Source organism: Plectropomus leopardus, chromosome 4 (assembly GCF_026936395.1).
Source record: "Plectropomus leopardus strain MGB_pleo_1.0 chromosome 4, ASM2693639v1, whole genome shotgun sequence".
NCBI classification, from domain to species: domain Eukaryota; kingdom Metazoa; phylum Chordata; class Actinopteri; order Perciformes; family Serranidae; genus Plectropomus; species Plectropomus leopardus.
In genome coordinates this window covers 26591981-27074505 of record NC_142179.1, presented here as the reverse complement: position 1 = coordinate 27074505, position 482525 = coordinate 26591981, and the positions used below count along the sequence as shown (strand labels likewise).

Sequence of the window (482525 nt, the reverse complement as noted above, 5' to 3'; positions counted from 1 at the left end):
TGCAACTTTGTATGCTATGGCTCAGTTTAACAGGCTATTCTAAGCTGTTTTTAGCTGTTTTGACCTGTTTTTGGAACATGTCAGATTTTGACATTTTTGCCTTACTATAGTCTTGGATTTTTGGCAAATTTTTCAACATGCCAAATTATGGTGTTTTTGGCTATTTTTGTAACTTTCTATGCTGTGACATGTCTTGGCAAGCAATAATAAGCTGTTTCCAGTGGTTTTGAGCTGTTTTTGGGACATGTCAAATTTTGACATTTTCGCCTTACTATAGTCTTGGATTTTTGGTCATTTTTTTCGACATGCCAAATTATGGTGTTTTGGGATATTTTTACAACTTTCTATGCTATGGCTCCTTTTAGCAGGCTATTCTAAGCTGTTTTTTAGCTGTTTTGAGCAGTTTTTGGGACATGTCAAATTTTGACATTTTTGCCTTACTATAGTCTTGGATTTTTGGTCATTTTTTCAACATGCCAAATTATGGTGTTTTTGGCTATTTTTGTAACTTTCTATGCAATAGCATGTCTTGGCAAGCTATAATAAGCTGTTTCCAGTGGTTTTGAGCTGTTTTTGGGACACGTCAAATTTTGACATTTTCGCCTTACTATAGTCTTGGATTTTTGGTCATTTTTTTTGACATGCCAGATTATTGTGTTTTTGGCTATTTATGCAACTTTCTTTGCGGTGGCGTGTCTTAGTAGGCTTTTCTAAGCTGTTTCCAGTGGTTTTGAGCTGTTTTTGGAACACGTCAAATTTTGACATTTTCGCCTTACTATAGTCTTGGATTTTTGGTCATTTTTTTCGACATGCCAAATTATGTTGTTTTGGGATATTTTTACAACTTTCTATGCTATGGCTCATTTTAACAGGCTATTCTAAGCTGTTTCTAGCTGTTTTGAGCAGTTTTTGGGACATGTCAAATTTTGACATTTTTGCCTTACTATAGTCTTGGATTTTTGGTCATTTTTTTTGACATGCCAGATTATTGTGGTTTTGGCTATTTATGCAACTTTCTTTGTGGTGGCGTGTCTTAGTAGGCTTTTCTAAGCTGTTTCCAGTGGTTTTGAGCTGTTTTTGGAACACGTCAAATTTTGACATTTTTCGCCTTACTATAGTCTTGGATTTTTGGTCATTGTTTCGACATGCTAAATGATGGTGTTTTTGGCTATTTTTGTAACTTTCTATGCGATAGCATGTCTTGGCAAGCTATAATAAGCTGTTTCCAGTGGTTTTGAGCTGTTTTTGGAACATGTCAAATTTTGACATTTTTGCCTTACTATAGTCTTGGATTTTTGGTCATTTTTTTGGACATGCCAGATTATTGCGTTTTTGGCTATTTATGCAACTTTCTTTGGGGTGACGTATCTTAGTAGGCTTTTCTAAGCTGTTTCCAGTGGTTTTGAGCAGTTTTTGGGACATGTCAAATTTTGACGTTGTTGCCTTAATCTTGGATTTTTGGTCATTTTTTTGACATGCCAAATTATGGTGTTTTGGGCTATTTATGCAACTTTGTATGCTATGGCTCAGTTTAACAGGCTATTCTAAGCTGTTTCTAGCTGTTTTGACCTGTTTTTGGAACATGTCAGATTTTGACATTTTTGCCTTACTATAGTCTTGGATTTTTGGCAAATTTTTCAACATGCCCAATTATGGTGTTTTGGCTATTTTGTAACTTTCTATGCTGTGACATGTCTTGGCAAGCAATAATAAGCTGTTTCCAGTGGTTTTGAGCTGTTTTTGGGACATGTCAAATTTTGACATTTTCGCCTTACTATAGTCTTGGATTTTTGGTCATTTTTTTCGACATGCCAAATTATGTTGTTTTGGGATATTTTTACAACTTTCTATGCTATGGCTCATTTTAACAGGCTATTCTAAGCTGTTTCTAGCTGTTTTGAGCAGTTTTTGGGACATGTCAAATTTTGACATTTTTGCCTTACTATAGTCTTGGATTTTTGGTCATTTTTTTGGACATGCCAGATTATTGCGTTTTTGGCTATTTATGCAACTTTCTTTGGGGTGACGTATCTTAGTAGGCTTTTCTAAGCTGTTTCCAGTGGTTTTGAGCAGTTTTTGGGACATGTCAAATTTTGACGTTGTTGCCTTAATCTTGGATTTTGGTCATTTTTTTGACATGCCAAATTATGGTGTTTTGGGCTATTTATGCAACTTTGTATGCTATGGCTCAGTTTAACAGGCTATTCTAAGCTGTTTCTAGCTGTTTTGACCTGTTTTTGGAACATGTCAGATTTTGACATTTTGCCTTACTATAGTCTTGGATTTTTGGCAAATTTTTCAACATGCCAAATTATGGTGTTTTTGGCTATTTTGTAACTTTCTATGCTGTGACATGTCTTGGCTAGCAATAATAAGCTGTTCCCAGTGGTTTTGAGCTGTTTTTGGGACATGTCAAATTTTGACATTTTCGCCTTACTATAGTCTTGGATTTTTGGTCATTTTTTTCGACATGCCAAATTATGTTGTTTTGGGATATTTTTACAACTTTCTATGCTATGGCTCATTTTAACAGGCTATTCTAAGCTGTTTCTAGCTGTTTTGAGCAGTTTTTGGGACATGTCAAATTTTGACATTTTTGCCTTACTATAGTCTTGGATTTTTGGTCATTTTTTTGGACATGCCAGATTATTGCGTTTTTGGCTGTTTATGCAACTTTCTTTGGGGTGACGTATCTTAGTAGGCTTTTCTAAGCTGTTTCCAGTGGTTTTGAGCAGTTTTTGGGACATGTCAAATTTTGACGTTGTTGCCTTAATCTTGGATTTTTGGTCATTTTTTTGACATGCCAAATTATGGTGTTTTGGGCTATTTATGCAACTTTGTATGCTATGGCTCAGTTTAACAGGCTATTCTAAGCTGTTTTAGCTGTTTTGACCTGTTTTTGGAACATGTCAGATTTTGACATTTTGCCTTACTATAGTCTTGGATTTTTGGCAAATTTTTCAACATGCCAAATTATGGTGTTTTTGGCTATTTTTGTAACTTTCTATGCTGTGACATGTCTTGGCAAGCAATAATAAGCTGTTTCCAGTGGTTTTGAGCTGTTTTTGGGACATGTCAAATTTTGACGTTGTTGCCTTAATCTTGGATTTTTGGTCATTTTTTTGACATGCCAAATTATGGTGTTTTGGGCTATTTATGCAACTTTGTATGCTATGGCTCAGTTTAACAGGCTATTCTAAGCTGTTTCTAGCTGTTTTGACCTGTTTTTGGAACATGTCAGATTTTGACATTTTTGCCTTACTATAGTCTTGGATTTTGGCAAATTTTTCAACATGCCAAATTATGGTGTTTTGGCTATTTTGTAACTTTCTATGCTGTGGCATGTCTTGGCAAGCAATAATAAGCTGTTTCCAGTGGTTTTGAGCTGTTTTTGGGACATGTCAAATTTTGACATTTTCGCCTTACTATAGTCTTGGATTTTTGGTCATTTTTTTCGACATGCCAAATTATGTTGTTTTGGGATATTTTACAACTTTCTATGCTATGGCTCATTTTAACAGGCTATTCTAAGCTGTTTCTAGCTGTTTTGAGCAGTTTTTGGGACATGTCAAATTTTGACATTTTGCCTTACTATAGTCTTGGATTTTGGTCATTTTTTGGACATGCCAGATTATTGCGTTTTGGCTATTTATGCAACTTTCTTTGGGGTGGCGTATCTTAGTAGGCTTTTCTAAGCTGTTTCCAGTGGTTTTGAGCAGTTTTTGGGACATGTCAAATTTTTTCGTTGTTGCCTTAATCTTGGATTTTTGGTCATTTTTTTGACATGCCAAATTATGGTGTTTTGGGCTATTTATGCAACTTTGTATGCTATGGCTCAGTTTAACAGGCTATTCTAAGCTGTTTTAGCTGTTTTGACCTGTTTTTGGAACATGTCAGATTTTGACATTTTGCCTTACTATAGTCTTGGATTTTTGGCAAATTTTTCAACATGCCAAATTATGGTGTTTTTGGCTATTTTGTAACTTTCTATGCTGTGACATGTCTTGGCAAGCAATAATAAGCTGTTTCCAGTGGTTTTGAGCTGTTTTTGGGACATGTCAAATTTTGACATTTTCGCCTTACTATAGTCTTGGATTTTGGTCATTTTTTCGACATGCCAAATTATGGTGTTTTGGGATATTTTACAACTTTCTATGCTATGGCTCCTTTTAGCAGGCTATTCTAAGCTGTTTTTTAGCTGTTTTGAGCAGTTTTTGGGACATGTCAAATTTTGACATTTTTGCCTTACTATAGTCTTGGATTTTTGGTCATTTTTTCAACATGCCAAATAATGGTGTTTTTGGCTATTTTTGTAACTTTCTATGCAATAGCATGTCTTGGCAAGCTATAATAAGCTGTTTCCAGTGGTTTTGAGCTGTTTTTGGGACACGTCAAATTTTGACATTTTCGCCTTACTATAGTCTTGGATTTTTGGTCATTTTTTTTGACATGCCAGATTATTGCGTTTTTGGCTATTTATGCAACTTTCTTTCTTGATTGGCGTGTCTTAGTAGGCTTTTCTAAGCTGTTTCAGTGGTTTTGAGCTGTTTTTGGAACACGTCAAATTTTGACATTTTAAGCCTTACTATAGTCTTGGATTTTTGGTCATTTTTTCGACATGCCAAATTATGTTGTTTTGGGATATTTTACAACTTTCTATGCTATGGCTCATTTTAACAGGCTATTCTAAGCTGTTTCTAGCTGTTTTGAGCAGTTTTTGGGACATGTCAAATTTTGACATTTTGCCTTACTATAGTCTTGGATTTTTGGTCATTTTTTTTGACATGCCAGATTATTGTGGTTTTGGCTATTTATGCAACTTTCTTTGTGGTGGCGTGTCTTAGTAGGCTTTTCTAAGCTGTTTCCAGTGGTTTTGAGCTGTTTTTGGAACACGTCAAATTTTGACATTTTTCGCCTTACTATAGTCTTGGATTTTTGGTCATTGTTTCGACATGCTAAATGATGGTGTTTTTGGCTATTTTTGTAACTTTCTATGCGATAGCATGTCTTGGCAAGCTATAATAAGCTGTTTCCAGTGGTTTTGAGCTGTTTTTGGAACATGTCAAATTTTGACATTTTTGCCTTACTATAGTCTTGGATTTTTGGTCATTTTTTTGGACATGCCAGATTATTGCGTTTTTGGCTATTTATGCAACTTTCTTTGGGGTGACGTATCTTAGTAGGCTTTTCTAAGCTGTTTCCAGTGGTTTTGAGCAGTTTTTGGGACATGTCAAATTTTGGCGTTGTTGCCTTAATCTTGGATTTTTGGTCATTTTTTGACATGCCAAATTATGGTGTTTTTGGGCTATTTATGCAACTTTGTATGCTATGGCTCAGTTTAACAGGCTATTCTAAGCTGTTTCTAGCTGTTTTGACCTGTTTTTGGAACATGTCAGATTTTGACATTTTGCCTTACTATAGTCTTGGATTTTTGGCAAATTTTTCAACATGCCAAATTATGGTGTTTTTGGCTATTTTTGTAACTTTCTATGCTGTGACATGTCTTGGCAAGCAATAATAAGCTGTTTCCAGTGGTTTTGAGCTGTTTTTGGGACATGTCAAATTTTGACATTTTCGCCTTACTATAGTCTTGGATTTTTGGTCATTTTTTTCGACATGCCAAATTATGTTGTTTTGGGATATTTTTACAACTTTCTATGCTATGGCTCATTTTAACAGGCTATTCTAAGCTGTTTCTAGCTGTTTTGAGCAGTTTTTGGGACATGTCAAATTTTGACATTTTTGCCTTACTATAGTCTTGGATTTTTGGTCATTTTTTTGGACATGCCAGATTATTGCGTTTTTGGCTATTTATGCAACTTTCTTTGGGGTGACGTATCTTAGTAGGCTTTTCTAAGCTGTTTCCAGTGGTTTTGAGCAGTTTTTGGGACATGTCAAATTTTGACGTTGTTGCCTTAATCTTGGATTTTTGGTCATTTTTTGACATGCCAAATTATGGTGTTTTGGGCTATTTATGCAACTTTGTATGCTATGGCTCAGTTTAACAGGCTATTCTAAGCTGTTTTAGCTGTTTTGACCTGTTTTGGAACATGTCAGATTTTGACATTTTTGCCTTACTATAGTCTTGGATTTTTGGCAAATTTTCAACATGCCAAATTATGGTGTTTTGGCTATTTTTGTAACTTTCTATGCTGTGACATGTCTTGGCAAGCAATAATAAGCTGTTTCCAGTGGTTTTGAGCTGTTTTTGGGACATGTCAAATTTTGACATTTTCGCCTTACTATAGTCTTGGATTTTTGGTCATTTTTTTCGACATGCCAAATTATGGTGTTTTGGGATATTTTTACAACTTTCTATGCTATGGCTCCTTTTAGCAGGCTATTCTAAGCTGTTTTTTAGCTGTTTTGAGCAGTTTTTGGGACATGTCAAATTTTGACATTTTTGCCTTACTATAGTCTTGGATTTTTGGTCATTTTTTCAACATGCCAAATAATGGTGTTTTTGGCTATTTTTGTAACTTTCTATGCAATAGCATGTCTTGGCAAGCTATAATAAGCTGTTTCCAGTGGTTTTGAGCTGTTTTTGGGACACGTCAAATTTTGACATTTTCGCCTTACTATAGTCTTGGATTTTTGGTCATTTTTTTTGACATGCCAGATTATTGTGTTTTTGGCTATTTATGCAACTTTCTTTGCGGTGGCGTGTCTTAGTAGGCTTTTCTAAGCTGTTTCCAGTGGTTTTGAGCTGTTTTTGGAACACGTCAAATTTTGACATTTTCGGCTTACTATAGTCTTGGATTTTGGTCATTTTTTTCGACATGCCAAATTATGTTGTTTTGGGATATTTTTACAACTTTCTATGCTATGGCTCATTTTAACAGGCTATTCTAAGCTGTTTCTAGCTGTTTTGAGCAGTTTTTGGGACATGTCAAATTTTGACATTTTTGCCTTACTATAGTCTTGGATTTTTGGTCATTTTTTTTGACATGCCAGATTATTGTGGTTTTGGCTATTTATGCAACTTTCTTTGTGGTGGCGTGTCTTAGTAGGCTTTTCTAAGCTGTTTCCAGTGGTTTTGAGCTGTTTTTGGAACACGTCAAATTTTGACATTTTTCGCCTTACTATAGTCTTGGATTTTTGGTCATTGTTTCGACATGCTAAATGATGGTGTTTTTGGCTATTTTTGTAACTTTCTATGCGATAGCATGTCTTGGCAAGCTATAATAAGCTGTTTCCAGTGGTTTTGAGCTGTTTTTGGAACATGTCAAATTTTGACATTGTCGCCTTACTATAGTCTTGGATTTTTGGTCATTTTTTTGACATGCCAGATTATTGCGTTTTTGGCTATTTATACAACTTTCTTTGGGGTGACGTATTTTAGTAGGCTTTTCTAAGCTGTTTCCAGTGGTTTTGAGCAGTTTTTGGGACATGTCAAATTTTGACGTTGTTGCCTTAATCTTGGATTTTTGGTCATTTTTTTGACATGCCAAATTATGGTGTTTTGGGCTATTTATGCAACTTTGTATGCTATGGCTCAGTTTAACAGGCTATTCTAAGCTGTTTCTAGCTGTTTTGACCTGTTTTTGGAACATGTCAGATTTTGACATTTTTGCCTTACTATAGTCTTGGATTTTTGGCAAATTTTTCAACATGCCAAATTATGGTGTTTTTGGCTATTTTTGTAACTTTCTATGCTGTGACATGTCTTGGCAAGCAATAATAAGCTGTTTCCAGTGGTTTTGAGCTGTTTTTGGGACATGTCAAATTTTGACATTTTCGCCTTACTATAGTCTTGGATTTTTGGTCATTTCTTTTCGACATGCAAAATTATGGTGTTTTGGGATATTTTTACAACTTTCTATGCTATGGCTCATTTTAACAGGCTATTCTAAGCTGTTTCTAGCTGTTTTGAGCAGTTTTTGGGACATGTCAAATTTTGACATTTTTGCCTTACTATAGTCTTGGATTTTTGGTCATTTTTTTCGACATGCCAAATTATGGTGTTTTTGGCTATTTTTGTAACTTTCTATGCTATGGCATGTCTTGGCAAACTATTCTAAGCTGTTTCTAGCTGTTTTGAGCAGTTTTTGGGACATGTCAAATTTTGACATTTTCGCTTTACTATAGTCTTGGATTTTTGGTCATTTTTTCAACATGCCAGATTATTGTGTTTTTACACATTTTTTGCAACTTTCTAAGCTATGGCTCAGTTTAACAGGCTATTCTAAGCTGTTTTTAGCTGTTTTGACCTGTTTTTGGAACATGTCAAATTTTGACATTTTTGCCTTACTATAGTCTTGGATTTTTGGTCATTTTTTTTGACATGCCAGATTATTGTGGTTTTGGCTATTTATGCAACTTTCTTTGTGGTGGCGTGTCTTAGTAGGCTTTTCTAAGCTGTTTCCAGTGGTTTTGAGCTGTTTTTGGAACACGTCAAATTTTGACATTTTTCGCCTTACTATAGTCTTGGATTTTTGGTCATTGTTTCGACATGCTAAATGATGGTGTTTTTGGCTATTTTTGTAACTTTCTATGCGATAGCATGTCTTGGCAAGCTATAATAAGCTGTTTCCAGTGGTTTTGAGCTGTTTTTGGAACATGTCAAATTTTGACATTTTTGCCTTACTATAGTCTTGGATTTTTGGTCATTTTTTTGGACATGCCAGATTATTGCGTTTTTGGCTATTTATGCAACTTTCTTTGGGGTGACGTATCTTAGTAGGCTTTTCTAAGCTGTTTCCAGTGGTTTTGAGCAGTTTTTGGGACATGTCAAATTTTGACGTTGTTGCCTTAATCTTGGATTTTTGGTCATTTTTTTGACATGCCAAATTATGGTGTTTTGGGCTATTTATGCAACTTTGTATGCTATGGCTCAGTTTAACAGGCTATTCTAAGCTGTTTCTAGCTGTTTTGACCTGTTTTTGGAACATGTCAGATTTTGACATTTTTGCCTTACTATAGTCTTGGATTTTTGGCAAATTTTTCAACATGCCAAATTATGGTGTTTTTGGCTATTTTTGTAACTTTCTATGCTGTGACATGTCTTGGCAAGCAATAATAAGCTGTTTCCAGTGGTTTTGAGCTGTTTTTGGGACATGTCAAATTTTGACATTTTCGCCTTACTATAGTCTTGGATTTTTGGTCATTTTTTCGACATGCCAAATTATGATGTTTTGGGATATTTTTACAACTTTCTATGCTATGGCTCAGTTTAACAGGCTATTCTAAGCTGTTTCTAGCTGTTTTGAGCAGTTTTGGGGACATGTCAAGTATTGACATTTTCGCCTTACTATAGTCTTGGATTTTTGGCAAATTTTTCGACATGCCAAATTTTGGTGTTTTTGGCTATTTATGCAACTTTCTTTGGGGTGACGTATCTTAGTAGGCTTTTCTAAGCTGTTTCCAGTGGTTTTGAGCAGTTTTTGGGACATGTCAAATTTTGACGTTGTTGCCTTAATCTTGGATTTTTGGTCATTTTTTTGACATGCCAAATTATGGTGTTTTGGGCTATTTATGCAACTTTGTATGCTATGGCTCAGTTTAACAGGCTATTCTAAGCTGTTTCTAGCTGTTTTGACCTGTTTTTGGAACATGTCAGATTTTGACATTTTTGCCTTACTATAGTCTTGGATTTTTGGCAAATTTTTCAACATGCCAAATTATGGTGTTTTTGGCTATTTTTGTAACTTTCTATGCTGTGACATGTCTTGGCAAGCAATAATAAGCTGTTTCTAGCTGTTTTGAGCTGTTTTTGGGAGATGTCAAATTTTGACAATTTCGCCTTACTATAGTCTTGGGTTTTTGGTCATTTTTTCGACATGCCAAATTATGGTGTTTTGGGCTATTTTTACAACTTTCTATGCTATGGCTCATTTTAACAGGCTATTCTAAGCTGTTTCTAGCTGTTTTGAGCAGTTTTTGGGACATGTCAAATTTTGACATTTTTGCCTTACTATAGTCTTGGATTTTGGTCATTTTTTGGACATGCCAGATTATTGCGTTTTGGCTATTTATGCAACTTTCTTTGCGGTGACGTATCTTAGTAGGCTTTTCTAAGCTGTTTCCAGTGGTTTTGAGCAGTTTTTGGGACATGTCAAATTTTGACGTTGTTGCCTTAATCTTGGATTTTTGGTCATTTTTTTGACATGCCAAATTATGGTGTTTTGGGCTATTTATGCAACTTTGTATGCTATGGCTCAGTTTAACAGGCTATTCTAAGCTGTTTCTAGCTGTTTTGACCTGTTTTTGGAACATGTCAGATTTTGACATTTTTGCCTTACTATAGTCTTGTATTTTGGCAAATTTTTCAACATGCCAAATTATGGTGTTTTGGCTATTTTTGTAACTTTCTATGCTGTGACATGTCTTGGCAAGCAATAATAAGCTGTTTCAGTGGTTTTGAGCTGTTTTGGGACATGTCAAATTTTGACATTTTCGCCTTACTATAGTCTTGGATTTTGGTCATTTTTTCGGCATGCCAAATTATGTTGTTTTGGGATATTTTTACAACTTTCTATGCTATGGCTCATTTTAACAGGCTATTCTAAGCTGTTTCTAGCTGTTTTGAGCAGTTTTTGGGACATGTCAAATTTTGACATTTTTGCCTTACTATAGTCTTGGATTTTGGTCATTTTTTGGACATGCCAGATTATTGCGTTTTGGCTATTTATGCAACTTTCTTTGGGGTGACGTATCTTAGTAGGCTTTTCTAAGCTGTTTCCAGTGGTTTTGAGCAGTTTTTGGGACATGTCAAATTTTGACGTTGTTGCCTTAATCTTGGATTTTTGGTCATTTTTTTGACATGCCAAATTATGGTGTTTTGGGCTATTTATGCAACTTTGTATGCTATGGCTCAGTTTAACAGGCTATTCTAAGCTGTTTTTAGCTGTTTTGACCTGTTTTTGGAACATGTCAGATTTTGACATTTTTGCCTTACTATAGTCTTGGATTTTTGGCAAATTTTTCAACATGCCATATTATGGTGTTTTGGCTATTTTGTAACTTTCTATGCTGTGACATGTCTTGGCAAGCAATAATAAGCTGTTTCCAGTGGTTTTGAGCTGTTTTTGGGACATGTCAAATTTTGACATTTTCGCCTTACTATAGTCTTGGATTTTTGGTCATTTTTTTCGACATGCCAAATTATGGTGTTTTGGGATATTTTTACAACTTTCTATGCTATGGCTCCTTTTAGCAGGCTATTCTAAGCTGTTTTTTAGCTGTTTTGAGCAGTTTTTGGGACATGTCAAATTTTGACATTTTTGCCTTACTATAGTCTTGGATTTTTGGTCATTTTTTCAACATGCCAAATAATGGTGTTTTTGGCTATTTTTGTAACTTTCTATGCAATAGCATGTCTTGGCAAGCTATAATAAGCTGTTTCCAGTGGTTTTGAGCTGTTTTTGGGACACGTCAAATTTTGACATTTTCGCCTTACTATAGTCTTGGATTTTTGGTCATTTTTTTTGACATGCCAGATTATTGTGTTTTTGGCTATTTATGCAACTTTCTTTGCGGTGGCGTGTCTTAGTAGGCTTTTCTAAGCTGTTTCCAGTGGTTTTGAGCTGTTTTGGAACACGTCAAATTTTGACATTTTCGCCTTACTATAGTCTTGGATTTTTGGTCATTTTTTTCGACATGCCAAATTATGTTGTTTTGGGATATTTTTACAACTTTCTATGCTATGGCTCATTTTAACAGGCTATTCTAAGCTGTTTCTAGCTGTTTTGAGCAGTTTTTGGGACATGTCAAATTTTGACATTTTTGCCTTACTATAGTCTTGGATTTTTGGTCATTTTTTTTGACATGCCAGATTATTGTGGTTTTGGCTATTTATGCAACTTTCTTTGTGGTGGCGTGTCTTAGTAGGCTTTTCTAAGCTGTTTCCAGTGGTTTTGAGCTGTTTTGGAACACGTCAAATTTTGACATTTTAAGCCTTACTATAGTCTTGGATTTTGGTCATTTTTTAGACATGCCAAATGATGGTGTTTTTGGCTATTTTTGTAACTTTCTATGCGAAAGCATGTCTTGGCAAGCTATAATAAGCTGTTTCCAGTGGTTTTGAGCTGTTTTTGGGACACGTCAAATTTTGACATTTTCGCCTTACTATAGTCTTGGATTTTTGGTCATTTTTTGGACATGCCAGATTATTGCGTTTTGGCTATTTATGCAACTTTCTTTGGGGTGACGTATCTTAGTAGGCTTTTCTAAGCTGTTTCCAGTGGTTTTGAGCAGTTTTTGGGACATGTCAAATTTTGACGTTGTTGCCTTAATCTTGGATTTTTGGTCATTTTTTTGACATGCCAAATTATGGTGTTTTGGGCTATTTATGCAACTTTGTATGCTATGGCTCAGTTTAACAGGCTATTCTAAGCTGTTTCTAGCTGTTTTGACCTGTTTTTGGAACATGTCAGATTTTGACATTTTGCCTTACTATAGTCTTGGATTTTTGGCAAATTTTTCAACATGCCAAATTATGGTGTTTTTGGCTATTTTTGTAACTTTCTATGCTGTGACATGTCTTGGCAAGCAATAATAAGCTGTTTCCAGTGGTTTTGAGCTGTTTTTGGGACATGTCAAATTTTGACATTTTCGCCTTACTATAGTCTTGGATTTTTGGTCATTTTTTTCGACATGCCAAATTATGGTGTTTTGGGATATTTTTACAACTTTCTATGCTATGTCTCAGTTTAACAGGCTATTCTAGACTGTTTCTAGCTGTTTTGAGCAGTTTTTGGGACATGTCAAATTTTGACATTTTTGCCTTACTATAGTCTTGGATTTTTGGTCATTTTTTTGGACATGCCAGATTATTGCGTTTTTGGCTATTTATGCAACTTTCTTTGGGGTGACGTATCTTAGTAGGCTTTTCTAAGCTGTTTCCAGTGGTTTTGAGCAGTTTTTGGGACATGTCAAATTTTGACGTTGTTGCCTTAATCTTGGATTTTGGTCATTTTTTGACATGCCAAATTATGGTGTTTTGGGCTATTTATGCAACTTTGTATGCTATGGCTCAGTTTAACAGGCTATTCTAAGCTGTTTTTAGCTGTTTTGACCTGTTTTTGGAACATGTCAGATTTTGACATTTTTGCCTTACTATAGTCTTGGATTTTTGGCAAATTTTTCAACATGCCAAATTATGGTGTTTTTGGCTATTTTTGTAACTTTCTATGCTGTGACATGTCTTGGCAAGCAATAATAAGCTGTTTCCAGTGGTTTTGAGCTGTTTTTGGGACATGTCAAATTTTGACATTTTCGCCTTACTATAGTCTTGGATTTTTGGTCATTTTTTTCGACATGCCAAATTATGGTGTTTTGGGATATTTTTACAACTTTCTATGCTATGGCTCAGTTTAACAGGCTATTCTAAGCTGTTTTTAGCTGTTTTGACCTGTTTTTGGAACATGTCAAATTTTGACATTTTTGCCTTACTATAGTCTTGGATTTTGGTCATTTTTCAACATGCCAAATAATGGTGTTTTGGCTATTTTTGTAACTTTCTATGCAATAGCATGTCTTGGCAAGCTATAATAAGCTGTTTCCAGTGGTTTTGAGCTGTTTTTGGGACACGTCAAAGTTTGACATTTTCGCCTTTACTATAGTCTTGGATTTTTGGTCATTTTTTTGACATGCCAGATTATTGTGTTTTTGGCTATTTATGCAACTTTCTTTCTTGATGGCGTGTCTTAGTAGGCTTTTCTAAGCTGTTTCCAGTGGTTTTGAGCTGTTTTTGGAACACGTCAAATTTTGACATTTTCGCCTTACTATAGTCTTGGATTTTTGGTCATTTTTTTCGACATGCCAAATTATGTTGTTTTGGGATATTTTTACAACTTTCTATGCTATGGCTCATTTTAACAGGCTATTCTAAGCTGTTTCTAGCTGTTTTGAGCAGTTTTTGGGACATGTCAAATTTTGACATTTTTGCCTTACTATAGTCTTGGATTTTTGGTCATTTTTTTTGACATGCCAGATTATTGTGGTTTTGGCTATTTATGCAACTTTCTTTGTGGTGGCGTGTCTTAGTAGGCTTTTCTAAGCTGTTTCCAGTGGTTTTGAGCTGTTTTTGGAACACGTCAAATTTTGACATTTTTCGCCTTACTATAGTCTTGGATTTTTGGTCATTGTTTCGACATGCTAAATGATGGTGTTTTTGGCTATTTTTGTAACTTTCTATGCGATAGCATGTCTTGGCAAGCTATAATAAGCTGTTTCCAGTGGTTTTGAGCTGTTTTTGGGACATGTCAAATTTTGACCTTGTCGCCTTACTATAGTCTTGGATTTTTGGTCATTTTTTTGACATGCCAGATTATTGCGTTTTTGGCTATTTATACAACTTTCTTTGGGGTGACGTATTTTAGTAGGCTTTTCTAAGCTGTTTCCAGTGGTTTTGAGCAGTTTTTGGGACATGTCAAATTTTGACGTTGTTGCCTTAATCTTGGATTTTTGGTCATTTTTTTGACATGCCAAATTATGGTGTTTTGGGCTATTTATGCAACTTTGTATGCTATGGCTCAGTTTAACAGGCTATTCTAAGCTGTTTCTAGCTGTTTTGACCTGTTTTTGGAACATGTCAGATTTTGACATTTTTGCCTTACTATAGTCTTGGATTTTTGGCAAATTTTTCAACATGCCAAATTATGGTGTTTTTGGCTATTTTTGTAACTTTCTATGCTGTGACATGTCTTGGCAAGCAATAATAAGGTGTTTCCAGTCGTTTTGAGCTGTTTTTGGGACATGTCAAATTTTGACATTTTCGCCTTACTATAGTCTTGGATTTTTGGTCATTTCTTTTCGACATGCAAAATTATGGTGTTTTGGGATATTTTTACAACTTTCTATGCTATGGCTCATTTTAACAGGCTATTCTAAGCTGTTTCTAGCTGTTTTGAGCAGTTTTTGGGACATGTCAAATTTTGACATTTTTGCCTTACTATAGTCTTGGATTTTTGGTCATTTTTTTCGACATGCCAAATTATGGTGTTTTTGGCTATTTTTGTAACTTTCTATGCTATGGCATGTCTTGGCAAACTATTCTAAGCTGTTTCTAGCTGTTTTGAGCAGTTTTTGGGACATGTCAAATTTTGACATTTTCGCTTTACTATAGTCTTGGATTTTTGGTCATTTTTTCAACATGCCAGATTATTGTGTTTTTACACATTTTTTGCAACTTTCTAAGCTATGGCTCAGTTTAACAGGCTATTCTAAGCTGTTTTTAGCTGTTTTGACCTGTTTTTGGAACATGTCAAATTTTGACATTTTTGCCTTACTATAGTCTTGGATTTTTGGCAAATTTTTCAACATGCCAAATTATGGTGTTTTTGGCTATTTTTGTAACTTTCTATGCTGTGGCATGTCTTGGCAAGCAATAATAAGCTGTTTCCAGTGGTTTTGAGCTGTTTTTGGGACACGTCAAATTTTGACATTTTCGCCTTACTATAGTCTTGGATTTTTGGTCATTTTTTTTTACATGCCAGATTATTGTGTTTTCGGCTATTTATGCAACTTTCTTTGCGGTGGCGTGTCTTAGTAGGCTTTTCTAAGCTGTTTCCAGTGGTTTTGAGCTGTTTTTGGAACACGTCAAATTTTGACATTTTCGCCTTACTATAATCTTGGATTTTTGGAAAAAATTTTCAGCATACCAAATTATGGTGTTTTTGGCTATTGTTGTAACTTTCTATGCGATAGCATGTCTTGGCAATCTATAATGAGCTGTTTCCATCTAGTTTGGCCTGTTTTTGGAACACGTCAAATTTTGACATTTTTCCCTTACTATAGTCTTGGATTTTTGGTCATTTTTTTCGACATGCCAAATGATGGTGTTTTGGGATATTTTTGTAACTTTCTATGCTATGGCATGTCTTGGCAAGCTATTCTAAGCTGTTTCTAGCTGTTTTGAGCAGTTTTTGGGACATGTCAAATTTTGACATTTTCACCTTACTATAGTCTTGGATTTTTGGTCATTTTTTCCACATGCCAGATTATTGTGTTTTTTGCTATTTTTACAACTTTCTATGCTATGGCTCATTTTAACAGGCTATTCTAAGCTGTTTCTAGCTGTTTTGAGCAATTTTTGGGACATGTCAAATTTTGACATTTTTGCCTTACTATAGTCTTGGATTTTTGGTCATTTTTTTTGACATGCCAGGTTATTGTGTTTTTGGCTATTTATGCAACTTTCTTTGTGGTGGCGTGTCTTAGTAGGCTTTTCTAAGCTGTTTCCAGTGGTTTTGAGCTGTTTTCGGAACACGTCAAATTTTGACATTTTTCGCCTTACTATAATCTTGGATTTTTGGAAAAAATTTTCAGCATACCAAATTATGGTGTTTTTGGCTATTGTTGTAACTTTCTATGCGATAGCATGTCTTGGCAAGCTATAATGAGCTGTTTCCATCTAGTTTGGCCTGTTTTTGGAACACGTCAAATTTTGACATTTTTGCCTTACTATAGTCTTGGATTTTTGGTCATTTTTTCCACATGCCAGATTATTGTGTTTTTTGCTATTTTTACAACTTTCTATGCTATGGCTCATTTTAACAGGCTATTCTAAGCTGTTTCTAGCTGTTTTGAGCAGTTTTTGGGACATGTCAAATTTTGACATTGTCGCCTTACTATAGTCTTGGATTTTTGGTCATTTTTTTGACATGCCAAATTATGGTGTTTTTGTCCATTTTTGCAACTTTCTTTGCAATGGGGTGTCTTAGCATGTCTTTTGGGACATGTCAAGTTTTGAAATTTTTGCCTTACTATGGTCTTGGATTTCTTTTTTTTGGCATGCCAAATTATGGTGTTTTTGTCGATTGTTGCAACTTTCCAACAGAGGCTTCATTTAGTGCATCTGTCATGTCCCTCCCCTGTAGGTCAAACTCGACTTTGTCGCACCAGCGATGGGCGTTCACAACTACACCCTGTACTTCATGAGTGACGCATATATGGGCTGTGATCAGGAGTACAAGTTCAGCGCTGATGTGAAGGAGGCTGACAGCGAAGGAGACAGTGATTCAGACTAATCCATGACTTCATTATTGCTTTCTGGAATTTTTCTTTTCTTTTATTGAGATGGATCAGTGAGGTTTTTTGTTTTTGGACTGTTGATATTGAGCCTGATCAATGGCCTGTTTGTAAGCATGTCATTATCATCTCTACCCTTGTGAAAATAAGTCATTTCATTCAATGCATTTGTCTTTTTTTAAAAAAAAATAACACTCTCAAGATGTTCATGAATGTCTTTAAGTCATTGTTGCTGAATTAGGTAACTGTTGATTGAGATGGTTTTGTTATGTAATCTATCTACAAGACTGGCCTAAATGTTTTTAGCTTGATGTGCTGTCTGAAATGTTTTTTCAATAAAGAGATGACACGATTGTTTTGAATATTTATTTACATAAACCACAAACTTCTTAATTAAGCCGTTAAGCAGAAATATTTAGACTCAAAGCACTAGATGCGCTGAAGCATTCTGATCAGTTTAGAAACAGACATGAAATTTGACATGTTTATGCACTGTAATATAGAGCTGAATCTGTAGAACTATCAGAAACGCTGTAAAAGACAAATCAAAAATATTATATGTGTTAAGGACCACACAGTTCCCAGTGCACAATGCAGTAACGGTTTATGTTCAGTGAGAGGTCAGTGGCGTTGATCAGCCTTCAGTCTTCCTCCTGAAACCTCCATATGGTGATCTCTCCGTCATCACTGCAGGCAGCCAACAGTCCTGCCTCCTTTGGGTTCCAGGCAACACAGTTGACATCCTGGCTATGGGCTTTGGTCGCCTGAGCAGCCAAGGAGAACAGCGGCTGGTCTGGATCGGCTGTCTCATCCTCCTTAAACACTCGCACTGCATCATCACCACAGGCAGTTGCCAATGCACCAGTCAGCCGACACCTGGAAAAGGGTAAGAATAACTGTTTTCAATTTGATTTTGCATCAAAAACTCATACAATAGCATGTTGTCCAAAATAGCTTCAAAAACTCATAACAAGGTATTTCGTCCAAAAATAATGTCAAAAAGTGATACCATAGTTCACTGTTTCTCAAACAATGGAGTCGTGGTTAAAGCATATTACCAATGCTGCTGAACACACGGAGAGACAAGTGACAATGAAGGCAAAACCATAACCGACGAAATACTGACAGTATACAGACACTTCAGAGTATACCATTTCAGAAAAAGACATATTCTAAGCTGTTTCTAGCTGTTTTGAGCAGTTTTTGGGACATGTCAAATTTTGACATTTTTGCCTTACTATTGTCTTGGATTTTTGGTCATTTTTTTTGACATGCAAAATTATGGTGTTTTTGTCCATTTTTGCAACTTTCTATTCTATGGCGTGACTTAGCAGTGTATTCTTAGCTGATTCTGGCTGTTTTGAGCAGTTTATGGGACATGTCAAATTCTGACATTTTTGCCTTACTATAGTCTTGGATTTTTGGTCATTGTTTCGACATGCTAAATTATGGTGTTTTTGCCCATTTTTGCAACTTTCTAAGCTGTGGCTCATCTTAACAGGCTATTTTAAGCTGTTTCTAGCTGTTTTGAGCACTTTTGGGACATGTCAAATTTTGACATTTTCGCCTTACTATTGTCTTGGATTTTTGGTCATTTTTTGGACATGCCAAATTATGGTGTTTTGGGCTATTTTTGTAACTTTCTATGCTGTGACATGTCTTGGCAAGCTATAATAAGCTGTTTCCAGTGGTTTTGAGCAGTTTTTGGGACATGTCAAATATTGACATTTTCGCCTTACTATAGTCTTGGATTTTTGGCCAATTTTTCCAACATGCCAAATTATGGTGTTTTTGGCTATTTATGCAACTTTCTTTGGGGTGACGTATCTTAGTAGGCTTTTCTAAGCTGTTTCCAGTGGTTTTGAGCTGTTTTTGGGACATGTCAAATTTTGACGTTGTCGCCTTAGTCTTGGATTTTTGGTCATTTTTTTCGACATGCCAAATTATGGTGTTTTGGGCTATTTTTTTACAACTTTCTATGCTATGGCTCATTTTAACAGGCTATTCTAAGCTGTTTCTAGCTGTTTTGAGCAGTTTTTGGGACATGTCAAATTTTGACATTTTCGCCTTACTATAGTCTTGGATTTTTGGAAAAAATTTTCAGCATACCAAATTATGGTGTTTTTGGCTATTGTTGTAACTTTCTATGCGATAGCATGTCTTGGCAAGCAATAATAAGCTGTTTCCAGTGGTTTTGAGCTGTTTTTGGGACACGTCAAATTTTGACATTTTCGCCTTACTATAGTCTTGGATTTTTGGAAAAAATTTTCAGCATACCAAATTATGGTGTTTTTGGCTATTGTTGTAACTTTCTATGCGATAGCATGTCTTGGCAAGCTATAATGAGCTGTTTCCAGCTAGTTTGGCCTGTTTTTGGAACACGTCAAATTTTGACATTTTTGCCTTACTATAGTCTTGGATTTTTGGTCATTTTTTTCGACATGCCAAATGATGGTGTTTTGGGATATTTTTACAACTTTCTATGCTATGGCTCAGTTTAACATGCTATTCTAAGCTGTTTCTAGCTGTTTTGAGCAGTTTTTGGGACATGTCAAATATTGACATTTTCGCCTTACTATAGTCTTGGATTTTTGGCCAATTTTTCGACATGCCAAATTTTGGTGTTTTTGGCTATTTATGCAACTTTCTTTGCGGTGGCGTATCTTAGTAGGCTATTTTAAGCTGTTTCGAGCTGTTTTGAGCAGTTTTTGGGACATGTCAAATTTTGACATTTTTGCCTTACTATAGTCTTGGATTTTTGGTCATTTTTTTTGACATGCCAGATTATTGTGTTTTTGGCTATTTATGCAACTTTCTTTGCGGTGGCGTGTCTTAGTAGGCTTTTCTAAGCTGTTTCCAGTGGTTTTGAGCTGTTTTTGGAACACGTCAAATTTTGACATTTTCGCCTTACTATAGTCTTGGATTTTTGGAAAAAATTTTCAGCATACCAAATTATGGTGTTTTTGGCTATTGTTGTAACTTTCTATGCGATAGCATGTCTTGGCAATCTATAATGAGCTGTTTCCAGCTAGTTTGGCCTGTTTTTGGAACACGTCAAATTTTGACATTTTTCCCTTACTATAGTCTTGGATTTTTGGTCATTTTTTCCGACATGCCAAATTATGATGTTTTGGAATAGTTTTACAACTTTCTATGCTATGGCTCAGTTTAACAGGCTATTCTCAGCTGTTTGTAGGTGTTGTGAGCAGTTTTTGGGACATGTCAAATTTTGACATTTTTGCCTTACTATAGTCTTGGATTTTTGGTCATTTTTTTTGACATGCCAGATTATTGTGTTTTTGGCTATTTATGCAACTTTCTTTGCGGTGGCGTGTCTTAGTAGGCTTTTCTAAGCTGTTTCCAGTGGTTTTGAGCTGTTTTTGGAACACGTCAAATTTTGACATTTTCGCCTTACTATAGTCTTGGATTTTTGGAAAAAATTTTCAGCATACCAAATTATGGTGTTTTTGGCTATTGTTGTAACTTTCTATGCGATAGCATGTCTTGGCAATCTATAATGAGCTGTTTCCAGCTAGTTTGGCCTGTTTTTGGAACACGTCAAATTTTGACATTTTTCCCTTACTATAGTCTTGGATTTTTGGTCATTTTTTCCGACATGCCAAATTATGATGTTTTGGAATAGTTTTACAACTTTCTATGCTATGGCTCAGTTTAACAGGCTATTCTCAGCTGTTTGTAGGTGTTGTGAGCAGTTTTTGGGACATGTCAAATTTTGACATTTTCGCCTTACTATAGTCTTGGATTTTTGGTCATTTTTTCGACATGCCAAATTATGATGTTTTGGAATAGTTTTACAACTTTCTATGCTATGGCTCAGTTTAACAGGCTATTCTCAGCTGTTTCTAGCTGTTTTGAGCAGTTTTTGGGACATGTCAATTTTTAGCAAATTTTTCGACATGCCAAATTTTGGTGTTTTTGGCTGTTTATGCAACTTTCTTAACGGTGGCATGTCTTAGTAGGCTATTTTAAGCTGTTTCAAGCTGTTTTGAGCAGTTTTAGGGATATGTCAAATTTTGAAATTTTTGCCTTACTATAGTCTTGGATTTTTGGTCATTTTTTGGACATGCCAAATTATGGTGTTTTTGGCTATTTTTGTAACTTTCCATGCGATACCATGTCTTGGCAAGCAATAATAAGCTGTTTCCAGTGGTTTTGAGCTGTTTTTGGGACACGTCAAATTTTGACATTTTTGCCTTACTATAGTCTTGGATTTTTGGTCATTTTTTCCGACATGCCAAATTATGATGTTTTGGAATAGTTTTACAACTTTCTATGCTATGGCTCAGTTTAACAGGCTATTCTCAGCTGTTTCTAGCTGTTTTGAGCAGTTTTTGGGACATGTCAATTTTTAGCAAATTTTTCGACATGCCAAATTTTGGTGTTTTTGGCTGTTTATGCAACTTTCTTAACGGTGGCATGTCTTAGTAGGCTGTTTTAAGCTGCTTCTAGCTGTTTTGAGCAGTTTTAGGGATATGTCAAATTTTGACATTTTCGCCTTACTATAGTCTTGGATTTTTGGTCATTTTTTTGACATGCCAAATTATGATGTTTTGGAATAGTTTTACAACTTTCTATGCTATGGCTCAGTTGAGCAGGCTATTCTAAGCTGTTTTTAGCTGTTTTGACCTGTTTTTGGAACATGTCAAATTTTGACACTTTTGCCTTACTATAGTCTTGGATTTTTGGCAAATTTTCCAACATGCCAAATTATGGTGTTTTTGGCTATTTTTGTAACTTCCTATGCTGTGGCATGTCTTGGCAAGCTATAATAAGCTGTTTCCAGTGGTTTTGAGCTGTTTTTGGGACACGTCAAATTTTGACATTTTCGCCTTACTATAGTCTTGGAGTTTTGGAAAAAATTTTCAGCATACCAAATTATGGTGTTTTTGGCTATTGTTGTAACTTTCTATGCGATAGCATGTCTTGGCAATCTATAATGAGCTGTTTCCAGCTAGTTTGGCCTGTTTTTGGAACACGTCAAATTTTGACATTTTTCCCTTACTATAGTCTTGGATTTTTGGTCATTTTTTCCGACATGCCAAATTATGATGTTTTGGAATAGTTTTACAACTTTCTATGCTATGGCTCAGTTTAACAGGCTATTCTCAGCTGTTTCTAGCTGTTTTGAGCAGTTTTTGGGACATGTCAAATATCGATATTTTCGCCTTACTATAGTCTTGGATTTTTAGCAAATTTTTCGACATGCCAAATTTTGGTGTTTTTGGCTGTTTATGCAACTTTCTTAACGGTGGCATGTCTTAGTAGGCTGTTTTAAGCTGCTTCCAGCTGTTTTGAGCAGTTTTAGGGATATGTCAAATTTTGAAATTTTTGCCTTACTATAGTCTTGGATTTTTGGTAATTTTGTTAACATGCCAAATTATGGTGTTTTGGCTATTTTTGTAACTTTCCATGCGATACCATGTCTTGACAAGCTATAATAAGCTGTTTCCAGTGGTTTTGAGCTGTTTTTGGGACATGTCAAATTTTGACATTTTCGCCTTACTATAGTCTTGAATTTTTGGTCATTTTTTTGACATGCCAAATTATGGTGTTTTGGGCAATTTTTACAGCTTTGTATGCTATGGCTCAGTTTAACAGGCTATTCTAAGCTGTTTGTAGGTGTTGTGATCAGTTTTTGGGACATGTCAAATATTGACATTTTCGCCTTACTACAGTCTTGGATTTTTGGCAAATTTTTCGACATGCCAAATTTTGGTGTTTTTGGCTATTTATGCAACTTTCTTTGCGGTGGCATATCTTAGTAGGCTATTTTAAGCTGTTTCGAGCTGTTTTGAGCAGTTTTAGGGATATGTCAAATTTTGAAATTTTTGCCTTACTATAGTCTTGGATTTTTGGTCATTTTTTCCGACATGCCAAATTATGATGTTTTGGAATAGTTTTACAACTTTCTATGCTATGGCTCAGTTTAACAGGCTATTCTCAGCTGTTTCTAGCTGTTTTGAGCAGTTTTTGGGACATGTCAAATATCGATATTTTCGCCTTACTATAGTCTTGGATTTTTAGCAAATTTTTCGACATGCCAAATTTTGGTGTTTTTGGCTATTTATGCAACTTTCTTTGCGGTGGCGTATCTTAGTAGGCTATTTTAAGCTGTTTCGAGCTGTTTTGAGCAGTTTTAGGGATATGCCAAAATTTGAAATTTTTGCCTTATTATAATCTTGGATTTTTGGTCATTTTTTGGACATGCCAAATTATGGTGTTTTTGGCTATTTTTGTAACTTTCCATGCGATACCATGTCTTGGCAAGCTATAATAAGCTGTTTCCAGTGGTTTTGAGCTGTTTTTGGGACACGTCAAATTTTTACATTTTCGCCTTACTATAGTCTTGGATTTTTGGTCATTTTTTCGACATGCCAAATTATGATGTTCTGGGATATTTTTACAACTTTCTATGCTATGGCTTGTCTTGACAGGCTATTCTAAGTTGTTTCCAGCTGTTTTGAGCAGTTTTTGGAACTTGTCAAATTTTGACATTTTTGCCTTACTATAGTCTTGGATTTTTGGCAAATCTTTCGACATGCCAATTTATGGTGTTTTTGGCTATTTTTGTAACTTTCTATGTGATAGCATGTCTTGGCAAGCTATTCTAAGTTGTTTCCAGCTGTTTTGACCTGTTTTTGGAACAAGTCAAATTCTGACATTTTCGCCTTACTATAGTCATGGATTGTTGGTCATTTTTTTGACATGCCAAATTTTGGTGCTGTTGGCTGTTTATGCAACGTTCTTAGCGGTGGCGTGTCTTAGTAGGCTATTTTAAGGTGTTTCTAGCTGTTTTGAGCAGTTTTTGGGACATGTCAAATTTTGACATTTTCGCCTTACTATAGTCATGGATTGTTGGTCATTTTTTCAACATGCCAAATTATGGTGTTTTTGTCCATTTTTGCAACTTTGCCACGGCGTGTCTTGGCAGGCTATTTTTAGCTGTTTCCAGCAGTTTTGAGGAGTTTTTGGGACACTACAGTTTTGCATTTTTGGTCATATTTTCAAGTCAAATGATTTTGTTTTTTACCCTTTTTGCAACTTTGTATGATATAACACGTTTCTACAAGCTACAATATGTCAATTTCAGCCACTTTTTTGAGATGTCAAAATGTGACATTTTTCGACATACCATACTATGGCGTTTTTGGCCATTTTTTCAACATGCTAAATGATGATGTTTTTGGCCTCTGTTGGCCTTTATTCCACTTTGTATACTTTGACATGTCGATACAAGCTATGTCGTTTTCATCCATTTTCATGACACTTTTCTACATACTATACTATGGTGCCTTTGGCCATTTTTTCAACATGCTAAATTATAATGTTTCTGGTCATTTTTGGCCATTTCTTCAACATGCTACATCATGACGTGTCTTGACATGCTATTGTATGTTGTTTTCAGCCATTTCATTGACATGTCATATTTTGACATTTTTTGACATACTATACTATGTCATTTTCGTTCTTTTTATTCACCATGCTTTAATATGATGTTTTTGAGGGTTATTGGCTTTTTTTTAACAGGCTATATGATGACGTGTTTTAACATGTTATTCCATGTTCTTTTCAGCCCTTGTTTTGAAAAATGTCCAAATATTACATTTCACAAAAAGGGCTGAAAACAACATAGAATAGCATGTAGAGACACACCATAGTATAGCATGATGAAATATTGGCCAAAAACTTCCAAAAATTACCAAATATGACATAGTATAGTGTGTCGAAAAACACAAATTTTGACACGCCAAAAAATGGCTGAAAACCACATATTATAGCTTTTAGAGACACCTCATAGTATGGCATGTTGAAAAAAAGGCCAAAAACGTCATAATGTAGCATGTTGGAAAAAATTGCTGAAAACAAGTTGATATAGTATGGCGAAAAATCTCAAATATTGACATTTCCAAAAAATGGCTGAAAAACACATTTTATAGCTTGTAGAGACATTTTATAGTATACCATCTTTAAAAAAAAAAAGGCCAACAACATCATAACATAGCATGTTGGGGAAAAAAAGGCTGAAAACCACATACTATAGTATGTTGAAAAATGTCAAATTTTGAAATCTCAAAAAAGTGGCTGAAAATGACATATTATAGCTTGTAGAGACACCTCATAGCATAGCATGTCAAAAAGAAGGCCAAAAACGTCATAATATAGCATGTTGAAAAATAGCTTAAAAGGACATAGTATAGTATGTCGAAAAACTGCATATTTTGAAATGTCGAAAAATGGCCAAAAATTAAATATTATAGCTTGTAGAGACACTTCATAGAATACCATGTTGAAAAAAATGGCCCCAAACTACAAAATACAGCATGCAGAAAAAATTGCTGAAAACAACATAGTATAGCATGTTGAAAAACAGCAAATTTTGAAATGTTGAAAAAATGGCTGAAAATCGCATATTATAGCTTGTAGAGACACGTCATAGTATAGCATATTGGAAAAAAGGCCAAAAACGTCTAAACGTAGCATGTCGAAAAAATGGCTGAAAACGACATAGATCAGTATGTCAAAAACTGCAAATTTTGACATGTCAAAAAAATGGCTGGAAATAACATTTTTTAGCTTGTAAAGACACTTAATAGTATACCATGTTGAAAAAAAAGGGAAAAAATGTCATAATATTGAATGTTGAAAAAATGGCTGTAAACGACATAGCACAGCTTGTAAAGACACCTCATAGTATAGTATAGTATGTCGAAAAAATGTCTTAAAATGACATAGTATAGTATGTCAAAAAATGTCAAATTTTGACCTGTCAGAAAATTGCTGAAAACGACATAACTTGTAGAGACACGTTATAGTATATCATGTCGAAAATGTCGTGTTTAAATGGGATTTATGTCCATGAGTTGCAACCCCCAAATTTGGGAGAGGTTTTCAGTTACAGTGTTGTATAAAATCAGACACCGCTGTGCTGTACCTCTTTTTTTTTTTTTCAACCAAAAATGTTTTGCACTGGTCAGGGGGTACTTGGCTGAAAAAAATATTTCAAAGGGGGTACATTAACAGAAAATAGTTTGAGAACCATTGCTATATTATGTCGTCCATAATAACGTGAAAAGTCATACTATAGTATGTCGATCAAAAAAAAGCCTAAAAAAGTAATTCAATTGTATGACGTACGAAATGCCATAAAATGGTCAAAGTATATGTCGATATATATATATATATATAGCTTAAAAAAGTCACAGCATCAAAAAGTCACAGCATAGTATATCATGCAAATTAGCATCAAAAAGTCATATTATACTATGTCATTAAAAATAGCATCAAAAAGTAATACTATACTACGTAGTGTGACAAAGCATTAAAAAAGTCTTAGTATAGTATGTCGTCAAAAACAGCATAAAAAGTCATACTATAGTACGTCAGCCAAAATAGCACAGAAAGTCATACTATAATATTTTGTAAAAAATTGCATAAAAAAGTCATACTATAGAATGTCATTCTAAATAGCATTAAAAAGTTATACAATGGTTTGTCATTGAAAGTAGCATAAAGAAGTCTTATGAAACTATGTCGTCCAATACAGCATGAAAAAGTCATAGTATACTTTGTCATCCAAAATAGCATAAAAAAGTCATAGTATAGTATGTCATCCAAAAAAGTATAAAAACAATATAGTACAATATGTCATCCAAAATAACATAAAAAAAGTCTAGTATTAGTAGTATAGTATTCCATGTTGTCCAAAATAGCAAAAATTGTCTTATTTTGAGTGATTAAATCAAACTGAGGCTATGAACAGGAATGAGGGTGCATTGTGCTTGTGAAATAAATGAAAATGAGATTGGTCTCACCAGGCAACATCATACACTGTTCGTCCATGGTAGCCAGACAGAGTGCAAACACACTTCCACGACAAGTCTCCTGTTTCACAAGCAGAGCGAGGGGGGTGGGGGGTAAAAATCATTCACCACCAACAGTCCAGTCAGCCACGTTGTATGTACTTTGACAAAAATATGCATTACATTTAGGTCTGTATAAACTCTGTTGATTTAATTACTAACAATCCAAACAACTTAGGATTTGTTGTCTAAAATTACCAAAGGTTGACAAAAAATGTGTACCGCTGATCAAAACATGTACTCTGTAGACATCTGTGTATGTGAAAGCTGACAACAAATGTGCATAATTTGACACCGGTGGGATATATTGAGAGAAATGTCAAAATGGACAAAAATGTGCCATGTTCATCAGTTAAAGTAAGTGAGTCTTACAGAACTATTATGGCTTTCACACGACTTTCTCTTAGCCCTGGGTTTGGGTTAACCTAAGAGCCCAGGGGGAGAACTACAAAGCGAGATTAGTGTCTAAGCGAGGTTTGTTGAGTCTAAAGTCATGGTCTAGAACCTAAACCTGTCTAGATCACCATGGTAACTTATGTCGTAAACTTAACCTGGTCGGGAGCAGGTTATGTTCTGAGTTTCAGCATGAAATCGGCTGAAAAGCATCTTTCACAGGTTATTTAAGGAGCGTCAATCTATAATCAGTGTATATGAGCCGAAAACATTAGAAATACACTTGTTAAGCTGTAATGTTACATAAATGCCTCATAATGACGCTGTGTATTTACAGTAGGCTATAGCTCTATGCATTGCAAAGCTTTTTTTTTCCCGTCAGGAGCCTTCAGTAGTGCAGAAAATCTGAGACATAATATTGTCTACCTTATTCGTCTGGTTGTTGCTCTCACTGAACTACTCAATGTGTGTGTGGTGTTTTCTGGTCAGTTTATCCACAATGGCTCTATAAGAAGCTTCTTCAAAACCACAGATCGCATTAAATAAATAGGTCACTATATATTTTTAATCACAATGATGTTAACGTTACATTAAATGTGATATGAATCCCTAAAATCATATCATAGTGTTACCACTTATGTTTACATGCTTAGTTCAGATTTGCTGAGGTCTGTTTTACACTGCTATTATATTACAGTTGATAGATTAGTGAGATTATTGGTATTTATCACAGATAATATTCAATCCAAAACATACATTGTACTTTGATTTGTCCAAAAACCAAAGTTATTTATGTGTCTTCTTCATTACGGGACAGTGTCGGACCTAAATATAGTTCTTGATTATAACATTTAAAGCTTTAATGTGACCTTTTTTCATGAATGACTTGATTAACAAGACTAATGCCGTCTACCACTAACAGCTCACCTTGTCCACCTTCATTTGGCGTCTCCTTCCAAATCTTCACAGTGCGGTCGTCACTGCAGGAGGCCAGCCTCTGTCCAGTTCCATCGAAAGACAAACTCCAGACGGTGGATGTGTGTCCTTTCAACGTGTCTCTGCACTCCCAGTCGTCATCCTCTTCCTTGTAAATACAAATGTTGTTGTCATAGCTGGCTGAGGCCAGGAGCTGTAGAACCACATGGGAAACAGACAGTAAGATAATGATCGAAAAAACATTTAGAAATCTTTCGGGTGCACGGGGCAGAGGGCAACTTACCTCCTGCGTCGGGTGCCACACAATATGCTTGACGTCTTGTGTGTGAGAGTTCACCACAGTAACACATTCATACTCATCTTCTTCATCCACTGTGTAACACAAACGGAAAGATCATCACCACAGACAGACACAGAGGCACAGATCGGCAGGTTTGCTGATTTCCTGTTATGAATTGTTTCATGCAGTGCATCTGGGGAGGCGACACAAACCTTCCCACACCCACACACTCTTGTCTCGGCTACATGTTGCCAGCAGATTCCCCGAAGGTGCCCATGCCACACATTTGACCTCATTTTCATGTCCTTCCAACACAGTTAAACTCTGGTAGAGAAATGGAAAGTCTGGGTAAAATATAGAAAAGGTTCAGCATATTAAAAGTTAGGATTAAATATGTCATCTCACTTCAAAATCATCATTCTTCTTTTTCCAGATGCATGTGGTTGCATCGAAGCTGGCAGAGGCCAGATAATTCCCACAGGGAGACCATGCCACTTTCCTCACAGTGCGCTGGTGTCCATCCTGAAGCGTACTCTTACACACCCAAGAGTCACCTGCAACAGAGAAGTCACACTGAGCCAGCCAAAAATCACTGAGCAAGACCGCCCGATGGCAGTGTGGATTTACACCATTTTTGCATTGATGTAATGAAGTGCTTTGGTGTGTCAAGTATTTAATAAAGTGGATTAGACAAAACGGAAATTTCTATCTGATTATTTTCTCTAAAAACATACATCTGTCTAATGTTCAATACATACACACTGAACAAAGATTTTAACACAGAATCTTTGCTTTTTTATCATTATTCATAGGTTTAAGTAAAAGAAAAATACTTTTTTTCATGCACTCAATTAATATATATATGTCAAATTTTGGTCACACAACTTGTGGCAAAGTGCTCACTAACATGGATTTCAAAGTGTGCCATTGGCATGCTGACTGCAGAAAAATAATTTTCTAAAATTTACTAACATCTTGCAGTTTGTGAAACACACTAAGCGGCTCGTTGCATTTTTTTTTTCTCCATCTTTTTTGAAAGAAATCAAAGCAATTTTAGATGCCATTAAAAGGCTGGTGAAAGGTGTCTGGATACAGCTGTCATTCAGCTCATGTTGGGGATAACTTGGCTCACCCTCTCGTCCCCATATCCGGATGGCCTTGTCGCCCCCGCACGAGGCCAGCAACGTCCCGGTCGGGCTCCAGCTGACGAACCAGCACCGGGAGTCCGGGTGTGCGCTCATTCTCTGGACCAGAGACAGTCCGTCCATAATGTCTGAGTTGGTCCAAATATTTGAGTTTCCGTCAGTCCTACCTCCTGTCCGTTACTGCTGACAGCTGACTGCCGCGAGACAAATGAGTTAACACCACGACACACTGTGACAGCCCGCAGAGACAACCACAGCTACTGTACCCAGCGACAGAAACTTGTTTTTTTATATATATATAAAAAAGGGAATGTTTTTGGCACTAAAGAACAAAGTACAGCAGCTCACAAACACTAACATGCCGGAAATACCGCCATCTTTGCTTATCGCTTTGCGCAATGCACTCTGGTCCTTTTCTTCTTCTTGGGAGTTGTAGTCAACTTTACTGCCTCCATCCGTTTCGAACATAGGCCGTATATAAAGTATTTATATGTATTATATTATTTGTATTTATATTTATATACAATCTATGGTGTCGAAGTGTGTTTCTCTGAGAAAAAATAAAATAATAAACTACACTGTTGCCCCCGCTTGATCGGTTCATTATTTTTTTTTTGTTTTTTGTTTTTTTTTTATGTTAAGAGCATGATTAGTATGAGAGTTAAGAGTATGAACACACATAGAGCAACGGGTGTTATCCGCCAATAAATACTAATTTTTATAAACTTAAATTCCTGTATTCTGCTGGAATGTAACCCTTCGAGACCTGAAAAAGATGCTTTAAAATATAACTATGCTGTGCTAATTAATAACTATAGCAATTATAAAAAAAAATAAATAAATAAATAAATACAATGAAGAGACCTGAGGAAACGCTTTTAAATATAATTATTCTGTAAAAAAAAAAAATAAAAAATTGACTTGGATATTAAGAAATTTCTGGAAAAAATTCCCTAGCTTCTTTAAAAATATTTTTCCAAATCTACTAATTTCTTGCTATTCTTGGAACATTTCTTACGGTTTAAGTACTTGTAAGCCCATGGGGGCTGGGGATATTTGTTTGCATGATGCAATAATGAAAAAAAAAATTCATACATTCATATAAAGTGCTTTGTAGATGTCCACATGGTGGTGCTATGCCATAAAAAATCACTTGTTCTCTCAACCTTTATCTTCCTTACAAAGCTGTATAATGCTATCACATAATGCAGCACAAATCAAGGGTTAATATTGGCAACTAGAATATTTACAGCTGTTGTTGAGCTGTGTCACCAGTATGTGGGAGCACCGATCGCCACTGGCGTTTACACTGCAGCCAATTGGACCCACGAAGAAGAATAGTGTGAACAAGGAAGTTAATATTTTACAGGAAGTCAGCGTAAGCTGCCTTTTGTTTTGTTTTGTCTTTGGTTTCTGTATCGAATTTAAGGTTATTTTTTATCAGAGTAGTTTGCTAAATCAGTTAATAGGTTATCGTTAATCTGATTTAAGTCTGTTAAGTTTATTTTTTATGACAGTTGGCGACATTTTGCGTTAGTTGTGATCGAGCTTCACAGGCTAACAACAGAGCTAACAGGCCCCAAGGCCATCTGGCTTTTGTCTGCCCGTCAGTCAAATACTCATCCTGTTTATATCTAGCAGCAAGTTTTGTGTTTAAAAGTCGTTTGGAAACATTAGACGCCACAGTGAACAACGTACCAGGACCACTGTCACCCGCTCGTCGGCCAGGTAACGTTAGCTGCGCCGGCTAACAGCAGTTTTTTGTTCCGGACAGTCAGTTGGCTGACCTTACTGACGGACCGTTTAGTCACCAATACTGACGGGAAACCAACTCGACACCAGTCCATAGGGGGTTTGGATGACCATGTATGCCCCGCCGGGTTCTACTGTCCCTGGAGGCCGGAGGAGGAGAGGAGGCACCTCCCTGCCCAAGCAGCCGGAGCGGAGCCTGGTGTCGGCTCTGCCCGGAGCTCTGTCCATCACCGCGCTGTGCACGGCTCTGGCGGAGCCGGCTTGGCTCCGGGTGCATGGAGGCACCTGTCCGAGACAGGAGCTGGGGGTGGCAGATGTCCTGGGTTACATTGACCCCAAGCTTCTGGACGGTGAGGACCAGCACTAACACATTAACACCTGCAGCAGAGATTAATCAGCTAGCTCACCTGTAATGCTTTGTGATGTCCGTGTGTCCTGCAGATTACTGCGTGAACCCGCAGACCATCCTGCTGCTGAGGGTGATCGCTGCCTTCTGTTTCCTGGGCATCCTGTGCAGTCTGACGGCTTTCCTCTTGGATGTGTTTGGACCCAAGCACCCTGCACTGAAGATCACACGCAGATATGCATTTGCACACATTCTCACAGGTATTATAAAGATGTCATATTTGAGTGCCTATCGAGTCATTTTTGGTAGGGCTGCTTGATGAAAGCAAAAATCATAATCACGGTTATGTTGGTCACTATTGTGATGAGGATTTTTTAACATGATTAGTAACTGACTTTGTAGACATATTACATTCATTGAACTTAACAGAAAAAAAACTTTTTTTTTTAACAGGGTGTCTTGAACTTTAAATGTATTTCAACTTAAAAACGTAAAATAAGTAAATGTAAAACGAGACGAATAAAATATAAATATTAAAAAGTGCACAATTTGAGAAAGAGAGTAGACAGCACTTTTTGCCGGAAATCCATGGACTCTGAAAATTATGAGCAGCATGTATGGGAATGAATTACAATAACATTTGAATATAAGTCGCAGAATTTGCCAATTGTTTTTAAGGAATAAAGTCATTAAGAGGGTCTGAAATGTTACTAAATTTAGCAAGATAGTCACCAAGTTGGCAAGAGTGTCATTGTGAAATGGAATATGGCCTGATAATAGTTTATATCTCGATCATCTTGTTTTCATAATCATTGAAAGCCGAAATCGTAATTGAAAATAACATTCTAAAATTTTGGCTAATTAACTGTTTTGTTTGTCTCTCCTCAGTACTGCAGTGTGCCACCGTCATAGGCTTCTGCTACTGGGCCTCGGAGCTCATCTTGTCCCTACAGCAGCAACACAAAAAGTACCACGGCTCCCTCATATACGTCACTTTTGCCATCAGCTTCTACCTGGTGGCAGGGGCAGGCGGCGCCTCTATCCTCGCCACAGCTGCGAACCTGCTGCGCCACTACCCCACCGAGGAGGAGGAGCAGGCTTTAGAGCTGCTCTCGGAGATGGAGGATAGCAGTGAAACTTTTCCTGCTGATTATGACATTGCCAATCAGTTTCAGCCGCCCCCTGCCTACACGCCCTAATGCCGCCAGACTGGCCTTGTTAACACTCGCTTCTCTCTCAGCACGGCTATTGGCTTGATGAGCAAAACCCCCACTCTTTATCAAATGGATATCTTCGCAAATACTCTCCGTAACGAACACAGCGTGCGCAGTTAGTGCACAAACTCCTTGACTGACAGTGCTTGGGTGCATGAAAGCTTTCTTTAGTGGTGGCAGAAATTTAGGAGATGATTCTTACTTTCACCACTGAAGTTGTTAGTGATTTGCATGTAAATGGCTTTTAGGATTTGGTTCTTACATGTAAAGAAAACTGCAAGGAGTGCTCAACGTTGCTCATCACAAGTAACATGAAACAGCCACAGCCGGATCAGTGCCAGTTGTTGAGGCTGGGCTGTCGGCAGAATGTCAGCAGTTGTATTGCTCTGGTTTGGATCGCGGATGGAGCTTTGTTAAGCGTCACTTTGATTTAATTTTTGATATGCTTGCTGTGTGTATGATTTTATTTTCCTGATACATCACAAATGCAAACACTGAGAAGATTATTTTAGACATTTCTTTCATACAAAGTATCAAACCAACCTTATTATTTATTATTTAGTTGTCTGTGCTGTTCTTATTTTCTTTCATTTGCTCTTTAAACACCAATCACTGGTTTAGTCTCATTCAATCACATTGTTACTTGAAAGAACACGAGGAAATTGTCGAAAAAATTGTTAGATCTGTCTTTGTGGTGTTTTGAAAAAGGGTGATGGCACGTGTCTTGTGTTGGGCTAGCAGCCACAGAGAAATTGAGAAACGTGTTTCACAATAAGAGACATTTAGTGACAGGAACGTCACCACAGAAGTTGGTCGCGTCATGTTTCTTGTATTTGATTTAAAAGAAAAAACAACTTATTTGTACTTTGTGATCACCGTATGTCACAGTTTCAGTATGTGTTTTTTTATGCATGAGTTCTTTCGTGTGCAAATTTTAAACCTTCAGGCATAAATCATATGACAACACGTCACATAAGGTGCCAGCTGAGGCTTAAAATTGTGATTGATGTGGTGACTCTAGTTGGTTGTATATTGTTCTGTTTTATCCCATTTCTGCATTTTGTTCTTCAGATTGTCGTCATATACTTTCATCACCAATATGTAAATATTGATTGTTTCTACATAAAAAGTGGTCATAGTAAAAATTAATGCCATATTTTCGCCTCATGCTCGTCATCTGTACACTGAATCCTGGGTTTCACGCTCATGACAACTCCACCAAGATGCAGCCTATAGGTAGGAGTTTTGATTTAACAGTATATTGACTTTGACATTTCCGTCTGACCAGGATATTTCAGGGTTTACCGTCTAGACATTGTAGACGCAACATGGCATTACAGCGAGTAAGAGCCTTATAACCTAATAGCCTTTAAAGGGCAGGCAGTATGCCTTGCACTGTATAAAGGCATAGCATCCAGTGCGACCTTAAAAAAATTACTAAGAGTTTTCACAAAAAAGCACATGGATGCAGACTTTTGTAGAAGTTCTCACTCAACTGCACTTGCACATACAATTATATTAAAACATTTTTTGAATTTTTTCTGCGGTTTTCTTCAAATAGATGCCATAATAAAAGTTACCTTGTAAATGGGTCAAGATATTTCACGGGTTAATGTACTACATGTTTAGGTTCCTCTCCAAAGCTCGAGTGTCACTCCGTAGCCAAATCACTTAAGTTAATCAGATGAATAAACAAGGTATTATTAGGGAAGGGTGTTCAGGAGGGGAATAGGCCATTCAAGGCAAAGAAGCAATGTCTCTTCTCAGAACATAGAGCTTACGTGGCCACGTCACTTGGCCACGCTCCGTTTGTATAAATACACAGACACAGCAAGATCACTATTACTACGTTTCAAAGTCTTCACAAGCTCTGAGGCAAATTGCTCGGTTACATTTATTTCCTGAAACAGTGAGATTGAAGTGAAATCATGCTGGCAACCAGGACCCTGCTGTCAAAACAAACACTGGCTGCTCTCTCTCGCCAGCCTGCCTGCTTTGTTCACCATGGTGACTACGGCAACTGGGGGAATACCAATATTGCAGTGGTAAGTGATATGGGACCAGTAGGAGAAAGCAGACAAACTATTTGTGTGAGTGTTATTGAGATTTGTGAATCATAATGTAATGCAGGTTTTCTCAGGATGTGGCTGGTGGGATGGGACTGATGTCCATGAGGGAGTCTAGTGAGTATCAGAATTTCGAATTATTGCATGAACAAACCACCAAGCAGAGATGGTAATTCACACCTCTGTCTTCAGCACCATGTACCACCTGAGCCGCAACGGTGCTCGCTTCCAGATGTTTGCTCCCAATCAGCAGCAGATGCATGTGATGGACCACATGAGGAAGCAGCCCGGCTCTGGAGAGAACCGGTACGCTTGTTAGGCAACACTGATACACTTTGACATGGATCAGGGTCATAGAGTCCAGTAGCTTACCTGTAGGTTTGTACACCTGACTTACTAATTCCATAAAGTAGTATTTATGATTATTTTTGGCCGTCACATAGGAACATGATGATGGAGGCAGCTCGCTTCAGTCATGGTCAGGGAAATATGCAAATGCAAGACCTGTCCAAGCTGGACGTCAACAGCTTTGATGGTGTCATCTTTCCTGGAGGCCACGGCATCATCAAGAATCTGTGAGGAATAATGAAATATGAAGCAATCACTGTGAGACTGTAGTGTGAAATAGAGTAAAATGCAATACACACTGGCTTGATGAAGATGGAGAACTAATATTAGCATATAAAACTTTTTAACTCTTTAGATCCTCTTTTGTGAAGGATGGCAAAGACTGCAAGCTGCACAATGATGTGGAAAGAGTGCTCAAAGACTTTCACCGCACACGCAAGCCTATTGGGTATGTATCATTTGGTCACATTCAATCTATCAGCGCTGAAGGAGCAATACAGTCAAACTCTACATTAGTCCAACATGTCCAACATTTGTGTGCTTTTTTAGACGAAATTATTTTTGTATCCAAACATGAGGCAAAATTGCAGGCTGTCACCTTTACTCTTACTGCACTTTCAATCAGATTACATTAGATTACATTAAACTAGATAAACACATGAGATTTAAACGATCCCTGTAATTGAATTGGGATATTGGATCAGCTGAAGAAATAAAGGTCGGACAATGAATGCTGAGCTGTTTAGATGTCAATAAACAAACAAAATTTTTTTTTTTCAATTGACGCATTTTGTTTGACCTGTCTGCAACCTCAATCGACATCATTTTTCTTGTGCAGCATTCAGACGCCTTTGATTTAAACCTTTAAAACCATAGCAAATTGGCTTGATTACTTTGGAAACAATGGGGAAAGGGCAATGAGCAACTTGGAAAGAAATGTTCAACAAACTGCAAGGAATTGGTAAAAGATGACAAGAAACATGACCTGAAAAAAGAGAGAAAGACAGAGACAATTAATTTCTTGCTCATTTTCGGGGGTAATTTCTTGTAAAGTTGCTCATTGCTTTTATCTTGTGTTCCTGTCAGAAGTTAGTCAGGTTCAAAGGGTAAAAATTGTTGCAATTATGAAGTGCTGAAAAAATATATTCTATTCCTGACACCACTTATTCTTATTTTGCATGACTTTACTAGACCTGCTGGTGTCATCTAAACGGCATTAACTTTCAGCATAGACCTTTTCAAACTTGAAAACATAAACACTCCAAATTGGCCCTTTTGTATTTCCTGTCTGAATGTTTGTTAAAATGCAGTGGCTGAAAGTACATAAACAGGGACCAAAGCTGTTGCCCTTCTACCCAGGCCCCCAGAATGTGCACCAGGCTTTGAGTGCGTCATGTGATGCCTAAAAAGTCTTTTTAACATGAATGCATATTGTGAAAGGGACGTCAGTAAATCAGTGGATACATTTTTTTGAGCGTCAAAACCTCCAGCAAATGATCTTTTACCTATCAGGATTTGATCCTTTCTGTTCACAATTTGGAAAGGGTAGATGACCAGGATTTTGATGGAGGGCTACACAGGCAAAAGCCGGCTCAGCAGGCGGAAGTCTCTGGTGCGCTCGCTCTGTGGGCCCAATAATGCAGAAGCAGTGCAGATTATGGGGGTAATTTGATTGGCTGCAACTGAACATTTTAGGGTTCGTGTGCCGCTGGCCAGCTTTCATCGCAATGAACGAGGTCTCAACCTCCAATGCTGTATCCAGTTCTCTTCATACATCCATATTAACACCACAAACATTACTATACCAATAGTCATGTCATATTTCTGTGTAATAAAAATCTACATCACATTAACCCTTTGAAACCTGGAGCAATGGCACTTTTCTTGTGCAAGTAAAAACATGGGGAAAAGGCAATGGGAAACAATAGATGTTGCAAGAAAAAAAAACAACAAGAAATTTGTAGTTAGAAAATTATTATTTTTAAAAGCTATGGACAAACTGTATTTATAATTCCATTTATAATTCAATAAAATTGTCATAAAATTATGATTTTTCCAAGTAATTTTCTTGTTTGTTTTTTAACTCTTTTAATTTTTTTCCCACAAATTTTCCAGGTCATTTTCTTTTACTCTTTATTAATTTCTTTATTGCATTTTTTGGGGGGTCATTTCTTCTTTTGTTGCTCATTCCCTTCTTCCCACATTTTTGAAAAACAAATCAAGTTTGCCCAGGTTTCAAAGGGTTTAACAAATGAAGTAAAGCTAGGAAAGAGATGAAGTGCAAGTTGATGCACCACTAAAGAGGCTATCTGCTGAAAGTCTCCATGTTGGTTCTCATTGATCACAGCCATAGACTGTATATGAAGATAAAAAAGATAAAGATCTATCTTATAAAGCTCTGTCTATAGAGTCTATAATCACAGCAGACACAGGAGGAAGGGCAGGTGTGGTAACGACAGTCTAACCCAAGATACAGTATGTGATCAGTTAGAGCATGGCAGATCCTTTGGTTGGCACAGGGAAAGTGATGGGAGGATGAGGGGCAGCTGTGCAGACAGGTGAAGGGGTCAGGTGAGGGGACACGTGGTGGCCATGTACAGAATGGCAGATCTGAGATGACAGGAGATGCAGGATTACAGGAATTAAAGGGTGGAGTTGGCGGCAGAGGAGGAGAAAGAAGAGGATGAAGCAGGGGTTAAAAGGTATGTTGAGTTCTGAACTTGACCCAGCCGTTAAAGGATAATGCCAGTGTAACGCTTTCCTATTGACATTAATGCCTATAAAGAATTTGAGCCATTAACCCTTTGAAACGTGGATAGACATCAGTTTTCTGTTACTGCGTTCATGCGGCTTCCACATGCTATTTAAACCTTTAAAACCTTTGCAAATTGATATGATTTCTTTGAAAAACATGGCGAAAAGGAGCAGTGAGCAACTTGGCAAGAAATGTCCCACAAATTGCAAGAAATTAGTAAAAGGTACTGGGTGGTTGAGTGGGTGGGAAAACATTGTTTTTATAGTTATCCTCATTTAAATAATGTGTGTATCCTATTTTTTACAGAAACATTGTTACTGTATACTGCATACAAACATGCTATTCTCTGAAAACTTTAATAAAAACTGTTAAACAAAAAGAAATTAGTAAAAGGTGACAAGAAAATTTCCCTAAAATTTGTTTTAAAATAGAGGGGAGAATTGCAAGAAAAAATATCAAAATAAAAGTGGGAAAAAAGTCTAAATAAATATAACTCTTGTAATAATTTTATAAAATATACTAAAATCTATTTTTAAAAAACGATTTTTAGCGCCTTTTAGGTCATTTTCTTTCTCTTTTTACTCTTTTTTCTCCTTTTAAAAAGACAAACTTTTTTACTACATTGTTGGCTAATTTTCTGGCCATGTCTTGTTAAGTTGCTTCTTGCCTTCTCCCTACATTTTTGAAAGAAATCAACTTAATTTGCACAAGTTTCAAAGGGTTAAGGATAATTTAGCCAAAAATGAAACTAGAGTGTAAAAATGCTTGAGAGCGATGACAATTATTCTTTTACCCTACAAGTGATAACAAAGGCCATTTATGACGCATTGCTGTGCAATGTAGGAATCACTTTCAGTATTACTGTGATTTGCATGTTACTCCTGAAGTCAGGAGGAGACACATAAACACACCCTCCACTGTTCTGTTTTGTCAGAGCTGTAATTGCTGTCTTGAAATTTGTTGAACTGATCTGTCGGCAAAACAAGGGGTGTATAAATTTAGAAGCAGGCTATCTTTCTGAAAGCAATAATTTAGCCCCTGGTGGCAACCCTTAACACTTCTGCTGCTCCTCCATCTGCAGCTCCTCACCGCATGTTTCCTCTGATTTCATCAGTGTTTCACTCCTCTTTGATTTGGCATAAAAAACAAAATGTGAATCTGTTGGGTGCAACCTGACCTCACCATTGGTAGCTTATAAAATCGATCTGAAAAAAGCTGTTAAGAATAAACAAGTTCATCAATTGAATCAGCTGTTTTGGAGCAAGGTGGGATCTAAAACATGCAGGACTAGTGAAAATCGAGAAGAGTTTGGGGACACGCTGGCTTAAAGGGATTGTTCACTCCAAAATCAAAAATACGTATTTTTCCTCTTACCCGCAGTGTTATCTATCAATCAGGATTGTTTTGGTGTGCGTTGTCAAGTGCTAGAGATATCAGCCATAGAGATGTCTGCCTTCTTCTGAATATAAAGAAACTAGATGGCACTCTGCTTGTTGTGCTCAGAGTGAATGAGTCAACAGCAATGCGTCTTTAAAGCAACCATGACGCAGTTACTCTCGATAACCTATGGAGCTTGTGGGCAGTTTCATGCATGAACCATTAACTTTCTACATGCATTGAAGGAAGCGTGCACTCATGGACACGGGGCTTGTGACACCCAAACATCTGTACTGACAAGTGGTAGGCCTACAACAGGTAAAAGCGAATATGTATATTTGATTTTGGGGTTAACTGTCCCTTTAAATATCCTTTAAATATATGAGTCACTGGCCTACTTTCTGCAAAATACTGAGAAGAAAGAAACCCATCATTTATGTCATCGTTTATGCAACATCCAAACTACTGCAGACTACGGGTTTTTATGACTGAAATGTACTGGTGTATGCATGATATGTTTAGTAAATACTAATATATGCATAAAACAGCACTGCTATTTCTTTAAAGGCACAGCACTCCCACACAGGTGTTTTCACTTTGACTGATTAGACCTCTGCTCAGGTTCAAGTTGGAAAGAGCCATGTGAGGTCACCAGTCTACAAAGGTCAAAGTTCTCACACACCCCCCTCTGTTGCACGGTATTCCCCTCAATTTCTCCCCGTGTTTTCCGTCTGTTTCTGACATCAGCTATCAAGTAAAAACAACAGAAGAATGAGAGCGATATCCATCATATCTGGGCTGTACAAATCTACTTCTGTTAGGTACAAAAAGTGAAATAGGTTGATGGTGTCTACCCATAAATATGGTTTAATCTGGAGGCCAATGATGAAAACAAACATCTGACGATCTGTAATCTTGCCTCATACTCATTGTTTGTACACATTGAGCCTTGCACTGCTGTCCCAGTGCTTCATGCTGGGAGCCACTTTCTTTTTCAGGCTTTGTGTCCCATCTGACGCTGGTAAGGCAATTATTCTCACACCCTGATCAGTCTTGTCTCTTAATCTTGGCTTAATAAAACCTTAAATGACTTCCTGCTCCCGTTTCAGACTGGCCAGCATGGCTCCGGTGCTGGCCTGCCGCGTGCTGCCCAGCATCGAGGTGACCATGGGCTACGAGCGGGACGAAAATACTCGCTGGGGTAACTGGCCTCACACAAGCATGGTGCAGGCTGTGAAGAGCATGGGTGCTCGCCACAATGTCCGTGAGCCATACATATCCTTTAAGAGGCCTTTTTTTGCTATCTGTGTTAGATAACTCTTTGAAACCTGAGTAATTGGCTGGATTTCTGTCAAAAACATGGGAAGAAGGCGATGAGCAACAAAAGAGGAAATGACCCAGAATTTGGAAGAAATTAGTAAAGTACAAGAAAATGACCTGGAAATTATTTTAAAATGAACACAACAGAAACAAAAACAAAAAAGAAAAGAAAACAAACAAGTAAATGACCTGGAAAGTCTTACTTAAAAAATATAATAATTCTGTAACATCATTTTAAATATGTAAGTATAATAATTATATGGTTTTCCCACAGCTTTAAAAAATAATAATTTTCTCAATCTATTAATTTCTTGTTATTGGACGGACATTTCTTACCAGATTGCTCATTTCCTTTTCCCCCCCATGTTTTTGAAAGAAAAAGTTTAACCCTTTGAAACCTGGAATGACATCAGTTTTCTTGTGCTGCATTCAGATACCTTTCATAAGCTGTTTAACCCTTTGAAACCTGAGCAAATTGGTTTGATTTCTTTAAGGTTCAGAGGCTTAAATATTTGTGAAAGGCAGTACAAGTGATGTTGCTCCAGGTTTCAAAGGTTGAACTAGATCTACACATATTCATGTTAATTTTTTGTAATTTTTTTATGTCATGCATTTATGTTTTTTTATGTTGCTTTGACCTTAACCCTTTTTCTACGAAGCCTATGTGGATGAGAAGAACAAAGTGGTCAGCACCCCGTCCTTCATGTGGGACACGGAGTATCACTATCACTACATCTTTGATGGCATTGGAAACATGGTCAAACATGTCATGCGTATGTCAACCAAGTGATGTGGCATTTTCAGCCTGGAGAAGAAATAGAGGGAGTTGGTGTTGACGTGTGATGTACACCTCTGTGTTGTGATGAATTCCTACTTGAAAACATATAAATGCTTTAGTTAAAGAGCAAATGGTTTGTCATGTGGATTTAATGGTATTGGTTAATACGGGCAAATATGTGGCATGTATAGAAGGGGAACCAGATCATCTGAGTCCAGATATTATCTGAGCAGATCTGCACGTCTGAAAGGCTTTTGAGTCAGTTCAGAAACATTAACTAACATCAAAAAAATTCACTGCACCACATAATAATCTATAAACATAGATTTTCAAAGCAATAAATGAATCTTCGGTCTCACTTAGGCTGAATTGATGAGGACCTACGCCTTGTATGTACTGTAGACATACTGTACAACCCTTTATTATTCTCTCAGTATCACTAAGGTGTTTAATATTGCCACCTGATCCTTGAAATAAACAGTAACAGTACAGACAATTATTGACAATGTTGTGAAATGTTTGTCACACCTGCTGAGGGCTTAGGTTAGACCTGGGACTTCAGAGACTCAGTAATAAAGGAGGGGATTCAAAGGTGCATTGTGTAAGATTTAGGGGATCGTTTTTGCAGCAGTGGGATATAATATTCATAAGTATGTTCTCATTAGGGTATAACCACCTGAAACTAAGAATTATCATGTTTTCATTACCTTGGAATGAGCCCCTCAAACTGCCATTGAGTGGTTTCTCTTCATGGTCGTCTCCACAAGCACAAGACTGTTATCCACGAGTAGATCACTAAATTGATAAATAGAAGGTAAGGAGGTAAATGCACAGGAAGGGGAGTGAGGCTGGGTTAAGAAAATTGAGACAAAAGGAGAGGATGGCTTACCAGATTTAAGAAGGCTTGACAAATGATTGCAGGTGTGCGGTGCTGCTGCTCAAGAAATAAGCTAACTAGCTGCGATTTCCAAACCACTTCTCAAGTACAACTTGTCCTGCATGTGAGCTCTCCCTGCTGCAACACAGCTGAATTTAACGATCAGCTCGTTATCAAGCAGCTTCAGGAGTTCACGAGTCGATCATTTGAATGAGCTGTTTTGGAGCTGGAAGACATCTAAAACAAGCAGGACTAGTGGTACTCAAGGAGAGGTTTGGAAAATACTGCCTGAAGGTAAAGACAAACTTTTCATTGTCACATTTTGCCTCAAAAAAACAAAAAAAGATCAACACATTCTCTGTGGTGCATTGAGAATAAAACAATTTATTCATTGCAAACATATAAAAATGACAAAAACAACCAGGTGGTCAGATATAAAAATTTCCAGTTTGTACAAAACTTCAAAAACCATCATCAGAAATGCATGACTCACTCCATATGAAGACTTCATCCGGGTTATTTAAGTAAATAAAGTACAAATCTTGAATCTCAGCTACAAAGTTATTCTTTAAATCTGTTGTCAGGTCACATAATAAAAACAGCCTTTGTCTTTTTTAAGTCGAAACAAAACAAAACAAAAAAAGTAGGCTAATGGGCACAAATTCATTACGGACTTCACAGCAATTCAAATACAGAATCAGAAGTCGATGGTTTATTCACAGTGTTATCTTCACATCAGTGATGTGAACTGTAAACATTGTTGCATATCGTAGCTCACCTTAATAAATATACAGAAATACTCATCATGTGAGCAAAACTTGTGTAAAAAAAGTCACAACGTCTCAATAATTTTTAAATCCTCTGATCAGTTTTGACTTTAATCAGCTCAAACCTTTTGTGGTCAATCGAGTGCGTGCTTGTGACTTTAACAAAAATAAGGCAAAAATCTTTTTCCCTGTGTTTCTTATCAAGTTTTATCTGCCATCCGCCCGTTTGACCGTTCCAGGTGGAGTAAAGTAGCATTTTCTCATCTGATGAAATGATGAAGTGGAATATAAAATACAGCAGGGTTCATTCACATTAAGGTACATATAAACATTTATACATCTTGAACAAATACTGGGAGGCTATTGGAAGTGATGTGGTTTATAAACTCTAAACGGGAGAACGTTATTGTGAAAGATAATATGCATAAAACAGAAATTGAGTTCAGGGAACCAGCAGGAAAACCAAATACCAAACAAAGTCTTCTTTTAAATACAGTAAATTATTGTTTGGAGTAACAAAGTTATACACTGTGAACTTCTCTGAGATTTTGTGCCAAAGCACAAAAATTAGAGTTGCCTAATCATGTGATCTTATAGTACTATTATTTAAGTACTTTCGTCAAATTTAAAGGGAGATAAAAATGCTTCGAGCACTGTTTGATTGGTAACACAGGCAACATTACGGAAACACACATTCCCATTTACAAATGTTATGTTGGATGCAGCCCAACATTATTGTCATTAGCATCCCTTTATTATTAAAGGGAGGTCTTTGATGCAATAGACATAACCTTGAAATACAACCTTACCAACATATACCAACATGCTGCTGCTTTTATAAAGCAGATCCTTTTCAGCTATCAACTGTAAACGTAGTCGAGGGTGAGCATTTCATTTCTCAAAGGGGCCCTGTATGCCTGATTGTCAAGGTTTTAAAAAAAATCCCAAAATACAGTTGCACGAGCTTCTTAGAAAAATAAATAATCCCTTCTCCGCTTCATTATGCAAAGCACAATGGAACAAGTACAAGGAAAAAAAATCTGTCATCTGATAACCGAGGAGTCGTAGCTTGTCACATTTGATGGCATACAGCATATGGCGCTGTCTCTTTAAATCGCACTACTTCAGTCAGCTGTAACAGAGGATGAAAACTTTAAACAATGAGTTCTTTCACATGAGAGAGCTCCAGTGAGGTGTAACAGTGTCCAGGACCACAGTGCTGTCGTCTGTTCATTAAAACTGCTTTTTGGTTTCTGTCTTGGATATACCTGGACAAAGACAGAGAGCAGCACAACATTAGAGATGAGGTCAAACGTTTTAATTATAAATTGAGCAGCGTAGGTTTGGGCATGCAAAAATTCACTGCACATGGATGATACAGTAGCAGGTGAGAAAAGGGTGCAGGCAGGCAAGCAGTGAGAGGTGGAAAAGAAGAGGGAAGAGGTGAGAGGGCAGGCAGAATCACGGACCGAGTTAAGCTGCTAGAGCAGCGCTGAGCCGGAGTCAGAGTCTGAATCATGGCCAGGGGTGAGGCAGGGCTCACGGGAACAGATGGATTCCTGAGCCTGCCTGTACTCTTGGTACTCTTGGCGGAGAGCGTTGAAACGCGCCTCGCTTAGGGAGCGGCTGTACTGGCAGCGCGGTGGGATGGAAACTGGCGGGCTGACTGGGGGAGACGGGCCTGGGGAGGGCATCAGGGACAGGAAATGCATGGATGGGCACGTCATGGGACAATAATCACAGCACGAGGGTGAACACATGCGGCACCATCACATCAAGCGTTACACTCACAATGATACATGCAACATTCAAAAACATCACACGCAAACTAAGAATGTGAAAAAATGATCACCTTTCTGTCGCTGGTCCTGGAGGCCGCTAGTTTGATCATGTCTGAGCTCCCCCCTGCCTCTCCGATAACCCTTTTGTGACTGATCGAACCTCATGGCCTCCAGGACCTCCGAGTCCACACACGCATCAGCAGAGTCCCACTCATAACTCTCATCTACGGATGTGTTCCTTCTAATGAGATACACAAAACAAACGGTCAGATAACAGTTATCACAAACAAGGAACAAAAACAAAATGAATGTTATTTTGGCAACATAAATAAATCCCTCTGCCGAGAAGACACTCCAGTGTTGTTACTGTCCGGCTGTGGGGGTGTTTCACCTTTTCGCTCTCCGCTCAGGCAGCTCCGTCTCAGCTCGGTGCCACTCGCTTTCCTCCGTGGTTTCTGGGGAGCTGAGCAGTGTGGGAGTGATGGACAGGGACTGTCGGAAGAGACCAGCGCTCCCTCGACCACTGCTTTGACTGGCATAACTGGTCCTCCCTCCCTCCCTGGCCTCTCTAGCCTCCCGAAAATCTGTCTCCGCTCCCCTCCTCATCATCCTGTCTGGCTGTCTATAACTCTCTGCCTCTCTGGGCGGGAAGGGGGCGTAGTAAGGTGAGGGCCAGCTGATGCCGCGGGGCAGGTAGGACCTCGGAGGGCCCCTGGTGGGGTCCATTGGTCTCATGTTTTCCCCTCTGGTTCCTGGCCAGTGTTGGTACTGGGGCACAGGGATAGAGGAGGGTATGGGGACATATTTATGGGGGGCAGACCTCACAGTGACTTCATAAGAAGGAGACCACCTAGAGGACTCTGGGAAAACAGTGGCTTGTCGTCGGGGATCGGAGGGTTCCAGCATCGGGGACATTGAGGTTTGTCTGGGTGGGTACATGGAGTGGGTGAGGTAGGAAGGACTAGCTAAAGATCTCTGTGCGTGGTGAGGCCTCTCTAAGCTCCCCATACTGGGGCGTCTGAACGGGGCATACTCCCTCCAGGAGGGGCCTGGCCTGGGAAGAGAAGACGGACTACGACCTAAACTGTAGGACTTCACCCTGACATCTGGGTTTGGGAACTCGTCCCAGTAACATTTCTCAGAAATATATGTCCTCGGACTCTCAAAGTGCTCCCACCTCTGCGAGCCTAAACTGATGGATTTCTTTAGGAAAGGACGAGGCTGTCCCATACCTGAAAGCGTCCTACAAGGGCCAATGCTTAAGGACTTCTTTAGAAATGGCACAGGGGCTTGACATATTCGTGATGCAATGTTATTAGTCCTGCTGCCCTGAGAAGCTTGTCTTTGGGATTGCTCTGATAAAGACTCACTACTGTCTACAGAACTCTGGGAGTGTTTTGACACGATATCTGCCATGCCTTTAGCTGCACTGAACAACATGTGAGCCGACCTGGAGCCCAGTCTGGATTCAGGTCTGTCTGTGCTTTTGTTGCCAACTCGGATTTGTGTTTTTTCATTATAGAGCTGCTTGCTAGTTTTTTCTGGCCCGGGCGATGGTGGTTTCGTCTCATCTGGAAATCTTACTCTATGAGAAGAATCTCTAGATTCCACATGGTGGGAGCGTTTATGGCCTTGTTTTTTACCAGCATAAAAGCTGGCCTCTGCAGCACCTGCAGAATGCTGGTCCGAGTGTGTTTCCTGGTTTTCCTGAACATGAACCTCCCAGTTTCGAGGAACTACATCCGGCTTAGTCCCTGGGGAATTTTCTGGCTTTAATTCTGAAGCTTGTCCAGCAGTGTCGGTGACTGCAGCGTCTTCCACAGGCTCGTCCACGCTCATTTCAATGAAACCTGGAAGACTCAGGTATTCAAGAATTGCACTTGTCTGCAGTGGGGACATTTGGGGAGCTGCAGGCTTGGCTTTGAAGGACCCCGACATACCAGGGACAGAAAATTGGGACTGGTCACTCTCAACCTCTTCTACAAGTGTCAGTGTTGAAATAGGGCTTGGACTGTCAGAGAAGAGACATTTGTCACTTCTCCTGGAGCGCGTTCGCACACCCTCTCTCTCAAACTCGGAGTAAAACCCCGAACTCCGTCGGTCATCCTGGGCCTGAGTGGCTTTTTCTTTGGCCTTTGCCCCTACGTCATGATGTTCGTAGGGCATGGTAGAATAACTAGATGGACTAGGATCCCTTGTGGCTGTGTGGAGTTTTGCAGCCTGATTATGTGGTGTAGAGGCTGAACTTTCAGGCCTCTCACTGTCACCTGAAGGACCTCTGGTAGCTGAATCCCAGTGCCGAGTGCCTGCATAAGCATATGAATGTCTGGACCTTGAAGCAACACCTCCGTCCTGTGTCTTTTCCCTTAAGCCCTGTTCAGACCTCCTGCACCTATCTGGCTCACTCTGAGGACTCAATGACCTGGCTCTGTCTGGTGTCTCCAGACGCAGCACAGGGGGGCTTTCTGAGGTGACGTCAGGGGAGAGTAAAGGGAGGGAGGTGTTCTGGGTGACCGGGGAGCGGGATGAATTAATAGCAAGAGAGTCCTCCGTGGTTTCTCTACATGTGCGCAGATGCTGTGACCTGGGCGGTGTGGTCTCCCGGCGGCTCTGTACAGGAATGAGGCTAGTGACCGATGTCACAGGGCTAATGTCCCACTGTATGCGAGTCGCAGGGAGCCGGTCCATGGGACTGCTGGTGTTCCCAAAATAGCACGCCCTCCTATAGTCAGACACCCGACTCGTCTGACCTGATGGCCCGTGTTTCTGTCTGATGGTGACATCTTGTGGCTTCCATACAGGCTCTTCCTCTGTCCTGGGTGAGTCCCTTTGAGGGCTTTTTGTCTTATCTGAATGTTGCTCGTCTCTCCCACGACCTCGACTTCTTTGATCGGCTGTGTAGCTCTCCAGCTCCCTCTCCATTTCTTCCCTCTCCTTTGCCAGCTGGACACACTTGTTAATACTATCCCTCTCCAGCTCACTGTCAAGTTGTGAGACCACGGTGCTGTTGTTAGTCAGCTGACTCTCCATAGGCTGGTAGCCAGAATTGGGTGGTCTGTCTCTGTCTCTATCCAGCAGCTTTGTTCTCCTCCCTAAACTCGGTAACAGATCTTCAGTGTGGCCCGGCATGCGGTACCTCCTTAGAGAGTCACTGGGTTTTTTCTCACTGTTGTCTGAATAGAAGCTGGCTCTTTCCAATAAAGCCTCTGAGCCTTGTTCGTCGTCAGAATAAAAGCAGCCGTGTCGGGAGAAGTTCCTGGCCATGGCTCGTACTCTTCCAGGGGAGGAGGGAGGTCTGTTCAGCTCTGGGACGTCCACAGTGAGAGGAGAATCCTTCCTCTCGTCTTTCTCTGAGCTCAAGATACTTGACTTTGGAGAGTCCCTGAATGATGTCCTGTTGCTCCCCAAGCCGCTTGCACCACCATTACTTTGCAGGACCTCTTTCCTCAAGTTTTTCTTATTGGAGGGACTGGAATTCTCCAGCAGTGGTTGGACAATGAAGCGTCCATCGGGGCCTCTTGAGATAGACTCCAGAGCAGTTGGTGAGGGAGCCTGAGAGCCCAGGTGACTCTCAAAGAGCGTGTAATGTGGTGGAGGAGACGAGTTGGACAGGAGCTGTTTCCTCTGGTCTTGGTACTCTCCACGGCTGCCTTTATCAAAGGACGAGCGATCGGACTGTGAGGAGGAGGAGTTGGGGAAGAAGGGAAGTGGGGGACACAGCTTTAGCTTTAGGACGCTGTCTGGGCTGCGAGGAGGTGAGCGAGCTCTGAGAAAGAGAAACAACAACAATAAATAAATAAATAAATAAAGGTGCAATTTGTAACTTTCTACACACACATTCTATGTCAAAGATTATATTGCAATGATGTGTTTCAGCAGTCTCATTGTTGGTTTCTAGTCAAAATGTCATCAGATAATATAAATACACCATTTGCTAAAGTTATGAGGTTCACAGACTAATGGAGTATGAAGAAATTTTGCTAAACATTCAAAGCAAACTTTCTTCAGTCTCTGCTATCAGTCTGCCACTGGCTATAATAATGATACATTCATTTAGAAAACCTTCAGGCATTACAAAAATTGAGCCAGAAATAAGTAATTCATACATAACATGGACTGTTAAAATTTATATGCAGGAACAAAAATGTTTAATGCAAATAAACAGCTGCACTGGTAAGGACACTTACTCTGGAGATGAGCTCTTGTGGAGGACAGATGGGAGATCTAAGAAAAAGTGAAGAGAGGATGAAAAGAGTCAAAAATCACCTTTGAAATTGTCTAGTGTACTTACATAAACTTCAACAATTACACTTTCTGCACACCAACAGAGTTGACAGTACTGACATTTTTGGGAGAATTGTTTTTTAAATGCAACGTTTTACCTTGTCTTCTCTTTCTGCGCCTACGCTGTCTCCTTTGACTCATGTAGCACGCCGTCACCAGCGAGAGGATGATGGCCACGAACAGAAAGCACACTCCTCCTAACACACCAGCCAGCAGGGGCTCAGGGATGAACTCCAAGAGGCTTGGGCGCAGGGGGTAAATCTCCATCCCTGTAGTCAGACCCAGAGTCAATAAAGGTGGCTCCAAATTCCATTGCTAATTTTGTAAATATCGAGTCATACACATATACCGTAACCTTGATTTAACATGAATGTAACACTAATGGTAATCAATACATAGACACTTACCTATCGTGGAAACATTGACAGACTCGCTGGGTTCACTGAGTATTTTGTTACTGCGAGACATCAGCCTCAGATCGTAACTGGAGTCCTGAAAGTAAGACGGATCAAATGTTTGATTGAATATGAGTATGCTTGTGACGAAAGTTCATTATAAATCACACCAGTTTGATGTATCATAATGTTTTAGGGATTCACTGATTTATTGTCCGGGGACAATAGAAAATGGTTTTGGAATAAACAGAGATCTTTCCCTGAATCCCTTCAGATCAAAATGACACAGAAAAGTCAGTATGAATGTCTCAGTGGTCACATCCCATTGTTTCTCTGATAATGCTCTGGTGTTAACAACAAATCTGTGTCAGAATCCACAGGAGAAGAGCTACCTGAAGTTAGATTTTAGCAGCCACTGGCTGAAACTAACAGCTAACGTAAGTTGCGCCGAGTTACATTTCGATCTGTTCAAGCAAAAATTAGTATTGGGCGGAGGTAAATTATGAAGTTATGATGTGTTCAAATGTAATCTTAAATCAATACAGATGTTTGAATGAGAAATTTGTTGATGTTTTCACTGCAATATAAAGTCGATATTAAAGAGGGAATTGCGATATAAAATAATATACAGTAAAAAGGCTTTTAAAGCTTTTAAAAAAGACAAGTTATATTCATGTTGTGTTGTTTTATATATATTTTTTATGATTGATTTGGTGGTTATTCAAAGGTGTAATGAAGGAATGACTCTAAATGACTTGTGTTACTTTCATTTTTAATGATGAAGATTTCTTTCTTTCCCTAGCACAAAAGAGGTAATAATTAACAGCAAAAGCTACATAAACAACTAGAAACCCCCCACTGGTATCGGCTATAAGCCAAATTGTTATTTGAAATATCTGTTTCGGTATCGGCCCAGAATTTTACAACTGGTACATCCCCACAATTCTCTGCACAACTGATCTACGAGCAACCAGGCTGCGAAAGCAGAAAACCCGGTGGCCATAGTGATTGGTCTTTGGAAAACACAGGTGCTAAGAAAGGAACAAAACATGATCATTACCCTTAACAGTCCTTGTACAAGAAGTTCACTCTGATTGGCACTGATGTTGCTGTCGAGGATGACCCACTGACCCTGATCCCTGCGGGCCTGCAGCACATATCCTGTCAGTGGAGAGGATGGAGCTTCAGGAGGCAACCACTGAAGGAAAACACCTTGGTCAGTCTGGTTGGCTGTCAGGAATATGGGAGGATCCAGGACTGGGAGAGTAGTGACGACTGTAGGTGCTTCTGTTGGCACAGCTGATAAAAGACCCAGAATAAACTCAAACTGATACATACTTACAGCAAAACAACATTAAAAAAAGTGAAGGAAACTCCAAACAGAACATACATTTTCTTGCACATACCTTGTGTTCGCACAGAAACAATTTCACTGAAAGGTCCAGAGCCGAGTTTATTCTGAGGTAGGACGCTGAACTGGTAGCCGGTGCCCGCAAGCAGCCCGGTCACCAGCAGGTAGGTTTTGGATGTCGGCACAGGTAAAGACGCCCATTCATGTTTCCCTCTGGATGCCTGCTTGACCCTGGAAGAAAAAAAAAATAGTCAAAATAATGACAGAGCATAACACTTGTTATGCATGCAGCACTTGCCACTTGCCAAGTGCTGCATCATGCAGTGTGACTGTATGTTACTGACCATACAGTAAACTTCTGGGTGTATCCACCATCAAAACCAGGCACCCAGGACACGTTTGCCTGGTTCATCTCTGTGATGACAGATACTGAGGACACGGCATGAGGACTGGTGCCTGAGGAACAGAGAAACACTTCTATGAGTATGAACTCTACTCTACTCTGCTCTACTCTGCTGTATGCGTGAATATATTCATGTTAGGTGTCACCTATTGATATGTTAGTTTGTAGAAATCAGGTCTTCCCACTCACCCAGCACCATGACCACAGTGCCTGCACTGACTGTGGCTACGCGATTAGTGGCCAAACACTCCCAGCCCCCCTGGTGATCTTTACTGAGCGGCTGCAGCAGCAGGGAGCCATTTGCCAACACAGTGTACTGAGAGCGAGGAGTAGGGCCAATCTGGGAGGGAGGACAACAACAGGTTACAAAATAAAGGGATTAATAGGACGTGTGTGTGCAGTGTTGCATCAATCAAAGTGGAAAATCTCCTTTACCTTGCTCCAGGTTATGTTTGGAGCGGGGTCGCCAATGGCTTCGCAGGGGATGATCAACTCCCTGCCCACCTCCTGGAGATACTCGGGCCGAGGAGGCACTCGGAATGATGGAGGGTCCTGGAGGAGGGAGAGCCTTTTAACTTTGTCCCATGTATAACTGTGTACACTCATAGGAAAGCTTTTTGTCTGTATGAGCAGCTTTACCTGCAGTATGACCTTAGTGGGTTCAGACTTTCCCATGGTGCCGTAACTGTTATAGGCCGTACACGTGTACATCCCTACAGCATTGTCATTGGCTGTTGCTATAAAAACGGAGCCCTCGGAGTTCACCATCCAACCTGGGTACTGGACAAGTCAAAGGAGGAAAAAATTATCCACATTGATTCACGAGGCATTTGTGCAATTTGTGACACTTTGTGTTTCTGTGCTGCATAGCTTACGTTGTCAAGATTCAAATCATTCCCATCTTTGGTCCAATTGACATACAGCACAGGGGGATCAGCCTGAACAGGGCAGGTAATGACCCCCTCCATGCCCGCAGGTAAGTACGTTTCCCGGGACATTCTCACCACACGTGCAGGGTCTGAGATAGAGGAAGAAGAGTTAATCACAAAAAGTAATTAGAGAGGTTCTTGCCCACAGTATTCAGAGAAAGGCTGAAGCTCCCAGCCACCCTGACCACTGTTGAGTCCAGTTCAGACCAAAGATTAGCAACAAGATGAGTTAAAACTTTCGACTACTTGCATGGTGCGAGTCTGCCGCATTCTGAAAACCTGCCAGTTTACACCAATGTGACTGGACAAGATGGTGTTGGTCTCCATGGCCATAGCTTTCTTTAAATCTTTTCTAACTTAGGTCTTTTCAGGCTTAACATGTAGCTGAATAAAATCTTTAGCTTTTTAAAATATGAATGTGGATATTGAGATTCTTGTCACAGTGTTATCTCTAGTTGTGAAGAAACGGCAAAAACACAAACATATGACCTCAATGATCCCACATTCATAATAAATATGCCACAATAATTTACATAACCACTGCAAATTATTCAGTCAATGAGCATGTGTGTCTAACGTGAGCATATACAGCGAGCAGCAGCATCAACCCAATGTTCAACACCAACAGAGCGTGAAGACGGAGGATGACATACATATCAACAGCCGCAGAGATGTAAAAGACGGGCTTGGCGGGGCCAGACAGAACACCTCGGCACGCAAACAGGCTATCTGCGGACAGTTTGCCTTTGCCAGCCGACTCCGTAACTAAGTGATTTGCTGTTGGAACAAGTGACATGCCTTGCGTTCTAAAACCAGCCGCTGGTGACTTGACAACTGAGTCACAGGTGACACTTTCAGCCAGCCAAAGTAGAGCTGGAACCAACCAGTTCGCACACTGCAACTTTTCTCTGTAACGTTCTAAAACGGGTTTGTCTCATAGCGAATCTTTGGTCTAAACTGGGCTTTAGGGTTATAAAAAATGAATGGGTGTTTGGAAGCACACAGACGCTGGCTCTCATAGCAGACTAAACTCTTACGTTTCACTTTCAGGCGTGCAGAGGCTGAGGGCGGGGTGAGTAACCCATTTGTTGGGATACAGGTGTAGTTTCCAGCATCCTCTGGGATGAGATTTGGAATAAGAAGAGTCCCATCCACCAAAACCTTTACTCTGGACTTTAGAGACCTGAAAACAAAAGAGACAAACCAAGGTGCCATTACACAAGTGATCAAATATCAGAATAATCTGAGGAGTAATCTCCTTTGCCTTTAGGTTTATAGCGTGCTCATGACCACACAATACAATAGTCTTATAAATAATCTAATTAGAGCTGATTGTATTAGCAGCAGGCATCCTTTAAATATTCTTCCTAGTACTTCTACTAAAGTCGATTAGGATAATGTAATTGATTATATCGTATTACCTACGTTTACATTCACCAGGAAAAGAGCATATTATTTATCTTGGGTTCATGAATACATGGCTCTTTTAAAACAGGTGTACTCACTCAATATGGTAAACATTCTGTCCTTGTTTCAGCCACTCGTAGGTGAGGTTAGAAGGGTAGGCGTCAGCCTGACACTGCAGAACTGCATCCTGGGACATGTTGAGAGTGGTGTCCTCTGGGGAGATGATGATGATTGGAGGTCCTTTTTTACAAGTTGGAAGAAAACACAGCAGTCTAATGTTAATAATGTGCTCATATAGTGATGCTGTCAGTCATGATCTGGATTACAGAGCTCAGTGGTGAATATTGGCCAGCCTTGAACAGGCTAGAACAGGGGATGGGCTGTAGGTGGCAGTATAGACTCTGTAGCTATGACTGTCAGCCAGTTGTGATGGTAGCACAGATAACATCACAGGGCTTTTGAGGAGAATCGAGATCAGAAGAAGATTTGTCCTATATAGACCTTTTGTCCCAGAAAAACATATGTAGTAGATGTTCTTTCAAAAACACAAATTCTGTGTCTTGTTCACCTGGACACCCCAACATATACTGAACATGAGATAAGCAGGGATTCTGTTTTTCCCTAATGATTGACAATTCAGCACTGACCTTTGACCTGCAGCTGCGTAGAGTGGGTCAGGTTCCCCTCTGAGTTGGACACGTGACATTTGTACACTCCTGAAATATTTCTTGTGACTGAGGCCAAAGACAAGGTACCATTGAGTACCTAAAAGAAGGCGAAGGTAAAGAGTGAGGGGATCAAAGAGAAGGGGAAAAGTCGGAGGAAGATCATGAGGCTGTCATTGAGAGGACAACAAAGCAGTTTTCTTCAAAGGAACATCAAAGCTACAACTCCTACAGAAAATGCTAATTATAAAGTATTTAATTAAAATACTGCAAATGCCATCTGTTAATCCACCTTACTTTTATTTTTTCATGTTTCTCAATGCGGCTCTCATCTTTATGCCAGACAACAGTTGGTCGAGGGTTGCCGTGGGCTCCACAGCTGAGAGTCAGTGAGTCTCCGAGCAGAACCTCCACGAAAGTTGGTGGTGTCTTGATAAACACAGGTGGAGCTAGAACAAAGTCAGTACAAATTAAATATTTATTCCTATTTACATATTCAAATGGGACATAAGAGACAATCAGCGCACTAAACCATGGTGTCTTCGAGGTTGACAACTTCTCAATAAATGTTTTAAAAGGAAAGCTTTAATCATTTTGGTGTGATTTGTAGTGGCTCAGAGGTGCCACCTGTAGTTCTTGGTCTGATGCTTTAGAAATCTGGTTTATCTGGAATCAAGATGATCCGCAGACATAGTACATACTTTTATGTCCTTTGTGTGGAGACGGGCAATTTGTGAGTAAACTTGGATGTAACGTGCCCATTTAAACTCTTCAAAATGAGATGTATGGGTTTTGTACTCCACTGTACTGACATATTTCCCAAAAGACCCTGTTGTGTTATAGTTTCATTGTATGAAAAGTGCTATACAAATAAAGTCTGGTCTGAGTTTTATTTTATTAAAGTTACGGAGTTTCTAAAGGCATCATTTTAGCCCTAGATACCACCAGATCTCAGCAAACCCCACAAAAACTTTTAGGACGGACAGAGTTTTATGTTTTGTTATGCATTTATATTTTGTGTTATTGAGGAAAAAATATGGTCAATGCCACAATCATGTTTTTTTTCCCCAGTGGGACCATCCATGATAAAAATACATGCACTTATTGAATTGGAAACGGATTTGGATTAAACATGCCATCAGCTCTCTCTGTGCAACGCTCTGTGTCAAGTTGGTTTTGGGATCTCCTAACATATTCTTAGGTAACGTGTTCAGATGATACTCAGTACATGCACTGATGTAATACTATTGTGTACAAAGGTGTGTAGTGTTCATCTGCAACCTGATGCAGCACATGTAGGCCCTTCATTCACTGCAGCACAATCATATCAAATCCCTACTTCACTCTCTCAATGGAATTTAAAACTCCAGTGCGGCATAACTAATGTGTGTGTGTGTGTGTGTGTGTGTGTGTGTGTGTGTGTGTAAGAGAGAGACACAGTGGGAGGTAGTCCGGTTAAAGACATTGATTTAAGCATTTAACATTAGTCTTTATCCCACACAAACCATACAAACACTGTTCTGCTCCTGATATACTTAAGACTAACTCTAACGTTGACATCAGCTCAAAGCAGACTGGACAGAGACACGATGTGATCACTACGTGCACAGAACGTCACAGAGAACGCCCTTATACGCTGCCGTAACACTTTGGCCTGCCAGGGCCTCAGAGACTCAGCCAGGCTCCACACTGTGGCTGCTCTAAACAAGGACAGTGCCAGTGATGAGCAGCGAAAGACTCTGCTCCCGAGTCCCAAAAAACCCTGCAGTGCTGCACCTGTGATGGAGAGGAAGGTCCACGTGCCGTTTCGAAAGTCATCTTTTTCCCTGTCCAGGAGCAGGATGCGGCACTCGAACCAGCCCTCATCCTCCAGGGTCAGTCGCTCGACCAGCAGAGAGGCACCACGGGTCAGAGAAACACGGCCTGTGGGAGGAGGGGTGAGGGCAAAGAGGAAGGGGTGAGAGACAGAGAGAGAGAGTGAGGGTCAGCACACACACACACACACACACACACACAGACACACACAGCCAGACAGGCAGAGTCAGCACATGCAGGAAGAGGGCTTACCATGCAGAGGACACAGGCATCCAGTGTCACAAAGGCAACAGTCAAAGTCATGCACTTTATGCTATCAGGCAAATCCACACGCAGTGTGAACATCAACACTAATGTTTGTAGCAAATAATCAATCGTATAATTAACATTTAAAAACAGCAGAAGTGGCAGACAACATATGCTGCTCAGACACTGAGAAATCAGTGGTCGTAAGTGCAAACACATGAATCATTCAAAACTGTAATGATATGCAAGATTACAGATTAAGCTCCGGTCCTGTCATTTAGGGTTTGGATGGTGGTGGAGTGGAGAGTTAGGATGCCGGGAATACTTGAAGGCGTCTTTATTACATCACTAAAATAGAAAAATCTGCTTTCTTTTCATGTTTGTAGTTTTCAGCGTTTTTGTTTATCAGTGAGAGACAGAGATAAACAACTTGGAGCACAGCAGATGCACTCTGAAATTGTGTGTGAATTTGGGCTGGGCAGTTTATCAATATTATATTTATATTTTGATATGAGACTAAATATCGTCTTAATTTTTGAATATCGTAATATTGTGTAAGTATTGTCTTTTCCTGGTTTTAAATGGCTGCGTTACAGTAAAGTGATGTAACTTTATGCACTTAGGGATTTTGATCCATTGTTTGCCTTTACTATGGTTACATCAATTAATCAATTAGTTGTCAACTATTAAATTATTATGCAACTAATCTGATGATCAATCAATCGGTTTGAGATTTTTTTGAAGCCAAAAAAAACCCAATTCAATTAAATTCTCAGCCTCTTAAATTTTCAGTTTTCTCTCCTCCCCTAAGACAGTGAAATGAATACCTTTGGGTCGTGGACAAAACAAGACATTTGAGGATGTCATCTTGAGCTTTGGACATTTTTACCAACAACTAATCAATTAATTTATTAATTGAGAGCAGATCAAGTTTCAAAGCCCCAATCAATCAGTTTGGGTATTTTTTTAAGAAAGCTTCTAAAATGTGAACATTTTCAGTTTTCTTTCCTCTTCACACAGTAAAATTAATATCTTTGGGCTGTGGACAAAACAAAACTTTTTTTTTTTTTACCAACAAGTTATCAAAAATAATCCGCAGATTAATGGACAGTGATTGTTAGTTGCAGCAATACATTTAACAAACTTAGTTATTATAACCACATTACTGATGACTATTTATAAAAAATATCATTGTGCAAATACTTTGCAAAAGTACAGCAAACCTAAAAACATTGTTGCAATATCAATACCGAGATTTTTGGCAAAAAACACCGTGATACTGATTTTCTCCTTATCGCCCAGCCCTAGTGTGAACATCCTGAAACACACAGATGGATCCATGCAATAAGCACACACACATCTCCCTATCACTCACACACCCACACCTCACTCCCTTCTCCAACTCTGTTCTTACAACTCCTTGTCAGGCTTTGAAACTTGATCTGCTGGTTGCCTGGTGACTGCAGCCTGGTTTTCAGGGTACTGAAGTTACCCTTCCCCATCTGCCCCCCTTCCTTTTATTCTGCCTCTCAATGAACTCTTTTTTCCCCCCTTCAATCTCAGGGCTTTAAACGACAGGAGGATGCGTGCAGGGGGGAAACACACACGTTGTTCATACCAGGCCCTGGCCAAAGCCATTTGAAAGTAAACAGGGGAATGCGGAGAAGTTTCCGGCATCTCTGCATGCTTTGCATGCAGGTTGCTGCGGTGATAATGGCAACGTTTGTCACATTCAATCCTCTGTGCAAAGTAATGAACTAAAAAATAGGAAAAAACTATCTTCAGATTCTCCTGAGATGGCATACTGTATATAAGAGCAGACAACCTTTTGAATGCCCTGCGACCCTGAAGCAACAATATGACAAGAAACACAATATCCTCACCATTCACACCGCTTTCCCTCCAGACAGCAGTGTCTGGAGCAGAGCCCAAAAGCTATGAAATTCATTCAGCTCTATACATGGCCTTAAGACAGGGTGAAACACATACTGAGAGTAAAGGCAGACAACAATGGCTAACAATTAACCCTGCATTCCTGACTGGGGCTGTTGCTGTGCTTAATAGTTAGGTTTAATGTTTGACTGACCTCCTAAAAGACAGACCAGCGTTTGATGGGCGGTGTTCACTTAGAGGAACCATAAAATGAATGCCTCTCATTTCAGTCAGCATCTTTCAAACAACTGGGCAGGGCAATGAGAGGAAATGTGCAGGCAGATGATAACAGGTGTGGGGATAACTTCAGGCTTTTCCTCTTATCTCTCTGTGAGGGATCCTCCCTCTGCTGCCTGTTCCCTAATATGCAACCCTTTTCAGTCGGACGTGGAATTAACTGCCACACTGCAGGCTAAGAGGAAAAACACTTTCACGTGCAAAATCACACAAACCCTCTTTAACATACACCTAATCCTCATGTGGGTGTTTATTATGGGATACTTTAAGATCACTGCGGCTAATAGCACCTCTTGTTATGTTTTGTAATATGACTCAAAAGCAGCCTATGGAAATCCCTCCGACTGACCATGTGCACTGATCTTGTGGGTTCAGAAGCACGTGGGTGGGTATACATGTTGATTTTCAAAATCTGGAGAGTGCCCTGCCCCCTGGGTCTCCACAGGAGAATTCTGGTTTCGCTGTCGAACACTTAACCCTTTCCCGTAGCCTCCCACTTGTCCATCACTACAAAGAGACGGCAGCCCCCCACTCCTCATTCTCTCGGGTTACCATAGTGATGAGACCAAGAAAAGCCCGGGCTGTAGGTTTAGATTTGAATTCAGTTGCTGTAGAAACACGGCAGGGCCATACACGGGCAAGGGAGAGCGGATCACGTGGGGTGGGGTGGGGGGGTTTCTACTGTCAGAGATTTGAAAAATTACAAGTGAGGGGAAAACATGTTTCTTTCAGCCTGTGGACGGACAAAAGGCTGACGCTGTGTGACAAATGTTGCTTTATTTAAATTTGAATGTTGCATCTTAGGAGTTGAACTGAAATCTTAAATGGCACTTGGCAGGTGCTCTGGCCTGAGGATGTTCACAAAAAGGCTGTTTTCTTCTCTCTGATGCACAGAAACAATGCAAATACGCCGCAATAACAACAACACCAGAGATGAAAAATGATCAGCCATATTAAACCCACCCTGTTTTTTAATCCAACAGGAATTGAGTGAGAGGTGACGGAGAGGTTACTCGAATTATGTCTGCATCGATAATCCACTGACAGCCTATGAGAGGTTGACCTTCCTGACCTCCGCGCTCCGTAACTCCCCAGCAGACACATTCATCACTCCCCCTGGTCCTACACCAGCACAATGTCCACGAGTCCTCCTCAAGAGACAAACATTATTAGACTCTGTGGTAGATGGGGAGAATAGCTGAAACAATAGCTGCTACTCCTTTCTTGTGTCCACCCTCCTCCTCCTCCTCCTCCTCCTCCTCCACCTCACTGTTTTTTCCTCCAGCAGCTATCACATGACAGCTCCAGTCTACCTTAAAACGGGCCCTTTTTCCAACAGGTCGAGCTGGGGTGCAGCCAAGGGTAGAAAATGGAAACACTAATCCAACAGTGCTGTGTGAACCTGTAAGACGCACCCTCTTCATATCAGCGAGAGTCAGGTTTTTGCCCAGTGGGTGGCAGGTTTGGAATAATTCAGCTTTCAGAGCCGTGCCGCTGGCCAGGAGCTGGCCTTGTCTCTCAGTTTCTGATCTCCTATCCTTTCTTCTCTTTTTTATTTTTTTTGCTGAACACATGATTGATGAGGCTTTTTCTGCTAGTGAAACCATTGCAATGCAACCAAGCTCAGGACACTTTACATCACATACATTTTACCCTCATAGTTCTAGTTACATTTAGAATTTACAAGACTTTTCTGACACATATATTATATTTTCTCAGTTTGGTGGCAACTAAAGCTTGAGGAATTTTTTTTTATTGCTCTAAAGGAATTACATCAACATGTGATTTTTGTGTTGAGGGGGTTCCCACTGACAGTAATACATGGGGTATAGTGAATTACATGCGATACGATCGTCGGGGTCACTATGGAGGAAGACAGATTATTCTGTTTGGAGAAGCATCAGCACTGCTTTTCTTTGTCCATCCGTATGTGCATAAGAGAGGCGAGCGGAGGTGCATTGTGGGATGTGTTTTGATTTGAATACAATCATAAGTCTGGGACCAGCCCCCTGCCTCTGACAGCTCACCCCTCCCGCTCCCCCAAATTTCCCTCTTCAATCCTCCTGTCTCCCTAATCAGTTTAACCCTCTTATGAATAGCTCTTTGTCGTGAGATAGATTACAGTTAACTCTGTCCCTCTCGCTCTGTCCAGCTCTTTTAACCCCTGCACCAGTTAGCACACTGCTCACGTGCCAAATTTTACTGCAGTGGCCACTCAAATAACCACGGGCCATTAGCCTCGGGCATGATCGCGGAGCAAAGCTTTTTAAAATATGGAATTCGGTTCAATGAGATTACGAGAGGTGTCTGAACTTTTCAGTTCAGATATTGAGCTTTTTTTCTGGTCAGGATGAAAAAACACTGATGTTAATTAATAGTTGTCTAAATTTTGCTTTATTTACTATTGGAGTGACCATCAGAAAAATGCTTAATCTCCATCATCAGTGAACATCCAGCTTTACGGTAATATTGTAGGCAATATTGATTAAAAAAAATGAAACCAAACTTACAGCATTAGATATATGACAGAAGAAACTTGGACAGCACTGATATGAAAGTCCAGCACTGACTCTGGTCTCATGCTCTTTAAATGAATCTGACCAGTGACACACCTAATGCATGAGTTAACAGTACGTTTGTAATGACCTGCTGCTCCAAGCCGGGGAAAATTCCTAAGTTGCAGCCATCTATTCTTCTTTTATTGTGTCATTGTTTGCCACACATTGTCCTGGTCTGGTTATAGCAGAAAAACTGGTTGGTGATGGAAAAAGGTCAGTTCCATCAATGATCAGTTTCACCTTTCAGCTGGGCTATTTTCTGCAAATAGATGTGTGTTTGCAAAAGCTTAGTTCTTCAAAGGTTATAGAGTTCAGGGATTGTGCGCGTGCATCTGTACATTTAAGTGCGTGTGTACGTGACTTGTGCTTGTGTGTGACAAATGCAGGCCTTAAGTTCTCCAGTGTTCAGAGGTCACACTGAGAGCATGGTGGAGGCCTGCTGAGAAGTGGGGGTTTGCCCATTGTCGTTCTAACCTCAGGTCGGACTCCTCTGCTCATGGTCTCTACTGATTTACTTCAGCACACAGGAGACATTTGATCTAGCCCTGTAACAGTAAACCATCCTGACACCGCAAGACTTCAACATATTGTCTCAACAAATACAGCTCAAACAGACTATAATAGAGTGTCAGTCATAGTTTGGCCGGCTGTTTCCTCTTTGTTGTGAGTTGACTAATGTTCAGCCCTGCAGGGCATGCTGGGTGTGAAACAGAGAGGAAGCGACATGAGGGTTACTACTAATACCTTCCCGGAGTCCCAGACATGAGAAGCTCTCGGAGACCTAGAGAGGGTGGTGTCTAACGGGGTCGACAAAGGAACGCCACTCAGCAGCCGTGACACTCCTCAAATACAGAGTGCAATCTCAAATACACCTGATATTGTATCAAAAAATGTTGGTTTAATGGACGACTGAAATAGTCATCCATGATATCGCTTGCTTTGATTCTTTCATCTCAGTTTCTAAAAATGGCCAATAGCATCAGTGAGCTTGAGACAAAGCAGCAGACCAAGGACAGACAGCCTTTGGGAATGCTTTTTATGTTTTAATTTAGCCCACTCAAATGTGCCGAATTTGAAATGCAATGAGTCTACCAAAGGAAGGACAGGAAAGCACTTAGATTTAGTAATACATACTGATGTCTGACACTTTACTTAGCTTTATTGGAAGCAGCCATTATGCTGTAAATCCACCCAGCTCTTAACAACAGTACAGGCCTCATCCTTCTTGTTCCTGATTCCAGACAAGCCAAGACAAAGATCAGGAAATGGTTGCCTACATGACTGTCTTGCAGTTAAATCTGAAATCCCCCAACATTTTAATTTGAGGGTAGAATACATTAGACCCACAGCGCTGACACGCTTCACATGCTGCCATCTGCCTCCAGTGGGAGGGGAGATATGAGGATCTGAGGCAGACAGGGGTAAAACCCACACCAGACAAGTGCACACAAGAACACACAAGGGATATATGTGGCAAAAAATATTAGGACATCCCACACAGTCTTCTACTCTGAGCTACATCTCTGCAATGTTGTTTACTTCATTACGGCTGCTTGCGCATCAGATGACTGCCTCGAAACAATGAAATGGTTAACGGCCTAACATGCCTAGCACATGTAGCCCAATTGCCCGGCAGAGGCAGCCTGTTTGTGGTTCAGCCCATGTAGACCTTAAATGCGGTTTCTGAGTTGTCACGATGCTGCAGACATGATTCTGATCTAAAGGCTTTCATTCTCTGTGGGAGTTCCTGTTAAAATAAGTTCTAATACGACAAATGCGGAGGGGCTTTTAAGCCATGTCCCCTGTATGTTTCAGTGACCTAGTTGGGACAGTATGGGATTTTGGGTGTCCCAGTAGTCCTGTTGGCTTTGGCAAAGCAAGGGGAGGTTGTGATACCCCTCTTTGTCTTTTGTCCTTTGGTAGACAATGACAGGATTATAGGGCTCCAGCAAGAAAACTCCCATTATTCCCAATGCTTCATCCATCCTTCTTCCAGCACAACAATCTCCCCTTACTGGGTCACCCCTCAGCATACTAATAAAACACTGTCATCAGACCACCAAGCCCCCACCTACACTCCTAATCCCCCCATGCACCGCGTTACTGGTACCCCCCTTCTTCTTGCTCAGCTACCCCACCCCCCTTTAACTGCCTCCATTAAAACACATCCATTCTTGCCCTTCCCCTTCTCCCTGCAACTGCAACTGCAGTCTAGAAACACAGACTGAACAACAGCAGTAATTACAGGGATTGTGGTTTGGATGGATTACCTATTCAGGATTTTGTTTCATCCAAACTTCCCCTCCTCTAGTCTTTCGTAAATACCAGTGTTACCAAGTTATGCCTACCTTTGCCCACACAGGACAGATGCACGCTACTCAAAGAGGTAAAAGAGAAATGTTGCCACATGTACACCTCCATTCTCCTCACTAAAATCCACTGAACCATAATTGGAGAAATCTGCCAACTGGTGGTCAGTTTAATGAACCCTTTCAGAGAGAAACTGCTATGCTCCAGAGTCACCTCTTCTTTGTCCTACTGAGAAACATTTTCTCAGCACCATCCTATGGCCCATGTGCAGTCATATTACTGGAAATGAGATTCAGTCTCTATTTCAATGGACTTCAAATCAAGTAAGACATGTTGCCACAGATACATGTGTTTCTCATGTGTGTGTTTTCTGAAAGGAGCACTCTTACCCTTATAGTTTGGATGAACACGAGGAGCATACACCCCAAATTTGATGAGGATGGGAACGTTGTAACCGAGGCGAACCCACTCCACCACATGCAGAGGAAAGAGGTTTGGGGTGGTGGCTTCTTTGGATGTAGGAGTGAGATTGCAGCTCAGCTCTGCAGAGCCACCCTCTCTTGCACGAACCAACGATGCCGCGCCTTGAGGCACACCTGTAAAAGCAACAACATATCACCGAGATAAAGCTTGAGACTCGCTGGGGACATTTGCTAATAGCACAGAGGGCAATAAACAGTAAACATGTGATTGAACACATAAATCAAGTTCGATGAGAACTTGAGAAATATGGGCCTTTTAAAGAGAGTTATGGCTGCCAGAGAGGCCGGATTAACCTCTCTGGAATTTTTTGGTCATTCATTCATGTGAAAATTATTTGCTATGCTGACAACAGTTCATAAAACATTGGCCGGAGTATCTTGGGAGACAGCAGGACAAGATAAGTCAGTGACTACGACATCCCTGGAGTGTTTCCTGATAAAACTTGGGCTTTCAGAGGACATGTAAAACAATTATGTGCCATTTGGTGACAAGATCATATAGCTGCAAAGCCTGCAAACACACAGCAATCCCATTAGTGACACCTGGAGCGGTCTCTCCTCTCCCTTGCTGCCATGTGCTCACGTGGGTGTGTGCGCAACTGGGTGCCAGTATTTGCTCTGCTACTCATCTGGCCTGGCGATTACTTTAATCTCAGAGGGGGGTATGTGTGGTGATACTCTGATGCAGGGCAGCAGGACCCTCTGTGCTCTCTCCAGCCGACCTCCCACCACCCCCTGGGGTCCACACATGGTCTGCGGACCAGCACAATCAATCCCACCACCACCCCCCCCTCACAAACACATGCACGCACTCAGAGAAGCGTGCCCAGAGATGGGGGTAGCATAAATCCCAGATTGATCTAAATCCACACCCAGAGATATTATTTAAGTTGGATTTTGGCCCCATTCCCTCTCGTCCACTCATGTCTGTGCTGTAACCCCTCCTCATTACTTTCTCCCATGTGAGGAAATGGGAGCTGTGCCAGATCCATCATGGTGTCACCGAAACTGCATGTAGGCAGCTAAACGGCAACATATGCCAACTGCTTTGCCATGCTTTATCATAACAAGGGACAGACTGTGGGGTCTTGCTGAAGTTGATAAACAACAAACTTTTGGTAAAGGGACGCAAACATATGGCAGAGACAAATGGAAGAAAACAATTAATCATCTTACTCACAAAAAAGCCAAATCAGAGAGTCTTATGGAAAAGCCCGGTTGTTTGCATATGTGACTGGGGAAAGCATGTTATATCATTTGAGAGGTTTCACTCAATATCACGTCATGCAGCTAGTGCACCATCCTGCTTTGTGGGCAAAATATGAATGGTTTTCGGTTGCTTTTAAACAAAGTTAAATATGGACAAATTCAACCAGTTATTTAACTAAATTAAATCTAGATCCACTTCTCACTCATCACCCAAAAGGAGAAGTGCAACGATGATAATCAATTAGTTTTCAACTATTAAATTAATAGATTACTAATTTGCTTATATATATATATATATATATATATATATATATATAAATATATATATATATATATATACATACAAATTTTCTGATTTCAGCTTCTTAAATTCTTAAATGTGAGATTTTTTTCTTGTTACTTATCTCCACTGAGAAAGTCATCTTGGGTTTTTGGAGACACTGATTGACGTTTTTCACCATTTTCTGTTTTTCTAGACCAAACAACTGACTGATTAATTAAGAAAATAATTGACTTAGCAATGGAAGTAACTGTTAGGTGCAGCTCAACCCACAAGTAAAGCAGTCTACAGCAAAGTATACGTTTAAGTTAAATTTGACAGTGCTGTCATAAATATTGTGATAATGATACATAAGATGATGACTCCAAATAAGCCCTCAAAGACAAACACTGACATACTGCAAAGCAGTACAACCATCATGATCATGTAAATGTCAGCCAACAAAGCAGCTCATCTGTGATGTACATGTGTAAGTCCTATTTACACAAGTTGAATGAATTTTCTATGTCAGTGTTACACAGTTATGTTTGTTTCTTTTACTGTTTAGTTGGCAGAATATGATGTATGACAATTTGTTTGTTGTCTGTGTCACACAATACTTTACGCAATGCTCAGCTCAAAGATGACAGTTACAGCCTCTTTGGATGACTTAGTCAATTTTGAGTAATTTCTTTGACTTTTAAATGCATTTTATGAGTGATCTGGTTGTTACTAGTTTGTTTTTAAAAAAGAGTAGTTTAGAGTAGTATTACACAGCCCTAATGAAGAGAACTCAGTACTAAGAAATACCTCTACACTTCTGAGAAAAACTCAACAAGGAGAAATTAATTATGGAAATGTATTGTAAGTGTATGCGATGGATCCATATTTTCATTAGCATACTTACTTAGCAGACAGATGGCTACAGCAGTGGTGACAGCCTGAAGCCACCGTCTTTCCAGTCCCATGGCCGTCCGTCACACTCCTTCACACATCTCCCGACCTGGAAGAGGAGACCACACATCCAGTTTACTCAACAGAACACTACTGTACCATTCACAGATTCACCTCGCTCAGACAAATGTAATCCCTCAAGTTAACATCAACTCATAATCCAACAACTACAACACATTCCAGATGCTTCTTGGTTAATAAATAACTGTATTCTTTGAAAACACGTAATCCTCTGGAAAATTGCATGTCTGAGCTGTGGTTGGATTAAAGCAAATAAGCTATTCCAACAAGTGCCCACTGTGTGTGTGTGTGTGTGTGTGTGTGTGTGTGTGTGTGTGTGTACATGTGTATGTGTCCATAGAGAAGACAAAGCTCTACTGTAAGTGTATGCACAGATTAACCTTATGCTTGTGACTGGTTCAGGTCAGGTCTTGTCCCGCACCTAATAAGGCCACAGCTGCTGACAGGTGACACAAGCAATACTAAAAGGTGTGTCTCCCCAACATAAGATATTACCCAATTACCACTGCTTTAAAAAGGAATTTAAGTGGCATAAATAGATTGCCACTTGACAATTCTCTTAAATTAACTTGAATTCAAGACTGAGCACATTCAGTGTCACGCAGCTGCAACAAGTGAGCCTCACCTAACTATTAAACACACAAACAGCTATTGCAAACGCACCAGCACAATGCACTTGTTTATACAGTATCTCCTCACGAGCCTCACAAACAAGAATCCACTTACACAAATTGTGGACGTAATTCAGTCTGAATGATGAGTACAGCTGCAGCAACGCGTGAGGTCCTCTTCCTTAAATTGGATTGGAGGCACAAGTTTAAGTTGCTGCCTTTCAAACATAATGGAAGACCTCATCCCCTACCCTTAAGTCACTCCATTCAGAACCCCTAATTCCAGCTTATTACTTTAGGTTGAGTAATATAAGAAGGAGGCTATTCTTAGAAAGGCAGTAGGTGTTGGATATTAGCTTCTGCTATAACCAAAGATGCCCTGTAGAAACGCAGGATTACTAAATCCCATGACAGACAAGTTTAGTCTCTTAGCAGTTGTGTTTGCCATTGAGTAAACAAACATCCCAGAATAGAGCAGCAGAAAGATGCTTTTATCTCCTTGCACTTGACCGACATAGGGGTTGAGACTGTTGCTGCTGGGGCTGTAATAACTTCTGTTTAACACCTTTCCAAAACAAGCAAAAAGTCAAAATCAATGTTACACAAGCACCGAAGATGAGTGGGACAAGAACACATCAGTGTGGGGTAAGCTTTACAGCAAAAGCTGATGAAGAGAGGCGGGGGGTAGGGCAAGAATAAAGGCTGATGTTGACAGTTTTTGCACGACAGAGTATTTGTTAATGAAGAAAGGATTACTCCTACTGAGCACACATTATTTGCTCAGTGGGGGTGTAGGAATAAACAGGACTCTTATCATGGATTCCAAAGTAAGTGACTAATAGAAAAATCTTTTCCGTCTAATCATATGTGTGTCACCTCCAGCCGTCAAAAGGATGATGGGAGTGATTGCACATCACTGCATCATGTCAGCTGTCATCTTCACAGTCATTTTAACAACATGACAGCAAAGGTAATGAGCAAATCTTATCATACATTTAAAATTCTAGCTCATATCCAGACCTCAAGTAACTTTTGACAACCTCCAGACATAACAAATCTTTGCTCCTGCCTGCTCCGCTGTGCCTCCACAGCAGAATATATGACCGGCTTGTGGCAGCCGACAGACGTGGCTGCGCCCACACTGAGCCGGCATATTACAGAGGAAGCCTGGAGGGCGGCTTTGTCTGCAGGTGCAGGAGTAGATAGAAGACAACCAGGTTATTTCCCCAGGCAGCAGAGCAGAGCCAGAGTCCACTTAATTGACATGTACACAGAGAGGGCCTCAGAAAAGAGCCCAGATGTTTACGACAGAACATGAGTACTCCTGGCATGCCAAAATCTGTCAAGCAGCATCAGTTGTTTTTTACCTGACAGAAATGTGATAACTGACACTTGCATATCCTGTAGGCAATTATGATTTTTATCTTTTAAGGAACCTACGAAGAAAGAATAACTGTGGACAACTCCTATTCAACTTGTGCATGTGAGAAGTGCGAGGGGTTTACTCAAAAGGATATCAGAGAGATAGTGGACATAATTATAATAATAATAATAATAATAATAATCAACTTTGCACATACAATCACATAGGGAGAGAATATTGAATGCATCTTAACACTTGAAATCATAACAATTTGAAATTAAGTTGTGCAAATTGGAGGGACATCAGTAGTGAAATAGATGCAATCTCAGTGTTCTTTGGCACTTTAATAATGGGATTTATTCAAGGTCCATAACTGCTTGTCCTATTCAGGGTCACCGGTGTGATGGAGCCTGGTCCTGCTGACACTGGGCGAGAGGCGGGGTACATCCAGGACAGGTCGTCACACTGTCACAGGGCTGACACATGGGGGGCAGGCAACCATTCACACTCACATTCACACCTACAGGAAAATTAGGTTCACCAATCAACCTAACCTCCAACTTATGCAGGAGAACACGGAGAAACCCACGCTGACATGGGGAGAACATGCAAACTCCTGACAGAGGGGCTCCAGTCGACCAGCAGCTTCGAACGCAATACCTTTTTGCTTGTGTGGCGACAATGCTAACCACTACACCAGCATGCCACATTTTTGCATTGTAAATGTAAAAGGTGACAACACAGACCACGAAATACCTGCAGGAAATGCTCAGAAACCCAGCATGACCCCTTCTCATAAGATCGAGAAAGCTTAATTCACCTGAGGAGCTCCTGCCACAGCGCAGGTCATTCAGCTCGGTGAATCACGTCGGCACCGTTAACTGGTCTAATGTTTCCCTGGATTTCAATGACACAAATTGCTTTAGATCTAGTCATGACTTAGCCTTCTGGTCTGGACCTTTGTAACACCCAGACTAATCCTGCCCTGCTGCTCCGAGTGTTAATAGTCTAATTGAATTAGAGATCAAATTGGTGAGACAAATCAAGGACACTTATATTCAATCTTTATTTAGTCTCGATGGATCACTGAATGCAAGCTCTCATTTATGACTGAAAAAATACATCACACAAAATAAAAAGTAAAAGTGCACAACAAGAAGAGTGATAAAATAATCTAAACAATTAAAATGAATTAAAACAACACCATGAAAATAAGTTAAACTAATCTAAATTTTAAATGAGATTTTAAAAGATTTTAAAAAGTCACTTAATGCAGTGGCAGACTGTGACAGAATTATTGGTGATCAGAGATCTGAACTGACCAATGGATACAAGTGAATAGAGTTGGGGGGGCAGAGAAGCTCAAAGTGGACTTCCCAAGAGGAGTGTTAACTGAAGTACAAACCAGTCACTGGAACGAGTACGATAAGATCCACAGGACCACTTCAACAGCGTGGAGATATACGCTGGAAAATCGCCAATAATGGCCATGTATACAAACACATGCCAGTGAAAATTATGTCTCTCCACCAGGGAGGACCATCCAACCTTGTTACAGCTGTAGCTATCCATGGTGATAAACCTGAGGGCAGAGTGGCATACAGAGCCTCATGGTTTCAGAATAGAGAGAGGACACATATCTGCAAATTACTTGTTATCTGGCTGTGCAGTGATCAATCACTGGTAAATCAAGTCACTAAACACTCCAGATTATTCCGCTTGCTGAGAGTCCATAAACGTTGTTAGAGACAACACAACCGCTTTATTTGCTCAACTTGAGTCAGAAGGTTGTGTTGACCTAGGGATGGGCAATATGGAGGAAATCAAACATATCACAATATTTTAGACCAAATACCTCCTCGTTGACATCGCAATGATATTGTAGAGTTGTCTATTGATGTGTTCACAAAATATTTACACAATGAGATTACTGATTTAAAAAAGGTGGGTAAATAGATCAGCTAGAACAATCTGGTGAGGTTTTAAAATTACATCACTTTTACTGTAATGCAGCCTTTAAAACCTGGAAAAGATAACAATAACTACGATATCGAAAATATAAAATGATATCTAGTCTTATATCACAATATAGATATGATATCAATAAATCGCTCAGTCCTTTGTTGACCACAGATGGTATAAAGCAATGTGGACCCTCACTCAATGAAATGCAACTAATGTATCTGTGATCCACTATAACAGATCACTGTTACACCTCTGCTGTAAAAGCTACTTCTCTCAAATGCAGACTTTAAGCCATAATTTGCCAATGTGGAAATCTGTAAAATTCAAATTTCTTTAAAGAAATAAAAAAGTTGTTTCCAGAATCAGCATTCAGCTGGATTGATGTGTTGTGTTGAATGCAAGGAAAAACGAAGGTGATTCTAAGTTGTCAGCTGCAACAGCTGGTGTGCCTGATCTCTCCATATGCATGTCCTCTGAATCACACAAGAATTAACTGATCAGGAGGCATAAACTAAATAATGCAAAAGTTAAGGAGCACTCTGTGATGGGTTACATTATGCAGGAGGCAGCTTAAGCAGTGCAGTAGTCTTTTTAGCTATCTTGTTCACTTGATAAGTGACAATTAAATTGTCACTTTCTCTTTTCAGTCTGACGTTTCCTTTGATGCTCACAGAAAACCAAACACAGAAGTTCAACTTTTGACCTAATTTGTGTGTGCATGAGTTAGCCCTAAGCAGCGCCATCAGTGATGCTAGCGACAGATACAGGCCTGGTAAGAAGTAGCATTACTCTCTTAGTAATCCTTGTTAATCCTGACAGAAGCCGTAGCCTCAGTGCAAACAAGCCTGTAGCAAGAACTACAAATGTTACTCGAGCTGAAACTTTCACAGGTGAACACACCAGACTCATACACAAGCAGAAATATCACGGCAAAGACCACAGCGAAGACAACAGATCTGCACAAATAGCACATGTGACAGACAGTTATGGACACAGGACTGGGTTGTAAACCATCAATCCTACGTTGACTGGTTGGACCAACCATCACCAAACAGCAATCAATTTATCGATTTTTTTTTCCCTGGCACTGCAACCCAATTTAGTATCTGTATTGACATTTATTTTTTACTAAAGGAAATGAGCTGGGCACACACTGGGCACGGGATTGTACACTGGTCCCGTGAGGGGGAAAGCCTACTGTATGGATTAACACAGTGATCACATGGTGCTACAGGGTATACTCTAACAGTATTGACTGACAAGGAATGATTGAATGTTTTTAATTTACTCACACAGTAAAACTTGAATAGCGCTGCCATTACTATGCAATGCATCTTTGAAGCAGTTGAAACAGTTGAGCAAATTACATAAATGCATATCTGCTCCACGCACGAGTGAATTGAAGTGTTTTTTTTTTCCCCCTGCGATGATTTTATATATGTCAGTGATCTCAGGGAGGTGTTGAATGACATGAGTCTCGTCAAAGTAAAGCAACTAATATTCTTCTTCTAAGTCCTGAGTCTTTGTCCTTCCCTGCCCCCAACTCTCTGGGACAGGTCAGTCCCATAAAGCTACTTTCAAGACACGATAGTGAGAGGCACTGAGGGTCAAAAGCCAAAGGTAACGAACTCAAGAGCTGAGGTTGAGTGCTGCAGCATGGCACTGGATTTTTTTTTTAAAGGTGAAGATCAATGAGATACGTTAAATCCTTAAAAAAAACACACAAAAAAACAACTTAATATTTTATCTGTAAAATTACTTTCACTTATGGACCATCTGTTACTGCCCAGATGTAAAACCAAAGTGCAAAAAGGCACTTTTTAAGACAAGTCAGCCCTAAAGAGATGTAAAACATACAATGGTGACCATTTATGGTCACTGCATGGCACTTAAACTTTATTAGGCACTTTCTCCAATCTCCTTTAGCTTTTGTTTACAACATTTTCCCCTCATACCTGCTTTTTTTTTGCATTATCTACATATTCTTCATTGTCCTATGAGCTCCAACACAGTGCCACTGCGTGCATTCGCTGTACAGGCAAACATACTCTATCTAAAGCACTAATAGCACAGCAGTTTGGAGTAACCATCTTCACCTCATGAATAATTTGTTTCTCAATACAATCAATTTCCTCCAGCATGACTATCTGCCTACAGGGAGCGCAGTTGGCCACACATTGTTCTGCATAGTGTAATACACTGATGAAACGTCAAAACGTGCTAAATGTTGAAACATGTGGGATATTGCTGTGTGAAATGACACCTGAGCTGGTATCTTACTTGCACAGACTTTGGCCTGAATGATATGCTCAGTGTTTGCTTCAAGGATGCAGGAGGAAAAATGCAAAACAGCTTCTTGAACATTTGTGTCACCCTTATGCAAAAGCAATCATAAAAACAGATTTACATTTTAGTGTTTGCAATAAGGACTAGACTGGAAGTACAGATTTTTGTCCAGTGTACTCATTGAGAAAATAACACGTTATAATTGATCTTTTTCAAGGCAACTAAAACCTCTGACAACCTACAACTTACAGAGCAAAGAGATCTTATATATCTTTAAAGTTAAGTGTCCCTTTATAGTCTTATGGCCCAACACAAGGGATTATAGACATCCAGAGTGATTTATGCCTCCTTGCACCTCATGCCTCACCAACCAGTATCAAGAAGCACAACAAAAACAAAGGATGGGAGACACTAGAGCAGGGAATATCTATTATGTAAAAAGCACAAGAGGGCTATGTACAAAACAGCTAAAATTAGGATCTGCCCAGCACATTGCACCATGTGGAGCAGCGGGAAAATAAACTGTCTGGTACATATAACAGACACCAAGCCTTACGCTCCCTCTATATATTCACCCCTACAGTGAATTGTGATGCTCAGTCCTCCATGTCACCATACAGATCTCCTGTAACACAAAACAGGTGCATCTTTTGTCTGACTCAGTGAGTCTGATACCAGATGAGAGGAGGGAGCTACGAATAAAATTAAAAAACACTATTTTGACTGACTATTGTTCTCATTATTTTAATCCTGGGAACAGAGTTCACTTTTGGGTCATTACAGCGTGTTAAACCTATTCACTATGGTATTAGAAAACACCCCCTCACTATTTCGGAGATTAAAAGTGGCGCATGTGATTCAGGAAACATAAACAAAGGCGCGACATCGCAGTGTATCTTAGTATTACTAGAGTACATTTTGCAGGGAAACTAAACTGATGTCATAGCAAAATACAGGGCCTTTAGGGGATGCTTTAGCTCTGCCTGCACAGCTGCTTACCTTGCTTGAGGCACTTTTTCACTTGAAGCTGAAAGTATAATCTTTCAATCCATTGATGCTCTTCTTCTAGCCTCGTCTCGCAGACCAAATTTAACCGATCATTCCTTTCTCTACAGGGAGAAGTCAGATTGAAAACACGAGTTTAAAAATAAAAAGAAGAAAGAGTTGGATAAAACGCAGGTGGTCACATTTTTGTTCTCAGTCCGTGCATGGGTCAAAACAAAATTAATCATCGCCATCCATGGTTATTAGACTTCCTGGAAAAAAACACTTCGCAGTTTCAATAAAATCCATAAACCGAGGCCACCTTCATGAGTCCGACATCAGCCCATTTAAAGTCCATTTAAACTTCCCACGCCTTGGTTTTTATATCCACAATCGTCTTTGTTCAAACTTGCTTGAAGTATCTTCAATCATGAGTGAGAGTTTATCATAAACATCATAAATATGTAGAAATAAATCTCGGGCGACGCAGTTCACGCTTTTCTTCAAACAAACGCAAGTTTCACCAGAAAGAGAGCACACACTACACGCTTAGTTACAGCCTTGCTGTTGATACTCTCTCCGTGTCTCCCCTCCCATTATCATCATCCCCTCCTACTACAGCCGCTGTTTGACCCACCGTCCAAGCACACGCAATACAACCAGCGCACTTCCTGTTACTTCTTTCAAAATAAAGCCCCCGGTCACAAACAAAGTAGAGAAAAATGACAGTTCAAAGTTTTAAAGTAATGCTAAAACGTGTAGTCAACTGTGTAATTACTAAAAAAAATAACATTTATTCCAATCATTTCTCAAGTATAAATGTGGTATGCAGGGTTATTTTATTTACAGACCTTTATCACAGCATTTTGACACAGATGTATTCAATAACATGAATGATAGCTGCGTTCCACTCAGCGGAGACACTGGTGTGTCCATGCTGGCTCACTGGAAGAGCTTACTTTAGGAAACTGAGCCATTGTTAATGTTATCTATTTCACCTGTGCTTTTCCTTACTGACACGTCAAAATGTCTGCTGTGAAAAAAGTTGATACACTGATTGAATGTTTTCTTTTTGACTGTTGGGTTGGACAATACAGTTAATTTTATAAGATGCCAGCTGGGGCTCTGGGAAATTGTGATTGGCATTTTCAGAGTTCTCCACAACATGTATCATTATAACTTCAAATTAAAATATAGGGGCTAGGCAATAAAGTCTATTATTTACTTAGGACATTTGCAAAAGCCAGCACTGCAAAGACTTAAACTAATTGTGTCTGAATTCAGTTTTGCTGCTTCAGTTTCAGGGTCCTGGTACTGTGCATGCTGGCTCACAGCCACACTGTCAAGGCTTACTGGGGCCCTCGAACTTAGGGGAGCCAATTTTTTGGATGTAACATGGAGTGCTGCCAAAAATATTAACTTAAGACTAAAATTTGGACCTAAAAATTGTAAAAACCAAATTACAATAGAACATTTTTTCGGTAAATTAAGTAGACTAATAAGTGAACAGATTTAAGTTGAGAGCTGAACATATAGTCTGTGGGTAGACACAAGACGCTTTTATGTTGAAGTTGAAATAATCTACTTCCGTCAGTTCCCATCTGTCTCTGTGTGACTTGACGCTGCTGGTGTTTAGCGCCTCAGACAAAAGCGCCTTTTCGTGGGAAAGACTGGCTTCCTCCAACAAAAGGCAAAACACACATGTAAAGGACACATTTCACTCAGAGCCGTCTGGTGCAGCATCCAGCACATATAACAGAAACGTACCTCCAAGCGTCTGGGGAAAACAACAAATCTCCAGTATGAGAAATGGGAAACGGGTGTGATGTATTCAAAATTTCATTTCCATGACAAGATTTATGAGATACCCTCTACCACCAAAACCAAGTCCTTACATTGTCATATAAAGACTAATGTTAGTGCGGACAGCATAACAAAGTAATTCTATCCAATCAGTTAACTATTAAAAATCTACTGGAACAACAACTTCTGAGAAACTAATATTTTTCAGCATTAAATTTGTACCACATGTAATTAACCCATCAACTCCCACCAATCTTTAAGCTACAGCTACTTAGCTTTCCATTAGCTAACGGCTCAAGCTAGCAATAACTGGGTGGCTATTATTCTCTTCATAAACCTTACTTTAGGCAGCTGTTATTAATTATACATTAATTACCAATGACACAACTTTAATATTATTGCACCCAGTTTTAAGTTTTGTCAGTGTAAACTCAAATTCTTAAGCTAAGCTACAGCTAGTTGGCTTTCCATTAGCTAACGGCTCAAGCTAGCAAGTGCTGGTGGCTATAATTCTTTTCATAAACCTTACTGTAGCAGCTGTTATTAATTATACATAAATTACCAAAATATAAACCCGCTAGCAAGTTAGCTATGTAATTTTGTTGACTGAGATATCATTGTACCCAGTGTTAAGCTTTGCTAATGTTAAGCTAAGTGAGAAGGCTAATTCGTCACTCACCCATTGTTTCCTGACTTTGGTGTTCTTCGGGGGCACATTGTCAAAACATTGTTCCTTTTTTTCCTTTAAGTTTTAGCTGTCAAAGATAACAGAAAAAAAGTCCTTTTAAAGAGAGACAGAGAGTTAGGGAGTTTTGTAATTTAACTTCACTAACATTGATTGGATTATGTTTTTTATTATTTTACCTCAAAACCAAATCTCCTTAAAAAAAAAATTTACTTAAGTACGGATGTTACTTTTGTCTGCTACCACATATGAGCTGATGGGGATGTGGTCGGTGGTGTTATTGGTAACTGTCTTGTTTACTGTACAGTTTAAAATAGCCAATCCAGTGCCTGACAGGCTGTAGCCTTTCACCACAGGGGGGAGTTACTGTCCATCAGTGAAAAGGGTTAATAGTGGCCTTTAGTATTGATGCAAAGTGACAGAAACACAGAAAATAATTTATAAATGGGTATGATTTGGCACTGGAGACTTTTACTACTAGTTTACAAAGCATTTGGCTTGTTGTGACATGACAAGATTGTGATGCCATTTCAACAGTGGACATTCACTGTCAAATTACAATAGTATCCCTACAATATAACACTAGTGCTTGTAGCATTTGTCACACTCTCTTCCGTCATTATACTGCCTTGCCTAAATATATATATATATATATATATATATATATATATATATATATATATATATATATATATATATAAAACGTTGTTTTTTATTTTTTCCTTTTTATTTGACAATGCTCTCTCTAATTTTGAGGTTGCAATTTGCAGGATGTTTCATGCCAAGTTGCTGATTGCCTTTTTCCCATGTTTTTGAAATAAATCAAACAGATTTGCTCAAGTTTCAAAGGTTTAAATACTTATGAAGGCATTTAAACACCACACTAGAAAACAAAGGGTGGAAATCAATGTTGAAATCCTTTTTTTTTGTTTTTTTACCGTAGCATATGTTATCAACATACAGAAAATATTAGCTAGGATTATTCAGTTGTAAATTTTGCCTAAATTTCAGTGACTTTTTGTGTTAAGTGGGAGTGCTTCATGTAAAGGGAGGGAGCTTAAAAAAAAAAAAAGCTCATATGTGTTTTATCTGGTCTGACTAATACCAGGCATTTTGTGGTTGGAAGCTGATTTAGGACACATTTATTAAAAACAAACAGTCCTTGAAAATATTCACTTCAACAGCTGGTTGCCAAGCATCCAAAAGGATTATACAAGTGCAACCTTTCCTGGCAATGTGCTCTACGTATGACATTATCCTGCAAAAGGAAATTGAGGTGGTAGCCTTTTCTTTCACTGGCACACTTTCCAATTATGTTAAAATTAATGAGTTGATGGGAAAGATTAAATAAAAGGTTTCAAACTCAGTTTAACAAAATGCCAGGTCTTAATAGCTTGTGTACTTCCTGTTTGACAAATGTTTACTCTCACAGGCCAGGTGCACCATATGGAGATCAAAGGATTGGCATTAATCACATGAAATCCTCCAAGAAACCGCAACTCTGTACAGTGAGGAAGAATTAACCAGAGGGTAAGACAACTGTGGTGTGCAGTATATTGATCATACTGCAGACAAAACAATACTAGCCTTCTATTAAATATCTGTTAGCTTTCTTTTGAGAAATACAATATGATGCAGGTGTATCACTCAGCCTGGTGTGTATAGCCTGAAATCTTTAAACATTTTTTATTGGAATTTCACTGTAAATGAGCTCATTATAAGCCATTCATTATGATTTTTTTTCTACCATTGAACAAAGGGGTGGACTCACCGAATAGAATTCAGGTTTGATTTGGCGTAAAAATAATTGGATTTTCAGAGTTGGCTTGTCTAAAGTTATCAGTCCTGTTTCGGTACACCAGCAGCCACATTGGTTGGATTCTTCTACATACTGTTTGTAATACAGTATGTAGAAGAATAAAATGTGATGAATGTGCTCTGTAGTAGAAAAACTCTTTATTTGTGGTTTTATTGCTTTTGTCGTTTTTGGTCTTTCATTTGTATTATTTTATAGTGACATTTTGTGTCCTGTATCTTGTTTTTATTTGTCCTCTCGTTTAAACTGTATACTCTAACCCTGCTCTAGTGTCTAGCCAAGTTCTCTTGGCTTTCTGTTGTTGTATTGCCTCTCATTTCTGATTTTGCTTTGCTTGTCGAAGCACTTTGTAAAACATGTTTTTAAAGGTGCTATAGAAATTATTAATATAACTCAGTGTGAGGTTATTGTCTCACTGTGTACAGATGATCTAAAAGATACAAATAACATTACACAAATAAAAGATACCCATCAAATTACAGTTTGATTAATTTATCAAGCTCACAAAACATATATATACAAATTTTGGTACTGATTTGGCTTCATAACAGCAGGCTGGCAACTACATAGGAATACAACCCTATGACAATAACAGCAAAATCATTCAGATTAAGGTCATTTACAGACTCCATTATCTTTTGAGATATATGTGCATTTAAAACAACACAAGCAGATTATCAGGAGTACATGTGAGTACAGGAAGACAGTGGCTGAAGCTGCGGTGTTTGTCAGTCATCAAAGTCAGGGATATCATCATAGGAGTAGCCCCGGTAGCCCTTTGATGCATAGTACGCTATCCGAAGGTGGTAGATTCCAGGCAGGAAGACAAGGATCCCAATGATAAGAACAGGAACGGTTCGGTCTGAGTGCTGAAAGAGAGAAAATACTCATTTTAATAGAGGTAAATATATTGTTCATACTGTAAAACCTTGGTGCCTACTAATACAATTACTCACAGTGACTCCAAAGTATCCAGCCAGGAGAAGGGAGCCGATGATGATTAACAGAGAGCCGATTAAGAAGAGGACTGTGGCTAGTGCGATGGCTTTGTATGGGACTTTGGGTGGGCTCTTTTTGAACTGCAGAGGAGGAGAAATAACTAATTAAAAACACTTTTCTCAGACACAGCAGGCTTTCTATGACAATGCCTGTTTTTCTCACTCATGTGCTTTACTGGACAGGCAAAATAAGTCTGACTCATAATGCACTTAAATATCTTGGAAAAGTGAAAGTCTGTGACTGGTTGACAGATACTTATATCAAAGCAAGCTGGTAATACGATCCATTAAACAGTCGTGTTACTGTCATGAATATTTAACAAACCATCATGAAAACCATCTATTTTACACACAAGGATCAAATTATAATGATGATTTAGAACATTCGTCCCTACCCCTTCAATGAAAACATTAAAGTAGGCAAGGACCTTTATTTTTACAAAATTAAAGACATTTACTCCATAAATTGATGCAGTAAATGCACAAATTGGTGCATAGAAATTCTCTAGAATGAGGGAAATCATGGGCATTAGTCATACTAGGCGTTTACAAGCAGGAAATCTCTCCCTTTGCAGCTCGGATTTTGACCATCCTATTTAAAGGAATACTTCCCCCACAGAATGAGCATTTTTTTAAATCAGATAGTCATGTTGTATTACCTTGAATTGGAGTCTAGCTTTTTAAGCTTTTTAAAAAGTTACGTTTTGATGAAAATGCATGACTTTTGATAAACAAATGCTCATTTTGTGGACAAACTATTCCTTTAAAACATGTTTTTCCATTGTTATTGACATGCAATAATAAATTACTGCAGTACCCATTCAAGTTCATTATATTGTGCTCAAATCAAGTGAAGTTGCTGTTATGCAGATAGCTTGCAGTAATGTAATAAAAAAAAACGTAATAAGACTTTATTACAGCACTTAAGTGTCATTTGGGAGTATCTGTACCTTACTTGAGTTTCTACATATTTGTCAACTTTCACTTCTTCTCCACTGTTTCCTAAACAAAATGTAGAGTTTTACTCCACTAGATTCCCCAAGAGCATTTTAGTTACTTACTACAATATAGGAAAGGAAGGGAAGAGGGGATGGGCATATGAATGAAGGAATATGAGGGATGGAAAAACTGGATTTTGTTCTTTCAATCCTTCAAGTTGTGAAAAAAAAGACCTTGTTTTGTTTTGTTGGTTTTTTTTCAAATGTAATGTATGTTAAGGTGGTGTACATGTTTAGAAGAAATAAACTTTCATTCTCAAAAGTCAGACGGCTTGCTTTTCTATTAAGAGCATTTACTTTCCTAAAGACTTTCCTGCCTGCTGCCATTAGACTTTTAATGCTCTTAAATAACCATTGTTTTTGACCACTGCACTTTTGCACAATGACATTTTATACTCTGCATAGTATTTATTATCATTATTGGGTAATTTTTTAGAAGTGAGTATTTTTTAGTATTTATTTTTTAGATGTTTGATTTTTCCTGTAGATAATTACAGATGTGCTTTTATGTTGTGTGTGGTTGAGTGTGGTTAGCTGTGAATGAACTGCCATTACAAATTTAATTTTAGTAAAATTGTAATAGGTGACTTTAACTTCTACTAACGTCATTTCCTGGTAAGAAATTAGTACTTAAGCATGGATTTCACGCGCTTCGTTTACCACTGTTAACTTATAAAGAGCGGTTGACCTATGACCTTCAGTCTATAACCATAAAGGCAACGATTATTGATTTTTAAAATAAAATATATAGAAAGTAACAATAGCAAGATATATTGTGATGTCTGAGAGGCACTGATTACCTTCGCTATAGACCCTAAAGATGAAGATCCTCTCCTCCTCTAACATGGATCATACTGAGCGACATGTATTTGTATACTTTCAGTGGATTGCCTTAACAATACACAATCTTACCTGTAAATCAATATAGCCGTCATCATCGGTGGCCAGCCTGGAGTATTTAACATTGCTGTTGGGGATCCCGTTAGACACCACGTTACGAGCAGGCATCTTCATCAGCTGCTCGTGAGCTCTGCTAAAGGTTTGTTTTCACCGTTTCAATGAGGCAGAAGCAGCTCGGCTACTGGAGCATTATCGACACATTCATAACTCATAAGCTGTCAGCGCACAAGTCAAGCAAAATACTTCACCAAATCTAAATTACGACCGTTATAATTTCCTAAAACTACTTTTGAGAAGAGATTACAGGGAGGCGTTGTCTGTTTGGTATCTTGTCTTCCGTGTTTTCACCTCGGTCTGTAATGCGCCTGCGCACACCGAAGCGTCATTATTGGACACTGTAGAGACTAAAATGACTCAAAGTAAAGCGTCATGCGCGCGACACAAGATCAATATAGTTCAAATGAATTATATAAAATCAAAGTTGTCAAAATTGCTTTATTTTGATTATTGTTTTTTTTCCCCTGATGATTGTTTGCACTGCTCCATATTTGCCACTAGATGGCGCCGTGAGTGTTATTTAAATGAGCCGGTCACAGCCAGCAGAGGGGTGACTCTCCGGTGTCAAGATTCATCTCTGTGTGGATGTTCATTTCCTGAGGTGTTCTCCCAGGCCAGCTTTATTATCACACCCAGTTCTCTGGCGATCAGCTTTCTGTTGAGCCTGCGGATTTTTGATACAGTCCTCATGTGACGGATGTTTTTTAGCCCGGGATGCAAATGTTGTTGGCCCTTTCGCAAACAGATCTATTTCACACACTTTAATAGAAAATATGACAAAATAGAAAATATGAGCACTGGCAGAGCCATCTAGATTAAAATCACACATTATTTCTAAACATCATACTAGATTAGATAACTTTCCCCAATAATGACACATTTTATTTATTTATTTATTTATTGTGATCGAATGTTTATTGAGATTTCTACAAAATGTGGAAGGGATCATTATAATAGTCAAAGTGCATGCCAAAGTGGGATGTAGTCAACAAAGCACACTGTGGTGTAAAGTTTTGCCTGTGCGTTTCTTTCCCCTCCACCTGCAATTCCCCCCATCCACCTTCAGTCCCTTACATCATGGATCTAGGTACTGTACGCACACAAACAATATACAAACAATTAAATAAGACCAAAAACACCCTACCCATCTTTCTAAATGTCCAAGGCTCAATCCCAGAAATAAAGACAGGGCAAAGCTAATATTATCCACAGAAATAGCTGAAAATACACGTGAGCTGTATGTGTAGTGACACATTTACAGGTGTCTTTTGTTTTTAATAATTTTCAAACATAAGATATTGCATGATTTAGCCCCTCATCCCTAAAACAATTTTTAAAAAATGTATTAGTTTTACTCACTGTAACACTAATGTTAAAAATGGTAAAATGACTGACAATCATTTTGTCATTAGGGTCTGATAGTGCCTATTTTAAATTTTATGCACTAGTCTGTCCTACAGGTGTATGTATTTATTAATGTTGTGTGGAATTATCATTTTTTTACCGTTATATGTGCAGTTTATATTTCATATATGAGAAATTAGCTTTATGCTACTGTATATCTGGTGCAAAATATAGCCTATGTTGTACACTTTCCCTGTTTTATATAAACCAATAAATGAAAATGAAAAGATGTCACAATTCTGTATTAGTAATTGTTAAATGTAGTTTTATATTTTGAATGGAAACATTTGAAACCTGAGATATTCAAGTTCGGAGGAGCACCTTTATCTCTTTGTGCATACCACATTATCGCTGCCAGATGTTGTCATCTCTCTAGTCATGCACAGCAATAAACTGGCCTTGTGAATGACTGACTGCGAAATGGACGAAACACACACACAAAAAAAAATAACATTTGCTAACAATTCCCCCGAAATGAATAATTAACGCTGCGGTGCTTCTGTCTTTTTCCAATTGTATTTTTCACATTCCCCTGCTGGTCTGTGGGAAAATTTGACTGTCGCATAGACAAATATAGACTCTCCTGCAGGCAGAATTCAGATAGATCCTGACCCTGAAGCTACACAGCAGTGGATCATTGTGTTTCTAGCTTTCTGGCAGAGCCATGTGCGGTACAGTCAAGGATAAATGCCCGCAGGTAGTGAATAATCCAGAAATACACAGCTATGTTGAAGAACTGTAATAATAAAGTAAATGCATATTCTTATTAGATGTGCTGGCAGCATCAATAATACACTCATGCTGCCTTTAAAGTACATGTTGGAGGAGAGCGAGTCTCAAGTGATCATCAGCACGCCTAGTGACCTTGAGTGCATGTCACATTGTTGTAGTTGAAAGCCATACTGTTGCTTTCTGGAGCCATATAAACTGTAAAATCATTGATCCGTGTTTTATAATCATATTCCTTTGTGATATGAATCATTGTACATTATGCTGTATGTTCTCTCTTCTTGTTCAATTTTCAGATGCAAATGTACAAATATATCCCAGCCTCCGCAAAACATAATCTCCATAAACCTACCCTGGATACAAGTTGGTTTCATCTTAGTTTAAAGGGGATTAAACAAATGATAACCTTTTTTTTTTACTGACCATTTTATCATGCGTCAGTATTGCAAATTGCAGTTTATACATTAAGAGTTCATTTAGCTCCCACATATGTCCTCTCCCCCTCTCGTTTACGGAAGAAAACCATCATATAAGCCGCCTATACCTCCCGAAAGATCTTCTTGTGCAAACATTTTGCATGAACATTTCCTGTTACTGACAATAACAGAGGGTAAACTTTGCCCTTTGCTTCATTAGCGATGCCAGTTTTCTTACTCATATCTCACTGTGCTGTGTGACTGCTTGTTGGCTGCACTCATTAGCAGACACCAAGTCTGACTGCGTCACCGGTGCATACTCCTTTGTACGCCAAAATACTTTGCCTCTATCTGACCCGTCTTCTCACTTGGACGTTCAATACCTACAATGAAGGTCACTGCACAAGCCGCTTACCCTTGCTCAGTCTGAATTTAGAAACATGACTTTTAATTTCTCCTCAGCCTTGAAACATTCCACAAAAGCGGATAAAACTGTAATTACTCTGCATTCATAAATTCAAAATGAATGGCTCAGGATGGAGCTGGAGTAATCTATCTGTAAGTAAACCTGCTGCCCTTTTTGTTCTTTTTCCAGACATTACCTCATGTTATTTCTACTTTGTCCTGTCTGTCTTGTTTCATTGTGCTGGCCTACATGTGGGTTTTTGGATTACCTGAAAGATATTTGTGCAAAGTACTTCCCAATACAAATTCAAATGCTGCTTAAGTGACATCTCAAGTTGTGATTTATTAATTAGATGACAGCCAAGACTGTCATCAGTCAGAGGGGGGCAGAGTGGGCTCCTGTAATAGATAATCTGCCACTAGACCATAATGCCGGCACAGTAGAGCATCAGCCGAGCCCTCAGGGTGTGTGTGTGTGTGTCCTTGTCTGCATGGTGAGAAGACAGCAGCAGTCGCCCCCTTATAACTCCAGGGTATGACACTGAACAGTAAGAGAGCAGCATTTAGGCCATAATTAGAGTCCTGTTCAGAGTGGAGTTCTGTCTGCTGTGATAATTAGGTCTTTCTTCATTACAGCAATTGTAGATAACACCATGACTGGAGCCCAATAAAAGGCCGAACCATTATACCACTTGAACATCATGCAATCTCCCTGTGGCGCAGCCTTTTTACTTTTAAACCCACCAGGTTTCAGAGATAATCAGATATGGTATGTGGGTGGTACACAGGTGCTCCTGAGCAACAAGCTTTTCAAAATTTGAAACATGCTTGCACAGACTAGTATAATTCCTTTATTTTTAGGCTCCCCATGCCACATGTGGAGGAAATAAAGCATTGAGTCAATTTGTGCTTTTCTTGTGTTTGTTCTCTTGTATTAAACATATGCTGAACAGTAATATGTGTGTAGGTGTAATGTGGATATGGATCATGGATTGGATATTAAAGGTCGCAGATTGTTAAAAAAAACATTCACAATAAGTTGACCCTGGTGAATTATTATGATAACTATTATTACGATACTCGTGAATATCGTGTCCAGGAGCACGCAATGCAACTGCTGGGCAACCTACAACAAAAAAGACAGCAAAAACCTAATAATCAACCACAAAAAAAGCACACAATCTTAATCTAGTACTGGCATGTTACATTTCAAAATGTATGATGTCACTGCAACTAGTTTAAAGCTTGGACTTTTAGGATTTTTTTTTACAATTTTAAGCATATTTTGATAAATACTGGGATAATATGGTGAAGCTCAGTTTTTTGGGCAGGATCATCATGCCCTTAAATTTTCATAGTGTCCCTTGCCTACTGTGGATAAAGTACAATGTCACTCTTTTCGTTCTTAGCTGCACAGGCAGCAAGCGTCAGTACATAGCATAGTTGGTCGCTTTGGTCCAGATTGAAATATCTCAATAACTATTGAATGGATTGCGTGAGATTTTGTATGATCATCAGAAGATGCATCCAACTGAATTTGGCAACCCCCAACTTCTCCTCTAATGCCTCCAGCAGGTCAACGTTTGTACTCATCCAGTGGAATATCTCAACATTGTTGGCCCAAAATTGGTAAAGACATTCATGGTTCCCAGGTGATGAATCCTAATGACTTTGACCATGCTTCGACATTTCCTTTTGCACAACCATGATGCTGACATTGGAGGTTTCATGGGAAAAAACACAACTGTTGGATGGACTGCTGTAAAATTCTGCATGGCCGACAGAGGATGAATCCCACTGGCTTTGGTGAATCCCCTGACTTTTCCTCTAATGTCTCCAACAGCACCAAGTTTTCATTTATCCAGTGGAATATCTCAATATGGTCGGAATGGATTGGCACAAAATTTTGGTACAGACATTCGTGGTTGCCAGATGATGAATTCTAATCACTTTGGCCGTCCTTGACTTTTCCTCTAGCACCTCCATGATTTTTGCCTTTGAGGTTTTAAGAACAGGTGTAGATTTCAGCGTGACTCGCGGGATACGTTCCCCTCAATATTTAAACATGTGCATTTGTGTCCACCATAAAAACATGAAAGCAGAAGAGGACTTTTATTTTGACAAAATCGAAGACATTTCTTTCATAAATTGATGCAGAAAAGGCATACATTTGTGCATGAAAATTCACTAGAATACAGAAAATCGAGAGTTTGATGCTCAAAATTCAATCAGTTCAAATCAGGACCCCCATACTCCCCTTTTCATATGACAAAAAAAACCTACGGCCTTAGTTTAAGTGAAATTTCTCAACAACTGCTGGATTGCCATGAAATTTGGTACATACATTAATCTCTTAACAGGTTTAAGTGTCAGTTTGTCCAGTAGCCTATGTGATAATATTATACTTATCTGTCTTGAATGAGTGGTTGCAAGTTGCAGTGATATGTTGTAACTCTGTCTTCTGATCAGTCAAATGGTCTTTTCTCTTTAATATGCATTTCAGGTTAGCTGTGTTTGTGTGTGGGTGGAGAGCTGACTGCTGTGCAGGCCGCTCTACATGAGGAGCTTCATCAGCGATGACGAAGTCTGTCACCTTTATTTCACAATGTCAACTTTTTCCCCATCAGCTAATGAAAAAAAAGGCCAATCACTGCAGCTCAGGCTTCCAGGATATGATTACAACATGACACGTGAGGTAGCTGTTTCCACTTTGAATTCGCCTTTGAAATGGAAAGCATTTTATATCATTTTGCTTCTTGAGCTATATACCATTTCACGCTTACACAAACAAATCAGTGGCCTGCAGCAGAATGTTAGCTGTTTGCATTAACCTGCTCTGGTGATCGAAATCTGTGACTCAATTTTATTTTAGGATTTTTGTGAAAGTCAGAGCCATAGCAGAGGAAATCTCTTGATATGCAATTAAGGTGAATGTCACTGTAAATGCCAACATTAGTTGTGGATGCTCAGCTCAGTTTGCTGCCTCCATGACAGGAAATGTTTCCTCCAATGCAGAGATATTGATTTCGGTATCTTTCAAACTCAGCAGCCCGCTTCACTGCATGGGCGGCTCAGACAGGTAATTGCTTTTCCAGCAGGTTAGATAGCATGATAGAGCCTAACAAGATGCAAATACACAGCAAACAATGAGCACGGATGAAACATATGAGCATCACTTCACTGCTTCATTATGTTTGTAATCTTTCATCAGCATGATTGGTTCACTGGCCTGTTTTTAATGCAAACATAATTGTGCAATAATTGATCTGTTGTTGCAGTAAATACTCAGTCTGCCTGTGTCAGTGCAAAACAGTCATGAATGTACAATAATGAGGCAAAATGTTATGATAATTGTAACCTAAATTGCACTGAAAATTGTTTTCAATTTTAACAGCAATCCTTTTGTGACATCCGCTGTTATAAAACACTCAATTTATCATGCACACAAAAACATAAATCTCTATTCATGTTACTCTGGGCCTTTTGCTGAAGTGATTGTACTTTTAGAGAGTTCAGTGGTGTTCTTGTGATTTGGCTCTTGACATGACAAAGTAGATTTGTCCCCAGGATGTAACAACAGGTATAGCAAAAAGACGCAGAGCATCGAACGATGAAAGTCCCTTCATTGATTGAGCAGAGAAGCTGAACTGTAAACGCTCAAATGTCCTCGCTGTGAGCCAGCAGCAGCTCCAGATAATGCCTTTATATCTGGACCCAACTGGAAAACAAAGTAAGCACCAACTGGCTAAACCGAGGATTTGTTCACAGTGGGAAGAAACATATCCGTCCCGAAAAAAAGAAAAAAAATCAATGTTGTGTATCTATTCATGTGTGCTGGTGGGTGTGTTAGTGCGCCTGTTTCTGCTTCGTCTCTTCATCATAGCTTAATTGAAAAAAAAAAGTGCAAGCACAGGCGTGGAATAATAATGTCCCAGGTGATATTGTAATGTCAGATAAATTGCAATTGACTGTTATGCCGCAGGCAATAATAAATGCGTATTGACTGAGTTGTGCAACAGATAGACCGGGAAATTCTACAAGCTATATATGATGTGTGTTATATGTGAGCTTTAGTTATTAATTCTGTAATAAAAACAAAGACACTTAACATAAAAAGTATATAAGAACTGTATAATACCTTATAGTACAAAGAATAATCATCTCTGGCATTAAACCATAGGTTTAAATGTGCAGTAGTTTTTGGTTCTGCTAATGAAATAATGCTTTTAATTAGAGCCAGCAAAACAGTGTGATTATTTTGTATATAGGTGGTATAGATAAAGTACTTATTAGGTACCAATACCAATACCAGGTGTACAAGTACAAGGGAAGACGAGAAAAGGGATAATGGGGGTAACTTTATCATTAACAGGGATGTAGACATAAATCACGCTGCATTCAGATGTTTAGAAATCAGTGTACTGTAACATTGTTATTGAAATGAAGGGAAAGGGGTAACACTTACCAGAAAAATCATTATTGTATATACATTATTGTTCCTGTTGGATATCAAAATGTTCGGCTAAGGCTGGCAAGAAGGATGTAGCTTGAAGAGACAGTTCACCTGAAAATGAAAGGCACTATATTTTTGTGCTGTTTATCAATCGAGATTGTTTGGGAGTGATTTGCAGAGTGTTGGAGATATTGGCCGTTGAGATGTCTGCCTTCTCTCAAATATAAATACACTAGAAAGAAAATTGTTTCTATGTGAAACTGCTCACAACAAGGTCTGTGGATTATCTTGAGTAATCAGGTCATGATTTTTGAAAAGAAACATTGCTGTTGAGTTTTTCAAATGTATTGCTTTTGGCACTCTAGTCCATTATATCAGAGAGAAGACAGACATCTCTATGGCTGATATCTCCAACACTTTGCAGCTTACACCAAAACAATCTAGATGGATGAATAGCCCTAAAGGTAAGAGGAAAAATATGCATTTTTGACTTTGAGAGTGAACTGTTGCTTTGATAACTATAAAATAGCTACCTGCATGTTTGAATTCTTATTCAAATAATGACAAAATAATGGGGAACAGTAGAGAAGAACCTTTTGTGTGCTACCACCAGCTCTTAAAGAATTAAAGGGCCAAATACATGTGCTTTACAAACTTCACTCAGCAACACTCAGTACGAAAAGGAGAAAGAAAAGTGTAGCAAAATTTATCAAATGACCAGACATTTTTTTGTCATTTAGGAGTTCTTTTAAAGCATGCAAGGGTAATTCCAGCTGAGGAAATGGCCATTTAATTTAAGTTATAGCGCAGTGTTATCAGGGCACATCCCAGAAATTAAGGGAGAAAGCTTCTTTATAGTGTCTGTGCGTAAAAAAAGCCTCGCGGATGCGGACACTGAAATGAGCAAACTTTACTTCAGTTGAGTGACAGTCGCTAATGAAGCATTTGTGAATGAAATGTCCTGCTGGGTAGACAGTGACTGGTTGCGATGACGCACAGGGAGTGATGCTGAAGAGGGGGGTGAGGTGATGTGAGGATGAGGATGGTTGGTTGGTTGGATGGTGGTGGTATGGGGGCTTACGGGGGTAGTGTGGTTCGAGGAGAAAACAGTGAGTCATTTGGTGCTCATCATTATTTGAAGAGACTTGGAGCACCTGAGGGTCGGGCGTTTGGACCGGCTGATGTGAGGGCTCTCCATGATGAGCGCACTTGGCTTCCCCGTTCACCGTCTCCGAGTGCGAGTCAGTAATCACAAGCGCGTCCAAATGTGGCTCAGGCGAGTCGCCGGGATGTGAAGATCTAACTCAAAGTTGAGGTGAGTGCCAGAAAATTTCATTTCTAACGTTTAACTAAGGCGTTTTGAGCGGATCTCCCTTGATATCAATTATTTCTCATTTAATTGACGCGCTCCCCCATTTACTGTCCGTGGTGTAATGCTGATTTTGGATAAATCTCACTGAGCGGACTTTTGATTTGGGGAAAAAGGGGGAAATATTTCTTACAATACAATGATCAAATAATAATTTTGGCAGAATTGAGTTTGATTGGATTTATATTGTAATTTGATTTTGGGCTATAATTTGGTGAGCATTTATCTCTTTATTTTGTCTCTACAGTAGGGAGTTGCCTTTCTAAAATAATGAGGCTGGGTCGCACTGATCTATAAATATATGATTTATATGATGCTTCTAATGTTTTTAAAATTTTCTCAATCAATCTTTCACTAATAGATCCTTAAGATTAAGAGATATCCTATGAATTTCTTGTAAGTGTATTTTAAGAGTGTGTATATAGAGAAGAGCACTAAGAGGTCTATAATGTCTGCTGACCACCAAAGGTGTCTACAGGTCCCTGGCTCTCTCTTTTTTATTAAGGTGGATATCACTTTCTGTCAGACAGGTATCACCTATAGTCCTGCACAGTGGTTTCATGTTATAGGGCTGGGAATTACCCTGCACACTAGCAGTGAAGAGGCTGAGATAACATCTGAGCCAGAGTGGATATTTACTCCTTGCCAATTAAAATAGCTGCAGACATGGAGAGGCTCCATGTCTCCCGCTGTCCCCAACATTATTGTGGATTCCTGTCCAACCCTCAGCAACATGCAGCTACACATGCAGTCATTTTAACACATTGTTATTTTGTGTCTGTCTGGGAAAAAAGCACAAATGAAAAACATAAGATTTTAAAAGCAAGGACAAATTACTACTACTTGCCCTGGAGCAAGGCATCTTTAGCCTCTGGCTTCTTCTTCATGAAGCTGCTTATTGGTTTAGTTGCCCTGGCCTTCCACGGGGAAACACCCACTTTAGATATTTGTTTCTCTGTGAATATTAAACAGAACAATGCTGAGAAAGATCCTAATCAATGTGCATTACTCCACTGCCCCTGACAGCCCCAGTGAAATCCTCTACACCTCAAACTGTGATCTGGTTATATCAACAAGTCTGTAATCTGGAGCCCAATGTAGACAGTAAGCTTTAATTTCAAATGGTCAACAGTTTCAATTAAGAGTGTAAGTCTTGTGATTGTGAATTATGAGCTGCAGCAATTTATCAAGTCTTTCTGTCCAGTTTAAACACATTTTCTCTGATGAAAAAGAAAAAAAAGGTTGCAATCACAATCTTTGCTCCCATATTCTTTATTTTTAATGTAATAAAATCACAGAGTAGCCAGAAATCTATCTGCATCTTATTACTAGCAATGACATAAACGTCCATCACCTGAAACTCCTTTACTGCGAGAACAAACAGAGAGCAATAAGTGGGTTCAGCCAATATGACTGAACTTGTCTTACATTAACTCCATCAAGCTCATTTTCTCCATCGCAACACAGTACATTTAATATAACAAACAATTTATATTCAGAAGGGACGTTTAATATTTTAAGCTGAGGTAACCTAATCTTTTCTCCTGTGCAAAATGAAGATGGTGTAATGAGCTCCTGCAAATAAACATGTAACTCTTACTTTCATAATTACATTAGAGGCACCAGCCGTGAGTGGGCAGGAGAAGCTCTCAGGTGCTGCGTTATGATGGCTGCTGAGAGCTGGCTTTGCCGCACCATGCTAGTGCAGGAACCAGAGACATAAATGTCCATTCAACATGTTAAACAGGTGTAGATCCTGGGAGTAGCCAAGGTTTGTGGGGCACAGAGGAAAAGGTCAGCCAGTGGTTAATAGTGTGGCGAGGAGTAATGGAGGAGGGGAGGGGGCTCAAGACTGGAGGGGACTGCGTAATGCCTTCGCCCTCACCGCGGTCTTTGACAGCCTGTCTTTGTGTGAAGCATGTTTGACTCCAGCATTGTTAAAGCTGAGGTAGATAGTCAGAGAGACAGAAAGACAGAAGGGAAACACTCTGTAGAAAAGAGGGCAACTCAGAGGAACTTTTAATTTAGGCTAGTCTCAAATAAAGCAGCTTAACGAAATCCCCAAATCGTCAACATGGCCTCACTACTTTTACTAGCCCCATCTAATCTACGTTTAGGTAAGGAACATCCACATTACAAATGTCAGTAATCTGCTCAGACAAGATTAATTTCACATCTGTCAAAGAGGAGGACTTCGCATGGAAGTAAGACATTGTTCTGAAGACAAAGGTCAGAACATTTAAAATGAAATTAATTTTGATGCATCAAAGTCAGAGGGAACGATTCGGGCCAAAATCAACACTACTGGAGGAGCAGTTCCCAATATTTTACTTCCAACTGAGTGACTGAATTTCTCATTTTATATAAATAGATACAATGGAAACGGCCCAGTATTCTGTCTTGTATAAATGTTTTTCTTTTTTACTTTACATGAAATAAAATTGTAGGTATTGTACTATAGAAAGCAAAGCTAAAAAAAACAACAACACTGAACAACCAGGAATCTTGCTGTTGCAGGGTAAACACTCAAAAATGTTGTGGAAATAGTAGGGTAAATCATTTTAGGAAACACGCTTGCTCACTTTTCCTGTGAGAATTAAATGAGAAGATCGATACCGTTCTCACATCTGTGCTGTAACCATGGAGCTAGAGCTTAATTTAGCATAAAACACAGCTAAAGTCCACTAACTAACACGTTACACCTGGTTTGTTTAATATGTGACCAAATTGTCCATTAAGCAAAGAGGCAGCAGACAATGAGCTTAGCTTAGCATAAAGATCGAAAGCAGGGGGAAACAGCTATCCAAAGGGGGAAAAACTACACACAAATTAAGTTTTAAAGCTCCCCTATTAACATATCATATGTTGTTTTGTTAATATTTACAAAAGATGAAATGTCAAAATCACAATTCAGGATTTTATGGGGATTTACCAAGAATTTATTAAGAGAATTGGATATAGTGCTGGTGGCGGAAAGAAACGAAAAAAGTAAATAAACAAACAAACAACAAACAAGAAAATTACCTGAAGTAAATGCTAAAATTACATATATATTTTCTTTTTTCTGTAACATAATTTCAAATACTTGATTATTAAAATTATAAATATAGTTTTCTGGACATTTTTCCTTTTTTAAAAAAACAAAAACATACAAAAAACATATTTAATCATCTCCCCCAGCTAATTTTCAGATGATTTCCTTGTCACAATTTACTTTTTTTTTTTTGCAGTTGCTCATGATGTTTTTTCCTGTGTTTTTGAAAGAAATTAAACCAGTTTTCTCCAGTTCCAGAGGTTTAAATGCCAGTGAAAGGCGTTTGACTGCAGCACAAGCGAACTGATGTCAATCAAGGAGTTAAAGGATTAAACCCAACCCAACCTTCATCAGCTCAGCCTCGGATTTCTTCTCATGAATGTCATAATGATTCAGCTATTAGTGAATTTTACAACTTTTCGGACATAAAGATTTAAATAAGGGCTATTCAAGTGTTTGTACTGAGAAGTTTATTTAAGTTTTAAAAGAATAATCCACAGATTAATGGTCCTTTCTTGATGTCAGTCTATGGGGAAATGTCCTTTTTGGGACCCAATAGCATCATGCGATGGACCTAAAGTTTTAATTAAAGCCCAAGTCCATTCCTGTGAGTCTTGAGGATAACATGTTGGTGCTATTTCAAGACTTCCTCAAGATGCTGGTAAACTGTTTTGTTTGGACAGAGCCAGGCTAGCTGTTTCTTACAGGTTTCAGTCCTCATGCTAAGCTAAGCTAATTAGCTACAGCTTGGTATTTAGTATCTAAACATTAGAGTGTTATCACAGCACAAATAAGAATTCATTCATTCATAATCTGTAACTGCTTACTCTGTTTAGGGTTGCCGGGGCACTGGAGCCTATCCTCGCTGACATTGAGCGAGAGGCGGGGTACACCGTCAACAGGGCTGACACATAGACAGACAATCATTCACACTCATAATCACACTGAAAGGCAATTTTAGTCGCCAGTTAATCTAACCTGCTTGTCTTTAGACTTTGTGAGGATGCTGGAGGACCTGGAGAAAATCCACACTGAGACAAAGAGAACATGTAAACTCCGTACAGAAGGGCCCCAGCCTTGTTTTGTGGCAACATTGCTGACCACATTGCCAACCACGTTATTTTGGAAAACAGCCATTTTCTATGCTTATTTTCCTGAATGTCAAACCAGGCTAAATATAACTACACCTGAAAACGCCTCTGTGAATCAATGTCAGATTGTAACGCTTTACATTGTTTTGACCTCAATCTGTATAGAGGTCACAGTGTGGTATTGATTGATTTAGAGGAGGGATTAAGAGCTATAGGTCAGGCTTAGTTTGAGGTAGGTCAATTGAAGATCATATGAGTGCCAGAAAATGGCAATAAAACACACATAAGGTTTGAGACTGTTGTGTTGTTTACTTTCCAGCTATTCTTGCTTCTGGTTCAATGCCATCTAGAGTTTTAATTGTTTGATGTTTCCCATGCGATTCAGTGTGAAAGGCAACTGATCGGTTTCTTTATTCCTCAACCTCACATTGTGTTTAGTCAATAAACGCAAGATGAGGCTATGGCCACATTGATCTCACAGCAACTGTGGTTCAGACATTGCCTTTCGCCCACAGACTTGATAGATCTGAGATGTGATAACACAGAAAAAGCTGCAAAAAAGAAACAATGGACAAAACGAGGAGGAATGCTTCAGAGTTTTACAGTATGTGGTGGATGTTTCATTTCTCTCACAGCAGATTCTTCTGTCTTTCTTTCCAGAGGTGCTGGATACTGGTGCTGTGGTCCTGTGATTGTGCTAAAGCTGAATCTGACCCTGTGTTCCTCAGGAAGAGCCTGGATGACTACTGCTCACCTACCCAGAAAAGTGGTTTCTCACAATTTTTAAGAACATGGACTTGAATTTTTGTTCCAAAACTGCGGTTTCTGGGTCACAGCACATGCAAAGATTTTTTCTAGATTTTTCTGTGTGCGCTCATTGTGTATCCTATCTGTAATGCTTCCATACAGTGTTTTTGTACCAGCTGCACCATTACAGTTAAAGCATTTTCAAGATGGATTACCTGATTTCTGCGCAGTAGGTTTTTGTCTGCATATATTATACCTCTCTCCCAGTGTTTCTGCATGCATCCTGTAGTTTTATTTTTCTTGATGCATTGCCAGCATAATGGCTCATTTGCCAGAGGCACCATCATTCAAATGATGTTGTGACAAGACGGACTTAATGTGATCATTACTCTAATGGCTTTTATGAGAATGCCCTGATGTCCCCTCTCTCCTGTAGTGATACAAAATAAAATAGGTGTGTGTTACAGTCCACCTTTGCAGCGCAGGGCAGTGTCGATTACAGCTGAGTATTGGAACAGATGGTTCCAGTGCTGGACAATATGACCCCAGCTCCTCTGACACAGAACTGCTCCAACTGCAGCCAGGTTATAGTCCCAGAGCTCAACGTGGTCAAAGCTGTGGTTTTGGGCCTGGTGCTTGGCGTCTTCATTGTGTTTGGAATTGTTGGAAACATCCTGGTCATCCTCTCGGTGGTTTGCCATCGACACCTGCGGACAGTCACACATTATTTTATAGTCAATCTGGCAGTGGCAGATCTGCTGTTGAGCTCAACTGTGCTACCCTTCTCTGCCATTTTTGAGATTGTGGATCGTTGGGTGTTTGGACGAGCCTTTTGCAATGTTTGGGCAGCTGTGGATGTGCTCTGCTGCACCGCCTCCATCATGAGCCTTTGCGTGATCTCTGTTGACCGCTACATTGGAGTCAGCTACCCTCTGCGCTATCCGACCATAGTGACTAAACGCAGGGCGCTGCTGGCAGTGATGCTGCTCTGGGTGCTGTCCATCATCATATCTATCGGACCTCTGTTTGGCTGGAAAGAGCCAGCACCTGAGGACGAGTCTATCTGCAAGATCACAGAGGAGCCAGGCTACGCTATCTTTTCTGCCGTGGGCTCTTTCTACCTCCCTCTGGCCATCATACTGGTCATGTACTGTCGCGTTTATGTGGTAGCTCACAGGGAGAGCCGGGGCCTGAGGGAGGGCCAGAAGACGGAGAAGTCAGACTCAGAGCGAGTGATACTCAGGATACACAGAGGCAACACAACTGTATCAGAGGACGAGGCCCTTCGCAACCGCACACATTTTGCCCTGCGCCTACTCAAGTTCTCACGTGAGAAGAAGGCCGCAAAGACCCTGGGCATTGTGGTTGGCTGCTTCGTGTTGTGCTGGTTGCCATTTTTCCTGGCGCTACCCATTGGTGAGTATTGTTATATGTTATTTTGTATGTGATTCTTAATAAAAGAAGATGTCTATTTTTTGGCAAAGCAGCAATTGTGAGTGAAATCAACCCCAAATGATACTTTAATCAGCTCATTAAAAAGAATAGTTCAACATTTTGGGAAATGCACTTAGAACATATTATTACTTATATAATGATATTACCTGTGAGAGTTAGATGAGAAGATTGATACCACTCATGTCTATAGGGTAAATATGAATCTACAGCCAGTAACAGGTTAGCTTAGCTTAGCATAAAGACTGGAAACAGAGGGAAGTAGGTAGCCTTGCTCTGTCCAAAGCTTAAAATATCTTCCTACAAGCACTTCTTAAGCTCACAAACCGACACATCAGTGCTGGTTTGTTTAATCTGTACTAAAGATAGAAAGAAGTTGTGGTTTCATAGGAGGTTGTGGGACAGAGGCAAATTTGCCTTTCCAAGGATAGCGAAGGCATGACCTGCCCTTCTCTGTCTTACTTTGCCTCTGGTTGGTCCCGACATTCTAAAGCTAACTCTAACTGATCCCACTCTTTTCGCCCAAACCTAACCAACCCAACCAACAAAGGAAGCCACTGTAGGCAACAGGAAATATTTTTGTATCAGAAGTGTTCTGTTTGCTGTTTGTAGTCCAAGTTGTGTTGACCAATTGAGTTTGAACCGGCGAATAGTCCATGCGGAGAAGCTCAACGTATTGACCGTGAAGCAATCTCGGGGTCCACCAGCGATAATCTGACAACACTTTATCTGATCAGCCCAAAATATTGGCCCACAGGCTTTATTGTCATCAGACAATAGCTGACGGGTTCCGAGATTATAGGATGATACTTTTTCAAAAAATCACCTCCATCAAGGTTCACGGCGAGTTGAGCTGATACTAAAAGGTGAAGTTAAAACACTGCAGACCAGTGACAAGTCAGAGAGTACTGTCCCTGGAATCGTCACTTGTTTGACACAGACATCCTGCACATGCACAAACCTGAAATTTTTAAATAATCAAGCTACCGTCAATAGCAACCGCAATTTCTTTATTCACTCCTAAAAATGGCTGCCTGCAAAACTATTTTGTCCCGAAGTGCGGACATTCTTCTGTTTGGTTGGGGAATAAATGATTCTGCAAGTACCGGATTGAAGATAATGTCACGCTGTTTCACATGGCGTCGCTATGGCAATCAGCTGAGAATCCCGCCCTACACTGAGGGGGTACTATATGCAGTGGAAAATTAAACAGAAAAATGGATCTGGAACCAAAACAGTTGAGTTCAGCTAAACCAGTGGAAATGAGGCATAAATTAAGCTGGCTAAACAGAAAGATATGAAAGTGGTGTTCTCATCCAACTCTCAGTAACAAAGAATTTTGCATGTTTCCCACAGTGTTACTGTTACTGTAAATATGCAACAGCAGGTTAAACTTCTTAATCAATAAGATCTCACAAACATTAAAAACAGGTTCATATCTTTGATCACCCACACTCACACATGAGTCAGACCACTTCCAGACTGCGATTTAATTTCTGCATTAATTTATTTAACACATCCATTCACCGGATTTTTGAAGTGCTCTTCAATTTAATAGTTTGATGATGTTAATTGAATTTCTCCTCTGTGGGCGAGCACTGAAGTCACTTTCATTGAGACGAGCCTTGTGGCCTCTTGAGTAGCATAGTAAATGCTTTGACTCGGCCAGGTAGACGCTCTATAAATAGGTGCAATAAAAATTTCAGACCTCTGACAGCCTTTAGTGCTCCCCTGTCTGCAAACAAAAGCAAAGGATTTCAGACCAACATATATTTCAAACATGGTTTTTAAATAAGTTGTCAAGCCATTCCTCTGCTTCCTTTTCTCTCCCTTGTATCTATGACTCACTTCATCACAGCGCCAGTCCAAGACCAACAGATAAAGCCATCACATCTGTGTCAGACCTTACTTAATGTTGCCTTATGAAGTGTGCTTGAGGGGAATTCACACGGCCTGAAAACCAACTCTGCATGCTCTATATGTGCTGGTGTCAATATGGAGAGAATGTGAGCTGGAAATCTGAAACAAGTACATACGTGAGATGACAAAGACCTCACAAATCCCTAAGGGTTTTTATTTATTCCATGCTCTCATGCTTGTAAATATAGCTGCCTGCTACCATTTGACGTTTGTCTTTCCTGACTGGGAAATAAGAAAAACCTCAGTTTACCAATGCCACATAACTCTGGACAATGAGAGATTTATCAGTGAATCATCAAGCAATAGTCTGGTTCTGACGTGTAGCGCTGCATAAGTAATTATTTTTTTATTTGGTTTATTGGCATAAACATTATTTTGTCATCAGAGAAAATGAATAGTGAGAATTAAATCCTGTCAGAAAGAAAAAAAAGAGTACCAGAGTCTTTGCATTTGATTGTGGATTGTCCTCTCTCCTTGACATTTCGTAAGTCCTTTTTAGGGTCTATAAGGCAGTGTAAAGCAAGCTGTTTCTAATTTACAGAGTAACTTCATGGTGTCCCTGTGGCTTTAAATGTTAAGTTAATAATCCTGGATGGCAATGTCATCATAATGTCCCAAAAATATTGTAAATTAAAAAAAAGAGGCTACACTCCTGCAGGTAAAAAAAAGGTCAAAATTTTAGTTGGTGTTAAGTGTAGGGCTTCACAATTGTCAGTTAAATCAGATTTGATAAACGTTCACGTAATATAACAGACAAGCAAAGTTCTCCCCCAAACTCATGTGTGCTTTCTACACTTATGACAAATCAGAAATGTGCAAAAAAGTTGGGTTTTTTTGCGGACACAAGATATCAAACAAAAGGCAGAGACTGTATTGTGTTACATTGTAAATTCACCACTTATAAGCAGAAGCCAGAGGATAATGTTATCTTTAAGCCTGACCAGGCAAAACCCCCCTTCCTCTGGGCAGCTGCCTCGGCCAAAGAGCAGTGTGAAAGTGAGGGGCGCTCATTCTGCAGCTAAATCTGGGGGTAGGTTACTCAATTGGACAAACCCACAGATAATCATCCAGTTTCCCTTCATCTTTGCTTTTTAGCATCCTTCAGCTCATTATCACTGTGCGCTGTGCTACGAGTTGGATGAGACCAAAAACAGAGCTATTAATACGGTGGACTGAAATACGACTCCAAATGAATGCTAATGTTGCTCTGTGTCTGAAATAGACAACTGTTAACGTACTGTTAACTGTTAACGTACAGCAGAAAGCCTACAGCTTTGTAGGGTGAAAAAATATATAGTGGTGTGCTTTTTCAGCTGCTACTACATGGCCAAAAGTAAATGATCTCTACCACACTGCCCCATTTGGCTATCGTTTGGTCAAAATCATGTGTCTCAAAATCTACAAAAAACACCTTTTGGCAGATTATCCAACAGTTTTTGAATGGTTTCATAAGCCAATACACGTCAGCTCAGAATTTAAGAAATCACAACGATAGAGTTACATATTTTTCACATGACAACACCCAGTGATGTTACATTGATTTTAGGCAACAATTATTATTGAACCATTATTGAACAGCTGTAATACCCTTATTTTTCTCTCTCAAATAATTTATCTATCAAGTGTACCAGCAATAATAGAAATGTTCTTTTTGGCACAGCGGGGAATAAAATGTATGAGCTCTACAGCCAGGCATGAAAGAATTTGCTCTCAATCTCCCTCCACATCTTCTTTCTATCCATCTCTTTACCACAACCTCATTTTTCAACAGCCCACGTTTAGCCGTCTACAACAGCCTGTCCAGTAGAGCATTTCACAAGACAGCTTCTCCAATTCTATAGATAGATAGATAGATAGATAGATAAAAGCCTCAGAAGAAGTCAGCCTTTCAATTATTGTAATGTTTCAGCGGCAGTCACTGGATACATGAAGAGTCATATTTACAGTGAGTAACAGGGCTGCATGTAATGTGCCTGTTAAGCCATTTTCTCTTCTTCTTCATTAAGGATCCCACTCACGCTTTCTGCTGTGAATGCTTCCTCTAATCACAAGCAGCTCAATTTATGAAGGCAATTTTTTATACAATCCTTCACCCTAATGGCAAGTGTGGAGCTTTTCTTTTCTTTTTTTTATAACTGAATTAAACTATAAGAAAAATGAAGTGGATGTAAATGAGGGCACTGATATATTTATCTCAGTAGCTGCAGATCATGTGATAATAGCATACAAACACAACCTTTAAAACAGATATTAGAGTAAGCAACTGGTAAATGATTGTAGTTATTCTTGCAACGTGTAGGCAGGGGTGGGAATATTCAAAACGTTCTCGCTTTATACCATAATTAAAGCTTTGAAGCTTTAAAAGAACAGTTCAACCACAAAGTGACCTTTTTTTAAAAAGCACAACAAAAAATCATTCAGTCACACGGTGTTAGGTTGAATTTGTGAGGAAAACTTTATGTTGCATTCCTCCACAGTGAACGTAGAATCGAAAAACAAGACAGCAGTCCTAATGAATTGGAATAAACCAACAGCAAAACTATATCAAAACATCAATTTGCAAACTCTCACTCAACTCTTGCAGTATAATCCAAGTCGCATTATTCACTTGTATTCTCAGTACTTCACAAACACATGCATTTTCACTTAAAACCTCATCATTTAAAATACTTCCACCTATCAGTGTGCCCAAGCAGAGTTCACACAGAGTTCAGTTATTTATACAGTCTATGATTCAAATGCACGTGCATGCCAAGGCACCTGTTTGGCCGTTCATGTGACTGTTTGTACTGACGCCTTTTAATCTTAACCTTTCAGTGACAATGCATGTTTTTTGGGAAGCACTTAGCTACTGGATAAATGATATCTGGATTATACGCCACCAGTTGTCTGAAAGATTGTAAAGTGAAGTTTTATTATACCTTTTCTGTTGTTTCCTGTTTACCTATTTTCATGATGAATGAACACCTCTTTTGGATTTTCTCTTCACTGTGGAGCAATGCATGAAAACCAAACATTTCTTCACCAATTCAACAGGCTCAAAGTAAATTACATACACAAAGTATTCCTTTAAGTTTTTTGAAGTCCAGCAGTTTACCACTTTGGTCCAGACTGAACTATCTCAATAACTGTTGAAAAGACTCTAAGATATTTTTTTACAAACATTCATGGTCCTTATGAGGTGATCTGCTGATTTTTTGTTATTAAACTGGCAGGTTTAATGAAACATATTAATAACTTTTGGATGGATGGTCATGAATTTTGGTACAGATATTCACAACTCAAGTGATCTTACTTATCCTCAAGTGCCACCAGCAGTCTGTCAAAGGTTTTACTTATTCGATAAAAAAGACTGATATCAACATGGGATTGCAAATTCTTTACAGACATCCCTACAAGATGAATCCTCATTACTTTAGTAATCCCCTGACCTTTCCCTTTGCACCACTAAGATGTTTACATTTTAGAGTGAAATATAACTATTGAATGAATTGCTGTTCATTTTGCTACAAATTAGCTATTCAAGTCTCTTGATGATACAATAACATGCAAACTACAAAATAAACAAGCAGGGTGGAGGACTTGCACATCCAAAAAAAACCTTTGTACAGGTGCTGGATCAAAAAAAAATAACTATGGCAAGAATCAGTCAGGAGATCCACACTGTATTAACAGCTCCCACTAATTTTAGATTGTGCAACGTTTCGATCTAACGGAGATCTTTATCAGGCATTTTCAAATCATCACAAAGCAAAACAAGCAATATAAAGACACAAACACATTCATCTCTCAGGGGATTTGTTGTGATCTGCCTGATTGAGAGTCAGTTCACGCTCAGGTTGAAACAATCAGATTGGGCCAATCAGAGGAGAGCTGACTGGTGCTCTCTGACACTCCCACATGGAGGACAGAACATGTCTCCATGAAAAGCAGCCAAAAACAACAAATACTGTACAAAAATAAACTGAATACAACATGTCAAAAGTTACAGATACATATATCAAAAACCAGCCTATATGCTGATATTTGTTGAATTCAGTTTATCCTTGTTCATATTTCTGTTGTTTTGGGTTTCTTTTCATGGAGACATGTCCTCCATGTGTGAGTGTCAGAAAGCACCAGTCAGCTTTGCTCTGATTGGCTCGATTTGATTTTTCAAACTGAGAGTCAGGGTGTCAGTTCGGATGAGGACCCAAATGCAGAACATAAAAAAAAACAAGTGTGCAAATGAAAAGCAAGCCTGTAATGCTGATAAACTTAAAAAAAAAAAAAATAGGAATCCAAAAACAAATGAAGTACGGCTCAAAAACTAAACTGAGACAAACAAGGATAACACTGATGAACTCAGGGAATACAGGAGCAACAACAGAAGAAACAGGGAGGACATCAGGGCAAGAGTAACAGACAAACTGACAGGGGGGAGCAAACGAGACTAAAACAGAACAGGTGTGCAGGGAAGACTAACAAGACTGATACAAGACAGGTGAAAGTAATCAGGGAAACACACAGAGACAGGAGGTGAAGCCTGACATGAGACAAGAGGAGTGAAATAACAAAATAAAACAGGAAACAGAACATGAGAAACAAGAAACAAGGAAAACACCATCAGAAAACCCCCAAACAAAGTTAGCATTATAACAGGCTAAACTAAGCTGAGTATAGATGTAGGAGCCAATTCCTCAGTTTAATTTATTCTGTGTGGTGTGCATTAATAGCTTTTGAATCTGTGCTGATCCTGCAGGAAAAAGGAGATATGTAGAAGGTGTGGCTGGCTGGTGACGTGGCTGGCTGGGAAAGCACAGTCTTTTGACCTTGTGCAGCCTGACGTCTTCTCTTCATTTGCCTATTATTTTCATGAAATTGTTTGTACCAGCCAAAATAAGCCAGTTATTTCAGTTTTATTTAGAAACCAACACAAAACAAGTGGAAAATAAGCAATTGGTTTTTTTCTTTTGAATCGTTTCTTGACATTTAATTTTTTGTCGAGTAACCACAAGCGTCTAAGAACTCTCAGTCAGCCCAAGAGTGACCGACACAGCAGGATTCAAACAAAGAGACATTGCAGTCATTACAATGGAAAAATGCTACCTTCTTAACATAAGCCTGTTAGCACTGAGAGCATGTTTGCAAGCTGATGTTAGCATTTAGCTCAAAATGCAGTCGTGCCTTCATCCTCCCAGAGCCACAAGCGTACATCCATGGAGCCTGTAGATGCTTGTTTATTAACCCTTTAGAACCTGGATCATCAGTTTGTTGTGCTGCATTCAGATGCCTTTCACAATCAGTTGAACCTCGGGGATCTGAGAATATTCTTTTGAAATCATGGGAAAAAGGCAATGAGCAACTTAGCAAGAAATGCCAGGTATATTGCAAAAAAAAAGGTTACAAGAACATTTCTTGAAAATTATGAGATTTTTTTTGTGTGTTTATTTTTTGGTTTATTTTTTACTTATAATTTTTAAACTAATTTTCTGCTAGTTTTTGGGTTGTTAAGTTCCTCATTGTCTTAGATTGATAGATAGATAGAAATACTTTATTGATCTCAAAACTGAGAAATTGGGGTCTTCTTTTCATGTTTGTTGTTTCATGTTTTTTGAAAGAAGTTAATACATCAAACTCCATGTTTCAGAATTGTCCCCCTGCAAAGTGTAATGTTAATCGTCCTTGTGTCTCTAATGTCCCTCCAGGCTCCATATTTCCTGCTTACAGACCTTCAGACACTGTCTTCAAGATCACCTTCTGGCTCGGTTACTTCAACAGCTGCATCAACCCTATAATCTACCCATGCTCCAACCAGGAGTTTAAGAAAGCTTTCCAGAGTTTACTCGGAGTTCACTGTCTGAGAATGACTCCCAGACCGCACCATCATCATCTGAGTGCAGGTCAGAGTCAAGCCCAGGGTCAAGGCCAGTCCCTCAGTCTGGGCCTGGACAGCAGGGGGGCTCCCTGTCGACTCAGCCCTTCCTCCTCCATGGCCTTGTCCAGAACCCCTTCCTCCAGAGACAGCAGGGAGTGGAAGGTCTTTCCCGCAGGCCCCACAGGCGGATCTGGACAGGCCGAGACGAGCAGGGACAAAGTGGCCAAACTCTGCAGTAAAAGCTTCCACCGGACCTGCTGCTGCATCACCAGCGGTGGGACTCCCCCGCAGGAGTCAAACTGCGCCCAGCCCCCTCCAGTAGGAAACCTTCCCACCATTAAAATCCACCAACTGTCCCTGTCGGAAAAAGGAGAGCCTGTGTAACCACTATAATCCTTCATCCATTAGTCATGACTCCCGTTTCAAGGTCACAGATGAGAATATATTTCCTTCTGCTCCGTTGGATGAGCTGTGATGGAATGGTGTCTGCTTTGAAAATTTAAAAGTCCCAGTGTTGATATCGTTCTGTGATTTTTCCTGGATGTGAGGTCGTGAAAGAAATATCTATATTTATCATTTGCTATATTTTACCCCTTTAAGAAGGCAGCTTTTTAGCTTTCTGAACACAAACTAGGCTACTGCAGAATACAGCTTGGAGGAGATAAAAGGCATATGTGTGTCAATGTTTGTAAAAGTGTACAAAGAGGCACTCTCCGAAAGTAAAAAAGACCAAAAGAATTTTATATGTTTACATATTTTATATTACAGTGAGCAGTTCAAATGTACAAAAATGTAAGTATGGAAGTTTTATATATTGCATGATTTCACCAAACGTTTCAAAAATGCTGGTCAGTGCTGGTGCTCCTGTGGTCTCCAAAGTTTGCCTAATGCTGTTCCTGTTGTCACAGTGTTGTTTGTGTACTCCTCAGTACACAGTAAAAACTGAGGGACCTTGCATACTCTCATGTCACATTACAATAAATTTTTATGGCATATTCCTACGACGGGGTTCATGAGGGCATTTTTGGACTCTTGTTTCTTTTTGGATGAGTCACTGAATACATAGCCCCTGAAAACGTCTTCCTCATCCATCCACATTTCCCACAATTTCGTGTACCTCTGAGCGGTGCCAGATGGATGTCTTAATATACTTCTGTGGAATTTTAACTGACCTTGTGGTTGCTGACCTCAATCCTGACCAGCCCACAAGCCTCTTAAAAAAATCCACCAGATTTAGAGATGTCAAGTGAAGTCATACACAGTCTCAGACATTCTTCTCTCAGGCCCTTGTTTCAGTACTTTTTTTAGTTGCCATCCGCATGCAAAGTCATTATCTCGACCTTCATGGGCTCTTTTGCGTGGGTGCTTGTGTTTTTACCAAAGGTGGAAAACTGAGTGTGTTGAGTTCAAGACTGCAGCGTGTCTCTCTGTTTACGCAGAGGCATCAAAGGGCAAGAGGACAGCCTCTGCCAACCGTATTGATTTTTCTCCTCTTTCTGTAGTACCAAGATGTACTCCCTTTGCGAGTGCGAGAGGGAAGAGATGCAGTCGCGTGTTAAGTGCAGCAGAAGTGGAGTCGACAGCTCTCCCACGGGGGAGGTACGCGGCGATGCAGTGAGAGTGCCTGTCTGTGTCCGCGTTGTCATTGACTGGCATGTCTGCCAAACCTGTAAATCACACTATCTCTGCGCAGATGCCATTAGGCGAGCAAAGCTACCAGCCGCAGCAATAAAGTACAGATGGTACAGATGACCTAATTCACCCCTCCCTCTATTGTCTCTCTCTCTATATATATAGGGAGAACAAAACCTCAGCCGACGAATACCTGTGTGCCACGCTTTATAAAGATATATCATCTTCCAAATGCAATAAGGATTATCATAATTAGATCTTCAGCCTTGCAGGAGTCAGAAATAGGAGCAGAGCAAAAACACCCCATGTGTGTTTCACCAGCACTCATGTATTCAAGGTGAAATGTCAATAAGTGTGCATTTCCTCAGTATTCTTTTAATATTCTGAAAACCATGAATCACTGAGCTCTAAACGGGAGTAAAACTAATGCAGTTCTGCATCAGTGTTCGTGAGGATACTGTAGTGATGTCAGATCAGCTGTGGACTTGTAACAGTCGTGTCTCTGTTTCAGTGGATTGAAAGAATACAGCAAGTACTGCCGGTGACTCATGTTTGCACACTTTCCCCAGGAGGGATTAGCTGTGGAAAGTCTTCCTGATGCGTTTTGGTTCTCTCTCTAAAGCTCTCATCATCAGCTGGAGTGAAGATGTTGACATTATAGGATTCCCCCTCTCCGGTTTTTAATCAGCGCACTCATCATGCTAAGTCCTAATTGGACAACTGTCAAACAGCCAGGCGTGTTCGCTATAGTCGCAGCACTGTTGCTGATGTGCGCATCCACTGTGACGTTGTCTTGCTCTGTTCATTTTTACTGGCAGCGTCCCTGTGGGTGATGTTTCTGAGGAGCTGGAACAACAAAGTGCTGCTCTGGAGCTGAGGCTGCATCTGCATCACGACTCTGTGCCTCCACCTTGTGTCTCTCTGCCTCGCTGCAGTTACTCCATCCACTGCTGCGATGTGGTGTGACTCAACAAAATTGTTTATTTCTAAATATGAAATTGGTAACATTTATTTTTATTATGTGTCAAATTGTTTTAGGATTTTGGTATGTCTACATTTTTAAGACAGTTACTGGAAAGGATTATGAGGACACTGGAGACTGTGCTCAGTTGATACACTTCTAATTAATTAATTCCAATTAATTGCTCTTGTGACCAAGAGACTTTTAATCAGGGCTGAGAGAGAGATTCAGAGCCTTCACTTAAGTGACAGCGGTCACACCATTATGTAAAAATGCTCCATCACAAGTCAATTTTTCCTGAAACATTTCAGTTATACTGTCGAGGTGCAAGAATTCATGATGCAGAAAAATGACTCCTATAAACATTATTTTATTAAACATCCCATGCAAAAATGTCTAGAGATATATCTATTTTTGTTGTGATTTGTTTTGTTTTGTTTTTCAACAAGTTAAAATTACATTGAGGCTATTCCATACTCCCTCACTGAATAAAATCTTAGATTTATAAATGTGCATCTGTATACAATTTCAAAAATTTTTTACTACTGAACACAAGCTGTATCAACTATACTGGAATCTCTGTTCTCAGTGTGTGTGCACTAAAGGTTTGATCAAATTTTCCACATCATGCTTGTGTTAGTTGCTTGTGTTACTTGACCATGACGTGCCCTCGAACTATTGTGATGTCACAAAATTTGCTTTTAGGTACCCATCCTCAACTCAGATTTTAGGTGATGTGGCATTACAAACAGTAACTCTACTTAAATGTGGGATTTCTGTGTGGCTAGCTGGTTTTGAAATTAGGTGTCAAAGATGATGCGTTGAAGAATGCACAGAATTGAAACAGAGGAGAACAAAAAAATGCACAAAAAGCAACTGAGTTAAGAAACAACTGAAAAGAAAAGTCACAGTTTCACAGCAAACTGCAACTGACAATCACACCCCCACAGTCAATGCCCAGGTGGCTTCATCTAACCCCTCCTGCCCCCACCCTAATTGGACTCCACCACTGCATCAGGATAGGGTAAGCTAAAAAGGGGGAATAAATTTTAAACCTGGTTCTAAAAGGCCAACATCAATGTCTAAATGGCAAAATATTTACAAGTGAACAGAGTCAATATCTCTAGGATTAATTATGCTCCCAAATCTTCTGTCAGTGACCACCGTCTGATCACACAGCCAGAGGAGCTCAGACGGCTGAGTCCGCCCCCTCGCTCTCCTCAGCCAGGCTGCCAGCAACCACAATGACACCGATGAACAAAATCATCCCTGCCATCGATAAACCAGGTTGTAATAAAAAAGCAAACACAAACACAGAAACCTGGTTTATGATATAACTATTGTGTAAGACATTTAATTGGTGAAAGTGGAGATCAGACACCTAATTGATGGTTTCACTCTGACTAATGAGGCACCGCTGGCCTCGTCAAACCTGCTGACAGAGATGGCTGTTGGGGATCTGGGCGTGTGAAAGGGGATTAGTAGAACTGGTGAGCACAGGCAAACTGAATTAGAAAACAGTCTTCTACTGTCAGACTCGTCACAGTGAAGCTCAAACATCCAAGTGAAATAACAATAAATAACATACATTTTTTTAAATTGTAATTATTGGAGTGGGGGGTGGGGGTATTGTATTTAAGGTTATCAAACTGCCTTCATTACTTGAGTAAATGTACTTTCTACTCCTGTTTTTAATGGTTGTGCAGTAGATCAGTTAAAGAAGCAGAATGTAAAATTTGCCTGTACAGACAAGAATACAATCAGTTTCTAGTTATTAGGAGTCAATATTCATGGAAACAATTACTCCTCATAAACTCAACCAAACTAACCAAACTTAAATGTCTATGAGGAGTGTCGTGATGTTCTGATATTGATGATATTTTAAAGTTTGAAAATTGACGTAATGTTTATAATACAAATATTATAATATTATGTTTCTCTCTCTCCCTCTCCTAACGCCATCTGGTTGCCTTTTCATTATCCAATAAGTGTAATTTCTCTCTTTTTTTTGTGATTCTGTACAGTTTTGGTTATAGACTCGCTCTCCACCTTCTGAAATGCACATTTCGAAAGTAAGACAAAAAACATAATGCATTCTTAACAATGGTAAATATAAATCTGACCCATAGTCTTATTATTATTTTCATTTTTTTTTCTATAGATATTGTGATAATATTGTCACTGTGAATTCTTTTGGCCACAATAACATGTAGTGATTTTATATTAAAAATAAACACATTAGGAAGTATTTTTCTTTCAATTTCAATTAGCTGGTAAAATAAAAAAAAATTTTGTCCTAATATTGATGCCAAAAACATTTCATTTATTTGAGTGAGCATCAATAGGAAAGTTCAAGTTTTAAGAAACATTCAAATGTAACACAGAAATTTTAAAATCCATTGTAATATCCATTTGTAGGCTACATATTTATCTGTAAAGCATAACATGAATTTGTAAAAATGTAATAAGGTTTCTTTCTGGAAAAAAAAAGAAGGTCAGATTCTACAAAGAAATATTATTTCAACATATCCTTACATAAAATTTAACAGTTTTGTTTGGTTCTGATCTTTACAAAATATTTCCTGTTTCATTGTTTTTCTATTTACACTTTTTTGATGTCATGATTTTACAGCACTTTTCTGTTACTTTTACAGACATTTTTTACAGTGTACTATGTGAGCTACTGGGCACTTCATGGTAAAATCCTGATATGGTGCCAATCGTAATGTCTATGAACATGATCACTGTGTTCCCATAATAATCACTTAATTATAGTTATATCCAGGAATACGCTCTATGAAGTTATTTGGAAATTATTGGATGAAGTGTTTTATATAAATTCTGATTAACTTTTTTATGTATATAAAAAAATAGTCAATACCATCACTTTCATTTTTATTATTTTAATCCACTGAAGTCAACACAGATAGGGTCAAATGCTGACAAGACCGATGATTTCCCCCCCAAAAACCCTGGTATCCTACAAAACATACATGACCGAGAGAGTATCACACTTGCTGGGAGAGGGGCAACAACAGTGCTCAACATCACAACTCAATAACCATTACCGAGACACTTCCCCAAATGTAAATCACTTCACATTATAGCTTGGCATACAAAACCTACACTTGACAAGGCAATGAGGAAGAAATAATCCAGTGTTTTACAGTATGGCCGCACAGTGCTGTGTGACTGACGACCCGTGGTGGTGCGGTGAGTACAGTTACCAGTGGATCTGGTGTCGACAGGGTTGTGCAGGTCGAGGAGGGGTAAGAGAGGGAAAAAAACTGGATATCTGATAATTCATTCACGACACTAACACCGAGAACAGCGGACACATCATCAGCACACTGTGAGGGGGTTTCCTATACAGACTGAAGCGTTTTTCATCAGGTCTCAAAGATCACGGTTCCACTTCTTTCAAGAGCCTTCATGGATACAGTGTGCTATCAATATCTTACAGAACAGGCAGGCAAGTAGTTGGATTCCTAAAACATACAGACATATCCAATACAAATAAAAAGTTGCAAGCTCACATACAATTTTTTTTTACCATTTGGATTGTTACAGGTGCAAAACAAATAAATGGTGACTGCTATGTGGGTGTGGACATCATCTGCACATATACAGCGATGGTCGTATAGCACCAGGTGCAGAGGGGCTGTCGGCAAACATCCCATCTAGCTTCTTCATAGTGTCTGTCTGGATCTTTTACAATGTACACTGGTCTGATTATTGGAAGCTTGTTGCCCTGACAACCTTTTAACAGACATGAGGAAAAAACAAAATGATGAAATGAGAGGAAAGGTTTATGTTTGTCAGATGAGATGCGATGTGCCAGCCAATTCTCCACTCTAATATTAAGGGCGGAGTTGAATGAGTAGTTTAACCCTAAAAAAAACCCTTCTTTTCCTTTCAGTGCAGACAGTGTATTCCAAAAATGACTTAACATCATTAAAAAAACATACAATTTTTAAAAAATAAAGAAAGTGCAACTAGGACACAAAAGAAAGACAGGGTAAATTGTTACACCGAACACAGTAAGTTTGTATCAATACTTCATTACCTTTTAGAAACCACGTGTTTGTAAGGATACGATCCCCGTTAATTATACATTCGATTGTATCGAAAGTACCGCAGCTATAAAAAAAATACAGATCTACAATCAGATTTTCAACCCAAGCTGTAATTACTATTAACAGTATTACAAATGTGTTGGTATGTGCTCAGTGACTTTTCCATAACAGCACTGTGTACAGATTAATAAAAAAAACACAAAATAAAGAAAAAAATGATCCTGTAGATCGAATCACCCTGACGTCGCCCAAACAACAGTCATTTCCGGGTAGATAACTGCCAATCGATTTCAATTCTGGAGGTACGGGAAATCCATTAACTATTTATATTGTCATTGTCAGCCATAACGGTAACGTTTAAGTGAAAATATTCTAAATATATCAAACACTTAACCTGATATTGATTTTTTAGGTGCCTAAAAACAAGTTGAGACGTGTTTGTTCAGCCCCACTTCATCTTCCTCTAACCTTAAGTAAACAAACATTGCAATTGGGTCTATATTGTTTACCTAGGGCTTATTTTCCTTCGTGCCGTGGTGTTGAAAAAGCTATCAGGCATTGTTTGTTTTACAAGATAATATTAGACGTTTATGAGATGCAGAAACCACGTTTTACAGCCTAATTTTTAATGATAAGTATTTTGAAGTTTTGTGGCAATAATTTAACATTTTGGTACCAAAACAGTGATTTTGCAGCCTAACAGTGTTACAACATGAATGTTGGAGGAGAGCTAAAGCACATTCTGACTTCTCTCTGGGAAATGCTTTAAGAAAATCTGTGAACACCCGCAGTTTCTAAAATACCCGCTTATGAAACCGTCCGTTTCTTGGGACTCGTTTTCTGTCAACTCTCTGTGCCAACAGGGACAACTAAACAACATCAACACGTACAGCATAAATGATACAAAAATGTAAACAAATTAATTTCATCAATAATCAAACTGGGCTTAATTGGGCTTCAATTCACTTGATCCTTCCTTGACGATGGATTATGGCAGGAAAGATGAAACAAAATGAGTGCTTTCTTTCTTCTTTTTTTTGCATGAGGTGACAGAGTGGTAGTGTGTGAATAAGAATGGATGGAGTGGTTGTGGGTGCAGGGGAGTCAGAGGTGACCAGATGTGATGTGACAGCGGTAAGAGTGGCCTCTGGCCCCGTGTTGCCCTGCATCCCTCGGATCAGTGAGAGAAAGAGCTTTAGCCAAGGCTGGTGATGTTGGCCTTTCCACCGGGGGGAGCTACGATGCGTTGAGTGTTGCGACGGGGAACATTGTCATCAATTTGCGCACCTAAAAAAAAAAAAAACAAGAAAAAAGTATTTCAATATTTTGTGATGTAATATCGGTTCTCAAAAACACTAGATTTTTAGTTTATAGTTTTTTTTATCTAATCTTACTTTATCTTATTATCTCGCTGACCATTTTCTAATTTCCATAAAAAACTAATGGATTCACACCGGGAGTTTTTGAATGTATACAAGGTGCCAGAGTGCATTAAAAAAGCATTTAAATTTAAAAAAAACAAAACAACAGTAAACAGTGCCAGCAGAGGATCCCCCCGGATTCTCTGACAGAGGTCTGTTGCAGCTATTAAATGCAGTAAAATATCAGATATAACTGTCATATATGTCCACTGTCAATCATTGTGCCAATTAAATTTTATTAAGTCAATAAATATGAAAATAAAGAATTAAAAAGAAAGATGAGTTATAAACCTTTTAATGGTTACTGATTTTATTTATTAAATATTATTAATGTGCGGCCCCTGGCCTGTCATTTAGCAAAAGTGGCCCCTGGACAAGCAAACTGTCTCGACTCATGCATTTCACAACAATCTAAACATTTTTTATATAATATATTTAATGAAATAGGCAAATGTTAATTTCTTTGTTCAGGCTGAACAAAAAGTATCACTATGATGCTGGATGGTATTGTGACTGTACTATATACAAATGCAGATCCTACTGTTCTGATTGCATAAAAAAGTAAAACAAAAAAAAAATAAATAATAAAATGAAATTAAAAAAAAACATTTTTAATGCATATGGCGCTGGGTTCTTTATACTATGACAGTCCTCCTAAAATTAGATCTTTGATATCCTATATGTGCAATTTTGCAAACTTGTTATTTTTACTCTTTGTTAGCATTTTTTGTTACCTTTTTGAATCAGGTGCCACGTAATTTTGTTTCACTCCACACTTCATTTGTGAATAATATGAATGAGTTCATCTTGATTTTGATTTTGCAATATATTGACTGGTAACCCGTGTATCATGACACATACTGAATCGCCCGGATTCATGCTGACACTCAGCCCTACTGTGTATTGTGTACTGCTTTCACTCACCAGACAGACTGAAGCCAGACTGGTGAAGGTTGCGCACCGGCTGGTGAGTGATCTGCTGCGGCTGCTGCTTGGCAGGAGAAGTCTTCATCGAGGAGACTGTGGAGATCACCTTTGGAGTCACAGTCACCTCACACACCGGCCCGTCATACTGGCCCCTGGGGACTCCTCGCAACTCTGTGAGCTAAACATACAGGCCATCACACCACAAGCTGTGTAGTTCACCTGCTAACCGATACTGTAGGAATTTGGCTCCTCTATAGCTACATGTGTACAATTAGAGCTCACCCTGCTGCGAGCCTTTATCCTTTTGTAAACGTGGTCAGAGAAGGGTTTGCGGCTGATGTAGCGCCCGCAGCCCTCTGTGGGGTGAAGGCTGCCATCCTCCAACACAATCTTGCCCTGGCTGATCACCACCACGGGACCTCCGCGCACCTCGGTGCCCTCAAAGATGTTATACTCCACAGACTGGGAAAAGAGGAGGCTTGATCAGGAGACAACTTAAACACTGCTCTGAGATGACGGGATGTATGTGTGAGGACAAAATGAGCATAAATCATGTGGTTTTATATCCCTAAAGACTTTGCTGATTCACCTTTTTGTAAATGACTATGATAAATTAGGAAGTAGACTGGTTTGAACTGATTTTTAGCTGTAGCAGTATATCTGAAAGCTGTTGTTTTGCCTGCTCCCACAGGATACTATTACATTACATAACGATAATAAATAAATTACACTAGCAGTCCCTGTGAGTACGTGTACTTTTCTAATGGTTAAACCTCAGTATTTGTATTGTAAACTGTTTTTTATTCTGTTATTCTGCATCACTAACTACTTACTTGTTGCTCCTGTAAACATGTGTTAACACCTTTAACAGCCACTGCACCTCAGAGATTCATGAGATATTATATTTAACTTTTCCACTTTGAATTGTCTAAAAATTACTGCAGCAATATCATATATTTTGCTACTTACAATAACCCAAATATGCAACGCTAAAGCCCAGAGAAATCTGTCATTTTAGTCAAAAACAAAGTTTGTGTTGTTTGGTTGCTGTCACTTGTTCCCCTTTGCAGTGAGGGTTGGGGTCTAGTTGTCTGCCAGAAGCTGTCATAAACTGACTTTTTATCCAGTTATAAACCACATTTTTACAATACCCTATTTAGATCTTGGTTGTTATTTTAGTCATGAGCGGAGCAAACAGTGGCAGCCTGGCTCCAGCCCCTGTTGTGCCAAACCGAATGGGACACTGATTTTTAACGTGAAACTGTTTTATTCAGTGTTTTTACCCGTTTAAATCCCTGGGTCCATTTGTTTTGAAGAAAAAAAGGTGGTCACACTGCAGCAGGAGGTGGGCTGGAAGCCCCTCAGTGATATGCTGGCTGACAGCATCAGAGAAAAACAGATTTTTTTCATTTGAAACTACTTTATTTAGCGTTTTTGTCTGTATAAATCACCTGTTCCATCTGTTATGGAGAGGAAGAAACCTCTGTGGGTAGTTCAGCTACCAGTAGAAACCTCCTGAACCATGAAGACTGGGAAAATCCTGACCAGGAGTACCTGACTGCAATGACGCCCATGCTCCTTCTTTTAATTGAGAGACCCATAGCAGCAGAAAAATTACACAGTTTAGCATGTTATGGCACACAATGTGCATTACAGCCACACAAGCTTCAGTATACAGTCTCAACATGTCAAGGACACATTAAAGACTTTAGACACTGTGGATAAAGTGGAATAAAGTAGCCATCTTACCAGGTTGTGGTTCTTAGCTGAGATGATCTTGGTGACATCCGGGTCCCACAACACGAGGTCAGCATCAGACCCCACAGCAATGCGGCCTTTGCGGGGAAACAGGTTGAAGATCTTGGCAGCGTTTGTGCTGGTCACCGCCACAAACTGGTTCTCATCCATTTTGCCAGTCACCTTTCAGGACAGAAAATCCCAGACTGAAATCTTAACATATGCAGAGGTGTACAACTTCACTTGCTCCTACTAAAACAGGAATTTTTTTGGAATGTCTAAGAAGTGGGTCGCATCAAACTCACAACGCATTTGTCCCAGATTATGGACATCCTCTCCTCAGTGCCGTTGGTGCCCTCTGGGATTAGGGTGAAGTTATCTTTGCCTATGGCGCGCTGAGAAGTCTGGAAAGTGCAGTGAGCACTACCAGTCACCTGCAAGTCCCCACTGGAAAAGAAAACGAGAAAGAAAAACTAAGAATGTGCTTCACGTTGCCAATTAACTCATGACAAAACTGTGACATTTAGCTGTTGCATTTATTATTCCACCTTTATGTTAAGAGCATGTATGTAAAGGGCATAGCTGGATAAAAATAAAACGCCGCACACAGCAGTAACACACGTCAAATTGTGTTGCAGCTATCTTTAGGTCCCGGCACAGAGCACCCACCATGACAACAGGGAGTTGAGGTAGTCGGGGGTGGTGGGATCAGGACTGAGCGGTGGGGAAGTGACATAGGCAGCTGCCTTGGCCCAGTTCTTGCTCCAGTAATGGGTACCGTCTGTGCCCAAACTGGCAGATATGGGCTCTCCGTAAACCACGGCACCTACAGGAGGAGACAGGGTGGTGTCAGCGCAAAAAAAAGTTGGAAGCCAGACAGACACAGGTAGAAGTGTATGGGAACTTTGCAAAGAAAAAGTTCAGGATTTCTCTTCTCACCCTTTTTCCTGGCGAGAGCAATGACATCAGCGGCACTCTTGCTCATCACCTTGGTGATGTAGAGGGGACAGTTGGTCTGATTGGCTATGGTGACAGAGCGGTTGACTGCCTCGGCCTCCACCTGCAGACACAGAGTCAGATTCAGCAGCAGCCTCATTTCCAAATCGGCTTTTTGACAGTATCTCTTCTCATCTATGACGTATTCTGTCTCTTCTGAGTATAGTATAGTATAGTATAGTACAGTAAAAAACGACATTATTAAAAAACCTTTTCTCTTTCTCAGTTAAGAAACCAGTCCTCCATCTTACCTCCTCTGGGCGGCTCAGCACGTGGCCTTCAGGTCCAGAGATCCCCAGCTCCAGAATACGTTTCTGCTCCTAAAAAAAACCCAAACAAGAACATTATGATCCAAAATGGCAATAACTGCTTTCAGCTGAAACTTGAGCGACTTAATCTGCGGCTCTGCTACCTCTGCAATGATGTCTCCGTTCTCAGCATGCACCTGTGCAATGGCTCCAAGGTCTCTGATGACACTGAACACCTCATAGATCTAAAAGAAAATGATACAAACAGGTCAGTTTGCCGGCAGTCATATGACCAAAAGACATCTAACAGCCTAAAAAACATATGCCGTGACAGACAGCTGTATAGCCCGCTAATATCAACCAGAAGCTGAGCGTACCTCAGAATCAGAAAGTTGGAAAACATCCTTATAAGCCAAATAGACCAGGAAAGAGTTGACACCTGAAGATAGAAAACTTATGAGAGAAAACAGCCAAAGGTGGAATAAAGAGAGCAAAAGAGGGAAAACCCAGAGCGAAGGAGAAAAGTAAAACCAAAAGGATAAAAATTACAAAGCAGAAAGATTTACGCTTTTATGCTCTGTGAAAATGGGTTCACCCCCACCCCCCACCCCAATGCAATGCCTGAAAAACACTTCTGTACCAGTTAAATTGGTGTGTGAGTCACTCATTTTCAGACTTGATGTACTCTGACTGCATACCGTGATCCTTCACTAGAGTCTCCATCTCCTCTTGGGCGCCTTTGCTCCATTCGGTGATGTCCACGTGCAGAGAGTAGTCGCAGCAGGACTTGCTATCGGCCCATTCCCTCCACTGTTTAAAAGCTGCAACCAGGCTGACGCCAGGCTCCGGCACCACGTGGTCGACTGTAAAACACAAACAAACAGGTTGGATTTAATGTGCACAAGCAAACTGCATGATTAAATCATACGCTTGGTGGAATGCACATCTGCAGTGTTTTAATTCCTGCAACAGTATGACTGTACTTTAAAGCACGCCTGATATAATACACACTGATCATAGTCGTCCCCCCAGCCAGAGCGGCCTTGGTGCCCTGGTAGAAGTCATCTGCTGCCACCATGCCTCGGTCAGGCATCTGGAATCGGGTGTGCACATCAATACCACCAGGCATCACCATCCTCCCATGAGCCTCTATGATCTTAACTCCCCCGGGAACAATGAGGTTGTCGCCGATTTGCCTGAGGGAGACAAATGAAGGGAAAAAACAGCAAAATGAATGACGAAAATGTGTTCAAACTGGGAAATCTAGACTCCAAGGATCAAGGAAATAGGTGGCCATGGCCAGATTATATAAAGTTTTTTCTGTCATTCTGCCAATGGGAATTACACAGATGCCAAAAGTCAGTGGACACCTGACCATTACACCTAGTGTTGTTGGACATCCCATTCTAAAACCATCAGTACTAATGTCAGGTTGGGCCTCCTTTGCGACTATAATAACCACTACTCTTCTGTGAAGGATTTACACAAGATTTTGTAGTGTGTCTGTGGGAATTTGTGCCCGCTTAGCCCAAAGAGCATTTGTGAGGTCCGGGACTGACGTTGGACAAGAAAGGCCTCCCAAAATTGTTCTGTGGGGCTGAGGTCAGGGCTCTGGCCAATCAAGTTCGTCCACCCCTAACTGGTCTTACGATGCCTTATGGACCTCGCTGTGCAGAGGGGTACAGTCATGCTGCTGGCTAACTTGTCTTCCTGTAGCATTCAGAAGACTTGTCAGTGGAACTACTGGGCATTGCCTAAACCCTAAAAACAGCCCCAAACAACTTCTTCACAGAAGGCACTAAACATTCGGGTAAGTAGCGTCTTGGCGTTGGTCAAACCAAGATTCCTCCACCAGACTGCAAGATAGTAAAGCATGATTCATCACTCCAAAGAGCGCATCTCTACTCCTCCAGAGTCCAGTGGCGGCATGCTTAAAACCACTGCAGCAGGCGCTTGCTCCTGTGCACACCCCACAGTGATAAGAGGCTTGCACGCAGCTGTTCAGCCATGAAAAACCCACTTCGTAAAGCTCTTCGTTCAAGTTTGTGTGCTGATGTTGTTTCCAGAGGCATTTTGGATCTCTGCAGCGAGTGATGCCCTTTACAGCACACCTTGGCCCGTCTCCATCAGCGTGCTTGGTTACCACTTTGAGGCGGAGCTGTTGTTGCTTCTAGGTGCTTCTACTCCACAATAACAACACTTACATTTGACAGTTTACAGTTGCAGAAATTTCAATGACTTTTGGCAAAGGTGGCATCCTATGACAATCCTACATGTAAAGTCAGTTTTTATGACCCATTCTAAACTGCAAATGTTTGTCTATGGATATTTCGTGGCTATGTCCTGGAAACCTGAAGTCAATGATGAGTAGTAGGGGTGTCCACTGACTTTTGGCCATGTAGTACAGGTGTAGAGCTACCTTTTTTGAATTTACAAAAAAAACTTAATCAACTCACTTGATGACTCCATCCTCCATGTAGATATCAGCCAAGAATGACTGGTCATCGTTCACTATCTTTGCTCCTTTGATGAGGAGACGGTCACTCTGAAAGCAGGAAGACAGAATTCAACATTACCCATAATGCACTAAATGATCCAGCCGCCTGCTGAGCGGAGAGCGAGAAATCATCTCTGTAATCCCTTGTAGCTAATCGTCTATTCCATGATTCAACTGTAAATTTGACTAATTTTAAAGACAAATTAATTTTGTCTTTAAAATTAGTCAAATTAGTCAATTTTTCAAAACCTCGGGCCAACTTTCACGATTCACTTAGATTAATGTGTTTCCTGGTTTTTGTAGAGACAGAGAACTCAATCCATACCAACTCTGATCCCGTGGAAACAACCGCCGAGGTCAAACTACATGATTTATTCACACATAATAACACGCCTCGTCTGAAGAGATCAAAAACCCTCGACTACGAGCTTAAACTCTTGAGTGGCACAATTTACTCAACCTGTATGAGATGAAAGGGGAGCACACTAGGCTGGCCTACTTCTCCTGCAGGCTTCCCGGGGTCTCTGAGGACAGTCAGGGGAGCTAATGAAGACAAAAGTGGTTTACTGCAGACCTCACAGCAGGAACACTCAGTTTCTAATGTCCACAGTGGGCGGACGAGGACAGCGGGAATGCATTAGGTAAAAGTCATGGCTGTATTGACATGAGGCCATTACTCTTGTGTAAGTGGGTCGTATAACCTCTGTCCCCTCTGTGCCCGAGTGGTCAGTGACAAGCGCACTGAGATTGTCATATGCCTCAAAATGGCTTTCAGCGTGCATTGCTGTCATCCTTAACTCCCTAAATGAATGTATCATTATGTAGAGATAAAATGGACTCCTGTGATTAACCCTGTGATGTACAGTCATAAAACTGAATTGATAACTGAGAAGTGAATGTATTTAGCAAAGGGCTATGTGTCAAGCAGCGTAGGCTATACTATTAATGGAAACAGGAACTGTGTCTCATATACATAGAAAGCTGTTTCTGTTGTCGAGCCAAACCTCATTTGTATAAATACATGAATATATTTATATAAAATGTGGATAACAAAGTACACTTTTAGGCATGGGACGATGTGAAAATTTGACGTCACCGTTTTTCTGGTCAAAAAAACGTGAATTACGATGCTTTATCGATAATCATCAAAATAATGCTTAAAAATATCACTAAAGCATACTGGAATCATTTTACCTTTTATTTTGTTCAGAAATGATCACAGATAGGACAGCGTTTTTTTGGGGAAAAACAAACAATCGAAAAATCTTAAAATATCCAAATATTTGAAATAGCACTATATCTTTCGATATGAAATTTGCTGATGCTTGATTTAAGATATTATGGGATTTTTGACGTGGTTGGACATACAGCTTGTTTTTGCCCCTTTATGGCAATGCTGGTTGACCAGTAGGCTCTCTGGCTGCTGCTGGACACACAATTATCCCGATAACGAAAATTTACCACAATCAAATTATTATGAGTGCTTTAATCATGATCTGTGTTAAAACTGTCTATCATCCCAACACTAAAGATCTGTCATTATGAAGAAATACAAGTCAGTAGCGCTGCAAACTACATCCTCTAAGATAAAAAAAAAACTGTTGTGTCAACATCACTTGAAAACAATTTCAACTGGAGCTGCGCAATATACAAATAATAATAATAATAATAATAATAATAATAATAATAACAATGCTTCATTTATAATGGTACGTCATGTAGGGCTGGGACGACGCAAAAAAAAAATACGTCGACGCAAAAAATACGTCGGCGCAAGAACTGCACGTCGATGCGTCGTCACTCAGAATCAAAAACTGGCGGCCGTGGCATCGAGTAGCAGCCACTTTTTGATTCTGAGTGACGTCAACGCGTCGTCCCAGCCCTAACGTCATGACACATTTGACCTTTATCCAAAATTGTAAGATTAATTTGAATATTGCACTTGGCCATATTGCAATTTCTGTGATATTTCTAATAATTGTACAGCCCCAGTTTAAAAAAAGATGAACATTAAAACCTTTATGACGGTTCAATTCATGACTTTATCAGACTGCATTCGTTTCAGCTAGGTGTATCTAAAAAACTGGCAACTGAGAGTACGTTACAGCTGAACTGGAGCAAGACAAAAATCTGCATCAATAAAACATTATTACCGAGTTGTACAAGTATTATTGTCTTTGGTTATTTTACATGATGCAAATAAGTTCTAAGAAGCAAAAAGCTAATAAACAAGTGATCATGCGTATAATCACAATTACTGTGATTATAAGCATTATCATCATTATTGCATCAATGTAGGGCCGCAAATACTGACTATGTTCACTATCAGTTAATGTAATTTTTGAAACTTTTCTAACTATTTTGTTTAAATGTTCAATAAAGCAAAAAAAGTGGAATAAATGTCTCATTAAACGAATACATTTTTCAAAAAATGCTTATTACAACTGTTGTTTCATTTGAATAAAAAAATGAACCAGAGGTCAAAACAATCGCTATGTTTCTACGTTTCTGTCATTCTGCGAACGATTAAACTGACTGTGTGGTGGTACTGCGGCAGTACGAGATCTACTGTATGTTTGAATGAATTCAGTTACTGTTAATGTGGGACAAGGCCTGATTTTGGTGTTTTGTGGAAAGCTCTGTAGAGTGAAAGCATTTGCTTGATTCCAAACTGTGGTGTCAGACTGTGTGTGTGAGGGTCGGGGGGGCACTGCTGTCTGCACGTTATGTCTTGGATGTCGGCGCTGCGTGTTTATAACCCCTGTTTGACCCGCCAGAGAGACCTGACAGCTACCTCGATAAGAGTCTGTATAGAAACAGAATCAGCTTCAATGGACAAGTAAGCGAGTACACATACATACACATGGTTTTGTTGCTGTCAATGTACATAAATAGAGACAGACAAGGACAACCAGACTAAACCCTTTGAGATCTGGATCGACATCACTTTTCCTGTGCTGCTTTGAGACGCCTTTTACAGCTGCTTAACCCTTTGAAACACGAGCAAATTGAAAGTTAGTGAGCAACCTGGCAAAAAATGTCCCACAAATTGCTAGAAATTCCTGAAAAGTTACAAGAAAATGACCTGAAAATATTTTTTTAAGGGAAAAATAGAGAAAAAGATTCTGTTTATAGTTATTAAAATTAAATATTTTAAACTGTGTTACAGAAAAAAATGTATGCATATACTTTTTTTTTCATTTTTCAGCACTTTTTTTGAATTAATTTTCTTGTTTGGGTGGTTGTTTTTTTAAACTCGTGCTTGTGCTTATTTTCAGGTAATTTTCTTGTAACTTTTCTAATTTATTGTTAATTTTTAGGTCTTGTCTTGTTGCGCATTACCTTCTCCCCCTTTTTTATTGCAAAAAGTCAACAAAATTGCTCAGGTTTCAAAGGATTAACAAATCATGAATGATTAACATCATCATTCAGAGCCTGACCTTAAGCCTGACATTTCACAGGATACTTTAATGCTATGAAATGATCAGACTTAGAGCAGTGGCAGTCTATATGCTTCAGCACTCTGGCTACAACAGCTGCATGATGGAAGCTTAGGAAAAAAGGTTTGGATGGGTGCTGTCCAATGACCTACTTTACAAAAGAGGTTTTGCTTCTTTTAACCATCACAGCATCCCTACTGTAGGCCCTTAATATCGTGCTTTCTGCTTGAAAATCTGCACCACATAGCAAAACAGACATGCATATAGTGTCAAATCCCAATTCACAACAATATAGTCAAAAGGCAATGCTTGTCCCAGCTGCAGCTGCATAGGAAGGTTTGGCAAAAATCTGCTTCTCCATAAAAATCTGAGGAGGATGGAGAATAAAAGATGAGATGATGACAGTGGAGGAAAACTGCGCCTAGACCTACTACACCCTGCATGCTGAGGATGCTGAGACTGAGGAGGAGGGCTAACAGCTACAAATGGCAGCTATAGGAGCAGTGCACATACAGCTCCACATGAAGAAGTGTCAAACTGCAAACCCTCTGGCTGGTTATCATTGTTCACCCAGGCTCTGAGGGTAAGGAGCCGAGGCAGGACTGCTGCTGGTCACAGCGTCACTGGAAATGAATGGACCCGACAGCTAAGCGTTGGCTAGCTTTTGGTTTAATCCTGAGGCTCACCGCACGTTACCAAAAAAAAAAAAAAAGACACCAAAAACCGAAGATTTAATGTGATATTTTCAAAGAAATGAACCGATACTCACTGTAATTCGTGGGATGTTCTTCTTTCCTTGGTAACCCGACATTTTAAAGATCCCTCTGTCCCCTGCCTCTTGGCTAACGCTAGCTAGCTAGTCCTCAGCACCTCAGCTGCCAATGAAAGGATGAATGGATGCTCTGCTGGTTGGCCAGTCGACGCCCTGGGCGATCTGTGCCTGTCTGACAATTTCTGTAGATAACAGGTAGGATTTGCGCAGTGCAACCTAACGAATGATCTTAAATGAGAGGTTGTGTCTTTTCCTAACAGTCCTATCCTTGGATTTACTGCTAGAAAAGGTCCCTGAAGACCGGGGCAAGCACCAAGAAGAGAAGGGCCACAAAGAAGTACCGCGCATGCGCACTGCCCCGCCCTGCTCCGCTGTAGCTCCATGTTTCTTTGATGAGTTTCATCAGTCTGAGGGATACAGGTTACACATCACTGTATAATGCCTGTCTGACTGGGGGATAAAATTATTTATATGAATAACAATCAACATTAAATTAATAAATTAATTAGATAAAATAAATCAACAACAACAACAGCATCAATAATTTCTATTAGTGGCAGAATAACTTTGCAATAAATTAACTGTCTAATCTGTGTTATATTATGCGAATCAACCTATTTGATGTCGGGTACTTGGTGTAAACTGACCTGTGCAGGGTATGTGCGCAGTGATTATGTGCAGGGCATTTGTGCAATATTCTTGTACTTTGGTGCAATAATTTACGTAGAGCATCTGTGCAACACCTGGGTTCAGGGCACTGTGCATTATGGGGAGGATGGATTGTGTGTGTTATTGCAGTTTGATTGTATATGCGTGTGACCTGCCTATGTCGCCTGTGCTCTCTTGACCTGGTGTATGGATCCAAGGAGGACACTATGTTAGTTTGTCTGTATATGTATGTAGCCATGTTGCCTATGTCCCTCAAATGCCCAAGAGAATTTTTTCTTATCTCATCTTTCCATACCTTAACATTTTACAGGAAATAGTCATGACCTGACTTTTGCCCTGGGCACACAATTTGTCTAATACATTACATTAGCAGTTGTTTCTGACATGGACTCACATGTAATTACTCATTTATAAGGGCAAAGAATTAAAATATTATATACTGGTGTGGGAAATGTTACATTTGAATATCATGTTTCAAGTACTGTAGCTGGTCCAACTCCTAGATTTTTGCTACTGAGTGCTGACGGAATATAATTTGGGATAATACTTGTACTTGACATTAACTGGGGACCTGCCCAGCCTATAAACAAGCAACATATGGTCTGTTAGGTTGAAAAATTAGTGGCAGCACTTTTTATTTTCGTGCACTCAACAGATGTGACCAAATCTGACCTTTCTGATGGAACACAATAGACTAAAATGTGCCAGACAAATGCATGCAAGTATGACAATAATTAGGATTATAAGCAACTGCGAATTGCATCACATTCTCCCATTCTTCCTCATTTCTTCTTCATTGTTTTAAATAATGCAGAAATGACTATGAACAATATCAAAGAGAAAAGATGCTTTGGGGTATTCAGGGCCTAAAAAAAGGCTACATCTACTTCTAGCTCACCTAGCAACACAGAGCTAGTTAACATCACAGCTCAGCCAAGCACGAGCATCTCATCCATGAGTGGATGCTTTCTTCAGTGCGGTGATACGTTTGGTGAATGTAGTTCTGTAGAAAGAAAATACTTCCTATATGTACCTGCTCACAATGATTTCTGCAGAGACATTGCTGATTAGTTTTTTTTAAATGTTTTTTGTTTTTGGCTCTTTGAGCTCCACAAGCTGAATACCATGTAGTTCCATCACACTGGAGAGAAGGCAGGCATCACTGCAGCCCATGTCTTCAACACTCTGCGACTCACAACTGACTCCCAAAACAATCTAAAACGATGAAACAGCACTACAGGTCCAAGAAAGAAAAATGTATTTTTGATCCAGGTGTTAACTGTGCCTTTGACCCAAAATATGGAGCTGCTCAGAGGCTCACTGTGGATGAACTGGGCTGCTTCCACATTTGTATAACTGAAAGTATGAACACAAAAAAAGCAACAACAAAAAAAAAGAGAAAATGCATGCCGATACTTAGAGGGAGATTTAGTCGCTTACACAAATATGTAAGTAATGAAGAATGTAATTTGATTTGATTGTGTGGGCAGGTTACCACAGGAGTTAAGGGACTGGAAGGGAAGGACATGAACTTAGAGGATTTAGGAGTGGTAACACCTGAACTGGTAAGAGAGAGATAGGGCCAAGGTTCTGTGTGATTTATCCTGTTTTAAAACTTACCTAGACATGCAGTAATCACACACATTCTCTCACATACATATTCTGTGCTGTTTCTTTGTGAAACAAGTTTACAAAATGTGGATTGATTCATTTCATCCTCTGTATACAAGTGCATTCACATCTTACAATGCACATTGCTGCTGACTAATCATCCGTGCAGGAGCCCACACTGATTTATGATATGCCATTTTATTCGTTATTGTGACTTAAATAATGCATTAAGGTCTATAGAGATCTATCCACTCTTTTTGTATGTATATTTCAGCCACTGTATACAGTACAAACTTTATTCAAATTCCAAAATGTTCTGTATTGCACACTGATCAACTGTACATAAGCCTGTTACGATGACTTGCACAGTTTATGAGTTAGTATGTAATGCATTAAAGCCTAAATGCATGTCGAGTGCTTTCAAACCAATACTGCCAACACTGTACATTTTTTCCATATGTTTCTATAATGTCATCCATTCACAAACAACTGACAGAAGAATCATCCAGTCATCTAATCAGCATCAATATACAGAAGTCACATGCATTTTCTTCAGAAAATGCACCTCTAGGTTGATCTGGAAGTTCTACACACACTGTACACTGTTTATTGTATTATATAATGTGAAATGATTGCACAGTGTAATCTACACAAAAGTCAGATAACACTTTTAAATGAGGCCCCTTGAGATACAACTTCCTCTATGGTGGTTTCTGCCACCGACGCTTCAGCAATTGAACAACAGCAAAAACACATTACGTACACTGCTACGACGCTATGTAACAACAATGATATAATATGCATTAATATCAATGTATAAACAAAGTATACAATGTCAAAAGGTGTCTATTACACGGGGCAGATCACAGCTTGAATTATTCTTTCACATCTACTTCTTTAAATACCTAAAAATGTCAGAAAATTAAAAAAACAAAAACAGTCTAAGATAAATCACCAATGTGCAGTGGTGAAAGATAGAAATTTGGCACTTAGCCATTGCTGCTATATTATGTTATTAAAGAAGATATGTAGGCAAAAAGAAATAAAAATAGCATATGGCCTGGTTAATTGCCATCCGCCCTAAGTTTTTCTATCATAATATATTCAAACAACCCCACTATAAAATTTTGGAGCTACATATCGATGTTTAAGCTTTCCAACCTTCAAAAAAAAACAAAAAAACAACACAAAGCTTTTAAAAGAAAGCCTCAGGAGTCAACATGATACAACGTGTCAAAAAAGTGTGGCATTTAAAAATGTATCCCACTGTGCAGCATCACTTTTACCCCCCTCAATAACTGCACCATGAATGTTTAGCTCAAAAAGTTAAGGCGATAAAAGTCCCCTCTGTTCCCAGAGCCAATTCACTTGGTTTTTTTTTATTGCAGATGTGGCGCATATTTTTGGTTCATACAATCTGCCAACTGGGACACCAGCGGGCAGATGCAGTTTGGGAGAAGGCCAGATTTGTCATGATTTAACGTCAAAACATGCAGAGAAAACATCGACCCTGGAGCCACCTGACGTCAAATCCTCGTCGCATATTTTTGGGAGTTTGAGCGGGATGACTAATATTTTGCAGCTCTAACACGGTCTGTCATCTACGGGATTCAGATCGGTGGCAGCTGCTGGGTACGACGCTGCCCTTTTGTCAAAATGTGATGGAGTGCAACCACATTACATCATGTGTATAACTATAACTACATCTACAATGTGATAGAATTTAATGCTGATTGGAAGGGAAATGTGGGCGTACGATAGATGCAGAGAGACAGCTTGACTACGGGAGGATGGTTGAGAGACTTGGAGACAGGAGAACATCCAGGCACTGCTTCATCTTCTATTCAGTAAGAGCTGGTGGAGGCTGTGGCAATTCTCTTCCCAATGTACACCCTAGAAAAAAATACAGACGATGGAATCAAAAGGTAAAAAACAAAGAAGTTAAAGTAAAAGGCCAGCTCTGTACTTTGAATCTATTACAACAAACAGTTACATCTTGCAGGTGACAGAAGCTACTCCTGCGAGACAGGGCAAGTTTATGTATAACGCACATTTCAGCAATGAGGCAATTCAAAGTGCTCTACAAATCACCAAAAACACAGAAACAAAGTGCAAAAGAAACACATTATAAAAGGGACATTTCAAAAGAACTAAAAACAGTCATTTAAGAGCAAGAAAATAAAGCTAAATACAATAAGATGATTATCAGAGCTAGAAAAAAATGACTATTTGTATAGTTTCGCTCACAGCCAATCACAACAAGCATTCTCTGATTTAACACAAAGTGTTTACAGCAGACGGAGTTGTTTGTACAGTGATTTTATAAACATTTTAATAATTTGCACACTTTATTCTGTAAGTGTGAGGGTCATTTGGATGGGTTGTGGTGGCAGCATATTACGCATCTGAATGCTTCAGACTGAAGTAGAAAAAACAGCTATCAATTAAAGAAATCTATTGGTATTGGAATCACTTCAAGGGTACTAGTATCGACATTTTCTTTAACAATACCCAAAAGACAGGTATAAAATGAATAAAAGTTACAGTGCAGTGCAAAGCATTAATGATTATTGAGTTAATAAAAGGCAGGGGCAAACGGAGGAGTCTTCAGCTTTGATTTAGAAGAAGTGAGATTTGCAGCAGACCTGCAGTTTTCTTGGACTTTGTTCCAGATATACAGTGCATAAAAAAATGAACGCTGCTTCTCCGTGTTAAGTTTTGACTCTGTGGATTTGGGATGGGAATGGAGAAAAAGTTCCAGCTGAGAACTGGATCCAAATAGTCTGAGCCATAGGAATCATATGTCTTTAAGCTTATCATTTCCTTTCATCGTTTTTCAGTTGTGCATTGCAAAACTTAACCCAAACTAACCCTTCTGTTTTCAGTCCTTTAACGGTCATTCTGACAAATAGTAATAATAATTCTGTAATACCTTTTGTGAAATCCATGGTTACCATGAAACTACGACATTTCCTGAGATAGTTATAGTACTGTGAAAATTACCATTACAACCCAAATGCTGAGTCATCTTTCTATGCACAATGGGCTTAAATTCTACACATGCAACGTATGACATTCTACTCACAAGTGCTAGTGCTTCTCGACTGATCAGCAAAAATATTTTCTCCTTGTGTTCATTCTACTTTTATGCCACACAGAAAATTGATCAGGAATTAGTAAGGGAATCGATAAAGAATCAGACCAATAAAGCATTGGTATCAAAAAAATGTCCATTCCTTCTGAGGAGACAAAGCACACCTGTCCCAGAGGACCTGAGAGGTCTGGATGGTTCATAATTTAACAGAAAATCAGAAATTTATTTTGGCTTTAACCCATTAGGTACTTAATAAACTAACAATAAGTTATTTAACAAGCTGCTGGTTCCTACTCTAAACCTAAAAAAAGGTTCACTCTTTACTTACAGCTAGATGTAAAAAGAGCCGTAGAAGCATTTTCAGCACTGTCACTGTTTTATAAACACGCTGTAGGTCTGAGGAGACAGGCATCAGATACACAAATTGCATATTGGACACTACAGCAGTGCAAGGATAAAACTGACAATGACGGCCTGTACCGACCCTTTCCTACAGCACACAGTGAGTCACTGAAGCACCAATTTGGCAAAGACAAGTGAAAACATCAGTGCAGATTGAGAAACTTTTTCAACGCCAAGCTTTGCATTACGTTACCGCATGATTTCAGACTTACCCGAGGCCAAGAGCGAGGATGTGTGAAATGAGTAAGGAAGGGATGAAGACTTTGAGGAATTCAGCAGAGAAGATGCCACCTTTCTTCATGACTCCGCTCTTTCTCATACTGAGAGATACTGAGCGCCGGGGGTGCCTGAAGTGGAACTCCCTGTGAGAAACAATCAACCAATTAATGCAAAAATAACTTCAGAAAACAATTTCCTGAACCAATATGAGTGAGTGATTGTGGATGTGAGAGTCTGTTTACTTTGGTGGGACGTTTTCCGGTCTGCTGGACCAATCAGCGACCCAATCTACTTCTTTGTTCATCAGGATGTCTTCCTCTCTGTCCTTCTCCGGACCGTCATCCTCTGACTGCAAATGTGGAGGTAAAGTAGTTGGGTTTTAGGATCAAATGACAATACTTGAAACGGTTTTGAAGTTTTCAGTTTCATATGTTTTACCTGACTGTCTCTCGGACTGGACATCTCCACATCAAAAGTTATCTGACCCTCATCCTGATCTGGACTTGGTGGCCTGTGAGGACTGAGCCAACACACTGGGATGAGCAAAAAAATGTAACGACAAACACTTTTTAACCCTATGAAACCTAGACTGACATAATTTTTCTTGTGCTGCTTTTAAACACCTTTTGAAGTATTTAAACCATAGAATCCTCAGAAAATTGGTGCTTTTTTTTTCAAAAACATGGGAAAAAATGCAATGAGCAACTTGGTAAGAAATGTTCCACAAACTGCAAGAAATTTGTAGGTTTTAGAAATTATTTTCAAAAAGCTAGAGAAATGTCAAGGGGGGGGAAATGAAAAAATGCATTTCTAATTATCATAATTACATATTTAATATTGTGTAAAAGATTGTGTTTTTTGTCAATTTTAAGCATTTTTCCAGGCCATTTCATTGTTGTTGTTTGGGTTTGTTTGTTTTTTGTTTTTTTTTTTGCTTCTTTCTTTCTTTTTCTTTTTACTGTCTTTCTTTCTTTTTCTTAAAAATAGTTTTCAAGCAATTTCCTGAACTTTTTAATATTTCCTACCAATTTCTTGAGCATTTCGTCTTTCATCGTTCATTGCCTGTGTCATTGCCCATGTCTTTGGAAGAAATCAAGACAATCTGCTCAAGTTTTAAAGGCTTATTATAATGGACTTTACTCCTACCTATCACAGGAGGAGCTGCTCTGGCTGGATTCATGCTGTGCATCCAGGAGGATCTTTTCCATGTCTCCATTGTGGATAGAGGAGGACGACGGCACATGCTCTAGTCCTCCGATCAGGGTTTCATCACTCTCAGGCACCACTTCCAGGGTCTGCAGAGTTTGACTCATGCCTGCATTTGCGTTTATTTGGTCTGCAGCGGGTGTCATTGGCTGGTTGCTTTGCACGCCCTGGGCCCCTGTGTTCCCATTCAGCTCCAGCTCTACCCAGGATCCTTGGTAACACAAAGGTCAAGAGGAGGGAAGGAAGGAAAGCTTGTTGTGTTAAAAACTCACATCAGATTGTATACAGAGACACACCCCTGCCTCCTTTCAAACTGAAACAGCTGACCTACATTTCCTGCACCACTGACACTGCTTTGCATTCAAATGAACTGGCTGCGCGCTGCATCCATGATAGCATGCATTTCTTTGTGCCACTGCCCCACAAACAGATTGCATATTTTTTTCCCAGACAGGAGGGGGTTATGTAATCTCTTATAGCCAGCGGGCTTGGGTTAGCACACAACATAAACCTTACGATAGCACGCCCTTTTCAACCTTTCAAGCTCGCTTAAAACAATATATCATTTATATATGTCGACGTCGCATGCATGCATGACCGATTTCACAATCAGAGACAAGTATGTCATCCATGCAGCTCTCATGTGCTCTCATGTGGGGTCTTGCATAACAGTGGAGTGCAGGGGAGACAGATTGCCCAAGCATGTCGCTGTTCCAGCTGTGATGTTGTCACTTCTATGAATCACACGTCCTGCTTTTTTGTCTGACCAAACCTTTTATTGTTCACATAAATTGTTTATCGATTAGGTCTGAACACCTCCTCGGCTAATTTGGTGTTTTAAATGTGTTTTCGGAGCTGATCGTCTGCAGGCACTTGAGCTAACATCCCACCATTGTCTTCCTTCAGAATATATGTTTAGTTAAAAGACCGTTTACTTTTGAATATAATGGCGAGTCCACTGCGCGAGGCGTGACAGTGACGTGATCCATTGTTACATTTTTTAAAATAGTGTCAAATGAAAGCAGCATTTATTTAGTCTTTTGTCCCAAACTTGTTTTCATTTTGGCTCAGGGCCCGCCCAGCGCCGACTTGCGTACGTGGTTGGCTGATTTCCCATCAATCACACATTTATCAAAACGCAATTGGCTACCTTGCGGTGACGTCAGTCCACATCAGCCTCCACCCCTCCCAGAAGAAGAGGAAATACCGTAGCCGATGTAACTTTTATAATAAAATCTTAATTATACGAAGGTGCTGCAAAATAAAAACACGAGTTGAAAACATGAAAAGCAGCCTCTGTAACGCGGGGCACAGAGGGACTGGCGGCGGTACGTACCGTGAAGCCCGGGCTCCTCGTTATTGTTTTGTTGAGCAGCAGCGGTGGACATGTTGACTACCCAGTTTTAGCATTCATCAACATGACACGCAGACCAACTGCCATGTGCGCATGCGCCAAATCTGTCCAGAGTCCAGGTCCAGCAGCAGATAAGAGACTACAGGGAGGCCCCAGGCAAGTCAGTGATGGGCAATTTTTGTTTTCATTTCAAAATACGTGTCAGAAAAGGACATTACTGTTGTGCTGGGGAACAACAATCTTCAAAATAATTGTATTAATCCCACAGCAGGGAAATTCACCCATTTACAGCAGCTCAAGAGTCAGAAACAGAAAAATGCAAAAAAGAGATTTGAGTGCAAAAAAGGATCAAATATTACAAAATACAAATAAGATCAAATAAAGTAATATAAAATCATATACACTTTTTACCTATACAGATACTGTGTGGTGTGTGGTATATTTACTGGTAGTATTATACTGGTAGTATTATATTTACTGGTGGTATTTTTATTTTTTTCTCTTTCAGTTGTATTTTAAAATTTGCCCCTGCTTAATTATCCTTATTACTATTTATTACAATACAACAACAGTGCTCCCTCATTCTCCCACATTCTTACCTGCATCTTGTTTAATCTGTATATCTTTGATTTTTTTTCTGGTATATCTTTGATTTTTGTATTTAAAACCTGTACATTTTTTCTTCTTCTTTGATACATGCCTATTTTTAATATATATATATATTGTATATATTGATATTCTTATATATTTTTTCTGTACACACGGCTGCTGTGACAAGTTAATTTCCCACAAGTGGGATAAATAAACGTGTCTAAGTCTAAGTCTAAGTCTACTGTAGAAATATAGAAATATAGGCTATAAAATATTATTGCACAGTAAGTAGTAAGATACCTATACATATATACATATACATATACATATATATATATATATATATATATATATATATATATATATATATATCTATAGAGAGAGAGAGAGAGAGAGAGAGAGAGAGAGTTACTGTTGTGTCATGCATGCAATTATAAAAAAAAAGTGCCAAAGTTTGATTGAATTTTTGAACCAAAAAAGTACACGTTCACTATCATCTCTAGCTGATGAGAGTGCAGGACCTGCTGGGTGGATTCTCTCTTTCTGTCCGAGACTGTGCAGGTTTGTGGACTGATGATAGTAGCAGCATGCTCCTAAAATTAGCACTGCATTGGTAAGACTTAACTATTTATGTGGGGAGGCAGGCATTGCCATAAGTAGTGTTTTCTGTACATTTGTAGAGGATCGGTTTATTGCAGAGATGAGACCAAGTCATTATTTTGCAAGCTCCAAGTCAGGTCCTAAATCAAGGCAGGCAAGTCCCAAGTCTAACACTTAAAGTTGGAAGTCCTGAACAGGTCATAATGTGCTCTTCAGCAAATTGAATGCCATTTTAACAACTGAGAAATAAGTTAAATTTACAAAATCATAAAGGCTTTTTAAAATGTGTAGTTGTTGTGTCATCATTTGTAATTTTAGACCCAACCAATTTGCATACTATAATAATTTGTTTTTGAAGACCACTGCATAGTTTTTGCATGTGAACTCAATAATCTTTATTATATATTTTTTCTAACAGGCGCTCAGTAACGTCACATTACTCATAGTTCTCTTCCTAAACTTGTAGTTGGATTGATTCAAACAAAGTGGATCGAAGTGGATCAAAGTGAAGAGCGTTCACAGTAGGTGATTCAGGAAAATTAAGTACACTTTTTGGCACACTTTTTAAATTGTGTATTTTAATCTTAGTGAAAGGTATCAAGTATTTTTAAGTCCAAGTGAAAACACAAGTCATTTGTGTTTAAAGTTGCAGTTTTTTCTTTTTTGCTTTTGTCAAGTTGAGTCTAAAGTCATCTGACTTAAGTCCAAATCATGTGACTCGAGTCCACACTTTTGGCCAATTGTTTGCATCTCTCCTCAAGATTCATAAAAGGGTCTGTGCAGTCTTTTATGAACTGGATGGATGCCATCATAGACTGGTAAGTACATTTTTTAAGACTACCATTTTGGTAAGAGCACATCACTGTCTAGCACCGCTGCAGGTATTTGAAAATATTTTATCCTTTTGAAAGCACCACAGGAACTCTGATTTGGTGATGAAATGGGCCTTAAATCAGCCTGGACATGTTTTGAAATGCTTTTCGATTTAATAACAGTACTTAGGGCTTAGTTTTAGCACTCAAAGCTCCACGGTAACAAATAATATCTTAATAAAGGCTCTATTGATGTGATCATTTCACATTTTTCAGCACATTATCCTCTATACACAAAATATAAAGCAGTTTGGTCATTTTTATTCAGAATTCAGGTTTGAAATTCTTTATTACTTTTCATCTAAATTGTACTTTATTCCATTTGACAAAGACAAAAACATCGCTGTACAATGAACCATTTGTAGCCCCCTCCCCTCCCACACAGATCACCAAAACTCTCCTACAATCTTTATTCAAGAGCCCCTTGAAAGAAATTAACGAAAACATACAAATTAATGAAATTCACAAAAATAAAAAGTGCATTTTCTTTTAACACCTGTGATACATTAGACATGTATATAATGCTGCTTCAAGTGGAAAAACCTCACAACTCCAATTTAGACCGTTTCCTTGAGATATCAAGACCCAAGGTTCAAAAAACATTATAGCAACTTGAATTTCAAAAAGTGTATGGTCTACCTGTGAATAAGGCAGTTTTTAAAAGTCCTGAAAAGCTGTTTTTTTCTCCAAAAGTAAAGGTTTTGATCACAGAGCAGCGGTAAATTCCCCTGAGCAGTCGCCTGTCTGGCATGCCAGAGTCCAAGAAACATACTTGATTATCTTTTTTTTTTTAACGCTATAAGAGAAGGCATTAGGGTTCTTTGTGGTTTACACTGTAGCCTTGAACAACAGCTATGAAGACAATGAGGGGAAAGTGACGTATATCGGTTAATTGTTCATCTTTTATGAATGCCAGTAACTGTTTTTTAAATAATGCTCCAACACTCATACAGTCTGTGATGACCGCCTCTGCTGCATCTGCAAAGACGGGATTTTTGAAAAGCCAATGTTACCTGATTTTTTTTTTTTTTTTTTTTTTTTTGAGAAATCTTGTCAATTTTGCTCCAATAGCATTTTAAAAAAACAGATTTTTTTTAAATTTTCAAGCATTTCTCACATCTTCTAACAGGTTGCTAAAGCAATAGCTATTGAAAAATAATTGAGTAAATGCTTCCTTTGGACGAATGTCGAGAAAAAGCTGATCATTGATCTCTTATTTTGAATAAAAAACTCTCCTTGTTGATTGTTGGCTAATTGATTGGATCATCCTTGATCATGGAATGGGACAAAGGTGCCACATAATACAGGTTTACACGTGTGTGGCGTAATGCAAATAATTCAAATGAACCTCGCGCAACCTTGCATCAGACAATAAAGAAAAGTTGTTTTTCAAAAATTAAAAAAGAGAGATTAGCAAAGTGTCTTATTTGTAGAGGACATTACCCACAAGCCCTGAGAGAGCGACACTCAGCAGTAGCTTCACACCATCAGTGAAGATGGGTGGTTATTTCGGTGGTATCTTGGTGATTAGAAATCAGTTCTCTTAAAAGGTGAAATTGACACATTGACTAACAAAAATATGATCCTGTGGATCAATAAACTTCATGTTCTGATTCAATGGCTTAATCTGTCCTAAAGTGTACATTTAACGAAGAGTAAAACTGTACTGTAATCGACCTGTTTGCTCCAGAAGAGAATTGGTTTGACTGAAGCATATTGTAGCAGAGAAACAGCAGACTTAAATTTATAAAGTATTTTTACATGTTCAAAGCAGTCATTTATGAACACTTCTATTCAACAGTCACCTGCAAGTGCCTTACAAATTCTCCTTTTTTAAATAAACAACTCTGTATTCTCCAGGAGAGAGAAGACATTTCATAATATCATTGAAAATAAGTAACTCTGTGTAGTCAACTGACATGACTAGCTTTAGAGAGCGTTAACAGTTTTAACATTAAATGTTGATTAAATATGTCTTTCCCATTTAGACCCACGGGGGGGCCTGTTCTTTCACAGCGAGAAAATCATCAGGAAACAAAAACCATGGCACAAAAACAGAATATCCAAATTAGCTCTGAAGCATTCAAATAAGATCTACACAAACATCAGTTACAGTCAGCCAAATTAAAAAAATAAACTGTTATAGTGCTTATGACTAAAGAGGTACTGACACCTGAAAATACTTTTCTTTGGACATCCCACGTGAGAAACATCACACTCTCTCTCGATGTCACGAAAAGTCTAGCTTTTAAAATTCCTGCCAGAATGAACAAAATGTCCCAGAGTCGTGACAAAAAGGTCACCGGATCAGGCGACATTTCCATCGACAATCAGTCCGAGATAAACAGCTAAAGAAACTACAGTGATCAGACTGTAATCCTATTGCCTTAATTTATACAAAAATAAATCAGCTATAGTGATTTTTCTTCTTTTATCATCAGGTACAGTACAAAACATCATTAAAAAAAACTCTACAAACAGAAACTAGATCCAGAGATTAAAGCGATCAATCAATTTGCAACAATACAGCAGGCTGTGTGGGGAAGCTGGCATGGGCACTCAACTTTTAGTGCCACCGACCACGAGAGAATTAGGCTACATCATGCCATCATGCCCTTACACTTATATAAGCGTTTGTCCTGAGCTTCATAACGGGGTCCACACATGAGCAGGGGCACCTGGTCTGCAAGACAGCTCTAAATGAGCATAACCTAAGGATGTGTAGGACTGGTTACTTTGGCATGATTAGCCTTCTTCCAACTCCAAAAAACCACAATACCTCACAAATGTGTGCGCACAGCATTCTTGTGACCATGTCAAAGGACTATGTTGGTGTTTCTTTTCATGTTTTTTTGCCATTATCTACACATTATATATACATTACTGCTGACCATTTTCCTAAACGTACACCTTTAAGTGCATAAAGAAAATCACCATTAAGGCTTGAAACACAGATAAAAGATCCGTGTCAGTGAACATTTAGTCAGACTCTGGTAACGTAGCGGAGACCAGGTATTGGTTTGAAATCCTGATGATAATATGCTGACGACAATCCAGCGTTCCAGTTTTGAGCATCAGCTCATCAAAAGCCAGTGTATTTACAAGCTACTGTATCAGAGCCTCGAGAAGACAAAATTAAGAAACGTGGATGTATTAATAGGGGAAAGGTTGATTTTACTGTTTTCTGCATTTGAAAGGTTGATTTTAAGTAACTTAACTTTTATGTCAGATGTTGCAGGATGCTTGAACCGAGCTCTTCTGCTTACAGCTGTTACATCACGGAACAATTAGGCCTAGTTTCCACCAAGAAGTCCTGTTCAGTTAAGTTTGTTACACATTGGACGGTTATTTTTGTGTTTCCATTGTCAAAAGTTGTGGATGGTACCGATAGAACCGTTTCCCTCCATCATGTTTTTCATCGCCCTTCTGCTGAGGTATGTAGCACACTGATCCAATCCTAACCGGTGGAGCCAGAAACACTGCATTCCACTGATTGGTCACGAGACAACGAAGGCTCTCGCTTTACAAGAACTCACTGCACAAAACTGCTATTTTCAAATATCCCATCGTTTACGACAGAGACTGTCAACACTCCAGCCTGCTCTTTTTTGTTCTGAAAATGCCAGTGCACAACTCTGTTCCACGGACGTTCCTCTGCATCGTCTGTGAAGAGGAAATATAGCGAGAGCTGGACGGAACAGTGATGAAGCTATTGTTATCCTGTAAAACACCACCTAGATTTACGAGGACTGTCTGCAGTGGAAACGCTTAGCACAAATGCAGTTACAGGTTACAGATTACGCGCTGGTTCTTAGGGTATTATACCGCAAATATTTGGTGGAAACATGGCTTTACTCTGACTTGATCAAAGATAACAAAAAGTTCACTGTGATAAAATACAAGTCAAGTCAGTTTGCTGACTTTCTTACTGTAGAGAAATGAATAAGAACCATCTAATAAACACTGGTATGCTGCGGACAAGGGTTAGCAGTAATGTAATTATACACTATTTGTAGAGATTGAGCTAGAACATGATAAATACGAGAATAGTCCTTTAACAGCCATAACCATACTGTACATAAGGAAAGAAATGATGAGTGAACTTGGCAACTTGACAAATACTAGGGGCAACTATGGAGTGTAGACAGCGTGTATTAGCACTGTGTTTCAGAGCAGCACGAGAAGGGACTTGGTGACAGAAAGACATGAATGGAAGAAATCATTTCCTATTCAAACTAGTAAAACATGGTAGCCTCAAAAACCTAACAGTTGGTAGCTATGACATAGAAATGAATCATGATGGCACAAAAGAATATTGAAACAAACTAGCCAAATATGTGTGTTAAACACATTTTCCCTTTGGTCTGGGATGTAGTGGAGTAGCAAACTTTAGCTTGGTGAGTAGAGTGCTCCTAATGGCGAAAACCATTAGATGCTAAATCCCAAATTCTCAACTCAGATCTACAAAGCCTGCATGTTTATATTTGTCATACACAAGAAAAATGTGCTTCTGACAGCGTCCTGGGATGTACTCTGTTAATGCCACTGTTTGTTGTCTTGTCACATTAAATACTAACGTCAGTGAGGGCAGATCATATCAAGACTCGGGGATTTAGCCAAAAGCAGACAGATATCGTTTGTATGAGTATATAAGAGCAGTGGGGCGTGAGCGGAAACTGGGATCTGAGCGGTTCAACAAATGCTAGTTTAGTTTTTCTTGGAATATGTACAGATTGTTAGTGGTGGCCACAGCGATGATGTTGTCCAGAGGATGCCACGCAGTGTGGAGGATCTTCTTGTTAAAGTCCAGACTGTCTACACTGATCTCATCCTTTTTGCGCTTCCCCCCTGTGCTTACTTTGCGAGGTTTCAGTATCGATCGTGGTTTGCTGTTCTCCCGCGACGCCTCTAGGGTTACGTCCTGCCGATAGCCTCGATCGAACATCCTGAAGAAGTTGTTGTATGAACCGGTCATCACAACGCTGCAGAGAGACGAGGTACGAGTGAGTGATGGGATACATTATAATAATGAAAGCAACTGCAGAACACCCCTCTGCCACCCAAACCAAATCATGAGCAGCCATATGGTCTGCACTGAGCAGATAACCGCAGTTACTGATAAGCCACCTGTGTTGTGATAAATAAGGGTCAGACCAAAACATTTGCATGCCTACTGAAAGTGTAAGGAAATACAAACGTTTATTTCTCAAATGCAAATCTGGCTTTTGCTACGGTAATATCTACCAGAGCACAAAGTTCTCCAACATGCTTCTTTTTACCTTGTAAAAAGGGTTCCTACAAATTTCCCCGTAATATTTTACCTCCTTTTTGTGACTTAATTTTTTAGAATGAGTAGGTCCATATAGCGATGCAGACATACATTATAACACAAGTTTCCAGGCTTTGTGGGCTCACTTGTTAGACTTCTCATCACTTAGCTGCATTTGCCCACCACAAATAAAGCACAGCACATACTGGCACTTTGGAAAAAAATCAAGGTTACAGCCCTTTTTGTGGGGATAGAAAGCCAAAAGTCACATAGATGATGTAATTTTAATGAGAGTTTGTACTATATTTTTGAAAGATGGTATCTATTTCTTTCAGACGTTTGCATTATGGACGTGTTTAATAATTGTTTTGTCACCTTGCTTGAACCTGAATGTTTCGGCAGTCAGGCAGTGCAGCGTTAGTTTTTAAATTACTCACACAAGGAACGTATTTCACACAACCTTAGACATGTTTCGGGATTTTTATGAACATATTTTAAACCGTAGCCAAAACAGTTCATATTCAACACTACGCATTTCCATGCCTGGAAAACAGTTTTTCTAATTTCACAACTTTTCCAGAAAATTCATGACGGCGGGAACCCTGAATTAATGTGTTTATAGTAGACAAGTTACTCACCTGTCGTTCCCATTCCAACAGCACTCAAACTTGTCGAAGATGCAGTCATTCTCATAGAGTGAACACAATTTACTTCTGAGATATTCGTGCACCTGTTCAAAGAAAGTGATGAAGAGGTGTTGTAGTTACAATCAGCTGTCCTGAGACCTGGATATTTACATGATGACTTCTGTCTTAGCATGACAACAGACCTGATATGTCTCTACTGGCCGGGACTCCATGTTGAGATCCCAGATTTTGACGGACAGATAGTCGCGGGTCATCATGTAGCGTCCACTGTGGCTGAACTTTACGTCAGAGATGGATGAGATGATTTCAGAAAAGAACGAACGATTGTTCGGATCCTCTGGCTCTTCAAACTCTTAAAAACGAAAAGGATAAATGACATTAGTATAAGCTGACTGCCATTAAATGAACCTTCAGTTTCTATGGAAGTGCATGCTAATTTGCCAGTGCCCTCCCCATTATTAAAGAGTTAAACAGCTCCAGTTCCTAAATGTCCTCTTAGCAAAGGTCCAAACCTCAAAAGGTCTGAATTGCGTCCCATAGCCTACTCCTACATCGATTAAATACAAATCAACAATGTACATTTTCATATTATTTGTGCAATATTATTTTAAACTTTCAAAAGGAGGACACTTTTAACATACACACACACTGAACTTGTTTGGCTCTTTATGAAAAAAACAGCTATCTTTAATGTGAATAAAATTAATCCTAGCTACATTTTTTTTTTTTTTTTACAAAAACAGCAAACAATAGTCTTGAAAAGCCACATTTATCTATATTATTATATTATTATTGTCATGATTAGCCCATTGTTGACCTTTTCTGTACTTACGCTCCACGTGAGAGAAATGTGCCTGTGCCCTGCCAGCAGTTTCAGTGTTGGCTTGAATGGAGTTGGTGCCATTCTCATGAACACATGTAGGAGCTCGCTGGTTTTAATGTTTATAGTGGAGAAAGCTGATTTAGGTAAGTCGATCAAGCTGTGTAGTGCTGCTTTGGGAAAAACTGTCTCATCAGACACAGCCTGTAGCAGGTTAGTTGCTTCATGCTGTCATCTTTCACACACATCTCTCTCGCTCTCTCAAGCAAACTGTCTACACAGTAAAAAAAACATTTGATTGGCTCAATTCAATGACGCTATTGCTGTATTAACTGGACTGGCTGTGCTAACGGTCTATAGCCACCTCCATCAGAAAGCAAAAACAAACAGGTCATCATTAAGATGATCATCTATTCTCATTAATTTTTCTGAAAGTCCTCTCGAGCCTGACGAGATCCACCTCTTTCTCTGAACAGCAATATGCCATTCAGTGATGCCTGAATCTTTCTTCACTTTTTTAAACTTAAGGTCCCTGCCATCATATTTAGCTACTTTTGCAGCAATGTCTCCCTCACCTTTCTGCTGTTGAGCTCACACAGGTGTACGGCGTTCAGCTCATTAAGACTTCTCCTCAGGAAGGGTCTCGGATTTGATCCTCATTACGTCTAACTTTTCTCTTGCCTCTACGAGTTCCTCCGTGCTAACCAAAGAGTGGTGCAGATAACTAGTGTCGATACTTGACACAAGTTTTCACCTTTATCAAAACTTGCCAGCTCGCACACATGTATGCTGCTTCACTAATTAAGACTTCACCTCAGGAAACTTAAAGTGTGGTTAAGGCAGAGTTGTTGGGAGATCCTGTAGCTCAGTTGTTAAAAAAAGATACCTTCCAGCCAAAATGCCCAGGACTAGAACCGCTTTCTTCTCAACATGTGTTGGCTGATAAATATTGTATTGCCACTGCCTTTTACAGAAAGGCTGGCCTCACAATTGAGACAATTCAGTCAGGGATTTTCAGTTTCTTGGTATGTTTTAGAGCACCGTCTTCCTACTGAAGAGAGCACGCAATTTTCCTCAGAAAATGTAACCTGTTTTAGTTTCATCGTCTATCCTGTTTCCCGAGGCATACCAGAGGCACAGCTCAGGATCGAACAGCTCCCCTGCAGGCACATGGCATATATGAAACTGACTCACGTTTGGCGTGCTTGTCGCAGAGTGCCGATGCCCTCATGTCACACAGGCGGATGGTGCCTTTGCTGCTGCTGTAGACAAAAGTGTTGCATTGGTTGGGGTGAAACTCTGCTGCTGTGATCACCTCTGTCAGCTCCTCCATATTGGCTGGCTTTATGTCAACAATATCTGAAAACATGAGGTTAAGGTCAAAGCTAAACAGACATCTGCCACTGCCATTTAACCCGTGGTTAACCCAAAAGCTTTTGCACAGCTGTGGGAGAGCATATGTAGATTTTTAGAGGTTGATAAGGATGCAAAAATAGTACAACTGAATGATTATTTGGTAAGAAAATGTCTACCTATGTAATCAAGCATTCACGATGTTATCTACTATGATGCTCTGAACTTGTTGCGTATCACCATTAGCACTACTTAATTTGGTGAATGCATTTACAGTGGCAAGTAGCATTTGGCTAGACTCGCTCCCTTTAGAGAGGGCAGACACTCAACAGCATATAACTCCTGTTTTTACGTCAATGCATTGGTTTCCTATCAATTTAAAAAACAAAAAAAAAAACAAGAAGATTTTAAGATTCTCTCTCTAGTTTTTAAATCAATTAGTGGCTGGCCACTGTGGAGCCAATATAATGAAAACATAAATAAATAAAAATGATTGATTGAAAAAATAAAATTTGAAACTTAGAGTGAAAAAATAAGACCTCAAATATGAAATAATACAAGTGAAAATTAAAAATAATTTATTCAAAAGAATAGCAGGATTAAATCAAAATTATATTTAACTTAAAATTAACCTTTTCCTACACTCATTTTTATTTAAAAAAAAATGAACCATGACATTTTTCATGATTCAAGATCAAAACTTAATAAAACTTCAAACCTTTAAATTTTTTTTTAAATTAACAAACTTTTTGGCCTTGATCTCTCTTCTTAGACCATCAGCCTAGTCTCCATAACAGTCTGCCTGAGGATCTGAGGGACTCATTAAAAAAAAATGCTAAGTCATATCTCTTTAACCTGGCTTTTACTTAAGGTGCCCCGTCATTTGCTGCCTTGCTTTGTAAGTCTTATTTTTGGTGTTTCTACCATTTCTTTTGTATCCCTTTAGTGATGTAATTTTTAAAACTTTTTATTGTTTGTTATTTTTTTGTTTGTTTTGTCTTGTTTTTACTTTTTTTGTCTGTTCTATTTTAATCTTGCTTTGTGAAGATTTTGAATGTTGTATGAAAAGTGCTATATAAATACAGCTGAGCAGAGCTTCAGTCATGTGGATGGCTCAGTTCAATCCTTCTTCACACTAAAATTATTTAGGCATCAAATGTACAAATTTAGCTTGAAAATATTCAGACTGTGTTAAGTTGCTCTGAGTGCAGGTTAAAAAGTTGTTACTTTGGGGACATCTGGTGGTAGAATCAGACATGACACAGTGGAAAACACCATTGCGCACCAAAATTATTATTTTCTGTAACCAATGTTTGATCTGCATTAAAACTGTCTACTTTTTTTTTTTTTTTTAAACACACCAGCCCTGAGTCACACAATCATTGCTCGTACGGTCAGCATACTGAATAGGACTGATCACTGGCTTAAAATGGAAAAATATGCAGTGGGTTTCAGTGTTGTTGCAGGGACTGAGTGATGCACAGTCTGACTGTGTCCAAGTTGACTGATGCGTGGTGGGCAGGTGAACAGGACGCATGCGGGGGATTATAATCTGACTGTGAGTCAGAGCTACCTCACAGGAAGGAGCTAAACTAACTAGGACACATTCGTTATTTCACACGCATACAAATATATACACATATACAGAAAAAAAGTAAACTCCTGCAAACTTATGTTCACTTAAAATGGATCACAAGTTTGACACCTTTTTTTTCCTCAGAACACATGGAAGATATTTGTATTGGCCTAAAATGTTGCATTTCCCAGAAAAGAGAGTAGTTTCATGACGCCTAGCCTTTCTTCCACAGAATAGAAAATTAAGAGGAATTTGTCAAGACCTACAGGAAATGACGGCTGCATTGAATTAGGAAGAAAAGGATACTAAAGCTGCGATCCGTGATCTCCAGATTCCATAGGTTAATACGCAGGTCATCTGCAGACAGGTACGTCTCACAATCACTGTTGACTGAAATGGAGTTGATATGGTAGGTGTGAGCATTCGCAAACACTCGTCTAGGGCTGGCTTCCACCATCAAGTCCATGGGCCTGAATACTGGTACCTGGGATGAGAGAGGGGTTATTATCACTTTCATTTCAGGGGAAATTGTATTCGAAGGATTTTTTCTTCCAACAGGCATAAAAAAAAATGTGCCAAACTGGTTGGCGCGTAAATACAACAATATTCCAAATGGGCCGATTTTTGAGATTTCACAAGACATCTGGGGGGTAAAAAAAAGGCTTCACTGACACTAACACTAACACTAACAGCAAGAGTTAACTATCTGTTAAACACAGCGTGTAACAGGCTGGTCTTTTAAACTGAGTCTATATTTGGAAACAATTCAATAAATATAGATCAGCGTGTCCCAAAAAGGAGGATGCACACAACCAGAGAGTAAAAACGTGGAGTAAAACTTTTTCCGAGCAGAAAGTTTGACTTGTAAGACACGAGTGTAATTAATAACATTGAATTGCAGGAATGGGTTGTTATTTCTATGAGTTGCACTTTGAGTTACTGCTTTTGCTGGTAAGACATGGCAATAATCTGCTGTGAAATGTCTCAATGAATCCAAACAACTGACAACTCAAAGACTTACTGAGTAAAGGACAATGGTTAAAAGAAATGATACCTTTGTTTCAGCTAATGCCATTTTTTAAAGATATTTTGGAGGCTTTTATTGTCTTAATTAGATAGGACAGACACAGCATGAAGGGGGAGAGAGAGAAGGGATGACATGCAGCAAAGGGCCGGGGCCGGCAGCGGCCGCGGGGTCGAATCGGACACAGCGCCTGTACATGGGGCTCTACCAACTGAGCCACCGGCACCCCCAGCTAATTAAATTTAAATTTAATGACCAGCAACGCAATTAGCGCAACAGAATTGGTCTCAAGTAAAGGTCTCGAGTAAAGTCAACTGCAGCATTTTAGCACATGGTTAATAAGAACATTAGAAATTACAGACACATCTTCAAATTTAATGGGACAGTGATGAAGAAACGTGTACGCACCCGTAGTGTTGTGACAGTATTAAAATCTCTGTAGCGCCCATCTTCTTCCTTTAAATTGTAGCCCTCTGGTCTCTTGTCGCGCTCACTAATTTTCCACAGCTTTATGGTTTTGTCTGCCAATGAGACGGAGCGGAGATGGAAAACTCATCATCAGTAACAAAAACTGTGCAAATCTAAAGTAACTGCTGTCTCCAGAGAACAGACAAATGTTTCCGGCTCAAAATCACCAACTCATGCTACTACAGTGAGTGAATGTGATAATATTACGCTGGATTACAAACCATTTGTAGACAAAAGGAACTGTGCTGCGTTCTTCTGAGGCAACCATCGAATCTTATTGATCTTCTCCTCGATCTCAAGGCTTTTCAGGTAGTCAAACTCAGGCTCGTGGCTCTGGAAGGTGCTGTAAACATTATACTCTCCTCTGCACTGCGGCTGATTCTTACTCTAAACAACGAGACCACAGATCAGAGTTAAGTTCAAGTATCACTTTGCTAGAAATAGACCTATGCTGACAGCAAGCGTCAGCGTTCCAGCTAATGCATGATTAAGCCACAGTATTTCCCTTTTTTTTTTTCTCCAAACAGTATTTTTGGCTTAAAGTCTGAATCCAGTAAAATAACCCGTTTAAGTAATCATAAATGTATTAAATAAGAAAAAAAAAGGTTGCATGATTTGTAAACATTTAATTAAATCCTACGAGTCCCCAAAACGTACCTCTGGCTCCTGCTGAAAGATGACAACACGACCTCCTTTGTCCCCAGTGGCCAGTAGCTCCCCAGAGTGGTTGAATTCAACAGTGGATATGATGTCAGCTGTCAATAAAGCAGCATAATTAGCAAATCATCACTTTTCAGACTCTTATTTGCTACTGTAATAGGGAACCTGTTGTGTACATTTGAAGTGTGTTCAATGTAGAAACATTTTTGAACTGGCATGCGAGGCTTTTCTGGTTCAATGATTCATTTCCTCCTAACGGCGCATAAAATCCTATCCTTAAAGACCAATAAAGATGTTGTGTGTTTCCTCCTGTTCTGTCCACCTGTGAGGGTAGAAGACCATGTCAGCCATGGTGAAAACACAACAGAGCAATGACGAATATATATATATATATATATATATATATATATATATATATATATATATATATATATATATATATATATATATGTACACATCACAAAGTGCAATGGAACTCAAAGTGTGCTGAACATCCTTGGAGGGTGAAAAAAAAAGTGCCATTTTGCTATTCAGCACTTTTCAAAGACAAGCATTCTCATCAAATCCTACAGTACAACAATCAATCCCTGTTTACAGGCTGGCACTATTCTGAGGGAGTGCAGGCCTTAATATAGACTATGGTGTTGTTCCTCTCTCACCACAGCACACAAAGTGCCTGATACCATCTGACTCCATACAAACTCTCACATAAAGCAGAGGAGGGCAGAGTGAAGGAGAGCATTTCTGCAACACGACTGCACTGTTGAGTTGTCAGCCAGTGTACTGCTATGTATTGACACAGGGAGAGGCTCACATTAATACTTACTCTCAGGCAAAGCTTACAGTAAACAACTGTGTCGTCTTTTACACACAAATAAATCCATCATGTACTGTAAACATAGGTGTTCAGAGTGTTTGTGAACTGCCTCGTTTGACAATGAAAAATCCACCTCTGGTTTTCTCTGTTTATGCAGAAGGTCAAACGGAAAGTATATGTACATGAAATGACCTACCCCATGGGTGCTATTTTTGTACTATATCTGCATTAACATTGTCTATGGCATTGCAATGCTCAATTTGCCTTAATCACAAATATTTCCTCAAATACCACTAAAGGGTATCCAGCCAAGCCATGCAGGCAGTTGAGAACTGCAACAGCAAAGCCTCTTTGCAGAAACAATCTTCCAGCAAGTCAGCATGATCACAGACATTTTGTCATCCTTTGTTAGTGTGAACTACTATTTTCTAGAAAATAGATGAAATCCAACCTGTACATGGATTATCCTAAATTATAAAGACAGTGTTTCTAGAAAGCCACTTTACTGTCAAAGGAGTTATTGCATGGCTGGATACCAAAAGAGCAAAGCAGGAATGTGCACTCTGTGAAACTCATTTGAAGTAAAGCAAACTGGTTGCTCAACCAAATAAACGCACTGCATCAGTAACTTCCTTCATGTTTACAAAATACCCATATCCTGCAGAGGGCAAAACTTTCCACTATTCATTCAATGGTATGCATTTCACTCAAAAGTATGCAAACATGACATTACACACACTGGCAAATACTTTACCAGGAGTTGTAAAAGTAGTGATCAATCACATTTTGCAAATATTATGCAAAACATAGATGAATGCTGATAGTTTTTAAAGAGCCTATTAGATTATAAGGAAGTATGTGCCACACCGATGACCGCTTTGCTTCATTGCAAACAGGATACTGCTTTTAAATAGCACTCACTCATAACACCTTGCATGAAACAAGTAGCATTAAAGCTAACTCCAAAACAAGCATGCACAGGATGTAGGTCAGACAGTGCATTTTAGCCACTATTAGTGACCACCACATGGACTTACCTTCAGCGACATCATCATCTATCGCTCCTTTGACTTGGGAAAAGCACCACTGCACATCACTGTTCCCACCACCGGCCCCTGCACGAAACACAAGCCCAAGTTTTACCCACCATCCGACACAACTTTACACGCGTTAGCCTGGTGCTAACTTAGCTGAAATCTGTAATATGAGAACAAGATCGCACGGTTTTTCATACATGTTGAACATTTTAAGTGGCGTGTGGTATTCCTGGGCACAGGAGATAGTTTGAGCGTGTTTGCTGTGAAAACTCTCACTTTCACGCTGTCAATGACATGCACTAGCATCCTGGAAGTATCCTAGCTAGCTAGCTAGCCTGCGCTGGTGAACCATAACAGAGACAAACTCATCATCTGTGCTGAGCAGGACATTAACAGACGAATAATAATTAAACCTCGCACACTCTGACGGTGTTTGCGGTGTAGTTTTACCTGCCATGGTGAGCGGCTCGGACAGAGGGTGTCTCTGTAGCGGGCTCGGGCCCTGGAGTGGAGCAGTGCTGACCCGGGTCGGCTGGGTGGTTCTGACCGCGGAGCAGTGGAGGAATACACCGGGGAGTGCTGCTGGAAACTCCGAAGACCTCGCAAGTCGTCGGTCCAGTTGATACAGACAGCGCGAAGCAGTTTTCAGCCAAAGAAAGTCAACTACAATCCTCAGGAGTGAATTTCAGACTTTGCACTCTACTTTGAGATTTCCCTCGCCTCTGCCTCTCCCAGCATTTCAAAATGGCGCAACGCGGGCGGCGTTCAGCCAGCAGGCATCAAACACACCGCGGTGAGGGTGCACCATGAAATTTTAATCTGGTTGACTGCTGAGCCCTCAGCCACTTGGGTCTTTTTCCTTTCCCTGGAGACAACATGGTCAATTGATTTATAACGTGTCTAATTTTCAATTAAAAGTTCTATGGACTTCTTTAGAAATCACTGTAATCCTTAAACCCCGCCCACGTGGATTGTTTCAGTGATTAAAATCGAACAAACCCGCGCACGCAGGGGTAGTTATTATATTCACAGGAACAGCAAAGCTAAAAACTGAACCAGAGTTTATATAAAGTTAAATTTAGAAAATGATTCAAAAACACCTAATGCAAATGGCAACCAAAGACGGTTTTAATATGATACTTAACATTTGTAATAATTACTGAATACATTTAAGACGCTGCTACTGACACGTGAAAACGTCAAATTTAGTGTTTGCACCTACATACAGTTTATGGTTTGCACACATGCATCAACCCCCAAATCATGAGGACTTCCTGCAGTTGCTGTCCTTAACTGCCACCGAGCTTCCACAAGATCTGCTGCAGTTTGTTGCACCTGCTGGACATCAATTTGGAGGATGCCACTTCAAAAAAGGCTGCCTCTGTGCTTAGATGTAAAAGTGAATGACAAACTAATCGACCTCATACAAGGTGAAGTTAAAGGTCCAGTGTGTAGGATTTAGTGGCATCTTGTGGTGAGTTTGCAGGACTGAAAAAAGGTGTGTAGGAGAACTACAGTGGCCAAACACAAAAGGGAACGGCCCAAGCCCCCAGGAAGTGCGCCAGCAGTGTTGCCAGATTGATAATGTTCAATTATCGTACCAGAGGCTCAAAATTCTTGTATTTGAGAAAAGTAAATGTACGCCAGTCACAATCATGAGAACGAAAAGGTTAAATTTATAACTTTAGTTAACAAGTATTTAAACAACTTTTTGACACATCTAAAAATCTACTTATACCCACTGCCTTAGCGAGAAGCTGTTTATTAGTCTACATTTCTCTGTCTTCTCAGTCAGGCGCTGGCGGGCGAGTGTTTATGAAAACAAACGACAGTGGCGCGTGCTCGACAAACAAGACCTGAATGTGGCCTACAGCAAACATGACTGGCTGTAAGGAAATCATTTGAGAAGTGATGCATAAACACAGATGTAGAAGCCGGGAAATGAGTTAAAATGAGACGTGTAAACTAAACTACGTGCTTATTGTAAGTGTCACTATGGTCAAATTATTGTACATTATGGCAATTTTGAAATTATTGACCGTACATCGTACAGAGGGCAAAATTATCATACAAATACAATTATTATCATACATCTGTCAACAATGTGCACGAGACTCTGATGCAAATTTTTCATAGTGGCCAAAATTGGAATTACACCATCCGGGTACATCACGTGATGGGCCCAGAAACACTTTTCCCCAGCTTTCTTTGAAATTAATGGGGCCCCACCTCCATGGCTGTATCCAGACTTTCTTTAACACATCCATGGTATGCCGATATAAACAGTTCATTCTAAGGTGACGAAACATCCTGATCCTGATTTTCAGGTGATAATAAATGCATGAAAACATAAGTGTGAATATTATTTACTATCTCTGCCAATAGAGGCCCCTGCATCCTACACACTGGACCTTTAAGGCACATACAGCTGTGCTATATGGGCCCCAGTGCCAAAATTTGCAGTGGATCCCACAAGGCTTTTGAAACAACAGAAATTTTGAGTTGTCATAGTAGGAAAAGCTGAGGCGTCAATAATAATAGGCTATTAATATCAACTCTATTTAAATGTCCCAGCGAGGCAGCATGCGCAATACCAGGACCCCGAAACTATAGCTGTTAAATAAAATTCAGCTCTTATTTATTTTAATGTTAATACCTATTTTCCCCACTGTGACATGTCAAAATGTTTTTGTGTCCATGAAAAAAAAAGAATAGCCTACTGACACCTTCCTCTCCCAAGCCACTCTTTTCCCATTATATGTGTATCATTACATTTTTGGTTAAGATTGTTTAATAATTATTTTGGGCATTTCATGCCTGTTAAAATTGTACTAGCGGAGAGAGAACAGGAAACAAGTGAGTTAATTAGATGCAACACATAATTTATGGGACATAAATGGTCGGCATCTTAACCCCTAAGCCAACCCAGTTTTTGGTAATTTAATCACAAACGTATTTAGGAATATAAACTAAAACTAAAACTGCTATATAAACTAATATAATAAAGGCCTTAAATGTAGATTTTAATTCTGCTAGGCAGAGCATCAAGATTAGGAAATAATACTGGTGTTTCCTTAAGGCGTAAATTGTTTGTGTTTATATTGTGCTTTGATGGTGCACACAATACTGCCAAAAATGGGATTTATTAAATGACCATAAATGAATTCCTATACACTAAACCTTCAGACTCTCTGGGGTCCTGGGGCCCCTGGTAGCCGATGTCCACTATCCCCATCTGATGATTTAGTTTACAAAGATCTCATCAGAGGAGATATCTTTGTTTTGCCAATTATTCACAGCTGACGTTGCCACGGCTTGTATACCTTATTTAGGCTACATGAACATTTTTGTCAAATTTGAGATGTCCCTGAGGAAACAAAAAACAGTTTTCAAGCTCTCACCAAATCCAGAGTACAGACATGATGCTGTTTCTGTTTGCTGCACAGCCATTCAAACATGTTTTATAAAGCCACGCTGTAATCATGTTGTAAGTCAGCAGACATCACAGATTGCACATTTAAGCAGTGTAAACAAACACATCTGATGCAAACTGACTTGAGTTTCACTGCAGAGTTGCTCTTTCTGCTTGCAAAACCCTTTTTGGAATATTTTAAAAAGACAAAACAAAAGACTGCACAAAAGCTGTGAGCGCTACTGCAGCGTGAGTCGAATAAGGAAGCGTGATCACTCCAGCTGTTATTGTTGTGTTTTTGTGAGACATTAATAATTTACAGGAACTGCATAGACCACAAATCCCAGGAAGGTCTGCCTGATCAACTTCATTAATGAGCTCTAAGTCTGAGAACAGGCTCATTCTGTGGCAGTCAGTTTCTTTTTACTTTCCCACCATAAAATAAGTGGTCCATCTGGCCAGGAGCAAAGCACCAAACAGCACCGTGTAGCTGAAGAGAACAAATTTGAGGATTTCCCTGAATGTCCGGAGGAAGCGGATAAACAATGGGTCCACATCCAAGGGCTCCTGCTGTGTCTTCTGCCTGCGCCCAGGTTCAGTCAGGTGTCCCATGTTCTCGCCTCGACCCATTCTGCACACACACACACATCTTTCACATTTCAGAGTAGAATACAAGATAATGATTTAAAAAAAAAAAAAACACTGTAAGGTTCCCATCTGGAAGTTCATTAAAACACACACTTCACACAACAGCACTGACAATATTATAATGGCTTCTAAGATACTCTAAGGAAATGGAGCAGGACAAAAAAAACATTTAAAAAAAAGACATACATGTACTTCATCCCCATGCATATTTAAATGGCAAATACTTCATTTTAGAGGTTTATGTAAATGTGCTCAAGTTCCTTTGTATCAGAGGAGCAGTTGATTTGTCCCCAGTCCTGTAGAAGCTGAGGAGGCTGCATTGTCACAAGAGCAGTATTAATAATTTATTTATAAATTGCACTAAGTGGGTTCAGTATTGATCTGTTGTGTTTGTGCATAGTGTAGCCACAAACAATACAGACTGCTGAACATCTTTAGCATTCATCTTTCATGTCTTAAACTGCCACCTGACATTTTTAGGAATATTTGCTGAAGCTGTAGGATATGCAGTTTGTTGAGTAATGAACTGTTTCTTTAAGCGGGGTGCAATTTCAGATTTATTGTTTTAAACTGTTGTGATATGAAATATTTTTAAAGGCCTCGTAGTTTAATTAACAATATTTTTTACATTTTTAATATAAAAGTTCACAATTTACATTCTAATTTAACACACAGTATATTATTCAGAATAATCAGAATCTGTGTTTTATGTAGCCAAGTTTTGTATTATGAATGTAACACTTCACACTTCTCGATATGTGCATGTGTTTACTTGCAGCTAGTTTAACTGATGTAATTTGCATCATTTCATGGTTATTCCTTGTAGACATGGTGCAAATACATTAATACATGTCCTATATCTTCTTAATGTCTACAGACTTCGTTGCACTTTTGCACATTTTCCCCCCTTGTTGTATTACTGTGCAGTGTTTGGAATTCAATTGAATTAATACATTTCTTGTGTTCTTTAGGTCTATAGAAAAAAGGCAATGTCACACTATTCCAAGGGACATACTGGAGGGCGTCCCCTGTATATTTTTAAAAGTGTCCTTAAACAATTGAGAACCTCTGTATTAATGTATGTTTTTCCCTATGGGCAACAGAAGTAACAGCCAAGCTCATATGTATACAATATTGGAGGAGTGAGTATAAATATCCTAATATCTAATAAAATCGTGCAGATATAGATATACAGTTTTGTTATGTCTTACAGAACAAGTTTGTAATGCAATTAAGTCAGTGTTATTATGAATTGTTACTATCTTGTCCTGCTCAAAATTGAACAGATTTCAGCTAAAACATAAATAAAAGAATGAATTAATCACACAGAAGATCTCAATACAAATTCTATGTAAAAAAACCCAAACAATTAATGTAATAAAATAATACCTTCATACCTTGATGTTGTTGGAGCAGGGCAGGAGCTGATCACAATGTGGGCTCCTGTGCTTCCAGCCCTGAAGTCCAAGTTGGTGTGTTCAGCCTTGAGCGTCTCAAGCCCTTGTGGCAGAGGAGGAGCCAAAAGCAATAACTGATCACGGATCTGAATCCCCTGGGATTGATCTAATGGGAGTTTAAGTCTTCAGTGCACCTGCTCCTCAAACAACAACAAATCGTACTGTAAGATTTTGGCCATCAAGCAAAACTCAAAGAATTAAGTATATTTTACTCAAAGTAGTTTCCAAGTCTGCTAGCCAATCAACATGGAGTAAATTAACATAGATTTATCCAAGAACAGTTCACCAAAAATATCTGAGTGCTGTCAGCAGCTCGGCCTGTGTTCATAGTGTAAAGCACGGAGAAGGTATTGACTGCAACAGAGATCAAACACCCTCCCGTAGCACAGTAACCCTCTACCGGAACATGGAGCAAATGGCCTCCTAATTCAATCAGTGTCCTCCGCTGTCAAATCACGGGCCGCCGTGGGCTGAGCTCTCCAGACAGCACAGGGCCATTATCGGCTGATCGGGAGGCCTGTTACTGCGCTAATTGCTCCTTCAGAGAGCTGGACCACTGCTGACGGATACACTCCTATCTCTGCCTTTCATCTGCTCTCCCTAATCACAATCAGCCTGCCTTTTCCAAAAAATATCTAGTAAACAATGAGCAAAATGGCTTCAAGAAATTCTAGACTAAGCTCAATTTGTCAAGACTTTATTTGCCATTTTTATCCCAGCAAAAGCAACAAAAAAAACTGCCTACAAAAAACCCTTCAAAAATCAAAGAAGTGCATCTTTAATCATCTTACACGTGACATCATCTCAAACATCCCGAAGATTTTAATCATAGATACATATTTACAGAAGCTCCACAGTAGAGCAATGACCTCAAGTGATGTAGCCGGAGGACAAAGAGATGTACGATAACAGTGGCATTTAAACAGATTCATATTATATTGTCTTGGTGCACATCAAGGACTGGGGAAAAAAATCAAAGGTACACTGTGGAGTTTATGTCCACTAGAAGTACCGTGGAGCAATGTTTTTACAAGTGGGTCAACATTTTCTTTGTATCATGCATGGACGTATAAACTGACAGGATACACTGTTGGAGGTGGGGCTCTGTTCATTCCCATGAAAGTTGCTCAGTGGCACATGAAGCTAAAAAAAGTGTACCTTCTGTATCATACTCTACGCCCTTTCTAAATTCTAATTTTTTTGCAGGTCTGTGATTGCAGTGCTGTTGTGGGTTGAATAAATGATTTGTCGAGTCGGTCAGAGCTGGTCAGGTCAGATCAATGGATAAGAGGAGCTGCAGAGTAGAGTGAATGCAAACTTTTAGAGCTAGCGCAATGGTTAAGTTTAATTTCACTACGCCTGCCGTTCTGCTGCTCCATCTGTGCCCATAGTACGCTCTGTGCTCCGAGAATGTAGTGAGTTGAATAACCAAACAGTATATATATAAATACCAATAGCCCTTCTAATGAAAGGTCCAGCTCCAAAAATATTAAGAAAAATACATGGCAGCAGATGTCTTCATTGTGGTTGGCCGCCACAAACAAACCCTGGAGCAGGTGTACTAGAGACTTCTGTCAGCTGAGTGGGCTATTTATGTTAACGGGCCAAATGGATCAAATTGGGTGGCTAAAAAAAAAAAAAAGATCTACTGATGTACAGACATGTCTTTTGTCATGCAAGTCTATGGGAACATTGTGTTTGGCCACAGGACATACATGAGCGATGTAATTCCACTGTTTCGCCACTACAAAAACTAGATTCAAGGCCTGACGCACTAGCAATCCTGCTGCTGGGTACACACTATTCCACTGATCTGCAGTTGATGGTGGTGCTGGACAAAGAAGTGTAGAAAGGCACCGGCAAAAACTAGCAAGTAAACACTGATACAACAATGCACAATTTAAAATATTCAGAAAACAGCTTTGCAATTGCGAAGAAGGAGATGCATTTAACATGTGTTTCAGGGCTCAAGAACACAACTCATTTTGGTCTGCAACACCAAATGAAGAGAAGAAACTCCCACGGGTCACCTTTAAAGAGCCTGTTGTTGCACAGACATCAATGAAACACCTGCAGTACACTGATATGGACATGAAAAAAACAGCAGCTGAGGTTTTCTGATGGAGCGGGTGTTTGATGTGGTCAGGTGGACGTGCAGGTGATTCAGGAGGTCTGGGATTCAGGCCGGTCCATGAGGGATTTGATCCAAGTTGTACCGTTTATGAGTTTTGTGGTGGCTATAATATACTCCATCCCGCTGTCTTCCATTTGAGAGAGGAAACGAAGCGCAGCTATTTCTGCATACGACACCCCGCCGAGGAAGAACACCAGCGTCGTCCGGTTCTCCCCCTGCTGACCTGTGCAACAGCAAAAGCAGATGCATGTCACTCAAACAAAAACGGAAAAGCTAAATTAACCAATAAAGGAATACTTCATCCCCAAAATTCCCATCTGTATATCAATTACTCACCATGTTATGCTGAATTTATAAACAAAACTTTGTTTTTCTTGCATGCTTTTACTGTGATTTAAGAATCCACAACATGACACGCGTTCTTGATGAACTGAAGTAAATGAGGGCCACATGTAACAACAGCAAAACAATGTCAAAACCTTTGTTTACTTTAACTTTAACTTTAACACAACTCACACAGTGTATATAGTTGTATGCTCAGTGCTTCCCAAACTCATGCATTTTTGCTAAAACCTTTTTGGATTCTTTGTTCACCCTGGAGGCTTGTGAGAAAAACATTTTTCTTCACAAATTCAAGTCAACAAAGGGGGAGCGATTGATATGCAAATGATCATTTTGGGGGTGATGCATTCCTTTAAATCAATTTTCTGCCATGTCTTACTTCAACAAAATACAGCTGAATGTAAAAGAGGGCCAAGTCCCTTCTGCTAAAGCACCATATTTTAAAATGTGAAAACACTAATTTAGCCGTCACCCTCCCCCTAGATTAGACTCCTCTATTATCACCTTTTCAAATCCAGTGTAAGGCAGGCATGTAGAAACAAGTCAACTGTCTAATGCCCAAACTCACCGTTCTAATTAGCACATTTCAAATTGAGTGTATAATTAAATTCATTATTCACATCACTGTAACACCTCCTACTGCCAATATGAAGAGATGGAGGAAAACTGACCGGTTGGTCACTTACAAATGAAGCACAGCATGTTTTTGTTTAGCCTTCTCTTCAGCACAAACACACAGAGCGAACACAAACACTGACAACCGCTCTGTGGTACTGACAGCTTTGTGCCATCAATCTGCTGCTGTTCAGCATTTGATTCAACAGAAACAAAGCCTGTGTCTTATCTACACGTTGCAGGCAGGCGCTTGTTTACGTTTATTCTGTTACGCGAGCAGTGGGGCAAACAGTAGACCTGGTTTGGTCCTTACGTTTCTTGTGAAGCCCGGCAGGCAGTTGCTGTCTCTCCTCAAAGTGTGGGCCTGGGAGCATCTTCAGCACCTCCTCGATGCTACGCCACCCGGGTCTGGCCAACACCTGGGTCAGGCGGATGCTTAGTGGAGCGTAGCCACTGTACACATAGGAGATGTCGTTTGGGTTCTGAGTGAATAAAGAAACATACAGTCAGAAGGTTCAAAATCATCCTCGAAAGTGCAAAAACCTTTTTCTTAATGTAATCACCTGTTCATTGGCGTCCTCCATCCACAGTTTGAGGGTTTTTCTGATGGTGGGGTAGTTATTCCTTGAGCTTGTCTGTGGCTTCAAGAGACCGGTCTTCTCTAGGTTGTTCAGTGTTAGTATGTGTTCATAACCATAGGTCTTCAGAAAAGACAAAAACAACAAAAAAATCATCATCAGCGGCCACTTTTAATTGTTCATTTAATCCTTAGAAACCTACCATACCCACCACCACATTTGCTTTTTTAAGGGGGGGGGGGGGTATCTTTAGGGGGAGATGGCAAGTCAAAATATATGCCACATGGAATTGGCACACATCATGTGAAAGCTGGGAATATGAAGATTTGAAATGCAGTTGGCAATGAGTGTCACGCCTGTTTGGAGCATCATTCAGCCCCCTTTCTGTCAAGTTAGCTAGACTGCCTTACGTTATCTACTTTCAAGATATTTAGCTGTCAAATTGAACACAAGACAGCCTCTTTGAGAATGCCTAGATCACCATCAGTCCCATGTTTTTGTTGTTGTGTTTCTAAATTTTTTTATTTTTTTTTTTAGATTTTTTTTTTTTACTTTTTGCCTTTATTCATATAGGACAGCTCAGGGCACAGCCTCCTTCACCACTATTTTTCTCTGTTGATGCTGCAGGAATGTATGTGCACAGAGGAGATACCGCCACTTGACTTTACCTGGAGAATCTCCCTCTTGTAGTAGTCGAACACCTTCTGCTTGAGGCCGTTGTTGCAGACTGACTGCATGCACACCAGACGCAGAATCTTGATCAGTGGATCTTTTTGGGCAATGCAGTCCTCTATATATGTGTTGACCTGGATAGACAAATTAAATTAATCAGTACTATAGCCATGCATCGATAATTAAAGCATATAAATCACGTTAGCAAAATAGTACATTCTCATTCAAATTAGTTAGACACAAAACTTAAATCTTAAATACAATCTGGAATTTCCTTAAATCTTGAGTATTTCAGAAACCTGTAGTTAAACTCGAGAAACCACAGTTCGTCTCTGTATGATGTGAGCTTCATTTTTTAAGACAGATTCACTTTGGAAAAACAATATGTAGACAGATGAGGAATACCTTGTCTGTGTCAACTCCAGTCATAAACTCCTGCTCCACTGTTAGATTATCAAAGAAGGCCTCAGATGCTGAAAGAAAAGACATTAGTTAGATTTTATCACATTAAAACAAACCTTGATGACACCTTAAACAAACTAGGAAGTATGAACAAAAAAAATATGAAACATTCTACTTTAACAAGGCTAAATAACACATATTAAAAAGTAGTTTTTACACTGCAATTTCAAACAACCAAAGCATCTTTAAATGTAAAGCAGTTCAGGGGTGGGGGGTGTAATCTACGCACTGGTGATGTCCTTGATCAGCTCTGCTATGGAGGTGTGGTTGGCCAGCGAGCTTCGTGCTGCCTGCATGTGAGGCAACTGAGACACAAACTGCTTTATTTCTCCCACTGTTTTAGCATTATGGCGCTCCTGAAAGACAAAAAAATCAAAATCAAAACTTTATTTGCTGAGCTGTTAATAAGTTTGATACAACAGCTCAGATAAACGGCATGTAAATGATGAAATGTAGTTTATCTACAACAAAAAGTAAATCGTACAGGACATCAGCAGATGAAGTCAGATGTAAAACAGGTTTGGACATGGACATCAAAATGGACCAAAAACAAGGTTAGGAAGCTGTTGCTCCTTTATTAAAAAATACTTTAGTTTAACCCATCGTCAGTTTGGTTCTATGAAATACAACTCAAACAACATATCGTGATCCATTTGAGTTTAAATTCTCTTAAGACTAAACACTGGCAATAACATTTCTGAGGCTGTTCTAATGGAGAGCGTCTTCCCCTAAATTAGCAAAGATCAGCCCGCCCATTTTCACTGTTATCCAGAGTTAGAACACCTCTGAATGTGCATTATTGCGTTTATCAACAATCTCTAGTAATGCAGTTTGTATGACAATCAATAAACCTGAGCTGATGAGAGAATGATAATACGTTTGGCCTTCTTCAGCATTCTGCTTGAACAATTAGTGCTTCGTCTTATCTCGAGGTGATTGTCATCACTTCCCTAACCTCATGGATTTCTGTTATGGCCTTTGTGGTAAAATGCCACAGAGATTGCAATCAGATCAGCTGGGATGTCTGGATGTCTGGAGATGATCCAATATAGCTCCCTGGAAGTAGCAGACATTGCAGCTGCACTCTTGTTACAGACATTACACTATAATAATTTTAAAGCAGGAAAATACGCCAGACCGACCTCAAAGGCTGCTGAAATTATTTTGGCTTTCTTGCTGAGCGCCGCTCCGACAGCATTGAAGTTTTTGTCCCGTATTTCTGCGTACAGCTCCTCTGCAGAGTTGAGCTGTAACTTCTTGGGCTCTGTGGGTAAATCTTTACTCGCCTCGCCTTGCTTCTTCTGCGCAAACTTTTCAGGAGGCAACTTGACATAACCTGCGAGTAAGAGGGAGTCAAAACAAAGAGTGGTGTTTTTTAAAAAAGAAGCATACAATCATGTAACGCACAAATATACAAAAAAAATTCACTTCAGACTTGCAATCACACATAATGAGAAGTTATTTTCTGACCGTTAGTGATTCCATAGATCTCGTCAATGAGACCCTCGTAGGTGAGCTGTGTGGCCAGAGGGGTGAGCAGATCGACATTACGGTCCAGGAGGAGCAGAGTATCGAATACGGGCAGGATCTGATTCTGACTGCCGGCAAACTCCCTCTTCATCCTCAGCATCATGTTAGCAACATGCTGAGAACAAACAGAGAGTTTTCTTGTCAAACAAACTCGTATCTGCTGCAGAGCCTCTGAGCAATTAGCAGTTTCAATAAAAATACTATAATAGATTATCAGTATTCAGGCAAAGTGATTCCACCTCACCCGTGCACATTCTCCTTTCCCATATATCTGTGGGATGGTGCCATACAGTGCCTGTAAGGTCATGAGGCCTTTGGCTGTATGGTAAAGGCTCGTTTGGTCATTTTCTAAGTAGCACTCCTGAGATGAGGGGGAGTAGAAACACATCATCACAGTTAGAAATAACAGCACATTAATGCAGCATATATCTGGGATGTACAAGTCAAACACACCCTGAAAGCACTTTCATACTCCATTGAGAGCAGGTCGCCATCATAGGGGATCAGATCCAGGATGTACTCGTCAATGTTGATGAAAGAGGCCAGCACACCCTGCTCCTTCAGCCGCTGCTCGCACAGCATGCTCCTCCGAGGCACAAACAAAATGTGGAAGTCTCGTGACGAATGCATCTTGTCCTCACTGAAGACACACAGTCCAGTACACACATGTGAAATACAGTGCGGACAGCTTTGCAAAGAGACAGGAAGGACTGAAAGAACAAATGTTTTGTGTAAATGTGCCTTTACAGCTGTTTAGACTGTGGAATTTACATGAGACACAGACCTGAACACATTTTCAGCAATGATGTCCATGAGCTCCAGTCTGGGACGAACAAAGAAGATGATATTTTTGACATCGGCAGAGGGGAGCCTGCCACTCTTGAGGGTGAACATCTTTTCCACTTCATGTTCCTGAAAAAGTAAAGAACATACACAACACGTGTTTAAGATCAAGAAAAACCTACGCTATGTTGAATATATGTGACATTACTGGAACATTATCTGAGTCTATTGGGTTGCAGAGCGCTTACCTTCAGTAAAGAGTACTGAGCTATCAGTCCAAAAGGTCCCGTCAGATATTCATCCCAAACTATGGCCTGAAAAGAAAGGACTCATAAGGTTATGTATGTATGTTGACTTATGTTTTTTATTTTGGCTTAGGGGAGGGACATACAATTTACAATTTGAAATCACAGTATTTTTTATTACCCTCTGTCATGTACCCATATTATTATTATAATAATTTACTATTTACTTTAATGAAAACTCTCAATGTAAATATAATATGTGTAAGTATAATAAAATATGGTTGTTTATGGTAAAGGAAGGGGTCATGCATCTTCCAGCAGGCACTTAGGGAGGCTCAATGAAACAGATTTATATATTTGAGAAGGGTTTAAAATATAAAATGAAAAAAAGAAAAAAAAAGTCACACCCCAGCTAACAAATCCTGTAATAAATGAAGACATGGGACATGTTTGCTGTCAGTGTTACTTGTGATTTAGCTTTTAGCTTCTGGTTCCAGTAACAGCTTGTTAAGCAGCCACCCTTATGGAAAAGTACAACTCGCGTGCAAACAGACCTGTAGCTACATTTGCAAATGTAGTGATTAAATTATATTCATAATCAAAACATAACTACATCTTCACATAAAGTGGGTGGATTTTTAAAGATGTGTCGACCCCTGACAGCTCCGACAGACTAGCCTAAACTGCCGGATCAATAACGACATGACTGTCGCTGTTTGGGCCATGTTTAACGTGTCTGTGTGTTCATTACCTTGCTTCCCGCACATTTGTCTAAAAACTCTCGAAGCTCTTTCCGCGCTGCTTCCCTTAAAATGTTTAAATTCACTCTGCCGTACGAGAGGTGGGCAGCCATGTTTCCTTATCAGCAACACAACAAATCAGGTGACCACAGCAGTGAAGCTCAGTCACGTGACCAAAGAAGAACCAAAACCAAGATAGTTCACCCCACAGTACAGCTTCAAAGTTAATTTCCTCCAGAATATGTAAACTTCTTGTTTGTAAATTTGCAACATTTTTCAACTGTTGAAGATGACCATAAATAACGGCAACTAGCTAAAAGGTTAGCTACTCACCTTTAGCTTTAAACAGCTAATTCGTGTTGCACATGCGCATTGTCGGGTGCTCGTTAAACAACTTAAATAGAGACGGTTTTGAGGAAAATGTGCTTCTCACACGCATATGGCTATTGGTAACGTTAGTTTGAACTAGTGCATTATATTAAGGGCTCTGGTTTGAACATACATTTCTGCGTAGAGTACATGTATTAGAAATACTTCCGCAAAGTTGAGCCTTTTTAACGTGAGACGCGAATACATAAGTAGAGAGGGATTAACCTCTTGTTTCGCTTGCAGTCTTTTCCTGTGTGTGGGTGTGGTAAGCACACTGTAACCGCTAAAAACTATACATTGGATGATGTAAATCCAAATTATTTTGACAACTATTGTGGGGTTTTTTGTGCATTTTTTAGTGCCAATTTCCGTCATGTTACATACCAATATATTTAGCAAGAAAGCAAAATGAGCGTTTTCCAGCCTTTCTTTGGTGCAATAAAGACTTCGTTCTCTAGATGGCGAAATGTCTCCACAATAAGAATCACAGTGGCGCTATGCGCTTATAATAGAGGCACTGGTGTTTGTATTTCAGTGGTTATTTTGGGGAGATTAAATAGTTGCTGGAGAACAAGATATTATCTGAAAACATGTCACTGGCAGACAATTGCCAGTAAAAAATAACCATGAAGGAAAAATAAAGGCATTCCAGTATATGTGTATTCTGCCAAATAGTAGGATATTTCTTAAGGTACAAAAATAATAATAGAAAAAAAAAAAAAGAAAATAGAATTGTATCTTAATTCTATTAAAAGTCATTGCGTTCAAATTCCAATAGAACTAAAAATAAGATAAGATAAAATAAACAACATAATATCGTGTTTTATGGTAAAATAACATTAAAAGAGTTTAAAGAAACAAAGCACAGTCAGTACATAATCATCATAACTCAACAGGGCTGCAGGGTTGGTGAGACAAATTTAGACACTGTTAAAGAGACAATTGGATCAGGTGATGACTGTCCACTTAAGCATCAGTGTTATCACTCCACATCCAGGGGTTTCCTTCCCAGGGTACCAAGGGCTTTCCATCCTCCACGCAGGGTAGAATACGAGTTCCCACGCATCGTGGAGATCCACTGTGCCTCCAGCAACAGACTGGGCTACTCCTCCAGGCACAAAAAAAAAAAAAAAAAAACACAACACAGGTTTCGGTGACAGGCACCATGCGCAATGACTGACTCTGTGGTCGTATCCAGGCGCTGCACAGAAATTTAGTCCGCATCATTCCCTGACAGCTCCCCGAGAGAGAGGAGAGCGGAGAGCAGGGCTGCATTCACAGGTAAGCTATCTGATATTCTTTCAAAGGATTTTGCAAACATTGCACCCTCGACCTGTAATCACTGTGAGGTTATTGCGTTTGGCCGGTGACTCAGTGCGTTTGAATTTCTCATTTACAAGTTGAATGAATGCAGCATTTCATTCACAAGCGAGAGATGGTGGCTGGAAATGATCTCTTATGAGGGAGCACATTTTATTGCATGTGTTTATTAATTAGATGGAACACGTTTGTCTTTATGAGCCTGTTACTTACTGAGAGATTTGAATGAAAAAAAGGAACATTTGTGTGCAGTGCAACTTAGTATGCAAAGAGTTGCTGGTCATGAACCTATGTGAGGTACAAATTATGTAAATGAACATTTGATTGATCCCTTTGTTTTAGAGGAAACATGTCTTGCTGGAAACATTGCTCTGCAGCAGAATGTATGATACATGCAGGGGTTTTGAGAGAGATGATTGTGGTCTTATTTGTTGCATTGATTTACTACAGCATGCTTTTGGTGGTGTGATTATTTACTCCTTTTTTTAATGAATGGCTGATGATTATTACTCTTGGTGTGGCTCGATAGGCTTTGCTGAATCTCCTCTTTAAGATGAATTAAAACTGTTGGCTGGCTGCACTCCTGCAACATGGCTTTCTTGTTCTAATCTGATATAAGAAAACAGACCTGGTAAGTCATGTGGGAGATTGTGTGGTTGCGGTCCCTGGGCGTTGCTGCAGGATTTTTAGGAGCGCACGCTGGGGCTAGATGTGCCTGCAGACTCGCAGGAAAACATCAGAGATGCTTACAAATGCTAATGTGGGCAGGGCAGCTCTCAACTCCAGCTGTGCCACAGGACAGGTGATTCAGTCGCCTACTTGTTGTGATGTTATCTCATCCTGCACCCAGGGGTTATTACACTCAGTGGGTCAGAGTGGAGTGTGTTGTGGAAAGACTTATTGGACCTTTGCTTCTGGTGTTAATATGGAAGGAGGACAGAGAAGAGAAGCTGGGAAACCGCCTCTCAGTTCCACCATCTCCAACTCCTCCTACAGACCTGAAGCATGGGGATTAAATGGGGGAGGGGAGAAAAGACTGAATGAACAGTCTGAGAGATATCTGCAGCTGCCTCCTCTCACATGAGCAACCACAGTAGTGATTGGAAGACACTCTTCTGCCGGTACCTCTCTCTGTGTATTATTCTGTCTCTTTGCCACTGTCTTCTGTCCAGCAGAGAAAGACTGCAATTAAAATGTTTAATCACGTGAAACAAAAGAGACATGGAAATCACGAGGAAACATGGGTGTTAGGGGAAAAGGTGAAAAAAAAGATGGAGGAATGAAGTAAGTGCTCTGCACGCTAACTGCATAATTTAAAGCTGAAGGATACAAGGGCGACTGTACCCATAATCCCTTGTCTTCAGCTTGCTGTCTTTTCAGCCACGACCGTCAAGAACCACCCCAGCAAGATGCATCATTTCTGACAAATTGCATCTACGTTTTTCCATGCAAGAGATGATCCGCTCAGACTAATATTACAAAAGTCACTGCTTCTGCAAGGGCTTTGAAATTTGGCCCAGGTACTACAAACACATAGACTGGTGGACACACACACACACACACACACACACACACACACACACACACACACACACACACACACACACACACACACACACACAGAGCTTTTAATCATCCTGATTCTCGTCTTCTGATCTTGCCGTTACCATGGCCACAGTTGGTAAAGGTGCATGACTCTATGTTCCTCTGTGCTCTTCACAATCCATACACAGACCAAATCACGTTACACACTAAATATTTGTTTCTTTGCCTCTCTTTCGAGCATATCTTTTAAATTTGTTCTGTGAGAAAGATTATTCTGTGGCCGAGCTTGAGAAGGGAGTGGCTTCATCTTCAAATTCTCATCAGAGCGGTGGATAAGAATCGATCCGCCATCCTCTCCGAAACTGGTGATTAGATCTGCCTAAACACTGTGGCATATTGGAAAAGACAGTCGTAATTAATGTGGCCTTTAAGCAAAGTTCCCCCAAGAGAGAGATGAGTGTACAAAAATCCAAAACACAGTCGAATCACCGGCCTATCTATAAGCAATGTTTGTGTCCACTCCCATTTATAATCTCCGACACATTTTGCTGATTAGAATCACCTCTGTGCATATAGCTGCAGTAATGTTCTCCTGCCCCAGAGGCTCAGTGACGTCTAAATAAATGCATTGAAAGTCACATAGCTTCCCAACAGGGTTTTTTCTTTTTTCGGTCTTAGATGTTGGGCCAAAGCCTATTGTTACTGTTGCATCGTTTCCAGACTAGAACAGCCTCTCATTTGCCAACAGAGATCTGCTACAAGCACCCAGGGGCATTGTACCTGCTAGGTTGCTGGTGGGACAAGAGGGAGGGTCAAATATCCAGCAGCTGAACTGTGCCAGATCTTTCAAAGCAGAGCTACAAAGAGACAGAATCATAGCTGCCACACTGAGGGATCGATAGGAGATTTAACTTGTTTCTCTCTATGTTAAGAACCGTATCTCAACAGACCACCAGCTGCAGGTCACTTCTGGTTAGTGGGAAATAGACGCATACTGCCTTTGCAACAGACCTTTACAGCGCTGATTTAATGGCCCTGTCTGGTGGTACTTGTTTCCCTGAGATAAGATGGGAGGAAATTGAAGGAGCATGACTGGCCAATGCATCAGCAGCCAGTTCTCAAAGTCCCACCTCTTACCTCTGGGGCATACTGGGATGAATCACCATCAGCCAAGCAAATTTGAGACTCACTGCGGGCTCTTGCAGTTAATTGAGTGCTCCATGTCCGATAGCCGCTCACTTCCGTAGTTCTAAAATAAGGCCCGGACAAAAGACGGCTCTGACATCAAAAATGTCTGAGAAAATGTGGGTCAGCAGACTTTATTTCTGCTACTTTTGAGCATGATTGCTGTAGAACGAGGCCTATAGGATAAGGGCCGCTAATTCAGTGTTGATTTAAGAATGAAAAACACAGCATCCAACCCCGTCGAGAGGTGTTGGACGGGGCCAACAGTGATAGCAGGATGACAGCACGGTAGCTTGTTGGTCACTGGATGGTCTTTCCTGTTTGTTCTCCAGCGATGCGGGACCTGGAGCCATGCCTGTTTGAAACGGTGCTCGCTCTCACATTCGAGGGGTGAAGAGCCCTCACAGGTGGTTCCACAGATGGTCCCTGTCAACGCCACTGTCTGTCTGAAAACATGGATAATTTGTCGATGCCTCAGACCTAAAAGACCAACAAACATCCTTATTGCTTCCCAAAATAGAGCTGAATAATATTCTCAGTCTGTCAGAGGCTCTGTGATGTTTTTCTCTCTGGATCCACTGTTCTGTATATGATGTCTGATATACTGTCAGAGCACATAAAGTATGCACTAATGCCTTAAAGAGGGGACTTGCATAGAGTGAAAAGCAATGGTGGGTGGGAGTTGTAAATAATTAAGAAATGCTGAGTGATGTTTTCTTCCTGCAGCGGCGAGTTTCTTGGTGCAGTGCTTTACAATCCTGCCCAGGTCCAGGCCTCAGTGTGTTGCTATGCTGGCAGCTCACAGTCCCTTTATGGGGGATGGATGGAGTTGTGCCATGCAACTGGGAGTGGGTGGCTACCTCGTGTTTATTTGGTCCTTCCTACCCTGTCTCCCCACTCGCCCTGCATGCCTGGTGTGCGAGCATTAGACATCAGCAGCTGAATACTGAGGAGTTAGTTTAAAAAACCAAATGAAAAATGTATGTGACAATCCATTTAGTGGAAAGTTGACTGTCACTCTTAACCAATCACTAGAATAAATATTGGCATTGTATGTTTCATAACTTTCAATTTTCATTGTTATGCTGTGTTACGCTGTTTTTTGTGGTTAACATTAGGCTCAGGCACTATATAATAACACAATATATCACCTGGTTAGGATTACTTGATGTTTTGGCTTAAAATGCCCAGTGTGGTTGCGACATTTATGGGCGGACATGTCCCCGACTGTTGCTAAAAATCACCCACTTTTGTCTCTACAAATGAAGCTTGACTTGTCCCGAACTGTTGTGAAAATGACCCACTTTTGTTTCTACAAACACTGCTGGACATGTCCAAACTCGTAATACGAAATACCTTCTTTTATCACCACACTAACAGCTGAACATGTCCTGAAAACATCCGTCCGAAACAATCACAAAAAATTACCCGCTTTTGTCACCACATTTTTGGCCAAACTTGTCCTGAACTGTTGTTAAAATTCACCTGCTTATGTCACTGCACTTATTGCTGAGTGTGCCCCAAACTGTCGTTAAAAACCACTCGCTTTAGTCACAACACATACATCTGAAAATGTTCCGAACTGCCCTTTAAAATCAGCGACTTTTGTTGCTACAAACTTGTTTTTCAACAGCATTTTATTGAGTGTCCATAGATGACTCACAGCTCAACATTAACATAGCAGTTCAAATTAATGAGCTTTACTTCTGCAGTCATTTTTCCATGAGTACATGATAAAGTAAGTTTTTCTTAAACTTTTGGCATTAAATTCTCGATCATACAAGTGTGTGCTTATAATCATAAATACGATGCTGCTTTCTAAGTTGAGATAGCAGCATGATTGCTTCCTGTCTTGTCTGTCCCTAAAAAAGTAAAAAAAAAAATCCTTTCAATTAAGTTTGTATTTATAGATGTGAGTCAAGAAGAGATTTTAAGTGAAAAAACAATTTTTTTTGGTGTGTTTGTCTTCCCCTCTCAGCCATGAAATCCCAGATCACCACAGGACTTGAGTCGAAACTGTAGACCGGCCAAGATTCTCCTGTCTGAGGATCTCAGGCTGTGTTCTGTTTCATAATACATAAAACTATCTGAGTTACCGCCAAGCCAGATGGTAGAGGCAGAAAAATTAGGATGCAATGAAATATGTTATTTTTCTTCTCTTCTTTAACCCATCTATTTAGATTTTTTTTCTTTTTCAGTTTTAACATTTAAGATGAAAATTTATGTACTGTATTTTGTAAATAGTTGTCAGTATAATTAGAAGACAAAAAGGCATAGTATCATGTTCATTTATACTAAACATCCATGTTTCACAATAATTAATTTTGGAAAGATTAATCCTTTTAGTATTGCTTAATGCAAACATGTTTCACAACATAATAAATAATATATTTAAAGTCACACAAGGCAGTATAAGCCTGGAAATGGCTAAGCTGGAAAAATGGTAGAGCTGAGCTACTTTCTTGTACTGTGAAAAATTGTGTATGTGTTTCAGCCGGGTTATTTGGTCTATTATAGGAAAAAGCACATCTGATGAAACATTAATGGTTACAGCAACCTGTAAAGAATGTGTTTGATGTCACCAGGATTATTAAATCACTGGAAGGGCGAATATGCTGCGCTGACCTGAATATCAACTCTGCCCTCTAGTTAGCAGCAGTGCCTAGGGAATTGTTTTGGAGAAAAGTGCTGATCTAAGCCCACAGGGACTCAACATAGGTCCAATGGTGAGGGTTGAATGATTCGGTGGTGGCCACTACAGCAGTGCTGTAAGGCGACATCTATTATACGTAAGTAAGTTTTAGCTCCAGGCATGGAAATAGGAATTGGAGGCCCTGATGAAAGATAAATTAAAGTGAAACCAATTGTGGGATGTTGCATTGATCTCCGATTCTCATTAACCCATTTTAGAAATGTCCCTGTTGGTGGATGGCGAGGGAATTGTTGCCCTGGAATTCAAGTGCAGTATCACGTCTTGTTTCAGTGTCAGGACAATCAATACATTTACAAAAAGGACTCCAAGCAGGGTGTAAATATTTCTTAAATATCTTACTAATTCAGGTGGAGCCAACAAAGCCACGCACATTTTATTTAGGAATTCTCGTCCAAGTGTTGAATACAGTCACGCTTGCTTTTAAGTCTGCATTTAACCATTAAAACCCTCCTTTTATGCATAGTTTTTTTGCTGATCTCAGTACAAAGGAGACGACTCTCTTCCCTCTACCCCCTGCCCTGAAGCTCTCAGCGCTGTATCCATTATGATCCATGTTGGATCAATCCATCAATGTCTCGCTGCCTCATTGTCACTCTCCCCCTTTCTTTAGCTCCTCTTTCCCCAAGCAAGTACCAAAATATTGAAGAAATGGTCTGTCGGCCATAAAAAGGTGCTCTTATTCCAGTCTCCTCCTTTTTCTAGCCATATGTTCTGCAGTAATGAGTCATACACCTGCTACTGAAAGACACATAACAACATTAATCTGTGCATAACACTTAAAGCTAGTTACTCATGCTGTGCATTCAAGTATCTAAGAAGAATGCATTGCTGTGCCTCTAAAAATGGATGTTAAATGTGTAGGGTGTGCTCCAGGAGTTGCGTATGCATGCATCCCCTGAAGATGTACAGATGCAGATTTGTATTGATTATCCTTTCAGGCCCCGAGGAGAAGACACAGGTTTCTATATTGGTCCTCTCCACCCCCATGTGAAACTCTACTCAGGAGAGATCCTGCTGAGTGGATGACTTATGATGATCAGGCAGATGACTAGCTTGAGTTGACGCTCTCCTTCTGGTCTTTTCCTGTAGTCAGCTCACACATGATCTGATACTATTCATGCCTGGTGTATTTGTAGACGCTGTTGTTCGGTTTCTAGCACAGTTCTTGGCACCGCTTTCCGCCATCGTCACATCATGGAGGCTTCATGACATTTCGAGTGAAAAAAAACACACAGAAAAATATCTGCTGCTCCCCAAAGAAGATCCACCACCTGACTGAGTCATCCGATATGGGAGAAAAACATGAACAAGATGACTGTTGCACCAGATGACGCAGATTAGTTGCATTTATAACCTCTAGAGCATAGAGAAAGACACTCTTGAGGGCCACAGTGACGTCATAACTGCAGAATAACAAGGCTCAGTATGACATTTTGCTTGAGACAATCTATTACAATTGGCCTCAGATGCATTTTTGAATACTTCCACCTGCAAGATGTAAACCCGCTCTGACTGCAAGGTAGGTGAAGCCCAGCTTTCTATATCTGAAGCACCAAAGCCTGTAGTGACAGCTCTTTATGAGAAAAGTGTGTTCAGACTATCTCCTGCATGCTAATTGGACTGTCACCTCGGCAAAGAGTCCACTTCTGTGATGCGGTAACATCTATCCCCAGCGCCACAGAGCTCTGACTTGTCTGAGTCAGTGATTACCCAGCCTGAGCCCCCCCACCCCCTCCCATCTGTCTTTCTCCATCCACCTCTCCAGGACAATCATGTTAGACAAAAGTGGGATAATTCATTTTGGCAAGTGAAGGAGGGCCACGCTTGAGAGCCTCCGTGTATATGATATATGCTGTACAATACAGAGTGATGTCTGAGCCGTCACACTGCTGCGGAGACGTGGAAAACGACAAATGCTCCCTGTAGACCGTGTTGCCACTGTTGGCTGGATGCAGCAGCATCAGAGGGAAAAGCCCACACCCAGAGTGTCTATTGATAGCACGGCGAAAATGTTGTTATTCTGTGAATCCCGCAGGCAGTGCAGCAACAGATTAGAGCTCAAAAGGTATGTAGCCTGACGTTACGCAGCACAATACGAGCAACTGAATGAGGGAGACAGCAGTGCACCCCTCCCTTTTGCTGCTTCTTTTACTTTCGCCAAGCTTCTATAGTGCCGGACTTTTAGCGCTGTGAAAAGCTGAGGACAAGGGAATTTTATAGATTTTCCTTTTAGCCTTATCATTATGCATTCCTGACTGTATCGCTCCCATACAGTACCTGCACTCTCCTCATCCTGCACTATCACAACTCTTGTCATTTGAGGCCCCAGAGAGCCTGTTAGATCCTCTTGTTGCTCCTTTTTGTCAGAGCCTACTGCTCGTACTTCCCCTCAGGACATACACTGCTGTGTCCTCCGGCCCGTGGCTGCTGCGGCATCACTGCTTGTATTGTCTGGCTTGAAGCAGCCCCAAGTCAATTGCAGAGAACACACACACACACACACACACACACACACACACACACACACACACACACAGACACACTGAGTAGACACATAGGCATTCGCCTCAGTGATTCCTGTTGACATCTTTGTGTCATCTTTACCACGTCACTCTGAGATTGAATTACATTGCTTGTGTTTCATAAGGATGAGGGCTTGTTGTTTCCCCTGTCATCATTAGCACATGGCTGTGTTTCCAGCCTGCATCAGGCACACAAACCACTGCAAAAGCTTATCTCCTGTCACCATGCACTTCAAATACTCAGATGACACAGCCACCCTGCAAACAATCCACTCCCGATTTCATCATACGGAGGGACGATAACTCCCCTACAGATTCTATAAACACCTGACCACACAGCCTGTCCCGCCAGCATCCCCCGAGAAACAGTCGAAGCAGTTTAGAACTGCAAATACACAGACATCTTTTTGGATAACAGCCTCAGCTTCAACCAACACATTGTGAACAATCCTGGACGCTGGAGACAAAGACTCTTAGTCATCCTCGTCAGTAAAAGCTCACCTCCTCCTCTTTCTCCTCCTCCTGTATCGTAGCATCATCGAGCCACTCCTGCTATATGGAACCATCTGTTTCTTTGATACGTGTGGAGTTGCAAACTGGAAGACATTACAACATCCACATCAGCGTCATTTTAGTCTGGGAATATACAGGAGGACTTGCTATGCTGCCTTAACAACACTCATACCCCTTGTAAGAACCAAGCATTTTATAGGCTTGTATGTAAGTGATCTTATATCATTGTGTTATGAAATGTACAGTGTTCTCCAGTGTTCATTTACTTGCTCAAATATGTCAGTTTAAAGAATTAGTTAAAATTAGCTTGGCAGGAGGAGGAGGAGGAGCTGATAAGGGTGTAAATTCGGCACCAGGTAATGTGTTTACACTACCGCTAGCAGCTGATATTTTGCTGCAATTTCAGGCTTAAAGGGAACATTTGGATTGTTTGAAGTGGATTTGTATGAGTAAGCTTATCCATAGCCAGTGTTAAAACTACAGTAGATAGTGGAGTCGGCATACCCCCAAGAATATCACCATGGAAGTCATACACACATCAAAAGTCATACAATGACGCAAACTAACTAACATGTTGAAGCAGTAGTAGAACAGCAACTCCTGTGTTCTGGGAGGTAAAATTACTGTTTTTGTCAATGGAGTCTGGTGACTTTGAAAAAAGCATAGATAACAGCTTCAGTTTACTGTCAGAATGGGCGGCCTCATGGCAAGGTAAAGCGATAAAAACCTTCTAAACCTTCCAAACATTTAAATTGATATTGATTTTTTAAATGAGGCCTTTCTAGGTGAACATACAATCTCACAAATCCAAACTAACCTTTTAATATGTAAATTCATAGGAAACGTGTAGGTGAAAGGGATAAGTGATTATTACTTTTCTGGAAACTATATGTGATTGATTCCTTGTTTGTTTGGCTTATGGTGGCCACCAACGTGAAGTGATGATTATCTACCTTTTATTTAGCCCTGCATCACTGTGTGGCAATTAAAGGAAGTGTGTCTGGTGAGTTGCCAGTTTAAGGTCAGCACTGTTGTGGCTCACAGAGCTGTACGCAGTATCCTTTTCGATGAGAGCAGCCCATGGTGGCAGTTAAGTCAGTGCTGCATAAGCATGAGATAAGAATAGAGGGTAGCTAAAAGTGTAGACTCAACACACAACTTGGACACAAATCAAACTAAAAAAACAAAACAAAAACAACAAAAACATGAATTCCCACCCAAATTAAGAGCTCAAATTACAGAGTTGGCTGATTCTCATTACTTTAAGACTGTTTGACTATTTCATGCTGAATCCATCTCTGTCTTTCTGTCTGTGCATCTGCAGATTGTGACAGTGCAGCATGACGGACACGGTGATGAGCAGCGGCTCGGATCGCTGGGGGTCCAACGACAGGCAGAGGAGCATGCACGCTAGGTAAGCATGAATGTCAGAGCATTTTCGTGTCGTTGAGCTTCTCTATTTTTCTTCCCACACTTCACTGTACTCTCCTTTGTTTCACCTGCATCCCTGTGATGTGTGATCTGTGACACAGTGATAAAGAACAGTAAGTAGACAAACTCCTACTCAGTCTCACTTATCTGCATCGTGTGAAGTGTGTATGCAAATGTGTGATACAATATCATTTAGCAGCGTAACCTCAACTGGAGAATATGTTTGGCTTGTCAGGGGCAACTGGACCATGCAGCCAGGCCCTGGTCCTGGTCCAGACCTGACAGATGAGGAGAAAGAGATAATAAACAGTGTGATTGCCCGTGCTGAGAAAATGGAGGCCATGGAGCAGGAGAGAATTGGGTGAGAGACTATAAAGCATGCAGCAGTTTCTCCAACATGTCCATGTAAAAGCAAAAATGAGACTGATGATATGCATACATTTGGACCTTTGGTGATTAATGGTGACATTTTCAGTGAGATTTCACCCTGTGCTGCTGCAGGCGCTTGATAAACCGCCTGGATGATATGAAGAAGACTGTGTGTGGGGACGGACAGTCCCGCTGTCTGCTGTGTGGAGAGCAGCTGGGGTCACCTGGGGTCAGCTCAGTGGTGTGTGAGGACTGCAAAAAGGTAGATAATGAGTCAGCCAATTATTACAGCACATATGATCTCACCCCTCCACTGCAATTTACACAAAAGTTGAAAAAACACAATAAGTCATGGTCTATAAGCTTTAACTTTGTAATAGCATCGTAAATGGTGGCAGCTGGAAATCTTTATTTTCTCCTGTCATGTAGAACATGTGTACCAAGTGTGGAACACAGTGTAGCAGTCGGCCACGTGCTGTGTGGCTATGCAAGATCTGCAGAGAACAGCGAGAGGTGAGTGCTTTTCACCAGTGAGCAGATACAATAATTCCAGTATCTATTGGAAAGCATAGAATTTTTCTGTTTTCTCAGGTGTGGAAGAGGTCTGGTGCCTGGTTCTTTAAAGGATTCCCTAAGCATTTCTTGCCATCACCCATGCCATTATCTAAACCAAAAGAGACCAGTGGCCAGGAGGCGGCAGAGCCCAAGGGGCCGCCAGCTTCCGAGCCCAGGCAGGGAGTAACCCAGCCACAACCGCCAGGTAGATTTAACTCTTCAGCTTTAGTCTGCAGTATTTTTCAGTCATTCTACATTTTTGTATCAGGCAACATGCATGTACTTATCACATTTTTGACTGACCTGTTTACCTTTACATTATGTTTCTCTTAGGTCAGGGTCAGGCTCCTGCCTCTGAACAGCCAGTTTCAGGTATTCAAATTTTCAATATCTAGACATTTTTTTTTTTTAAAAGAAATGTTCTGTCAAACTTTCCGAGCTACTTATGAGACTTCCATTTCTCAACAGTTCTGCCAAACAGTTGAGCTTAAATTTAGATTCTTGTCAATTTTTAAGTAAGAAGTAAATAAATAAACTAAATACTTAAGCTCCTGTGCATATTTTTTCAAATTAGGATATTTTCACATGGGGGTGAAACCATTTGGAAATAGATTTAAGCCATGGATGTAAAAGGAGAGATGGACACAGAATTGGAGGCCGGGCCCCCGTTCATGCCTTAGAAAGCTGCTCAGTGGCACATGAAGCCAAAAAAGCTCAGTTTCTGCTGTATTAAATTACCATGGTTGTCTACATCGTGGGGCCCATAGAACAAGCTAGGCTAACTAGCTTGCACTTTCAGAGTGCAAGCTAGTTAGCCTAGTTTGCTAATATTAGCCCTGCTTTTTGTTGTCTTTTCAACACATGCTGAGTCATTGACAGCTCCTACACCTCAGCTGTCTGCTGTCTCTACAGAAGCATTCATTATTCATTTGAATATGGTCTTGTTGGTAATTACAATTTTGATCAGATAAGTAGGCAAGTCAAAATGTACATATGTATATGCATACACAGGCTACATACACACACACACACACACACACACACATACACACACACACACACATACATATACAGTATGTATAAATTTCAGTTTCAGTGTGACTTTCAATTATTTTTCAAAGCGCCACCTCTTAAGTCTCATCAGATCAGCATCTGCACATGAGTCTTCTTGCAACCCCGCCTCTCATTGCTCTTTTCAAACCTTTTATCTGCTTCCCAAATTTGGCAGTGCCGCCCACTGTTGCTTAGGAGGGGGATGAAGAGCTCAATTAAGCCATCGGAAGGTGCATGCTGTGACATGGGATGAGCCTCCAGGTGGTGCTGGCATGATGGGTCACATTGTATCATTTCACACCTCCAGCGACATTACCTGAGCAATGTGATTCCTCCATAAAAGAGTTGGCAAGCTCGAGCAGATGGGCAGGCCATATAGCTGCAGCATGTACAATAGTCGGCTGCCACAGCTTGTTGTACTGTATGTAGGTCATTGCCTTTGCAATGAAAAAGCTGCAACATCAAAAGTATCCTGAGAGACTAGGGAGTGTTACAGATTCCACTGCAGTAGGAGCCTGAAGTGCTGTGATTATGCACGTCTCCCCTATGTATAGTGTGTCTGTGTGTTTACCGTATTATGCTATTTATGCTTATTTTCAGGACAAGAGCCACAGGGCCGTGCTGGTTACCCACCTGTGGCCCCCAAACCATCCGTTGCGCGCATGGCCACGGGCGGGGCTGGCCCTGAAGAGGCGGGGCAGGGCAGCCCAGTGGTGATGAAGAAGATGGTGCCGGTCCAGAGCTCCAGATCACAGCCTGCTGCATCAGCCACCATGCAGCAGGGTGAGAGGCATAATCATTTCCTCAGAGTTAGAGTCAGATCTTCCTATGGGTCACATAGAAGGCCACAAGAGGGGACACCCCCACCCCACTCCCAAAAGAAACTCTCATCCAAAAAACTGAACATAACAAACACGAATAAGACAAAATGACAAGGCAAAAGCTATTCGAAGCGCAGCACAAAAACAAGAATAAATTTGTAAATTTGTACAAACTGTATAATTCATTGTTAATTTGTTATTAGTGTTGTTTGTTAGCTAAGTTGTGTCTTTGTGTTCATTTCTCATCAGCTCTTGTACATCAGTATAACTAATATTAATAATAACAACAAATTTGGGGTGCCTAGGGCCTAAAATATACAAGGTCCAACAGTGTTTCCTCATGTCTCAACCAAATTCTACATTCCTAATGGTGATTTAGTGCAGTCTCAAATTTACTGTGGTTGTAGGTCCAGTTGCAGGAGATGGAGGGGCTTTCTCTTCTGGTGTAGTTCCATCAGAGCAGAGAGCGCCTCCTGCTGCAAGAGAGGACAGGAGGCAGCCTGCTGCCTACAGCGCTCCTCCCGCCCGACAGCAACCTCCCCCAGCTGAGGAGGAGGAGGAGGCCAACGACTATGACTCTGATGAAGCCAGTAAGTACACCGTCTGCTCGCTCTTCTTGTAAGGTGGCTGGTGTCTCCAGTTTAATCTACCATCATGTACAGTTTGACATGTGTAATTTCTTTTCATTCATTTAAGGTAAATTGCATCAGATGTGTTTTTTTAAATAAAGCAAAACATATAATCATTCAGCATGCAGTACTGGGCGTTGATGACAATTTGGCAGCATCTCCACTTCCCTGAGGGATCCTTAGTCACACTGTGCTGATGCTTGATTTCTGCCTTTTAGTCTGCTGGTAATAATTCATATCTATAAATTGCCCAGTAGCAAACAGGAAGTATCATTCTGGCGGCATCTATTGAGCTGGGTAGAAAATGACAAATGATAAGCACCATATGTTATAGAAGCATGATAATCAATATCCGAGGAACGAGGCAGAGGAAGATGTGAATCATGAAGTCAATAGTGATGCACAAACTATGTAATCAGGCAGTTTTTTTTTTCATATATCCCATATCCCACTTTAATGATGAGAATGGTGCCATGCCATTCATGTTCTGCGCCTGCAGCGTCAAGCGGCCTTTATTCTCTCTCTGGGGGATTGGGTGTTAATTTATTTTATTGAGGTCCGGGAATATGGAGCTGTGCAAATAATTTGAGATACAACAGGGCTAACAGGATATAGATTCCCCTTGTGTTTGATCCAATCCCCTGTGTTGGGATGGAAAATGGCAGAAATAGCAATGGTTTCATGTGCCTGTTCTCTGTAGAGATGTGGTGGTAAGAACAGTTTGGTCCTTTGGTGCTAACGGGTTTCAGTCGCTCAGCTGGTGATAACTTTGTTGTTGATCTAAGTGTCCTGGTTGTTTCATACTGTATGTTCACTGGAATTATAATTTCAGGTCTCCATAAGAGTTCTGATGTAAAACCAATCAAATCCAAAACTACATCTTATCATTTGATAGATGGATGAGCCAGTGCTGCTTATTTTTATGGCTTTAGACTCCTAGTTCTGTGCGTAGATGTCTTTGGAGCAGCAAGTTGATGATGAATCTCTGCCCAGAAAAGTTACACAGTTATATAAAAAAAAAATTAACAAATGACATTTGATCAGTTTGTCCCCCAACAGGGATGCTAGGCAATGAATCTTCTCCAAAGAAAATGTGTGTGGGCAGCTTTTCAGTCCTTTTTATCTCTAACCCAGAACCTTATTTTCTGAATTTCTTCCTTTGAGACTTGAGTGTTTATTTGATTTCTTTTATTTTATATGCTCCTGCTTTGTAATAAGATTTTTCTGCTGTTTACTTAAAAGAGACAGTTCACCCCAAATCACAAATACATATTATATATACCTGTAGTGCTGTTTATCCTTCTAGATTGTTTTGGTTTGAGGTGTTGGAGTGTTGGAGATATCGAAACTTGTCAGGCGGTTCTCACGCACTATTCGCATGTACTTTAAAGACTGTATTGACAATGGATGTAGCTACTGTGATGTCACCCACTGGGTTGTGGACTGCCAGTTTGAAGCCAGCATTTCAGCATTTTAGCCGTAGCTGTAGATGTGACCATATTTGGATGAGAGGTTGGAGGTGTGGAGGATTGAGGGCTGGATCAGACTGCAGTGACACCTCACAGACAGCCTGTCATTCAAGCAGCCCCGCACCTAAATATGTATAACTTTGGGCTTTAACAAAATGTAAAGGAGTGAGTCATAAAAAAAATCACCACCTGTACAGTTGTCATGAGTACTGAAATTGGCTACAGAGACAAAAATATTTATTTTTGTACCAAACATGTTAATTTCTTCTGTAAAGTTGAGCTTTTTAACATGGTGGTCTCTGGGGATTTAGCCAGCTTCAAGTTGCCATTAGAGGAACTGCAGTTTTTGGCACTTCTGCATTGGCTTCAGTTTTCAGTGTCAGAAACTGTTGCTTGTTGAATAACTACAAAAAGCAATGCACCACGCTTCACATATTACCAACATAATCATCTGCCATTGATTCCTGTATAACCCTCGTAATCGGGAAGGTAGCAGTCACATGACCGGTGTTTTGATGGGAGTAAGGAAAGAGGTAGTCCACATAAGGAGGCAGGTTGGGGTGGTGGATGAATCACAAAACACGGGACTTTCCTCCAGGAGACCGGTGTTTGAAACACAACTTCCAGTCATTTTAAAATAAATTGTCACCATATTTCCTTTCCTGAACTTAACCACACTAACTTCACCTTCCTAAACCTAACCTACGTAACATTACTGTAAGTATGTAACGTTATTTATGGGGCACTAATATGTTAGATATTATATGAACAGATGTATAAGGATACATTGCTCTTATATTTAATGTGTATCACTGCAAAGAAGGAAATGTGCATTTACTAATGGACTAGACACTTGTCCTCATGGCAGCATGAGGCGTAAACATTAATGGCACCCTCCTTGGCTATGCTGTGGCGTTAGCCAGCTCAGTAGTGCTAGGTGAGTCAGCAGTCGATGCACACTTCCTCCTGCGCAAAAAAATAGTTCCTACATGAAATTGCTCACAACAAGGTGTGTGGATTACCTTTAGTAACTGGGTCAGGATGTCTCTAAAGAGACATTGCTATTGAAATATGGGTTGTTTTTTGTTTTGGCTTTTTGAGCACCACAAGCCGAGTGCTAGTCATTGGTCTAGTTCAGTTATATTCATACAATATATATAGCCATGTGTGATATATCCAACAATTGGCAACTAACACTAAAACAACCTAGATTGACAAATAGCACTAAGGGTAAAAGTATATACTTTTGATTTAGGAGTGAACTGTCCCTTTAAAGTAAATAGAGGACTGTGTGTCCATCCTCACATCTATTCTGGTCTGGTTCTTGCTCACGCTTGAATTCTCAAGTTGGGTGTTGATTAATTACAGGACAATGTCCCCCTGTATTTATCTATTTTTTTCAAAAATAGCCTTGCTGTCTCTGTCCTCTAATGTGATGACTGGTTTGGGTCACTTTCAGCCACCCTGGGCTCTTTAGAGTTCAGTCTGCTCTACGAACAGGAAAGCAACAGCCTCCACTGTAGCATCCTCCGAGCAAAGGTACATTCTCCTCATTCTCACACACACAGGGACAATTACAATCAAGTGGTTTATGTTAAAAAGCTCCTGAATGGCACTTTAGCTTAATTGCTCCCTGCTCTTTATGATGATGTGATGGACGTGGCACTTTGTTTCTCCTCAGGGACTGAAGCCCATGGACTCAAATGGACTGGCAGATCCTTATGTCAAACTTCATCTGCTGCCTGGGGCTAGTAAGGTAAAAGATGCACCTTTGGTACATTAAGTTTTTATTTCCTTTAAAAGATGTAATACCTTAACATCCTGCAAAGCAAAGAGGGAAGGGTGTTGATTTTGGCCACCCGTGGTTTGATGACAGGCCTCTCTGCTAGCTCAAGCCTGACACCTTGTGGTCAGAATTGACAAAATCATAAAATCGGCATGGGGATGATACCCTATAAATAGTTATTGAGAGATTAGAAATCAAGTAAAAGTTGTTGTGACGGTAGATTGTTGGTATAGTGTAATTATACTGTGCTGTAGTGGAAAATGAGGAGGGTCTGAGCTGTCTAAATACCTTTTAGTGGGAATGTAGATGCTCCCTGTGATAAAAAACTGAACAAACATCAGGCGTCTGGGAAAAACATGCCTCAGGATATTTCCATTTCCTCTCACTGATCTACCTTGCATCTAACAGTCTAACAAGCTGCGCACAAAGACACTGAGAAACACCCGCAACCCTGCGTGGAGTGAGACACTCACCTACCATGGCCTGACAGATGAGGACATGCAGCGTAAGACCCTCAGGTGAATACTACACTTGAAAATCAAACTTGAATCACTCTGTGATTATGTTTGAAATTGAACGTGTCCTTAGTGAACCCTTTAAGAGTGCAACAGATCTATGTGATTTCTGCTCTGTTGTGATTTTCACAGGCTGTCTGTTTGTGATGAGGACAAGTTCGGGCATAATGAGTTTATTGGGGAAACCCGAGTGGCGCTAAAGAAACTGAAGATGAACCAGAAGAAAAACTTCAACGTGTGTCTTGAGAGAGTCATCCCTGTAAGTGAAATACAGCTACATTCAAATAACACCTTTGTTCTTCTCGTCTGGATCTCTTATTGACCTGATGTAATCCCCCCCCCCCCATCCTCTTCACAGACAAAGAGAACTGCAGCAGCTGGGGGAGCCAGAGGCATCTCTCTCTATGAAGATGAGGCAATGCTTTTTATTTCCAAGCATGTCTGAACGTGAAAGATTCCTCAAGAGCTTCTTGCAAATCTTAACATGGAACCTAGTGATTTTTTTTTTTCTTCCCTTGTCTCTGTTTCAGCCGGGGAAGGATGGTGGAGAGGTAGAGGAGCGTGGCCGGATTCTGATTTCACTCATGTACAGCACCCAGCAGAACCGTCTGCTCGTGGGTGTTGTGCGTTGCGTTCACCTGGCAGCCATGGACGCTAATGGCTACTCCGACCCATATGTCAAGATGTAGGTAGAGCAGGATGACACAAATATGTAGATTGAAAAGGTGTGCCTCTAGAAATGGCATTAATTAAAATTCTACTACTACTACCACTACTACTACTTATAATAATAATAAGAATAATAAACTTTATTTATATAGCACCTTTCACACAGGGCTTGTAGCTCAAATTGCTTTACCATGAGATAAAGAAAAACATAAATTACAACAAGGGCAGATACTGCTCGACAAAGTCAGTAATCACATGAACAACAAACAAAAGAAGCAGCACATAGCAACAGCGGGGTATGCTAAAAATAATAGTATATGTGAGAGATAAATTAAGGCAACTGACATTTTAAGATTCAGCGTGTGGGATTTGGGGGGAAATTTTGAGATAAATGGAATATAATGTAATAAGCACAAGTTTTCTTTAGTGTAAAATAGTATAATCACCTGAAAGAAAGAATTATCGTGTTTTTGTTACCTTAGAATGAGCCTTTTATATTTATATCGCGTGGGTGCTCATCCGCAGAGATCGCCATGTTGAACTGTCATGTTTCTACAGTAGCCAACATCAGACAAACCAAACTCTGGCTCTGGATAGGCCATTTGGCTTTTTGCGTCTACCACCGTAGTTATCGTCTTCTCCATGATGAGAGCGTCAGAAAAAAATTCTTTTTTTTCATGTGAAACCGCTGTATTCTGTGTATTTACCATCCTAAAAAAACCTGGTTCATTTATTTGGGAGACTATAATTCAGTAATACTGCTGGTAAAAACCTCCTGAATGTCTAGTTCTTAAGTCATAAGAGAAAAAATGCAAGCACAGATCAGTAAGTGCTGGGCAAGCAGGCCGCCTGCTATGACCCAAACAGTGCAGGAGAAATATTGGTTTGCTACGTGAAACTGCTGGGTCCGTTTAATTTTGAGAAGGACAAATATGTGGATAATAATTCGGCTCCCTGTAAAAACCTCCTGAACAATGAACACTGAAAGAATCCTAACTGGGAAAAGTTTCAGCTGGTTGCAGTCTGCAGTTGTCGCTACTAGGTTGCTATTTAATTGCTATATAAAAAATCGCCACAGAGCGTGCGTGTCTTTTGACTTTAAAGAGAGAATTCCATTATTTTGGTGCATGGTTAAAACAGGCTGAGCTGCTGATTTTCTTATTTGTGTGATAGTTTGTATTTAGCTTTACAGAGGATCTAAGCCTTCCATGAAGGATAATAAAATAACAGAGAGTTAGTAATGTAGGCCGGCCCAAACCATTAAGAGTCTCGTAAACAAGTAAAAGAACTTTAAGAGCAATCCTTAAAGAGACCGCACTCTGGTGAAGGTCAGCTAAAACTGGAGTGATGTGCTCCAGTTGTGATGTGCTCTCTTTAGTTAAAAGAGAGTCTGGCAGCAGAGTTCTTAATTAACTGTAGTTTATCAATAGATTGTTTTGGAAGAGTAGTGAAGAAAGGAGGTATTTTAATCTACTGGAAATAAATACATGAACAAGTTTTTGGGCATCTTATTTGTATAGAAATAGCTGTACCTTTGCAGCATTTCTTAAACAAAAGAAAGCTGTTTTTTTCACGATGTGGCATGCTAAATTTATGTCTAAGTCAAGAGTAATGCCCAGGCATGTGACTTCTGATTTAACCTTTGGGGCCAAACTGCAAAATTTGGCAAGAACTAACTCTCAAGTCTATTAAATCTTACAGATGTCTGAAACCCGACATGGGGAAGAAGGCCAAGTGCAAAACACAAATCAAGAAGAGGACTTTAAATCCAGAGTTTAATGAGGTTTGTAAGAGAATTTGAGGTTAGAGAATACAATTAATATAAACGGTGTCAATATGTTTGTATTCTGTGAAACTCAAGTATGAAAAAATGTTTGGAGGTGGCTCTGAAAATGATAAATCACTGTCTGGATTGAATTTCAGGAATTTGGCTATGAAATCAAACACAGTGAGCTGGCCAAGAAGACTTTAGATATCTCTGTGTGGGATTATGACATCGGGAAGTCCAACGACTACATTGGTAAATATCCGACAAGTATCATTGCTTCGATGAAATTTGAAGTCACCTGCTCACCACCACCTGCCTTTCACACATCACTTCCTTCCTGACAGGTGGGTGTCAGCTGGGTATCACTGCAAAAGGAGAGCGGCTGAAGCACTGGTACGAGTGTCTGAAGAACAAAGACAAGAAGATCGAGCGCTGGCACACCTTGTATAACGATAATAACGTTGCTAGTGATTAACCCACAGCATGAGCTTAAACCTCCCTGCTTGGTTTGCATTCATCTCCTTATGCACTTTTCCCCCTTCTATTTTATTGTGTTATTTATTCTCTCACTACCTGACTATCAGACAGGCTTATCACCTCACTCCCCTCTGATGTAGTACACTCTGTCCTCTTATTATTAACAATTTTTCTGCCTGTGCTGACACTTAAGCTGCCTCTGGGACAAATCATGGCATAAATGAATTACAGTTTTCACTAATGTAACCCAGACATCTGCCAGCGCACAGCTGCACAAGGACCATCATGGCTGTCAGTGATGTTATATGCTGTAGTGTGCTGAACTTGACATGTTCTCTGCTAAAGAAAATGAACTGCGCTGGCAAAGAACTAGGAAAGCAATATGTTATGGCATCCGAGGTCAAAAACCATCGTTTAAAGTCATAAAATCCTCGATCGAGCTTGTGTCTGAATTTATTAGGCTGTCAGGGTATTATTTCTTTTTTCATTTCTCGTGTGATCACATCATGCTGTAGTGCAACACCTTAAACTCTATAAGCATGCCAAGCCACAGACATAAGAAAACACACAGCTGCGCCTTCGAATATTTCAACTGTGCCCACCTGTCCTGAACATATTGTATATTTCCATGAAGAAATGTTTACATACTGATACATTGCTCAGGTTAGGATAGATATCTGATATACAGATGATTCATAAGTCAGTGGACCATGAGCTAGATGAATCTCTCATCAGTTGCTGTTAATTTGTGATTTAAACTATAGCACACCTAGTTAAATATTAGGGGTATTTATGTATAGTTATTTAAGCTGTGAATTATGATTTTTGGGATGTATTTACTGTGTGATTAGAGGAACTGAAATGTGAACAAAGTTTATAATTTCTCTGTTTATTTCTTAGTTACGGTGAGAATTGGCGGGATTTTCCTCCTGCTACCTCTCCTGTTCTGAAGCTCGTGGTTCGCTCTGACACCTCAGAGGTTTTCTACTGTAGTGTTTACACTGAATGCACATGGTCAGGTCTCTTGCAGGATTCCCCTTACAAATTTTGCTTTCCCCTTACAAATTTTGCTCTGCTTTCAAGGAGAGATGGCAGAACAGGTTATGTCAGCTTTACCTGCATGCACTAACTATGCTCGTGACTGGCGTGCCTAGGGCACCCTAATGCACCCTTTGCACAAAAAAGGGCCCTCTTCCTTCCCTTCTGTCCCGCCCCAAAATCATTCGATGCTTTGTTCACAAATCACAGCAAACCAAGGAAAGCACACCTTACAAAGGGGAATGACCTGAATTTATACAGCTGTTTGCAAGTTATTCCAATGTCAAAATAAAGACGAAAACAAAAACTCCTATGCATGAAAAGTCTTGTGGTTCAAGATATATATATAGATATATATATATGTATGTATATATATATATATATATATACACTTTGTAAGAAATTAATGCTATTGTAATTCCATTAATGTTTACACTTTCTTCCCCATAACATTCCTGTTGATACTTTACGTACAAGAGGCCATATTCTGCATGACTATGGTGACTATGGTGTAATCTGAATAAAACTGGTGTGATAGCATCTACAGGATAGGCTGATAATCAACTGAGCACATCATCAAAAGATTTTATCTGACTCTATCAGTAGCAGACTTTGAGATGAATCGCACTCTTTGAATGACACTTTCTGTACATACACATTCAAATCTCTCCAGTGTCTTGTTCTCTCTGCACAGCCCTCTCTAACCCCGTGTGGCAGTAATTCAAACACCTCCTGGAAGCATCACATGTCATATGTTATGCTTCTTCAGCTACAGCGATCTTCAAATGATGATCAACATGAAAAATAATATATTTTTTAAACACGCTTCTATCTTAGCGAAACTGTCTTCTAGGCTACTTGACTCTGCCAGTTCAGTGGAATGTTTCTCGGTTTCTCTGTATTTGTACATAGGTAGTGCATGCACTGGAAAAATATGTATGTTTGCAAAGAACTTTGCATGTAAAGATTTTGCAGAGAGTTTACACAGATCAATAAAATCTAATGAAAACTGACGAGCTCCCTGTGTGCAAGGACTGATTAGAGTCGAGATGTGACCCAAATTATCAGAGAAGAAGACCATCACTGCAGTTCAAATCAAAGGAAAAGAGAGCTACATATCTTACAATGAATGGTGGTTTAAAGTAGTTACCAACATTGGTCCTCGTGCAAGAAACAATATACAAATAAAATTTCTCTTATTTTTGTTCATAAAATTCGTAAATTTTGTAGTACCCATTGATTTTTGGGATACACCAAGGTTTTGTTTTTGTTTTTTTGTATCTTTGCTTTAACAGAAAATGTTGAGTGGCAAGGAGCACTCTTACAGAAAAAACATGAGAGAAGTTTAAGAGAATGTTGCTGCATGAGGCCTGATGTGTCTTACTGCGGTTTTTGTTTGAAGGAGATGACTGCTCGTATGGCTTGTTCAGCTTGTCAGTCTTGATAGATTTTGTGCATAAAGTAGCCACCATATTTTACCCTCACATTTTCAAATAGAGACTTGTCAGAACAACATCAAAGCACATTTTGCTTAGCAATCATCTTGCCATGTCTGTGTTTCAATCAGGAGTGATCAGATGAAAGAAATAAGGAAAAGAATCTCATCTATTCAATTTAGTGTGAACCAACAGGTTTTCAGAATATTGCAGACCAGCACATTGCAAGTAGTTCCATGTTTTGACTCATCTCATCCTGAATCTTTGATCCAAAATGGGCTGAACAGACATGGTGTGTTACTTTGCCATTGGTTAACTTTGATCAGCTGACAGAACAGCTAATGTCTCAACTGACAATGACAGTGACAATGTGTGAACATGTGTGAAAGAAGTGAATGGCAGATGGTATTTGAAATAAATGATAAACCTAAGCATGGCAAAGTCATTATGAATGAACTTTTGCTAGACCTTCATATGACGAAAATACATATATATATATATATATATATATATATATATATATATATATATATATACATATATATATATATATATATATAATTTATAAAACTGATTAGAAAAGTGTTAAAAATATTTTTTATAGTTCATGTAGAATCAGCACATAATTTTGTTCAAGATTGCTGTTTACTATTTTACAAAAAAATAAAAAGAGATGTAGATGGGATTGCCTCTTTGAGGGAAATTACAGATAATTGCACTTTTTTAATCTGATATATTTTTTTAACACAGGTGTAGGCTATTTACAAGGTGGTAGCTATCTGTGCAGGTCTCCACCACCATATGGGGGGCAACCTCACTGCCTGCACTGTTAATATTTACTTCCCTGGAAAGTTAGTAAATTGTGACTAAACGAAGACAGCCACTGAAAAAAAAGTAGGTCTGGTGTAGGTCATAGGAGGAAGGATGTGTCCTTACTGTGATGCTGATGCAACTATTGCACATAATCACGCTGCAATCAAATATCTTAAATGAGAATCTTGCCACACCTGAATGTGTGAGCCGTTTGTTGGCGGTTGGAACAGGTTAAGACAGATCCATAGCTTTGTCCTTAATCTAGGTGGAGACATGGTCTTAAAAAACGTAAGGTTTTATTAAATACACAAAATCAGATCATTCAGACAACTGTGTGCGCTGATTAATTAGTCCAAACTTGAAATCTAGCTTTCAAAATCCTCCAAAAGACCGTTTTTGCCGATATGTTCTATAGAACTGGAGAATAACCATAAGCATGAGTCAGACCACACGCGCGCAAACGAGAAGAAAGAGGTGTGTCATATTTCCGACGAGCCCCCATACAGGCACACCAATAAGAGGACATCGTACCACCAACCGTCTACGCCGGAGGCACATGTGCCCCCCTCATATTTAAAGACGCCTTTAAGCGGGCAGGTGCAGACTGACGCTGAAGTTCATGTGTGATAATTCCTCCATTCAAACATTAATTTGGCTATACACCCATTATACACTGAGATGCAAAACAGATTCCCACTACAAGTTATTTTCGCCTTATCGTCGCTCATTTTATCCAAAGCACAAGATGTGAATGGATCAGATCACTCCTGTCTCAAATCGAGTCCCGCAGATGATGGAAAGACGCGCGTCACGTTTCTGCGGGAGGATGCAGCCGGTGTGCGCTCCCTGTACCTCACCCTGTGGTCCGAGGATACGCGACCGGTAGCATGCGAGGTAAATACCGATCCTCTCGTTACGGATGGATACCGCACCTATTGCGACACAAGCGGCACCCAGGGTCAAGAAATCCCCCAGAGGTTTAATATCAGTTTACTGTTTGCTCCGGATGCTCCCTGCGCCCTCTCCTCCTCCAGTGCGCCAAAGTTTACCAGGCGCACGAGAAGTGATGGGTCAGCAGGAAAAACTCGGAAGAAACGCTCCTGGTTTTTCCCAGGGACTCTGTGGTGCGGCACTGGGAGCAAAGCAAGCAATTATGAACAGTTAGGTGAGTATGGTTGATGATTTTATTATTTTAAGCACTTTTAGCCCTTATGAGTATGGCTAAAAGCAGTGGGGGGCATTAGTGGTCAGACGAGACATAGAAAAAATGGTTTGTACAAACATCCACGTGGTACAAAGTAGACTTAACGCTCTGAAGAACAATGGTGTAACTTTTGTCTGAAGTCCCCATTAGTATATCAGACAAGTATCTCTTGGCATTAGATAAAACAACATCAGCAGCGATCCATATGTGGATAATTTGGAATGATATGATATTGTAGATATTTAAAGTTGATACTTTTTATTAAATTTTATTACATTGAACTGAACTGAATTTACATAAAATTTGTTAGTAAGTAATGCAGAAAGCATGACAACATTTTGGGGGCATTTGTAATGTAAGTGGACCTGATTTGTGACTACAGTTAGTGCAGATAAATGAAAATGAAGTAAAACTTACATCATGGGGAAATTAAATAGAAAGTCTGCTGGACATTTATATGGTAATCACATTACGAAGATGTGCCTCAGTAGGTTCGTTAAAGATCCTGGTTTTTAATTTTCAAATATCTGTCTTTGAGGCTTTTAAATGATTTTAAATGAGGCAAGAGATCTTTGCTCAAGGACTTGCTTTCATGCAAAGTGTACTCTGATATGTGATAAAATTCAAATCTTGTTCTCTGGCACAGGGATGTTTCAGACTGCAGATAAATGCTGCCGTGAGCACGACCACTGCCTGCATGTCATTTTGGGTCTCACAAAAAATTACGGACTCTTCAACCCCAACTTCTTCACTGTCTCACACTGTAATTGCGACCAAAGGTGAGCCTCAGAATGCAAAGACTGTGCATTTGAAACTGAGTCGGGATTCCAGGTGTTAACAGCTTCCAGGGAAACTTCCTTTAAGCGGTAATTCCCATCTCCCCATAACCTGTCCTCATAACGCTCTGTCGAGCATGGGTGGTCGTGTGAGGATAGAACTGCTCAAAGGTTGAATTTAAAAGTGTTGTGAAAGTTGTGTGCATCTACACATTTCTCTAATGAAAGCGTGCTCTGGAATGCCTTTATCACATCATTTTGTCCACATGCCAATAAATGTAAAATGATAGAGAAGAACTTGGAGCCATGTTATATTACTATTCATTCAGGACTGATTAATGTGGCCTATCATAGCAATCAGCCCTCTGGCTAAACTTTTGATTTCAAGCATGAACACGATGTTGCTACTTTTGTGTTTGCTGCATACCATACCTCCTACTTTTATTTAATACTGCTATCTGCAGAGATGTCATTTTTATTGTCTCTTCATATCTAGTGCTGCTGACAGGTGCATGCAATATGTTTGCCCTCGAATTCTTGGTGTTCATTCACAAATAACTTAAACTCACTCTCAGAAACGTGTTTTTGCATTATGGTGTCACAGTGAAGCTGGCCTTTGACCTTTTTGATATAAAATGTAATCACTTCATAATCCTATCTAGACTCAAGTACATCCTTGAGTCCAAATGGATGTTTGTGCCAAATTTGAAGACATCCCCTCAAGCTGTTCTTGAGATATCATGTTCATGATAATGAGACCACCAAAATCTAATCGCTTCATCTGTGAATCCAAGTAAATATTTGCACCAAATTTAGATAAATTGCCTGAAGGTGTTCTTGACATTTTCCATTCACTAGAAAAATGACCTTGACCTTTGACTTTCAACCGCCAAAATCTTATCAGTTCATCTGTGATTCCATGTGGACGTTTGTGCCAAATTTGAAGAATTTCCCTCAAGCTGTTCTTGAGATATCATGCTTATGATAATAAAACAGACCAGGTCACTATGACCTTGACCTTTGAGCATCAAAATCAAATCAGATCATTGGTGACTCTAAGTGAACGTTTGTGCCAAATTTTAGGAGATTCCCTCAAGGTATTTGTGAGTTATCATGTTCCCAAGAATTAGATCGACTTTGTGTTAGTGACTTTGCAAGTAAATGAAAGTCATTATTAGAAGTCAGTGCAGCTAAAAAGTTACACTGTTATCAAGCTGTTTGTACTAAAGGTGTTGACAAAATGAGGCATTAGTCAAAGATATTAAGCCACCATGTGTGCATTCATTTTGACTGGACTGTTGCTTGACCTTGGCCCGTTTTTTCTTTCCCCTCTCATCAGGTTTCAACAGTGCCTTCTCAGCGCGAATGATACCATTGCCAGCATGGTGGGCTACACCTTCTTTAGCGTCCTGAAGGTTCCCTGCTTTGAGCTCAAAATGCAGAAGAGATGCACTGAGATGTACTGGTGGGGAGCGTAAGTAACGCACTGAAATCTGTGCTTTTAACTTGCATATTGTGAAGCAGCTTGTAAAAACATGCCTGACATGCTGCCAAATCTCACAAAATCATGACGGGCACCGTGCCACACCTCTGCTCTGTTTCCACAACTTTTTCTGTTGGGTTACTGACAAATCGTCCTGCAAACCAAAAAATGAGAAATGTTTAACCATGCTAGCATTATTGATATTGCATTGACAAACTGTAATAGCTATAATTCAAGATTTGTGTGCGAATGACTGATTCTTGAATCTCCACTGTGTTACTGTAATTATCTTCCATAAAATTACAGGTCATTATCCAACACAAAGTGTAACTCTCCTTAATTAAAAAGCATGCAAGGAATGTGACCTACATAGAAAAAAAAAATACAGCATATGAAGTTTTCCCACGGCTTGGTTTTAACATGCATGTTTTCTCTCAATAGATGCAAAGACTCCGGAAAGGCCCCCCAGGCCGTCCTCAGAAGTCCACTCCCATTCAACACCTCTAGAAAACACAGTAATAACCCTGACAAAAGCGTGTCAACAAGTAACAAGGGGCAGAATGCCGACAAAAGCTCTGTCATCAAATCAAGCGAAACATCACCCAAAAGTGAACATAGATGCCGCTCCAACGACGTTACTAAAGAAGACACTTTCCACGTCAGACAGGAAAATGGAAAAGGATGCAAAAGACACAGAAAACTGAATACGGTAGCTCCCTCCCAAATCGCCCCAATGTCAAGGGCACACACCACTACCTCCTCAATAAAAACATTTATTTTCAATGTTTCAAAAAGTAGTGCGCCAAACAAAAAAAAAGGTGGAAAAAAGAACAGCACCAGAAAGGGCCTGTCGGCTCACACGACACAAAGAAGCAGAATATCACCACAAGTGACCACAAACTCTCATTGGCATACAACATCTACAACACAGAGCACCCCATCTTTAACAGAAGAGCCAACGCTTCAGCTGCACTCAGCGACGACAATCATCACGGCAGTCACCAAAACCACCACAAATCGCAAAAAAAATCCAAAACAAAGTCCCTGTTGTGGATTCAAGGTGCCTATGAGAGGTGATAATTTTGATCCTCATTGTAAAGGTTGCCTACGACAAAACATGACATATAACACGACAACCGCTTCACCCTCAACATATGGATTACCAACAGCTAACAAGCTCAAAAAGACAACAGAAACACCCAAAGAAGACACCTTGAGAAAACTCTGGAGTACAACTACTTCTGCAACGCTACTCACAACAAAAGTCAAGACAACAGCCTCCACACATAAGCATGGCAAGCCACAAAAGCAGATGGAGTCCCCTCTACTACAGAATAATACAAGTAAGGAGCCCCTGTGTAGTAACATAGCTCAAAGCACACATGCAGAGACAGGTCTGAAGCAAAATGCTGAATTACATAACATGACAGGTGACCTCGTGCAGTTGCTGAACTCATTACACCTGCTGGGGCCTCTGCAGTTTAAGAGGCCCCTCTTCAGTGTAACTATTACACTAAGAAAACTATGTCTTATGGTTATTGTCAGTATTTCATGGTGACAGTGAAAAGGTATGATAAGAGAGCACATCTTCTAAGAGCCCAGAAAAATGTAATTGGCATTATTGTATTTAAAGAGGGTGGCCCCAGGCATTATTCTTTCAAGGAACTCAAGCTAGTGCACCAAACATGCCCCCTAAAGGTGGGATACAGTAACGCTAACTTTCACCACTGACCACAGCTTACTAAAAGATGTAGAACATACCATCCTAAGCCGACTCAGTTGCTTAGTTATCTAAAACAATGTGGGCACACTTTCATCATTTGTGAGATAACCAGTGTTTATTTTTGACTCCCGCAGACAACCAGCGCCTGTGTGGGAGCCTCAAACATCTGGATGACTGTAAATACAAAATCCAACCTCTGGAGAAGAAGTATGGTCTGCAGAACATGGAGTCAAAGAGTGCTTACCACTGTGACTGCACCAGCCGGTAACATTAAAGGATTTTTTTTTTTTGTTTTGTTTTTTTTGCATTTCTCAGTTTTTTTCATCCCATATGTTTGCATATTTACATATGCAAATCTGACAGATGATTTTTTCCCTGTATTTACAATAATGCAGATATATGCCAGAGGCCTGCACTGAGTATTTTTTATTTCTATTTTTATTGAACCTTTATTTAATCAGAAAAGTCCTTAAGATTAAATATCTCTTTTTCAAGAATGTCTTGGCTAAGACAGGCAGCAGCATAAGTTCCAGACAACATAGAACAAATGATACAAAATGAAAAAAATATGCAACTCCTAAACAAACAATATAAAACACAAAAAGAACACAAAATGAAGTTACTACAAGGAAGGAATAGAAAGTATGTTAAAACATGTTATAAGTGAACCATAAAAACAAGAAAAATTTAAATGCCGGCGAAGACACCCCGACAGTGGCACATAGAAGATGTCACACAAAAGTCATACAACAGTGATTTGAAATGTCCTAAAGAAACCCATGAGTGCAGCTTTAAGTCCGTCTGGGTAAAGTGAATATTAAACCGTACTGACAGTTCCAACTTCACAGCTTGCGACTTGCTTTGTGCTCTAGTCACAATACCACTAATCTAGCATAACATTATTCTCACCCCTTGAAACTGCTTTACAACATAGTTCATTGAGTGCAAGTAAATACAAACCTTATGCCACATTTTAAGCAGTCCAAATGAAAAGCTATTATCCCAGTAATCCATTTTGACTGTGTTTTGCATTCCTGAGTGACTTCGAGATTCAACTTGCACATTGCAGTGAGATGAAGTAACCAGGGCAACATCATCATGTAGAAGGTCTAAATGAAGCACAGGAGTTTTTTTCTCTGTTGTTGTTAGAGCTCATAGTGCAGTGGCACTATGAGCCAGCAGTCCACAGTACACATAGAGGGGTACAGTTTAATTATTTAACAAAAATAATGTATATTTTAATATCATTAATATACTTTTAAAAAAAATATTATCTTAGATTTTGTTGTTGTGTAGTTGTAGCTACACAACAGCATCCTGAAGCTGAAGCGGCAAAAGAAAATTAATTCATCATTCACACACCATTTTATGTCATTAATCACCAGTGTTGGGAGAGTTACTTTTGAGATGTAGTAGGTTAGAGATTGCTAGTTATCTTTTTAAAAATGTAATGATTAATGTATTTTTTTTTTAAAAAAAAAATACTTAATCAAAGCAATGTAACCTCACACATTTGATTACTTTTTGATTGCTTTAAAAACTGGGCAATAAAGCTGAAAATGCCCATGCAAAGGCTATGGCTTTCCTGCATGGCGAAAAAATGCAAGTTTCCATGCAAACAGGGGTTGCTGCAGATCCTTTAAATGTCTCAAAAGGCATTGAATTCATCAATCTAAAAATATGGCCTGAAATGATTTTAAAATGTCTTAAATCAATCTTTCATAAGTCTTAAAAATGCATGGGAAGATCACGTGTTTTTCTGAGGTTGCATTGTTACGTCTCTAAATAATTGTTAACATCTTTTTTTTTAATTTGTTTAAATAATTCCTCTTAAATTTGTCATGCGAATCATGGGAATTAAAGCAGTAGAATCCCACATACACAGTAAGAAACACAAAATCTCACTGTTAATGTTAGGTATTTCCCAGATCAAACCTTTTCACAGGACTAAAAATGTAATGTTTTATGTAAACTAACATTTTTTTTTCAGTTTTGGTTATTGTAAAATTGGTCTTAAATTTCATCCTGAGTGCCATTAAAATGTCTTCAAATGTCTTATATTTAATTTGCCTAAAGCTGTAGAATGAACAACAGAATACTTTATATTCTTCATGACTTTTCAGTCTTTTACCGCTAACACTATAATCGGATGAAAGTAATCACCAACATTTTGACTAGTAACTGTAGTTTTATAACATAGGTTTTCTCAGTAATTGTAATTAATTACAATTACACTGAATTTGTAATTTAATTACATGTAACTAGTTATGTATATCCAAAAACACTGTTGTTTTCCTCTTATAATGGTTTGCTGTGAAAAGGCCTTTTGGAATGATAGCAGGTTACAATCCTATGTTTAAGTGATATTTATATATGATTACATATTGTGACATATTACCATATTACTATGGTATGTGACACTAACAGTAGGCTACAGCAGCACATGTATGGTAAGACTATTATTGCTCCTTCCTATCTACAGCATGTTATGAGGAAGGCCTGCCCCCACAGGCAGCTTTTCTTTCTTTGTCTGTCTTTTCCTCTGAGTCACTCATAAAGGCATATTGTGCACCGCACATACATCACACTCTATTGTTTCACTCCTGCCTTGTTGACTGACTTTATTTCTGTATGTGAGGTTCTTGTCGTTTTGTCAATTTTACAGCTTGGCTGTTCAGATTGAAAGCTTCAAGCAAGCCAGTATTCTCCCCACGCTACTGATGGATTTCGTCTCTCAATACTGCTTCAAACTGCCAGAGGGGAAGAAATGCCACCGCAGAAAAAGGTTTTAAGCTCTGATAAGCTTATTCATGTTAATCTGTCGACAACTTTTGGTTACAGCAGGGATAGTCTCCTGTCTAATGTGTTAACTCAGTTTTCGTGTTACACAGATTACCACGTTGGGTTCTGTTTTTGACACTTTTTTTTTTTTCCTTTTTAACATCTTTTTTCTAGCTGTTCTGGAGGCTTCACTAAAGCCTCTGACCTACTTCAAGCACTTAAGATGATAGAGGAAAAAGACACTGCTGGGGTGCGAAAATCAGGCAATTTCCGAAGAAGAGGGATTCCTGTTCGTCTTTATAAGCGATGCCTAAGGCTGGAGAGAGAAGCCACGATTATGGCACAGTTCACATGATTTTTGACTAAGCTTCTGTGTGCAGCAACAATGAATTTTATAAGCTTTATAGATCATGCAGCATTTTCTATTTCTCTCTGGTGGTGTATAATGGCATCGTGTTGGAAAACATTCAAGGGCTCGAATAATTGAGGATTGTAATATATTTGTAAGTATGCCATTGATTTAATTTAATATATTTATAAAGGACTGTCATGCAAAATCACAAGACAGCAAATTATGTATTAATAATGGAAATAAAATGATTTATCTTTTGATTCTTTTCGAGTGATTGTTAAAAAATCATGTGTCAACCTCATTTTCAAAAAATTGTATTATCTGCTGACGTGTAGATAAACTAAGGAAAAATAACTACAACTACTCACAACCCACAACTTTCTGATAATCATAATCCTACGTGAAAAAAGTCCAACATAAAATTCTTGGTTGACTTTACAGCTACAGGAATAATTATTCATCAATGGAAATACTAATACTAAACTCATACTGTTTCACTTCATTGTGGTGTGATCCATACGTACCTCTGAATTTTTAAAAAATATTTTACAGAAGTATATGTTTTCTCATCCATGATCCAAGATCACTTTATGAGGACTGACAACGTGCACCTTGTCTGTCCATTTACTTCATAAACATCAGCTCTGAATGTGTTGCATCACTGTTTTTCAGACATGACTTCTTATTTACAATAGATGAGTTATTAAGTTATAGTGTATAACTCTGAATTTTGAATCAGTGGTCGCACAGACACTTCCTGGACACATATCTCCTCAGAGGACTTTATCTTTGTTGAAGTTTGCTATAAAATTGCACAAAATAAGCTCTAAACGACACTGTAATTGTCCCTTTTGTTGTAGTGAGTGTTGGTGTCAGAGACTGAAATGAACTCATGTATTTTTGACAGCTTTTATCTTGGCCCGCGGTGCATGCTGGGAGCAGCTCGTTGGCCTTGGAAACATGGCGTCGCACTGACAGCTGGGAGACTCTTATCTTCTCCAGCAACTGACACAGCGCCCGGGCCGTTAGCGGAGCTGTCTGCGCTCAAATTTTAACCGTGAGAAGAGCTTACTACAGGGGCAGCCTTCGTCCTGAAAAGACGGTCGTTTTAACGGCGAGATAACGGATTTAGCACGGGTGTCACGCCCACTCTGCTCGGTAACGTTAAAACGATACCGTACGGTAAGTTAGCATCGCTTCCAGCTAACCAAGCCAGACAGCTAGCAGCGACCGTTAGCACGACACGACCACCCATGTTATGTGAAGAGGAGCTGCCGCTATCGCCTGTTCACTGCCCATCTGCCCTCCGTCTGCTTGCACCTTAGCACCACAGTCAAACACCATCGTCAGATAAGACGGCGAGAGCGACGGCAGTGATGTTATTGTAGCTCGCTAGCAGGCTAGCTAGGGCGTTTCTGTCATTCTGTCACTGAATTTTTAATGTGCGACCCCTTTGGCATCACTGTCGGAGGAGAGAGCGATGGGCTCCGGGGCTGTGGATTCGTCCCAGTGGCTTTCGGTGAAGGAGGAGACCATTTTCCTCCACGACGGACTCATTCGGGTCACAGATCTGGCCGAACTGCCCAGTGAAATCGGAGTGTCGGAGCAGGGGGACACCGAGCAAGAGGTGGGTGAAAGCCATCGCTCTCTCTCTCTCACACACACACACACACACACACACACACACATAAAAGTTTATATATAGAAGCACACGCTCACGGCTGTGAAAAGGGTGCTGTTTTGTTACTATCGATGTGTAAACATGTTTTTACTGTCGGCAGTAACACACCCGTAGGGACAACGGTAGAGCTAACGTTTGCAAGTTTCCTGCCTTACATGTAATGTTACTGACCAACAGCTGGAGAGACAGCCACCGTGGTCCGATCACTTCCTGCCACCTCGTCCAAAATAAAAGCCCTGCTAACCGAACAGCTGTAATAATTACAAATGCTGCCGTTTGTAATGGTTAGAAAATATACAGCACTGTGTCAAAGTTTTAGCTCACCTTAAACTTTGTTGTTTTAGCAAGGATGTGATGATCGTGAGTAACCATTTCTTAGTAGCATCTTTTATGGTGGCCCTGAGGGTCCAAGCACTGCAGCGTTTGTGTACAACATCTGCTGTTGTTTTCTCAAATTGTGTTTTATTTTGGGAAAGGTTGTATTGCTTTAACCCTCGGGATTATAGTCTTTGTTACTAAAACACATCAACATACAGAAAATATGCACACAGTATAAGAAAATATAAATCCTTCAAATGAAAACAACCTCAACAGGCTAACCCCCCTTCCCACTTAACATGTCTTGAACTCTCCTGAGCAGATTTACGGTACTAATCTTCTGGTGCATTGTTTTACCAGGTTGAATTCAAGGCATGTCCAAAGATGATTGTTTGAGCTACCTTTTTGTTATGGTTGTACGGTTCCATGTTTTACACTAAATGTTTACCAAAGAAGCCATTTTTTTCTGACTTTTATGATGTTTTAATGCATTGAATTTAATGCATTGTTTCTGCAAGTTTATATGGTCACACAGTATTTCCTTTAATAGACCGTGCATGTTTTTGATTCGTTATCTCATATTGTATTCAAATATCATGGAGGTGGCATACTCTGCATGTAATTCCTCTTCCTCAGGTGTCAAGTTGCACAGCTTCAACTTCATTAGTAGTGCCAGTGCAGCAACTTCTCAGATTGCACCACACAGTGAATATCTCTTTGGATCTACAAATGGTAGTTTGAGGATTAGTGTTTTCTGTAACAAAATGTAGGCTTATGTCACAGATAACTTATAACTGAAGATGACATAGCTCTCCTGGTATGAATAGTGGAACTGCAGCTACAGCACTTGAGCTCAAGTGTTTTATGATTATTGTTAAGTGTAGCATACTCAACAGCTATCATAAAAAATTGCCATCATGACTCATGTCTTCTATTCTTGTTCTCCAAAGAGGTGATGTTAGGTTGGATACTAGTTGTTAAACAGCATGGAACATATGGGGTTATGTATACTATGGGATCCTATTATTTTATTTTTTTTAACATTTATTCTTCTGTTCCATTTATCAAGTAGCCCCTAACTTAAAATTTTGTGATGTGGCTTTAATGGCAGTGTTCAGGTTAAATGTGGCCTTATTTTGAGTGCCTTAGCTGTTTATCTGAACTGTAGGCTTTTATTTTGAAGGCAAAATCTCGAAACCGGACGTTTCTCAGTTTTTAGATCGTGGAGACTTTACAGTGATGCCGATGGAAACTTCGAGCTAATAAATGTTAGATCCTCAATATTTCGGCACTATACCCTTTAATAAAGCTAGAACTGGTAATATATCCCAGTCTGTAGAGTAAATTTGCCGCAGAACTCATCTCACATGTGAAAGAGCTGGTGTCTAATGCCTGGTTGATGGTAAATAATGATGAATATTGAACAGTGACAGAGTGATGGTTAACCACTTAAATCAGTGATACATTATGTTAGCAGTGATATGGGTTGTATCGTTATCTATTGCTATTACTGTATGTAATGTGTCATTTAGATTAACATTAAAATGTCAATCATTAAAAAAAACCCACATGTTTAATTATATTGTTAACTTTACCCTTATAGGAATTCACACCTGCAATCAAACATTTCCAATATAGGAACTTCACTTCATGGCACTTTAGAGAGAGAGAGAGAAAATCGGTACATTTTCAAATATTTTTGAATATTTATTGAATATAAACAGAGGGGTATGCTTGCAAATCTCTGGCATGAATGCACACATTTTTTTTAACATGATTTTGAAAATATCTCTATGTTCATCAAGCTAAAAGCAAAAAACTTTCAAATGAATTAAGGTCCATCTTAAAATCCTTAAGAAATTCATTATATGCTAATATTCCAAGTCATGGGTTTGCTTTAAAATATGTTATAACAAGCTCATAGTTGTACAATTGGAAAGGTGGCCTGCTGGTATGTGAGAAATGTTTTTTAGACAGGGAATATGCTGATACTGGTGTAAGGCTTTTTGTGCTTATCAACCAACACTGCCTGTTTGACTTGATTTTTACAATGTACAGTGTGGTGCATTCAACTGTACAAATCCAGCTGGTTGTATTACTACACAATAACATGTTTTGTTCTAACCTTTTGACCAAGTTTTCAACTGGTGCTATAAATGGCCAGTTTGTTTTTTACCTCTCTCCAATTGAGCGCTACATATATCATAATCAGCGATTTACTGCATTTTTAGAACTAGCCATACTACTGTTAGAAGCATAACAGCTGCAGATAGCTAATTTACTATTCAGCCATTAGCCACATGCTGCTCTGATATAAGTACATTTGTTCAGCAAGCAGCCTTGACAGATGACAAACCACTGATTAATTAATGAATGTAAGTGGGCAAAGTTTGAACCCCTCGCCTTTTGTTTTTCTTCATTTTGTTAAGCTGAACAGCAGACATGCAGTAGCACAGCTTCTGAATTTGCACTTTTTGTTTAAGCTGATGTAGAACAGAAAAACAATGTGGTTGAGCTGGTGAAGCACGATAACAAACAGCCGGACTTTTTGGGAAAATGCACAAGATGCTGTTAAGAGCACCACTGTTTGGTTTAGCAGCATGCATCAATTCGGGTGTTTTTTTGTGTGCTTTTACATTGGTCCAATCTTTGTGGGTAATATTACCTTGTAACTATTGTAACACTGTCAGTCATAGTGATCTAGAATAAACTAAGTTGTTATTACACTGCATATGGACATTTTTTTTCAAAATTCTGGCTATACATACCATGGTTTTTGGGTCTACAGTATCAAATACACTGTATGGTTACAATATCCCCAGGATAATGTCCTCAGGATCCCTCGAACAATCCACCTGAGCAAAAATGGTAACATGTATGTGGGTGAGACTCATTAGATTGGCATGTTAATTAAAACTTTATGGAAATGGGATGGTGCACGTACAAATATAGAAAGTCAAAATGATACTGTGTTGGAAAATCAAGATTTTATTTTCACACTTACAAAGCAAATCTGAAACAGAACAGCCATGTTTGTTGTTGTCAGCCTCCTATGTACGGTAAGTAGTTGCTCATACCAAAACATAGGTCAGATTCTAGGTTATATTCAGATTCTTGATGTTTCCGGCCCTCTCTGTGTCCAGCTTTGAGACTGACTAGGTCATTCAGTGCTGTTTCCGTAGGTGTTGTGATGCTGACTATTTTTATCCACATGCAGCAGTGTTTTGCAGAGAAAGGTGGAGAAGGCCCAGCATCCAGTTAAAGAGTGTTACTGTAACATTAGTAGCATTTCTGAAATTGAATCAATACAGATTGTGCCTGCTAAATGGTGTAATGGATTTTTTTCTGGGTCCATGATTCATGGGCCACAGAGTGTAATCAATATCTGAAATGCTGCCTAAGTGCACATGAAGCACATTGTTTTACTTGTGATAGGCTATCCCAAATGTACCTTACTATCTCTGACCATTATTTCATGGACCAAGAAACTGTAGACACAAGGGTTTATTCTGTGGAAGTGATTCATAGTTTTACTGTGGAAATGCTGTTGTACCAATACATTATAGCCATGTTAGCAATAATTAGCTTAGTTTTAATCTAAATGTTTGCTGCATATTAGCCTATGCATTTTATTTAAAGATGTCATTTAGAAACAGATTTTCATCACCTCGCTTTGTAAGAAGATAGACTTTTGTTAAAGCCAAATTTTCTGTGAAATTAGGTAAATCAGGTGCAGCAGAATGTTTTTCACAACCCCAAATTCAAATCCATGTCAGTTAAATTTGAATTCTCCATGGCTGTGCTCTTCTACTATAATTTAATTCACATTTCTGAGTAATTATTTCCTCTGATGTGTAAAATAGAATTTGGATGAGAGATAAGGCCAACAAACGCATGGTGTCATCTCTGCCATCTCTAAAGTTTATTATTTTCTAGAAGACTGAGACACATTATCACAATTTTAACTTTTATAACCTTTTCTTCTTCTTTGCTGTCTTCCCCTGTCCTCCAGATTCTAACATTCGAGACAAAGAACCCGGTAGAGCTTGCTGAGCGTCTTCGTGCAGTCTGTGGGAATCAGAGCAATGCATATGCACGCCTGCTGGAGTACCGTCTCAATGCTTTGCGTGGCCTGTGGGGGGCGCAGCGGCAGCTGGCCCTGGAGGAGCAGCAGGAGCGAGAGGGGACCGGAGGGGCTGATGAGGAGACCTTGGCCTTGCTCAAAAGACAAGGTCTGCTCCAGCAACCTGAGCAGGCACCCTTCACCTCCCGTGTCGGTCTGCTGCTGGTCTTTCCCCTTTTGCAGTCCCAGACTCGCAGTGACCCAGCACTCTGTGGTGTCACAGCAGAGGTACTGCTAGCCTGCCTCCGGGACTGCCAGCCGCTCAGCCTCAGCAAAGAGCCCGCTGACTGCCTCAATGGCCTGGAGGGGCTGCTCTGCTCCTGGCTGGAAGATGGTGCCCAGGAGTCAGGCCAGCCACAGGGGCAGGCTCAGACGCAGATCCTCCACACGCACAGACAGAGGGAAAACGCTGCTGCGGCACTCGTGGCACTTGCCTGTGCCAGGTGAGGCCATACATTCTCTACTTGCTGTTCCAACCTCATAATTGTCAGGATCCCTCTGTTGGCTCACGTAGACAGTGTATTGAACCAGTAATATTCTGTGAATGGTGATCAGAATATACAAACACCTCAAGTTAAAATAACAAGATTAAGAAAGTGTCTCAGTGAAAACACCACTGAGTTACCTCATCAGTAACTCTGCTCACAAGCAATCAGTGAGTCAGTTATTCCTGGCAGCCAAAGCTAAAATAAGCACATCACTGGCCACCTGATAAGTTTCTTTCTTCTCTCTTTTCAGTGTGCATGTTACATGGATGATCATAATGCTTAAAGCCATCCAACATGCAGTAGCAGTCTCACTTCCATGTTTGCACTATTAGATAAAGGAGTAGCTGAAGACTTGGTGATTGATAATTTTATATTTCCTGAAATGAGTGGTCATAAACAGACCTCCCTGCTTTCTGTCAGCTCAGTGGCAGTGCAGCTCTCAGATGTTCTGACGTCAAACTAAGCTCGCTGTAGTCTGATCTGTGCTCTGTTTGTCTGAGTTACTGGCACTGTTTGAAAGTGATACTTGTATAGAAAAAAGTGATGGTTTTATCCCCTGCTGTAGCTTCAGCCATTATTCTGCAGTTTTTAAATTTTACAGAGCTGTAGCAGAGGGCCTTTGGAGAGACAAGGGCCTACAAACAGTGCATTATATGCTTATAGAAAGGGTTGGTGCTGATTCTTTTTATAACCAATTTTTTGCCTCATTCTTTGCTCACATACAAAAAAACTGGATCACGGATGTAATATAACTGGTTGGATTTTTTGTTTTGTTTGTTTGTTAACTGGCCCGCAGAACATGCTTGTGTTTTTTTTTTTGCATTCGTGCTTGAACTCTGGCTTCTGCTGGTGACAACAGATCTTGACTTGTCAAAACCAGAACTCTCCCCTCTTTGTTCAGCCTCTGTTGAGGCTGAGAGCTCTTTGTTGTTGGGAACCATCCAGCCATGGTGCCTTTTCACCAACAGTGGGAGCTAATTAAAGAGCTATCCATTTTACTCCCCCTCACCTCTGATGGGGCTGGTTAGTAAATTCACAATGTGTGAGGGTTAAGTAAGCAAAAAGACTGCTTAGCCATGTGCTTTGGCATCAGTTGTTGATAAGATGTTTACATAGTGAGATGGAGAGGGGGCCTCTGACGCATGACTCATCTGTGTCATCTGTGGAACATGTAAACAGACATACGGACATTCCTGTAATACAGTGCATAGCAGGATTTCCCTTGATCATATCTGCTGCTCAGTAACACTGACATGTCAGTGATACACAAGTCAAAATTCTTCCATTCTTTTTAGCTCCTTTGCTGCCAGACACATTCAGTGGCATGTGAGGTGGTTTTCCTTAAAAATGATGTCATCAATTTAGACATTTTAATCAATATTATCATGTCATTATCTATCCCTTCATTTTCTTTTTATGCCAAGTTGAAAACATTTTTCAAAGCTTCAGTTACAAACTTCACTTCTTTGACATCAGAGAATGTCAGAATAAGTAGACCTCGTGTTGCATAGATCTCCTCCCTGAATATAAAATTACTTGAACTAGTTCAGTGCCTGTTCAAACCGTCCTTGTTTGGAACAGGTCAATTGCTTGATCTCCAGTATTGCTGCTTGCAACTTTCCCAAGAACCGCACATCCAGACTGCTTCACACTTGACACTGTGCTTCCTTGGGTCCTGAATAATAATGCCCCCTACCATGATATAGTTGCGTCCCCTGACAATGTTAGAGTATGTGCATCATTTGGGTGAAAAAGCTCACACAAACATTTTATGGCCTCAGTGAAGTCAAAGCCAGTGAACAAAAGAGTTCTTTGCAAAAGTTACATCGCTGATGCTTGAAATGTTTGGTCTCTCCTTCTTAGTCTGATCTTGAATGTGCTGTAGCTGGCAACTAAGACCAAGCTGTACCCAGCACGCCATTTGGAAATGTAATCATTAATAGGGATCCCCTCTCTATACACTACACAGTGTGTACATAACGCACTACAAATACATTTGTCCCTTAGATCTCAGGAGATTGCTATTGTCATTGCACTTTCTTGGGTCCTTGGTAATAGAGCTGCCAAGTGTGAAGTTGATTGTCTGAACAAGGAATCAAGTTAACGAGGAAACTGAAAGACATACATTCATACATACAGTTCACACAGTTCAGACAGACAAACAGACTTTTTCCATTTTAGTTAGATGTGTTCAGTTATTAATCTTGGAGAAGGCGAAGCAGTAAATGAACGCTGCACAAACTTAAGTAGGTTGCTCATTACACCCTGCTGAGAGTGGCAGTGTAATATGATCTCTCTGCATTCTAACAGAAAAGATTTTTTAAATTCAGATTCAAAAAAACTTAGCATTTTAATTCCCGGCACATTACATCGGATCCCCTCTATAATTCAAGCTGAGTATTATTCCACTTACAGTTCCAAAAGGGCTTACAATGAGCTTTCACTTATGCTTCATGCTGAGGCCTCCAGACTGATCTGCTAAACTGTTCTCCAGGGGATCTCTGAAGACCTTCATCCACACAGTTCACCTGCTGCAGAAACAAACCGATCTGGGCCAGCTCCCCGTGTCAGATGTCCTGTACAGGTGAGGGCAGTTTTCTGGTGAATCTGAAAGATAAATATCAGTCACTTTCCTGACGTGTAACCACCCTGTATTTCTCCTGCTTCAGACTTTTGCTCCTGGAAGGAGGCCCAGGCTCTCCATCCTGCCTCCTGGGGGGTAAACACAGTGTGTCCTGGGGTTTTGAGGACATGCTGCCCACACCTGATAATTCTGCTGGAGGAGCAGAGAGTAAAGGTAAAATGACATTTTCAAAACTTCTGTGTGATCAGCATGTATATTTGTAAAACTACAAAATATGAATAATAGGCCACTGTAGATGCAGTTGTCACATGTGGTTGTGATGCATGATGTCTTATACAAAAGAGGACTGGGTTTTGTTATATTTCCTCTCATAATGCTGCCAAGCTTTTTGTTTTATTTACTAACATTTAGATTATTTATCATCCCTGTTGTCTGAAATTCTTGAACTGTGTGAAATCCAACAAAAATGGAGCAACGAAAGTGCATTCATTGGTACAAGGATCATTTTTGTCTCATTTTACTGTATATGTATGCAACAATACCTCATTCCTATTCATCATATTTTGATACTTGGGCAGAGGCGCTTTAGTGACCCAGGGTTCTTCTGGTCTTTTGCACGTAAGAGGTTGGTGGTCAGGTTTAGGCAACAAAACTGCACTGCTTGGCTAAGGTGAGAAAAAAATGTGGTTGACATTAGTCACATCCAACGACTCACATGACTAATGACTGATGTGACAAAATAACTTGACTTTTAGTTTCACATGAAACACAAACTTGATCTTCTGGGTCAAAGTCTGGGTCCGGTTCTTATTGGAAACCATCCATGGTTTGTTAAAAGCAAGGTGCCTCTCATACAAACACTTATGGGGGCATCGTGCATCTGTATCTGACGCTGAGGGATGCTGCCCAAGCAGAATTTTTTTGACACCAAGGGCGTGAGACCAGGCTGATGTTTGCGGAGTAAAAACATTAAAGTTGTTGAAATTAAAGAGCTGTGACTGTGATGAGGTAAAGCAGAGGAAGGGAGAGTAATGTTCACTCTCTGACCTTGTAGAGTGATGGAAGCAGATCAGGGCACATATCCACAGAGCAGGTTTGCATATATACATTTTGAGGTAATCTGACACTAGATCACTGGTCTTGGATCTCTGGAGGCATCACATTCATTACAATGAAATATGAAGCAAAGCAAACAGATGACTTGTCTTTGCTTAGCATCCTAATTCTCTGCTCCCACTCTCCGCTTCATCCACTCTCCTGTTGATACCTCCCCCTACATTTCTCTTTGATTATCTGTCATCGATCTGTCATTGCCCCTTATATTGAAATTTTTTTTTGTCCTTCTGTGTTGCAGACACTGACCTGGGGCGCTGTCTAGCCACAGACGGGCTCTATCTGTATACCACTAACTCCTCTGGGAGAGGACTCAGCAAGCTGGGCTCTGGTTTACATGGGACACTGAGGTAATGTGACTCTGCTTCTCGCCTGCCTTTTTTTATCCGCAGTATTCAGAGAATAGCAAGAGAGAATAGACAGATAGAGAGAGCAAAACACTAAAAATATCACTTACCCATCCCATGGCATTGTGTTGTTTCCTGGACATTTTTAAACCAGTATCTGCAATACACAGTCACATCCTGCCTAACTGTCTTTGATTGATACGGTTGATTTTTAAATGGCACAAAAGGTCATTGTGTGCTCTGCCTCTTAATTCCTTGCTCTGGTAGCAGAATACCCAATTTGTAAGCAGAGGGCAGCTTTCTTCCGTAGTGTGTTTTGAGAGTTCAAGGGGCCCATAGTTTGTTTGTTTTTCACTTGGAGAAAAGATGCCAGGTTTCGGAGCATGAGTTAGTTAATTTGATGCCAGAAATATTTCTGTTTTCTTGATTCCATGAGAAACAATAACTTGGAAAACAAACTTTTCTGTGAAGTAATGAGACTCACAGGGGTGCATAGTATAGCAATAACATATAGCAGTTAATACAGTTCTTAGCAATGGCATCCAAGCAGTTAAATTTGTAGAACCACCACAGCTCTAGCACGCCAATCATCATCAGCATGACCAAGGCAACCAAGATGCTTAACTCTGCTGAAAAAATGTGGATTTTAATGTCGGCAGAGAATTTCAATGCCATCAGTTTGGAGGTAATCTACACATGTGATGTGATGCTATGTTGCCTCTCAACTCATTTTACTGACTCTGCATCATAACAAGTGTCACAACTGGGTTCCAACTAAAATATCCCCCCTCAAGTAATATATTAATGCACAGTCCAGAACATGTAATTAGATGCACTGTGTTTGTGTTTGTGCAGGGGTTTTGTGTATTGTCGAAACGAAGAGTTGGAGCCTGGTTGGGTGGTGTTCAGCAATGGTCGCCTCCTCCACCGTCCCTCCTCCTTTGATGCCAAGCCTCATCAGCTGTGCCAGGTCATTGACCCCTTCACCCTCCAGGTACTGCATACTTTCACTATTTTGAATTCATGTTGCATTCATCGTTCATTAAATTTGACATTGTAAGCCTCAGTGCATTTCATTTTCAGCAGAAGTTTTACATAAAGGCTTTCACATAATGCAGTTTTATTATCCCATCATGCAACATTAAAAATTTTTGGTCACACAAACAATGCATGAAGGTTCATGATGGGGCTGCATTTTTCTCTCGTCAGGATGCTTTAAAGGCTCAGTGCAGAAGATGAAGACATACATGTATGAATTTTTGTGAAGACGGGAGCTGTATAAAAGCTATGTTCAGGCAAATTGTGGCCATTAAAACCTGCCAAAGTGGAAATGTCCTTTTTTGGAAGAATTTTGGAAATACAAAATTAAAATAACTTTTCGGAGTCTACAAAAACTAAGATCCCACCTGACCCAAGAGTATGTATTTTGGGAGATATACAAGGGCTTAATATGAGTTTCACTAAAAAATACTTCATATTACTCACGGGCACAGCTGGTAAAAAGTGTATTCTACAGAATTGGAAATCAGAGCTTCCTCCATCACAGAGACAATGGTTTAACAAATTAACATCCTATAGTACACATTACAAATTTTTATTTAGTGTGTGGAGGAGTCCAGAAAAATATGAGAAAATATGGGGTTCTTTCCTGGCTTTATTACCATCATTACATCCACTAAACTAGTGAGTCAGTACAAAACTCGCCCCCTTCCTTATCATCTGTCTACCTCATGTTTGTAATATAAATGTTATAAATGTTAACTCTTGGGTCCTCATGCCTTACTTGATTGAATTTCATTTCATTTTTTGGTTGTAATCATGGGAAAATTTAAGTAGTTATTTCTACCATGCCAGGGATGCGGGTGGGGGGTAGAAGGGTCACACTTTTTTGTGTGGTTTTTTTTTTGTTACTTGTCTGTCTTCTCTCTTTTGTATTTCTATAACAAAAATTGCCTCAATAAGAATATCTTAAAAAAAAAAAAAGAATCCGCCAATGCTCGCTGTGCCATTTTCAGGTGTGCCAGATTGTGCCCATGCCAGCCCACCACTTCCCTGTGGGCAGCAGCATGACCACGCTGCACCTCTGCTCAGACGGAACCTACCTGTACTGGGTCTGGTCCCCAGCCAGTCTCAATGAGAAGACACAGAAAGGCCACTCTGTCTTCATGGATGTCTTTCACCTGTCTGTGAGTACTATATGCCCTTCGGTATACAGTAGTCTCACTTTGTTGTCTGTGTTCCATCTCTAATGTTTTCTCTCTCCCTGTGCACGGTGCAGACACAGACAGGGTTGTGTGTTGCAGACATCTTGCAGGAGAGGGTTATTCTAACTCGCAAGGAAGGCGAGTCTTCAAAGTGCTTGAATGAGCTTCTCTTGAGTCGAATGTCACGCTTCCGGGCCTCCCATTCTGCCACATTGGCCGCTCTCACAGGCTCTGCAATCACCAACACTGTCAAAGAGGAACAGTCTGGTAATTCATCAGTACAACTTTTGATCTTTAAAAAATGACATAAGCTTCATTTTTGGTCAATCTTGTGGGTATTATAATATTTTCTGGTTTACACTTTTCTTTTTGACTTTTTTACAGCTGTCAACACTAGCTGTGGACTTCCTCTTAAGACCCTAAGAAGGACCCCTATGTATGTGTGTGGAACGTATCTAGTGATGCTAGTCTCACCTCCTGGTGTATCTGGGAGCTCTGCCACTCGCTCCCTATTTGGAGGTACCAGCAGCCTGTCCTCTCTGAAAAGTAAGTGCACACACAAACATTTTTGAATCCTCATCATGTTGAGGTTTTTTTTGACAGTTGTGACAGTTATGTTGTGATTTAGTTTTTCTCAAAAAGTTAGAGGTAATATGATTATAAAGAAAAGAGGTTTGTAAATGAGGTAAAAACAGCATTTTATATCATGTAAAGCTTCTGGTGGATAACAAATGTTCTGATTCCAGTCTGAAGCCCCGGGTAAGGATTGATGATAGGTGGTTATATTAAATTACCTTTGAACACACAGTGTTTTAATATAGACATTTACACGCTAAAAAAAACCCCAATGCATTGTACTCTACAGTATTGTCAGTAATGAATGAATTTACTAAACTAACTTTTTTTTCTTTGGTCAGTTTTAGCCTCCAGCCTGGTTTTTAACCTGGCTGACGGTCAGTTCAGCAGCCGCGCAGACCTCATCGATGCTCCTGGCAGTTCACTGGGCAGAGGCGCCCAGGTGGCGGGCCTAGGTGAGCTCAGCAATTGTCACATTCTGCTCTTATGTGTTGAACTCACAGAAGATCGTCACACAGAGCTTAGCCAATTTAAGTGACATATATTTGTATAATCTTTGGTTTCACAGGAGCATGTTATGATGCACTGAACAACTTGATCTGGACCTGCTCCAGTGATTACATAGATCAATGGTGCAATCCTGGGAACCAAGCCTTTCATCATGTGTGCCATAGGCTCGGTGTTAGCCATGTCATCAAAGAACCCAAAGGTAGAAACAAATTGCACTGACACCAACAGACGCTCTTCATATTAAAGTGAGACATTTGCATTAATGTCAAACTTGTCCTTTCACAGAGGAAACTGTGGCCACTGGTGAGGTGATCAACCAGCTACTTCATCATGTAGGTGCTATGTGTATCCATCAGCTCAACCTGCTGGCAGCCAGCAGCAACAGCCTGCCCCTGGGGGCCCTGCTGGGCAAACAGCATCCCATCGAGGCCCGTCACTTCAGCAGCATCTGTGACATAATGGAGAAGGCCATGGTCAATGGAGACACCTGCATCATCCGCTGCATCTTAGTGGTGTTCCAGGTCAGTCAGAGGTGAAGCTAGGAACAGTTTTATTGAAAATGATGCTGCCATTTTCTGTGTTTATGCGTTTTGTTTTGTTTTTATCGGTTCTGTCCAGGTGGTGTTTCGGTTTTTCAACCCTCAGTCAGAGCAGAATAGGGAGAGTGTGCGTCGTTCAGGCCTACTCCTGTGGCAGCTACTCATGGCTCCAGTGGATCAGATTGGAGCAGAGATCCAGAGAGAGGTGTGCCTGGCCATCAGGTAAATCCAGTATAGTGTCTATATGTATGTAAAACACAAGTAATAGTTAAAATTGTGTTTTGTATAATCAGTGATCATTTTGATATTTAAAGTGACCTCTGTTTATCTCCTCTGTCACTGTAGCTCAGGCCTGAATACTTTGTATCAGGGGGAGGCTGAACTCAACAAACTGCTGAAATTGGTTTTAACTGAAGGTGACTATGAGAGTAAATACAGACTTTAATATAAGAAATTGTTTAGTGGTGAATATATCTAATATTCTGTATATTTGTGTGTGTGACGATCAGGTGAAAGGAACAGTGGCCTGTCTCAACTTCGTGATGTCATTCTTACCAACTTGGCAGACCAGCTGCAGAAGAATAGATTTGGGAGTGAAGAAGATGACCACTACAGGTAAGTAGCTATCCTGAAACTACAGGGTGCAGTATCACTTCCCACAGCTTTTGATAGCAGCACAGAACAATATCATGTCTGAGCTGAAAAGTTTAAGTTGGCACACTGTAGGTATGTACTTGTTCAAAATGATGGAAATCTCGCTCTGTTACAGACTGAGTGATGAGCTGCTGCACTGTATCCTCAAGACTGTAGTCCGGGAATCCTGCCTCGTCATTACCAAATGTCAGACTGTCGCCCGAGACGACTTCCAGAAGCTGCTCTCCACTGTGCCAGTATGACTATCAATTCAGCAGAATGAAATGCCATCTGTGTCGATCAGGATCACGTGTTTTGTGAGATTGCACTCGTCTAAACTTGAAATGGTTTTCCCTCTCTGTAGGTGGTCTCACCTAGTCTGCGCTACCTCATGGCCGTTCAGAACCACCTCCTCAGTAACACCATTCTTATCCGTCCGGATGATAACGACGACAGTGACAGCTCCCTACAAGGGGAAACAATGAAGGTACAGGTAAACATCCCCTTTAAATACCCCTACCTCTGTGCATGTGGAGTCTGTTTGTGTGTCTGTCAATGAGAGAGCAACACAGCAGATGTAGTTTTTTTACAGCCTTGCATTTTGTGCTCATTGCAGTTTTAATGTTATCATTTAACAGTGCTATATCAACTGAGGATGTGTTGTTTCCAGATATCACTTATCATGCTTACTGATAAATGGATGAAGTAAAATAGTTTTATGTAAACTAACATCTCAGATTATGTTAATATGTGGAGGATTTTTTATCATTAAACATAAAAGTAACGACATTATGTTTGTATAATTTCCATATTGCATGAAAGAGATGTTCACTGACAATCTTAAAAGCAGAGTTACGTAAGTTTGGGCATATTGTGTGTGTGGTTCTTAGGAGCTACAAAGCAGCATCCTGTCCCTAGCAACCAAGATCCTGGTAGGATGTGATGAAGTGCTGGAGACCCTGCAGCAGGTTACCACAGCTCTCATAAACAGCGACATCGCTGACAGAGAAACCAGGTAAACTTTTAATAGCTTTTTTTTTTTTAAACTTCCTTTTCCGGGTTGGGGAAATCAACCTTTAGTCAGCCAGCAACAGTGGCTGCTGGATATGTTTTAAATCTGCTAGCTCCTTATTTTATTTTTTGCATGAGCAGACTTTTGAAGTTAATCTTTGGTGTCAACTGCGTATTACCATAAAACTATAATGTAACTGACAAAAATAAAACCAGACATGATGTTTTCTTAGTTGGCTCTAATGCACTATTTCACCGTGAAACATGATTTAGCTAAACCTGAGTAATGCTGCTGCTTTCTTACAAAGAATAAATGAGTGCATGAAAAATCATTTATGGATGCAGGTTTGAACAATCAATGTGGCTTTGTTCTGCCTTTCAAATTTACCCTATTTCTTGTCTTATTTTTCTGCTTAGAATCCATCACCTTCACAAATAAAAACTTGCCTTCTCTCTTCTTGTTGTTCAGGTTGAAAGGCCTGGAACAGGTAACTAAGGCCACCATGCTTGGACACCTGCTGCCAGTGTTGCTCACGTCTCTGATGCACCCCAACCTGCAGACCCTCACTCTCGCTGACGCCCTCATGCCTCAGCTGGTGCAGCTGGTCCTCTACACCAGCCAGGTTGGAGTCATGCCGGTCCAAAAGGCAGTTTCTGCGTTTTATTCCTTGAGCCGTACAAGCCATCATCATTTAATTTTATTTCCACTTTCTGTTTTCCAGACTGCCCTTCTACTAAAGACTCAGTCTCCACTTTTCACTGATGAGCCTCCACCAATGGTTGGCTCTCTGGGGCCGGGGGCGAAGGCATGTGCTGCTGATGACAAGTACGTTTTCTCAGGGTCCACAAGAAGAATATTAACAATTTGCAATGAATCAATCTAATTATATATTGAATTTGCAGCATAGTTTAGCATTTTAATGTGGAAAATCTGATTATGATTACAGAAGAGCATATGGTAACTCAAGTGCCAGCTGGTTTGTCTGTCATAAGCTCAATTCTCTAAAACCAGTAATCTGTTTTCTCCTCTAAATTAGAATTCTTGACGAGCGTGAAGAGCCTGGTTTCCTGACTGGACTGAAGATCCCTGCCCCATGGGCTGCTGGGAAGACAGTAGAGACTGTGCACCCTGTGAGGGACAATTACAAGTTCAAGGAGACAGTGCACATCCCAGGAGCCCGCTGCCTGTACCTTCGCTTTGATTCTCGCTGCTCCTCACAGTATGACTATGACAAGGTACTGACTCTTGAAATACACTAACTGTAGGTACAATGGCCTTCATCCTTCTTAGCTCTTGTTCGGTGACATTTTAAACGAAACGTATTCTCTAATATTTTAGTTGGTAATCTATGCCGGACCCAACACCAACAGTCGTAAAGTAACAGAATATGGAGGGAACACTTTGGGATATGGCAGTCGCAGTGTCTTGGGGACAGGATGGCCCAAAGACCTTGTTAAGGTAAAAGAAGCTGTTATGCACAAACATAAAAAGTGAACACATGGTGCTCATACAGTCTTGAAAAGCTGCATTTTTCTGTGCCCTGTTCTAGGTTGAAGGAGACACTGTGACCTTTTCCTTTGAGATGAGGAGTGGACGTGAACACAACACCCCTGATAAAGCCATGTGGGGGTTCTCCTGCACTGTCAGAGCTCAGGTAAAAACTTAGGAGCGCTGGCATGTTGTTTAATCACACTGACAGTGAGTGTGGAAAATAAAGAATAACAACTAATTCTGAAGATGCTATTTGTTTTTGTTTTCAGGAGTCATCTGAGGATGTCTCTGGAGGCCTTCCCTTCCTGGCAGACCTTGCCTTGGGTCTGTCAGTGCTGGCTTGCTCAATGCTTCGCATTCTTTATAATGGGCCAGAGGTGACAAGAGAGGAGGAAGCTTGCCACGATTTGCTCTGCTCAAAGCTGCTGCAAAGGTGACACAGCTATATGAAAACAACAACAAAATGTCTCACAGTGATGATGATTGCCGGTGTGATAAATATAGTACAGTGTAAGAATTAGTACACATTCTTCAGTGGTATGTAGCGAACACAGCAAAACGTCTGTCAGCCTAGATAACACACTGATGACAGGCTTTGTTTTTTTCCTAAGGTGTCAGTGGCAGGTGGAAGCAAATGGTGCAATCTCTCCTGCCCTCACGCCGAGCCCTTCACCTCTGCCACTCACTATTGAGGAGGATCGGGAGTTCACCTACCCTTCTGATGTGCTCATCCCACCCCCGGGCCTCATGCCAGGGACCTACTTTGACTTGCCTCGTATCCGCCTCCCTCCAGGCATCATGGGTAGGCTACGAGAGGTGTCTGGAAGGGCTCGACCACAATTCCGTCCGAGCATCAAGTAAGAGGGTCATACAATCCAGAGGGGGTATGCATGTGGCGTCACTGTACACAGAAATAAAACGGAGAAACAAGTCATGTTTTTCAATAAATTTAAGGAAAGGTTTCTATGACAAGTCCTTGTGATTTTTGTCACATTTTCTGCATTGAAATATAGTATTCAATATTTTGTATGCCCCGTGTTTTGGTTGATTTTGTTCATTTCTTATGGACGTTCTTTCCATTCACAGCAGCTATAGTTATTTTTTTTTGTGTTTATTGGATGAAGGAGGTGATATTGCTTTAGAAATGATATTGATAAAGTGATATCCTATAACATGAAATTGTTTTGGTTCTTTTGTCTAATGCTTAACTTTGTTTACTCAACCATTCATCTCTGTAAGGGAGGTGATCAGGCCAGATGTTATGGAGGAGGTCATAGTATCCTGTGTGATAAAACACCTAAGCCTGGTGGATGCCCTTCAGTCACTTGTCAACTACCAGTACCGCGAGGATCACGTAGAGGAGTATGACCTGGTCTGTAAGATCATGGCTGAGACCTTCAAGAAGATCAACGCTATGGAGCGTCAGCTGCAGGTGAGCTTCTGTTACACAGTAAGGTTTTTAAAAACTGAGATTCTTTGAATTGTGATTGCTTGCTACCACTGGAGGACATACTGTACACTATGCATGGATGAAATTCTGTGTTTTAATTGGGTATTCAAAACATTTAGTTAAAAAATAGTTTAATGAAGTATTTCCTGTTTGCTGCAGGGAGTTGGATCAATGGAAAGCTGCTATTTGCATGGTGCTGTTGCAAAGCTATATTTATCTGTAGACAGGAAGCTTGTACACCAGCATACTTACACCACCTTATAACATCTCTAATCACCAGGATGTTGCTGCTATGATGAGTTGCAGCAATATTTGCATCACGGGCAGTTTACTAAATCACAATCTGGAAATATGAGAGTGATAGTAAAACCAACCCAGTCAGTTATCAATGTAAAATAAGGACAAGACTGAACAGAAGACCTGAGTTCAGCTAAAAAAAGTAAATTAGGCTAGCAACCTGAACAGAAATGAAAAGTCTTACTCTGTCTCTAATTATCTTCTGTGTTGCTTTCAGAGTGTAGCAGAATTGGAACAGAAGTGGCAGAATGAGGTAGAGGAGGCCCAGCAGGGAAAGCTGGAGAACAACACTCCTTTCTTTCACGACTACCACTTCTTTGAGGTAACCTGCTCCCCACACACACAAACACACACACACACACACACACACACACACACACACACACACACACACACACACACACACACACACACACACACACACACACAATTAAATAATGTTCCTCAAGAAACTATACCATTAACACTACCATTTGCTTTGATATTCATAATCTACTGTCTTTTTTGTGCCAGAACAAAATTAAGGAGCTGGAACTACTTTGCTCCCTGAAGGAGGTCCCGCTCGATTTTAGTGATTTGGAGAATGTTGTCCTTGCATTGAGGTAAGTAATTAAAAATGATCCTTGCACTGGAAACAGATGTCATGGATCACTTCGTGTGGTAACGTTACAAATCTGCATCTACAGGGAGAAGTTCTTTCAGGAGGTCAACACCATGCACCTCAGGAGTAGCACCTCACTGGCCAAAACTAAAGCATTGGTGAAGAGTCTGATGAATCGCACTGAGCTGCTGCTCCATGTTACCATCGCTCCACATTGCAGAAGCCTAACCACCACGCCTGCAGGCACTCCTGGTCCAGGTACATAAGATCTTTTTATGTGTGCTGTTATGTTACTAATGAGCTTTTAAGTGGCAGCAGGACTGGAATTAGAGATATTTTCCTTTTAACAGATTTTCAAGCCACATGCTGTCAAACACAACGCCCATCAGCTAGTGTATCTATGGGTACAGCTACGTAACTTAAACAGTAGTCTGACTTTAATGACTTTAGACACACATTTTATCACAGCCTTATTTCTGTGAATCAATATTTTCATCTGTCTGTGTTTGTCAGTTCATTATTCCTGCATAATGGGAAGCTCGAGACATCAGTCATGGGAGACAAAACTGCAATGAGTTTGAATCTCATATAATTCTTCTGATTGTTTTTGTGCCAGCCTCTAAGTCAGTGTCAGACGCCAAGACCGTGATCCCCATGGTGAAGCAGCCAGTCTTTCTACGCAGCATGTCTGCACCCTCTGACTTGGAGATGATTGCTAACCAGGACTTAGAGTTTACACACGCGCCCCAAAGGTATTTGTCTATTTTTATTTGATAGAATTCATGTTTGAGAATCATATAACTGAACTGGAAATTCATGTCTCAATCCCTGTTATCTTTAGGAGGCGACACCACCCTACAAGTCATCGTAGCAGCTCATTTACCCTGCTGCAGTCTCTCGCCATAGAGGACAGCCGTGACAAACCAACATACAGTGTGCTGCTGGGACAGCTTTTTGCCTTTATTGGAACTACACCTGATCAGGCTGTAAATCACGCACTCATCACTCCTGTTTTGTTGTGGTAGCTGTACGAGAATCACAAGGTGAATTCTGGTCTGACATTGAAATTGTTTGTATCTGTAATTTCTGTAGGTGTCAAGCAGCAGTTTTCTATCTGCTGCACAGACTCGTTGGAGACGTGGTAGTACACGGAAGCAGGCGCTTGTACACATGAGGGAGCTGCTCACTGCTGCTGTCAGAGTTGGTGGCGTCACCCACCTGGTTGGGCCTGTCACTATGGTACTGCAAGGTGGCCCAAGGTAAGAAAGGAGGGCTTTTAACACTAGTAATAATCCCAACATCCTCTATACACATACATAGGTACATACATTAAGCTACAAAGACATTTTATTGATATATCTAATAACATGTTGCAATTTAATCATCATATTAAAATATTTCAATAATTTAATGCCACGGTAAAACAATGTTTTGAAATGCCTGGTTCCTCTACATCTGTGTTTGTGTGCCATCTGTGCAGGATTGAGGAGCTGACCTGTGGTGGAATGGTCGAGCAGGTGCAGGAGGCCTTCGGGGAGACCATGACGTCCGTAGTGTCACTATGTGCTCGCTACCCCATTGCTTGTGCCAACAGTATTGGTTTACTTTGCACAATCCCCTACACCAGGCAAGACCTTTCATCTCTCTTTTGATTTGTCTCTATATAATGAAACCCTCAGATTTCTTACACTCATTTGCTATATGTGTTTCCTTAGGAGTGAGGAGCAGTGCCTGGTTCGGAGTGGTCTGGTTCAGCTCATGGACAGCCTGTGTAGTCTAAGTGGTCAGAGGGAATGCAGCTCAAACGAGAAGCAGACCAAAAAGCAGAAAGTGGCTACCATGGCATGGGCTGCTTTCCAGGTGCTGGCCAATCGCTGCATTGAGTGGGAAAAGGTGGAAGGTAAGTTATGCCTGTAGATATTTACTCTAATTATGTGTGAACAGCAATCAAGCTCAATTTATTTGCGTTGATCCTGAAAATGCACTCATTTACTACATGAAGTGGCCTTAAAGTGCACGCTGAGAATGTCAGTGTTGCTTTCACATGGTCAGAGGAAATGGTTGTACACTACATAGTCTATAGTATGCTGTAATGACAGGTAAAGTAATCATTCTTCATTTCTCTGTGAAGGTGGGTCTACAGATGCAGTGCATTCTGGTCTGGCACGTCAGGTGTCCAGCCTGCTGACCAATCACCTGGCTAGAGCTACAGAGTGCTGTGGGAATCAGGCAGCTGGCAATGATGCCTTACAGGATGTGCTCAGTCTGCTCAATGACCTTTCCAGGTGAAATTTTACATAATGTATGAATATAATGTATTTGTTTTCACCATTGGTATATATCATCGTGTCTTAGTATGTATATCTGTGTATTTCTACAGTGTTTATATCACATTTCTCTGTTTTGTATTCCAGGAGCCACATAGGGAAAGCTATTCTGAGCCAGCCAGCTTGTGTGTCTAAGCTCTTGTCTCTGCTGCTTGACCAGAGACCTTCTCCAAAGCTGGTACTTATCATCCTGCAGCTATGCCGAGCCGCCCTGCCTCTCATGAGTGTGGAGGACTGTGGTAACGTGGCCCTGCCCTCGTGGAGCTACTCTATTAACACTCTAGATGCTGAGCAACAAGATGCAACTGACCCTGCCTCCCGTATTGCTGCCTTGCTGCTAGCAAAGCTGGCAGACTATGTCGTACCGGGTTAGTCTCTCTTACCTAGGAGATATAAATAAATGTGTGCAAGCAAATGCTCTTATACGAAGAAACAGCCAAAACAGGCTCATTCTTTCATTTTTGATATTTAATGTGTTTCTTTTTTCTTTTTACAGGCTGTCAGACCCTGCTCTCCCCCAGCTCCTCTGAGCCAGACACTAGTCTGTCCCGCGCCAGTTCCAAAGGAGCTCTGAAGTCTGAGGATGTTGGAGAGGAGGGAGAGGCAGTTGATGGCAAGCTGTCAATCTTTATCCACAAGAGAGAGGACCAGTCATCTCATGAGGTTCTACAACCACTTCTCAGGTAAGATTGTCCCTGATATCTTTGTTTTTATTCCACATTAGCAACCGTATCAATTCCTGTGACGTGGATGTTCTTCTATCCACTCCAAAATGCAGCAGCTCAGAGGGACGTCCTTTCCGACTCGGCACTGGAGCAAACATGGAAAAGGTGGTAAAGATGGACAGAGACATGACAAAAGTAAGAGTTTTACTGAAAAGAAGCACTACCCAGAATTTAAATGGATTTGCTCACAATACGAAAGCTTTATTTCAAGTGCCATACTTACCTCTGCTATCCTATTTCAGAGTGGCAGCTGTGAAGTTATCACAGAAGAGGCATCTGCTGCCCTGAGGAAGGCCAACAAGTGGGCCCAGTCTGGTCTGATAGTGAGTGTTGGTCCACCTGTGGAGACTCTAGCCCAGGAGACCGCTGGAGGCATCACCACCGGTGACAAGAAGAAAAGTGCTCAGACTGCTGTGTGTCGGGACAGGAATGCTGATCTGGCCAGGTAAGTAAATAAGAATAACTACATTAGTGCAATTACTGTGTTTATTCATTCCTATTTTCCTCTATATACGATATCTTTATCATTCAATTTGAGGCATCAATAAATGAGTAGTGGTCATAACGCATGTATATGTGTGTGTATGTTTGTCTGGTCAAACTCTATATATAAAAGACTTCTAAATTTGCCTTCCACAGGTCGGATCCTGTTAGGCCTTTTATCAGTGGCCATGTTGCCAATAGTATGGCTGCTGAGGTGATTGCTCTGCTGCATAGTCTGCTCACTGCCCCAGAGTCCAACACCGCTCAGATCTGGACAAGCACTGCTGAAAAGGTAAAGGACTGTTATGTGTGTGACTTTATCACAATGCTTATTTTAATTGATAACAGTTCTTTATGATGCTTTTTTCTGTTTAACCTAATGTTCTCTCCATTGGGGTTTGTGGTAGGTTCTCTCCCGGGCCCTGATGTTTATCCCTCAGCTGGGGAAGTATGCTGAGAGTATTCTGGAGAATGGGAGCAGCAGCGGCAGGAAACTAGCTAAGCTGCAGGCCATTGGCAGACAGGCTGTGGCTGCTCTTTGTGCCCTTGGCGGCTTTAAAGAAACCATTAAAATCGGCTCTGAGGTTCAGGTTAGTAGAGAGAACAAATGCTATGCTTTTACACAAACTTGTGCTGTTCTTTGCATCCTAGATAAAAGCATTAAAACATATTACTTTTAAAATTTTAAATGTTTATATATATTTCCTGTAATTCTTCTGCTCTTCAGGTGGTAGGTAAAGGAGTGCTGGGCAGTGTGGGTATAGTTATGTCCATCAATGAGCAGGAGGGCATTGCTACAGTCAAGTTCCCCTCTTGCGAGTACAGAAGAGCTTGCCAAGCCTCAGACGTCCTGACAGTACCCATATCACGCCTCTGCACACCCAGATCTGAGGTACAGGTCTGAGCCTCAAACGCAACAGCCATTATTTTTATGGAAAATATCAGCCAGAATCTCATTTGTGTCTCCCTTTAACTTTCTACCCATCCCCAACAGGCACTCCCCCTCTATAAGCTCTCAATCACAGAGAAGGTGGTACAAGCAGTGCAGTCCATGCTTCTGCCACAGGAGGGCAGCCTCTCCATTCACACTTCGCTACCAGCTACAGGAGATGGCTCGAGCCCGGTAATGGCTGCAGTACGCTTGCTGGCTGAAATCAGAACCAGGTAAGTAAACATTAAGTGAATTAACACTTCCACTTCAGCCTTTATTGTGTCCCCCAAATTTAAACTTGTTTTCACTGATGGTCTAAAGTTGATTAGTATGCCTTTGAAACTTATCATGTGATAATTGAAAAAAATGTAATGTCAGTTTGACTGCAAAACTATAGATTGGACAAAAATCACCAAGTCTTAATTCTTTTCAGGGCATGCCTGGTGATGGCGCAGCTCCTGGAGGATAGCTCCTTCTGTGAGGAGTTCATCCAGCAATGTCCTGCTGCTGTTGAGGTTCTCAACCTGGTTGCCCAGGAATGCAGCCCTGGTTAGTATACAGAACATACTGGCCTGTGAAATCATTTGAGCATCCCAAACCTCTCATTCACAGTATAAAGTGTTTGGTCTTGAATATGTCTTTCACTATTCTGTCATCTTGTGCAGGGGAGAGACTCGGCATGGTTGAGGCTCAATGTGAAAGAGTGAGAATGCTGTACCGAGACTGTGCTCGGCCTCCTCCTCCACCACTGCAGACAGACAGACGCCAGGTGGGTGTTATCGCATTTATAGTAGTAGTAGTAGGTTTTGTTTTTATTACTTTAATTGTTGCCGTAACAAACAACACACACAAAAGAGATCCCCTCTCACACACATGTGGACTTGATGTACTGGAAATACACATTTATCATGGAAGAAGGTGGTGAAACCATCTTTCATTTGCAGTGACAGAAAGAGATCAAAGGGAGCCTACCTTCAGTATTAAAAAAGTGTTGATGGAACACCACCAAAATCCATTCAATACATGTTTTAATTGACTGACAGCTGAAGGCAGGATAATTATTATATGAAGTTCATATATTGCTGGAGGCTTCAACTCTTTCTTGAAAGACATTTTGGTAAAGTAGATGTCAGAATTGTCAACCTCAATTATTTCCTTATCTCTTTGATGTCCCATCAGCCCAAGGAGATCACTTGGTGTCCATCCAGAGTGTTCCCTCCAGTCCGTGCCTGCATGTTCTCATCCCGCCTGACCTCTGTCACCTTCTTGGCTGATCCAAGCGCTGGAGGAGGGCTGCCCAGAGGCACCTTCATCTACGCCACATGTCCTGTACCAATTCAGGTTGGCACACACACTAATATTTGCCCTTTCAGTTTGTTAGAACATGTATAAAGGAGATGAAATCACACCTCAGTCTGCCCAAAGTCTTTCATTTAATTCTCTTTGTCCCTGCAGGCCCCATCCTTTTATTGGGAGATAGAAATTGTCTCCTATGGAGACTCTGAGGAGGACAGTGGCCCGATTGTGTCCTTTGGTTTTGCCACCGAGGCAGAGAAGAGAGACGGAGCGTGGACCAACCCTGTCGGCACATGTCTGTTTCATAAGTATGTTTGCCTGCATCGTAACTCTTGAGATCCTTTTCCGACTGCTCTTTCTCTGACTTGAGTGCTGACTGCTATTTTTCTCTTTTGTGTTGTTTCATCTCTGTGCGTCTGTCTCCTGTCTGTCTGTCTGTGTGTGTCAGTAATGGTAGAGCAGTGCATTATAATGGCTCCAGTCTGCTGCAGTGGAAGAGTGTCAGGCTGGATGTGTCTCTACTTCCTGGTGAGACTGGAGACAAAATATCTCTTTCTTCTAATACAGTCTACCTTATCTTTTGTTTGAGATAGTCAGCTGAGAAATCCATACAGGAATGTATGTTATGGATTTCAACTAAACTCCTCAATAGCATTGTATCTTATCTGGCTGCTCTTTCAAAAAAAAAACTATTTGCAAGCATATCTTGCTTCCTCAACTCAAGCTATATCCAGTTAGCATGTTTTAAATCATGTCATCATCTGAATCATTACTGAGACTGTGACCTTACATTTATAAATACAGGCGATGTGGCTGGAATTGGCTGGGAACGCTCTGAAGGCACTCCTCCTCCCCCTGGTCAGGCACCTAAAGGCAGGGTCTACTTCACCTACTGTGGCCAGCGGCTCAGTCCCATCCTTGAGGATGTAGCTGGTGGAATGTGGCCCTTGGTCCACATTCAGAAAAAGGTGGGTTTCTGTGGACTAAAACAAACTAGATGGCTGAACTGTTGTTAAGCTATAATTTGGCTCATCATTTAATATGCATAATACTGCTGCTTCAGTGACACAGTTTTTCTTCAGGATTGATCTAGTTCATCTATTTTTCTTTCCTTCATTTTGTAGAACTCAAAGATCCGTGCCAACTTTGGAAGTCGGCCATTTGCGTACGCAGAAGGCCAAGCACACAGAAATGCAGCTGACTTGTGTGTGGACCTGGCAGAGGAAATAAGTGCAAATTTTGAAGCGCTGCCCTTTGCTATGGCCTCAGACAGCGATAATGATGCAGGTGCAAGTGTTACCTCTGATTCTGGCTCCCATGGACCCCCTTGTCGGATTGCGGCCGTTGCAGTTCCCCAGCAGCGTATGTTTATCACCTTCATTTCAGCCTTATCCTCATTAAAGTGCACGCTTTTTCTTTACACTTTGAAAGACAAGTAGAGACATTTGTTTATCATCTGTCAAACCTGCATTTTTGCTTGTCCTTCTCTGTTGGTACAGAGTACAACAGCGACCTGTCGTGCCATTACAAAGTTGAGCTGAGCTATGAGAACTTGGTCACTTCTGGGCCAGACCCTCATCCTCCTCCCATCGCAGATGATGAGAGTGATGATGAGGATGATGATGATGTCCCAAGAGTGAGTTGGACCTCTTTTTCTCATTTCTCATCTTCTAATAATGACTTTGAAATTAATTTTATGTGCTCCTCATTGTTTAATTTGATTTGTGTTTGACTCTAGGAGGACCACTATGCCTTGCTGGTGAAGGCCTGGGAGACCAAAGTGTTCCCCACTATTCGTAGGCGGTTCCGAAATGAAGCTGAAAGGAAATCTGGCCTGGACCAAATCAAAGGAGCTCTGCAGCTAGGTAAGGAAAGAAAGAATATAACATTACACATAACCTAGAAGTACAGTGTAACACATAGTAAATGACCATTACATAAAACCATTTAACCTATTTGCCTACATTATTTCATAAAGACAAGTAATAACATATTAAAAGTGGTCAATAAAAGTTTCTTAGCTTAAGAGTTATGGAGGGTAACATTTTTTGACATTTTTGTCAGAGCCTATCATGTAATGTCACCATAGGTTAGAACATCGATGGATCATCAAAAATATAAAAGCCTTAATTCAAACTGTCTCCATCAACCATACTGATTTTGCACCTCCTCTGCATGTTTTATCTGCTTTTAGATTCACTCTCCTGTTGAAATGCTTTCTACTTTATTACTAATAATTCATGTGCGCTCATGCATCATACAAAGGGGGCAGTGTTATAAATATAATTTAAAATTAATCATCCTTTAGCAAATCAGTACAAGGTGAAGTAATTACACTGCAGATAAATTTGATGTGAAATTAATTGACAAAAGTTAATAATAAACTATTCAATGAGTTTAAAGCGTAAGCTTGATGTCAAAGTTTATTTAAATGAAAGACTGGCTGAACCATTTTTATTCTGAGCCTGTGCATATTTTGTGTTAATGCTAAGGTAAGCTTTTAATTTTTTGCACACATAATTCAAACAATAACAACGTTGATACATTTGCCTCTGTGCTGTGGATGGCTCAACAGGCATGGTTGACATTGCAAGACAGACAGTGGAGTTCCTGTATGAAGAGAATGGCGGCATTCCTCGTGACCTCTACCTCCCTACCATCGAGGATATCAAGGATGAAGCCAACAAGTTCACAATTGACAAAGTTCGCAAAGGTACAAATCACCTACATTACTTTACTGATGCACTTTAGGTTAACTAAAATAGCTAATTTTAGGGTACATTGTTGCACTGTATTAAGACTGTTGATTTGACATATACAACTAATTTTGACCTCCCTGATAATTTGCTCACTCAACACAGGTTTGACTGTGGTCATCCGCTCACCAGACAGCAACAACACCAATAGCACTACGGGCGGGACAGCACTGCCCAAGTTTGCTATCCGGGGCATGTTAAAGACCTTTGGTTTGCATGGTGTAGTGCTGGATGTGGACTCTGTAAGTATGATGCTTCATTGTTTTGAGCCATTTTTGGAAATGTACCTATAAACTCTGAATGAATGATTTGAATTTATTTAGATGTCATGCCATTTTGTGTCCTCTTTTGGAATAATAAGACACACAATTACATCTCACACTAACAATACGCCAGTTTCCCTTCCACAAATAAAGAACTTTCAGCAGGTAGGTAACATATGATCATACCAATAAATTAAAAGAAATCCCTGGAAAAGAGATACATGGATTTGTCATTGTCTTCATTTTTACCACCCACTCATCACTGATAAGAGATTCTCTTCCAGAGCTCCCATGCTTTCCTAATACAAGATGCCAGTTTAAATGTCTCTTTTTCAAACAACCATTTCAGTCTCCGAGAATCAGTCATATTCATCGTCTGAGTCATGTCCCTTTATGTCATTTAACAAAAGATGGTGAAATTTCCATTACAAAGCACTCCAAAAACCAAAATTATATTCATTTTCAATTTCCTCTTACTCACACACTGGGACAATTTTATTTCCTCCTTCCAATGCTGCGCACCTACTCATTTCAATATCAAGAAGCAGAGTAGCAACTCTTATTTAGGCACAATTTTTTTTCTTTGATAAATCTAAATCATAAGAATCAGATTTAATTTCACATCAACTACACAGCTTTGGTTTAAACCAAAATTTCTTTGCCCAGATGTATTGTCACTTATTGAACATCTTTTCCGTAAGGGATGCAATATCAGTTTTCTTCAGCTGGAATTCCTCTTTAAACCCATATTTACACAACGAATAATTCATGCCTGTTATCCAAGGCCGATTTTTTGTGTATTCTATGTTAATGTTTGTTAGGCTTGCCTGGTATCACCCGTATCAATTTAACTTTTTCCATAGCCTGGCAATACCAACTTCACACAATTCCTACTCCATACCTTTTGTGATAACAAGAATTGTAGTAACTCTATAAACATCCAGGAAATGCTAAATGGTGAGGTAATGAACAGCCCTGCTCCTTGGGTACCTCTGTTGGCTCCCTCGACAAATGCCACCTTGAAAGAGTTTAATATACAGAAATCAATATCCCTAAATGATTACATGAATTGAATTTTGCAAATAACTCTCTCTGGTGCCCTGCCTGCAGACTCTGAAAGTGATTATGTGCCCAACACAAAATCCATATGCTCATCAATATAAAACCCCAAATATTTGTATGCCTTTGTCTAGGTGAATGAGCTGGTCCAGGTGGAGACGTACCTGCGCAGTGAGGGGGTGCTGGTGAGGTATTGGTACCCTATTGAGATGCTGGAACGGCCACCTGCTGGATCTCGGCGGACTGCTGCTAATGGCTTAGTCTCACTAGACAGTAGCAACATTCAGATTCATAGGTAATGGGTAAACCGAATTGAGATGAGCTTCATGTACATGCCTCCTGCACTGGTGCTCATAATAATGTTTGTTTTACTGCTGCGCTGCAGGGAACTTCTCCGCTGTGAGAGTGCGCTGGCTCGTCTTTACTGTCGTATGGCCTTGCTCAACATCTTTGCCCCCAAGAATCCCCACACCTTCACTCGTCTCTTCCATATACCCGCTATCCGAGACATCACCTTAGAGCACCTGCAGCTGCTGTCCAATCAGCTCCTGGCTCCACCCCTCCCTGGTGGGTATTGATCTTCTGAATCACCGGATCTCTGAGATCTTTAGTGTTTCTGTGCTGATTGCTGTGATGTTGTTCTTGCGGCAGATGGCACTATCAGTTCTAGTTCTATCCTACTGGCCCAGTCGGTGCTTCACAACCTTCAGGGCCAAAGCTGCTCTCCCTCAGAATTATTCTACCAGGGCAATGCTCAGCCCATCCGGGAGTGGCTGACAGTGGCCATCACTCGTGCCTTGCATCAAGGAGAGGAAAGCCTGCTGGAGCTCACAAAGCAGATCTGCTGCTTCCTACAGGTCAGCTCAAGCAATCAGAACTTAATTTTATAAACGTGCCTCTGGATACCTTCCCAGTTTGTAATGTTGTTCATGTTTTCTCATAATTCTGTTTACTGTAACAGAACGCACCAGAGCAGTTTACATCTGAGGAGTTTCCTGTGACAGAGTCAAAGGTTAGCATGGATGTCAGCTTTCCAGGCGCTGCATTTGTAATCGTATCCTGCAAGGAAAGCCAGCTAGGCTGCCGCAAAGAGTGAGTTTCTCAAAAGTGTTCAACTTCAGCAGTTCCTAATGAACTCTCTTTTCTCATCATTAATTTCCTGTAAAATGTTTTAAATTGCTCCCCTGTCCTTTCCACTGTGTTAGCTCCAGCCTTTACAAGGCTCCCTGGGCTCGAGTCATGGTGTATGGCCTGGGTCACAAAGTGCGTAGAAATGGCCAGCTAAATCTGATGGAGGCGGTGTGCTATCCACTCGATGCCTCACCCACCAACACAGGCCTTACTCCCCCTCCCACCACCAACCAGTACCCCTCTGTGATCATACCCACTGATAAGGTGCACATCAAACTAGGTGAGTATCTCACTCTTAAAGGTCAATTCATAGAGATTTATTGTAAAAAAAAAACAAACAAACAATGTGTTACAGGAGAGAGTGGAATTAAATATCCTGTTGTATTCATTGCAGGGGTGTCGCCCCCTCCTGGTGCTGTAGTGGTGCTGCACTCCTTGCCACTGGAGTTTCCACTGGCCATGGCATTTGCTGAACAGCTGTTGACGTGGAAGCTGGGAGAGGGGAGTGAGCGATCAGAGGATGAGCTGGACACAGTGCCCTCATCTGTGCTGCTGCAGGTGGTAGAACTATTAGGTAGGTTTACCACCAGTTATTACAACACTTAAATGAGTCTGTAATCAAGTAATTCCTGTATTCGTTTCTTAAATGCAGCCCATCCTCTCAACAATCACAAAAGTGAATTTTATCTGTTAAACTCTAAATTATTGTCTGAAATTGTATAACTCTATTTGGAATATTGTTCCTGATTATGTTTTGTAACTAGTGGATATTATTTATGCTTAGATGGTTTATTTTCCAAGTAAAAAAAAAAACAGTTATATTTCGTTATTTGATGTGGAATTTTAAGTCTTTGCTTGTTTTTTCACTGTCCTCCACACAGAAAGAACCCCATGCTTACAAGATCATATAATGTCAATCTTATAAAATGTTCTGAGTTTGTGAGTTAGTTAAATCTGCATATTCATTCATCTTCACTGCTATCTTCAAAAATCACAAGAGAACCTTGCAAGATAAATCATATCAAACATAAAGATTTCAACAACTTTAAGAGTTTTCTTCATTGTCCATATTGTTTTAGGTGGTTTGCTTTGGACTACTGACCTGGCTCCCTCCATAAAAGAACTCATCTTCCACTTGCTGGCAGAGCTTTTGCGGAAAATCCACCAGCTGGAGCAGCGCAAGAGCCCGGCTGGTCTCTCAAGCTCCATTGCTCTGCTGCTTAACCCCTGCCTCGCAGTGCTCATGGCTCTGCAGACAGAACTCCGAAAGCTCTACGACCGGGAGACTCAGGGATGGACCACTGGAGGGGCTGGAGCGGGGGCATCATCATCTGGAGGCGTTGCGTTGGCACTGGGGGCAGAACAGAGCCGGTTCTCCACCTACTTCCACGCTCTGATGGAGGTGTGTCTGGCTGTGGCAGAGGTGACACTTCCCCTTAATGTTGGCGGCTCCTCAGTGGGAGCCCTGTCCTCCACCAGTGCCCCTAACCTTAGCGACTCCTCTTCATCTTCGTCATCGTCCCCAGGCCAGACGCCACAGAGCCCCAGTCTGTTATCTAAACGTAAGAAGGTGAAGATGAAGCGCGAAAGAGCGGCGGCTGCAGTAGCAGCAGCAGTGTCTGGTAAACGGGGAAGTGGAGGTGCACGGTTGTCAGAGAGCGACAGCGCCCTGCTGAACATGGCGGGGAGTAAACCTGAAGACATGCTGTGGTTTCACCGCTGCCTCACACTCCTGATGATACTACGACATCTTGCCAATAAGGACCCGCAGGGCTTAAGTGTGACCAGTGATGCAGTGACAGATGCCTGCCAGGCCCTGGTCGGCCCCACCGCCCACAGCCGCCTGCTGGTGCTCTCAGGTATTCCCACGCACCTGGAGGAGGCCGTGGTTCGTAATGCTATCCGCAGAGCTTGCAACGCACATGGAGGACTCTTCAAAGATGAAGTTTTCATCCCGTTGCAGGAGGAGGACCCAAAGAAGCCCAAAGTTGGAGCTGGGGTTTCTAGCCCTCAGGATGGCAAAGCAGGTCCTGAACCTGAGCGCCCTTTTCCCAACAGCGGGGGTCCCGAGAGTCCCGACAGCTCCAGCAGTGTGACTCCAGCCATGAGCGTGAGCGCTTCAGCTTCTACCAGCCAGACTTCGATCTGCAGCTCCTCTCAGGGAGTGTCCCGCACTGCCAGTGAACTTTCTGTCGATCAGGAGCTGTTAGCTGTTCAACCCCTCACCCCTGTCGCTGCCGCTTCGGCTGTTACGTACCCCCAGCAGGGCCCCCAAGACTCCCAGACTGTTTCTAGTCAGGAGAGTCTAGATACCTCCCTGTGCAGTACAGGAAGCTTGGGGAGTCTTGGCAGCTTGGGGGAGCCCCTTGACAGTGCAGAAACACCGTCAGTGTCAGACGGGGGCTCGATGCACACAGTCACCTCACTGGAGAGCAATGCAGTTATGGCCAGGCCCATCAAGGGTTATGCTGTCATTGAGGTGGGTTTATCAAGAGCACCATAATAGATCTAAGCTGTTCGTTTGTGTTGATCTGTGAAAATACACCTATCTTTCTTTGTTGATCATAGGTTCGTTCTCGGGCCAAAGTGGAAAAAATCCGTGCCAGTCTTTTCAACAGCAGTGACCTGATTGGCTTGTCCAGTCTGGAAGGTGAAGAGGAACTAATGGAGTTGACCAATGAGGAGATCCTCACAGCCTCCAGTGTAAACCAAAGCCTGTTTGACACACAGGGGAGCTCAGCACTTGAAGACTACTTCCTGGACAAGTCAGTCAGAGGTTGGTGTTTGATCAAATATTTTCTGCTTTTACACAGTGACATTAGTTCTGCCACTATATGCCAAATGGTAAATGATCTGTGTCCATATTTCAAGGTGACAAGCTTGTACCTGGAGCACGAGATGTCCTCACAGATATTTTTAAGAGCTGCGTGCACTCAGAGCAGATGCTGAGCCTCACACCGGCCAAGCCAGTTAAAGTGTCTGACATTTACCTCAGCAAGGAGCAGATTAATGCTCAGACCCCTGGAAACCTACTGCATACTTTCTTCACCAACGTTAGGCCTCCAAAGAAAGTACTTGAAGACCAGCTTACTCAGGTATGAAACACATTGGCTGCAAATGTTCAAAAATGCTGTGAGTTAACATCATTCACGGTTTTGCTGAATCGTCCAGTGATCTTTTTTTTGCAGTCAGTTTAAAAGTGCTACATGTTGAAACGTTTTATACTGTGCGTACATTCATGTATGTCAAAAATGATTCATTTGCATCAGATTCTGCGAAAGTATGGCACACCCAAGCCCAACAAGAACAAATACAGCAAAGCAGGAAAAGAGCAGCACCAGGGTAAGGTAGTTAGCACTAAGAGGCCCATCACCAAACCTCCCACTAAGGAAAAGTCTGTGCTCAACAGTGTTAGGTGAGTAATTTGATTTTAAGCACATGTTTGTTACATTTACACTTTGACATTGTAATTGAATCACATTTTTTTGGTCTTGCCTCTGCCAGGACTGCACTGAGTGAGAAGAAAACAGTTCTAAAGCCCAAATCTCCTGAGAAATCTAGACCTGATGAGAAAGATGTGGAAAAATCTCCTGCGAAAAAAGCTGAAGGTTGGCAGTAATGACACACACTTTGACTACACACTGACTACATTAGTTGATGAATGGTTATGGCCAGAGGGGTCTGCAAAATATTTCCAACAAAGGTTTAATCAGTTGTATTTTTGTTAAAGCATTATACCATCAAATGTGTGCAGAAGTGACATTATTCCCCTTCCCTCGCTTAAATTCAGGTTTCATGATAAAACAGTCTATTAATGAATCAATCAAAGACAGAGAAGATTTTATTTATTTTTCTTTGTTTTGCATAACTGGAAATTAAATGTATTTTTGTATGTTTTTACTGATAGTTAGACAAAATTAGCAGTGTGATGATACCTTTTTGCACTTTGGTTACATGCCTTGGACCCTTCTGTGATGCTCCACTACCCTACAAAAGTAATTTGAGTCCTGTTTTGAAACCAAGTTGCGTCACATACCACTTTGTCTTCTTAAGTCCCAGAAGAGAAGTACCTGACACTGGAAGGCTTCCATAAATTTGCTGTTGACCGTGCCAAGCAGGACATCCGTAGTGTCTGGAGGGCAATTTTGGCCTGTGGTTATGACCTCCACTTTGAAAGGTAAGACTCGGAAATCTGATACCCCAATAGCCAGCACTTAGACTGATGTAACTCAAATACTATCACAGCCACGAGCTGTCTGGAAAACACCCATGTTGTGTTGTGACAAAATGTCCCCTCTTCAGTAAAAAAAAAAAAAAAAGTCCTATCTGAATTATCATATTTTCCTGTTTACATTGTTTATACACAGTTTTAAACAACAAACATTATATACAGTGACAAAAAAACATATTTGAATATAATTTTACTACCACTGTAATACTACTTTAAATTGACATCCATCATTTTCATACAGGCCATGTAATTGTAATTCAGCATGCCACTGGCCTATTTTCTGTACTTGAAAACAAAGCCACCTGCCAATTTAATATTCATTTCAGGACTATTGCTTTGAGTATTGATACATCAGACCTAATGACTAAGAATGCTAATGCAGGTTGATGAGAGTTAAACTTGTTTTATTATATGATGTTATGTTGTGTTTTTCCCAGTCCAAGCCATGTGATAGTTGAAAATTGTAAAGCCAATCCAGTTAAAAAACAAATTTCATGTTGACTGTTATCTTTTTAATATAAGAAACTAAACATTGCGTAAGGTCTCTGCTTAACAGCAGCTGTCTTCTGTACCAGGTGCACCTGCATAGACACTCGTCACGCCCAGAAGGCTTGCAGGAAGTGGAGCTTGGAAATGGACGTGGCATTAGTCCAGTATATCAACAGGCTCTGCCGTCACCTGGCCATTACACCAGCCAGACTACACCCCCATGAGGCCTACCTGGACCCCGGTGATACTGCTGATCCTCGAGTGGCCTGCCTGCTCAGTAAGTAAACCACTTGTTTGTTACGGTCTCTGTAGTAAACAAGATAATATTGCTGTTCAAAAACCCATGCTTACACTGTCATCTACAGTAGTACATATGTTCTTGCTGTCGTTTCATCATCTTGTATATGTAAAAAAAAAAAAAAAAACATTTCAGATGTGCCTGTGGAGAGTCTGCGCTTGCGCTTTGCTCTGCTGCAGTCCCTCAACAACACTCTGGAGAGTTTCTTCCTGCCGCTAGTGGAGCTGAGACAGACACAGACCTATCAGAACAGCATCGCAGCGCTGTTATGTGAGGCCAAAGGTAAGCAAGATGTAGCAGGTCAAGGGAACATAATGGGCTAAGTGAATGCGACTATATCAGTGTTTTGACTTTTGTATAGGAAACCTTACTTGTTGAAATACAACTGTCTGATCAGATGTTATCATTTACACTCATTACCTGCTTCTCCACTGATTACAGGTCTAATCTTTTATGACACGAAGGTCACTGTAATGAACCGAGTGTTGAATGCCACAGTACAGCGGACAGCTGACCACGCTGCGCCAGAGATTACACTGGACCCTCTGGAGATTGTGGGAGGTATGGATGCCTTTCACTTACTCACAAGCTTATTGTTTCCCATTTCATAGCACATGCAGCAGATCTTTACACACCTTCTTCTTTCTTCTTGCAATTTTTTTTCTCCAGGTGAGATCAGATCATCAGAGAACACATATTTCTGTCAGGCAGCACGTCAGCTGTCCTGCATACCATCGTCCCAGCTTTGTGTGAAACTGGCCAGCGGAGGAGACCCGACCTATGCCTTTAACATCCGCTTCACTGGAGAAGAAGTTCACGGCACAAGTTAGAATTTCCCCTTGACATCTTTCTGTGTACAGTCCTCTAGTGTTTTACGTGTCAGGATTTTTTTTTCCAGACTTAACCGTAGCTTTGATGAATCTGTCTCTCCAGGTGGCTCCTTCAGACATTTCCTATGGCAGGTGTGTAAGGAGTTACAGAGTTCGGCTCTTTCGCTGCTGCTCCCCTGCCCCAGTGCTGCAGCCAACCGTAACAAGGTACGCTGTTTCAGGAGCTGGCATGTTGTCAGTCTCTGTCCTGTGTTTGACACCTTTGTTCTTCCCAACAAGGCATAAATGTTCTAGTCAGGATTGGCTGGTAGCTGTCTGGAATCTCAAAGTTTCCTCAAAGATTTGAAACCTAACTGAAATGTTTTTTACAGTAAGTTGTGAGGACATTTCCTCACAACTGTTCTGTTAATTACCATCCCAAGAATACAGTCGTTCTCATAATTATATGTAGTACAACAAAGTTAATCACAGATAAAATCGTAGTTGTGTATTCTTATTCCCAGGGGAAGTACATCCTGACGCCCAGCCCCATCAGCTATGCAGAGGAACAGTTGTTGCACTTCTTTGGTCAGCTTCTTGGCATAGCCATTCGCGCAGATGTGCCACTTCCTTTGGACCTGCTGGGCTCTTTTTGGAAGGGTCTGGTGGGTGAATCCCTCGACACAGAGCAGGACCTGCAGGAAGCTGATGTGCTCACCTACAACTACGTCAAGAAGTTTGAAAATGTAAGGGACCTGTGGTGTATATCTCGTCTTTTGTGCTAATGCCATGGTTCAAGTGACCTTAATGTGACGCCTGTTCTCTGATCCTGCAGGCGAATGATGAGACGGAGCTGGAGGCCCTGTGTGCTGAGATCTCCTCCCAGCACCACTCAGGAGAAAGTCCCGACTCCCCCAGCCGGCCCTGCTGCACCTTCACCTACGTCACTATGACAGGCGAGGAGGTGGAGCTTTGTCAGGGAGGTCGCAGCCTCACTGTCAGGTACAGGAAACTGTTTATACTGCTGCTTTTTTCAGAGTATTGCATACAAACATGAAATTGATTTTTTTCCTGTTGATTACAGAAAGTTATATAAGTACTCTCTTGGTGTGATTTAAACCATAACATCTATAATCCCCTTTTTGTTGTTGCTTTTTCCTTTTTAAACAATAAAATATACCTAACAATATATAATATAATGTAATTTGAAATAAAGTATATATATATATATTTATACACACATGTACATACATTAACCACAATTTCATAAATTCATACATATTCATAGTACAAGTTCATAAAAAGGAAAAAAAAACAAAGTTTAACTATATCTATATATATATATATATATATATATATATATCTATATATATATATATATATATATGTCTGTTTGTGTGTGTGTGTCTTTGTTTGTGTGTGTGTGTGTGTGTGTGTGTATGTATGTATATATGAATTTAAAAAATTAATTCAGCACCTTTGTGGGGAGATAATCTAGCATTTTTTTTTTAAATGATTGTTTATACCGCATTTTTCTAGAAGACCCAGCTCATTATGGTCTAATGCCTGATCGTTCATATATTGTGTGCTTATTTGCGTGCGTTAAGCTGGGAGAATAAGGACATGTATGCGCGGGCGGTGCGAGGCCTTCGTCTGAGGGAGCTGCAGAATGTGGAGTGTATGACGGCGGTGCGTGCAGGGCTCGGCTCAATCATTCCCCTGCAGCTGCTCACTATGCTCAGCCCCCTGGAGATGGAGCTGCGCACCTGTGGTCTGCCTTACATCAACCTGGAGTTCCTGAAGGTAATGCATATATCTGTGTAAAAATCCATTCATTTATTTATTATTTCTAACCCCCACATATTATGCAACTTTTTTTTTTGGTAGAATGGCTATAAGACTTAGCGATGACTGGGAATCTTGCCTGGTCACAGTTTGCAGGACTACAAGGAGACTCCTTTTGAGATTTTTTCCCCATTCTGCTCCAGCTGGAAAATATAACATCAAACTCCATTAAGAAATATGACATTTTAACAATTCTTTGAGTGTCCTCAAAAGTACAAAAATCTGTAAACATGAGATACAAGGTGTTATATGTTAACAGTATTCTTGTCAATTTTATGTCAATATGATCCTTAAATATAAACTATTTATACACAAATGGTAAACAGATTTTGTTACCTCATTTTGCTGCCAGCCTTCATTGGTATGCTGCACTGTTTTAGTGGGATGAGACTTCGGAAATGAGGTGAACTGTTTCAAAAGTTAAAATTTCTCCCTAAAATGTGTGCTGGTTGGTGGATCAGATAAACACCACCAACAGTTTCTCATCCTTTTCTACAGTCCAAAAGAACCAAGACTCGTTTACTTTCTTGTGCCTCTCGAGATCCATCCTTGTTTACTGTCTACCTGGTTTGCTGCTTTGTCGTTGGTGCTGGAGAGAGCGTAGCTACTGGTTTGGAGAATGTTTGTGTTATTGAATTTCACTATTTGCATGAGCCAAGACTAAAAACGTAGAAAAACATGAAACATGTTTTATTTCAAACGAAAAAAAGTCTTGACTTTAGGCAGCTCAGGCTGAGATTTACGAACACCTCACAGTATACTATACAACTCCTCCCAAAACTCCCATTATTTCATTTCAGCATTAGACATTTGTGACAGTGAAATCACTTGAAAAGTCGTTTGTTGTAAGTCAAACATTTATCAAATCCAGTCAAAGTTAATCCTGGACTCCCTCCCTCCACAGGCTCACACAATGTATCAGGTGGGTCTGATGGAGACGGACCAGCACATCGAGTTCTTCTGGACTGCCCTGGAGATGTTCACTCAAGAGGAGCTCTGCAAGTTCATTAAGTTTGCCTGCAACCAGGAGCGAATACCGTTCACCTGCCCCTGCAAGGACGGGGGACCTGACACGGCTCACGTTCCCCCGTACCCCATGAAGATCGCCCCTCCTGATGGAGCTGCAGGTAACGAGGTTTTTACAGACCATGACTGGACTCAGGGGCCGTCGACTCCATTGATGTTCTTCTTAGTGCTGTTCGTGCAGAAAAGCCAGATAGTGATTGTCTTGTCTTGAAAACTTAAACAGACTTGAGACTTGAGCTTGCTTTTGTTTGTCAGTTAGTAGGTTTGTATATATAAACAAATAAAGCCATCTATTTGTTCATCTATGACAGATAAGACCCGTCAACATTCACTTTTATCTCTTACACAAGCGTGGCATTGCTCAGACTACACAGCAGCTCTTTGGTCTCCTGCAGTTTTATGTTTACCTCCAGTGGTAAACAAACAAATGTACCAAGACTGATTATATAAGAGAAGTAGGAGGTGATTTTTTTTGTAATGCTTCCTGTTTCTCTCCTCTCCAGGTCAGCCAGACTCGCGTTACATTCGCGTGGAGACCTGCATGTTCATGGTGAAACTGCCCCAGTACACCTCTTTGGACGTGATGCTGGAGAAACTGCGATACGCCATCCACTACCGCGAGGACCCTCTCAGCGGCTAAGAAGACTTGACAACCCTACGTTCCCCAGCGTACATACCTGCTCCGCCTCACCCCTCACACTCCTCGACCTTCCTTTGAGACAGACCATTCTTCTTTATGCTCCGCTGCTCCAACAAAACCACACATGACATTTTCTTTTCTTCATGGTGGCTTTTAAAGCTTTGCATGTTTATCCCTGCTTTTTTTTTGGCACAGTTTACACAGCTACTACATTTCATGATTGTGTTGACACATATTTTTGTGAGGAATTCAGGGAAGATAATCTGACGCTGTTTACGAGTGTCTGTTCTGGTTGCACTGAGTTTAAGGATGACATTGAAGTGAAACAACTGTGACAGAGTTTTTTTTTGTTTGCCTTTTCCTTTCCTCTACCTTTAACAGAGGGTTCAACAAGCTTCAGTCAAGTTCTGTGAATTTAAAAACCTAATAGGATGACTTCAGATCAGCACTTTACAGTTGCAAGTTTAACTCATGACTGCTGAACCCTCTTTCTGCGGCAACATTTCAGTATTTGAAAGTTCTCAGCAGAACTGTGAGTTGCAGAACTTTGCATTGCTGTGAAAGCAACAAACCAACTTGTACCCCCCGCGTGCTTAACCTCGCTGCCTCCCTCTGTCTCCCCTCTGTGGGGGTGATGTTCTGAAACATGCCTTTGCTGTAGGAGCCTCTCTCCAGAGGGTGATGCTGTGTGAAGAGAAAACCCCACGATCTCCATAGAACTATCTGAGACGGAGGTACGACTACTACCACAAAATGTGTGATGCTGCCTATTTTTGACCACGTCAGCTATGAACAGGCAGAAGATGTGAACAAGTGCTGTACAGGATCTTATGTAGTTTACTGCCTGTTTTAAAAAAAACTATGAACTGCTAATGGACAAATTAACTTATGCCTATATAAACTGAATACATTTTATCCAAGTCTCTGAAGAGAGGGTATTTAAATCATGTAAAAAGTCATATTAATCTATTAGTTTATGAAATTGCTCTTTGATTTTTCGAGTAGCTTTGGCAGCATGTTAGGTCAGCTAGATTGGACGATAGGAGAGGCCTGCTGGTTCTGATATGCTTGCATTTCAGGTTTGTGAAACCTGCGTTGCTTCGTGAAAACGAAAAGGAGACAATATTCTCATGAGCTGCTCTCCTACATTGTTTGTGTGCTACTGCTACTGAATGTGCAACAACCCCCCTCCTCGCTCCCCAACATGCACAATCTATACACATACACACACATACACACACACACACTGGGGGAGGGGCGGCGGATCATCTTGAGTTCTGCCTTTTCATAGTTTTCTTTATTGAAAGAAAAACATCTGTTTTTTTTGTTTTATTTTACCCATAACCAAATGTTTAGCTGTGTAAAAATTAAATTGAGAAAAAAATGTAAATAGACTGAAGTTTTGTTTGATGGCAGTTTTTATGAATTGCTACTTCACTTCACTTTATAATTTTTGTTTTTGGTTTGCACTACTCTTCCAAGAAAAGATTCTAAAAATGAGCAAACTAGGCGATGTCTGTTGGATATCGGGTTTGTTGTGTTGTTATTTTTTATGAATTTTGGAAATACCAGTAATCTTATCACCTTTGTCTTGTACTCAGATGGATTCAATCTCTTTTACTCATGGTGAAACATGTTTTCTTGTGTGAGTAAAGTCGCCATTTTACTAAGATAGAACTGAGAAACACACAACAGGATTGACATTTGGCGCATATTGGATTGTTGAATTGCTTGCGAGTTTTTGGTTCAGTTCTCTTGAAGGGTGATACACCGCTGCTAACAGGGACGCTCTCTCCTACTACTTCCTCCTCCTCCAGAGGGGGGGTAGATAAGGTTATAAAAAGGACATATCCATACAAAGAGGTGTTGCGATAAAAATGTGTGCTGTACATTTACTTGATATTTATTACAATTATTTATGGTTGCATTAACTTAACTTTTACTGTCTTACCTCTGCACATCAGAAACTTAACATATCTAAAAATGGATTATACAGATGTAAAGAATCGGATGGCATTTGAGATTTCTGTGTCACAATAAAGAAATGTCTTCATGTACAAAATTCATTGTCCTGCTTTGTTAAAATTCACGCGTTGACCTACATTTCTGTTCATTTTAGGTATTTTTCTTTGAGGTATTGCTCAGATAAACATCCAGTGTGGTTGAGGAAAACATGTTTCATAAGTGGTTGTTTTTTAAATTCCCTTCCAAAATGAGTCATTTGCATACTTGACTGAACAGTGGCGGGCATGCCTGTGTGCAAGACAATGTGCGTTGGTCAAGATGAATGATGCCTGTGAAACATGTTTTGCCTCCTTTAAGACATGCCTTTACGTAAGGACCCTGCCACTGACTGGTTATGTCACCACTACCAGTAAACCAGACACCTTTTCAAAGCAGCAAGTGCTGGGCCAGGCCAGTTCAAGCTGGATCTCACACTGTTCCAGCGCCTCCATTATATTCTTTATTCAAAGGGAAACATCTAGAACAAAAGACCTAATGTTTCATAAGCAAAAATCTGAAGTCTGATATCCCCTTGTTACACTGTTAACTTGGTTTATAGGACATATGTATTATGCATTTAGCTCCCCCAGCTGAGCTATACTGGGAGTACCAGTGGTGTGTCACAGTGATCAGTGAGTTCTCTCAAAAAGTGATGAAACTAAAAGAAAAACTAGTCTGCATCAGTTGAGTTATCCTCGTATCTTGCAGTGAAATTTCTTCTTTTTAATACCAAGTCTGCAAGGTTACTCAGGAGGAATTCTAGGAATTTCTCCAGCATGTCGACCAGTTGGTTTTCAAAGCAACCAATCATCTCTCCCTCGCATACAGCCGTCTCCCCTCTTTTGTGACATAATGATCCTCAGACCAATGAGCAGCTGGAAAAAGTGCCACATCCCTAACAATCCAACCAATTGAACTCTGGGAAATTCAATGTATTCTAAAGGTGACAGGCGACTGACCCATTAACTACTTCTGAGGCCACTTGACCTGGCTTAAAAAACACTGTCGTAAACAAAACACTCCCCTTCAGGATATCTCTGCTGTTGCCAAATATAAACCTTTATTATTTACTCATTCATTCATAAGGGATCACAGCTGCTCAAAGATTTAATTTTGTATGCACCACGGCTGCCAAAGCTCTCACTGTGGAGAGAGGAACTTAATTAGAAAGTAAGCTGCTGAGACCAGAGCTATTAATGAGTTGTCCTACAAAGAATACTTTAACGGTATGGGAGAGATTGTAAGTAAGCTGTAGCCCAAATAACAACTTCACATTTGCATTGTGTAAACACCAATTTGAGTGGTTTGCATAGCAAATGCAATTCATATGTTAAGCTGTGCATTATGTAAACATCTTGTATACTAAATCACTTTGGCTTTCCTTTTGTAAAGTTAAATTTATGAAGATTTTCTAAATGTATATGGTAATAAATCACTTATTAAACACTATCGGTATACAGTATAAACTACACCCTGACTCATACAGAATTTTTGAGGCAAACACAGATCTTATGATGGGGTCACTCCAGTGATCCACAACATAAAATAAATGTGGGCCACAGGTGTACTGCGGAGGCCAATGGCCCCCCCCAGCTCCCTTGCTTGGATCACCCGTCTTCAGACTTGATCTTCATTTTGATCTCAACTACTCACCTGTTAAATTTTGTGACTGCATCTTGCACAGTTGCAACAATATCATTCTGACAAATCTGTCCACAAATGTAGAGTCAGACAGACAGACAGACATCGGCTAATGATTATGAATTTGTTTCCGTTGTTTAAATTGTGATCAAAATACACATGAGCAGGACTATTTAACTGTAACACTGTTTTTAAAGACCTCACACCTGGTTTAGCATTTTGGTTGGCTGCTGCATTTTCTTGCAACTTGCCAACATACACCAACACAATACATTAGCAATAAGCTGATATCAGGCTGGTCTATTTATCACTAGTTTCAGTACAAAAAAAGTACTTCTTTTCATCTAGATGTGGCAAACTTAAACCAGAACTCGATTCACATGGTGTATGATTGTTGGTTAACAGATTTAAAAGGCAAGAAAACAATTATTAAGAAATATAATTTATTGATTTTCAAATACAGTTATATGTACAAAAACAGAAGAAGATATGAGCACGCTTTAAACAAATGCAACCTAAATATGCCAGTGTACTTTTTAAACTACCTCGACCAGAGCAGCATCACAATAACAATGTTTTAGAAGATTTTTTAAAAACTCCGTCCAGCAGCTCCCTCTCACATTTGTCGGTCTCAGTGCTCAGGAGAGTCTCAGTCTGGAATGATTTGGTCTATGGAGCACATGAATGATGATGGGGTTTATGGATTGAGACCAACTGATGGAAGAACAGAGGAACGGTCAGGAAGACGTGAGGTAGTCGACCACGCTAGAAAACACCAAGCTGCTTTTTCAGCCTCCATAGCTGCTCCATACTGATGTTGTTGCCGCCGCACACCACGATGACCACCGGGCCCAGGCGCTGTGCCAGCTTGCCCTCATCCTGCAGCCTCTTGATGATGCCGCTGTACACAGCTGCCAGGGCAGCACCGCAGGCAGGCTCCACCAGGACCTTCTCATCATCTGAAGGAGGATACCAGGGGAGATCAGTGTCACTGCTGATTTTAGATCTGTTGGGCCTCTGTTCGGATGCAGGTATTAGACTACTTACCTACAAAGTGTTCAACAGCTTTTACAGCCTCCTGGTCTGTGACTACTTCTGAGAAAACTGTGTGCTCATGCACCAGTTTAAAAGTCTGTGCAGACACCCTCGTCAGGCCCAGTGTGGTAGCAACGCTAGGGAGCAAAAAAAAAGGTCAGTCTTTGACACACAAAGAGGAAGCATGTGAGAAAAATGCAGAATAATGCTTTCATTTGGGTACAATATCTATGGTCAGGTTTTTATACCTGGTAATTCCAGGTAAAGTGACCAGCTCCCCGGCCTTCATTGCTGCATTGAGGCTATGTGCTCCCATGGTTTCCATGGCTACAATGGGCACGTCAGCCCAGTCGGCTCGACGCAGTCCCTCCACCACTCCGTTCAGCAGGCCTCCGCCTCCCACCGACAACACAATGGCTCCTGGCTTCTCCTTTAGGTCTTGCTCCAGCTCCTTCACCAGAGACGTGTGACCTTCCCTGAAAACACAAACACAACATGTCAGTAATGTGAAGAAAAAAAGAAGGGGAAAAAAAAAGCCTTTTTTCTCTCCTAAATATTTCTTCCTTGAATGCAAGTGCGTTGTAAAAATGCTGGTCATATAGACTGTCATGTCATGTAATTTATGTCAGTGTGCAATGCTTCACCAGTGACGTGTGTAAATGATTTATCTGACATCCCCATCAAAGTGTGATAAGATAACGTGTATCTGACATAACGCCTCATCCAACCCCTGCAGCTGCTCTGTGCGTGAGCATGAATGACAGCACATGATAAGACAGGTGTTACTATCAGCCAGTGGCTCTATTGAAAACAATCTCATTTCCTTTGGAGTAGAGAAGAATCTCTCTTATCGTGTCTGACTCTCTTATCTCCTGACATGACAGAGAGATATGCAAGAATTTCTGCACAGTACACAGTAATGCATGTGCTGTCATAATCCCTGAAGGACAGACAGACTGAGATTGTCTCACCAGATGAGGGGATCATCAAAGGGAGAGATGAATATCCAGCTGGGGTTGTTTGCTACAAGCTGCTGTCCGTATTCAATGCTTTCATTTAGAGCCTGAAAGAGACAACTCCATTTAAGCTGATGAGCCGTTTTGCATTCTCGGTCTAAATTCAATGATTTGGTAGAGGAAAAAAAAATTAAAACATTTATTTCTATATGATTAAATTATAAAATGACTGATGTAAAGAATGGAGCAAACAACACATGAGATGAACTGACCTTGCCATGGATAACCACAGTGGCGCCCTCGTCCTTCAGCCTCTCCACTGTCGCGTTTGGTGTAACACTTGGAACAACAATGGTTGCAGGTACTCCCAGCTGACGGGCAGAATAAGCTGCTGCCATACCAGCGTTCCCTCCTGTTGGGACCAAAAGTGTCAAAGGTTACACGCTGAAACACACCAACAGAGGCAAAGACAGCTCTTTTTATTTCTTTTTTGTGCTCACCTGAGCAGCAGACAAACCGCTCACATCCTCGTTCAGCCCACTGTAAGAACAAAAACACACTACAGTCAGAAATCTTGAGGTGTAAACATGTAAGCAGATCATCCCAGTGTTCAGACTGGATGTGACACACTAACTGGTCCATACTGGTTCATTTGGATCTGAGCATCTCAGCCCAACGCTGTTGCCGTTAAGTTGACACTGGGGTCTCAGTCGAGACACACAGGAGAAGATTTCCTTGTAGGCTCTCTCCAAGAAAACAAATCTTTTTTTTGGTTTTTAAGGGTTTTTTTGTCATTTTTTTGCCCTTTGTATGACAGCGACATCGTAAAAGGGAAGAAAGAGAGAGGATGACATGAAACAAAGCCATGGGTTGGAATTGAACCTGCAGTCAGTGCAGGAAGAACAGAGCCTTTGTATATGGGGCACCCACTCCACCAGGTGAGCTGGGCACCACACAGGTATCTATTCACTTTAACCCAAACCACTTTCTTTCCCCCTAAATTTGACCTTTTATGGTAGAAAGCGCTCAAGGAAAACATCTTCAAACTGCTCAGTTGACAACTGGTAGTAATAACAATGGCAATTTGTTAAGTATATTCATGATTATGATTACATCTAAAGCGGCACTTGTTTTTTTTAAATAAAAAAAACTATATATATATATTTATCATTATTTAAGGGGGTGTGTCCAGCCACATCCAGGACAAATCACGTCACCCCAGAGCAGCAGAGAGTTACTCACAGTTTTGCATAGATGTCCGATGCCCCTGATCTTGAAGGATCCTGTGGGCTGAGAGGAATCCAGCTTGAGGTAAACAGACGTCCCAGCAACTTTAGTCAGAGCAAGGCTCTGCCTCACTGGAGTGGCCACATGCAGATGCTGCTGGGTCTTCATCTCACTGCGAGGAAGACAAACAGAGGACTATTGGTGCCAAAACATCTATTTTGTCATTTTTCAAAGATCAGTCATCCAAAAACATTAAGTAACGTTATTAAGGCATTATTCATTAAATATTTGAAGTTGTATTAACTTACCAGTCTGAGGTGAATGGTTGGATAACACGCTGTGCTGGATGTCACTGATGCCAAAATGCCTTGCTCCTTTGACGCTGGCACCTTTGGTGCATATATACTTAGCTGTGCAGTGGGCTTGGCAAAGGAGGCCCACTTACAGACCAATCATCTGTCTCCAGTCCCTCCCAGTGACCATGAGGAAGGGTGCACAGAGGATGAGGAGAATCCCTCCCCATTGAATTCACCCCATTTTCTCAGACAACAAACATTTTTCCAGGATTTATCATAGTCTGACATACTGTGGGAGGTTTAATTAGATTATGTAAAAATAATAAAATAATCAGACTATGTATCAAATGGGGAAAAACTGACTTTCCATCTTGTGATATCATAATTAAGAGGGAATAATTAAATCACTCTGTATGATAGAAAGCGTGTAATACAACTGTTTCCCCCAACAGACGGTCATTACATAATTTCAGCCTGTTCTCGCCTCCTTGTCAGACCCCCCGTGACATTTTCACTCGCTGTCCTCTGCATGTAGCTCTCCCCTCTAAAGGAGTTGCACACACCGCCGGCATTACCAAAAGAGTCGCTACTATTTTGGCCCAGATGTCCGACGACCAAAAGCGGGCTCCGGGTGGACGGCTCAAACCTGTACGATCCGGTGTTTGCCACAGTGTGAACTGCTGTCTCAGGATGACTGGAATAAAGTACTTTAAATGAGCCTGCTCAGTTATTTCACATAAATGAAAATATTTTTTTGAAATGGGCTTAAGTAAAAAGGGTAAGAGATAGAAAGTCATAACTAAGCAAAACTTCAACAGGTCACAGATTTCCAGGTACTGGTATACTTTATTTTCTGCTACTTTTTAGAATTAGCAGAACTTTGCAGATTGGGATTAACAAATTTATCCAATGGTGTAAAAAATAATTAGAAAAATCCTTACCAGCTACAAATTTAAATGCAGCTTGTGTATGCATCAGCAGCAATAATCCAGTAATGGGCTATAAAGATGCATTATATAGGTCAGCCTGTTAAATGAGGTTGCTCATTGAAAAAAAAAAAAAAACTTAAAGGTCCTGTGTTTAGGATTTAGGGGCATCTGTTGGCAGATGAGGTCATATTAATAACTTGGTTTACATTAGTTTATAATCACCTGAAAATAAGAAAGGCTGTGTTTTGTTACCTTATAATGAGCCGTTTATATCTACATACATGAGGGTCATCTCCCATGTGGTCAATAATTTTGTTTCTACAGTATCCAAGAATGGACAAACTAAACATTGCCTTTAGATAGGGCCTTTTGTGTTTTCGCGTGGGCCAGTTTCCTCCATGCTTGGCACATGGGAAAATCTGACCGCTAAATAATAAACTAATTCCCACACAGTCAACCTTTAAAAACATTATAGCTGCCTTGATTTCAAGTCCGTTGATATTACTAGTACACTATTCTGAACCCCTGTGCAACCTCTTTTGACTACAATTTTCTCATGGTTGTAGAGCAAATATGATTTTGAGAAGAAGCAAATATGTATATTTATATTGCGGAGAAAGTAAAAAATAAATAGTGGTCTATGCAACTTCATGGGGAATGTATGTGGTAAATAACCTAGTTGAGCTGTATACAATTTCAGCAGGAGCAAAAAAAGAAAAAAAAGCCCAGTTTTGAGAGTAGGTGACACAAACACTAATACTTCATTTCCATCTGCAAATCTCACTCATTTGACAATATTTGTCTGGCATGATCAAAAACTGCAGTATAAACAAAAAGTACCAACAAGAGCGCTTGTCTCAGTTTGGCATTTAAGGTATTTGCACTTATATATATATATATTTTAATCTTTGCAACCAGTATCAGGTGTTGAAAAATCAACAGGAAACACACAGAGACTGTGGTTTCATGTTATTGTTATTAGAATTCGTACAATGTCTGATTACCCTCCAAATGCTGCAACTGAATGCAGCCATCATTAATGCTGTTAATCAAACCCATGCTTTCCCTGAATGCTAAAATGTCTGCTGTGGAAAAGGCTCATTGCAGGACTACTGGTGTCAAGACTTGTGACACCATCTGCTGGTGAAGAGCTGCACCTACAAAAACCAATCCTTTATCTGACAGCATACTGACCACCTCACTTCCTGGTTTTATTTGACAGACATCTTGCTTATTTCTGCAAAATCATCCTGCAGTTTCAATCTTAATGGCAAGAGACAGTTATTTATTAATACATGCCTCAAGTTACCAATGAGGCTGCAACTGATTTTGTAACATGCCTCAGAAATACTGAGCACAAAGGACTTGAAATACATGCAGCAGTGGGCAGTATGGAGACCCCCCCCCCCCCCGATGAATCTATTCTGTTCATAGAAACAGCTATTTGTTTTGAACAGGACACAAAGGAGCAGAAAAGATTGAATTTCATAATTTCAAAAGCCACAAAGAGAACAAAAGGTTATTGATTTAAAAGAAAAAAAAGAGAAGAAAACAGCATGGAAATAACACACCATTATTTTACAACCACTGCGTTTGGAGTGATGTGATGTGTAGACCGCAGAACTGTAAACATCAGCTGTGTAAGTGCTCAAATATAGGGTTTTGAACTGTCTGACTTTGGCGTCCTCCACTGGTAGCATCAAAAAAGTTCACTGTGAAAGAAAGCATTGCATATTTCACCTCAATAAACTTCAGGAGTGTGAGTTAGGCAAGTGGGTTAGTCTTTTTTACCTTTACCACCAAAGATACCACCTTTTTAGCCTATACTTCACTATGATGTCTGCACCTTAACAAGATAATCCATACATCATTTTTGGCCCAACAGAACTTGTTTTTTGTTGCCATGGGTACATAGGCCTATATTTTGAAGCACTTTTTAATATAATAACTGATGGCTCTGTTACATTTATGTGCACCAGTAAGCCATGCTAACCAGTTGGCATACACAATACCAGGGCCTTGGAAATGGTAAACCTGGATGGGTTGCAGCCATATTCATAATAACTTTTCCTCTTATGACATGACAAATGTTAAAACAGAAAATCGACATATAATATTGTAAAGTTATAGGGGAGAATATATTCCCAACAGTTGTAGAAACATAAACAGTCACAAAGCAACATTAGCATTCATTTGTGTTTTTATTAACCTGACAAACATAAGTCTTCTTTTAGCTTCGTTTTTTACTTCGCCAAGTTTACTGGGGCAAATATTTGTCTTTTTAACTGCTGAATGTTCCACGATGTTTGCTTATACAGTCTGTGATTCACACCAGTTTGTGGCTAACTTTGCCTGTGTGCTGTTTGTAGCTGGGCAGATTGTGTAGGCTTTTTTTTCTGAAAAAGCTGCCTCAAATAAACAAAAGTGTGGCACTCCTTTTAGGTCCAGTGTGTAGGATTTAGTGGCATCTAGAAGTGAGGTTGCAGATTGCAACCAACAGAAACTCCTTCAGTGTGACAAGCATGCAATAGAACAACAGCGGCCGGCAGGAAAATGCAAACAGCTCTATCTGGAGTCAGTGTTTGATTTGTCCATTTTGGGTTACTGTTGAAAAAAAAACATGGCAGATTCCTTTGACAATGTAAACAGCTCCTTCTAGGGTAACAAAAAACAAACATATTGCCAAATCAAAAAATGTAGGTCAAAGCTACAACACAAAATAAGTGCTTTATTGTAATGACTTGTGTTTTGCCTTTCTAATTTGTACTGTGATTGTCTAAACCTGCCAATCAGTCTGATAGCTATACATATATATTACATCTATAATGTTCCATCTTTTCACATACATACATACACATACAGCTTATGTATATTGTCAGCTATTTCTGTGGGTACCATTAGGTGGAGGAGATTAGCATTATCCCTTCTTTAGCTCTGTGATTCAACTTTGGCTGTTAAAAGGATGGGTAAAATTTCTTTTTTTGTCTTATTTAATTGTTTTTCTATTGTTTATTTGTGTACAGTGCTAGATCTATGATGTAAGGGACCTGAAGGTGGGGTAGGGGTGATTGAGGGTCAATTACAGGCAAACTTTACACCACAATGTGCTTTTTTGACTATATCCCGCTTTGGCATGTACTTTGGCTATTATAATGATCCCTTCCACACACTGGACCTTTAAATTAGCCACATCTATTGCATTAACAGGTGTCAGTTCTCAATGATGTAACAGTCAGTTATGGCTTTGCAGCTGTTTCCCAAAAATGTTGATATCTCAGTGTTTTTTTCCCCCTATTGTGAGTCAATTTCAGAAATTCCTGATATCCGAGACTGCAACTCCTCAGTTGATTGAAATAAACGGCTCACTTGGATTCTCATAATTACGGTTGCGCAATATGACACCCAAACGCAGCATTAATCAGCCCAGGTGTGGCACAGATAGGCTGGTGCACGCGGGGGCGACGTGCCCATTTTTGGTCTTCACCCCTGCCCGTACAGACTCTTTAAACACCTCCGACCTGAAAGTTTGCTAATACAAGCTTTTAATTCTTCTTCACAAATAGTGTGCACCACGTCTGAAAACCAAACAAAGCATAACGGAGTGATAAATTCATTTATTGTTCTTTTGTTTTCCTGACTCAGGCTCCCACAGCCCTTCATGCCTCCCTCTGCACAGCACTCAGAGGTCCGCTATGGCAACAGGGGAAAAAAGACAAGAAAAAAAAGGAAAAGATTTGACAACATGGCGCACTTTCCTTGAGAAAAGTTTCTCCTGAACGCCACACAGCTCACTCTTTGTGGATTTTCCTCGCAGTTTGTCGTACTCTCGTGCTACAACGCGGACTTTTTGGCTAACTTTCGTCCTCCTCTCGATGCATAAACAGTCGATAAAAAGCCAAGAAGGAGTGTGATGGGATGAGAGCGATAACCCGTCGCACAAACCAAAGCAGTCAGACAGGATGGAGAAGCAAACGACTCTGAAAGAAAAGGTAAATACTTTAAAAACAACAACACTGTCATGCGAGCTGCCATTTTTGTAGCTGTTGGTATTTCGTTGCTCCCTTAATAACACTTTTTACCTCGCGTCCTGGACAGGAAATACCAAATGACCATTCCTGCGAAAGCCTCGTAAAAGACCTCTATCGATTTTCCAGCCATGCATACTGTACTGTACTGCACAATGGATGTGTGGGCTCTCCTGTGCGCAGACAATAGCTAACATTTATGTCATTTTAATATCAACAGATGATCATACAGATTACCAAAAAAAGGCTGTAAACACAAACCACACTTATTTTGTCTTTGCACGAACAGAAAAGCTTGAACTGCCAAGATCCTGCAGTTGCAGTGCGTTTGTGTGTATTGCCGTGAGCAAAACCAGACAATTCCCAAACAAAACTGTAAATATGTGCATTCCAGACTATATTTGCCTCTGGAGAGTTAAGTTAATCTCTGTCTCCTTGTGATTAAGTTGGTATGATGTCCTCTGTATTGGTGTAGGCACTCATTATCGCTCACTCTCCACCCTTCCTGCCCAGTGCTGCCCACATACAGCAGGCAGCCCCCAGTAACAGATGAGGCAGCACTCACAGTGGACCTTCCTGCAAAATCACACTGATTATACCCTCTCTCTGGTCTGAAATCAGCTGTTGGAGTGTTTGTTTGGAGGGGAAACCTGCATGCTCTCGGGCCCTGGAAGCAGGCATCTATAATAGATGCTTCTCCTGGCATTTCTCTTGGAGCAAGTCTTTGAATGTCAGCACGCCTGACAGTGCTGTCAGTTGTCCCTCAATCTGTTTGTGTGTTCCTGAGACGTGGGCTGCCTCTCCATGGGATTTACAGCAACAAACCCAGAACTAAACACTTATCTGTTGAAACACGCGATATTTAACCAATCTGCAGGTGATGGATCGGCTATTAGAGATTTGATATAAAACACTGGCAACTTTAAAGGGACAGCTCACCACAGAATCAAAAATGCATATTTTTTTCCTCTTAAGGCTGATTTATGCTGCCTTTACATACGAAAATAGATATGTCCGTTTCAAATGTTGTAAACGGCACTGCCCACATACTTCCATTCATCCTTTATGTTTGTCTAAATACAGCCAATGAATGGCACTAGAGGGTGGAGAAAAGGTTTCAGACAAACAATGTGATCGTGACCGAGGTCATGATAATGTGCCGTTTAACAGAGACAGCATGGACGGCCGTGGTCTCTGAGGTCATTAAATACACTGCAACATGCTGACGAAAAACTCTTTCACTCTATTACTGATTAGTTCGCTTCTGCTATTGTCTTCGCCGTCTATAGGTCTGCAGTCATATCTCACTTGAACAACGCCACACTGTCGCCACAATCTCTGGTTATACTTCTCCGTTACGCCCATTTCCGTAAGCTTTAAGAAAACGTGTCCCAATATGCATGAAATGCACACAGAGAACAGAAGGCACCTTTCGTCTCCGTATATGTTTCTAACGTTGAGCATAATTATCTTACCTGTCGTGCTATTAATCAATCTAGACTGTTTTGGTGTGAGTTGCAGAGTGTTGGAGATATTGGCTGTAGAGATGTCTGGCTTCTCTCCATTATAATTCATCAAAACTACACTCGGCTTGTGGTGGTCAGAGCACAAACTACACCTGCCAACCATATCACTGTGCAGAAGGAAGTGTGTTTCTATTCATGGACGAGAGACCGGTGTTCAACACAGTGCGAGATGTAAAGATTAATGACTTTAACTAACTCAGTGTTGCTACATGAGCTAGCAGTAGATGCACACTTCCCTCTGCACGGTGATGTGGTTAGAAAAAAAGGTTCCTACATCAAACTGCTCACAACAAGGTCTGTGGATTATCTTGAGTTACCGGGTCATGATTTCTGGAAAAAGACATCGCTGTTGAGTTGTTCAAATGAAATTTTTGATGGTTTGAGCATCACAAGCATCACAAGCTGAGTGCTATCCAGTTCCATTATATTTGAGAGAAGGCAGACATCTCTACAGCCGATATCTGCAACTTACACCAAAACAGTCCAGACTGATAGATAGCACCTCAGGTAAGAGAGAAAATATTTATTTTTGATTTAGCAGTCGACTGTTCCTTTAAGTGCAGCCAAGGTAAAGCAGTAAGTTAATTCTGTCCATGTTGTAATGTGATAGAAAAGATTATTTAATGGTTGTAATACAAAGAACAAGAAAAGGTGGAAAAGATGAAGGTCAAAGTATGTAAGAATGCAACTGATTGGAGCTGAACTGTAACTTGATGTTGAATCTACTTGATACCGAAGCCCTCGTGTTTGCTGCGTCTACTCCCCAGGCCTCTGGAAGTAATTACCAAGCCTGCCCTATCCCAGAATTCAGTCTGAGGAGGTGTGGTGAGAAAGAGGTATAATGGAAGCTGGCCCTAAAATCATGCAACCTGAGATGAATTTCATGATTCAGTAATACTCAGCAAACCATCCCTGTTAAATGGTTACAAAACTCATCGTAATCAATCAGACTGTATTGGTTGGATGCAGCTATAGTAGGGCTTGAGTCAATAGTTGGTCTTTCGTTTTAATGGTTTGCCTGCCAGTTAATTCAGCAGTGCAGAGGGTTGATTATAAAAGGGAACAATATTCAAACTCACATTGATCCCGATGGCCTTGCTCCAAGGCAAGTATTATCTTGTTGTGGTAAGAAATTGATCAATGCAGTGCAGATTTCTTTATTAGGTTAAATCTAAAACTGTTGTTGTGTGTCTAACCTGTAGTGTACAGGAATAACATGAAGTATGTTGTGAACATTAGAATATACAAGCTTTATATTGAACTAACAGAACATGTTGTTAATCTTGATAAAGCTGTCATTCATAGGAAAACATGAGCTTTTAGATTAATCTTGCTTTGCTTTGTGCTTTAAAAATTTGCAGGTCCCACAGTCAGCAGTCTTACTGAAGTCCTCAAAAAAATCAACATACCTTGGATTATTTTGTGCTTTTTTTGTATTTTTTTTTTAGTTTTAGGTTATGTCACAGTATACCCCAAAAGCTAAATTTTAATATTTAAGAATGTGTGCTTAGTGTGCTTATCTACCACGTAATTTTTGATTTGAGCTAAATAAAAGTTGCTGGGGACATAACCCTCACATAGTTATACAAGGCCAAAACATATGGACCATATTCTCCCTAGTGTTTTATCTTTTTTTTAACAGCAAACATGGACACAGACTTTTCATAACAGGTAGACACAGGTGGAAAAAAAAATAATACTAACAATTGCACAGTTTAGTTAGTTCAGAATCCCAGAGAGTCATAACACTGAGCCAGCATACACAATACCAACGTTCTGGAAACTGGTCAAACTAAATCAAATTAATTTATTATTAATGTTAATTAAAGTTTTTTTCTTGTTACGAAAAGGGATGTTTAGCTCAATTATCACATAGGACTACAGTAAGATGAGTCGGTTGAGTGTACAGTCTTTTGTCATACACTGTTTTTAATTGTACAGGTAGATGCAGCAATACAAGGTACAAGGTAGATTTATTAGTCATGTTGTAAATGTAGTTTAAAAAATGAAATTAAAATTTGTCTGTAAATCCTGCTACATCTTTTGGAATCGAAGTCCATAAAGAATTAGTTAGCTAGCCACCCCAAGGTGCCGGGTGCCCTCATCTCGCTCCCCACTGCTCTGTATCACAGACTGTATATAAAGATAGACGACACGCCCCCACTTACCACCGCAATGCTTAAATGAGGTTAAAATATCTGAGATACAGGAGTAGCCATCTTGCAATGGTGATGTCATTGAGAGCTGGATTCTGCACAGTAACGATATCAGCGGTGGGGGAGTTCCTGCCAAAACACCCGTCCAACCAATTGCGAACAGCCCCATTGAATGAGAGCGCACGGATTGGCACAAACAACTTTCAATCATGGCTCAAAATCTCCTTTTTTTTAGAATTGAAAGTCATTAAAGCCGAACTTATAAAAACAAACACTTGAACAAACATCAGGGTGATGAGAACTACCCTCAGTTTCAGAAACCATTTTGGGGAAAAATTTATTTGGGTGTACTTTGAGTTTTTAGTTTGGTCTGTATCTTGTTTGCTAACATGAAGGGGCGGACTTTATAACAGACATACTGCAGACAAACACAGGGGGCGGTCAAGATTGAAAAGTTACACTTTGGGGGAACTGTCATGTGGTCCATCTTTATAAACAAACGATGATCAGGCAAATCAATGTGCAGGCACATCTGCGTTTATAGAACAGCCAATAGAGAGGCCCTCTCTCTGAAATGACCCGTGATTGGCCAGAGTCTCCAGTCTTGGGCTAGATTTGCTAAAGCCTGAAAACAGATCCAAGAGGAGGTGCAGAAGTCTAGTGTTCTCTCAGACCACTTGAATTACTGTATGCTCAAAGTTTATTATGGGATGTTTGCCCAATGATGCCAGTGTTAAACTGCCTACCCCAGCTTTAAGTGTTATGAGATTTTTCAATTAGACTGATTACAGCTCTCTCTCTCCTCTCTGTTTCTCTGCCGTCTGTTTCTCCAGTTTTCCATCTTCAGTTCTCGGACTTCGGGCAGACCTATCCGGTGTGTTTCTGGTGACGAAGTGGCCAGGTATGGTCTCAGCAAAGCAGAGTTCATGGAGAAGGTGCAGCAGAGCAATGAGGCATGTCAGCGTGGTGACTTTCAGGCGGCCGTTCATCTGTACACTAACGCCTTGCAAGCTGACCCACAGAACTGCATCCTGTACAGTAACCGTTCAGCAGCGCTTCTCAAACTGGGACAACACCAGGCGGCGCTGGATGATGCTGAAAAAGCCTGTGAGCTCAATCCAAAGTGGCCCAAGGTAAGTGTGCCTCAACAGCTTAAACTATGGACACACTTCAATTTTTCGGCAGTGTAACAACATGAGGAAGATGTCCCGAGATAATAACATTTCATCTTATTAAACTGAAATTATTGATTTTTCTCAAGCCCACAAAGAGAGCATCATTGTCAGGAATTGTCCTTCCCAAACATCAGATCTAATTTCGGGGCTTTGATGTCCATATCATTGCCAATTTGAACTATAATTATCTGGACTTAGCTGCACAAATTGAAATGAGGGCATGCTGTTTTTAAAATGTCTGAAATTTTAAATATGTTTGATTAAAAAATAGATGTTTTTTGAAAAGTGACATCTTGTCAGCACAGCAGGTAACAATAGTACAGTAGGTACCACAGTTGTTGTATTATTGTTGTTTTGCCCTTTTTTTTCCTCACCAATATGAGATGATTTACCTTCAGTTTGTGTTTCAAATTCCACTCACACTTTCACTCCTCAGTTGCATTCTTGTGGCCACTGATCGATACAAAGTTTTCTGGGGTCTTGTCTTTGATCTTGTCCAGGCCATGTGGACTAACCCGCGATAGATTTCACATTACTCAGCTGCCGAGATCACTCGGCGACCAATTCCTCTCCTAAATAGAAATGCATTGATTTCATGATTTAGCATGGAGAGATACTTTTGTCTTTCGAGAGAGAGATTGATGATAATGTGGTAGAGTGGTATTGATGATAATTTGTCGCTACCAATGATGCATCAGTGGCCACCTCTTCTTTGATCTGAGGTCTTGTATCTTGGGATGCTCAGGTAGGTTTCCTCTTCTGTGAAAATGTGCCGCTGCAGTGAGAACTGAGACTGTCACTTTTTATTACATGGATGATGTGTGCTTGCTGCATTGTCCAATAGTATATGGACAAATGTAGTCCTTCTAGCACCTATTGTTTATTGTTCATATTTTTGTTCAGAAAATACAGTAGCTGTTCCTCTTTTGTTGTAGATGTCTTTCAGTACAGTGCTGTTTTTTCATTTTTTTTTTTTATTTGATTTTACCGTATCTGCAGCATTAATTTCTAATCCATGTAGTCACTTCTCCCTCTGTAGCATCTGAGCATCAGTATAGAGTACATCTATTTCATTTGGGAGAAATTTCATAACCCTCTGAAGCCAGTGAGGCCAAACTATAATTGAAAATCACTGCCAAAATTCTCCTTTTTCCTCTTTATATGCTATCCAAGTACAATGAACCTCTTTGTGGTCTGACTGGGGGATGGTTGGCTTAATCTCGGCAGTGTAGCTCTGCTTATTCTTGGATTTACTGCCTGACAGCTTTGACTCTCATGCTGAAGTTTGCGTTAGCAGACTCGGTGTCGATGTATAGCCTGACCCTTGTGTTTTACTCTGTAACGTGAGACACGGGGATTAATATGTCTGTGGTATTGACAATTATACAGAGGGTGCATGGTCATGTTTTAAATTAAGATTTTTGAATCACCACCAGGGGTCAGTCTAGTCAAAGAGGAAGGCTGTTGAAAGCCTTTAGTCTGTGCAAGACAAAAAGGTGATTTTTTTTTTATTACATCCATTGGGTTCAAGGAAATGTTCATCATGACTGGCTTTCATATATAAATATAGAAATGTGCATGTATCAGCAAACATGTATCAGCACCGCCACCATGGAGCCCAAGGTCACAAAACAATCTTTGTTTTTTTTTTTTTGGTTTGTTTTTTATCTGATGTGACAGGAAAAAAATCCCATTTAGCTCAAACCAAACCCAGATGTTCTAATAAGAATTGAATAATTTTGTACCAGTGTGCTGCAGTAGGTAAAAATGAACAATATTACAACTCCCTTATTCAGTTATTGCTGCCTTAAAGAATTGATTAGTAATGGTGGTCTTGACACTTATGGCGTTTGCCTCTGGGAAAAGAGAGCTCTGGCATTGTGCAGTCCATCTGCTACGCCTGGATGTTTGATGAAGGAACAGGGATTAAATCACAGGAGTGTGCTGGCATTCAGATCCTGTGTGAGTACATAATATCATCAATCATACCTCCCTATGACCGCACTTCTGGATTGGCCCGTCAAACGGTGACAGGCGTGGTTTTTGCCGCCCCAAGCACCAGCGAGCAGCCCACCCTCCTGAAGCCCGCAGCCAGCCTGTGAAGGAACCCCCTGTCTAATCTGTCAGCTTTGCCTGCTGTTAGTGCCAGAAAACACATTCTGAAAGAAGAAAGAAAAAGTGTGGTTTAATGACCCAAGACAGCTTTAGGCCCTTTGTACCTCACCCTCTTACTGAATATAAAAAGTTTAAATGAGAACAAAATAGGTTGTCATTTCATAGACAAGGGGCGCACACTTGTGTGTGTCTGTTCACATTTCTACTCTATGAGAAGTCTGGGAGGGACGCCGGGGGAATGTGCATGGTGTGTAATCAAGCTTCTTTTTCTGTGCATGATTAATTTTTAAGTACAAAAGGAATGATACTACAGCAAGCTCTAAAATTTCAGCTGACACTCTTTGGTAGAGATCGATTGTTACCCTCTGTGTTAGGTGCAAAATATTTTAGTTTTTCTTTACAGCAAGTATTTTGTGATTCTGTGTCACACCACAAGTGTTTTTTTAGGCGCATATACCAATTTACAGCATAAATTAATGGATGTAGCTACCATGCCATCACCTATTGGTTTGGGTAATCCATTTTGAAACCTTGAAATTGGTATGTCAACCATCACCAACTTGTTTTTTTGGATCCAAAGGTTATGAGATTGGAAAAGAGTTGGATCAGACTCGGACTGTAGCAACTATAGATGCATTAAGAAAACCTGGATACAGCCTGGAAGTGTAACCCCGTTCATTTCTATGAGAGCTGCTCAATAGCGCATCAAGCAAAAAGCGCTCTATTGCATGGTATGATAGAAGCAGCACCTTGCAAACAGCCCTGTCACTCATGTGACCCCGCCCCTAGATATTTGCAACATTAAAGGTCCAGTGTATAGGATTAAGTGGGATGACAGCAATGATGACAGCAATAATGACAGCAATTGAATATAATATTCGTCAGCAGGTTTTCATGAGTTTATATTCACTAAGAATGGTTGGGTTTCCCTTACCCTAAAATGAGCTGTTCAGTGGCCATTTGTGGTATTGCAGCAAAAAAAGTTCCCCAAGGCCCAAAAAGCATTTTCCACATAGGCCACCATTGCAAAAGAGATGTCTATAAAACTGTTGACAGGACAACCCGAACTGCAAACAAGGTCAATCATTACTATTTCTATTATGAATTTTTGAGCCATGGAGGTTTTATGCTTTTAAAAATTTCCTTGACCTGAAAAAAGCAGTTTAAAAATCTGTCACATCATCACAATGTCGAGTCTATGAGCTGAACAGGAACACTCAGGTAGGGCCAGTGGGAGAAACACTACTGCACATATTCAGTGGGCCACATACCTCGGAAATAAACTCAAAAGCTTAAAACTTTTTTGCAATATGCAGCAGGCAAGGAATTGTTATCACTTAATATGTGCCATCTTGGCATCTGGGATCTAGGTATTGCAAGGGCTTAGGTAGGTCCTAATCCCTGCAGTACACTGTTTTGTTTCAACAGCAGTCAAGAACGGATTAACCAAACACTGGCTACACTGGGCTATTTGTGTTTTCACATTGGCCAACTAGATGCAACTAAATCCTTCATATTAGACCTTTAAACCTTGATAAAATGTAAATAGGTGAATTATATAAAAATTTACCCTCCAAACAGTTGTCCCGGAGAGAGAAATTAGCTGACCTTTTTTTTTTTTTTCTGCTGTAAAGTTTGGCATTTTAACATTCAAGATGGGTTCTGTAGAGACTGACTCTCTTGGAGTTAGCCTCAAGTGGCAATTTAAGGTACTGCATGTTTTGGCACGTTGATGTCATTTGTCAGCCCCAAGAGGTTGCCGCTTGGTATATACCAGTGACTGAGAGGACAATACCCTCTCTAGATGGATTCTATGTATATGCTGCTCCTCCATCTGGTCCCTCCTACTGAACACGGCTGTTCCAATGACATGTTAAACAAACAGCCCTTTCTACTATCACTCCCACTCTTGAGTGTTGACAGGAGAGTTCCCAGGAAACCGAAAGACGACTGGCACTGCATTGTCGGGGGAAACATCTCTATCATTTGCATATCTTCTGATTATAGGTTATGATGGTGCCTATCAAGGGTATTCTGTCTCCTCAAGTGTTTATTGCCAAAGTTGGCGCGACACCCTCTCATAATGATGGTTCAAACCCATCAAGCCTCGTTTCCCAGATGAGGCTGCAACATATCTTTTTCCAGTGCATGCATACTGGCATACATTTTTCTTTTTCACCAACATAAAAATGTCCATTTACATCCCAGTGGAGTGGCCTTGGATTTAACTGAGACAATGAGTGTTTGCATTGGAAAAGGTCATGCTGTGTGGAGTGCTGAAAGGGGACTTTAATTACAGCGGCAGCATATCCAGTAATTGTGTACGGAGTGGATGCTGACACCCCAATGAGGCATACAGCTTCTTTTTCCTGCAGTGCCGGGTGATGACACCGGCTTTTGCTGTTACTGTATGTGGAAAGGGAAGAAAAAGAATTGTGTGATTTGAAGACCTCATCCGTTGCCACTCTCAGCAGCGCTTTGCTTTTCATGTGGATGAAAACCACTGGGGTGTAATGCTCCCCTGTTGGTATGACAGTCCGTTAAACCAGCTCTCATCTGATCTCGCTGTGTGTCAAGAATAAAGAACCTGGCTTTTGATCTCGTGTGGAGAGTGGTTATAGCTCTTGTGCCTTTCTTCTTGCTTTCATTCGCTCCATCTGACATATTTATTTCATAACATCTTGGTGACCTGTGCTATTATTTTGATACATGTTGAAATAATGAACTGAAAGCCTCAGTGAAGCCACAGTAAGTGGGCTAAAATATTTGTGTTTTTGTATTTGTAGAGGAAGGTGTATTAGGTGGCCTGTTTGTTTTATTTGATAGCACTAAGTTATACAATCATTTGTGTGTATTCTGTGTAGAGTTTGTATTCTTTCACATTGTCTTCTCTGAAATTGTTAAGCAAATGTAAGTACAGCCTAACTGCCTAGCATGGCTCTAGAGCCAAATGTTCAAAGTATAAAAATATCTCCCTGCTTTATTCTGTGCAGTTTTGGATTTAATCAAGTCTAGAAATGATCTGATTATATATAATTCCTCAAATACTTCAAAGTATTGAATAAAAGCTAAAATATAAATTTGACAAAATAGAAAAAAAACCTGAATATGTATATTGGGGCCACACTATGTATGAATGAATATTTATAGTAGTCTTTGTTGCATATTTATGATTAACATGATCCGGTTTGATCTGAAGGAACTGAACGCAGTTGACATCAACCTGCGTACCTGCCCGTAGTTTGGAATAAACAGTTATAAAATATGAATGACTCTAGTTAGTCATGAGACTAACGACAGCAGAGACTCATAATATTGTGCAGAGAAAGTTGCTCACCTCGTAGCATTCTCAGATCAGATGTGTATTTCCTTTTGGGTTATAGTGAAAAATGGGGCACAGGAGCTCATCTACAACTGCACATCCTTCACAAGATCCTGGGACACAGACGAGGCATATTTCGGGATTGTAATTGTCAGAAGTAATTATTGATGTCTTTCTGAAGTGTTCAGAGGAGCTCAAACTATTTAAAGTTGAGTGGTGAGGCTGCCATGGGAGGGGTTTCATGTTTAAAAAAAAACCCCCAGAAAAACCCAGGAAAAAAATATGAATTGTAAGACACAAATTTCTGTCTTAAAATGTGGAAAACGGTAAAAGAAAATTGAGCTGAATAGAAGGCACTGGATCCTGGCGAATCTAGACCTACAGACCTACTTCTAGATCCTCCCCCATAGTGAATCCACATATGGCAGTTTCCATTGTCAATACCACAGCCCATGCCTCACAATCACATCAGGAAAAAAAGAACACCGAAATCTCTTTAAGTTACAAATATAAAAAGTACAAAATAGTAAATTACAAGTACTGCTTTCAGTATGTAACAACCATAAGAAATTAAAGAAATCTTGAAAAATTAGTCACTTCATTTAAAGGTATGTACTGTACATGAACTGTGGTAAACATCCCTCCATCAAACCAGCATCCAGATCACCCTGCTCAAATCTCGATTTTCACTGGCTCTTTGGCTGTTTCTCGAACTTCAGATTGCACTTCCGCATTTGGGTATGCCCGCCGCCACGGACACAAAAGCAGAAACGGATTGAGAGAGAGACCTCTTTCTCTTTTCTTTTCAGATGCAGACCAAACTCGGATCAAACAGTAAAACTAAGCAGTGCTGATCAAATGTGAACCAATATTCTTTTACAGTGTCCTCTTGCCTAAAATGTTTACAAAAGCATATTTTAACTTACTGTTTAACCGTAATACAAGATCATTTGTAACCAGCTGGTTTCCTGTAGAAAAACTGTGAGGCTCACATTATGTCACCCTCCTTTAAGAGCATTTATTGGTCCTGCGTTATGCAGCGCAGTCTGGTAGTTTTAGGTTTTCTACCATTTTCTCTGGTTATATGGCACAAAGTATTTGTCCTTCTACTGCATAGACATCTCAATTTTATGAAAAGACCGTCTTTCCAGCAGTGAAGTACTTCTTTAAGCCAAAGGGCTCAACTGTGTTAAGAGTACAGTATGAAGTTTGCCTCTGCAGAGCAGCGAAATGACAATATCGACACTTCTAGAAAGGGTGATTTTTTTCTTTTCCTTTTCTCCAGAACTTGATGAATGATGCCGCAGATCTATAGTTAGCCTGCATTGTGCAGAGCAACAGCGTAGTCCATGTTTTGTGTGCGTTTTGCAGTTTTGTGTTGAGATAGGCGAGTCTTTGAAGCTCTTTTATTTCGTCCAGACCACAGGAACATTTCAGCGTGTAGACACTGTGTGTGCGGCTGCAGTTTATGAAGGATTTTATGGTGTACATGGATGTGTCAGGTACTTGGTGTCTGACGAGGATTTTTTGCACAGTGGTCACAGAGGGGGAAAAAAAACCTGTAGCTTGATTAGGCAGCCAAGACACATTGTTAGGTGGTTTACCAGTGCCAATGTCTCTCAGATTGCAAGAATGTTTAAATGTGATCAAGGGAGGCACTTAGCTGATACCATTTAGAGATGCATCACTTTTGAGGACATTTATTGAATCGTCTCAGTACCACAAGATTGAAGAAAATGATTTACGCAGAAAATGTGCCTCTTTGCCAAAGATTTGGTTCATGCCTTCGCTTTTTGTTATCTATAATATCAGTTTTCCTTCATCACGGGTTTGTTGACCTTCTGAACACCACAGATGTGTTTCAGTGTAAGAGGTTTTACGGCTACGCACTTATTATGACAGTGTGCGTTCCTCGCTGTCTCTCTTTATGAAGATGTGTGCTTTGGGTTAAAATAAGGTCTTCCCGCCAGTTTCCCCTCTCCCTCTGCTCCGCCGTTGTTTTCCACCGTATAGCTCCAGAGCTCACCATGGAGAGAGCCGAGTCATGAACCACTAATAAGAGGGTTCCGTTTTGCTTCTACCCAGCCGAGGCTTGAACTAATGAACAAATCAAATGAATGGCATGTAATTATAGGCCAGAAAGAGCGGGACGGACAGAGGGTTGGCGCTAGCGGGCACAAACCCGAAATTATTTGTCTGGAAAATCTGTGAAATGAGCGGGAGCAGTTCAATTCGGTCTTTTTCCCTTTAGAAGGCCATTGTGGCTAAGCGGTGCTGCACATATGCACGGGCCATGATGGGGGGAAAGTGACCACACACACACACACACACACACACACACATGCACACACGAGTCTGCTGTTTTGATTTCAACAGCACTTCCTTGGCAGCTATGTCGTCCTTTACAAAGATGAAACTGATCCTGTGCTGCAGTTGTCTGTCTCATTAGCAGCACTGCTCTCTCTCACTCCGTATCTTTGTAGAAAAGACATTCTGCTAAAAAATGCTTCTTTCATGAATTACTCTATTTGTTAAGTGTCCCATGTGATAGAATTCAGTAATATGCAAAAAATGTTATTTGAGCTACTGCATTGTTACGAGCCTGATAGATGCAAATTGCACCCAAAATCACATCCCCTTCTCTGCGTCTAATAACTCACTCAAAATTGAACGCATCAACATCCAACACATACCGTTACAATCAGCCTACATTACCGTTTTCTACAATGTGTTGCTTCTGTTGAATTGCCAGTGAGTCATACAGCTCTGGCACAACACGTAAATTATCCCAGTAATATGACTGATTGAATTTATATCCAGAATCGCGCCGCTCTTTTCAGTCTGACTTACTTGATATACTATTGATGCGTTCAGTATTTTTGCCTTTTTTTTTTTTCTCTCTTGCAATTTAGAATGACTGATTCCAAATCCTGCTTACCCGGATCGCTGTGATGGTGGCCAAGTGGTTTTCCTCTCTGCCACCCAGGCGCCCCACCAAATTGTAGTGTTTAGTAAAATTTAATCTGCTTTCAAGAAACACCAGGCACACACAGACATACAGTAAAAAAAGTGAAAAATTGGCCTCCTCTGTTCTTTTTTACACTAACCATAAGCTTTGTACAGCATATATCATCGGTGCTTTGCTGGATCCCACAAAAAATAGGTTTCCAGTGTCTGATGATGTAATGTGGTTTGATGTGTGTGTGATGACCTTCCTCTCACCCCACAGCTGTCTGTCTCTTGACCGTCCTGGGGGCACAGATGAGTCAGAGCTGGAAGCTGATGTCACCCTGCGTATAATCTGTCAGCACCCTATCAAACACCTACTGATCACCTCACACAGATACGTGATTTTAGAACATCTTCTCCCCCCAAAATATTGTGTATGTGGTTATTTTTCTCCTGGCTACTTGGGTCGGTGTTAAACTTTTTTGTGTGTTAGTTTTGCATAAATAGTTTTCTTCTTTTTTTTATTGTTTTTGTTATGTTATGCCATTCTGTAGATAATATTTCCAGAAAATTAAATACAGCGGCCTCTTTGTCCCAAAAGAAATAAAATGTGTCAAAGCCGAGGTAAGCACCTCAAACAAGAAACTTTCAATCATGTTAGAGAACGTCTGCGCACTCAGAATGCGTTTTCCCTCCGGATGCATCAATTGATTACCAGCTTAATAGCTTTTTGCTTGCTATTACATGGTAAGAAATGTCAAAAGGCCCAGAGAAAGCAAGCTCATTGCCATGCTCATGGCATAACAGCCTGCCGCTGATAGTGGATCAGCTTTACAAGCCTGAGGAAATGAGGAAAACAATTGCACCCTGCTCCTAGCACATAACCTCTTAGGTTATACAGATGCTCTTTTTTTTTTACTGCTCTTTTTTTTTTTTACTTCCAGGCGTTCATTTCGCTCTCTGCCTCATATCGTGCCGGCCTCTCCCAACTGGGAGCTTGGTGAGGCTCGGGTCCCGAGCCCTGGATGTCTCCAGAATTAGCACAGCCTGGCTCTGCTGCAGGGAGGAAGCACTCCCACTGGGGAAATAGTGTAGAGCAGAGAGCAACCTGCAAGAAGCCCATTAGTATACACTGCATAAGCATGGCAAGATGAATAGCAGAGCTGAGAGGTTTTTTCCCGTTCTGATCTACATCCTCATCCCGTTGTCTTCACCTCTGAACTTTTGGGGACTCATTTTTTTCTTGTGTCAGTGCCAGCAGCTGTGTCAGATACATACCAATGTTACAAAGCAGGTCATTCTACTGATGCATCGTATCACAGATGTATTGTTATATCTTTCACCTCTTTAAGGAGGTGCAAGGTTTGGTCTGTGCCTAGTGGAAAGTGTTTCTCTCCTAACTTGTGGTCTGTTTCATACGGCACCTATTCATGATGTAACCTCCTTCCCAGAATGAGTCATATGCCCTGCCTCCTCCCAGAGAAATAAATTGGTAGGAATAAAGGTGCCACTAATTTTATTTCCAGGTGGCTGACAAGCATTTTTTGGAAAGAGAAAGAAGCAGAAGAGAAAATCTGCATCAAATCAGTTTTTGCTTGAAAACAAAAACAGAAGAAAGGTGGTTTAGACTTAGTTTAACATAAATTTAGATTTTAGATGGGGAAGCCCCACTCAATATTTGGAGCATGTGATCATGTAATGATACACAAGATATAAAGATTCAAAAAAATGCAGGATGTCAAGTGTTTGATCCCTAAAAGATAACTGGCGGAGGACTCCTCAAACCTCCAATTTCATATGTGCCCTTCCAAATTTTGAAACAAAACATAAGAAAAACCCCTTAGAGTTTAAGTGTGTGGCAAACCATTTTCCGAGTTACTTTTCTGCTCATCTTAGTATTTAATTTAATTCTCTGTACTTCCATCCAGTTAGCTCTGCTTGTCTTATTTGATTATGGCTGAAACAAAAGAAATATCGATCTGTTCAAGCAGCCTAAAACAAGGCAATAAAAATGTTGGTGTGTCCAGGGATGTTCCACCTTAAATACATGTTTGTTGTGCTGTTTTCACACCACAAGCGACACAGCAACATGCATATTTTGAATGGAAGCCAATTACATGAAGCTAAAACGCTTGAAAAGGAAGATGAGCTGACCTCAACTTTTTCAGCGCTACAATAGCATCGTAAAGTTAGCTAATGCTATGCTAGCTTTCTCTGCATTGCGGTGTACACAGGGATACAAAGGGGGAACAAACGGTGTTGTTAAAATGGGGCTTAGACATTGATCATAAGATATATTTATGACCAAATACAACTTTACATAGCGTTAAGTTGAGGTGCTTCGTGGCAAGTAGCAGACACAAACAAGCCTGTGACGATGTAACTACATTAATGAGCGCTGAGCAACACAGCTCTGTGCTAATGTAGCTGGCTGTTGTTGTAGTGTGAACCCAGCATTAGTATTAATTGCACAACACTTAAGACTTCAAATTTGGCAGTAAAAAGTTTGTAGTTTCCCCCTTTTACTGAGCAGCAGTTGTAATTACTGTTGATGGTAAAGTGATGTTTTAACAAGAGAAAAATGTACTAAAATGTCTACACAAGCTCCTCAGATGACTTCTGCAGCATAATCTGCGGTACGGCAGATGAAATAGGCCACTTTGTGTCTGTTGTTCTATGGTTGTACCTCCTTAAAGCTTTGAACTTTACCAGATATAGCATATTTATGTCTTGTGTACATACTGGTGAAGTATGATATAAAATATGGAGAGCCACATTCCTCCTACAGCACCATTAATGGACAAAAACTCCACATGGTAAGAGAAATATCAGTGACAAGGACATCTTTCCTCATTATTGTAAATAGAAACAGGCCGCGTTATGTCGCAAATCACAGTATACACCAGTGTAAAATGTCAGTGCACATTAATAGAACACATTTGTTCAATAATATGTCACTTAAAATCTGTCACTGTTTAATTCGGAAGCAATCAATTGATGCATCAGCAAAAAGGAAAAAACACAGTCCTATTTGTCACTGCTGCTCATGTGGAACAAGTACATGAAATGTAATCAAGGTTTAGTTTAAGTATGACCTAATTTTTTCCGTTAAGTGACTGCTGCATGGTCACAGTTTTTCTGTAATTACTGACTTAACTGGCATGTCGTAAATGATTAATGATAGATGATTTCTAATAAATAATGGATGTGTGGAAAGCAGTGTGGAACAAACAATGCAATATGCACAATATTATGTTAACTTGCATCCGTGATCATCTCAGATTTTTTTTTTCTCCTAAAAACGGTAAGCAGGACCGTTTAATATTCAAATACAGCCCAGTTAAAGATGGATCTTCTTTTCTGTCTAAATGTCTTGGTGTGTAATGGCCTCCAGCCTAATTCATTCTTCTATAGTGCTCCTTCTAGATTTCAGGGCTTGTTTTTAGGCAGCTAAATTACTCACTTGTGTCAGGTTATTACAATTAGCTGTTTGAGTGCCTGCGCTGTTGTGTCTTACCTAGATACTTCCCTCTAATTCTTTCCCTCTATAATGAGTTTTACAGGGAAATGCACCAGCAGCAACAACGGCAGCAGCAAAATGGAAATGCCTGGAGAGATGTATTAGCTAAAAAATCATGGAATGCAGGTGGTGTATTTATGTGCGCGAAGCTGACAAATGACTTCCGTGGTTGCTGATACAATCTCGGTATTTGACCAGAGGCTGAACTGCTCCAGTCAGGCGTTAATAATCACACACACACACATGTTCTCAAACAGAACTCGAGTGTGTTGCTGTTTTAATGAGCTGGACAATCAAATATACACTCAGTGACTCTGCTCAGTGGCACTCTGAAGCATCTTTGGCCCTGATATTGGCTGGCAGGCTTTGTGGCAGAGAGACCTGTAGCTGCACTGAGGCAGTCAGTGTTGACTCTGACATGCTCTGCTCTCCTTTACTTCAATGTTCAATGGGTTTCTATCAGGGGTTTAGTGGTGGTCGGATGATTAACGTGTTTTCTGTATGGCTATGTATGATGAAGTAGGTAATAGAGAGTTCTTGAGTACTTGTTTGGGCACTAATATTCTTTAAATGTATACAGTACTTCTCACTGCCACCTGAACATGACTTTTATATTTTTACTATTTAACATGAGTAACATCCTCAGATTCCACCTGTACACACACAGTGGTAGGGCTAACAGTTAGCATCACACTGCTAATGTTACTGGTAGTTAACAGATTTAAGGACAGTGAGGAACAGTCGGTGTGAGTTTGTTGGGACCGTTGCCGTTGGATGTTGCCGCTGCTGTATTAGCTCGTGCTAAACAGGCAGACGCGAGAGAGTCTTCTTGTGCTCCTTCTAACTTATGTAACGTTAAAAATCTGTACCTTTCTGTTGCTGGCATTCTCATGTAAACTTTGAGTTTGTGGTCTAATTATAGGCTGAATCATTGCTGTTCAATAGATGCATTTCAAATAGCAGATGTTTTCTATTGTTTGCTAATTTACATTCCTGTTTTTTTCTGCAAGTACTCAATATTATTTTAATTTGAGCACTCGTGTATGGAACCCATCGGCTACGGTCTGATTCTGGTAGCGATGGCTAATATTTTGGGCTGATCTGGTGAAGCAAGCAAATGTCTGAACCAAGACTTTTTCCCCACATATGATTTCTGTAAATGCAGATAAAGGTTGAAAAAAGCTACTGAAAATCAAAATCATTGTGATTCAATAGCTAATGTGTTGTGATATATTTTGCCCGAAAAAACTGCAGACTACAAAAATTGAAACCAGAACATTTTCAATACCAAATTCTTGTTCTGTCGCCCATCAATTCTGCAAAATTATAGATTATATCTATATGACACCTATACCGGGCAATCTTACTGATATTTATCATCACATGTTAAATGTTTTCTGCAGTTAACCACAAACAAGAGAATATCCTGCCTGGTCATCTGCTTGGATACCAAGTACCGGAGTGAAATTTATTGTGTGTTGGCAGTAGCTTTAGCTGCTCCACCCTTTGGCTTTGATGTTGACTCTCTGTTACATGTGGCCCAAAACAACTGACGTCCCCCACATTCACCTGCCAGGACCCTCCTCCCACATAGCAAATGTTTTGAAGTGCCTTTTGTTCTGCTTCTTTCAACGTACGTCTTTAAGAGTGCTGCCTTTTAGAAGGAAGCAACTCCACGATCTTGGCAGTGCTCAAACCCGCCCCCTTGAAACCCACAATCATGCCTTTTTCAAAGCCTGTTCATGATCATGATTAAAGCCCACTTTTGTTAACCTTATTCACATGCAAAACAAGTGTGGAATTGGAGTTGGTGTTATATGCACCTGTTTATGTGGCGATGCATATGCAAATCTGTCGTAGCACTTTGACTGCAGAGGCAGGGTTTTGATTTTGTTCTCAATGCTTGATTTTAGATCTTTGCGCTTGTCTGTCTCAGTATGAAACATCAAAAAGGAGTGGATTGCATCAACCAACACTTGTTATGTAGAGCTGATTAGTTGATTTAAGATGTACTATACTATATTTTTCTAAAAAAAACAACCAACACCAATAAAACAGCATTTCCCTCATACATCATGATGCCATCATTATGGGGTTGTCTTTTGCTTTCACTTGCGAGTGTGTTTACAAACAGTAACTAGTGATTATACGTACTAGACCTTTAATTGGGCAGTTAATAGATAGAAAATTAATCTACAGATATAATGATAAACTTTTTTTCGGCCAAAAATAACTTTTAGTTTTCTGACTCCTGGTTTTCAAATTTTACATTTTTTTGTCATTTTTGTTATTTACGTTAGTTGATGAATTTCCCTGCTGGTCTGTTGGGTGCAAGTTAAACTGGTCTGCCTTAACTCCCCTTTTGGCCCCATATAATGCTCCCACAATATCTAATCCTCTCTCTGGCCAAAACACCAAGGCTGGCCTTAAAGTGTCAGGTCATTCAAACTACAATAAAACATATTTTCTCACTCAGTCTTTGTATCTAACGAAGCAAATCCAGATGCTCGGTTGGCACAAACAGTGGAAGTAAACTCACTCTTTATCGACCATTAAACCACAGATTGTTAGACTAACATCTGAGTCACGACAGCTTCTTAACTGTAATGACTCTTTCCAGTCCTTATCACTAATGAGTGTCCAGTCACCCCGGGCAACCATATTTCAGCAGCAGTCTGCCACTTCATTTAGTCCGGGTGTTCCTATTGGCAACCACTTTCTGTCTAAAAAAAACAAACAAACCAAAAACACAAGCAAAACAACAAAACAAAACAAAAAACCTCTTTCCATGTTGTTTGTGTGAAATCTTCCACTTTGGCAAATGACAGTTAGAAAAGTTAAAAAGGAAAAAAGGTAAAACAACAAAACATAACTGCATAATCCATAATCTTGTTAAACAGGAGATGGCAGCTGAAAAATATGAGGCAGACATCGCTTCAGCAGCCACACAGGTACACCATCCTTCATAAGATGAATGCAAAATGAAAAAGTTAAATAGATAAATCAGTAAATGAGGCTTAACTACAGTACATTCCTATAAAAATAACCTGTTGTCTTTCTTGTTTACTGCAAATCCAGATAAAAAAGTCTACAGGAGGTAATTATTATTAACCCTGATAATAATTAGCTTACAAATTAGTCATTTTAAATTAGTGTGTAGACGTTTGCCCATCACTTTTTATTGTGTTGCTTAATTAGACAGGCTGAATTACACTTAACCAACTTAATGATGTAGTTATTATTGATTAATTATCATCATTTTGATTGATCTCTTGTCTAAAGGGCCGTCCACACCAAGAACGATAACTATAACAATACCTGTAAATATATAATTTTACTTTTTTTTTTCTACAAATATAAAGAGGCCAGTGGTGAATGATATGGTCGGGATCACTTTCAGGGTGAAGAGAGGCTCAGTGTGGAGATTTAAAAAAATTCAGCCTGTTTGTTAAAACTTTATATAGATGCTATTAAGAAGAAGGACATCTGGGATGCACTCAAACTCACCATCTCTTGTCTTGTTTTGTTATTTTGTGAACCTATATCCTTCTGATTTTGTTTTTGCTTCTCTTCTCAGCGTACAGAATTTTCAGGTCATCAATATCCTTTTTCCTAAGCCGCCGACACAGCTTGAGTGTGCAACAGGTGCTTGGCGCCCGGTTAACAGAACATTATAGTTCATCAGTGCGGATGCTCACATTGTTATTGTTACAATTATCGTTATAATTATTGTTCTAGGTGTGAACGGCCCTTTACTTGATGCACAGATACCGTCTGTAAATAATGGCTGAAAAAAATTAAAGGTTGCGCATCACCAGCAAGGGAATCAACACTGATTTGTCTTCACATACCTAATTGCTGCAACATTTCCCCATTGGAGTAAAGGAGCAGGTGGTGAGTCAACAGTTGTCAGTGCACTGACAATCAGCAAATGCCGTCACACACTTTGCTTACAACCATGTTATGTTGTTACTACGAAAATTGAAACAATTATCCAGAGGAGGAGGATAACGATGCTGATGTGAACATCAATTATGTCCACCCACATCTAGACAGGTGGCATCCTGCAGGCGCAGCAGAGCGTCAAACTTGGCAAAATCTCCCTTTTGAGTATCAAACTCTCAAAATGTCCAGAGAAACTAACACAGTGTCCATCTGTATGCTCCGCCTGTTCCAAACAAATAAGAACTAATACCATTTTAATCCTCACGCACAAGCTTGTGAGCAGACTCGTACTCGGGTTTGTGCCCACCAAGAGTGTCCTCATCAACTTGTTATTTATTCTTACTAAAGAATTGTTAGTAAATGACATTGTTTTGTAATTTATGTAGGTTTCTATCATCCAGTTACAATTAAATTTGAAAGACTGCAGGAATAAACATGTCAGATTTAACTGGGAGGATTGTTGCATCCATAACTAGGTTTGTTTATTATTGATTAATGCTGCCTAATTAGCACTTGGCACTTAACTCAGTTGGTTAAATGATGTAAGATTGTGAAAGACAATCTGAAAGCTGTAAAAAGAATATTATTAAAGAAACATGATTTGTTTGTTCAAGGCTTTGTAGCTGCACAAAGACCTCCGTAAAGATGTAATTGGAGTAGCACTCTGGCGCCAAAGTGTGCTTGTAGTTGTATAAATGGTGCAATCAATCAGATGCTTTGACCAATTTTTGTTTTAAAGTTGTGCTCTGATAAGTGCTGCTCACAACCACAGCCACTGAAATCTTTGTCTAGCAAAACAACCCACGTATCAGCTTATTGGGAGGAAACCTGTGCAATGCAGTTATTTTTACCCTGTGAGAGCAGAGGTGAAGCGGTCTAATCAATCACTTTAATTGTGACTGTGCAGCAGCGTGGAGTTTACCCACTGCCCTTCCTATCAAATGTTTCCACAAAACATTGTTCTGCAACACTGTTCTCCATTTGTCATTTGATACAAAAACCTCAAGTGATGTGAAAACGGGAGAATTTTTCATGTTTTCATTTGTTTTTGCATTTTATGCAAACACCAGTCTTTTTGCAGTAAACTACAATCTGTTTTACTTTTGCTTTGACAAGATGCAGTGCAGTGTTTTGACGCTGAATCAGCCACATGAAAGTCTCTCCTCCGTTACGCCGAAGAACACGTGTGAAATGACCCACATGAAAATGAGGTCAGAGCCTTCGTAGCACACAGTCCTTGGGAAATTCATATCTAACAATGAGCTGAAAACAGGAACTCGTTTGGGAAGTTTGTCAACAAAGCTCGGAAGTGACCTCTTTAGTTTGTCAGGGTCACAGTTGTAGCTGTAAAATCAAAACACTTTAATTTTTACTTTTCACTTGTTAAGTCCAGATGTAAACACAGACTATAATGGTTCAAGGATCAGCATCAAATACCGCATAGGAAAATCACCACTGTATATATTATTTCAACAACACATAATACCTATCAGAAAACAACTGCTAAAAACATCTGTAGATTTAGATTCATACTTTTTGTCCTCTAAGGAGGAAATTTGTTTTCACAGTCCGTACAGATAACGCTCAGAACAATTAAACAAGTCTATAACTAAATGCCCAGGCTATTTAAAACAGTAATGGCTGTGGGCACAAAACTCCCAAAGCAGGATTTCTGTAAGTTATGAGAACTTACTTCGAATGCTGTTTAACACACATAGATGTTATATTGAATGGGGTTAGGGCTAATACTGCAATACGTCAACATTGCTGCCATATTGGTAATAAATCTACCTTGTACCTTGTGCGGGGCGAGACGGCTTTTAGCGGACATGCCTCAAGCGTTTCAGAGCAGAGGATACTGTTTATTTTTATGCTTTATTTTTTCATTTGAAACCTAATTTTATATACTTTTTCAGTCATTTAAATTTGGCTTGGTGGTTATCAACACATATTTCTGTGGTTGGCCAAACTTAAAACACACATATAATTAGTTTTGCTTTTTTGTCTTACAGTCTTACTTACAGTAGAACTCTGTTCCGGGAGATATTATGAAGTCTCATCCCGCTGTAAAGTCTTGTACAGAATCTTTTTTAAAGGCTGATATGCTCTAATTGCTTCCCGCTGATATTCAGTGAGTACACTGGAATGTAAACCTGTTTATCTGATATTATCATGGTTTATGTCCCAGCCTTTCTAAAGTTTGTTTACAGAAAGACATGCACTGAGTGTAATAATAAAATATAGATGTATCGAGGATCAGAATCTTTCTAATTACTTCCACAGTTTTCATTGACTCATAAAAAGAATAAATTACGCATTTACCCTAAGCATTGGCATGTTTATTTATGATGCAGTCTCCTTTCGATTTCATCTATGTACTTCATGTAATTGCGTATTTGCATCCGCAGAACCACCACAGCTCTCATTTCCCCGAGCAACACTTCTGGCACAACACATTCATTCATGCCACATGGGATTTTACCATTACAAAGTCCATGGTTAAACACTATTACATTAGGGGGGTCTGTTTGTGGAAATGTTCAGTTTTCGTTTCAGGAGAAATAAGGCAACAAATGTATGTGATTTGTACTATATCATGCTCTATAATTTGATATGTCATGCTGCTAATGCAGCATTTTGATTTAAACTATACATAAAAGCTAATGTGTATATGTGATAATGTACATTTTATGTCATTCTATTTTTCTGCATTTTCGTGTGTGTGTGTGTGTGTGTGTGTGTGTGTGTGTGTGTGTGTGTGTGTGTGTGTGTGTGTGTATGTGAGATTGTGCACACCTGGTTGTCAGCTGTCCGGCTGTAAGTCCTTGGCACAGTTGATATTATACTAAAGCATAACTAAACAACATGCTTATGTGGATGTGCAGAGCCCTCAGGGGAATTAAAATCTCTTTTGTCTGACACATTTGATTTATAAATTGGCATGTTTAGTGATTTGGGGTGAGAGGAGGGGAGGAAGGGCACTCTGATGGGTTTGCAGAGGTCAGCGCAACCTTCCTGCTGCTGGACAGAACAGGCGATAGAGAAATACACTGTACATCCAAATGTTGCGTTGTTTCTGGCATTTCAGTGTTTTCTTATTGCATTAATGCTGTGTTGAGTGTTACTACCATGGCTCAGATCATCTGGTGTTAGTGCAGAAGCTCTGATATGTGTCTCACAATAATGTTAGATTTATTAATGTGTAATATTTGAGTATTCTTGGTGAAGTCCTTCAGAAGGCTTTAGAGCAAAGCAAAGTCAGACTGATAATTCACTGGAGGTTATGTTCAGAGAGTCTCCCCTTTCATTTCATCCACTCCGGAGCTGGCAGAATGTGTTAATGTAGTCGGAAAAATCGCCTTAACTCCTCTCTGCTCCACTCGATAATGAAACTGTCTCCTTCACTTGTTGCAGAGACCCTGCATTACCTGACAAGTAATTACAAGTCGAAGTGTATTTTTTATTCGTTCAAAAGTTTCAGTGTCATCTGATTCACATTCCTCCAGATTCATTTAATTGAATATCTTTATCAGACCTGTTTGCCAGGCTAAAGCCTGGATCATCTCTGCAATATTCTGATAGAACACAAGTATATAATAAAATCTAACGGCTTTGCTAAAGCTAAAGATGGCTAGTTTTCTGCCAATATTGACAATAACAGGGATAAAGGCTCTGGTCTCAGTGCTTTCATTCTGATCATTGTTGATCTATTCCCTTGATGAATTGTAACGCATTGTTTGATTGCTCGGCCTGTTTCTCATCTTTATCTCTGCCGCTCTGTTATGTTCAATACCCTGGACCATTTGGTGCCATTTCACAGAGGTGGTTTCATTATGACGAGCGAAATGTGATCCATCTCTCTCTCTGTGTGTCTGTGTGTGTCTGTGTGTGTCTCTCTCTCTCTGTGTGTGTGTGTGTGTGTGTGTGTGTGTGTGTGTGTAGGAATGTAGAGCAAAGCCCATGTATGGAAGAAACAGACTGAGCTTTAAGTGGAATTGTATAAACAGTGTACTTGCAAACGGTAGTATGCCACCACATTAACCCTTTGAAACCTGTGCAAATTGACTTGACTTCTTTCAAAAACATAACAAGAGAAACTTGACAAGAAATGGCCTCAAAAAAAGCAATAATTTAGTAAATAAAAAGTTGCTAGAAAATAACCTGAAAAACTGCTAATTTAATATATAAAGATATTTCTGTAAGTTATAATAATTATAAATGTCCTTTTTTTTTTTACACTTTTCCTATTTTAAAAAAAATAAATTTCAAAAAATTCTCTCTCTTTCTCTCTCTCTGTCTCTCTTTTTTCAGGTCATTTTTCTTCTCACATTTTACTTCTTGCAATTTGCAGGACATTTCGATCAAAGTTGCTCATTAACTCTTTTCCATCTTTTCGAAACAAATCAATTTGCTCCAGTTTCAAAGGTTTAAATCCTTGTGAAGGGTTACTGAACACAGCGAAAGAAAACAAATGTCTTTCCAGGTTTCAAAGGGTTAAACTAAGATAGTGAACATAGAAATTGTACCTGCTTAACATCAGCATGTTAGCAGTGTGAATGTGAACGTTTAAATGCTAACGTTAGCATCACTGTATCTAAGCAGTTAGCCACACTTAGCTGCTAGCATGGCTGTAGTCTCTTATTCTTGTTAAAGTGTGATTAAATCTTGTATTGTATTTTATCTAATACTGATAATTTGGAGTAAAATATTTAATATTGTATCTGCCTGTAACTTAATATTTATGTTGCCATTTTAATACGTCCCTGATCAGAAAATTCCTGATCAGAATCCTAAATCTGGTGTATTTCTGGTAGTTTTGTTTACAGACCTGACCTCCAGATCTGAGTTAGCAGTGTTTCTTGTACTGGGGGAGATTCATTGTCTTTCTTACGGACACTTGAAGGGATACTTTGCTGATTTTCAACCAACTTTATATCATAACAATGTTGGTAGCTTGTGTAAATTAATTGTGGTAAACTTCCCTCCATCTTGCCAGCACCCACATCTCCCTGCTCATCTGTTTCAGAGGTTTTGCTCAAGCTATTGGACACAAAGAGTACAGAGGCAGATCAAGAGAGCGGCCCACCCCTCTCTCTGTCTCTCAAACTCAGACCAAAACAGATCAAACAGTAAAAGGCAGTGCTGGTAAAATATAAACCATGATTCTCTTACTGTAAAATGTCTCCAGAAAAATGTTTCAGTGCACTGTTTGTTAGGTGCACTGTTTTTGAATTTGTGAAGAGAAGGCAGGTGCTATACTGTTATACTGCTATACCTGTATGAAAACGGAGGCTAAAAATACTGAGATCAAACGGTAAAACTAGGCAGTGCTGATCAAACATAAACCAAGATTACATTACTGTGTTGCATATTTGTCATCTAAAGGGTATTTAGAAACACATTTTGGATGAAGGTTGAACTATACGATTTTTGTTTTTAACTTGCCGCCATATAGTTTTTGGATGGACAACTTGCATCATGTCCACCAGTGGGAGCGTTTATGTGTCTGATGCTGTGCAGTGCGTTATAGTAGTTGTAGATTTTCTACCTCTTGAGCAAAGGTGAATGCCATAGCCCTTTTTCTTTGTTTTCTCTGGTCACATAACACCAATTTCAAAAGTATTTGTGTCATTCTACTGCATAGACAGCCCAGTTTTACTTCTTCAGGCACAGCCGATACCTGTCAACACCAGTATTTTTATCACTTCCTCTGTACATGGACAGCAACACTGGTTGGGCAGAAAAAGACTGTCGCTGTATGGAAATACCGCCTGTTTTTAAGAATTTATTACACCCAGGGTAGTTAGAACATCTGTGGTAACTGGCAAGGTGATTGGCTGGTTACCTTACCCAATCAGTATGTCTTGATGGGCTATGATACGGCTGAAGAAAGCCTGATACAGCTGTCTCAACCTCTGCTCTGATCCTTCAGCAGCAGGAAGGGAGGCTGAGTTTCATTCTCTTATATAAGGACGGTTTTATTGGATGTGGCAGACTAATAAAGAGTCTCACTTTGGAGTTGAGGTGAGGGGTCAAAGCTGGTGATAAGGGTATAGATGAGGAGGGATAGGATTTTTCGTGTGTCTCTGTGTGTGTATGAGTGTGGATGGGCGTCTTTTGGACCCTGGCTCATATTCCATAAATCCTCAGGGGACAGAGGGGAGAACTGGACCGGGATTACAGCATCTCAACGCCATGTTCCTGTCACTCACAGAAAAACACTTCCTGTGCTGAAAGAGTCTGAGAGGGATGTGAGATGTACAGGAGGGCCAGGGGTGATGATGAAAGAGATACCGCACCATTATCACTGGGAAAAAAAAAAGAAAAGATTTTTCACATGACACACTATTAGAGAGATGGAGCTAACCATCAAATTATATATTGAGACATCACTCTGACACAAAACCAGTGAAATGTTAGAAAGGTCCATCATTTCCTGTTGTTTTATGCGAATAGTGTGCTCTGTTCCATTTATCAGGAAAGTTTAATTTCAGTGAAAACATGACAATATTTTAAAGAAACAATTTGCCTCCCAAATGACCATTTGTGTAGCAGTTACTCACCTATTGTGTTGAATTTATAGGGAAAACTGTTTTTCCTTCATGCCTCCATGTTGAATAGAGAATCCTTAAACAGAGATGAATTGAAGTAAATGGGGGCTGCATTTAACAACATCAAAACTATATCAAAACATCCATTTACAAACTTCCATACAACTTGTGCTGTTCGATTCAACTCTCATTTATCCAGACAAATGCTCAGTATTTGCCAGACACGTGCATGTTACTAAAACTCTACCGTTAAAAACACTTCCTAAAAGCATGCATGGGCAAGTGAGTGCATTTGAACTGTGCTTGTGTATTTGAATGTGCAGAGTTCAAATGCATGCGTGTACCCAGGGGTGCTCCTTGTCTGTGCATGAGACTGTTTATACAAGAACATTTTGTAAACTGATGTTTTGATATTGTTTCGCTTCTATTATTTTTTTGGAAAATTATTACAACAGTAAACATTGAACATTACCCTCCAAAAGACAACTATAATATCATACTAATGTATAGCCATATAAAAATACAAAGTAAAATTAAATCAAAGTAAATTAATAAAGAAAACATGTTTAGCTAAGAAACGTTTAGGTAACTAAACAGAAGAATAAAAGACAACACTTTTGGTTTTGCCTCTGTTAAATCATAGAGTTTCTTTTATGCACTTAGTAGATATATTTTTCCATAACTTTTGGCCAAAAAAAAAACTTTAACTTAAAGCCGTGAAAAAAGGGAATGATAACAGTTGTTGCATTTAATTTTTTGTTCAGTGTACATACAAAATGAAACTGAATAAGTACAAACAGATAATAGTTCATGAAACTAAATACAAACGGAAGACAATAAAATAAATTTGGTGTCCAACATGGTGTTCTAGTAGCTACTGGATACTAATAGAGTTCCCCTTACGTCCATTTTCACTCACTATTATCGCATTACCCTATTAACCATCACCCAGGCATAAACCTATTCTTCAGGCCAAGACATGGCTGAAAGCGGCACCCAGCAGCTCACCTGGTGCAGTGGGTGCCCCATGTATAGAAACTATGTCTTTGTCGCAGAGGCCGCAGGTTCAAGTCCAATCTTCCAAGTCCAACCCTTTGCTGCATATCTTCCCCCCTCTCTCTGCGTTTCACTCTAAAGTCTGTCCTATCCAACAACGCTGAACAAGCCTAAAAAAGCAATCTTAAAAAAAAAAGACAAAGGATAAAAATCTGAATCAGCCTGCAATATGGACTAACACCTCAACTAATTACACATTGCAAAAATCTCTGTTGAGTAAAATTTTTGCTGGTTTTGGTGTCTTTGTTTACAGTTGAGGCATTTGAGAAAAGCAAATATTTCTTCTCAAATTCTACGAAACATGGGGTCATAAACTGATATACAAATAATGTTTTTGGGGAGGTTATGGTTAGTATTTGTTTAATACAGACCATGTTTACCATACAGCTTGCAGGCTGACATGATATTTAGTTGTGGCACTTGCCATCTATTGCAAGAGTTTTATGTAAATGTTTACATTGTGCTCATGCCATGACGTGCACATCACATTTATCTATTATAAGATTTCGAGCTGTCATATTGCTTTCAGTAAATCCATTTAGTCTAGTGGAAATAGGAAAATTTTATTCGGGGTAAACAACTGGAGGCTCAGTGACCACTGGGGTAATTTTCCTTGTAATATAAAGGTAAATGAATCTTGGTGTAGCAGTAATGTGCAGAAAGCCTCATTTTCTTTGCTTTTATGGACCTTGTGTGCCTGTGTGCACATACTGTACATGTTTCAGTATTTGGTGGAGCACGCAGAGCTTATTAGCTCATGGCTATGTGACACACATATTTTATGCGATAGATTGTAAACCTCAGTCCTTGGTGGAGGCGGTGATACATGCTCCATATCTGTTCCCTGTGGTGTGAATACTGTTGTTATTGTGGGGGCTACAGGCATACAGGGGGTTGCACTAATTAGGACCTTACTGCAGCTTTTGTGGCATTTTCATTCTGGCAGGTCCCTTGGTGGCCTTTTTTTTTTATTAAAAAAAACCCCTTTACATGGTCATGCATTATTCACAACACAGGTGTCATTTTGACCCCTGGCGACATCAGCTCACTAGACGGTAAACTCAACCACAAAACTAGCGCCCACTCACGGCAGTGCATTGGCATGTAGTATACATGAAGGTAGCTGTGCTAACAGATGCTTGGGGATTATGAGCTTTCTCGTGTTTTCGCTGTTATTTGGACCTAATTTCTTTCCTGTCTGGATTCAATTCTTCTCTGTTTACTCAAATGAGCGTACATTCTGGTACATCATTAACCATATTTATGTGTGAAGGCACTTTAATCAGTAGATCTAGAGGTAGAAGTAGGACAGGGACCTGGCCGTATTTCACTGCTGAAGTTTCCTTTTAGAGAAATCCCACTGAGAGCTGTGGTCATCACTGCTACAGCTGGCTGCCCAGTTACCTTTCATTTTCTCTATAATTGCTTTTTCCTTTTTTGTGATGGAGTGAATAGCGGTGAATAAACGTAAAAGCGGTATAATTTTGCGTCTTTCTCTATGCCATGTCTTCTATGCCTTTCTGTCTGTCTTTCTGCCTGTCTCTCCATCTTATTATACAGACTGTCCTGGTCCCCATTATTCCACTAGTGAGGTCTCACAGGGCATGTTTTCCCTAATAAACAGCTCTCTGTGTTTGTCTAATTTCTCCTTATTAATGTGGGTGCGTCTGGCGCGGAACGGCTCTGGAGTGTTAGGAGGCCCTAATTTGCCCTGCAGAGACATTGCTGTATAAGGATAAGGGAAGAGACAAGGGCGTCATCATTAATGTTTCATGATTAAATCATGCTTCCTGCTCTAGTTTGCCTATAAGGGAATATGTGTGCGTTCTTGTTTACATGTGTGTAATTCTAGGAGAGACGCAGAGACCGGAAAAGTTAGAGATAAATTGAGGTGTTGGTGGTTGCTAAGATTTAGATTTTTTATGAAGTCACCTCCCTCTGCCCCGAGTGACACTAAATCAGTATTGGAGGACTATCCATCACTTCACTTTGGCGGCCTGGTCAATGGGGGTCACTTCTGAGCAGTTACCTGTTAACACAGCTAATGGAGGTCCATATTTGCATAAGCCTGAGTAAAGAGGGGACTGGATCTGGATAGCAGACAAGCTGGGCGGGGCCTTTCTCACTGCACAAATGAGACCATTCATCACTGCTTTGTTTGCCTGTATGCACCTTCTCATGAACAATTAATGTGCTGCAGACATTTTACTGCTTTTCTTCTCTGCCTTTATCTTACCTTCCCTCTCTTTGTCTCACTTTCGGGGACTGTCACTGCAGCACTAACCCCTCCCGCTGATTGTAACTTTAAGTCCATTTATTAATTTGCCTTTACAAGCTGCGGCTGGTTTTTGTGTTTGCTTGACAGCGACGGGGGCTTTAGCATATAAAGCCCTTTGTTTTTCCCTCTCTGCCTACCTGTTTTAACGTTAAATGGCTTCTGCATCTTGCCATTGATGCGCTCCAGGCGTTTTTGTGATACCTCAGACAACATAGCAAACTGTGTGTTATGCTGATGAGATTCAAGCGCAGGATTAAGTTCTGCAATATGCTGAACAAGGTTTATCATAAAGATAACTTACACTGCAGATATCCCCAACATTTTGAAACTCCACATGACTTTTAGGCTTTTTTCCTTAGCCACGGAACATCGTTATTGTCCTTTTTTCGGAGGAATCTTGTGTTACTTAATTGGTCCACATTTTTTATGTGTGATCGATATATATTGTTGGATATTTACCTAAGCAATTTGGTTTAAGTGCCTGGCTGCCTGAGAGGTTATAGAGACTGAGGCCCACCTGGGAATAGATGCCGATAAGCCCCGGACAAAAGTTGTCAGCATAAATCAGCTGCCACTTACCATTAACAAAACACATCCATTAGAACATTTCATTTTTTTTGTTTAAGCAGACTACTTAATGTTGTCTATTGGTCTTCACACCAGGGAACTATTTGTCTCAGCTTCTTCAAATATTAAAGCGCAGACATGAGTTATTTCTGTGCACATGCCGGCCATGTTTTGCTCACTGTGTCGGCTAACGGCATCATAAAAAGAAATGTATGAATAATAAATGATAACAGCAATAGGCAATGGTTTTGTTTTGGGCCCTTCATCTCTCACTAGTTACATTTACAGGCATGGTGTGTCTTTACTCGTGGCTGTGTTTCAATCAAAGCGGTAATCAGGTAAAGATGTTTGCACAGGCTTTTGATATTGAGCATATGCCATTTGTACTCCTCTTCGCTTACATGCAGTATTAACTACGGTCACTTCTCCATTAGTAATGCAGTTTATGCCCTAATCCCACCGTACTGATATTATATAACTTTGTAACTTTGTATCATCAGTCAATTTTTGACTCTTTTTAGGTGACAAGAGTGAAAATTAGCCCTGTTAACATTTGTTATGTTATGTTTTCAAAATGATGAAGGCAGTAGCAGAACAATCACATACAAAATAGAAGAAAGGCTCCACAGGATGATTTTTTTCCTTTGTCAACTATCATGTTTTTTTTAAAAAAAAAATGAAGTACAGAGTTTTAGGCATACTACTATTCAAAGGGCTTGACAAATAGTGTATGTAGCTGCCTAAAATGGGAAAAAAGATCTTCCCAGGGGTGCATGCCCCTGACCCCTAGATTTTTGCTGAACCTGAACGTCTCCAACCTCTGGCTCTGCCCCTGGTTATATGTCTAGATAAAAATGTTTATCTCCCTCAAAATAAGATATCCAAAAAGGTATCATTTGGGTATAATCATATTGCTAATACTGTATTGTATTGGCACCAGTATTGAACAAACGATACCCAGCTCTACTTAATGTATTCTGTGCAGGAGTTTGAGCAGTTTAGTGCTGCAGGGAAGCAAGACTACACAAAGACACTCCATACCAACTCTCAAAACTAGATGATAAACCTGCTAAACCTACTCTGACTGTATTAATATTAACAATACAGCCAATAATCCAACACTATTCTTTTTGGATGTAGTCATAGCCAGTCTGTCATGTCTCACTGCTCTGTGTGGATCTTTCTAAAGTGAAAGATCAGGCCTGTATTATGTTGTTTGATCTGGTTGGATTTGTGGATGTGTCAGTAATCCATAGTGAAACTACTGGAGTCAAAAACAGACATTTAATTCTATTTGGAAAGATTTTAAGTGAAATGGTCACCATTTCTTATTTGATTTCTCTTAACTAGTAAGAAGCAAAATGTATTTTTTGCAGTATAAATGCAATACGCTTCTAGCTGCAACACACATTAATTACAGTTGAATATATGGCATAAATCATGCAGTTGTTGTGTCTCTGTTGTAGAAATTCTCTGCACTACACGGAAAAGCAGCAGCAGCTACTGTCGTTTTCTACTCAGGGTGGCAGGACCCCCCCTCCACAACCTCTCTGAGGCAGAGTGATAAAACATGCATTCAGAGACCTTGGGAATTCACACACATCTGTGCCTTTTCTATTGCACACACTGTTAAACACACTGTTTGCAGATAGAGATCTCGGGATGAAACATTAACAAACAACTGACACCCAGAGCTAGATCTCTGCGTTTGAATTTCAACACAAGGAGCATTACGGCATTAAGCTACATTAACACTTAGACTTCATTTTTGCAATCTGTGCTGAAATACCAGAGCAGACATTGAGAGATTCGTTTTGCTGTTTCTCTCTGCTGTGATAGAAGCAGCAGCGTTGCTTTAAGCATTGCAGTGGAGATGGTAATAAAGATGGATTAAAAATCATAGAGTTGTTGTTAGAAAGCAATTGATTTAAATGTCAGGGAGCATCTCGCCCCTCCCCCTGCTCTGCTTTATTGGATATTGTCACTGGGATTGTGTGCAGTCTGTTCGTAGGAGACTCAGTGAAGCTTGGAGATCCGTGCAGAGGGGCTGGTGTGTAAGGGACTGGGGGAGGGAGGGCGGGAGGGAGGGAGACATGGTGGTAACATCAATAATTCACAACGGTATTGCTAGGGAAACAGGATGTGAAGGTATAGGGGAGTCAGACCAATACGAATAACACATCTCTCCAAGCACCGTGCAAATGAACCAGACCTGAGCTCTGCCATTTATTTTCATAGCATTTTACAGCGATATAAATGTATTGAGCCCATAAAAATCCTTAATGATTGCATTGATTTCAAAGAAGCTGTTTTTTCCCACAAGCCAAGAGTTTAATTTACAGAGGCTTCTGGTTTTATAAAGCCTGTAGTTGAGGAAGGAAGAGAAAGGTATAGGGAGCCCAAAAGAGCATGGGGCTATTCCCTGGGCCTGCTTATTAAATGTCCAATCATAGTCTACAGTGCAATGGCATTACCACTATAAAACACCTCTCCGCTATGTAGCCATCTAGACAGAAATTGCTATTGCTTGGTGGAGACTTGAGTGTTTCCTTAGCATTGATTTCTGTTGAGATGGGAGGGAGGGAAATAGAGTTTAGGCTATCATTAAAACTGAAACACGGAGGAATTCCTAAGAACTGCACACATTAGCTGCAGCTTTTGTAGCCTCTACCACAGGTGCTGAGTGGGCTTTATGAAGCACTCCCTCTTGTGTTTTTGGCTGCTCATTTTCGCTGCTCGGAGCTAGTCCCTGTTATGAATATAGGCTTAATCCATTATCGCGCTGATTGCCAGTGTGATTTCTGTCACACCCTTCCCCAGGCTTGGGTCAATTACAAAGCAGGCAGTAAAGGCATCAGTTATTCATGGGGAGATCATGATCAGATGAAGAGTAATAAGTCAAATGATTACCTTTTTGATAAGCAGTGAATCAGATTATGATTTGGATCTATGCCATGATGATGAAAGACAGATTTAGTTCTTATTTCATAGTCTCAACATTACACTACCTTTATCATACAGCGCTCTATACTGGTGTTTAGCTGGTTTTTCGTCTTATCCCCACTCCCCTGTGACTCTCGCCCTCCCTCTTGCCCCTCCACAATTTTCTCATTAGTGATTAGAGCAGAGTTTCCATTTCCAGGCTATTGACTGTGCTGTTGGAAGCTGAGAGCCCATTACATACGTTGCTCCCACTAATTGTTTCCAGTCATAATGAAGTTCCTCACAGTGGAGGAATGGTAGTTAAGGCACATTAGGTCATAGGCACGTACAATGCATTACTGTGAATACAACCTGTCCGCTGTTGCTTCACAGTCATTCACTTCATGATTGTGTATTAATTCAGTGTTGTTAAGTGATTTTGGTAGCCGTTAATGGGCATAATCATTTAGCATACCTCCTCTTAGGAAAGTCAGATCTGATTAGTTTTCTCTTTTCTTATGTATTTATTCGGAGGGCAGACAGAATTATGTCTACAGCCGACAGTGAGGGATGAAGTATCTGTGCAGGTTGATGAGCACAGTTCCATGGGCGTCGAGGATTACATTATAGTTCTGCAGTTTTAAAAAGTCCCATTTACTATCCATTCTATTAAAAGGTGTTCAAGTATTACCAGTCTTGACTTGCAAATAAAACACTATATATCTCTGTGATGGCCGTACAATCCATCAAACCATTTTCAAATCACTTCTCCTTGATATGGTCGACGTGGCAAAGGGGCAGCAATTTCCTCCAGTTCCTTTCAGGGAACACCCAAAAATCAGTGTGTCCTGGATCTACTCAGGGGTCTCCTCCTAGTTAGTCATTTTGGGAACTCCTCCAAAGGAAGGCAGCCAAAAGACATTCTCGCTCAGTGCCCACATCAACCCAACTGACTTCTCTTAATGCATATGGGAAGTGCCCTGTTATGTGTAGTTCAACAAACTCACCGCTGAAATCTAATTTTGCTTACTCTGTGATCTCATTCTTTCAGTCACCACCTAAAGATGATTACTGTAGATTAGTCAATCCATCAAACCTTTATTTAAACTTAAAAAAGTTCAGGCTGCCTTCATTTACAGTGATGTGATGGGCAAGTCAAAAGCAGGTAAACAAGAAGATAAAAGCAAAGATAAAGAAAGGTAAAATCACTGGGGTTGGGTACTGTTATCCTTTGAACCAATACAGGTACAGGTTCCCTTACCTTGACTTTGGCATTGGTACCCAACAGCACTGTTTTTTTTTTTTTTTGTACTTTATGGTAATAACAAAAATTCAATTTTTGAACCAGCTGCAGGAGTGACATAGTTGACTAAAACACAGTTCTGGTCCTCTGCTCTTTCATATCATACATAGAAAGAGGAGAGACTGTGAAAGTCTGTGGCCAGTACCCTGGCTTTGAGACTCCTCCACCTACTGATAAACTTAGCAGGTCAGCACCGTTTTTTGGCTTCGGAGCACCTTGTTTGGCTACCAGACTCAGGGATGCTTCGCAGCACTACTTACTCTTCTCTAAACATAGCATTCTCACCCAGATGGCTCTCTGGTACCAACATTTGATACAGATATATTTCACATGAATCAGTGCTCTGCAGAACAGCTGTAAATCTGTTGGTGCCCTTGTACCGAGCTCAGTACCCAAACCTATCATCAAGATATTGTACTTATAGTACTGATGATAATGATGTGTTAAGGTGACAGTAACAGTTTATATTGTCCTTGAGTACTATACTGCAGCATCAGCCTTCATGGTGCCGGTCCTGATGCTGGGTCTTTGTGACCGTCGTCATGACCTGTTGATGGTGATGTACGCTACATCGGAAATGGTTATGTTATTAGGAGACATTGTCATATTTAATGCTCACTGAATTATTGCAGGCCCTCTGGGGTTATGGTGGACATTTATTAATCTGCTTCTGTGGAACTTGAATGTGCATAAGTTATTGTATGTTTCTGTGTCATATTGTTTGTGCTGTTTTGTGTTTTTCCTGTGTTTTTACATTTGCTACACAAATGGCCATCTGGGACAAAGAATTGAATTGAATTGAATTGAATTGAATTGAATTGAATTGAATTGAATTGAAATGTTGAGTGTTCAAAGTTATTCCATTAGTAAGGAGCACTAAAGAAAAATGAGGCTAATGATCAGAACCTGCTTGGAGGGCAGTAAGAGAAAGCCTGTCATTTGAGCAAGATTTGATTGGGTCCAAAGCTCCAATCCAGCTTTCTGGTGATGTAAGTGATAAGTTTGCCAATGGGGGCTTTGTAAATAAACAAATACCAATGTTTATTATGTCTCTCTGACAGAAAAGGCCAGCCAACCTTATTATACAGGACACAGGAGTGAGTATCATGGCTACGTGATGAATCTGAGGGCAGAGTGATAGGAATTATAAGAAAGCTAGTTCTGTTTCTCTGTTAGAAGTCCATCACAGGGTTACAACAAAAACAAACTGGTAAAGTCAGAGCTGCACCACTACTGCCTGTCTTTAGAAATACCTCAAACAGAAGAGCAGACAAGGTGCACCCTTTGTTGAAGACCAATGCCCACAGTAAACATGCATGAATTGATTCTGAGGTAAACACACAGCTCTTATCAAGTGAAAGTCATCGAAGGGCCATTTTCCTCTCAATAGACATAGCATTTTTATATGTTGTCTAGACCATTGCTGTAATATAGGTTGCGGATTTTGTCTTTGATTAACAATTTAAAAAAAATAACTTAGTGATATACCAAGATGATGCTTTTATAAAACTTAAGTAGGCTGTTTGGATTGTGTCATCTTTTCAGGAATAATATCAAGTAAACAGTCCTTTATCAGTAAAAACCCATTCTAGTAGATGTTGCTTTGTGCCTTAGTATTTGATGAGATGCTATTTGTGAGTCGAAGCGTAGGTAAAATTTTATGCTAAATCATAAGCCAAAATGACACTTTTCCAAATGCACTGCATAAATACGTCCCTAGCTGTGCCACTTTACCCAGAGGTGCAGGCCATTAAAAACATGCCTTGTTCCCGACACAACTGGCGGGAATCAACCTGCCTTATGCCAGCCTGGAAATAGAGCCTGCTGACTCTATCATATAAAAATCCTGTCTTTAAACTCAGTTTTTTTTCTCAGTTCCTCTCTCGCCTGCATATAAAGTACAAATAAATGCAGGTACTTGTGCACACTACTCATACGTTTGCTCTCTGACTGTCTGTATATTTGGTCACGCACAAGAATATCATGTTCAGTCACCAGTCACATCGCGAGCCTCCATGTTGTCTAAACACAGAGTCACAGCATGCCACAGTGACAGCAGTGTGAAATGGAGAGTGATGACACCGGTACAAAAAAGGGGTCTGGTTGAGATGACCCTTAAACATGGCAAACTGCAGTCGGCTCCAGTCAAGTGTTTAAAAAACGCTCTTTCTACTCCATCTCCGCCTGCCGGGGAATGACTCGCCCCCACGCTGCTCGCTCTCTTACCTGTCTCTTCAATATACTGTCATGGCTTCCGTCCATGTCACATCTCTCTCCTGCCACTGCACTCCGCTGTGGAGCAAGACTTATAATATATCTTTGGAGCAGCAGCGTCATGCATCATATTATGACATATGGACCTCATAATTTCATACTACATATATCAGAAAATAGCATGCCATTACAAAGCACTGCTTGGCCCCAGGGTGCAGCAGGCGAGCAGCTTGAGTCTGCTTAAAAGAATCAGCGCTTCAGTGATCCTCCAGCGTGATTAAATACAGTATTTTGTCTTAGAAACGGTCACCGTCTTATTCTTATTCATCTTGCACTGCGCCTATGCTTTTCCTCCTCCTCGCTCTTTCTTTTAAATACAGCCTTAGCCATTTCTGTAGGAATGATGAACTGGTGTTAGCACCCAGCAAAAGTAAATAACCAAGCCTATGAATTATTGATGGAGTGCAAGACCTTTTTTCCATTCAAGAGACCCATCTTGATTCCCTTACTTAAAGGTCTCAGTTGCAGTGCTGCTTCCTTATCTGTGTGTATTTGTGCATGTGTATGAACTTGGAGGACTCATCTGCAGTATGCGTACCCGGAACTTGCTTTTCTGAACGACGCATATAAAGTCCCTGGAGTGGATTGCATCTTATTTCAAACTACTCTTGAGTCTAGTGGCTGTTAGGTAGTACACACAAACAAACACAATCACAGACTTTTTCCGACACCAGACTTCAACTTAAAGGCACTCTGTGGAGTTTTCGACCACTCATGGAGGAATGTTTTATATGTCGCTCCATGTTTCTTTGCTCTTGCACGTGTAAGCACATGCACGCAAGCACAAAGGTGATGTCATACACATGCCTGCCAATGGTTTTAAGTTATTCCAGTTAGAGCTGGGTATCATTTAAAAATATTTCGATATCAGAACTGTTACCAGCACCCTTAAAAGTGATACCAATACCAGTAGAGTACTTCATTTGATACCCATATTGTGAGTGTGTATTATAGTAATGCTTTTGAGCATTTAAATGGCATCTTGGAGAGTTGGTGAGTGTCTCCCTGCACACACACAGTGATAGGGCTAACTGTTGGCATCACACAGCTAACATAAGCTTATGGTTAGTAATGGGTTTACCAACAGAGTCGAGCCGTTTAGGTGTCAGTCTGACTTTGTCGGGACAGTCTAAAGGTATATAGGATTAAGTGGGGGCTGCTGTGTATCAACATGGGGGACTCCATGGGACAGGACCCCACTCCTTATGCAGATATAAACAGGTCATTATAAAGTATTGAAAACACAATGATTATTAGATCAGATGCATCTAAACTCTACGCACTGAACCTTTAAGGCCTCAGTGTTGGACGTTAGCTGCTGCTGCTGTGTTAGCTTGTGTAAATTAAACAGGCAGGCTTTGAATTGACCATTTGCCGGGATGAGGGCAGCCCCCAGCGTTTCAGATCAGACAATACTGTGCATTTCTTCATGATTTTTAGACCTTCTTTTACATACTTTGTGATTTTTTTTGGTCATTCAAATTTGGTCAAGTGGTCCATCTATCTGTGATGTCACAGACTCAGAACACATTTTAATTATCACTTTACCCGGACTTAAAATGTTTCGGGAACTCATACCCAGCCCTAATTCCAGTGGTCTGCAGGTGGTGGAAACACACCAAGAAATGTAGCAATGTGCCAAAAAAGGCGGAGAAAAAAGAGACTTCTCGCAAGTAAATGTGAAGGCTTCAAACTTAAATATCGGCTTTGGAAGTGTCTCACAGTAGGTGGAAGGAAATGCATTTGGCACTATTGTTAGACCTCAAGGTTACACACAACACATTTTGGTGAGTAACACTGAACAGATACAGAAACTTATTCACAAGGAAACTGCACTGGGTACCTTTGGACAAAAGTCAATACAAGTGAAGATTCAAGATTTCTGTTGGACCTTACTACTACAGTATGAGACTTCATCATTAAAATCCTAAAGATTTGACTTGTTTGGTATGTTTATGTGCATTTAGTCATAGAGAGCAGGGTTGCAGTGAGCAGAAGGTTCACAGAGACCGTGGCTTTGCTGGTTGTGTTTTACTGAAAACAGTTGATTACTAAGTCTAACTTCAGCTTCCTTAACATTGTCTTCAACATCGAGAACGTTTTTGTCACCATCAGAAACTTTTTTGCAGTTCCCATTTTTTCAGTCTCTTTAGCCTCCAAAGACCTGACCTTGCATTTGACTGAAGATTGTTCTGCATCTAGTTTTACAGAGAAATATACATACAAATACAAATATATACCTTGCATACTTTTCAAACTATTCGATAAACATCCCACAAACAATGTCCAAAACTGCAGGTTTAAAACTGATGAAACAAAGCTGCTTGTCTTCAGTGTGTATAACACTGTATGACTGCTAATGACTGCTTTTTGTAAGCGCTGAGGTTAAATACTTCACTGAAGAAATCCAAAAACACCGCTCACAAACACTTTGAAGATGCTTTACAATAACAAGTATTTCTGACAGGATGTTCTCTGATTTCTTTTGACAATAGCATCTTGTTATGTGTCCTAAGCTTCTGCCCTCTTATGCTAGAAGCAGATTTATGCAACGTGCTGAGAAGGATGATCAAAAAGCTGACGCAAACAGGGAGTGTAATTTAGAGTCACAAAGAACTGTACAGTAAGAGAGTAATTCTCTGCGGCTGATATCACCACGGACAATTTTGCTCACTTTATGATGCAACATAAGAATTGTTTCAGCAATAAGTTAACACTCTCCAGAATATGTGGAGAGAACATCATGTGACTCAGTGTTGGGATGAGCATGTCTGAGTCATTTGGCTTCACCTGTTTTTGTGAATTGAGGGATTCTTTCCAATGTGGTAAACAATGAGGTCATTTTATATTATTATAAAAAAAAATGAACACTGATACCACTGCTTCTATTGAATTCTGCACTGTGTAAATGCATCATTTCCACTTTTTTTTCTGTTCGCTCTGGTGACAGCTGTGGCTGCAGGCATTATGTTTTCGGGTTGTCTGTTCGTCCATTGGTAGACCTGTCTATCCCATTCTTGTCCTTCTTTATTGGAATTTGGCACAAACATCAATTTAGACTTAACGCTGACCTCAATCATTAGAATTCAGTGGTCTAGGGTCACTGTGATCTCCCAAAATATGTTTTTGGCCATAACTCAATAATTCAAACAGTAACTAAGACAGAAATTCACATAAATATTTAAGAGGATAATACACTACCGTTCAAAAGTTTGGGGTCACCCGGACAATTTTGTGTTTTCCATGAAAAGTCACTTTTATTTACCACCATGAGTTGTAAAATGAATAGAAAATATAGTCAAGACATTGACAAGGTTAGAAATAATGATTTGTATTTGAAATAATAATTTTTTCCTTTAAACTTTGCTTTCGTCAAATAATCCTCCATTTGCAGCAATTACAGCATTGCAGACCTTTGGCATTCTAGCTGTTAATTTGTTGAGGTAATCTGGAGAAATTTCACCCCACGCTTCTAGAAGCCCCTCCCACAAGTTGGATTGGCTGGATGGGCACTTCTTGCGTACCATACAGTCAAGCTGCTCCCACAACAGCTCAATGGGGTTTAGATCAGGTGACTGCGCTGGCCTCTCCATTACAGATAGAATAGCAGCTGCCTGTTTCTTCTCTAAATAGTTCTTGCACAATTTGGAGGTGTGCTTTGGGTCATTGTCCTGTTGTAAGATGAAATTGGCTCCAATCAAGCACTGTCCATAGGGTATGGCATGGCGTTGCAAAATGGAGTGATAGCCTTCCTTATTCAAAATCCCTTTTACCCTGAACAAATCTCCCACCTTACCAGCACCAAAGTAACCCCAGACCATCACGTTACCCCCACCGTGCTTGACAGATGGCGGCAGGCACTCTTACAGCATCTTTTCAGTTGTTCTGCGTCTCACAAATGTTCTTCTGTGTGATCCAAACACCTCAAACTTCGATTCGTCCGTCCATAACATTTTTTTCCAATCTTCCTTTGTCCAATGTCTGTGTTCTTTTGCCCATATTAATCTTTTTCTTTTATTGGCCAGTCTCAGATATGGCTTTTTCTTTGCCATTCTGCCCTGAAGGCCAGCATCCCGGAGTCGCCTCTTCACTGTAGATGTTGACACTGGCGTTTTGCGGGTACTATTTAATGAAGCTGCCAGTTGAGGACCTGTGAGGCGTCTATTTCTCAAACTAGAGACTCTAATGTACTTATCTTCTTGCTCAGTTGTGCAGCGGGGCCTCCCACTTCTCTTTCTACTCTGGTTAGAGCCTGTTTGTGATGTTCTCTGAAGGGAGTAGTACACACCGTTGTAGGAAATCTTCAGTTTCTTGGCAATTTCTCGCATGGAATAGCCTTCATTTCTAAGAACAAGAATAGACTGTCGAGTTTCACATGAAAGTTCTCTTTTTCTGGCCATTTTGAGCGTTTAATCGACCCCACAAATGTGATGCTCCAGATACTCAACCTCCTCAAAGGAAGGTCAGTTTTATAGCTTCTCTAACCAGCTAAACTGTTTTCAGCTGTGCTAAGATGATTGCAGAAGGGTTTTCTAATCATCCATTAGCCTTCTGACGCAATGAGCAAACACATTGTACCATTAGAACACTGGAGTGATAGTTGCTGGAAATGGGCCTCTATACACCCATGTAGATACTGCATCAAAAACCAGACATTTGCAGCTAGAATAGTCATTTACCACATTAGCAATGTATAGAGTGTATTTCTGATTAGCTTAAAGTTATCTTCATTGAAAAAAACAGTGCTTTTCTTTCAAAAATAAGGAAATTTCTAAGTGACCCCAAACTTTTGAACGGTAGTGTATGATGAAGTGATGATATTTATCTTCCAAAAAGTCAAAGGTCTGCATCACTGTGACATTATAATAATATTCTGCAAAAACACAAATGTTTTTGGGCCATGATTCGACAACACAACTCAGGAATGGAGACAGTTGCTCGGATACTGAATTTGTGACACTAATCTTGGGTGTCCACCTCAAAACTGTGGTGATTCTATGGCTCTTCTGTGCTCATGGGTTTTAGATGTGTGTAAAGCATCCACATTTTACCAAAAATACAATTAATATCTTTTATTGTATTCTTCCAAAGTCTTCACTACATATATTATTAAGTCTTGACAGACATGGATAAAAAAAACCCCAAAAACAAACAATGTATAGACTCATACATCACTTATGAACCTTTGGAAGTGTGTTGTGGTGTATTTTTCTGCAGAGACTCTGCCCTCTGCCTCTGTTTTCAGATTTTCTGTGCGAAGTTTATGGGCATGTACCTCCACAGCACTCAGATCAGGTCAGAGCTTAAGAAGGTAGCAACAAGGAGCCGGACCACAAGCAGCAGGCATCCAAAACACACAGCACCGAAAAAATGCAAATACAGCCAGGTACATAAACTGACAATTCTGCATAGTATACCTTTATTTGTATAATGTTTGTTGATGAGGCACCCATGTATTAGAGCTGAATGCAGGTAGAGTTATCCATAGAACTGGCTTAACTGATAATGGTGTTATTGGTGTACATTGAGGTCAGCCTGGTGTCGAACAATTCTTATAAAAAAAGACTGAACAGCATTTTCTCATTCTCCACATTTGTGCCATTCATATTCTTAATTGAATTTCATCACTCTGCCAATAATGCACTTCACAGTAACACATTGTGACCTCATCTGAAATTCATTATCTGCACCGTAAACATTTTTTTGCATACATATTAAAATCTTTTGCACCAAACGGCGTGCTGCCTACCTCAGGTCCTTTCAGCATCTTGCTTCATTTGCATGTGCCTCATATTTGTTTTAGCCCCAGAGACTGTTGACGTGGGGTAATGCAATGCACATGGAGACAGACACTCACACACGCCTGCCAGCCCCTTCATATCCAGCCGTCTGTCATGTTAACGGCTTTAAATGCTGCCGCTTTGCATCCCTTTCATGGAGGCTGAGGGGTCATGTGCTGCTGCCCTGAAGCGATGTAGCACCAGAAAGTCTATTTAATTATTTAAAATATCAATGAATTAAATAGTAACTGCACTTTGGATCTTTTATTATCCAACTTGTGGTTTTGATTGGTCAGTGATGTAATGTATTGGCCTCTTTGCCCCACAGGCTGTCCAGCACTACAGCGTTTTCATTAGTCACATTAGACTGTATTACCATGATAAATTATTCAAACTTCTATTTCTCTTTAAGTCTGCTCAGTGTACTGTACTCCACATATACTCTGAGCACCTCATTTTAGATTTTCTTTCATTTCCTCCTCTATAACAAACTTGCCCATTGTTTCTGGCTTCCTGTAACTGAATGGAAGGGCCTGCGTGTGTTTGCTGCCAGCTCCACACTTTTTCACCCTCTTTAACTTGCTCATTTCACACCGACTCTCGCCTTCCTCCCTCTTTTCCACTTATTGTTCAGCCTGTGAATGACCTGGCTACCTTATCCAACCTCCTGTTCCTTTACCAGCTGGTGCAGAAATAAACAGGGTAGTGGTTTCTGTGTTGGCAGTGCCACTCTGATCTGGCGGGTTGTAGGCGGCGTAGCGCTGCCTGCTGCTCCAGATGCTCAAAATCACGCCGTCCACACTGCAGCCCCCTCGCTCCCCCAGACTGCTCGCAGCTGCCACTGAAAGGCTGGGATTTCATAGACGCTCAGTCGGCGTTTCTTCACGGGCAGTGTGCACAAAATTATACTCCATTACTGCAGTTTCAGCACATCCGAATCTTGCTCAGCGCTCTCCTTTTAAAGACTATTCTTGACACATTTGAATAAGATAATGAACGGAGCAAATGTTGGAGCACAGATGGGGTTTTTAATGTTTCAGTGCCTCATGAACACAGTCCAATTACTAAAACACAGATAAAATGTAAAAGAGCCGTCACTTTTCCCTCTTAATGTGACATTTACTCACACTTAAAGTCCTGGCTTTTGGTCCAGTGGCGGGGTCATGTGAGCTTAGCGCGGCAATTAATCCTGCCACTCATCAGGAGCTTGTTTGAGAGTGGCAGTGGTTTATAGTGGAATTATGCTCTGCACTAATTAGCAGTTAGCATTGACAGTGTCAAGGAGAAATAGTGAACTGGAGTGTTATCATGTGACAGCGTGGACAGAATACACTAATGCTGCCTTTTACACACTTATCACTCACAGGGGGAGCAGACTCTGTCAATATCCTCTCCATTTATTCTATCCGTTTCTTCATTCATGCATACCTCTTTACAAACCTCCTCTTTCCTGTTCGCCTTTCTCCATCCTTTTCTCCTCCACCCTTTCTTTTCTTGTCACCCAGCCAGCCCTGTGGCTGTGCGCCTCACAGTTGCCATGGTAATGATATAGTTTCTCATCTCTGTAATGTGATGTCTTATTAGGTTTCATTGGGGCGTGTGTCACTATTTTATTTCACGCGCCATTTGGTGAGCTTCGGTCTCCTGTTGAAAAAATCTCGTGCCTGAGAGGTGAGCAGTGAGTGCGCCGACAGCGTACGTATACGTGAGGGTCCTGATGGAGAGGAGGAGGACAAGATTGAGTGAGACAGAGCGAGAGATATTTGGGGTAGTGCCTGCTGTAGCTACATTATATTTCCTTCTTGGTTCACAGTATTATCTTGCGGAATAGATATATGAACGGTAATGTGAAAGGCGTGTTTGTCCCTGGGTAGCTCTGTCTTTCTCTCTGTTCTGTGAGGCTGGCACACCAGGGAGGGGTTTCAGCTGCTACCCAGCAGGAGGCACTGTGTGTGTGTGCTTTCAAGCATCCACTGAGAAAGCACTTTATTCGCAGCACTGTGCGCCTACTGTATCTCCATCTGTCTTGAGAGGGTTTTGTAGATGGGTTAGTTGATGTGGACCATTGATGATCCAGTGGTAAGAGAGATGCTGCCGCTGTAGACACATTTCTTTCATTTTCCTCTTTGCACACTCCTGTGGATGCACAGTATTTGTGCTATAGCTTCATAATCAATGCTTGCATTTACCACGAAGGCCTGTGTGTTTGTTGAGACAACGTCCTTTCAAGATGTCAGTATGCCTTTTATTATTCTCCTCTGTATGCGTGCAATTATAACCGGCGCTTTGAATGGCTGAGAAAGAAAAAAAAAACGGTGGGAAGGAGGCTACAGTCAATAGCTGATCAATATTAGCCCAGATGCCACTGTCAAACACATCAATAGAGTTTCTCCAACGGTGGTTTTTATCCCCCCACCGTGTATTAACGGCCTTATGTCAGCCCACGGGACTTTTAAAAATGACCCTCCCTGCTTTATCTGTCCTGTTTTTGCAGATGTGGACTTCCATAGGCGGCCTCTGTTGAAAAGTGACAGCTAGGACTGTGCAATTGTGGCTATTGAACTGGCTATTGGAGTGGTAATTGCACATCACTACTTCTCTTAATTTGCACAGGATTGCGGCGGCTGAATGAAGCTGTTCTGTTTCTCACCATTTCCAATTTGAAAGTACTCCACATTTCAGTGAGGGGTGAGTGTTAAAATGATTTTCAGCAGCCAAGATGACGTTTGTGTTTTATACTTGAAAACGGTCTATTTTTCTGGTGGAGGTGCTGCCGAAGCTGGCATCCTATTATATTGTTTTTGTTCCCAGACCAGAAAAATTTTGAATGGAAAAATTAGACCACATATAAAGAGCCATTTAATTTAAGTGTGCGGAATAACAATCAGGGCAGGGTATCCAATCTCTCTCAGAGGAATCTTTTGCAATGTCATGCAGCTCTGTTTGATTGGCTTCTTCCCTGTTAGACTAAACTTGTAAATGATGCCCTGAAAAGTATAACCACGTGTATGTTTTTTACCTTTTGGACTTTGTGGAGTGGACTCATAACAACATATGGTTTAATTTACACAATCTCCACCCTCCAAACTGTGCTGAAATACAGCTTTGAAGTTCCCTTGTTGTAGTCCCTCTTAATAATGCTCTCAGAAACCTCGCTTTGGCTCGGTGGACGTGGAGACAGGTGACAGAAAATACCAAATACCATCTTCCTGTATGTGTTTGTGATGAGACTTAAGCACCAAAATGCCTTGTGTACAGTAAGCGTTTGGGCGTGTGTATGTAGAGCTTTGGTTAAACCACAGCTAACTAGGTGAAGCATAGTTTGCGTTTGTTCTCTTGGGGTGTGCTTGTTTTTTTAATGTATCCGAGCCAGGCTCATATAGGAAGGATGGTGTGCTTTGGATGGCATCTGTTGTCTTTCCTTCTCCTCTGGGCTCCGTGCCAGGCATGTGTTTGTCAGATGGCAGTGCTGGTAAGATGGAGGCTTCTAATATATCTTGACACGTTCGCTCTGCGTTCTCCTTCACTGGGTCATTTGTAGTATTTTGAGACCTTGGCACATTGTAATTTTGTACCTACATTCATCACATCTCAGATTAAAATGCTGCCCTCTGAGCACACATTTAGTAGTGTTACACATGGAGCCAGGTCTGTTCAAAGACTTTAATTAGCATTTCACCCATAATAGATCTGAACTTTATAGCTCACTAACTGATATGCTGCCCTTGACAAGATGTGTTGTGTCTTTTGTCTCTTTACAAATTCAAGCAAACAACTTCATTTACCTTTTGGAAAAATGAAAACTGTTTGTGATGATTAGACACTGAATGTGGACAAAGTGATGCACATGTCAAAAATGTAATAATTCAGGCTTTTTATTTTTTATTTATAACGAACAGCTTTTGGTGTAGTGCATTCAGTCAGCCACGCGTTCGAAGATGATGATGAAGAAGACATTTTGACATGCTTTAGAACTCTGAATATGAACTGATATCAGTGGCATCAAAGTTTTTACGGCAACAAACGTTTGAATGCTTAAAGATAACGATAGCAAAGACATACATGAAGTACTTCACGTTTTTCTGAACAGGATGATATCAGCAATATCAGCATTTTTATGTCCTCTATTGTTAAATAGGTTTAATGGATGTAAAACACAACACTGATTTGTTTGAAATGGCCCAAATTGGAAGAATATCCATATCAGCCAGTCCAAGATCAAAGTATGAAATAAAATAAAATGTATTCACACCAAATAATCCATAATGGGAAGGTGAAGTGTATACACTGATGACTGATGGCATCAGTCAGACTGATGGCAGGAAAGTGATAGGATATGCTACATAAAATTATTCATTTGAGAACACAAATTAATTTTCTTTTTTCCTTATGACACATAGCTTAATAGCATGACTAATAGCTTGTTTCCTAGACTCGGAATTAGTATGATATCTTGTCAATTAATATTAGAATATTAATGCAGGATTTTTTCTTGTTACTTTTACTTTTTTTTTATCAAGTAAATGAGTAATACTCTCCCCTCGTTTAATGGCTGCTACAGAGGTGCCCTTTAGTAAAGCACCCACCCACAAACTGCTGCAGTCGGACTGCACATTGATCAAGACTGAGAACTGTTCTCACACTGCAAGGAGGATGGTGTTGTTGGAGGTAACCTTGTGAATGTTAAGTTGATTTGGGTAAAAAATAAAAAGAACAAACAAATGCATCATTCTGTAGGATACGTGCTGTCACACCGCTGGCATGTATCTAGCAGGGGAGGCTTCACTCTTAGTAGTAATAATATTTATAGTAAATGCACTCATAATGTGCTCTGTTGTAACAAATACATCACAACATCAGGAGGAAAAATTCTGTTTTGTTTTTTTTTCAAGCCGTTTGGATTCAGCTCAGTCAGAGAGAGAATTCATTACCTTGTGTGAAATGTGAAATTTGAAGGTGTCCACTCTTCAGCTCTCTTCTCTGCTTGGGAGAAGCAGATTTAGGTCAGGGAGATTTGGGGGTGGCAGAGCAGCTGGAGAGCTTGTTCTGGACTGTCAAAGCTGCCCTGTATACCATCTGGATGGGCTGATAGTGCTGCAAAGCCAGTTATCCTCTTTGGAGAACTGTGTGGATCTGCATAGCAAGAAGCCTCAAATGCAACTCCACCTCTGGTGCATCAAAACTTCAGGTGATAACGGCACGCCTATCGCGTTACAGCTCTCCTCCTTTATACCTTGTGTTGCACATATTGTATGTGCGAATAGGCTTTCACCTGTATGCGCACCAACGCTCAGACACAAATGTAACCTGGCAGAGTATTCACCAAACAGGAATACATTAACGATCCAAATCCAGAGAGTATTTTCTCCCTTCAACAGCTAAGAGCAGTCTCACAGATTTCTTCCTCACCTTTAGTCGTCCACGTCAGTACAGTCATGCTCAGGATGTCCAGACTGTTCCTGAAGAGTCATCCAAGCAGTCACAACTTTCATGCTCAGAAGCAGCCCTTTATGCCTCAGTAATAATCGGTACAGACTTATGAAGATTGAACACTTAACACTGAAAGCTTTCACAGCCGGGATGCACTTGTCAGATTTGAGAAGTGTAACGCAAGTTTGCGTTCTCAGATATCACTGTGCAGCAGACAGTTTGAGCGCTGGTGTGAAAGCATCAGCCCCTCACCCCACCCCCCATTTCTGCCTCTATGCAACTCACATTTCTCTCCGGTTCAGAGGGTTTCTGATAAAGCCAGCTGAACAAAAAATGTCTGAATAGCGAATACAGTTGATGGGAAAATCCAGGTTTTTATCCCTAAATCCACTTCTTGTTGAGATGCCATTTACTGTAGTAATCGCACCTCAAGCACCACTTCTGTTCAGCCTTTTGTGGAGCTCTTCTCCCTAAGTGGAAGGTGAAAATGAACATCGCACCTCTCAATTGAAGCTGTGGCGCCAGTTATCGTATCTTTGGTTTCATCCCTAAGTGTTAATAAAATTTGTGTCGATGTTAATGAGCGCATAACCCACTCTTAATGCAGTCTACTGGCATGCTTTTTTTTTCTTGTCAGTGTGAGTTGTGAAGCCCAGACAGTGATTTACACACTGTTGTACAGCTGGTAGTTTTTTTTTCCAGGCAGTTAAATTGATCAAAGGTGCTCAAATCCTGATGCTAAACTGTGGTTTCCCATACAGATCAGATTTAGACTGCTACCGAGGGGTTAGATTTTCTGATCTAATTGATTTTTTTTTTTTACTGTTTTATTCATTATTAATGTTAAAGTAAAACATGTTATAAGTAAAACATACATGAAACTTTAACAAATCTTCCTTTGAGAACTTTCTTGATAATTTTGTAGGCTTTTGTGCATTCTAGCTGTACATAATTCACATGTAGTTAACAAAGTGTGAGATTATAGTTGTTTGCTGTCGTGCATTACGTCACTTTGCTTATCTCCACACGGACCACACACTGTGTGCAGTGAGTGTGATGAAAGACAATGCATGATTGATGCACACAGAGCATCTACACATCTGTTGTGCTCCTCTGGGGGCGTTTTGAGGGATGCCCAGCCCCTTTGAGAGGTGCTGGGGTGTGGGAAGCTGCAGTTGGGACGCGACGTGGAAACTCCGTAACTCTCAAACTCAGCTTTCACCAGCATTACATCATCCCTTGGCCTTTTTCTACAACCACATCAAACGGTCCTGAGGCGAGGCTTGTTTACAGGGAAGGGCAGTAGATGGGCTCCACTGGGCTTTTTGTTCTCTCAAACTGGGTCTTCAAGTATCTGGTTTTTCCTGCACCTGTGAACTGAAAACCTGACCCGCAATAGATGTGATGATTAAAGTTTAAAAGACGTTTAGCTTCGACAGCCTGTTTGCTGAGTTAGAACGTGTTTAGATTGACAATTCTGCTGTGTCAAACAACGTTGCATCTTTATTCATTTCAATAATACCACTGCGTTGGCAGAGCGTGTGGCCTGACACAGAGGGCTCTAGCAAAAAATACACAGTTGAAGCTGGCATAACTCTTGCCACAGTGCAATGCAGAGTACATTTTGCCATGCACTGAATTGTCCAATTAAATGTGTGCACATTCCACATTACTTTACAGCATGAATGGCATAATTACACATTTTACTTTTCACTCATCAAGATGGAGCATAAAATGTTTGTCGCTGAGGTAATTGTTGTACAGACCCTCCTTATTGCATTGTAAACTGGGCAGTGTTTTTGCATCTGATTAGTGCTGTAACAACCGGCCCTCGCTGAGGGCCTCACTTGGCTCTTCTAATGGGGCATTTCCACCAGCAGGTCGATTAAGTTCGGTTCGGTTCAGTTCAGTTTGATACACATTTTTTTGTGTTTCTGTTGTATAAAGCTGTGGATGGTACCTTTAGTGCCTTTGGAACCATACCCATTTTTGGTCACCCCTTCACGTTGGATACCTAGCACAGAGATCAGATGCTATAAGGTGGAGCGAAATACACTGCAGTCCTTTGGTTGGTCAGTAAGAAATCAACACTGTGCTCAGGGCTGAGCTGTAGATTGAGGAAAATAATTTCATTCACTGGGCCGACTGCAGGCAACTTTTACAGGGAAATGTTTACATGTAATGTTACGCAATGCACGAGTTGACAACGTAAATCTGCCAACACACCTTAAATTTACTATTTTGACCACTTTTTATTGTCTCTCTTGGATGACATACATTTTAAGTAAGGAATGGATCTTTAAACGTTTGAAAAATGTATATAAATTGCAACTGGATAATGTAAACAGCATGCACTCTAATCTTCACTTGAAAAAAAAGAAAAAGTGTCTGAGCTTCATTCAGTGTGCTCAGACAGCAAACGCTGCTCTTGCCTGACAAGGTGTCAATGCACAAACCTGCTCTGTATAAATATCCCATAGCGAGAGAGACTCTCACTCCAGCCTGCAGCCTCGTCCCGTGGACAATGAACAGGGTGCTGATTTCACTCTGTATCACTGATGAACAAGGAAATACAGTGAGCGACAACAACCTTGCCCATAGGTAAGAGTACAGTCTGCGGTGGAAATGCTAAACAGATCAAGGTACCTCTTCGTAGGTGTTACTTTTGGTTCCAAAGGTACAGTACTGAAAGCCTGTGATTGAAACACAGCTTAACAAGGTCTCAAACCTTCTCCTCCGCTCACCTTTCTGACATCAGCGACAGAAAGGGGTTCCTTTCTGATGTTTTTCTTGTGGGCAACCATGTGCAGCCTCATGATTGCCTTTGAGAATAGTCAGAAATTTTGAGTCATCATCCATATGTGTAGAGTTTATTGCATCGGGACCACAGAAGAAATGAGAAAGCAACAGAATTCTTTAAAAGAAATCAGGGTTGCAATGAAATGAGGGGACTTTGACAGGGGGCTTTTTTTTTTACCAGCAGATGGCGGTGGACTGCATTCATCTTTCAAGATGGGAAACTGGCAGACTGGGGACTGCTGATACACAAACCATTGCAATGGTGCAAACATCAAACAAAGCAGCATTTGCTCAACATTTTTACACCACTCTTGCTCACCATTTGTTGGTTTTGAGTTGTCTCATTCTGGAGGCCCATGTGGTTGTGAAAACATTAGTGTATTGACTTGCTAAGATAAGATGAAGATAAAAAATTAAAAGGGCCTTTTGCATGTCCCATCTTCACATAATCATTTTCACATTTCCTCATTTCTGTTTCCTTCTTCTTGCACTGATTTGCTTCAGCTCAACAGCCTATCAGATTGATTTCTCTCACTGACAGGCTCCACTGCCAAGTCAACATGCTCACTTGGCCGAAAAACCGCCAATAAAGCCAGACTAGTGCCAACTGTGTGGGACGCACCACAAAAACTAGGGCTACAGACACTTACCAACGGCTCGACATTGGCCAACAGCCGACAACCAAACCTGTTTCCACACTCATGGCTTGGCTTGGCTTGGCCTAGTTTGGTTTGGTCTGGCACATCAGCCAAGTGCGGCAGGGATTTGTGTCTCTGTTACAACAGGACTACCCAGTTAAAGGTGTGTCTTTAACTGATGACGGTTTGTCTTGAGTGATCACATCTAAAAACAGCAGGCTGATCCTTGGCTTAAGTCCCCTGTCCCCCATTTTGAACAAGCCCCAAAGCCCCCACCCTCTTAAGCAAAATTTACATAGTGGCCGAAAGTGGAACTACAGCGTCACGTGATGTAAAGCCTGTAATATGGACGTCTTACCGTGTCTGTATCAGAGACCGTTTATACAGTCTACCGTCTGTATTCAAACTACCGGTTATCAGTGAGCAGCGCAGAGCACTAGTGACAGTTACTAAAAGGTACTGACAGTAGTATTCTTTTAAAGTTGAGCTATGTAATAAACCATGGGGCAATATTACAAGGAACCTTTTATTACCTTTTTATGGGCACGACACATTCCGATTCTGTTAATTTGATTTCTCCGGTCGAGATTATAATATGATTCCCTGATAAGTTGTATGTATATGTGTGTGTGTGTGTGTGTGTGTGTGTAAAGAGAGATAGATATACTATTATCTGATAATCATGTAAATATTAAAACCGACAGCACCACTGTCATTATACCACTGATTAGCTGCTGTTGCTAATAAGCTAAGCTACTACGAGAGACATGCTCGTGCACCGGCACTGTTCGCTTCGAGGACTCGGGTCATCTGTGTGAGCAAGCCGGTGAGTCAGAGACAATGCTCGGGTACACTCTCCCGCGTTCGGCTGTTGTTAATCACTTCTACGCATGCTCTATGGGCCAGTAGATCTGGGTATTTTACACTTTTCTAAACCCGGAAAAAGAGTTTTCTCTGCTTCATGCGCCACTGAGCAGCTCTCATAGGAATGAATGAGGCCCCGCCCCCACAGCTGTATCCAGGCTTTAGTTTAAGTTTTAATTCAGACCTTATAATACCTTATAATACATCCATGGTTTTGAAGCGCAGATATAACTTGACGCGGCGAAAAGTGGCTATGGAAAAGGCCTGTTGGTGTGTCAGGGCCTTAAAGGTCTAGTTTGTAGGATTTAGTGGCTTCTAGTGGTGAGGTTGCAGAACTGAAACTTCTTCTGTGTGCCAAGCATGTAGGAGAACTATAGTGGCTGCTGCAAAAATGCAAATGGCCCTATCTAGAGCCAATATTTGATTTGTCCATTCTGGGCTCCCGTAGAAACAACATGGCGGACTCCATATATAAACAGCTCATTTCAGGGTAACAAAAACATAATGGTTCTTATTTTTGAGTGATTATAAACTAATGAGAACACAGTGATGAATATTATATTACATTTCTGCCAAAAGATGCCCCTAAACCCCACACACTGGACCTTTAATAAGTTCTCTGTTAACGTTCAACTCTGTCCTTTGTGTTTAGCACCTAACTCAACTCCATGTCCTATGAAATAATTCAATACAGCTACTAATAAATCCAGTAAATAAGCCACTGTCACATTAAGTACCACTGCATGCATCTTAATATGGTGTAGCCTTTAGTTATGAGTTGCTACAAATTTTTATTAAGTGCTCTGACAAAAGGGCACGACACAGTTATGAAATAAAATATGGTTGATTGAAGTTGCCGTTTTTCTGATGTGTTTCAGTCCGCTGGTGATAGAGATGTTGTGATGTGATGAATGCCAAATTGAGTCAGATGAAGTGATGAGTCACAGCGGAGTGTGTCAGCACTGAGGCCCAGTGAAGGCTGTATCTGTATCTGGCCAGGCTGGATACTGGAGGGAGGAGGGTGCGCGGCGTCGGGTGCGGGTGTTGATGGATGAGGACCGAGCGAGAGAAGGACGAGGCATGAAATAGAATGAGGATGAAGGACAGAGAAGTCCTGGAAGGCACTGGGGAGGGGGAAGGAGACTGTTAGACAGAGATGGAGAGACTGAGAGTGGAGAAAGGATGAGGGTCAGAGAGAGACTAACCTGCGCTCGAAATTGCTGATGTTTGCTCCTCTGAGCTGCACCGCGGCTTCACGCTTAAATTTGCATTTACTCAGACAATATCAGGCAAAGTGTATAAGGGAAGCATTCTTCCTCAGCTGTCAGACCTGTGAAGGTCAACATGATGATGAAGAAGACACTGGAAAGGCAGAAACCTCTGTGAGCGCTGTTCCCTTTTATTTGGAATATTCTGTCTCTGTGAAATTAAGTACAAGGACTAAATATCCAGTGTCTCCAACAAAATTTGAAAGTGGAGATAGCTGACAACGTGTGTGTGTGTGTGTGTGTGTGTGTGTGTGTGTGTGTGTGTGTGTGTGTGTGCGTGTGCGTGCGTGCGTGTGTGTGTGACTGTCCCTTTTTTACCATTCTGTGTCCCCTCTCTAAGTTGGGATGTTTTAGCAGCTCCATGAACGCAGGCACAGGCAGAATTCGTCAGTCATGAGTTCGTTTTTTTTTCCCTTCAGCAGCAGTTTGAGGAGTTTGAGTTGCGGGATGGATAATTGATCTGTTGATCAGATTAGAGCTGATCACATCGATGGATGAGAGGAGCAGCTGCTGCGAGTGAATGCTAACTTCTAGGCCAGTGAACTGTTACGCTTCCCTTTTAATGCGCTTGGCTCCGAGTGCTGTGCAATCAAAAACCAAATGCTATATATTCCAACAGCGCTCCTAGAAAGGTAGTGCTCCAAAAATAGAAAAACTATTTGTGGCGGCAGATGTTTTAGTCATGGCAGGCCACCCAAGTAAATGTTTGAGAGGCTGAGATTATCACCAAATGTGTATCAATGTGGCCGCAGAGTTCTGTGGAAGTTGGTGGTCTTTAGATGTCCTGTGGACCAACAGGGGCGAAAACATAGCCTCCTTGGTAAGATTATTAGCCTAAGTGTTTAGAAGTGGCTCTTAGATGTTTAAGAGCCACTTTTAAAAGTAAATGTAGATTTTTTTTTGTGTCTTAAGATACAGAATTTTTGATTAAGTTAATTCAAGCCAAATGTCTTCTTGAATCTTTTAAAAATAAATATTTAAAGCTTGCTTCAAGGCTATATTTGATTTTTCCACCTCAGAGACCTCTGTGAGCATTAAACCTTTTAGCTCTCATCAAAATGTAACAATTAAACATTTTGTGCATTCATTTGAAAGAGCGGGGCTAGAGACACTCAGTTTCAATGTTATCATCATGAGGTCTTTCATTTGTGGGGCACAGGAATGAAAGACAAAATATATTAAGATTTAAAAGCAAGAAGCACTGTTTTTTTAACCAAATTAATCTATTTCTGTGTGCTTCCTGCTCTCCAGCATGAACTGGGATTGAAGATGAAGAGAATGATATCATGCTGGGATGGAACAAACTCAGCAGGCGGCTTGATTCACATTTTTTTCACCACCTTATTTCGAGGGTGATCCAAGATTAAACACATTCATATTCTTTACAGTATCATGTCAGTGTAATTACTTTGCATTCACACTGTAGCCTGAAAAAGAAACCTCTCCTGTGGGCTTTTTTAACCCCATTTCTAATGACCTTCCAAATGGTCATCTACAATGGAAGTCCTGCTGTGGAACCGCGAATTACTGCTGAATTGTGGGTAAATGAAGCTTTCGTTCCGGCTGTGAGCTGTCATGATCTGTTTGAGGAAAGCAGGATTGTATTCATGCGTGCACACATGCTCACATACAGAGCGCACACACACGTGCACTGTGGAGGATGAAGACAGGAGGATTCATCAGTCATTGAGTCATGCTGAGGGTGGCGGCTTAAAGGAAGCAGTGTCCTTTCTGTCTCTTGCAGTCCCTCTCTTAGTTTCTCTCTCGTCCATTAGTTTATCTGTCACTCCTCTTCCCTCCTCACTAAGATATCCACTGCTCTCTATCTCCATCTTGCTCCTCCTGGCCGTCGTAGCGTGGCCTGACCTTCCTTGGGTTGTCTTCCTGTCTGCAGCCGGCCAGCAGGAGAGAGGGGCCGGCTGTTCCCAGGCCAGCCAGATGGCCGGGTCTAGCCTGGGACAGGAGGCTCGGACCGGGGCAAACCCACTGGCCAAACTGGTGACTGTGGCAGCAGACAGGAGCTCTGTGGGAAGCAGCATCACCGCCACTGTAACTCCCCCCCGCGGTCAAAAAATGCTAACTAGCTGTCTCTTAGTGCTCAGACAGAGACAGTTCTGGATTTGTGCTATAGCTTTATCATAGATTTAAAGTCGCAGGTGGAGTTTTTGTCCTGCAGCCTCATTGCGGCCGCTCAGCTGACAGGAGGCTGAGCTGGAGCGGGGTGAAGATGATTTGAGTGGAAAACCGATGACAAGGAGGTTTGACAGCAGGGGAGGAGGCTGGTGGGGGTGAGAAGCAGCATGTGTTGAGAAGTTTGATAGGAAAGGACTAGAGTATTCCTGTCCTTGGAGTGCACCCTCCCCCCCAACTTCCTTCTCCTTCTGCTGCTACATCACCTCCTGAACCTCAACATGATGCGTATCAATAACCCAGGCCTCCTTTTATTTCTGTTGAAGGGCTCGCTCCACCTTGCCCCGAGGATATCCCGTAAGCAGCTCGTTAATATCGCAAATCGTAAAGTATGCTTTACGTAACCCCTCGTTTCAAAGCAGGCAGAGAGCACAGCTGTTTGACTCAGCCACTCTCAAAAACACCGGCTGCATGCAAATGAAGTCATCTTGCTGATACATTAGAGCGGGCGCCTGTTATCAGAGCGGTCAGGGTGAGAGAGGACAACTAATTCTGGTGGGGTAACAACAGCTTCCCTGTAACTGAGCTCTCTGTATTCTAACCCACAAGTCAGGTGTTGAGATGAAAGAGAGGCCTGCCTGTGCTACATGGCTAATTTAAGGGATTAGCACCTGTTCTACCAAGGCAGATTAATCCTAATCCTGCTTTAACCCCTTTGATCTGAAGTCAGAGTGATTTAAGGAGTGGACTGGCCTAATCCCTTCACAACAGTGACCAGAAAGTGCAGGTACCCGACTGGAGCAGCTGGCTTCCTGCTACAGTATATACAACTCCACAACTGTGTTCATGTACTTTTCCTTTCCTCCCTCTGCAAAGGGATTGAGTCATTACCGAATCCTTTTGTGCATCACTCCTCTCTCCCCACTCGGGTTAATTCACATTTGATGTGCTCTCTCACAGGGTTAGATTAGTAAGGGCAGGAAGAGCTGTCATTGGCATAATAAGCCAAGAGTATTAAGGTATTATAGCCTGATCATTGGAGAGAAAAAAAATGTTTTGTTGAAGCAAAAACCACAGTATCCGGTCTGGCGTTGCTTCAGCCCTACTTAGCTTTTATAAATCTGTATTTTTACAACTGCGGTAACCAAACGAGACGCTACAGAGGAGCTCAGAAGTAGTTAAAAATTGGCGCTATTAATTGTAGCCTGTTCAAGAGATCATCAGTCATAAATTGTGGCTTTAACGCTTTTATGTGCTTATTATGATTACCAGATTGTGGTGTGCGAATGAGCGTGCGTGTGGATGTGTGTTTGTGATGGCAACATCGTGGATACATTTGATATGAGAGAGAAAGGAAAAAAAGAGTGTGGGAGAATTTAGAGAGATTTGGTGTGGTGATGATGGTGGGAAGAAAGGTAATTGAAAAAGAGAGGTATGAGTTTGGTTTTGGGGTTTTCTAAATGAGGGACTGGAGATGGGTGGGTCTGACCACAGCAGGGTTTTGTGTGTTTTTTATGTGTGCGTGCGTGTGCGTATTTGTATTCGTGGAAGCAGATAGACACAAACACATTCGGATACATTGTCCTGCTCTGTCTCTATGTTTAGTATATTGACTAAGGAGGACCACACAGGATCTCTGTGTCATGCGTCGGAGTATGTGGCAACGCTGTTATTATTGATCTCGCCACAGACGTCAAACCTCAGCGCCTATTTTACTGCCGGCCTGATTTAAACAATATGCTGCAGCCTGTTTCATCCATGTCCAAGACCGCTGAATTATTAAACACAACTCTAAAGCAAAGGTCCTTCTCTTTGCATAATGTCTTCACACAAATCTACTGTTGAGAGACTCCAGGGGATAAACAAGCCCTTCTTCATTAGTGTAATTGGGAGAAGAAAAAGAAAGAAGGGAAAATTAGGGGACGGGACTTAAAGAGAATAAAAAGATCATAATCACATGCCTTTATCACGCTGTGTAAAGAATCATTGATTAAACACTATAATGTCTCAAAAGAAAGGCCTTTCAATAGCATTTTCATTATCACACAGTTTACAGAGTACAGATAAGAGTGTTTGTTTCTCTTTTGGGTGCATCAGGAAAGACATTTACACTCCAGGGGCCTCAGTAAACATGTTATTGAACATTGGGGGGGGGGTTGCATGGATGTACTGTTAGGTTGACATAAGCAATTTTTACAATTTCAATCTACAGATGAACTGCAATTCACACGAGACCTTATAGTTTTATCTTGTGATTAGCAGTCAGCGCTGCAGGAGCAAAAATCCATAGATTTCTTTGTTTGTTTTCTTTTATGCAGTTATTATACCGTCCCTTTATTGTTAACCAATATCACTTGTTTTGCCAAGCTCAGTCAAGTTTGATATACAAGTGGGAGAAAAAAACAGACTGACATTTGTAGACATGGTGAAAAAAACGGTTTAACAAGAAGTTCTAAATGCCAGCGAGTGTGTATGGATGTGTTCAATCCAAAATATGCTTGCATCTATGCCTCACAGTTCAGGACCTGACTCACAAATAGCTAAATGGTGGGAATTCAATATTTCTTTGGCTCTTGGTCTCAATTTTCCACCAAATGTCGCTAAAACCTGTTAAAGGAACACTTCACCCAAATGACAAACTGCCCCAGGTGGACCCAGGTGACACCTCCACAATGAAGACAAAAAAGTCTTTGTCACAGCCACCTTGTTTGTCTTGGGGAGAGTGTAGACATGTATGTTGTGTTGTGTAGACACACAACAACATGCCGCCTTGAACACAAATTCAGACTAGGGCTGCAGGATATGAGAACAATATGCAATATACGATAAGGTTGTCCAGTATCATGAAAATGATATTACATGTGAAAATTAAACAGCTATTGAAGTGAGCACAGTTCTGCATTCCCGCTGCTCTAAGTATACTGCTACAACACAGCAAATTACTTTTTGAACTACAAAAAAATGAGAGTAATATATTTCCCACATTCTTTTATTGAGCAAATTGAGCATTGAACTGAGCACAAATATAATAAAAAAAGTGATACTTACATTTTAAAGTGAAGTTTTCTGCTGATATTCTCTGTCAACTAACTTAAAAAATCCCTGAGTGCAATATCACAGTCTTTTGTGAATTGTGCAAGTTAACACTGCGATGGCAGTAAAAACAAAAGAAAACAAGCAAACCCCAAAATATATATATGTTGTGCAGTCATAGTTCAGATACTTATTTTAATGGGAATCTCCTTTTTTGAACTAGCAGAAATGGCAGTTGTGTTTGCCAGCCACGTATATGATTGAACCCAAGTCTTTGTGTGAGTGAGCAAATGTTTTTCCTCTGACTTCATGTGAATTGGTGCTTAAAAAATATGTATTCTTTACACTCTATAAAATGGCTTTTGTCATTCGACACCAAATCATTCCAGTGTGAACTGTGTGCTAAACTATATAGTGAGTAGTGATACCTCCAGCTGAACACTAACACGACTCATTCATCCCTGTGTGAGTGAGTGAGTGAGTGTTTCACTCCGCTCTGCCGTGATTCTACTCTTGAGTTGAATCCCTCTGCTCCCTGTGGACAGGACCTAGCAAACAAATAAGATTTGGAATGGTTTTCAGGACCCGTAACATCAGCCTTTGCTCTGGGCACGTTGGGTGGTCAGTGCATGCGACCTTCTCATAGCGGGGCTTCCTAACCCCCATCCATCCCTATTAGAGCACACTTATCAGGGACAGCAGCCAGAGTGACACACTCCCAGCTGGGCTTCCCTGGAGAAAATGCAGTGCTGTGAAGGAAAAGATCCCCACGGGTGCATTGAGGTGTGTGTGTGTGTTGTGAGTATGGGTGTGTGTGGAGTTGTTCTCTGCAGATAGGACCCTGTGACTCTGAGATATGCACAGGCTCATTAATTAGAGGCTCTCATTATCCCCCCTCAGGCTCTAGACACTTAATCAACACCAAGCTCCAACTAAGACACACGCATACATGTACTCACACACACACACACACACACACACACACACACACACAGACACACACACACTCAGTCACACGCCCTCGTGCACAACCATCTCACATGATCCACAGCAGGCTAAATTCTGACACAACATCATCCAAGAATAGAGCACTGTAAAAGAGGTGAATGAATGAATGCTGATGAGGGTTATTTGTTTTCAGTGATGTACGGCACAACAGAGTGGGTGGGTGTCATTGCTGTTTAACACTTTTATTATTATAATGTTGTTAGGCATTTCAAAACAGATTCATCCATCTGCCATGTCTTACATTGGAAGCAATCTGTCAAACACTGTAAATTATATTCTCCTGTTATGAATTTCCATGCTGGAAATATAATAAATTAGTTTTTAACGGCCCTTGCCTCTATGAATTTTGCATTTCGATGATGGCTTTTATGATGTTTTTCTTTATTCTTTGATTAACTTTTCGTTTATTCTTTTTATGTATGCTATCATCCATACAAGCATAAAGAACTAAGAACTTAGTATCATCACAGGTGTTTGCATATTGCTATGTACATGTGCCTGTGCAAGTGACATTAGGGTACATATCTCTGTGCTCTAACTGCATAAATGTATTGCCTCGAAACTCCAGGCCTTGTAATTAAAAGGCCCCTGTTTATTCAAACGGGGGACAGATAGCACACAGCGACACTCCAGTGTCGTGACTTAAGAGCGAGCGTCTGTGTGAAAATAAATTACCCTCAGACAGTGAGGAGAGCTTCTGGAGTGTTGCTCCTCGGTGAGGTTTTTAAAGACCTCTCTTACAGTTTTCATTTTTTCCTAACACCTCTGTTACTCACTATGACCTGGTTGATGCATTGCTGCATTTTTTTTTATTTTTTTTTTACCTCGTGGGCTAATTAATAAATAGGCAAGGAGACAGACTTATGCTGGCAAATGTTCAGCTACATTCATGAAATGGTATTACCCACATAAGATGTGATGGTTGCATGAAGATAGAGTTCAGTTAAACATTAAACTTCACTGCTTTGAAGTTCTTAAAGAGGAACACCACCAAAAATTTGAATACCAACAAGCTTGATCAGTATTTGTGAATGTGAGCTACTCTCCCTCAAAGCCAGAAATTAGAGAAGTAAGTCTCAACTTGCGATGTCATCAACTATAAAATCTGGAGCTGCTCCATAGACAATGAATGAGAGCCTAAATTGTAGACGCACAGAATGTTTGTTTTCTGTTTTATACCTAAATGAGCTTTATTCTATTATAGTTGTCCTGAGTTCTGGAAAGTTCAGGAAATGTACCCATAATACATTCCCCTCGGTGCTCTCTGTGTCAAACATCTTACACCATTCGTTGTCTGTGGAGCAGCTCCCGACTTTATACTTTATGACATTCCAGATTTTAGCACACTAGTTTTTTGACTGGGCAGAGAGTCCTATTTTACTAATATTTTTAGATTGTTTTATACCGTAGGAATAACATATATTATTTTTGAAAATGTGTGTAGTTTCCCTTTAAAGGTCCAGTGTGTAGGATTTAGGGGGATATATTGGCAGTAATTGAGTAGAAGTTTTTTTTCTTAAGTGTATAATCACCTGAATGTAATAATTGTTCTGTTTTTGTTACCCTAGAATGAGTCCTTAATAATAAGGAGGGGATATGGCCATTGCTGTCGGACAAACAAGGATTTTTTTTTTCACGCTAGACTGCTTTATTCAGTGTTTTTACCAATTTAAATCACTTAGTGCATTTGTTTTTTGGGAGGAAAGATCTCTGCAGATAATTCAGCTCCCGTTAAAAAACAAACTCCTAAATCGTAAGCTATCATTGAAATATAGTGAGCACACATTAGCAGGTGCTGGGGTAATGACCTCTCTCCAACTGAACAGCATCAGAGAAACACTGATTTGTAATGTGAAACTGCTTTATTCAGTGTTTTTACTGATTTAAAACACTGGGTTTGTTTGTTTTGGAGAGGAAGAGGTCTCTGCTGATAAATCGGCTCCCTGTAAAAACCTCCACTGAAATCAGAAGGAATTCTAATTGGGATAAATTTCAGCTGGCTGCAATCTGCAATCCTTATCACTAGGTGCCACTACCCCCCACCCCAAATCTTACACACTGCTTCTTTAAGTGGAGCTGATTTTGCTATATGTTGGCAAATTAAGCCTCTTTAAAATGAAAATGTGGCTGGCTGAGCTGCCACTGAGTGTTCAGTCTAGCAGAAAATGATGTTCCTTGTGGAAAATTTAACTTACAAGGACATTTTACTAGAAACATTTCATCTTTCAATGGCAGCAGCATTCCTGAAGGGTTGCTAGTACCTCTTAAAACTACTTCCCTTCACATCGCTCAGTAAAGAGTATTGTTAGAAAACCACAAAATAAGTCACAATTTTCTTTTTCCTTTTTTGTCATTTGTAAGACAGTTGACTGTTATGTCGGAAACACAGCTCTTAGTCCTGAGATAGCCTGCGGTGAGGTGATGAGCTTTTTTACATTTAACATGAGTCAGTCTTTATTTTTGTACAGCGCTCTGTTTCAGAGCAAAACTTAACTCTTTACACTGCTCTAACCCATCTTTATGAAACCAGACCCCGATCACAAAATCACAGTGGAGACATTTTTTAAGGGCATCATTGGCAAGATCAAGAAAAGGAAGTGCAAACTTTTAAAGAGCTCCAAGTTGAGGAAAATGAAGGAGGTTTTTTTTTTTTTGTTTCCCTCTGAAGGCTGGAGTCTGATTTCCTGTGCGGCTCTGATTGGGAAAGCAGAGGCACGCACAGGGAGCCCGCTTCTGTATGGAGATGCCAGATGACAGGCTTCACGACGAACAGACTGTTGCTGAACGGCACACTGAAGTGGCCTTTGACTGATCATCAAACATGCCTTTTATGAAACAATCGCTTGTGTAAACCTGGTTTAGATGTCTGAGTGTGAGCGGGTGGTTGAAAGAGAATATAAATCTAAAAGGTATTTGAGGATGCAGGAGTCAGTCCGCCAGCTGGTCATAGAAATAAAAGTGACACAATGTAATCTGTTATCAAAAATATACTGTAACTCCTAAGCACACCAAAAATAAAAAACAGCTCCTTGACTACAAACATGTGCTTTGATCACAGTACTTGACCACAGTGTCATCTGCTTGAGTGCCAGCTGTGTCGAGCATTTTGTTCATGTTCATCCGTGTGGATATGCCGAGTGTCTCATGGACTCCGTGTGCACAGCAGGAGTTTGTCCATTAGGCCATATGCCAGCTTGTCCCCCTCCTCCTACTTGTCTTTTGTTATCTGAGTGACCCAAAGGTGCACTGCGGACCCCGCTGACCCCAAAGAGACACCAGCTTATTGACCAACTCACAGCTCCATAGACTCCATTACCTAAACCAATTCAAATCACACGCTTATTGTTAAAACTGATTACACCTCGCTTCAATATCGACCATTTCTTTGACCCGCCTTTCTTTTACGTTGAGATAATTCCTCATGAATAATGTGTATAATGATGTAGTTGCTGTATTAATGTTGTCACATACTGGTTTTGTGCTGCAGCAACTGGCGTCAGCACCACTAGATCTGTTAACTGTTGATGGCTGTTTTCGTTCTTTGACTGTGGCGGCGGTGATTGTGGTGAGAGGTTTCTTCCCAGAATAACCATGTTCCTCTGTCTTGAATTTGATTCAGCCCACTTCCACATTTAATGATAAAAAGTCAGTTTTTAAGCCTTGGAAGAGCTCCGGACAAATAATGCCAAATACAAATCTTTGGCAATGTTGTGCCTCTGATGGCTGCGTGCAGTAAAATATTGCACAGTATACGATATGTGACAGCTGCTCTCAGAAGGAGGAAACAGGGAAAGTGTACACAAACAGGGCTTTAGTTTTCTCCAGCGTCCAAGGCTTTCCGTCCTCTGTGAATTGTGTTCTTATGCAAGAATTCAGTCTACTGTTCCCACACAAAATAATCAAGGACAGTGGCCTCAGCTGATACTGTAGAGATCAAGGCGGCGAGTCAGTGGAGTGTGATGTTAGTTAAATCTCCTTAGCTCATTAACACCAGTTTAACCTGTTATGAGCTTGTGTAGACATGCTTTTACGTAGACTTGTTGAGCAGATGCACCTTGTTACCTTTCTTTAGGTGTCAGACAAGTCCGCAATGTAATGGACTGTCGTAAAACTCTTTAGTGATCCCGTGGAAACTACAATTTCTGCAAAAATGTTAAATCCTTGCAGGAAAAATGTAATGATGTGACTGATGTAACTTAAACTAAGGAAATATTGGCATTTAGTTAAGGTTTTATGATGTTTCAACACTAGGGGTCGAATGATATTGATATGATGAATGATATTGTTTGTACTTAATAAAACTGATAACCAATATTTGGAACATGAAAATATTTCTGTTGAAATTTAGAATTTGGAATATGACACACTCCAACACAAATCTTTGCTTAAATGCATTTAGCAAATATTCAATCAAAACTGAGACTTTGAACATCATATACAGCAAGTTCCTAGCAACTTATTTGACAAAGTTCAGTGAAAATTTATACTAAAAAATGAAAAAATAAAAATAGTTCACTGAGGCTCTACAAAGTAAAGGTTCCTCCCGATGTTGGCACTTTATTTTTGCACCGTTTTTGCAACGTGTGGTTGCTGGCAGTTTCACCATGTGTATTCAGTTTCAACAAGTGATAATACAGTTGGTTATAGAAGGTTTTAAAACCTGTAGGCTATCTCAACTAGTACTACATTCACTGTTTTACCAACAGGCTGCATTTATTAAATTTATTTATTTTAATGTGAAATCTAAAAACACCCAGAAGGTTGCTATGCTGCATCCCATGTCCTCTGGAACAATGAGGTATTAATTTATATATATATATATATATATATATATATATATATTCTTTACACAGTTATGTGTAGTTTTTACCTGTTGGAGGCCTGCACACAGAGGGACAAATATAGACTACACGCTCAAAAAAAAAGTTGAGCAGCACGATGCCCGCTCAGACTTTCGTGCTCAGTGTATGAGTTTTAGCTGATTGTAAAAGTCATGCTCTGCTGCGGGCATGCCATGGCCAAGGTATTGCATTGCGCCAGTGTCTCATGTACTTTGTTTGTTTGGCAAAGGTGTAGATTTTGGCAGAAGACTTATTTTGACAAAGTAATTTACACCATTTACACCATGCATGGATGCAGTACAGGCACAAATTGGTGCATACAAATTCTTTAGAATACAGAAAATCAAGTGTTTGATGCTCTAAATTTTCTGGAGGATGACCCCACAGACCCCCCCATTTTGAATAACAAAAGTACGCCCTTGGCCCTTGCTATAGCAGGTTCATTGCTGGTCTTTCAACATATTGCATTATGGTCACTACAATTCATTTGAAAATACAGCTATATGTAAAATTTTATTACAACTTTCACCGTGTAACTAAATGTAGTTTTGACTATAACACTCGAGGACCTTCCACCAATCACCAAACCGTCAGTGTCCTGTATATATCCAACATGTTGGACTGTCTCAGCGGGGTGCCACGTGACTAGAGAGATTGTTCAAAGGTTTTAGTTCCTGGAAATGTTTCCTTAAGCAACAAACCAAACCGCAGCCTGCCTCCTGTCTGGACAGCAGCGTCAGCTCAGTGCGTAAATGTAAAGCGCACTCTCTGGCAAACGTGTGTCCGGCGGCGCTATGACCATGCTGCCTCGCGCCTGCTCAGCTCCGCCACTCCAAGTCTGCTAACTGCAAAGCTGGAGGAGCGCAGGGAGAGGAAGTCATCTGAGAGCTGTAGTCCAGTTTGTTGCTGTTGCTGGAATCAGGATATCCTTCCAGCTCCTCGCAGAAATTCCAGGGATTTTTTTTTCTTTTGGTGGTTGTACCCCCTCCTCCTCCTCCTCCTCCTCCTCCTGAAAGTAATCTCCCTGCTTGTCGCGCTGTCTCCGCCGGGCTCTGTTGGACTGTATCTCCAAAAATACTTCCAAAAGTGTGTTTCGACCGCTGGAAAACGGGATTCCACCACTGTGATGAATATTTCTGCATTTCGGCACACATTCCGTCGTCCTGTCTTTTCTACTGGATCGAAGAGAGCGGATTGGACATCGCTGGACTAACGGTGTAGCCTACTTACAGGGACGACTTCGTTTTCGAGAAAGTTTAAGATTTTTTTTCCTAATAGGCTACACAGTCCGGATTGTTCCTGGAGGCGCCGATCTTGCGTGCCGACTGAGGAGGGAGTGGGTTCGTAACGGACTCATACTTTGGATTTTACGCACAGGAACCATTCCCCAAACATTGTCAGTCGACACCATGCGTCTCTGATTTATTCCCCGGACTCTACTGTGGATTTAACCGATGTATGATTTGCGTTGACTGCGCTGTCTGCCCCCCTCAAAAAAAAAAAAAAAAAAAATTGCCGCAAAGCTGAGACTCGCACATCATCATGCATTGCTTCTTGGAGAAAATCTGCTGCAAAATTGAGGGAAGTCGAGAGGCAGCATGACTTGCGCTCTGGATTTCTTTGAATCTACATTCCATTCTCATATAATATCTTAATGCTGTTCAATTTTGGTTTACAAATATGATGAAATGGCAGCCCCGGAAGAAGGTGAGTCTGGCTGATATTTTTCTTCCAATTATGGCGATAAATAACGTTTTTCTGGTGGATCACAAGTTGTAAAGAGGGGGCTTGGTCACAGACTGCTGCTCTCTCTATCCGTTTACTACAAGCGACAGCACCTATAGATGGTGATAACCAGATCAGCACTGTGTCATACTGCTTTGTAACCAAGGAATACTTTATGGTTAACAAGTTTTACTCCTCTTTCCACTTAGATCTGCTTTGCTATTTATACATTTTCTCTCTCACTCCCCTTAATGATTGGGAGACGGTATCAGCTGCTGTGTGCTATACTGTATTGAACATATGCACATATTGCATATTCCAGGGGTATGAAATGTCTTGCTGTAATGATCTTTCAAACTCTGACCTGTGTGTTGTATGTTCCACACAAATATCAGACAGGTCTACATTCTTTATCTGGACTAATGAAGACATCAGCGATTCATGCATACTTTAGTGAATATCCGGATATGTGGCTACAAACTGGCTTTTGAGAATTAAATATAGAAAGTGAAGCAGGATTTTCACCTAAAAGTTTGAATGAACTGGCACCCCTCCTTCAAAACCTACATATTTTAGAGGATTCTGTAAGAGAACTAAAACGTGTGTTTTGGTTGCTTGTTTCCACAAGTGGACACGTTTTCTTTGACAAATTTGTAGTCTGCACACATTCTCTTTTTGCCCCATTTTCGTAGCCTTGGAGTATTACAACATGGAAAATATCTGAAAATCATCTGGGGTCTATAAAAAATTGGTAGCAGTGAAATGCCTAAGCTTCGGATTTTTACCAGCAGGGGGCACTTGTCTGACAAGAAGCAGCCCTCCTTTGCAGAAGTGGGCTTTACACTGGTATTGAGTGAGAGAGAAAGAAAAGAAAAAAGAAATGATGAGCAACTACTTTCTTTCCTCTATCAACTGTTCTGAAGCATTCTCAACTTTCATTTTCCCAAAAGAGTTTGCTCAACAGCATAAACATTTTCAGGATTTTTTTCCCTCTCCTTCTGGCCCAGATATTTCTGCTTTCTCAGCTGAGACATGATGATTATGATGATGATGATGATGATGTTGTGTCTCTAACTAGAGCACGAACCAAAACCAGGAATAGAGCCCACTTTAGTGATCTAACTTGCCATCTCATTGCCTAAATTAATTTCTGTTCTTTTGTTCCTCATCAAGTGTCATTAATGCGGATAATCTCATCCTGAAAGATGAGATGAAAGCAAATAATCAAAACCAAGCTTCTTAATGTTGAAATTATCAACAGAGAAAATAAAAGCTGTGAGCGTCCCCTAATGATTTCCACAGCTGTGCAGTGTATCTGCCAGACTCATCCACGAGACCCCCTTTGAGGACTAAAAGCCTCTCCTCACTGCAGGAACTGATTTCTAGCCACACTGCAGTCGCATGTACTCAAGCTAAAAAAAAATCATAAAAGTAACACTCTCCTTCAGATGCAGATTTTCTTTTCATCCCAGATTTTGTACCAAGGTGAGCACACCAGTGTTCAACATTAATTTTAGTGACTCTTATCAACAAGGGGAACGGTTACTCTGTGAGATGTTGATTAATTAACCTGTTGGTCACATTGGATGCTAGATGCATACTTATGAACACAAGCACTCACCGTCCACATAGTGTGTGTATGTGTATGACATTGTCCCCTCACCCTGGGCTCTGGTTTATTGCCAAACGTTGTCCTCTGATTATAAGATATTGAACATAGCAGGCAAGACGCTGGAATAAAAACAGATTGCGCTCCACACTGTAAAGAAAGTGATTCCTGTTGAATGCAGTGCTCTAGTTTCAAAGTGCACACACAATGATGTCACAGAAGATCCCCCAGTTTCTCCATTCTGGCTTCTTGTTTATCTGTTTCTCAATCCGTCTCTTTACTCCACGTGTAGTTTGATGGGAATCGATAAGAAGCGTAGGAGAATCGGATTGATTCGGGCTGAGTGTCCTGTCCGCCTCTTCATAATGGATTACACTAATGAGTCAAAATTCCAAATCTGTGATGTTGAAGAGAAGAGAGAGCTAGTCCCTTAATACTGCTGGCGGATAGCTTATCTGTTCTGGAAGGAGAGTAAAATCTTTTTTCCAAGGGGATTTGTGTGATTAACTTTCTTATACTGTGATTTTCGTGGAGTTTCTCTGACCACCTGAGCTTATTCTCAGAGAATATCTGTCTCACAAATGTGGAAGGTGAGACATATGACTAAAGGCTTTCTGATAACAGTTAGATAGGACGGTCTGTCTGGCCGGTGCTAATCAATGCTTTCTGAAGAGATAGCTTTTTTTGAAAGCCAAGTGCAACAATGCGCAGGTTGCCCTTTTCCTTTTAAAGTAAAGAGACACTGATGTTTTGTGTTTGTGAGGCCCAGGAGTATAAAAGCCAGGCTGTGCCTGATAGCATAAGTGGGGTATAGGGTGGGTGCGCAGCAGCGGCCACTGCAGTCATCTGTGGTCGGGTTGTATTAGAGAAAGGTAAGCATTAAAAAATGTGGACAGCATCTGTCTTGAGGGAAAGCTAACTTATTGAGTCAGGTAAGAAATGGCAGCACGCCTAAAGTGCACTGAAAGGAATGAAAGGCACCAGGCTGCATGCAGAGGATGAGGTACCTCTGGGATTGTTGGTTTGTAAAGGATAATTTCGCCTTTTTCAACCCTGTTTTCTCAAGTGTTTGTGTTTAATTGATTGTTGTGAACAGTGGTTTTTGTAACTGGTCGAAAACTGAGCAAGAGGGCAGCAGCAGGCAGCTGCACAACAGGCCATAATGTTAATGTATGGGGCAATTGAACACTGTCACTGTTTCCTACTTTTGCCACAGACAGGCTCAGATTGTTACTGTAAGAGGCTGAAGTGTCTCTTTACTGTTCGCTTAATGAGGTCCATTTTTAATTGTATCACATGGAAGTCTTGATTTGAAATGTCAGTAGTGTGACTTTCTGCTAGACGACAAACGAGAAAATGTTAGTGAGAGCTGGAGAGAGTAGTAACGAGTGTAATCCAGATGATTTTCAATATGATGGATGATAATTTAGTTGATTTGGACAATGTGGATGAGGCCTTTGAATTTGATTTCCACCCACATTTATTTGAGCAGGAGTATTTAGATGAAGAGTGCCTACCAATTGAAGGGAGGATGAGGAAAGGGAGGAAGAGGGACAACAGGCAGCAGAGGGGTGAACAAGCTGTTGAAAGGCCATTTTCTGTAAACCAGTGGTTCACATCTGGTTGGTTGTGATCCAAAAGTGGGTCACTGGTCCAAGTGACCTGCGACCATACCAAGTTTGTAAAAAATACACTTTATTCTGAATTACAGTGGATTTCCGGCACAGGAATTTTATTTTGAAGTGCCTTGTCCTGCTCAGGAGTGAGTAAAAACAGACAGCTACTTAACAGAGACAGCAAATTAGCACACATATGATGCGGAATATATGAAACGGTGTGGACCTCAACTAATGACTCAGGATAAATCTGGACCGTCGGCCACTTAAAAAAACAATCTGAACCTGTCTGTGGAAAAAATAAACACTTCTAATGGAAAAACAGTGACGGTGTTCAATTGCCCGATACGTTTACACGACGGCCTGTTGTGCGGTTGCTGCCATCTCACTTAATACTGGACCAGTTTCAAAAATTAGACACAAGTATATGGAGAAATAATTTCCAGGTTGAAAAATGGCAAGTTATTCTTTAAGACTCTGGGCAACAGAAACAGTTTTCTTCATATGTTTGAGTTTGTGTATGGACACAGGTCTGCAGTGGTTTGGACGTGAATTATGGACTCCAGTAGCTTGGCCAGTTTCTGCGTGACTTATACCTGTCCGACTGTGGTTTCTCCTTGCCTATGAATTTCTTTTGCAACAGCTTAAAAACATTCCATGCTTCTTTTCTTTGCTGCCAGATGTGTTTTTAAGTCATCATCAGCCCGTATTTGCTTCAGCAGAAATGCTCACAACCTGTTAATATGTTGGGTGGTCTCATATTACGAACCCAGGTTCTGCATTTAGAGTTCACATTATGCCCTGTGGCCGTGTGACCAAGTCAGAAGGAAGCGACTGTTTGTTTTTGTGGTCGTGCCAGATGTTTCTGTGGGTTCCACACAGTTGACGCGAGGTCTTCTCACCTGAGAGGGACGGGATGCCCTGCTCATGTTTCTGTGGCCAGACTCACAGTGAGCTTGGACTTTTACCGTCAGCGGGCGCGCTCTTACATCTCTGACCATGTTCATTGGCTTTTCACCTCAGGGAGTTTCTCATGCTGCTTTTCCTCTTTGATTCGGTATTATTTATGAGCTCTCCGGTGGGGGGAAAGGGCTATCTCTCCCTCCAGCGCTCCATCAGTCCCTGTGACGTCTCCTGGCTGGCAGCGGCACAGCAGTTTTGGAATACATTTACAGCGGGGGAAAACCAGTCAGAATGTGAGGAGAAGTGCTAGAAGACACATCTAAGTTGAGAAGAAAGCAGACGAGGCTGTCAGCGGGGGAAGGAATCACTTGGGAGCAGCTGAGATGGTTGGACATAGATTGAGATACATCAGGGAACAAATGAATGAGGACTAGACTGTAGGATTGCAGGGAATAAGGAGATAAATGGGTGGATGCGGAGGAGATGGATCGCGGCAGAGACTGACAGAATTTGAGATGGTTGGAATTTGAGAAAGTGGGAGAAAATGGAAAAAGGGTTGGAGAATAAGAAGGTGCAGGAGTTTAGGAGTGAGAGGCCCCAGAGTGATGCAGCAGGGATAATTAATGATAGGGAGTGATAGCACCTGCTGTTCCTGATGCTGCGCTGTATTTACGGCCCAGCATGCCGAGTGGAACGGGATGCGGCTGCGTGGCCAGCCCCCTGGCCCATCCTCCTGGGGCGTGAAAAAGATAAGGGTGGGGGCGGGAGATTGCATCAGGTAAGGAGGGGGGGGAACAGCGACTCAGCAATACGGCTGAAATTTATGTGCTGTGCTCGCGTTGTTAATCCCAGTCCACTGCCTCCCATTGGGAGAGCTGGACAGAGATGGAGGATGGAAAGAAGAGCTCCCTGGAATGCAAGGCCTTCCTACGTCTTTTTGTTACGCAGTGGCCTGCAGTAGGCACAAGCTGCATGTATGGCACCCTTGGGAGTCCACTGTCAAAATACAACAGGAGAAACAATAGAGGCAATGGTGACTTGGCCATCCTGCTCTCATTAATCCTCATTCCTGGTCTTGTACATTCCTCTGTGAGTGTGGAGATAGATTTTTGGATAGCAAGTTGTAAATGCAAAGATTGATTTATGTGTAGAGCGGTCCATTTGTAATGTTTTCCTCCAAGCCTCAGAGCACTCATTTCTGATTTGCTTCAGCTTTCCTTTACCCCCCAGTGCTTCTGTTCGAGCAAATGGAGCTGTGTTTGAGTTTATTGAGGTCATTGTTCCAGGGGTGTGGTCAGCTGCTCTCAGGGCTCAGGAGGTGCCTGCCTCTGGGTGACTCCACTGGGAATAAAGCGGACCTGACTTGATGGACCACATCAATAGGAACACATTTCCTTGTTCTATGAGGTGGAACAGTCCTTCGGCAGGACTTAAGCTCTATTCTTTTCATTCTTTTCATTGGCTAAGCTTCTGTATTATGTACTCAGCCTTGCATATACTGAAGTGAGCCAGTGTTTCAGACATAAGCTGGCTAAAACATGTTTTGAATAAGGGCTGTCAGTGGCACTAGAGACACATCCCTTCAGCATATGGCTCGAAAAACATGCATACTTTTCTCTGTTTCACAACATTTATCAGAGCACAGCTGCCAAAACCGCAGTCCCTGCATTCCTTTATAACTCTGCACTGGACCGGTTCCAGTGGGCCGGGCATAGTATCAGCTCAGTCTTCAGGCCCTGCAGCTGTCTCCATCCAATGCAGTCAGCGCTGTATGTTGTGACAGACATTTTACTGCAAGTGTGTTTCTAAAGAGGGCCCGTGATCCAGCCTGGATGGAGACGTGTGAAGAGCACCACTAATACCACCCTGCCTGATGCTGACGCCCCTAAATCCCACTAATTCCATCTCTTCTTTTGTCAGAGATGGGATTCATAAGCCCTTCTTTGAAGGCTCAATTTTCCAGGAGTGTGTCCATGGCTTAGCTGAAGGCTTCATGCGGCCAGGAGTAGACATTTCATTCCTCGGATTGACGGCCTGGTCTGGCACCTGAGTGGTCAGTATCCAGTCCTCGAGTAGATTATTGATGATTATTGACCGTGAAAAACAGAGTCAATTAACCCCTGAATCTCCATGACCATTGCCCACTTGTATAAATGGCACATAGTGAAAGAGAGAAGCAAATAAGATTAGTCTGAGCCTCTTTCTCTCTTTCAGGAGGTGCTGTGCAATGTTTTTGCAGTCAAACAGTGTAGCAGACACACAAACAGCCTCAGCAGACTGCTTCTCCAGGGGTCACAGAAACAACCAAGCCCAGAGCAGATTGTTTTAGTTCCCCTCACCGTCACTCGCTGGCCTATCTGGCCCTGCCTCTCCTTACTTTTCCTGCCATGCTGAAATGTGGCGAGGGGTAGCTAAACAAGGTTTTTACTGCAGGCTGTAAAATCCTGCAGGAAGGAAGGAGAAATGGTGCCGAGCACGACACCACCGAGCCTTTTCCCTCTCCGTCTCTCAGGGCTTGCTTTAGCTGCTGTTCTCTCTCGTGAGTTTGGATTTATTTATATGAGGCTTATACTGGGATACTTATGTCAGGCATATGATTATAGTTGCTAAGATACTATATGTGGGCCAGGAGCGCTTCCATTGACTCCTTGGGCTCGTCTCCTAAGGGAGTTTCATGATTCCTGCACCCTTAACAAGGCAGACAGACAGGTGGTGACTGACAGGCACCCTGAGACAGATTCAGTAATGAGGACCACAAAGCAAACCTCCGTGGTCCACCCCCCATGCTTCCCCTTTAAAATGATCTCATGCCTCATAGATTTTATATATTTAACTAGCTGTTCTGTTGCAGTCTAATAAAGCCATGGCTACTTACAGTGTAATGCTATGTTTGCCTCCTCCCCCCTCGTTGTGGCTCCTCCTTGCCCTTTCTGTGTTCACCCTAACAGTGATATCTCCTTTTATCCGATTTCTCGTGGTTGTTTTAAAAAGTGTTTTCAGTTGTTTGTTTCTGCCACTCTCTGCAGCTTACATTTGTGGATGTGACCTGAACCTCAATGTGTTCCCCCCACCCTCCCGGCTCCAGCAAATTGCATTGCCACCTTCTTTTAAATGAGCCATGTAGAAAAAAAAAAAGTGAAAGATTTGTTTGTGTGTCCGTGAATATATGTCACCTTGTTTATCTCATGTACTGTGTGTATTTGTGCATTTTAAAATGCCCCTTTATTGTGTTTGTCCCAGAGTCTCTTGGAAAATGGTCGTCCTGACAAGTGAGCGATATCCTTGTGTTGGATAGGACATGATTTATGAAAACTGTGTAATGTTATCATTCATCAGACTGAAATACTGTACCTTCTCCTTGCGGAGTGTTACTCCCCTCCTCCTGCAGCCCTCTCTCTTGATCTATATTCCTGTGACTGGGGTCAGAGGCCACATTAGAGCTTGTATTGTTCAGCAGTCTGGAGAGTGCTCCAGTTACCACTGTGAAATCTCAAGCATCAGCGGGTTCTTAGCTGTTTAAATATACTCTACGAAGCTGAACACCGCTACAGGGGCCGGCCAGACACTACACAATTTCTACGATGTGACGTGACATTATTTTAAGTAATGCCTGCCTTTATAGCCATGTAAAATGTGTTTGCCGCCTGCGCCACCTGTCTGGGTGTTCTGCGTGATGAAATCATGCTGAACAGAACATGTTTAGTGCCATGAATGCGACTTTGTCTTCTGGTATATGCACTCGGTCCAGCTGCTTCAATGAGGGCTGTAAAAAAAAAAAAAAAAAGATACATAATCACTCATTGAAACAAAAGACCGTTAGTTGGCACACAACAGTTGGTGTAACGCTTCAGGTGTGAAATTAGCCTCCCAATTTACATTTGGGAGTATGCGTTAGCCCCCTCCTCTGCATCCTCTTTGAACAATGTTGTCTTTTTCAGTTGCACACAAGGCTGCAGTAGTGTGGCATCATGCTGCAATAGTATTTTTGATGGAATAGCATAGTTGAGCTGCCCCATTAGGTCTGTGTGAAGCTAAGGTGCAGCTCAGGTGCTGACTCAAACTGCTGAGCCTTGTGCTATAATGAATGGATATATTATACTTTACAGACACCGAATGCTTCTCGTTTGTTGCTGCTGGGCAGTGCACAGTTTTACAACAGTGCCCTGGGGACATTGCTGTAACACAGCCTTGCTGGCTGGCATTTGGACATGTGAAATTATCCATGCCTGAGTCTGTCAGTGAACACTACTGCATATGTCCATCAGCCTCTGACCAGCAGCAGAAGCCCTCAAACAGGCTAAGCTGCCTGCCTTCAGCTGGTCCCTGTGAGGTTGCACAGCTGAACTCAGACTTCTTACCTGGAAGCTTTGGGTTTTATTTTCTTCCAGACGACCGGGATGTTGTATTATTTATAGTTTGCAGTGCAAGTAACATGCTCAACAGCTATCAGCTCGAAACTCATATGAATTCATATTAGGCCCTCAAATGCGTTATAGTTGATTCGAGCTGGACTGTTGACATTTATGCCACTAGATTTATTTCCCCCAGCTTTCTATCACTCCATCCCCTCACTCCTCCATCTCTGCACTGTGCTGCTGCTCCCAGCGAACAGAGTAGAGCCTCAGGCAGAGCAGGTGCAGGCTGCTGTGACGGTGGCTCTTGTGACGCATGCACGCATGCATGGCTACGCTCAGGGGAGGCTGGGTTGGCTGTGGTTCCACTCTCAGTGAAATGGCAGACCAGGATTGTTTGTTGGAGAGGAGGGAAAAGCTGTGTGCTGTTTGTGGTCTAAGTAGAGAGTGAGCAGGTGTTTAGAAATTAAAGCAGTCCTCCATGTGCCAATGTGCTCTTGGTCCCAGAGAAACAATTTTGATCTGGTAAAATCCTGTTTGCTGCAAATCTGTTGACAATGCTGGGAATTTCTCTGCCAATTGGTGTTTTGAAGTGTGCCGCTTTGGCACTGTGATAAAAATCTAATAAGTTGGTTTGTGCCTGTTGCTGTTATTCTTCAATTGATGACATTGCATGGTTCAAGGCCTTAATCAATACAAAACTCTTAGCTTAGATGAATTGTTTACATATATAATAACGCTGATCATAGAGAAAGTATCCAGATGATGCTGTTATACATATGGATTAACAGTTGTTTCCCTGAGGAATGCACTGTGGGTATCTTCATGTCAGAGCAACAGTGTGGAGAAACAGTTTGACATGTAATCTCTTGCTCTTCTTGTTTCAACAGTGGCTGTCCTCTTTTTTTTATTCATGCTGTTCTTTGTTCTGGAAAATAAAAATTGACTTGACATTTGAAATGGATTTCTAATCAAAGTGCGAGACAATTGTAATGGCTGCGTGATTGAGCTGTCAGTCTGATGACTGTCGACGAGACAGCTTTGATAAAATACTTTGGAATTCTTTATTTCTACTACAGGAGTAATAATTAGAAACTGATGAAAAATGTTGAACAATAGCAAATTTGCCATCAGCGCGCCATATTATGGGGCCGCTTTTCCCTCAATGCACGGCACATGTGACACGTGTTTCCTTTGTAAATGGAGTTTGTCAGTCTTCTGAGTGCTGTGTGGCAACCAGACAGATGGACTGGCAGGTTGACAGATAATGAAGATGCGAATGTGGCGGGCGACACTCCTTCTGAGACACCTCTTTGACTGTTATCAGAGCCACTTGTCCCCACTCCCATAAAGGGAGACTCATTTAATTCCCTGTCCTCGTTTCCTGCGATGACGGAAACTGTCGCCCCTGCGCTGGAACTGCTCATCTCAGGAAACGTACACAAAACAACACAAGATAGAAAGATGTTTTTCAACCTTTCATCCAATGCGCTCTGTGTTACTTCCGTATTTTTTTCATCAGCTATTGATGCACGTGCTTGGTTGTCTCAATCAGAGCACGTCTATAAGTGCTTTCCTGTTTGGGAAATTAGCGTCAAATGATCTTGTTTGAGTGCCCGTCTCTTCTTGGCTTGTATGATGGTGAGTCCCCCAGGGGGATTTGTGAGAGGATTCAGATCGGAGGTTGTTAAGAGGAGGGGGAGTTATGAAACCTGATTAGAATATGGTTTGAGTTAATTACCCAAGAATTTTTTTCTCATTCCATCTATCTTTTTGTAATCTAATTACAGACGGTGGTTTTCCAGTTCCTATAAAATGAAAATATAACCGGTCCCATGAGGATGGGAGGGGGAGGTAGAGGCGAGAAGTGATACTCCTCCCATCTGCCCACCCACCTCCTCCTTCACCTCCTGGTCTCATCCCTCTCAAAGCTGTGCTGAGGAGTTAACAGATGTGATGTCAGAGCAATCAGTGAGCTTTGTCTCTGTCAGTGCGTGGTTTATTCCACAGAGCGCCGTGAAACTGACACCACGTCTGTCAGAGATCCTGTAGGTGTCTCAACATTTAATTAATATCGAGCAAAAACGCAGTTATGTGTTACAGAAAACAATGACCTGGTTCTTACACGTGTCTTCAGACAGCTAACACCTCCAGATGTGGTGTTGCTGTGCACACGTGAGTAGTTGAGCATAAATTGCATCATGCTTCTCTTATAAAGGAGCGTGATGAGAGCATTGTGATATTGCTACAGAGCTATGGCACTACCCTAGCAAATGGTGGGCTATGGAGTATTTCAGCTGCAGCGTGTGGACCCCAGACGTAATTAAGAACAGATGGCAGAGGACCTCTCAGATTCGTTTCTGTCGTCCTTCCCTCCACCGCCTTTGTTCTGCCTGCTTCTCCCAACTTCTTTATATCTTTCAAACTTCTCAGAGTGTTGGGAACTTCTTCATGCTGACATCCTCTTTTGTTTCTGCTTGTTGAATATCTGAGCAGCTCTTGTCATGGTAGCTGATTGGAAAGATCAAGAGCCGCTCCTCAACTGCAGTCTCTTTGTATAAGAGACGTTAAAGGCCAAAAATGCAATTCAAGCACTTCTGTCTACCCTCAGAGATGACACTCATATTAGTGCCAACGTCTTGCTTTCCTGTCTCACATCTTTTTCTCCCTTTTTTCTCTCTGTCTAAATTCAAACCCCTCATCTCTCCCCATCTACCTCTGCATATTCTCTGTACTCCATCTTTATGTCGGTGCCTCTTAGGAAGAAACAGCCTTTAGCTGTAAATTGGCCCATTTCTCACTTTTCATTTCCGAAAGTTGAGGCAGGTAGAGACGGGTGGGGGGGAGAACCTGCTAGCCCAGCACATTGGTAGAACCGTGAATTCATTAGGCTCCCTGGATCCTTGAAACAAGAGAGTTTTTTTTCTCAAATCAGCCAGAAATTGTTTCCTTTCGGTTGCTGCGTGAGCTCATCAGCGTGTGTACACAAGCCTCTTATATACACCGGTCATGAAATGAAACAGGAGACGGCAGTTAACGCCAAACATTTTTGCAGCACACACCAGGCTGAGTGCTTTCCTAAGTGAAGAAAAAATATCAGGACATTTCCATTATTCTGCAAATGTGTAAGTCCGTAAAAGCATAAAATTAGATATCTGTGGAGCATAAAATTAATTCTGAGACCTCTACAAAAGGTCAAAGGATATTTTCAAACTAAACCCACGATTAGCTTCTTGTTTGACATACAATGTTAATGCTCGGTAAGAAGTTACCCAGTGTGGAATTGGTATGTCCAGTCACACATTAATCCAGCTTTGAAGTCTTTTAAGTCTTTTGTGACCTACTAAGGATTAGGGATGAATTTCCCATATTGTTCTGATGCATGTACATAACATCTGAGACATTATTGAAATACTCGGTCACAGAGCATTTTTTTTTTTTGCTGCTGTGGCAATCTCTTCCTGCTTGCTGTCCCATTTTCCACCCAGTCGCCACTTTCCGTGGTTGGAGATTAGGGGAAGGAAGGAGAGTGTAGCAGCCAATTACAGTTATATCTTTGTCCTGCCGTAGACTCCCCACTGTCTGCAGCCCCTCTCCTCAGTCAAAGAGCACCCTCTCTTCTCAAGCAGCCCAATTTGTCAAGATCACTCATTCAGATTGGCGTCGTTTTGAGTGGGGGGCTGGTGTCTGCCTTCAGAGACGAATGATTATGGCGAAGGCAGATGAAAAGGCAAAATGCAGATGATCCCTAATCTCTTTTGAGGAGTCGCACCTCCTCATGCTTTTCCTCACCTCTTTATCTCATGATCCCATTTCCTTTTTCGTTCAAGGTCCTCCCGGTGTCCCGTTGACCTCTCATTTTTCTCCTTGAATTCCTTCTCTCTCTTGATCTCCTCTCTACTCTTCATTATCTCTTCTCTTTCTGATTCCATTTCCCAATGTACCACTGTCCTTTTTTGTCTCTTACTTTCTCTCCGCTTGGCAGCAGCAGACTCCTTTAATGTGTGGACGACACAGCACCGACCCCATGTAAATATGTAGGCTAATCTGGGCTTTCATTAGTTTGTGTACATGAATATTGCATGACTGGTTCTCCTGTGCAAGCCCAGATTAGTTCCTCAGTCTTTTCCCTTGGTTAATTGAAAACCATTATAACTGACTGCAGTCAGGAGTCGTGCTCGAAAAAGCTCCTTTTCTCAGGCTGTATGCCGTGCCGTCTCTGATCTCCCCGTACCCCTCCCGTCAAACCCAAAGCCCGCTTTTCAAATGGACACCAATCAAAAAGGCTCTTCTGGGAAAGGCAAAGCACAGTGTTGGGAAATGAGGTTAAATGTGAAGACTGACCGACCTTCAATATCGCAACGCGCTTCCATATCAGAATCTGACAGCCCGTGAGAGTGTGGAAAGAAAAGGCTTGGCGGGACGAGTCGTAATTGGACTGGGATACCAGAGAGTAGATGAAGCATTTAAGGCTCCGAACCGTCTACATGCAGTGAATGAAGGGGATGAGATGACAGTTTCACCCGTGATTTTTTTTTGTTTTTTCTGACAAGTTTCATTTGGACTGCAATAAACAATGAAACATCTATTCACGATACATACACTTAATGATCCCCTGTTCATTTGGGTGGTAGCAGCTGAACGTGTAGAAAATGTAAACGCTGAGTTCCTAATTTTCTGCTCCGTATTTTTGTGCTGGTAGTTCAAATCTTCAGAAGAGTGTCTGTGGGGTGCTATTTTAAACAGGCCCCTCTCTCCTCTCTATCTGATCTTGTGTTGTTACTCGGGGACATGGGGGGTTGAGCGGAGTGTGTCGAGACTCTTTGGAAACAAGGTCCTCCATGTTGCCCCTGGACACGTTCCCCTTGTCAAGCAGCTAATTTTATGCAACCCTCATCATGCCTTTGAAACAGAGAAAGACACAGAGAGAGATATTATCTTCAGGATGGTGCCGAAATAAGAGAAGGAAATTGAGTGGAAACTCTTGCTATGCATAAAAGCGAGCGGTATATCATCATGGGAGCATGTTTTCCTGCCTCCATCCTCTTTCCTCATTTATTATTTTTTCCATGAGAGACTATTCTGCTGCTTTCGGTCTCTTTTTTTACTTTTTATGTGCTGGGAGGTTGGCAGACATGTGAGATGTTCACACATCAGCTAAGACAGATATATATATATATATATATATATATATATATATATATATATATATATATATATATATAGAGAGAGAGAGAGAGAGAGAGAGAGAGATTTGTGTGTTTCACCATGAGCGTCTGAATGCCAGTACCTGTGGTGAGTGTTTACCCAAATGGCATTCTTACAATTTCACATATTTTCCACACCATTATTTCTCTGTCAAATATCTGTGTTTTTCTTCTCTGCACTTTCTTGCACCTGTGCCGGTTTGTTTAAAAAAAGCGCAACAGAATTCTATTTTCTCCCCTGACCTTGATGATGTTCTGCTGACACATTTTTGTGTGCGGGTCGCATTATTTTTCAACCTGAATCCTCTTTCTCTCACACAAATAAAAACATGTCACCTCCTTCCTCTTTCCTTTTCCTCTCCGCCCAATTTTACTCCTTTTCCCCGCTTCTGTAGTCCCACCACATGACACTGCAATGCTGGCTTCAGGAATGGAAATGAGATGCACCGTGGCACTGTGTCAAAGAGCAGCAGATTGAACATTAGCCTGAATGGTCCAGCAAATGTTTGCAGATTTTTTTAATTCAAATTAGCCCAGAATATTGGCACAGGAGCCAAGGGTGCAGAGAGAGCTCCGCAGTGGACACCTGCTCTATTAACCTCACATGATGTGTTCATGTGTTTGGGTGTGATTGCATTGAATTATTACAAGTACGAGATAGGATTCAGCGTGAGTGCTATTTGTATTTGACTGCGTCTGTGCGTGTGGCCCAGGAGAACATAAAAATAGAGAACACAAAGTTAGATTTAGCCGCCTTTAGCATCTTATTAGTTGTTATGTGGGGTATGTCAGCTTTGTGTTTGTTTTCCCGAAAGCAAAGTTTTCCACTTTTAGTCTTACATTTAGTCAAACAATGAATCTAAACCTGAGCAGAGGGAGGGCTGCTCCAGCCTGACATCAGACAGCGTTATTTATGGTGTGTGTGGCTGTCGTTGGTGGTTGACTTATTGCAGGGTCACAGGATGTGGGTGGATTTAGATGGTACTTTATCACTCTTACCTCGCCATTCTTAATCAAGTCACGTCCCACCCTGTCACTGTGCTGGGTCACCTCCAGTATCTGCATCTGTATCTGTGTGTGTGTGTGTGTCTGTATGTATAGTATATACTGTATACGTGTGTTTGCACTACACCACTTGATAGTATCGACTTAGACCACACACACACACCATCCTCCTCTAGACACTGACGACATTTGTAGAACAGCAACCAAACTCTTTGCTCTACTGACTTAGGCCCAGAATGATTTAATGACTTGATGCACTGGATATATTCAGCAAGTTCCTGACAGTCGATTCATCGTAGAACAAATTTACAGCCTCTGCCCTCCGATTCCTTTTTGGTCCAATGTACCCTCTCAACTGTCGATTAACCACCACGACTCAATTTCAAGCAAATAAACTCCAATTCTGTTGCTCTTCACTCATAAATGTATCTTTCCAAGTCTTTCATGATAACTACTTTTGGTGGACAATACAAACATATATATATATTTTACCATTTCACGCCACTGATATTATGACAGCATGATAATGCGAGTAAAGCCTTTCAAAAAACAATGAATTTTGTATTTTTGAGATTATCACATTGGAACTGGAATAAGAAATTAACAGTAAAATATTCTAAATAAATACATTTTGTGTTCATTCCACCTAGGCACCGTGAAAAAAGTCAAAGTTGAGCTGGCCTCAACTTTTTACTTCAATTACGCAATAAAGCGTCAACCAGTCCTTTGTTTTTGTGTCTAACTGTGGTACTGTGTTATTCGGCCTAGTTAGCTTTATGCTAGTTCTCTGTGCATCGTGGTGCACATAGAGGTGCAATGTGGGGATGAAATATGATGTTAATGAGGCTCAGACATTGATCAATAGCATAGATATTTGTGATCAAATGTAGACTTTAAATGACAGTCAGTCAAGGTGCTTTGTGACACACGTTCATGTGGCGATGTAAGTACATTAATGAGCGCTTGAGAAAAACCACAACTCAGTGATAATGTAGCTGGTCACATTGTTGCACTTTCGCTCGTAGTGTGAACACAATATTATAATGGTATAACAGAATGGCAATAGCATACAATATTTGGACGTGATCCCAATCAGTTTTGGTGACCTTCATAAGTTGTTACTGTAATTATCATGACCTGCTTTTTCTTACATCTAATTCTTTGCAGTCCATCATGTACGTAAAAAAAAAAAAATAGACATAGAGTTAATCATTTAGTATTCATTTAAAGAGTTCTTCACAGATTAAGAATAGCACTCTTGTAATATTGTGGGACTCATGGAGAGGTTAAAAAGTAATGCATCAGATTCTGAGATATTATTCTTCTTCCTTTTCAAAATCTGGTGCCTACATTACCCACAATTCAAATTCCACTCAACCACCAATAGCTGGATTAGAGTCTTTGATGTGTTAGTGGCTGTTGTAGTCATGAGATGCTAACCTCAGCTGGAGATGAGGAGCTACAGATGTCTAGAAAGCTCACTTCATGTTAACTCCACACAACCAGATTTTCAGTCTCAGCCAGCGCTGACTAAAGTGACATCACTTTAGGCAATATAACACTTCAGTCAGCGCCTTCTCGAGCCTCAAAATGCTTTCAACAATTTTTTTTCCCACACATGCAGTAGTACACCCCAAGCATGTAAACAGACTTTGATGAGTAAAATTGGTGGACTTACCCTTTAATCGGGCAGACTAATTCTTTGTGGTCCATTGTATCAACAACAGCAGATGACAGTGTCATAACAAGCTCTGCCCTTGTGTAGATTTGTGATGTTGTACCTGAACGGTATACAGCATGTTGCCCTCAGCCCTCCCTCTCTGTCCTTGGTTGGTTTGTGTGCGCTGACAGTGGCTGCCCTGTCCCGCTTTTAACCTGAGTCTAAAGCCATGACTGATGAGATCCAGCAGCCTCCTCCCTGCTTCACCTCTCTCAGATGATATATGTTTGGCTAGAAATTTACCTCTGCCTCTCAGTTTGTGTGTGTGTGTGTGTGTGTTTGTGTGTGTTTTTGATTGTGCCTTTGTGCGTGGGTGTGTCAGATATTTGACTTTGACCTATGCTTGTGTTTTGTTTTGTTTTTTTTCTGCAGGATTTCTCTTTGTTTGATTTAACTAGGAAGAGAACAAGTGTCTGCGGCTCTCCATCACACGTGTCTTGACTAAGTCTCGGCAGACTAGATATCATGTCAGGCGGGTATTAAATGTTTAATGCTAGTGGATGTAGAAGATTGCCTTCTACTTGTCCTGATTAAATATTTAGGGGTGTCTGAATGGTGCATTTGACATTGCTAGGTGCTGAGGGACCCTGTTCGCTGTGTGAAGTGTGGGAACATAACTGACTGCCAGCTGTCTGTTTGGTTATGACTAGGGTGCAACTGGGACTCCGGCTGAGTAAAACTGGTGGCAGACCCAGAGTGGGAGGTGAGATGGGAGGTTATATTTAGCCATGTCCTTCCAAAGACAACCCTTTCTCCTCTCTCTGCAGCTCCCTGCCTCTGTATGAAAACCTCTGCTTTGTCCTTTTGAATACAGGGAACACCAGGCGTGGATAAAACTTGGCAACTCAGGTTGGCATACAGACCTAATTTAGATGTCTGCAGACTGGGAGCCATGTATTTCTCAGTTTAACTTGATGGAGACCGAAAATGCTGCCAATTTCAGAACACTGTGAAATGGAGTATACATTAACTAAAACATAGCGTTTCCGACTACAGTAAAAGTTCTCCAAAGGAAAGAGATTGAGTTTATTTCAGTTTCCATCTGGAAAAACCAGCAAGGCGCAAGTACAAAGACAGGCTTGGATTAATATCTTAAAATCAAAGAGCCGCACGCGCACCAAATGGCATGATCCATTTACCTGACATCTTTGTGCACACTCAGAGTGGAAAAGACAGGCAAAGCAGCAGCATTATTTTTTTTTTTTGAGTCGTTGATAATTCTCTATAGTGGATACTGACAGAAACAGTTTGGTATGTAAATAAATTAATGTGGAATTTATTCAGATCCGTTTTCAGTTCTTCGGCTGCTTGCTACATCAAGTGCCTTCATTTCTTCTGTGAAGATTACAGCAATGTAGTAACATTATTTAGCTTTCTAGGATTGGCAACAAAACACAAAATGTACAATAATATATTCACTTCACTTTGATAAAAAACGGCAGAGCAATCTTGTAATCAGAAAAAGAATTTACTTTATAAGGGTGGTACTTTGCAACCATAGATCTGTTAGCAGAGCTGAAATGAGAATATATATATATATGTATGTATGTATATATGTGTGTGTATTTATCAGTCCCTTTATTATTTATTGTGATACATGGAATTATACAACTATGACAAAAAGGTAGCTCAAACAACAAACAGCAAATGTTTTATTCTGAAACATTTGTGTTTTTAATACTTAATACTTTTTTAAAGAGACCACTTAGAAATAAATATGTATGATCATTATAACCTTGCTAAAATAACAAATTTCAAGGTGGTCTAGACTTTTCCACAGTCCTGTTTATTGGTATAAGTCTATAGAATAGATCACAGGAACGAATGCAAGCAAATAACACGTGTCCAGAAAACAATGTGTTGAACTTTTCCCACTGCTGCTTAGAGTACGCGCTTATGTAGATATTGTCTGGAAAAGTTTGACAAATAACCGTCTGCGTGTTTTGTGTGCTTCTGTGGTGGGACTTAATCATACAGGGGCCTCTCAGGTCACCCACTCTGCACTCTGCTTTCCATATCCTCCTTCCCTGGAAGCAGTGAGAGGTGTTAGGATATCAGAAGCATATCTTGACACGAGACCCCTGGGATCAACTCAGGAGACACCTGGTCGCACCACAGACCACTTAACAGCGCTGGCTCACACTGGCTTCATTGTTCTGAGAAGCTCACAATGGAGACATGCACGCAGAGACGTATTCTGCAGAGAGACATGATTCATTCCTCTGAGGTTATGATGTAGTGAACATCCTGGCGCTTTCCCCCAGCGCACACATCCATATTCACGTCCACATGGCGAGGACAATCCAATAGTGTGTTGCCCAAAACAACTGCAGCCTGCAACTGCGAAGATAAAGAGAAGGGAGGCAAACTTAGTCCAGCTGGGGAGCATTCCCCCTGGTCAACAGAGGAAGACGAAAGTAAGCGAAAAGCATGTCTGACTTAGCCTGTCTGCTTGGCTAGCCTGTTGGACGACCCACAAAGGGACACGGGGGATTGATCAGAGGAGGAGGGGACCTTCACAGGAACAGCCTGGAGGCAGGAGGAACCTTCTGCTCCACAGTCAAATCTGCTTCTGAAGAGACAAATGCTCAGAGGATGAAAGCGGTCTCTGCTGATGTGATCACTGCCTGAGCTCTCAGTAATGCCACATGATGTACGTAGATGCTCGGATCACAGTTTGGCGTACAACAGCTTCTGCTTGGCTGGTGGTTGGCTGGTGCTTGAATTTTCTGGCCACGCCTTAAACGATCAACAAACTCCAGTTCATGTAGCTATTGAGACACTCTCAATACTGTGAAACAGTGAAACCAGCCAAACTCTCTGACGACCATAGAGCAGATGTTTCTTTCATGTGTCGATAAAAAAAAAGCTTTAGAACTCTGCGGGGCCTAAACTAATGATTTAAAGTGTGACTTGTTGTGGTCTCACACAAAATAAGCAAATTTCATGACTGTCTGCACACACTGTCTATTCTTTACAATATTCCAGAGGTTTGTGGTTGCACTGTAATGCTATTTTCATTGTGTGGCTCATTGTTTGCGCTGGTATCTGTTTGTTTGTTGTACCATTTTGCTGAGGAATGTCTGCTTTTCATTAGCTGGACTGCGTCAGGAGAATCTGACCCGTGATTTAAGAAAGGGTGGGAGGAGTTGAAGCATGTAGGCTATTGTAATCCTTACTTGCCTCTCTCTCGTAATATTGCTCTACACACAGTTCATTAGGGTTTCAGGATTTCAAGAACTATTCTTAGCTCCAGCTCCAGCATTTAGACTGTGGTCAGCAGCGCGGAGGACTGGATGGCAGATTCACTCAAGTGCTGCTTGTTAATATGGTAATGTGTCCACATGACTGATTGGTTTACACGTGAAGGATAATCTCATTTTTCTAATTTAATGTCTGAAGTGCCTCTAAAGCCCATTTCCAACTGGACAAAAAAACCACTAACAGTCACTAACATCTGGCTTTTTTCTTTCGAGGGTAGGGTTACAATCAGCACTCATTCCCTCTGCAGTAGTCATGGGTGTTTTTTCAGCTCCAGCTTTGATCGTCAGTGTTGGAGACATGACACCTTGGTGGATAAGCTAATCAGCTCCTTTTCCAGTGCGATGCTATGACAGGCCTCCATCGCAAAATTTTTCCATCCATCTCCTTCCAAGCAGCACTCATAAATGCTTCTAAATTAGTTGACATCGAGTTTGAATGACAGACTAAGTAACAGATTAAAGAAAGAAGTAACCACCATAGCATTTTGATTGGCCTCCATGCTACTTTCCCTGTTTTTCTTTTTTCTTTTTTTTTTTTCAAACATCAAACATGATCCCCCCCCCCCCCGCAAAAAAACAAAATGGCATACTCGTCTACTGGCAGTGAAAGAAGACTTGCCTATTTTTTGTGGGTTATCATACAATTTTTAAAAAATCTGCTTTTTGGGTCTGTCCCGGTATCTCACTGTTTAGAGCACGCACCATTAAGGCTGAGTCCATCCTGCAGTGGCCCAGGGTGCCTTGCTGCATTTGACCCTCTCCCCTTTCATATCTGTCTACTAACTATCAATAAAGCAAAGAAAAATACCCCCAAAATATATTAAAAAAATAGAAAAACCTGCATATATGTGCTTATTTGAGTGGAAAAGGGGTATAAGTTGACTTTAAGTTGTTGTCACCCTTAATTTTTTTTCTGCACACACACACTCACACTAAGGTAAAGAGGGGTGTTTTGCCCAGTGTTTAGGGAACCTTGCTGGGTGGATCAAGGCAGGATCAGTGGTTAAGGTATGAGGGAGGCCTTATAGGCCCTGTTATGGCTGGATGGTTTAGCTATAATCCGATTGAGCACGCTGGGGAGACTTGATGCGGGCGGCATCAGGTCCTCACAGCCAGACAACCAGTGTGCTCACACCTGCCACTCCATTTCATCTCAATGTTCTAGCTGATTACTGACAGTAATTAAAAATTCTAATTATATCTGATTCACTATCAAGCAGGATTTGTAGAAATACAGATTATTAGCTGGTTTTGTTTTGGCTCAATTACCCACTTAGCTCTCGTGGGAGCTGTAGCTCATAAGCTAGACACGAGCTCGATATCTCCAGCAGCTCACCATAGCTCCCACACGCGTAACACCTGCAAGCATTTACACCAGGTCCGCCTTTTGGTCAGCGGGACTGTGTAATGTAGAACAAGACGCGAATGTGTGATGAGAGGCCCACACATTGGTGGCTCTTGTTGAAGGGAGCTAATGAATATTCAGAGGCTACATGTAAGGAAACAGATGAGCAGAGTAGAGAGTATTCAGAGCCACATGTCACTGGGGTTGTTGATGTTTAACTAATCAAACCTGCAGAAAACATGAGCAGGATTCCTGAAATGGTGGAAGGAAAAGACTTCTTCAGATTAAAAGGAAGAAACTAGTGGTGGAAAACGTGAGTGGCAGAAGCAATCCTCTAAAGCAATCTATAGCAGCCCATCCAACCTTGAAGGAGCTTACAAAGGCCCGAGCCATTTCCTCAGCATTAGCAGTCTTGTGTGGGATGCTGTATAATCTACCTGCCAGATTAAGATGACATGGTCATTGTCTAGAAGAGAGAATTGAATTATGGTGTGTGAAGGGGGTTTAAATGAGATTATGGGGAAAGAACTCATCCAGCATGCGTGAGATGTGCAAAGTCAGGGGCTCGGCACACACTGGCTACACTCTGTCTACCACACTGGCACTTGTGCAGTGTGAGCTATTTTGCACGTACTTAAGCATCAACATACAATGCACACTTACACATGCAAATGCACATGTGCACACATATTCATAGGCCACATGCATTGGGGCTCATTCCCTCCCTTCTGTTTTGCTGCATCCTTATAAGCAGAGATGAGGATTTTGTTTCTTTCTTCTTTTTTGTGGTGACTGTGCATCCTCTGTTTGTGACTCTGTTTTCTCCTCACTAATGTGTTTACTGCTTTGGCTTGCTAGGGTTCCCCTAACACAAGTATATGGGCTAATCCCCGGGATGTGTGCGATTAGCCTAACAACTCTGCAGCATATTTAGTACATGTATCTGCTCTGTTTAAGCGCAGCTAATCTCCTAGCATTCCCAAACTGTTGAGTTCTCATGATCCCCTCTCTCCATGTTTGCACTTAAACTCTATCTCTTTTTGTGTTTTTCCTCAGGCTCTGTGTGCGTGCATGTGTGGATGTTTTTTTGCGTGTAAAAGTTACTGTGGCGGCTGGGTGTATGGGTATCTGTCACTCGTTTCTCTATGCACGCATGTGTGTGTGCGTGGGTCTGCTCTGTGATGCAGTATAATTCCTGTGGATGCTGTTATCTCGGAGGATGTTGCTGTGTATGTGTCTCCCCCGAGGAACACGAATATGTTTAGAGATGCTGCAACAGCAGCTTACCATTTATTTTATCATCATTGATCATCAGGTGATAGGACGCACAAAGGCTTTCTAACAATAGTGATGGTATCAATTAATCACATTTACAGTATTGTGCTCCATCAGATAGGATGTGATCTCATCCCTCCGCTGTGTGTTTATGCCACACATACGCGAACGTGTGTGCGTCTGTGCCTGTACATCATTCGAGCGTGGATGGATTAGAATTAGCAGATGGACTGTATTTGCATTAGCCACCAGGGTGCTAACACAGACGGAGTCAATCTGGTGTGCAGGGCTGGGACCAGGTTGTTGCTCACTGGGGTAGAGCCAGGCCAGGACACCCTGTCTGGGACTTGTAGCAGCAGGGGGTCTGAGTGGGGCCAGTGTCCAGTCTGTCGGTGTGTGTGAGCTAATGCTAGAGGGTCAAAATCACAGGGGAAACTTGATTTGAATATCTCAGTTTTTGTGTAAAATAAAAACAGGCAGCCAAAATTGGGCATTGAGCTGTGTTGCAACTAGGGATGTCAGTTTTGGTTAATTTGGCTTTCCTAAGGCCGACATTGATTAACTTGTAAATAACCCCATGACTTTTAAGACAAAAAAGATGTGAAAAACATGGGGCCTTTCCTTTTAGTCGAGCGCTCAATTGCTTCAGTGAGCCTTACTGCTGCATTTTATCCATTTAGAGGTGGGGAGCTTTAATGTTTTGTGGTCTCAATAACTTGCCTTTAATTTTATTTTCTATTGGTTTTGCAGTCAGACACACAAAAAGCCGTGTTAACGTGCGGAAACATACCCACTGTCCAACCTCCAGTCTCCATTTTTTCCTTGGCCACTGTGCACTGTGCACCATCCGTGTCAGGAGAGAGCTAGCAGTGTCACTCATTCGGCGATTACTAGGGATGTTCTGATGTGATCTCGAACATTAGATCGGAGGTCATTCAAGGCATTTTTTAGCCTGATCAGGATCAGGAATATTTAGCTTTTAGAGCATCTGATCCTTTGTTTTATGTCAGCAGCTGTCACACAAACGACATGACAAACCTTCGTCATGTCTGCTCAATGAGGAATCCCACTTGACCTTAAGTCACCTATTAGCATAGGCAACGCCCCCTAAACACTATATAAGGGCAGGTTTTGTGCTGTGGCACATGGCCAAGACTGGAGACATGACACCATAAAAGGCTGTAAGAAGAGGAAGAACTTCAGCAGGAGTGAAACTGATGAACTGTTAAATAAACATGAAGTGAATGTAATTTCAGAAAGATGCATTTAAGTATTAAAAGCAAAAGTAACACATGCAAAAAGGTTTAAATAAATTTAATAAATCAAAATTATTGAAATTGTGAAAAGAAATAGCAGCATTTCCTCATACATACAGTATGTATGAGATCTGGAACCATGAAATTTTTTGCATGAAAACTAAATTACACTAAAGAAATAGTTGACAATTAATTACGTAATTAACTGACTAATTGTTTCAGCTGCACTTGTATTTTTTCATATTTTTGGTTTGTGTGGAACAAATATTAATTTGTAAAGTAGCTATCTAGTAGTTGAGTAAAACGTACAATATTTCTCTCTGAAGTGTAGTGGAGTAATGTAAAAGTAATCTCAGATTTGTACTTGAGTACTGTACTTGAGTAAATGTACTTAGTTACATTCCAGCACTGGTCAGCAGAGGGACACACAGCAACTGAAATAACAGTCATTGGGATCAACGGAGACTGAGTATAGTAGCATCACTTTACGCCTGAAATTTCATAATCCAGTTGTTATAATTCCTCTAAAACCCCATCTAAATTTGTTTGAATGATATTATTGCATTTTTAAAAAGTTCCTCAAAAATAAAACTTATTTTTCCTCATGTTTGACAACAATTGGTGGACTGTGAAAACAAGATGTTTTTCTCTTATCTTGGTATGAGTGCTTTTGTAAAATTTTCTATTACGTAAGAGAAAAACACAAATAAGAAGACATTGGTGAATCCCAAAAATCAATGGGTGCTAACAAAATAAGAACAAATTCAGGATACAAGCAAAAATAAGAGAAAGTTTGTTCATATATAGTTTCTTGCATGAGCGCCAATGTTTCCATAGCAACACTGTTGGGTCAGAGTGGCCGAAAGAACAGCCCGCTAGCTAGATCTTACCAGACTTGGACGGTGTGCCATGCAGTAGATTATCTGAAGATTAGCAAAATTAACCCATAGACCCACAGGTGTAACCATTTATTCATTTTTTATGTTCCTACCATATTCTCCTTCTATACCTCCGCAGAGCAGGTTGGCCGATTAACATTTAACTATTAACATCCCTAGTTGCTACTCTGTAGAGGTGAAGAGGAAGAATGTAGCAAGTACATAAAAGGAGAGGAAGAGCAGGAGATGAGTTAAAGAAAGGCACAGTGAGAGGAGGGAGGGCATGTGAGGGGAGCTCACGAAACCCAAAACCCCTTGCAAGTGTTTTGGAGTCAATTAGCTTTCTTCCTGATATATTCATGCTTTTTCATTTCCCTTTGTTCTCCGCTCTCTTGCTTGGTTATCGCAGTCCCAAGCTCTCCACAAACGCTGTTGCAGTGCTTTGCTAGGCGAGGCTTGTGTTTGTGTCAACCAACCATCACATTCCCTGCAGAAATGGCCAAATCTTTCCTTTTCTCTCTGCGTTTCTCAGATATCTATTTCACTCTGCATTCTTCCTTTGAAAATATATACAGCATCCTTTCAAGGCAGCATTTTGAACCATTACGGAGCCAAAATATGTGACAACATCATTTTTCCATTTTATTTTTTTCCCTTTAAAAGCTCCCTTATTAACATTTGTCCTATTTGCAAATCCCCGTTGAAGGCGATATATATGTACGCTTCTCTAAAACCTGCCCTTTGCAATAACACGCTGCTATTGTTGTCTAAATGCTAACAAATGAGCCTCAGAGACGTCAAGCAAGCCAGACTGTTGTTATTACTGCTCGTCAGGATCCATACAAATCGATGTGAAGTAGCTCTCCTGGTAGAAAAGAGCAAATGGGAGACATGAGGTCGTTGTCGAGCTGGTGCCACCAGCAGCCACATGACTGTGCCGGGTGAAAAATAAGTGGCCAGCATTTCCTGCCAAAGTGAGGTCTCTTTTTTTTCTCTTTTTTTTTTAAGGAGCAGCTCTCGAGTTAAGAATTAAGAAGTGATGGCAACTTGGCTGGAACTACCCAAGGGTGCTTTGCTGCTGAAGACACAGAGATACTGACAGATACTTAGTGGGTTGTTTTAGTGGCGGTTTACAAGCATGGCAGTTGTGGAACAAAAGGAGAGATGAAGGCTACTAGTCCCCAGAGTTTTTAAAGCTTTAGTGCAGGCTTCTATTTTTGGGAAGAGTGATTCTTTTAGAGAACAAGAGGGAGGGAGAGAAAGAGAAGCTGCTTTTTTTTTTTTATTGCACCCATTACATGTCATCACTCCAAACTAATCATGTCCTGGAAATTGAGCCCGAGGAAGACTGCTGAGCTTGGATTTTACTCTGCTCTCCTTCCCCTCCCCCTTTTCTTCACTCTTTCCCTCTTCTTTCTCCCACCCTCACATCATTTTGCCTCTTTATCTCAGTCCAATCTGTAATCCCTCCACCTTCCTCTATCCATATCTGTGCCCTCTTTTATTACTTTCCTCCTCTTTGCTTACTTTTTATTCTTACTGCTCCATTTCTCTCCTCTCCCTCGCTCCTTCCCTCTCTCTTGGTATTCGACTGTTAACTACTAAGCCAGGGAATAGTGCCTCAACCCCTCTACACTGGATTGTTTGCTCTCAGACAAAGAAGTGGATTTTCAATTAAATTGGCTGTCATTAGAAAGACGGCGGCACTCTGCCGTTCCACAGGCAGCCTTCACACATGCTTTGATGATGGCTCATTTTCCTCAATGTTGTTCCCTTTTCTCCCTGATTCTGTCTGAGACACTTGAGCTCCACGAAGTCTGCGTCTGTACATGTCAGATGCAAAGCTCTTACACCAGTGGCGTGGGCTCTTTCAGACCCACTTATAACAGCAGCTTCCACAGTCATAAGGTGGAAGTCTGCTGCGTGTGAAGATGCTGACTGAACCAAGAGACCTCCTGTCTGGTAATTGCATTGGCTTAATAGTAGCAAGAATGCTATCTCCACATGACAGGTGGTCACGAGATGTGGCGTGATAAATCGCTGCATGAATTACTCAGAGTGGTGGAATTGCAGTTTTGCAGAAAAGGGAAAGTGCAGGCATTTCAAGGGGGTAAAGGCGATAAGCAACTGGATGGGAAAATTTGATGGGAAGTGGTAGAGGGGACTTAACCATGACACAGGGGGGAGCAGCAGCTTTGAATGGTTGAATCCTGAATGCATTGTGGGAAGTTGTTATCTTTCAATACAAAAACACAAATAATTCAGGTCTGGGTGAATGAGTTTGAAGAGCAGGAACACAGGGGGACCTGGGGACAGACGGCATACAGATTACATGCGTGGTCTATCCTCCAGGGTGCTAAGAATACGTGTTTTTTTTCTATAACACGGTATTTTCATACATATTTGATCCTCTCCTGGCTGTGATTACCACTCACCACATTGTCAATCTCCATTTCTCACCACTCCCAGCCTGTCCCTCCTGTATTTGTGTGTCAGGGCTTGTTTGTGTGTGTGTGTGTGTGTGTATGCACACATTGCGGGGAGAAGGGGGGCAGTTATATTAGATTTGGCAGAGGCAGCACAATTTGTCTGACATGTTGAGGGAGAAGATTAGAAGGGGAAACACAAAATGTATTCAGTATTACACTCTCATCTCACAGCTGTAGCAATTGATTTTTTTAAAAGTACACATTGGAGCGCCTGGACCGCCGATAGCTGAGAGGGGAGGTTGCGGAGAACTGCCATTATCAGGCCGAAGACTCCAATTCACACGCATGTAAAAATTCAGAATGAAAAGAGGATAAACAGCAATAATCTGTGTCTGCGGATGGAAGCGTGTCTAAAGTCATTTGGGGGGGGAGCCGCTGTGTATGAGTTTCTCCACTGCTCTGGCTCATTGTCCTTTACTACATGGCTCGGCCTAAGCCTGCCCTCTGGGTCAGATTACTCGCAAAATGCCTCATAGCCTTTCCAGGATTCCCCTAGTCTGAGCTTATCATTCTCGCACACATTCAGCAACTCCACTGGAAAAGCGAGGGCACTGTCTTAGCGCAAGTGCACATTGTGCCCGCCAGTTGACCAAACATTGAATAGTATGGACGTCAAAACAATAGCAGAAATGCATTCATCAGCAGCAGATTGCTAATATGGGTCAAGCACTTGAAAAGCCTCCACTGCAGTCAAAAGGCAACTGTAGCAGACAAAATCATTTCAGCTGAAATAGATTGAGATATTTCCATATTCCTTTGCTAAATAAACAGAGTACACGTTCACACCCCTACTGCTCCCTGGCCATCGACAAGTGTGAACTTTAAATGAAAGCACCAGTCAATGTCAGCCGGTTAATGCCGTCCTTTGGCAATAAATGGTTTCTTGATGGTTAGTCAAGAATGCGTGTAGTCTCATATGAAATGATTAGTGACGCATGGCTGTGTTAGGAGAGGGAACATCAATCAAGCCTGAGAGAAAGGATGGCTAATGACACATGTGTCTGAGAGGGAGGCTCGAGGGGGTGGTGGGTGGCGATGGTGGTGGTGGCTGCCTTTCACTCTCAAAGATGTTCGCTTTGTTCCCTCTTCTTATCTTACAACTTGTAATTACTAGTTGCTTGCACGGACCTTGCTTGAAAAGTTCACTTCCCTTGGTTCCTCTTATGAAAAGACTTTAAAGTTGACCTGTTATGCTCATTTTCAGGTTCAAACTTGTATTTAAGGTTTCAACTAAAACATGTTTACATGCTTTGACGGTTAAAAAACACTTAATTTTCCTCATGCGGGCTGTGTTGGGACACCTGTATTCACCCTCTGTCTGAGAAGGCTTGTTTCAAGGTCTGTCTCTTTGAGCCCTCTCCTGAAAAAGCCCAACCCACTCAGATTGGTCCACTTTTTCGCATCCTCCACATTCTGCGTCTCTGCACCATATTTGCAGCTGGGGAATGACTGTAACGGATAAAAGTGCTACTTTCTACTGTGACAAATCACCTATAAAAGCTGTAAACGTTGTAAAAGTTACAGCAGGAATATCATCTGAAATTGGGAAGAAATGAACTTCAGCTGTCAAAATTACATGTTTTCCTGAAATTAGCATGTAGCTACATGTAGCTGTGTACTTGCTGTAAGGAAATGACGTGAACACAAAATAGTTGCACTTTTTCTGTGAAAAAAAACCCTAATATAAGCTTCCAAATGCAACCGGATATGTTCTAGCAGGAATTTGATCTAAAATCAGGGAGATAATGACAACATCAATAACCAAGATTACATAGTTTACATGACGTTAACATGTGGCTACATGACTGTCACAGAGAATGGCGGCACTTTTCACCTTGAAAACGTACCAATAAAAGCCAAGAACCAAACACTTGCAGCACTGTGCCTAGAGCAGATAACCATATCATGAAATCTGTCACACTGTGTGTGACTGTAGTCGGAGTAGAAAAAATACAATAGTTGAAAACAGTATTCAGAACGGTCTGAAGCCAGAGGTTTTTGCTCACAGGGATTACTTTAATGTACATTTGCCTCATCATTTAAAACACTGGCCACAGTTAATATGAGCGTCCTTTATTGTAACTCTATATATAAGACATGCAATTTGGAAAAGTACCATAGGTTCACTTTAAAATATTTGAAATGGGAATACTTGTGGACTTTTGGAATCCCCCTGGTTTTGTGGTATCACAGCGACAGTCAGGTAAACATGTGTGCCTCTGTTGCTGTTGATGTAATGCCTGTGTTGTTTTTATGAGTCCCCTCTGCTCCGTGTGTCTAGCTTCTCTGACGTCAGCATGTGGCGCGCCATGAACCGTGAAGCACCACGTATCATGTGAGCGTAGGAACAGAAGAGACTCCACTCTCAAACTTCTCTCTTTGATCAGTCTGGAAAACTCAAACCAGCTCCCATCACGCTGTGCCAGTGTGTGGGAACACTTTCACACAGTATTTACCTTGATGGGGAATTGAATCTGACTTGGTGGAGGAACGTGACCCTCCCGGGGTTTAGAACAAAGTGCTTGTGTTAGTAAACAGATGCATAAATTGCATTCTTCTGTGCTGTGAGTAACAGCTCGCAGACTTGCACAGCCTGTACGCGGGGGTGTATAATTTCAGCATCCCTCGAGCTTCCAAAGGCTTTGGTTAAACATTCCGGAAATACCATCCTGGCGATCCGTCTTTGGCCACCAAGCCAAGGAGTGGCTTCCTGCTCCTCCTCCTCTTGAGGTCTAAGTGATGTGTGTACAGTTCTAGTATGGAGCGATCAGCTGGCACTTTGTGCTCCATCCATCTGCTCACATTTTTTCTCCTCTTGTCTCATAGCTGCCACTCAATGTATATAATCCATTAATCCTTTCTATGGCGGCATCAGTTTGTGTTGTTTTATTGTGCTGTGACTGCGGTAGTTTGATGTCAGATTGGACTTTGGATTTTCTGTAATTGTAGTCATGTTATTTGGGGTGTCACTGCGCTTCATAACACTTGAATAAAGAGGCTGAGACGTTGTGCCATGGTATGGTCATCCAGCACCATATAAGGAAGGTTGGCTTCTTGTTGAGGTTGCGCTAACACACAGATTAAGATTTTTTTATACCACAAGAAAGAGAATACTTGGGAGCTTGGTATGTCATTTTCATCAATTTTGGTCTAATGTGTGCTTTTTGAAAGCAAATAATTAAGTAGGAAAACTATGCTGGGCAAAAGTCTAAGGGACTTAAAGGTCTTGTGTGTTGGATTTAGGGGAATATATTGGCAGAAATTGATTATAATATAATAATTGTGTTTTCTTTAATGTATAATAACCTGAAAATAAGAATTGTTTTAGTTTTGTTACCTTTGAGTGAGCCGTTTATATCTACATAAAAAGCTGGTCCTCGGCTACAATGACCTGGTACACCATGTTGCATTGCTATGTTTCTACAGTAGCCCTGAAAGGACAAACCAAACACGGGCTCTAGTTAGGGCCATTTACGTTTTTGCCACTGTAGTTAGCGGCACCTCCACAATGAACAACATAGGAATGGCAATAGATTTTTTAATATAAAAGTGCTTTATTCAGTGTTTTTCATATTTTAAATCCAGTGTCCATTTGTTTTGGAGAAGAAGACACTTCTGCAGATTATTCAGCTCCGAGTAGAAACTTGAAGATCCGGATCTTAAGTTAGAGAAAAAAGTTGAGCATACATTAGCAGGTGCTGGGCTAGTGGCCCATTTGCTTGATGCCAAACAACGTTGGAAATACACTCGTAACTGCTTTATTCAGTGTTTTTACTGGTTTAGATCAATGCAGCCATTTATTCTGAAGAAGATGATACCTGTGCAGATAATATAACAATAATAATGCCCCTGTTAAAACTTCCTGAAGAATGAACACTGAAAGAATTCTAACCAGGAGACATTTCAGCTGGCAGCAATCTGCAGTCCTCTTCGCTGGATCCCACCAAGTCTCCCGAAATATTACACTGTTCCTTTAATTGTTAACAAACCTGGGCAAACTGGCTTGAATCCTTTCAAAAACATGGAAATCCAACCAACCAACCAGCTAACCAACAACAACAACAACAACAACAACAACAACAGGGAAATAACCTGAAAAAACTGCATGTCAACTATGTTGAAAGTTATTACTATCAAAAATAATTTTAGATACATAATTTATTAATTGGAAATACATGTCTCTGGAAATGTTTCCTTTTTTTCTTTTTTAAAAATATTATTTTAAATCTACTTTTTTTCTTTGCAATTTGCAGGACATTTCTCGCATAGATGTTTGTAGCCTTTTTTGCCCATGTTTTTTCAAAAAAACCAAACCAATTCTTCCAGGGTTTAAGGGTTTAAATGCTTGTAAAAGGCATCTGAATGAAGCACAACAAAAGTGATGCTCATCCAGGGTTCAAGGGGTTAAAGTTAATGAATCAGGAATGGCAGAGTTTTTCTTTTTTTGAATCTCGTAAAACATAAAAAAAAAAGATCTTAAAGGAAAAACCTTAAATCTAAGACGCATACTGAGCAGTCAGATTTTTGCTAATTAAATGATAACTGTGCTTGAGTTTAGATAAGAAAAAAATCAGGTCATGGACTAACTACCCAGTGTTAAGCATCCTCAAGCTACATGTCACACTTTATGTACCTTGGTAGAAACCATAGCATGGTATTGCCCTAATTCTAACTCAATTACGCCCTTCCCTCTTCTGAGCCCCAAGCTTAACCTTATCTTAGATGGCCATGAACCATAACTGATATAATCATAGCATTCCCTGTGTGGATGTGTTACCAGCACATTATCAGATGTAGTAAATCAGTTTATGGATTAATCAAATTTAGCCCCCACGTCTTTAAATAGCAGCCCCCCCTCCCCAACTCCCTCCCTTCCTCCTCCACAGCGTCCCTCCCACAGTGGAATCAGCTGAGCGCTCTGCCCATTTCCAGAGCATTCAGGTGTGGCTCCACCTCCGCACTCTGTTAATAAGGCCGTAATGGCTCCATATCTGCTCCCAGGCCAAATGAATTGAATCAGTTCCACAGTGTGATTAAGAAGCTGGTGGCCTGCTCTGGCTTTGGCTGAGCCGTCCGAGTTGAGCCGAGTTCAGCGGAGAGGTCTTGGCCCGTGCATCGCTTGATGCCTGAAGCACCTGCATCCGCTCAAACACACATGATCAAAGCCGCTCAGCGGGAGACCTGACTGCAGAGTACGGAGGGAAATATTTTTAGTATTGTTAATATGGATAGTGAATTCAAACCAGTGATAGTCAGGGAATGTGGTAATTAAACCCATATTGTATTGGAATTTATTATGTGAAACATAAATCTTTCACATGCGCTGTATGTTTTTTACACAGATATATATCAGAATCAGTAACCTTTTTTCGCTTGTGTCTTTCTCATAAAAGAAGCATCACCTCTCATCTCTGTGTTTTAATGATAAAGCATATATACATATAAAGAACAAAGGAAGCAGACAAAGCAATAACACACAACCAGCCACCTAATTAAGTATTTCTGTAGCCAAGAGCCATAGATAATGAAGGAAGCGGGGGTTGGTGGGAATTGGTTTGACAGCCTTTTCTCTGTGTTTTTCCCTCCTGCAGCACCATCCTCTTGGTCCTCTGTAAATACCATTGAGATAAATTAGCGTCACCGATAAAAAACAGGCCTGCTTCACAAAAGACGCCATAAGTGACGGTAATTGTCTTCCTCAGATTACATTTCTAACCTTTGCACCTCCTTCCCTCCCTCCTCTCAGCGGGCCTCAGTTCTCTTAAGCGCTGCAGCATTGAACTGACAAGTTGTGTTATTCAGATACACCGTTACTTTGTGGAACTTAAGAGGCACTTTCTCTCCAATTTCTTTGACTGCTTGTCATACACTCCAGTGCCACTGATGGAAAGAGTCGTCACTCGCTGTCAGAGCAGCCCCGGCGCAGTGGACAAATGTGACAAACACCTTTGGTGCTTTGATCCTTTTTGAATTGCACATCGCTGCCATTCACTTCACTTCTAACAGTAATTCATACCACGCAGCCAAAGTCTTGGCTGGCATTGATGCAGCTAGAATCTGTTGATGCATGTACGGCATTGGTGGAAAAGCCATGTGCAATACTGTGTTCTTTTTTTGAGGAAAACAAAGCTGTAGGAAGTGCTCATGAAGACAAAGTAAAGTGATGGATACAATAAGGCAGAGAGATGTAGGGGTGGGTGAAAGGATAAAGCAAGTGTGAGGGAGGGAGGGAGAGAGGGAGAGAGGGAGAGATGAATAACTGTTTGACAGGTGGAATGAAAAAGCCGCAGAGGGTGTTTGGAGCAGTGTGGTAGGAGTGTGTGCGGTGTGGTGTGGCGCAGCACAGCGTTTGGGTCATACATCACACTAATACAGCAGGAGGACATAGCCTAGCACAGCGCTATGCAGAGCAGGGGGAGAATAATGTGCTGCGCTTGCACCCGCTCAATCTGATTGAAACGCACAGCACAGGGGCTACATTTACTCACCCCCCACATGCACACTTTATAAATCTACTCTTGGCCTGTATATTCTCCCAGATAATCCCCGAAAACAGAAACAGAAAACCGACACATGGGTTCTCCATCATGGCAGGAGGAGGGTCTTACCGCACTGTGTGTGTCAACTAGCTACATGTTGCTGTGTGGAGCTGCTCTGCCAAGGCCAGAAACATTAAAGCACAGTGATGAGTGAATTGCAAGGCATGCAATTAAAAAAGCATTAGGTCCCCGTTACAAATGGGTTTGGCTTGCTATAAAACATTGATCAGGATTGTTTATGAATTTGTAAAGGAAGTGAATGGGAGGAATAATAACAACACAGGCATTCCTTTTCTGTGGTGCTCATAACACATGACATGCTTATCCATCTTCTCCTCAAATCTCTGTTTTTCTTTATTCTTTCCTACATGAGCCTTGACACATGGGTGTAAAGGCCGTAAATTAAGGGTGGAGTCTTAAAAGCTGCTGAAACTGGACAAAAAGTCATTATTGTAGATGACTATGGTATAAATGTTTTAGCTCTCTCAACATATGAAATAATCTAACCTTCATTTAACAGGGCCTGGCTCTGTGCTGCTCTGTCTGCATGCCTTTGATCACTGAAGCAAGATTCAAAGCATTTCTGATGAGAGCTCGGAGCCTCTCTCTCATAGAACTGACATTTACATTACCCAGCCTGGTCTTTCTTCAGCCCCTGATCATTAGCTCCATCACTGCAGTGCTGCATAAAAAGTATGATGATTTCACCTCTGGAAGGATGCTATAACAGCTATGTGTTATCAGGGCAGCCTGTCACACACAACTCCCGAGTTAGGCAGGTGATGGGCCACATGCCAATCGCGCCTAACGACGTGCAGCAGACAGGAGATGTGATATTCGCGCGTTTCTGTCCCCTCTGTGGGTGCATCTAATTGGCCGAGGGTTCAGGTCTGGGAGGCTGCCACCTGCTTACGCTGTCATTAGCATGGGAAGTCAGTGCGCTGCTTTACATTTATCACCTCTCACCTCCTCAGGGGAGCTGTGGTGTCAGGTGGGCTGAGTGTGGACCCTTTGCTGTTGTGCCACTCTGACCTCAGGAGGTGATTAATTAACGTGGGGGGCCGGCCAGATGATCGCACTTACAGAAAACACACGCAGAGGTGATGATGAGGAGCGTTTAGATACCCCCCGTCCTGCCCGCCGCGCTCTCTCACCTCCTGGCCACAGAGCTGATTGAATAGAGTCATCACTGATGGCAACCTCTTCCTCAGATGTGGGTGGGCTACTGGGGACCTCAAGGTCTGCCTTGGAAACAGAATTGGATTCCCTCCACTAATAAGGATTTGTTCACCAGGGAGTTAAAAAAATGGATGGAGGTTGTCTTTGAAAGCTGTGCCTGCAGGGGTTTTGGGGGTTTTGAGGTTGTGTTAGAGGCTGATAGGTTGAGATGTAGAGGTGGATCCCACTGTTGACGAGGATGCTATTTTCATTACGGTCCTAGTCTTGTCTCGGGTTGTGTCCATTAGAGTTCAAGGGGTTGGTGTGGACCAACTTTCACAGGGGTTGAAATTGGGGTTTCAAGGGGTATGAGAGGGCCCCTCAGGCGGCGAACTGGTCCTTTGGAGCGTTGTGGTATTTGACAGGGCAGCTGTAATTGCTCCTCAGAGACCGAGAAGAGTCAGCACCATCAAAACGAGCACTTCTGAAAGGGATTCACTCCCAGAAGGAAAGAAATGTTGCACGGGAGGAGGCAGACCTTAAAAGAGCCGGGCAGGAAAAGACATTTATTCATTTTGTTTTAATAACTTTTATATCTGTGGAGAAATTACCTCAGATGTCTTCCTCAGGTCCATGGGGGCATTGAAATCTCTTGCCCCTTTTACTGCCGCAGCTTTTTCCTCTCAGTAATCTTTTTTCTCTTCTCTCAAATTTATTTTCTTTTCATTTGTGTCAATGGCTGTGTATTGAAAAACATGAGAGAGCGAGGCCAAGGCTCAGGCTCCCCTGGGGGCAGCGCCGAGGCTCGCTTTCAGCATGCGGCATGATGTTCAAAGGCTCCTCCAGTTTTTCAGCCCAGTTGAAAGCCAAGTGTTTAGGTTGATTCACAGTAATGGCCGTGTCCTTTGCTGTGCCGGGTCATGAGAGCGGTTTGGGTCATGGGCGGACGGGAGGGGTTTGGACGGTGCCGTTTGAGGATAACTAGCCTGTAATGGCCATATTCACATCTGCTGTGAGGAGATAGTAGTAGTGGTGTAGCACTCGGGTCGAGCCTTTTCTGTGTGAGCTTTGTCTGCAGGCTGTGATAAATATACCTCTGTAATTGACCATGGTGTCAGAAACCACTCACTTTTGTTTGTCTGGATTCAGCGAGTGTTGGTTTATGACTGAAGGGCAGAGACAGCTGCAGAAAACTGTCTGCTGTTGTGTAACTGTGCCTGTGTGTGCGGTGGGGGGTGTGTGAATTATCCAGGTCAGATGGGTCACCACTGGAGTGATGGGTGTGTTTTTGATGGGTGACCTAACTTCCTCACCCTTTCACCTGCCTCTTCTCTCTCCCATCCTTCACTCTCGTTCTCAACTGAACATGATATATCACTGCTCACCCCGAGAGAAGAAATACGCTGGTTTGATAGTATCAGTTGGCAATTAGTCCACCACATCTGCCCTGCGTAATGCAGATATATTTGCATTAATAAGACCAGACCTTCATGGCTGACTGCCTATAGAAAAGATCCTGTTCCATAAACAATAGCTGGCGTCCCCTTGGGTGGGACCCGGTTGTTGACCCATGATGAACTCCTGACCAGAGCTGCCATGTCCTCCTGACTTGGTGCAGTGACACTCTAGATTGTGACCAACAGACAGCGAGAGCGAGAGACAGACTGACAGTTTGACCCAGACACACTGGAATGCAAATAGGTGGATCTATAGAGGTTATACTGCCTGCTTTTTTTTTTTTAAATAGCCTTGGTCCTTCAATGGGCAAGTCACCCCTACTGGAGAGGCCTGGTCAAAGAGATAGGTGCCTTTTTTCTTTTCATGTTGCAAAATGTAGTTTTACTGGAACTGATTTGTCGTCACAAGCAAATTATTTTCTTTCTTTTTGCTGCAGTTTTTCTTTTTTTTTTTTTAGGCTCTACTTTTGGCTGGGCTCAAACAGAGTGCAGTGGTGAAAGATATACTGTTGGCCCTAATCTTATCCTCTCTTTTGTGTGTATGCAGTCCTAAACCGGCTGCCTCTTAACTACCTTTGCCCCTTATCCTTTCATTTTCTCTCACCCTCTCTCACTCTCTCTCTCTCTCTTTCCTCAACTCACCTCCCCGGCTGCCACATTGAGATGGTTTAATGGAAATTATTCAGAAATGGAAAAGTCCAGGGTTCACTGGCTCTTTGTCAAACCGTATCTGTTCAAGTCAGAGAAGGCACAGTAGCAACTGGGGCACACATTTCTTAACTTTGCTGAAAGGCCATTTGTTATTTAGGCAGTGTAAGCACTGCCTTTCTTTTGCTTGCAGTGGAGTCTTTTATGACTCTGGCTGCTTTCTCCCCCAGTAACAATGAGGGACAGTGTCCTGAGTTCATAGACTTTATTCCTTACTTAAGTTCATTTAAAACCTCCGTTTGACTTTGGGATCTTTGGGGAATTTATTTCCTCTACGAACAATCTGTTAAGAGTTACGGAGCATCATAATATTGAACGAGACCAGATCACTGAAGACCATTAATCACCAAGGGGAAATCAAAATGCCTGAGGGCTACATGACAACTTATCACAAGGTGCCTTCATGATTTACTTCAGTCTCTGTTTGTTCTCTAAGTGCCTTTGAAAGTCTATTTAAGGTCATGTTTTTTAAACTCACCATTATATAAGTCATAGGCCCAATCCACTTTATAATGTCTTTTCCCCCCAACACTTTATGTATTACATTGTTTAAGACATCAACATAAGATATAATCTCAGGGTATGAAAGGTACAAATATAAACAGAAATGTAAATAGACACAAAACAAAACAGAAGACAACAAACAAAATGTGTGCATCATAGTGCTTTTTAAGTACATATAGGACAGACTACTTGCAGAGGTATGAATCCATAGCTCCAGGCCAGGTAGATTATTCATGTAGTTCATCAGTAGGTCCTCGGTTTTGTCAGGCTTTGTCTCTTAATGGAGCCGATGAGGGTGCATCTTATTTTTTCCATCCTGATGTTCTGCATCACATCTTTGATCCATTGGCTGTGTGATACAGGGGTTACATCCTTCCTGTTAAATAGAATTGAGCATGTAGCTAATAGGGAGGAAAAGCAAATGACCTTCTGTAAGTGAGCAGGGATATTGGGATGATCTGTAATTGAGAATGTACCAAAAATAGCTATTTTAGGAAAAAGTATAACATTACAGCTGTAAGTCTTGGAAATGGTTTCAAAAAATGATAACCAGAAAGGGGTAAGCTTTAAGAAGCAACAAAACATATGGTAGATGGTGACATTCCCACATTTTGACATGCTTACATGTCACACGGATCACCACTCCCTTAATATCAGTGCAGACTGGCAGGGTAGCAGTGCAGGTTGCTAATATAAACCTACAGAGCACCGATGGTTGCCTGGTAATGAAGCAGCTTTCTTTTTATTTCATTTTCATTTTTTATTTGAAGATAAATCATCATCAGATAAGACTGCACATTCCCAATGTCCGGCAACTCTTGCGTAAACGCCAGCATACGACTGATGTATTCCTGAAAAGTGTTGCACCATGTTGTAGAGGAAGATTTCAACTGCTGCTTGTAAATCTGTTTTGAAAAAATGAGGGATAGAGGTTAAAATATGACATGGAAATGGGCCATTGCCTGTGAATTCTTCAATTTAAGTGATTGGAGAGGCTCTTTATAGATAGTATTTAAGTTTATTTACATAATTACACTCATAGTTGGAGCAACACAGGCAGTCCTCTATGGCACTTTGTGTAAATTGATATTAGAGATGTTCTTGCATGTTTGCTTTGCATATTCTCAGTGGTATGGGACATTAAATTGTCCTTCTGAAAAATCCTTCCCTCCTGTTCCGTGTTGTCCCTGTTCAATCACAGGTAGCAGTGGAACATGGGACTTCTCTGTAAGCCCGGTGTCACTCTCCCACAGCCTGAAGACAGCGAAGAGAGGAGGGGGATTTGTCTTCCTTTCCCCTTCACTTATCTCTTTTGTTTGTCCTGGTTTCCATAGATGAGCAGCAGCCCTCCATTCTCTTCTCAAGCGAAACTAAGTGCTGCCGCTACTCTCGACCTGCCAGCTCCAAATTGGCAGCCTGACCTTCTTTTTCTTCCTCGGGGCGTCTGCACAAAGCCATACCTCTACCATGGGGGAAAAATGCAATTAAGAGGTGACATAAACACTGAGCACCCGTTGTAGCCGTGCCCAGGAAGAGGGAGGGGGGTAAGGCAGCTGCCATTGTGACACGCATGCATAGATACTGGTCTATTAATTGGACTTTACGCATTGCAGAGTGACACAGGGGTGAACATAATGGATCGAGAACAGTGGATGTGACTCGGTCTCACTGAATGAGCCTTGACAGGGGAGTGGTGTCAAACTTTGACCTGGCTGGTGTACGCATTAAGTACGGCTGCTCTCTGACCTTGTCTGTTGATTCTGTGTAGGCATTAATCACCTAATGTTTCTGCAGTCATGACAAGAACAAGAACAAGAACAAGAATATGCAAAACATTGATGCAGATTTTCAGCAATGTCCTATCTGATATAACAACACATTAAAATCATGTAAGATACCAAATGTTCTCCTCATTGATAAATTTTGCCATATTTTAAAATAATAAGATGGTAAGATTTAACATAATGTAGTGCCACTTATAGGATTTACTGGACCGCATCAATTATACCAGACAAAATATGCAGGACACTTGAAACAAATCCATTCTTATAGTGACAAAAAGTGTTGCAGCTTTCAAATGCCAATCAAACTATAATGGGCTGCTCGTATCTCCTGGGGAATGTTTCCATAATCACTGACATGATACAAAGACATCACGCCGCTCTACTTGAGTGTAATAACATGAGAATATCTGCAAATATTATATAAATTACGCGCCATAAAAGCACAATACCCTTATTTGTAAGGTGATATGAGAATACCTTGGAGTTTTTATTTTAGAGTACAGGAAGCCCATTAAAACAGGCACTGAGGGATAGTGGTGTGTAATTGCCAGCTAAGGTGTGTGACATTTGAAGCAGCACATTGAATCTGGCCCAAAGTGCAAAAGGTGTTGTGAGGGAGGGAATAATTACTCTGGTCTCTCCAGGCAACAGGTTTAATAAGACGACTCAGTGATAGAAGGGGAGCACACACATGCACACACAAACATTTCAAGAGGTGACGTAGACCTTTGTGGTGTCACATTTTGTTTGTTTATGCCGCTAAATGCTTTGCTTTTTTTCTGTTTTTGTATTTGGCAGAGCGGATTTAAGCAAATTGAATAACAGAGAAGCGTGCAGGATTTAGCGGCATCTAGCAATGCAGATTGCAGATCGCAACCAGCTGAAATTTCTCCCAGTTAAAATTCCTCAAGTGTTCATTGTTGCGGAGATCATTTTCTCTCCAAAGCAAACGGACTAGGTGATTAAAACCGGTGAAAACACTGAATAAAACAGTTTCACATTACGAATCAGTGTTTCTGCAATGTAGTTCCGCTTGTTGGAGACGAGCCTCTAGGCTCAGCACCTGCTAATGTATTCTCACCCTTTTGCTCTGACAATGTAAGATCCAGACTTTCTGGAGATTTTAACCAGGAGCCAAATTGTCCGCACAGGTCTCTTCATCTCCAAAACAAATTGAACTTGTGATTTAAACCAGTAAAAATGCTGAATAAAGCAGTTTAAAATAAATAAAAAAAATCTTTTTGTTATGCCGCTCATCACGGAGGGGCTGCTAACTCCTGTGGCTGAAGTGTGAATGTGAATGGCCTTATCCAGAGCCAGCATTTGGTTTGTTCATTTTATGCTACAGCAGAAACACGATGGTGCGACATGGAGGACTCCATGGAGGACGACCTGCTCCATATGTAGATATAAATTACTCATTCTAATGTAACTAAAATACAGTTCTTGTTTTCAGGAGATAATACACTGAAGAAAACACACTTATTGTAATATTCCATTTCTACCAATATATCCATCTAAATTCTACACACTGGACCTTGAAGCTTGACACTTTTGTTTGACGGCAATAGTCAGAGATATGAATATTTATTTTATACTTTTACCCGTTCTTGAAGTACTGGTTTGCATTTCAACTGAGTAAAAATAACATGAAGCCTCCAAGTAATGTTCACTAACGCAGCTATTTAACCCGTGGTGCTCAGCTTACATTTGTTTAGAATTGTACGAATTTAGCGTCTCTGTGTAGCTGCTATATTATTACTGTGTATGAACATTTCTTCATATGACCTCTTCAGAGGCCCTCTCTGAGAGTCATCAGCAGTGATATATCTGCTTGGTTAGGCTTGTAAACAGCCTGCCGCTCCACCATGTCTGTGCTTACCATGTTTGTACAGTAGATGAGTGGTTCCCGGGCCCTCTCCTCAGGGTTGTTTAGCTTTCAGACCCCTGACAGAGAAAAGGAAACCCCTTGGGGGTGGGGGCATGAAGCACCACAGGTTGAATGAAATTCTCTCTGAACACTCCAAAGCTCTCTTCATCTCCACAGGCTCAGGGGAAAAAAGCAGCAGAAAAATGTTTAAAACAGGATGCTTAATCCAGCAGCACCAAAAAAGCATAGTAGGGCTTGGACTTTTTTTTTTCCTTACCCAAGAGAGAAAACACTTTAAAAGAGGCCCAGCATGATAGGCCGGCATAATGAGCCATCACAGGCTGATATTAGAAAGTTTATTCATAGAGTAGCACTAGACGATGGCTTAGTGCAGGATGTTATCTTAATGCCACAACATGATAAATGATGCAGGGGGGATAGCGTTAGGAAGTGGTTTAGGAAATATGTTGTAACATACTTTCCAGCACACAGAGCAGTAACGTGTTTTGCAGAAAAGAGAGTATAAACAAAAAAATGAAAACTGTGTGCTCTTTGTGTGTGCTGGCATATAAAGACTAATGCGGGCTCACAAGCTGCAGGTAAACATAGTATTAAAGAAACTGACGTTTTAGTGTGGAACCATCTGCTCATGCTTTATAATTTACCTCAGTAAGCATGATATAATATGCTTCAATATCTGTATTGTAGTTAAGTAATAGAACATCACTCATACACAGTGCAATCTAATGATAAGTTATGAGAGTGAGTCCTCCTTAAATGGTCTAGAGAGAGAGAGAGAGAGAGAGAGAGATTGTGTGTGTGTGTGTGTGTGTGTGTGTGTGTGTAAGTTATAGCCGGGTCTCAAACAGGGGCGAGTGGCTCAGTAAATGATGGCGGTGGGGTTGGCTACATTGACTTGGGTCATCACTCCCTGGGTAGCCTGATAGGTAATTCATACACCTTTGCAATATGGAGGGAGTCAGTGCCTTCTCACCATTTATCACGCCACATCTCTAAAACCCCCAACTGTACTGGTGTGCACTCAGGCAAACTGTTGCATTAACACAGAGAGACGAGAAGTGCGGTGTGGGGAGATACAAAGCCCTCAGTATTTAGCTTGAGCCAGAGAATCATTCCTCTTATTAGCCAAAGTGTGTCCTCTAGGTATTGCACCACAGAGCTGTGAGTGTAGACCGACAAGTCCGGACAATGTGCTAATTTGAATTTGCAGGTTTGCTGATGTTCATTTGCAAAGTGGTGTTGCGGACCTGCACCTTGCTCGGGGTAATCATTAGCACGAGAGGAGAATTTAGTATTCTGCTCAGCTGAGGCGCTGACATAGAGGGGTCCCTGGCTTCTGTTTCTATTAGTGTCGAGGCCTGCGGCTGTGCAGCCAACACTTCAATGAGCGCTTTCTCAACGCGTGGCCATTTCTCTGCTGCTGCAGCTGCTGCCCTTCTAACTCTCTAGCTTAGGGATAGAAATATGACACTAGAGAACACCCATAGTATTCTCATGGCCCACCCCTCTGTCGTTTCTTCTCCACTTCACTCACAATTTCACATCCAATTTTCCCATTGCCCGGTGACGCCCATTCCCCTAAGACCCCCAGCTACTGTGGGATCACTGGACTCCCCTGTGAGTGTGTGTGTGTGTGCGTGTGTGTGTGTGTGTGTGTGTGTGTGTGTGTGTGTGTGTGTGTGTGTGTGTGTGTGTGTGTGTGTGTGTGTGTGTATGTGTGTGTGATCTAATGGGATTTACAGTATTCACAAAGTGTTTTCGGTCTGAGCTTTTTCTCTTAGCTCATACATTCACAACAAGCACAACAATTTACACAATTAAAAGAGCCATAATTATGGCCAATTTGGCCTGACATCCCAATAACTGTCCAGCTTGAGAAAGGTAACAAGAGAATACAGAGGCATTAACAGTGAGTATACGCAGGCTCCGTAGAATTACTGTATGTGTAAGTACAAGTAGGGTGTCTAATGTGATAAAAGCGAGAGCACTTTTAGATTCTTCTTTCAATTAAAAACTGTTTGTGTGAGCAATTAAAGTGTGATGAATGAGAAACTGGTTTTAAGGACGTTGCCGAAATACTCCAGTTTCTTTTCAGAGAGAAAATAAGTGATTTTAAGAGAGGGAGAGACTGGCTGTGATGAACCAGAGGGAATGTTGTTTATTTCATATCAAGGAGGAGTAAGTTACCTGAGGCAGATGATGTAACCCTTTCATTTCACTCAGAGCAAATTGAAGGTGATGGAAGGAGAATTATTCCTTATTCTCCTCCTATTCCTATCTCCTTTATCCACAGTCCCCCTTTACTGTAGTTCTCTGCTCAGTGGGTGTGGATAGGACTCTTATGATGGATTGCACTACTGGTCCTCTTGAGTGCATGCATGTGAATAAATGGGTGCAGTGTGCGCATGTTCCTCCCTTAGCTCCCTGTTTCCTCCATCTGCCCATTTTTTTTCCTTTTTTCCCAAAGTTCTCCTGTATCATCCTTTTCTCGCACTTCAGCTGTTTCGGACATGTGTGCGGAAATGTATGCTAAGGCACGCGCATGTACTTAAATTCACATATGGCTGCACACACACACAGACACACACAAACACACTCAGCAAAGCTGCGTGGCACTAAAGGCACCATTCCTCTGTGGCTATAGTGATTAATTACTTTTAACAAAGCAAACAGAGTCCTGCTTGTCCGGATCAATCTTTTCCCCGTCTTGGTGCAACGCACTGTCACCAGTAATTGCCAAACTCTGTGTAGTATGAAATGAGGGCCACTTTCACCTCTCCCTGGTCCTAAGTTAACCATAGCCTCAATTTTCTACGCTTGTGCTCCTGCTCTCCTGGCTCCACTGTACTCTTCTCCTCTTCTTTTCCCTCGCTCTGTATCCCCACCTTTTTACATGTATTGCAACCCCTTCCTTGGGAGCTCAAGTGCTTTTGAATTATGCTCTGAGATGGATATGCATCGTTTTTAGTTGCTGCCATATGCTTTTAGAGCAGCACATACAAAAACCAAGCATCATGCCTGTTGCCATCCATGCATACTAATTGGCATCGCTCTGCCAAGCTGATCAAACACCATTAATCTATTTGTAGTATGTATTTGTTTCTAAATGAGAAAATTAATACATTCTGCTACTACAGCCAGCTGGGTGCGGTGAGCCCCATTGATTGTTGGCACCCACAGTATGACTCATAGCTCTGAGCGAGTGTTTTTATTTAGCTTGAGTTGTGTGCGTATGTGCATGTTTCTACGAGTGCGTGCGTGTGTGTTTTCTGGCGGTGGATTACTTTAATGTTGATACCAGTTGCCAGAGGAGTTTCAATTATCATATTTGCTTTTTTTTTTCCAAACCTATAAAGTGTCCACAGGTGGTATGGAAACCTGTTCACTTCATGTTATTATCGGACAGGCCGTCGAGTCACGCAGCATGCGCAGAGTTAGATATCAAAGCCAGGGAAATACTGCTAACGTGATTAGCAGGCGGACACAATTAATGATGCATGGTGATGGCCAAAGAACGCTGAGGGAACTTGCTGTTTAATGAGCTAAAGCAGAGACTGTGCAGATGTGTTACAGGACCACTCAGTGTTATCAGAGGCAGACACCTCCTTTCAGTAGAACTCTGCCAATTAGCCAAGTTATGGGAGGTGACTGTCAGGAGTTCAGCCTAAAATAGTAAATACTTGTTGCTATTATGGGCATTAGCAGCATTGTGCTTGTTAAAATTTTTCCTCTGTGGGTGTGACATCTCCCGTAAAAATACTGTTAAGCTCAACTATATATGGGATTGACCGATAATTCTCAATAGAAAAGAAGCCCTGAAAACCACTCCTCATTAATAATGAAATATCCACCCATAATCGCACTTTTTTTCCAGCTTCTGGTATTCTCCCTTTCCCAGCAATGTGCCGGAGCATGTCATATATATGATAAGTAGAAGAGCCTGTCCGCGCGGGACTCATCACACACTTAAATTGGTGCAGCAAGGAGTTCATATTGCAGTGTGGCCGAGGGGGAATTAGCGAGTCTATATATAAACCCCTGCCGCATGTGTTGTGAATTAAAGTGCATTTATCTGGTAATAGCTGGGGAGATCTCCGTGTGCACAAGCATGGCAATGTGGTGGCGCTACAGCCATCACAGCCCAGTATACTGATGCTGCTGCTGCACTGGGAGACAGGAAGGAGAAACAGGTCATACACAATGAAGAGCTCTGATAGCCTGGATGGCAGCAGACATGTATCGTACACTAGGAAGGAATAACAAGTGGCATCTCTGGGTGTCCTTCATGTGCTAACCTTTATCTCTGTCTCTCGCACTCTTCCGCTGCCTTCCCACCTCCTCCTAGTTTTAAGTCCAACCCTTTGGGTTACCTCACCATTGTCTTTCTTCACCCTGCGCTCTCCTCTCTCCAGCCCTCTCAGCGCCTTATCTGTGATTCAACTTGCCTTTACTCAATCATGTATGACTCCTTACCAGCAGAATCAAAAGCAGAGCGGCTCATGCCATGCTTTTCATTAGAGCTCTCCATAAAGGCTGACTGTGAGTCTTTTGAAGTATTGCAGGGCAGCTCTGGAGAAGCCACACTGTCAGGCAGCCTGTGCTGCTGACTCCTGTTTGATGAAGCAACTTCCCACCAAGGCCAGAGCAACCTAATGAACCCAACACAAGTGCTGACACTGACAAGGAGCAGTGCCTAGTGTGTAGCAGTGAGGGGGGGTAATGATTTGGTGGACTTTGTCTCTCTTTGGGATCTTCAAACTCAGCAAGCAATGATAACCAACCCCAAAATACACCTCAGGCTCAATGCTTCTCTCGCTTGGCAGCCGATTTTTCACACCTTCGAAAATGCCAGTTTGAACAGCTTTCATTTTGCTCAGGCTAAATGGTTTGTGAATATGATGTTGTATTCTGCACTATGGTACATTGGCCTTTGTCTCCCACTAGAAATGCAATGCATCAGTTAAGATGGCAACAGCGTTTGAGATGTGAAGCTCCGAATGTCATTCTTTGAAGAGGCGTTGAGAGAGAGGGTCAGTTGGACATGACTACCCATCCTAATGGCTAATGGAGACGCCTGGTTTCCCATGTTGAGAACATGTGTCTCTCAGCCAGTGTTTACTAAGAGGAGGGTATTTTTCAGCCATGCTTGAGTTCACTGTCAAAGCCAATTAAGGGAGTACAAATGAAGATGGAGGATATGGAGCCTCAGGCCAGGAGAGTACAGCACCGGGGCCAAGTAGCCTCTTCTGTCTGCTCTGTGGGGCTGAACACATCAGGGACACATATGGTCAGAGCTGCTTATTGCATTGGCATTGGCTTTGCATAATCAGTACCCACAATTGCTAAAAATTAGTTTAAGTTCTATCGTATTGCTTATTTGTCACAGTGACAACACATTCATCTGCAGAGATTGAAGCTACTTGCCTGCTTACCCTTTTTGGTTGCAAAAATACACCATAAAATGTAAGCCTTGCAGGTATTTTGTAATAAAGCCTTTTATGGGCACCTCTAGTCTAGTCGGGGTGGAAAGCACTTCTGAGTTTGCTCTCTTTTTCAGGTTCACCATCTGGCCTTGATTGATTAAAGCTCCTTTAAGTAATTAATGCCTACTTTAATTGAGAGTCAGCCCCTGTGGCTGTGGGGTTTGTGCACAATGCTCAAGCAGAGCAGAGCAAAGGATCTAGTGGAGAGGGGCATGGAAATCTGTTTAGCACCCTGACCCTCTCAGCCTCACATCTCAAGACTCTTAAGATGCTAATAAGAATGCAAGTATGCTAGCTGCATCCATGTGACAAATCGGGCTATAAATCATAGTGGAAGAGTGTGACATGGCTTTTCTAACATTGGAATTAACATGCTCAGAATGAGCTGCAAGCATATTGCCATTTTATCTGCTCCTTTATCGCTTTCCATTGGTGTGTTTCCTTTGTGAAAACCCCCAGTTATGTTGGACATGCACATAGCGGAAAGAAAATTGAATTCCCTCTGCCAAACAGTGTATTGTGACAGCATGTCACTGCACGACCCCACAGCTTGCCACCATTGTGCTGTTTCATCTGTTTGTGATAAATGAGCAATATCAGTTTTTCCCTTCTATTTCACTTTGACTGTCACAATGGATGTGCACCACATGACACTTCCTCGATCGCAAGCCCTGACCTTCTTTATTGAAGCTTCTCTTTGTCTTTTGGTAATTGTTTTTAGAAAACGTTAAACCATCCCCCCGGCTGGATAATACAAGACACAGTGAATACAGAGTGCTCAGCATTGATTCCACATACCTGACTATGACCTTTTCCAATCTGAAGTCCGGTGCTGGCTGCCAGTTTGATGTGAGCCAGCTAATCGATTCCTCGCAGCCCGTGAGAGAGTACTACAATGTCTCTCATGCTGAAGCCTCTACCAGGAATTCTGGATTGTACCTGGGTACTTATTGTCGCCACTCACTGAATAATGAAACATTTACCCTTTAATTGCCGGCTCGACAAAGAAAGATCAGTTTAATTTGCTCTCATTAAAGCCATCTAATCTAATAGGCTAATTAAGGGCTTTGGTTGAAACAGCAATCACTGGAGTCTGCATTGCCCTTAGGGAGGTATACATCAATGGATCATAAATATTTTACTGCGTCTACCTACATGCAGATTGTGAGGTGCTTCAGTTTGACTTGCATAAGTGCCTAACATGCACCTTTGCTGTAGCACATGTTGTTAACATAAAATCACTGTAGACTCGACCAGGGTTGTTCTGTTTAAAAGCCCTCCAGGTCAGCATACAGAGCAAAACAAAATCCTGAAAATGCAACATTTTTCATCGATTGGCTCGATTAATGCAGAGATCTTTCACTCAGAGTGAAGAAAAATGAGTCTGTCACAGTTTTTTTCTACACTGACACACACAGATAAACACACACACATGATCGATGTGGGTCAGGGGTGCTTGCTGGTTTAGGGTTGGGGCTTATTAGATTGGGGAGATGGTAATAGACAGGCAGCTGTGTCATGATTCTATCCCGGTGACCCCAGGGCCAGAGGTTTATGTTTGGCCCTAGGCGATGGGTGTAATGCCCAGACCGCCGCCTCTGTAAGGAATGACCCCAGACCTTTTCACTCCTGGGGGGGAAAGAGATCTTTACCTGCAGTGAGGCGCAGGAAGATGGGTAGAAACACACACTTTGCTTCAGAAATAGATTTAATTAAGTACAGGCGCCATTGTGCTGTACGGTGGCTTTCAGCTTGTCAAGTTGAAGGGCAGAAGGCCCAAAGCAGCAATCATTCCATTTCACTTTTTTTAGCTGCTCTCCCAGCTAATTTGTCATGGCCGACAGTTATCCCTGGATATTAAATTAAGCAGTTGACATTTTGTGTACCCTGCGAATCGACTGTGTCACCTTGAAAGTGTAGTGGTTGAGATTTGCGAGGGATGGCGGAGGCGCATGTCTGAAAACCCTGGTCGACACATGACATTTCTGGGTCACATTGGAGACCAGGCGACGACACCTAAAGAGCCAAAGAAACAGAGGGAAGAAAGGCAGCAATCCCTTTGTTCCTGTCACACCATTAGTGCTAATCTGATCCTAGCGTCCTTGCCTGTGTGAAAAGCTGATACCAAGTAATACATGTTTGTTTGAGACAGATGGGTGGTTTTCTTGAGGAGTTATTGATGTATTTTTCTTCAGTTTGTATTTATATGTGTGTGTGTGTGTGTGCAGTGTATTTGCAGCCTGCTGTCCCTATTTGATGGTCTGATTTTAGTTCCATTATGTCAGCAGCGGGGGCTCTGTTGAGAGTCGTCGCAGTGGCACCAGCTGCCCTGTGGGTGATCAGAAACCATCTGCAGCAGGCGTATCCTAAACACACCACAGCAATGAAGGGTGTGGCACGGTCTAAACGGAGCTTACGCGCCTTCTATTGATTTCCACATTTGAGAGCATCTCTATTATTGCTGATCACCGATCAGGGCACAGCAAGCCGCACAAGTCCTTGGGCTACCGGAGCACAGTTTGAGCAGTCAGTTCAGTGACAGGCTGCCTGCACTGTGGGCGAGGGAGTTGTGCTGTTTGTTTAGAGAGACATCAGTTTGGTTGAGATTTTACAATTCTGAATGTGTGGCAGGAAACAGCTTCAACTGTCTGTAAATAACCTGACTACATGGGCAGGTTTCCAGCTCCAGTGCCCTTGATACAAAAAATTTACAAATTACCTTGGCAATTTGAGTTCTTGCTGAAAATGACAGATTCAGGATAGGGTAAACAAAAAGATCTGGCAGTCTTAAGAAGGCATTTGTCTCGCAAGCACTGCATGTATCTCGTAGTGCAACCTGAGGAAATAAGTGTAGATTTAGGATACATATAGTATATAGTGTGCTGTAGGGATACCATTTTTTGCAGGCTGACCCGAAAGTTAACATTGCAGCTTTTGTTAGGATATATCTGTATATATCTATCTATATATCTATGCCTATATATGTATACACACACACACACACACACACGCATATGGTAATAGGCAGCGGTGTCATGATGCTGTTTAATTATTCATTGCACCACACTTGCAGGATGCAGAGCAGTTTCTAGGCACAACGTCAGGTGCGGTTTAGGTGAAACTTAACATTGTGCTGGGTCTTAAAGTTTCCATTTACTTGCCTCTGCACCATCTCCTGCTTTCATCCATTGATCTGATCTGATATGCTCTGACCGGATCGACAGATCAATTATCCACCCTGCAAGACAAAACCCTACAAACTACTAATGCCGAAAAGTTCTGCCTGTCATGGACTTGCAAAAACATTTTAATTTAGAAAGGGGACACAGATTGTTGAAAAAGGGACACATTCACAACAGAAACATTTTTCTTATTATTGCAGAAAATAAGCTCTGTGGCAAACAAATGTTTATGATACTTTTGTTCAGTCAGATAATCCTCAAAAATGAGCACCAGAAGTAAAAAGCCAACGTACAAACAAACTACACCAAGGTCACATGACTAACATCGCCCCCACCATGAGGCTGCAAAGCCATGTTCAGCACGTCCGGCGTGATGATGCTCTGTAGTTTAGTCTAGCTGCTTGTTAGCAAAAGACACATAAAAGCTTCATAATTCATTTTAGGGTATTTACTGATGTATTTTATGTTGTTGCACAAAAGCTGAAAATCCCTTTAGCTTGTGTTAACCACAGACCTTATTGCAGGCATCTAACCAAAAACATATTTAAAAAAACCCTTTGACATCAAGATGTGGGAACCAGGAGTGCTAAAATGCTCACTCATTCCCATGTTTTAGGACTCATTCCTGCAGCACACTTTTGGCTCTTGACCTGTTGACTTAACAAGATTTTCCACATCTGTTAGAAACGCTCTGTTTTGTCAGCATTTTATCTCATTTTAAGATGCTAGATAAGGAACTTTGTATAATCACATGTATTAGGCAGAATCCTGAATGTGCAAATTGAGTATATTTATCTTACCGTATGCCCAGTGATAGCTCTGTTGCTCACATCTGTTTGGCACAGATACTCAAAATACATTTTCAGTGAATTCTTCCTTTAAGCCTGTTAGGCTCAGATTTTGAACAAGGATAGACAAGTGCAAACACAGACGTGCTCCCAGGGGCTGATGACACCCCTGGGGTTACGGCGTACTGAAGAGGGTCCTAAGAAGGGGGCAAGGACATATGTCGAGGCATTAATCTGCTAATAGGAAGGCAGTCTGTAACAGCTGTTCTTACGCTAAAGTCCCAGTCTCGTCAACTTTCTGTTCAGCTGCTCTGACTGTGGGCCTTATTGTGAACAACAGAGCTGTCACTGAAAGAAAATTGTCCGTGTTTCATTGTAAGTGTCTTGTTAGAGATGGAAGGGGAGCATATGCGACTGGTGTGCGCGAGCTTGTTTGGGCATATGTGTGCAGAGAATGTTGGATCCCTGCAGTGTGTAGCACAGTGTACCACAGTGAATAACTTTTTTTTTTTTTTTGCATCATTTCCCTCTTCCTCCAAAGCATAAAAACATGAATATTTAAAACTACATCAAACAAGCATTCATGAAATATTAAAATGTTCGAGAAACAAGAAAAGCTTTTATCCTCTCTCTTATTCGTATGTGTTTTCTAGCCTCTCTCCCTCTCTCTCACTCTCTTTTGCTCACACACACATACACAAAAATGAACACACATGTACTGGCACACATGCGCATTAGCGCTCCCCGAATTTACCCACGGGTAAAAACGACAAACCTTCCCACTCGCTCCACTCTTCTGTGGTATCAGCACATTGCTGCATTAAATAGAGGAGGCGAGGAGAGGCTCAATAATTAACCCTGGACTGAATTTCAGGCAAAACACATTATTAGAAGTCTTGCTTTGTGGATGTCATGTTGTACAAGATGCCTTACAGATGTGTCACATGTTAGGAGGGCCTTGTGCTGTGTGAAAACTTTGCCTTTGGAGGAGTCATTCGCTAATATGCATCCTGTTAGGGAGATGGTTTTTGGCTCAGAGATTAACACTTGTACCATTACGTTGTGTATGTTGACAAGGGCAGAGTTAATCTGTGGAGCCCTATCTTTCCCAGTAATGCTGTGTCTCACTCTCTGTGCCGTACCTCTCTCTATCTCGCTCTGACTTGCTAAGAGCTAAGAGAGGTTGTGCTAATCGGTGTAGCTGCAGCTCTAAGCAGATGCTGCTGTGTTTTTAGAAAAGATCCTGTTAAGCGTGAATTAAGAAGTGGTTGTGTAGGGGTAAAATCTTGCTCTCCCCTCTCCTGTAATGCTTCATAGCGTAGCCAACCTGTTGATGTTGTATCTGCAGCTTTGTCCTCTTATGCACTATTTGGCGCTCCCTTACGCTGGTGTTCAGCCGCCGTAATGTAAATTCAAGTCAGCCCTCTGTTTTATGAGCATCACTGGTTGAATTGACTTGTTGGATTATGCAAAGGCTGAGGTTATATTGTGTGTGTATGTCTTTGTGCGGCTTCATGATGTGTTTTGAAAGCAGTGGGAGATTAATGGAAGAAAAAAAAATCCTATAAGGCCGTACGGCACATTGATTCTGTCATTTTCGCCGTGGCTCTTTCGTTTATGCATTTATTCTCGTGCTTGTGTTTGCAGTATTTTAATGCACTCTACGCACAGTCTGGTCTTTCAGCCTTATGTAGGACAGCATAGGGTAAAATAAAAGGATTAAAGAAGATGGCAAAAAAAAATTTTGTTAGAAGCAAGCCTTATTTTATTCATCTTTTTCCCCGTCCTCTTTCCCTGGTCGTCTCAGTCAGGGCACGCCGCTTAAGAGAATGAAAGAAAGATCTGTGGGAGAGCAGTCATATTGTAGGCTAAATCTAATCAAAGGGAGAAGTGCTTTTAAATGTCTTTTGTTCCCTCGGGCGAAACGTTTGTGGGCCTCCCCACTCTCGCCAATGCGTCCTGCCCAAACTCCACCGCCACTAGATGCAATTAATATTGAGCGGATACCCCGGCCTGCACTCCCCTCATATAATAACAGTGTTAGAACAAAGGTTAATGCTTTGAATCTAATCTCTGTCCTCGTCATTTTCAATGGAGTTGTGATGCAAGCGAAGGGAGGTAGAGATGTTGAGGGGGGCAGCAGGTCTGCAGAGATTGGTAGTCAGTGGGGGGCTCGGACGGAAGCAAAATTAATTACTGGTCTCTATAAATTCAATGTCATGTCTCATTTTCTTTAATCCTCCCCGCTTTTTTTGCTTCCTAGCGGTGCTAACAGAGAAGCTTGGGAAGACTAATGAAAAGGCCTCTTAGATGCTAATAGCAAATTAGCCCTGGTGTCACTTTTGGAGGCTGTGAGTGGAGTGACTGCCTGCTCACTGAGGAGGTGACCAGACAGCAGCCTGGACTGCCACTTCCTCACACACATAAGCACAGCCACGCAATAGCACCAGAGAGGGAAGGGTTAGGACTCTTAATGGAGAATTATGCCAATTTTCAAAATTCATACACGTTATTCCTATGGTCTAAGTAAGCCAGAGTGATATCAGTAAGCAGTGACAGCTCTCTCCAAAACCAAAAGCTAGAGAACTAATGCTCAAATGTGTGATGTCATGAGTATAAAGCATGGAGCTGCCCCATAGACAAATGTTTAAAGCTGTTATAGATGACACTGAGAGGAGCCAGGGAGATGTTCTGGGTATATGGGTACATTTTCTGTTTAATAATTGACAACAACATAACTGAATAAAGCTCATTTGAGTATAAAAAGAAAACAAACATTCTTTGGTTGCACAAAATCAGCCTCCCATTCATTGTAGATCAGACTTTATACTTGATGACATCACAAGTTTGACATTTACTTCTCTGGTTTCCGGCATTGAGAGAGAGTAGCTCATGTTCACAAATATTGACTGAACTTTTCTAGGCCATGGAAATAACAATTTGAATTTATAATTTAGATGGCGTTCATCTTCAGGATGACAGTTTGAATTTTAGACATATTCCATCGGGGCTCCTGCTGATCCTTAAGAAGTCTTAAAAGGCATTAAAAGAATCAATCTAAATGTAAGGCCTTAACTGGTATTAAAATGTCTTAGATCAAACTTTCCAAAGTCTTACAATGCTAAGACATGGGCAGTAGGATTTCATTATTTATTTCTGACATTGTAAAATTTGAAAATAGCTGGTAGCATGGCTTTTTTTCAAATAATAATTTAATGAATGCTTCTCACATCCATGTCATGTCAGGACAGTAGGCCAAACAACACCAATCATTTGTTTCCGGCAGGGATTCTTAGAACAGAGGATCCGCTGTCTGCCAGCCAGCTGTCATTGTATCCTTGGATGACATTGGGAAGTGCATATTCAATAGAAATTGGCTATTTAACCAAGATTTCATGGCATGACTGAAACCGGTGCAAGGTACTGCATACAAGGCTCCGTGTATTTTATGCAAAAGTCAGCTAGAGGGGAATCAAGACAGTTGAATTCAAACACAAACGCCAGATATTCCCCATTTCTGTTGGGCACCACAAGAGAAAAACAAGCCACATTTTATACTACAGTTAACATTTGGGCAGCATTGTCCCTAATCCTAAGTAATAAATGTCGGTTCATGTTTGTTTTTGTTTTTTTTCTTCAGTTTTTTGTTGAACTGGTCTTATATTTAGTTCCAAGTGCCACTAAAGGAGTGTGAAAAAGTCTTAAATCTAACTTGCCTTAAGCTGTGGGAACCTTGTTCTGTTGCTTCTTTGCCTCACACAATCCTTATCCCTCTTTTCCCCCATGATGCTTTGCTGCTGTAATTGTGCGTTTCTGACACACGAGCCTAGATATGACTATTCTGAGACAGTTAGCTTTCTCTTGAGGGGATTTAGTGGTTTGGATCGTGAATAATGAGCTGGATGTAGCTCCGTCTCTCTCTGCTGCTGTTGTTAGACTGGACAAGAGTCAGGTTTAACAACTCACTCGGATTATTTTGTGATCAGGCTTCAGACACAAACATACTGAGTCACAAACTTGCTTGGATAAAACATCTCTTTTCCTCTGGTGAGTCCAAACTGACTTTGTGAAGAAGAGGAGAAAAAAACACACTTATTGATGGGGTTTTGGATCCCAGAGACAGCGTCTGTTTTAGTTTTCAATCTGAAGAATGTTCCAAAACAATTTAGTCTCTCACAGAAAGATACAGTATGTCAGCAGTCGCATGCACTTTATATCTCTGCGGTGCTGAATTATTGTCCTCCCAACAATGTGACTTTCTCAGCTCTGTGAATAACTGACTGGATGACAAATGTAGTTAATTTTTGTTTGCTTGAAGAACTGCTCACATATCCAAAACATGACACATCTGATGTAACATTTTTGGCAAAAACAGACTCCGGCCAGTTGTGTTATTATTTTACACCAGCGCCCCGACAAAGGGAATGCACAATCTGAAGTATTTATGGCTGTTCTTTTATGGAGCTACAGACCGACTTGAGTAAGTAGCTCTCTTCCATTCTCCTTTTTCTTTCTCCTCACTTTTTCTCTAACACAGCCCAGGAGAAATCCCAGCTCTCTACTTGTGTGCACTTCACTCCCACAGCAAACAGAAGAAAAAAAAATATTCAAGAGAAAAACAATAGTTGCTCCTGAGAAGGCAGGCAGCCAGAGTGTAACGTGCATTTATGTAAAACTTATAATCCAATTAACAAGTACAAAAAAAAATCCAGTGATCACTCTATTATGGGAATACAAAGGAGAGAGGTGCCATGCTCAGAAAACTGCTCATGTGGAAAAATGCAAATGGCGTGAAATGAGTGTGTCTGGTAATGTGTTTGTATAAAGCCCCTTGCTGTGGCACTAGACTTGGAGCTCTGATGACTCTTGCCTCTCTTCCTCCACAGGCATACTTCCGACAGGGTGTTGCCCTTCAGTACCTTGGTCGCCATGCCGACGCACTGGCCGCCTTCGCCTCCGGGCTAGCCCAAGATCCCAAGAGCCTACAGCTACTGGTGGGCATGGTAGAAGCCGCCATGAAGTCGCCGTTACGAGGTAAGAAATTTAACAGCTGAATACGTTCATATTAGCGATATTCTGATGCCATTTTTTCTTACCAATGCTGTTTCTGATACTTAAACGTGTGTATCGGCTGATACCGAGTACAAATCCAAAACCACTGCGTTAAAAAATCCCAATAAAAGAACATCTGAATACTAATAAGCCTACATGGATGTGAGATGATTGCTATGATTGTTGTATGGCATGGCTTGGGAACTCTTGGGACAAACTGATATCATGTTACCCTCTGATACTGACTATAAGTTATTAATGAGACCAATAACAAACATTTGGAACAGATATGCATTTACAATAAAAATAAAAATATTTCTGTCAAAATTTAGAATTTGGAATATAACAAACTCGACACAAACTTTGTTTAAAAGCCTTTAGAAAATGTTTAATCAAAACTGAAACTTTTAACATCATATACAGCAGTATCCCAGCAACTTTTTTTTAGAAGGCCAAGTGAAAATTTATATAAAAATGAATAAAAATAGCTCCCTGAGGTTTTGCCATGCTGACACTTTCTTTGCACTTTTTAATTAATAAATTAATGTAATCTGCGATCATTACAATAACACCGATACAGGTAATTGGCAAAATTACAAATGTTTGTCAGCTTATCGGCCCCAAAAATCGTCAAAGCTGACAATCTGTTGACACCTGATAGTGATCAATTCTTCCTCAACACTCAAAGCAGTAGTTTCCAGTGGCTGCACAGCGCAACTATTTGTATCAGCTTTTGTTTTAGAACAGCGAAAAAACTTGATTTCTGGGAATACTGCAGTTTTGTTCCTGCCTGATATCAGACAGAATTGTTTACGCACTAAACGCTGTTTCCAAGTTTGACATTGTGTCCTCTCTAACCAACTTCCATGAGGGAAGAAGATTTGATCTTCCCAAACGAATCACTAGAGAACCTCCCTGCCTGAATCTAACATCATTTTAAGTTCACGCGTATGCGTAGCCATGCCAACATGCCCATTTTGCCGGGGTTTAAAAAGTGGAGAAGTAAAACAAACCGTAATGTCGGACAATAATGAGAGGAGATTCCCCCCTTCACTCCCTCAAACAAGCATGTGTTGTGACACTCATCTCCTGTCTGTTCAGGAGACCAGAGTGTTGTTAAAAATGTGTGCGTCCAGCTCTCTGCACTTTTGTAGCTTCTAACTGAATCTCGGTATTTTGGAGTTAAGTTTTCTCCTGCGTCCCTGTTTGGACTTTAGATAACTTTTATTTTACAGTTTCATGTTCACTTCCAGCTTTATACAGCTGTTGTGTTAAGGTACTGCTGATGAAAACTCAACATTTCCTTATTTTGCTGCTTCACAATAAAAGCTTTAATACTGCGCACAGTAGGGGGCTTCTTTTGTGAAGAATTTATATCAAAGGAAATGTGTTAATCACCGAATAGGCAGAACTTTGTTCGTGGCTTTTCTGTAATTAGTCTACTAATACTGCACGGAGGAAGAGTAGGATCAGAAACAGCCACAATGAGATGTTTGATGAAGAGCTGACTCTTACTGCTTCTCTGCAAACAGCTCACCTCCAACAGGTAAACTTGTTTTACCTGCCATGTTGTGTGATGGAAAAACACTCAATAAAATTACAGCAGACCTTTAGCCACGTGTGGATCAGCCCCACGCATGACAACAGCTTGAAAACGGCGTTAGTCCCACTGCGGCGCTCATTGGTTGTGTTTTATTTTAAGACAAACCGCTCATTCATGTCTCGATGCCAGACCAGAATCAGTCAACTTAAACACAGTTAAGGGGACGGATTCAAAGGCAAGTTTTGTCCAGATGTGGAATATTTTAATTATTATTTATTTGTTTAATTACACAGCATCAGATTTGTTCATAGACTTGCATACCCCAGGATACCAGATTCAGCCTGTTAGGCAGTATCAGAGGCATTTCTGTCACCGCTATCAGTATCGGAACAACTCTAGTTCGTGTGTGTGTTGACATGTGTCTGGGTGTCACTGTCTGTCACCATCTCCACATGTCCCACAACTTCTGTCTAATAATCCTCACGCTCTGCCAGTCAAGAAGTGTGTTGGGGTGACTTTACCTGTCAGGTTTTTCACCCGTTCGGCAGGCAGGCCATCTCTCTATCTGTCCGTCTTTCTGTCTTTTTGACTGACTGTTGGTGTCAAGTACTTACCTCCAGACTGTGGGGCCTGACGCCTGCAGCTTCAGCACATCTTATTGTCGGACGGGCTGATCGCACACACAGATAGCCCGTTATCTTAATGAGCATCCAGCACTAATGCCATTGTCTGCATCTGCCCCTGTGTAAGCCTTTTTCCTAAAGCTGAGTGGATTCATAAGTAGCCCATTCAAGCCAAGATTGTTACTAAAATGTGTTCTTTCTGTTATGGATTATTATCTGTTGTATCAGCCAACTGCGGTGACCTGATTGTCCGTGAGTAATCAGTGCGGGGCAGCCTAATGAGCCTCAAAACAAACCTGGCAACAATTTGACTTCAGATGACCACTGCGGAGGATTTAATATTCTTCAGATCTAGATGGCACCGACTGCCAACGTAGCCTGAGTCATCCTGCAGCCTTTCTTTGTCATCGCCTCCCCCCCCCCCAAACTGTTGAAAACTGCGCCTGTGAATAAATGCAGCCTTGTTTTATAATCCAAAAATTTACTGAACTGTACAATGAGATCAGCAGCTCTGAAGGGCTTTGTTCAGTGAGGAATCAGTTTTTCTATGATTGAATACAGCGCTCCTCTGAATATTTGTGTGCAAATCCAGAAGAAACAAAATATTGCAAAGAGAATAAAGAATGGAGAGCCCATCTGAGCAACACTGAGTGTATAAGCCTGACGCCGGGGCCAAAACAAGAAAGGGTTTGGGTGCGAGCCCAGACGTGAGCATCATGGACCAGAATGGGTCCTCTCTGTAGGGGAAGACCAACATTTAGCCCAAGCCATATAATCTCTTAATTGTTTACCCTATTTCCCACGGTGCCAGGCAACCAGCAGAGGACGTAATCCAAGGTGTGTTGCGGAGGTAGCTAGGTCAAAGGATTAAGAGCAATGATCCTCTCAGAGGGGCTCCTGGCACTGGGGGATGATAATCAATGTTACGCCGGCAAACAGGGAGGATAATCAGTGTTACTCAGCCAAAGTCCCCTGATAAGTGAAAGGTAGGCAAGGGTTGCTTTCTTTCCTTTGAGGGGAGAAAAGATTGCCAACCGCGTTTGTCGACCACATACAGTAGTACATTTATCTCAGGATTCAGATTGCTGATTACCTCAACACCACTGATTTAAAGATGTGTAGGATGTAGGGGGATATATTGGCAGAAATGGAATATAATATAATAAGTGTGTTTTCTTTAGTGTATAATCACCTAAAAATAAGAATCATTGGGTGTTTTTGATACCTTAGAATTAAGCTTTTATCTATATTTACACACTGAACACTGAAGGAATTTTAACCGGGTGAATTTTTAGCTGGTTTTAATCTGCAATTTTCACTGCTAGATGCCACTAAATCCCCCTAAATCTTACACACCGATCCTTTAGCAACATTTTTAGAACGTTTTCTTCTTCACCTGGAGCCACAAATCTGGCTTTAAGCCCACATACATGAAGTCAGTGTTTTCCACCTTCTTGTTTTGGGTTGTAATTATAAAAAAAAACCCACTTGTAATCCATTTGTAATTACAGTCTTAATCTCTCATAGCATTTCTGCAAACACCACTGTATTCCCTTCTGTGTCTAAACTCAATGTTGCTGCCATGTTACCAAGAAAGAGCTGATTGTCTCTCGCCTGTGATTGCAGTGTTCACTTATCTTAGTCATTTATCTTACCACCGACATCTCGTCACACTGTGATGTTTACAGTCCTCCCAAAAGCACCTTTATGTTTATTTTCTGCCACAGAGCAGAGAGATCCATCTGAAGACATCCATACCAAATGAGCAGATAAATAAATTAAGAACACGGGAAGACAAATAACGAACCTCAGAGAACGATATCAAGGCATATGTCTTCAAGGACACAGTGTGTAGTGGATTCATCAAAGCTTGCTTTGTTTCCGCAGTAAAGTTAATATTATATGTATAATGCCCCAATTCTTAGTGTGTCATATGCAATTCAGCCCTCTCTCCCTGACGTACACACTCCCACCTTCTTGAATAGATCAAGGTTTCCTCTCATTATTCCAGAGTCAAGCAGCTGTTGTTCTCTCATGTGACTCATACTGTATTTCCCAACCACAAAGGTCTTTCACACAGGTGGAAACTGGTGCAATCTCACCTCCCTCCTCTTACTGTATCTGTTTCTCTCCGTTTGCCATTACTGATCACTTGGCAGCAATTTTTCCTGCGAAATCAGCGCTGTCCATCTGTATCATTGAACGAGCTATGGGAAATCAGCCTCTCGCAATGATTTATATTAGAGCCTGTGTCTCAGTATGTCTCAGTATCACATGGGTAATATTTTTACTATTCATCCTGCTCCAGTTCTGTCTCTCACTTAGCTGCTCGGGGCCAGAGAGAGTGCACGGGGTCCATTAGCCGTTAATTATCGGATTGTTTTCCACATATGCCAACTTAAAAGGGTTTTTTTCGCTTCCCTCCAGATAAACCATAGAGGAGATGGTTTCATAGCGTGACGGTTACCTGGGCTGGATCATTTGCCATTAAAAACATTTTCCTTAAAGTTGAGGATTTGGAGCCTGTGTTCATTAGCATTTTGTCCTGCTGAGGAGCCTTTGAGCAAAGTGCTTTTTATCCTTTAAACACCACAAGCACCAGAGACTGCTATATAACTTCCTTGCCCCTGGCATCTGACCTCCCTACACAGGAAAAGAAGAGGGTATTTCTTTGACAGATCAATAAATTATCACGGGATAAAGGTTATTATGTTCTATATTTTCTTATTCTCAACAAATCATTTGAAAAGATCAAAACAGAAAATGAATGAATCTCACTAACAAGGAAGCCTCTGTAGCAAAAGTAGAACATATGTATAAAATGCATCAATGGGCCCCACTGTTGCACTGGGTGACATGTTCCTTCATTACATTCAAAACAGGCAGTGTAGTTTATTAGCTGCAACCAGCAGCTCTTTAGCTCGCTCTGTCAGTTGGTTGGTCAGTGCACGAAAATTTCCCCACCCTCACTCTGGCACAGTTTTTGCCCTAAGAGGGTGCAATTTGGCATGAAGGTCGTGTGTGTGTGTGTGTGTGTGTGTGTGTGTGTGTGTGTGTGTGTGTGTGTGTGTGTGTGTGTGTGTGTGTGTGTGTGTGTGTGTGTGTGTGTGTGAAGGTGTGTGTGTTCATGCTAACTGGCTTAAAGGGGCCGTACCAAAGGGGATGTTTCCGAGGTTGTGCGTGTGAATGCATGGAGGTGCGGATCAGAGATGAGAGTTGATATGACTTTTATTGATACCCATGCCATTATCAACTCTGCTAAAGTGTCTGATTTTTCATTGATTCTCTTTATGATTCCTGATCAGTTTTCTGTGTGGAATAACAGTAGGACTGCACAGGTTTTATTATGTCTGAGCCTGAACATGCTCATTTTTCCTCCATGAGAAGCAGGTGTGACAGAGGGAGCTGCAAGTCATCTAAGACAGATGAAATGAAAAATGATATGTACGGCATTTGTTTTTATTAGGTTTTCTTCATAAAAGAACAAACCTGCTAACCGTGCCTGCATGGCACTGATGTAATTATAACATATTTACCCTTGGTAATGGAAGTGCTGCTTGGTTGGAAAGCAGTGGCATTGAGATGTAGAGATTCAAATATATCGCATTCCTGGAATTTTAGCCCGTGTTGTGTTGAAAAATGTTTCAGCATATTCCTTCAGTGTTTCTACACATGAAATTCTAATTTTCAAGCAGCACTGTTTCTTCCTCTCTACCATTGCTCCATCTTGCTGCACGTTTTCAGCAGTGTAGACGCACAAACTTGACAATTATTTGCAATGCGCAACATTCAGAAAACTATGCCAGTAAGGATAAAAAGATTATAAGCTTAAAGGCATCTGATTCCAATGAATCGGACTGTTTGGGACCAGTTCTCAACTGGAATCGGTGTGAATTTGTACTTGGTTTGAGTCCACATACACCGTCATACTGCCATGAATACTCACTAATGCACCATATTTACATCTGACAGTTTTAAGTGCATTTTCTAAAGAAAAATGACTTTGCCCAATTGTTTTAGAAAAATGACAAGCCTTGATTTTATCATGAAAACATATTATTGTCACCCGTTTTAAAAAATGTGCATCTCCAGTAGGAATTAGTGGACATAGATCCTGTTTATACCTGCTTTTAAGATGTGTTTAGTTGATCCCATCATGAGTGAGCAGTAAAAACAGGTGCAAAACGACCATCAAGACACACCTGAACCAAAACCACTTGCCAAGGTGGTCAGAGATGCATTTGACCACACATCTTTTGTAGTGTCAACGCTAATGCATCCTGATAGGTCCACAACAAGTCATGCGTCATCAGTGCAGGACATAGTGGTTGTTTTGGTGGCAGCACATTAACGCAACATAACTTACCCATTTAATGTCATGTTAGTCAAAGTGTTGCATGACCGTCCATCGTTTCTCCCTGTGAAAAGAGATGTGTTGAATTCTGTTGACAGTGATATCTTTAGTTTTACTGACACAACCTACAGAGCAGGTAGCAGAAGTGAGGATGTAATAACTGTGCGCAAATCAGTAATGTAATCTGAACATAAGTGGTTAGCTGGACATGTATGACAGGCACAGGTGTGACTTGGCTGTCCACTTGTGTTCGGATCACTGAAACAAACGTTAATCACAGGTCTAAATAGGCTCACAGAGAGAGTAGGGAAGTCAGAAAGATGGACAAACCCATTTCTTAAATACAGAAGCGAAAGTGCATGATGTATGTTTTTATTCACATAAGATGTCAGGTGGAATAACTCTTCGGTACATTGCAGATATATGCCTCCGTCCATGAGGCATATATCTGTCATTATAGTAAGGTGTGGCCCTGACTGCAAAAGCCCCCTGAAAAAAGCCTCTAACAAGACAAAAGGGCAGAAAGATGGGGGTGAAATCACTCTCTGTTATGACTTTCTGTTGGCTGTGTGCATATCAATGAGGGAGAGGTTGTAATTCTTGCCTCATATCTTGATACAAGCTTCATAAACACTTAAGCTTTAGCGTTTGTCTTAGTGTGTGTGCGCCCGCATATGTGTGTGTGAAACAACACAAGTTGATGTTGTCATAACTACCTGTTTATGAATGCAGCAGCCATGACACCTTTTTAAAAAAAGGATTCTCTCTGTGTTTGATTTATGACTCAGCTCTCGGTGTCACTCTGAAGGCAATTACAAGCTATGAATGGATATTATATGCACGCAGTGTCTCTGTAAGCACGACATTCTGCCAAGTGCTGGAGCAGAAGCAATGCTCTTGAAAGAGCATCATCAGTTATGCTTTTGAGTGCTTGTGTGGGGAAGCATCTCATATTGTGTGTGTGTGCGTGTGTGTCTAGGTGAATTAGCGTTTGTGTGTGTTTCCAAGAACTATTGTGACTACTCACTTCTTGTGCCTAAATGTTTGTCTAAACAAATGAAAGATACAGTTTAGGAAAGCTTGTGCCTTATGCTCAAATGTAGACTACAAACACAGGCAGCCACACGTAGCCAGTTTGTACAGGTGCAGTTACACCATGCAGTTTCCTGCTAAGCGTTTTGACCTAATTAGTAGCAATCCTGCTGAAAATATTTGCACATACAGGGCCATGAGAATTTAGTATCCCCCAGATACACTCCTATACATGAATGCAAATATTCACTGACACACAGATGCATCAATAGACACACACACACTTGGGCGTGCCTCCCTTGCCCCCCTTCCTGTTATTCGATGTTGGTGTCTGCCAGAGGGCTTTGTAATCTGGAGGGGCTGTGGATCCCGAATCCCGTGCGGCCCACCATTGATTTATGTCATTGTGTGCATTTTCAGCCTCTTCAAAGGTCACCTTGTGTGTCTCCTTAGCTCTGCATTCCTCTGCTGCTGCTACTGTTGTGCATTAGCAGCGTTAGTTTCCCCATCACTCTTTAAACTCTATCTCAAAACCCACTCAGCCCCTCTGTATTCTTCTCAAACAACCGTATCGACTGACATGAGGAGAAGGCAGAAATGTAATTTCGCTTTGTGGTTTGTAAAGACAGTTGCCCACAATGGTCTAAACTTGTGCCATTTTATGCAGGGCTGTTGGAAAGTCAGAGTGGGGAGAACAGAAAAATTGCTCCCCATGTTTTCTTGTCAAATTGTCAGTGAAAGCCGTCACTCAGTTAAACTACAGACTGCGCTTATCCAGGCGGACAAAACATAACTGCCGCCGCCGCAGAAAAGTACAATCTAAATTCAGACAGCAGCACCTTTTTCAGGGTTGGTAAACACGTAACACAGTTAATGCAATCTTTGTTATGTATTCCCCTATTTTAAAACCTGTTTCTAATCTCTGTCTTACTCATGTCCCTCCTGCACAGAGTCTCTCGAGCCCACCTATCAGCAGCTGCAAAAGATGAAGTTGGACAAAAGTCCCTTTGTGGTGGTGTCTGTGATTGGCCAGGAGCTGCTGACAGCAAGCCACCACACGGCCTCTGTTGTGGTGCTGGAAGCCGCTTTGAAGATCGGCACATGCAGCCTCAAGCTACGCGGCTCCGTCTTCTCGGCCCTCAGCAGCGCCCACTGGTCCCTGGGCAACACCGAGAAGAGCACTGGCTACATGCAGCAGGACCTGGAGGTGGCCAAGACCTTAGGTAAGAGGCCTGAACTGGAAAATAAGGAATAAACAGAAAGATTAGGGCTTTAAATAATCAGACTGTTCTCATGCACTGTTGGTACATATACTTACAAAAAGTAATGCACCATAATTCGTGTATAACCCATGTGATCATGAGCCAGTAATTCTGTGTATCCCACATAGTTGGGAAGGCTGCGATCTCGTGACCAATGCAGGGACGGTAGTAAAGAAGGAAGTAGTATAAAGACCTGATGTCCATGTAAAATGGCAGGTTGGGGTGGTGGAGGGGTCAAACAAACACAGGACTTTTTTCCATTAGACTGGCGTTTGGGACCAGATCGTGGAAAACCAAGTGAACATGTATGTTACATTCTTGTCATAAACCTAACCAAAGTAACTTTACATCAAGTATGTAACTGAAGGTGAAGTACAAGTGTAATATCATTCATGGAGCTCTAGTTCTAAATATGTCATATAATAATATAATGATAATAATATATAATAACAATTATTTAGGTAATTGATTTGCCTTAGACTTGCAAACTAAAGGAAATCCCATCAGCCTCAGCTGTACTAGCAAATGTTTGCATGCTAATATTCTAAACTAATTTTTTAACATTGCTAGGAGCATTTTAGCTGCTCAAAATCAGCATGTTAGCATTATCATTGTGAGTATGTTAACATTATAATTTAGCTCGTTTTTCCCATGTATAGCATTACAGCGTAGCGGGCATTGCTGTAAACTCTCAGGCTTGTTCTCGTGTATCTTGATGAAAGCGGAATACCAGTACTTTTTAATGATAGTGTAGCCTTGTAGCAAAATGATACCTTTTGTGCCTTTGTATTTTTTCCCATCTGAGCATCTTGCACCAAAATTTAGCGTAATTAAAATCTGCAAGAAATTGGCAGGCATGGACCCATTTCTCTGCTCAGAATAGATGTTACCAACTCTAAGTATGGATGCACTGTGTGGGTGCTATTAGAGAAGGAGGAGGAGGAGGAGAGCAAGTTTGAGAGAAAGACATTTAAAAAAAGAAAAAAATTAATGTAAAGTTGGAAAAAAAATGAAAACAGAGAGTAGCACAGACTGGCTCCGCTCTTCCCACCCCCACACAGTTTGACACATGACTGGGCAGAGCAGCTGGAGATAAGGAGCTGCGGTTCTCAGGTGGAGCACAGAGACTTGCGCTTTACTTTGGCCCTGTCTGTGGGGCCTCTCTGTCAGGCAGAAATAATAAGGCTTTCCCCTCTCACCCTCTGGAGCATTGAGATCAACACTACCAGCTGTCAGGGAAGCCGCTCTACTGTGGAGAACTTATAAATGGCCGCTTTCCCTTTTAAGGGTGCCGTGGCATGTCAGTGGCATAGATGTGGTTCATCACATCGCTGTTCAACAGTGGCGGTGGGATGATGTGAAATAAACACCAGTTGCTTTGTAATCACGTAGGCTGTACTGTAAATATGCTTTGTTGGCTCTTTTCTCATGTCTTTCGGTTTTTCCACTTCAGGTGACCAAACAGGGGAATGCCGCGCTCATGGGAATCTGGGATCGGCATTCTTCTCCAAGGGAAACTACCGCGAGGCGCTGACCAACCACCGCAACCAGCTGGTTCTGGCCATGAAGCTAAAGGACAGAGAGGTAAGAAGCGCATGCTTGAAAGCAGTTACAGCTGTCTCTACATGAATAGAGCAGGCGAGCTGTCATTGCAGAGGACAATGAATTGAGGTTAAAAAAGTATTTTTTAACCTCAATCTCTTATCATGTTGTAGGTGTGGGATTGTGCTGTGCCCAGCATTCCTCTGTTCTGGCTGTTTAGAGGGTATCTCAAGGAGGAGACTGAAGGACATAGAGATGCTGCTGCTCTTTGTCTATTTAAAAACACGGGTGTCAAGTTGGTGTGGAGAACAGATGAAGGTGATGGGGGAGGACAGAGAGAGAAAGAGAGAAAGGCGGTTGAAGGAAAGGCCAACAGGATAGCCTCAGCAGCTGGTTCACCTTATTATGAATGCAAAACATTTACGCAGATATTATGCAGATGTTTATCTGGTCCATGTTGAAGTTAGTCTGGGGCTTTGTAACATACGCCTGTTATGGAATGTAATTTACACAGATTAAGTTGTTTGAATATGGGGCAGAGAGGGAAAAGACGAGTGGGAGGGGAAGAAGAAAATAAGGGAGAGGGAGGGGAAATGAGTTGGACAGACTGATCCACTTTTCTTTACTGTTTGGTGCCTTCTCTCTCTCCTCACTCTGTCTCCTGCCTCTCTCTCTCTTGCCGACCTCTGTGGTCATTGTTGGGGGGGGGGCAGGTGCTTGTTCCAACACAATTCCCGTCACACGAGGAGAAGAATGGCCTCCGTTTCCCCTTCATTCCTTATCCTCCCCACCAGGCCGGCAGCCCTGCTTGTTTGTGTTCCCTGATATCAGGAGACATTTAAACAGTCCAGTCAAATGCAGCACAATGCACCGGGATGAAACTAACAGTTGAAGAATGAGGCCAGAGGTCCCCTTGACATCTCTCCCTCCAACAGTTTGAGGATATGCCCAGAGCAGACGTATGATTATGAGTTTACAGACACCAGTGCCAAAAACCTCAGTCATGTAATGAGGTTAGAGAGAGAGAGATGAGCAAGAGACGTAGGGGACACATGAACAGTCCTTAGTGTCTACTCTGAGGGTTTGACTGCTCTGCGATGGCTGGCTGTAGCAGCACTTGGCCGGCCAAATGTCTGAGTAAATGTTTTAACTTACTGTACGTATACGTGCAAGTGTGTATATATGGACTACAACATCCAATGAACAGACTAGTATGAGTCTGCTCCTAATGATGTTTAAAGACCCAGCAGTACAGTATCAGTATATCAGTATCAAGCTGCTGTAATCCACAGTGCACCACAGTTTGAGCCGCTGAGGCCCCATGCTGCTCACATGTTGCTTCTTAGAGGAAAACAATACTCAAACTGCACCCCCAGGTTTACACACAAATGGCAAATGGACCACTCATGACTGCCAGAGTGTCCTGGGGCCCAGTGGAGGCCATCGAACACCACTAATAGTTACATCATATAGAAAACGTCGTGATTGGCCCCGCACAGCCCACCCTAACAGCCCCCCTCTCCTCTGAAGGCCCCCTAATCAGAGTCATATGTGTGTCACACCACCTGGTCTCCCTCAGAACACACTGGAGCCTGGCGGATAGCTCATTACGGCCAGCCTGATGTTTTTGTTTCTGATGTGGACGTTTTATCTGGCCTTTCTGAAGCTGAGGTCACTTCCTAGAGGCCGGGGACAGGATGTTGATTCTGACTGGATTTCCAGTGTGCGGCCTTCAGTCTAGGAGCGTGGAGAAGAGACAGACTTGAACTGAAGAAGTGGCATCTATTCCAATCTTTACTGATAAAGGAATATGTGAATTGAAATAACTTTAATGAGAGAACCTTGCAGTTGCCGAGAATTTCCTGGAGACTTTAATGAAATCATATGCACAGTGATATGTTTGATGTGATAAAAGGACCTGGTGGACCATGTGGCTTTGATATGATGAGGGATGCGGGTTTTTGATTCTGTTGCGCTTCAGGTTTTGATCGTGTGGGCAAAAAGCTTGGAAGATAATAACAGACACATTTAAATGAACTCCGTGATCTTGTTAGAGTGTGTGTGTGTGTGTATGTGTGTGTGTGGGTGTGTGTAACCAATCCTTGTCAGCTCAAGTTTTTATATGTTTGCTGATAGATTGCCACATTTAAAGGAAAACCTGGTTTATTACAACACTTCTTCTTGTTGTTTTGCCCGTCATTCCTGTCACTTATAATGAGATAGTACTCATTCGGGCATGCAGTGATATCGCTGCAAGAGAAAATTAAGTTGAATGGTAAAATAGCCCAAACTGTCAGTTGTAAACAACCAACATTACCAACATTTCTGGTCCACTCACTGTCAATTGTACCTCTATATTAAATGCTTTAGGTGATCCGACTGAGCTGTTGGCTTGTTTACTAACAGTCTGATCATTAGAACGGCTGTGTTTCTTGTCATGGCCGACTTTGTTTTAGCTTTGCCACCATGTTCCCGAATCTCAGTAATTAAACTGGAGAGCAAAATGTTAACATTACTAATAGAAATTAATTATCATTTAAGGAATTATCACCTAATCACTTACGCTGCATTTACACACAGTTTTGTTTTGCATCAGTAATTCCATGTAGTGCCAGAGTAGGCCACCTAGTGTCCAACAAAAGCAAAGCATCTCCCTATGATGGGATAAAAACACCATCACAGAAGAGCGTGAGACGTTATTTGTGTCCGTTTTTTTTGCTGTGCAGTCTTATGTAATGTGCACATGGAGACAGAAACAGGTCCAATAATTCATGGCAACATGTAAGTAAGGAGGACCTGCCATATACGCAGCCTGTTTTTTAAATATTTAATTAAAAGATGTCTGAACCATGTGCACTCTCTACACCTTAGAGAGCTATTATGCTACCAGTATAAGATGAACTGTTTTCTTTTTGATTATACAATAGACGCAATCGATTATAAATATAAACAAGACACTGAATTTAATGAAACTGCCTATTAGCCTATTTGTTTTATGCTAACTACCTGTGGCACACAGTGCATTCAGTCAGTCCAAAATCTAACACAAAAGTCCACAAATATTTTTAACATACTCAAGGTGAAGTTAGGCTAGAAAAAACAAAAACAGAAGTTTTGCATATACATCGGAGATCACAGAGGTTCTCATATGAATGGACTTCTGGTTGACCCACATACACACAGTGAGCTATGTGGAAATGAGGCGTTAAAGGGGGTAAGACTGTATGTCCTGAGTTATGAAATTAGTGGTACAGATTTCTCTGAATATTGATTCATGCTGCCATTCACGCATGATACTGTGCAGGGAATTTTCATGAACATTTCAGAGGTTTCATGTGTGAAACAGATTACTGTCATTAGGTACCTTATGCATCAGGTCCCTGACATGCCATACTGTCGGTTGGCCCATTGACCAGTGTGAACTTCTCTCCCTTGTATTGGCAGTGTGTCCTGCACCATTGGCACCAGTCAGCCCTTGTTGGCCCGAGGTGGCTTCTTTTTTTTTTTTTTTTTTTTTTTGATTCAGCATAATTCTGCATCTGAGATGGCAAAGCCCATTGGTGGATGAAATCACTCTGTAGGAAGTTTAACTTGCATGAAAAGAGAAACTTTAATGAGGAAAGTAAACAAATAGCTGAAATTATGAGAGCTTAAGATTGAAACAAACTTGTTAAACCAGGTAAAATTATGTCTTTAGCTGTGTTGCGCTCTAACAGCTTGTAATTGTTTGTATTATTGATTGCTATAGCGCATGGTAAATGTCCTTTGTTCTTTCAACATAGAGATGTCTTAATGTGCTAACTGGCTAACCAGCATTCTGAATCCATCCTTTTGGTCCTCTGCTTTTCCTTTTTGAATGACGAATACAGACCACTGTCACCTGCTGGTATAGAATAGAGAGTTATTTCCTCTCATCTAGGTGCAGAACGTATGTTGGCGCCTGTTGGCTGTAGTCCCTGCGGTGTGTTAAGGTGCAACTTCTTCAGACTCAGGCGACGAGAGATGAAGCAACAGTCAGCCTTCGTCGCCACAAGTTCTTTGGTGCCAGTTTGTTGAGTCTGGGCCTTATGTCTGCTAATACTTATACTGATACCATCACTAATACTGAGTGATATTGTAACTCAAAGATCTGGTTTACCACAACACTTAAGCTACTAGTGCCTACTTCACAGGGTGAACCGTGGCCTGTGTGTGATGAAGGAGCAGAGACAGACAAAACGCAGAGATTCCAGATGAGTGTCCTCTATAAATCAAGAGGCAGAACAGTACCTGGGTCCTGTTATATCAGTAAAGGAGCCATGCATGGGATCTCTTTTCATCTCCTAATAACCTGGGAAGAAAATCTCTGTTGTCGATCTCAATGGCCCAACGCCAAAAAAAAGGGCACTTCTAGTGTTGGCCACTTGCCTGTAGCTGACCAGCAGACTCCGTGACACGAATAAATCCCCTGAATCTGACCGGGATAATCATCTGTGAAGACGGAGAGCTGGAAAAAAGAAGAAAACAAAACAGAAAGGAAGGCCGAGCTGGGGAAAGGCTCAAAGAGTGAGTGCTCTGTCATCCGCGACTGGGACTGGGAGCTGCGGTCCAAACCTGTGAGGTCATAGGCTAGCGTGAAGTTAGTGTTTTTCTTTAGCTTGGTGCCTTTTGGAAATATCCTTAGCAGATTTTCAGCTGTCATATATACTGCAGATAGAACATAAACACACTCCCTAGTCTTTCTAGCTGTGTGTGTGTCTTTCCCAACTTTTGTTTTTGTCCCAGTTTCCACACCTGGCTTCATCCAAGGCCTGCCAGTAGCCATCTTTAACAAAGGCCTTCTCTGTCATTGTGAAACAAAGCTGTTAAACTAGGTCTTTCCTCTCCCAACTCCCATTCCCGTCCCCTCTGTTTGTCTGTGACGTTTTCATCTTAAATAGTAGGTTTAACTAGAAGGAGGTAACCCCTAATTTTGGGGTGTGAGTATTTAGGAGAAACTGAGGCGGGATGGCAGTGGTGCACTCTGTAATTACGTCTTGTGTGATGTTAAAAAGAGTCTGCGCTGCCGACTCCCCCAACCCCAAGTTGAAATGGAAATCACGATCAGGGGAAAGTAAAAAGGATACAAACAATGTTTTTTTTTTTTTTTTCCATAGGCTCCACAGTTCTGCTCCGTCTCCTACCGCCATTCTCTATTTCTCCTCCTGCTTTGTTTATCTATGCTCTCTCTCCCTCTCGCTCCATCTGCCGAAAGGAATTTACTCAAACTTTGCCCCTCACTCTGAAAGTGACACGGACTATTTCATCATGGGTGTTTATCTTGCTGTGAGTTTGGGGCTGTATGGATTCGTCCGGACCCTCTGCCGGTATAATGAGGCGGAGGGCTGAGAGATGAGCCTCTAAATAAGGGGTGAGGAAGAGGGCTAAGTGTGGGTGTTCCTCTTGTCAGGGTCAGGGTTTGTCAGTGTTTGTCAGCACTCTCGCAGAGGAGGGGATCATTAAGGAGTCATTAGGGTATGGACGTGTGCCTCCACTGCCTTTCTCTGGGCCCACGCTAATAGAGGATGGCAGAGGGGGGAACTTGGCACCCCTGTCTCCTTTCTTTAACCTCCACTGCTTTACTGATTAAGAAGGAGGATTTGGAGATGATTAGAGGGGCTAATTTAGCTGAAACACTGGGTGGGAGCAGGAGGGGGAACGGTGTCTGGCTAAATAAAAGGCAACACTTCTCCTGCTCACTTTGCCCACTTCACAAGGCAAGGTAGTTTATGAGCGCACTCAGCTGTTGATATTACTTTTCTAGTAAAACCACTATGAGACAGAAGTAGCTGCTTCTTCAGCTCCTGGAGTGCGAGACTGAGGCACAGGGCTGGCCGTGGTGCAGCGGCTCTAACAGCGTGTCCAGCCCGCTGTGCCTTAATGACACACGGGCTCTCCTCGGCCCAGTGGTTTAGAACTGCTCTACAGCAGCTCGCTTAGCCATGAATCATGAGAGATGGACGGCAAGCATCAGTCAATGGGCCATGACCAGGAGTGGGAAACAAGGATGTGTGTGTGTGTATTAATGGGAGCACACATCTGTGTTACCATATTCCAATGTCACGTGAATGTGTCATGTCTCGTTCATGTACATGTTTGTCTTGAAATATTAAGCACATTTCTCAGAAGAATGTTGGATCATAAAATGTGTGTAAAATTTGAGGTGATGGTTTTCCACCTTGAATGTTTGCTTGAGCTGCCTTTGAGGTTTATTGCTCTTGATTTGATTGTTGCAGCATATGTGCATCAGTTTAAAAAAACACAACAGATATGCTTACATGTGTGAGTGAAAGAGAGCATGTTTAACTGACATCTGTGGCTTTGATTTGTGCTTGTGCAGGTTGCAGTGTAATGGTGTATATACTGACTTGCCATGTCCTGCAACATGCCGTTGACCCAGAACATGGAGCTCTGTGTGTGCATGCATGGCAAAATCAAGCTTCATAAAAATGTATCCCCCGCATGTGTGTATGCACATGTATGCAAGCGTGCGTGTGCGCACCATGAGTTTACTGCATTCGAGGTGACGCAGCTTTGTGTCTCCCCCAGTGGAGCATTTGGAAGGCTGTCAGAGAGATGAATGACTGCCGTTATATCGACTACTGCTCTCTGCCTCTCTGCTACCTCCTCCCTCTCTCCTTCCTCAGTGCCCCATGCTCCATTTCTCCTTCCCTCCGCCCTTCCACATCACCTCTGCTTCCTTTCTTTACTTGTCTTCCATCTCACTGCTTCCCACACCTCTTTTTACCCTCCTTATGTCTAATTTTTCTCCTCTCTATCCGTGTTTGTGTTATTCATTTTCCATTTTACACAATCTCAGACCATGTCACAATAATGTGTGAGAGATTGCAGTTCAGACAGAGCAGACACAATCCACTGCTAAAGGATTCTTTGCCACGGGGGGCTTGGCTTTTTAAATTGCCTCCACAAAGCTGAATGCTGTATGGACTCCCACATTTACTGATCAAAGAGTCAATACACAAGCATCACATGCCCCGCCGCTAATGCTACTCTAACAAGACCTTAATCTAAACACTGCAGTGTCTTGTGTAGATTGAACTGCTCACAGTTGGGAAGTTGAGTAATTTGTCTTGAATATTACACCTTGTCTATCTTTTTTTTTCTCCCAGGCTGCTCCAATCAAGGGCAATACAGGGGGACAGATTAGATAACAAATAAACAGTGACATGGTCGCAGGAGACTCCTTCGTTCTCTGATACGCTGCTGCGGTGCACTATATGATTATAGATGACAACCAACAGGCACATAGATAGTGCTCATCAGAGGGAGGAGGGAGTCCAACAGGCTCCTTAAGGGTTTCCACTGCACCACAGGACACAGAGCCATAGAGATTTCAATCATTAGGAAAATCAAAAGTCCGATCATTAATCTTGGCAGAGGGGCTTGATGTAAGGCGGCGAGAGGGATGAAGACGAAATGTGCCAACTCATCTTCCCTCGATAATGGCTGACGATAAGGGACGGCGCCCGATTAAAGGCGTCAGCCGGCGGAACGTTAGTTCACACGGCTTTGATTGAAATGAATTGCGTGTCAGTGTAGCCAACTGAAACACTCCCACCTCCAGTTCTTCCCAGGCTTTTGAGTGGTCCCATTATAGTTCTCACTTTCAGGAGAGCCTGCAAGTAGCCTGAAGAGGCTCGCTAATGTGTTGGCTTTCAACCTGCGTGATTAATTCATTATCTGATCTCATCAGCGTCATCATTATTGCAGAGCTGGTGAGTCATATCCATGTAAATTCTGAATCCTGCCATTACGGTAGTCGAGGTGTTATTCACTGGTGACCAAAAATGCATCAGAGTCCACACTCGGGGGCAGACCTCCCGGCTAAACCTGGCACTCCCTCCTCCTCCTCTCCTCCAGCCTCAGTCCAGCCCAGCCCTCATCCAGCCTGGCCAGAGAGCCATTTAAAGCTCTGGAACTGCATCCCTTTCTCCAGCCGATCGATAGTGGAGCTGTCAGCAAGACGAATGGAGGCTTTAGGAAGTCCATTTTAATGAAGGAGAAGGAGCAAGGGAAAGAGAGGTACTTGGAAAAAAAAGGGGTGGGGGGTTGGAGGGTGGAGGGAGAGCCACTGAAGGTAGTTATGAAGGGAAGGAAGGAAAAGGGAGAGAGAAAAGGAAAGAGAGAGGCAGAAAAAGAATGTGTGTATGTGTTTATTGAACGTGTGTGTAGAATTATGTGTGTACTGTGTAATACTGTCTCCAGTGACAAGGGTAGGGGAGGGGTGGACTGGGTTGATTTAGCTACAGTAAGACCTATTTCTAGCTCAGCAGTGTGAAATGGCTCCTTAGCTACAGTAACTTGTAAAGCACACCCCAACACAGAAACCTATATTAGTGGACTGAGGGGATTTCATCTGGCCTGCACACCAACACCACATCAAGTCCTCTGGCTCATGAATCATGTCAGCAGCTCTGTGGTAAAAAGATATTGTTGTGACAAGGGAGAGCTACAAATCCAAGGCAACTCCCTCCACTGCTGCCCTCAGCCGACACACTGGCTCACATCAAAAGATTTGTGTACATTTGCATTTAGAGAGCAGACGATGTCCTCTGCAGCAGACGTTCAACTTGGGATTCTGTTGATGTTGTAGTTTTGTTTGTTTTCAGCCTGTTTAATAGGCAGTCAGAGCTGATACCCTTTACCTTACGTCAATATGCAGAAAAGGCTGCATGCTAATTGGTGATTAGGAGTTGAGGTCAGAGGTGAGGCACAGCTGGTGGAGTGGACCAACAATCTCCTCGGGGCAAATGGCCCTGCCCAACCCTGTTTTCACTCATTGGAGCAATTACTGGCCCTGATTAGTCAGTGCGACTGTGGGAATGATTGTCGATTTATGCATATTGCCAAACACCTACTCTAGTCAGGCAGAGCTTGACACATCAAGAGTGTCGGTGCTCTCAGAGAACCACGGACAACCAAACAGATAAAAGAAAAAACTCGTCCAGGGAATTGAAACTACACACTGAATAAAGATGAGTGTTGTAGGAGAAGCAACATTTAATGCTCTCTGGACTATCGTCTTACTACTTTCTATCCTTCTGTCTTAAGGAGTAAGCCATGGTGGTTCTGTGTTACCTGAGCTAGTAGCTATTGTGCCAGCTTTCTCAGAATACACCTGAAAGACATGTATGGATTTTCTTTTCAGTGGCTTCTGACTAAGGCCGAGTCAATCAAAGAAAATTCTGACTGAAATTCAAACTACTCTTCAACCAACAGATTGACTGAGCTCTACAGCTTTGGTGGGTTTTTTTCTGGTGGTCAAGAATGAAAAAATGTTCAGCTTTGGGTAAAATGTTGTGCTTATCATGGTCACTTTTAACCCATTTGTCCAATTGTAAGGGAGGAGCTTTGGGACAAACATCCCAAAGGTTAAAAAAGGATGGTAATACATTGCGTAGGTGCAAAGCTTTTTAAAAACTTGCATAAATAAAAAGGGTAACGCCTGCACACTTTCACTTACTTGTGGAAAAAATACTACAAAGACCAACCCCACACATCAACATGTAAAAGTGCTGGACAACAGCAGCAGAGGAGAGGATTATTGTAGGAGAAATGAATACTTAAACCTGTGGGTCCGTCCTCTCTCCCCACGTGCTTCAGCATTTCCTTCATCCAGAGCAAGTGCTCTACCTTGTGCCAGCCTTTTTTTTTTTTTTTGATACTTCTGCTGATATTTCGTGGATATTGCGTATCGTAGCAACACATGCAAACAGAGTGTCTCAGCTGTACAAAAGATGCACCTCCAAAGTGCTCTGGCACTCCCAGCTGAGCATTTTTAGATGAGTGCTTGGAGTTTCAGCTAGAAAAATATTCTTTGGTGGATTGATGGTCTCTTATGAAACTAACTGTCAACAATTGCCCAACCAATGAGAATTTGATCGGACAAGGGTATATCGATGGACTAACCTACCAGAGGGTGTCAGCCCTACTTTGACTTTGTCTAGACAAAAAATATTTTTCCAAAGTTAGTCCTGCAAAGCCAGCCTTCTGGCTGAACACATCGTAATTACACACTCAGGGAAAAACGTTCAGGTTGTTTGGTTGTTGTTTCATGCACACTAAAACAAAGTTTGATGGGGTTTCATATAGCTGCAGGAATTTTAAAAATATTAGCAATCAAGGAAGAATTTTACGATCTGAAATAGGCGGCCAATGACAAGCTTTTACCCACAGTCTACATCAGACATGTCCAAAGTCCGGTCTGGGGACCAATCGTGGCCCACAGAACAATTTTAAATGGCCCTCGGCTTGTTAGCCAAAATATACTACATATGGCCCTACACATTAATAGTTAATCAAGCGAGATCAATTTGCATTTTTCCCATTAATCATGATGGCAGGACCATCACACAGTTTGAGGACATGTACCAAGCATGAACTCTGCAGATGAAAAAATGTGTTTCATCAACAGACAATTTACAAGCAAATGAATAGCTACTTAACAGCAGGTATTTCCTGCTCAGTAGAAGACATGGCCACAGCAAAGTAGAGGTTTAAGAAAATATTGATAGACTTTAGTATTGTGCTTTTGTGTTTTGAGTATAAATACAGTATTGATGTTTTAAATAATAGTTTTATTTAAATTTTGTTTAAATCTCCGACTGCTACAGCAGTGCTGTAATCTATCTTCAGTCTTACTAACTCTGCCACACAACATATTACTTTGAGCTGTGATAAATTAAGATCCTACTGTTCTGATTGCATTAATACACTTTTTCAACTCAAATTGTATGCATATAGTTGAGTGGTCTTAATGACAGTTTTCCTCAAAATTAGATGGAAAAAATAACACAATATATCACCTTGCTTACAGTATTGGAATATATCCCAAAATATTGAATCATAACCTGTGTCATGGCACGTTATTGTATTGCTAGATGCTTAGAGCCCTACAGCAAAGAAGTATTAAGTCGACAGCAAATAATTTTTCATTGAAAGATGAAACCGTTGCATTTGTCACATTTGTAGGGGATTTAAAAAAAATAAATAAAAAAATCGCCCACATGATGCGAGAAGCAGCTGGCCCCTGGGTATTTTTATATCCCTGAGATGATCTTAGAATGTCGGTCTATATGCCATTTGTTAGCTTTGTATCCTTGATTCCTGTTAACAATACATGAGAAGTGTACATAAAAAACACTTGGTACAATCACAAAGGAATGAGCTTCTAAGTTGATTATCACATTGCAGTATATTTGGTTCTTCCTCCCCTTTCTCCTTTATCTGAAGCAGGATGCATTGTGATGAAATGACCCCCTGCTTTCCTTCTCAGCTTTTTAAAGAGTGAAGTCCAAGATAGGAACCAGATTAGTCCTCGCAACCCGCCCATCTGTAAAATAGAGATGAGCTTGTCCTTAGAGATAAGGTGAAATTCAGATGGTGCGGCGGAGTTTCAGCCAGTCCGTGTGTGTTTGGGGAATGGTTTCTGTATTACGAGGGAACAAGGGGTCTCCTGGGGAGAGAGAGGTCAGCGCAGTTACAGGCGTTTGATGTTTGCATTATATATAGCTGCGGCACACACTGGGATGTAGGAGACAGCATTTTTGCAGAGTGAGGAAATGGTCTTCTGCAAGACTCCCTGACATCATGCCAAAGACGGGGATTATAGCTCCTCAGTTTGGCTCGGCTCAAGCCTCCTAACAACTATACACTGAGACTTGCTCTCTTTCTTTTTCTCTTTCTCGCTCTGTCTCTCTCCACTCTCATCTTTAGCTTTTGTCCCGCGTTACAGCAGTGTCAGCATTCTTGTCCCTGTGGCACAGTATCCAGACCTTCCCCGCTCTTTCTTGGACGGGAGCCCTGTGTCTGTATGAGGAGGTGGAATGTGTCTTTGTGGAAAGCAATAAAATGGAGAGAAAATACGAGGCCCCAAGTGAGTGAAATGAAAGTACTCCATCTTAGGAGGGGATGGAGGCCTACGGGTTCTGCTTATACTTGACCTTGCAGCGCACACAGTATGGTCTCTAAATAACAGTCGAGTCAGACCTTTGCTGGCTACACATCAACCTCAGAAAAAGCTCTTGAATGTTCTGTCTTAAACAGAGAAAGGGACCGAGTGGAATCAAGGTTGTAAAATATTCAGTAGAGGGCCCAGAGGTAAAGACTGCTCTGGTATTGTGTTTTAGCCAAACTCATTTTGAAAAGTTAGTAGCTATTGCTGGTGCTGTCAGCTAATTTAATTGCAGCCATTGGCCTTAGCTTGTGGCAAGGTGTGGCCATCTCATGTTGGTGCCCCATGTGCACACACACGAACACACACGCAACATTGCACACTTACACTTTTATGAGATTAGTGCTGTTAAGTGATTACTGACAAGGGCATAGGTTTTTGTTTCATAACACATAGAAATGCTGTGTAAATTACTGCAGTATTAATGCACAGAACATTTGATACCAGCCGGCCACCATGTTATTTTTGAACAACTGACCAAAACTAATTTGCATTACAGTCCTTATCGTCTGTTTTCTCCGGTCATGTAGCGTCAGTTTCAAAAGTATTTGTGTCTTTCTGCTGCAGAGACAGCCCAGTTTTGTGAAAACAACATATTTGCAGCAGTGAAATACTTTGTAATTACTTTGAATGTAAATACCAACAACCTCCAGTAATTAGATATGTTACTAAAGAGATTGTTGCTTATGAAGCTTATTGCTGTGAGTACATGATGATAATTAAAGGTGACAAGTGTCACAAGTGAAAAGTGTGGTGGACATGTACTTCCAAACCAGCCCAGTTGCCAGAAGAAAAATTTGTCATTGACAATTTCTGTAAACCGCAGACATGTTACGTTTATACCAATGTTACTAAAGCAATGTTGTTCTGATTACATATATATGAGCTGACTCTGTCATTAGGAGGTGGAGGAGATCATGGATGGCATGACACCTACAGTGGACAAGATAGCGGCCAAGCTGCAAATCGCTGTTGGAGACAAGCAAGCAACAAAACTGGGCTTTTAGTGAGCCGTAAGACATACAAGCCCAGATTGTGGCACCAAAAACTAGGTATTTTAAGGCAAAATAAAAAAAAAATCTTTTCCCAACCATAACCAGGTGTTTTTATGCCTAAACTTAACCGCACGTTAACTACAGGGTTACTGAAGCGTAAAGAAACGTAAAATTTTAGCATATCCGCTACATAATAAAGTAGAATTGTTACATATTCGCGGTTTGCAGAAGCACACGATGCCAACATTTATTCTGGCGAGTGAGTTGTCCAAATTCAGTGGAAATAACGCCCATGACTATAGAGGCAAATCATAGCTTTATAATCTTCCTGTAAAATGGCCGTAATTGGTTCACGCAGTGTGCTTCCACTGACTGCACACAGCTGCTTGTGTGTATTACGTTTTGTGATTGTGGTTATGAAAAAAGTGTTTGCCTTCGTGTGTGTGTATGTGTGTGTGTGTGTGTGTGTGTGTGTGTGTGTGTGTGTAATGAGTTGGGCATCTGTGAATATGTGCATGGGCACGTTTTTGACTTCATCGCCATTCAGAGAGGCTTAGCGTGATTAGAGTAGTGCGATCCTCTGAAGAGTTAATGATGAGAGAAGAAGTGGCTCCACAGAGGCCAATCACACACCAGCCTCTGACAGCATGCGGAGGCTTATCTTGCTTTATGTATTGTTTGTGTCCGTCCATCTGTATGTGTGTGTGTGTGTGTGTGTGTGTGTGTGTGTGTGTGTGTGTGTGTGTGTGCGGCTGTGTGTTCACCACATGGTTTCTAACGCGTGGGAACATATATGATGGGATTTCAGCTATCATTTCTCACATGATAGTGTTTGTTATCATCTACCCTGAACACCATTAGAATATGCATGATTCCTTTGTCTGGATGTTTGACATTTGGGGGTTTATGGACATACAGAGCGGAATTTATAATCATATAGCTTCATTATGCTAGTGTCAGACACAGATCCAGCTCAGGAGGGGCTCTTGGTACCTCCGGGTCTAGTTCCGGGCTGCACGGCACATTGAAGAAGGCCAATGGTGGTTTCCGCCTCCCAGCCCACCAGGGGACTGACTGACAGGCTTAATGACACTGTCGGGGTTACAGCACGTCTCCAACTCATTTTCGAATGTGATTGAAGTTCGCAGTGGGTAGCTTTTCATCAGTGTTGAGCAGACAAAAGGGACCTTTTCAGTGTTGTCTTTGTATGTGTGTGCAGTTTGTGTGTTTGCACATGTGCGCCTGCAGCTCTGAAGAGATGCACAAGAGAAAAATCGCTTTAATGGTTGTTATCCGGGCTGTGTTGGAATCTCACGTTCCTGGAGATGATGAGTTTTGTACGGGCTTGTCTCTAGTGTGCACTCTGTTTGTTTATTGCATACTATATACACACTCAGGTACTTGCAGCAGATAGTGAACCGAGGAGACTGCACACATAGGATTCTCTGTCTGGGTCAATGTGTCATTAAACCAGGTTGCCTTTGTGTAGCACCCAAATTTACATGATTTATGATAGGGAGAAGCAAAATTCAAAGAGGACATTGTCAAAGCCTTATTGGAAAGGTAATGCAATATACAGGAAGTGTTATGTAAAGAGTCTCATTTAGTCTCCAGTGTACTTAGCTGTGTGTCCGTTGGCTTTACTGCTCAGCGAGGCTCTGGTTACAGTCCACCTTAGTGTAGGCCGCAGCCATTCGTGGCTGCAGATGTGGGATGAGTCATGTAATAGTTGTTGGTGTTGGCTCAGTTGTTCTTCTAACCCCCTCCTCCATCCCACCCTTCCTTCTCATTTCCGCCCCTTTCTTTGCTCCCTTTTTCTTTGGTCCTCTAAACTAGGCCGCTTGCCTTTGTTAAGCAGCAGTTAGGCATATGTTATGGCTGTGAAGCCTGCATCCTCTCACTTAATGGCAGTGCAAAAGTGGCCTGTGATTGCTCCATCACTCCAGTGTGAAGAGGCCAATCTAACACAGACAGAAATCCACTTGTTTGAAGCCACACTGGTGTTTTTCCCATCATTCTTGACTTGACTGGTGGAAGTAGGGTTCGATTGGTGCTTATGTACCTGCTTTTGGACAGCTGATACTCTTCAGTTTCTTGCTTGGCAGACAAAAGTTTCCCTCCCCAACCTGGAGCACCTTCTTTCAGCTTCAGCTTGTCCTCAGCGCTGGAGAGTTTAACAGAGCCAAGTATTCCTCCTACGCTGGCAAATCCCCCTTCTTACATTGCGTGACCTTAACACAACATGCATTCCAGAAAAATCAGGTCCTCGAATTCCAATACAGTCCCTGCAGAGTGTTTGGTAAACATATTCCCCTTTCTGTACTCTCTCTTTCTGGCTCTGCCTTCTGAACACCCCTTTCCCCTCCTTGTATCTTTATCCATTACGCTGTGTTCCTCAGAAGGCTTTTGTTAAAGCAGCACAGACAGAAAGACAGTTTTTTGTGGGCACAGGGCGGTTTGCAGGAGCAGAAAGCAGCTCTAAGCAACGTGCATCTCGGGTGGCTCGGCTGAGATGCCAACTTAATTTGTGGCTGAAGGGCTGTAACAAAAGCCAATCACCCTTCCACTCTGGCTTCTATTCTGCCAAAGGCGAGAGATACAATCAGGGCCCCTGCTAGCAACTATTTACCCTTCCTGTCAATCAGAGTCCTGTGGCGTGTGCTCACAGCTAGAGGCATCACCGGCAGGTGGCCCAGTATCCCCTGGAAAACATGCCTTAAAAGAAACGATTATTTCCTGATCGCCCCTTCCTGTCTCATCCGCACCTCACCCCACATTACAACTTCAATCTCTCATCTGCCGTCAACTTTATCTTTCTATCTGCTTGCTTCTCTGTGGTCCATATTACCTGCAAATGAATGACATCAGTGGAGCTCCGCTGTGCCGTCCTGGGAAATTTTGGACTTAAGGAAACTAATTAGGTGATTCATGTTTTGATCCTTCTTCCTTTATACACACAGTAACCGTTCAAAATAGGGACAAAGTCCCTCCCAGGAGCCAGATGTGTCTTACATGGGACATGGAAAGGAATGTTCCTGGGATTTGGTTTCCATCATGCTGCACTAAGGGAGCTTACCATCCTCATGGTCTTAAATCTCTGTCACAGTTGGAGGTAGTGTCTGTGTGTGTGTGTGTGTGTGTGTGTGTGTGTGTGTGTGTGTGTGTGTGTGTGTGCATATGTGCATAATGTGTTTATGAATTTGATAATACAGCCCAGTAGTGAGATCCCATTTTCGTCTTTATCAGTGGGACCAGTCCTGTCCGCCATGGGGTTAAAGCGAAGGACCCAGTGGTGCTGAAAGCATGGGGTTAGTCTGGTGCAGCTTGGAGGAGCCTCAGTCTGTGGAGCAGTGAGGTGCGGAGGTGCTTTGGAGGGACAGGCCTGTCTTTTGATCCCACCAAGTGCTGGTGTTGATGCTGTGTTGTGCAGGCTTCCCAGGTCACAGTAGCCACCCTCACCAGGCTTGTAATTACATTTGGGGAATAAAAGCACAGGGGGAGGAAGGGATTTAAATGGTTTGTGTGCTGGGCTGGAGGTAGAACGAGGTCCTTTCACTTTCTCAGCTGCATGTTATTGTAGATTTATTCACCCAACACTTCAGAGCATGATGACAGGAGTCAGTTTAAGGCATCATCGAGGTGAGAGATGGGTGGTTGTGTTGATGGGGAGTTATGTTTTTTCTTCAGTATATGCTGACATTCCTTTTTCATACTAAAGATTGATGAAAACTTTGAGCTGCACTGGTTAAACATTACATTAAGTGTACCTTGATCTGTCACCAGGGCCACCGTTGCATGTAATTAACATGCAGAGCATATATTTGTAGTTTTTAATTTTTCCCTCACAAAGGCTATGATGTCCTTATTTGATCACCTTCAACTTTCAATGGTCATGTAATACATTTATAGGGCCTAAGTCTATCCACTCAGTTTAACAGTGACATTTTTTGGGCCTTTTCAGATCACGGGAAGAAGCTGAAAACTCAATATGTGAACTTTTCTTTTTTTTTTTTTTTAATTGTGTGTGTGTGTTGGCAAACAGTTGCCTACTGACACAGAGTAATGTTAACATTTAGAAAAATATTTGGGTCTTTAGCTCCTAGATGTTTCACTTTCTTCACCAGTTGCCAACTTTATTTGTCCTTAGTGTACAGCGAGGTCTATCAAAACTTTTTTGTTGACAACAGCTGCTGGCTGCTGCTGTAAACAGGATTGATGAGAGCAGGCCTTGTGCCCAAGGTAACAGCTACAGTGATATAAAAGAGGCTACAATGCTTCGAAGATATCAAAAGTTCTGTCACCAGGAGCCACACCTTTCACGTGTCATTTGATCTGTTGTTAGTATAAAAATGTTTGTGTAGTTTAGCTTTTAGAATCTTTTTGTTGTGCAGATTTGGTTTATTGGGCAGCACGGTGGTGCAGTGGTCAGCACTGTCACCTCACAGCAAGAGAGTTTGAATGTTAAACTTGCTGGCTAGCTGGGACCCCTCTATGAGTAATTTGCATGTCCTCCCTGTGTTAGCGTTGGTTTAAATAAAGTGGCCTGCAAAATTTCTAGGCTTTCAGTCCAGATCATCAATTCCATTTTATCAACAGTCAGAATTAGTGCTGACACTAACCAAATGCATCATCAAACATGTTGTGCATTGATGTCGAAGCCCAGTATAATTACTGGCTGCTTTCCTGCTCTCACCTGCATCAAATATCAAGTAACAATGTTGATCTTTGATGGCTATGAGATCAACAGTGAAAGAAATCAGTGTTTTAACTGAAAGCAAACACTGACACTGTCGCTCTCTTTGCAAAGATAAACCAACTTTACTTCAATTATTGCCATTCCAACTGTCAAATTTGTTTAGTGTTTTTTTCATGGAATTTGCAGCCATGAACATTAAGTAAACGGCTGTCAGATGGTTAGCTACTGTAACAACAACCACTATTCATCTTTAGAAAATTTACAGATGTTCCAAAATGGTTAGGGTTCATAAAACGCAGTGACACTAAAATGCATGCAAATATAAATGTTTGAACTACTCACATCTCAGCTCATACTAGTTAGACAGCTGGCTGAGCATCCATCCAAACATTGTTTTTGGTTATGCTACCTTAATGCATAAGATACAGAAAAGGAAAATGAGATTGATGTTAACCATCTAATTTGTATATGTACAACTCAGAACTGTTTTCCAAATAATATCTCTGAAAAAGTCCTCTCACAAGTGCCTCACAATATATATTATAGGAATTATGTACATAACCAACAAACTCTGACAAAACAGCAATTTTGGAAATAAAATACTATGCCAATTTCTGAACTTATTATCAAGTACCAATATTCTCTGTGCAACACCCATTTTACAAAAAATACTGTAGTGTACCATAATTTAAAACATTAGCATACTGTTAAGGGCCTCTGTGCTGTTGCTTCAGATGGACCAGCCCACAGTTCACTGCTAACTATAGTACAAAATTAAAAACTTAATACAAAAATACAGTAGATTAGTGTTTGAAAATTGGCTGTAAATTAACAGCAATTGCTTACACCACCACCAAAGCTGCACACACTGAGTGCCCACAGACATTTTAGACTTTTCTTAAATGTGAAAAGAAAGAATTGAGAAGGTGACAATGTTTTGTGATACATTCAGCAGATTTAGCTAATCAGAGCTACACCAGTTCTTTTTCTTTACCCCTTTCAGTGTTCACAGTCATCTGAAGCTCACCTTTACACACCCCTTAAGTAAAAAAAACACAGTTAAAACCAAAGCAGTTGAAAGCAGCCATGCATCCTTCTATTTCACAGAAATCTGATTTGGTCTAAACCCATTAGGCATGAGTTACTTGCTGTTGCAGATGGATTAAAGGAGAACGGCACAAAAGCTCTGTCTCCTTTCTCAAAGAGAACGGTGAGGTGCTGAGAGTCTGGACATTTGGTTGTCACTCTTCATTTCTTTCATTGTGTCAGGCTGCTGCAGGCAACAGTTCTGGCCAGCTCATATTGATCTGGGTCCTCAAACCTTAACCTGCGTTCTCTTATCTCTTTGCTCCTCTCCTCTCCTCTCCTCTCCTCTCCTCATCTCATCCTCTCCTCTCCTCTCCTCTCCTCTCCTCATCTCATCCTCTCCTCTCCTCTCCTCTCTCCTCTCCTCTCCTCTCCTCTCCTCTCCTCTCCTCCACCACTTAAGAAATGGAATTTTTTGTGTACCAATGAAAAGGGTTGGACTATGTGTAGTCCTATATGTCAGACCTGATTTGTCCAGTTGTGTGGGCTGACAGGGACAGCACCTCCCATCACTGGGCCTCCAAAACGCCCTTGAATAACCCTGGACTCCTGCGTCCTTGGATTGACTGCCTGGCTTCCTGCTGAAAGCTCTCAGATGCAAGTGGGGGCCTGCAAGCTATGCTATATTTGGCACTGTGTCCTCAGACCCAGCAGGAAGCCATAACAACATCTAATTAGCTTATAATGGATAGACTCTGAGATCTCAATATATTCTTTATGCTGTGGCTCAAAAGGTTTCTGCTGCCAACAGGTAGTGTGATCTAGTTTTGTTCTGATCACATTCAGCAGCAACTCTTTAACAGTTCCTAACCCCCATTAAGTCTCATTCCCACTGCACAAAAAAACCTAACACCTGTTAACATCTGGCTTTTTAATGCAATGAGAAGGCGTACGATCAGCATTCAAACCTGGGTCAAATGAGTCTGCAGCAGACAGGGGTTTTTATCGCCTCTGGCTCCAGTCAGCACTGATGAGAACACAACACCCAGCCAGCGAGATGCAATGATGCAGTCAGTAATTACTGTCCATCTCCTCCTAAGCAGCGCTAAAACAATGATCCAAATAGATCTGCACCAAGTTTGAAAGAGAAACCAAATAAGTAAGAGATATATAAAAATGAGAAACCACTGAAGAGTTCTCAAAGACCTCTGTTCCTGTTGCTGCTCCTGCCTGTCTGTGACGTCACACGACGACATACCAAAAAAAAAAACAAGCCACACACATAAACAAAAGCTGACAGAAAGGCAGACTTGTGTGATGCAGCGGTGAGCTCAGTGACAGTGGGAATACAGTCTATTTAGATATTTAGAAGGTTTTACCCATGCTTGAAAAACTCGCGTGCATGCGCTACTTTTGCAATTTTGCAAATGGCCATTAGTGTTTAAACAAGGAGTTGTCCAATCTTCACAGCATTATGCGTCTCTCTCTGCTTTGTCCCTAGCTTGAGGCCTTGCAAAGTGGCAAACCTTGATGTTTACCTCAAACCCCTCCTGGAATGACTTTCAAACACCACTGTGATTTCCCCTTCTGTCACCACAAGGTCTCGCAAGAATTGATTCCCTGCACCAGCAGGCATCACACAGCTACGCCCGTGGAGATTTGACTTTAGTACAGAAATAAACAGCAGCCCCGTGCAGCCCTTCAAGGCTTTGCTCTGATTTAGAGTACATTAAGATTCATTCACAGTGCCCCGCTTTCCCGGTGTGCCACCTCTTCAATTTCCTCCTCAACCAGACTTAAGATTCATGTGTTTATATCAGAAGGCAGGAGTGCTGTTTGTGCATTTGAACAATGCTGACATCCTGTCACAGGGGACAGGCGCTAGGACTGAGGTAGGGGCTGTGGGGGCTGGAGAGGTGGAGCCGGGCTCCGGCTCAGTTACAGTGCCTCCCACCCCTCCCTCTCTTTTCCTCACTTAACATTTGGCCATTTCTGTAAACCTTGTTTTGTCTAGCGTATTGTCAGAGAGAGGGAGCCTGAAATATCAAACCCCCACACCACTTGAAGGGAACAGTCAAATTTTCCACCAACACCAATGGAGACTGTCAGATCCAATTTTTCTCGGTGCCTCTCGTGTTTCTTCCTCTCGGCTGCCTGTTTGCCACCAACTCTCACAATATAGCCTCAAACAAACAAAACAAGCACATACTAGAGCCGAGATGCCCTGGTGTAAAAGCACAAACACACGCAGATGCAAAAAAAAAAAAAAAAAAATTGTCCGCACACACACACACACAGAAGCCACAAAGCTCTGGGATACATTTGTGTATTACTTTGTGTCTCTGTGGATGTGTGAGTGAATGTATACTGGGTCTCTGGAGTAACCACAAATGATCTACCATTTGCCTGGCACCACTGCACAGGCTGCCCACAGCTCTGACAAAAAAATCACTAGCATTAGCATTGCCTGCACTGCAGCTTGTCTGTATCTTTAGTTCATGTTCATGTCATGCTGCATGGGTGTTAGTGTGTTTATGTGCTTCTTCCTGAATGTACAGTATTTGTGGATGTGTGACCGTCTGAGCGTCAGACAGTCCGACAGACAGTATAGTAGCTGTCACGAGTGCCCTTAACCATAGCTTGACCTTTCGTGACAATCAATCCTTTGTGAACATGTCCCGTGAAGGCTAAAGGAATTATCAAGCTACAGGCCCTCTGGCGTCATTTATCTATTAGCTGGAGGTCACACAGGTTGTGGAGAAACAAGTGGCTCCACTGGTATCTCATCACTGTTAATAGATCTGATTAGCACTAATGATTGATTAGAGAAATTGGTTAACAGCCAAATGAGTTATGATATCTTTGTTTTGTTTTTTTCTGAAACAAATGAGCAGAGACTTTTCAAAATAAGGTACACTTTATGTTTTGCATTCGTTTGTGATTCTGGAAACACATATGACTTTCATGAATATCATTGAAAACTTGGAAAGCTAAAGAGAAAAGGCTCTGTGATTTGGCTCCAGAGGAAGCAAAGTTGAATTCAACTTGGCTTGTACCGGGCTTATCAGCCACAGTGGACCATCGAATCCCTCTGTGTGTGCATGTGTGTGTTCGTGCCTGCTCTTGAGTGTATGTCTGAAAGGGAGCAATCAGGCACAGCTGTACCTGCCCGCACTTGGCAGAGCACAGCATTTGCCTGGTTAAAAAAGCAGAAGGTTTTGATATGGCAGAGAGGCAGTCGTTTGGCTGATCTAATGGTGCCTCCCATAGGATCAATATCTGTGTGCAAACACTGAGCGAGGGAAGAGAATGGAGCATACACCCATAAAACCAGCTGAATATTTTATCATATCCATCCCCACCCCCCGCCTGTATGCCGACATCACCAGCATGCCTCCTCTTAACCCCCCCTCTTTTTCACTCTCATTTATGCACACATGCACATACATGTTTATTTGCACACACAGACAAGAACATGCACCTTCAGAGAGCATCTTCTAAGCTTCTTTGAGAGCCTCTATGACTGGTCTGTTCCGTCTCCGAGTTTATTACAGTTGAGATGTTTCCTTTTTTGTCAAAATGCATCTCTGCAGGTGAATTCAGATCTAAAGACATCCTCGCCCTGGGGATGTCTCCAGCATTCTCTCCTCTCATCCTTCAAACACAATCTCTCCCGTAGCCTTTTATCTGCCCCCTCCTCCTCCCACCCTGCTCTCCCCACCACACCCGGCTCCCTCCAGTGTGTGCGGTTCTGTTCCCTGCCAGCGAGCTCCTGTTGCTGCCTGAGCCCAGCTCGTTAAGGGAAACACTGGTGCATGGTCCTCCTCACCTTCCCTCTGCACTGCCTTTTAATTAGACAGCTGTTTGTGTGTGTGTGTGTGTGTGTGTGTGTGTGCGTGTGCTTGCTTGCGTGCATGCATGTGCGTGTGTGTGTGGTGTTTTAGTGGAGGGCTGGAGTGTTTTTTAGTCACATGAGTCATGCTTTTGAAGTGATTGGTATCACAGTGGCTTGTTTGTTTCTCTGATGTTCAACACTGTCATTAAATAGCATTGTGCACCCAATACGATACTGTGTGTAGCTTTTGGGCGCACAAATATTTTCCCTGGATTATTTTCAATCAATTAAGCCGGTTTTCAGTGTAAAAACAATGATTATCAACAGAAAACAATTGGGATAACTGATCACGTAGTTGTTAATTGTATAAGGCAATTGTCAAGGAAAAAATGCATGTCCCAGCTTCTTAAAATGAAGATCTGCTGATTTTTTGTGTCATACTGCTATAAAGTAAATATATTTGAAGTTGTTGACTGTTGGTTAGACAAAAAAGCAATTTGAAAATGTCATCTCTGGGAAATTGCAGTGGGCATTTTAACATTTTTTATGACATTTTTAAACAATTATTGGATTAATTCAAACTACTCTAAACACTAAATATTAATGTGACTCTTAAACATGTGTATTTTTAATCATGATACTTAAATAGAAATATATTGTTCCATCATATATTTCTTTATTCTTGTAAATGCTGTTAGTACATGTGTCTGCATTCGTGCAAGCAGTGTCTTTTTCCAGGCTAACAGCCGAACATCTGTATCCGAGCAGTGAAAGATGGGTTTGTTCCCACCTCTGCGGTAATGGAATCAAACCTATTCTCCATCCCCTCTTGTCAAGAGAGAGTGACTCTTCTCCTCTCCCATATAATCCCATTAACAGCACTTCACTGAAGTAGCGGCTGCCCTGACCTCCTGCAGGACATGGCGTTTGGACAGAGGGCAAACTGGGGGCTCTTTAACACCTTACACCTCCCAACACTGTTTTTCGCTGCTTACTTTTTTGTTCTTTTTTGTTTCTTTTTTCCCACCTTCAATGTTTTGATATCAGAAACAGACAAATATTTTGAGTTTTCTGAAATGATCCATGTTACCATCAGATAATTTGCATGCTGTGCATGCATGTGAAGAATGTGGCTCTGATGAAATATAACTTGCAAGTGTAATCAAAGCCACAGTCGAGTATTTTTTGATATGAAAGTAGTTGATGTCAGAGCAGCGAATGCTTGCTTTGTTTGCCAGTTTCAGTCCACTCGGAAGGAGACTCCACACACGTGTTTACAAGCTTCTACGAGTTCTGGTAGGCCCTAATCCAACTATTTACATCTCCATGACAACCCCGCCTGTCCCATAAGCTCTGCCAGTCTGTGATGATAGCCTTGGTTGTTTGGAGTATATCAGAGCTCAGAGGTCCAAAGTGAAAGAAGGAGGATTTTCAAAGGCACATGCATACAGCTGCAAGGCGAAGCATAACCACATATTTCAGCACGGCAGTGAAGTGGTGGGCAGGACTCAGCTGTTCCAGGGTAAGAACTAAAACACACCAGGGGCTTGGAGTAACAGATCTTGCACCAAGCCCAGCCATCAAGAGCATCACTGCTGCATGACATAAGGGGCTAATTATGCTAAGTACAATACATTACCTCTAGCATGTGCAATGCAAGCAGCTATTTCTCTAATGTGCTGCGAAATATAAACATACTTAGTAGAGGAGGCTGACAGAGGAGAATCGGCAAGGCGTCCTAAACCACTGTCCTTGTCAGAGGAAAGAAATGAAATAATGCTGCTGGAGCCAAGCATTTCTGATTAACATGTCATCTCAGCTCTCCCCTGCTGCCTCCCTTCTCTCTTTCCTGTCCATCTCTCCCAGGCAGAACTAGTTTACCTTTCATTAGAAGACCCTTGGTGCAAAATGTGTTTGCTGATAAGAGCCAGCAGTTTATCAACAGTTTATAAAGCATGGCGCAAGGATTAATCAAATCAGCACACATCCGGAGAAGGGCTGGACTCTGTAAACACAATCAGATCTGACTCTGCAGACGGATTGAGAGGAGCGGGGGAGAGAGAGTTGGAACAGGGAGGGAGGGCAGATAAGTGCAGAAAAGAAATGGAATCAAATTAGAATGAAGTCAATTTGGCAGAAATTATGTATTTCGGGCAATTATTTCCCTCCCAGACGGAATCCCTATTTTGCGATATTGGTGGGGAGTCAAAATGAGCAGTGGTGGGAGAGGGCTGCAGTCAGAAGTGAGAGAGATATGGTCCCAGTGTCTTTCCCTGCGCCAAACACAGTGCATCCTCTGTGACTAGCAAGGCTGGCTCCTCATTATCTTGGCTTCCATCTGAGGAGAAAATGCAGCGTTGCAGTCTCACTTTAGAGGGACACTGATCACAAGAGCAACTCATCTCAACTGGAGAAAGATTGCACCCCCCCCCTCGCTTTCTCTCCCACTGCACAGACAGCTATGAGGAATCCTCTGTTTTTTCAGCTCAGAAAAGTGGAAGTTTGAGTCGGAGAGATGGAGCGAAGCTTCAAAAGGCACATGTAATTGAGCAGCCCTAGATAGGCTATCTGGGAACATGAAACAGCAACAGTTGTGACGGAGGGTAATTGCCTCCCTGGGCCTGTATAATGCCTTGTCGAGTCTTTAAACTTGAGCAAACTGCTGGAAGTCCTTATGTCAGCAGGTAATTGGTTCCAGGCATCAGCAGCTATGTGAAATGAAGGAAAGATAGGTAGGTGGGGTGTATGTGTGTGTTTAGAAGAAGAACGTATGAACGATTAAAAGAAAAAGCGTCTCTATAAGCGTCTTCAGCTGTGTTCTGTGGTATTGATTTTTTTTTTCTCAACGATGCTCTTTGCTTTTCATTTATTCAGACTTTCATTATGTAGCGCTAGGGCAAAGTGAAAATATCTCTTGCTCTCTGCGGGCACATTGCTTCAAATTACATCTTGATGTATATGCAGGATAATATCTATGTAAATTTCAAATTGAAGATAGTGGCGCCCATGCCTCTTCTAAAGTGTCAGGGGCCAACTTTGAAACATATGGCCATGAAAACTGCTTTCATAAACATCTTGCAGCTGAGCAGTCAACCTTTACTGTGGCTGACTTTTGACTTTCCAGTTATCTGGCTCTAAATACCCCCAAGATGACCCAGGTCACCCCTGTTGCTGAGCCTCCAAGCTAGGCAAGATGGGCAGCTCTCTGGCCTTCACTGTCAGAGTGTCTGTCCTCTCTGCTGGCCTGCATCCAGCCCCTCTTCCTGGCTGAAGGATGCAGAGTTGGACCTCAGGAAGGAGATGCTTTATTAGTTGGCCCTGCATGATTAATTGAACATCTGCTCGCACAAAGACAGCTGACCCCAATTCCCAGCTGTTTACCCTCTGTATAAACAGTTAATAAGCCAGCGGTGAAGGTGTCACACAGGGGGTCAACACTGCTTTTTGAGAAATCTATCCAATTTTACTGCTAAACCACTCCTTCTGCAGTTGTAGCCAGTGCAGTTTTATTTTCACAGGTGGACACTGCTTGAGAAAATGGAAGATGAGAATATATAGAATATTGTTCTCTCTGTTTTGAGCTTGAAAGGTCTTGCCAGCAGTCAGTCAGTCAGCCAGTTGGCCCCCCATGGCTCTGCTGTGAAGCTAAAACCCCTCTCTTCTCCCTCCTGATTAGCAGTGTCTTTGTTCTGTTGGTGGTGGCACGCCATGAAGCGTGATTGCAGTGGGCAAACTGACGGCTTTAAAACAAGCCTGCTGCTGCGCTGATCTGCATCACACTTTACCCCCCTCCTTGCTTAGCAAAGACGAAATCAAATCAGGTTTTGCTAGTTGTTTGGTCTCAGAGCAGTAAGCCTCCTAAGAGATTTGGGGAATTTGGTTTTTTTTTCCATTTGATGTACAGCACTTCTGGCTAAGGGGACGTTTAAGTGTGGGTGGGGAATCTGTGATGCAAAGGCAACAAAATTACTCACTGTTGATGGAATGTGGGTATAATTAATGGGGCTATTTGAGATTTTTTTCACTTGCCTACAGTTTATTACCTTGCTGTTTTTCTTACTTGCTGTCTCTCTCTCTCTCTCTCTCTCTCTCTCTTTCTTTATCCATAGGCTGCTTCAATGGCACTGAGCAGCTTGGGCCATGTATATACAGCCATAGGGGACTATCCAAATGCCCTAGCTAGCCACAAGCAGTGTGTCCTGCTGGCCAAGCAGTCCAAGGATCAGCTGTCTGAGGCTCGCGAGTTGGGAAACATGGGGGCCGTCTACATCGCCATGGGAGACTTTGACAATGCTGTCCAATGCCATGAGCAGCACCTGGGCATTGCCAAGGCCCTGGAAAATAAACGTGAGGAAGCTCGCGCCTACAGTAACCTGGGCAGTGCCTACCACTACCACCGTAATTTTGACAAGGCCATGTCTTACCATACTCACGTTCTGGAGCTCGCCCAGGAGCTGGAGGAAAAGTCCATAGAGATGAGAGCCTACGCAGGACTGGGTCATGCTGCTCGCTGCATGCAGGACTTGGAGAGGGCCAAGCAGTACCATGAACAGCAGCTGTCTATAGCTGAGGGCTTGAAGGATAGAGCCGCAGAGGGAAGGGCCTCGTCCAATCTGGGTATGTATGAAAATACTAAAAGACTCATGAGATAACTCAGCTGCTTAGCCAAAGTCTTCCATATGTTCCTGAAAGATCATCTGCATTCTGTGGTAACATTTCAACACACAGTGTGCTGAATAATGATATATCACTGTTGAGGATGACAGAGAGTATGTTTGACCAGCTATGTTGGTCTACGGGTTCATTTTTATACTCTTTAGCTTACTGCACTGCTCACCACCTGGGTCAGGCGGTGTAGCCCAACCCATGGAAATACCATCTTGATCCAGTGGCATTGCTTGTTGTGCCCACACGCGGCTCAATTTTGGGCTGCAAGCCCCCTTTAGCATTGTTATATGTGATCAATATTAGCTTTGTTAACACGGTAAGTGTTGCCACCATACTGTATTTAAAAATGCTTAAGGGGTTTAGCAGCTCAAAATGAAGCTGCTTACTCACCAGGAGGAAAGAACGGAGCTAGCTCCCATCCAGCTGAGGTGCTGTGCAGTGCAGAGTGGCCAATGCTAGCTAACCAGTAGATTTGGAGTGCAGTCGGCATTGTTTCCACATGTTAATGCAATTAGGTGGCTGTCTGTCAGCAAAGCCAACAGAAAATAAAATGAAAGTCATGACCTATGCAACACATAACACTAAAATTTCACCACCTCTAAATGGATAGCACTTTGAAATGTGATGCTAAAGCCCATTGACTCAGAAGAGCGCCAGACTAAAAGGGAAGGCCACTTGTATTTCATGTAATTTAACATTTTTTTTCCTTAAAAATTAAATGGTTGGTTACCAGTTAATTGGTGGAGGGCTATCAAACAAAAAATTAGCCAAAACTGACACCCCTAATCACCATCATTATCTCAAAAATTGAGGAAATTATCATTATTAGTTTATAAGATACATTTCAAAATATGTTTTAACTACCTCTCAAATGGGAAAAACAGAAATGTTGTAGGATTATAGTAACGTGAATTTAAATAATGAGTTGAAGAATTGTACTCTGTGAAGTACTGTGGGCATGTTACTTAAGTTGCCAGTGATAAAATCAAAAAAAAGTCCAGTTTGAGTAATATATCAATATTGTTTTCGGACACCACAATACTGCACAGTGATTTATGATGCAAAGATATGAGATATGAGATGGATTTAACAGCTCCAGAAAGTTATTATAGAGGCAGTCATTTTAGCCTCTGTCTCGACAATCAAACACAAACTGTAGAAAGATGCTGTACATGATACAGAGTGATCAACCAGGAACGTATACTTGCATGCATTGATCAGCCAACACGCAGCAACTTGCTGGAGCATTGTTGAGTGCAGTGCTATCAGTCAACATTGTCCATTCTAATCTACGAGTGTTGATCAGTGGAGTGAATCTCTGAGGGACACATGACTGACTTCAATATGAAAGTTCTCTTTAGGAGTCATTAGTGGTATGCCCCAAAATACTGCAGTCCGTTTTACAACTATCTGAGTGTCTACTCACTCCCTCCAGTGGAAATCCACTCACAGCATGCACAGTATCTAGTGAAAGTATGTCATCCTTTGAGATTCTTCTCTGACCCTTTCAATGGGGGACAATGAACAGGTTAGACTCAAGCAGCACGTATGAAAAATCTATATCTTAGTGCATCCTCAGAGATAAGGAAGCAGCTGGTGGTTAGATAGTAAGAAGCCTTGCAAACTGGAAGTGTTTACTGATTCTTTACTTCAACACGGGGATTTATGAGTTATTTTAGCTGCATTTGACCTGACCTTCTGAAAGGAGGGATGAGAGGAAAATAAAATGGGAGAGTGTAAGGTGTCCTGCCTGCCCTTTTATTGTTTTGGGGATAGAGTATGAGAGCTTCCATTTCCTGCTAGTGTTTTCACTGTGCTGCTGGCTACAGCCCTTTGTTTGTCTTCATTTAAATGAGCTGTTTACTTACTGTTGTTTTCAGTGATATTTGTGGTTAGTGAGACCTGGGTGTTTTTGTTAATTTAAGAGAACAGCAGTGTGTTACAGTATCATCACTATTTTATGTAAAGTTGTTTGTAGATACACTATTTAAAGGTTGCATTATGTTCTACAATGAATAGTACCCAGCAGATTATGTAAGCATGAGGTAGTTTGCAGGGCAGGGCTTCTGCATGGGAGTCAGGGAGGAAGACGGCGCATGTTAGAGCTAACAGTAATTTGTGAGCCGAGGAAGGTATATGGTGATAGAATGCCAACATGTAACGTCAGGATATAAATAAACCTCATAAAAAATTTGTATTTGCAGGAAATCTCTCCACATTAATCTGCTCCACTCTCACCTTAACACCGGCTCGGACTTAATCACGTCTTGAAATGAATAGTGGTGCAAAGATAAATAAAAGTGAGATGGGAGGGACATTAAATATACGATCAGGATCTTTTGATTGAAACTTAAAATGTAATTATTGTCCCCTTTACAGGCCAATGTCTCACAGCCAAATCCTGCTAGAATGACATTAAAAGCGAGGTAACCTTGTGAAGTCTGCTAATATAATGATGAAAGGAACCTTGGGGATAAAGGTGTCCCTTTGGATATTCAATAACCCCATGAGATAAATGGTATGGCCAATTCTCCTGTATTTAGTCCAACAGTTACAACCTACGCCAGATGACTTATGATCGCCATCAAAACAGTAGTAAACCTGACTCTAATGGACAACTAAGAGGCTTAATAGTTCCTCCCAGATGAATTATTCTCGAACCTAATGTGTAAAAGTGTGCAAGCGGAGAGTGGGGTTAATCAGCCAAACATAAATTGAAGTCGTCCTTTGACCGGCCTAATGGTCGCGCACCGTGGACTGCTCTTAGCACCAACACACACCTGATTTTAAAAGTGAGCTGCTTGTCATAAATTAGGAGCTGTGGTAAGAACATTTTATGATCCTTCAGGATATGTGAGCTTTATTACTAGTCACTATATGTCAGGCAGAAATGTGTTCCTATCTGTAGTGTGATTGCTGTTATGATAGCAAGTGCGCTGCGATTCATTATTAGTTGCAGCATCGCAGTTCTGCAGGTCCATGGCAGATTAATGATAGTGTAGTTGATGCCGTGTCAAAGACCTCCAGAGCGGAGGCTAAATGAGTGGGTGGTAGGAATGCAGCCTGTTGCACCATTATGTGGATACAGTACCCCATAACAACCAAAGAGGCTCGCTGCCCATCTCTATGCTGCCCCATCTGTTGGTGCTCCTCATCTATTTTCTTTCTCTCCTCTCTTTTTTGACGCCTTCCTCTCTCCCTCTCTCCCCTCACCCCTACTGATTGTAATCTGCAGCTGTCAAGCTCCCAGTAATTGAAACTGACTTGATGAATCGCTTAATTACCTTTAATAGCTGATAGAATAGAGGAGCTGAATAATGAAGATAACAGAGGATGAAGTGGAGGTTGTGAAGCATCAGTCTGTAATTGCCCCATTGTTGTTGTTGTTGTTGTTGTTTTTGTTTGCGGCAGTGGGGCGCGCGTTGTAACTCCGTCATCGATGCCCGCGAGCCTGCTTAGCACAATAAGATGTGGGCTAAAAACTAACAGGATGTTGTTTGAGACTTCAAAAAAAACACCGCCTTTTACGCCGCGCACAAATAGGGGAAGGATGATCGAGTGAAGATTAACGAGCAGCAGCGATAAAAGCCAAAAAAACACAGTGCCAGAGATGGAAAGGAGAAGTTGCAGAAAGAGGAAGGAAACTTTTATTATGCCCTCTCAGCTTGTCGTTAATGTTGCGTGTAGTGTGGGTGGAGCAGCAGCTGACATGGCTCTGAGGTATAGAGATCGCCATGCTTTAATATCTAACCATGATGCCCAGCGGTACCAGCAGCCCTGGCTCAGCACACCCTGACCTATAAAGGATATGAAAATGTTGCATTCCAGCCCCATTTATTATTCATTAATTGGCTAACTTACCCTCTAGTCAGCAATATTTAATATCTGAGAGAGGACTGAAGTGGTGGGTTACCATGTAGCTCACATTTCTGGTATTCATGAAACAGAATCTAAATTCTATTATTTCCCCTTGCATTTTTACTTCAAAGAGACTTTGAATAAGTTTGTTTGATAGCGCTTGTATTTCAGCCGGTCTCTCTCGTGGCCGCTCTTTCTCCATTCACACCTCCTCGTTTGACCATATGTCTCAGAGAAGTCACATGAAATGTCGACTCCCATCAGCGAGAAGGGCTGGAGGTAACAGTCCTAATTAAGCTTTTTTTCTTCTCCCTTCCTTTTATCCGGCATCCCCAGGGGAATGCTTTCTGCTGATGCTCACAAAAACAAAGCAACCGAAAGAGGAAAACAACAGGAAGAGGAGTTCACAGAACAACACAGAATCAGACTGTGATGCTCTTTATTCAAATCACATCAGTGGTATCTAAAAGCAAAAAAAAACAGGATATAACTTCTGTATTGAATTAGTTTCAGACCTTTTATGCTAAACCCTGTTTCGCACATACAGCTTTTTCCACTTAAAGGTCATGTGAGAATGAGCGCTGGAATCTACATTCCAGAAAATCAGTTGTGGAAATCTGCTTGGTCCAGACATCTGATAACCAGGTTTTGTAACATGTCTGTAAGTAACAATGTCACACCAGTAGACTATAATTTATATTTTTAACAGGCTGTGTTTGTTGGCAGTCGAAATGTAACAACACTGACCCTTGAGCTCTTCAGCATCTAATCATGAAAATAATTATGTCAAGCTTTTAAAGTGAATGGCATTTAAAGAGGCATAATCATGAAATAATTAGTAGATAAGATTTTACCACTTCATCATTATTATTATTATTATAACAACAACAGGCATTGCGTGAACATAAATCCATTACCTCCTCAAAACTGATTTCAGACTGCCCTCAGCAGGGACAAACTACAGACAGGGACCAGACTTGCCTGAGGCGTTGAGGCATAGAGATTATTCAGTTTTGTACCTAAGCCTTTGGAAACAGCACTGATGTAGATATATTATTAGTCAGATGAGGAAAGCAAGCAGGAGAGAACTGAATTTACAGAGGAATTTAGCGAGCCTAATGGCCCAGACAGGATGAATGAAAGAACGCTGTAAGGAGGGAAGACAGGGAAAGAGCCCAGAAAATACATAAAAATGTGCATTTGTCTGAAATCGGTGACATCTTCAACTCTCCACTAATGACCAAGTAAATACCTTGAGTAAATATAAGCGGGGGGGGTTAAAATGCCAGTTTCATGTTGCTCTCCTGGAGAGATCTAACTCATCTGTGCAGCTTGGCCCCAAATTTCTGTTTGTTGGAAAAGCAGCAGACGCTCCGTGCCTCCCCCTGCATGGCCCCCTTCAATCTCCTGACAGTGGACCATGCCAGAGACTGGACTAGAGGCCCTGCGAAACACACTCTCCCAGGCTTTGTGCTTACACTTAACTTCAGCTCACTATATGCAGCTATTATTCCCCTCACTGCGGAGCCATTAAGTGAAACAAAAGAGCTGTGGCATTCTTTTGCATTAAGCAACTGCCCCGCGTTAGGCACATCTGCAAATTCAGCATGAAATGTGATCTGTTCCTAAACGGAGAGGTGATTGTGCAGCGCAAAACAAAGTTGAGACGTCGAGACTGAACATTGTCAGATTGCGTGGTGGGAAGGATCGGATGTCATGCGTGTGGACAGTGCAGCGACAGTTGGTCTGGTGAGGCTTAGCAGGGAGGGAAGCAGATCAGCTGGTGCTGCTGGAGGACACATACAGCGGTCTGTGCCTTTTTTGTTGGCAGACCACCCACGCAGCACGCATCCATCTATCCATACCCTGTCCTTTTTATCTTCTTCCTTCCTGTCTCTCTGTCAGTCAGACTGGAAGAGATGTCTGTGTCTGGGAGTGAGGATTTGCTACCTTAAGCCTAGACTCCGCCCCGTCCCTGCTCCTGCAGATCCCAGCAGGATCCAGACTCTGCCTCAGCTCACTACCTCCCCCCAACAGATCATAGCACACACTATTGTATATTGCATATTATAATGGAGTCTTTCAACTTACATACACCCTTTCATGTTCATAGACACGATTAGAGTGGAAGTCTCTATGAAAGTAATCCTCCATATTATGATAGTCATTCATATATCATCTGTGGAGGTTAAACATACTCTGTATGAACCTGCTCAGTCTGGTGTTCACTTTTCTATGTGCTTGATGGTGACTAAAATTGTGCCAGTCTATCGAAGATTTTGTTTTAATTTTGTTTTAAACTTTGGACTCCTACTGCTCTCAACCTAGAAATACATTTTAAAGGAATAGTTGAGATTTCCTGAGCTTGGGTTGTCTGGGGTACTTATCCATAGTCAGTGTATTACATACAGTAGATGTCACTGGGTACATCCCCAGTTTAGAGAAGCAGACTGGAGTTCGACACAGAAGCTAAGCGTTGTACTGCTGTGGATTAGTTTCGGCAACAAAACATATCTTAGCCACCTAAGAAAAGTCCCACTTGAAAGAAATCACTTCAAGTGTAGTCTATATTGAGTATTTTCTCAACCTTACCTTTTCAATTAAACAGCCTGTTCTGACGAGGATTCCCCATCTTTTCTATTATCAAAGCCACCAGACTCCATTCACAAAAAACACTAATTTTAGCTCGCTGACACGGGAAGCTGCTGCTTTGCCATTGCCTCTATCAGTTAGTTAGGGTGGTTTCACATAAGGGACCTGGGCCCAGATCCGAGTACTCTTGACCCCAAAGTCCAGTTCATTTGATTAGTGTGAACACAAGTGTATCATGCTGGAGTCCACTTGAATAGGTGGTGTTGGGCATGATTCATTTGTACTTGAGCAGTGTTTGCAGGAGGTGTGAAAGCAACCATGCCATGCTATGTGTGTGCAACTGCCACTGTGATAACGTAACCTCTGTCACTGGTTGGGTAGGTTGTCCACACTTTTTAAATGCACTGTGGGAATCAAAAGAAAATAATCAAGTCAACAGCCTCTGTTTCTCACCTTACGGATAGCCTCAAGTTGCAAAGGCACTCCTCAGCACCTCCTGTCTCTTCTGAAACCTTTGTTTCCTGTGCAGCACTGGACCTATTTCCCTCATTTATTCCCTTATTTAAGCTGCATTTTAAAACACTATAATGTATGACCCAGCCTTGATTTGTCAGTCAGACACATTATATCCATTAGTAACTCTCAAAGCAGCTTTGTAAATATTCTCACAGTGACAAAATTATGCAGAAATTATAAAAAAAAAATATTCACAAGTACAAAACTACATTTGCCAGCTCTGGTAGGATAAAATGTTTTATGAATACTGCCCAGTCTCATTGAAATTCCCTTCAAAGATTGACTCCCCTGTTATGGTATTTTACACATGCCAGTCTCCTTGAGCTGAGACCTAAATACATGTCACATTTCCACAAACACCACAACTCCAGCATCCTAATCCTGTTTTTATTTTGCAAAGATGAACCTAAATTATAATGTTGACCTCATTCTAAAATATAAATGAGGAGCACACCCACGTTATTATTTTTAGACTCAGACTGGTCATCTCTGCTCTATTCCCAGTATCATGTCAGCCCAATGGCAGCAGCACCATTGTTGGTAAAAAAAAATCCTCTTAGCTGACTGTAGGCAGCAGTGCTCTGGACCTCCATAGCTTCCTGGAAGAATGACACAGTGATTTACTCAGAACAAGACACCATCCCTCAAAGTCATCACTGCAGCATATCCCTCTATGTACAGCCAGCTGTGTAATGAAAAGTGACAACACATTGCCATGCTTTTAATGTCTTTGGTTATGGGGGGATGGAAAGGGCTGTGGATGGATAGGGCCCTGTGTAAAAGTATTTGAATGATGTGCTGTGTGCTTTGTCCTGGTTTTTCACAGTCATCGTCTCCCGATGTGCACAAAAGAGAAATAATTGAGCCATATTATTAAATATGTTATAGCCAAGTGCATTTAGTACGCACTGCAGAGTTTCAGTGTTAAGACTCACTTAAACTCAATCTGATTGGAGTCATTTTGATTTGGACAGCACACCACAGTGACCACTCGAGCCAGAGTCCCCCCACTAATTCCAAATTTTTGTGTTTTAGCTGTATTTTCCAGCATGTTTTGTATGGTTTTATTTACTATCCTGCTGGATACCATTCCCAAAGGGTCCCATAATCCTCTTACCATATGGGGGGGAGGGCAGAAAATATTTTCTTGCTTCAAGTGAGGCTCCAGGCATAGCCTAAGGCTTATGGCAATTTTGGCTGCAGCTTCCGAGCCCAACCTCAAATCTCGCCATACACCCCCAGCCTCTGCCCCGGCTGTCTCTGCTACCCCTCTGTCCATCGCCGAGCCCCACATCCATTTTTAGCCTGCAGCATGGAACATGTTTGCTGGTAATACATCAGTAGGCATTATATCCTCAGTAAGATCAGCCTCCGTTGGGGAAAGCATAACCTTGGGAGTGACTTTGTGGCGAGAGCTGTCAGTGCTCTTCCAAATAGCCTGCTGTGAATCTTAACGTGCTTCCACTCATAGGAAAAACTCCCAGGAAAGGCAAAGCTGAAGGGTTTGTCCAAGGTATAGGGAATGTGTGTGCCAGTGGGACCTTAAAATCCAAAATGTTCTAATCCTCATTTATTTATTTTGGCTCAAGCGAAAGACAGTTTAACTGTATTTGTACAGTCCAGAGAACCACAATGAATTTCACTCATTGTGAAGTCATGTCATTTGCAATCTGAATTCTTCCTGTAATATTTGGCAGCACCACTTCTCTCCGTGTTCTGCTCTGTGATACGCCCAGCATACTAACTCCTCAGGGTGCTGACCTGATGATTACAAGGTCAGCTCAGGTTGGATCGCTTTAACCTGAGAACACAAGCAAGCAAACAAACAGCAAATAAGGTTTGATTTGTCGGTGGGTGTCTCCTGCATGCTGAATCATGGTCTGAATTAAGCAGGGAGAGGATCTTTGATGATGTTTTCTCAGCGAAATCCAATCTGACTGCAGAGAAAAGCTGTTAAGGTTTTTTTTCAGACATCCAATTTAGGCAGGTTTAGTTTGAAAGTAATCCCCTCATTTAGACTTGATTTAGAGTGAAATATTGATCATGCAAATCGCACACTTATGGGCAATGTTAACTCATTTACAACTTTGTGTGCACTATATGGATATATGTATGGATAAATATACATGCCTGGTAATGTGTCAAACCAATATGCAGACCAGTGGCTCATACTAGAAAGGCGCCACAGCTTTTTTCTTCCATTCTTATTGGCCCGAAGTGCTGCTTTTTAATTGAGCCAACATCTGAATGCACAGCCACATCTATCGTGTAACTTCTGCCATCGTTTGAGTCGTCTGTTTAGTTTCAATCCCACTGTTTATGTAGCCTGTGTTCGGGCCCATAATGTGGCAGGTTTCGGATGAAATAAATGGGAAAACACACATGGCGGTAACAAATCCCGGCGGCACCATCACATGCTCGCCACAAGCCACAGAGCCTCTCTCGGCCCCTGGTTCCCACCCATTCTGACTGTTTCCATCCCCGGTGTCCCATCAGGGGCTGCACCCCCGTCCTAGTAGCCCATTAGTCTCCATGCTGATGCAGCAAAGCAATGATGGCCGGGCTGGTGAATGAAGTTATTTGCCTTGCAGCTGTCCATCAGCCAGTCTTCGGCCGTTCTGTGAGCCTTCAAATTATCAGTGCAATTATTTCATCGAAAGTTGGATGACAATGCAGTAGGAGAGACCCAGACATTAGTAGTGAGTCTCAGAGGATATGCTGTGATGTCTCTTTACTCTCTGCTGTGTATTAGTCAATGTGCATAAGCATGTGGGTGCACATTTGTTTGGATGTTGTGTACGCATGTGTGTGTGTGCCAGATGGCTGCCTGGCTGTGGGGTAAAGCTATTATTTTTCAGAGGATGGTATTTTATCAGAGATAATACGCTCAATGCACCGGGTTCTCCATTATTTATTGTTTCTCCACACTTATTTCATTTTTTCAAGTTGTTTGCTGAGCTTTCCGTCAGCTCTTCACGCTCTCACCGCACTTTTACTTCCTCCGTCTTTTTCTCTTGTTCTCTCATAACCGTTTCCAACCCTGTGGAAAAATTGTTGATTTTGGTAAAATCCTTCTAAGACACAATCATCAAAGACAGCTTAGGCAATCAAAAGATTCTATTTTGGTGTTATAATAACTCTGTTTGATTGCACTACATTTTAATGACCATAATTCTGCTGGAGAGTGTGTTGTGTAAGCAGAGAACAGATGGCTCAGAGAGCATATTTTAACAACCAAATGACTTGTTTTGTACATGAAGAGCTGACTAGGCACTTGAATTTTACTCAATTACAGTTTTCCTCTGAATGGGTCTTTAACTTCATCCTCCCGCTCTCTCTCTCCTCTCTCCGCAGGCATCATCCACCAGATGAAGGGGGACTATGAGACTGCACTGAAACTTCACAAAACACACCTGGCCATTGCTCAGGAGCTGAATGACTATGCTGCTCAGGGCCGGGCCTATGGAAACATGGGTAATGCCTACAACGCCCTGGGAGCCTTTGACCAGGCTGTTCGCTACCACCGCCAGGAGCTGCAGATCTCCATGGAGGTCAACGACCGGGCCTCGCAGGCCTCCACCCATGGGAACCTGGCTGTGGCTTACCAAGCCCTGGGAGCCCATGACCGCGCTCTGCAACACTACCAGAACCACCTCAACATTGCTCGCGAGCTCAGAGATGTCCAGAGCGAGGCGCGGGCTCTGGGCAACCTCGGCAACTTCCACTGCTCTCGAGGAGAGTTCCCTCAGGCCGTGCCCTACTACGAGCAGTACCTCCGCTTGTCCCCTGACCTCCAAGACATGGAGAGTGAAGGGAAAGTTTGTCACAATCTGGGTTACGCCCACTACTGTCTGGGAAACTACCAGGATGCAGTCAAATACTATGAGCAGGACTTAGCTCTGGCCAAGGACCTTCATGACAAACTGAGTCAGGCCAAGGCATACTGTAACCTTGGCCTGGCATTCAAGGCTCTAGGAGACTTCACTAAGGCAGAGGAGTGTCAGAAATACCTGCTGTCCCTGGCCCAGTCCCTGAACAATGCACAGGCTCGCTTCAGAGCTCTGGGGAACCTCGGGGACATATTTGTCTGTAAAAAAGATGTTGCCGGAGCCATTCAGTTTTATGAGCAGCAGCTGGCCTTAGCTCACCAGGTATGGCCACACACACACAATGAATGTAGTACAGCATGTACCAGAACAATTCATCATATAAATAGGAAATGTCATGTGGAATGTAATTTTGATATCACTCACTCGCATCCCTCATGCTGATATTATGACATTCTCGTTTCAGGTTAAGGAGCGTAGGATGGAGGCCTGTGCCTATGCCGCCCTTGGGGCCACCTACAGACTTGTGCAGAAATATGACAAAGCTCTGGGCTACCACACCCAGGAGCTGGAGGTGTATCAAGAGCTGGGCGACGTGTCGGGAGAGTGTAAAGCCCACGGTCACCTGGCAGCTGTCTACATGGCTCTGGGGAAGTACGCCATGGCTTTCAAGAGCTACGAAGAGCAGTTGGAGCTCGGTCGAAGGCTGAAGGATCCCGTTGTGGAGGCCCAAGTGTACGGGAATATGGGCATCACTAAAATGAATGTAGGTGTGATGGAGGAAGCTATTGGTTACCTGGAGCAGCAGCTGGCCACTTTGCAGCAGCTGAGTGGCAACGAGGCAGTGATGGACAGGGGCAGGGCCTATGGAAACCTGGGAGACTGTTATGAGGCTCTGGGAGACTTTGAGGAAGCCATCAAGTACTATGACCAATATCTGTCAGTGGCTCAGAGCCTCAACCGTATGCAGGACCAGGAGAAAGCCTACAGGGGCTTAGGCAATGGACACAGGTGAGTCTGCTTTAAATGAAAGGTGTCATGCTTTAAATGAACATTTTCACAGTAGAGCTATGATTCTTTGCCCTAACCCAGTTGAGCCCCACTCGACCCATGGCGTGCAGGCTGGATAGGGCTTTAATTTCTCAAAAATCGCTCCAAACTGCCAGTGTTTTTCTGTTTTCGTTTTTCTTTAATGTAGATCTTATAGTCTGTGTAATCATGAATAATGTATGGGCTGTGTTGCCCATTTTGTCAACCAATTATAATTAATGAAAATGTTGGGATTCAGAATTAGATGTAAACTGACAAAGCATTTTATTTAGGCGGTAACTTTGCTCACATACCATAAACAAACTCCAGTGCACCGCACTGGAGATGCATAACATTTGCAGTTCACATGTTTAAATGCTAAGAGTTGCATTGAACTGGAGGGAAAATGGGAAAAAGAGAAAGAGGGGCTGCAATGCATTGTAGTTGGCAGTGTTTGCCGAAGCGTCCCCGGCAGTGAGAGTGATGTGTGTAACATGCAGTGGAGAGCATTGATCATCATCAGTGTGTTGCATTGCTGTAAACCATTGTGGCTCTCCATATACACTTGAAGGGGCACAGCTAGGACTGGGTATTGGTGCTCGATACCTTTTAGATATCAACCAAAAGAACCCAGTACCAAGTTATGTCAAATAATACCTGCACTCAATCCTTTTTGTGCCCAGATTTATATTATAATGTCTATTTGTATTGTTTTGCCCACAGCTAATCTCCACAAGTGTTCTTTGGTGTTTGATTGTTCCACCACCACAGAAGCTACAACTCATACAGTCTTTGGTGTGGTAACATCCAGCACATTGTTTTTGAAAAGTTGACAGTTCAGCTGGCTAAGATGCCTCCAAAAAGTTTGAAAGTATAGCTATACTACACGCCTTTGGCACCTGCTGGCAATTTACACAGCTGAAGGTTTCTTTTACCATGAGTGGTATCAAATGAAGTTGAAAAGAAAAAGTCATCAAATATAGTACTCTGACAGTATCAGTGTCACTTTAAGGATACCGGTATTGTTTCTTGGAGGATACCCAGCTCTATCACACCTGTCATGTACTAGATGAAGAGCTGATGACAGTCTCTTGAAATAACAGTAGGAAGATAATAAGAATAATAATGATAATAAGAATAAGAATTTTTTTTATTTATTTATTTTTTTTAACAGCTGAAATTCAGGTTTTTAATTGGGCTTGGGCATTGTTTGGGTAGGGTTTGCACAGAAACTATATGGGTTCATGTTGGGTCTGGCCTGATGTTTTTGGGTCAGATATAAGCACTATTTCACATTGCTAGGGAAGTACTTTTCTGTCTTTGTATAAAGCAGCAGTATCAATTTCCTCTAGTTGTCGCAGTAGCAGATAATTGTATTGACTGGGTATTACTAATAATCACAGTAATCCTACTTTGCATGTTATTTTTCTCCTTGCGCTCACTTTAAAGGACCACCATAGTTTAGAGACACCTTGCTGGTGAGCGAGGCTTGGATGTAAGCCTGGTGCTAGCTGTCTCAGCAGCAGCCTAGTGGCCCTGGTCCTTATCTGTATGCAAAGAGGCTTTGGCACACAGACGTCTGAAACTGAGGGAAGCGCAGTTATTTTCGAGGCAACCTCTTACATCTTGTGTCTCTCTTCTCCCTTCTATTTCTCCTTATGCTTCAGAGAGCTGATAGCATCCAGGGAGACTAACACTGCAAAATAAAACACGAAAGGCTTGCTGAAATCCTCATTTCGCAGATGATTTTCTTCTTATTGTACGTCATCAGCATGGCACCACGGCAATCACACACGGCAGTATTAGCCATGCATGAGTTCAGAGGGGAATAATAGACATCACACTCAAACCCTTCTCGTCTTCTAACAGCTCTTAGTCAAGCATATATATTATCACACAACATTAATTAAGCTTAAGGCTTTTATTCTTTTAATGCTCCATTTGAACCAGCATCAGGCAATTGTTGGTGGTGCCTGAGCATGTGAATAAAGTCTGTTTGAAGGCTGTGAAGGCGAATAAAATGTTGAGATGGGATGAATGGCACTCTGTCAAAACATACACTGGAGGATGGAAGCGAGGATTCTTTGACAGATGACCCATCTTGAATGAAAGGATGGTAGACAGTGTTACCTTTGGAATACAGCCTACATTTTAAATTTCATAACAGTTCAGCTTTCAGCAGTGTGCTGGACATCTGAATCTATATTTCATTTACACCGAAACTGAAATTATCCGATTTTTGCAAATGAATAGTTGCTGCAATGTGCGCTGTTTTTTGTGTTCTGATAGTGCAGAGAATAGATAAGTATCTGTATGAATCAAGAATACAGTTTCCCCCTGATATGAGATAAGCACAGAGATTTATTCTGAGTGTTGTGGGCATTAAAGATATCTAAGTATTTTGTTCAGTCTGCACAGAAAATGGCAGTGACAGATTTTCTTTGAGGTTGTCTTGTTGCTTTCTTATCTCACATATCTTACTCCTAATCTTATTGGTTTTCTGTCTTTACCTGCAGGGCCATGGGAAACCTACAGCAGTCGCTGGTGTGTTTCGAGAAGCGGCTAGTAGTGGCCCACGAGCTGGGAGAGTGTGGAGGCAAGGCTCAGGCCTACGGAGAACTGGGCGCACTGCACAGCCAGCTGGGAAATTATGAGCAGGCTATCTCCTGTCTGGAGCGTCAGCTGGCCATTGCCCGCGACACCCAGGACAGACTGCTGGAGGGCGACGCCAGCTGCGGCTTGGGCGCTGTATATCAATCTATGGGAGAGTACGAGACAGCCCTGCGATGCCACCAAAGTGACCTGGAGATTGCAGAGGAAGCGGGCAGCCCCACACGCCAGGCCCGCGCCTATGGGAACTTGGGCCTTACTTACGAGTCGCTTGGAAACTACGAGCGGGCGGTGGTGTTCCAGGAACAGCACCTAAGTGTGGCGGCTCAGACTAATGACTTGGCTGCCAAGACACTGGCCTATGGCAGCCTGGGGAGAACACACCACGCACTGCAAAACTACTCACAAGCTGTCATGTACCTGCAGGAAGGTGAGTGAGTCAGGGGGAACAGCAGAGAGGATTGCCTTTGTTGCCTGAGCTGATAGGCTTAGAGTTTGTGAATTCATGAATATGAAATTCAGAGCCTATTTGTTGCTAAGCCTTTGCCACATTTTTATTAGGCTGTGTGCATGTGTGTGTGTTTGTGCTTTTGTGCTTATGTGTTATAAGCGCACAGGGGGATTTTGTGTGCGTATTATGCGTCTGTTGTCTTCTGTGCTGTATAGGTACACCAGCATTTGTGTGTGTATGTCTGTGCAAAACTATCAGGATGCATGCCAAGGCATTTTTTTTTTCCTGTTTACTTTTTCGCTCTTCTTCACACCTCTATATCTACTTCTCTCAGAGGGTTCTTTGCAGTGAGGTGCCAAAGGATCTTTTCACACGGTGGCTGACAGACTCCTGCTTCTCATGCTTCATTGTCCCTTGCAGATTATACTGAAATAAAAACCTGCAGCTTGGCCCCTCGAAAATTCATTATGTCACCGACAGTGCGGGAAGCATTTGTCACGGGGGACGTGATAAGTGGAAGCATCCATGGATGTGAGCCGAATGTCCACACCACTAGCCTTGCCTGCGCCCATTGACAGACCTCATTCTCAGGCACACCCACCGTGTTACGACCCAAACCCTGTTTGAATCCGAGGAAATTGCAGCTCGTGTACGAGGACAGTTGTATATTTCACCCTGCAGGGAGTGAATGCGAGGGAACAGGAATATATCTCCTCCATCTCTCCTCCGTCCACTCTATTAGAGTTAGCAGAGCCTGCAGTGACCCATACACCCTCTGCAGGCCTGCTTGTTGAGCTTTAATGGAAACAAAGGCGACAGGCCATTCTGTCTCCACCCTGTCCTCCTGTTGTCCCCCGCACTGTCCTTGCATTGTTCCTCGGTCTGGCTGTGAAAAAGAACAGTGCCTTCACTATCCTTGACAGCCAATTATTTCTGGCCAACCTACCCAGACCGAAAAGTTGGCGAGTTTTTTTTTTCCTTCAGTTTTTCTATTTTTTTCCTACTCCTACTGTTAGTCATGTTTTGTTTTTATTTTTTTTTTGTTCTTCATGCTGCACTGCTTGTTTTTTGTTCATTGGAAAAGATTAATTGGAAGGAGGGATAGAAAGGCAGCTCCGAACTAGTGCAGATACTGTCGACAACATGTTACCTCCATATCAGTGCATGTGTATTCATATGTACGCTGTGTGTGTGTGTGTGTGTGTGTGTGTGTGTGTGTGTGTCTGTTGGTTACTCCATGTTGCACAGTGATACAAAATGACAAGACTACAGCGGAAGATACCAATTAATTGTTGATAGGCAGACATAATTTCTGTCCCTTTAAGTGTTCACACTGCTCTCCCAAGTTATCCTCCTGTAATGTTACATTAAAGGACATTGCACATCGCTGTCTCAAATCTTAACCAAAAGGGCCATTTTACACCAAGATGCACTTTTAACTGATTAAGGCGATAGTGTCATTAAATCAATGCTGTCATTGTAGCGACTAATGGAGGTATTAAAGTTGCTCCACGCTTCATTTATGAAACCACAACTAATGGAATAATAATATTGACCTGCAAAAGGCTTGTTTTGGTCAGTATGCACATGATGCTTAGTATGTGACCCTGGAAAAATACAGATGTATATTGAGAAATGCAGATTATAAATACAAAACTAATTTACAATGTGCAGTATATACCCTATGGAGAAAGTCCACCAGTTGGAAAAATATAGAATTTATAGAATTTGTGTATAAATGGACCATGTTTTGTTTCTTGGCTTATATGTGCAAAACATAGGATTATAACCTCATAGTGCGCTTGTATGAAATCTGTGAGATTGGTAAGAAAGATGCCTTAATTGTGTGTAAGACTGATTAACATTGTAGGTTCATATACAGAGTATATTAATGACATGCACTGATTTTCTGTTATAAACACTATATAATATAATAGAACTGACTCGGGGATTGTAATAGAACACATTCATGCAGGTTGGCCTTTGAACAGCCTGTCAGGAGGCCTATAAAAGTAGATGCAGATGGATGATAAGTATCACAGTGTGAAATGTCTGGACCTTTCATCTTCATATGTGGACCCCTCACAGTTTTCTGCGTGTCTATTTTTATAGTATACCTCTTGAATGTTTGTTGCTTTAAAATGACAGTAGGGGTTTCACTGGCAGCATAGTGATCTGCTGATATACTTTTTTGTCTCCAACTTTTGTAGATATTTGTGGCTAGACTCGGAACACAGAATCTTTTACCTCACCTCAGTATATTTCGGTTATATTGGTTTCTGTATATGACATTTAGAACGTTAATATAGCTGCAAATCAAGAGTGTAGGTTTTGTTCCCCTGATTTTGAAACATAACCTTTGCCTTTGGTTTGCTGCTATAGCAATAACCTTATGAAAACCATTACAATATGAAATAGGAGGTTTGGGGGTCTTACGCCAGAAAATTGTCAAACTGTTTTTTTTCCTGCATTCTGGTGATTTTTCAATGCACCAATTTGTGCCTTTTTGCGACAATGTATGGTGTAAGTGTCTTCAGTTTTGTCAAAATCAAAATCCCCTGCTACTCATATGTATTTATTGGGGTAGACCAATTTACATGCTCTAAATACTGAGGGGGACATGTCCTCCATGTTGTCCCAAGTCTATGCCTATGCAGCAAATAATTGTTTGATATTTAAAGACATGGGAAATAATGCTCCTGAGTAGAGAATCAAGTCCCGATCAGTCTGTGTGTCTTGTATTCTGAGCATCTCTGTGGTTTGTTGTGGTAAGCTGTAAGGGCTGCGCATGCATGCTAGTGCAAGTTTCTGTCCCACTGGTGAGCTCATTGCAGCTGCGTTGCATTAATCTTATTTGGCATATACTGCTGATATCTGGACAGCATCACAGAAGTGTTGCACCCACCCTCCGCTCCACCCTGGTTAACACCACTAGCTCTGTCAGCACTGTTGATGTTGTTTAGTACTGTTTATGGAGTAAGCATAGTAGCCAGTAGCCACTGGCTTAGCCACCTCCATGTTGAGAACCATGTCCATACGCTCCGAATATTAGGGCTGCCCCCTGAAAGTTGATGATTGGAATCATCAAAGACAACTGTGCACTGTAATTCTGGTGTCATTTCAGTCCCCAGATTTAGCTCTGCTCCTTACTTTTACTCTGCTCTTTGGGACAGGCAGCTGCAGACCTAGACACAGGGTGAGTCTAAGTGAGTTGGAGGCAGCTGCCCAGAGGAAGACAGGCTTTGTCTATTTGTTTATTTGCCCTAGTGCACAGCTAATCTTCCTGGGATCCACATTTAACAGTTCAAGCCATGCAAAGTAAAACATTTAAAAACATTTGACATGACAGCACACAAATAGCAAACATAAGACAGAGAAAAACAATATATATGATAAATGTATGTGCATGTATGTAATGCATGTATAGTATATGTGGATGTATGAATAGGAAAGTTCAATAACTCTCTCAATATGGTTCACAGCAAAAACTACAAAACTCCAAGACACAGCATCTTGCAAATATGATTTTCAAACGTGTTGCCTTATTTGCTTTTTAAAACATTGATTTCTGTGTTAATTTAGTCAGTAACAGTGGTAAAGAATTCCATGCTTTCATTGATCAATATGTTACTGCACGTTTGAAGAATTTAGTGTTTGCTTTGGGGAGTGAAAATGGACCTTCTTTTGCCTGTCTGGTAGCATATGATTCTAAATTGTGTCTAAAATGGTTGTGCCGGTGTAAGGTGATATGTTTTGGACTGTAAAGCATCCTATGTTACAGCCCTGAGATTAACGTTCTTCTGCCACCTGCTTAGAAGTGGTGAATTTACAGCTCACAGCAAGTCAGTATGATATAGTCTCTGGGTTTTGTTTGATATCTGGTGTCTGAAAAAAATGTTGCACATTTCTGATCCGCCATTAGTACGTTGAGCACACATTTGCTTGGAGGGCTAACTTGCTTCGTTCACTATATTATGAGTGTGTCAATGAGGTGAACATCCTGCTGAACCCTGTTTCAAAGTCTCTATGGCAAAAAAAGGAGCGAATTGTCAATTATTCATAGAGAACTGTCAAATTCGATTAGACTGACATAACTCAGAGTTGGGTACACAACCTTACTGAATTTTGCATAGATCCCCTTTAAAATCTGATAAAGGGAAAACTGAATAAGCATATCTTTCTGTTATCTCATGAATTATTAAACAAGATTTCATATTTACAAATATTTACTTCTTGGGTTAATGTAGATGTCAATATTGTCTCAAATACCAATGTGACATTTGTTTATGATGATTTTTTTGGGAGATTTTTTCAGTGGAAAGGAGCAAGACACAACAGTAAGAGTTTTTTTCCTCCAACAACTGTTTATGGTCCTCCTACTGTATATGACACACTGTTCTCTCCCGCATATGGTCATGATCAAAGGGTTTTGTGCTGTCATGTGTCATGAGTGCGCATGTGCCTTGGTACTGTGTTACCGGCTCAACGCATTTGCGGTTCTACGGTGCATGAGATTTCGTGCCCTTGTTCCAACTCACTTGTACGTGGTGTGGGCCTCGGGGGCTGCAGAGAATCTCTCACCCAGCTGTCAAGCAGCCTTTAAAGTGTTCTCTAGTTGCTCTTCAGGGTGCAGCCAGCCACGGCCACATCCTCGTGTCAGCCGCTGCTACGTGACTGTGCCTGCGGGGCGCACCAAAGGCACGCACGGTGACAGTGACAGACACTGAATGATACAGAGCGGGAGAACAGAGGGAATGAGAGAGTTAGGAAGGAAAGGAGGGATGAAGGGAAAGAAAGAGAATGGCAGGAGAGCGGGAGGAGGGGAGAGACAGAGATCGGCATGAGTCATAATTCACATGTATTATTTCACCGTCAACTGGAGAATAAAGAAAACATAGAGTTGGTTGACATTCAGGCTTGATCATAAAGAACTATCACAGAGCAGCTCAGAGAAAGAAAGGTTTTTGTGTGTGTGTGTGTGTCTGTGTAGTAGTGTATGTGTGCAGATAAAAGACTCAGAGCTGGAGTTGAGATGAGTGAGGGGTGAGGCTGTCAGAGAATGAAAAGGATAATTTAGATCTGTTTCCTCTCTCTTGCTCCAGCGTCTAATGAGCCCTAAGCAGTGCCGAGTCCCCCGCAAGCACTGCCACCACAGTCAAGATGAAACAGGTAGAGAGCAAGGAAAAGGGGGGGGGGCAGAGACACAGGCACAGAGATGAGAAAATGAATACGGGAGGTAGAGGGAGAGAGGAGCACAGCAGATGCATGGGGGGAGAGGGCAGGCAGACAGAGGGAGGGTGTGTGGAAAGATAAGGCGAGAGGGGAGACTGTTGCAGGCTTCAAAGGCTGCCGGCTAGCGTGGCCATGGAGGAGCCATGAAGTCTATGGTTGCGTGGTGTGCTGGATCTTGCGGAATCGGCTGGCTGTTTCGGGTCACGCTCTCTGTTCTTGGCTTATCTGGTCCAGCCACAGACTGTTTTCCAGGAATGCCGAGAAAAGCAGGCTCGGATGAGGGTGGCTTGGCCCATTTTCTCGTCTCTTTGACCAAAAGCATGTTCAGACCCCTCCGTCGCACAAGCAAGTGGAGAGAATAGACTTTCAAATACAGAGCCCGGTGTTAAGTGAGACTGTGCATGAGCAATAGCCCATTGGGAACCGCAGACTGCTTGCTGTGCATTTAGCACCTTGTGGGTGATATGTGGCCCAGCAGCTGTCGTTTTTTGTCTTTTTTCATCATTGTCCTCTGTGGAGTGGCATTTTCATCTCAGTAATTGGGCAGAACCAAATACTCGGCAGGCAGACTGAGGACACATGCAAAGATGTGACATACGCCTCACTGCTTGAGGGATTGGAAGTGAAAAACAAACTGTGTGCTCGCCAGGTGATCTGACATAGGCACACTCACTGAGCACACACACACACCTAGATACACACACACACACATGCTCGTGTACCTGCACATCCACACCTCCCCTGGCTTCCTAAGCAACTCTGCGAGTCTCTCAAACAAAATATCACAAAGTCGACTTTGCACTGTGAGTTTGCACACGGTCTATTATTAGCTCATCAGTGTGTTTGCAAATATTTGTAGACGTCTTCATGATATTGTGTGGCTTCTTTTATGCAAGCATTAAGCGTGTGTTTGTGTTTGCTCAGCCAGTCGATGCTTAGCATTGATTACTATGCAGTCCGATTAGTGCTCTAACAGCTTCCCTCTATGGCAGAAGTGTGTGTGTGCGTGTGTGTGTTTTAGCCCCAGTGTGAGCAGTATCTTACAACTGAGGCCAAATATCCAAACCTGTTCGCTGTCAGAACATCAGTACCACGCTATGCTTACATCTGTTACTCTGAAAGATACCTAAGAGTCTGCCTGCTCTGAATAATTTTTACTCTCCTCTCTCTCATCTGCTCCCATTTCTTCCCCTTCTGACAGGCCTGCGGCTTGCAGAGCAGCTGGCGCGGCGTGAGGACGAGGCAAAGATCCGCCATCGTCTTGGGCTCTCTCTGTGGGCCAGTGGGAATCTGGAGGAAGCCCAGCATCAGGTATCTCCTTCTCTATACTCCTCTTGCCTTGACTCACCTTCACTCAACTCTGCTCTCCTCCATCTGGACCCCTTCCAGCAAAAGCACCTCTTGTAGTTAAAACTAACCTCTAATGAGCACACATCTGTTAGTCGGCAAAAATTACAAATGAGAGAGGGTAGTAGATGTCCAAAGACCTGGCGTGTGAAATATAAGTTTTCATTCATGCCCTTATAGTGAAAGAAAGAGCCCAGAGGAGAGAGAACAACAGGAGCAGAAAAAAGGAGAGGTGGCTATAGAGCTTGAACACGGCTGCTGGCAATATGCTTGGGAGTCTGTTGAGCTGGTAAACGCTGTCATCTTAGCAGACAGGCGACAGATGACTGAAGATTTTTTTGTATCTATGTGCATGGTCTCAGGAGTCCCAAGCCTCCGCATCACGGACACACACACACACTCCTCCTCAGCCCACTGCCCACCTGGCAAGCATGGAATATCCCCTTAACATCTCTTTTTACAGTCTGTCCACACACCACTGCTCAAGATTTTTTTTTCTTAGCTTGTGTATCCGTATATAAGTCTGTGAAGAGTCAGCCAACAGCAGTGGCTGTCAGTTGCGTCTGCAGGGATGTTATTCAGCTGCTTTCATTCTCAAAATCTAGTCCAAAACATTTCTCTTATGATACACACACGCTACGAACATCTATGTGACCCAGATAGCTTTCTCTTTCTGTCAAAAAGTAACTTTGTCTGTTTGCAATTATCTGTAACAAGAGTTGGGAAAAAAAGACTGGACCAAGGTGGTGACTGGAGCAGAGGCTCATGAGTCATACTGAGGAATTTGTGTTCAATTAAAGCAAAATATTATTCTAACAAGCCGATGCAACATATTTTCCACTCCATGTTTGCTTTCCAGTTTGACCTTAAGACCTTGGTGGTGCATTCTAGCATTGTGTTGTCTTTGTTGCAACATGCAGAGATCCCGAGCTTTGTCCACGTGTACCACAGCGATGATTAAGATTTTTTTTTTCCCTATGTAGGCTTGTTGCCCCCAGGGTGAATTGGTGGTGGGAAAGGACACTGTTGTCCTCAGAGTATACATCAAATGGTTATTCATGAGGTGGCCTGTTACTACAGATGACCTTGGTACATACCCTGACCTACTTCAAACCTCATTTGTATAGGCTTTGAATTCCTTAAGCACCCATAGGTGTGGAATGAGAGTACTTGACCTCATGTTCCTCATTCTCGATAAATTTAAACCTGATTGTAGTAGCTGTGATCTCGGTGTTCACCGTGACACCCGCATTGACGTGTCCTGATTCTAATCAGCTATTTTAACAGTGCATGCTCCCTCTGAAAAGCACTCAGATTCATAAGGAGAATCAATACATTCATGTTTACTTAAGTATCAGCGGTCTACTGTAGATATTTTAAACCTCTGATATTATCTGCCACACAGAATGAGAGTTTACCATGGAGGTTATTTTGCAAAAAAATCATTAGAAGTATGTGCATATCAAGCTCCACACTCACATTACCCATTCAGCATGACATTGACATTCACTTAACGTGTCAGATAAAAGCCATGTTAGTGTCGCTGATGGCAAAACATGAGAGTGCTTTCTGAATGCAGAGCAGCTGAAGAATGTGGCACATTTTACCTGTAACACAGCCAAGGCAAGTCACTGCAGACGCAGCACATTTGGGATTGTTTCCCTTTCATTGGTGCCAGGAAGGGTCATGCCAAAGGGAAAGGCGCTGTGAGAAATTAGTTTCACTCTTAAAGGGATGTCTTGCAAGCCTAACAGATTATACTAGCGCTGCAGCAGTCCGCCCACAGTCATATCAGCAAAATCAGCCTGAGACTAGCAGCTCTGTCTACTAGCACTAATGCAGCAGAGCTCACAGATTCTATGCCGATCTCTACTCTCCCCTGTTCACTCCCTCTGACACACTTTTCCTGCATGACCTTGGGATATGCCAGATGAGCTATTGTGTATGCATATACTGTATGTGCGCGCACAAGTAACGCATGTTCTTTTCTCTTACACAACCCACGGTGCTGATAGAATCCATTTCATCCACACAAACAACCTTTTCTCCACTGCAGCTCTTTGTCTTGTACGAACTGTGGTCAAGCAGTTTGAGCAGAGAGCTTTACTCTCTCCTCTGGCCCCTGGACTCCTGGAGAGTGGCTCTATAGCAGTCCCAGTCACCCTACAGGGCTGCCATAGGCGCAGAAATAGGAAATCAATAAAGGCTCCCATGAATCAGCACTCCTGGCTAGCTCCGCTTGGCCAGTGTGCAACACTGCCTGCCGCCCCACCTCTCTATTGTCTATCTCCCTCCCTCCATCCAATGTCTAGCAGTGAAAAGAAAGGTCTAATCACACAGACAGGCCTACTGAGTTTACAAAGCAGTTATTTCCTTGGACGCTGTCTGTCCAAGATGCCCAGGTAATGGTTAATCTTCTCGTGCCCTTTCCCATGTCCAGGCAAATAAGAGCCGAAAAGGGGTTTACTTGTGTTAGATGGTGATTCATCAAGCTGCATTACAGTACTTTCCACAGTTGAGAGAAAAGCAGAATTGGAAGGTGTCATCAGTGATGACCAGTGAGGTGGGATGGTGCCATCTAGTGGTTACAATCGCTCTCTTCTGATTGTAGATAATGGTGTGCAATTTGTTGGACATACTTACCCTGGGTGTTTAAATTTTAGCATGGGTTACCCCAGCAGGAACAAACCTATTTAAAAGGCAGTAAAGCTTACTTTAATCTCAGAAATGAGTTGAAGTGTGATGTTATATTGTTACATTGTATGTAAAAAAAGCCAAGAATATCTAAAAACATCTGATTCTTGTTTTTATTTTTATCCACAGCTCTACCGGGCTTCTGCCCTCTTTGAGACCATCCGCCATGAAGCCCAGCACAGCACAGACTACAAACTCTCCCTGTTTGACTTGCAAACCTCCTGCTACCAGGCACTCCAACGAGTCCTTGTCAGCCTAGGTATGCTCATACACTCCTCTTACACCTTCACTACTTCATGCTGTCAGATTCCGGTTTTTACCTAAAATCCGCATTGACCTCTAAATACACACAGGCCATCACGATGAGGCTCTGGCAGTGGCGGAGCGAGGTCGCACACGAGCTTTTGCTGACCTCTTGGTGGAGCGTCAGACAGGCCAGCAGGACTCAGACCCCTACACCCCAGTAACAGTGGAGCACATCTTGGATACTGTCAACAGCCAGAGGGCCTTGGTGCTGTATTTCTCCATGGCTGCTGGCTACCTGTACAGCTGGCTGCTGGCTCCAGGAGCAGGTAAGGACAGACTCTCAGCTTGGCCAACTGCTCAGATTGTAAATTGTTTTTATTGGGGTGCTGGAATCTTATCATGTCTGTCTGTCTGTCATCTTGCTATTGTTTTCTGCCTTCAAACATTCTCTGCGGTGTCAGGCACCATATGTGCTTGAAGAATCAAAATAGTTGGATTGGTTTCAAATTTCCCCCCTTCACTCGGGTAAAACAAATTATAGCAGCTGGCCATATGGTGACACTATGACTGGCAATAATAACTCCTGAACCGACTTGTTTTTCTTACAGTCCTTTCTTCAACACATCGCAGCCACTGAATTTCTGCAATTTTCAATTTTATGCTGAATGGGTTTTTTTTTTTTACTGTTTCTCTCAGAATTGTTATTGGTGAAGTGCTGCACAGCATGTATTCTTGTAAAACACAAATTAACTTGAACACAATAGTTATTTGATGAATGCTCAGTGCTGAAGCTATCAATTGTCATGTAATTGTAGGGATGGACCAAAATATCTACAAAATGCTACATGTACTGTAAATATACACTCCAAACAAAGGTGGTGTCAAACAGTACCCAAAATGTTTGCTCACAATCATAGGCAACCTGGTTTTGGTGCTCTATGGTATCCATCTTTTGAAGGTGCATTACGGGGCCTTTTCAGATGTGCTGAATAGAAACAACAGAGGTGCTTCGTAGTTCTTTTTAAAAAAATTTAAACCATAAGGCCCTTGAATGTTGCCAGACAGTATGGATGATTAAATATGCTTCGAAATGACATATTTTTTAAAATATGAATGATTGTTAATAATTTTCAACCAAATGTTGGTTTAAAAGATTCAGAATCTTGTAATAAATGCTCACTGAGAAACACAATATGTTACCTTTTCAAACCTAGAATATTTCTGCACACATTTGAAAGGTTGAGAGCGAATGTTGTAATGTGTTATCCTCTGAAAATGCATTGTTTGTAGGCTATTTCAATGTAGTGTTATTATTCTTTCCCCTGTAAACTAAAGTAAACCAAGCTGACGAACCTCTAAACATCAATGCAGGGGCTTGAAATGTTCTCTACTGGTTCTTCAATTTAGTTCAATTTAGTTTACTGGGGAAAGAACCAGTAAAGACCCTCTAAAGAACCATACAGGGACTTAATCTGTTTTCGTGCGACAGCACTGCTTTTTAGCACCTCAACTGACACCAAAGAACCGCAGAGAATGTGTATGGACATAAATGACTCAGATGAATCAGTAGAACTGAATTAAATATACTTTATTTTGAACATTTCAAATAATGTTAATGAAACAAAACAAAAATAGTAAATCAGTAATGAACATATACAACAGACTTTCAATAAGCATCTCCCCCTTCTGTCTGTATTCAAGCAGCTTTCTTGAACATAGTTTTAAGCTGTTACAACTACAACAGGTGAAAGCACGTTCACAAAAACAAACACACGCTTGCTTGTTCAAATCAAAGCAGATAAAAGGCCTGGAGGCTGTATCTTGTTTTCAGCTGCAGGGGTAAGAAGGCCAGCTTTAACACCAAGCGTCAGTGCCACCTGCCACTCTGCTGTTCGGATTTGCCCCCTGCTTTGCTTCTCACCCCAGAAGGCATCTGCCAATGAACCATGCTAATTGAAAGTGACACAGCCAAACAACATCGGCAACATCTCCGCACATGCCAACAGGAAAACGCTTAGCTGTTGCGCCAAGACAAAACATAATTTCTTTGTCTCTTTTCATCCTGTCAACTTTGTTTTTGGTTTTTGTTCCTTTCCTTGATTTTCTTTTGATTTTCTTGCTTTACTTGAGTACCTCTGCACTTCTTTGTGTACTTCTCTATTTCTGTCTCTTTTGTTGACATGTTGAGTGACACCAGCACAGGCAGAGGGATTAAGACGCAGCTTGTTTATATGACTCGCGAAATTCCAGTCTCACAAAGAGAACAGGCAAAGCTGCGGGTGAACCACAGTGCATGTCACACGACTCCCGCGGCTGCCATACTGTTAGTTGTTCTTTGGCTCAGTTCTGCTCTCTGCTGTAAGGAGAGGAAATGAGAGCTGTGACCCGTGTCCCATGCCACCACCAAGCTTGAACATTTGATCAAATCCAGCTCCCAGGCAACCAGATGAACTTGACCCCCCAGCACTAGTCATATGGAGGGGAGGAACGCTACAGGGACCAGTGGAGATCTTCAAAGCGCCGAATATTACCCCAGGCTAAGAGGGAGCCACTTGCTCACTAATCGCCTGTCTGTCACTTCCTGGCATTCCCTGGCATCCAGCTGGCACACAAACACGGCCAGCTCTAAAGAGGCTGCACTCAATAAAAAGGGCTACTAAGGTCCTAATTACCTCAGAAGTGTAAATGTGACATTTTATAGACCTGAATCACATTCACTGTCCATTCAAATGCAGTTAATACAAAACATACATGCGAGCACATCCACTTAAACAGCACTGACACGCCCACAATCTCTCTCTCACACACACACACACACAGCCTGTACTCCATCTCCCAGGATGCTCTTCCCCGCCCCCCTCTGATGTTTCTGCTCGAAACTCAGCTGAGCTCTCGTGGCGCGCAGCAGATGGCACAGGCAGCCTACTCTTATCTTTTATTGAACATTATTTGTTTTATTCATTTTGCTCAACAGATGCACTACTGCACGTGGCCTCAGTTTTCAGTTGAAACCATCCAATATCCACTAATGTTGTGTGCGAGTAATACACATATACTAGAAAAACAGCAGTACTATATATTTTTTTTAACTTATTTAACTTCATGAACACCTGAAAACAACCATACATGTGTGCCTCCCTTCTCTCTACAGGCATCCTGAAGTTTCACGAGGTGTACCTTGGTGAGGGCGTATCAGAAGGGGGGTCGGACTTCCAGGAGGGAGGTGGCGGCGGCGGGGTGGTCAGCGGCTCCTCATTGGAGCAGCACATCGCTAGTGCACGTGAAGCTCTGGGAGTGGAGTCTTATTACAGCAGGTGAGATGTTGTCACAATTAAATGAATGTTTTTGTCTGTTATATTATACTAATTTAGTAATTGGTATTTTGCACAAGCCTGTTGCTGGTATCTAATCTAAATCGAAAAATTCCATTTCGCTTTCCTTCACTGAGTTATTAAACCCATGGATAGATTACTAACTAAACAGATGTATCGGACACAGTCTTAGACACCCCTGGGCTTCACCTTTAAAATGTCAATCGAATTAACATGTACGGACCAAGGAGAGACTTCAAATGATCACAAAAAGATGCAAAAGAACTGGAAAGGGACACAAAATAATTATAAAGAGAGGCAAAATAACCTACAAGGAGGAAAAAAGGGACTAAAAAAAACACAGGGCAATCAAAAAAGGACACAAAATAACCTCACAGAGACACAAAATGACTACAGAGACACACCAAACCACGGAAGGATGCACAATGACTACAAGGAGATGCAAAACAACAACAAAAACACCAAAAAGACTCTGAATGACCACAAAAAGACTAAAGGAAGTGAAAATCACAAAATAACTGTAAAAAGGGGGAAAAAACTACAAGGCGACACAAAGGGACTACAGAGCCATGCAAAACTACTCCAAAAATACACAAAATGACCTCAAAAAGACACAAAAGGACTACAGACACACACACATACCTGCAAAAAGATGCACGACCACAAAAGATGCAAAACAACAACAAAACCAACACAAAGTCTGTGTTTCTTGTGCTTATGGAGGAGAGGTGGTGGGGCCTTTTGCAAATCTGTGCTCAGGGGGCTCATTGACTCATAATCCACCCATGATAAAACCCAGGAGCTATTTCGTCTGTACCCAACCTGTTCTTTGTTGTTTTTCTAGTGAGCAGGGATAGCTACTATGGCAGAGCAGACAAAGAAAAAAAACACACCCACATAAACTGTATTGACAAAAGAATTGAAGGAGAGGCAGTACAGATCACACTGTTTGATTGACAAGCGCTCTTTGGAAAGCGCTTGTTAACCACTCATCAGAAGGAAGTGTAAAAATAACATAATCAAAAATGAAGCCCAACAACAAAACCAAAACTTATACTTTTATCCGTGGAGGTATCTGAAGAAAGGTTATTTATCATTCAGAGAGAGTGTGCGTGTTAAGGAGTGTTATTCTGCCCCATTGCGCCCTGTGATGACAGCCCTCCACCACCTTTCTAAAGTACTCCTCTTTCTACCCAGTGGAAATAAATGAGACGGAATAATGGCTCTTTGGATAGCCAGACTACTGAACCCACCAAACAAACATCGAACCTGACAAGTAAAGGAAGAGAGAATAGGGTTTCCTAGGTACGAGGAAGAATGGGAAGAAGGTTAAGGCACAGTGGTAAAAATCAATGGAGTAAAATTCAAAGCGGCAGAGCCTGGTGGTTAAAGACCAAACAGACAACAGGGGATGTAGCCAGAGGGACTCTGCAGGAGGACATGGAAAATGTGGCGAGATATATCGACAGCTGAAATCACCCATTGACATCCACGGGTCTTCGCCGCGTTTGACGTTAGCATCGTTTTTCTAGTTGGTGCTTGATCCATAGTGCCCAGCTGGTCCGCCCAGTGCCAGCCTCCGCCACCCCAGCAGCCTGGCCCTCCTGCCCCATTACCAGCTCATTTACTACTCCAATGGGAAGCTGCGCACACGCCACTGCGCCTGGATGGGCACAATATGGCACCACTTACCATCCCATTCATTCTCCAGAGAGGAGAGAAAGGGTCTGAAATGAGTGGAGAGAGAAAATGAATGGGATGGAGAAAAATGGGGGAGAGCATATGTGTGTGTGAAAGAAAGGATGATATGGAGAGAGGGGGGATGCAGCCTTTGTGACAGAAAACTGTATATTAGAAAGGGATTTTTTGTACTATCATCTATAAAAACTGCATTGTATGCTGCGTCCAACATTTCTTCTGTCCAAATGGCTCCGTCAGTGTGTACACCCCAGGAGAATTGATCTCAAATGAAACATGCAGTGCAAGATTTCAAAAAAATGGTGGTGGTGGGAGCATAAGATGATAAGAGATCCCAGGGTGCAAGTTCACACTCTGCTTCATGAGAGCAAGAAGCTGACATAAGAGTTACATGATATGGGTGCATCAGAGGAGAGTTTCAGGCATGAAGGGAGAGACAGAAGAGGGGGGTTGTGGCGAGGTAGTGATTGTGGGTTGGGGGGTGGTTGACTCCCCACTGACTGGATCAGCATCACCAGCATTATAATGAAAGGATTTAACTCTGCGTACCATCAGGGTGTTGGACCAAGCCTGTGAAATTAGGCCAAGTGTGTGTGGGTTGAGCAACGTGTGTTTCAGGGCAGATTGGGAGTGTGTGTAGTTGACTTATCCGCAGAGAAACAATGTAAGTCTGTGTATTGTCTACTTTGCTGAAGTGCCTTTTTCTTGCCAACATTTCAGTCGGCTGTGCCTGTCTCTCACTGCATCTCTCTCTCACTCTCTCTTTCAGAGGGTGTTCAAGCAGTGAGACAGAGAGCGAGGCGGGAGATTTGTTGGACCAACAATTTGAGGAGCTCAACAACAAGCTTAACTCCGTCACTGATCCAACAGGCTTCCTGCGCATGGTGTCCAGAAACAACCTGTTCAACAGGTAGCGGATTTTTTTTTTTCACCTGGATGTCCCCACACTGTAACTGTGAGACAGCCCCAATAATCAACAAGCACTACTTAGACCTACTTTTCCACACATAAAAAAAAAGCTAAAAAAGATCTGCTTGGGTAAGGAGATTCACGGGTATTGTGGCTCATCTGTGAAAGGAGTCTTTTCTCCATTGTTTCGCCAGCGCAGAGGCAGCATGTGAATCCTCCTTATTAAATAGACTGAGCAGAGCCAAGCTGCTAAAACCCTTATCAACTGCCTACTCTGATGGGGCCTTGTGTGTGTATGTGTGTGTGCCAGATACAGACACCGATGTGGTTTTAAGATGTTTGCCCTTTCTGTGTTTGTTTGTCGTGCAGATTTACGACTGTTGATATTTCAGTGAGCCTGCCAGTGGCTCGTTTGGAGCATTATTTAACGATACTATGCTAAGCGTTCATTTACACAGTGCCGATTGGCAACATATACCAATACCGAGAGTGTGTGCACGTGTGCATACATGTGTGTGTCTGGGTCATATTTCCTTGTCCTCGTCCACAGTTGAGCTGCTCTTTGATGAGAGGGTAATTCCAGCTTTAATTGAGTCTCGGTGCTCATTAAGCCCCTTTAATGGGCTGCCGGTAATAATCCGCTCATTCTTTTGGGCCTCAAAAAACTCTGAATTATAAAGCTCCTCATGCTTAGGAGCCTATCCTCTATCACAATGTTAAAGCAAGAGAAAATGAAGAAACCCTCATTGTCATTTCAAGTCATCCATCCTGGGGTTTGATGTCAGATAACGTGCATGTATGAGCTTTTCAAGGGCTTACTTTGACTTCATTTCATCATTTTCTCTAACATGTTAAGATTTAGGCTATTAATGGTATGAATACCTCAATACTTCCACAATTACTCATAATTAAGAGAAAGAATAAAATATAATAGACTATAATTGAATAACGATTGATTCAGAATAGGTAAAAGCACAATATTCTCACACTGAAAGAGCAGTGCTTCGTGGTGTGATATCTTTATTCGGTGTAATCATTGATTGCCCTATTTTAACACAGAGATCTAATCTTCACCAGGGAGCTTGCAAGGATTACTATGGAAAGGTGATAATGAAAGTCTCCTTCGCGTCTAATCCCCTCAGTGCGTAATTGAATACGTTTTTATGCACGATGATAGCATAATGAGATTGTTTGAGGATCTTGATGAAGTTGTCAGAGAAGAAGCAGTAAGCACTGGTAGAACAGGGTGGCTGCATCAGAAGAGCTGAGTGGCTGCTAGCTTCAGCAATAGTTTAGATCGCAGCTAGAAATTAGGTCAGTTAAAAAAGCTGAAAATGTTTGTAATAAAGGCCAACTTTTCTACCTTTGTATCATCTCTCAGATCACACTTGAAGGCCTGACTTTCAACTGCAGCCCAAAATAGGCAGCTGCTGAATGCAGTCTTCACCTTCAGCGTCGCTGCTCTTAGTCTTTTCTTTTTGCTGTTTCCCTCTACACTTGACACTCACCTTCTCTTGGCTTATCCCTTGCCTCCTCTCTCATTCTTCCTGTCAGGCTAACAAACGATTGTTTGCTTTCCCATGGAGGCTCATGCCAAGGCCTGGGAGAGAGACAGAGTGTTGGGAGGCTGGAGGGAAGCCAGTGGCCAGGGGCTACCAGAAGGGCAGGATAGATGTCTGTTGGCTCCAGCCTGGAGGAAACTCTGGCTGGTGGAACAGATGGAGAGTTGTGACAAGTGCGGCCATAAAGTGCGGCCCCTTGTGTGCCTACAGCACTATAGCCTTCTAACCCCACGGCCACCATTAGCACAGTTCTCAGTATGTCGTGTGTCTCTGCCCGAGCAGGGAGCTGTCACCTGCTGTCACAGCAGACATGTCTCAAACACACAGGGCCGTTACCTTATTTCTGTTTGACTGCAAAGTCACTGGCAGTGCAGAGAAGACACTAATCTTTTCTCAGGCTTTGAGTTTTGATTGTATGCAGGGAGGGTCCCTTTAAAGATTGGATAAGCACCGCTTTCCGGTGGTGATTCTGGCAAGCCGATCACTACTTCATACCTCTGTAAGCACCAGACCACCACAATGCAATACTGCCATCTAGTGTAGCTTTTCATATTGACATCATATTCTCAGCAGTATTGCCTCCTATCATGTGAAATTGTATAGCAGTGTTCACAGAGGGATAGAGATCCAGAATGGCCGGCCTTCATCTGCCTTTTACTCAGTGTGATTCAGATCTGACAGCGAGCATGTTAGAAAAAGAAAGGGGCCTCTGTGATTGAGCGTGTTGGATCCCTCTCTTCTGCTGCAGCTTTGTACTGCTACCACACACAGACTCAGAAGATTACAGCGGCTGACTTTGCTAGAGCCGTATCTGATGTAACACTTTGCAGCGAGTTAGACATCACGGAGCTTGTCAGCCACGTTCCCAACACATATGCTAAGCTCATTAATTGTAGCAGAATGGTTTGATGTTAAAGGGGAGTTTGATACATGAGAGCCTTGTTTACATGCAGCATTTTAACATAGAATTTTAAATTCTATAGTATTATATTATATATATATTTCTACATATTTGGAAGACTCAATGGCAATATCTCCAACACTTGGAGATATTGACTGATAAATAGCACTACAGGCAAGAGGGACAATATGTATATTTATGTGGTAGGATGTCCCCTGAAGATTATGCTAGCAGTTTTGTAGGACTAAATGTGCACCATTATGCTACACACTTTGTTATGCAATATAATATCAGATAAGACCTAATATAGGTATTGGCCCAAGGACATTTGTGGAGACTAAGGCATGATAATCTTCAATATCTTATCTGGAGTGTATAAGGTCATTTTGCAATTCAGAAGAGATGCTGGACATGCATATATTTAAGAAACATACTATAAATGCATGATGCGGCAAACTGCCTCACCCACTTTGGGTCTGCTGCATGAAAGTACAAGGTACAAAATGAAAACAGCATTGTTTTGTGTTGTGTTTGTGCAGGAGTTGCCAGAGTATGACCAGCCTCTTCAGTAACACCATGTCCCCTGCCAAAGATGGTAACTCTTCCCTGCCTCGTCGCTCCAGCAACCTCGGAAAGCCTCCACTCCGGGCACTTTATGATTTGCTCATTGCACCTATGGAGGGGGTGAGTACTACCTCTACGGGTCATTGCCTGCCTATTGATGTAGTTGTGTATATAAGAGAAAATGCCATTATGAGAAAATATGAGTATTTTTACACTAATCCTTGTCTGACAGGGTTTGATGCACTCTAGTGGGCCTGTTGGCAGACACAGACAACTGGTGATGGTGTTGGAGGGAGAACTGTACCTCATTCCCTTCGCTCTGCTAAAAGGAAGCTCCTCTAATGAATACCTGTATGAGCGTTTTAGCCTCATTGCTGTTCCCTCCATCCATGGCCTTGGATCCAGTGCAAAGGTAAACTTTGCTATATGACTATAAAGATGACTAAATAATGCAAAACTTCTCTTTGACACTTGAAACCTGGATCGACGTTGGTTCTCTTAAGCTGCGTTTAGACACCTTTAGCAAGCATTTAAACCTCTGAAATGTGAACAAATTGGTTGAAAAAAAGGACAATTAGCATTTTAAGATTAGAACTTGCAAAAAAATAGTAAAAGGTGACAAGAAAATTACCTGAAAATTTGCTGAAGAGAGAGAGAGAGAATGATACAAAATGTATTAAATAATGAGGGAAAATATCAAGAAAACGTAATTTATAGTTATATATTAACAAATAGGTTACTGAGAAAAGATATGAATATTCATATGTATTTTATTTAGCACTTTTAACAGGTAATTTCCTTTTTTGTAGTTTTTAAAAATGATTTTTTAAAGGAATTTCAGTTAATTTTCTTGTAACATTTTTACTGATTTCTTGCTAATATTTGGGTCATTTCTTGTTGAGTTGCTCATGCATTCTTTTCATGTCTTTAAAATCAGAAGAAATCAAGCAAATTTGCTTAGGTTTCAAAGGGTTAAAAACGACTCTTATAGCCAGAGTTTGATATCAACTTGAATAAATGAGTCAACTACTGTCCTTAATTTGTAGAAATAGAATGTAACCTTTGTTGCTGTGCTCTTAGACTCACTCCCGGCGCCCTGGTCCAGCTCCATGTGGTGGTGTTTCTATGGCAGCAGTGGTGGGGAACCCCAGACTGCCCTCCCCTGTGATGGACCGCTGGCTGTGGGGACCCATGCCCTCTGCAGAGGAGGAGGCTCTAATGGTGGCCGAGCTGCTGGGCTGCCAACCTCTGGCTGGCTCTGCTGCCACCAAGGAAAGGGTGATGAGTGCCCTCACACAGGCTGAGTGTGCCCACTTTGCCACCCACATTTCCTGGAAATTGGCGGCTCTGGTGCTTACCCCAAACCCCGAAGGCGTGCCCGGTGGGGCAAGTGCCAGTGTGGGAGTGGGAACAGTGGGGAGAGGTGCAGGGGGGAGGAGAGGCAGCAGCGGTCGGGGCAGAAAGGGCTCCATCGGAAGCGGCTACACCATCCCAGAGTCTCTCCACATGCAGGATGACAGCAGTGATGTGGAGAGCATATGTGACAGTCCGCCCCTGCAGGAGTTCCTGCTCACAGCTGCAGATATATTGGACCTGAGGTTGCCTGTCAAGCTGGTGGTGCTGGGGTAGGTTGGCTGGTTAAGGGAAACAAATTAAAATAGTGTTGTCTATTTTGATTTATGTCTTGATATTTTATTTTTAAAGTTCTGTGCAGGGCTCCCACGGTAATGGAAAATGTAGAAAAGTCATGGAATTTCACATTCATGTTTTCCAGGCCTGGAAAAGTCATAGGATTAGTAAAAATCATTGAAAGTTTTGAAAAAGTCATGGAATTTTGCTGTGCATAATGAAATTGTCACAGCAATATTTTGTCAACAACCCCCCGTGCAGTGTAACATAAAGGCATATTTATTTTCTGTGACTCTTGACATAATGTAGTGAAAATACATGTCCATGTGTATCATGTACATTTCTGAGTTTTTTTCCTGCATTCCATCTCTCTCTTCGTGTATGTCAGCCGCTGAAATCTTGTTTGCATAGAGAGTTTAATATGTTTGAAAAAACGGCAGGCAAGTAAGGCAAGACAACAAAAGTAATTTATGGGTCCTTGAAAAGTCATGGAAAAGATTTGAAATTTTGTCCATGAAGATATTTGGGGACCCTGTCTGTGGTAATAATTGAATTATTTTATGTTTATAATCAAATTAGTCACACTGTAGATGTTCATTAAGGATTGATTTACAGACATGAGAGGAATTATATACTGTAACAAAAAGAGATTGTGATCTAACTGATGTTAACGGGATAGCAAAGCCTAGAAAGATATTAAAAGCAAATAATGATTGAAATGTTATGCGATTAAATATTTTACAGCTTTCTAATTGAGCAACACGCTTGTGTGTCATTTGGCTCCAGGTCGTACCAGGAGTCCAGCAGCAAAGTGACAGCAGATGGTGTTGTGGGATTGACCAGGGCCTTCCTGGCTGCTGGGGCTCAGTGTGCTCTTGTGTCCTTGTGGCCTGTCCCTGTCGCAGCCTCCAAAGTTTTTGTCCATGCCTTCTACACTGCCCTGCTTAACGGGACCAAGGCTAGTGCAGCGCTGGCGGACGCCATGAAGACTGTCCAGAGCAGCAAGCAATACTCGCACCCTTCCAACTGGGCAGGTTAGAGATGCTATTCACTCATGTTAATTCTACACTCCCATAATGTAAAGAGATGACTGCGTAATGGAGCTCTTTTTATTGATTTTTTTTCTATCCAGGATACATGCTGATTGGCAATGATGTGAAGCTTAACAGCCCATCTTCCCTCATTGGCCAAGCTTTGGCTGAGATTCTACAGTATCCAGATCGGGCGCGTGATGCTCTGAGAGTTTTACTCCACCTGGTGAGACAATGAACACACAAACAAGGACTTACTTACCGTCACAAGCAAAAACACACAGAAAATACTGATGATGCACTTCTGTGGTACTTGCAGGTGGAAAAGTCTCTTCAGAGGATACAGAACGGCCAGCGTAACTCCATGTACACGTCCCAGCAAAGTGTAGAGAACAAAGTGGGGGGTGTCCCTGGCTGGCAGGCGCTTTTGACAGCTGTGGGCTTCCGTCTTGACTCTGTGGGCACTGGTATGCCTGCTGCAGTCTTCTTTCCCACTGCAGATCCAGGAGATAGGCTCCAGCAGTGCAGCACCACTTTACAATCACTACTTGGTATGCACTTGAATCTCTAAATCACAGTTAATTAAGACTCAGAATCTGTCAGAATCTGTCTAATGGTGTGCTGATTTGGTGATTATGTATAATCATTGTTTTTCATGCACAGCATAGCACAGTGCTTACCTAAAATTTCATATCACTTCACAGATCACCTGTTTAGCCCTACAGCTACTTACTTTTCTGTATTAAAAAAAAAACGTGCTTTGTGTGTGAATAATGAGGAACTTCCTTTGATCCCATCCCTCAGGTCTGCCGCCGCCAGCTCTTCAGGCTTTGTGCAAACTCATCACAGCTTCAGAGGCAGGAGAGCAGCTCATCAATCGGGTAGGCACCCTGCAGCTCTGAGAAAATGCTGCTGAATTTTTAAATCTGATGCACCTCATAGAAATTGGTATTTGGCTGAAATGACAAACACTATTGCTATTATACAGTTTTAAGAACAATTGAGACAGCCCCTTTTACTTTCTCTGAAACTTTTACACACCTTTGTATCATGAGGTAGAAGAGAAGTTTAGGGATATATCATTGCATAATTTAGTTACATCAGGACTGGATACACATTAACACACTGGCAAACTGCATCTTAATCTGCAATGAAATGCGAAGTCTTTGCTACAGTCTGAGTCCTGTTCTGTTACACCCGTGACATCAGAGAATTAATCTCGTGCCTTTATCCCTCACATGTTTCTATCACATGCTTAAAGTTAACACTAATTAGTGATTGCCCCATACTGCAAATGCACAGAACATGAAATGTGCTGAACCTAATCTGTGTATGCTGATTGCATCAAACTTAAAAACACCTCTGTTACTTGTTGCTTTTATCCTCTTTGTTGACCTGAACCCTTGTACCCTTTGTGAATGGCCTGTGTGCATGCTATTAAAAGCCTATTCTCTCTCCCCTGCCCCTAATGTGCGGTCTGAAGGCTGTTAAAAATATGGTGGCAATGGTAAGTGTGCCTTCACCTTCCTGCACTCCATCCAGTTCTACCCTTTTCCTCCACTCTCCACTGTCTGTCCCGCTAAACTTTCTAAAAAACCACCGTCTTGTGTAGAACCTGCATGTCAATCTCATAATCAGTTTGTTTAGCATTTGCATGCATAAAGTGTAGCCAAACAAACATTTACCGCATCCGAGTTTTTTCATTGCTAGTTCCTGCAGTCAGATCTTAGGGATTTTTAAGTATTAAAGGATTTACAGCCCATGGTTCATTACAGGTCAGAGATGTTCCCGGGTGGTAGAAGGGATAAAGCTATGATGTAAAAACAAACCTCTCATAATTATAGAGAGTGATGTGAGCAAACAAGGCATGTTGTTACTTTCTGCACAGTTACGTCATGTTGACAAAGGTGTCTCTGTCACAAGCTACGTAATCCCCAAACAAAACAGGCAAGTGTGCGTGTAAACCCCCTTAAAGAGACACCCTTTCAGCTCTTTGTTATGCTCCTTCTCCCTGAGAACTCTTGCATATTATTCAGATGTGGAGAAACAGATTCATACCTACTCCAGAAAATGTGTTCAGAGCAGTCCCACAGTAAGATGTGGCTTCCATTATGTGGAATAGATTTATGAGGCAATATTCATTGAGAATAAGGAACTGTATAGCTTTGCCCTTGGATGATTTTAGTTCTTCACTGAATAGAAATTTTTTGATCATACATATAGATTTTACCCATCGATCACATATCCAGTAGAATTAACCAGTTCCTAGTATTCTTGTACTCATTCCTAACTGCTCAATGCCTCTTTTCCCATTTTGTCTTCTCCCTTCTCCAGCTCCACCAAGTGCTAGTCCAACTCCAAACAGGAGAGAAAGAACAGGATTTCTCCCTCCTGCCCATTCAGGTGTCTATCAGTGTGCAGCTATGGAGACTGCCAGGATGCCATGAATTTCTGGCTGCTCTTGGTAAGTCCGTTTCTATCTAAAAAAGCTGTCGATTCCTGTCCCTTCACAGCTTCAATCCACCATGCATCCATGTCTCCTTGTGGACTCACAAAGCCGATTGATACCTGGCATTAACTAGCATTTTAGTGATCCAAAGCCAAGTGGACAGCCATAACACATCACCTTTCACACCTGCATCTCCAGCTGACTATTTGTGTTCAGATTTTGTTACTGCCTGTGTAACCTAGACTAGAAGGTCAACGGAGCCCCCACGTACAGTTGTCGCTTCCACGTTCTCGCTATCTGCTCCTAGCATGCTTGCTAGTCATGTTAGCAGTTTTGGCAGTACAGTTGAATTCAACACATCTTCTTCCACAAGGCAAAATGATGGATGATCGCATTACACTTTTACCAATTCATAGTAAAATGGACATGTTATAGAGAATTTGCGGGCTGTCACCAAAACAACCACCACATCCTGCATTGATAACATAGTCCTTGTCAAGGATGCATCAGGATGCATTAGCTTTTACGCTACAAAACCTTTGTGGTCAAAGGCATCCCAGACCACCTTAGCAAGTCTTTTGAGTGATTGCATCACAATGTGTCTTGTTTGTCGTTTACGCTAGTATTTAGTGCTTTCCTCTTGTAAGCCGATCACCCGAGATGCATGCTAATTCCAGGTATAACCTGGCTCACAGACACATTGTCAAATGTATAAGTAAAAACTGTTGTGCTCTTGTGTGTGAGCAGGATTTGACTTGTGTGAGGTCGGCCAAGAAGAAGTGGTGCTGAAGACTGGCAAGCTAGCCAACCGCCGCACCTTGCACTTTGCTCTCCAGTCTCTGCTGGCACTGTTTGGTATGTATACATATATATATCCATGCTGATTGTATCATTTCTGTTCTTCTAAATATTTTTGGTCACTTGACTGTATATACAAATCATCCAGACAGTGCAGTCATCATTTTAAGCATTTCGTTTGTCGTCATCAGGTGTCACATTATTTCCTTTTCTCTTCTTCTCTTTTTTCAGACTCCACAGAACTGCCCAAACGTCTGAGCCTGGACAGCTCATCTTCCCTTGAGTCTCTTGCTTCGGCCCAGTCTGTGTCTAACCCCTTGCCCATGGGATACTCGAGCCTTCCCTTCTCTCCTCCTTGCCTGGACAATCAGGCATCAGATGCCATCTCTGTCTATAGCCTCAGCTCTGTAGCCTCCTCCATGAGCTTCGCTTCCAAGTCAGACTGTGATTTCCTCAGTCATCGGCAACGCAGTGGGGCTACAGCACACTACTCTATCCACAAACACCCTCATGTTCCCCGTAGCCGTTCCTCTCCTCATGGGGCAGCTGCTGCTGCAGTGGCAGGAGCCCGGGGGGAGGATGAAGAATATGAGGGCTTTTCTATTATCAGCAGCGAGCCGCTGGGAAGCCACTGTGACTCTCTGCCTCTGCCACCAGGCCACAGCCAGCGCCACCACCGCGGAGGGAGGGGGGTTGTCGGTGGGTCCGGCACGGGAGCAGGGAGAGGCTACACTGTATCGGTATCGTCAAGGGGCAGTGTCAGCACCCCCACATCCCCTGTCAAAGCATGCCTGGTGCCCAGCCCAAACTCACCATTCCAGAAGGTGGGTAAGGTGAGCAGCTCAGATACAGGTGAATCTGACCAGTCCAGCACCGAGACGGACAGCACTGTCAAGTCTCAGGAAGAAAAAACTGTCCCTCTGGATCCTCAGGAGCTGGCCCAGAAGATTCTGGAGGAGACTCAGAGCCATCTACGAGCTGTGGGTAGTCTTCAGCGGGCTGGGCCAGAGGGTGCAACAGCTGGAGGGACCACAGCGCGGAGCAGCGCCTTCCGTTCTTCCGAAACTAGCGCATTCAGCCGTCCTAACAGCAGCGCTAGTGGCCGAGCTCAATCCTCCCCAAGACCGAAACCTCCCTCCCGTTCCTCTTCACTGCAGAAGATAAGCTCTGGCTACAATAGTCCTGCAATCTCTGAGTCTTCCCAAAAGGAGGGAAGCCATCCTTCGCCCACTCTAGATAGCCATGCGCAGTTCAAATTAAAGTACCCAAGCTCCCCATACAGCGGCCACATCTCTCGCTCCCCGAGTAATGTGTCTCCCAGTTCTGGTCACCAGTCCCCGGCTGGTAGTGCTCCATCCCCTGCCCTGTCGTACTCCTCCACAGGGTCTACCTGCTCTACATCAGCTGATGTCCCAGATTTGGACCGGCTTAGAAGAGGGGTCATTGATGAAAAAGTCCAAGCTATCCACAATCTGAAGACCTTTTGGGCTAACGCCGCTGCCCAACAACAGCAACATCTAGGTCCTGTCAGAGCCGTCCACGGTGCTCCGGGAACCCTCGCCTCTGCCAGCAGGGATGTACTGAGCCTTCTGAACCTCTCCCCACGCCATTGCTCCCCAAATGATACCCAAGACAGCCTGGAGCTGCGGGAGCTGGGGCTGCAGTCACTAGATAGGGGCAGCAAGAACTCTTCCAATGGACACCACCCCAGAAAAGTGGCCCCGTCACCTACAATTTCCACAAGCAGTAGCCCTGGTGCTCGTTCTATCCGACTACCTGCTGGCAATGGATACAAGTTCCTGTCGCCTGGAAGATTTTTCCCTTCCTCTAAATGCTGAGACATTTCAAACGGTCCTATACTTTTATCTATCATTTACTATCCCGTGTGCTGGAGGAGTAGGGCACTTTTTTGAGGACCACTGTTGGTCCACCGAGCTTGACTGACAGTGAGGAGGATTCCATTGGTCAGCGAGTGTGATCCTGCAGAGGCACATGAATGCTTTAGAGAGTGTCTTGTCTTTGTGCCCATAACACTGTAAATGGCAATGAGAAATACTCAACGACCTGATACTGTGTTTGTGTGTAACTGTGTGTCAGGTAGATGTAAATGCCATTTGGTATTTTTCTTTGCTGTTTGTGTGGGCCAAGATGCAACAGCTATGACTGATTTCCTCCATTCTATATTTTTTTTGTTTGTTTTTAAATTGAATGGTTATTGTTATTATTGTTTGTTATTGTTATTAATATTATAATAATTATTATTATGTTTTGTAAATTAATTCAAGTGTTTCACAATCAGTATTAAGCGTTTTTATATTATTAAAAAGTGAACAAACCTGTACCATGTAAAGATGGATAGAGTGGAGAAAAAAAAGATTTAATATTTTTTATTGAAATCAAAAGGGCATTTTGCCTGATTTCTTTGTGAATTGAGTGTCTGCTTTGAAGCATGGATTCTCTTGCTATTCAATGTTAAGTACCATGTATGACTTTTTAGCCCATGATTTTTTGAGATTAAACATGAACGTTTCATGACAACCATCTGTCATTTATCAGTAAACTGTTTCAATAAAAAAAAACATCATGTTTGCTTCTTTCTTGTATTCCTGACTTTACATTATTCTGCTGTAAGGCACCAATGTGTGACGATAGATAGATAGATAGATAGATAGATAGATAGATAGATAGATAGATAGATAGATAGATAGATAACAATCGTAGAAGAAATATTAATCTTCTCTCTCTTTGAGAGAAGAAGTCCTGCATTCCAAGTAGCCTAAAAGCATCAGGGAAATATAGGTTACATAAAGTATTCATTGTGCAGTAAAAAAGTTACGTTCGTGTGTGTTGCATTTTACTACTGTAGATGTTTAAGGTTGTGCTAAATTTAACTCCTTTAGGCCTATATACTTTTGGGTCAGTTTATCTACAGCAACACATTGTATTCTATCATTATCTGTTTGTTATGAGTTATGAACATTTTCTCAACCCATAAAGGAACATTTTATCCTTTATATTGTCATAAACATTCACATATGAAGATATATGTTTTTCACTTCACTGGAAAGGTATAAAAACTGTAATCTGTAAAGTAACTAAAGCTGTCAGACAGATCTAGTGGAGTGAAAATTACATGCGACTAATATTTACTTCTGAGATGTATTGGAATAGAGAGTTGCGTTTAAGGGAAAAGTGCAAATACCTCAAATTTGTTCTTAAGTACAATACTTGAGAAATGTACTTAGCCTAATTTCCTTATGACCAGTGGTGGACAAAGTACAAAACTCTATTTATAAAGTCAAATTATGATTATTAGTGTTTTACTCCAAGTGAAGGTTGTACAGTTACATTATTACTTGAGTTTCAAGAAGCAGTGTACTTGCTTAAAAAAACAAAACAAAAAAAACTATTTCTAACTATTTTAAAGTATTTCAAAGTAGTTTAAAAAAAAATCTGAACAAATTGTTGTTGTCACAGTACATGCACAGATCCTAATTACTATAAAACAAGCCACTTCATGCACCAACTTGCTTGTAGAACCTGTTGAATGAAAAGCTTGCTGATTATTATGCAAAGCCTATAGAAATGTACAGAGAAACAACTTTACAGAAAGACCAACATTGTTGTTTTCATGTTTTTTAATCTTTAGTTCTTGTTTGTCTGTCTATTTCAACCAACTGCTAGCTCAAAACAAAATTCTTCTCATCATCCCGCCAAAAATAATACATAAATAGAATAATAAATAAATAAACAACCCAACTTAACATCCCAGTTACACACCCATAGCAGTATAACTATTCAACATCAACTCCGCTCGAATTTACAACCAAAATACGTTTTAGACAATGTTCCGTTTTTGGTATCATCAACAACATCATACATTTTTAAGTTAAGTGAATTTCTGTTGCCAAGGCAAAGAATTTGTTGTGGATTTGCGGACTTTTGCGTTTAAGAACAGAAAAAAACTGACATCAGAGCAAATGTTAGAGTAATGACAGCCCTCACAGAAATGTTGTGGAGTTTAAAAAGAAAAACTCAAGTAAAGTACAATTACTCACAAACTGTATTTAAGAACACTAGTTAAGTTATTGGAATTTGTTATGCTACTGTCTACCACTGCTTTATATATATATATATATATATATATATATATATATATATATATATATACTATTAACTATTCAATTGAACTTGAATAATATAGAAGTAGAGAGTAGAAACAGTAACAGAAAGCAACGAATGAACAAGGAAATAAACATGCGACGCTAGGGGTTCATAGAAAAGTAATTGATACAAATACGAACTGAAAATAGAGCAGTAAAATAATATTTAAAATAATAAATATGTAAGATAAACAAAGCTAAAGTATTTGTCTATCATTGCTTTTGACAGGTACCAGGTCTAAGGACACGTCAGACTAAGCATGTGGGCATCCGGCGGTGCAGTGGAAAATGAAACAACAAGACAAATCTTCATGAAAGGGCCTGCTTCGTAAAAAAAACATCTGACATAATGAAGAAATTCAGTAACTGAAAAGGTTTTATTGTGATTGACTGACAGAAAAAAAGTCGCACTGCTTGATCAGATCAGATGTGCAATAGGCGGGTTAAAAGCCACCAAAGGCAGATTCTATTGGTTAATACTAATTACCGTGTCCGTCCGTGCTTCCCTCTGCAAATCACCGCTCACGAGGGAGGGACCGCGCGCCCCTCTCTGCTGCTCATGACGTCAGCAGCAATCAGCGGTCGCTGAGCAGTAACGGTAGTATCGAGAGGAACAAGCAACGATGGTCGTCATCAAGGAGTAGTAAGTGCTGTGTTTCTGTTTAAACTGTTTTCTTGTTGTAAATACTGCTGCAACAGAATGGCTGTTATAACGGATTCGGTTAGGCTGAGCAGTTTTAAAGCGGTTTGACACAAATGAAAACTTTCCGTGTTGTCTCAGTGTCTGTGTCAAACACACGAGGGAAGGGTGGGATTGCTTGAGAGCTGCTGTGGCCTACCGGCGTTGACAGCGGCGCGGCACTGTGTGACAGCTGCTGTTATCTCACAGTTTCTCAGGTGTTCGCTTGAAGTAGCTGGCTTTTAAATTTGTCAGTCTGTGGTTTGTGTGTATGTGTCTTGCGCTCTCGCGTTATAAAACTTCAACTAACTTGAGCTACAAAGCCACCTCTAGCTCACCAGATGCTAATGCTAGCTAACCTGTAGCGTTGACATTAGCTAAGTTACTTAGCTAATGTTATCTTTGCAACACTGACACACAAACTTGTGGTGGCGCCCAATAATCTTACCCACGATAAGAGACTTTCATTAAAAGGCGATTTCACTAGCTGTCGTGTCAAACCAAGTTTTATCAGTCAACTAGCCTGCTAGCGGTAGTAGTATTTAGGTTACGTTAAGTAGCGGTTAGCTGTGAGTCATAAAGTTGGATGTAAAGATGCTCGTGTTGACAGTGAAGAGGTAGAAAAATATGTCGATCCATGGCAGTAAATTAGTAATAATTTTCGGAACACTTTTTTCAAACGTTTGCCTGCGAGGTTGGGAAATGAAAGGGTGCTAGTTTTTAACTTTGGTTCAGTTAGTGTAGGAATTAATGCTTTTTCATCAAGCCGGAAGTGTCTTGTAATTTTTTTCTCCTCCAGACTGTAGCCACCCACCATCCTAATCACAAATTTGCTTTTTCATAGCCACGACATGCTGGACTCAACATTTTCATTTATTGTGTCTTTGACTAAATGTCCTCTGTTAACGTCAGATTAAGTTTTATATACAGTTTCTCGTGCTCAACTGAAAATAACGCTTTTAAAACTGCAAAATAAAGCCCTGGAGCACACGTGACAGTAGTCTCATAAATCAGATTATAAGGATGTTTCGTTTAACACAAACGGAGGCTTTATAGTTTAAGAAATAAGATTGAACGAATTGTAAATAAACAAATGCCACCAAACCTTATCAAGGAGATCAGCAATGTTTATAACAAATCCCAGATTTGGTTAATGCCCTTTGTGTTGTTTGATAGAAAGTTAGAAAGATTAGTGTTGGCCCTTGAGGAACTCTGTTCCTGTCCGTGCTGTATTCCTATTCAGTTTGTGTTTTTAATTTTACAATGTGACCTATGACCTTGTATTTCTGTATATTATGACCCCTTATTTGTACTCAAGTGGTTGTGATTTAGGCCTAATTGGCAATTTTTAAGTCCATGACTTTGGTGTAAAAACTCTGTTGTTCATTTTGGTAGTATCAGTGTATACATCAGTGGATGGGGATGCTGGTTTTAATTTTGCATGCCACAGAAATTCTTCAATAAACAGACTAGACTTATGTAAACACATGCAGCTACAGTGTCTAATTCCATAAATATTACACAGCAGCATTACTTTTAACATGATCAGAATTTCAGATGCACCTCAGCACTGCATCAGAGTACCTATGTGGTCAGCAGAAAAAGACACTGAAATTCTGAAACTGGCGTAACCTTCTATAATGCAAGGGAGCACTCACAAAAGCAGTGTTCCATATAGTGGTCTTCTAAAGTGCTGTTGCAAATTACATCTAATTTTTCATACCACTACTCCTCATTTACTCGCTATCTGGTCAAGGTCATTTTTCAGACTTGAGAACCATCATGATGTGCAATGTGCCCTTGATTGTGTCAAAAGTCAACATCAGTCATCACCAAGTCTCACTTTAGAGGTGGCAGTGGCCTTGTTTCAGCAGCCTGCATAAATAATACATCATCCCTCATTGGGTGTCATTGTGAAGATCAACTTAATTTTAGTACAAGTTAAAAGAGTAGTCTTAATTCTGGCCTTTATGTGAAATCTCTTTGTCATTGGTTCCCACAGCTTATCATCAATATCATCAAAAGAGCACAATCATCATGGGTTAAAAAAGTGCAGCCAGAATTACATCACTGTGGGATACAGCCTTGCTTCAGATTTATGCTTTGAGAGAACGTCCTCTGCCTGTTTTTTTTTACTCTTACACTGTGTGGTTAGTGGTCATAGACTGAAGCTTCATGTTCAACAGGGTAAGTGATGCAATTGGTTTGGGCATGCCGCACCCTGAAGCAGAAGTCTGCTGGGACATGAAAAAGAAAAGTTGCAGAGTACTTAAACTATGCAAACAGTAAACACTGCATTTAGATCTCTTGTCCAAAAGATTGCCTTTTCTTTTTCAGAAAGCCATACCTGTGTGGCACATTTGTTGTTTTTAGGCAATGTTTCTGGTCCAAAATAGTTCATATTATTTCCTTTATTCCTTTTGCTCTCACGTTTCTTTTCAATGGATTTTTCTTTATGTATTGACCATAACCAAGCACAGCTTCACTCAGATACAACTACTCTGGTCGAGTGATAGGTTCCTCTTATCGTGCTGAAGTCAGCAGTGTGTCAGACTGGGTAGTAATAGTTTTTATGTCACAAAGAGTGACCGCAACTGGCTTCCTGTTCCTTAGCAGTGACAGGGTTTTTTTTGCATTGTTGACGCTATATCTAATGCATGGCTATGGCATTACTGCTTCCTCCAGTGTTTTGGTTCTGTTTTTTTATTCATTATGGAGTTTTTATCATTTGAGTGTTTCGTACATTTTGGAACATGGTCTAAACTAAATCAATTGAAAGGAATTGTGTTTATGCTCCTTCGTCCTGCGTAATGTTGTTTTTGGAGGTAATGTTATACTTGTTTACTTTAAAGTAAAATAGTAGTGCTTCTGGCAGAAATGCTTATTGAGCAGTGTTCTTTAAAAACAGGTGTTGTGTGAATGTTACCACATTTCTCTCTCTTTTGCAGCCGTGTGGTTTTACCCTGCAGTGTCGAGGAGGTGAGTAAACAGTTTTATTTTCTCGTGTTATTATTACATTGACAAAATATGTAATGTTGTAAATACTATAGCTGTTTTTTCATATCAGAACGTCTACGTTCTACCTAATTTCTCATACTTTTCACCTATATCTTTCTTCATTATAGATGACAACAAATTTAGCTCAGGTGTAGTGACAGACTCCATTTATGCCAGTCAGTGCAGAAAATGTGAAATCTTAGTTTTACCTTTCACACACACAATTGGTCAATTTTCACATTTAAAGCTATAGCTGGTAACCTTTATCAAAATATAATTTTGTAATGTTTTCTTTAATTGTCACTACACCCAGCTAGCTTTGAATGGCATTTGCCAGAATCCTCTGTGGCTAAAGGAAAACAGCCAATCAGAGCCAAGGATGTGACACAGTTGTCAATCACTGCTTGTGAACTGCAGTCGAACTTAGCAGTGTTGATCAAATATGATTAAAGGTTCTGTTTCTGCATGGCCTATTGTTCACCTCAAATGTTTTTAGACACATTAATACCTTAATAGTAGCACTGGATTTCTTTTAATGAAAAAACAAAAAAGAAAGACATTCACCCCAGGGGTCAATGGATATTGTTTTTTTTAGGGTCAATAACAATACTTATTAGTAGTTAATGAGACCAGCAACAGAAATTGGGAACCAATATACACAAAAATCTTTCTGTCAACTCCAACACAAAACATCGTTTGAATGCCTTTGGCAAATTTTAATCAAAACTAAGACTTTCAACGTCATACAGCTCCTATATAAAGTTCCTATCGAGTTTCTTTTAGAAACTAAATAAATAAGAATAGCTCCCTGAGGTTTTACAAGGTACTTTTTAATTAATGTATTTTATTGGCAGTCACTGAAATAAAAATACCAATACAGATAATCAGCAAAATGCCAAATATTGGCACAGATTATTGGCCCTCTGATAATCTGTCAGCCCCAAATTTACACTATGAATTGTTACTAAAAGTTGTAAAAAAAAAAAAAAAAAAAGCTAGAATGCAACAATAACTCTCAATTTTCTCAGACAAAACCTGCGACTATGTAGATTTAGTGACAGTTTCAGCAAATATGACAAAAAGGTATTTTCATGAAATTTGCTAACTAAAGTTTTAATGAAAGAAGTAAAATAAATTGATAAATCGATTACAGACATTTTACACTTGTAACCCTATTCATGTTTACTGTCAGTGTCACATGCCGTAGAATCTGATGATCCCTTATTTGGGCTCACAGTGTGTCACACAGTTGTAGTTTGTAGGATTTACAATTAGTCTTGTTAATGCACCTTTCTTAAAAATAATTGCGTTATCCTCACAGAGATTAGAGGCTTTGAGTAATGACTGTACTACTGTCTTATCATTTCCAGTGTTTGGCTTCTGGTTGCATTTTAAGGAAACCAGCCTCATCCAAAAAAGGATCATTTGTAATTCTTATGAGGGTCAGGATTTGTTCCCTGTATTTATAAAGGTTTATGTCATGAAGCCCAGACTCTCGCCCTGCTGCCTTTTATGGTGATAGAATCTCTTGGAAATTAGTACCGCATTTTAAAGCTCATTCCAAATAATTGAAAAATAAGTGCAGCTGAAATATCAGCAAACATCCACAGTCTGTTGTTCAAACATGATAACATGCAACATTTGTTAACTTGGCATGCAGAATGTGGGGTACATTTAAAGTCTGACATGCAAATACACCGCCCAGATTATGGCTGCTTTTCACTGCATTTTGATTTGGAAAGATGACAGTTTAATAAAAAAAACACTACAGGTCAGACATGGGCTTATTAAACAGTTCAGTTCTTTATTAGTTTTTCTTGGCACAATATATAAATCTACAATCAGTTGGAGGAACAGCAGGACAATAACACATCTTAATTAGTTTATTTTGGCTTCTATGCTCAATTTGAAATCACAAATCAAGTGTTTCATGCGTTTTGTCTCCCTAATCACAACCTACAATGGTTCCCAACCTGGGCTTTGGGAATCCAGAAGAGGCCCCCAATAAATTGTGAAGGGTCACTAAATATTTAAAAGAATAAGAAGATTAATTAATTTATAGGCTATGCAGTGCTGTCAAAGTATATGCAACATGTTGCTGTGAGCTTTGATTGAAGAAAAACACACATTTGGTGGAAAAACACACATTTGGTATTGACTGAAATAAAAATAATGATTAATCAATCATTCATTTTACCAAAAATCAATTGAGGAAAGTGCTTTAAATTTGCAACCCTAGTTTGCAGACAAAGGAAGGTGGGGACCCATTGGCCTAAAACTGAAAAACAAAGATAAAATGCATAGAAGAGAAAGAATTGACCATCTCACATCATTGACATTGCTTGCAATTCTGGTTAATGATTCACACGCAGCTGGTGTTAAATGCATACATGGAATACAAATGCTGTTCATACCCGTTACTTACCTCAGAACTTGTTTAAGAAAAAAATATGTTGTATACTTCTTTAAACCTGGAGCATCAGCAAGTCGGTTTAGGCCAGTGTTCATTTGATATTACGGATGACTGTTGTGTTATGGTTATGTTTTTTGTGTTACAGTATCAAGTGGGACAGCTGTTCTCTGTGGCTGAAGCAAGTAAAAATGAGACGGGTGGTGGTGAGGGCATCGAGGTAATCAGGAATGAGCCCTATGAGAAAGATGGCGAGAAAGGACAATATACACACAAAATCTACCACATAAGGAGGTTTGTGTCTTTTTTTTTTTTAAATCAGATTAGTTTTATTTCAGTAAGTGCCCTTTGTATATTGTATGTAATGGCATCAAGCTTCCAGGCAGTGGCAGTGTTGTCCTATCTTTGTTGTGAAGCATTTCAAGTTCTGTTTTCCACCTGTACAATTTTTCCTCTAGAACCTCTGATAACTGAGGCAATTTGTCTCCCCTTCCCTTTTCTCCACTTGCATCTGCCCGTTCCCATCATCTGTACCCACCCTACAGTAAAGTCCCCGCGTTTGTTAGGATGATTGCCCCTGAAGGCTCCTTGGTATTCCATGAAAAAGCCTGGAATGCCTACCCCTACTGCAGAACCAGTGAGTCCCCCTCCCCATATCACTTTACCTTTGCTTTACCCTGAAACCCTTAGTCCTCTCCATTGTTAAATACACTTGTGTTATTTGCATCATGTTCATGTGTTTTCTGTTGGTATGAATTTATAATGTTTGTTTTTGGTTTTATCAGTAACGATGTTTTTTTTCCCCCTTTTCTCTTCATGCCTAACCTTGATCCAGTTGTGACGGTAGGTATCCTTAAATGGCTTTTGTTTTGCTGTATTTCTCTTACCTGTAGTGCTATCTAACAGTCTAGGTTGTTTTGGTATGAGTTGCCAGGTGTTGGAGATACGAGCCATAGAGATGTCTGCCCTCTCTCCAATGTACTGGAACAAGATGGTGGTGTGGTGCTCAAAGCGGCAAATAAATAATTTTGAAAAACTCAACAGGAATGTCTTCTTCTAGAAAACATGGCCCGGTTACTCAGAATAATTAGACCTTGTTGTGGGAAGTTTCTCTCTACCCAAGTACACCTAATAACTATATCACCGTGCAGAAGGAAGTGTGCGTCTACTGCGAGCTCACCTAGCATCACTGAATAGCTAATGTTACACTTCAGTCGAGGAGGACACCAATGATGTTTACATCTGGTGTTGTCATAAGTATGAGCCTCTTGTCCATGAGTAGATCCACGCTGCCTTCTGGCTGGTGGGTGTAGTTCTGTAGAAAGAAAATACATCCTATATGAAACTGCTCACAACAAGGTCTTAAGATTATCTTTAGTGACTGGGTCATGATTTCTGGTAAAAGACTTTGGCTGTTGAATTTTTGAAATGTGTGTTTTTTTGTTGTTTTGTTTTTTAGTGCGCTTTGGGCACCACAAGGTTTTTGGGGTTTTTTTTTCAACAGACGGCTAATATCTTCAGTGGTGTCTCTCAAAATGGATACTTCTGTAAGTACACTTACATGTAGTACCCTGTGTGCACTATATACTTGTGTAGCGCACACATTTTCAAAGGGTTGTGTCTTCTCAAATCAAACATGGCTGCTGTGCATTTGACAGAAACGACCATCGCAACATTTGACAGCATCCGGGTGGAGAATTAGCGCCAATAGTTGACAAACGCTTGTCCCTCACCAAAGTATATACTTGCTCTTACTGCTTGCCATCTCAGGCGACATCTTCTGTATTTATATATTTATTGAATTAAAAATGAACATGCTTTCATGGCATGCTTCTGTAACTCTGAATATCTGTAGCTGATACAGCAGAAATACTGAGTTAATGACAGCTGCCACATTTTGTGAACATTTACAACTTGTCAAGAATCTGACCCCAAACATAATCCTAAAATTCTCTTTAGTGAAGATGTCAATTTATCATGCATAAACACCAAACATACTGTAACCTTTTTTTTTTTTTTTAGATTATTTTTTAGATTATTTATTGCCTTTAATAGACAGGACAATTTAAGCGTGAAAGGGTGAGAGAGAGAGGGGGCGACATGCAGCAAAGGGTCGAGGGCGGAATCGAACCCGCGGCTGCTACAGCGAGGATACAACCTCTGTATATGCCACCAGGTGCCCCACATACTGTAACTTTATGCATAGATTGTATAGTTTACGCCCCAACTGTGTAACATCAGTGATTAATGATCAGACAACGGTATAGTTGTACTATGCTTCTGTGTTCACAGCAGTAGTCAGCCAACCTTTCCTAAGTTTGAAATGTTTGTGGTCCTGCCCCTTTGCCACGTAGACAACATGGCAACCAGTAAGGGTGAGAAGTGGCCAACGTTCCGTAATTTTTTAAATTTTAAGTGCACTACTTAAAATAATACAGAAATTTCTGATATGAGACAACACATCATTCAGCAGCTCACACCAAAACAATCTACACTGACAAGTAGCACTGCAGGTAAAAGGTTAAGTATGTATTTTTAATTTTTGTGTGAACTGTCCCTTTAATTCATTAAAAAAAAAATCCCTCTATTTAAATTGTTTCCACAGTCTTTCTATACATTCAGTTCTGTAATATCCTGTCATACTCTGATTTCTCCCTCCAGAATGAGTATATGCAAGACAATTTCTTCATTAAGATTGAGACATGGCACAAACCAGACCTTGGAACACAAGAAAATGTGAGTACCTCTGCATCTTATCAAGCAAATATTCATTTGAACATCGGACTTAAGTTTGTGTGCTCTTTTTACAAATGTTTTATTGTTTGGTTGTTTAGGTGCACAAGCTAGACAGCTCCACGTGGCAAAATGTATCTGTTGAACCCATAGACATCGCAGACAGAAGTCAGGTGTCCAATGCTGTAAGTAGAAACTCTTTAGGCACACTTCCACTGTAAGATAAAACACAGTTTGGCGCCTTCATGTGGGTGATCCTGATCATTACCGGGCTATCAGCTAAACCCAGTCCACTTTACATGAGTAATGTTCAAATGGGAATTATTGATTTATTTTTGATCTGCAGTAATCTTATCATTTCATTTACTTTTGTGACGTTTTTTGCAAAGTCAATTTCTATGGAGACAGAATGTCAATGTTGGTTGATCTCAGAAGTTTTGGAGAATCAATAAATGGGAACAGAATTTCAACTGATAAACATAAACATAAGCATTGTCACATTTACAACTGTATGTATCCAACAGATCAGCATTTGATTTTGTCTGTGTTTATCAGTTATTTTGGTGGTCTAAATGTTAGAGTCTAAATGAGTCTAGGACAACATTTTAAAAGAGAGATTTTATTCATAATTAATTGGAAAATCCTGCAAATAATCACATTAGTTTAGCTGAATCTACCAATGTTTGACATTTTTTATTTGACAGATTACCTCAACAAGTTGGCAATATTTAAATTGTTGATTAATATACTGTTGATCATCTGAGAAATTAACTAAGTGTTCCACTTACTTTTCTACTGAAATTGATATACGTTGCAATGCAGAATATTTTTAGATGGTTTTTGAACCCACTCACCGAACAGTACTGGAATACTTTGATGTACTTGTTTTATCAAGTGGAACAAGTGGACCCAAGGTGGTAAATTGAATAGTGTTTTAGTAAAGACCTGGAAGCAGAAAATCACATTAGACAGTTGGAGTCGATTGATTTAGTAATTTAATTATGTTTTGAATAAATATAAATTATCTGAAATATCAACACCAGCTCAAAATCTTCATGAAACATTTAAAGAATCTAAACTCAAATTGAGCATCCTAAGATTGGCTCAGTAATATTTCAAAATATAAATATGGGTTATGATGCTCATGAAATCTCTGAAATCTTATTTGAAGATGTTACACATTATTGCTGTTATTTGACATCACATTGCCTCATTTCACTGTGGCTGTGGCTGTGTATGTGAGGCTATTTGGCTGAGAAGCATTGGTTTCTGTGTGTGTACGTGTTTGTTTGCGGTGGGTAGTTAACGAGGCGGAGGTGTTTGCCTTGCTGGAGGAGTGTGTTGTGTCTGAGGACCCTATCAGCCCTCAGCCTCAGGCATGGCTGCAGGGCCTGGGGCGTACCGCCAGCACAGATGAGTTTGTTAGTGTAATTAAGGCTCACAGTGCTTCGTATGCCGGAACTAGACAAATACACACGACACAAACACACTCGCGCTCTAACACACACTGTTTTACTTGTGGAGTAGCTCCTTTTCGTCTACCACGGCATATCGATTCACAGACCTCATTAGTGCAGCACAGTGTATTGTTATAGTGATGGAGCTCTCAGCATTAAAACAGCCAAATTATTGTGTGCGTGTGTGCATGTGTGTCTGTGTGTAAGGGCGGGTTTCTATCTCTTTCCACACGTTTGGCACCCTCCTGTTGGCCGATAGCCCTGAAAAGTAGCTTTTAGCTGCAGGCGCATCATGATTTATTTAAAATTGCTGGGCCCTTGAGCTGTTGATAATTTGAAAGCCATTTCATTTATTTGAATTACCATTTCTCTGGCCTGTTTTCTGAAGTCAACTTTGTCATGTGCTCATGTGCTTGGCGTGTGCGCTCAGTAATTTTCTGTATGCTTTAAAAAAAATCATTTTTGTCATGGGACCAGCTACCTTACATACAATGGGGAATAAGTGGTTAGTTCACTGAAATGGGTTTAGCATAATATGATATATGTGATATATGATGATATGGTAGGGTGAGTGTAAATTTATATATAATATATATATATATATATATATATATATATATATATATATATATATATATATAATATATAGTGAGTGTAATGTGGTGGCACAGTAACAGCACCTGTACTTGGACACTCACACACACGCACACGCACACACGCACACACACATCAACAGAAACTTGCAACAGCACACATGCAGGTAAGTGTAAGCACAATCACATATATGAACTGGCACCAGTGTCGCCCTAATTAAACAGATGTTGCTGGTGCTGTCAACGTCTCACAGACAGTCTTTTATTTCTTAGCCACTTAAGCCTGAGTTGTGCACTGGTGTTGCTGCATGACATTATCACCAGGGGGGTGTCAGGGTTTGGGGAATGAGTACGGTACTCTTTGGCCTTTCAGTGGCAGTGACTGCTGTGCTGCTTAGTTTAGAGCACAGTGAGTGAGCAGCAATGTAGGACAAACATGCCACCATTTCTATAGCCTACTGAATGCCACGATGAAATAAACCTTTCTTTAGTCTGACGTTATGTTGTAAAAAATATTTTTGCATCAATGGATATCAATTCTGAATGTCTGCAAAGGTTTCAATACTTTTTTTCTGCTGGTACCAGCTGCGCTTTCTCACTCTCTCTTGTTTGTTAATGTTCACTACAGTCATTCTGATGTTCTCTGCTACTAACCACTGAAAGAGAAGTAGTAGTCATCATGTTATAGCTTTGTTGTATTTATTTTTGAATAAAATAAATACCTTTTATGCCCTCAATGGTATTGAATATCAGTATTTTTCACTGTGGCTTATTTGGGGTCTGTTGTTGTTGTTGGATTTAGGGGGATAAATTGGAAATACATATAATATAATATAATATAATATAATATAATATAATATAATATAATATAATACGAATGTTTTCTTTGGTGTATAATCACCTAAAATTAAGAATTGTTGTTGTTTTTTTACCTTAGAATGAGCCATTTAGGAGCAGGTCCTCGTCCACAGAGATCGCCATGTTGCATTGCCATGTTTCTACAGTAGCCCAGAACGGACAAACCAAACACTGGCTCTAGATAGGCTCTTTCATGTTTTCTTGTTGGCCGTAGAATTAGCAGCCCCTCTGCGACGAGTAAAAAGGAAAAACCCTGATTTATTAATGTGAAACTGCTTTATTCTGTGTTTTTTCCAGTTTGAATTTTCCGGTTCTGTGTGTTTTTTCCGGTTTGAATCACCTCTGCAGATAATTGGGCTTCCGGTAAAAGCATGTTAAACAAAGAACATTATAGGAATCCTAACCGTGACTTGATGCTTGGCACATGAGAAAAGTGTCAGCTTGTTGCTGTCGACAATCCTCAGTGCTAGATGGCACTAAATCTTATGAATCCTACACACTTCTCCTCTAAGATAGAAATTCCAGAATCGCTACTGACAACAGTTTGGTGCTTTTTTTCTCAAAATTGTGATTAAAATGTCATATCATAACATACTTTATTTTTATTTTGTACACTTTTGTTGCAAAATAAACCAAAACACTTATTTATTGTGCAATTCATGGTGCAGAAGTATTCATGTTTAAACATTAAAGAGCAGAGGTAATCTGTATCACTGAACAATTTGTCTCAGCCAAATATAATGCACTATGTATTGTATTAATTATATAAATTGCTCTCCCTGTAGGACTACAAGCCAGATGAGGACCCTGCCAAGTTCAAGTCAGTTAAGACCGGCAGAGGACCCCTTGGGCCCGCCTGGAAGGTAATGTTCTTGTGAGCTGTGGAAATTACATACACATTCACACCCAAATGGCAATTAGGGTTTAATTCTGTATACCAGACTTTTTAAAGAGGGGTTATACCTTTTCATTTACTAAGACCCCGGTCCATAACTGAAGTTTTCCATTTTTACCATTCTAATTGCAAAGACCTTGCATAATTCTTTGAGAAAGGTTTTCCAAAACACTAAACAAAGTAAGGTAGGTCATAACAAAATGGAAAGAATAAGGAACATCTGTGAATCTGTCTAGAGCAGACTGTCCTCCCCACAGAGAGACCTGTGCCAACTCCAAAGAGCCTACACGGTTCTATGGCTGCATTGGGAGACACAAGGCTTTCAACAATTGTGGGAGAAACCCTGAACAAATAAAAACCCACTGTTAAAAATAAAACCATTTAGGCTGGTTTTGCCAGAAGGTATGTGGGAGATTGTCAAACTCAGTGGAAGTAAGTGCATGGGTCTGAGAACCCAAGACTGAGCTTTTTGTGTGGTTTTTGGTGGAGGCAGCGTCATGCTGTGAGGGCGCTCCTCTGCAGCAAGTCTTGGAAGTCTTAAGGTGCTAAAGGGGCAACATACAGGGGAATCCTTGAGGGGAAACCTGCTGCCGTCTGCAAGAGAACTGCCTCTTGGGAGAAGATTTTTTTTTTCCAGCAAGCCCCAAAAATAAAGCCAAAGTTACACAGGGAATGCCCAAAAACAACAACGATCATGTCGTACAGTTACAGAGTCAGAGTCCAGACCTCAATCCAATCAAGAGTTTTTGTCTGGACTTGGAAAAATGCTTTTTACTCATAGTCCCTTTGCAGCTTGACGGGGCGTGAGCAGAAGAATGGAGAGAAATTGCAGTGTCCAGATGTGCAAAGCGGATGCAGACCTATTCGCATAGACCCAAAGCGGTAGACTTGAAACATCACTGCTAAATTTGATATGAAAGGAGCGCATACTTGTGCAATCAGCTATTTTGTGTTTTTATATTACTGTTATTTAATTTTGTGTAGATTTCTTTTCACATAAACACTAAAGAATCATTTTCCACACCAGTGCTATCACCTGAACAAATGTGAACAGCACTGTGAACAGCAGAGCACAGAGCCGGAGTGGGGACGACAGAACTGTAAGGCTGCAGTTTGATGAAGACAAATCACCTCTTTCTCAACCCTAATTGGATGTAATAGAAATTTCTTGTCACTGGGTCAGATAAAGGTTCTACTCTGAGCTCCGTCTGCCAGATTTGTGACAGAAGATGAAGACAGAAATGGGAAAGAAACAGTGTACGGACATTGATTCTAAATTTGACAAGCAGCAGCTCTGTATAAAGACTGATGCATTTTTGATAGAGAGTAATAAGTCAATAAGATGGGAAACTTTGTAGGGAGTTTTGTTGCTTTCCCCTGTAAACCCTGCCGTACCCCACAGCCTCAGAAATGGGTCCTGCTCACTGTTAGAGCACTGAGAATTTCTACTCTGCAGCGGAGCCCTCAAAGTTCACCATGGGAAACTTTCCTCTGCTTCAAGAATTTTCACAGAACAAAGGCAGCCAAACAGCTTTTAAAAAGTATGAATAAAGAAGCACAACTTTTTATTTTGTGTTTTTAATTAGATCACTTTCCCGTCCGCTGTGGACATGGAAAAAGGCTGTTTTTGAAAAGGTGAAAAAAAAGTAGTTATGTGACAACAGAGGCACAATTTCTGCCAGCTTCTCAGAGCAATAAAACTCTTGTCTATCTCTGCATGCACACATGCTTGCATATCGGTACCCTTTGTATTTCTGAAAACTTCTGCTCCTTTGAGTGGGGCACAGAGAGGGAGAGAAGAAATGTCACCGTAAGTGTTTTGATGTAGAATCCGTTTCATGTGAAGTTCTCCTTTAGCGATGACAACTTTTCTAAACCCACTGCAAATTTAGAAATGTTTCTCATTTCCCCTCTCCCGCTCCCTTCCATGATCGTAGCATCAAACGGCAGTGGGATGAGGGTGATTGAGGCGGGTCTGTGGCATTTTCTCTTGGAATGCCGAGCCAGAATGAAGTGATTAATTAAACAGGTGTTCTCGGAGGGAGAGTATGTGTGTTCTGGGGGCGAGGAGGTCCTAGGTGTTAATAATGTAACCAGCTTTGCACCGCGACGCCCTTATCGCTTCGCGAGCACCGTTTTATCTGCCTCCGTGGCCACAAAGGCATGCCTGTCGGGAACGGTGTCGCTGTCAGGGCGGAGGCAGAGAAATGGTCCCTTCATCTGGAGTTTATCCACTTTGCTCTGCCCCAACCCCCCCCTCCTCCTCCTTTTCTTCTCTTCTTCAGAGGGAGGCAGAGTGCAAGCAGCGGATGGATTTAGAAAGTGTGTTGTAGATTAGGGCACTTTTATCTCTGCACAGCACATCTTCATATTGATAATTATTTCAGCAAGCTCCATACCCAAAGCATTATGTATTAATGATTTTCAGCTTTGAATGCAGCCAAGATTAGTCTAAAATAATATTCTCTCAGCCTTCTGCTGTTTTTAGGATTATTCTCTCACTGGAAAGTTTCTGTCAAGTTTTTCTACTGTGTTATTTATTCTGATACTGCGCTTTAAAAAGTGATGGGTAGTAAGTTGTCGTTCTTTTTGCATTTCTTCTCCCAACAGAAAGAGCTGGCTACAAAGACTGACTGCCCAAGGATGTGTGCCTACAAACTGGTCACAGTCAAGTTCAGGTGGTGGGGCCTGCAGGGCAAAGTGGAGAACTTCATCCATGAGGTTTGAGTGATATGTTTACACAACTGAACAGTTGCTTATCCTGGCTCGGGAGCTCGTTCTCAATTTGAGAGCTCCAGTTTGCGGAAGCAGTTCTGTGCCTACTGAATAGTACTAGCACTGGATGATAATTATTGTTTTATGACCTCCAGTGGAAAACTATCATTATAGTATGTTCATTTATATTATTATATATATCACACTGAAACTGACATTGCAATATAATGGAACAAAAGTTTCAATAACTGCGATTTAAAAAACAAAAACATTGGGGGGGTGAAGCCAGAGATAGTGAGTGACTGTGGATGCGCTGAGAGCAGACAGGTGTTTGCAATTGGAGAAGAGAGCCTGTGCTCTTCCTGACCACGGTCTGTAAGGTGAAGCAGGAATGGTTAACAACATATTTACATATAGACGAGTGGTAGAGCCATATTCAGTGTGCACTTTGATCTGTGTGATTTGTTATTATAACTGACTAGAGATCAGTAAAATTTATATTCATTTGTCTTTTATTATTGTTTACACCAGATCTGTTGTTCTGCAGTGTTTCATTGTTCTTTTTTCAGATTTTACTGAAGTTAAGTCATGATGATTACATTACATGTTTACAACACTTGAAATTACAAGTTTTAATTCTTTTGCGATCGAAAGTTTTTACAGTTTAGTAGCTAAATAATGATATTTTATTTATATCAAGTCATTCATCAGTTCTTCTCATTTTATCATAACACATACGCCTGGCTTACATAAAAGAGCACTGTATATGTTGACTATATCCAATTATAGTATCGAATGAAATATTGCTGGTGTGTAGTGAAAAAAGATAAGGAACTTTTCCCAAAAAATTACATACTGAATTACAAACAAAATGTTGGTCTTAAATGAAATTCATAGTTTGTGTGAATTGCTTAATCCTATTTTGAATGTACATATTAAAAAAATACTGTTATGAGTATTGTGGGGTTAATAAATATATTTTAACCATAACAAGACAAACCTAACCAAGACTACTACTATCTCCCTCAGCAAGAGAAGAGAATCTTTACCAACTTCCATCGCCAGCTCTTCTGTTGGATTGATAAGTGGGTGGAATTGAACATGGATGACATCCGGCGGATGGAAGCAGAGACACAGAAGGAACTGGAAGATGTGAGTGCATGCGTAAAATTTCACGATTTCATGCCCACGAAAAAAAGTAAACCTCATGCGTCTGATGTAAATATTATTGGTCAGTGATGGATTTTTGTGCACACAACTGTTTCTAACATCAAGAGCGTGCTGTCTCTCCTCTGCATTCTGACATATGTTCTTCAATTTAGTGAAAGAGTAACTGCACAACAATGTATAAACATGTATAAAGTCTCGTTAGAAAGGTTAGAGCTAGTGCTTTTTGGTCACATTCGCCATTAAACATAAAAGTCACCTGATTTATGACACCTCATAAATGAGAAAACGCTGCACACTCTGACATTAGACACAAAGGGTAGGTTCTCAGTGCTCTAAAACACAGATAACATCATAATGAAAAGGTCAAAACACAGAAAAAGTTGTGTTTTCAAATATACCTGTGTACGTGTGTATAAGGATTAATATTTGCTAAGAGTTTAGAGGAGCCAGCAAAACACTGGTCTAGTTTTTATCCTAACGGAGCTGTTGTCTTCTGATAACTGGACATTAGAGAAGTTTAACAAACAAGGAGTATGGTAGCGTGATAAAACAGGAAGCCCGCTTGAAAATGTTTGATGGCTTAACCCCATTTTTAAGTAATATTTTTGTGTGCTTTTTTCATAGCCTAATCACAATAACTACTTTTGTTGATTATATATGATATTCTCAGAAGAATTAAAGTGGACGAGAAGGATAATGACGTACCCATTTACATCACTGTCTGGCTTCCCAAGTAGTAACCTAAAAATCTAGCCACTTTTTTTGTATTTTATAGTATAAATATTACTTCCTTTAACTCTGAAACTGCATTTCAAAATATAATTTGGGATGCTTTATTGACAACTGAAAGAAAAAAAACCTTTTACAAAATGTTTTCAAGGTTACCTAGTCCTAGCTGCCCTCGTGGCCTTCTTAATCCCTATTTCTGTGATTTCCTGTATTTTCATTTTTGTGTAGATGCGTAAGAAGGGCTCTGTGCGAGGTACAAAGGCTGCGGTCGAGTAGCCAGGCGAGATGTAGATCTCAGTGTTGCTGTGTAAGTTCTTGCTGGTAGAGGCCAGTGTTTTAGATGCTTTGCTGCTTTCTGTGGGGTTTCTGTGTTGCTGCACCCTTATCCTGCCTTCACTCTTTTCTCTTTGGTGTTGTGGAAGGGCTTTTAGTCCACTTTATCTATATCTACACGTGTGTTTATGCCTTTACTTACAACTCCATAGCTCACTGTGAATAAGTAAATCAATAACACCAGATCACACATTGTGTTTACATTATGTTAGAAAAAGTTGAATTAATGTGTCAGTCCAACTAAAACTGGACTTTTAAAGTACGTGTAAACATGTTAGTCCGACTGAAATCGTACTAAATCGTATTTCTCAAAGTCAGACAAACACACCAAGAGAATTTGGTCTGGAGTTGAGCTTCTCTGTCATATATATGCCTCAGTCAGACCTGAACTGGCCTAAGCATTGTGCACATGCTCCAGGTCACCGTGCTGGGAATATTTTTTTGTTTATGAGGAGTGAAGGGGTGGTGCAAAATGGTTTAGGCATTTTAAAATCAATTAGGCACTGGGAAGGGACTTTTTTTTTAATTTATTTTTGTTAAGGTGAGGGACATACAACTTTAAATGGCAATATTTTGTGTTTCTTTTAAATCAAACAAAGCCACACCCCAGCCACCCTCTTTATCTGATAGATAAAGTACAGTCCCATGACAGCACGGAAGCTAAACAATGCACTGCTGTGAGTGGGGCTGCGGTAAAACTCAATATCTCTTTAAGTGCACATTACATTTGAATATTTGCTCCGCTTTACCTAACACAACAGCTACAGTAGACCAGCAACTCTGCCGTTCTGTAGAGTAAAATCACAGTTTTTCTCAACAGAGTCTGGTGTTTTTGATATAACGGCTTTAAATCCCTGTCAGCAAGGGCTGTCTTACTCCAATGTTAAGAGGTGGAAATATTCTAAATACAGCATATACTTAAAATGATATTGATTTTTTTAGGTGGATTAAAACTAATCAATGAAGGCAGAGTTTGCTGAGAGCCTTTGATTATGTGTACATGATGCAGCGGTTTTCTGCTCCCAAGTTATTGTAAATAAACATTGTAATTTGGTCTATAGCATTAACTGTATAAATAATTAAGGTCTATAGCAACTAGCTGAAAGGGGGCATTGCTCCACCTACCATGGCAGAGTCGGACATACTTCAGTCAATATATGAATTCTCCCCTGATGCTTGTATACTGGGACAAGGACAATAGGCCAATTAAATGGCCCTATCAAGCTACAACTAACTCAACTTATCTGTGCATGTAAACGTGAACATACTGTAGGAGAACTATGACGTATGTGTTAGGCCGTCAGGTGTTTTGCTTACGAATGGAAATCTGTGACGGTTTGTATGAGTTGCGTCTGTGTACAAATTCACTATGCAAGTGTTTTGACATCTGGGCAAAGATTTCTCTGAATCACACATGCTATTTTTTAAGAGGTGGCCAGCAGTTAAAAACATGCATGCTCAAGACCAGTACCTGCAAACTAGGGCCTCACGATAGAGGAATACAAGGCAGAGAAGACAAACAGTCCTCTTTTAGATCACAGGCTTTAATTTCTGTGAATCACATTCTCTGTAAAACCTTACTCTTGGAACTACTCTAAATATCAGTCTGGGAACTTTTGGCCGTACAAGGAGAAAAAAGGGAGGAATCCGGGCTGGACTGGCCAAAGCGGGCCCTGCTCAAACATTCCTGGCTTACTACCAACATGCAGCATTCTGCGCTTAGCCCGACCCCCCTTTCTTTCAAATCTCGCCCAATTCAGCATGTGTTTCTCATTTTGCCTTGGAGTAAGTAAACAGGCGGGTGCCATCAAAGAGGGCTGCGGTGAGGAGGCAGACGAGGCCTGAACCTCTGGGCTCAAGGGTTGGCTGGGTCACAGTTGGGACTGTGTGGGACGGCACATACACTGCCATTCAGGCTCTTGACAAGAATGCTCGGGGTGAATGAGAAACACCAAGTTATTGAGATGATGCACCAAAAGTCTGCCTTTTTTTGAGTTCGCCGGTCGGGTGCCGTTGGTGTAGAAGGGGGAGGCATGAGGGACAGAAAGGGCAAGAAAGGGGGGTGGTTTCAAGATGGCTCCTTTCTCCCTCATTAACATACAAATGGAATTCTGCAGTAGAGAAGGAGTCTGTGCTGTGATTGAGAAAAAAGGGAGGGAGGAAGGGGAAAAAGGATGGAGAAGTCGGAGGGTGAATCCTCATGCCATTTCATCAGATCTGTCTATTCCTCTGTTTAGAGCCACTGTTAGTTTGAACTGTTCCATTAAGGTATTCGGCTATCAGATTCTGCCACTAATTGACTTTCCAAAGCCATCAGCCTCAGGGTAGGAGAATTTGAAAGTGATGCTGTTATCTACCTAGAAGACAAACAAGGGGCTTGATAAGGGCTGTTGGAGCAGATTTCTAAGGAAAGGCTAAATATTTCACTTTGCAAAAGAACATTTGTTGTATTTTTTATGTTTTATGATGCAAGAAGTAAAACTCAAGATGCACAATGTTGGATTTTTGCCGATGTCTGACACGCTGATACACAACAACTCATTTTGCCGATAACCGACACCTAATTTTGGTGATCAACAGGTCTGTAGTGGAATTAACATAATATTATTCATACTCTTATCATGATGGCCCACCAGCAGATGGAGACATAAAATGCCATGCCTTTCAGTGTATGTAATATTCATTTATTGTGCAAAATAAGAAAAAAAATCAACACAGGGTTGATGATTCATACATGTTCACTTTGTCATTTATTAAAAAGAAATCGGTTTGGGATATTGGCAGAAACCATCATGTTGTCCGATCCCAATATTTCATTTTAAAGCCAATATCTGCCCATATTGATGACATGTCGATATTATCATGCAGCCCTACTCCAGTTATGCCTATTGGGAGAAAAAATGAACCCAAACCTGTGCGCAGTAACCAGCAACCATTCATTAAGGGTTCCACTGAAATGCAAGCATCCACTAAACCTGCCTCTCACCTGTTCAGCTTACATAAATCTAATGCCGTGTCTGTTTTGCTGTTTCCCCGCAGCTTCGCAGGAAGGGAGAAGTACGAGGAACCACTGCCGCAGAGGACTGAAAAGGATTTTAAACGCCCACGATGACAGCAGCGATGGAGACTGCTAAGAGGGCTCCTTTGGTGCCACCTTTTTAACCAGAACTGATTTCAAGGCTGTGGAGGTGAGAGAGGGGAGGGAGGGGGGGCTCTGCTACCTGCAATCAATAGAGCAGATCCCTGACTTGCACCCAATCATAGACATTCTATACAGCGAGGAATTGATTTCTAGAAACCAACACGATCCGAGCTGATAAGACTCTGGTTAATTTTTATCTCCTTGGCAGAGAAAGGCCAGCTATCAGCATCATGTTATTGACGAGAAGCTTTGTAGAAAGGATTGAACAGGAGCTACTTTGCAGTAGAGATACATTTTAAAAAAAATAATTTGCTTTGATTCCACAGTGGCAGGTGTTGGACCAAATATTTCCTTCTGTTATATTTTGATTTTTCCTCCAAAACATTCCTCACAAAACGATGCCCTGTCTGACCCCTCTTTGTCTCCTCCTCAGTCTTAACTGTACACACTGTGGCTCAGTGGTTTGCATTCCCCGGCATGAGTCTGTCTGTTTGTCATACTCATGTTCCTTCCTGCCACAGCCTCCATTAAGAGATTACTAACACCCTTGGCGCCTTGGCCCATTGTAATTCCCCCCCCCCTCCCCCCACCACCCCACCGTACTGAAAAGCACTGCATCTTATTAACACTGACAATCATGCCCGTACAGGTATTCACTCTCCCGCTCAAACGGATTTAATAGAAAACCCACACACACAAATGCATATGACACATATACATCGCGCATGAGGATAAACATGTGAAGTCATTCTCACACGTCCACACGCACACACCTGCAGGTGTGGATGCCTTTGCAGTGACTGATCTCTTAAAAGCTCAAGCTGGGCAGATCCATGCAAGCTTGTTCAGCTAAAAGGATGTTACTTTGGAAGTGTTTACAGCTCCCACTGATTTTTTTTTAACCCCCTCACACACACACACACACACACACACACACACACACACACACACTCCCTCCCTCCCTATTCTGAAGACGTTCACACATAACATACAACACGGCATTCACCTCCCTCACAGATGTCCCCAGAGAAAAAAAATGCACTGAAAAACAGCCGCAGATGGTGCTACACCCCTCCAGCCTCTGTCACAAGCCAAACTGCAGCGCACTGCTCGCCCCACCTCACCCAGCCTGCCCCCAGAGGCCTGTCTCACTCATCTGGTTCTCCGAGGTAGACAGTTTCCAAAAAGGCCTCTTCTTCTCCTGCTTCATTTTAGGTGTGTTTACAGATTCATGACAGCCTTACCAGTGCCCAGTCAACACCAGCAGCACACTGCTTGCCTTAATCTCCGGACCTTTATACCTATTGGACCTATTATACCTACTGTACCTCTGCTGCCAGCTATTGCTCTAGCTACCTCCCTTGTTTCTGACTGGCAATTTTCCTAACACCGAAAGGTTAGCTCAAGTTATAAGCCTGCTACTTGTTAGGAGTAAATCATGGCAGAGAGCTCCATGAGCAAAGTTGTTTGTGATGACTCTTTATTTTCTTCTCAGTGTAGAATTGCATGTGACTCCCTCTTATCTTTCCCGATGCGTGTCGCAGCGCCTGAGCAAGCGCAATTCCTTCAGCAAGCAAAAATGTGTAAGTTGCAGCCGCAACAGCAAAAGGCTGCAGATTTACATCTTTTCTTCAAGTCACCTGATTGATGGATATGCCATATTAATGACTCTTCAGCTCCTTATTGCACTTTCTCCCCGTAGGCTTCACAATCATGTGGCACTGGCCAACAGTGTTGATCATCACAGCGTTACAAACATATATACTGTAGTACAGGTGGTTTCCTCATTTCATTCTTGTTTTTTGTTGTTTTTTTGGATTTTGTGTCTTAAAAGGACAGTTTACCCCAAAATGATCTTACCATGCATTTTGACAATCTAAATAGTTTTGTTGTGAGTTGTTGAGTGTTGGAGATATGGGCCGTATAATATATATAATATAATATAATATAATGCACGTGTCTTTTTGTGCAGTGATATGGTTGCTGGGTATATTTTGGTAGAAAGAAAATAGTTCCTACATGAAACTGCTCACAGCAGGGCGTGTGGATTATATTGAGTCACCGGGTCATGATTTCTGGTGAGAGACATTGCTTTTCAGTTTTTCAACTGTTTTGAGAGAAGACCGACGTCTCTATAGCTGATATCTGTAACACTGCAACTCGTAACAAAACGGTCAAGAAGGTAAGAGGGAAAATATTTATTTTTGTTTTTGGGTTGAACTGTCCTTTTAAATTGTATAACAGGAATTGTGGGTTTGTTTTTAGAGATCTATTTTCCTTTCAAAACCAATGTAATGATCAATGTTCAAAGATCCTAATGTTTTTATTGTCTGTATTGTATGAGGGAATGTGATCCACTTCCTCAGTAATGGGTTATTGGCTTGTCCAAAGAGTGCGAATGGATTTCTGATTTGTTTACATGAATTCAGCAAATGTAGGCTGGTAACATAGGAAAACTGGGAAGCAATTATCTGAGGCAACATTTTTCTAAACGACAAAATCTTCTCAGGTGAACAATACGACACGAGGATCTGTTTCGATATCGTTGCTCATCAGTTGCCCGAAACAATTGACTTCCTTTCGCCATACCATATCCTTTTCTGTGGGAGATATGGTAATACAGTGTCAACATGATGGGACATGGTTGTAATATAGCCTGTTTCGATTGATCACAGTATATGAGACAGCCAGGCGGCCTTTGTTACCGCATTGGAATTGTATGCATATGTCTCAAAGAGTGAAAAGTGTGAAACAAAAGGTCTTCAGTGTAATCAATGTTTCCAAGTCTGTCTTAATGATTCCTGCTGTCTGTTGAATAGAGAAGCCATTGGCTAAAGAGAACAACCTAAATCAATTGTTTACCATCTGTCAAGACAATGTTATGGGGGAGAGGAAGTACTCACAAAGCAAACTGTACAGTCTTATTCTAATTTATGAAATCTACAAGTGTTTCATTTCTGAACTGCTCGCTTTTTAAATGTTTCTGATCAGCTTTGAAATTCAGGGGACATGGTAGTGAATGTATGATATTTTGTGCCTTTTCTTTCTGAGATCTTGTCGTGTGCCATTAAGTCTACGTATTGTATCTAAATATAAAATAAATTTCGTCTGGAAAATAAATTTCGGATTGTGGTTCTGTTGTCTGATTTTAAACAGGTGCTTGTTAGATACTGAAGGCGAAACCTAAGGGTGATGTGATAAGACTTTCTTTTTGCGTTCATATTTCATTTCTAAAGGTGATAGTTTGGATGAAGAGATATACCAGTGTCTCGCTGCTATAGATGCAAATCAAAGACATAAGTGTTCGAATTTTATCAGCTACTGTATACTTAATATTAAAGTTAAACACCACTGAATTCAATGCATTGACATGTTTTACTTTGAAAACCATGTACCTCAATTTGTTTGCTCTGAATTCACCTCTTTGAAATTAATTAATGTAAAATTTAATTAATTTTACACATTTGCACATTCACAAGCTGAATTGTAGTGTATTTATCCAGTGGTTATGAGTTAAGATCCAAAAATTAAATTTTGAGAATTTCAAAAATTCTAGTTCAACATTATTTTTTATTTTTTTTAAATTAAGATTTTGCAAGTTTGGTCGATTTTTAAACGGATTTGAGTGTCCAGATGTGTTTTTTTTTTTCACTGCAAATTTGATTGGACAAATTGAGATCCCAAAATTCAGGTTAAAAAAACACATACAGCTCTACTCATGATCACATGACTGACAGACCATGCTCTGAATGGCCAGAGATTGTTTTGATTGCATTTAGGCTTGATTGCCGATCCTGTTGGGTAGCCTGGCTACTTTTTTTTACTTGAATTTTTTACTTGAATGTTATTTCTTTTAAATTCTGAAACTTGATTGCAGTGGAAATGAGTTTGGTAACATTATAAACATAGCTGTTAAAATTCCATGTTGAGAAATTTCATATTTCATGTTTAAGTTTCAATATTAAGAATTCTGCGTCTGTTAAAATGTATTCATGTCTCATATTTGCTTACAAATGTTTTCCCCCTTGTATAAAAAACCTTGGATGGGCAATGGAAAGTCTATAAATGGGCATTCTAGATTAGGAGCAGTCTTCGCAATATACAGCTTTTAAAAGGTCTAATAATCGATTTTAATTGAATATATAGCTTAAGCTACATCTTGAATGAATTTTGAGTAGCTCAGACATGTGCTTGACAAAAAGTATTAATTCTCCACTGTAAAATTCACATCAGATAGGATAAACATCCCCTCAGAGAAGTCAATGGACTAGACTCTCGGTGACCCGCAGGTCAGAAGAGTCACACAATAACAGCGGAATCCGTGCTAAAGAGCAGGAAGAGCCGCCAGTCTGCAGCCTGAGATATCCGCCTCTTTTATTGTTTGTGGAGGAACGGTCACATGTGCCTGCTGCAAGGAAACCAGTCATATCTGCCCCCAGAACAAGCAAATAATGCTGTTTCTAAAAGCGGAGATGGGCAGGCTCGCCCACACACCTCCTGTTAAGTGGCAGCTCACAGTAGTCTACAGTAGGCATGTATCCATCCATCCATGTGTCTCCCTCGCAGAGGAGATGAAGGGACATGTCATGAGTGAGCCCCTGTCATTTAAATAGACGAGGCAACAGATGAAGAGAAGAAATGGATCTCAAAGGGAGGCTCGAGACTTGACACAGCAGGACATCCAGGCGCGATGCCGAGGAAAGACTTGATGTTCAGTGCTAAAAACACTTTGTGATAGCCAGAACGACCAGCTTATTGCTTTCAGCGGATACGCAGAAGTAACAGTATTTTTAACTGTGTCGAAATCAATTGTAACGGCCTCCAAAACCAAGAAAAAGAAAGCTGTACCCCTGTTTGTTGGCTTCATCTCCTGCTACAAAACAACACTCTGGTGTGAGGATGTCTGTTTTCGGAGGAAAAGGCGCAGTGAGGATTTAGCTCCAAGTCAGGTCCACCCCCTGCTGTGTTTGTGTGTGTGACCTTCCCCTTGGGGCCAGGTTTGCTCAGGGGCTGCAGGTTTTCTTGGGGAGGAAAGTTATTTCTGGCAGGTTGGCAGTGATGTCACGAGTGTTTCCTCATGATCCGGGCTTGGGTCAAGTTTAGCTGCAGAGATTCTCCTGAGTTTTCCTGTTGTTCTGGGAGAGGTGGAAAAGGTGTGGAGCCAACTGACGAGCAGAGGAGGGTTGAGCGGAGAGTGGGGGGGGGCTCTGTTGTATCCCTCCCTTTAATACAATGGTTCTGCTTTGGATGACAGATGCTGCTTAACCCGCCCTGACCCAGGGAGCTGTGATGGCTCAGCTGAGTGACAGGCCCATAGAGAACACACTAGGCTCTGCTCCACTTTGCCCAAACTGCACAGGACCCCCCCTCCCCCCCAAAAAAACAAGAGAAGGAACACCCTCTTTGGGCATCCCCCATGGTAATATATGTCTATCTGAGGAGCACCATGAATTAAGGGTAGAGGAGGGCACCCACTTGTGCTATCTTGTCTTATTGAGTGAAATATTGAGACAAATTGAGTACTAAATCACTACGGAGAAGAGTGGTATTGTGACAGTGCTTGAAAGCCTGTAGACTGTCCATTGTCATGAAGTCGCCTCCGCAGCAGCTCTGAGCTGCATTTATCATCACTGGGGACTGAGGGGGAAAGAGACCATGCCATCGGTTTGTCATACTTAACTTGTCTGTCTCCATCTGAGAAGACTGCAGTCAGAGCGAGCAGGAACTGTATCACAGCAGTATTTGTATTACAGTCAGACTGAACAATATCTTGATTTTTCTTTCTGCTGTTGAGCTTGTTTTAGTCTTGTTAATGGGGTTTTGTGATACAATGGGTCTTTATCAGTTGAGAAATGAACATGAATCCTTGAATTCCTGAGGGGCTTCACAGAGCAATGATGGCTGCCTTGGCTAAACCAGTTTGATATGCGCACACTTTTGTGTTTGTCTGTGTAAAACTCTAATGATGCTACATCCAGCTGGCTCTCAGATATGAAAGCGGTCCTCTAGCAAGGTGATACTGTGAAAAAGTGTTGTTTTTTTTCTGCCAGCATTACACCACACAACAGCTTTCAGAGCATCTCAGCACGCTTCTCCTGCCTTCTCGAGAAGACAGGTACTTTACACCATGTCTCCTCCACAACACAGCCTACGTCTATCCCTGCCTCCTCTCTCTGAGCTGCTGTCCTCTCAGCTGCAAGGAGTGCACATTCACACCCCCAAAAATTCCAAATATACTCAATGTTCCCCAGCACCTCACAATGCCTTGTCCTGACCTGTCTCCAGCCTCAGCCCTGACACACAGTCTTCTCCTCTTGTAGGGCTGAGCACATAGCTGTGAGCGTGCAGCTTGTGTCATATAGAGCTGTTTTTTTCTTTACACACATTATGGCTAAAATTTACCCGAAACATCCATAACACTAAAAAGCAAATTAGAAAATGCAGTGTAGTATAGATGAGTTTTATGTTCTTAAGGTACTTTAGCGCTGAGTTTGTGTTTTGTGCTGTCTCTTGTGTATTTGTTGTTGACTTTTATGTATTTTAAAGACCCATCTAGGGACGTGCATTGCAAATTAGCTTGAGATATAAATGCTGTGGTGTGCTGCATTGCTATATGCTACATACATGTCTACAAATAAACCTACAAATTAAAAAAAAGCATTGAACAATAGATAAACATATCTAATCGTATTTGCAAATCTAAGAAATGTAAAAATGTGTGTGAAATAGCATATACATACATACCTTCCCATTTACCTCAACTGTGGTTGTTCAAGAAGAAAAGGAAACATGTTGACCTAAGTGATAATTTTCCCTAATTCTGCTTTCCTTTAGTTTAATTATGGGGTTTTGGCGGGACCAGAAATAGTTATATACTCATTTATTAGATTTTTTTCACAATAAAATGATGCACTGCTTTAACACATATTAGTTTAAAAGAACAGAATAGATCACACAAAGTGGTGATGCATTAGTGCTAAATTATGTAGTTACTTCTTTACACTGTTCTGAAATATTTTTGGGTGATTTGAATTCTTTATGAATGAAATTGTAGAATTAGTTTGATACATATATACATACATATTGATACTTAGATTTCAAAAATGTAATTGAAATATGCACCAGTTTAGAGCTGCAAACTGTTTTCTGAGTGCTTCAGCCTGATCACAGACAGCCGCTAGGTGGCACTGTGTCTGTTTGGTAAAAGTCCTCTCGGTTTCCCCCCAAAGGTAAAACTGTCTGACACCAAATTCTCTAAATGCCCACTGTCCACAATGTCGGGGAAAGGGATAATATGGTGTTCTCATTTTACAAAAGAAAAATCCATGGTGGTGAATGGAAGTACATTGTGTTCACTATTCCCACATGTTTTCTTTATTTCAAATATTTACAGAGACCACCCCTCTCTACCCCCGCATGCACACACAGGATGAATCAGGATTAATTGTAGAATGCATTTGAAATATTTCACTTTTTTTTTTGTTGAGTAGTTTAAATTCTACAAAGGAAAATGTTGTCATGCCAAAATTCCACAAGATCTAAGCTATCCCAAAAATTCACAACTGACTAAATAAAAGACAAAGAAAGAGAGAGAAAGACACGTGTGTTACAGACAACACTCTGAATTACATAACCACAAATAAAACATCTGAAACACAGCAATGCAAAACCTCAACGCTGTTGTGTGAAATTAAAATATATCCGAAAGTAGGTTATTTTATATAGAACAATTAGGGCTGCACACAACATATAGTCTGACTTACTTATAATAGGAGTTTGGGTTTTTTTCTCAAAGTCACATGAACATGAAGAAAGCGTATTTGCAATAACTCAGTATCTTATCTCAGGGTGATTGCACCACTTAGCCTCACACAGATAACCTCAGCTATTGTAGGCCTACAGCTAATTAACCTATAGAGTAAATTAACCTAATTTGGCATTGAAAAAAATGTTGTTTTTTGCACACTATAATACTTAAAGAATGCTATTGATTATCGGAACCGCAGACCAATATCATCCACATGATTTAGTTCAAATGGTGTTTTAAGGAGGATTTTTTTCCACCCCCATTAGGACACATTCACACAGAAGACTTTGGCGAGTTTGATTTTTTTCAGAGGTGTGAGGGACACACAGTTTATAATATTAATCTTATTTATCACAGAATCAATGTTAGCTCAGATATTTAGGTTTAATTTCTGAGAGGCCTAGGTTGTAATTATGCAGTTTTATATTGATTTTCAGTAGAACTTCTCACACACAAGAACAAAATTTAGCATCCAGCTTGTGACATCAGTACTGATGATTACCAACTGAATGAATACAAACTGATGTGAAATTCCCATTTCTAAGCTATAAAGCCAATAAACAACATCAGGTTTCAGGCTGTGCTGCTTGTTATTTTAGCTCACTTTTATGTCTGTTTTTCATGAAATGTTTACATTATATGTTGTTGCAATAGATACGATGCAGGTCCGGTGAGGTGCCTGAATGAGTTGGTGCAAGGGCTAAAAAAAAAAGTTAGTTTACAGGTGAAGAGGGCTAGATCAATATGTAAACCACCAGTGTGCAGAATTTAACTTGAAGCACTTTTATTGAGGGCGAGAGTTGTAGGAGTGTTTTCTCACCTCAACAATTCTGTGGTATAATGAACAAAAAAGTTCAGTTTAGAAAATATTATCTTCAACACCAGCTCAAACGTGTAGATGGGTTTTATGCGAAAATACTGCGCTATCTTTTTTTGTTGAATTTTTAAGTGAAATCCATTTCTAAGATCTGATTTTCACAGAAGCTTCCTCAATCTCACGGACCACCTTAAAAGCCTTTGTCCCGCCCTCGAGGCTTTCTCTGCTCGTCCTGATTGGCTGAGACCTCGTGGATGGAAGCGGCTGCAGAAATGCAAAACTTGTTGCTGGCTCCTCTGGACGCGTTGATCTCACACAGCGGCAGAGCGGAGTGTGAGTGTATCTGTATCCCAAGTGCGCTCAGACCACAGCAGACAAGACTCGGTGAACGGAGGGACGCACACATTAGGAGCGAAACGCGTTCAAAGGACTTAAGGCGAAGGCGCTTCACTTGCAAGGCGCATGACCGGTGGCAGCGGGTGGAGGATGCTGTCAAGCCGCTCCGTGGTTGTGGAGTGCGGGTAGTGCACGCCGCGCTGCTCCGGGTTCAGGTGGCGTAAACGGACGCTCCGGTTCTCCGGTGCCTGGGTTGGAGATCCGTGTTTGTGGACTTTACTGCACGCTGGACTTTTGGCTACGTGCCTGTGTCGAGATTTTGAAGGACATCGGTGGGCACTATTTATTTAAATCTTTTTTTCCCTCCCTCAAAGCCACAGAGGTAGTTTTTTTTTTACCACACGGCTCCAACTGGACTTTTTTTCTTGTTTCCAGTATGGGACCTTGTACAAAAAGTCGCACCGGGACATTTGACATTGGACTGGAATCATGAATTAGCTGACAGAAATTGTCATATTCCCTCCTCGATCGCTCCAATTCTTGTGCGCTCTCCTTTTAGTTTGTTAGCGAGATGTTTTTGTGTCATGTTTGTGCCGAAGATATGCGCAAAGAAAAACTTTGGATTATGGTAGGTCACTCATGCAGTAAGTTAAATAGCAGTGTTTTATAGTTGTTTGCTTAATCAAAGACAAAAAGGAGAGTAGTCAAGTGCACGCACAAATAGGAGAGCAGGGACACAGTTTACGTGCGTATTTTGGACATAGTCTGCTCTCATCCGCGTCATTGGAGAAGTTGAAAAACAAAAACAATTGATTAACAATGAAAACTTATTTGGTGAGTTTTAAAAATTAAATTGGATTGAGCAGCTCGATTTGTAGAGTGATACAAACATTGAGTAGTTTCCCGCATCTCTTTTTTTTTTTCCTTTTTGCTTTTGGGGACAGACGGAAAAACAGACAGTGTGCCGATGTCTGGCAAACTGGCCGTCATGTGGGATTGATTGCAGGGGAGTATGTTTGGGCTGGAGCAGTTTGGTTCTCAGATAAATAGCAGAAACCCTGGCCAGTCAGAGAGAAGCATAAACCAACCGAGACTGAACATGGGCTCCCATTATAAAAGCCCAGGTTTTCACGCTGGAGGCCCGCCGGGTGCCGTGGAGCCCGGCATGGGCCCTCTGAGCGAGCCGCAAATGCTCGGGCTCAATATGAACATGAACGGAGAGCAGTACGGGGGATTTCACCCGCGGGGCCACTCGGACATGCATGCAGGCAGCGGACTCCAGCAGCAGCAGCAGCAAGGACCCATGCATGGATTTTTTAACAACCAGCAACCTCATCAAGGACATCCTCACGGCCATCAACCTCACCCCCACCAACCTCACCCACATTTCAGTGGGAATTTTGGAGGCCCGGAGCCAGGGTCATCATGCCTGCATGGTGGCAGGCTAATGGGCTACAACAACAATGGCATGGGACCACAGCAGGGCTTTGGAGAAGGATTTGATCCTCTCGCTGAGGGGCAGGCAGGCGATGGCTTTCCCCAGCAGCAACAGCAGCAGCGGCCTGGTAACATGCCTGACTTTCAACATCACGGGCCTCCCAGTGGCAGCCATGCTGTCCCCGCTCCCTGTCTACCCCTGGACCAGTCGCCTAACAGAGCAGCATCCTTCCACGGTCTCCCTTCCTCCTCGTCCTCCTCATCTGATTCTCATGGACTGGAGCCTCGCCGGATGCCCAACCAGGGAGCTGTGGAGGGATTAGAGTATAACTTCCCAAGTGAGCCTCCATCTGGACATTTTGATGTACATGTATTTTCCCCATCAGATTCAGAATCTCAGTTACCCCATTTTGGGCCAGGGCGGCCAGTTCCCAGTGGTAATTTCACAGGGAACCCCGGCATGCCACGGACACCAGGTATGCCAGGCATCTCTAAGGGACACCAGCCGCCGCCGCAGCCCCAGCAGCCACAGCATGGAGTGTTTTTTGAGCGTTTTGGAAATGGCCGGAAGGTGCCCGTGGGAATGGAGCCGGGGGTCAGTGCAAGACATCCTCTCATGCAGCAGCAACAACAGGCTGGTTTGATAGCCAGACAGAATTCGTGCCCCCCTGGCCTCCCCCGACCCCCTCAGGCTGAGCCCGGCTCCTCTAACCCTAACATTCTGGACGGAGGGGTCATGATGCCAGGCCAACACAACCAGTTTGAATATCCCATTCACAGACTGGAAAATAGGGGTCTGCACCCCTATGGGGACCCCATGTTTAATATGCAACAGCCAGCGCCTCCTCCCTCCCAGCAGCCCCCAAATCAGAGGCTGCAACACTTTGACTCTCCTTATATGAACATGGCAAAAAGGCCGAGATTTGACTTTCCTAATGCACATGGCGGTGAAGGCTGGTGTGGTGGTATGGATAACCACCTCTCTCCCTCTGCATATCCCGGCCTGCCTGGAGAGTTCACCCCACCTGTGAGTGAAGGTTTCCCTCCAGGTCCCCTGCAGCATCCGGGGCCTGAGCAGCAGTCTCTGCAGCAGCGGCAGAATGCAGCCATGATGATCAAACAAATGGCCTCTCGCAACCAGCAGCAGAGGATGAGGCAGCCCAGTCTGCAGCAGCTGGGTCACCACGGCGATGTGCCTCCTGGCCCGATGGCTCACGGAGGCCCAGTCGGGAGCATGCCACAGCCCAACTTCGACAGGGAGAACGGTGGCAGGATGCCCAACATCGATGGACAAAATCCTCATGTAGCTCAGGAGAACTCCTGGTTCCAAGGGTCCCACCCACCAGGGGAAATGATGTCACGGCGTATGGGTGGAGCAGGTAACGAATCAGGGCCCCATGAGATGGGTCTACAGCAGAACGGGGCTGGGATGATGTTTAGGCCAGGCATGGGCATGCAGGAGCCCATGAGAATACCAGGAGATGGGCATGTACAGGCTCTCCATTCCCCCGGCATGCACTCACAATTCAGCGGCAACATGGGCAACCTCTCACAGATGCAGTCTCCAGGAGCAGGGACGGGGCATCCGAACGCACCAGCAGAGAGGCGGCCGGCTGACTTCCCTGCACCTCCAATGGGAGCACAGCCAACGTTTCCCTATGGGGGGG

At 41.1% G+C, this 482525-nt stretch overlaps 17 protein-coding genes across 23 annotated transcripts in view; 9 read left to right on the top strand and 8 right to left on the bottom strand.

The window, feature by feature from the left end:
- Nucleotides 1-17322: 17322 nt before the first annotated feature.
- ciao1 (cytosolic iron-sulfur assembly component 1) lies at nt 17323-30039 on the bottom strand. Its single transcript, XM_088076975.1, has 7 exons — nt 29594-30039; nt 28867-29015; nt 28674-28785; nt 28465-28553; nt 28173-28374; nt 26805-26874; nt 17323-17847 (listed from the first exon to the last, which is right to left on the bottom strand). Exons 1-7 carry the CDS (start codon nt 29727-29729, stop codon nt 17613-17615), a joined length of 993 nt encoding a protein of 330 aa, XP_087933101.1. The 5' UTR covers nt 29730-30039; the 3' UTR covers nt 17323-17612.
- A 789-nt stretch (nt 30040-30828) lies between these two features.
- Nucleotides 30829-34074, top strand: tmem127 (transmembrane protein 127). The gene is made up of 3 exons (XM_042487938.2): nt 30829-31708; nt 31800-31964; nt 32593-34074. Exons 1-3 carry the CDS (start codon nt 31465-31467, stop codon nt 32901-32903), a joined length of 720 nt encoding a protein of 239 aa, XP_042343872.1. The 5' UTR covers nt 30829-31464; the 3' UTR covers nt 32904-34074.
- A 698-nt stretch (nt 34075-34772) lies between these two features.
- Nucleotides 34773-41693, top strand: gatd3l (glutamine amidotransferase class 1 domain containing 3, like). Its single transcript, XM_042488959.2, has 7 exons — nt 34773-34963; nt 35049-35101; nt 35177-35290; nt 35428-35559; nt 35688-35780; nt 40574-40739; nt 41440-41693. Exons 1-7 carry the CDS (start codon nt 34847-34849, stop codon nt 41572-41574), a joined length of 810 nt encoding a protein of 269 aa, XP_042344893.1. The 5' UTR covers nt 34773-34846; the 3' UTR covers nt 41575-41693.
- A 1110-nt stretch (nt 41694-42803) lies between these two features.
- igsf9b (immunoglobulin superfamily, member 9b) lies at nt 42804-74231 on the bottom strand. 2 transcript variants are annotated; one of them, XM_088076973.1, is made up of 22 exons: nt 73669-74231; nt 66377-66472; nt 63909-64115; nt 56198-56344; nt 54719-54870; nt 54404-54521; nt 53855-53996; nt 53387-53532; nt 52296-52438; nt 52060-52200; nt 51856-51972; nt 51610-51760; nt 51362-51473; nt 51073-51248; nt 50727-50965; nt 49679-49763; nt 49370-49540; nt 49175-49211; nt 45379-48753; nt 45059-45228; nt 44676-44887; nt 42804-44474 (listed from the first exon to the last, which is right to left on the bottom strand). In XM_088076973.1, exons 2-21 carry the CDS (start codon nt 66435-66437, stop codon nt 44688-44690), a joined length of 6090 nt encoding a protein of 2029 aa, XP_087933099.1. In that variant the 5' UTR covers nt 66438-66472; nt 73669-74231; the 3' UTR covers nt 42804-44474; nt 44676-44687. The 2 variants fall into 2 exon arrangements, with proteins under 2 accessions (XP_087933099.1, XP_087933100.1); XM_088076974.1 differs by lacking the exon at nt 44676-44887.
- Nucleotides 74232-78433: 4202 nt separating this feature from the next.
- On the bottom strand, nt 78434-81215 carry tmem230b (transmembrane protein 230b). Its single transcript, XM_042488535.2, has 3 exons — nt 80866-81215; nt 78914-79036; nt 78434-78826 (listed from the first exon to the last, which is right to left on the bottom strand). Exons 1-3 carry the CDS (start codon nt 80965-80967, stop codon nt 78686-78688), a joined length of 366 nt encoding a protein of 121 aa, XP_042344469.1. The 5' UTR covers nt 80968-81215; the 3' UTR covers nt 78434-78685.
- An 8203-nt stretch (nt 81216-89418) lies between these two features.
- On the top strand, nt 89419-109180 carry adra1aa (adrenoceptor alpha 1Aa). Its single transcript, XM_042488885.2, has 3 exons — nt 89419-89632; nt 94472-95974; nt 103618-109180. Exons 2-3 carry the CDS (start codon nt 95077-95079, stop codon nt 104169-104171), a joined length of 1452 nt encoding a protein of 483 aa, XP_042344819.1. The 5' UTR covers nt 89419-89632; nt 94472-95076; the 3' UTR covers nt 104172-109180.
- Nucleotides 109181-109262: 82 nt separating this feature from the next.
- dpysl2a (dihydropyrimidinase like 2a) lies at nt 109263-122862 on the bottom strand. Its single transcript, XM_042488388.2, has 14 exons — nt 122492-122862; nt 118242-118330; nt 116797-116981; nt 116484-116648; nt 116163-116224; nt 115950-116030; nt 115789-115857; nt 115481-115601; nt 115211-115367; nt 114847-114988; nt 114554-114724; nt 113087-113266; nt 112802-112982; nt 109263-111743 (listed from the first exon to the last, which is right to left on the bottom strand). Exons 1-14 carry the CDS (start codon nt 122531-122533, stop codon nt 111652-111654), a joined length of 1737 nt encoding a protein of 578 aa, XP_042344322.1. The 5' UTR covers nt 122534-122862; the 3' UTR covers nt 109263-111651.
- A 2090-nt stretch (nt 122863-124952) lies between these two features.
- bnip3la (BCL2 interacting protein 3 like a) lies at nt 124953-131184 on the bottom strand. Its single transcript, XM_042488769.2, has 6 exons — nt 131032-131184; nt 129636-129906; nt 128928-129009; nt 128732-128838; nt 128483-128632; nt 124953-126667 (listed from the first exon to the last, which is right to left on the bottom strand). Exons 1-6 carry the CDS (start codon nt 131081-131083, stop codon nt 126619-126621), a joined length of 711 nt encoding a protein of 236 aa, XP_042344703.1. The 5' UTR covers nt 131084-131184; the 3' UTR covers nt 124953-126618.
- Nucleotides 131185-133382: 2198 nt separating this feature from the next.
- Nucleotides 133383-147578, bottom strand: ppp2r2aa (protein phosphatase 2, regulatory subunit B, alpha a). The gene is made up of 10 exons (XM_042487729.2): nt 147234-147578; nt 146784-146861; nt 144927-145024; nt 144491-144656; nt 144210-144322; nt 143084-143261; nt 141043-141207; nt 139211-139380; nt 139020-139111; nt 133383-138094 (listed from the first exon to the last, which is right to left on the bottom strand). Exons 1-10 carry the CDS (start codon nt 147238-147240, stop codon nt 137815-137817), a joined length of 1347 nt encoding a protein of 448 aa, XP_042343663.1. The 5' UTR covers nt 147241-147578; the 3' UTR covers nt 133383-137814.
- A 5403-nt stretch (nt 147579-152981) lies between these two features.
- vps33a (VPS33A core subunit of CORVET and HOPS complexes) lies at nt 152982-160562 on the bottom strand. Its single transcript, XM_042488874.2, has 13 exons — nt 160413-160562; nt 159665-159730; nt 159418-159545; nt 159087-159273; nt 158878-158994; nt 158574-158748; nt 158246-158439; nt 157333-157459; nt 157047-157114; nt 156638-156775; nt 155955-156092; nt 155705-155873; nt 152982-154657 (listed from the first exon to the last, which is right to left on the bottom strand). The coding sequence occupies exons 1-13, from the start codon at nt 160512-160514 to the stop codon at nt 154464-154466; spliced, it is 1803 nt and encodes a 600-aa protein (XP_042344808.1). The 5' UTR covers nt 160515-160562; the 3' UTR covers nt 152982-154463.
- Nucleotides 160563-161789: 1227 nt separating this feature from the next.
- On the top strand, nt 161790-184161 carry LOC121944390 (rabphilin-3A). Its single transcript, XM_042488160.2, has 19 exons — nt 161790-162051; nt 171893-171982; nt 172101-172112; nt 172235-172360; nt 172501-172630; nt 172798-172881; nt 172960-173128; nt 173257-173295; nt 174577-174759; nt 175205-175387; nt 178355-178434; nt 178577-178651; nt 179090-179199; nt 179329-179455; nt 179555-179611; nt 179727-179881; nt 181567-181648; nt 181789-181885; nt 181978-184161. The coding sequence occupies exons 2-19, from the start codon at nt 171909-171911 to the stop codon at nt 182106-182108; spliced, it is 1914 nt and encodes a 637-aa protein (XP_042344094.1). The 5' UTR covers nt 161790-162051; nt 171893-171908; the 3' UTR covers nt 182109-184161.
- Nucleotides 184162-185893: 1732 nt separating this feature from the next.
- LOC121944602 (uncharacterized) lies at nt 185894-193976 on the top strand. 2 transcript variants are annotated; one of them, XM_088076972.1, is made up of 7 exons: nt 185894-186562; nt 187248-187380; nt 188717-188851; nt 189302-190203; nt 190718-190847; nt 193249-193265; nt 193607-193976. In XM_088076972.1, exons 1-7 carry the CDS (start codon nt 186076-186078, stop codon nt 193717-193719), a joined length of 1917 nt encoding a protein of 638 aa, XP_087933098.1. In that variant the 5' UTR covers nt 185894-186075; the 3' UTR covers nt 193720-193976. The 2 variants fall into 2 exon arrangements, with proteins under 2 accessions (XP_087933098.1, XP_042344384.2); XM_042488450.2 differs by having other exon boundaries at nt 185919-186562; nt 193249-193368; nt 193539-193976.
- Nucleotides 193977-194672: 696 nt separating this feature from the next.
- hectd4 (HECT domain containing E3 ubiquitin protein ligase 4) lies at nt 194673-236054 on the top strand. Of its 2 annotated transcripts, none has more exons than XM_042487643.2 (76): nt 194673-195343; nt 199728-200281; nt 202821-202910; nt 202996-203123; nt 204265-204373; nt 205226-205364; nt 206386-206556; nt 206649-206841; nt 206959-207120; nt 207492-207605; nt 207719-207859; nt 207946-208181; nt 208279-208421; nt 208545-208615; nt 208709-208814; nt 208969-209089; nt 209197-209319; nt 209723-209847; nt 210313-210466; nt 210566-210669; nt 210881-211079; nt 211183-211302; nt 211394-211498; nt 211605-211768; nt 211947-212192; nt 212575-212767; nt 213300-213404; nt 213596-213684; nt 213769-213941; nt 214300-214435; nt 214525-214669; nt 214776-214942; nt 215164-215310; nt 215399-215583; nt 215815-215968; nt 216098-216378; nt 216507-216693; nt 216789-216870; nt 216978-217180; nt 217375-217510; nt 217626-217808; nt 217946-218110; nt 218213-218382; nt 218583-218698; nt 218815-218918; nt 219329-219490; nt 219605-219753; nt 219894-219973; nt 220250-220413; nt 220570-220807; nt 220945-221081; nt 221184-221310; nt 222021-222158; nt 222307-222443; nt 223658-223818; nt 223909-224090; nt 224175-224380; nt 224485-224615; nt 224729-224934; nt 225049-225228; nt 225734-227133; nt 227223-227430; nt 227526-227749; nt 227924-228069; nt 228159-228262; nt 228708-228831; nt 229461-229651; nt 229808-229954; nt 230114-230233; nt 230342-230497; nt 230606-230709; nt 231006-231227; nt 231317-231483; nt 232089-232284; nt 233231-233453; nt 233856-236054. In XM_042487643.2, exons 1-76 carry the CDS (start codon nt 195197-195199, stop codon nt 233990-233992), a joined length of 13353 nt encoding a protein of 4450 aa, XP_042343577.1. In that variant the 5' UTR covers nt 194673-195196; the 3' UTR covers nt 233993-236054. The 2 variants fall into 2 exon arrangements, with proteins under 2 accessions (XP_042343577.1, XP_042343576.1); XM_042487642.2 differs by having other exon boundaries at nt 209197-209325.
- A 2009-nt stretch (nt 236055-238063) lies between these two features.
- Nucleotides 238064-241223, bottom strand: LOC121944115 (L-serine dehydratase/L-threonine deaminase-like). The gene is made up of 8 exons (XM_042487799.2): nt 241164-241223; nt 240871-241027; nt 240129-240168; nt 239901-240040; nt 239644-239735; nt 238921-239148; nt 238685-238809; nt 238064-238596 (listed from the first exon to the last, which is right to left on the bottom strand). The coding sequence occupies exons 2-8, from the start codon at nt 241021-241023 to the stop codon at nt 238403-238405; spliced, it is 972 nt and encodes a 323-aa protein (XP_042343733.1). The 5' UTR covers nt 241024-241027; nt 241164-241223; the 3' UTR covers nt 238064-238402.
- A 4290-nt stretch (nt 241224-245513) lies between these two features.
- Nucleotides 245514-448177, top strand: LOC121944003 (tetratricopeptide repeat protein 28-like). 3 transcript variants are annotated; one of them, XM_088076969.1, is made up of 25 exons: nt 245514-246069; nt 250621-250920; nt 368579-368726; nt 377247-377519; nt 379012-379142; nt 405754-406261; nt 416633-417429; nt 417572-418116; nt 420651-421174; nt 427629-427738; nt 430598-430727; nt 430822-431040; nt 433866-434028; nt 436514-436654; nt 439656-439800; nt 439913-440092; nt 440761-441305; nt 442096-442343; nt 442442-442566; nt 442660-442891; nt 443145-443221; nt 443824-443847; nt 444675-444804; nt 445537-445644; nt 445819-448177. In XM_088076969.1, the coding sequence occupies exons 1-25, from the start codon at nt 246040-246042 to the stop codon at nt 447423-447425; spliced, it is 7440 nt and encodes a 2479-aa protein (XP_087933095.1). In that variant the 5' UTR covers nt 245514-246039; the 3' UTR covers nt 447426-448177. The 3 variants fall into 3 exon arrangements, with proteins under 3 accessions (XP_087933095.1, XP_087933096.1, XP_087933097.1); XM_088076970.1 differs by lacking the exon at nt 443824-443847 and having other exon boundaries at nt 245515-246069; XM_088076971.1 differs by lacking the exons at nt 245514-246069; nt 250621-250920 and adding an exon at nt 312198-313262.
- A 2084-nt stretch (nt 448178-450261) lies between these two features.
- LOC121944095 (phosphatidylinositol transfer protein beta isoform-like) lies at nt 450262-473581 on the top strand. 2 transcript variants are annotated; one of them, XM_042487769.2, is made up of 12 exons: nt 450262-450393; nt 453378-453408; nt 455985-456130; nt 456382-456473; nt 456672-456679; nt 458498-458572; nt 458671-458754; nt 462263-462340; nt 464983-465093; nt 466117-466239; nt 467215-467293; nt 470359-473581. In XM_042487769.2, the coding sequence occupies exons 1-11, from the start codon at nt 450374-450376 to the stop codon at nt 467260-467262; spliced, it is 816 nt and encodes a 271-aa protein (XP_042343703.1). In that variant the 5' UTR covers nt 450262-450373; the 3' UTR covers nt 467263-467293; nt 470359-473581. The 2 variants fall into 2 exon arrangements, with proteins under 2 accessions (XP_042343703.1, XP_042343702.1); XM_042487768.2 differs by lacking the exon at nt 467215-467293.
- A 5785-nt stretch (nt 473582-479366) lies between these two features.
- Nucleotides 479367-482525, top strand: part of mn1b (MN1 proto-oncogene, transcriptional regulator b) — a 17530-nt gene continuing 14371 nt past the window's right edge. The window contains exon 1 of the mRNA XM_042488032.2: nt 479367-482525. This exon is cut by the window's right edge and continues 1434 nt beyond it. Within this exon, the coding sequence (XP_042343966.1) occupies nt 480434-482525 (2092 nt within the window). The 5' untranslated portion in view covers nt 479367-480433.

Excerpts from the sequence above, each read along its gene's own strand:
- ciao1 (XM_088076975.1), bottom strand. The coding sequence starts at position 29,729 with ATGGACGGACTGTCTCTGGTCCAGAGAATGAGCGCACACCCGGACTCC. Across the intron at positions 28,375-28,464 it reads TGTGGCACCCGACGCAGGAG|CTCCTGGCCTCAGCCAGCTA; the intron begins GTAAGTTGCCCT and ends GTGGTTCTACAG. Across the intron at positions 26,875-28,172 it reads GCCAAATGAAGGTGGACAAG|GAGACTTGTCGTGGAAGTGT; the intron begins GTGAGCTGTTAG and ends CTTGTGAAACAG.
- tmem127 (XM_042487938.2), top strand. The coding sequence starts at position 31,465 with ATGACCATGTATGCCCCGCCGGGTTCTACTGTCCCTGGAGGCCGGAGG. Across the intron at positions 31,709-31,799 it reads TGACCCCAAGCTTCTGGACG|ATTACTGCGTGAACCCGCAG; the intron begins GTGAGGACCAGC and ends TGTGTCCTGCAG. Across the intron at positions 31,965-32,592 it reads ATTTGCACACATTCTCACAG|TACTGCAGTGTGCCACCGTC; the intron begins GTATTATAAAGA and ends GTCTCTCCTCAG.
- gatd3l (XM_042488959.2), top strand. The coding sequence starts at position 34,847 with ATGCTGGCAACCAGGACCCTGCTGTCAAAACAAACACTGGCTGCTCTC. Across the intron at positions 35,102-35,176 it reads GATGTCCATGAGGGAGTCTA|CACCATGTACCACCTGAGCC; the intron begins GTGAGTATCAGA and ends CTCTGTCTTCAG. Across the intron at positions 35,560-35,687 it reads CACGGCATCATCAAGAATCT|ATCCTCTTTTGTGAAGGATG; the intron begins GTGAGGAATAAT and ends TTAACTCTTTAG.
- igsf9b (XM_088076973.1), bottom strand. The coding sequence starts at position 66,437 with ATGGGACTGGAAAGACGGTGGCTTCAGGCTGTCACCACTGCTGTAGCC. Across the intron at positions 52,439-53,386 it reads TGCACGCCTGAAAGTGAAAC|ACCCTGCACGTGTGGTGAGA; the intron begins GTAAGAGTTTAG and ends CCTCTATCTCAG. Across the intron at positions 45,229-45,378 it reads CCTGAGCGGAGAGCGAAAAG|AAGGAACACATCCGTAGATG; the intron begins GTGAAACACCCC and ends GTATCTCATTAG.
- tmem230b (XM_042488535.2), bottom strand. The coding sequence starts at position 80,967 with ATGAAGATGCCTGCTCGTAACGTGGTGTCTAACGGGATCCCCAACAGC. Across the intron at positions 79,037-80,865 it reads ACGGCTATATTGATTTACAG|TTCAAAAAGAGCCCACCCAA; the intron begins GTAAGATTGTGT and ends CCTCCTCTGCAG. Across the intron at positions 78,827-78,913 it reads CTGGATACTTTGGAGTCACT|CACTCAGACCGAACCGTTCC; the intron begins GTGAGTAATTGT and ends TCTCTCTTTCAG.
- adra1aa (XM_042488885.2), top strand. The coding sequence starts at position 95,077 with ATGGTTCCAGTGCTGGACAATATGACCCCAGCTCCTCTGACACAGAAC. Across the intron at positions 95,975-103,617 it reads TTTCCTGGCGCTACCCATTG|GCTCCATATTTCCTGCTTAC; the intron begins GTGAGTATTGTT and ends ATGTCCCTCCAG.
- dpysl2a (XM_042488388.2), bottom strand. The coding sequence starts at position 122,533 with ATGTCGGGTTACCAAGGAAAGAAGAACATCCCACGAATTACA. Across the intron at positions 116,982-118,241 it reads ATGGAGGATGGAGTCATCAA|GCAAATCGGCGACAACCTCA; the intron begins GTGAGTTGATTA and ends TGTCTCCCTCAG. Across the intron at positions 112,983-113,086 it reads GGATAAAGGCTCGCAGCAGG|CTCACAGAGTTGCGAGGAGT; the intron begins GTGAGCTCTAAT and ends CTGTATGTTTAG.
- bnip3la (XM_042488769.2), bottom strand. The coding sequence starts at position 131,083 with ATGTCCACCGCTGCTGCTCAACAAAACAATAACGAGGAGCCCGGGCTT. Across the intron at positions 128,839-128,927 it reads CCAGTCCGAGAGACAGTCAG|TCAGAGGATGACGGTCCGGA; the intron begins GTAAAACATATG and ends CCACATTTGCAG. Across the intron at positions 126,668-128,482 it reads ATCCTCGCTCTTGGCCTCGG|GGTGTACATTGGGAAGAGAA; the intron begins GTAAGTCTGAAA and ends ATTTTTTTCTAG.
- ppp2r2aa (XM_042487729.2), bottom strand. Across the intron at positions 143,262-144,209 it reads ATACTGTCACAACACTACGG|GTACCAGTATTCAGGCCCAT; the intron begins GTGCGTACACGT and ends CTCTCATCCCAG. Across the intron at positions 139,112-139,210 it reads GGCCAGTAGAGACATATCAG|GTGCACGAATATCTCAGAAG; the intron begins GTCTGTTGTCAT and ends TTCTTTGAACAG.
- vps33a (XM_042488874.2), bottom strand. The coding sequence starts at position 160,514 with ATGGCTGCCCACCTCTCGTACGGCAGAGTGAATTTAAACATTTTAAGG. Across the intron at positions 159,274-159,417 it reads ATTGCTGAAAATGTGTTCAG|TGAGGACAAGATGCATTCGT; the intron begins GTCTGTGTCTCA and ends GTGTGTCTTCAG. Across the intron at positions 157,115-157,332 it reads GCTGATCAAGGACATCACCA|CATCTGAGGCCTTCTTTGAT; the intron begins GTGCGTAGATTA and ends CTTTTCTTTCAG.
- LOC121944390 (XM_042488160.2), top strand. The coding sequence starts at position 171,909 with ATGACGGACACGGTGATGAGCAGCGGCTCGGATCGCTGGGGGTCCAAC. Across the intron at positions 173,296-174,576 it reads CTCTGAACAGCCAGTTTCAG|GACAAGAGCCACAGGGCCGT; the intron begins GTATTCAAATTT and ends GCTTATTTTCAG. Across the intron at positions 179,456-179,554 it reads GTCTTGAGAGAGTCATCCCT|ACAAAGAGAACTGCAGCAGC; the intron begins GTAAGTGAAATA and ends TCCTCTTCACAG.
- LOC121944602 (XM_042488450.2), top strand. The coding sequence starts at position 186,076 with ATGCAAAACAGATTCCCACTACAAGTTATTTTCGCCTTATCGTCGCTC. Across the intron at positions 190,204-190,717 it reads TCTACTACAGAATAATACAA|ACAACCAGCGCCTGTGTGGG; the intron begins GTAAGGAGCCCC and ends TGACTCCCGCAG. Across the intron at positions 190,848-193,248 it reads CACTGTGACTGCACCAGCCG|CTTGGCTGTTCAGATTGAAA; the intron begins GTAACATTAAAG and ends TCAATTTTACAG.
- hectd4 (XM_042487642.2), top strand. The coding sequence starts at position 195,197 with ATGGGCTCCGGGGCTGTGGATTCGTCCCAGTGGCTTTCGGTGAAGGAG. Across the intron at positions 206,557-206,648 it reads TGGATGTCTTTCACCTGTCT|ACACAGACAGGGTTGTGTGT; the intron begins GTGAGTACTATA and ends TGCACGGTGCAG. Across the intron at positions 211,303-211,393 it reads GGCCCAAAGACCTTGTTAAG|GTTGAAGGAGACACTGTGAC; the intron begins GTAAAAGAAGCT and ends GCCCTGTTCTAG.
- LOC121944115 (XM_042487799.2), bottom strand. The coding sequence starts at position 241,023 with ATGAAGACCCAGCAGCATCTGCATGTGGCCACTCCAGTGAGGCAGAGC. Across the intron at positions 239,736-239,900 it reads CTGTGGTTATCCATGGCAAG|GCTCTAAATGAAAGCATTGA; the intron begins GTCAGTTCATCT and ends TGTCTCTTTCAG. Across the intron at positions 238,597-238,684 it reads AGCTGTTGAACACTTTGTAG|ATGATGAGAAGGTCCTGGTG; the intron begins GTAAGTAGTCTA and ends ATCCTCCTTCAG.
- LOC121944003 (XM_088076969.1), top strand. The coding sequence starts at position 246,040 with ATGGAGAAGCAAACGACTCTGAAAGAAAAG. Across the intron at positions 246,070-250,620 it reads AAACGACTCTGAAAGAAAAG|TTTTCCATCTTCAGTTCTCG; the intron begins GTAAATACTTTA and ends CTGTTTCTCCAG. Across the intron at positions 379,143-405,753 it reads TGAAGCTAAAGGACAGAGAG|GCTGCTTCAATGGCACTGAG; the intron begins GTAAGAAGCGCA and ends CTTTATCCATAG.
- LOC121944095 (XM_042487768.2), top strand. The coding sequence starts at position 450,374 with ATGGTCGTCATCAAGGAGTA. Across the intron at positions 462,341-464,982 it reads CCCTTGGGCCCGCCTGGAAG|AAAGAGCTGGCTACAAAGAC; the intron begins GTAATGTTCTTG and ends TTCTCCCAACAG. Across the intron at positions 466,240-470,358 it reads CACAGAAGGAACTGGAAGAT|CTTCGCAGGAAGGGAGAAGT; the intron begins GTGAGTGCATGC and ends GTTTCCCCGCAG.